This window comes from Leptonotus elevatus, chromosome 5 (assembly GCF_054856555.1).
Source record: "Leptonotus elevatus isolate MCC_2025b chromosome 5, RoL_Lele_1.0, whole genome shotgun sequence".
In the NCBI taxonomy this organism is placed as follows: domain Eukaryota; kingdom Metazoa; phylum Chordata; class Actinopteri; order Syngnathiformes; family Syngnathidae; genus Leptonotus; species Leptonotus elevatus.
The window spans coordinates 10,319,971-10,888,565 of NC_141243.1; the positions used below are offsets into that span (position 1 = coordinate 10,319,971).

The following is a 568,595-nucleotide window of genomic DNA, read 5'->3' on the forward strand; positions in this document are numbered from 1 at the left end:
TTACAAGTTCCGGTTGAAACCGTGCGGTTTCAATTCTCAACTACATACTGTATCTTTCACTTCTTAATTTCTCAAAGATACCCTATCCTGAAATTAGGAACTTTGTCAAAAGATCACTTGTCATCTTTTCGCTTCTCTATCGTTTTTTTCTTGTCTGTTCATGTTTTTGTTTTGTTTTTAGGAAATAACTTCCTTTTTTCTCTTCCACCTATACACTTTTTTTCTACTAGGTGCATAGTAGCCCTTAAAACTAGAGGTGCAAGTTGAAAATTTAGGGCCGGTAAATATTTGTGAGGTAAATATTCAACTATATATACTGATCGATGGGCTGAAGCAGGGGTGGGCAAACCCGGACCTCGCGCGCTGGAGTCCTGTAGATTTTAGAGGTTTCCCTCTTCCAACACAAGCTGATTCCAATCAACAGGATCGTTATCAGGCTGATGCTTGCTGATGAGCAGATCATATACCAGCTGTGTTGGAGAAGGGAAACATCCAAAACATGCAGTACTCCGGCCCTCGTGGACCGGGTTTGCCCACCACTGGGCTGAAGTGTGGAGCAGATCGATTGATTGATTGAGTGAGTGACCATATGAACATTACAAGATATGAAAATAAAAATTGAAAGAAAGAAAAGGATCATCAATAGATGTCGTAGTTCAACGCAGTTAAAATGCTCCTAAAAAGAAATACAAGAACTTATAGTCCTACCCAGGGGCGGAGCTACATGGTGGCCAGGCCGCCCCTTGTCACTCTCTGGCCACACCCATACCTAAGGGAAAATGTTAGTATCTGTGATTTCTCTTCATGATTATGATTATTATTATTAATGTTATAATTATTTTTATATATTATTATTATTTTTTATTTTATTATAATTTATTATATTAGATTTATTTTTTATTTTTTTATTATAAAATCACACTGGCTACCCCAACGAAAATTTTCTGGCTGCGTTCCTGGTCGTACCCCATATTACTAGGTAATTCATTTTCAATAATAAAAGAAAAAGAAAAAGTTTATACCTAATTTGCATATCAACACTATAGTTTTTAAACACGTTTTTAATTCTATTGAAAGTTTTCTATTAGGTTTGACAACTGCAAATGATAGTCAATCAATGCCACCATTTAAGGGCAGTCTGGAGCACAACTTAACCAATTAGGAATAATATTTTCACAAAACTGCATGATTTAATGTTGATGATGAAATCCTGGTTATGGAGATCACGTTCATTATTGTCATTTCATTGTTTTTATTTAAAATTTTGAAAACAAGTGTGCAATCATTTACAGTCATTTACGTGTGTGTGTGTGTGTGTGTGTGTGTGTGTGTGCATCACATTTCTTACCATTACAAAGATAATAATGCTCACATTTGATTTACACTTCCAGAGAGGTATTTGTTTAGTAATGTTGTGGTTGAACTGTGGTTTATATTGGTTGCATTATATGGTCCTCTCACTTACTCATACCAAAATATTAGAACAACCTGTCAGTAGCATGCATAATCATAATAAAAAACAGGGAGTATCTAATATTGTGACCAATGGTGTGAGATGCAAGCGCATTCATCAGAGTGATAGAAAAAGAGGAAAACATGACAAAAAGCGGCATTTTTTGCACAAATCCACTATGTCCACTTGCAAACTAATATTATAGGAATGCATCTTTGTAGGCAAGTGTGTCTTGCATGAAAAGTCATCAACTATCGAGTCTACAAAAAAAAATCCATTTCAAACCGTCACTACCATGGAAATGTGCCTGTGTGTGTCCACTCCAACGTGTACGTGCGTAGCATACCTGCCCAAGCGTCGCTTTTGCTGTGATGCCGTGGCGCCGTGCGGCCGTTCTGCCTCCCGCTCCCTCCTGACAATGCGCGGGCCCTTCCACAGATGAGCCTATTTTGGAGGGACTTAAGAAAGAGAACAGGAACAATCACTTTGTTCTCATTTTTTTCAGATGAGTACCTTCGGAGAGAAGGAAGGAAGGGAGGGGAGAGGAAGTCAACAAGTCGAGTGCCTTCCTGCAGAAAAATAAGGAAACACTAGATAGACATCGCCGTTTCTCCATGAAATAGGGATTTGCAGAGCTTTTGGAGGAATGCAGGGAGGACCCGGGCGGATGTTTCTAACAGAAAACAATGAACGTTGAATGTGGAACAGCTCTGTAAACGATTGTCTCTTTAATTGCAGAAAAGGGGGGGAAAAAAAATACTGCTTCAATATTTGAAGTGACCTCAAATGGGCCTGAGCAAAAATGTCAATAATGAAGATGTGCACATCCGGACTATAACATTACGTACACCTGCACAGTTGAATAAAATCAAATGTATTATGTCACTTTATGTACTGTAGATAATAATAAATAAAAAAAAGAACAGGTTGTGCATCATATTGTGGCTCCTTTTGGTGTGTGCGACTTGGCCACTGGGAGGGGAAGTATAATACACTCAAGCAGACTGAAACTAATCACGAGTGGTTCACAACTGCTTTACGTGGCTTAGTAAACTGCCACAATTGTAATCATTTTTCCTCAAAGGATTAAGAATATATGCATACACCATTTATGTTTTTAATATCCATTACTTAAGGAAAGTAACACGCCATATACATGCTTTTCATTAGCCTGCCTATGGTGATTTCCATGATGTTTTAGCATTAAGCTAGTGGGCTTGAAGGCAAAGTTACGCGGTTGTTTTAAATACACAATGTGAAATTAACTTTGTTTTATGTTTAGTTTAACAGTAAACTCCACCTGGGAGTGACATTAAACAATCAGGAAACGATTTTTTAGGACTTAAAAAAAAAAAACTAATTCACTGCCATTGACGGCTATAGACGTCAAAAATTCATTTGCACTATTTCTATTAGTTAATTTTTTTCTCCACTTTTGTTAACAAGAGTATGAAAACCTAGAAAAAAAATTATTGCACATTTAGAACAGATATAAAATTTGTTATTAATCGTGAGTTAACTAGTGAAATCATGCGATTAATTACAATTAAAAAATGTAATCACCTGACACCCCTAATTTTTAAGTTATTAGTTAATCTTTTTTTTTTTTAAAGAAGAAAATATTATTAAAAATTAGGGGCGTCAGGCGATTAAAACTTGTCATCGTAATTAATCGCATGACTTCACTAGATAACTCACGATTTTATATCTATTCTAAATAGACAATAAAAAAAATTCTAGGTTTTCATACTCTTGTTAACAAAAGTGGGAAAAAATGTTAAACTAATAGAAATAGTTAAAATGAATTTTGGACGTTTATAGCCATCAATGAGAGTGAATGAGTTAATCTGCCTAACTGCTGCTTGTTATGGAGTGGAAATGAGTGCACTATGAGCATACCGTGCTCATATCTTAAATTTTTGCTTGCAAGTCAAGACAAAAAACAAAATCAGCCCAACGACGGCATCTTAAAGGTCACTTATCATCTAACGATATTAGAAACAGCACAATGATATAATGTTGTTCAATGCCAACGCAACAACTATAACAGTAAACATTTTGCTATTTAATCGGACAATGTCAATCAAAATTGAACGTTGTGATTTTTGTAAAGCCTGTATAGAATTTAATTATATAAAATGTATCTTAAATGCCTACATATTTATTTATAACAATGAATTTAAATTTAAAATAATATGAATTTATACACTCCTTATAGCGATTTAGTTCCTTGTAATGTAATATATATTTTCTTTTCATTTTTCTTATGAGTGTTCACCATTGTGTTTTTGTCATTTTGCAGATTCAGAAAAACAAACCCTTTCAGAAAAAGAGCAAATGTATCAACACAGCCACCAGGAGGGGTAAATGCCCCTCTCGTCACACTCCACTAAGGAGGTTCAAACCACAAAACAGCACAAAAGCTGTGAAATATCAGGCACTTGTGTGTTAAATTTAAATCATATTTTCCAGCAAAATTACTTTCTAGGAGTTTCTTCTGATTGAAATAAGCATCGAACAGGAATATTACATGCATAGCGAAAGAAACGTGATTATCAAAGTCGCCATAAAACACTGTTTAGAGTCATGTGACAGGGGTTTTCAAAGTTAATAATAGACGAGACGTCGTCAGCTCACTTAGATTATTAATCAGACTGATGTGGCAAGTGTAGTAATTGAACTCATATCATTGAAAGAGGCAAACTGTTCTCTTTGCTTTGTGGTTCATCATTAGCTGTGTTAATTAGCTCATAAGGCCAATTAACCCAAGGACCCGGACAATGTGGGCTTCAATCCACGCGAGAGATTAGCAAATTGACGTTACAGTAGATACGAGTGCGTGTAGAAATTCACTTTTAGTACTATTGGGGGGGGGGGGGGGGAGGCCTTATGTTGAGATACCTTTATTTGAATTTAAAGAGTGAGACAACACAAAAAAAATCATTATAATAATATTTTGTATGCGCCCCCCCCCCCCCCCCATTCTCATTTATTGTGGAATATGAATTAAGCAGCAAAATCCACTCTCAAACTAAATACGTTTCATGTTGTATACCTTCTGCCATCTAGTGGACAAGCATTTAATTGCTCTGCCTGTCATTATACAACACAGTCATAGATAGTTGATCTCACACAGAAGTGGTTGGACTACAAAAACACGAATATCCCATCAGTGCTGATTATTATTAAGACTTGTACTCTCATCAGGTGCTTTTCCCGCCGCCGCGTAATTTCACCTCGCTGACCTTTTTTAAACTCGCGGTCATGTCGGACATGCACAGTCACGCACTGGAATGATTCATGAGACAAACGGGCCTGTAAACCCACGCTGACCGTTGACCTGACCGAGCCACCAGCACCTCATTAAGGGTTCTAAGTGGCTTTTGGCTTTCTTTGGCACTCTTAAAATGTGACCCGGGGAGTATATATAAGACATTGGAGAAGAGGACCAGCAAGTTGAAACATCGGAACCAGACTTCGGCAAGCCATTAAACAACAGGTAAGACTTTTGGCTTTGCGCTTCTAGTGTTTAGTATTTTTTTAAATAAATAATTGTTCCTTTTCTTTTAGCAAAGATGAGTGGAGCAGCTGTGTCCGTGTGTCTGTTTTTCCTCCTGTCTGTATGCTCGGCATGCTACATCTCCAACTGTCCCATTGGCGGGAAACGCTCCATCATGGATGCCCCGCTGCGCAAGGTGAGCTCTTGTTACTTGAGACGAATGAAATGCTTGGAAAATGGCGGGCTGAAGTATCACAGAGCACCGAGCAACTGGGATAGAGCGGGCCAGCTCACTTTATTTTGTTGTCGTTGTTTTTAATTAAGTTTAAGAATGAATACAGAAAAGGCTTCAACTCGGATGAGTACTGGTTTGAATCAAGGATCACTTCCAACTTTGACATATAGGGGGCAGTCCGCTATTGCACTCATCACTTGGAAGGATGCCAACGTGCTAATCTCTTCAAAAGTCGTTCTTGTTTTTTTAGTCGATGCCGATAACAGGTGACTTTGGACAAAAGCCGGCAGACACCCTGATCTGCTTGTATTATTTATGTAGTATTTGTGGGTCATAGGAGACACCAACATTTGGAAAAAACATACTTTTTTTTTTCAAGGAAAAAAAAACGTTAATAATAAACCATCCTTTTATTTGTCAATTATATATATTCAGATACCTGAAAACATAATATAATATTTCAAAAAGATTGATGAATAAATCCTGCAAGATTTAACGAAGAAAGTTCTGCTTTCCAAATTATTTGATTCCTAATTTAATGTTAAAATAACAGCACAATAACAGTGAGTCAATGCTAATGTTGGAAAGTTTGCCAAGGTGTGTATATGCTAAGCTGTGTTAGCGGCTTTGCTAGCTGGCTAAGAAGAAACGTTGATATTAATATTTCTTTGTCTGATGATATGAGTGTCAGGGTTGGGTTTGAGTGACACACTCCATTGAGATGACTTACCTTGGCTCCTCTATTTATTATTTATTTATAACTACTAAGCCTCTATGCTGCCAAGTTACAAGTTTTCAGTTGCTGCTAAACCAAACAGACAAAAAATATGATGTTGTTTGTTTTCAAACACTTACCCAGGTAAAAAAAAAAAATTATTAACTCATTTATTTGGTGTTATTTGATGTAAACACTGCTCTAAAAATGTCCGAAGCACAGCGTGCTTTAACGAATATCTATTTTTGCTTTCAGTGCATGTCATGCGGCCCCGGGGACAGGGGCCGCTGCTTCGGCCCCAACATCTGTTGCGGTGATGGCTTTGGTTGTCTGCTGGGCTCCCCGGAAACTGCTCACTGCCTGGAGGAAAGTTACCTGCTCACCCCCTGCCAGGCCGGGGGGAGACTCTGCGGGTCCGAGGGCGGACGCTGCGCCGCTTCAGGTCTCTGTTGTGATGCAGGTATGTCATTCATTTCAAGAATTACAAAAGGTAGTGTAGTTTTATGCAGGTCGCTCACTTTGGCCACAACATTAGGTACATGCCCTTTTGGTGCCCAAAGTGCCCCTTTGTCCATTTATTGATTTATCTATTTTATATTTTTAAAAATAGCTTGTGAAAGTAGTTTGTTGCCTTTCAAAACAAAAACGGATGCGTTTAAGGTACACATAATATGTCGGAATTTGTATCTCTCGCTCAGAATTTTTAATAAAATCTTCCTGAAGACTCCAACTTGTAGCATGTACTCAATGATAGCTGAATTGAAATATACTTCAAAATATATGTGGAAATTGCTACATGATATTTGTTTTTATTTTAAATAAGAGCTCGTTTTGGGGTGTTTGCTGTCAGAGTAAGGTCCTAATAAGAAACATGTAGAAGTGTGTTCTTAAATTAGGGGGACAATAAAGAACCAAAAAAAAAGAAGAAAAAACAATCACAGCGTTTTATCAAAAATAAACAATGTAGCTTGCTGAGATGTGGCAGTTACAGTAATTGTTGGATACAGTCCCAATAATAAAATATTAACATCTGCACCTGCAGAAAAATAATAAACGCCATTTGCTCTTACTGGAATCAAGCTAAATGTAAAGAAAGACATTTTTTATGCTACTTGCACTATAGAAAAATCCTAATTGTTTTTATTCATGAAAATTAGTTGTTCATAAATGATTCTTTGTACACAATTGTCAAAATGTGTTTTTTAGTGATTGGCATTTGCAGACAAACAACAGTTTCATTATGTGTGATTTATTGTTTAGCCATTATTTTAATTAAGAATTTTACAGTGGATACCCCCCCACACACACACACACACACACACATACGCATGCACATATCTACAGACACCGTTTAACAATTTCAATTAATCCCGATACGAATCTATAAATTGATTATTGCAACAACAACAAAATGTATTAAAATTTAGAAAATACTAATCAGTAAACTTGTACATGTACAATGTAAGATTTGTATGAAAATGTATTTATCTGAAACTTCAGGCTTCTAAGCCACTGAATTAAAAAACAGGTTGCAGTCGGTTTCATGTTTCTGAAATAAAATATTAAGGTTTAATGTTCCATTAATATAACATTCTTCCATGCTTAAAGTGTGAACCCTAACCCAAAGTAAGACATTTTTGTTGAATATTTCCATCAAAAAGTGATGTTTAAAAATCGATTCGAGAATTGTGCACTGTAATATCGCGATATATTGCCGAATCGATTTTTTTTAACACCCCTAGTGAATAGTGCAGGCACATTATCATGCAAAGCTTTGGGGGGAAGCTGATAAGAACGCAGAGTGATTGCACTTATTCCATAAAGTACTTGCCTTCGTTCAAAGAGAGCTGCAGCGCAGACCAGTCGTGTCTCATGGATGAGGAGGCGGACGATCAAGTGGGCCAATACGACGGCGGCGACCCCGGTGACATCATCGTGAGGCTCCTCCATCTGGCCGCTCACGCAACCCCTCATCGACTCGGCCAGTGAGTTGACACCGAGGGGCGGGGCGGGGCCGCCTGCCCGCTAGACTTTTTGTGCATATTATTAGTTGCCTATTTGTGCCTCTTGTCCATATATTTTTATGTATGAAAACAAGGGATGGATGCTGAGAGTCATCCGGCTATCTTGCATGTTGAAATAAAGTTTTGAGGAAGACTAAAAAGCTGTGCTTCTTGAATCGTCTGGTCATTCATTTTATAAAGCGCCAGATCACTTTTATTATCACCTACAATTTAGGAACATCTATCTATCTATCTATCTATCTATCTATCTATCTATCTATCTATCTATCTATCTATCTATCTATCTATCTATCTATCTATCTATCTATCTATCTATCTATCTATCTATCTATCTATCTATCTATCTATCTATCTATCTATCTATCTATCTATCTATCTATCTATCTATCTATCTATCTATCTATCTATCTCTATTCATCCCTCTCTCTCTCTCTGTCTCTCTCTCTCTCTAACTATCTCTCTCTGTCTCTCTATCTATCTATCTCTCTCTATCTATCATCTATCTATCTATCTATCTATCTATCTATCTATCTATCTATCTATCTATCTATCTATCTCTATCCATCCCTCTCTCTCGCTCTCTCTAACTATCTCTCTCTCTCTGTCTATCTATCTATCTATCTATCTATCTCTATCCATCCCTCTCTCTCTCTCTCTCTCTAACTATCTCTCTCTCTCTGTCTATCTATTTATCTATCTATCTATCTCTCTCTATCTATCTATCTGTCTGTTTGGTTGCACCACATAATTTTTTCAACTTAAAGTTAGGAGGCTAACAAGCTAGCCAGCTACGCAAGCAAAATTATAATCAAAATATATATTTGTTTGACAAAAATAATTGTCTTTTTTTTTTAGGCCATGTCACATGATGTCCAAATATGACCACGACATGCTTGTTGCTAAAAGGCTAACTTATTTTTTATTTTTTATTTTTATTTTTTACAGAGTTGCTCCCATAGGTTCTTGACTGTCTTGTTGATGCTGCAAACTCCTTGTCTTTAAATGTATTTCAAAATAAAAGTCCCAAATTGGTCATTTATTTGTAGTCTCACCACATGCTAATTCATTGTCGGACAAACTTATCCGTCAATGACCCATTGGTTAAATGCTAAATGTGAATGCGCAATTGTAGCATTAAGAGGGGGGGGGGGGGGGGGTATCATAGGATCATAGGGAAAACGCTGTTTGTGGCATTTGGCCTACATTTGAGCAAAACATTTGAGCAACTTCACCAATACGTTCTAACAACGTTATCAAGCCGTTCTAATGACTGCAGTACATTTCGACAATGAATACACAATTAAGCTCATTCCCAAATGAACCTAACAAGCATGTTTTGGGAGGAGAATCTGGAGAAAACCCCTCACAAGAAAGGGATGCCATTCAAACCCACTTTTCCCACCGCGCTGCTTATCCGATATTATATTTCATCTCGAGCCTGACTCAGCAAAAACTTTATCACACTGCAGTGCTTCCACCAATACGCACATTCATCGTTATCTGCCTGACATCTTGCGTGTATCTGTATTGGTGTGCTGACAATATCAGTCATTATCTCATACAAAAGGTCAACCTTGTGATCCATGCGTCTCCACTTTAATGGCAAATCTTGCACCGCTTTAAACGGACCACACTGGACTCCAAACACGACAGTGTACAGACCACGGCGGAGCCAACTGACGGGGGGATTACAATATTGACAGTGATTGAATCTTAAGGTGACAAGAGCAACATTCTCACACGGCTTATCGCCATTAGTGACCTCATCGCCCGAGTAAAGTTCACACGCGACGAGGCACACTCGTTATCTTACACCTCTTTGATGACTCTTATTGGAGTTTGTGGAAATGTACACAAAGTCTACGCAAGCTACGGATTGAAGAGAGAGGATTTGAATGCTCATTTTCAATTTTCATCAACATACATAAATAAATAGTGAGGTTTTTTTTGGGCATTATAAGTATTACAATTACAGTGTTGATTATTGTCAAATGAACGTGTTGGTTATATTTGCATTACAGTCAGAACTGTTGCTAATATTTAAAATTTTCTCCATGAAGGGGGCTGTCATTGGCATCTTGTTATTCAGCAGTACCTCTCACATGACATTTGCGCTCAAAAGCACGACAGAAATGCTTTTATACACACAAGGAACGGTTCTAACACACTACTAAATTGCTCTCACACGCTATACTAATCTATTTAAATTCATGCTTTTAAAGTGCTTTTGCACACACTGCTAAAATACTCTCACACTGACTTTTTCTTTTGCTCACATTGACTACTGGAATGCACTCAGGGCATACTGGAATGCACTCACACACTGATTGTTTTAATTCATATTCAAATATTGAAGTGCTCTCACACTTACTACTAAAATATTCTCGCACGTTTCTAACATTTAATGCTCACATTATTTTTGAAATGCTGTCACACAACTGGAATGCTCTCACACATACTGCTGAAATGCTCTCATTGTTACTACTGATTGTTTTTCATTCATATAAACTATTGAAGTGCTCTCACATTGGCTACTAAAGTGCTCTCATATATACTGACACTTTTTGCTCAAATAGACTCCCATTATGCTCTCTCACACAACAAAAATTCTCTCTCACACCACTACAGATTTTTTCCATTCCTATACACTATTGAAGTGCTCTCACATTCACAACTAAAATGCTCTCTTACATTTTTTTGCTCTCATAGGCTCCTGAAATGGTCTTTAAAAAACTTAAATGCTCTCAGACACACCAGAGAAATGCTCTCATAAGCATTACTGAACCGTTCACACACAGTCTACTGATTTTTTTTTCATTCATATAAACTATGGAAGTGCTTTCACATGGGTTACTTAAATGCTCTCACATTACTGACATGTTTTGCTCACATAGACTCCTGAAATGCTCTCTGAAGCACAACAAAAATTCTCTCTCACATTCTACAGATTTTTTTCATTCATATACACTGTTGAAGTGCTCTCACATACACTACTAAAATACTGTGATACATTTTTTGCTCTCATAGTCTCCTGAAATGGTCTTAAAAATAACCTTTAATGCTCTCACACACACACCAGTGAAATGACTGAACTGTTCACTCACTCACACACACACACACACGCTACTGATTTTTTTCATTCATATACACTATTGAAGTGCTCTCACATTCACTACTAAAATGCTCTCGTGCTTTTTTTGGTCTCATATCATCGTAAGAGCATTTCTCTCACACTCCACTGATTTGTAAAAATTTGTTTTCAGTGCATCAGTAGTGTGTGTGAACGGCTTAGTAATGCTTATGAGAGCATTTCACTGGTATGAGAGCGTTTGAGTTTTTTAAAGACAATTTCAGGAGACTATGAGAGTAAAAAATGTATGAGAGCATTTTAGTAGTGAACGTGAGAGCACTTCAATAATGTATACATGCTAATGAGAGCATTTCACTGGTGTGCGTGAGAGCATTTACGTTTTTTTAAGACCATTTCAGGAGACTATGACAGAACACGCAAGCAATTCTCATGACACCACTGAAACACAAAAAAAAGTGGTCATCCACAACGTGCAGTGCATTTAGACAACAAAAACCTAATAAATGTGACGCTTTGTATCAGGGCACTTCTTTCAGTCCAGGCCACAACATTAGGGATGGTCACTTCACAATGGAACAAGTCGTTTTTGTGGTTGCAGTTTACAAAAGTGAAAATGTAGTTAATAAACATTGTCGTGATCTTATTTCGCCCCATGGGAAGGACACAAAAATAGGGACATCCTCACTCCTTGTGTCGCAAGTGGCCTGCAGCCTCTCTAATTGGTGACAGCTGATGTTAATGATTGGTGTGCGTGTGTGTGTGTGTGTGTGTGTGTGTGTGTGTGTGTGTGGGTGTGTGTGTGTGGTTGTGAGTATATAAGTCAACGCAATAGCTTTTGGTCCCTCTACCTTCACTTGCCTGACACCATGTCTTTCTCTGGAAAATACCAGCTGGAGTCTCAGGAGAACTTTGAGCCTTTTATGAAGGCCATTGGTAAGATTTGTTCTTTTGTTTCTAATTAGTTTAAATTCTCTTGTCCCTGTTACAGATGTGTGTGTGTATATATACATATACATATACATATACATATACATAATTTTCCCCTAGGTCTTCCTGATGAGCTCATCCAGAAAGGCAAAGATGTCAAGAGTATCTCTGAGATTGAGGAGAACGGCAACGACTTCAAGGTGACGGTCACAACTGGCACCAAGGTCCTTGTCAACTCATTCACCATCGGGCAGGAGGCCGAGCTGGAGACTATCACTGGAGAGAAGGTCAAGGTAAGGCGTGAGAAAGGCTCCAATAAAAGAAACGTAACTCCCACGCCCCTACTAAAAAAATAAATAAAAATTAAATCTAAAAAAAACTGAGTTTAATAGTATGGTTGGCTTTTCTCCCCCCCCCCCTTTTTTTTTTTTATGCTTGCAGTGTTATTTGCAAATTTAAACTATGCTCAATGGTTTAATGAATTCATGTTTTTTTATTTTAATGTATGAATTATCATACCCAAAGCTTTTTATTCTGCAGCCTTATTTGCAATAACCTAAAATTAACTTTAGTAAATGTGGATGTTTTTATTTTTTGACTTTACTTACTTTAATGCAAGAAATTGTAGGACTCATGTGTATATTGCTGATTTATTAATTTTCCCCCCAGAAACTCAGGCTTTAAAAAAAAAATGCATTTATAATAATCTATCTGCCCCCACTAGTCTGAATACTGTTTTGATATTGAATTTTTGTACATTTTTGTGACTGCCCTATGCTATGCGGTCAACCAAAATTGATGTCCGTGCCCTCGGGCTTGCATTATGAAAGTCACATGACCAAACCCAGGAAACCGGTGAGCCATGATCTTTAATTGTCACTTTCAGTCAACAGCAGAGGGCGGTAGTGTCCAAAATGGCAGCCCTGAGTTTGAACATGGATTTGGACACCCCCCCCCACACCACCCCCCCCCCCCCCCCCGAAAAAAAATACTTAATTTTTATTTTACTTGTCTTTTGTTGTTGTAATGTTCCCTTATCTGTAACTGTCCTGGCTCAGTGAAAACTCAAATGTGGCCCTTGGCCACAAATTAGATTGTGATTTATGCAGCGTTCATTGTCTGTATTGAATCCATGTTGCATATTTCTTTTTTGTGAAGGCGGTGGTCCAGCGTGAAGGCGACACGCTGAAGGTTACCCTGAAGGCAATTGAGTCAGTCACGCGGCTGGAAGGCGACACAATTGTCAATGTGAGTGTTTCTTTGCACTGCCAAAATCTCGCCAATGTCTGCAAACTTCAACATTCCTAACATTGGTCTCTTTATTTTTCCAGACGATGACACTTGGTGACATTGTGTACAAGAGGACGAGCAAACGCATTTAAGTATGCGCCTGGCATAATAAAAATGTTAAGACACATTTCTGGTTTTGTCTAATGTTCCAAAGTTAAACCAAATGACTTGAGGAGGTCCTGTGATTATTATTTTTTTAAATATATATTTTTTTTATTCCCCCCCAAAAACAAAGGTTAACCTGTTGGTGCTGAGCATACCAGGCATGAGTGTACCTAAATGGTATATTTAATGTAAGAAATTGTAACTTACAAATAGGAACTCTATTCAATTTGCATGAGCGCTGTTTAAACGGCTCTCATGCAAATGTATTCAAAGGGAAAGTTTAATCCATAAACCTGACATTAGCACATTGGCCAAATTACCTGTGGGGGAGAATCCTCAGCATATTCTACTACTTTTTTTTTTTTTTTTTTTGAACCATCGTGCCTAACCAACAAGCAATCTGGGATAGAATAGGTGACGATTTGCTCCACAAACACAGCCTTGCACTCACTTGTCACCTTGGACTTCTTGAGCTTTGAAGCTATAGAGGAATAAAACATTTTGGGGGTGTGGGTTAATCAACTGGCAAGACTAGCACAAAAAAAAAAAAAAAAAAAAGCAGTAAGAGTCAAAGCGTGTGGGCTTGGCAACACAAAGCTAATTTTACTTTTTTGAGGGATATCCCCCCATAAACTTAGCAGCTGACATTTAGCATTACACAAATGAGTCATTCTGCCTGTGTAACCGCTGCAGTGAATGTCTGCTTGCTCACACTGGGGGGGTTGGAAGAGGCTGATAACATCTTTTAATAAGCTGCAATAACTATCTACCTCTAGATGGCGCACTTTCACCACATTTTGAAAATTGAGTTTAGTTGAGTCAATTTATTCAAAACTTAAATTTAAGGAAAAATGTAAAGCTTAATTTGGAAAGTCAATTTTCTAATCACTAATGAGCTCTTTTTTTTTTTCTTTTCTTTTTTTTGCTCTGCTCTGAAAAAGCACATTAGTCTTGGTCGTTTCTAGTTAAACAATAAATCTCATGAAACTTCAATAAATAAATTGTCAATATGACCCAAAGTGAATGCTTTGAATTCTATTAATGAAGACAAACACTATAGAAAATGATTTCTTTGCTCATCTCTGGAGAAATTATCTCAGGTGAATTTGAATTGGCATGCGAATCACCTGCCGTCATGCTGCTGGGTTATGGAATGTGCGAAGGACACACTTCAAATTGAGAATGATCTTATCAGGACATCTTTAATGCGAAACATGAGGCAAGCGCGTGGAACCGGCATTCTGCTGTGATTTATTTTCTCTTGTGGAAGAGATTCTTGATGCCCTCCTCCACAGACTTGGGTTCGTGCATCATGGTCATGGGTTTGTTCTTCAGGGCGGCCTCTCTCATGCTGTGGTAGACGTACTCATTCTGCTTGAACATCCTCAGCTCCATCTCTGTCTGAACGCGCATCGACTGCAGGGGGGGCAGGGAAGGCAGGAGCGTCAGAGCACTATTTTAATCCTAATTTCTCTTCTCGGGACTTTGCAATTGGCACTGAAATTCATCTGAATCATTCATCACCCGAATCATTCCTGAATCTGTGCCATCTTTTGTTTTCTAAAAGCATTAGTGCATCTAACCGTGTTAAGGGAAACTTGTGTTAAAAAAATTAACTTTTCTTTCTGCTAGGTTTAATCATCTGACACTAACAATGGAATTAAAGCGCAACATCACAAGGTGACGTCCTGAAGCGGTTTTAGTACCTCCAAGTCCTTGGTGATGGGGTGCGTGGGGCCATGCGTGACCATGAGAATGGCGTAGGCTTTGCAGATCATCCCGTGGCCCACCTCGATCAGGCCGGCTTGCCAGTGGGTGACTCCCGCTCGCATGGCCGCCATCCCCAGGGTCGGGTTGTTGGGGTGGTACAGCTTTCTGCACGTCATGCCAACATCGCAAATATCCGTGATAAAGAAGGAACAGCCACCGAGCAGGACTATTTACATCGGAAGGATTTCAGAATAGCCTAACTGAACGGTCACACTTTTAAGAACCTGCTCATTCTGGTGCTGTGGTTTGCTTTGGATGGTTAGGGAGGGTGGAGCTCGACACTGCTGTTTGTTTGGTCCATTTCCAATTATTTTGTTGGAATGGGAAAACTGACCTTTCCCGACTGACTAAACCAAAATACAATTTTATTCCAATGAAATTGCAGGGGTGTTTTGTTTTCAAAAATAGAACTTTGCTGTTATGAAAATTATTTTTTTCTTTAAAAAAAATAATTTTCTTAAATGACTTTTTTTCCTTATTTTTAAGTTTTTTTCCAAAACAAAAACATACTTAAAAAAAATAAATAAATAAAAACTTTTTCCGTGCAATATTTATATTTTAGTCTTGCAAATTTTTTTTTTATATATTATATTTTTAAAATGGACTTTTCTTATATGACTTTATTCTAGTAAATAAAAGAGTATGACTTTTTAAAATCAACATTACAACTTCATTCTTGTAAGGTAAAACGAAAGTTTGAAAGTTTTCTTCAAAATAACCTACTTTCTTTTGTAATAGTTTTTGTTATAACAATATAGCATATTTGTAAAAAATATATATATATATTTTGAAATTTCTGGTGATAATATGACTTTGTAAAATAATGATTTCGTCCTTGTAAAATAAAAATACAATTTAGAAAATACCCCTTTTTTTCTGGTAAATATGCCTTTTTTTAAAAAATAAAATTCCAACTTTATACTTATAAAATTTAAAGCATCTAAAAATAAAATATTACTGTCAGTTTATTTTTTTTATTCTTCAAAACTAGAATGCTATTCTTGTTATACTGACTTTTTTTTTTTTTTTTTTTAAACATTATGCCTTTGTTCATGTAAAAATAAAAGTCTTAAAGTCCTAAAATTACAATTCCTTATTAAACTGCTAAATTGTTCTCGTTATATTAAGATTTTCTTGAAACTTTATTCTTAAAGATGAAGAATATCTAATGCACATTATGACTTTTTCGTAATATTTTGACTGCATCCTTGTAAAATTTTAAAGAAATTCAGTTTCCTGTTACGTATTTGGAAACACCAGCCTAATTTGAAACGAAATGTGCCATTTTAAACTAAAAATAAATAAATAAATTCTCTACATACATGTATCCGTCCACCATTTTACGGGTGTATTCGGCAGCATCTTCAAAGTACTGCAGGTAGGCCTGCACCTCGCTCATGGTGCTCCACATCCTTAGCAGGTAGATGTGACTGTCGGCCAGTACGGGTTCCGTCTTCTCAATGCATTCCTTGCAGATCTTCACCACCTGAGGAAATACCATCGAATCCTGTACATGACAAGTGGCATCGATCTTTTTTTTTTTAATTATTATTATTTTTATTTTATAAATTAATTGTCAAATCGGTAAAATTACCGAATGAACAATACTGAGCTATTTATAAAAAAAAAGTGGCATTTATCTTAAAGGAAGGAAGATGCCATGAAGTGTTCGCTCACCTCGTGATAGTCACCCTTTAATCGGGCCTGGTCCATCTTGTCCAGCATCTGGAAACAGTAATCTGTCGATTCTTTCACTTGCTCCTCTGATGGCTGAAAGAAAGCAGGAAGGAGAAAAGGTTGCTTGAACTGATGTTTATCTATCTTCACTGAGTAAATAAGTACACCCTGGAGTATTACCGTCAATTTTTTTAAAGAAAGGGCACTGACCAGGTTTATAAAGACAATAAATATCCTGATTACATTTGACTTCTTTTGCAGTAAGCAATCATTTACTGTGGCGTCATGTTTCCTAAACTGTATTAGCTGTTTGCATTCACATATAAAGCTCAACCTAGCTGGAGTTATCTTTGCTTTAAATAGCCTCTGTGTCTCTTCTCATATTTCCCTTATCAGCCGTGCGACCACTCAACATAGCGCGAGTGTTTCAACCAACGTTTACCTCCTGCATTCTCAGAGGAGACAAAATGAAAGGCCAACCTTGACGCCATCCTGATCCCTGCCTCCCATTTTCAGGTCGTCATAGATGCGCTCCTTGCAGTGGTGGCACGTACAATCGAAGAAGTATTGCGTCTTCAGAAGCCTCTGCCTCTCCTCCGATACGTTGATGAAGTCCACGTAGGAGACGGTCAGCTCCTCGCCCTCTGCGATCTTACCCAGCGAACGCAGCTCGATCCTGAGGAGCGATGGAGGAGCTCTGTTAATGCACCGTTCAGCACACGTTTATGGTTGTGTTTGTAAACCAGTTTTAGGGGATGATCTTATTATTTGTGTGATGATAAACCCTGATTCATGCTGTGGTTTTTAGTCCAATCAAGTGAATGATGAAGGGAGGAAGGAAAAATAAATCTAATATTGCATTAGTGCTATGATTTTGTTTGTCCTTACAGTGTGTATTAGCTTTAAGCTAGCTGAAGCTATACGGGTGTTTTAAATAAAGTAAATAAATTACTTTATGTTTAAAAGAATTATTCACTAATTCTATTGGTCGCTCAAATCTAAAGACATCTCAAGGTGGTGCGGGAAATGTAATATAGGCTTTGCTCTAATAACATATGAACAGTGGTAAAGGGTTCATGCTAATAAATCTACATGCTAAACGTTAACAAAACTAATCAGCATGTCTTACTTTAGTGTGTGGTAAATTTGGTACACACACTGTCGCCTACTCTGTGCTCCAAACAGTAACGTTAGCATTGATGCTAACACAATATTAGAGGTGTCATGGGGGGGTCCACCATATTAAAGGTCAGAGGTGTGCATCGATGGCCGGAGTCCCGCAGGTTTTGTATGTTGTTCTCCAACACAGCTGATATATGATCAGCTCATCAGCAAGCTCTGCTAACGCCTGATAACGATCCTGTTGATTGGAATCAGCTTGTGTTGGAAATGAGAAACCTCCGAAACCTGCAGGACCCCCGACCCTCGGGGACCGAGATTGCCTACCTCTGTTATAAGTGGATGAAGCCTTGAGCTCGAGTCACCATGGCAACAACTACAAGTCAGCATTGTAGGGAAATGATTGTGGAACTATTATGTACATTGAGGTCACACAATTACATTGTACATTGTTCCTTTAAATAAGAAACCTTTGTGGTTCCATTTAGCTTTATGTAATAGCCTATTTCAAGTGCTTTACATATTTATCTTTTAAATAAGGTTGCTTGGCATAGCTTGGTGTTAGTGCTACCACAGATATTTGCATTAACGTGTCAACATAAGAGATGACTAAGTTAAGGGTCTGGTGTCACCGTGGTAACAACAGCAACGCTAATATCCTTATTTCAGTGTGTAGTAAAACATTTTTACAAGTACTGGACAGTTCACAGCTATGAATAGTAATGTTAGCATTGATGCTAACACAACATGGCAGGTGTCCTGGCTGGTCCACTAATATTACAAACCAGTGGTTCTAAACATGTTTACACCAAATACCAACCAAAAAATATATGCTAGTACCACCAACAATAAAATCAAAAACAAGAGAGAGGTTTTATTCCTACAAAAGTGTAGGCTATATAATATTATTGTAAAAAAAAAAACAACAAAAAACGTTTTGCACCGTTTAACATTAACTTTAACATAGCTATCAAATGATTCGGGAAAAAAATACATTGCACATAAAGTTTAGGTAAAAACGTTATTGAGATGTTGGAAAAACTCAAAAGTTCTTAATAATTGTTAAATACAACTGAACTGTATATCACCAGTGTTTCTTTGACATACCACTAAGTTTATTGGGATATTAATAAATTATTAGTCTTTTTTTGTCTCAATGTTAGTCCAACATCCGAACTAATACTATACTAGTCTTTGCACTGCACTCACACTGTGAACACAAATAACCTCAGTCTAGCACACGGGTGGGTTGTGTTGGGGGGGGGGGGGGGGGGCATTGACTACAAAGTGGTTCATAGACAAAGCACACGTGCAAAGCTAAGAGGTAACGCACCTCCGTTGAGAATGATACAAAGTATTCACAGCTGACTGACTGAAAGACAAACAGGGAGCAGTTTTACACACAAACACGCGGACACGCAGACACACATAGATACGCAGGCACGTATAACCCAAGATCGCAACGCCAGCATAGCCCAGCAGGTGTTGTTAACCAGCCGTCGACTTACTTGCCGTGGTTGAGGATGACAGTGCAGTTGGGCCAGCAGTCGTGATTGACCAGACACAGATTGGGGAACAGGCCCACCCCCACGGCCTGAAGCCCCCGTTGGTCGCTCACAGTGAAGCCGTTACAGTTAATCTAGGAGTTACAACAGAGAGAAAGTTAAATTGTCCACCCGTCAAGTTTGAAATTCAACCATCAAGTAGATCTTTTGCTACCTATTTCTGAAAATATATGTCTGTGAGCAAGCCTACCTGCACTCGTGCCCTCCTTATGTGTAACAGTCAGGCTAATTTGCATAATATCCACCTCCATAATATGTTTCTTAGTCAATGACATGATTAGCTAGGCTTCGTGAAGAACGAGAGCTGCTTTTACTACAGTGTCTAAAATATGATCATGCATGTTATTTTGGTACGACGCCTCTGCTGGCGTGTCAAATCCAAAACGTAAACACAGCTGCGTTGAGTTTTGTGGGAAGCTCAGATTAGCATTGGCTAACAGCATTAGCTTCTGATAACTGGTGATACTCAGTGAAGTTGTTCAGCAGGACAAAAAATCCCTGACAAAAGCATGTCTCACACATTGCCATATTTGGAAACATGTTTCCTTTAAATGCAATCGGCTAAAATTGGGTGATGCTAATGTGCTGATTTGTTGCTAATGTGCTGATTTGTCACAGTCAATTGATTTATAATGCCCCTCATTCTCTCCCATTAGCACCGAGCAGCATTGCTTGATCGGTTATCACGACGCAAACTTATTCTTGTTTACATGTTAGTTGATAGTGGATTCTACATTGAGCACCAGCAGTTATCAGCTATTGAAAGTTTTACGGAAAGTATGAATGTTCTACTTTCAGTTTTCTACTTAGCTATGTGGTCTTTGGTAAGTGTTATGTATCCCATTAAGACATTAGTCAGGTTTCCATCCGATTGTTTCGAATTTTTTAAGCAAATTTACTGAAAATGCGCAAAATGGACATGCAACTTATGCCCGTTTCCATCTGTTTTCTTTTGCGAATAATGAGAGGGGATTCCACCGCTGTAGGTGGCGGTATACAACATAGAGATGTGATCCACCAGTAATTTAAAAGAAAAAGAAGAAGAAGAAGAAGCCCAGCAACTGACTGCACCGTGCGATGACGTCGTATGAGTTTGCTTTTGTAATTCTTGATAAGCCGTAGCGTTTCTTTGCTGTTTTCGATCTAAAATAGCATTAATATTGGTTTCTTTAATTAATTCCAAAAATATTTCAGTTTGGTCGTCCCCCCAAACATATCTTACTTTATCGTCCGACATTGCTTTGGGACTACAAACGTTTCCATTGCCCAAATTTGCATTTTCCTTTTTTAGATACGCTTCAAAATCCACCCCCTCTAAGCATAAAAACTTTTTTTGCGAATTTTGGGCCCTTTTTCGAATTTCTAGCGTTTCCATTCAGTTTTATTTTTGCATTTCTTGAAAATTCGAACAAAAATGGGTGGATGGAAACCTAACTATTATTACAGTGCTTTTTTTTTTTTTAGCACTTCCATTGCATACAAACTGCACTTTAAACAAAACACGTAAATACTCACCAATCCAAAGACGTGCGAGATGACGTCGCTTGTGTGCTGCTTGCTGTTGCGAGGCCAGTAGTCCAAGAAATTGTGGATGTCCACTTTGAACTCCTTCAACTCGTCCTCTGGCATGTCTTCGATGTGGTCCTCCATCTGGTCCAGCGTGGTCAACTGCGTGTCGGACGCCACGCCGCCGTCCTTGTCCAGGAGCCACATGATGCGAGCAACCAAGCTTAAACCAAGACGACAACCGCACTTAACTCACTTAAGTGGAACTTTGCAGGGGCAAAACTAAAGAATCTGAATGGTTTGAACATCCATTCATTCATTTTCTATAGCACTTGACCTTCAGGGTCATGGGTGAGCTGGAGTTGATCCTCGATGACGTTTTTTGACATCCACTCACAGGCCACTTATAGACAAACTATTCACACTCACGCCTAAATAGGTCCTTAACTCACCGAATGTTCTCATTGGGCGCCTTGCCGTAGGTTTTGATGGCGGCACATTCTTGCTTGTGTTCGGCCCAGCCGGCACGTTGGCAGGTGCGGTCGCAGTAGTGCGAGAACTTGCACTGGCCGCATCGCTGCAGTTTGTCTTGTCTGCGGAAACAGCTGTGGCAGATGCGCTCTGCAAGACTGCAAAGTCGGGATGCTGTTATAACGTGTTCAGCTACGCAATGGTGGATTCATTCATCTGGTATCAAGATCCACTTTTTGAGTTTTTTTTTATTTTTGATGTTAGATACTGTAAATTCAAGGAAGTTCATATGATGCCTTTCTTGGCAGTACGCGAGAAATGAAAGCCTGGTCGTCTTCGCAGGAAGTGAACCTTGCCAAGAGACCGTAGAAACATGATTCATCCCGGCCGATCAGAGGAGAAAGGTAACGATAATATGCGCGAAAGAAAATGTGATAACAAAATAGAGTAAAAGCGAAGTATGGTAACTAATATTATGTAGCGACAAGGTGAGAGGAACGTTTTTGGACATACATGTGGGGGTCCATTTCTGCATAATCTAATTACATAAATACATTTTTTTTTTTAATTAAAAGCCTTTGATCCGACCATGCAATTGCAGTCCGTGTTTTTCTAAGAACACAAGTTAAAAGAATAAGAAGACACTTATGATCCCTCCCCCTAAAGTTCGTACCTGTCAAAGACAACAGCTGCCAGGCTGGGCTCGGAAAAAATGACGTCCCCGGCCCAAAATTCCTTGCTAGCCTTCAGACCCCTCCCCTTTCCAGGTGAATCAAATATTGTCACATTTTCCATAGCTGCGGCACTACTTCCTGGATTGTTAGAGCACAGACGGCGTATCCAGTGGCGGAGGAAGAGAGGAGCGTCTCGTGGTGGCGGCTGGGTTGAGTGGCTGCTTCTTAATCCTAAACACCAATCCTCTTCTTCTAAAAAGACAACTGCACATTGCATAGCAAAGGTACGAAAATAGCCAGCAACTTGTTGAGCGGGACCACCAACGTGCGGAACGTGAGTCGGGGGTCTTTTGTCTGACAAATGTGACATATCTGTTGAAAACGTTCATCTAAACATCCTTAAATCGTGTCAGAACTCTTCTTGAACTCACTCTCACTTTGTCAACCATTCATATTTTTGTTAGTGCATGCATGTATTTTAACTCCACCGACAGGAAGACCCCCATTGCACTCATGAGTTGGTAGGTGCCATGTTCCACAGGGTTATTTTTGTCCCTCACTTGTTTCTGTCTGTCAGGAATCTGAGGTGATGTTGGACAGCTGCGAGAAGATTGACACACACGTCCTATAGACCCGCCCCCAAAAAGTCTGCCTCCAGACTTAGTTAGTGCTCTCGAACACACACACATATTATGGCCAGCAGTTACTATTGCCGACCAATAAACAGCCCGCACTCTGTAAAGTGTTGCCATGTTAGCAAATTAACACCAAAAAGCATTCAAGTTATTGTTTCCATACTTTATTAATTATTTAAATTCTGCTACTACCTCTACCTTGTACAATGTACAATAATAGAGTACTGTATATGTATTGCTACTTTGAATGAATGAATGAATGAATGAATGAATGAACGGATGAATGAATGAATGGATGAATGAAAAAATTAATGAATGAATCTTTATTGTCATTGCACATGCTATGCTTTGAGCCATAGAGAAGTTGAATTGAACTTACACTACTCATAAAAAGTTTGGGATATTCCGTTTTCGGGTGAAATTTCAAAGTTGAACTTAATCGGACCTTCTTGCAATTTTTTGTTTCAATAAATGAGTAGCTTTTGCACAAATTAGTATTTAATCCAAGAAAAACATTTACATTTTACATACAGTATTTGCACGTTACAAGACTCACATTCTTTTTTAAATTAGATCAATGTTGTGCATTGAATGCAGATATATAATCAATTTATTTGTATTTAGAAGATTTTTCACACTGTACTTATGTTTATATTATTAGCAAAGATTAGCAAGTGAAACATTCATTGCTCGCGTCATACTCAGTAGTGCTCATGTCCACTATTGGGCCTTTTTTACCCATGAGGGCCACCATACTTTTTGTGTAGCAATGCAGAAATAAGCTAAAAAAAAAAATTGGGGGGTCAAGTACAAAGCATATACAGCCGGAAAAGTATGCCTCCTTGCCTATTCTCACCCACTGGTAACATTTATGCTGTTGAGATCACAACTCAAAGAAGTCAAGGTGCGAGCCTGTGACAAAGTCATTGTCTAAAAGAACCCTCATTAGCTTGGTTGCAGAATCCCGGCATGGGTGCAGATGATGCTGGATGCCGGTCAGCCTCCGAATGTTCTCCTGCATTTCTGTGTCCATTGGCCCTGGAAGATGAGAAGATGAAATATCTTAAAATGTCTTTGGAGAGAAAAGCATGTATAAAAAAAAAAACAACAGCTTAAAAATAGTTTTAAAGCATGAAAATGATGAACTACAAATTTACGACGGCGTATTAGGACGTATGTATATATATATATATATATATATATATATATATATATATTATATACTCACAAATTTGCCACTTTATAGAGTTTTTAAGTGTCAAATTTGCGAGAAAATAACTCGCTTTTATCAAATCCTCACATTAGACTATAGCTACACTACTAAGTTTCTAAGTTTTTTTCTCACAAATGTGCCACTTTATAAAGTGGCAAATTTGCGATTAAAAAAACCTCATACATTTGCGACTTTATAAAGTCGCAAATTTGTGAGTTTATAAAATCCTCACATTAGACTATAGCTACACTATGTGTATTTCTCGTAAGTTTATGATTTTTTTCTCTCACAAATATGCCACTTAGTGGAAAATTTGACACTTTGTAAACTCGCAAATTTGCTACTTTATAAACTTGCAAATTTAGCACTTTATAAAGTAGTAAATTTGCAGGGGTGGGGATAAACCTCGTAAATTTTGCGACTTTATAAAGTAGCAAATTTGTGAGTTTATAAAATCCTCACATTAGACTATAGCTACACTACGAGTATTTCTCGTAAGTTTATGATTTTTTTCCTCACAAATCTGCCACTTAGTGGCAAATTTGACACTTTGTAAACTCTCAAATTTGCCACTTTATAAAGTGGCAAATTTACGAGTTTATTTCTCGAAATATTGCCCCCACCCTCTAAATTTTTTTTATTTATACGTAACGTGGCCCTAATACGCCGTCGTATTAGAGGAGAACATTTTTCTTGTTGGCTAAATATAAGTACGCACATACCCGGCGAGTAGCTGAGCACTTTAACGTTGGGATTCTCGGCTGCCAGCACCCTGAACATCATCTCTCTGGCCGCTTTGGCGGTGCAGTAGAGCACCCAGGAAGGCAGCGCCTGCACTGCAAATATTGACGAGCAGTTGACCACGCTCCATCGCAATCCAGCTCGTGGCGGAAAGGCCTGCAAAACTCCCGCAGTCAGTGCTAGCACGGAGCTAATGTTGAAGGCCATGTAGGAATTGACCCAGTGGAGGTCGGTGAAGTTCTCGAATGGGGAGATGTCGCCCAATGAGGCTGTCAATGAGATTAAAAAAAAAAAACATGTTTGTATTGCAATCTCTTTTCCTCAGTAAGGACACTGAATCTGGGTCATGACAATGACTTTAAACTTAGTGTGAGAGAAACAAAAAAGTGGCCCAAGAATATTATTAAGGTAATGAAGTGGTCTAATCTCCAGACCTCAACCCAATAGAGGGAGCGGAGTTTGAGAGTTTTTCTGAGAAGTGGATCAAAATCTCTTCTGAGCTTCCACAAAGTATTTATTGTAGGTTTTGGATATCAAATACTTATTCCATTCAGTAAAATGCAAATTTTTACCGAATGAGTTTTACAACTTTAATATGCGTTTTTCTATGCCCCCCCCCCCCCCCCCCCACACGTGTATGTCGTTCTTAAAAATGGCAAAGTTCGCTCTCTGCAAGAGTGGCTGGACAGATTGTCATCACATGTTGACACGCTCATATACATTCACATGATTCACTGCATTAGGGTTGCTTCATTTCATCAATATTGAAGGTCACCTGTTGTCTTGTGACTTTTTCTCTTCTCTTTTTGAAGGGAAAAGAACAACAACACATTTTTTAGTAGTAACACAGTGGTTTTATTTATATATATATATATATATATATATATATATATAATTTTTTTTACAATAATAATTTAGATTTCATAACATATAATATATAATTTAATATATAATAAATGTAATTAATTATGATTAAATGTATAGAATATAATAATTTAGATATTTAATAATTAATAATTATGGAACAGCTCATACCTTCATATGGTTTCCTATTAAACTACCATCTAAAATGGCAAATGAGTCCACTATCTGTCTACTGTGTATATCTGCTCACTTGAATATTTACACTGTGCAATTAATATCTCTGCAAGTTGCAATCCTTGAATACTCGAATGCTTGAATTTTTGCAGATTATATTAAACTGTTTTCTTTTGGCACAAACTAGACTATTACCACTCAAATACATTGAGCTTTTTGTTTTTCTAAATTGTCATTGTTTTAAATTGTTCTTATGTACATCGCCTTCCCCTTCTTCGCCTTCAATATAAATATTTCATTATTTAAAAGTGTACCCCCCCTCATCCTTTTATTTTCCTTGTATAAGGGGAGAGCGACCAGCAAAGTACCAATTTCATGGCTCAGTGCAACTGTTGTGTTTTTGCTGTGCATATGACAAATAGCGATCTTGAATATATTTTTTAAATAATTATGTATTCATTTATATAATTTCATAGTTCTAAAAAAAGAAATAATTATTACAGTTTAATTTGTATTGAATTATATGAAAGGGTTGTTTATTTGCATTTACTTCCATTTGAAACAAATGATAACTTAATATAAAGTTAAACATTTACTTTGTAGTTTATTTCTTTTCAAATTCCGCATAACTTTCTCCTTTTTTTTTCAATTTAAGATGATTTAAAAAAATATATGTAATACTTACTTCAAATAAAGTTATCATTACTATTCAGTTCCATCTGGAACAAATGTGCTAAAGTCATTAATTGATTGTTAATTGTTAATTCAAGAATTGTCGTTGGATTACCATATTTACAATGTGAATAATACGTGGTTCTTTCATTTTGACAAATTCATGACACCTAACGGTTAATCGTTTGAAGTAACTTATCACTTTGGTAGAGCAAGTAAGAATAGGAAGGAAAACTCTACAGAAGATGTACGGTGGCATATAGTGCGGTCTTCTCTGACCATCATGTCGCAGCCTCACCAGCATTATTGACAAGAAGCACGTGATCAATTTCTTTGAGACTCTGCTGTCTCGCCATGTCCACGGTGTCCTCCACGCCCACTTTGGTACTCAGATCTGCTGCCGTACAGTAAATGGAAATGTCCTGGACGCCGTTGAGGTTTTGCAGCAGTTCCTGCTTCAGCTCACGGAGCAAATGTCTGGAGCGAGCCACCAGGAGCAGCACGGAGCCCGGTTTCAGATCGTTTGACACCTGGAAGAACACGACATTATCTCTTCTCATGTTTTCTTTCCTCCTATTCAATTGGATACTTACGAGGTGCGCAAGTGCCCGTCCAAATCCCTTCGAGGCTCCTGTGATGATGCACATGCACCGTCCCAAAGTGCTCCCGTTTGAATGAACAATTCCAGACATGTCTCCTAACGTCTACCTTGTTGGATGGTCAGCGCCGAAATGAAAGCGAGTGTGCAAGACAGGAAGGGTTTTACTCGTGAGATGGACGCGGGCGCTGCGGTACTTTTATAGGCAACACGAAGGGATTTCATGCTCTACATTTGATGGTGGAAAGACCTCAAGTCTTGCTGGATTTTTACATTGGTGACTAATGTAATATGTTATGTTAAATGCAAAGCAAGGGGCCGCATTTTTAGGAATCAGAGTTGAACAACATGGCTCGAGTTGTTAGTTAAGTTGAGTGTCCTCTCCCGAAAGAATTATTTTGTCCTGGAGCACCAAAACTGACCAGTTCAAGGCAGTGAGCCTACAGTACAACACAGTGTTTCCTTGAGAGACAAGTGACTTGACTTAAGAGTTTTTCACCAAACAAGCAGTCATTAAGCCATTTTTGTTGTTGTTTATTTAGCTCACGAGCAAAAATTTTAAATACAAGCACTATGTATTTTCTTTCACTTCCTTAAAAGGAAGCGTCAAGCATTTTATAGCACTCCCAGTACAAGTTTATTGTCAAACAACACATAAAAATAAGATTTTAGACATTAAAAAAAAAAAACTACACAACTTTGCCTCAAATGCCACCAGCTTATTGCTAATGAATGGCATCTATGTGGCGGTGGTATTATAAGCAACATATAAATGAACAAAAAAAGATGTGACACATGTAGAGACAACGTAATGCCACAGGCGTGTATTCTTTATCCATACAAAAAAATAATAATAATAAAACTAATTTTACTGCAGCTCACTGAGGAGTTTTGACCATCTCCATGTATAGTCGCTTGTCTGTGTTGCCCCTGGTGGCCATGGTGCACACACCAGAAGGAGGAGCACAATGTCCATTGAACTGAAGCCAAAAAAAAAAAAAAGTGAGAGAAAGTATTTAATTCTTTGCATTCTATTCATTTTTTCATATGCATGTTTTTATAAAGTACATAGATTTGGAATTATGTTTTTCGTATTATAACACTACAAATATATATTTTTTTTTTTTTGGGGGGGGTGTTGGAACAGATTAATGGTATTTACATTACATTTGCAGTGGGGAAACATGATTTCAGATATGAATGTTTTGAGTTACAAACGTCATCGTGAAACAAATTAAATTTGTATCTCAGAACTCCTGTACAAAGAAGAACGATTAATAGTAGAAGAAGAAACAAAAGAAGGTAGGATATGTGAGCTTGTCTGGTGAATATGTGACAGGGCCAGAGCATAAGGATTTGTGATCGTAAATATTAAACACTTTTAACATTTGGTCAGACCCGACCATTTTCTGTGCGATATCGGGGAGGAAAAATCTTAATAACCCATACCACAGGTAATCACTGTGGATCTTTTTGCAATAGCTGGCAATCAGGTCTTATGCCAATATTTGGCTGAGAGAGAAATACTCTTCTGAAAAAAATCTTAAGAAACAATTCTGTCAAGTCAATGTAGAGGTGATGATACCATTTATACAATAAACAAAACAAAGAAGTCAAATAAAATTAGATATTTCTGACTCACAGTAAAAAATAAAATAAAATGCTGTTGCTGTTTTTGATGATATTTAAATAGCTTGTGTCGCGACTCGCGAGTTTCAATAACTCTTTCAACCTTTGAATCATTTTCCACATTAGACATGATCAATGATCGTGTGGCAGCATTATGGTCATGATATCCTGAAAAGGAAATGAATTCAATTACAAAGCAACACTTGTTTCATTTGTCAACAAAATAGATTTTTTTCCTTTGAACGGAGCAGAAAAACACACAAGGAGTGAGGGCCCAAAAGAGCTGGATTTTAAAGAACATGGCGTCCTCTTGTGGCCAACCGACAAGAAAGCACCTGTATAGAGTATGCAGCATTTTTTCTATGCAAATTTGCTATTACGTCATTCTGATTGTATTTCAGCAAGATTAGGCCTACATATTTAAGTAGGCCGGCGTTTCCAATAACCAGTCATTATTGATCACTGATTATACGAAGAGAGCATTCCAATATTTTTCACAGCTACCAAACAACTGGACTATTCATTAAAGGGACACTCGCATCTTTTAATGCAGGGGGTGGGAAAAGGTAAAGGCTAAGCTAAGCTTGCTGCCTAATCACTTGTCCAGCCAATTTCTACTCCCATCCCATCCAACCATCTCCGCATCCATCCAGGCCATTCTCCCGAGGGAGAGCACCGACTGGCCGGATGCCAAAAGGGGGCGTTCGCATCATGCAGCCGGAGGGGCGGGACCAAAGGTGGGTGTGTGTCTCTCAGCTGATGCGCGTATCAACCGAGCGACTCCATCATCAGCATCCGACGCTGACAGCGGTCGAGGAACGGCATCCCGAGCTGCACCGACGCGCGGCGGCATCGCACGATGATCGGGGCCCGCGAGAAGCTGGACTGACAGCGGAACAACAACACGGAGCGCGCCTTCCCCGCACGATGCAAAAATTAGTGAGTATCGCCCGTGACGACGGAACGCATCGCTACGGTTGCTGTGGGGATGGCTAACAAATATATAAATATATGCCGTATATAGTCATCAAGAGGTGGTGCGTTTGAACATCCGCTAATGTCAACAATTGGCCCGTGGATTTGATTCGGATGCGAGGAGGGGGGGGGGGGGGGGGGGTAGGATGGCGGAGAGGATTCCACGCGTGGGGCTGCAGCGACGGGGCCTAGTGAGTTCGTGGAAGCGCGGTGCAATGAGGGCTCGATGCGGATGCTGCTATAAAGCCGCCCTTGCCGCCCAGGGATGCAGAGAAAAGAGGGAGAGCGAGAAGGGGGGAGTCGTGAGGGGAGGGGAGAGAGCCACCGAGGCACCTATAAGACACACTGTTCGACTACTACGACTACTACTACTACTGTGACGACTCCGTTCTACTGCTACTACTGCTATAGTCACCCAAGAGGAAGTAATGATGTACTACTGTATCTAACATTCTGTTTTTGGGACTGTACATGTTTATGTGTGACTTAAACTCAGCTCCCATAACATTAGGCACACCTGCATCACCCTCACGTATCAAAATAAGGTGTGTACATAGAAGCACATTTCTCGGGATGATGCGGTGCAGTTGGACACCACTGCAGAATAAACAATAAAGTGCATTGGAAGAGTTAGTAAAGTAACCATTTTGGTAAATTGGAATATGCAGGTAAACATGCATTGAATGTGAAACATTGTTTCACTTATTGTTTTATGAAAATTTTATGATTTTTAAATCTTCACTACATTGTGATAAATATACAGTTGTGGCTATAAATTGACATACCCTGGCATCATTTGTAAAATTTCATGACAGATCGTGCAGAAAATTGTTTCTTTTAGTTGTGGATAGTGGTCAGGTGAAGCCATTTGTTGTCACTTTTAACAACAACAATTTTTTTTAATTATGAACTGAAATCTCCCAAATGGCCCTAATCAAAAGTTTTACATACCTTTGAATGTTTGGCTTGATGCAATACAAACATATTTTAACATGCACAGGTTCAAATGGCTATATAAGGGCAGATTTTCACACATTGTAATTATTGTCTGTGTGTATAATCAATGAATTTTCTGAGCTATTGAGGGAGCCCTGCATACTATACATCTATGTAAAAAATAATGTACATATCTATATCTAATCTATATCTACTCTGTATAGGCCTATATAATAATAATAATAATAATAATAATAATAATAATAATAATAATAATAATAATAATAATAATAATAATAATAATAATAAACTTTATTACAGACTCAAAAAGGCCCAGGTAAAATAGGTAAATAAATATATAAATAAATATTACATAAAACACACAAATAAAAACTCAAAAGACCTTAGATGAGACTAACATACAAATGCTTCCAAATAACTACACATTTAAAAATACTGCTCAATAGTGTTAAAAACTCTAATAAAGAAGTGGAAAATTCTTGTTTCTGTTGATAACAACGGTCAGGTAGCGCAACAAATATTTCACAACTGCATGATTATTTTTTATTTTTTAGAATGTAGGGTAAAATAGGACCTTCGGCTGAAATACAGGTTTCTCTGCAAAAGCAAAACAAAACATGGTTTTACCCAAATTTTCTTCAAAGAATGGTGCACTTCTTACAAATTCTGCCAGGGTGTGTCAAATTTATAAGCATTACCTGTTCATTAAATTTATTAATAGTGTTATGTACATGGCACATCACATAGTGTAACTTAGGTCATGGTAAACAAGGACCTCACTCATCTCTTAGCAAGCCAGTGCCCCCCCATGGAACAAATACATTCGAATGGTCTGTCATTTGAAACTAAATTCCATTTTTGTTCTGATGCTAAAGATCATACACGATCCCTGCCAAAAGAGGCTAATGTTTGTCTTAGTTAGCATGCTAGCATGCTTCCAAATGTTTGCAGGACTGCGCGTGTCAAAATGTAAATACTTTTTTTTTTTAATGGGGGAAATGTCACATGATAGATAACATGGAGCCTGACTAATTAGAAACCATCCAGTAAGGATTTAACGTGATCCAGTCAACACCAAATGAATCTTGTCTGCTCTCCGTTTATTCGTCTGATTCTAATCCTATTAATGCAATAACAATATTGTATAACACCTCTCATTTCTCTGTGTTCCTCTAGTGTGTGTGCCCCCACTACCTGCATTAGGTTGTGATGACCCACACTGCATCCAAATGTTTCTGTGACCCTCCCCAAACCTGACTCCTAACCTCTAACCCCTGACCTTTGACCCCCTCACTATGGGCAGTGTTGGCAGTGGGGTGGCAGGCGAGCAGGAATTTGCCATGAAGTCCGTAGGCACGAGGACCACGCTGCCCCGCGCTCCACCTCTCTCACGCCGTTGCCCTGGTGACCGCAGCTGCAGCGCAGAGCGTCTGCCCCGCCCCCCCGCAACTATATCCGACGGGACGGCCTCTAGCGACGAGCGAGGGAGCGTTAGCGTCGGTACCGGCACCTGTACCGACCGGCCCACTGAAACGGCCTCCACCACCAACACGGAATGTACCATGGCGGCGCCCAACAACAACAGCCAGCTGGAGTGCGGCAACGCGGCCCTCAGGAGGGAGTGGGAGAGGGAGAGGCAACGAGAACGGGGGAGAGACAGGGACCGGGACCGAGACTGGGACCGGGAGAGGTTGGACAGGGAGCGAGAGCGGGAGAGGAACAGGGAGAGAGAGCGGGAACGGGTGGAGAGAGAGCGACTGGAGCGAGAGCGAGAGAGGGAACGGGAGAGGGCCCGGGAGAGGGAAAGGGAGAGGATCGAGAGGGAGAAGATCGAAAGGGAGCGGGAGCGAGAACGGGAAAGAGAGAGGGAGAGGGAACGAGAGAGGCTGGAAGGGGAACGGCTGGAACGGGAAAGAGAGATGCAGGCCGCCGGTCTGGATGTCTGCGGGAACGTCGTGGGCCGAGGAGCGAGCGACAAGAACAGTGTTGGGGTGAGCCAGCATCAGCACCGAGAGATGATAGCGACCAGAGCCGATGGTGAGAACAACCCAGCGGGTCACAACCCACCCAAGATCATGGCGGTGTCAGGAAAACTGGAGCAGGTACTTCTGGAAACCATGTGGTCTCTTACTCCTCGTTCAAATGACTTAATTTAAAGGGGAAGTCAACCCTAAAAAAAAATCTGGACAATAAAATGTTCTATGCAGCCTTGCTAGTCTAAATACGACATTCTTTTTTTTTTCTTCTTCTTTTTTTGAGAGAGAACTCAGTATTGTTCAGTCGGTAATCCGTTTCGACATGTCATCATCAGTGCTAGTGTTATTGTAAGTGGAATATGAGATGAGCAGCAAAATCCAGCCGTTTTTATCAATGTCAGAAGGCGGCCATTTTGCCACTTGCTATTGAGCGAAAATCACAACACAGTTGCTCAGGTAACAACCAATCACAGCTCAGCTACAGAAAACAAGTGAGCTGATTGGTCATCGACTGAGCCCTGAGAAACTGTTTGACAATTGATCAAGTTTTAAGGGATAGACTCCAGTTTCCACACTCTAGAAACAGTTGGGTCAGAAATAACCCAACTGTGGGTCCAAAATGGACCGATCCCCAACTTTCTGGGTTGTTTCGTACAAAATGACCCAATTTTTGACCTAAGGAAAGGATCTGACCAATATTGATGAGTTATTTTACACTAAAAGGCACATTTCTTGACTCAAAGTTGGGTCAAATTGACCCATAAAGTGGATCCGTCCATTTTTGATCCCGAGGGTTGCTTTTGACCCAACTGTTTTTAGAGTGCACTTGAGCAAGAACAGAATCAGTGAAACAGAAAATGAATGGCTGAATGCTGTCGTTTCATAATCACTGACGAGCATCTTAATTTCCTCTTCCCACTATCTATTTCCCAGGCAATGCAGAGAGACTCCGGCCTTGTCCGACCCTCTGCCTTCAAACCGGTGGTTCCAAAGAGTTTCCACTCCATGCAGAACCTTGTGGGCCAGGCAGGTGGGGCCGGGAACGAGGGCAAAAGCGAGGCGAGGGGCGAAGGATTCTGTGAGGGGAGAGGTGGCAGGAGAGGCAGGGATGGTGGAGGGGGAGAGTCAGGAGAGGTGCCAGAAGCCCTGCTCCTGGACCAGGAAAGCCCGGTGAGGGTCAGCAGAGGTGAGGGAGGGGGAAATCCTAATGAGGTGGTTCAGGGGGGCATGTCCGACTCAGGCAGGAACTCTCTGACCAGCCTGCCAACCTACACGGGGTCGGGATCTGGTTGTGTACCTCCGGCCGTACTGGGGCCGCTAAGTGCTTCCACAAGCCACATCAACAGGTTGGGAATGGCCGGGGCAGCAGCGGGCTTGGACAAGATGGAAAAGCCCGGCTACCAGGTAGGCACTCCAACAAACCTTCACGCTTAAATGACATCAATATGATTAAACAAATGGTTTTTTTTCATTTTGTCTGCAGAACGGGCTTTGTGCCTCAGACAGCGGTCGATCCTCATCGGGGAAGAGCTCCTCATCCTATCAGAGGCTGAGTCACATGAGTGACGCACCGGGACCGTTACGCCCCTCCCCTTCCTCGGATGACATCATTCAGGACCTGGAGGATCGCTTGTGGGAGAAAGAGCAAGAGGTCAGTATGTGCAAGTGTTGGTCCGTGCAGGTTAATTCCATTAACTGTGGCATTGCCAAATTACAGCAAGTCTCTCAAAGGCACTTTACACGTTTTTACTTGTTTATGTTTATTTCAATAGGGCCGTGCTTAATAATGGATATAGGGCATTGTGTGAAAATCTTGTTTTGAAGGGACAGTCAACCCCACTAGTCTAAATATGGTATTCTGGTTAACTCATTCACTGCCATTGACGGCTATAGACGTCAAAAATTCATTTGAACTATTTCTATTAGTTTAACATTTTTTTCCACTTTTGTTAACAAGAGTATGAAAACCTAGCATTTTTTTATTGTTCATTTAGAAGAGATATAAAATTTGTGATAAATCGTGAGTTAACTAGTGAAGTCATGTGATTAATTACGATAAAAAAATGTAATCGCCTGATGCCCCTAATTTCTAATAATCTTTTCTCTTTTTTTTTTTAAATCGCGTCAGCCAATTAATTGCATGACTTCAATAGTTAACTCACGATTAATCACAAATGTTATATGTTTTCTAAATGTACAAGAATTTTTTTCTAGGTTTTCATACTCTCGTTAACAAAAGTGGAAACAATTTTAAACTAATAGAAATAGTTCAAATGATTTTTTTACGTCTATAGCCGTCAATGGCAGTGAATGAGTTAATATTGCGTTAGTGGAATATGAGTTAAGCAGCAAATTCCAGAATGGGGGCGGCCATATTGCCACTTGCTGTCAACTGAAGATGACATCAATGTGGCTCAGGTCGCAGGTAACAACCAATCACAGCGCAGCTTCAGAAAACAGGTGAGCTGTGATTGGTCGTTGCCTGAACCCTGAGCCACATTAATGTCAACTTCAGTCCACGGAAAGGGGCAAAATGGCCGCCCCCTGAGATGGATAAAAACGGCTGGAGTTTGCTGCATAACTCGTATTCCACAAATGTAATATCAACCAGAATGTCATGTTTGGACTAGTGAGGTCACAAATAACATAATATGGTCAAGAAATGTTGACTTCCCCTTTTATACTTCACACTACTTTTTATTGTTTTTACTGACTGTATGCTAGCAACTGCACACTATCATATAGATTGTTATACCAACAAATGTAATGACGTCCAAAGCTAAGAAATCTACCATCTTCGCCTTCGCATCTTGCATTGTAACAGTGTATTATAATATTTACAAATAAATACCTTACTTGACTACTAGGTGCAGCACATGCGCCGTAACCTGGACCAAAGTGAAGCCGCAATCATTCAGGTGTTTGAGGAGAAGCAGCGTGTGTGGGAGCGACAGATGGACAAGCTGAGACAGAACTATGCCTCGCGCTTGCAGCAGGTGATTTTGCCGCACGCGCTTGATTCCAACCACCTTAAGATGTCATTGCACGTTGTCAAGGCCACGTGTGCAAATTTTTGAATATGTTGATTTAAAGTATGTAGCGATTAGGATTATAAAATGTTTTAGATATTTCATTATTTTTTTTATTTCATTTTGACTTCTGTTTTTGAAATTCAGTTGATTTTAATTAGTTTTTAGAGCAAGTTTGTTATTTTTTTTATTTTTCGAAAATGCTTTGTTTTAGTTTAGTTTTCAATAGTTTTAGTATTATTTTAGTTTTTTTAGAGGTGTCAAAATGAGTGTGTTAATTTTGAGTTAATTTAAAGTTCCTTTGGCGCCACCATTTTTTTAAACGCGTGATTAATGACCGCCCCTTACTTGGAAAGCCTGAAATTATAAGGGGAATTCCAGTCAGACATGTCCACGTCAAAATTTAGCAGTAATAAATTTAACGATAATGCATGTATTTGTGGAGATTCAAGTTATATTTTACAATTTTAAAAATGTGCAGAATTTCACAAGTTACTTCATGTTAAAGATGAGATATCTCTAAATATGAAAAGAAAAATGCACTGAGCTGTCAACAATGTCTAACATCTAATGGCAGAAAAATGAAAATCAATAACACATTCCTTTTTTACAGTATAGTCAAAAAATTAATAATTTTAACTACATTTTATGAATTACAATGAAATTACTGTATCAATGACTAAAAGATGCAACAATATTTTAATTAGTTTAACATTTTTTTCCATTTTTATGTTAAGAAGAGTATGAAAACTTAGAAAAAATATTTTATTGTACATTTTATTGTACATTTAGAACAGATATCAAATTTGCGATTAATTAACCCGCCGGTCATGGATGTGATGGATCTGGGAAAAATTGGGGATTAAATGGGTTAATCGTGAGTTAACTATTTAAATCATGCGATTAATTGTGATTAAAAAATGTACTGCTAGTTTTGTTTTTTTAATTTTTTTAAATATATGGAGTATTTGTGGAGTGCAAGATAAAAGAAAATGATCCCTAAATACTGTGCAATAAAGTAAAGTCAAATACAATTCTCAAAAAACTGATCTACCTTCTTCTGTAACTATGGATGTACAGCAATAGCAAAATAAATACATCTAAAATGACCCCTGAAAGCTCATAAATGATATTGACAAAAAATGAATAACGTTTTCTCTTAGTTTTGTTTTATAAATGTAAGATGTAGTTTCAGTTTTTTAAATCATTTTTTGCTTCTATTTTATTTTGCTAACGGAAATGTGTTTTCTATTTTAGTTTTACTTTATTTCATTAGTTTTCATTAATTATAATCATTTTGGTACAGAAAAGCATGTTCGGTGTGTTATGCAGTGCATCTGCGTGCTAATAATAACTTGTCATATTTAAGGCATCAATCAGCACTGATATGCAACCCATAAAATCTCTGCGTATTGCAAAATGGCAACAAAACTTCTATCTGCAGGTCACACGGCGCGCACAGCGTTCGCAGACCGCCCTGCAGGCCCAGATAACCCGTTTGTCCCAAGACAAGAGAAGACTCCAGGAGGAGATGGCAGCCCTGCTTGCCCAGCGAGAGGAGCTGGAAAGAAAGTGTCTGGACTACAGGAAGGAGCAGGCTGACATATTGCCACGTCTGGAGGAGACCAAGTGGGAGGTGAGATGCATTCTGAGCACTTGACCCAAGTTAAGTGCAAGCTCCAAAGTCGAACGTAGTCCAAAAAAAAACCTCTCTTCCTCCCCCCCCTAATGTCTCAGGTGTGTCAGAAGGCCGGCGAGATTTCCCTACTGAAGCAGCAGCTGAGGGAAAGCCAAGCTGAGGTGACGCAGCGGGCCGGAGAGATGGTGGCGCTGAGGGGCCAGCTCAAGGAGCTCAACGCCCAGCTGAGGGACCAGGAGGAGGCCATGCTCGGACTGAAGGAGTCCTACAGCGCCAAGAGTTTGGAGCTGGAGAAGTGCGAGGCGGACTTGAGAAGGACTCTGTCGGAGGCGAGTTCCAGTTTCACTTCCTGTATTGTGATGGGAAACAACTTTTTATCAACTCAAGCATACATTTAGCTCAGCAAGTAATTTACAATGCATTTCAATCAACAAGGGGAAAAAAATATGATATGCTCGATTTAAAACTTGAATCTTAAATTTGAGGAAAACATTCATCAACTATGAAGTGGTCGGAAAAAGAAAAAAAAAGAGTGAAGAGAACAAAACACAGGATATCATTTGCAATAAGTGCAACTGCTGCATGTAGAAGGTTTCCAGTAAAACCAAATAATTGAAATTCTAATCCGCAAAATCCACGCTGGGAAGGAGTAACGAGAGCATGTCGAAGTGGGGATTGAACAACATTCAGCCAAAGCCAAAACAATTTGATCTTTTGTGCTGGATGATCTTATAAGAAGCTTAAATAGATCAAATGCGCGCATGTGCACTTCATGCAATAGTTGGAGGTTCATCGAAATGAAGAAAAAGCATTTTAAAATCTTTATTGCATCTATTTGTCAGCATTTTTTTTTTTACCACAGACATTTGACAAATACAATTTCTGATGATCTATATATCTGTGACATGCAGAACAATCAAATGCTTTTGGCAACAAAGCACTTAAAGGGGAAGTTACTCGTAAATGTTCTCAACAATAATATGTTTTATGTGGCCCCAGTAGTCTAAACACAGCATTCTGATAAATATAGCTTGTTTGTGGAATATAAATTAAGCACAAAAATCCACCTGCTTTTATCCATCTCAGACGGCCATTTTGCCTCAGGTCATGGCTCACCTATTTTCTGGGTTTGGTCATGTTATGTTCGCCCTCAGGCACTCTGATGTCATTTTCAGTTGACAGTAAGTGGCAAAATGGCCGCCCCGTGGGTGGAATTTGTTGCGTAATTAATATTCCACAAATGCAATATTAATCAGAAAACCGTGTTTAGACTCGTGGGGCCGCAAAGCACATGTTATTGTAAAGAATGTTTTTTACTTAAAATGGTGAGGATCAACACCAAGCTTTTAACGAGCATCAAGCAACAATCTTAAACTCATAATAATAATAATAATAATAAGAAGAAGAAGAAGAAGAAGAAGAATGCATCGGATTTATATAGCGCTTTTTTAGACACTCAAAGACGCTTTATAATGAAATGGATACATTATTCATGCATATTTTTGAATGTTTTCTTTTCTGCTTTATTTTATTTTATTTTTTAAAAAATTGAGTACATTATATCGTAATTTTCTGCTCCTTTTGGATCTTTTTGGACATTTTATGGTCACTTTTTGGACATTTTTAGGTATTAAAAAAAAACTTTTTCATCTACCTTTAGTCTCTTTTTCTGACAACTTACAAATTTGGACATTTTGAATATTTAATATTTTTTTGGTGTTATCTAAATTGTTAATTCATTCAAAGAATATTTTATCTAAAAACAATTCAAATAAATATGTTTAAAAATATATATTAATTTGTACAAATCTTTTTAGAGATCCACTAGGGAGCCAAAGGAAAGGGACAAAAGAGCCACATGTGGCTCCAGAGCCGCAGGTTGCAGGCCCCTGAATTACACAAACAAACCACCTTCACATGAGGCTCATCAAATCACACATTGTCACAAACAGTAGATGTCACTAAACTAAACTTAAAACCCGAGTTTGATCCCCTGCACAGCACCACAACAACAACAGTGTGGTTGATTATTTTTTTTCTTCCTCCAGGTGTCCATCCTGCGAGAGAAGCTTGGTGTTTTCGAGGCAGAGGTGTTGAGTCTAAAACGAGCCCTGAATGAGGTCAGCAGAGGAGCCGAGGTTGTCATGAGCCCAAACTTAGCCGCTGCGGGCCTCTTACCACCCTGGGGGATCGTCCACTGCCCGCGAACTCCCGGCGACCAATCGACCAGCTCCCTCCCCCCTACGGCCGACACCCTGCTGAGTCTTCAGAGTGACGAAGCCAAAGCCCAGAGGCAGGAGGCTCAGAGGCTTCAACGCGAGGAAGCGCAGTGGCAACAGCAGCAGCGTCAGGACGCCCACGCGCAGCAGGACATGCAGATGCGGCAGGACGCTCACCTGCGCCACGAAGCCCAACTCCGTCAGGACGCGCACCTCCGCCACGAGGCCCAGCTGCGCCACGAGGCCCAGCTCTGTCAGGAGGCCCAGCAGCGGCAGCAGGACGCTCACTGGGATGAGGCGGGAGAGCTGCGCAGGCAGCTGGAGCAGCTGCAGGCCGCCCTGCGCCTCGAACGGCAGCAGCGCGAACGCCAGGCCCTCAACTTCGACCAGGAGCGGCACACCTGGCAGGACGAGAAGGAGCGGGTGTTGAAATACCAGGCCCAGTTGCAGCTGAGCTACGTGGAGACCCTGCAGAAGAACCAGGCTTTGGAGAAGCGGATGAGCCAGCTGGGACCCAAACCCAGCACCACGTGCACCGTCCCCACCACCACTGTCACCAACACCTCCCCTTCCTCGTCCTCCGGTTCCCCACCGCCGCAATCTCTCTCTGCTCTGTCTCCTCAACCACCACCATCTCTCCCCGGCCCCATCACCCTTACCCTGTCCCCGCCCTGCGAAGACCAGAAGGGCCCGCCTTCTCTCCACCAGCTCGCCCCTCCTTGGGCAGGACCTTCACGCCTGGAGAGGATAGAGTCGACCGAAATTTAAGAACAAATGCAGGAAAACGCTCCCAAAAATACCCAGTGAACACACTGACGCAACACCACATCACATCGTACTGTAAGTGCATTTCAGCCGACCACATACGTAAAAACAGAACATATTTGAAGGTGCACGCAGTGGATTCAAATGGGAAGTATATCAATTTTCTAAGTTGCGCACCACTTCCTGCATTATCATAAAAAAATTGTGTGCCACACTGCAGGACAACAAGCTGAAATTGTTTTAGGTGACAGCACTAACACTGCGGTCGTTTATTTTACGCCCGTGCCAGGAAAAAAAAGACAATCAGGGATATTGTCAGAAATTGCAAGAAGAGTATTATTATCATTATTATTATTATCTGATATTTATTATTAATTGTAAGTCTGTGTCAGTCGTATAACGTACAAGTAGAACTAGTGGTCAGAGTGTGTGACGTTAATCTGCATTTTTGGCCAGAGAGCGCCTTACTCCATCTTTTCCAGCATGTGTAAGAGAATAAGTATTGCTGGGATAAAAATTTAAAAAAAAAATCACGTGTGAATTAAATTTTCAGTGCTTTGATTATATATATAATGTATCTATATAGGTCAGTCACTTATTCCACATTAGGCGACATCACACTGGACTTTTTCCTTTGAAGTTGGTTTTCATTTCGTGCACAATGTCCAACATGCATGACTCAAACATATCCACAAATACAACAGAGCTTATATTTTCTGAAATAATAATATTATTCATAAACTGAATACATGTTTAGCTGATAATCAACCCAATCCAAATATTATGAGGAGTTTAAAGAGTTTACCATCACCTGCGGTGACTAAAAATGAACCCTAGAGGTCGGTGTTGATCTATAATGGTGCTCCGAGATGACTTTCTTTCCTCCTTACAGCTGTAAAACAGTGGAAACAAATGAATGGAAGCACACTGTCAAATTTTAAAATATAAAAAAAAAAATAGAGAGAATGTATGACATACAAAAATACTTATAGTTATAGATTGTACATGTGTATGAATGAGGGAATGTGTGTGCGCGAGCGTGGCAGTTTATAAAGGCTGGCGACAGAGGGACTAGTTGCAATACTGCAAGTAAATCTATATTAAGAAAGAATTAATTGATTTTTGTTAAGTAGATTAAAATGGATATGAAGGGAAGCAGGTGTTAGATTTTGTGCATCTGTCTAACTGCATAGTTATTTAGACTGAACAGTGGGAGCATTCAGCCTAACTGCACTACATCATGTCCACTTGACATGTACATTAGAATCCAGTGTGAATACCATGGCTTTTATATGTGGTTTACATGCCAACATACAAAAATGTTGCTCAAAAATATTAATGTATCGCTAGGGTATCACATAGTGTTATCATCTTTATTATTGTTATTATAAATATAGTAAAATGACAAAGAAAATGTGCCATTGAGTTTTTCTTTATGTATTTATTTATTTATTTTGCTGTGTAGATAGCCTATTGGTCTATCATTTGGAGGTGTAACCATAGCAACCTTGTCAAAAAAAAAAACGAGAAAAGATGCTCCTTTTGATGTAGGTGATAAATGTAGTTACAGTATTGCATTGTTTAGAGACCAAAATGTTATCATTATTATTATTATTTTTACATGTTTCAGGTTTATTGTTTACAGTTATGTTATTAGTATTGTTCTGGCTTGATTAAAACTACATCTTTGTTAAGATCAGCTGACTGAATAAACGTGAAAAATTCATCTATTCTTGTTGAACATTTCATTCAATTATAATGTGATTTATTTGTTTTTATTAAGAAAATTTAATTATTAAAATTGGTCCGAAGTAGCTTGAACTGTACTTCTCCCATTTACTACACTTTGGAGTCATACATGGCTAATCTTTACAGGCACGTATAAATCGCCAGAATTTATCAAACGTCACTATTTGTTTTATTTTTTATCCACGGTCTCGACAACGGCATTTGCTAAATTTGCACCTTCTCGCATTCCGTAGCATTTAGCATTTTGGCTAAATGGGAATTGTGAAGGGGATTAAGCGGTTCGTATGTAAATGAAAGCTTTAAAAGATAAACAACACGCCCACGCAAAGAGCATATCTTCTCAAGTCAGTGTCTTTTCCGAGTAGTTTGTCAAACCTTAGTCTCGCCTCGCACTACCGCAATTTAAGACGCATTTCGCGTTTGCAGTTTTCTCCTTCTCGCTTTCCGTGTTTATTAGCAGTCAAGCTAGCTTGTAATGTTTTGGTAATTTTTCTGGCAACTAAATTGAACATTGTTTGCTATCTATCGCGTGTAGTTGATGGTAATGTTATATCGTTGGCGTAAGTTACATTTTCAACTATTCCTCAATCATCAAATTCATAACTGCACATATAAACGAGACGTTTGTCTCACTACTGTATATCGCTCCGTAATTTATCTGAACATCTTTGTGGAGTCTTTTACCGTCATCTGTGTTTATGAAAGGTGAGCCAGTACAAGTAGAAGTTTGTAGACGTCAGTCAACGGTTAGTGCGTCTATGTTGAGCTGCTCCTTTCTTGAGCTGAGTCTTTGAAATTGAATGTATTGTGTGTATGTTTGTTGTTCCTCTCAGGTTGGAGGACATGGTCGTGAACCTTTGCCTGCCACACTTCAATACAAACATAAATTGCAACAAGGTATTCAGCCATTCGGCTTATTCTTTTTAAATGTGCGGTTTTAGTTACAAGGGGCCCACAATAACATGTGCTTTAATAGGCACAAAAAGCTCCATCCTTAAAAATGATAAGGATGAGACAGAGGACAATGGACAGGGATACATTAGTAGTAAGAAAGATTGTATTTTATTTTTCTTGGCGTAAGTCATTCTTTGTGGGAAAAATAGTACTGATAGTTCCTTTTCAAGACAACGGTTTGATAGTCATAGCCATTTTTACCAACAATTGTAATTATACCACCGGTATTTAAAGTACTGACACATTTCTTGCTTCATCAAACACAGTTAGACTCTTGAGTAGTATCACCTGACTACATTTTTGTTGTTTCCCCTCCTTTATCCAGTCCAGTGTGTCTTCTGTAAGGGTAGAGTAATCTTGGTAGACTTGGGGAAAAGAAACATAGCGCGGGGTGCAGGTGGAGGACAAAAGGTTTGAAAATAAAGACCCTGAGGGTCACAGCAGTGTGTGGGAGACCGAATGAATCATCACTAGCCTTTTGCTCTTCTATCTCTGTTTTGTCATATAAGAATAGCTGTATTTTCTATGCACTCTCACAGCTTCTGCTTAAATTTATTTCTACTGTGAATTTGTCACCTCATCCTTGGATGTTCTTCTCAAATTCGAGGGACTTAAATCATTCGATTTGAATGCACATCATCCTTGTCTGGATTGCCATGTGCAACTTCATATAAAGTTGAAGTTAGTCCACACAATTTTATCTCTAGAGAAGCGTTGTTTATTCAAATGTAGTCACAATAGCCATTGGCTTGCTGTGTTCCAATTTTTGATTGTTTCTTTCATGTCTAATGGCAGTTGTGTGCAGATGGGTACGATGTCACAAACCTTATATCAGCGGATCCTGCTCTACGAAGGCGGGGCTTCAAGCTGGAGTACTTTTTACGTCCTCCTGTGCAGGTGACGTGTTGCTCTTTTGTTGTGTTTTACTGGTGGTTGGTTCAAATGGTTGAAATGACACCTTTTATAATCTGTGTGCCCATTTTAAGTACTTTATGGCTAAATTGTCTCACATGGTACTGTCTCTCTCTTGTCTTTTTTTTATTTTTTTAATTAAGGGTTTCGTCTTAGTCCAAGTCAAAAATATAGAATGGACCCTTAAAGATAAACACAAACTGATCTGCTTGGATTTCGAATCATTGTATCCAACAGGAAATATTGGAAATATCAATAATCCCTTGTAGGTTCTGACTGTCGCCATCATAAAATATTTCTTAAGTGTACAGGCGCACAAAATCTTAACATTCTTAACTGGTACTAAAAAATGTACCGCAATAGCTCCCCAGCAAGTGCAACTTAAGTTTTCCAACTCATTCACTCCCAGCCATTTTCACTGAAGCAACCCCCTTCGCTCCTAGCTGTTTTACAGGATTTTGACAGATTTTGCAAGGCCCACAGAATATTGTGTTCTATTGCTATAAAAACATGGACCGACCAAAAGAAAGATTGGAGTCTCTTCTTTCATCAGGAAAAAAAAAAGTATATTTCTATCTGTTTCCGTTTTGCAGCATTTAGCATTAGAATATAGCTAAGTTTCATCATTATTCACAAACCTGTTGAAAACACTAAGGAAAAGAGCTTGTTGCAACATGGCCCTGGTTGATCTCTTATACTCTGCTGACACCTGCTGGCCGTTTTTTGGAATAACTGCCATTGCTTTAAGCGACCTCTCCAGGTCAGAGACGGCATCAAAGCTTTGGTTATGATCCAGCCTAAAAAAAAACATTTAAAAAAAACTTTTTGGGACCATGTCAATATTTAAAATAGAATGTGTTTATACGTTTTTGGAAACAAACGAGTTAAGGTTCCACACAATTTTCTAGTCCTCGTTGTTAACAGGCCGTCCTCGTTCAACAGGTGACGTTAAGGTTCGACTTCCAGGTGGAGCTGTGCCGAGTGGATGTGGAGCTGTGGCCCTGGGGCATGGACCGAGGTCAGTGCACCAAGAGACTGGAAATCAGCACCAACTCTGATCCGCTTCCTCCTCGGAATTTTGGCCAGTATCAAGAGAGTGGAAAGCAAGAGGACGCTTGTCAGTTGAATGGCCACCAGCCGACTCTCCAGGCTCAAAAGTGGGGTGAGAAGACTCTAGATGTGCCTCAGAAAAGGCCTTGTACTCAATCAGGCAGTTCTGAACATGACTTTAAACTGGTGGGCTGTTGTGACGTTAAGGAAGAAACTAAAGTTAGTTTCTCCCGTCCTCCGTTTCACCCGCGGCCTCCTTTCGTCTCCCCTCCTCCTCCTCAACCCGACGACAGTCGGCGAGAGGAGCTGCGGAGCCGAGGGCACCTTTCTTTGACCTCCGTCACGGAGCTCCGCGTGACCCTGCCCTTCGGCGGCTCTGCGTCCGCTCTGGGCCTTAAGGCTTTGGCGGTTTGGGGGCAACCGGCTCGTTGCTGCCCCCCGCAGGAAGTAGAGAAGATTGAGCGCGCCCACAAGGCCAGTCAAAGACCGCTTTGTAAACCTGTCGCAGCTTTCAATCAAATTAAGCAACCTCGCTCGGAAACACCTCCAAGGTAAGTATGTTTTCTTTATACTGATTACTGCATATCAGTTTGGTAACTTAGGTGGAAACTTTTAAATAGTTTCTGTCTTTAAGTTGAAGGACACATTGTGCATTTCTTAAAATAATTTAAAGAAGCCCCCAAGTTTCTTAGTTTGAGACCCAACTATTTGCATACAAGATTACTTTTTAAAGACAATCAAGTTGACAGTAAAGACTATTATCTTTATATTGATTAAAAATGTCTTAACAGTCATAGGTGGCAATAAGATAAATAGGTCTATAAAATGTAGTTTGATTTGACTTGATTTTACTATGAGTTGACTGCATCTTGACACATATGTATTTCCATCTCATTCTAGCTCACAATCTCTCAATTCAATCCCAGAGGAGTTCCTTGACCCCATAACCCAGGAAGTAATGGCACTTCCCATGCTGCTTCCAAGCGGCGTGTCGGTGGACAGAACCACCCTGGAGGAGCACCAGAAGAGGGAAGCCTCGTGGGGGAGACCAGGGAGCGACCCGTTCACCGGCGTCCCCTTCACCGCCACCTCCCAGCCGCTCCCCAATCCCCAGCTCAAAAGACGAATCGACCATTTCCTACTGCAGAACGGCGGCGCGAGGAGGGACGGGACAACGGGGAGACGAGGGGAAGCAGAGAAGCCGAAACCCTCGAGGTTGATCGGCTCTTGGTCGGCGAACAAAAATCGCTGTAAAATGACCGCCACAATGGAGGACCGCGTATCGGCACAGTCGTCGGATTATGGCAATGCTCCATGTGACTCAAAGATTCGCAACAAAACTACAACACGAGATTTCAATGGAGGGAGGAAACGACACCTGAGTGGACCAGAAACGGCTGTGCAACAAATACTACCTCAAGCTAAACAGCCGAGAAGGGACACAACCCCTGGTGAGAGTCGGTCCTCAAACATTTGCGTGCTCCTTTACGTCCTTCTTACCGGAAAATAATTAATTAATTTGAATGTAATTTGTTTTGTTTTTTTAAACTAAGGCTGTTATTTATGTCAATGAGCCTTATTGTTACGTAACAGTATGGCAGAAGCACAGAACAACTCTCTCAGGTGTATTTTCAGAAATGGGCAGATAACAAGATTTACTTGATGGTTTAATTTCACACTTGATAGTTGGGCCAGCACTGCAGTGAAAAGTTGTTGTACAATTAATACCTTTAAAACTAATGTTTCCACTTGCTGTCGACTGAAGATGACATCACCTGTGCTGAGGAAGTAGGTAACGACCAATCATGGCTCACCTGTTTTCTTGGTTTGGTCAGCAAACTGAGCCATGATTGGTTGTTACCTACTTACTCAGCACAGGTGATGTCATCTTCAGTCGACGGCAAGTGAAAAAATTTTTTTTAAAGGTATTAATTGCACATAGAAAATGAAGTTATCCCATTAATTCTAAACAAAATATTAACATTTTACTGCTGGAAATGGCTCAACAAGTCAAGTATCCATTTCAAAATGTCTTGACAATAATATGTTTGTTGTATGTGACTTCCCTAGTCTAAATATTACATTTGTAGAATAAGAGTTATGCAGTAAAATCTAGCCGTTTTTATTCATCACATGGGGCGGCCATTTTGCCACATGCTGTCGACTGAAGATGACATCACAGTTACTCAGGCAACAACCAATCACAGCTCACCTGTTTTCTGAAGCTGAGCTGTGATTGGTTGTTACCTGAGCAACTGTGATTTCATTTTCACTCGACAGCAAATGGCCGCCTTCTGAGTTCTGATATTAGTAAAAACTGCTGGATTGTGCTAATATTAACCACAATACTGTATTTAGACTAGTGGGGTCGCATAGAACATATTACTGTCGAGAGGTTTTTAGGCGGGGGTTGACTTCCCCTTAAAATGAACTATTTAAACAATGTATCCTTTATTTCCTGCGAATTGCGTTCCTCAGGGCCAAGCTCGCATGAGCAACATCTGTCAGCCAGCCTGGACGACGCCCTCTTGTCCGTCTTAAAGGGACGACCCTCCTTTACGTCGTCGGCGCAAGGGACTGTCTCTCTCCTCACTGAATCAGAGGCGGCTTCATCTCAGCGTCAGGCTACCGCTCCGAGTGCTGCAGGTGGGCACCGGAAAAATAAATTAAAACATCACTTTCGGTTTCACAACAAAATTCTATCACCGACGCAAACACACACACAAAAAAGTACAATTTAAGCCAGGAAAAACCCTCCATGATCTGTTTCCTAACTTTCCCTCACTTTGTCTTCCCCAGTCGAGAGGACGTGCTCATGTTGTTCCCGCGTGCTGTCCCTGTACTCGGCGCCGCCGTCGCCCGTTTACCGGCTGCCGTGCGGCCACTTGCTGTGCCGCGCCTGCCTGCAAAGTAACTGCGCGCCCGCGCCAAATGCCGTCACCGCCACGACTGCATCCTCCGCCCGCATCCTGTGCTCTACCTGCCGAAGCGCCACGTCTCGCAGCGACATCGTACGCGTGCATCACTAGCCTGCCCGGAGACAGCGTGCGGAAGCAATCTGTTCTCAAGGAGAAAGCACGGAAACGGCACTTGTCCTTGTTCCGCACTACGTTCTCGGAGGACGTCAAGAAGTATTGCGTAAAAACTATTTGAAAAAGAAAAAAGTAGTCTTTTCATTGAGCACTGCAGCCTTGGTTTAGGCGGCTTGTGGACACACAAAGAGGTGTGAGGTCAGTGCGGCGAAACGCATAAAGACGAAAGCATGGAGGCTGAGGCTTCATGATCTTCTTGCTTGGATACACAGATTCATCATGTCATTTATGCTATCTAGTGGGAAAGCATTTAACGGTTCTGCTTGTCCATGTACATCACTAGCATTGGTAGACGATCACAGATGCATTATTTGTTGTAAATAAATTACTGATGGAGCAGTTGAATTAAATTGGGTGATTTTCCACAGCACACTTGCAGCCTCAGTTATCCACACATACGAAAGCCGGAGCTAAGATTTGAACTCGGGACTAATCGACTGTAAGGCAAATGTGCTATCCACTTGGTCCCCCTGCTGTGGTGTGAATTTCGTCAACAAAAACTATAGGAAAATAATTTTGTCGACACACATTTTTCACCGGACTAAAGCTAGACTAGACTAAAAACCTAATTAATAAACAATAACTGGGACTAAATCAGCTTGCATTCTCGTCGACTAAGACGAGACGAAAAACTGGACAAAATGTATAGACATTTTAGCTGATGAACAGAAACGAGACAAAAATGATATGATTTTGTAAAATCTTGTCTGCTAATCATGTGACACCCTTTCAAATCTGCAGCTAGCAAGTACAACATGCAATCACACGGGACAGACAGGAAGTGGATTCACGATGAACAGTTTAAAAAAAAAAAGTACATTATAGTTATAATGCAACAATCCAACGGCTATAACGTTCCAACAATAATGTTTATCTAACTAATGCTGGCTAATTTACTAGCTCATAGCATGGAGCCATAGTAGCCGCTTGTTGATATACTGTAATTGTGTATGAAATAGTTTTTCATGAAAAATTTTTGTGAAATAGTTTTAGATCTGAAATGTTCAACATTATCTGCGGACGGAAAATATACAGGGATGATTGTCATGACTAAAACTAGACTAAAATGTTGACAGTTTTTGTTGACTAAAACTAGATGAATAACATTTTGTTTTCTTGGATTAAAATAAAGACTAAAATGCTGTATTTATAGTCGACTAAAAATGGACTAAATAAAAAGAGGATGATGTTGACTGTTAAAAACTAACAAGCGTGATTGAAACTGGACTAAAACTGGGACTACGTTTAAAAATGGTGGGCAAAATGAACACTACACGACGCTGTTGTGTTTTTTCTCAGCTCGTTATGGCTCCCCGTCGCATTGGCGGCCATGAGCAAGAACTACAGTGGCCCAAAAGGTGACAACATAAATGACTGACTGATTTCAAGTTTGAAGACACCTGCGATGCTAATTATAAGATACATCAGTGTATCTGGTCAAATGATTTATTTTCAATTTTTTTCCAGGGGTTCCATCATTTTTTGTCCAGGCCTGTTTCATTACTGTTTTTTTCCTAATAATTGTGTTGAACTACAAGTCAACAGCAGTGCCGATTTTCATTGGTTATTTTTTTCCAATTTTTATTTATTATTTACCAACAATTTTTGTCCACTCGCGTACTAGTGAGGTGGGCTGAGGACGGACGTGTCTTTTCCTCCTCGGGAGTGCCACTGAGCATGTAAACGGATGCAAAGTGACCCCAAGACTTGTACATTACAACCACATTGACAAGCATGTTGGTTTCCATGACAACATCAAGCATAATCAAGGTCGTGATCCTGCATCCGCTCCTGAAGAGCTGCATGCAAAATGGCGTCAGGTAAAAACATCAGTGCTTTTTTTGTTGTTGCGTGCAATAAATTGCCACTTTTTTTTTTCCTAGAGCGCTTGTCCTCATTTCAGTGAGCTGGAGTCTGTCCTGAGAACATGCTAACTGTGGGGCAGACATGTTAACCACTAGCTCACTGTGTTGCCTCTATATGCAATGCAGAAAACAATTCTTACGGAAAATTAAGTTGTATCTGACCTTATAGAATTATAAACAGTCATTCTAAGTTCATTGCCGTTATTTTGAGGTTTCCTCGTTTTTTTTTTTTATTGAAAATTATGCGTGTCGTACTCCATATTGAAATATTTTGCCAGTTTATGTGAAGCTCTTGCATGGTCAGTTTTTAACCCGAGTGAAGTTTTTAAAAGTACGTATACTTTATCTGTACCTAACTATTTTTCTGCCGACTTTCTGAATGTTATCGACACCATGACACAATGTAAAAAGCAAACAAAAAAATATCCACAACAAATGTAAAAAGAGAGTGATGAAGCGTGGTTTAGCGACATGGAGGCGTGTGAACCAGAGCACATTTAAATTTAACGTCGACGGCAACAGATTCAGATCTGATTTAGGAAAAATGTTTTGGGATGATTCATGGGGAATATGCTGATACAAGTAAGGTTGATTTTTTTGTCCGTTTTTGTGATCAGCTAATTTCGCATTTTATTATTATTATTGTTACATTAGCAAAGTTGTGGGAACACTTGTCCAGTGTTTCCCCTCTTTGAAAATCAACTCATTCACTGCCGTCGACGGCTATAGACGTCAGAAATTAATTTTAACCAATTATTTTAGTTTAACTTTTTTTTTTCATTTTTGTAAAGAGCATGAAAACCTAGAACTATTAAAAGTCATGCGATTAATTACAATTTAAAATTTCCGGCGATTACATTTTTTTTAAATTATAACCAATTGCATGACTTCACTAATTAACTCACGATTAATCACAAATTTTATATCTGTTTGTAACGTAAAATTTAAAAAAATTCTAGGTTTTCATACTCTTGTTAACGAAAGTTAAATTAATAGAAATAGTTCAAATTAATTTTTGACGTCTATAGCCGTCAATGGCAGTGAATGGGTTAATAAAGGGGGGGGGGGGTCATTTTGTTGTGCAAAGTTATCAAATAGCCTACTTGTATACAGTTGACAATAAATAATCGTTTTTGTTTAGTTTTTTCAATCACATTTAACTTTCAGGACTTTGCTACTTTTACCAATTTTTTTTTTTAAGTATCTATTCTTATACTAAAATAAAAAGTGAGTGTGAGTACTCCTGATGATGTAAATGCCCTTAAGTGCTTAAAAGCAAAAACAACATCTAATTGGCGAGCTACAATGCAGCACATGCAACGCCAGTGGATTTAAAATGCTAATTTTGTTTGGCTCATTAATAGTCATAAAAACAAAGCATAAGCGCTTAATCAGAGTAACCTTGGGGTTGTGCCGTAAGTATTTTTACGTGCCGATCGAATTGCTTGATCACGAAGTGCTCGATCATGGCTGACAAACTCTTGATTAATTGTGTTAAAGGCTTGAGTCTAAATATCCACCCCCGCCCAGTTTGCCCTTTTGCCAGCACCTGATTATTATCGCATGTTGAGTACAGACGAAAACATTTGTTGCCGTTGGTGCGGATAAGTGATGCGCAAACACACAACACCATCCGCCTCGACCTCTGGCGCGCCTGTGACGTCACGGGCAAGTGTCATTCAAGCGCTTAAAAGCGAGCGGCGAGGTGAAGCATCCCGCAACAAGCAAAAAGCTCAGCAGCGATGGCTCGTTCCTCCGTGCTCCCCCTGTGCGTCCTGGGATTCCTCGCGCTCTCCTCCGCCTGCTACATCCAGAACTGCCCCAGGGGAGGCAAGCGAGCCTTGGCCGAGACTGGACTCAGACAGGTGGGGTGACATCACTTTTTTTTGCCGCCACTTTCTTCTTCTTCTTCTTCTCCTCCGTACAGGACTTAAAAAATTAAATTGCAAATCGATACTTGTTGGAATACATTTATTCTTATAGTCGTAGGAGAAGAAGTAGTAGTAGTAGTCCTTACAGATAAATACGTTAAACAAAATTTTTTAAAATAAATAATTAAATAATTCCAGTACATTTATATGTGTTGTATAAGTTTTGGACCATTATGATTGTGCTTAATTGTAAAAAAAAACAAAAAAAAAAAAAACGCAAAAGCTAGTATATTTAATCACTTTACAAGGTTCTTATAACTAATTAAAATATCTCAACCAAATTAAAAAATACTTTTAATATTTGGTTTGCCTTATACATTGGAAAATAGGGACATATTCCAAACGTGCCATTTTTACATTATGCAAATTGTTAAAAAAAACAAAAACTATTTTGTTACAAGATTAATATTAAAGTATTAAAATATTAAAGTATATTTAATCACTTTACAAAAATAGGTTCTTATAACTAATTAAAATATCTAAACAAAATTCAAAAATACTTTTACAAATTGTAAAAATAAAAATAAACTATTTTGTTACAAGATTCTTATTGAGAATGGATTTAAAAAATATATTTTAAGAAATTCCAAAATACATTTATGGGGGACTGCACACAGCAAATATATTTCATTTATTTACATACAAAATTATCTGCAGCTTTATAAATGTTCCATTGAACTTTATTATAAGTTGTGAAGAAGAAAAAACACTGTCATCCTATTTTGTCCTTTAATTCTGGTTTAATAAAATTTTAAAGAAAATTATTAATTAGAATTTAAAACATATTAAATTGGAATATATATTAATGGAGTCCATATAACTTTAGGGGGGAAATGTTCAGGAATATTTCATTTCAAATAAATTAAAAAGACACATTTAAAAGTAGCAAGAAATGTTCTGCTCTGAAATTGTGAATGTGTGATTTGGGTGGAGGCAATTATTCATGTGCATGTTTTAAAATACTTATATTATATAGTTATAAATAAAATTTCTAATTATTTGAAGGGCTAATATGTGACTAAATTATTATTATTATTATTTTAAGATATACAATGTTGGAATTGTGCCACTAATAACAAGAGTAGGCTAACTCCATTTATGTTCATTTGCAGGATAGTGATTCCAAGTTTATGGCTGTTGCTTGATGACTGCTCCTGAAAGTCTAGTGCAATATTGGTCAACAACATAAATCAAATTTCTCAATTTTTCATGAAAGATGATTTTTGTTTTTTTAATATGTAATGTCCAAATTGGAACTAAACTTTGATTCAGACCAATGTCTTTTCTCAAGCAATTTCATCAATGGAGTTAGTAATTCTCCGTGGCCAATAAAGTTAATGTTAGTAAAAGAATGTCCAAAACACTCAGTCTGTGCTGCCCGTGCCTTGCAGTGCATGTCATGCGGCCCCGGGGAAAGAGGCCGCTGCTACGGCCCCAACATCTGCTGCGTGGACGGCTTCGGTTGTCTGCTGGGCTCCCCGGAAACCGCTCACTGCGTGGAGGAGAACTACCTGCTTACCCCCTGCCAGGCTGGGGGGCGACCCTGCGAACTTGAGGGGGGCCGCTGCGCTGCTTCGGGACTCTGCTGTAACTCTGGTATTTAATTATTTTTAAATGCTTTTAAATCTCATTGCCAATGAGTTTGTATGTGTTGTCAGTGGTTAGAATAACTCCTCCTTTTTTCTTTTTCTTTTTTGCAGAGAGCTGTGCAGTGGACTCATCCTGCATGGGGGAGGCTGAGGCGGAGAATCCCAACCAAACCTCTGCAGGGAGCTCACCTGCAGAGCTGCTTCTGCGCCTTCTCCATGTAGCCACCAGGGGGCAGACTGAGTACTAAAACGCTGTTACTCACTTAAATGCCTTTGATAATCCAAATCTGAAACCTACACTCACTTATGTCAGTGATTCCCTAGCCTTTTTTTTTTTTAAGCCAAGGCACATGTAAAAAAAAAAAAACAACAACAACTGTTGTGCCATCTTCTGCCATCTAGTGGAAGAGCATTGAATTGCTCTGCTTGTCACTATATGCCAATGGCCAAGATAGATACTGTAGATAAGCATTATTTGTAGTAAAAAAACAACATTTTGAGCCCAAATAACTAAAATTGAGTACATACAAGTCAACACTGTAAGTAAATAAAATGCCATAGTTGGGCTCCAATTCTTGAGCAGTTTGTGTATGTGACTGTTGAGTGAAAGTGGAATAAAATAGAGTATTTAAAAAAAAAAAAGTGTGTTGCATTTGTCTTTTTCGGCTTAGAATGATTCCAGCAAATATTTGAATATAATGGGAAATGGTGTACTGAACCCCACAAAGACCCTAACACGGACAAGCTAGCACAATCGAAAAAATGGACGATCTGGTTCTTGTAAACGATTTGAATAATGAACGACTCAGCACAGATCTGTTTCAGCAAGTCCACAAATGAAAGTGTTTGTGTGTTTTGTGTCGGTTCCAGCGCGACTACAATGCTGCGCCTGTTAAATTTTGTCAGTTAAATTGTTGGATCAGGGCCATTTGGAGTACACTGATTCACATAGCGCTGACTGGCAGCTGGTAAATGTTCCAAAAGTCTTTTTTTTGCCAACGGTAAGTTTATTATTTGTACCGAGTCCAACATCCTTGCACAATGTTGCTTCAAAAGGCAGTCGTGCCTGGGTCTCAACTGGTCTAACTCACTTTTCAGGACCAAGAGGACGCGAGTAGGTTGGTTCAAGTCTTGGTACAGAACAGTCGTCAAAAGTACATCTAGACGTCACCACACATCTTGACCAATGAAATGCAGCTTGAGCAGATATGAATAAAATTGGCTCACAATTAGGAGTTAACTCTAAAAATTGAATTTAGCATTATTTTGTTACTGAGGTCACAATGTTAGCAACCTTTCGGATACAAATTGTTTTGCTAGTATAAACGTCAAACCAGTGTTGTGTTAGCTAGTTCTTACCAAGTAGCATATATTATTTTTCCCACTTTTGCTACCGAGTTCACAATGTTAGCAATGTTTAGAACTGTTGTGGAAACAGATTGTTTTGCTAGCATAAACATCAAAACAGTGTTAGCTAGTTCTTAACAAATAGCATGTATTATTTTTCCCATTTTTGTTACTGAGTTCACAATGTTTTAGAAACAAATAATTTTGCTAGCATAAGCATCAAGCCCGTGTTAGCTAGTTCTTAACAATTAGCACATATTATTGTCCCACTTTTGTTACTGAGTTCACAATGTTAGCAACGATCTGGATACAAATTGTTTTGCTAGCATAAACGTCAAGCCAGTGTTAGCTAGTTCCTAACAAGCAGCACAGCTCATTTTTCATAAATGAGACTAGCTATTTTGTGTGCAGAGAAGTTTTTCCCCCTAAGTTATCAATTATGTATTGTACTCTATATTCTAAAGGCGTCACATTTGAGGCCCACGGAAGTAAATTATGTTCATTATTGCTAACATTTGTTACCCCGAGCAGTCTGCACAAGTACCCGCTAACTGCGCTTCTGAGTACTTTTGCCACCTCAGGTCACAGGTGAGTTGAACATTTTTCTGTTTTACACCACTGCAAATTACACGCACAATAACAAACATGTTTCTTTTCAAATATGTACGTGAACATGTAATTTAGCTGTAACGTCAAGACTTTTTTTTGTCAACATTAACGCTATCTTTGGTAATATTTAAACAGCTCTTGAATCTTATTCGTAAAACCTGTGACCTACTTGCCTATTTATAAGAAAGCTGCTGATGTGGCAGTTTTCATCAATTAAGTTGTAACCTGTCAGGGCCTGTTTGAGTGTTGTGTTGTGTTGTGTTGTACGCCCACCGCTCTACGTGGGCCGATACACAGGCAATACGTACATATAAAGAGTGGAAGAGCGTCTTTTCTTCACCTCCGCCATCATGGACCTGAAAGTGATTGTGGTGATTTTGTGCCTCGTCGTCGCTTTGGCCATCGACTCTACTGAAGGTAAACACAGCATTAAGTCTGAATGACGGCTTCAATCAAAATGTTGCATTACATTGTCTTTGTAAAGTCATACTTTTTGATACAGCTCTGTAGCAAATTAATATTGTGACCAATTTGAATTCACTATTCTGTTATAAAAATAAAAAAAAAGAAGCTGAGTGATAATAGTGGAGCAATGAAATGAGTAAGTCCTGATTGATATTGCTAAATGTAAAAAAAATTCAACACGAATCTTTAGATTTAGTCATTTAATTGAACACACTCCATTGTTCTTTAATTGTAGGTGGCATCAGTAAATGCTGCGTGAAAACCAGAAAGACCATCCCCAAGCCAACACTCATGAAGGTCCAGACATGGTACATGCAGGACAGCAACGGCGCCTGTGACATTGACGCTCTGGTGTAAGAAAACTCAATTTAAAGCTAATTGTGCCCCATGAATTTCCCCTCGCAGCAAAAGAACCGGGCCATGAATGACTGAGAATACAATATTTTTTTGTTTTCCCAGTTCCCATGGGCAAATAAGCCCATACTAGCATAGCATAGCCTAGCATAGCATAGCGTGTGGCTAATCCTCTCACTGTCCTTTCTAACTTTCTAACAACACTGCCTGTTGAAGTGTGTTGATGCTGTGTTCGAATTAAAAATATATTTATTTCCTCTTGACTTTACAGCTTATATGTGGGGGCATGGAAAAAGCCCATATGTGCTCATCCGAGTATGGAAAAATATCTCAAATGGGTTCAGAAGATGAAGCAGATGAGGCTGAGAAAAGCACACTGACCAATGGCGTGAACGTCCAATTTTGCTTTATTTACACACATTTTGCTTCCATTTGTGGTAAAACATCACTGTTGGCTCCTGGTAGTATTCGTCAACGGATCAAATTATGTTTTTGATGCATTCCTGTTCATGACTGCTCCTGCTGATATAGCCTGGGGCTTGAAGCACTCTTGGGGTGAAAATAAATCACTGTGCCTTTTTTCTTCTTTTTTTAATGCTAAACAAACTCCTCCTTTTATCATTTATTTCCTGGAATCATTTCACCTTCAAATAAACTCAACCATATTATATTGAATATTAGTCGTGTATTTGTCTGCATTTCTTTGATCAACTTGACTCAAATTGAAGGTCAATTGAATATATTTTTTAACAGGATGTGATAATTTACATATATATATATATATATATATATATATATGGATTATTTTTCTTATAATAACATTTCCCAGATGAGTCATGTACAGCATTGCAATCATCGTCCTCGGTGCTGTGCTCATCACAAGGTAAACTTCTGAAAGCATGTTTGTGAAATGAAAGAACGTGGCAGGAATGTTTCTGTGGCAGTTCGGACCGAGCCTTCAATGTGGAAGGTTACACATTCATCTTGCTCAATGTTTTCTTAAAGCCGCACCAGCTGGGTTTATACCAAGCAAAATTCCACCGAGGTAACGTTAACAAGCCATTCATCTTTGACTGACAGCTCCTATTACAGTGTGTAATGTTTGACTGGTTATTTTGTAAATATATATAGTAAATAGAATATATATATATTAAATACAAAATAAAATAAAGGCTCTATAATTCCTCAAATAGTTTACCTTTAATAGATGTACTCATTCACTGCCATAAATTCATTACAAAAAAAGCCGATTAAAAATTAGGGGCAAAAGGCGATTAATAAAAACAAAAAATTTTAATCACTTGACTTCACTAGTTAACTCACGATTAATCACAAATTCTATATGTTCTAAATGAACAATAAAAAAATTCTAGATTTTTATACTCTTGTTAACAAAAGTGGAAAAATAATGTTAAACTAATAGAAATAGTTCAAATTAATTTTTGACATCTATAGCCGTCAACGGCAGTAAATGAGAAAAAAAGAAGAAAGAAAATATTATAAAAAATTCGGGACGCCAGGTGATTAAATTTTTTTATCGTAATTAATCGCATGACTTCACTAGTTAACTCGTGATTAAGCACAAATTTTATGTACAACATTTAATGTACAATAAAAAAATCTAGATTTTCAACAAAAGTAGAAAAAATGTTAAACTAATAGAAATTGTTCAAATGAATTTTTGACGTCTATAGCCGTCAACGGCAGTGAATGAGAAAAAAAGAAGAAAGAAAATATTATAAAAAATTCGGGACATCAGGTGATTAACATTTTTAATCGTAATTAATCGCATGACTTCACTAGTTAACTCGTGATTAATCACAAATTTTATGTACAAAATTAAATGTACAATAAAAAAATCTAGATTTTCAACAAAAGTGGATTTTTTTTTAAACTAATAGAAATAGTTCAAATGAATTTTTGACGTATCATTCATATGCTGGCATACATAGTTAACATATTCACCTGTGATGCAATACCTAATGTGGCCTGTGAGGGAGAAGCGTGTACTTTTCCCACTTTTTTTGCTAATAGTGCATTGATGACGTTACTATTTAATGAGCACAGTATAAGCTTATCATGCATCTGTTGTATGATAATGAGCAGGTGAGCGATGCTTCCTTTTTTAAAACATAATTACTTGCCACATGTTCTACTTTTGCACTACCAAAAATAATTTCTTCTCATTTCCGACAGAATATGGCAGTTGCTTTTATCGGCATCTATGTGGGTGGAGAGACCATATGTTCTCTTGGACAAATTTTCCAAGCCGCTGCATTTGGTGAGTTTTCACATTTCTATGAAACTTAAATAATAAAGCTGTGACAGCTTATGACGCAGTTCTTAAAATAAATAAAGTCTCAGAAAATTTGTTGTTATTAACTTCTCATATAAAAGAATGGTTTGGATCCTGCATACATGAAGAAAATGCTAATTGAATTGAACAAAGTAGGACTCTATATATAAAGTCGGGTCAATTAGTGGAGCCCAGATTTTAATGCAAACATGGTGAAGTGGCATTAGGCTGTTATGCAGCACGCAAATGGGATACGTTGCCAATAGACATGGAGTTAGACTTGAAATCCAGGTTAAAAAAATATTTTTTTTCCACATTCCTTTTATTAAAATCTTTTACTTGCTTGTAAATGCCTTTAAAACTTTTGTTTGTAAATGTGTTTGTTGTCATTATACATTCTTGTAATTTTAATACTGTACACTACTTTTGTTCTCTTCGTCTTTGAATGTCTTCAGGTGTTGTATGTAAATGCTTTTAAGTGTAGTGCTTTTGGTTGGGTGAAGCACTGTTTGTGAAACGTGCTCTATAAATGGATATACCTTGCCAAAACCTTGCTGGTCTTGTCCGTAAATTGAGGTAAAGACATGATAAACTAAATTCACAATAATCAATCATTCATCATCATCATCCTCCTAGCTGAAAAAAAAACACATTTTCTCTTTTGCAGTCTGTCAGGTGGACTTACATACTCATTTACCAACAAACCATGCGGAAGGCCCACAGAAGCATCACCAGGTATTGATTGATATGACCATTCACGTTTCAGAAGATTCCTTTAGCCATATGATCTTGGAACTAAACGTGTGCAATTGCAATATCTGCCACTGGGTGGTGCTGTTTATTGGAGTGACGTTTTATTAATTAAAATATAGAGGACAAAAAACAACAACACACACACACCAAATGACCGTGTCAGGATCCGTGAATGTTTATTGAAAACCAACAATGTTATAAGAGTGTACAGCTTGTTAGGAGAAAACCGAGCTTTTTGTAATTGTTACACTATAAAATGAACAAGCAAGCAAGAATCACTCTATACAGGACTGTCAGGGATACGTTAACATTGGAGAACTGATTCTAGAATTCCACCTCCAAGCGGTTGGTAAGTTGTGCATAATATTATTCTAACAATCTGTATATATTAAATGCCATAATTTTGTCAAACCACACACATACTATGACTAAAGGTTAGAAACGCTTCAGAATAGACTATTATCGGGTACAATAAACATTTGGTGACTTGATTATTTAACAACTAACTTCCAGTTTCACCTCGCAGAACATTTACGACTCCAAAAATATTTTTTTCTTTAAGTTTGGTTATAGATTTACTTATGAAAACAAAAAACGTTTTTAAGTTGGGCTATTACGAAGCTTGATACAGTGTTTTTGTGTAGTGTAGCTTCAAAGGCAACCATAAAAAAACAGCAAACGCACACACACACAAATTGGTTCGAGACAAATAAAAGCAGTTTTTCCCAAAGTTATTCTAGGCATTGCAAGCATAATCCAACATTTATTTTAAAACACAAGTGCTTCATTTTTCTTTTTAAAATACTGACCTAAACTTCCCCAAAAGGTGTCATCTGGGGTTCGGATCTGAATCATTTGGATAAGCCTCTTAGAATGAATTTGCTACCTTTTAATATAAAAGATGGCAACGGTCAACTATAAAATCCTGACCTTGGGTTCCACCAAGCAGCAGTTTGGAAAAAAATAAACCCTGATCAACGAATATGTTCAAGTGCTACCCTTCCCTTTCGGTGCCGCACCGCACCACTGCCAAGCGTGAAACCCGATTTCTACCAAGCAGTGGCGGAGAGTGCTAGCACACGTTGCTGTCCATTGATTGGTCAGCAGAATCATAATCTTCTTTAATGGTATGAGTCAATTGAATGTAAAGGGGGGGGAAAGTATATACTGTGTATATATGTAAAAAAAAAAAATTTGAACACGGTGGATGCCGTCCGAACCCCTGCAGTGGAAAGACGAGCCTGATTAGGGTTTGAAGTACCTGATCCAAACTAAACGTGGCTTAAGCCTACCAAACACAAACGAGAAAATAAAATGCTCCATAGTACTACACTGCTTGGTGGAAAACTGTTTTAAGTGCACGTGACGACGCTGTAAAAATGGATTAGGCTTGCAATGTTCTCCCCAGAAGGACCCCCCCCCCCCCCAAAAAAAACAACAACAACAACCCCGCCCATTGTCAGACACGAGAGGCCGCGACTGACCGACTTGTGAGGCGCACACCCTGTTTGCAAAACTTTCAACCATATTTACAGTCACTCACACTTGAAAACATACCTTTATAAATTTGTTACCGTCAAAGTGCAAATGAAATCAACTTAAAAACACAACAAGTACTCTTTGTTCGCCTTTAAAAGGCAGAAAAGAAGAGCGACATTCTTCATATAGTTACATCTACCATAGCAGCCTAAAAGGATAAATGGAAGCTGAATAAGGTGCTTTAGCTTGTGCCTTCCTGGGGAGGAACGGGATCGATGCTGTGCGGGGAAGTCGTGAACGCTAATCTCAGGTCAATTCTTGAAAGCCAAGAAGAAACGAGTAGATGTGTACTTGATGGTGGTCTAGCTACAGCACGCTAGAGGGAAGGAAGGCAGACTGGGGCTGGACAGACGCAATACGGGGAGGGAGGAGCCGCTCAGGCAGACAGATTGTTGGCCAGCTCAATGAGCGCCAAAGCGCCGTGGAGACGCTCCCGCTGCTCCTGGAGCCGGCGTTTGGCGGCTCCCCCCTGGCTGCTCTTCTCCTCCTCGGCCGCGTCCTCCTCCTCGTCGTTCTCCTCATCAGACTGGAGGAACTCCATGGGGTCCCGCTGCTCCTGGTCCTCCGCCCTGGCTTTGCCCTGCGCCTTCGCCTTGGCGTTGGAGGCGGTGGGGGCGCGCTGCTCTCGGGTCTGCCAGTACCTGCGAGGAACCGCCGGCATTTTTGAACCGCAGAACGTGCCGGCCGCGAAGACATCATTCGCCAAGTGGAAGTTGTCTTACTTTGCCAGCCACTCTGCCACTGCCTTGTTGTCCACAGACTGCGCCTTGTCCGTGCCCTCCTTTGGCTCCTCCCTCTTCAGACGGCAGAATGGATGTCTGGGGCAATGACGATTGGCGTGCGTGAATCGGTTGCCGCACTCTGACAATGAAACGACATATTCAATAAACATTTCAGGGTGTTCAAGCTTCCTTGAGTCAATGTGAGGCAGCGAGTGTCTAGTTTAATTAGATTATTTAAGGCTGATACTCATTTTTGGCAGAAAGAAAATACTGCTTACCAATTCATATAACAAATATCTAATACATAAAATAGTTATTCCCTTCCAGTGCATTTCAATGGGTGTCATTTATATTCAGACAAGGAAACTGCTGAATGACAATACCTATTCAATCCTATGGTAAATGTCAACATTTCGGGAGCCGTCAAACATTCTTTTCCAAATGTGTAACATTGTAATTTATGCATGTTAAACCTGCAGGAAACAACGGATGAAGCCGCATTGCAACGCCTCTTGCAGGTACAAGCCTTTAAGACTCTCAAGTTGATCTTTTATTATACTGTTTGAATCATTGCACTTAGGCATCGTTGTTCATCGCATTCTGTGTAACGAAACACACCGTTATGTTTTTCCATCATGTTTTACGTGTAATGACTGAGCACGCTTGCAGCCACCGGGAAAGCACACGGACAGTTCCATATCATCACCACGTGCCACACTCGTTTCGACTCGACTCAAATGGGTGACCATAATAAAGATTTGCACAAAACTAGCACCTTTCTCAGAGCAGACGAAGGGTTTCTCTCCGGTGTGCAGACGCTGGTGGGTCTTCAGCTGACCACTCTGGACAAATGCCTTGCTGCAGTTAGGATAGTCACACAAATACGGCCTCTCACCTGGAGGGAAGAAAGCATAGGCCCCGTCAGGGTTATCAATTATCGTGTGATACATATCTCACATAAATACCATCTGCCTTCCGAATGTGCTCTACACACACACACATTTTGCCTGTCACAACTCACCCGTGTGTGTTCTCTTATGGGCCTGGAGTGACTTTTCCCTGGGGAACACCCGGTTGCAGATGTTGCAACGGATGCGGCTGGACGACGTCTCCCCCTCGCTGATCAGCTCCCGGACCGTGTCGGCTCGAGGGCGCCCTCTACGGATGCCATCCTTACCCACAACAACAAAAATCATATCAAAATCAAAAACTTACAAACACAACATACACAAAAAAGATAATACTCATCTTTGATTGGTAAAGGTCAAGAGAGGTATTAATCAGACAATTTATAGCTACACAACTGTATTTACCGATTCTCAATCATTGCCGTGGCACACTAGTTTATCCATTTTCAGTTAATTGGTCCAAAATGATTCTAAATTTAATTAATTACTACAAATAGTGTATTTGTTCTATGCCACCGATGTATAATGGCAGACAGAGCAATTAAATACTCATCCTAAGTATCCACCTGTTGCTATTCATACAACCGAATAATGGCTCTGCAATTGGCTAGCAACCAGTTCAGGGTGTACCCCGCCTACTGCCCAAAACCTGCTGGGATAGGCTCCAGCGCCCCCCGCGACCCTTGTGAGGACAAGCGGTTAAGAAAATGGATGGATGGATGAATAATGGCTTTATTTTCCACAAATAAGGCACTGATTATGATTAGACAATGCTGTGCTGTACCGAGAATTGTTCATAACATTGTTGTTATCAAATAAGCATACACAAGAGGGATTAATAACTAACGCTAACACCAAAAGTGCAGCATTGTGTATCATTTTGACAGCTCTTATATTCGTTCGCAGCCCCTTGAGATGCACCATCTCAAATTCGAGCCCTCACAAATACAATACATAAGCATAAATCAAAATCATTCAATCAAAACCTTTATTTAACCAGAAAATAAAAACGTCTCTTTCAGGGCTGATCTGGCCAAGAAGCAAAGCACAATCCACGTCATAAATGTAAACAAAAGAATACAGTCGACATTAAAGTAAACATCAAAGAACTACAAAGAGAAAACTTGGCCTTTTGTTTTAGTTCACGATCTCGCGAGAGTTTCAGCAACGAAGATCACGTTAACTCATTCACTTCCTGTTACATTTTTTGGCGCCAGGCGAGACGTCATGGATGCGAGCAGCTGCTCGACAAACCAGGAAGGGGTTTAAACCCACCAAAGCACACCCTGTTTTCCCCCCTTTTTGAACGACCTTCTGTCATAGAAAATCATATTAAGTCTTACATCGTGTCGTTATTTCTTTACGTTTACACCAGTGGCGTCATTAACAATTTAAAATCTCGTACCTTGTTCTGGTCCGGTGAAGACGCCGCGTCGGCGTCTCCGACTGGCCCGCCTGGAGACGAAGACCCGCTCAGCGAGCCCGGGCTCAGTGTCACGTTGTGGGCGTTTTCCCCCCATTTCCACGGGTAAACCATGAAGTCGCTGAATCCTGGGCTCGCTGGCGTCATGGCCTCGACCTTCTTGGGTTTGATAGGGGTGGTCTTGATGACGGACACCAGGACTCCCTTGGGCGAGTCGTTGCAGAAGATAACGTGAGGGTGCTTGTTGTCGGCCATTGTTTGTATGTCTAAAGTACCGGAAATGGCTGAAAATTCGGACGGCTTTTTCGTGGTTTCCTCCCTTCGGTAGTTAAACGTCTCACGAAAAACGGCGCGCCGTGTTAATCCGGGCTAAATACGTCCTTCATTTCCAATAGGGGGAAAGAATAACTCGGTCCTTAGTCAACAAATATCCCTGCAAAGCTAAATAAAAACGACTTGTGTCGGTCCTAGTGCCGCGAGTCCAGTCTGAGCAGTATTCCCCACACAACTGATTGCACCGCGTTGCAAAATCGCGCCCGAGCAGTAAACGTACCAATCAGCCACAGCGTATCTCACCAACATAACGAAAGCGACCAATAGGATGACCAGGCTCGTCCTATTAGCGAATCGCTCCGCCAGTAGCCAGGAAGTCATAGCGGTCGGTGGTTGTGATTGGTCGACACTTTTTGCCCTATCAGGTTTGAACTCCGGGCGCGCGCACTCGCCGGATTGGCCAAGGAAGCGGATGTTGCCGCACGCGCGGCCTGGGCGGATCCAATGAGAGTGAAAGGCGGTTAATTTTACAGCGCCGATGAGCAGATGGTGGCCTTTTCCCGCGCACACGACTCTATTTGACGTTATTACGTTTTGGGGTACTTTTAAAGGTACAGTATACGCTAAAGCGCCAGCACGTGTTACGTAATGATTTGAAACCGGAAATACTCAGAACAAAGGAGGCACTGTGAGACAAGCATCGAGAAATGTAAATTCTTATTTGTGTTTAAATATCAAAAAGTAATAGGCAGGCATACATATATATATATATATATATATATATATATATATATATATATATATGATATTCGATATGCAGAAGCTGCACACAGATACAAATAAAATAAAAACCCATGTGTTTGGCGCCATCGTCAGGTAAAACTGGGATAAACTCAATTTGGCTCAATACACGAGACGATACATATACGTCAGTTGTTCAGCATGACGTAGTCCCCACCGCCACCCACCTGCTCATTCCCGTACACGCCTCCTGAACGGCTTCTTCGTGATTGCCGCTTTCAATCTGTCATTTGTGGTGGTTATCGTCATCTGCCCGTGGGGACCTGGTTCAAGACCATCAACCACCAACACTGATCATGTTTAAAAAGTCACAATATAGGTGAATTGGGTCGGCAATGCGAATGAGAATGTACTCAATTGCTTCACCTGGATATATAAAGGTCAAATGGTTGTAGGGAACAAATGAAAAGAAAGAAGCAATAATTCAGCTTCATTTCTTTTTTTCTTTGATTAACAAAAACAAAACATCACCTGGAGTCACAACAGCTTTTATGTGATTTCAAACCCCTCAACATTCTCAGAATAATAACCGCCTTTTACTGGCGACGTCATTACAAATCAACAAGACGGGTATTCATGAGGGGGCGTGGCTGTGTTTTCACGCGCACGTGCAAAACATTTATAAAAGTGGATGGAGTTTGTCGCGCTTTTGTTCGAAGCTCAATGGAGACTTGAACGTCGGTTGGTGTTCACTTCTCACCAGTGAAGGAAGAAACCGGTGGTTTGTGAAGTTGTTTGTTACCAAAAAATCCAACAACATATCGTTAAAACAGTTTTACGTTTTGCTTTCTCTCTCTCTCTTCCCTCCCCCCATTCTAGATTAAGATGCTGCCGGACGCCTACGGCTGCGTTGTGGCCAACAGGTTCGGAAATCTTCCCGACGACGACAGGGACCCGTTGGACTTAATAAGCGAGGTGGAGCGCGAGAATGAGAGAAAGAGGGGGAAGAAGAAGGAGGAGGACGAAAAAAAGGCAAAGCAGAAGAAACCTGGACAGAAGGAATCCCAGAGGGACAGACGTATGCCCGTCGTGAAAATTGCGATTCCAGAACCTGATTCAGGTACGTGACAAACAATGCCATGTCCACATTGTGCTACACAGAACAAACTCCTTTCTAGACTGGACTCCGCTGCCAAGAGCAGTCAGTTTGCTTTGTCAGCTGCTACTAGTGAATACTGGCAGGCTTTCCAGGTTTTGATAGTCCAAACAAGCCCCTACATTGGAGGTGTCCAAACTTTGTCCTCTCGGGGCTGTGCACAGATATGCCAGGGCCACTTTGACATTCTTCAACTTTATTTTATCAACATGCTTAAACTAATACATTAAGAAACGAATTATATAGTCCTTATATCGATTTATAGTTATTAGGGGTGTTAGAAAAAATCGATTTGGCAATATATCGCGATATTACAGCACGCAATTCTCAAATCGATTCAATATGCGGCCGAATCGATTTTTAAACATCAATTTTTTTATGGGAATATTCAACAAAACGTCTTACTTGGGGTTAGGATTTACACATTAAACATGGAAGAATGTTATATTAATGGTACATTAAGCCTTAATATTTGATTTCAGTGCTGTTCAAACGTGAAACAGACTGCAACCTGAATTTTCTGATAAATACATTTTCATACAAATCTTACAGAGTACATGTACAAGTTTACTGATTAGTATTTTCTAAATTAGAGTTTAATTTTTTTTCGCCATTATGAATTTCTAGATTCTCATCGGGATTAATCGGGATCGAATTGTGACCTATGAATCGTGATACGAATCGAATCGCCAGGTACTAGGCAATTCACACCCCTAATAGTTACTATGCATCTGTTTACAGAACACTAAAAAGTAGGGGTGGGAATCTTTGAATGTCTCACGATTCGATTAGGATTTTTGGGTGTTCGATTCAGAATCTATCTTTGATTAAGGACGATTTTTGATTCAAAATGATTTTTGATTCAATTTATAGATGTTCAAGTAATTGTAATGATCTACTCCAGTCTGACTCGCTAATGCTAATTAGTGCTCTACTCGCGGCACTTTTATCACTGTAAAGAACGGCTCCACGCTGGGGAAAAACAATTTTTTTTATTGCAATAACTTGATCGTGACTTTTCCCTAATACTCTCTGTGGCTACAACTTAACAGTGTATCAGACCGCTTGGAACCACACTGCCCCAAGTGGCCAAATCGGTTACAACATGAACAGTGCTCCCAATAAAGGCGCACACAAAGGGTAGACGGTATAAAATAATTAAAATAAAATAGATTTTGGGACATTTAAAATCGATTCTGAATCGAACTAATGAAGAATCGCTATTTTCTTTTTTTTGGGGGGGGGGGGGGGGGCACACCCCTACTAAAAAGATCAATATCTTTTTTTGTAATATTAGGTGAGCTGTCAGTTTCTTGTTCAAAGGCTGTTTTATACGATTTGTCACGTTAACATGGAGGCAGTAGCAAGATGGAAGAAGGTGACTTTTGAGTGGAAGCCATTAACTGTAGTAATGAACCATGTTCTCTCCCTAGTTTGCAAGCAGCCAGCTCGTGCCAGTGGGGATGGCAGAGCAGAGACGAGAGGCTCAAAGACGGCCGTCTTTGAGGAGCGCCGGGCCAACCCAGCTGTGTACCCACAGGAATTCTCCATCCCCAAGTACGTTTTCAAGACTTTAGATTTGTTAGGAGTCATTCAGCAATTGTGCACAACTTTAGAGTAGCATAGTAGGTGTGAATGTTGATTAAAAAAGAAAAAAGAAAAAAGAAAAAAAAAGGACAGTAAAGTATTTTTAAATATTTTATTCACTATCTAAATATTGCTAATATTTTAAGCTGTTGTATAATGTTTTGAACATTAACACTCCGCTTAAATATAGAAAAAAAAATACTTATTGATTTAATTAAAATGTATTGTGTATAAGTTAATAAATGTACCTAAATGATTCAAAACAGTTCTTCAACTTTGAATGCAGATTGACTGAACTTGAATTAAATACAACTGAACAGTACTTAAGCGGTGATTTTAACACTTAAGGAATCACTGAGCTACCGTAAAGTAACGTAAAATTAATGACCTAATTTTGTCGAAAGGCCTTCCAATGATCCAGTTATCGACCCCAGGAGCCGAGGGGGAGGCAGGGGTAGGAGAGGAGGATACACGAGGAACGCTAATAATTTTGTCCTCAGGGGCAAAAGAGAATTTGACCGTCACAATGGAACGTAAGTTTTTTTTTTTTTATTGACACACACTGGGAGGTTCTTAAGAGCTCTCCCATTGTTGATACTCTGTGTAGTGGTATCTCGCCTGATGAGAAGAGGGGCGGCAGAGGTCCCTGGAACTGGGGTTGCGTGGAAGAACCAGCGAGGTGCGTGTCTGCCCGTCTACAAAGCTGTCATATTGTTACATTTGATTAAGCCGCAACACTCGTTTTTGTTCCTGAAGCGAGCTAATGGATGCGACGCCTGATGCTCAGGCACATGCTGAGGAGCCTCAAGCACCAGTGGATGACAACCAGAACGTGTGAGTACCGCATCTAAATATCTTGGTCCTGACCTATCAAAGATGTAAACATTGATGGCGTTTTATTTTTTTTACCAAAAGAAGGTTTTATTGCGAACCTGGTTTTTTTCCCCTAGTATGAAAGTTGCTGTAAAATGTCTTTTTTTTCCCCCCACTAGTGCAATTCCTGAGGAGGAAGGAGAAATGATGGTTCAGGTTGCCATGGAGATGACTCTAGATGAATGGAAGGCCTTGCAGGAGGTCAATCGTCCGAAGGCCGAGTTCAATATCCGCAAAGCGGACAACGTGATTCCATCAAAGGCCAAAGTCATCCACAAGTCTAAACGCACAGAGGCGAGTATGCAAACATTCAGACGAGACGACACAGCATCGTCCAACAATCCGAGTTCGGATCTGCCTCCAATTCCTCCTGTACAGTATAAACTCTCATCTCTCACTGTTAAAAAGTTGCTGGTCATATACATCCACACTTGATGGAGCAGATCAATAACAATACAAAAAATAATAATAATAATAGAAAAAAATATGAATTAAAGCACAGCTGAAGTATGTACTCGAATTTCAGCTGGATGACCTCAGCTGCTCAAATGATGCCTAAAATCTTAGCGCATGGGTGTCAAACTCCGGTCTTTGAAAGGCTGTAGTCCTGCAGGTTTTGGAGGTTTCCCTCTTCCAACCCAAGCTGATTCCAATCAGCAGGATCGTGATCAGACTTATGCAGAGCTTGCTGATGAGCTAATCATATATCAGCTGTGTTGACCTGCAGGACTCCGGCCCTCGAGGATCGGAGTTTTGACACCTGTGTCTTAGAGGAAGTCAACCCAAAAATGTCCAATGTATATCTGATTAATATTGCGTGTGTAGAATATGAATTAAGCAGCAAACTCCAGTCTTTTATCCATCTTAGGGAGCGGCCATTTTTACTTGCTGTGAGCTGAAAATAACATTTAAGCATTTAATTGGTCGTGTACAATCCGATGTCCAGCTTCTCAAGGAGCATGTGGAGGAAATGGAGGGCGAAGGTAATTTCTTCCGGCGGTCGGTGAATGACATCACCTCCCTTATGGACATCAACTTTGGTAGTCTGGGACGCCCGTCTCGAGGGGGAAGAGGCAGGGGGGCTCGCGGTGGACTCTTCAACCACCCCGAGAAAGTCAAACCCACACGGGAGCAGGTCAGCATTTATGCCTCAATTCCATCGCTTTATGTAAACAAACATGAGTTCGTTTTTTTTTTTGGTCGGCTTGTTGGCTAATAGCCGCGCCGCTTGCTCACAGGTGGGTGAAGCGGCTCCTGACCCCGACAACCCAGAAGACTTCCCAGCATTATCAGCAGGCAGATGACTGAGTTCGTGCTTCATGTAGCCAAGTGTGGGGAAATGGGTTGCACAGGAAAACAAATGTCATGGTTCTGCGGGTCTCAAGGGTTGGTGTTTTATTCTGCTGGGTTTTTGTTCCCATTCACTGATGTCACTCTGCTTATAAAGCCTTTTGCAAATATTACTGCGGTTTGTTTGTCGTTGTTTTTTAACATAGATATACAGTATAGATGTGAGTGATCTGTTCGTATGAAATAAAAAAACAAACATTTGTTGCGGTTACATTAACGAAAAAGGACAGCAGGGTTATTCTTAAAAAGTGATTATACAGTATATGCTTCAAATGAGTATTCTTATTCATAACAGTAGATATGTAGGACGGTTTAGCATTGCTTAACGGTACAAAAATATTTACATGTTTTCCAAGTAAATATTTACAGTCAAGAAATACAACAGCTGAACATCTCACAAGTGCATAATAGTATTGAGATAAGTGTACGCTGTATTGAGCATGGACATTCAGGCTACAAAATGATTCAAAGTCTGATCTGGACCTTCAGTCTGCTTCACAGGATTAATAAACAGAAAATTATTAGGACCATTTAAAAAAACAAAACAAAAAAAAACATACAGAAAATAAAACAAGTCAGTCTTCAGGGTTTCCACAGGCTGGCTCACCGGAGTAAAGGAGCTCTTGCTTTAGGTATGGAGTGACTGAAGAACAAGAAACATCAATGGAGATAAACACTTGAATTAGAATACTGTCCGTTTCACGTTGCAAAGACTTTAAAAGCATTATGAGCAAAAAGATGGGAGATAGATACCAAAGTTTAGAAAATCGCTCAGATTGCAAAGAATGGCGAGCTTTACGTCCTCTGGAGGCGGCGGGTCTGTTGTGTGCCAAACAGAAAAGGGGCAGAAGGAGGAGATGAATAGCGGGAACGGGAATGATGGAGACGAGTGACAGTCGCGGGCAAGCAAGAGAAGGAACAAGGGAAGCTATAGCCAGTCATACTCCAAACTCTCACTTTTGGAGGACATGCAAGCAGTGCCACTGGAAGGAAGTGCAGGCAGACTTGAAATACTTGGCAGGAAAGATTGTTTCTTTTCTGTTATTTTGGGTTGTATGTGACAGCAGCCTTGTAATTAACTACATTTTGATAACATTTATCACGAGAAGACACTCCAAACTATCACAAATTTTGACCTGTATCCAATCATCTAACTGCTGCCAAAACCCAACTAGAACTAGCAGGGCTCTAGAAAGACACTTTTTTTTTCTTCTACTACATTGCCTGCCTTTTAAGGTGATATTGATTGATGAATGAATAAGAATCTGGTCATCATAAAGTTCTTTATTTGAAGCACAATTCCGGTAACATAAAATGCGCTCCCTCAGTGTTGCTTATGACTTCAACCTGTTGGGTTTTAAGCCGTCAATTGTGCTCATCTGCAGCTATTGCCAGTCTATATATACCTGATTACAATGATGATGACAATATGGGATATATATATATATATATATATATATATTTAAATACCATGATAAATGATATCATTGATGTTTTGGATGCTGCTGCTACTATGATGGAACATTTTAAATTGAGTACATTTTTAAAAGCAAATTATTAAAAGGAAGAGGAAGCCAATAGTGGTGTGGCAGAAAATCGATTAGTAAAATATGTAAAAAAACGTCTTGTTATTATGGTATGTTGCATGCAAAAGCAGAACCAACAGAACAGAAGGGTTTTATTTAATTTGTGTGGCTAAATGCATTTGACAAAATTAAAGGCCAAACGATTGAATCAGGTGGCTGCTTATTAGGGGTGTGCCCCTAAAAAAATCAATTCCCCAAAAAAATCGCAATTCTCATTTAGTACGATTCAGAATCGATTTTAAATGTCCCAAAATCGATTTTATTTAAATTATTTTATACTGTTTTGCCTTTGTCTGTGTGTGTCTTTATTTGGAGCGCTGTTCATGTTGTACCCTAATTGGCCACTGAGGGGCACGTGTGGTTTCACGTGGTCTAATACACTGTTAAATTGTAGCCACATTAGAGAGTAGAAGGAAAAAGTCACGATCAAGTTATTCCAATAAAAGTTGTTTTTTTGCAGAGTGGAGCCGTTCTTTCATGTGATAAAAGTGCATGTTGTACCCTAATTGGCCACTTAGGGGGCAGTGTGGTTCCACGCGGTCTAATACACTGTTCGATCAATTCTGAATCGTACTAAATGAGAATCGATTTTTTTGGGGCACACCCCTAATAAGCAACCACCTGATTCGATCGTTTGGCCTTTAATTTTGTCAAATGCATTTAGCCACACAAATTAAATAAAACCCTTCTGTTCTGTTGGTTCTGCTTTTGCATGCAACATACCATAATAAGACGATTTTTACATATTTTATTAATATTTCTATTTAAAAAGAAATTGTGTGTGAAAAACTTGAGAGCCCACATTGGTCGCATTCTAGAGCCCTGACTAGTATCACAGAGAGCAAGGGAAGTGAATTGTGTATCTCAGTAGGGGAGCTTGCCTGCAAGTGCGCCATGTTTAAGTTGACGTGACCGCACGTGTTGGCCGCATCTCTACGGCCGCCACACGGCTCACAACACACCGGTTCCCTGCTGCTGGCCACTACATGCAAGTTGCTCAGGGAGCCCACCAGTGGGCTGCCACATATGGAGCTGGCAGAGAAGAGGGGACGCGTAAAAGTTGGGCTCCATGAGTGGCTATAACCTCGGGGTTGCCTTGTCCGTGACATATTAGGCATCGACACAACACATTGCTGACGGTGCAGTTTGGTTCAGTTGGGCATGGAGTGCAATTTGTTGCCTTACCATTTGTCTGGCCTACTTTACATAGTGGACTAAGAACATGCGGAAAAGCGACACATTTTCTGCCCTATTTGCTATTTTTCACGTTATTGCTTCACACTGGTGATCTAAAAGTGTTTTTCATACAAATATTTACTTTTATGACTTTACGACTGCTTTAGTGTGGGTCAAAGAGTGTGCTCCGATCTAAATTCGCATTATGTCATAAATAGGACCTCCCTATACAAGCGTATGAAATACGTGCCATATCAGCTTTTGGCACACTTTTGTTCTGGTATTAACCACAATGACGTCAAAGTAGACTTTTTTTGTTGTTGTTGCCCTGAACTCATTCACTGCCATTGACGGCTATAAACGTCAAAAATTCATTTGAACTATTTCTATTAGTTTAACTTTTTTCCCCCACTTTTGTTAATGGTATGAAAACCTAGAATTTTTTTATTGTACATTTATTTTGTGATTAATTTGTGATTAATCGTTAGCTAACTAATGAAGTCAGGCGATTAATTACAATTATTATTTTGAATTGCCTGTCGCCCCAAATTCTTAATAATCTTGTCTTTTTTTTCATTCATTCATTCACTGCCATTGACGGCTATAAACATACAAAATTAATTAGAACTTTTTCTATTAGTTTAGCATTTTTTTCACACTTTTGTTAACAAGATTATGAAAACCTATAATTTTGTTATTGTACATCTAGAACAGATATACAATTTGTGATTAATCGTGAGTTAACTAGTGAAGTCATGCAATTAATTACAATTAAAAAAATGTAATTGCCTGTCGCCCCTAATTTTTTATAATCTTTGGGGTATTTTTTTGAAGTGAATGAGTTAAAGGGGAAGTCAACCCCCCAACATTTTTGGGCAATAATATCGTATGTTATAAGTAATAAGCTGTTCTTTTTTTTAAATCACGTCAGGTCATTACATTTTTAAATTGTAATTTATTGCATGACTTCAATAGTTAACTCACGATTAATCACAAATTTTATATCTGTTCTAAATGTACAATATTTTTTTTCTAGGTTTTCATACTCTTGTTAAGAAAAGTGGTGAAAAAAATGTTAAACTAATAGAAATAGTTCAAATGAATTTTTTACGTCTATAGCCGTCAATGGCAGTGAATAACTTTAAAAACAACTTTTTCCACTTGCTGTCGACTGAAGATGACATCACCTGTGCTGAGGAAGTAGGTAACGACCAATCCTGGCTTACCTGTTTTCTTGGTTTGGTCAGCAAACTGAGCCATGAGTAATGATAAGTTGGAAAATTTGTTTTTAAAGGTATTAATTGTTCATGAAAAATGAAGTTATCACATTAATTCTGGACAAAATATTAACTTTTTCCCTTTAAACATTTCTTGACAATAATAGGTTATATGTGACCTCCCTAGTCTAAATATTACATTCTGATTAATATTACATTTGTAGAATAAGAGTTATGCAGTCAAATCTAGCCGTTTTTATCCATCACAGGGGGGCGGCCATTTTGCCACATGCTGTCGACTGAAGATGACATCACGGTTACTCAGGGCTCAAGCAACAACCAATCACAGTAAATGCAGACTTTGTTCTCCATTTTGTTAGCATCTCTCAGTCCAACCGATGCGTTAAATTCTGTTGATCCTCCGTTTTTGATTCTTTTTTTTTTTTTAAATACTTTTATTAATTTCAAAATTACGTGAGAATACCCTTGACAGATTGGGGGGGGGGGGAGGCATTGAATACCATACTGAAATGAACCAAACTGTACTAATTGGTAGCGATATGCCTTTATAGTTCTCCCATCTACGTGTCACACTGACCTGCATGCTACTCCACTGGCTGGCAGTGAGGTTCTGGTCCTCTTCCTGGCGTCGGAGCGGTCTGACAGAGCCATCGAGTTGACGCCAGTCTTACAGCTCTGGACGCTGGCCTGAAGGACGGCCCTGCTGCAGAGGAGACGGTGAGGTCATTGCTGCCATGTTCGGTGTTGCGCGATATCGCAAAGCTTACTTAAGAGACTGTGATGCTGACCTTGTGTGAATCTTATTCTCTTCTTGCCTGTGAAAACACATGATTGACATGACTGCAGAGGCGGGCAGATTTACTCTTTTTTTGTTTTTTTCACTCATTACAGCCAGGTGATGTTAGCAAAGCAAAATACTGTACTAGTAGTAGGGTAAATGCACAATGTGACGCTAGATAACCCTTTCCTTTACACTACAGTAGTTAGTTTTACCCGAGAAATACCAACATGATTTTTTTTTTTAAACATACAGTCAAGGTAGTAAAGTAATCATTAAGCCACCTTTTTTTCTGTTTCTTGTTCACTTTAAATGCCTGCAAAACTAAAAGTATTTTTAATGTATAAATAATAAAAATAGTGCTAAGAATTTAATTTTAGAGCTGATATGATTTTCCTGATAACCAAAGTCACTTATTCTTACATAAAAATGAGCAAGAAGAAGAAAGCAAGGTGCTCTAATCCCCCCCGCGTGACTGTATGTCAGATTTAGCTTGGGAGTTCACTTACAGCATTCTCAGTGATCGATCCAGATTGGGGCACTTGGCACATTTTTTGAGGGGGTTCACCGGCCGGTGGAACTCATAGAAATCCTAACCTGTCTATACAGAAATGCAGGATGGAAGAAGGGAAGCCATACACAATCCACCACAGGGCAAGGCTACACAGGGAGGAGAGCAGCATGGCTACCAGCCATCTAGAAGGAGGACAAATCCATCAAGAGCAAACAAAAAAAAGAGGAGGGGTAGTAATAATAATAATAATAAAAAAAAAAAGGAAAGACAAGAGATGGCTGGGCGGAACACAAGGTCGGCAACGCTCTGCTTTTTTTTACATTGGGACTGGATCGATCGAGCAATCACGATTCTCTTGAATCACCAACACCAAAAAGACACTTTCGCAAAGATACTGCTTCATTGGTGTCCGGCCAAATTGTCCTAAAAAAGAACAAAAACCCAAACTTTGAGTCGATCAGATTTTCTTCTCGGAGAAACTTTCTTTTCAATATGATCTATGTAACCCCACTAGTCGTTTGTGGAATATGAGTTCAGCAGCAAAATTCACCCATTTTTATCCCCCTCAGGGGGCGGTCATTTTGCCTTTTGCTGTTGACTGAAAATGATATTAGAGTTGCTCAGGTCTCAGGTAACGACCAATCACGGCCCACCTGTTTCCTGAAACTGAGCTGTGATTGGTCATGAACTCATTCACTCCCAGCCATTTTCACTGAAGCAATCCCCTTCGCTCCCAACTGTTTTACTGCATTTTGAATATTGTGTTCTATTGCTATAAAAACATGGAACCCAACAAAGGAAAGATTAAAGTCTCAAAAGAATTTTTCTATCTGTTTCCGTTTTGCAGCAATTAGCATTAGAATATAGCTAAGTCATTCACAAATCTGTTTAAAACAGTGGGGGAAACAGCATTTTGCAACATGGCCCTGGTTGATCTCTTATACTCTGCTGCCACCTGCTGGCCGTTTTTGTAATTACCTACCTACCATAGCTTCATGCATTCTCTGCATCAAAGCCTTTTGTATGCTCTAGCATAAATAAATAAAACATTTAAAAAAACGTATAAATATTTTTGGGACCATGGTAATATTTAAAATAGAACGTATTTATATGTTTTTGGGAGGAAATGAGTTAACTGAGCCCTTAGCAGCTGTGATGTCATTTTACGTCACTAGCAAGTGGCAAAATGGCCGCCTCCTGAGGTGGATAAAAACAGGTGGATTTTAATGCTCCACTCATTCCATAAACAAAATATAAATCAGCATGCTACTATTTTAGTATAGCAATAATCTACTATGCATACTCATAAAATACGGCAAATGCTAAAATAAACCAATTAAGTATCAGAAGTGTAGCATTTTGACAGCATGTCTGGTGAATGCAAATATCGAGTAACCAAGCTTCAACGTTACACTCATACTGATCCAGTCTCAATGAAACATACAAAAACAGGCAGTAAAGCCTCGTGAACTCGACCCAACATTTAGTGAACATTAAACACAAAGACATATTAAAAGACATCTACGAGGCGTGTATGAGCGTGCATGTCCGAGGATGTCGTATGTCGTGTTCGTTGCCATGCATGGAAGGGTGCGGAGGGAAAAGGCAGAAAAGGTGCTTTTACATTATCTGCAGTGAAATATGTCATGCTCTTTAGTGTAAAACAGTGAAGCTCGATGTGAGTGCTCAGCTGGGGGTTAGATGCTTGGATAGCAACGCTGATAGATAGGGGTGTGCCCAAAAAATCGATTTTCATAAGAATCGCAATTCTCATTTAGTACGATTCAGAATCGATTTTAGATGTCCCAAAATCGATTTTATTTAAATTATTTTATACTGTCTTGCCTTTGTCTGTGTGTGCCTTTATTTGGAGCGCTGTTCATGTTGTACCCGGTTTGGCCACTGAGGGGCAGTGTGGTTCTATGTGGTCTTATACACTGTTATGTTGTAGCCACATTAGAGTAGAAGGAAAAAGTCACAATCAAGCTATTCCAATAAAAGTTGTTTTTTTTTGCAGCGTGGAGCCGTTCTTTGGAGTGATAAAAGTGCCGCGAGTAGCGCGCTAATTAGCATTAGCGAGTCAGACTGGAGTAGATCATTACAATTCCTTCGACATCTATAGATTGAATCAAAAATCATTGGTGATAAAATCGATTCTGAATCGAATCGCAGGCCCATAAATCGGAATCGAATTAAATCATGAGACATTCAAAGATTCCCACCCCTACTGATAAACCACTGGGCCGAAAGCGCAAGAAAATCTTCACCTTGCCACATGGTTCCCTTGGGAGAAAGATGTTTGATTCCAGCAAAACACTTGACTGTCTGACGCTCATGTGAACAAAAGGAGTATTAGTGCTTCACTAAAAATTCGTTATGACCTACCTCTCACCCCCCCCAAAAAATGCCTACATTAGTTTTTTAAGACACAAAATTGCGTGGACGTGTCTATCGTCACGGAACCCATGTTTTAAAGACCCATGCACGAAAGTGAACAGGAAGTCAGCCATTTTGATTTGAAGCAACCATGTTAATCCAGCTATGGACTAAATAAAAATAAAAAAATCGAATCTTTTAATGCAGTCAATCACATTACAAAACCAAATGTGACTTCTAATGCGAATGGAATGCATCCGTGAAATGACACACGTGTATAAAACACGTCACGTGGAACAGTATACGTAAATACTGCGTACAATTTACCAAACACGTGGCTGAATTATTACCATCGCCACAAATGTACACTTAATACTTTTGTTTCAAGTTGGATTAAAGTGGGATATTTTACAAATTCAAGGACGATTGTGAAAGGTCTATCCAAATGCACATTTGACTTTTGATGACATCGAGGTCAGATGAGGACGACCTGAGCGTCCAGACTGCAGTCACATTGGATACACATTCTATTTAGTTCCACATACAAAGAGGACTGACTTGGATTTGAAAAAATAATAATAATGGAATTGCACTGTTCACGCTGCAAGAGAAAAAAAATCAGTAACGTAACATATGGGCAAAAAAAAATCTAAAATAGTTTCAATGTGGCTTGAGATATAGAATCCACTATGTTAACTCATTCACTGCCATTGACGGCTATAGACGTCAAAAATTAATTTGAACTATTACTACTAAATCTACTTTTGCTAACAAGAGTATGAAAACCTAGGAAAAAAATATTGTAAATTTAGAACAGATATAAAATTTGTGCCTATCGGGCCTAATTTAAAAAATATATATTAAAAATAAGTATTTTTTTAATATAATTTGAGATCTGTTATTAATGTACAATAAAAAAATATAGGTTTTCATAAAAATGGTTAAACTCATAGAAATAGTTCACATGATTTTTTGACGTCTATAGTCGTCAACGGCAGTGAATGAGTTCAAATGAGATGATTGTACAAGCCTTTTCTAAAAAAAAAAAGGGGGTGGCAAGGAATTGGGGAGCGCTCCCTTTACGAATAGCTTATCTTCATCGGGAGCATGAATTTGCCGCAGACCAAAGGATAGCTTTTAGCAAAAACAGCAAGTCCATGAGAGGGCACGGGTAAATGTAGCGCATCTACTGTACTGATTGCAAACCCGTGTCGTAGCAAAGCCAAAAAAACCCAAAATGAAATCAGCCATCCATTTCAACAGGAAGAGTATCCGGCTTGAAAACAAATGAGAGACGACATGCTCTTACCTCCTTCAAACCTCACATCCATTTCATTCCTCTCCACACCAACACTCTCCCTCAGCTATCTTTTAAACGACAGGCAACACGCTGGCCAGAGCGCGCCTGTCAGGCCGCAGCAGAGCGCTACCACCTGCCTGGCACAGGGACAACAGCCACACGGGAAGATTGGCAGTGGCCGACGGAGCCCTGGTTTTGGATCGCGGCACATGCGCATCATCTGTCCTGGCTTAGCTTCCTACTTAGTTTCCCCACACGTCTGTGCTTACCGGCCGGAACGACGCAAATGCTTTTTCGGCATACTCTTTCCTGACACGACTAATCGATTACAGACTGCCGTACATTCCTCCCAGATGAGGACTATTTCAAGAATACGCCTAGCTCGTCAAGTAGCAGAAGTCTTATAAGAAAACATGCCCCCAACCTAATAAATACCGTCTTCAGGTGCTGGTCCAATGAAATGATCAAACATTACAACAACATTGCCCTCTTCAGAGAAAAAAATAATAATCTTATTTAAATGGATTGATTTGGCAGTGGATGAGAGTGGAGGTCTATCTTACGACTTACGATAATGAGCTGGAGGATCTGGCCTGCCTCTTGCTCTTCAGGGCTCGTAGTTTGTCACCCTGTGTCAGGCCGTTCCGATCCTCGTCGTCGTCATAACCCTAACCCGGCAAAACAACAACAACAACAAATTAATACAGTCACAACTAGGGGTGTGAATTGCCTCACACCTGGCAATTCGATCCGTATCACGATTCGATACCGATTAATCATGATACGAATCTATAAGTCGATTATTGCGATTTAAAAAAAAATAAGACAAATGAAGCTTCATGAAACACTTGTGATATTGTTTGACTCCTCTAGATGGCACTCTTGATTTAAATGGCCCAGCTAGCTAGCTAGCTAGCTAAACAGCTATCTAGACAGACAGACAAATGAAGCTTTACGAAGCACCTGTGATATTTTTTTGCTCCTCTAGATGGCACTCTTGGTTTAAAAGCTAACCTCAAGTAAGATGTTTTGTTGAATATTTCCATCAAAAATTGATGTTAAAAAATCGATTTGGCCGAGAATTGTGCACGGTAATATCGCAATATATCGGCAAAACTATTTTTTTTATAACACCTCTTAGTCACAACATATTACACCAAATTAGAAATAATTTACATAAACGTACCAGTTCCATCTCTCCTTTCTTGGATGCTCTGTTCTTGTTGCTGCCGTTAATGGTTATGTCATCAACTCCAGAGAGGATTCTGGTCACAGCCAGTTTACCATTCTTCCTTTCGTTTAACATCTTCTCCCGGAAGACATCGCCCTCTGCCCATAGGCTGTTCTGCTTCCTGAGCGAAAACATCACAGCACATTATCCTAAGATTATAATGATAATTGATTATTAAAACATTTTGTTGACCGTGTTTAATTGATTGCCGATTAATTGTGTCTTGCACAACAGAGTGTACAACTTGGCTATTGATTTAGTATCGTCGAGTTTGTCGTCAGCTACGGGGATCTGCGCTGCATCCACAAAGGCCTCTGAAATGACACAACTACTCAAAGCAGACCCCTACAACGCTTTTTTCAGAACATTCAGATTCACATCCATGTCTAATTAAAAATCACTGTTAATTGATTATGGAATTTCTCTCTGCCGTTGATTGAGGAAAAACTGGTGCCCCTCGCAAGATCAGAAAATTATGCTAGTACCAGTATATTCCAGACATTTGACATTTTTTAAAAGTATTTTTGTATTGTATTGTATTGGGAATCTTTGAATGTCTCACGATTCGGTTCCGATTTTTGGGCCTGCGATTCGATTCAGAATTGACTTTCGATTAAAAATGATTTTTGATTCAAAATGATATTTGCTTCAATCTATAGATGTACAAGGAATTGTAATGATCTACTCCAGTCTGACTGGGTAATGCTAATTAGCGCGCTACTCGCGGCGCTTTTATCACTTAAAAGAACGGCTTCACTGCAAAAAAACAACTTTTATTGGGATAACTTGATCGTGACTTTTTCCTTCTACTCTCCAATGTGGCTACAATTTAACAGTGTATTAGACCACGTGAAACCACACTGCCCCTCAGTGGCCAATTAGGGTACAACATGAACAGCGCTCCAAATAAAGGCACACACAGACAAAGGCAAGACAGTATAAAATATTTTAAATAAAATCGATTTTGGGACATTTAAAATGGATTCTGAATCGTACTAAATGAGAATCGTGATTCTTATGAGAATCGATTTTTTGGCACAGTTAAGTATTATTTATACCAAACGTATGTTTCGTAATATATTTTTGTTCTTAGCTGATTCTTTGGGGGGAAATCCAAAGTCCATTTCAAGTTAGATTTAAAGGTGAAGCTGCTAAGTTGTCAATTCTACAAGTGTTATGGTACTTGTGATAAGCATTTTAGGTCTTTGTGTTGTCAAATCAAAGTAACAGTAGTGTGGCTGCATTGTTGTGCGTGACCACTGAGCAGTGGTGTCAAGTCATTTTTTTTAGGTATCTGTACTTATCGAGAGTTCTTCTTTTTCTGACAACTTGGTTTAAAGGTTTAAATTGAGAGCGGTAAGAGAGATTGAGATTTTGAGCGTTCGATTGGTTGTTTTAACTCATTCACTGCCATTGACGGCTAAAAACGTCAAAAATGAATTTGAACTATTTCTATTAGTTTAACATTTTCCCCCCACTTTTGTTAACAAGATTATGAAAACCCAGAATTTTTTTATTGTACATTTAGAACAGATGTAAAATGTGTGATTAATCGTGAGTTTAATTAATTAATTACAATAAAAAATGTAATCGCCTCTTGCCCCTAATTTTTAATAATCTTTTTTTAAAAACGAATTGATGGCAGTAAATGAGTTAACTTAGGCACTTACTCTTCAACAAAGTTCTGCTGAGGTCCGATGACGGACCCCGGGCGGCAAATCCGAATCCAAGCAATGACCTCCGCCGCTGTCATGCTGTAATGCTTCATCATGTAACAGCCAATCAGAGTGCCGGTTCGCCCCAGACCAGCTGAAAAACACCCGGAGCGTTGTGAAGAGGAATTTGCTCATTTGCTGTTGTTTATTCCTGCTCAGCTGCGGTTGTTATTATACCTTTGCAGTGGACGGCGACGGCTCCCTCTGCGTTCTCACAGATGTTGAGGAACTTTCTGACAATGGCGTCATTGGGCGTGCTCCCATCCACAAAAAAGAGGTCATGATGTTCGAAGCCCGAGTCTGTGAAGCGCCTGGCGTCGTACATCTTTTTGTTGAGCCGGATCACACCGGTGATGTTGTGTTTCCTGAAGTACGGGATGTAGGCCTCGGGTGCATGCAGAGGGTAGCCTGAAGATGAAACCAGGCATGAACGCGAGCCGCTATATATATATATTTAACACGGTTTGAGAAACATCACGCTGGAGTAAACTTGCCGTTCTCTATTTTGCTTTTAGGATGAGGGCCGCTAAAGGCGAGGAACTTTCCCGGAATGATCCAGTTCAAATCGCCATTTTCTGCCCTCTCGTAGTGCTCGTATTCCTCCGCGTCAAAGTCGGAGAAGTCGAGCCAGCCGTAATGCAGTGCCTGGCAGGGGATCGTTTCATAAGTGGGAACATGACTCGGCAATTGCGGGCGGCGGCGAGGCTTACCTTGTGGACGGCACGCAGGCAGTCCAGGATATTCAGATTGTACATGCAGGTTCCAAACGAGGCATCTCTATGAGATACAATTTTGAGGCAGGGTTTCAACTTCTACTTCTTATTCAACATTTTCAAACAAAACTGATTTCATTTTTCTCCTGTTAAAGCCGCGTTTGCTGCACTCTCACTGGCCGCAATGTTAGGAACACCCGAACACTCTAAAACCTTGGTGCTCAAATGCCACATTTGATTTTTAAACCAGACAGGTGGGCCAGGTCATTAGTAGTGATTAGGGGTGCGAATTGCCTAGTACCTGGCGATTCATAGGGCACGATTCGATACCGATTAATCCCTATACGAATCTATAAATTGATTATTGTGATTTTTTTTTACTCAAATTTAGAAAATACTAATCAGTAAACTTGTAGACTGTAAGATTTGTATAAAAAATTATTTATTCATCTGAAAATTCAGGCTTATAATTTAGCCACTGCATTTAACAAACAGGTTGCAGTGTGCTTCATTTTTGAACAGCACTGAAATAAAATATTACGGCTTAATGTTCCATTAATATAACATTCTTCCATGCTTAATGTATGAATCCTAACCCTAAGTAAGATGTTTTGTTGAATATTCCCATAAAAAAAATTGATGTTTAAAAATCGATGCGGCCGCATACAGGCATGTGATTTGACCAAAGTGAAATTATCTGAAAATTTAGCCGGGGGTCTGGGGGCCGCGGGCACTCAGCTAGGTCCAGAGCTCATGGGTTTTCCGTGTTTTTGAGTACTTTCAATGCACTCAGATGACAAAGAAATAGACAAAACAACAGCATAAATTTTCAATGTATATTGAACTATCCCATATAAAATTGCAGTTTTAGTCAACTCAAAATCAGTCACATTCAAAAACATTGGACTGCCTTTGCTTTTAAAAACTATCACTGAGAATATCATCATATATATTTACCATGCAATAAATCATTTAATCAATCATTCTTAATTTAATACATAATGCATAACAAAAACATAAAATACCTCATGCAGCAAGCTCTGGTAAAAACACAATCATGCATTCGGATTGACTAAGATCATCTCTGTAACTGCATACATCAAGATAGTCAACATATTGAAACCTGAAAAGTGCAAACATGCAGCATTCATTTGAGTTTGTGTCAATGATTAACCATGTTAAATATTTATGACCATTTTTATTACGTTATAATATTTTCGAAAATTTGATTTCGATTAATTTGAAACGTTTACCACCGACCTCAAAATTCACGACTCTGTCAGCAACTGGTACAGGTTGTTGGGGTGGATCACGTCTCTCGATTACCGCTTCCGATTGTGATGTCAATAAGGGATGGAGGCCGTAAAGTTTTGGAGTTTTCGTTCGGGCACCGAAACTTCCAGCGATGGAATAATTTGTTGTTCTTGACTGGAGTTCTTTCACGTGTTTTTTGCTCTTTGCGTGACTTTCAAGAGCTTTGAAACCTCTCCCACCATAGTCACGATCGATCTTCCGAATAAAGTCACTGAACAAATTCGTCACAGTCTTCTTTCCAACATTTGTAGATATATCCTTCTCTAACCAGTCCCATCGAAACTTGTTTTTTACGATCTTGTCAATTTCCTTAACTCGCGGAGCATCTTTGCGTTCGATCACGGACATTTCTTTAAACACCCGGCAAAAACGTCTGAGAAATGAACAATGACATACTCCTGTGCCTTTATAACAAGCGCGTTTATTGGTCAACAAACAATGGCATACGCCTATGCCTTTATAACAAGCGCTCTTATTGGTCAACACGGAGACTTCCGCCAATCGCAAGATCGGTTTCATTTCAGTTGCGGAAACACTAAAACGGAATGCTGTAGAGAGACGAAATCGGATTTTTTTTTTGGGGGGGAGATAAAAAAAAGCAGAATTCCGCGAATTAGCGGAAAAATCACATGCCTGCGCATATCGAATCGATTCGAGAATTGCACGCTGTAATATGGCGATATATTGCCGAATCGATTTTTTCTAACACCTATATGTGTATTTAAATTAATTAATTAAAATAATCAACAAGCTCACTTTTAAATATTTTTATTTAACACATATATATTAAATTAACTCATTTACTGCCATAAATTCATAAAAGAAAACAAAGATTATTAATTAGGAGTGACAGGCAATTAAAATTATTAATTGTAACTAATCGCATGACTTCACTAGTTAACTCATGATTAATCACAATTTTTATATCTGTTCAAATGTACAATAAAAAAATCTAGGTTTTCATACTCTTGTTAACAAAAGTGGGGAACATTTTTAATCTAATAGAAATAGTTCAAATGAATTTTTGACATTTATAGCCGTCAATGGCAGTGAATGAAAAAAAAAAGAAAAAAAGACAAGATTTTTAAAAATTCGGGGCGACAGGCAATTAATTTTTTTTATTGTAATTAATCGCATGACTTCCCTAGTTAACTCACGATTAATATATATATTTTTTAAATCTGTTCTAGATGTACAAAAAAAAAAGGTTTTCATACTCTTGTTAACAAAAGTGGGAAAATATGTTAAACTAATAAAAATAGTTAAAATGAATTTTTTGACATTTATAGCCGTCAATGGCAGTGAATGAGTTCATATGTAAAATTCCTTATTTTTTTCTTTTGTACTTGGACATGTCAAAAACATCTCAAATGTGTTATTGTGAACCAATTTGAGAAAAAAAAAAACCTTAAGTAAAACATCAGCTAATATGTGACTTTATAATGTTAAACTTAAGTCAATAGGTCAGATTCAGAAAAAAATTACATCCAGCAGTTTTACCTGAATGGAACGTATGTGCGGTTCTTTGACACCAGCAGACTGTAGGCCTCCTCTGGCGTCATGTTAAGGTACATCACCTACACACAGAGACATAATACATACATTAAATAGTAGAATAGTTATGATACAAATGGAATAGAGTAGAAATCTGCTGTTCCTACTCACTGCATATGAGCCAATCAGGTAGGCAGCGTTGGCTTGTTTTTTCTGGTCACCGTAGGTATAAAATACAATCTTCTTCCTTGAAAGTGTACAGGACTGTGCAGAGACGTACTATTAAGTGACATCCGTTTACCTGACAGGGACATTTTAATTGTACTATTAACAGAACATGTTAGCCCTTCGGAGCGGCCGTGTTTCTTTTTAAGCGTTTGTTTGAACAGGTGTGGAGCAAATGGGGGTTAATGAAAGGATGTTGAGATGTGGTGGGCTTCGGGGTCATGGAAGACACATGAGAGAAAAGATAACAGTTTCAAAGATTATATATGAAGTTTGACTCGGTGTCAGATTATTTCTCTTTCCATAATTTGTTATGGGAAAAATGGTTGGACCTGGGAGGTTCCACTGTACGTATTTAAGAGACCACTGCCAAGTGTCCTAATTACCTTGAGTTTCTTTGTCAGCTTGCAAGAGAAGTGATAAAGCATGGCCAGGTTGAGGGGGCCAAAGTCTGCGTAGAAGCTGTAAGGGAACACAATTTGAATGACTGCCATTTTGTTAAGTTTGTGTGACACTTTTCCTTTATTCAAATCCTCTCTTAGGCGGCGGAGTGCACACATAAAGATAATTGTACTGAATTTGAGCTACTTTCAATTAAACATATGTTAAAGTTCCTATTATTGGATGTTTCTGAATGATGAACGTGAAATAATTTTTTTTTTAAGAACTCATGCAGAATCATACCTTAAAAATGGCTTATTGTATTTAGTCCGCAAATGCTCATGTGGCGGAGACTCTGTTAACAACTCAAGACTAAATTTGGCTCCTCCCAACATAAAAAAAAGCTTGCCCCAAAGTCGAGCTGTATCATTTTATCGTACAATTCCTATTTACATTGAGCTTTGGTGGCATCTTGGGCATTTCAGAAAGAGCAGGAAAATTACAATTAGGATACTTGAAAAGGTTGTGATGAGTGAACTGCGAATCTGCACTACTATAGCATAAATAATAATAAGAAGAAAAACGTACATAGGTTGTCTAGTTTTAGACCATCAAAACACTTAACAAAAATGCACTTTTGTAATGCATGTAAAAAAATAATAATAATAAATAAAAAAAAACTCGCGGTGGGGTCCGCCCATTTTCAATGACCTTTAGTACAGTACTGTTTTAGTACATTCAGTAGATAAAGCACAGGACTAAAAGTTCAATTGCATTAAACTGTTGACTTACTTCTCATATGCCAGCTCTTCGTCTACGCAGAAGCAGTGACGTCCTGTCGAACTTTTGATTTTTTGTTGAAGGATGGCGAAATACAATTGATCTACAAAGTGCACACGAAGAAGTAAGTTACTTGCTTTGCCGGGCATACTCACTCGCGTCTGCGGTCTCCACTTTAGGCAGATTTCCTTTATTTTGCTGCTGCAGTCATTTACCCTTGAGAAGCTCAATGCATCGTGACGACACATCGTCCGCGGTCATGTTGCCCTGAGCTGTTTTGAACATGGCCAACCTGATTTCTCCTCACAAGAACGTGCACATAACTCCCGTTAAAACTATTTTGTAAAAATCAAAAGTACGGATCAATCGTGCGGCAAACTTCCCGCGCTGTAGTTAAAAGTGTTAAAAGTGCAAGTTGACGTTCTGAAAACAAAAGTCTTCCTGGAGATGAACGCGATGGGCGAGTTTCATGTGACAAAGTGCGCACTATGCTAAAAGTGAGCTCGCGTTTGGCTCCGCCCCTCAGCCACCGCGAAACGCCATTGGTCGACATGGGTTCAACGCTTGACGCCATTCGAGGAAGCTGCCATCAATCCCTCCCATTTTATTTTAAAGTTCTCCTGTTCTGACACGCGATAGGCTGCGGGAACGTTAACAAGGCGGTTACTGGGTTGTGTTCGCACCCAATCACAGACACTCGGGAGACCCCCCCCCCCTCCTCCTCCATGAAGTCTATGGTCAGAACGGATGAAGGACGTCAGTATGACCATTTAAGTGTTGTTAAACGTCACTCTTTCGATGAATATAACACCACTATGTAAGAACAAACAAACAATTGTGGAAGAACTATTTTGATGACCGTGATGATAATTGTGGATGTTTTACGACTGTGTGATTAAATCGAATCCCCGCACAACAAAACGCACCATGCATTAACGGTATCGGAACGCGCGGTGTGGCCACGTTTGAGGAAAACAAAAATCACTGCGCGTCAATTCAAAAAAGGGCCATTTTGTGTCCACGCAGCGATGTGCAAACTCGGTTTAAAGTTGACTGGGTTCAACCCTTACCCGAAATCTCAATGTAAATATCCGAGTTTGGCTCCGCCTCTGAGCCGTGCTGGGCTGCGCAGCACTTCTTCCTCCTCGACTCCCCTCGCCTCCTCTCGCTCTTGCGTTTCATGTCGCCTTCAGGGCTGCAGCAAGGCACGCATGATTATGATTCCTCCTCTTGCACGGCCTCGCCGTTTTCCCCCTACATCTGCGTGTTCGCGGTGCACCAAAATGTCAACCGTGCTTCCAAGCCCTTCTTCTCTGTTGTTGGCGGTGACGTGCAAACTAGGCAGGGGCAGGTTCTGTGCTGACAGAATCCCCTGCATGTGACGTAGTGTGCAGTGTTGTGCAGTAGGCTAACCACGGCGTGTGAGAAATGATCCTGCTGCTCGAATAAAGCCTCCCCTATCTCCGTGACCGTGCAAGGGCGGTGACGTCATCTGCCGTGCCCAATGCGCTACATGGAGACATTGTACTTTTATTTTTATTTTTTATATATAACAGAAATCACTGGCGGACCTTTAAGACCTAAGCACTGAGCCATTTACAACCATAATTTGCACCTTTTTTTTTTAATTATTTTTTTTAACTAACCAAAATAAAAGTCAATAGTAAGATGTGGATCTGAGTTGGGCCACCCCGCAGCGCAGTCCATGCTTATCGTACACATTTAGGTAATCCATTTTTTTACGTTCCTCTTTTCACATAATACATATTGATGTCATTTCCCGATGTCACGGTTAACGTGTCCGCTCCGCATGCTGAAGGATTCCAAGTTCGAAACTCAGCTCGTGTTGAATTTGCGTGGAGTCTCCTCAAGGCTGTGTGAGTTTTCTCTGGCTTCGTCCTACATTCTTAAAACATGCATGACGACCGTAAATGGCCCATTGTTTGTTTGTCTATGTGATTGACAGGCCCCCAAAATCAGCTTGAATGCTCCAATTCACACGGACAGGATAAGTGACAGGAAATGGATGAATGTTGGTTTTATAAATGTAATGTGCTCAAGAAATAGAAACTATACTGTACTTTATTTAACAAAACATTACAAATGAGCTCTTTGGAATGAACACTGTTTATATCAACCCCAAACACAAAATACACACATATTGCTACCTAAACGGACAATAGAAAGCGGTGTTAAGTGTGCCTGATTAACACTCAAGCACATCATACAAATGTGTATATACTGTAAATGTCAAGTTGATTTTTTTGTCAGCCATTTTCATGTTAAAACTGCTAGACAGCTGAATAAGTTTCACCATGGGACCACACAACTCCAGTATTGTGCAAAAGTCTTAGGCTTGTGATGGGAAAGGGGGCAAGCAGGGCCCAAGTGATACTTTTCTTCCTGGGACCCAAAGGCCGTGCCATCACTTCATTTTGTTGTTTTAATTTCACAGCGGTCACTTTGACATAATACGGTACATATGTATCAGGGCACATTATTGCTCACAAAACTACAATTCCACATTATTGAAAGGTAATGCGTATTTGGGCCAAGGAAGAACTTTGCTGATAAGTATGAATTTATTAAGTAAATTAAATTAATGTGTGCAATTGCAATACCTTGAATTTAATGACATTAGTATTGTCCATACACATAAATAAACACCCACAATATGGAGACACCATAAAAACGTCTTTTTTTTATATATAGTTTTGTCCCTCCCATATACTTTAAACACATTTACACTTATCAAAACACTTTTTAAAACACATTGCAAATGTGGAAAAAAACACATCAGCATAAAACATAAAACTTCTATTGTAGTGTTGTTAAATTATTTTAACACACATTTTATTTGTGAGTGTGTTCATGTTTTCTTGGTGTTCAATACACAGCTGAAAAGCGCACTGGCAAATATGGCTTTCCTTTCCCAAATGTGAGGACATTATAGTAAGAAAAAAAAACAGCAAATGTCCGTGACAGATACGTTCTACAAATCATATGTTCTTGAATCTCATGCAAAGACATGTAAGACTTATTCAGCTGTTTCGCAGTCAAGTTAGGATTGAGACACTGGCGAGTATTCCCCAAACTTTTTTCAGCACCCAGTATCGCTAACTTCTGTGTTGCAAAGCAGAATCAATACTTTGGGTATGCCAGCCGGCTACAAATGGATGACTTTTGGTTTATTGGTGAAGTTGAGAGTGCGTTGAACTCCGGCGAGCTGCAGCAGCCAGTTGATGGGCATGTGGTCCAGATGGTTCATGTCAAAATGGGAGAAATGCACTTGGGGGCCTGCAAAGAGTTGGAAAAAATTTATGATGAAAAAAAAAATCACTGCAGAAGTATAGTTTAGTTGTATTCATATTTTGAGTTCAATATTCAAAATGTTTGTGCAATACATTTTATTTTACTTTGTGTAAAATAATAATAATTGAGAAGCACTTATCGACAGTGACAGAAGATCATTTAGCGAGAGCAAATCTGACCTGGTCCTGCAATGAGAGCGCCACCTTGCTGATGGAGATCGCCCTGGAAATCGAATGCAGGACACGTCATGGCTCTCCATATACTCTTCATTTGGCCCATAAAGACACCAGACTTGACATGAGGACTCGGTTGGGCTTCAAACAGAAATGAAAGGATCCTCATTCATGGCATGAATGTGGCATTCATCTGTATTTACTGAGTTTCACCTGAGATTGTATATGTCTCTTCTCGTTTCATGCCGAGCTTATGGTAAATGATCCTTTCGGGGTCCACGTAGATCTCATGAGCGTATCCTGTCAGTGTGCAGAAAGGCTGGACGCCAAAACCTGACTGGATGCTACATTAACACAGTACTTCATACATTTAAGAAAAGTGCATACCTGTATGTGATGATGAGCAGACTGACCAATGACAACTAGACTAACTTCAGCATCCTGCAAAAAAAAAAAAAGAAGAAGATTTTACAAAAAAAAAGCTTTCTTAGTCTGTATAACTGTATTTTGCATTTGTCTTTTTTGTTTTGTTTTAAATAGAATACACCATAACTGTTGTAAGAGTTGCATTGAATCTTGAGTGCATTATTAGCATTAGCTAACTGTTAGCTTCTGATAAGATGCTTTAATATACAGTTAACCTTTCAGGCGGATGGCTCTTGCCCGATTCCCAGTCAGTACATCAATACCTAGTCACTGCTAGTCCCAAGCCAAGATAAAAAAAATGGGCATGTTCAGGAAGGTCATCCAGCAAAAAACAAACAAACATGTCAATCAAATCATGTGAGTGCGTTGCTGTGGTGACAAGCTGAACATCACAAGAACTTAATTGCTTGGTGAAACTGTAACCATGTTGTGTCCATGTGCCATATGCATGGATCCACACACAGACATGTATGAAGTGCTGCACCCACGAACGAAATTGCTTTCATAGGCACATACTTTATTTTCCTGCATTCTACAAGGAGAAACCATTCACAGTCACAACACCCTTGTCGTCATGGTAGCGAAAAGTTTGACTCTCCATTGGCCCAATGGTATATGTAAGTATACAGTTGCACACATATGCACAAAACAGACTAATTTCAGCTAGACAAGAGATGTGGTAATTGCCAACAAACCTCAACCTTTGTTGAGACATGTTTTTAAGACACCAGGGAACCAGGGTTTAAATTGTGTGGAGGAAGAAACCCCAAACGTTTTACTATTATTATTAGTAGTACTAGTAGTAGCAGTAGCAGAAGAAGAAGCAGAATTTGAAGTATTTGAGAGTCAGGACTCACCTCTAGAACCTCTTTGTGTATTTTGCTTAGATCATCCACATATTCTTTGCAGCTGTAACACAAGAAATTCTACAGGAACATTTTTGGGAGAGGTTAAAAACCACCACAAGACACTTAACAAAAAAGTGTCATCTTGTTGTACATTTCTTTATAAATTCAGCTTTTTTCCCCCGCCTCTGCACAAGACCCAAGCTCACTTAATGCTACTTTCCAACACTTATTTAACCGTTGCTGCCAAATAGATGGACGGCAAATGAAGTTTCTCCCTACCCGCACAAAAATAATGATCGACTTCCTGTCTTGGTACAAACACTTGAACGGGAGGGGCGTTCCGTGGCGGTCGTAAATGAAACAATCCTCTACGTCTTGGAGGTGCACGCTGACCGGAGGAGATCCACCCTCCGGAGTAGCTTCGCTCTCGATTTGTCGTGTTATGGGCAACTTCACTTCTGCCATTTTTGTTTTGGGACTATTTTTAGGCGTTCAGCTCAGGCTGGAAAGTCACGCCCAATTACCATACGTCACTCACTCGCTGGCGCTTTAAAATGGTTTATGAAAGATAAAAAAAAAAGTTTATGAAAGATATTTCACATTTTGTTTACTGTTTGTTGTTTAAATAAAGTTTGTAAATATGTATAGATCAAAGTCTCAACAAATATTTTTGATTGAAAAAGTTTATGAAAGACTAGTTACTTAACAAAGATCATAATGCCGCTCCAGACGATTATATAGACTTGTCTGAGGGAAATGTGTTAAATGTCAAAACAGAGTTGACGAACTTGACGATGAACAATACACCGACACATCTAGTGTTGGCGAGCTGGACGAGCAATAGTCTGGTCTATGTCAAATTAAAACTTGTGCCTCGAAAAGTACTAGCACAGAAATGTTGATGATAAAAAATATAGAAATAATGACAGTAAAATAATACATAATTTGTATTAGTATTGAATGAGGTGATGATAAAAATATATAGAAATAATGACAGTAAAATAATACATAATTTGTATTAGTATTGAATGAGGTGAACCAGATGTCTTGGGTACACATTGGAAGGGTCGCCAGCCAGTCACATAGCGGTGGCACATTAAACGGACAATTTAGAGGCTTCAAAGAACATGTGGAACATTGTGTAAAATTGCTTTGAAGTTGTGATCATTAGAGAACATGCCCAGTTCACATGGGAGGGCCTGAACATTCGAACCTAGAACACAGAACAATGAGGCAGACGCGCTAACCACTCACTCACAATACTGCTGCTTCCCAAACAACAATTAAAGAATAATAAATAAACACTAAAACGCTACAAATGTTTTGACTTTTGTTAGATGCATTTATACTATATTCATTGATGCGACACTGCCCGTACGGCTGGTCCTCTTCAGCTTCCGTACTTTTGCCCCCACGGTGCGGAAGTGTTCTTCTGTTCTGAAGAACACAGCCAGGGCTGCTACTGTTTTTAGTGCGGCGCTGCTAGGCTAACGAGGCTATTCCGCGTCCTTGTTTTTCCCGAGCGGTGTCATCATTCATCTCGACCGGCCACAAGAGGACTATTATGTGAGCTCGGCGGCCAAGTGTGGCAGCACCGTGCGAACGGGTGAGAGATGGTCTCCTCGTTGCTACAGCTAGTGTTTAGCATCCGAAGATGGAACCACCTAGCCTGGCAGGATAGCTCCTGGTCGCCTCTTTATCAGTCAATAAAACTTGCAAAGATGCAGGAAATGCTAATGAAATGCTAACGGATTACGTATTGTTCAAGTTGCAAATACTTGGCCATCAATGTAGTGTTGTTTTGTTTGATATGCATTGCTCAGTTGACCACCTGTTCTGTTGTTTACACCTTGTTTTCATTCGATAGCCACCATGCGACTATGTCTTTGCCAAACTAGTATCGCAATGTGCTCATAAATTGAGTCAAACAACTACATGGTAAACCCTGCACAGTGCAACGAAATACTTGATTAAACCTTCTGCCTTTGCAAAGGTAATCACAATCAGATTGATGTGCACTGAGGTGTTACTTTAGCTGTGTGTTATGGTAATTTGCATTGGTTCACGACTACGTATTGACATGTGTTCATAATATTGGGGATTGGGGGTATTTTGTTGCCACGAGGCAGCACGGTGCAATGGTGGTTAGCACATCTGCTTTGCTGTTCTGAGGTTCAGGGTTTGAATTTCACTGAAAGTCAGCCGGTCTAGGCTGCAGTTAATTTCTGACCCTAATAAACATAAGCAATGGATTGAAGTTCCACTGTGCTTCAACATTGACCTCATTGTGTTACCCTTGAAATACTTTGCTCTTGTCCTGATGTGGCTCTCAGCATTTCAAATTAAGCATATTTTATCCAATTCCTTTCTAGAGGTTTCTCGAGTCATCTATATGGGCCATCTTCTCTCGAAAAATGGTTACCGTCTGAAGAAGAAGACACGCAAGCAACATCACAGGAAGAAGAAGAAGAGGAACTGCTTCCTGCAGGGGCCTTGCATGCTGTGCTTCATCATCCACAGCAGCGGCAGCGGCGGCGGTTTCAACGAGGACAGCGACCCTCTGGAGGCCGGCGTCAACGGCAGTGGGTGCCGTCACAACAGCGTCACCGTCCCAGGCGTCGGCGCAGTCGGAATCAGCGCAGCGGCAGCTGCCTCTAAGCTCGCCGAGCGGTACGCCACACTCGCATCTCCCGAGGACTGCTCCAAGTTCCTGCTTTCTCCACCAGAGTTAGCTATTTGGGAAGGACAGGGGAGGAGCCTGTTGTCAGCTGTACCGGCAAAACTCATTCCACCGCCGGCTCTTTTTCGGACTGCTGGCGTGTCTGTGACTGTGCCCATTCCTGTGCCTGTACCCGGCTGCACCAGTGACTACGCCGAAATGGTAAGAGGCTGATGAAACATTCATCTAGGGCTAGGGCATTTTGGCCTAAAAATGAAATATTACTTTTTTTTTTCATGAAAAGACAATTTCAGATTTAGATTTTTAGTTTCCCCTTCACCTTGGTTCTCAAACTTTTTTTGAATTTTTTTTTTTTTACAGCAAGCACCACTTGAAAAAGTACTTAGGTCTCCAAATACCACCATTAGGATCACATTATCATACACTAGCATTATAGGCTGAAGTGTTCTAAAAAGTTGATATCATCATTAATCAGTTAAGCGCAGTTTGAACATTGCACTTTGATGTAAAAAATTTAAAAAATGAACTAGATAATGGTTCATTTAAAAGGTATTCACATTAAAGTTGAATATAAATTGCACCTAAATAACAGGAAAAAAAAACAGTTGGGAAAGTGAACCATACTGAGGCTGTAGCTCTTTCGCAAAAAAGAAAAAATTACAATAACACTCAAAATGTTGCCTTTTCTTTTTTTTCTTATCATACGCAAAACAATGTGAAAAGATTCAGCTTCTCTTGTCTGTTCCTCAGCGGAGAATTAAAGTTGCTAAATTGAGCCTGTGTGTATCTCCCTGTACATAGGTGTGTAAGAGGAAGTGTTCCGAGGTCCAGAGGTGCACACCTTGCAACAAGCAGCCACGCTGTGCCTTCTCTGCCCCTGACGCTAGCATAGAAAACGGAGGAGTGGGCGGAAGCGTGGGGGAGGCTTCCTCAAACTCCCAAACCGGCCACTGCCACCTTCCCATCCGCCCGTTGCCCTCTTCCTCATCCTCTTCTCCATCATCCTCATCTTCCTCAACCGCGGCCGACGGCTGCTGCGGGTCGGCTCTTCAGGTGGAACTGACCCCCAGCTCGGACTTGTCCCCCGCCAGCCTGCAGCACAACGACGACTGCCAGGCCAGAGGCTCTGATGCTGCTGATCCATTAAGTATCAATCATCTGCCTTCTTCCATCCTTCTTAAGGTCGGCAGTCGTGCAAGACTTGGCTAAGTTTGATATATTTTTTAAAGATGCATTTCCATCCTTAACAACTTTCTGTGTCATCACAGGTTCTCTCGCATTTGACTGTGAAGGAGCGTTGCCTGTGCGCCTCTTTAGTTTGCAAGTACTGGAGGGACCTTTGCTTGGACTTCCAGTTCTGGAAGCAAATCGACCTCAGTGGCCTGCAACAAGTAAGTCAGCACACAGAGGATATACAGTTTAGTATACAGTGGGTCTTTTTTTCACCATAGGAATTAATGTAAAAATGAATTAGAGTGAAAATCTATTAGTAATTGATGCCTCCTCAAAAAAGGGATTTCTTATTACCTGCAGATGCCACAAGATGGGGACAAAGAGTCAACCCCCCCAAAAAAAATATTGACAATAATATGTTCTATGCAGCCCCACTAATCTAAATACGGTAGTTTGGTTAATATTACGTTAGTTGAATGTGAGTTAAGCAGCAAAATCTAACCGTTTTCAGAAGGTGGCCATTTTGCCACGAGCTGCTGAGTAAAAATGACATCACAGTTGCTCAGGTCTCGTGTAACAACCAATCACAGCTCAGCTTCAGAAAACAGGTCAGCTGTGATTGGTCGTTGTCTGAGCCCTGAGCAACTGTGATGTTATTTTCAGTCAATGGCAAAATGTACGCCTCCTGACATTGATAAAAATGGATGAATTTGGCTGCTTAAGTCATATTCCACAAACACAATATGGATCAGAATACTGTGTTTAGACTCGTGGGGTTACATAGATCATTTTGTAAAGACACTTTTTGGGTTGACTTTCCCCTAAAAGAAAATCTGATTGACTCAACGTTTGGGTTTTGTTCTTAAACACTTTTAAGACAATTTGGCAGAACACCAGTGGCAAAATGGCCGCCCCTTGAGATGGATAAAAACGGCTGGATTTTGCTGTATAACTCATATTCCAAAAATGTAATATTAATCAGAATGTCATGTTTGGACAAGTGAGGTCACATATAACATGTCATGAAATGTTTTAGGTTGACTTCCCCTTTACAGCGTAAGGATAATTGAAAAGGTGTTGGATAACTTCTTAACGATTTCAAATGTTCAGAGTGGCAACTTACAGAGGGGTGTGCTCAAGTCAAGGAGTCCAGCATTTCATTTGGACCGATTACATTTTTAACACACCTTTTGCTATTTACAAACATTAATAAATGTTTGAGAATGTAAACAAATTATAAATGCAAACTAGAGAAGCCAAAACAAACCTTCAATTTGACTTTTATCTCACATGAGATGCATTTGAGGACTAACAACAAAGCAAGGACATCTCAAAGGCAGACTAAAAAACATAATAGGGAAGTTAAACCTAACAACACCATCAAGAATCCACAAGATGGCATCAAAGTAATAAAAAAAAGTTTTTACACAGAATTGTTGAGTTGCTCAGCAAATACCAGAAGGTAGGTTAACAAACTGTAATCCCTCCCTGCCTTTCCAGGTAAACGATGATCTCCTGGCAAAAATAGCCTCTCGAAGGCAGAATGTGACCGAGATAAATATCTCGGACTGCAGGGGGGTCCATGACCACGGAGTCTTCTCTCTGGCCTCGCAGTGCCCTGGCCTGCAGAAGTACACGGCATACAGGTGCAAGCAGCTGGGGGACATTTCCCTGGCTGCCTTGGCTGCACACTGTCCTCAGCTGGTGAAAGTGCATGTGGGAAACCAGGACAGACTGACAGACAGGGCTCTCATAAAGGTATTCATCTGGATATATTGTCGCCCCCGAATGTGGAAAAACAGCATTTCTTACTTCCGTTGTCTGTTTGTGTTAGCTTGGCGAGTGCTGCAGTGAGCTGAAGGACATTCACCTGGGTCAGTGTTACGGCATCAGCGATGAAGGCATGGTGGCTTTGGCCAAAGGATGCCACAAACTGCAGAAATTGTACTTGCAGGAGAACAAACTGGTCAGTCCTGTTCTTTGTCTCAATGCTCCTTTGCTGCTTTTCATCATGCATGTAGAGGAGCGACAGTGCGTTTGTCCGTTTTCCTTCATGTTGTCATAATGGATGTCCTCGTACGGCCTCCCCTGCATTGAACGCTGTTGAAATGTTGGTTTATTTGTGTTTGCTGGGCTTTTGCATCCTTTTTTTGTCACAGCACTATTTTCATCTTTGTGGTCAGCAGGGAGCATATTTGATGCTTTAGAGCAGCAGGGACTTTTTTTTTTGAAAGACAATTTTTCACTGACCCGCTGGGTGGGGATCTGAGTTTGGAATTATTGATCTTATTTTGTTATTGCACGGATAAAAAAAAAGAAAAGTTGTATTTATTGCCACCCTGCAACCAAGGTTATTTTAGGTAACGAAAAATCTAAAACAAAAATTTAACAACAGTTTTGTTAACTAAATAAACTAAACTACTGAAACTACATTTTATGTTTACAAAACTAACTAAAACTAACTTTAATTATTGCTAAAATGTCCTTCGTTTTAGTCTTTGGTAATTAATTTAATGCATGAGCCTTGAGGGGTGAATTTTAAATGTGATTTTAAGTATATTAATTTTGATATTTTTACCCGGAATAAGGACGTTTGAAAGTGTGTCACAAAGAAGCGACGTCATCTAGCAGCAGCCAATAGAAAAGCACCTTGAGATGATGTCGTTCCTAGGCAACAATTTTGCATGCTTGACTTTTGGCTCCACCTGCTTTTTCATTTACCTCAGCCAAAATGCAACACTAGGTACAATTTTTTTTACTTTTTTCATTTTACAATGTTGTTTATTAAATCTTGCGCACAAGTAATACACTTCGAAAAACGAAAGCTAATACTGAAACTAATTAAAACTAAACTAAAACTAAGCATTTTTTAGATAACTAAAACTAATAAAAGCTAATAGAAGCATCCTGAAAACGAATTAAAACTAATTTAATTCAAAACAAAGCAAAACTCAAAATGAAATAATAACTATTTAAAATGAAAATTCCAAACTATAGTTATATAAAATGTATATTATATTAATATGAATATAATGAATATAATATGAATATGTGTTTAGGCATATAGTCCATATAATTATTATTATTATTTTTAAATATTTTCCTTTAATATACTGAATAATATTAATGATTTCAATATTGCTATTATTACTACTACTATTACAAAGAAATTTTTTTAGGCACACATCCATCTTAAAGTATATAATTGCAGTACTGTAATTACATAAAAGATTAGGCACAAATCAACGTTGTATGTAGGTTTATCATTAATATAATTATATCAACACTACTACTACTATTAATAACATGAATGTTGATGGATGATTTACCTCAGCATTGATTAAATATCCGTCTGTCCCTCCATTCATTCTCTGAACCGCTTATGCACAATATGGAGTGTGCTATTCTTCAGTTTACCACTTGATGGGGCTATTTGACTCTTAAAAAAAAAGAAGAAAAAAAGCCAGCTAGTTGCATTCTTCCCCCTGTCACAGACTGTATTCATAACAGTGCAGTGCAGAGTTGAGTGTTTCTTTGCCAAATGGCTATCACGAAACCCCTTTTATTGGTCATTTGGCTTCTTGTTTCCGGACTCTCGCATAGAAATAGAATATAACTGCTCATTTGTCATGTCGGCCCCTAAATCCCTTTCATTTGTCTCTTCTTTCCAAAGTAAAACCATGAAGATCTTGATGAATTATCCCACTCACGATTGTTAACAATAGCTCAGTTTGTTAAAAGCCCATTCATCAACTTAATTGTACCACATATTGGGGATAGCCTCTTGCTGAGAGATGAATATTGCTTCTATTAACATCTCAGCACAGCAGTGTGCGTCGCAGACGTTTTTCAGATGTGAGGCTCTTTTTGAGTTTAGATAAGAAGTCCGAGTAAGAATTATTATGTCTAGGCTCGCCGGCTTCTCAGACAGGTTGTACTCAGACAATTAAAACAATTCAAAGTAGCAAAGGAACCTTAAATGAGATCATCTTCTTTACGTGATCTGCTTTTAATATGGATGGTGTGCCTTTACAATGATCTCCTCTTTCGTTTCCTCTAAACTTGATTACCGGTAAGCAAAGCGCCACAGGATGTTTTCTGTGAGGTCTTTCAATCACCTCCCCCTTCTTTTTTGCCGTTCTTCTCTTTCCTCTTGTCATCATTTGTGTGTTTTCTCTTCCGTGCTGGAGGGTCTTCTTTTGGTGTTAGTTGCGTGTCCAGTTCTTTTGCTCATGTATCCTTAAAGAAATACTCCAAACCACTAATAGCAGCGCTATCGCTAATCACTGTTCACATCGTTAGGTACACTTGTACCGGGTTTAATGAGTGTAATTTGATGAGGAGTTTTGTCCGAGTTTTCCGGCTTCCTCCTGCATCCCAAAAAACATGAATGGTAGGTGGTGTGTTGTCCGTAACTGTGTTTAAATGTGTCCTGCCATTGACTAGTAGAATTTGCTACTCCGCATTGGCGTTTAAAATTGACCAATCCCTAATCATGCGTTTTTGGCAGCTCTTTTTTTGGGGGGGTGGGCTGATTTTCAGAGGACTTATGACTCACCTGTCTGCTGCCATTGCTGGACTATAACCCATCTGTTGAGCAGCAAAATGTCTGACCAACAAGGCGAAATCGCCTTCATTAGAGGGATACTTGACTCATTGGGCCTTTTTCAGCATTAATTATTAATTTATTCACTGCCATTGACGGTTATAGACGTCAAAAATTCATTTGAACTATTTCTATTAGTTTAACTTTTTTTTTTTCCACTTTTGTTAACAAGAGTATGAAAACCTATAATTTCTTTACTTGTACATTTAGAACAGATATAAAATTAGTGATTAATCATGAGTTAACTAGTGAAGTCATGCGATTAATTACGATTGAAAAATGTAATCGCCGGACGCCCCTAATTTTTAACGATTTTTTTCTTTCCTTTTTTTAAATCGTGTCAGGCGATTTACATTTTTGATTGTAATTAACTGCATGACTTCAATAGTTCGCGATTAATCACAAATGTTTATATCTGTTCTAAATGTACAGTATTTTTTTTTCTTGGTTTTCATACTCTTGTTAACAAAAGTGGAAAATATGTTAAATAGAAATAGTTAAATTTCTTTGGGACGTTTATAGCCGTCAATGGCAGTGAATGAGTTAATAATAATTAATTTGACAATTCTTTAAAAATTTATTTTTCCATTTGCTGTCGACTGAAGATGACATCACCTGTGCTGAGGAAATACGTAACGACCAGTCATAGATCGCCTGTTTCCTGGGTTTGGTCAATAAACTGACTATAGCTAATATAGCTAATATAGCTAGCTATTTAAATTTTCACTTTTAACTTTATAAGAGATGCTGCTGACACTGGGAACTTCCTTCACTTATTTTTGTTTGAAAAAAAGTAAAAAGTTTTCAGTTATGTTGAAATTTTGGAAAATTTATTTAGCGAGCTATTTACTTGTTTGGGTTTTTTATTCAAATTAAGACATGCTGCTAGATGAAAGCAGCATGGTGACTTGGTGGATAGCTTGTCTGCTTCATATTTCTGGGAATTGGGGTTCAAATCTCATCTTTGAACTTCCTGCGTGGAGTTTTTTGTGTTCTCCTCGCGATTGCGTTTAATTTAATTTAAATTTTTTATAGGGAGATTCCAAAGAAAGGCATGTTATGGTCATTGAAGACTCTAAATCAGGGGTGTCCAAGGATCATTATCTGACTTCTGCACAGCGTGCTGATGAGCTGGTCATTTGAATCAGGTGTGTTGGAGGAGGGAAACATCGACAACATGCAGGATAGTTGCACTCGAGGACGGAATTTGAACACCCCTGCTCTAAATGATCAGTCAATATAAACATGAGTGTGAATGGTTGGTTGTCTATATGTGCCCTGTGATTGGCTGATGATCAGTCCAAGTTGTACTCTTGAGTTCATAATTTCAGATTTCTTGTCGTGTCTCCAGGTTTATTGAATGATTAAAAAATGACAGACAGAGAGTTGAGAGTGATGCGTTGTTAGGGAAGCGGATGGCTGTATGGTGTCTCAGATAGCCCCTTTGGCAGCGACCCTGCATTCCCGATTGGCGCTCATCCACTATTTATGTCACACTTGCTTCTATGGCACTGGTTGCCTTTCAAGTCTTGTTTTCATCCTCTGAAGTGAGTGTTTCTCCCTTTCTCTTGCCCATTCTTATTCTGTTGTCTCCCGTCACCTGGAAGGGCAAAGGCTCAGAGAATAACAAATTCCTCTTTTCTTCACTCTACTTCAGCGATGGAGGACAGACAAAAATGAAACTTTTGGTGGATGAACTACAAACTTGCGCAATGTAACCCTCTGTCTGTCTGCGTTGGCAACTTCGCACTATTGTTCGTTTTCAATTAAACGCACTTTGAAATCGGCGGACATTTTTGCCCGAGAAGCACTTTTTCCTTTTTTAACACTCTCTTAAATGTGCTTTATCTGCTCTCCTGTCTTGTTAAAATCACAGAGCGTGTGCTTCATTTTCTTGCAAAAGGATTGAAAGAACCCACATACAAACACACACACTGATTATTTACAATTTTAATCAGTCCAGAATGTGGAAATGTGAGTGGAATTGCAGAAGCCCCGAACAAAGATTAGCATGTGCCCTCAATTTGGGGCTAATTACTACTTTGCATTTTCAATCAGAGCCTGTGCTGCTTCTGCCACATTTTTCCATCATTCTACGACACTTCTAAGGCTCGGACGATGGGAATTTATTTCTCTTAGCACAAATGGTGCGTGGATCAACAGAAACGGCGATCTGTCGGGGTGGGAAGCGTGTTTCTTGGCCACCTCTGGTCTGACGGCCTGTCAGCGGTCTTCGTTCTGCGGCCGTTGGAATGACAGCGAACCCCCTGACGGTCCAATCAGGCAGATTAAATTGTATATTGACACTTTCAGATTTAATTAACCAGATTATAGGGCCAGCAGAGTCAAAGGAAGTGCTAATGATAGCTGTCGCTTATTATGGGATCGCCCTTTTGACATACACTAACACACACAGGGGCCTTGTTTAAAAAAAATAAAAAATGTCAGGGACACATTTTCAGGAGCTGATGAAGTGAACAGCTGCCAGCTGCACTGGAATGTCCCGTGGAAACTTTTTATTCACATATTTCACTGTAATTACACATAAATAGAACCACTCTGAGCTCACACACTTGTACGGACAAATAGTGCATTGTGTCGTGCCGCAGCCCTCCCCTCATAGGGCGTGACTTTTTTGGTTGACATCGTGTCAGTTGACCGCTTTGAATTTAAAACCACCATACTGACCCGCATCCAGAGGCCAGATGAGGCTCGGGCATCTGATTGGTATGCCTCCTGGATGCTGATCTGGGGATGTGTTCTGGGCGCGTCCCACCGGGAGGGGACCCCGGGTACGAGCCAAGACACGCCGGAGAGACTATGTCTCACGGCTGGCCTGGTAACCGGTAACCTTGCCCTGGAGCAGCTGAGCGGGGTGGCTGGGGAGAGGGAAGTCTGGGCTTTGTCTTGAACCCTTCGTCATCCCTTGTAAAAGTAGACATACGCTTTTTTTCCCCCCACAATTGAAAATGTTTCTGTGCTTTCGTCAAAATACACTTAAGATCAGCAATCATAGCATATTTTTTTTACCCTTTGACTGATATTGCAAGGTCCACAAAATATTCTGTTCTATTGCTATAAAAGCATGGAACCTACCAAAAGAAAGGTTGCAGTCTATTTTTTCATCAGGAAAAAGGGTATATTTCTTCTGTTTCTTTTTTTGCAGCAATTAGCATTAGAAAAGCAATGTTTTATCGTTATTCACAAACCTGTTGAAAACACTGGCAAAAAGAGCTTGTTGCAACATGGCCCTGGCCGATCTCTTACACTCTGCTGCCACCTGCTGGCCGTTTTTTGTATCAACTACTATTGCTTTAAGCAACCTCTTCATGTCAGAAGTTGTATCAAAGCCTTCTGTATGCTCTAGCATAAAAATAAAACATAAAAAAAAAGAGTATAAATACGTTTAATTACTAATTAAGACTAATTAAGTCAAATATGACGATTTGGTGATGAAGTAGTGCCTCCACGAGTGAAATTACAAAAGTGTTTTTAAATAATTAAAACCCCAAAAAGTATAAATACGTTTTTGGGAGTGATTGACAAAGTATTAAAAATGTATTTATACGTTTTTGGGTTTTAATTATTTAAAAACACTTTTGTAATTTCACTCGTGGAGGCACTACTTCATCACCAAATCGTCACATTTGACTTATTTAGTTTGGAGAATCTTTTAATTAGTTTCTGGATCCAGGTATGTGGACCATGTATCAGACACTTCACTTAACACAAATACCTATTTACATATTTTAACCAAAATATTAAAGTTAACGTTACCATATCTGGCCTGAGATGATCAAATTCATAAAAACCCAACACAGTACGTAAATTGGCTTAATGCGAAATAATCCATTCAAGAACCATTGTTGCCATTCTAAAATGTATTACTGTAGTTGTACAGGCGTAGTTTTTATGTTTTTAATTCTATCATGAAAGTATAAATTGACTTTTTAAAAATCTGTTTAACTAATTAAAATGAAAACAGGGTGACGGTTGTATAGCATATATAGAAGGGCAAAGAGGGAGAATTGCTGAAGGCAGTCGACTTCATGCATCATTGCTTTTTATTAACATTCTTAACTGTCAAGAGGTTGACCTTTGAAGTATTGTGCAACTTTAGTGGCCTAAGTTTTCCAGAAACTTTTGATGCAATTCGGAATCGTGCAACTTTAGGACATTTGTCTTCCACTATCAATCTTCCACTATTTTTTTTTAACTCATTCAGTTTTGAGTTGTATATATGAGAAATTCTTTTACCTTTATTTATGTATCTTTTTTTTACCTTTGCCAACTGCTGGTGCAAGCAAGAGTAGCATACTTTATTTTTTGACATTTTTTTTATTGTGTGTGTTTATAGACTGATCAGTGATACATATTGTCAGTGTTGCAGGATATATTCAGTCTAATATTCAAAAGTTTTACTTGAACCGCTGCCACACTTGAAATTCCGTGTGTGTATTCGGAGGGAACAGCGCTTTCCTCTCTCAAGTGCTTCGACATCGATCTGTTTCCTCCAAAACGCCGGTGTGTGTGTGTGTGTGTGTTTGTAGCTGTTGCATCTTTTTGCCTGAAGAGTAATAAGATGCATTAATGAGCTCTGACTTCAACTTGGACACCCGGCTGCACTCAGACAAGGACACCGTCGATAAGTTCCCTCCGCTGGTCTGCCCACGAACACAACACACTTAGAGAGAGAGAGAGAGAGAAAGAGAGAATTTGATATATATATATATATATTTGTTTAAAGAGTTAAAGTCTGTGAAGCATGCCTCAAAAGCAATATTTTACCTTGGCGGTTCTGTTCCGGAGTTCGTTATGCCGGGAAATGATTCATGATCAACATATGGTCAAAGACACAGGTGGAATGGTTCATTAAAAATGAAGGTGAACACTATGGTGTGGCCTGGATGGTGTCTTGGAATCCTACAAGTTATTAAGTCATGGAAAGTCAGGACATTCTGATGACTGTCAACTCAATGCCAAAAATGTGGGTGGCGAGTTAGAAATTGTGGTTGAAAACAGTTTTAGTTCAGCAATCGTAGAGAAAAATGTCAACAGCATCACAGCTGTGCAAACCTTAAAAGGGATACTTGACTCATTGAGCCATTTCAACTGTAAAAATATATTTTGTCTATGATTAAAGTGATAACTTCATTATATTTCATGAATATATATATATATATATATATATATATATATATATATATATATATATATATATATATTATTATTATAATTTTTTTTCTCACTCACACAAACATGCACAAAGACAAACATGGACTCCCAGGCGGGTGAAGCGAACCCACGCCAACCTGCATCAAAGGCAAGTTGACGGTTCCACGCCGCCACCTGGAGCCCCATTTCATGAAGAATGAATACCTTTAAAAACAAATTTTGCCACTTGTTGTCGACTGAACATGACATCATCTGTGCTGAGGAAACAGGAAACAACCAAACATGGCTCAGTTTGCTGACCAAACCCAGAAAACAGGTGAACCATGATTGGTCTTCTTCAACACATCTTGAGTCAACAGCAAGTGGAATAGTGTTTTTAAAGGTATAATTTGTACACGATGATGATTATACTGCTGAAAATGGCTCAATGAGTTTAGTATCCTTTTAAACTACATTTGGTGCAACAAGCAAATGAAATCCATCGAAATGGACACCATTTGGAGTCCTAACTATGATACTCATTCAAAGCCTTTTACTCTTTTCTGGATTCCCCCCCGTATTCATCCATTGTTTGTATTTGTTTAATCTATTGGAAGTTTTCATTTGACACCAGAACCAGTTAGGGTCTTTGTGTTTGCAGTTTTTGTCAATCTCCTGCAGAGGGCGTTGTAAGTCTGCATAGAAGCAGGCGCTTCATAATGTGTGCTCTCAAATTCAAAGTTGCTGTGGAAAACGACAATACTATTGCTTGCTTGCCTTCTATTATAAAAGTTACTGTTATACATATTGTTTATATAAAAGTTTGCATGTAAACACTTACACAATCCGTAACAAAATAATACAAATCTACTGCGCTTTATTATTTCCTATAGACTTAATTGTGAATCCAGCTTTTGTATTGATATCCATAAATGATTCGGCCTATCATGGACCGTTCAGGATCTCTGGACTAGCAGACTCGTCTGTAGTCTGTACAACAACCTCAATATGTGCCCTGCAACTGTTTTCAGCTGTTTTTTTTGTGTTTGTGAAAGGTGTACCTAATTTTGTGGCTATCGAGTGTGTCTTGCAAATGGAATTGAGATGCAAGATGGTTCTTTTCCTTGCGTAGTGGGTAGAAAGCACTCAACTATTTCTGTATTACTTCCCGTGAGACGTTGGTATTCTGCTGCCTTCCACTGATTCGTTAACACTTTAAAAGCACACACGTAAATGTAATATTTTCCCATTTCTGAACCGGCCCTGGTCGACCGCAACCTGCGTGACCTCCGTGTTTAAAGAGCATTGCGTTGTGTGTTTATCCACCTCCAGATGGCGGCTGCTTCTGACACCTGGCCAGGGATGTCGCCGTGATTCATGGCCGTGTGTGACACATCGCCTTTACGCCTCTTAATCCCGTTGTGTCTCTCGCTCTCTTCTTTTGTCCACTCACTGTCCCTCTCGCTTCTTTCCTCCAGATGATGAGCCTGGCTTTTGTTTTGAGAAAGGGCAGTGATGATGTCATCGTTTCAAATCGGTGGAATGGCGAGCTTTTTTTTTTTAGTTCAGTGGACATGTACAAATGCGCTGTGATGAATAATTGTCCTTGAAGATCCGGTTGTGTTGGGAGTGTGCTGTTGGGAGGCAAAAACATGAGCACGGAACACTACAGAGAAAAAAAAAAAAAGAAGAACTAGACTCTTTCTCTCACTAGTTACTTTATTGATTATGTTCAAAAGAGTGTTGGCGAGAGATATTATTGTGATTGTAGTTTGTTTCTTTGTTCATTTGTCTCTTAAGAGAATGACATAATGAGCGAGAGTTTTTAGTGCAAATCTGTATAAATCAATGAAAACAGTATATATATATATATATATATATATATTTTTTTTTTTTTTTAGCTTTTTGCATCACATTAATACTTATTGGTCAGTATTCAAATGGTGAAGTCCCATGCGTGTAGCATGAACATTTTAGACATGTGATTCTCAAAGTGTGTTCGGTATGCAGGCTCTCCTTTTGTGGTACTGTGTGCGTGTGGTATGTGGCCAAGTTTTTAGCAACGATGCATGAAACATTTGCATCTCAAACACCATCTTACGACCAAACACACAATGTAGTGGATTTGTTTTTCTTCCAGGAAACATTCCACTGTTCAACTTTTCAGAACCATTTGATTTATAATGATTTGTTTAGGTAGAAGTGTTGTTTAGCTTATGTGGAATACATTTTACTTTAATTATTAATTAAGTACTAAGTATTTTTTTCAAGCTGTGCATAATTCTTGTCTTGAACTTTAATTAAAAAAAAATCCATTACATTGCATTTTGTACTTTTTATTTACAGTTAATGTTTATGTTTACTTGAGTTGACATTACAATTTTGTATAGTACGTTTACATTTAATCTATACAGATTTTATTTTATTATTATTAAACAAATTATTTATGTATTTATTTATTTATTTTTCAAATTATGAACCAATCTAAAGTGCTGAAAATGACTTGCTCTCTTTGATGACACTTGCATGTTGTATGAGGCATTAAGTGGCTTTTAGCAGGACGGAAATCACCGTCTTGTTTACTGCCTCATTCTGATCAGAGCTCATGCTTCTGGTAGCAGACACTGTCACTGGTCTCCCCCCCCCCCCCCCCCAAAAAAAATCTGGTCTTAACAGTTCAACCTTGGCGGAGGTCTGCGCTCCTCTATTGTAGTTTCCATCTTGTTTCATGCTCATGTCCGCCGACCCTCGTTCAATCACTCCCCGTCTTCTACCTGCCACCTCCCTGTCTGTGTGATTGAGAGGCCAAAGCCGCTCTAATCACTGACTTCATTAGTGATGATTGATAAGCGGCAAGAAGGCATGTGTTTCGCGCCCATTTATTTACGCGGAGAACATGTTTTCCACCTTCTTTTTTTTTTTTTGGGTTTGCCTTCCTCGCTGGGCTATATTACCATCTTGCTCTGTGATGCATTCAGGGGCTGGCCGGCAACAGAGGTTCAATACTCGGGGTAATGAATGTGTTTAATAAGCGCAGTGGGTCAATGGGCTTAATGAAGGTGTGACAGAAGATGGGGCTCGCAGAATGCTGCTGTAACGAGACTTTAACGAGCCTCCGGGGTTAACAAGGTCAAGAACTGTATTGGTGAGGGGATCCCAATTATGGTCTGCCCGTCTGTGTTTTCATCCCCTGTGCGGGCCTCTCATGGCTGGGCCTTCATGTTCTTTCTAAATTTTTTACAGTACCAACTGTTTTTGTCCTTAATCCTGCACTTTCTAGGAATAATAAGATTTTTGCAGCCTCTTAGTGTCCATTGTGCAAATTGTCCAACATTTGAGAACTTCTTGCTATATACTGGCTGAAATGTCATGCATATTGACAATTTAGTTGAAATTGGCACAAAAAACAACAACACTATTTTCCCTAACCTTCCACCTTTCAGTCCTTCAATGCCAGACATGTCCAATGTAGAGTTCCCTATGTTGGCAGCCATTTTTTTACAGTATTTTGACTGATTTTTCAAGACTCTCAGACTCAGAGTATTACTTTCTACTACGTACGACCTCTGTCGAAAAATGAGGTGTCTAAACATGTCCGATTTCCGACGTGTTGGCATTTCTCTTCCTCATAATTGACATAACCCCCATTCTTCATTGTCTACTACTGTACTTAAAAGCTGTTCTCGCAACACCGCCATCTACATAGTTCTGTTAGTCATTACAGTGGTTTGCAAACCTGAATTTCACAGACAAACTGAGCAAGATATTATATTATTATGCAACGTGGCCCTGGTTGATCTCTTATACTCTGCTGCCACCTACTGGCCGTTTTTGTAATAACTACCATTGCTTCAAACATTCTCTTCAGTTCAGAGGCTGCATCAAAGCCTTCTGTGTGCTCTAGCATAAAACAAAAACATAAAAAATGTAAAAGTAAATTTTTAGGAGCAAGGTCATATTTAAAATAGAACATATTTATACGTTTTTGGGAGCAAATTAGTTAATTATCATATCCAGTCAATGAAAAAAAAACCCAAGTAGTTAAAAATAAAACCTGTACCTTGATTTAAACAACAAATGTGAAAACAAGCATGATCACAGTAAGGAGCCTTAACTAAATGAAATGACAATTGAATAACTTAAAAAAAGCTTTAGCTCATTGCATCATTATTTTCATCCATTGGCCTGGTAGATGTCAAAAGTTTTTATTTTTTTATATATACTTGAACAGAAGAAAATAACAGCTCTTGTTTTTGGTACTTGGAGACCCCTGAGTTGCTTGCCACGTTTTTGCAACAGTAGGTGGGCTCGGCTGAATAGTGTATGTTTTATGTGCTTTATTCGGGTGGGCAGGCACAAAAAAACAAACAAAATGAAAACTAAGCAGTTCAAACCGTAACATTCGAAATGTTACAATGCCTGTGTGTTCTCGTCTTGACATAGTTTGCGTTGGTGTGCAGCATCACATTGTGTCTCCTGTTAAGTGAACGTTTATTCACTTAATTTGTCAACATGCCTGCTTTATATTTATATGAAGTTTTCCAAAGTGCTGTGCAACTGGATATAAAACACAATAATGAATTCATTCATTTTTCGACGAGACAAATGTGTTGCTTTTGCTGAGTTCTGGTAGGAATTGTCATGTGGCTATGCAAACGAGGGCTTTGTGGTGCAGTGTTATGTTGTGTATTCCTGAGTGAGGCCAAGAGCTAAATGAGTTTTTTTCATGCAGTAATATGAATACTGCAAGCATTTTTGTTTGCAACCGCATCAAAAATAAGAATAAATAATAACAAAATATATGTGGTATCTGTCAGAATAATCACAATAACATTTTCATTTAGCATGTCATGTGGTAACAAAGTGAGAGTGACATTGTCAGCGTGGTTAGAATTTGAACAAAATACAATTTGCTTTTATCTTTTTTTAAATGCTTTATACGGTACTGGACAGATGTTTTTAATACTATAGTTGCATGAAATGAAGCAACAAACAAAGGGGAAAAAACATTGGAAAGTGAAACCAACTCAACTGAATTTCTCACAGGAGAGGTTTGTGATTTATTCGTGTTCATTCTTCTCAGCGCATTTGTCTGCCTGCAACACTCGCGCCCGCACCCACACCCACAAGAATGCACAGTTTCTAGTTGGTCTGGATTTGGGTTTGCTCTGGGGATGATTATTTTTTTTGTTTTACTCCAAATGTAACTTTGGCAAGGCGAGTTGTTACATTGTTTTAATGCGGCGGCTTTTCTTGCATGCTCAGGCTCAGGTGATGGAATTTGTTGTTTAGTTGGACATGGACTGAGTGAATAAAGGATTCTTCCTCTCTGAATCCACACTGCTCGATTCCAAAGTCAATAGGAAGGATGAAAGTTGTATTTTAGAAACACTGTTAGCTTCACATAAAAAAAATATAGCACCAAAACAGTCAATCTTGACTCGCGGTATATGGTAATACATACAGAAGAACAATGTGATTTAATTCATTCCGGGCTAGAACTATGGCCATCATAAAACCTATATTAAATGTATAAGCAATGTCTTATATGGCAAAGATGAAGTAAATGTACTAATTTTTTTTTAAAGACGCCTGGCAGACATGAGTAATGGAGAGGGAACAGGAAGATCGTCACAATGGCCTTTTCTAGCTACTGCTGTTATTAGCGTTGTATAGTCAACATTATGATATAGAATTTACTTTGGGTAATTCTCAGCTCGACTCAACTTTATTTATTGAGCGCTTTCACAACAGCTGCAGCTGTAACAAAGCACTTTACAGGACTGTGTGTCTTTGTGGTTTACCGCGACATGGACACTCGCACTCAATGCTCGACTCCCCCTTTTGTTTTTGTTGTTTATCTGTAAAGTGTCTTTAAATGCGCTATATAAATGTCATGTATTATTATTATTGTTACTATGTTTTATACCATTATGTTGGCAATCTGATTGCTCAAAGTGTTTTTTGAATGTCTTTGTGTACTTAGCAGTCATACCTTTTCCTAATTATCGTTACACCATTTTGAATGTTTTTTTTTTAAGGCTTCCACTATACAATATATTTACTTGACTAATTCAATTTTATGAAAACATTTGTTTTACATATAATTTTTCACGATTGGCCTCACAATTTTTCGCCTCCAGTTTTTCATTTTTTCATACAGTATGTGGTGTGTCAGAAAAGTTCCAGGATTGGTGTCACAGAAGTTAAATTTCAAACTCAAACCACAAACTACGAGTTTCCCCCTTCAATGTAATCACCCTGGAGTATATAACTGTGACCTCAGCTCTCGGCAGCCATTGAACTCTTTTCCACATGCTTTTATATACATATTCTGTGTTAGGTTGTCAAGCAATGAGCAGTGTGAGTGATGATGAGACCAATGAGACCAGACTAGCTAGGAAAGTCATTACCCATGATGATTCATGGATCTTCGAGTACAACCTGGAGCCAACAGTTGAAGAGTCCAATGGCGCCAAGGCCGAAAGCAAGACAAAGTCCAAACTCAAAGTCATGTCTTACCGCATGCTTGGATGTGAATGGCATCGTCCATTTTAAGTTCTGGCCAGATGATCAACCAGCACGTCGAGAAAGAAATCTTGCAGAGTTTGCTTTGTTCAGTGTGGCAGGACAACATGCTTGCTAAATGACACGAGCGTTCCACAATTCTTTGTTGAAGCAAGTTGCCGTGCTGGAGAAACCGCCCCTACTTTCTCTGTGTAACATTAAGGGGACACATTTTGAAAACGTGAACAATATCAATATGGCCGTGACGACGGAGCTGCGCAGGAACCTGGGAGAATTCTTTCAAGGGTGTATGAAGGCTGAGAAAAGAGTTAAAAGACATTAGTTTGAAAAGGAAGACTTGTCATTTGTTGCTTGAATTTAAAACCTTTTGTGATATGAGTCCTGGAACTTTTCTGACACTACTAATTGAGACATAGGCCACTACCAAGCCTCCTCCAACCAGGCCAGTCCTATACTCGTCCTCGCCAATTCCTTCCAGGCACATCCCAATCTTTTGACATCTGCCTCTAGTTCCCATCACCAGGTTTTTCTTGGATGGCCCCAAATCCTTCTGCCCTGTGCTAACTTTATGATGTTTTGGGTTAGTTTTTTTAAAAATGTGTCCGACCTTGCGCCAGCGTCTCTCCATTAACTCTTTGACTGCCATAAACGTTATAAAACGTTTAGCATAAACCTAGGGAAGGGCGCCGAGGACGTTAAAAGACGTCCCCTATGTTTTTTTTTTTTTTTTTCAAAAACGGGTGCAGGAAAGCCTTGGGCAGCTGTGCTGAAAGTATCAGGCAGATCTGATTAGTCAAAGACTCGTTTTGGCCCCTAGAGGGCAGCGATGACTCTCTTTGCACAAGGTTGGATGGGCCGCCCACCGTGGGCGTCAGTAGAAGACGTGAGGCAGAGCTAGAGTGTTGAGGAGACATGGCTGAATAAGCCCACAATGGCTGCCCAAGCAACCGGTTGCAAGCAGCTCACGCTTGAGCATTTTTTTCAAAGACGGAAAGCATCAATCAATACTAAAAAGCGCATTGATGTCAACGATGATGATGACAACGAGCTCTACGCCAAAGTTGGAAGCTTTGGCGTGACTGTTATGAACACGTAGTAAGCCTCACCGGTAAGCGCGGCTAGCGCGGCTAGCGCGGCTAGCGCGGCTAGCGCTGCTAAGGCCGGAAAACGCGCACAATAGCCGGCCGGGTACTTCTACACAATCGGACATTCGATCGGGCGATGGAGAGTTGGCATCGACCAATGCAGATTGATGATGATGATGAGGAGGACTCCGAGCTCTACGCCAAAGTTGGAAGCTTTGGCGTGACTGTTATGAACACGTAGTAAGCCTCACCGGCTTAGCGCGGCTAGCGCTGCTAAGGCCGGAAAACGCGGAGCTGCACAAGCGGACATTCGATCGGACAATGAAGAGTACCCCGAGTCCAATGCATATTCATCGGAGGAGCGGGTACAGTCTGATCACGGAGAAGACACTGTTTCTGGACTACGATGCCACCATGAATGGAGTGGATAAAATGGATCAGAACATCTCCTACCACCCGGTATAGCAACTGAAGGACACGGGGAAGCGAGACGTAACGAAACCGTAACGTAACCGTAGCATGATCCTGATATTAGACTTGATGACACACTGCAGTATATACTTGCTATTCCCCGGAAAAAAACGGCCGGCAAGAAAGTGGCGCACGCGAAGAGGCAATCTGTTGTGCAAATGCTGTTGCGTCTCTTTGCACGCAGGAGAGTGTTACAAAAAGAAAAACTGTCGTTGAAACATCCACATATTTGTAAATAGCACCACAGTTGCACACATTTGTAAATAGTTTGCCAAATTGTTGTCAAATTGTTACACTGTTGAATGTAAATAAACGTATTTTGCTATCAAAAAACACTTTTTCATTCTTGGTGGTAGTGTTTTATAGAAGTAAAGCACTATTTAGGTGTTTGTGGCATCATTCATGGACAAAAAGAAGTGTCAAATTCACTAGAATGCATGAAATAATATCGTTTCACTAAAAGCTTGATTTCTCCGTATTTTGGTCCAACACAGGCGAAATTGGGTCAAACTAACCATTTTCTATTGTTGATTACTAAAGAACGGAATAAGGTAGAAACAAACTCTTTTTTTCTGATGAAAGATGAAAGTCCAATCTTTCATTTGGTAGTACGTGTGTTTCCATAGTCCAAACAGAACATTTTCTGTGGACCTTGAAAATCAGTCAAAATGCTTAAATCGGCTGGCACTGGCGGCATCCCTTTTCTGAAAACGTCTGGCAGTCAAAGAGTTAATATCAGAGGTGGCAAATCCAGGTCCAAAAAGTAAAAAGCCTGCCACAGTTTGGCTTTAGCCTAGGTGCTAGCTAGCTCTCTAGGTAGCACCTAGGTTCTCTAGCTAGCTAGCTAGCTAGGCATCAGAGGCTAAAGCCAAACTGTGGCAGGGTTTTTACTTTCTGGACCTGGATTTGCCACCTCTGATTAATATAGTCTTATAGAATAGAATATATAATCTTCTTAATTCGTTGTTAGCGTTTATAAAGGTCTGAATGTTTGTAGTTATGGTTACCGCGGTTCTCGAAAAACGACATGTTTTTTCTGGTACATCTATAAAAATTATATCTATTGCATGAAGAATTACTTGTCAGCATTCTGAATATTTAATGGTGAGAATGATTAAATGTTAATCCCTGAGCGGCCCGACTAGTTTAACTTATACAGGAGTTTCCGCTCACTTCATCGCTGTTGGGTTCATACGAGTTTATTTGTTCATTTACATTTCAATCAGCGTTGTGAGAACGGCTCGTGGTTCGAGCCCATTGCACACACCTGTAATTGACTCGACAACTACTGTATATTCATATAATAAGTCTTGTTTCTCCGACTCGTGAAGTCAACCTTCAAATCTATCTTATATTACATGCTTCCACTTGTCCAAATTTAGTGGGTTTTTTTCCCCCACCATGCCTTCCACCCATTCATATCTCCTTATTCTTCTGTGCTTCCTCTCCCTTCAGCGTCACCGTTCCGCCAGTAGGAGGAAAACAGTGTGACGTCCCACAGTTCATTTCTGGTGTTTCTAGCCCGTTATGAATTGTTGCATCCAGAGAGCCGGTCGATTAATGGTGCACTTAGCCTGCGCTAATTAGCACAAAATGTAGACGTGCGGATAGCGTCAGGTGACCCTCGACAACCTCTGACGCGTAACTCACTTCACAGCACTGGGCGACATGGCAGAGTAGACGCCATGTGTGTTACTGTGGTCTAAACATGGAGGCGGGTATTTGGCCCTAAGCAACAGGCATTGCGGAGAAAGGCTTTCTCTTTGAATCTTGTTTACAGTGTTCTGTTGTTAAATTAATTACCTTTTAGGTAGACCCTTTTGGGTCCTACGGCTACTGCGTTAGGGGTAGACTCAGGCATAACACAAGTTACATAGAAATTTGGAAGCCTGTAAATAATCAAAAGCAACCCAGTACTCATTCTGGAGACATCTGACTAATCGTGTCCCTGTTATATTTTTAAACTGTAAAAGATTTGCAATGGCAGTGACCATCGGGAATATAATACAGTATAAACTTAGCAATAGCTTTCACATGAGTAGTTTGCCAAATAGAAATAGCTTAATTGCTTTTGTTTGCACTTTGTTGTTGCATTATTTGTTTAGAGGTTCAACAGAGCGCTTTTGTGATTATTTCAAACCACATTCATTGGCGGTGCAGATGGGGACAAATCAGCGCTTTTCAGCTTGGTGTTAACTTCCTGTTACCAGCCTTTGTAACTAATTAATACTCACATCCAGGTTTTCCCTCTGTCTTCCAAATTGCGTACCTCCTCTGAGAGCACCCACTGTTCTAAATCCGCCTCTCGCTTCACACCAGGCACACCAGTGTGAATTTGGCTTGGCTAAATTTGCACTCACTTAAAAGTGAATTTGGTGAAAAGAAATGTTTATCTCCGGGCACCCTTAAAGCGAGAAGGCAGACTCAGTGGGTTGCCTGGCTAGCTGTCCTACTACATGATATTCTTTGGAAAGTAAACTGAATGTGTAAGTGAAAGCAATTGATTTGCATTTAGATAAATTGCTGGGCATGTGAGAGATGCATATGGTGGCCCCCTTCTACCTGCACCACAGGATATTATGTGTGTGTGTGCGTGTGTGTTCTCTCCAAAATGAAAATTTGAGCTATTGCTGGAAATAAATCTAAGTGTGTGGTAGACTTTTTTTTATCAGTACACGAGGCACAAATAATGACTAATATGAAGTGACTGCACAGGACTGGTGGCTGCTTGAATGCAGTCGGATATTTAGTTGGTTTGTTAGACATCGCAGAGCTGCTCAGGATACCGTAATTCAATTTCCACATCTGTCCTTCGTCTCTCATAATGAATAATGACATAGAAATATTGTACAGTACATCGTGTCCAGAAGCTTCCATTAGTTTGATTTTACAGCCTTCCCAAGCCTCCTCAAATTTGATTCTTCTCGAGTGAGTGCTTAAGTTTACTGCTTTTTCCTGTAAAATATGGCAAAGCACAATTTCTTAATTCTCACATCTTTTTAGCACTCGGTAGGGTGCTCGTGTCCGCCAAGCCACAAAAAATTATGCCAGATAAGAGTCAATTCTTCCTTTCTGGCTTCGTGGCTACTGCTATAATTTATTATGCGAAAAAAAGTCGAGCAGGAAACAAGCAAGAGTGGTTGTAGATTTGAACTGTTTTAAGTTGTGGTGGGCAATGTTCCACTTACACTCTTGTAGTGTTTCCCAATATTTACTGAGTCAGTTGCACTAACTTTGCATGAGAAAATTCTTGTATACTGATCTAATGATGATCTTGTCATAATTTCCTACAAATGTACTTATTCATCTAAACTCCTTCATGTTGCCATGCGCTTGATGGAGGCAATAACCTATAAATTAAGCTAACATTAAGTCAGAGTAGCATTCGTTGTGGTTTTTGTGCTTTGGGCTTGGAGATGGAGTGCAATTGAGGGGAGGCCACTGGTGATTGACAGCGAGTGCTGACTGTGGGCAGAAAAGGCTGCAGAGGCTGTAAATATGAAGCCAGCGTGACAGGTAAAGGTCAGTTTGCATGTGTAAGAGAAAAAAGGCTGTAAACAGCTGCTTGTTTTTGGTTTTTCAGTACTTGCGAGTCTTTATTTTCTACAGGATTAGCATTTCTGTCCTGTACGTTGTAAAGTAATGCACAATAAATAGACTGGCACTCTTGTCAGTATTCAGGGTGTTTTGTCAGTGTGTTGTATACAATGCAATACAAATACATTCAGTATTTCTAACAACATGTTATTAATCAGCTGTTGCAATTTGATATTAAATTGTGTATGAAATATAATTAAAACCTTTCATATTGTTTTTCTTAAAAAAAAGAAGACAAATTTTCTATATATGTGATGTTAATAAGTCAGGGCCTTGTGTCTTTTATAAGCCTAACATAGATATTCTTGGAATATGGGAGTATTCCGTACAAAATCCGTGCAAACACTTGCAAAACTGTAGTCAAAATATGAAACCAGGAAGTTAGAACTGTGAGGCAGTTGTGCTAACTATTGTGTAGTCTAAAAAAAAAAAAACCTACATAAAAAAATTAATTGCCCAAATTTATGCAGGAGAGAAAATATCATTTCTTTGTTTTGTCTGGATTTTTCTTTTTTTTAACAGAATGGATTCTAATAAATTAAAAACATGTTTTTGTATTAAAAAAGAAAAAGAAAAATTGGACTGCAATATTTTTTTTAGTAAATTGCAAGGCATCTGTTGTGATGTCACAAATATAATTGTCTAATATAGTGTAATACATTGTGATAAAAAAAAAAAATCTTTCATATATATATATTTTTACAACCTGTACAAATGGATTGTTTATGGCCATTTAAGTGTATTAAATGTGATGAGATCAACCGAGATGTTTTAGACAAAGCGGATTTCTGCTAAGTCATGAGAAGAGAGTTTTTAATCCAGCAGATGTACTGCGGAGCTCCCCATTTCTCTTTATTGATCACCTTTATTGATAATCGTAAACTGATGAGCTCTGAGTGTCTTGAGTGCAGGCCTTCCTGTCCGTGCTGGAGCCGTGCCAGTGTAACATGGGATTAGGATGGCAGGAGACAAACAGATTTATGTCCTGGCAACATGATGAATCCCCCGTGCAAACACAGCAATACACAGCCAATATACAGTGCACACTTGCGTGGATGCTCCTGCTGTACCACAGGGCCTTCCCGTGGGACATTCTGCATTTCCGCAAATAGTGGCCTGGGGAGTTTATTTACACAACTTCAGATAGGAAGGAGGCTATTATTTGTACAAACACTTTTCTCTCTCGAATAATATTAAACATTGCTACTTGTGGATTACAGTTCATGCCAACTGAGTACAATAAAATAAACATCAAGAACCAAGGCAGACTGTATAGAACCAATAATTGCCGAGCACTCTAGAAAATGAACATGGTAAAACACAAGACTGTTAATGTATGTAAAATGAACACGTCAGTCTCCAACACACAGAGAAGTAATTCATTGATTAAATCAATCAATTAAATGTGGTCAGACTCCATACTTGAGACTTTTTACGTTCCTTGGTAGGTACTGCTGTTTTGGTTAGCAATAGAGTGTAGCCTGCCAGATGACGTTAAGGAAAAATGGACAATTAGGCATTTAAAGGGCTACTCATTGAGCATTCAGCAGTAAAAAGTTAATATTTTGTCCAAAATGAATTTGCTAACTTAATTATTTTCCAGGTACACCTAATACATCTTTAAAAAAAAAATTCCACCTTCTGTCAACGACCAATAATGGCTCAATTTGCTGACGAAAACAGGTGAGCCATGATTGGTCGTTAGCTACTTTGTCAGCACAGGTGATGTCATCTTCAGTCGACAGCAAGTGGAAAAATGTGTTTTTATTCATTATTCTGGACAAAACATTAACTTTTTACTGCTGAAAATGTCTCAAAGAGTCAAGTATCCCTTTAAAAGTGCCTCAATATCACTATGGTCTTGTACAACATGAGCTGCTATGCTTAAAATGTAATTTTATTCAGCTATATGCATATCTACTTCCTTATTATGTGTTACGCGGCCAATCAGGTGCCTGTATACTCAATACAGGCACCCGATTGGCCGTATAACCCATGTGATCATGTGCAATTGTAAAATGTAATTTCGGCTCACGATTTAATCGAGGCCAGACTTAGTTGCTGGCCCCTGCAAGAGAGGGAAGATTACTACTTGAGGATGAATTGGCAAGTTTCCTAGCTTTACTCTTTATCAATGTTTAGCGATTACAGAAATACAACTTTCGAGTGTGCATAGAGCTCCACCAAGGCCAAACAAATATCCCTCTTCTTATTGTATCTACTGTATTGTATCGTATGTGTGTTTTTTATTCCAGTAGATTGTGTACCCAATGTTGTTGAAGGTTCATGTATAGTGCCACAAATAATTGCAATATGCTCACTGTTGTACGAGCTGGGTAGTATTAATCAGAGAGTATCAGGGTATTTAATGCTATTTAAGCCTGAAGCTCTTTTCTCTGTCTTTGCCTGTACGATCGCTTGCCAGACGCAGAGTATATGTACTGTACAATATATAGTGAGTATATTATCCTACACTGGGCGGAGGTTCTCATTGTCCTTTGTCAGCTGGAAGTGTTATGCGAGGAGAGGGGTGAGGGAGCTTTGCTGACTGGGAGAATTAAAGAGTTCTCCTCCGCGCGATAGATTCAACAAGATCAGGTAGCACACTTGTGTGTGTTTGAGACTTTATTTTACTTCTTCCTGAACCCCTCCCTTTTCTTTCTGTTTCTCAGTAATAAAGCAGAGTATTTATTTTACCCTATCCGACTCTCAGGTCTCTCTTAAAGGGTGTCAGAGACCGTCGTGATATTAGACGGAATGCGTGCCTCTGTGTGTATTTGTGTGTGTGTGCTCGTGCACGCTCTCCGTCTGCTTGTCTCATCACCCATCCCAGACGTACAGTTGTGTCTGCTCGCGTGCTAACACAGAGATTGAAAGTTGCTGATTCCGAGCCGCGGGGACTCGTGGAGGAGAGGCCTCTGGCGGGGGCTGATTGAGCTGTGCTGAGCTGAGGTAGAAAAAGTTACGGTAGCGCGCTATTACCTGCCAGCGTCGACAGAGTTTATTAGCCTTGCAGATGCACCGTGGCAGCGCCTCAGTGCAGCCAAGCAAATAATTATATGACACCGGTCCGCCGGGGAAGTAGAGGCTAAGAAGGTTTGTCCGATTCCTGTAAACAAGACATGCAGGGTTGGACATTTTGAAAGTGTTTGAGCAACCCCTTAGATTGCATTGGAGTCAATCATTCTGACTTGCTGAAACAACTGCTATTAAAGCATTTTCCTATTACAGTGGAAACCTCCATCCATCCATTTATATATACGCTTGTCTACATTAGTCTCATGGCTGAGCTGGAGTCTATACCAGCTGGATTTGTGCAAGATGCTGTGGACACCATAGACTGGTTGCCAGCCAATCATCTGGAGGGGTCTGGTTGTTAAGTATTTCTCAAGGCAAATGTCCGAACCTCAAAATATTTCGATTAGCATAGTCAAAATGCCATCACAGTTAGCAGTTTCATGGAAGTCTTGCAGTGTTTTTTAGGTACGTTAGCAACATAGCAGCTGCTAATTCGGCCGCCATCATTTATGCCGTGAAAAGTCTTCTTTATGGTGTTGGTCAGTTATTAAATTAAACTGTGTAATATCTATTAAACCGCAGCAGCACAAATGAACGAACAGTTTGCATCTGCTGATTCAGCCACCATGTACAAAGTGCAACATTGGCTACGCAATGGTTCCTCTTTTGGTAGCCTGGAGCATGCTCGATCCTTTTTTTTTGTCTCTTCTCTTTGTGGCAGCTGCTCCACTACAGCTGTCAATCATTGTTAAAGTGTGGCCTTTGCCGTTTACTCAAAGTGGCAGAGGTGTTTTCCATGCTGCCAAAATGGCTTAGCTAACGTACATTTTGGGACGCGTGACATCAACGTCCGGATCTCTATTCCAGGTGACTTTGGGCGAGAGGAGAGTTATACCCTGAACTGGTTGCCAGCCAATTGCAGGGCACATATAGACTGTTTATCACGTTTCGTCTTTAATTAACGTACAATGCATGTTTTTGGAACGTTACATATTAGCCAACAATATCGAAATGGGCACATTCCCTTTTCACATTTGTGGTTTTGCAAATTATTTTTTCATTGTTTTGTTTTCCATAAGAAAAGTAATATCTGTACGTAAATGTATCTGTTTTGATCTGTCAATAATGCAGTAACATTACTAAATGTACGTAATCCCCAAAACACATAAATACAAAGCACATCTTAACTATTAAAACACATTACTATGCCTCTGTTTTCAAAGGGTTTATTTTCATTTTCGATTGAATTTGATTGCAGTGTCTAACCTCTTATGTTTAACAGTGAGGAATGTTACATTGTGACTTGAACATGGTGTTTAGCCGAGTTAAACAGTTCGATGTGTCGTTTTGAGCAGAGAACATAATCACAGAATTGATTGTAACTTTTGAGGTTCCATTGTAGGTGGTTCATCTGTTTGATAATGTTAATTGAGACGATTTTGTGTTTACTCCATGATTTGTCTATCCTCCCAAAAGCCAGCAGAGCAGAGATCTGTTTCAAGCTTCTTCTTTTTTTGCTGGTGAGTTAGCGCTTCGCACTTATGGGATTGTGGCTGACAGTTGGCACAGTGGATGATTTATGACTGGCCAGGAGAGTCAGAGATGGATGAGGACAAATAACTTTCATCAAAGTTTTCCGCTAGCCACAAAGGAAAGCTCATCCTGTGTCTTGTTTTTAGTACGCAGCAGTTTTCTACTTCCCTCCTATTTTTGTCTTTGTTGCTAATCGTAAATCCAGTTATTTGATTATTTTGCACAAGTTGATTGATAAGTTCCATTGAGTTTTCTATACCCAAATTCATACTTCCATTTTTTATTTGATTGTGAGTTATTTAGGATTTTTCTAAATTAAATGACATCTAATAAATTCATAACCTGAACAATTTCTATTGATCTGTTTGCAAGATTATAGGAATTAGGAGTATAATTGGTACTCCTTATCAGTGCTGTACAAATCCCAGTTTTATCCGTCTTGCATCCTTTTTAAGTGTTTTTGTTCATTGTCAAAATAAGAATACTTTTTTACTTTTAAGACGATTAATAATAAAGTATCACAATTATCTTGTGGAAAGACAGTTGGATCACTGATTTTGAAGGTCAAACCATGTTCAAATCTCTTTTCATTTTGCTCATAATTTCCACTGACTATTAATATTGACTATTGCACGGTGCTTAAGCAGCTCTACACCCCCCCTGCTCCCCCGACCCTAAAAAAGGATAATTTAATATCATCTTGCATCATTTCATCATCTCATGTTATTAGCTTCTTTTAAAACCTTGAGTAATATGAACGCAAGAACCCTAGTAATGGCGAATGATATTGATCCAAGAAACTTGGTACCAGAGGGTCGCGGTTTTGGTCTCACACACGTTGGTTTGGGCTGTGGCCTTTCTCAAGGTTTAGATGTTATATACCGTAGAGTTCCCTGCTCAGTGTGTGTCCCATCCCTGGCCACCTTCAGGCTTTCGGCAGCTCTCACCTTAATCGTGGGAATGGGTTTGTTCCAATTTGCCCCCAGGAAAATTTTGCAGTCCTTGTCTCTCAGGGACCAATCAAGATTGTCTTTTGGTACAAGGGTTCCTTTGTCATGATTTGATCACAGATAAACTGAGATCCTATGCTAAAGACATGTGCGTGTTTGAAGAGAGGCTGCAATTATTTTCCCAACTTACCAGTTTGAAGTACTGTTCCTGCTCGGGAACGCAATTGCTTTCATGGGGGCTAATTTCTACTCTAAATAAATCAATGGAAAACTATGTGTGTTTTCCAATTAGAATTTAGTGATTGTCTTTAAGATAAATGCTGTCTTTTTTTATGTTACTCTCCATTATTCTTTGCTAAATCATGTTTGCTTAATGATCCTAAAATATTTATAAACTAGGGATAATAATCGCTTAATGGATCGTTAAGAACTCTGTCTTTCTGTGGAATTGATTGTTGATTAATCGTGTCTTGAAGCAAAGGAGGCTAATGGAGTGCTTTACTGGGCTACAAGACGAGCTGTTGGTTTGGGAGAAAATAGTTTGTTGTCTACAAACGTCTTTGCACTGATGGGTTCCTCTCAGGGGGCTGTCGTGGCTGTAATGTGTAATCACCACATATGAATACAAATACGAGATGGCCCTTCATTTTGTACTTTTTAACAGCAAATTTGAAGTCAGAACTCATGGGTTATATTGTCTGTTAAAAGCAGAGAAAAAATTCAATTGCAGTAAAGATTTTCTGCCTGAAAGAAAAGATGAAATCGATTTAGCAAGACAAAATAATGAAAAAAATGGTATGTCTGTACAATTTATTTGCTTTAGTGGGACACATAAAATGGTGTGGCTGACAGGACCTGTCCTTCGGGCCTTGATTTTGACACCCGTGTCATATGGGAGGCTAAATTGAGTCAAGTGAATTATATTTATATTGTTCCAGTTCACAAAATAAGTTATCCTGAGGCACTTTTACACTTTGAGTAGGTCAAGAGCCACACTATTCATGCATTAAGAAAACCAACTACAACCTTAAAAGGAAGCACTTGGCGATGAAGTCAATGAAGAAATCCTTCTAAGGAAGAAACTTCGAACAGAACCCATCATAACTGCTGTGATGTTATTAAAAAAAAAAATTGCGATAGTGAGGTCAGAAGGATAAAAAGAAGGGAAGCGCAGTGAACAACAAATGGACATTTTCCCAGCAGACTAGGCCTATAGCAGCATAACTAAGAGGAGACATTCCTAACTATAGGTTTTATCAAAAGGAAAGTTTTAAGTGTACTCTTGAAGAGAGAGATGATGTCTGCCCTCCGGACTGCCTTAAGGTGTTTCCACAGGAGAGACGCCTGATAGCTTAGGGCTCTACCTCCCATTCTACTTAAAAACATCTTTGTAACCATAAGTAAATGGTAGCTTTAGGGTGAAGCATTCTCCTAGGTTGATATCATCATGGATGGGCAACTAAATTGATGGTTAGGTGCCACAATTTTTCACGAGTGTTACTGGAGGTCCACATAGGCCTGTTGTAGATTGTCAAGACTATACCGGCCAAGCTGTATTTTTTGCTGTACTATTTACAAATTAAGAATGATAATAAAACTACTTGCTATGGCTACATAAGCTAAATAGAGAAATACGAATAAAAGTGGTTTGTTAGCATAGCCATAGAGGGCATTGAACATTTGTCTGAATTTCTGTGCGAGTAATGTATAAATCTTAACGACAAAACTCAGGAGGTGGCTATCTATGAAGGTGCTCATACAAATTTGGATTATTCTGCCTTTTTCCCCCTTTCAGTCCAGATGCTTTACTAAGCCTGTGAATGTTTGATTCCATCCGCGGCTCAGACAGCCTTCCTAAGCCTTTCCATTTCTCATCACCCACCTCACTTCTGCTATAAGACCATGGCTAACCTGGCACGTAGATATACTTACCAACGTCTCTCACCTCCTCTCCCCGAAGCCCGGATTTCCCTGATCAACCCCCAACCCAACCACCCTGGGCTCTCCCTCCTCAGCATGAACTAAAATCTACCATGCAGCCACCTCTGTTGTCTGGATCTGAATCACAAGCAGGTCCCTTTTGTTTGGACTGATAAAAGGAGGAAAGCGGGACGAGGCAGGAGGATTAATTTGAGCACCGACCAGATGACACATCTGCTTGTCGTGTTGCCGTCTCTCCCTTCCCTCCCGTGGTTTCCCTTGCAGTCGCTCTATTATCTTGGGTGAGAGCGGAGGATATTGGACTGAGATGCATGGAGAACCCTCAGAGATGAGACACTACTCTAATCCGCTCTCTGGTCTGTCTTTTTGCCCCCTTTTTTGTCTTCCCGCTGTCTCCATTCAACCTGACCTTTCTTCTTCTTTGCACCCCGTACTTCAATTCATCCTGTAAGGAAAGAAGTACAAATTCTAAAGGATGGATCTTCATAGCTTTGACTGTGTCTGTGTTCACACTCATTCGATCAGATTATTTTGAAGGAACATTGTTGCGATTGCTCTGCTAATATGGTTCATAGTTTGGTCTGAACGTTGGTGCTTGCCAAACATGTCACGACATGACGGATTTTGGTCCTCCTTCAGTAAACTCGGGTATGTTCCAGTTCGCATCAGTTTAAGAATGAACACTGCACGGACCAGAATAACATGACAGGCTACACCAAAGTTGACAAAAGTTGTAAAAGTGGTGTATAATACCTTATTTAAAAGAGGGTTTTGCGATTCAGTCTTGAAGGACTTACCTCCAGAACATCCTCGGCCTCCACAGCTTCGCCACCAACGAGGCAGTGTACATTAGGCAAGAAGTACAGAGGTCTCAATAGGTGCCTTGAACTCCAACTCTTTGGATATGTAGAGTGGTTTTCACCATGGAGCTTTTGGCGGCGCACCACTGCAAGAACAAAATGAAGTTGAAGTAATGAAACTTGAACACCTGAAATACTGCTTTGAGAATGGCCAGCTCCAGACACGGTGCGCTGAATTGAATTGAAAGGAGTTTTGTCATAGATGATATGCCATGACTCCTTCTTGTGATTGGATCAAAGTCAGCCATTTGATCATTCAGAAGCTCCAAAATCGCATTGCTGAATAGACAATACGGGAAATCTCCATTCTCAGTGCCTCTCATTTTGCCTCCTCATTAGGGTGATGCGCAGTGATGTCTTTGTACTTGCCTCTCAATTTACCTTGAGTAAATCAGGCCCCAAGTGAAGACAGCCAGGTTGACACATACCATTCTTGTTACAGCCAAATGCTTTTTTACTTTGACTTATTTTGGGTCCTCATGCATATTTTCAACTGGTTGCCCCTTTCTGTACGTCACCTCCACTTCCATGCCACATTTCCCTCTGAGCAGTTTTTTGTCCTCAACCCAGGGTCACGGTCATTGGTTCATGTCACACTTTTCAAGGGGCGTGCTTGATACCCTTTGTGCTCTTTTGACAGCTCTCTGGTTCGAAACTCGGAAGAGATTACATCTTCGAGTACTCGTAGTGCTGCTTTCATTTTTTTTAACGCAGTCCAAATTTTTGGTCTTTTCCACTTGCTGATCGTGTAAAGATAAAACCAAGTGCATTTGGGGGACTTTTAAATTCATGTATGGATGAGGGTCAATAGGGGCACGGAGAGGCAGTGCCCTTTAACCCTGATCTTTGTCACTTTAGGTCAGTCACAGGAAGAGGAAACAGATCTAAAATGTCTCTGATCAGAGGAGACAGGAACTCAGGCCAGCGGGTGCAGCTCCCTTGTTTCCTTGGCCTCCTGCCCTGTCTATTGTCATTCCACGAGATCCCTGCTCCCGCCTTTTCATCCCGACTCATGCTTAGCATCCCACGCCTGCTGGACCAATGGGGAATTACTGTAAGAGTGAATGTGAGTCGTTGGAGTTGGAGGGGGGCCGTCTTGTCGGAGCTGTCACTTCACGCTGACACGGTGTGAGCTGGAGTGACACTGAGCTCCAAGCGTAGTGTCTGGGAGCAGTCTGGCCCAGGAGCTGCGACCCGTGTGACCCGCTCTCCGGCCACTGGGATCCACAAAGGGCGGCGGCCTTTTGTTTATGTTGTTTAAGCGTGCTGGGAGAAACGGTGAACCACAAAAGACCCGCATATCTTAAAAGAAAAAAAGAGAACATCTCAGCAGAAGCTTTTTTGCTTGGGTTGATGGCACGAATCAAACAGTGTTAAATGCGTACAATAACAAAGACAGGAAATTGAAAAATGTGTCATTCACATAGCTAATTTATGTTCATTCCCATTTATTTCATAGTGAGAATGTGTTTAGAGAACTTCAGACTAAACTAAGCAGATTCCCGACATGTATAGACTGCTGAGGCAAATCCGAAATCCGACTTTTCTTGTGCTACAGAAAAGAGAAAAAAACAATATAATTTGTCTAACTCATTTAGTTATGCTTCTGACTCTACTTTTGTAAGGAATTACACATGCCCCGGAACACCTGTTGTATACACCACCAGTCCACCACTGTAGATTATGGATTGATTCTACAGTTAGGATTTACGTCAAGGTTAAGGAGTCCTGAATCCTGAATAGAATAGTATAGAGTGGAAAACCCTTTATTTTCATTGCACAGCCTATAACAAAATGCTGAATTAGCTCATTTATACATTTGTAATTATGTGTTAATAATATGAAGTACAAAATAGAAAATGTACTTGGCACAACCATTTTTTGCCGAACTCTGCCAAGCCTCCACTGTCTTGACATTTAGCTCCCTGGAATTAATTGTGGGCATGATTAAAACATGACTTCCCTTTAGCTATCAAGATCCTACATAAGCACATATAAATTACAGCCTGATCCATTGACATTCTACAGAGGTAAGTCATGACACATTTTGGGATTTTGTTAAATGATAAATTCAGAAAAAGACTTACCATCACTGTCAAACAAAATGCCTGCACATATGAATTCTGTGAGTTTTATTTTGTTTTTCCTCACTATTTTTATACAAAGAACAAAAATGTAATCTTTGTGTTTTGGATTAAAAAAAAAACACTCAGAGAATTTGGGGGGAAAAAATAAAAATGAAATCTACCTTTAATTGAATAAAATTTTCTATAAATATTGATAATTCAAGTCACAACCATATTTTTTGTCTAAACTTCAATTAGTTATGAGTCAATATTAGACAAAGCCAAATATGGAAAGATAAGGGGGTGTGCATCTTTCCAATAAAAGACGATTTGGTACGCATCTCGATACATATGGTGGAGGATACAATTCAACAACGGTTTATTTTCAAGTGGAAGGACTTGACTTGATTTGGTTTGATTCAGTTGGATTACGATTCATTTGGATAAGGTACGGCTGTAGCTTTTGTCATGTTTATTAACGTGTATCCATCAAACGATTTATACCGATTCATACCCGGTGTGCATCTCTCATAAAAGACAATTTGATACGAATTTCCTAAAGGCACCTGCATTTGAAGAAATACAGTATTTAGAATTGTATTTTTTTTTCCCCATGGGAGAGCATGAAAACATAATCCACAGGGGAGGTAAAAATGATTCCACAATATGGAGCGACCTCCTTCAGTAAAATGGCAAGCAGGCCTCTGCATGGCCCAGTTGCTTGCAGCCATACACTTCGAACCCCCCCCCCCCCTGCTGTGTCACACTAAGGGGACGTTTACTGGAGTGTGACAACCTTCGCTTAACCAGAGAAAATTCTCCCACTTGTGTGTGGACTGGCCCTAACAATGTGATTATCATGCAGCATGTACGTTTATAGTGGCGCCATTGTTGGCCCCTCACCTTTGTCTGTATTTCGCTGTCAACTTGTGCTTTTTGTGCGAGCTGAACTAGACTGACAGTCTCTCTTTTTTTGCATTCAGGGCCTCACTAACCTGAAATAGCTATCCGGCCTCCCCCCCCCAGTGATTTAAAAATAAGTGAAAATAATCGAAAAGCAGGGTTACTTATGTGAGAAAATGTAAATGTCTTCCGCTCCTGTAAGTAGCAAGTACAGAAGGCCACTCTTTAGCATCAAAAGATTTGACTCATTTTAAAGTGAAAGTACCTCATGTCGTTTTCCTCCATTCTCGCTCTCTCTTCCCGGCCTTCAAACTTCACAAGTACTGAGATCCTCAGAGGAGAAAACGCATCCCTGCTTCTGCTGCATCCATTTCTCGAATATACAAGCCTTGTTAGACCACGCCACTTAACGCTTGTGTGTGCGTGCGTATAATGATGCGTCCTGCTTAGGCTCAAGGTAAGACAAATGGGATATCCCCACCGTACTTGTTTGTGTAACTCCCGGAGACGAAGTGGCGACGTTGGAGGTCTCCAATTACCGGCGCAATATCAATGCACAGAGACTTGACTCCACTTACAGCTGATAGCGCTGTCTCCGAGGGTCTTTACTCTTCCTCCTAATATGTTGTTTCATATAATAGATGAGTTGACATTCTCAGAGACTCCGGTGTCGCGACGGATGCTGCTTGCTTGCGTGTTGTCATTCTTTTGTCAATAAACTTATCTATGGATTTAGTGGAAGGAGTCAAGCCTGGGATTTTAGCATCTGAATTTTTGCGTAATGATGTTAAGGAATTATTTATGCGATTTCATGTGGCTAGATGCGTACTCACTTTATACATTTGTATGGTTGCTTTTCGTGCTTGGCATTCATTGAGATTCTTGACATTTTCTTCTGCTTCAATTAGTTCGAATATTTTCGTCAAGGTCACTATTTTATATTTTATGTTTGAAGCATAGAGACAGCCAGCATAATTTGTGGCTTGTAAATAAACTGCCATAACACTTTTTTGTGGTCCGGTTTTATGTGCAGATCCACTTTTAATTTTACATAAAAGTATTTGGCCATGGCAATTTTTTTATTATTATTATTTTTGATATCTTTTTGGTGGTTATTATATAATGTGCTATAGCAGGTTCCACACTAATAAAATAAAATATTGTCTGATGTACTTAAAAAAACCTTTAAATTCTTCATAAAAAAATGCTTTTTAATGAAATATCATTGCTGTGGCGTGGGAATCTCCTTTGTTGAAATTTGGTATATTCCATATTTTTTCACAAATCAAGAGTGTTGCTCAATCCCCACGTGTCTTTATTTTTTAGACATTATCAACCGAAAGTGTTGAAAATAGTTTGCTCTCTTTAACCGTATGTTCAATAACAACAACAATTAAAAAATAACATCATCAAAAAAAATCTTCATTTGAAATCTTCACTAATAGGACCAGTGTTCCTTAACAGTTTGTGTTTGACCTTTTGTTTCGACTGTAAATGGCAAATGCTAATAATGGCCATTTTGTTAGTAGGCTGTGTACTTGTTTGTTTACGATCACTCTTAAATGTGACAGAGTACAGTGGTGTTGTGCAGGCCGCAGTGTACCAGTGTTCAGGGGCTGCGCTATTCAAGTGGACAACGGACACTGTGCACCGTCAGACCAATTAGGCAGCAAAGCAAGACTAATGGCAGTGGATCACTTGGCCTCAGAAGGATGGAGCTGTCCTATTTGGACCGCCTCATTATGTGATTGAGTAGGGCGAATTTGTGCTGGCCCGTGTGTGTTTGTTAATTTGCAACGGGGTTCTAAATGATGACAAGAAGATGCCTGCAGCGAGCGCATCCGCCCAGGCGCTGGCGTCGCTCCCTCCTGAGAGTACCACAAGGCGACTTTTTACAGGCCCACACCTGGTTACACTGCAGGGGGGTTCTGAAGTGAGGAAAAATGAGAAATGAATTCTCTCTCCCTTCTTAACAAGCTAATTAAGCATTATGTATGTGTGTGTGTGCATCCGGGGGCACTTTTGAAATGACTCAGTCACAGTTCAGTTATGCTTCAAATGGACAGGAGCTTAAAAGTGAAGGACAGTGACGGAGTGAACCATAGAGCGAGTAGGAGATGAAACTGAAAGTTTTTCCCGCCCCCCCCCCCCCCCCTCTCCTTCTAGCTAAACTATCAGTTTTGTCAAGCACCACCAGGGGGCAATACCTGCAGGGTTCCCAAAGCTTTGTTTGGCAGCACATGCCTGCGTAGTCCTGTTCTTCTTTCGTCTTCCCTTCATCTGGATTTTCCATGCAGTCTGGCCCGTGTTCCTTTCGGACTGTTCTGAATGTTTTTGTTAAGATTTGTAACAGCTGTGTGGTTCTTTTTGCAAAGCTGTTTAAGGTTCAATGACAATTTAACCCTTAGATTTGAATTGTGGGTGTAATGACTGCACCTTGAGACAATTATGGACTCTCCTCTGCTCTCCTGATATTAAATCGATTTTTGTTGCTGTTAGTTAATACATCTGCTAGATTACCTGATTCTTGATCCTTCAGCCTAAGAAATATTGACTGCTTTGTGGGAAGCCCCTTTTCTTTTCTACCATGACTGTGAGCCAGTCTATTTAACACTAGTGAGTGTCCAATCATTGTAGTGTGTGTGACAGATATTTGGTTTGCTGCTGCTGCTAGTTATGTGAATGGCTTTGCCATCTTTCCATCTTGTTGTGCTGTGCTATGGACAAAATTTGATATCACCACAATGAGAGATATCCCAATAAGCTATTAGTCCTTAAAATTCCTTTCAAATTAGTGATAATTTTCCGATATTTAATCTATTTATTTATAAGAAAACTGTTTTATAGAACACAATAAAATGGATACATGATAAATCGTGGAAAAATACTAGGGATAGACCGATTATCAGCCTAGCATCGGCTTTTTTACAAATCTGAAGGTCAATATAGCTGGTATGTCACTTGTGAACGTAGCAAATTGGGGGTTTTCATCAGGATTTGTAAGACGTTCACAGACAGTTTGTACTTGTTGAAAACACATTTTGAATATGTTCAGACAGTTTTTTACTGTCTGCGACGATCTTTTCAAACCTTTTACAAACCCCGACAAAAACTCCAAATTAGCTACTACATTCATGTGCATTTGTCGCTCAGTGAGATACAGGTAACCTTTCATTTATGTATTTATTTAAATTTCCACTTTACTTTATGAAAGATGATACTGACACTGGGAAATCCCTACACTTTTTATTTTTTTAAATTAACATAAATTAAAAAAAAAGAAATGTTGAAATTTTAGAAAACTTTATTTACATTAGAAAACTTTCAGAAGCTTTTACCTTGCTTAGTTTTTAATTAAGCTTAACATATGCTGGTGAACCTGGAAGCCCCCTGCAATTTTTGTTGTCATTTTTAAACAAAGCTGTCTATTCTTAATGTTTAAAATTAAAAGAAAATTCTTACTGGCATTTCAACAGTTATTTTTTCGTCTCCATTTTGACACATATATTTCTTCTTTTACTACAAATAAATATCCACTTGAAATATTGGTTATCGGCCTCCTTGACTAAATAATCGCTATCGGCCCTGAAAAAAACCATATTGGTCTATCACTAAAAACTACCATTCCAAATTTCTGATCGTGCGACAAGTTTTCAGTAGTAAAGTTGCTGTTACTACCAGTAGTAAGGTTGCTGCAGTTCCATTAACATTCACTCATTCTTTATACAATGTTGGGGTATCATCCAAGGTCGAGGACATTTAAAGTCAAGCTTGTTGAAATACTCTACGTTTTATTTATTTTTTTGTTCTCAACTCATTTTGCTAGCTTGTGGATTTAATATTTGCGTTAGTGATCGAGATACTTAGCATCTTGACATTTGTCAAAGGTCCTTCATAGATGGTTGAAATGGAGAGAATCCAGTCACTTTTCAAAATAAAATGCTTTTCAGCCTCAGATAAACCAGAGGTACTGTAATTAAAAAAATATATATTTCAACTGTGCAGCCCATCCTAAGTCGCCTGCAGCCTGTTGGTTGGGGAATAGGGGCCACTGCTATATCTAAGGCTTTTCTGGTCCAAGGTGACAGGGAGCTGGAGCCGATCCCAACTGACTTGGGGCAGATATGACCATGGATTGGTCACCAGTCGATCACAGGTCTCAGATATAGACAGAACTCCCATTCACATCATTACAGAAGTCAGGCAAGTGGCTTGGTGGTGCTATTTACACCCTAATTTGCAAATCAGTGGAGTTAACTCTGTGTCTTCACCTTTTACTTTCTGTATATTTGTAGCCTCTTTAAAAGCGAGTGAGCAGAATAATGAACAGACACAAAATAATTCTCATTCGCCCTTTTAATTTATGGAAATGGTTCAGAGCAGTTGTTTGAACTGAAGCGCTAAATAGCTTAGCCAAGCATTGCCATGTAGGCTGTATGTAAATGTGGGTGTGCACTAATTGAAATTCAATACCCTTCTCGTCAGCGAGGCCTTCTCAGCCAAGCCCGGCCTCCTCCTTCTCCTCTTTTCCTCTTTCTACCACACTCATGTGCCCTCCAACCTTACCTAAGTGGCTCTTTAATTCAAAAGTAAGCACATTAACTTTCTCCAACACAAGGGTAGATAGAGCACCTCTACCCAACAGATGAAAAAAAAAACAGCAAAATAAAAAATGCGCTATTCGGGTTCATTTCCTCACACGCACCCGCTCATATGCCTTGCACACACCAACAAACGGGGAATCGATAAACAGTGGTATTGAGGCATCTCTTGAGGTCTGTGTCTGGCTCAGTGTGATGGCTGATTTATTTGTTCTTAGCAAGCGGCGGTAAATCAGTACTTCCCCTCAGGCCAGCGAGACTTTGCTTAGACACGCAACCTACTTAGTGTCACTCCTCAGCCTCGCGGGGTCTGGCATCTGCACGAGCTCTTTATGTTCCTGTTTATTATTTATCATCATTATGTTTTCACGTTGCCTTTGCTGACAATGGCTAAAGGCCAGCCGATGTATTGTGAGACGGTGGGATGCATTAAGGTATGGTTTGTGTTGGATGCAAGCATTGCTTGCTTTTTTTTTTTTTACGTTTAGGAGAAATGTAAGATTCGTGCTGCATAGTAGCTGCATCAGAGCCATAAGAGAATTTCCTGCCCTTGGTTTTACACACAACACCACAGAGGCGGGACATTGGCGTATTGTTAATTTCGTCAAAAAAAACTAAACAGAAATAATTTCCTCAACACACATTTTTCACCAGATTAAAACTAGACTAGACTAAAACCCTCCTTAATAAACAATAACTGGGACTAAATCAGTACACATTTTCATCGACTAATGAAGACGAGACGAAAATGTACATCACTTAATAAAAACTGGACTCAAATCAATAGACATTTAGTTTATGAACAAAAATTAGATGGAAATTTTATGATTTTGTAAAATCTTGTCTCTGCTAATCATGTGACGCACAGCGACACACTCCCTTTCAAATCTGCAGCTAACAAGTGCAACATGCTCAAACACATGAGAAAGTCAGGAGTGCAGATTCACGGTAAAAGGTAAAAAAAAAAAAAAGTAAATTATAATTTTAATGTAACAATAATCCAATGGCTAGAACGTTCCAACAACATTGTTAATCTGGCCGCTAACTAATGCTGGCTAATTTACTAGCTCATGTACTCTAATTGTGTGTCAAGTTGTTTTTCATCAAAAAGATGAGGGAACATTTTTCGGTGAAATAGTTTTAGATATGAAATGTTTAACATTATCTGCTGACAAAAAATTTACCGGGGGAAAATGATTGTCCTGACTAAAACTAAACTAAAACGTTGACAGTTTTTTTGCCTATAACTAGACAAATAAAGTTGTTTTCTTGGATTAAAATGCTAGATTTATAGTTGACTAAAACTTGTCTAAATAAAAACGGGATAAGGTTGACTATGTTAAAAACTAACAAGCGTGATTGAAACTGGACTAAAACTGAGACTACATTTTAAAATGGCGGATAAAATTAACACCACATTGCCGCAATACAACAAGATGGTACCCTGATATCGAGACAATTAAATACGTGACAATTTCAGCGTCACTGGTGTGACGTATAAAATACTTGTCGGCAAGTTGTCAGATGTGTGAAGCCTAACAGGAAGGCAATCCATTTCTGACCTGGCATACTCGCTATCGTTTTTACCGTGCCACATGCCCACTGATCCTTTTTACGTTGTCGTCGTAAGTGTAACTTTTCAAACCCCAAGGAAGTATTGCTGTCGTCTAAACATACCGTTAGCAAGTTGGATGGGGGGGGGGGGGGGGGGGAGAAGATGGAGAGAGAGGGACTGAGTTGCGGGCTAACCTTGCCCCAGGCCTCTCCCAAGGCCTGACGCTGTGTATCGTGCTCCTCAGCTCCGCAGCGCCACTTTGCTCTCTGTTACCCTTCTTTTCTCTCTTTTGCCCTGAGACATGGAACCAAGCTGTCCTCTGCAAGCCGCAACTGACTGGGTTGAGACAGAAGGCACGAGTACAAACACCTCTTTGAAATCTCTTTCATCGTACTTCTGACCTCTGTGCCTAGTTTGTTTAGCCCTCCACTGGCTTTCGAATGCAACTTTTCTGTTCATGCAAACTTTTAATGAAGATTTGCCTCTTTGGTCGTTCTGCAGTGGCTTCTGTTCAAAGAAATAAGATTTGAGACAAAGTCATTTTTTGTAGCTTTTAATAACACAAGCTGCCAAAGCGGGGGCCAGGCGAGCTGATTGTTTTTGGCTCCGGTGCCATTTGGCATGAACTGGGAGCCTCCAGCGAGTACCTCCACATTGGCCGTGGGGAGTGTGACATAGCTAAGCATCAACAAACCTGACCTGTTCTTGGCGCGGACTTCTGATTTAAAACACATCACTCTCTTTTTAAAGCGGTAATCCTTTCCACAATATTGTTGTGACCGAGCCTTTAAACCATTGCCACCATTGGCCCCAACATCACATCACCGTAGAAGAAGAAAGCCGAATCAGCATCTAGTCACCTAAGCCACCACCCTAGAACAACATGTTTTTTTTTTCAAATGACAAAGCTGGCTCTTGTGGTTTGTTGAAATGATGACTTTGGTTTGCTGGCAAGCAAGGAAGACTTTTTTTTTTTTGAGAGTGCTGAGAGCTTAAGATAGAGCACATTTTGTACTTTATAACAGTATCAGACAAGAGGGCTATATAATGTGAATAGGATTTTGCTCAATTTTCTTGATTGACCATGGGTACATTTTCAAGTTTGCCCATGATTTTTAAGTACTACTTTATGCTGAAAATTCGTTTTCATGCCAATGACTTACTGAGCAGTATTGCGCTGACCAGAGAAGAGGTCTGTATGGATGTACTGTGGCTCCACTTCATGAAAGCACGTTGGATTAGTTTGACCACAACTTTGAAATGACATCAGAAAATGCCAACACAATTTGGTGTCAGTACCAGTACTTCAAAATGTTGACATCATCAAAAGTGTTCAGAAAGTTACTTTAAAAAATAGCTTTATCCACATACTTGTTTCAGTATAGAATATAATAGGAGTTACCTATGCTTTGACTCACAAAGCAACATTTTGACCCTTGTTGTTTTAAGACACTGTCATTGCGTTTGTCACGGTATGGCATGCGACTCTACTTTGCTACAAGCTTGACCAAAAATTACACTAGTAGCGCAGTCACTTGTAAAATGAAATGCAAAGCCATCCTGGCAATAAAAGTATAATTGCAATAGTGAAACAAAGAAATGCTCTATATATATATCAATATAATATCAATGATATGGACTCTACTTTCATAACAGTATAGTCGACTACTATAAATCTTTAGTTGTTCATCCCCACTGCTTCTTTGGTGACTTTATTTGGCTGTGGCCATTAAGCCATTTAAGTAACCAACAATCACAAACTTTTATTAGCTATAATTAGTCAGACGATGAAAATATTGCCAAAATCAGAATTTCAGTTTTAATCAAACCTCTTACGGCTAACTAAGCTGAAGGAAAATTATAGTATGTCAAATCTGGCTTCTTTTTTTTTAAAGCGATACCATGTGCAACATTTCTTCTGTATTTTCCATTCTGGAGACACGAGAATGGTTTCTTTAGAGTCTGATGTGCAGACATACAAAAATAAGGCTGAGCCAAATCATTTCCCGTACATTTCTGGGATCTCAGTAGCAGACAGGCATATTCCCCTATGTCTGGAGGATATGATTTATTGGTTGGGGCATCACTGTGGCACCGCAATGTTTACCTTACTATAAACGGGCATTTTTTTTATATTCATGTGTGTTTTTTTGTGTGCAACTTCTGCATATTTGGATATTACACTTGGACTGTCTATCTTTCTGTTGAGCTCAGTGAAGCTGAATAGTCACGTGCAGTTCTCGGTTGAAAGAAGAAAATCCCCTGCTCATCCTAAACCTTTTTCAAAGAGCCCGCCTGGCGATTATAGCGTTTATTTTACAGGCAAAGATTTGAATTTTAAAGTGTCTTCCAAATTAGAGGCCTATCTTAACGGGAATTTAATATTCTGTTTAGATGCTCAATTAGATTTGTAATTACTCCTCAGGCATGATTGCGTTTATATTGGCTAAGTTCATTAATACTGTGGGACCCCGATCTTTAGCGAGCCACGCAGTAAAAATGAAATTAAACTCTGAATACCAGGCTCCTGCGGGGTCGGTAGGAAGCTGTGCGACTTCAATGATAGATTAGGCTCAGGCTGTGAATTGTTACATTCAGTAGTTATCGTTTTTATACTGCTGATTTGTGCGCGTTCAGATATATGTGACTGCGGGAGGAAGATGGAACACTCGGTAAAACCCCATGTTTCAGTTGTCAAAGAAAATGTAGAACTAATTTAACCACCGTTAATACAAAGATAACATAAAATCGATAAAAGTAAATTCAGCACCTCACCATCTTGTTACATAAAAGGAAAAACAATTTCTAATGGTGGTAATCATCATCACTTCACTAGAGCTGTCAAAATTAACAGATTTTAAATAAATAAGTAATCAATTATCAAATTAATCTAACTAATTATATATTTCTTCTCTTCTGGAAAAAAAAATCAACCATGAAATCCAAATAACACTTAATACTTTGATTTCCACTGGATTGATGCCCGAAGGGAAAAAAATAATAAAATGTATGCCTTGAGTTTATCTAAGAAAATAAACACGCAATAGCAAGCACATTCATACGCAAGCATTTGATGGCCACAACTCATGCCAAGTCACTCAGTACATATACTGGCTAATGAGATAGCCAATTCATTTAGCTAACTATGACTATGTTATTAACATGCAGGCAATATTCGGGTTATGGTCAGAATCCGGGTTTCTGGAACTATCGGAATAATACGTTTACATGCGCAAGTTGACAGAGCGTTTGGAATAACCCGATGTAAAGGAGGTGAACCACGGACGACATCATGGCAGAAAACGTTAAACGGTCAATAAAATACATTATATTCATGTCACTCCCTACGCTAAATAAAGTAGTCGGTTTTCTACTTGCTCCAGAAGTGGGGTTCTTATCGGTACACGCCAGAAGCACGGACTTAACTCGTTTGGATAAACTATGTGTGTGTCATCTAATGTTCCTACACGGACGTGTATTGTGGAACACTGCAAACTGGAGATAAACATTGTTTAAGCATTACCAGTGGTGTTGCGTTTGTCTCACAGGAATAGTTAACATGTCACAAACTGCGGCATTTTCGTCATAGAGACACAATATAACGTGAAAACGCAGCGGAGAAATCAATGTATTCAAGCGAGGCCCATGTACTAACGAGTGAGTTGGACGGCGCTGTTACTACAAAGACCAAGATTCCTTGCGAATACAAATAAGAAGAAAAGGAGACGAAGAAGTGGTTGTGAGAGCATGCGCACAACAAAAATCAATGCCCCGTTCATTCGAGGCATTCCGATTGCGTTTATATGAATTGCGCGTTGTTTACATGGCCTTTCAAAACCCGATATTCAGGTTTTAAAAGGTTTATTGCCTGCATATACGTTTTTGCTGCCACCCACATCACTCACCAGTCTGGGCCTTGTCTTTTAAAGCCATTCACAAAAACACAGTTACCATATTCGACGGCAACCCTTATGTCGACACACCTAATAGTTTTGTGTGATTATTTTTTTTTTTTCAGAAATGAAAATGTTTATAAGTTATTTTATTATCTGGAACAACTTGCTGGCTGACGAGAGTATAAGCCACAGGTCCGATCTATAGCTCCCTTCTTTTCTGCTCTCTTTCTCTTCACTTTTTCGTTGCAGTGTTTTTTTTTTTCCAAAGATGGCTGCCGGTCCAGCGATTTCAGCCTGGAAGTCCGAGAAGAAACCCAGATGCATTGACAACTCCCTGAATAATTTAGTCATGCATTCCTCCGGTGTGTTCGAGCAACACCTGCATCTGGCGCGCTCACTTTCGTCTGTCATCCTCTCTCTGGATCATTCGTTTCTCCTGGCACCCTGTACGGAAGCCCAGGTGGTTCTCTCTTGCAGTCGATGCTGCTAATCCACTGTAGCCACTTTCTGAAAACACAAAGGCTTTTCACCGCTTGATGGGTTCAAAAATTAAATTAGATGAATGGGCGAGCCTGCCAGTTCAGTCACGCCACTTGGGCGGAATAATGGACACATTTGGTGTAAGAATTACAACAGGAGACTGCACTAAAAGCTTGTGATTCATTTTAAATTTGCTTGTACTCTGTTTCCCACTAAAGCCCACAAAAATTGGCAAAATTGTTTAGCCAATTTTTCCTCTTTTAGATCCTGCCTGTAATTTTCCTGAATTTACCTGCTGGAGTCTAATTCATAATAGAGAACCTTTTCATGAATGCTTTGGCTTTTGTTCAAACACTAATCACTTTGCAGTCTGTTGCTCCTGTCAACAATTGCCATTTAACGACGCAACAATCTTCTAATTTGTAATGGTTTCCAAAGCAACTGTCTGTGTATTTGTGTACTCTTTCTCAAGGTGGCCTTTCATGTTTCTGTCATTAGGAACAAGCAAAGAACAAAACAAAAGTAATTGTCACATTGAATAATTATTTGCGATATTCTCTCCATTTGTTTGGCTTCCAACTGCCGAATGATGCCAGTAAGCGTTAGCTCATGCTGTCTCACTAAAAAAGGACAAATTGTAGTGAACTACAGTACTCACATTTGCCTCTTATATACGATGCTTCTTGCCTGTTGAACTTAGGTCGTCTTTAACCCTATAAAGCCTGAACCATGAAACATGAGAGAAAATTCGGATTCTTTGTAAATAGAGTTATTTATTGGTCCTTTTGAACAAACAAACAAAATAATTTGAAAATCAACTTCTACATGACTTTTGATTTGTGTCATATTTGATACATGCGGTCACAAGGCTTTAAATTTGTACATTTATAACAATACAATAAACAGACATATCAAACATATTAGTATTTCCAAAAATCTGAAAGAACATTTCCCACTATTAATAAGTATAGGTGTCTCTCCTTTCTCAATTAAGGCGATTTTGCAAGGTCGCTGGAAAAGCCATCAGCTCGGTAATACTGCCCTCTAATGGATTATCCGTGCATGTGTCATATATACGTCATATACGGCACTTAGCAAGAATACAATTAATTTATTTTGCTAGTAGATTGCATTGCATTTGACTTTGTGTATATTCTTTCCAGAGGCCTTAGGGTCCAATTTATCCCAGGGAACACCAGAATATTTTTCTGTGTTTTTCTTTCTTTTTCTGTCAATGTTAACCCAAGTAAACTTGATACCCAAGGAGTTTACTGTGTAATTCAAATTCGTTGTTGCTTTTGTGTGCGAGCAGAGCTCACCTGCTGCCACTGTTGATGCATATTAATCGATATTGTTACAGCAATTCAGCCTGTGGCATCAAGTCAACGAGTTCTCGAGAGCAACACTCGAAACGGACACGCTGCACCGCCTGGCAAAAACACAAAACGCTATGAGGTGCAATGGATGTTTTAAAGGAGACAACAATAAATATTAAGTAGGGTTGGTTATCCTCTTTAATGACATTTATTTGGGAAAATGTTATTTACTGCCAAAATGGCATTAAAATTTCCTTTTTTTTGTTTGTTTTATAATGCGTTCAGCTGTTTTTTTTTTACGTGGCATTCTTAGAAAGACAGCAACACAATAATAGTCACGATGTACACACTCTTTAATTGTTTACAAACTTTACACTCAATTTAATCACCATCATTACTGTACAATAGTACACATACTGCAAATGGAATTTCCAATTCATTGCGATGGCGAGAGAAGATTTGAGTGAACCGAACAAAAATGCTGTGTCATTTTAATCTCCAGTAACACATTTTAGTGTTTGAATCCATGAACTTGTTTGCTGCCTTTGCCTTGCACTGTTCACAAGAGGTCGAGTAAAACAGACCTGAGAGGAATGAATGTCTGACTGCAAGTCATTTAGTACCAGCTTGGTTTTATGAACTAGCTTTTATAGTTTGATGTGTTTGGGGGATTATTGTATAATTGGAGCTGTTTATGTATTGTGCAAAGTGCAAGTACTTAAAGACGTGGATGTCTTGCGCCTCACTCTCTTTATGTACAGTATGTCTGCATTTGTCGCAACTAATGCTTGGAATCATTGTAGGTTGTCATGTCGCTGATGTATTATGTAAATTGTCTGACATCCCAAATTCTTTAAATGGACGGCTGGTGAGAATAAAGAGCCACTCAGTGAACAAACCCAGTGACATTTAGTGTTATTAAACAGCTATTATTTTTTGGAAGGAAATATTAGGAGGTAGACCTTGACACACTGTTAAATACAATTTCGTCATCTTTGCCCTAACAGGTCTGTCTCATTAACTTTTTTCCCTCCACAATTTTCCAGCTCTTTCTAACCACATACTTAATACGCACGCCCGGATATTTTTATACACTCGTGAACCAATTTCTTACTTTTCCAAGTGGTAAAATATTGACTTCCTCTGTTGGCTTTTCGCTCTTGTTTGCTGACATAATTCACAGCAAATTTCCATCTCTTTTCTAGTTGTATATTTTAAGATGAAACTTAGCTTGTTAGTTGTTGCCGTTGCATCCAAGTGACTACATTGGCGTACAATCTGTCTGCATACTTACGGGCGCAAAAGCCGTACAGTGTCTGGTGCCAGATTGTATTAGTTTTACAAAAACACCGTTTATAGCATTTTTCTTAGAACTGCTGCAATACACAAACACAAATAGAGTTTTGCTTAGAATGTTTTTAAGGAAAAATAACAGTTTGTTGTATTTTCCATATTGATCTGCATGGTACTTCCCTGATGCAATTTCATTTGAAATCAACACATCTGTAAGCCATTTATTTTTAAGAGTAATGTTGTAAGAGGAGTTTGAAATGATTTAAGGCAATTTTGGAATCTTAATGTGTGGTAGATTTACAGTTTAAGATACAGATTGTCCTTTATTATGGGCAGAAAAACGATCACACATTATCATGAAAATACATTTGTACAACACGGCTGCCTTCTCAAATAAACACCCTACCTCTAATAAAGGTATGGTAGTCTTTGCATTTGAGGAAATGACAAGTATACTCCATTGAGAAAATATTCTACATCCTGCTTGAAATTATATGTCATAGCAGAAAATACACATACAGTCATCATTTTAAGGCCTCAAAACAAAGGAGCAGTCATGGTACAAAGCTGATGTGAAGTTTTGGCTCACAGGTCAGTCCCACTTGACATGAAATAACCTCATATTCTGTGATGGATATTCACGTGTCACTGTAAATGTGTCCCACACCTTTGCCTACATGACACACACACTTATCCCACATGTCACGGACCCTTAAGGCTCAATTAGACTCTGCATGGTCTCGGTGGCACCGGCTGTATTTTAGGTGTCTGTGCTATGACTGTGAGGTTTCTGTATTTATAGTTTGACATCATTTCTCACGTCACCCTGCTGACCCTTTTTGATAACTTCATCTTTCATCTTTTGGGATTGAAGCAGCCCCAGTCGGTGTCCCCTGAAGAGTTTTTGGATGATGTTAATGTAGATGGACAAGCCATTCTACTCATAATATTCATATTGTTCATAGAATCAAGCACTGATTTAGCACCCATTTTTGCAAGTTCCTGGATACCCACCTTGTACAATTTGCCTTTTGTCATTAGCAAAATGAAATGGTTTTCCTATTTGGCCTTTGCGATACACCTCCACATAGAATTGGAAAAATTGATGTACTGCTTGCACATGCATATTTTCTATTAGTATTGTTTAATTCATTCACTCCCAGTCATTTTCACTGAAGCAATCCCCTTCACTCCCGGCTGTTTTACTGGATTTTGACTGATTTTGCAAGGCCCACAGTGTATTGTGCTCTATTGCTATACAAACATGGAACCTACCAAAAGAAAGATTAGAGTCTCTTCTTTCATCAGGAAAAAAAAGTATATTTCTATCCGTTTCTGTTTTGCAGCAATTAGCATTAGAATATAGCTAAATTTGATCATTATTCACAAATCTATTAAGAACTGTGGGTAAATGCGGTTTTTTCAACATGGCCCTTGTTGATCTCTTTTGCTCTGCTGCCACCTGCTGGCCATTTGTGTAATAACTACCATTTCTTCAACCGTTCTTTGCAGTTTTAGAGGCTGCATCAAAGCCTTCTTTATGCTATAGCATAAAAAAACATTAAAAAAAACGTATGAATGCGTCTTTAGGACACTTAAAACATTATATTAATATATATAAATCGAACATATTTATATGTTTTTGGGAGCAAATGGGTTAATAATGAAAAATATTTTTATGTGATTACTCGAACAATGAATTGGATGATCGGTATCATTTCAACGACAGCTCTAGGTTATTTCTTCAAAATTGGAAGGAAAACATTGTGTCCCCTCTTCATACTCTAGCATTCACGTCATGTAACTTTCTTCAGGGATTTGTGGTCAAAGCAAGCATAATTTAGAAGCAAATTTGACCAAAGATATTTGGAAGGCCAAAGTTCAGGTTACTGCAAAAAAAAAAGAAGAAGCAATTTTCAACTCAATGTTGAAAGTTCAAGTTTTACTTCAGGTAATAACTGTCAGAGCCCTTCACTACCACAGCTTTCTCTTTTTTTTTTTTTTTTTTACTTACGATGTCTGCCAAAGTGTTCTAGCGTTTGACATTTTTCGATCTGAACCCGTGCATGAGTTATTTTTTTGGGATAACACCTAATTGTTTCATGCTCCATCAAACAACGCCGCCTTCTCACGTGTGTTTCAAAGTGCCGTTTTGGCTACCAGCATTCCAGCAGAAGTATTCACTCAACCGCATTTCAATCTTTATGCTAAAATTGTTCAGACACTAGACTGCACCGGCACAGCGACCCGCCTTCCGCAACACACATACACATATACACAGGCTTCCAGGTTCATGTTGTGCTTGCCCATTCCCCTCAAAATGGGTGGAAAAAATGAGGTGCTGGCGCCAAATAGCCCGTTCACCAAATCGTTCAAAAAGAAAAAAGAAAAAAATCCAAATGGTCTCCATTAAAGTTTCCGGCTTGTTGGCAGAGTGAGGCGGTGTTGTTTGGAGGTCATTGTTAAAAGCCCACAGGAAATACCCCTTTCCAACCATTTTCAACCATCAAGAGTGTGACTGAGTTCAGGCTTTATTAGGCTTTAGTGGTGTTTGGACAGCCGGAAGTGAAACACTAATAGGACAGGACGGTGTAGAAATGGACAGAAAGCCCCTGCTGGAGTTCTCTTGAAGCTAATTTCCCCTCGTCCTTTCCTTCTAACGTCTTCAATCACTCACTCATTTCTACCTCTATCCCCCCCCCCCCCCCCGACTCCGACCCCCCGTTCATCAGCGTGGTTCGGCTTCTTCAGTCTCCAGCACGGACCCAATGTTGCCACACACATTTTTCACATCCTTTTATTCCTACAATTCTGCCCTTTCCCAAAAGCACTTAGAGTCAGCGGGGGGAAGCTTTTAGCCACTGATTACTCCTACATGGTGATTTCTCCTTGTTTAGACACTGCTTGCTCCTGTCTCTTTCATATTTTCTTATCTTCTTACTCACTTTTTGCTCTACCACTTCAAATGCATTTGACTGTCGTTCCCTGTGTATTGAGGTATAGAAGAAAATCTCTTAGGCAGTAGCGTCTTAGCTGTGTAACATTTAGTGTTAGCCAACTTGAGACCAGATATAGCAACATGGGATGAGAGATAATTTAAGTTGAGTCTATCTCCCGGTATGCCTCAATAGGCTTAGGGTGCTTTATAAAATGACCATTTTTTTCTCCCAATGTTATTTTTGGGTAACCTGGAGCTGGAGGGACCTCACTAATGTCCTACATTTAGTTTTTTGACAAGATGAAATGTGTCTTTGAGCAGGACAAAGTTATTCTTTTTGGTAGGGGGGAATTTTAAGACCCCGAACAGACACAGTTAAAACCCAAAAGACTACTTTTGTGTCCCTCGACGATACCTGTCTTTGACAGCCCACCCACTTTTCCAAGCATATCCTTATACAGTGGTGCCTTGAGATGCGTGTGACCCAACTTACAAGTTTTGTAAGTTATTTTGTAAGTCATCTTATTTTTTTTATGTGAGCAAAAATGCAATACACGAGTGCTGTATGGTATACTTTTTTTTGAGGAGGAACAAATAGTTGTCTCTGTCAATATATTTTTTATCTGACATGACAGTAAAAACTTGATTCAAAAGCTTTAAACCCAATAATATCTTGAGAATATCTTGTTCCTGAAAAATCTTTCTTTTTTTTTTTAATTATTTTTTTTTAAAGAAATATTGATTCCATTTTGACATTGTCTAAATCTTGCTACATCCTCTCATCAAAGTATTTTGTGTCATAACATAACATAACATAACATTCATATTTACTTGACGGACTCTAAAGATGGATGAAAACACATAGATTGACCTTGTGTTTATTAGTGCCGTCCTTCGCAAGCTGCAACCCCCCCACAGACATTCTTGTTACCTATTCAGCTGAGTTTCGATGGTCCTATTTGATCAACTTGAGCACTTCAAGAGGATCTGTCATGATGGAACAGTTGGGTTTCCTTCTTGGGGAATTGAAAAATTGAACTGGCTCATATACAGGGCTTTGTGCTTCTGCATTTGATGTTGCCACTAAGGCATTTTAGCTACAGAGCGCCATCTGTACTTATTTTGCTAACAAACAACAGTGATACCTACTGGTCTACTTCAAGGTTATTGTTTCTAATTTAAATGAAACTTAAAATGGCACAGCCTTGGAGAAAGATAAAATACAGTGGCTCATATTACCCAAATGAAATATCTTGATAATTGTTCACTTTGTATTCATATTGTCAGTTTAATTATCTGCACTTCAAATGACTTTTGTCTTCTGACTGAACATTGACCTTCTTCCACATCCCTCGAATCACCCCAAACTCTTGTTCTTTTTTTTTTTTTAAATTGCGCACATCAAATATTCATTCTGTTGAAGGGATTAATAATTCAATATTACAATCCTGAATCAGACATCAGACAATCACCATGAAAACATAATTTTCCATTTGCTCACGGCACATTGATAATTCATATTTTCTACGCTCTTCACTCCACTCATCACCTCAAGTAGGGACCATGGCTCCGTTACTGTCTCTCCTGTTGCCATGGTGAATAGGAGCCCCTAAAAAGCCCACCTAATAGAGTGGGGGTACTGGTGTCAATGATTTTGTGGTAGTCAAGTCATAGGATAGTATAAAAAACAGAATGTGTAGAAAATGTCCTTTTTTCGGCAATGATGTCAACCATGCTAAACACATTTATTATTCTCATGCGGCTATTTCTACAAAGCGAAGCAAGGTGATCCCAGATAATCACTAATGTTTGTTGTTCATTGCTGCTCATTAGTAATCAAATACTTAATTCCAGAGCAAGTTTGGCAGGCTAAATTCATTGGCACACCAACGTAATTTGCTGTCTCAGTCAGACTATGCTTGCTTCTACTCTGCATTTCCATTGTAGGTGTAAAAACAAAAACAAAAACAAATCTTTAATCCAAGGCCTGATTTATTTCTTCTCTATGAGAAAGTGTTTCTAATTCTTGCAGATCTGATGCTTGTCATTTTTCTTGACAGTCCATCAGTTGAGCACATCTAGCTAAAACTAGATATACATTATTACAATCTGGGGTTATGAAAAATACATTGAGTTTTACTTCATCAATTTTCATGTAACTTTGAAATGAAAAAACAAAACATGGACGGAAAAAAAAAATCTTACAGCTTCTTGTGCAATTCCAGGTCAAAGTATTAAAAACAACTAAAATACAACCGTAAACATTTTTTTCCCAACTTGTTAAGAATCCTGCGTAATTTGAATGATAAAAAAAAAGAAGAAGCAGTCGTCTTGTGGCTTTTCCACGCTCTGACAACGAGGCACTCTAAAGCTGGCTTTGCTAGCACGAGGCCCCGGTTTACACACTGGCTGCCACGTCGGAGCTGTTTTCAATGGAAGAACTCCTGAACTCTCAGATTCAGTTAGAACTACTGACTCGCTACTACAATGTTGATAATGCCTTCGGACAGGGATTCAGAATCAGCGGCCATCGAAAGAAGCTGACCTCTTCTGTCTCTTACAAAAGGGAGTGCCTTGTTTGATGTGTGAGAAGTCTGTTTTAGTCTGATTGTCATGCTTGGCTTCCCTCTACTTGTAAGACAAAAGCACATTTTTCCCCTGCAATTTCTTCTGTGTGTCTTTGTGTGATTCTACAAATGAGAATTATTAGAAGACGTTCACAGTCGTTCGGTAGCGCGTTCTTAGCCTTAACCCCACTGCATTAATTATAACCTGCCGAGAATCCCCACAGCTTTCAGCATGTGTGAGCATGTTGATACCTTGATCAAGCAGGATTGCGTGTTAATAATATATGTAAATCTTTCTCATGATCTGTGTCCATCCTGGCATCGGGTGCTGCAGCCTCTGGGTCTGAAGCTCCCTCATCCTTCCTCATGCCCCACCTCCATCCTGTTGTGCCTACAAGTTGTGTGGCGCTCAGTAAACGAACAGCCTCATTATTTAAGAGTATTATTACTGACTCATCAGATTCGTTTTCTATTGCCAGCTCTTTATCTGGCCATACATCACAAACATCAAATCCTTCGTATTGCATTTTGTCTAAAACTTCAATGGATACAATAATTGTTTTGACTCCCAATAGCTCCAACCTCAACATGATTTGCATTTGTCAATTCAATACAATTAAGAGGTTACAGAAGCAGTGACACATTGTTTATGACGTGGCCTATTACAATTATAAACCGTGATTGCAGGGAAGCCCAGTTTTTGTGGCAATGGATATGTTCTAGACCTACCCGCATCAATTGAAAACTTGTAATTATCCTAGAGAAACCATATACATTTTGTGTGTGTGTATTTTTAACCCTCCCATAGATGTTGACATTGAACCTTATTAAAACACATGTTCCAAAGACATTGTATATATATTTGAACACAGAAAAAAAATGCAAGCTTAAATTGTATAGAATAAACTTCTGAGAGAATCTTCACCAGGTCCTTTTATCTTTACTGCTCGCAATATTATACTAACAGTAATGACCAGAAAACTGTATATTCTCAGTTGAACTATTTACTGGATGCCAGAAAGATCAAGTACAGAGCTATACACCTGTGGAACCTTTTTCTCTTAATATGCGGAAGACGATCTAATCTGTCCAAAATGGTTTCTACTCTTAGTGGGTGGGCGGCTCAGCCTAGCCCAAGTGAAAATGTGTGACCAGATGAGTGTGCCAGAGTGCAGATAGATAGGAAAACGCCAAGCCAGGACATGTCACAGCGATACAACAGCCTAGCTCAAGTCGCCTATTAAATCATTAAGAGGCCTAATCTAACAGTATGTGTTGTAGCATCTGTGTGTTTGAGTGTGCCTTTAACAGGCGTGGCCTGGCTGTGTGCTGAACGATGGCAAATCACTGTCTAGGCATTAAATGTGGTAAACAGCTGTTTTGGTTTTATTGTTTTTCTGGCATTCAATCAAGAGCTGGGAAGTTCATAAGCAACTGTGGCTCTCCTTTCCCACATGTGAGGGCATTAGAGTAAGTACAGCGGTTTTGTGCTTGGAGGATAGAAACTGAGCCCTGCTGCAAATGATAACTGATGATAACTTTTTTTTTATAATTGCCTCTAAATTCAACAAGATGCTGGTAAAAAGCAGTTTTCTATTCAAAAAATATGAACTAGTTAATTTTGTGTGTGTGTGTGTGTGTGTGTGCGTGTGAATAATAGTGTGTAGGTATAAATATGTGAATTTGTAAGTCGTGAAATATGCACTGTATACTGTAAAATACCATAAAGAAAATATCTCTATGAACTGCAGATTTCTGCAATATAAAATAATTTCCACTACAGACAAGTAGCCCCCACCCCCGCCCCCAATTCCCATACAAATCTGCGAAGTAGCGTGGCCGTCGTAGGTGAACAGAAAAAGTTGCTTCTTGTACTAAATTGAGCATTGTTATCACCGTAATGACTGATTTAGTTTGATCCTGCTCACATTTTAACGAGTGCGAATGAGATACTGCATATCTTTTAAGTCTTCTTAAAATGTACACTCTGTACAGTCCAGTCTTCATGACTCCGCCTCATCGCAAAGATTGCCTAAGCTAGCATATCCCTGCGTCAACCCCTGCCGTGCTGACTCTGCAGCAGCCAGACCGTAATATCACATTTTTATGCGCCCCTCTAATGCCGCTTGTAAACGCACCACTATGTTATACTCCCCTCTGCTTTCTTTTATCATTTGCATGTCTTTACACGGGGGAACGCCACAAAAGCAGGGCATTACTTTGTGAGTGGCCTTGTGTGTATTTGACACTCATTCAGTTCTGATGTCCATCCCTGGTGCGATGTTGTTATATCAAAATGGCATTATTTTTTTTTTGGATGAGCTGCAGAGTCACATAGGACTGCACAGTGGTCTTCTGGATGAATGTATGGTCTTGTTGCTGTTGAAATTCAAAACTTGTATTGTTGCAGTAAATTGTGTACATGCTATGCAATTTTAGAATAGCTGTGTCACGATTTCATTGACTAAATCCTCTCTGACGGTATGTCAATGTAGCGAAATGCTCACATACAGTAAGTGGTTGCCGTTCAACAAAGTTCAGTAGGTGTTTGTCAGACCCATTTGAAACTGTTGCCGACTGTCAAAACAAATCAAGGAGAATACTTTATTTTACTATTATTACTATTATTTTTTTATTTATGGACTCATATTTTTTATTTATTTTTTATTATTTTTTTATTTATGGACTCAGAATGCTTGAAATTCAAACTAATAACAAAGCTATTTGTTGTTACCAAACAACTAGTTCAGCTATTTGTTCCGCGACTGTGGGCAGGCGTACTGAAAAAAATAAATGCCCCAGAGTTTGAGAAATGGAGTCGTGCTTTGATTCAATTGTGAGAGATCGTTGCCATGGTAGATAACTAACGTTTTGACATATCAGGAAGTCATCTGATTGCCATCTGACACGACACACAACCTGCCTTGAAATTTGTGCCAGTTTTTGATTACGACACAAAATGCAGTTTTCCACTAATGCGATTAAGATAGACATACTCAAAATGACAAACAATAACTCACAGTTGTTTTAGAGATAATACCACATCCATTATTAATGCCAGACCTCAAGGATCAATCGTTAGGAAACAAACAAAAGCCCTTTGAAAAAAGAAAGAAAGTGTTCTTTCAAACATCGTTTATTAAGTTGCTGAAGAGATTCATTCAGTCACTTGGACACCATTAATCAGTAAATTCTTCTGAAAAGATTAGAAAACTGGTTAAACTCTGCTCTTTTCCCCTCCATTTTAAGGGGGGAAATTCCAACAGCTCAAACGATCCGAATCGTCATGATCAAAGTCTGACCACACATAACAAAAAGGGATCCGTCTAGAATACCAAACATGTTTAAAATTAGCCAACCAACATCTGCTCGAATCCAAACCAGTCTTGAAACACTTTCTCAGAGAGAAGTCAGCCGCCAAGTACGAACTATGAGGTTGTTGTGCGGTTACGTGGTGGAGGGATGTCATCGTGTTTGATTGTTTGCGCTTAAGTTCTGCCGCAGCGGCCTCTCTTATCGTTAAGAGAATCTTGTGACATTTTATGATGTATGCTCGGGGAAGATGAGATTGATGATAGTTGGGAAAGATTGATGAGGGTTGGTTGAGCTGATCGATGAGAAGCTCTGTGAGACTATGCATGGTCAAAGAAAGAAGTATTCAACACCCTAAATTACTTTTGGAAATTAAAAACAACCTTTAATAGCACCATTTCATATATGCTTCCACATGTTGCTAAATTTCAGAATGACCTCAGTAAATACCAGAGGCGGGCACCTTGCAAAGTTTTGCTGGCATTTGTCAGCACCTTGGGCACCCTTCTGTCATTGTCAGTTCATATTTTTTTTTTCAAGCCGAACCAAACTAGAATCGTCTGTCCGTCATTTTATTTTTATCGTCATCACTTCGTCACCACTATTTTAGGATCGATAGACAAAGGCGGGCGTTCTGTCAGTACAGACAGACTGTCGTCAGTCCGCCATTCGCCGTCGAAACGGGTATCCATCAGTGACGGACTGAGATGTCCGTGGGTACTTGAACCAGTTAGTGCCGATTATGATGACGAAAACCCACTTCCGTTGGTGCTTAACTCATTCACTCCCAGCCATTTTCACTGAAGCACCCCCCTTCACTCCCGGCTGTTTTACTGGATTTTGACTGATTTTGCAAGGCCCGCAGAATATTGTGTTTTATTGCTATAAAAACATGGAACCTACCAAAAGAAAGATTAGAGTCTCTTCTTTCATCAGAAAAAAAAGTATATTTCTATCTGTTTTTTTGTTGTTGCAGCAATTAGCATTAGAATATAGCTAAGTTTCATCATGATTCACAAATCTGTTTAAAACAGTGGGGGGAGAAAGAGCTTTTTGCAACATGGCCCTGGTTGATCTATTTTACTCTGCTGCCACCTGCTGGCCGTTTTTGTAACTACCATTTCTTCAACCATTCTCTGCAGTTGAGAGGCTGTATCAAAGCCTTGTATATGCTCTAGCATAAAAAACAAAAACATATGAATACGTCGTTGGGATACTTAAAACATTTAAAATAAAACTTATTTATGCATTTTTGTGAGCAAATGAGTTAATCCGTTTTTTATTATTTTTAATTTTTAATTTTTATAAAGTTTCTCATCATTCTTCAAAAAACGGACTTCCATAAGTGACGGACTGGTGGACAGTCCCTCAGTACTGACGAAATGCCCACCTCTGATAATTATGAACACGTCTGGAATTACTACAATAGAACAATAGAAGTAGTTAGTCGGTTTCTTCCCACAACATTCTCATTATTAGTCCTTTCACTACGACATTTCCCACCCACCGCATTGAAAGACGCCATTAAAACACAGTGCTTTGACATAATGACATTTGTTACTTGAATTTAGAACAAAAAATCCTAGGAGACCTGCTAATATTTTCATGCTGGCCTCTGAACATGTACAGACATTTTTCATCAGCTTTTAACAGTCACATGGCAGCCCAGTACAATCTTGTGTTGAGACACACGTGTTCAGTGTGTTTAATCGCCTACGACCAAGGGCTTTCCCCCCCCCCCCTTTTTTTTTTTAAACAATGAGAACAATTTGTAGCTCCTTGCTGCCACGTCTGTGCAGTTTTTGTCCTTTCTTTTTTGCATCCTTGGTCTTTCCTGAGATTTCTTTGCTCCATTCCGATTTCCCTGGATCATTCCCTCTGTCTTTGAGAGTCCCATTGCACCCTGGGGAGCAATGATTCCCTAACAACCTTTTACTGAAGGCCCGTGGACCTAATGATTGAGCAGTATTGCTAACATAACAATGCACAAAAGGTCAATTTTCAACCGGCAAGCCGTTATGGCTTCCTTGCATTTATTACTATGTACGCCATGCTCTGACCTGGCCCATGCACAATTAGCTTGCACGTAGATAATGTGGCAGTGAATAAAGGTGTATTAGTGACACTTTAGCCATCTATGATAGGGGTTGAGTTAATTAGTTGAGTTAATAGGGGTAGAAAACAAAACCCCTCACCCTTAATCTCTTGATGCCGCTCCATCGTGACACACATATAGCATATGCACGTACAGACACACGCACACACACACAAACACACACAGACACACACACACACATTAGATTTAGCTATTAGCCTGTTAATGGGTTGGGTCCCCTGGTCATTAATTGTCAAGTTGAACTGTAATGGGAAAGATAATGGTCCTCTTGTTTACAGCTGCACAAAATAAAGGGAGAATACTCGCAATAGACCTCCCACTAGAAGCATCACCATGTTTTTAATGCTGGAAATTGATTTTGGAATTGTTTTTCAACTTTGAAGTCATTCTCTCTTTTCAAACATTTGCTTTTTTGTCTGGTTCATTATCTTCCTGACGCTTTTTTTTTTCTGTGTGGATGAGCTTGATAATCAATTAATTGTTAAGAATTCTGTTGATTGTGTGGAACTGATTGTTAAATCTTGAAGCCGTTGTTGTAAAATGCGCACTACTTGGCAGAAACAAGAAGAGGTGCTGGGAATGTTATTTTGCTCAATACAATACTGGCATCCAAACTGAAGTTCTTCAGACTTGACTAGTTGCTCATTTTCCCCAAAGTGTGAAATGTTTGTCAAATACCCATCGCTATTTTGTGAAACTTTATTCCAAGCAGCTATTGGAGATTTCCTCCTCAGTATATGTGATATATGGGAGTTATTGTATTGTATGTCAAGAATGTTCCGCTTGTCCTTAACGGCACCATTTAAAAGCCAGTTTCAGAAGTGTAAACTAAATTGCTGCAGGACAATCCTTCCATTGTGGAGGACCACAGAAGGCGATGTATGGAATAAGCATCATCCCTTGCACTTTACTTGAAGCATCGCTCCAGTCCTGTGACAGCAAATATCTGTCCCTGTCACTACTCTTCCCATCTGCATGAATAATGCCCCCCGAATGAGCTCTGCACATACCCATAACATGTAACAGCCTTCTAATTTCCCTGCCCGGGGCACTGTCACCTGCCTGGCCATCATCTGCATTACTGAACTCCCTGAATACTGAGGTGTGCGCGCCTCACCAGTATTTAGGATGTCAGCTGTCTCCATAACGTTCCTCAAGTTCTAATCATAAATCCCTAGCAGGCAGAGGCTTCATGCCCGGAGGCCATGAGGGCAGAGGAGGCCAGCACCCTCAGGCCAGCCTCGGGTCTTTCTGGCCTACCGTGACACTGGAAAGGTGCGGAGAATGAAGGATGGGTTCCTGCTGTGTAAAAGACTGTACAAGAGTTCCCTCAAAAACTGAAACTGTACTTTTACTAGTGACTGGCAAAGGATTCAGAGACCCACAAGACAATTTATAATAGCCCATACTGGTAGAGAACAAGTTAAAAACTATTGCAACCTAAAACAAGCGAGCACATACATTTTGTACTAATACAAACTTACATGACACTTGAATCCATAAAGGTTGTTATTAACTTCTGGCCCATGAAGATTATTCACAATTTAAATACTCGGGCACCAACAACAAATTATTGTGCACATCTGAAACAGAAAGAGACGTCTGTAAACAACAAAACCCAGATGTTGCTGCAACTGAACAAGGCAACAATTTGGTTTTATAACCCTTTAACGTCAGTCTGCTTCAGGTTGCCTTTTCAAAGTAGAGAGCACTGTATTTCATCTTTAATAACTGCTCAGGGAAATGCCAGCAAGTGAAGGTAAACTCTTTTTCCACACTCAAGGAACACACATTTTATTTCAAAGCTGAATTTATGTTGCTCCAAACGTTGATTGGCATACTGATATGTTACTATTAAGCAACGGCTATTTTCTGGATGAAACAGACATTACAACCGTTTCAATGCCAAGTCTTAATGGCAAGATGGGTCTAACAACTTTGGACTGCTTAGCTAGCGTATACCTACTTTGTTGAGGCCAAGTTGTTTGTCCTGCAACCAATGGCTTGCCAATTGGTTATCCATCGGTTGCCATTTTATAGAAGATCCCCTGGGAGGACGTTTGATCGATTGTTCTTCTTGTGACGACCACCCTCCAGCCTTTTCTCCATACTCTTAGTATTATCCATAAGAAGAAGAGTTCATGGTTCGCTGCGTAGCCAGCTGAATGGAACAACCCAAAATGGTCTATAGCTGTAATGCCTTCCATCGATGAGCAGGCCACCACAGATGGTCGTTTCTCTGGTCCAGAGACATGATCAACTTGACTTCTTTAAGTCTCATTTGTCATCATTAGCTTGGGACATAAAACTGATCTCTAAGTAAGGCTTAAATGTTAAGTCAATTTCGGGCGCACGCTGATAGATTGCAACGGACCCGTTACCATGGGAACAGTAAAGGGTTAAGAGGTTCAGCGTTGTGCAGACCAAAGTTTGTCAAATTGACTTTTCTAGTACAGCAAGATGGTGTTGGTCTGTTGCGAAATAGATCAGCTGTGTATTGGCGTATTGGCTTCGACTTTTTAAATCACAATAGAATACCATAGGTTATACTGTTCAGTTTTACAGTCGAGACTGGAAGGGACATTATGGGACAATCACAGGTTAATTGTGAATGGGACATTGACATGATCCCAGACCAGATGCTATAAAATAAACTCTTTGTGCCACTACACGCTCAATAGTCTAGAATACTTACATAGTGCTAGTAAATTAGGGAACAGCTGTATGCATTCTTGCTTTTGGCACTTTCATTTTGGATAGATGGCATATTAGAATTGTGTTTTTCTCACCATAAAGCTTTTAAGATTGGTACTAGACAGACGGTGTCAGAGTTTTACAATTTCCGACTGTCCGCAGGGCAATGATGTTATCTGAACGTGACTGTATGAGTGAGTGAGTGTCTGAATTTGATTGGATGAATGAGTCATGGTGGGGGGGATGTGCAACCGAGCAAGCCGGGGGGAGCTTATGTTTGGAAGTGCACACAGTGTGTTGAAAACTGAAAAAAAGAGAACATAATGAATAACGGTAATGATCAATTCAAGTGAACTATCATCACCTAAGCGTTAACTACAAGCAATCCGAAGTCCTTCAGTTCCTAATTTAGAGTTTTTTTCTCCCCAGTGATTTCCAAAATGCTACTTTGCATTACTTTTCATAGCAAACCTTTCAAGAGAAGTGCTTTCGTAGTAATGTGCACTTTGAGTTGGACTTGTCTTGTAGTATGTATTAAAATCAGCAAGTTGTAGAAATAATATAGAAGGTTGACATTGAAATGATTCCCCTCTGTGCGTGTGTGCAGGAAATGAACACACTGTGGTGGGATTTGAAAATCCATCACTGGCGTTGGAGGGTTTCACCGACGCGCCGCAATGACAGCGACCACTTTGCATTTAAAGGGAAAAGAAGTGTCACTGGGTGTCCTCCGCAGTGGCTTCACATTTATGTTTGATGTGCAACAAAGAACTGTTGAGTTTTGAAAAGAACACATGGGGAATTGAAGCTTTGAGAGCTATCGGAGGCTTTTTACAAGCTGATGTACAGTAGCGGCTTTACATTTAAAGAGCAAAGCCAGTCTTTTGGCCTCTGCTCACAGTTGCTTCTGATTTCAGCTTGACACTCAGTCATATTGATCTTTTGGGAAGACCGGTTGTGAACAACACCTCTTCATCTTCCCAAGCTGATATTTCATAGGTCCTCGTGAAGCCAGAACACCTGCAGCCCCTAACAGCACGTTTACACAAGTGCATCGTGATAAACTGCGTGAAACTCTTGAGGGAAGCGAGAGCTTAAGCGATTGAATAAATGACAGGTAATTTTCAGTTGAGAGCGGCGCATGCAGCCGAGTGGGACGATCAATCAGTCAGGCGATCACCCATGCAGATTCTAGTCCTCCTGGCGTTATCAAGGCGGACGACATCGATGAAACAAGACAAGATGCTTGACAAGTGCGCGGGGAATGTGGGATTGACCTGCATGTGGAAATGATGCATAGATTTCCCTTGAAGAAGCATCATTGTTCTGGGGATATCATTTGCACCAAACGTTTTGTAAGATGTGAAATTTTTTTATGGATCTTTTTTTCCTCTATACAAAATGTGTCTGGCGTGGCCACAGCAGGAGAAAAGTGGATCTATTGATCCTGGGAGTTTCATTTTTCAAACACGGTCATCTTTCACAGCCATGACTTCGATTTTTGAAAAGCATACATAGTGCTGTTCTCCCAAGTTTATGGGCTTTTTGTCACAGTGGGGAGTGGAGTGGAGTGGAGTGGTGGGTCGGGTGCTTGGTGGGGACACGACTACAGGAGTTTACTTTGGTTACTTACAGGTTTAAATTGTATCTAGTATTATGTTTATTTACATATTCGTAGATGATTAGAAAAGATACTGCACACTTGAACTACATACTAAAATTCAAACCAACTTTGCACCTGCTGGTTTTTGGGCTGATTTATTTCGGGGAAGGAGTATGTGCAACTTCTCAATGAAGTATATTGACAGTAAAGTTGACTAATGGGCATGCCACTAATTCCTAATTCTAAAAAGGTGGGTTTCCATCCACTTATTTTTCAAACGTTCAAGAATTGTGAAAATAAACCTGAATGGAAACATAACACGTACGTATTATTATTATTTTTTTCTCAGCGCATTGCTAAAATGAAAATGCAAATTTTAGCTATGGAAACGGGTTATGCGCATAAACGTTGCCAAGACCGGTTACCACGTTGCACATTTTGACCCGATATTACGTCACACGTACATATTATAATCACAAAAAATGGCAGCGGATGATAAAGTAAGGCATGTTTGGAGGAACGAAGACTTTGAAATATTTATGGACTCAATAAAATAAGCAAACCTTAATATTTAGTTGACAGTCGTCAGCGTAGTGTCTTGTGGCAGAGGCACTCCTTTCATGTCATGGCACGGTCTAACCTACTCTCGATATTTGCAAAATAATAACAATTGGAAATGGGCACAAGTAGCATGTTTGTTTTGTGCATTTTCATTAAATTTGGTTAAAAATTTCAAAACGTTTGGATAGAAAAACCCAGTGACAGTCGTATGTCCATTTGTTGTTGAAAAATAAAGTGCTCCATCAAAAATAATTTTTCATCTTAACTCAAGGATCTATTTATATTATAAGACAAACATGATAAACATAGCAAGTTAATTTGTTATTACCCAACAATAATAAAAGTACTTTCTACAAATATATACAGTATTTCCAAAACTGTCTGAGAGTGACTTCTGGTTTATTTTTTATGTTCCTATTAGAGGCTGTAATTCAAAAGTGCAGGGCCTCACTTGAGTTGTATTTTTATATCTTGTCAACCCTTTATCATAAACTCTAAATGGGAAGAAGAAAATCGATAGAGACTGTGGCTGAGCTCACCTGCATCACGATAAATTAACATAAATCTCTCCCAAAGAGTGTCAGTAAAAATTTATCATTGTCAGCCTTACGAAAGGGGAGTTTATTGCAAAGCATTAGTACTATAAAGAATTAGGTTTATTGTGGCGGGGTGTCTTGTAAATTGGCAAGTGAGTGTTTAGATCAAGTTTAGATAAAAAATAAAACAAAATCACAATATTGTCATAGGCACTGTGGGGTAATTATTACAGGGTCTTTGTTCACAGTTGCTTTAGTGTGTTGGTCTCTAAAGCTGCAAAACCTGATTCCAAAATCTTGATTTAGCGCCATTATTTCCTTTGAAGACTTATTCAGCAAATGCCCTGCAAACGGCCATGAGTTGAGTTCTTATGCAAGGCATCCAGACAGGCATAGAGATGGATGGTTAATAGAATGTGTTGCTGGGTATTCAGTAATCATTATTAATCTGTGTGTCGGCAGATCCTTTCTCGGCTTGCCGCGGCGTTCATAAAGCTTGCTTAATTAGATTGATTGATTAGAAAGTGGTGATTCAGGGCTCTCATCCCCCGCCTCCGCCTCCATCCCATCAGGCCTTTAATAAGATCAGACCGCTCTCATGTTCACGCGCTTCTCTGCACACGACTCGTTTGGTCCGTCCTACCGCCGCTCATCGCCCTGCCTGTCACGGCCGTATCCAGACAGGATTTGCCGGCTAAAGCCGCTAAACAAATACACCCCAGACCAGAAGCTTCATTATGTTAATATGAAAAGATTGCAAAATCCTCATTGTTTTTTCTCTGTAATCCAACTCGGGTTTCTGTTTCTTAATATCGCATAAACACAACTACTGTCTGTTTAGCCCAAGATAAACACATCTGTCCTACAGCTTACCTTTGTGTGATTGTGTTTTTCTCTTTTCATGCTGTCGATACATACGCAAAGATCCACACTTGTCTGATCGATTCGCAGGCAAACCTTGTACTTAGTGCACAACAACTCATCAGCACAGAGGAAGCACAGTAAAGAGACTCTCCCTCGCTGTAGTAAAACTTAACGACTTTCCATGTTGCCTTTGTCTCCAGGCAGCAGATATTACAGAAGATAATAAGTATGCATTTAGATTTTTTGCAAGATCACCAGTCCTTCAAATCTATACAGCCCAACACAGGCCTGTAAAAAGTAGGCAATGTTTTGTCTGTGTGTGCGTGTGTGTGTGCGAGCAAAAGAGATCAAGCATGGGTCTTTAAGTGTGCGTCCTCTCCAAGGCCGTGATGAGCCCACCGCAGGATCACCCCCATGAGAGTATTTATGGGGAAATGATTACCTTGGAAAAGAACCGAACTTTGATGAAAATCATCCCACTTCAATTTGCACCTCACAGGCATGCACTTGGTGTCCATGTTTTTGCATAATATTGGAAATCTGTAAAATTGTACTGGAGCGCTTCCGTAACAAAGTGCTTTCATCAAGACATCATTATATTCAGTGGCCTCTGATTGAGATGCAGCATTTTCATCTCAAGGGTCTTTGGATTTAGTCTGCTCTAAAGCTTTTTCGTGGAATTGTACTTCAGGGACTTGTAGCAACGATAGTTTCACACAGATCTATGGTTGTTCAAAAGGCCCCTCACTGCTGCACATCTTTCAACAAAATAGTATTTTCTACTATTTGGAACAATTTATTTTTCTAACCTCAGTCATGTCACTTAAAGATTACGATGTATTTTGTCCAACCATTACTCAGTTTAATTGTTTTTGAAATGCTAGACTTTTATTACTGAGGGTCAGGTCAGGTCAGGTCGATGGTGTCCTGCTACCGGTAACCATGTCACCCTTTCTTAAAGTGTCATACACATTCAGGAAGCTACACTTAATAAGCTGTCATTAACTTTTAATGGCAATGTGGGCAAACTTAGTAAATGTTCATTGAAAATTATCCATTTCTTACTTTTTTACTAGTTGACATTTATTTAGGCTGTACGTGCTTGAAGTGCTACTTAGTTTTCTATTGGTCCAAAACAGCAGTCCTAAATGAGAGAGGTTGGAAGCAGGAAATGACAGCACATTGGGCAAAAAGAACAAACCGATGAACACTGCTCTGCTCTGATGGAGTCAAATGAGTCTTATGATGGACGATATCGATGTCCATATGAAAGGAGATGTGGCCCCTGGGTGCTTCTCCAGCATCAGGCAAGAACACGCTGCAAGATGAACCACCACTCTTACACGCAGCACTGCCTGTTTGTGCTACCGCAGCACTCTCAACAATTACCTTGCAACAAGACACACACAAAAGCCATCTTCATGATTGCAGCATTCTGCAATTCCAGTCTGCTTTTCTTCTCTTCTTTTTACCTCGTTCGGTAGGAGACCATTAAATCAGATACCGGCTGAAAGGTTTGAAGTCCTCTGTTGGATGGCCACTTCTCTCCTAAACAAATGGGTAGCCATCACTATTTTCATGTTTTTAAATCAAAATCCTTTCAAGTCTCAAGAGGAGCAAGTTTTTTTTCCCCCAGGTTCTGAATTTTCCTGACACACACAGCTGCAAGCCTAGTTACGGTACATGCCCTCTTGGACTAATTTTTTTTTTGTCTCCCTTTCTCACCTGTTGAGAATAATTGGAGATGTGTCTCTTTGTTCAAACAAGACTCTACATACAGATATTGTAAGTTCGCCCACTCACTGAAAGAAGCCTTTGGGGGGGTGGCCTCCTCTGCTGTGATTCCACATCTTTGATTTAAGAACCTGGCTTTTTCATGGCTGCTAGTTTCCTGGTTAAGGGTTGCTTCTGGAGCTCAGCTTTTCTTGTTTTTCTTTTTTAAGTTACATCCGCACACACGCACACGCACACAAAACAATATTGCTCCCTTCTTTGTCCAGCCCGTCTCCACCTGGCCCTGCCAGATCATGTTCCATATGCATCAGGTTTTCTAGTTGGGAGCGCTGACTCCCCTTCGGATAATCACTTCTGACTGTGGAGAGAGGCAGATCGGTGGTGTGGCGGGTCCAAATCGGAGGTGCAGAATTTTTAAGTGCCTCCAGCTTATCGATTTGATCAGTACAAGGCTGGCAAGTACAGTCAACTGTTCCAATCACCGCTGTCCGGGATGAAGCGTTCCCTTCCTGGGGTTGATTTATTTTGGCACGTGGTTTAATCACCGGAAGAAATTTTGCGTTCATTCTCAATACTATATTGACTTCCCACCACTTTGTTGAATTGAATTAATTGAGTTCACTCAAACGTATCTAGCTCTTATTATCTTGTTTTAAAAGATTAAAAGCCCACTCATTAAACAAAAAAAAAGTTTAGAATGTTTTGAGCACACTCTGCAAGTCATTATGATTTGATTGCAACTATGATTGCAAGTTAGTCTGCGAGACTGAATTTATGCTCAACAATAACACAAAACCTCTATTGCAAAATAAAGTAAGAACTGAGCGGCTTTACACCTTTTCTACATTCACACACAGTTGAACATCTTTGAAGTCGGACAATTCAAAACTTGGAAAACGGAAATTGCACAAAAACGTCATAATTCAATGCATGATTGCGCAAGAGCTCTCTGTACCTTGCAAAATTCAGATGGCATCAAAAGATTACCACATGTTGCCTGTACTTTGCATGTAGTGTTTGTAACGGTTTTATGAGGTTTGACTACAGTTTGACCTGGAACGGATTGTTTCTAGTTTCAAACTGAAAGATGGCTAGCATTATACATTATACTGAAGTGGTTCCACTGTACTAAAAAGAAAAATAGCCGTCATAAAACATGGATTCAAAGCATATTTCAAAATCTCTTGAAGGAAAATAGTAGTGCACAAGGACTAGGGGTAAGGTTTTGTAGCAAATAAGAGCTAAATTCTTTTAGACATAATGTAATTGGTGGTGCGGTGTTACATTGCTTCATCTAGTCCACTAGACCTTGTGGTCACATTCCATTATGAGCCATTTCAACCCTTTTCAACCACTTTGGCTCCTTACTGTTAAGCTTGACAAACACACCTTTAAGCTTCAGTGGTGTTCCAGGAGGTGTTTTTCCCCGATAAGCCGTGCGGCATGTGACTTGGCCAAAGATAAATGGACTCTGTCTTTCTTGTTGTGATGTCCCGTAGCCAAAGTGTTTGTGACATTGATGATCAGGGCCAACTTTGTCCACTGCAGGAGAAAGTTGCAAACATTAGAACATTTAGTTTTTTGGGAGTGGATGAGTTAAAGTGTTATGCCATTATGTGAGCTGACCAACCATGATAAAATGACCTTTGACACATTGCAAAATGTATTTGCTGCCATTTAGGATTTGTATTTGAGTAGCCCTGCACTATGCTGTTCACTTGGCAAGTTGCAGCACTACCTCGATTGGTATTGTAGGACACATTTAAATGCTTTTTGCCACTGAATCATTTAGAAAACAATGATTTAGTTTTATATCGTATTGTTTTTGGACTTTCAGAAATAAATGTTTCACATTTACGTAGACGTGATTAAAAATGATTTTTGCTATCTAAAGTCCTGTGGTGTTCCATCCTCAATTAATCAGCCTCAAAAGTCAATTCACTCTCATTTCTTCTCATCTTATTTGCGTGTGGTGATTGATGAGAAGACTTTGAGAAGCACGGAGAGGACAATCTCCCACATCTTTCTTGGGTGTTTCTGAGACTGAAAGTTGCTACAGTATCAATACCTGTATTGATGACCACAATATAAGGTGGTGGAAATGTTCTACTTCCCCATTGATCTCCAGCGATCCATTCTGAGCCTGCTCGTGTACGACTGGGTGAATGAAGGGGAGTGGTTCATCCATCATAAGTCGATGGCGCTTGGCAGACAAGTCTCGTTTTGCCTATTATCCTCTTTCTCCTCCTCCTCCTCCGATCCTCCTTCTGCGGTCCTCCGCTGGTTTCTTTACTTCAGCGGCTCATCAAGCGCAAAACAATCCAGACTGCTGCGCAGATGGAGCTGACATTTAGTCATGCATTTGACAACAGCTGTCTGCACCCACTTGCTTGTAGAATATCTCGACATTGCTTGTTTACAAGATTATTGTAATCTCCCTGCTGTAATTCTTATCTGTGTTTCACCACTGTGGAATTCCGTGACAAAACACAAATTATAACTTGAGTGATCTCAATATCATCTCCTCCTGTTTTCTTCAGGTCACTGACCAGTCGGTGCGAGCGGTCGCCGAGCATTGCCCAGAGCTGCAGTTTGTGGGTTTCATGGGATGCCCCGTGACATCCCAAGGAGTCATCCATCTCACCGCTGTAAGTATCATACAGCTTTGTTCATACCCGGATCATGATGATTATTGGCACTTGGACCACTGAGTTTTCAAAGATCAATATTGGCTCAGGGGTAGTGTGGCAATTGGAAGATTGATGGTTCAACTTCCTGTTCCTTTTGCGCATTTTCCAAATCTGCTTTTCATGTGTTGAAGGAACATAAAGATTGGAAAGGGAAGATATCAAAGTGTGCCATTTGAAAAATACATTGCATTAGGAAGTGGAAAGGAATTGCAGTACTGCTCCATATCAAATTGGACTCTTATTTGTGTTGCCGTTAACATTCGGCCGACACACCTCACAGTGGAAATGTGTAGAAGCCTGATTCGACTTTATTCAACCAAACCATACCATGGTAAGCCAGTTTGTTGTCCTGGGAAAACAAAACACTTCCCACCCATTTAAGTAATAGTGACTCATAGCTCAAACTACTTCAACACGGACATAGCAACATTAACTACCCCAAACTTATTGATTGGTGCACAGTTAAAGATCTTCATCTCAACAGAGAGCTGAGATGGCAACTGATGCTAGTACTAAAACTGCATTATAGATGAAGGTCTTAATCTTATTGCAACGTAGAATTGAAATCGAGATAATGTTCCTACTGCCCTAATAAATAGGAAAAATCTATTCTACAGCACTGAGTGACAAAATGGAACTACTCTAGCTTATCAATAATGCACTTTCTTTTAAAGGGACAGTAACGTGAAAAATTTACTTTTTGGAGATTTTAGCCATGTTAAAATGCTAATTCCTCACCAAAAACATCAACAAAGTGGTGTTCCTCCATTCGCCCCTCTATGAGAAATTCTAGGTCATTCTTCTCTCCAAGCTCCAGCTCCTCCCAACCCGAGAAAACGAGCGGGTGCTCACTCTATGATGTCATCCGGTGCGGATCCGCCCCCGCACCGACTATGCGGACTAAAAACACACCCACTTACTGAGACCTCCATGCTCGCAGGATAGTGACAAACGTTGAATTTATCAGTAAACATTCTGTCCAAATGAATTCACATTTGTAATGCCAAAGTGCAATGACAATTCCCAGAAAGGCTCCGTGGTGGCTGACACTTGTGTGAACTACAAGTAAAATGTCTGCGCCATTGAACCTAACTGAATGAATGGTGTGTGGTTAGCGCTCTCACCCTCTAAGCAGAATGTCCCGGGTTTGTGTCCCACTCAGGTTTTTTTCCCCCCTCTTCGTCTCCCTTCCCCCTCCCCTCCTCCTCCACTACTATTTCTTGCGCCAAAGGAGCCGTTTTGTTTCAAATATTTATTGAAGAATTGAACATCCATCCAATTTCCACATTTAGACGCGGTTTACTAAGACGGCTGGCCGGTCTTGCGTGGCCACTCAGAGTAGCTCGAACGCAGTGCTCCAGAGTTTTGTGGGTGGTGCGCGCAGCAGCTGGCTTGGACGAGAGGGGCGCAGCAACCACACGGTAAGAGGCGTGGTTTTACTGAACCAGGCGTTCTACTTCCGCGTTAGAAAAATAGCCAGCAAAATACCTAATAGTTTCTGAAAAATTAGATCGCCATGGTTTCAAAAGTAAAATTGAATCATTTATGCCTATAGTTAATTGTGGAAGGGCTTAAAATACCGAGATGGATCCCCTTTAAAATTATTTCTCTCTTTGGTCCATTTCGTTACCCATACTTCGGGATTTTTGGAATTTGTTAAAACAGTAAATTACTCTATATCCAGTAACATGTTCCTACAGAACAGCTTCCAAAGGTGCCTTAATTTTCTTGAAATGAATTGCTTGTGACCATAAATATTGGCCACAAAAACAACACATTTAAGCGTGGCTGTTTGATTTGTGCATAATCCTTGCACCTGCGGGCCATTCGTTGTCTCCAAGTGGTAAATTGTCCTTTTTGAAAGGAATCCCAAAACCTGACTGTGCCTTTTATCTCCGACTTCATTTTGAAGTTATGTGTTCACTTTTAGATCTCATGAAAGCCTAATGAGATGAATCCCAATAATATGCCACTTGTCTAACTGCACCCCGCTGTTTGCGTATTAGCATGCTAATGAGTCGGGGCTCTGTGGTTAAAGACGCTTGGCGCCATATAAACATGGACACACAAAGACGAATCCTAAGATGGCATTCAGTACGCCATGCTTTTCACTTTTGTCATAACATCCATCTCGAATGCGTGGTTGCTCTTATGCACCAGTGTGTATTGTAGATCCACATATGTGCTCTTGTACTACAATTGGATTTATTTCTGACGAACTTGGGCGCACATGCGAGTGTGAATGTACCCACGTGGGGCTTGAGCGGCCATTCCCCCTCAAATGCAATTACTGTTGTGTTAATAGGAATGAGACAGCCGATACCGCCCTACATTATTAGATTAAACAGCAGATTAATTTGCATTTATGGTTTTGGTCCCCTTATCATCCCAGTGGCCTCTCCTGACCTTGGCCATGGTGTTGTAGACAGACTGTAATGAAGCCAGCCAATCATAACAACATTGGCATACACCGAGGTGAACGTGTACACGGAGAGTCTGGCTTACTTCATTATTATTTATTACTATGTTAACCTAGTGGGAGATTTAGCTACGCGTAATCCTAATGTCTAGATCTTTTTTAAGTTAGTTTCTGATTGCTTATTGATTGTTTATTTCAATTACACCCTCAACTTTCGAGATGTGATGACTGCTTTACTTTATCGCACAATTCATTTTCATCAAACCATTGAGGTGGCGGCAGAGAGGCTGAACCTGAGATATGTATACGAGGAGACAATTTAATAAAACATAATTTACACATCACTATCAGAAGAAACTGTCCCAAAAACATAAACAGAGCCACTCAGTCTCCTTGCTACATTTATAACTTGACCACAAACATGCCAAGGACTGAATCTTGGAAGACTATAGTAATATCTCTTTCTGAAGACCCTGGAAACTGCCAATATCATTGTAAAGATTAAAAGCCGAAGAGACATACCAGTGCAGCAAACACCAGTGGAATAAATGCCTCCAAATTTTATTGCCAACTGTAAAGGAACAATGTCATAGCTGTTTAACCAAAGCATAGACATCATTACAACTCTGCATCAATTCTTGCTGGAAAGCTTGCACTCGAATGAACCTGTTCACTGGAGGAAAAAAAGCTCTACAGGACGCAAAGTGATGATGATGAAAGTGGTGTTGTGGAAAGCTACCCTTCATGCAGTGTCCAATGGACAGACGTTGACATTACTGAACCTTGTCATTAGAAAGCCTAGCATCAGACACTCTCCATAACCATAAGTTGTGATATAAGATGTATCTTGGAAAGCATTTCAACACTATTCTACCAGTAATATCAGAATCCCAGTGAACCGCCCCCAACTGAGGTGAGTAGTGACTAGTGCATATGTGAAGAACTGATCTGGTCCTGTCCAGTGGAAGCGCTGTATATGGTGGGAAGAAAAGGGACTCAAATCTTGGAAAGTTGTGGAAAGTCTCGGTGCCATTTGTACGAGAAATGCTAACGATTTGGAAGCAACACACCTAGGGAGTTTATTGGGTTTGTTGAGTTTTTTAGGGGGCGGCATGGCTCAGTGGTAGAGTGGTCGTGTCCCAAACCAGAGGTTGTGGATTCCATCACCGGTCTTTGAGACGATGTCAGTGACCTTGTTTTACTGAACACCCAGTTGCTCCAGATGCGTTATAAAAGTGACAGACCAAGATCAGACCATATTGTTGTTTCCATGAATCACATCTTTGTTTTTGAATGAAAGAACGGACTTCCTAAAACTTAGAAATTCAGAAGCTCCCAGAGTTCAAGTCATATTTCTTCTTTTTCCACCACCATTTTTGTGTTTCAACTTTTCCTGTCCTGCTCATTTGGCGTTTTTACGGTCTCCCTCAGTAATCTTCTCGTTATCATCTCCTTTTGCAGGTGATTCCTCATTTATTCCCACTTGATCCCACCGAGTGTCGATTGAAAATAATATTCCTGCATTTAGAATCGTTGCATTTCTGATGACTCCGTGGACTCTGCGTGCAAGTCCAAAGCTGCGTCCTTTATTTTCCTCGCTCAATTATTACCCTCTCTCTCCCTTATTTGCCTCCTCAATTGCATGCTGTCTCTTTGATAAGCTACCTACCCCCCTTACTTGCCACCCTGTTAGCGGAGAAGAGAACTGAACAAAATCCATTATTTTTTTATGAAGTTCTTTTTACGGCACCCTCATTTCAGATTGATATTCTTTTTTTTTTTAAGCGACTTCTCACAAATGAGGGCATGAGGAAATCAATTGGAAACGGCATTTTCCTAATCAAGCGATCTGATTCTTGAAATGGGCCTCCCATGGTGCCAATGCAGATGGTGTGCGGAATAACTATAAAGACTTGGCATTCATGATCCTTTAATGGTTTTGTGGTGTTTAATTCCTGGCGGGCTGTGCAGATCCTCTGTCATGTGCAACAAAACTCAATATTTGTAGCACGGCTTTGCATGCTAAGCTGTTGTCTTGTTGGTGACAATAAGATAAACAGTACATCTCTGCAGCCTGGGAGAAGTTTTACACAACTCCACTTACAGGCAACAAGTTAAACATGCAATTTTGTAGAAAAATTGCTGCTTATTTAGTACCAAAAATATCAGCTCTATCAGTTCTTTTGGGTTGCTCTACCTAGACGATGTTGCCTTTTTTTATTTTTTATTTTTTTAGGATTACAAAAGCAATGATTTTATATTTACGGGAAGCCTAGCACATTGACAAACATGTTCTTACCAGAAGTCTTGCATCGCAAATGAGTGATGACGTCATGTGCAGGAAGTGTATTTTTGTTGAAAGTTTCCATTTCCAATATGACGTCAATATCGTAGAGTGATATAAAAACATCTAAAGTACAATGTAACACTCTTGTATGTCGTTATTTTGATGCGTGGGGTTGTCATCCCTGTACCCCACTCAAATCTGGAGTATTCGATTTACACTTGATTTATTCCACTAATGTAACAGTTGGAGTACGCACGGCTTGATATAACGACAATGACATCAATTATATTTGGTATACCCAGCCATTGACAATTAATAGGGTAGATGCCACGGACTTCTGACTTCCGGGTTCCACACATCAGCGTCGTTTCCTTCCACTGATGGCCGCGTTCCAACAGTCGCACCCCCACCCCTGCACCCCCCGACCACACGCTCCCGCAGGGCGTCTCAACTCTCTGAAATGCTTCAGGCAACTAAGAAAGACACACTACACACTCGCACTCGTCGACGGGAACGCGCAACCGAGGGGCACAAAGGCCGAAGCACAAGAACCGGGACGCGGCCCACACGTCACAAACACGCGCCTCTATGAGGGTTTGCAAACTTGAATAAACCCTGATGAAAAATTCATCCTTTGTTGCAATTGCAAACCCTCGCAAGCTATTGCTGCGCAGTGAGAGACTAACTTAAGGAATTGGATTGATTAGCACTTAGCAGTATTTATCTTGGAATTGGAAATGCTAAATCCTTATCAAGTCCCATTCCTAATAACAATACATACAAAAATAGGGACTTCAGAATAGGAAATAGGGACACATCCCAAACAAATTTGATCATGTCTGGAAAGAACACTATAACGTGATTATAAAAGTACTTTTACAGTAATATAATATATTATTTCTACATTGTTTGTGATAGTGTACCCATGAATTTGTTCTATTTCTATTTTACATATTACCATGCTCCCAAAGACGTATTTATACACATTGTAAGTAGTTTTTTTTAATGCTAGATTATACAGAATGCTTTGATGCAGCCTCTGAACGGAAGAGAATGCTTGAGGCAATGGTAGTTATTGCAAAAACGCCAGCAGGTGGCAGCAGAGTATGAGATCAACCAGGGCCATGTTGCAAAAGCCCCCCCCCCCCCTCCACTGTTTTAAACAGATTTGTGAATAATGAAATTATGCTATATTCTAATGCTAATTGCTGCAAAACAGAAACAGATAGAAATATACTTTTTTTTCCTGATGAAAGAAGAGACTCTAATCTTTCTCTAATGTAGAAAGAATGCCTTAGATTACTGGAGAAGAAGTACATTTGTACACAAATCAGCAAACTTTATAATTTTGAATCACAGAGTCCGTGGATTGGCTGAACTCGGAAAAATGCTTCTTATTCACATTCTTTTGAAAATTTTTGAATTCACCTTGTTTCTGTTACCATCTTTCTGTTTTTGAGCTTTTCTATCAATCAGTCTATGGGCATTTCCTCCCTCATGCATATGTGCTCTATTTGTTACGCACACAAACACGAACGGTCCCACTGTGTCTCTCCATCTTCCTGTCGAGCGCAGCTCTTTTCTTCTGGTAGTGATTAAGTCCAAGGTCGACTCTATTGGAAAGTAGATGTTAAAAGAGCCGCTCTTGGTGGCGGCGAGCTTTCCTCCTGTCGCTCTTAGATTGCTTCCCCTATGTCTGTCATGCCTTCCCACAATGCCCCTCCTCATACATCAAGCTATCACTGCCCCGAGACAATGTGGGCCTCATACACTTTTTTTTCTCCCCCTCCTGTGAGAAAGTCCTAATGTCTGGGCGAATGAGGGCCGCCCTGAGACATAACAAATGACGAGCCCGTTGAAGAATGTGTCAGAGATGAAACAACATATATTTTGAGCCTGCAATAGTTTTGTGTCGTCTCTCTGATGTGCACAACTGGGACTTTTCTGGTCTTAATTTGGGGCCTTGTATCTCCATTCAGCTGTGTTGCCTCAGTGGTTTTGTTGTTCTGGGGCCTTTGATAAATATTCCCTAAATTTGAGAGAACTGGACCACAAGTAATACTTTACGCTCTCTATGTGTTTTTCAGCGTATAAAACGGTCTGGTGTGGGACGGGGAGGCTATTTCAGAACCACAATTATATGTTTCATTCTTTGTGGTGGCCATGCAGTGGCAATATCAATACAGTAGATATTGAATTTATTTTTTTCCAGTAAGTAATAATTGAAAAAGATGTAATATGGTCTAGGGGTCAAAGATCCACCATCATAAAACTTAAGTACTTACTCTTTTGAGCTTCTTGCATCGGAGATCACAACAGTAGTCCCTTCTACACTGCTTGTACAAGCCTGGATTTTTCCCCCACCTTTGTCCAGGTTCTATATAAATAGCACTAACATAGGATGCAGGGGCAATGTCGACTGCAAATTTTCAACTTCTGAGGTAGTGTCAGAGCTGTAAGAGAAGGGACACCGATTCTTGGGAAGTTTCATCATTTTTTTTTACAAATCTGTTTAAAACACTGGGGAAAGGAGCTTTTTTTGCAACATGGCCCTGGTTGATCTCTTATACTCGGCTGCCACCTGCAGGCCGTTTTTTTGTAATAACTACCATTGCTTTAAGCGTACTCTTGAGGTCAGAGGCTGCAGCAAAGCCTTCTGTATGCTCTAGCATAACATTTTTTTATAAATACGTTTTTGGGACTATAGCAATATTTTAAATAGAACATTTTTATATGTTTTTGGGATCAAATGAATTTATTGTGAAGCTTACAGCAATAAAAGTGACTAATATAGTGAATATAGTAATACAACTCGCATTAAAATATTCATAAAACAAAATATTCTGAAATAATCTGAAAGGGGGATGCTGTGTTAAACAGTTGTGGCATCGTATCTTCTAGAGCAATTTTTCAGGATCCCTGTGTTGATTATTTATACGCCAGAGTTCTTTTTGCTGAATGCCCATCCTGATGCTGGCCTCCCTTTCATCCAGGCTCGGAATAAGAGATCACCACTGGCTGGGTATTGGGAATCACAGCAGTAATAGTTGCATAGAAGGCCACAACATGTGGCATGACACGACTAACGTAATTTTCTTTGAGCTTCTCCCATCAGGGGCCCCGACAGCGAGTCATTTTTCCAATTTGCATGATATGTTTGGTTCAGTTTTTTTTTACACCAGATGCCACACTAGAGTAAGTGAGACAATCAACTTAACCTAAAAACAATAAAAAGTAGAGTGAACCTTATTTTTGTAGTTCCTCTTTTTAGTTCGTTCGTTGTCATTACCATTTCTCTCTTTTGGCTTATCATCCCAGATTCCCCTGTGAATGTCTATAGACAAAAAAAAAAAGCCACACAAAACGCAAAACACATGGGGGGAAGCGAGAGTTTGAGGGAAATCAACTCATGCCAAGCCACGTTGACACACTCAAACCCATGTGTCTTACATTTCTTGTTCTTCACTTTTTGTCCTATCCATCCATTTTCTACCCCTTATCCTGTTCAGGGTCACAGGGAAATTTTCTTCCTTCAAATTTTTAGTTGAATTTCAAGTTGTTAGACTTCCAATCTGTTTATTGTACATCGGATGAGGTGTAATTGGATTGGAAGTCTTTCACTCTGGTTTGCACCTCACCTACAGTCGCCCTCCTACAAGGGAGAAGTGATGTCTGGCTTCGCCATAGTCTGCTGACACCTTATCTCGCACCTCCTCCATATTGGTGCACTGGAAATACATTACCACAGTGACCTGTGTCACACAGATAACCCCCACTGGAAACAAGCTAATGAACAAAATACATGTCTGTACCTTTTGCTATATGAAATAATGTGTGTGTGTGTGTGTGTGTGTGTGTGTGTGTGTGTGTGTGTGTGTGTGTGTGTGTGTGTGTGTGTGTGTGTGTGTGTGTGTGTGTGTGTGTGTGTGTGTGTGTGTGTGTGTGTGTGTGTGATTAGATACTTGTGCAACACCGTTGTGTCCCAGAGCTGGAAGTGGGGATAACTGGGGGGCAAGGGGGGATTTGAGGAGTAAGAGGGGCTTTGGAGCAAGAAAGGTTATAGAGGTTGGGGGGGTGGTCGCTGAAAATTGTAATAATAATTTTCTCTGCTGCTGTATGAAGGAGATTGGGGGATTTATAAATATAATGAGCAAAGGAGAGCCTGAGGATGATGCATTTATGTGTGTGTGTTGCGAGAGTAATTGAAGAATAATTCATTTAGCTGTCAGACGTTTTAATCCACAGACGGAGGGACGATGAAGGGGTTGTTGACCTCCAGTAGGGTTGGGGGGGGGCGGCGTGTTGAATCTTGTCTGGTTATTGGCCATGCGAGTGCCACTGTACTGTCTGGCTGCAAACCAGCGCTCTTTGTTGTCTGCGTGTGTTTGTGAGCGCACGTGCAAGTGTACGCCAAAGCCCACACCAACCAGCGCTTGCTATCTCCTCCTCGAGCCTTTCCTCACTACTGAGTTTGTTATCAACACCAGCACATGCGGGATTAGTGGCTGAAAGGGAGAAAAAAGGAGTGTGGCGAAGGAAATAAGTGATAGACAGTAGATGAGCGCATGACAGATAAAGCGCACGCACCCACACCCACACACCCATCTCTGGCAATAGAATTTATTGTGCGATATTAGACGTACGACTTTTCTAGTTTTCATTCAATTTTTTTCAATAATTTTTTTTTTACATATTAAACATTGGATTTAGACATGTCTTACACACAATGTATTCACTTGTAGGTATTTTATGTATTGTATCAAATTTACTAGTGGTATTGGCACTTGGCATCGGTATCAGTGCTACTCGAGTTGAGTACTCGTACTGGTATGGGTCTGAAAAGAAAGGGTGTCGAACATCCCTTATGTAAACAGTGTGTGTGTCGCAATTGTAGAAAGCAATGTCGACGCAGTTCATGGAGCGAATCATTAACAATTTAGAGAAAAACCCACTGACACTCAAATTAAGCCATGCGGTAAGTCAGGATAACTCACGGCACGCTTCTTCGGATGGATATGTGTAAATAAATAATTTTGCCATCAATAGACCTTTCGCCCTCACATTTGAAAGTGAAATTTATTTAGTAAAAAAAAAAAAAAGAAGAAGTACAATAAAAAAACAAATTCTGAGCCAAGGCATGTGTGCAATGTTGATTTAATCCTGTCTTACTTCTTTCTGACTGAACTCTCTCTCTGACATGGATAAAAAAAATAAAAATATGCATGAGTGTGCCCACTTGTATTCATGTAGTGACACGGTTACACTCATCTCACCTCTTGGGCCTCTGTCTCGTCCTGTCTGACGCCGTCTGCAATACATGAGGATGCCTGAGCAGAATGCGTAATGGCGGCAGGGCCACCACCACTGCAACAAAACAAACACACTTGTTGTGACTTTGACTTCCTCTTCAGAACTTTGAATGTTAAAGTGACTGTCTGAAACTTTGCAACTTAAGTCCTGTGTTTCCTGTGCATCAAGTTTCAAGTTTCTTCATCTCTAACTCCTGCACCTTAACTCTTTGACTGCCATAAACGTTATAAAACGTTTAGCATAAACCTAGGGAAGGGCGCCGAGGACGTTAAAAGACGTCCCCTATGTTTTTTTTTTTTTTTTCAAAAACGGGTGCAGGAAAGCCTTGGGGCAGCTGTGCTGAAAGAATCAGGCTGATCTGATTAGTCAAAGACTCGTTTTGGCCCCTAGAGGGCAGCGATGACTCTCTTTGCACAAGGTTGGATGGGCCGCCCACCGTGGGCGTCAGTAGAAGACGTGAGGCGGAGCTAGAGTGTTGAGGAGACAATGGCTGATCCAAGCCACAATGGCTTGACCAAGCAACCGGTTACAAGCAGCTCAGCTTGAGCATTTTTTTCAAAGACGGAAAGCATCAATCAATACTAAAAAGCGCATTGATGTCAACGATGATGATGACAACGAGCTCTACGCCAAAGTTGGAAGCTTTGGCGTGACTGTTATGAACACGTAGTAAGCCTCACGGCTAAGCGCGGCTAGCGCGGCTAGCGCTGCTAAGGCCGGAAAACGCGCACAATAGCCGGCCGGGTACTTCTACACAATCGGACATTCGATCGGGCGATGGAGAGTTGGCATCGACCAATGCAGATTGATGATGATGATGAAGATGAAGCTCTACGCCAACGTGACTGTTATGAACACGTAGTAAGCCCCACCGGCAAAGCGCGGCTAGCGCGGCTAGCGCTGCTAAGGCCGGAAAACGCGGAGCTGCACAAGCGGACATTCGATCGGACAATGAAGAGTACCCCGAGTCCAATGCATATTCATCGGAGGAGCGGGTACAGTCTGATCACGGAGAAGACACTGTTTCTGGACTACGATGCCACCATGAATGGAGTGGATAAAATGGATCAGAACATCTCCTACCAACCCGGTATAGCAACTGAAGGACACGGGGAAGCGAGACGTAACACCACCGTAACGTAACCGTAGCATGATCCTGATATTAGACTTGATGACACACTGCAGTATATACTTGCTATTCCCCGGAAAAAAACGGCCGGCAAGAAAGTGGCGCACGCGAAGAGGCAATCTTGTGCAAATGCTGTTGCGTCTCCTTGCACGCAGGAGAGTGTTACAAAAAGAAAAACTGTCGTTGAAACATCCACATATTTGTAAATAGCACCACAGTTGCACACATTTGTAAATAGTTTGCCAAATTGTTGTCAAATTGTTACACTGTTGAATGTAAATAAACGTATTTTGCTATCAAAAAACACTTTTTCATTCTTGGTGGTAGTGTTTTATAGAAGTAAAGCACTATTTAGGTGTTTGTGGCATCATTCATGGACAAAAAGAAGTGTCAAATTCACTAGAATGCATGAAATAATATCGTTTCACTAAAAGCTTGATTTCTCCGTATTTTGGTCCAACACAGGCGAAATTGGGTCAAACTAACCATTTTCTATTGTTGATTACTAAAGAACGGAATAAGGTAGAAACAAACTCTTTTTTTCTGATGAAAGATGAAAGTCCAATCTTTCATTTGGTAGTACGTGTGTTTCCATAGTCCAAACAGAACATTTTCTGTGGACCTTGAAAATCAGTCAAAATGCTTAAATCGGCTGGCACTGGCGGCATCCCTTTTCTGAAAACGTCTGGCAGTCAAAGAGTTAAACAATGATGCCTACAGTATTTGTGGATTTTTTTTTTTTTTTTTTTTTTTTTTTTTCTTTTTTTTTTTTTTTCTATAAGAGCTCAGTATTGTTCATTCGGAAATGTCATCATCATTGCTCTTTTTTTTTTTTTTTTTAAATATATATATATATATATATATACACATATATACATACATATATACATATATACATACATACATACATACTTTTTTTTTTTTTTTTTTTTTTGTGTGTGTGTGGGTGAGTATGTGTGTGTGCGTGCGTGCGTGCGTGCGTGTGTTTGTTAGCTCACCAGAAAACCTATTAGAAAAAAAAAAATCTTATACCGTTCACCTAAATCGAACACCAGGAGACCCGAGGGGACCGAAGAAAACCAAGGAAGGTGAAATCCAGCACCGACCAGACACCCCCCACCAGAACTCCTCCCCAGCCCAAGAAACATCCAGACCCCAACAAATCCAAAAAACATAAAGTCAGGGAGGCCTCAAGAGACCAACGGAGAGACCGAGAAAAGGAAGGAAGGACAGACGAAGCCGCGTGAGATCCGAGACACCAGCCTCCACCGATTCAATAACCTGAGGAGGAAACAGATTGTGTCTGAGTTTCGGTAGATGCTGGTGTGGTGGATCTGGCATGCATGAAAATCTCCACCAAAGAGGGGAGCCGTCGACCCCCGCCGGAACAGAGCAAGCGCAACACCTCAGGGCCCCCCAGGCCGCGGCAGCGCCAAAGGACGACCCCCGGGCCCCACCAGGGCCACCGGCCGGAGAGCAAACCCAGGAGCAGGAGCGCCCCCCGCCCCAACACGGCCCGCGCCCCCGGCCCAACGCAGCAGGACGGGGCACTGCAGGCCCACCAGGCACCCCACCGGCCCCCAACCCCCGCCCCCCCACCACCCCCCGCCCCCCATCCACTCCCCGCCACCCACCCCAACCCAGCCCCAGCCGCCCCCATGCCCCCAATCCCCCAGACACCCCCCACCCCCAGCACCCCCCCACCCCGCAACCCCCACCACCGCCCCCCCCCCCAACAAAGCCGCCCCCCCCCCCCCGACCCCACCCCGACCAACCGGCAGCCCCCCAACCCCCGACCCCCAGCCCCCGGGGACCACCCGCACCCAGGCACCGGCGCCGAAGAGGGGCCGGACAGCGGAGCGGAGAGGGCAGCCGCGCCCACCCCACCCCCCGCCGTGTGGAAGGACGGAACACCGGGGGCAGAAGGGGGAGATGGGGGCACCGGAGGGCGGCCGACACCCCCGAACCCCAGGCCCAGCGGGGGAAGGCCCCGGTCGTCACCCCAGCGTTCTTTGTGAAAATTAACCCCTGTTACTGAGTCCGCCAGCTCGCGGACTGGCGAACTCTACCCCTAAACCGTGAATGTGACCCCACCCAGTGTATATACAAGTGTGTGTGTGTGGTGCATTAAAATTAGGAGCAGGTGAACCGGAGCCGATGGAAATGATATTCCCACGCTCCGATCCACCCGCCACCCAAGCATGTTGCTGAGTGTATGTGGTGCATTAAAAAAAATAGATAGGGCGGGGGGGGGGGGGGGGGTGGCGACACGGACAGGGGACCGCAGCACTGCTCTATACTGCGGCCCCCAACCGATGGCACCCCCACAGGCCCCCAAGCCCCCCCCCCACCCACAAGTTGTGTGGTGTATTAAAATTGGAGGGGAGTTGTAGGGTGAAGACGGTGTTTCCACCCTACCCCACCCCCCAAAGTGTGTTATGTGCCCTATATGTCTATAAAAGTGTATTGTGCAAACCTAGTGTAGTGAGTTAAGAGGTGTGACCAGCGGGGCCCCCCCCAACCGGGCGGGGGCAGGAGGCGCACCGGCCCACCAAGCCCCCACCCACCCCACCAGCACCCCGGCGGGCATATGGGACCCGTCCGGCGGGGCGATAGGGCTCGCCCCCCGGATACTGGGTCCCGCCCGAGGTGTCAGGACGCCCACCGGAGCGGGGCGGGCACGACACCAAACCCCAGCCACCCCCGCCGGCCCCCATAGCACCGAGACCCGGGCCATGGATGGAGCCCCCGGCCCAGGGGAGGGGAAGGAAGGCGTACCGGGGAAGGGGAAGGGAGGAGGGAAGGGGACGACAAGAAGGGCAGGGGGCAGCGGCAGGGACGCAAGGAGAGGGGGAGAGGAGGAGGAAGGGCGACGAGGGAGAGGGGACAAGGAGGCGGAGGACGGGCGGGGAGAGGCGAGGAGGGAGAGGCAGCAAGGGGGAGGAAGGGGGAGGGGAGAGGGAACCACCGGGCACCCCGGCGGCCCACAGGCCCCGAACCGCGTCGCCGGGCCCAGAGCGACGGACCGCGCCGGAACGGCGCCGCCCCCGACACCAGGGAAAGCCCCGCAACGCAGCACCCCCCAAGAGACCCAGGGAACGGCCAAGACGCAGCCGCCACCCAGCAGCCAACAGAGGGGCAGACCCGCCCACTCCCCGCCAGGGGGGACAGCACCCACAGAATTAACCCACTGGCATGCCGTGAATCCGAATATCAACCCCTGGTGCCCATCGGAGGTGAATCCGCTCGATCCCGCTGGCAGCAGCCGGGTTCCTGACTATGGAAACACAACCATTAGTTACAAATTGCCTAATACAGAAACATCAATGCCAGTTATAACGCTGCTGTGGCTCTCGCTAACAGGCAGAATTAAAATCCAAGTTTAGGTTAAAAAATTCTATATACGTAGACCATGTTTCTTTAAATTTTGACATTTGGTTTTTATTTGAGGCAGATATTTTTTCCATTAAAATATGATTTATGAGGAGGTTAGACCATTGGTCGATATTCAAAGTTTGTTTATTTTTCCAGTTAACAAGAATTGTTTTTTTTGCGATAGTAAGGGCTACAAGTATAGATTGAAATTGTTTATGTGGTAAGTCAATTGTTGTTAAGTCACCTAGCAAACACAAGTTTGGAGAGAACGGTATCCTACAGTCCAAGACAGCGGAAAGTTTTTCTAAGACTTTAGTCCAGAAACACATAACCGGAGTACATAACCATAAAGCATGAAAATAAGTGTCTGTAGTGTTTTGTAAACACTGGAGACAAATGTCGGAGTCTGAGAGTCCCATTTTCTTCATCATATATTGAGTAATGTATGTTCTGTGAATAATTTTATATTGGATAAGTTGTAAATTTGTGTGTTTTGTCATTTTAAAAACATTTTCACAAACTTGAATCCAAAAGACAGATTCCGGAGCTATAGACAAGTCTGTTTCCCATTTTGAGATGGGTAAAGACGTTTTATCAGTATATGAAAGTAACTTATATATTTTTGAGAGTTTTTTTGTTGTTGTTGGAGAAAGCTTGGTAATATCTTTAGCTAAAACAGGCGGTTGGAGCGTACCCTGGAGTGTTGGAATTTGTTTCTTTATCATACTTTTAACTTGCAAATAATGTAAAAAGTTTCCGTTTTTTATTTTATATTTTTGGAGCAAGGATGTATATGATATAAACATATTATCTGAGAAGAGATGGTGGAGATGTGTAATTCCTTTCTGCTCCCACACATTCAAATAAAACGATTGGTTGTTAATTTGAAAGTCGGGGTTATGCCATAGGGGAGAAAGCCCGCTGGGCTCCACTTTGGCTTTTGTCATTTCTAGTGCCTTCCACCAGGCAGTCAGGGTGGCGGAAATCATTGGATTTTTAAAGCAGTTATGGCGCTTAATCGATGTTGTAATAAAGAGTAAATCTAGGAGTCTGAGGTTATTACAATCCTTCTGTTCTAGTTCCAGCCAACAGTTAGTATCTCTATTGGGTTGTGCCCATAAAATAATATATTGTAGCTGGTTGGCTATATAATAGTGCATAAAATTTGGTGCCTCTAGACCTCCTTTGGATTTATTTTTCTGAAGAGTAGATAGACTAATCTTTGCTTTTTTTTTTTTCCAGTAAAATTTTGTAACGGCTGAGTCCAACAACTGGAACCAGTTAGCCGTAGGTTTAAATGGAATCATTGAGAAAAAATAGTTTATTTTGGGTAAAACTTTCATTTTAATAGTGGCTATTCGTCCTATTAGAGAAATAGGAAGATTATTCCAGCGCTCCAAGTCACTATAAATGCTATCCAGAAGTGGAGTGAAATTTAAATGAACTAAATCAGTTAATTTAGGTGAGATTTTTATGCCTAAGTATTTTAAATTACCTATAGGAAATGAGTAGTATGGGTCCTGGCTTGCAGGGTTCCATGAATTTTCTGTAATAGGTAGAAGTGTTGATTTTGTCCAGTTAATAGAATAGTCTGATAACTGTGAGAATTTAGTTATTAAGTTAAATACTTCCCCTAATGAAATAGCAGGCTTTTCTAAATAAAGTAAAATATCATCGGCATATAGATTAATTTTATGTTCTGTTACCCCAGAGTGAATTCCTTGAATCATTCTTTCCTGGCGTATGGCTAATGCAAGCGGTTCAATAAATATTGCAAATAATAAAGGCGACAGTGGGCATCCCTGTCTTGTGCCTCTCTGTAGAGTAAAACTCTTAGATATAATCCCATTAGTAGTAACAGTAGCTTTAGGAGAATCATATAATACTGACACCCAGTGAATAAATGACTTCCCAAAGCCAAATTTATTTAAAACAGCAAAGAGGAAGGACCAGTTAACTTTATCAAAAGCTTTTTCTGCATCCAATGATATAATAACTGCCTTTTTATCATGCCGCTGTGACATACTAATAAGGTTAAAGAGCCTTCTAATATTATTAGTAGAGTGACGCTCTTTAATAAAGCCTGTTTGGTCGCTATGAATGATTGTCGGGATTACTGTTTCTAATCTAGATGTAAAAGCCTTAGTGATAATTTTAATATCAGTGTTAATTAGTGAAATCGGACGGTAACTTGATGGAAGGGTGGGGTCTTTTTCTGGCTTTAATAAAAGTTTAATTGCTGCTGTATTCATGTGTGGGCGTATGTGACCATTAGTTTTAATTTCTGTTACTACTCTTAAGAATAGTGGAGCAAGCATTGACCAGAAGTGCTTTAGAAATATAGCCGGATAACCATCAGGGCCGGGTGCTTTGCCATTTGGCATACTATCTAGAGCACTGTACAACTCGTTTATAGTAAGTGGTGCATCTAACATATCTTTATATTCAGTAGTTACCTGAGGTATACTTAAGCTACTGAGGAATGCCTCAATATGCTCTGGGTTAGGTTTATTAGTTTCTGAGTATAAATTGTGATAATAATTATAAAAAATTTGATTAATTTCTTCTGGTGATTGTGTACATTCACCAGTTGTACCTTTAATAGCCGTTATAAGCGATTTTTCCCGATTACGTTGAAGTTGGTTTGCAAGAAATTTACCTGATTTGTTATTATATTCAAAGTTGTTGTATCTCAATTGTTGTATTATAAACTCTGTCTTTTTAGTTAACATATCGTCTAACTGTATTTTTGTATTTTGTAAGTCAGTCCATATTTGGTTATTTGGGTTTATTGCGTACTCATCCGTCAGTTGTTTAATTTTATCTTCCAAGTCTTTTTCTAATTTTTGATCCTGTTTCTTTTTATAAGATGAATATGATATAATTTTACCTCTAATTACTGCTTTCCCGGTTTCCCAGAGAAGAGCTGGAGATAGGTCTGGAGAGTCATTTATTTCCAAAAAGTCCGCCCATTCTTTTCTTATAATTTTGTCAAATTCTGCGTCGTTTAGTAGTGAGATGTTAAAACGCCATGTAGGTGGTGGTTTAAAGGTATAATCAACTTGTAGGGAAAGGGAGACTGGTGCATGGTCGCTAATAATAATAGGATGTATTTTTGTAACGGTTTTATCAGCAATAGAATTATTTGTAAGAAAAAAATCAATTCTTGAAAAGGACCGGTGCACAGCGGAAAAGAAGGTAAATTCCTTCTTATTTGGGTTTTTAAGTCTCCAGCTGTCGACGAGGCCAAAGTCATCCATATATTCCCCTATTACTTTTGTGGATTGTGATCGCCTTATACATGTTGTTTTATTAGAACGATCTATTAATGGATTTAAGGTTGTGTTAAAGTCTCCTCCAATAATAATAGTAGAGTTCGCTGCTAATTCAAACAGTTTAGAGAAAAATTCATGGAAAAAGGCCGGATCATCATTATTAGGGGCATATAAATTACCGAATGTATATATTTTATTAAATATAGTCACCTGAATAATAATGTATCGGCCCTCTGGGTCTGTTATTGTATTATTTAGAGTAAAGAGTAAATTATTATGTATGAGTATACAGACTCCCCTTTGTCTACTGTTATAAGGGGCAGAGTACGCTTGGCTAAATTTTTTATCAATAAGTAATTTTTCTTCAGATTTTTGTAGGTGGGTTTCTTGTAGGAGGCAAATATCTGCTTTTAATTTTAAGAGATGGTCTAAAGTTTTTATTCTTTTTGCCTGTGAGCGAGCGCCACAAACATTCCAGGAAACCAAAACTAATTTATGCATACAAATAATATAAACACAGTCCTATGTATATATCTGTATAGGCCATTTGCCACCACTGGCATGTTATAGGATAGAATCAAAGTGGTTAGGTGATTTATATAGTTTGTATAAAATATGAGGTAACGTATAAGGCAACATGTAAGGTAATGTGTAAGGTAACGTGTAAGGTAACGTGTAAGGTAACGTGTAAGGTAACGTGTAAGGTAACGTGTAAGGTAACGTGTAAGGTAACGTGTAAGGTAACGTGTAAGGTAACGTGTAAGTAAATAAAACCGTGCAAAAACGAGTAGGGCGGTGAAAGTGAGGGAAATTAACAGGGGATTAAACATAACAATACACCAGTAACCCCAGCGAGATTTTTTTTATTTTATTTTTTATAAATATACTTTAGATATAGTTGTGTATTAATATTATATTTATAATATAGCCTAAACATAATAAGTATTCATGTTTTTGGTTTTATAACCACATATACAGTATATGTATACACCTAGTAATCAAACTAAGTTTAGTTCCACCAATGCTAATTAGAACAGCCAGGGAGTGGAATTGGGGTTCCGGAATAGTTGGCCATCGATATATAACTTATCAACGGCTATCGTAGTCCGCTTACCCTCCTGCCTATTTTGTTTCATTATAGGAAACAGTACCTTTCGCCGCTCATTGATCTCTCTCGGGAATTGATCATTCATTCCAAATGAGGTCCCTTTAAGCTCCCGTCCTTTACTTTTAACAAATAATTTCTGTTTAAAATGTTCAAACTTTGCAATAATAGGACGGGGTTTGTTGCCTCTACGGGCTCCAAGCCGATGTACCCGGTCAAAAGAGATGTTATTTACCGTCTCCTGAGGAATTTTTAATGAATTCGTCATAAATTTTTTTATCTCAACCTCTGGGTTATCAGAGGTATTCTCAGATATACCTGAGAATATTAAATTCTCCCGCATACTGCGGGATTGTACATCTAAAACTGTTTCTTTTAGCGTTTTATTTTCTTTTTTCATAGTTTCCAGCTCGGCTGAAACAGTCGTGAGTGTAGAATGTAACTCGGCATTTTCCTGTTTAAGGACACTTACCTGCTGACTGATAAATTCCATACTTACTTTTAATTCTTTGACGTCCTCGAGGATGAGGCCGAGGACGTCAAGTTTTTTATTTATGGACTCCAGCACACTGACCGAAACGTCCGTAGTGGTGGTGGTTAGGTCGTCCGTGTCCGTCGCTGAATCGTTTTTCCTCTTCTTCGAAGAGGGTCTCTTTGATGGTTTCTCGACGGCAGGATCCTCCATCGCGCAGCTGTAAAAATATCCGTCGATGAAACGTTCAAGGTCCTCCACGTTGGGTGGTATTTCAGATCTGCCGGATGAAAAAGAGAGAAGAGAAAATGCAAGATATATGATGGTTAAATTTGGATTAGTTTAGTATATTAGAGCTAGTTCTATCTTAGCAGCAGGACGCCGCCATGTTAGGGTTTCTGGTCTCGCTGTAGGTCTCGCGATAGTCACAGCATCTCGTGAGCGACTTCCTCTCCGTGAGCGACTTCCTCTCGTGAGCGACTCTTGTTGTGGATTTTTCTGATCCCAGGAGCTATTTGTAGGTTCTCTTTAACTCAACAAAATCGTGTTTACTGTTCAGGATTTTTTATTTATTTATTTATAAGTGTTAATATGTGTTGGCATTCAAAGCACACACTCTCATGCTGCAAATGTAATTCCTGAGATGTAGACTTCAAGCACCAGTAGTATTTTCGCTTCTGTGTAACCTTTTTTTTTTATTGTGTGTTTATTCCTTCCAGTAAGGTGTGTAGTTTTTGTTTTGTCTCATATTTGTGTGTGTAACATGTGTCACTTGTTAACAATTATTACAATGATTTCAAAAGGTAAGAAACAGATGCATATCAATCTGCAACACTTTATTTGGCTAAATCTCCGCAAGTGTTTACATTTTCAAATGATTACTCCTACAGCTTTCCTAAAAAATCACAAATTCCCATCACTGGTGAGTAGTGGTGCAACGGATAACAAAAGTCACGGTTCGAGTCGGATCACGGATTTGAGACACGGATCGGATCGTCTTTCAGATCAGCAAAAAAATAAAAATAAAATGATATATAGTACTTTGTCTTCATTTATTTTGTAAAGTATTTTTTCCTTAAACATTTTTTTTTCAAAATGTCTAACATAGTCGTTTAGGATTTAGTGTCTTCATTTATTTTGCAAAAGTTTTTTCCCGTTAATTCAAAAAGTCTAATATAGCCGTTTAGGATATAGGAACACAACATTTAGTGCAATATGAGGCAAAAACATTATTGTATTTACATGGTCCATGTTCAAAATAACAAGGTTTGACATTCTGAGTTGAATGTTTTTTTTTTTAATGGGCAAAAGTGTTTTATGAAACAAATTGAAGACAACGTTCTATTTATCTCTTTTTTTTCTAAAAATTAAAAGACCTTAACGTGCAATTTAAGGCACATCCTCTTCCTTTAAACATGGAGCGTGAAGTAAAAAGCCTTGGTCCAGAATATTGAAAAATAATTAAAGTAAGCCAGGCACCAGCTGTCAAATCGTTGTAATGCTAACAGCTTGCCACTTACGTCGGATAATTCTGCCGTATCATACAATGACGACGTAATTAATTAGCGGTTTCTTAGCGTCCTAAATTAGCGAGTGGACATTAGTTCGGGATAGCGTTGTGCTGAGGTTGGCCGCAACTACAATGTCAATCAACTATGATAAAGAAACGTCTGAAAGGGAAGTTAAGCTAGCTATCACGCCTCGATGTGGGCTAACTTCAAAGTAAAAGTGTACTAAGGCTATTTGCATTGCTGTCAATGTATTACTGTGTTTTTTAAACTTTATTTTGAGTTAGGTTTAGCGTGTTATGTTGCGTATGTTTCAGCTCCCTTGACATGTCAGAATGTTATCGACTGTGAATGTGCAAGATCCAAACCGTGGGGCCTGATCCGAACTGACCACGGATTAATGATGATCCGTTGCACCACTACTACTGGTGAGCTATTTTTAAAACAGCCCCGAGGGGCCACTGCTGTGGTCAATGGCGGCTACTTGGTGCCCAAGGGTATGTTGATGACCGCTGTTGTAAAGGAACACTATGCAAGTGCACCTACTGCTTCTGCCTGCTAATCTTCACAAAATCTGTCTTTATTATCACTTGGGTTTAGAATTTGATGTATGGGAGTAATGTCACTCAGTAAAGACATACTAGTGATAAAGTGGGGGTGGTGTGGCTCAGTGGTAGAGTGGTCATCTCACAATCTAGAGGTTGTGGGTTCGATCCCATGCCATTGTGTAAAGCGCTTTGAGGGCCTTGTAAGGTGGAAAAGCGCTATATAAATGAAGTGCCATTTACCATATATAAAATGAATGTACACATTTTGCTGTATTATAAGCACAAGAAGAGACGTGTGGTTCACCATTGGTTTTGTTGTCATTGCTGTTGAAGCCACTGCGGTCATCGAAACAAATGGCGAAAAAAAACCATGCTTTTATCCATCAATATGAACGTTTGTGAATGTCTCAACATTCCCCTTAGACCACAATTAGAATGAACTATCAATTTGAATGAGCAGCTCATTGTAGGCTCTTTTGTACAAAAACACCGCTCACCACTGAGCTTTTGATGGACAGCACTCGTCTTGAAGTCATGTAGCTTTGCGGTTATGACATCATATCCTCTGCATGAGGTCCAGCAGACCCGAGCTTCCTGCTTGGCATGGCATGACGCTTGAGGTTGTGTAAATAAATGGAGTAATAACGCAAGAGTTGTAAGTGAGCGTGGACTACTTGGCCCTATAACACGCGCTTAATGCAATAAAGTGTCAAATCAGCCGCCTCTAATATTGAACAACCCGCGCTTGTAGCCAAGGGAGGGGTGTACTTATAAAAGCGTGTGTTATTTTTCTTTAATTTCAAACGGCGCGGTGCGTTTGACCTCAGACTCTCATTCTTCCTGGCTGAGAGAGGTTCTAATTGAAGCCGAGCCAGGAGGCGCACCCCCTCCGGTCATGCGGGCCACATTAAATAATACTCATTTCATCAAGAAATGTGCTGCTGCACCCATTGTCTAACGTATGAGACGTTTTCTCATCCATCTCTCCATGTGAATTGATTACACGTTTTGGGTTGGAAACAATGGAGAATTTGTCCATAATTTATATCCAATTTACCACCGAAAGATTTAATACTGCTTTTGCTCACATTGGACTTCACATAATACGTCCCCACCCCCTGCTCTTTTCAATCTAAATTTAAATTAAATACATGCCTTTAAGACATACGAGTATTGGCTGTTAATTTACTGATTGGAGATGAAATTATTTTTGTAGAAAAGGGTTGATTCATTAGAGCAGCATGAGTTCAGAGTTGCGCGATTGTGTTCTGAGAATCTCCATTGTATTTGTGCATTTGAGCGTGCGTTTACGCACACAAGTTGGAATATTCATAAAAGTCAATGCGTGCATTAATTTGAGCGCCAGCCTGCGTATATTCATGGGTGGGGACGCCAGGCTGGCCTCAGAGCAGCTGGATTTTGCAGGTTTCGCTGTTTTTATGAACAGCATGAATAATTATCCAGGTGTAGCTGCCAACACGAGGGAGACGTGACGAAGTCTGCGTGGTCACAGGCAGCAGAAGAAAAAAAAAAGAACCAAAACCCCCACTCGTTGATTTTTCTTCCTACCTAAATCACCGGCTTTGTTTTCCCTCACCGCCGTCCGCAACGTTTGTTTGTTTTTCCTTCCTCGACGCATACGTTCCTCTGACACACGTCGGCACAAAATGAACTATTTCACGAGTGGAAGTGATTAAATACGATTGGAGCCGTTAAAACGTTTCGAGTCAAATTAATGTAATCTGTCAAGTATGGGAAAACAAACGCCGACTTTGGGTCCTGTCACATTATGCGGGTCTGAGTAATCACTGAAGGGTTGTTCTTTTTTCATACATCAGCTCGGATGGATTAACAAAGTTCCAGTCTTCGCTGCCTCCTCCCTTTCACCAACGCATACATTTTCTATTTTGGCCCACCTAGCTACACTGCGGGCCAATCGAACGTGACTGTGGTTGGCCCCATTTCCCATTGGTTCGCCACATCAATGAAGTGCACTCTATTGGCTGTCGTAAAAGCTCCGTTTAGCCGACATAAGCAGTTTTAAATTTGGTGAGCAAATACGACTTTTGTCCTCCGGGGGAATTCCTGCAGGTTTAATCACGTTAATAAATCTGCGTGTGTGAGGATATGTAATGGTCACATGGTAAATCTGATTGGATACAAATGACACCCCCCCCCCCCCCACACACACACACACACACACACACACACGGATCACGGTTATTGTGCATGAATAATTCAGTTATTTGATTCAGCATTGGCCACAAGGGCATGTGAAAACTTTTTTTGTGTGAGCGCACTGGCTCATAATTGTACTTGTCCACATTCACTGCATTTAAAATGTTGGCCTTACATCAAATATATAATATGATTGGTTGTATTTACGATGAACAAAATGGTCATGAGGTGCTTCATGTTCCAAATACCAATTGGTCTGTTCTGAATTTAAGAAGAAAAATGTAATGTTCCTGTTACCGATGTCCAACATCAAACACTATTGCCACCTAGTGGCAGAACATTACCTCAACCCAAATCTATGACTCTAACTGTAACTTTATGATTTACTTACTATATAAATACTTTATCAGTGAAACAGAAGATACAGCCACATATTTGTCCCCTTTCATTTTTATCATGAAAACTTAAATATATGTATTTTAGTGTACATTTAGAACAGATATTACGTGTGATTAATTTATGATTAATCGAGTTAACCGAGTTAACTATGAAAGTCATGTGATTATTTACAATAAAAAATTGTAATTGACTGACAGCCCTAATATATAAGTATATGTGTGTGTGTGTGTATACAGTACTTAGCTTGAAGTTATTATAAAACAACATTAAAAAAAAGCATTAAATTAGATTCGATGATACCTGCAAAAACCCTTTTCTTATTTGTCACACATCTCTCCACAAGCTGTTTGTTTACCTCACGGCCATTCAGCATATACAGTACATACAGGCGGCTCAGCGTTATCACTACACTACACATTCTGTTTCATGTTTATTTCATGCTGAAGAAAACCTTTAAAGCAAGCCATGCGATGCAATTTTATCTCCGGGTCCGAGTGCAAAGGTTTTGATAGCACTTTAAGGATGGTTAGCGTTTTTTCACGTGTGCGTGCTTCACACAATGAGCCTCTGCCCGCACGTGCGCTCACGCTGCTTCTTTATATGTCAAACCTATGGAGCCAACAGTCGTGCTCAGTGATCTTAACGCCCAACGTGAGCTTGTTTTCTTTTTAGCCTCGGCCGTGACATTTAGCACCCCGCCTCCCTGGAGGCCGCCAGGAATATCGCCCCTCTATTACCCAACCCAAAAGACGCGTGCAGTTAAATGTGCTTCATTCATTTTCAAAAGCAGGACTGTTTTTTGGGACACGGTGGGTGTCAGGAGGCAAATATTTTGACTACAGGATTAATCCTGGGACCTCTTTGGGGGTATTCAGATAGGAGAGGGGATTATTTAAAATTGGGGAGATGAAAGGAAAGGGAGTGTATGCATATATGGTCCTCACAGCAGTTACGGAAGCACATATTGGAAAATTAACTGCCAAGTCATATGAGATTATTCTTATGCTTTGATGGTTTAGGGTGGAAATGTTTAGAACACATTATTTTTAATTGGTGTATGCATGCATATTAGCATCATAGGAGAAACAGACACAAAATAATCTTTCTACATTTTGAAAAGGATACATTTACATCAGTGGCGTAACACTAGTTAAGTCTCCATTCCTACCAATGCATGAGTCACAATATTTTTCCGAATGTTTTTAATAAAGAACAGTAGCACTGTATTGCATAAACACATAATAAAAGAGAACGTAAATAAATCAACTGGTTGTATAAGGTTTAATTGCTGTATGTTGTAGAAGGGGAAACAATTTGAGTGATCAACAAATGACTGGCATTAGAGATAGACCGATGTGTTTAAAAAAAAAATCATTAACAGTAAAAAAGGGGGAAAAATATTGGTGTCAATTTTTTTAAATTTAATATTTAATATTGAACAATTCTTCAGACTTCTCAAAATGTCGTTTTTTAAAATATATATTTTTTTAAATCTTAGACAATATACTTCATTTTAAATTTCTAAAAAAAATGTTCAGGGAGCTCCCAAGGTTATTAGTACTTCTTAACCGAAAAAGTTAAATGGAAACTAGAAACACATTTATTCGTTTAAATGTTTAGAAGGTCCCCAGGGTCAGCAGCATCTCTTATAAAGTTAACTGAAAATGTAAATAAACACTTCCCTGAGATAAAAATGGTTTTAGCTTGACCTTTTATCGGCCGTCAGATTTTGGAAAAAAGGCCGATACCGATATTCGTCAAAATGCCCATTATCGGCGCCGATAATGGGCCTGGTCTATCCCTGAATGGCATGATTGATATTTTCACCACCCAACCTGTAGTTAACCATACCTTCCCATGTTTTCAGCTCCGCAACCTGACCGTCCTGGACTTGCGGCACATTTCGGAGCTGAACAATGAAACGGTGATGGAGGTGGTGAGGATGTGTCGCAACCTCAGCTCCCTCAACCTCTGCCTCAACTGGAGCATCAATGACAGGTATGTCAGCCTGTTCTTTTCAGTGACTCGGTGTTGCACGCACGGTGTCTATTTTGGATCATGTCAATGCAGGCATTTGATTACCACAGGTAATCAGGCCCTCTCACAGTGAGCAGTAAAAAGTTTTCGTCTGAGGAAAATAATGTGACATCAGTTGATTTGGATGAATATAGAGGCCCAAAGATATACCATACCATAGGGATGTCTCGATCACATATTTGCACCCGATTCCAAGTCATTTTATTTTGAGTGTCTGCCGATACCAAGTCCCAATACAATATCGCTGCAAAGTGAAGAAGAAAAAGAAGACCACATACACCTTTTCTCAATTCTTCAAATTGTAAATCAGCAGTGTTTCAAAACCAGGTAAATAACTAAAATATGGCATTTTTGACCTTTGAAGTGAAGTAAATTTTAAAATCTGTTCTTTTTTAGCCGATACCAATTAGCTGAAAAATCACATGATCAGCCCCTATTTCCAATCGTGTCGACTGGCTAGGGTCAACCCCATACCCGGAATCAAACCTAGGGGTGTCCTGATCAATATCGGTCCCATATCAGCAAAAAATAAAACATACAGTACCTGATTATATCAGTCTATATCCAAAATCTCCAATATTGAATTTGTAATATTTAATAATTAATTTAAATTTTTGATTATTTAATTTATTCTGTATTTATTTTATTCAAGTGCATTCCATTCTCATGTTTGAGGTTGAATTTATGTAACCCAAATGTTTAGAATAAATGAGTCACATTTTCTCATACTCACTGTTGCTGACTATTGTTCGTTGTTTGACTAGTTTCACATGACCAAGTCTCTTCTAATATTTCAGACTCAAAAAAATAAATAAAAGAATGCATCATTCCTGCTGATATTGTATTGGACCAATATCAGTATTGGACAGTACTGTAGGCTGCTCAGTATCATATCGTATCGGGACGATAACCGTAACCTAAATCAAATTAAAACTAAATCAAAAATAATGCCTAGCAATTTTGCAGTTAAAGCAAGAAAGCAAATTTTAATGCAAGCACATAAATGGCACAGATATAATAAATCCAATCAGGGAAGGTAAATAGATACAGAGGATTTTCCCCTAATGTTTTTTTTTATTTTCCTCTAATGACTCATTAGCATCTTGACTGACAAAATAATGTGTTGACAGTTTAACAATTAGTATTTTTTTATGGCATTTTCTTTGAGCTGACATATTTAATCCATTAATAAAACATTCTAATCAGCATCTCTGCTGTATTTAAAATTGCTAATATGTTTGTTGACTGTTGGCTATTTGAAGTCACATTTTAGCTTCCAATTGATTGTTTCATATGAATTGGTGAATTGTTCATGGCAACATGGATGTTCCCATTAGGCTGATTAACGTTTTCAACAAAAACACTCAATGGAAGATTATCGCACTAACACACAAAGAGGAGGACGATTCCATCTCAAAACCCATTTTGCTGTGTTTCTTTGTCCCTGTGGTCATCTGTCTCCGCTGCTCCCGCCATCTGCTTTGGAAGACGATGGCTGCGCAGTGTTGTAGCAGCAAGAGCTAACCATCTCCTCTTTTATTTATCACCCTGTGTTTTATTCATATGTTTCAATTTAATCTATCGATTTGCAGCTACGGTTGTTGCTCCTCCGCCGACTGCGCTCCCACTCGGGCTCAGGAGTGCGAGCACAATATTGAATTTTAACGCGGCGCACATGGCGCAACAGTGTGTGCGTGAGTGTGTGCGCGCACGTGAAATCATTCTTGCATTAACTTTGCAGCAGACATGTGATGGGAATGTGACGGTAATACCCTACCTGCCTCCTTTCAATCAACAAAACATGAAGTTTGGCCAAACGCTCGAAAGGCTTGCGCGCGCGCGTACACACTCACACACGCACACACATAACATTGATACCGTAATGATATTTACTGAAGTGGCCCGTGGGCTCAAGACGTGCGTGTCTTGACAGGAGCTCTCTGGACGGGATCACCTGCGGGAATATTATAATTGGTTTTGTGCGCGCGTGTGTTTGTGTGGCATCATGCGGGATTGCGTGTGTTAGCTTTGAGGGTGACTGAGATGGTCAGCCATTCCTGATGAATCTTCCACCCTTCACCCTCAAAGGGAAAATCCTCAAGTTGTAGGGGCAGTTTACTCTTTGTGCCTCCTGGCCCTTTCTGTGTGTGTATATATTGTGTGCTGCACGAGGACTGAAAGCAAATAAAAGCCTTCTAGTCGTAAGATACTTTATTGTTACTCTTTACAGTCACATGGCTCGAAGCATGAAAGGGGTGGGGGGGCGCTCATGTTTATTGGTGTGTGTGTGTGTGTGTGTGAACATGTTAGATTTAAAGGTTCAATAAGTATAAACCGCCACAGCAAGATTGTGCGATATATTTTGTGGTTCATGCTTGCATCATTCTAAAAAATATGTGACAATGTTCAAATCAGTCAGGTAATAGTATTGGAGGTAAGGGTGTGTTTTTTCTCCACCTTTCACTTGCCAATGCAGTCAGGTCTGCATGGTTTCATCATGCGTGGCTAAAGCTTGCAGGCCACTGTGTGATGACATTCCCAACAACAGCTTCTATGAAACACCTTTGAGGCACACCTCTGGAACTAAGCTGCACTGGCACTTGAATATACAAGCACCGTGTACCTCTTTCACCCAGAAACGAATATTAAACACATGAAGGTGTTTGCCACAAAGGCAAAAAGGAAAACAAGTGAAAATTATTTTGCTTCAGAAACGTTTTGTTTTTGGTTTCTCATAGTTATCTTCTCGCTTAATCTGACAAAAAGGTAGGCAAATGTAAAATTCAATATACACTACACTATGTGGTGCCCAAAGCGCTTTACAATTGAAGCCTCAGATTCACCCATACATACACTTTCACACACCAGTGGTCGGCTGCTGCCATGCAAGGCGCTGTCAGGTCCATTGAGAGTAAATCGAGCTTCAATGTCTTGCTCAAGGACACTTCAACATGGTCACCGAACCCACAACCTCACGGATGGGAGCCAGCCACTCTACCACTGAGCCATGCCGCCCCAGTAGAATGTGCATACAATTCTATACCTGTTTTAAAGATTTCATATTTATTGAAAATGAAAAATGCAACCAAATTAATGAAAATTACTTGCAAATTTGAATGTAGTTTGTCCGTCCGTCCATCCATCCATTTTTTTCTTTACAGCTGTCCTCCTTTGAGTTGCAGGTGAGTTTATCCCAGTCTATCCCACTGGGCGGCAGGCGGGGCACACCATGGACTGGTCACCAGCCAATCAAATTAATGCATTAATTACTGGGAAATTTGTGAAATTGTCTCGAATAACATGCGCCAAATCATATTTGACGGCCGTGGACAGGAAAAGGCCAGCGACGTGGCGATTTGTATACATCGAACGGAGGTAAACGTTTAGCCTCGTGGGTGGGCAAGAAAAGCCTGGCAACCCGCCAGCCATATAAAGCACTGGGGGAAACACTGCATGCCATTCATTGTACTCCACCAAAGAAGTACAAACCAAAATGACGTGGGTTATCTTTCCCAAGGTTTTAGAGGTCCTTAATGTCATGGCCACTGTGACCCACCCACGCACACACAGTTGTTGTGATGCATACCAACATTTCTTGCTTGGCGCCACAGTAAAGAGCAAAATAACTAAGCCCTCTTCACAATAGTCCTGCGAGGGCACAGCAGGGTCAGAAGCAGTGTGAATGCTTCTGTGGGGTGGCAGTTGGCCAGGGGCAGGTAAACAGGCGCAGGAAATGACCCCTTATTTCCAGGATCAATTTGTCCCCTGATAAGAGGCCATTGGAGAGATACAGCCCTGTGGGTGGTAAAGTACTTGGTCATTTCTCTTTTGCCGCCTCTTGGTTTTTTTTCTTTCCCTTCTCCACTTGTCTTTCATTCCATGCCAAAAGAAACACTGCACTCTCCGTTTGAGTAATGGTCGCAAATAGCATCCATGTAAGAAAGCGAGAAAAGATGAACAAATCAAGACTTTCCGACCGTCGCAGGCCAATGGGCAGATTGCAACAGTGGGACGTCAATTTTTGGTCACTGTCATTTCTCGGTGTGAGAGGATACAATAGTCTGCATGTGGGCCCGTCATTTCTCGGTATCGTCTCAAGCTTTGATAGCGGGCCAAAATGGGGCAACGTTTTTCAAATTTCACAGTTTGAAAATTGGGAGGGAGCCACGATTAAAGTTCAATAGCTGAATAAATGGCTGAGTTATCTTTCATTTTTTTGATGATAGGTCTTTGTATCCCATCTTCATGAGCCTTTGTGTTGTGCACATAATGGATTTATTGTTTTCGATGTTCACACAGTTTCTTTTGTGTGTGTTTACAACTATTTTATTTGTCTAGAGACCTGAATTACTCTGAGATATTAAAATTTGATTTGTGCAAACAGTCCTTTATCATTTTTATGCTCTGCAAGAAGTGATTGACATTTTGAAGGAATTTTTCTGTGTAACTGTTGTTAAAATGCTGATAATCTTAATTACTTGAGTTGGGTATATCTGTGTGAGCGTAAGTCCTTCAAAATAAAGTAAACTGTCAATAGTGGAGTCAAACAGTGAAGTGGTTCACTTGCCTTGCTTGCTTGCTGCCAGCATGTGTTCACTTACCACTCAGGGGCAGCTTGAATGTGAGTGTGGATGGTTGTCGCTCATATATGTGACCTGTGACGGACATCTGTATGTTATTTTAGTAAGCTACATTTTTATGATTTTGTCCTTATTCATTCACTCCCAGCCATTTTCACTGAAGCAACCCCCTTTGCTCCCGGCTGTTTCACTGGATTTGAACTGGTTTTGCAATTCCCATAGAATATTGTGTTCTATTGTTTTAAAAACATGGAACCTACCAAAAGAAAGATTAGTCTCCTCTTTCATCAGGAAAAAAAAGTATAATTATATCTGTTTCTGTTTTGCAGCAATTAGCATTAGAATATAGCTAAATTTCATCATTATTCACAAATCTGTTTAAAATACTGGGCGAAAAGAGCTTTTTTGCAATATAGCCCTTGTTGATCTCTTATACTCTGCTGCCACCTGCTGGCCGTTTTTTGTAATCACTACCATTGCTTTAAGCAACCTTTTCAGGTCAGAGGCTGCATCAAAGCCTTCTGTATGCTCTAGAATAAAAAACACATAAAAAACGTATACAGTAATTTCTGGCCTATAAGGCGCACCTGACTATAAGCCATGCTAGCTAAATTCGGGGAATACTCAAGTTTGTTACACCTATAAGCCGCACCCACTGTAAGACGCAGGTGTTTTTAATGTTACCGCACCGGGTTCCCGCTACTTTCTTTTCCATAGTGAGGGCGCAAATGGTCTCGCTCTCGTTCTGTCTCTCCTATTGTATTTGGGCTCACTCGGTTTGTTTTGCTCTGCCTGACGCTCTTGCGCTTTCTTTAAACTGCGCCCCCTTGTAATCTGATGGATAAACCGTACCTTTGTATGAGCGGCAGGGTCGAATATCAAGTGAAAAAAGTAGCAGTTTGTAGTCCAGAAATGACTGTAAATACGTTTTTGGGCCCATGCCAATATTTTAAATAGATCATTTTTATACGTTTCTGGGAGCAAATGAGTTAATTGTACATACAAAATATTAACTTTTTATTGCTGAAAATGGCTAAAGTAGTTAAGTTTCCTTTTATGTATTATCATACAAATGTAGTTTGGTTGTTAATTTGTTTTGTTAAGAGATACAGGATACTGCAAGTAAAAAAGTGATGCCTTTCGAGCGCTTTCAACTGCCCTATCTTATCGTCTCCATCCTGAAAACTTATCAAGGCATCGGAGTTTGATGCCGCCATTACTCAAAATTAAGCACCGCGACACCGTGTTTGTCGTAGCGCACCTTCACACACAAGCTGCCAAAAATAATCACTTCAGTGTTTGTGTGGCTGACAGCGAGAGAGTGTAAAGGAACAGAGAAAGGCATCTGGAGGAGAGATGAAGTGTGAGAATAAAACAAATTCAGAAACTAAGACGGGAAAACAATGTAGTGCTGATCAGCTATATTAGGTTCACTGAACAAGAGTTGTCTTGCCGTCATGTCTAACAACCCAGCAACACGATTACTTCTCAGAACACCCTCCTCCCGCCCCCAATTTGAAACATCACTGCAGGCTTAAATAATTAAACCATTACCTATGTGTAATACAAATGATGAGGGTCCATGCCGTGACTTCGCTGTGAGATACGCACGAAACACTGAGCAGCAGAAAGCACTGATGCAAGCATGAAGGTTTCACAGAAGCCCAGAAGAGAAGTGACAAGGACATGGGAACGCCCCTCAGCACCTTTTCTCAAATCTGGAGAGACAGATGGCGGAGTAACGAGACGAAGACAAATGTCTGTCGGTCCCTTGTAAAGGTTCGGCTGACATTTCGCTTGGCATTTAGAAAACAAGTTTAAAAAGCAAGGGGTTGGACTAAGTGAGTAAATTGTATTTTTTTCTAGAGCTGTCAAAACGATGAATTTTTTTATTTAGATTAATCACATCTTAGAATTTTGATTAATCACAATTAATCACTGAATTAAAAATATTTTTTTCATCAACATTTTTGGGCTGCCAAATTTGAAGAGCAACTTTTATGACATTTTCAAAAAAAATTGAACCACTGAACACTCTTATTGTCCTCCTTTTCTAATCAGTTAATTACTTGCATAATTTAAAATGAAAAAAAACCCGACCCCCAATATTTTGACCAGAACAAACATTATGAATGCTGACGCAAACATTTATTAAATGCTTTACTTTACTTATGTTTATTGCTTAAACACAACCTGTGCTACCTTTAACGGAACCATCCGGTGTCCGCTAAAAGATCATCTGCGCTGAAAATTAATAGTGCAATTGATCTGCGTTAATACAGGATTAATGCTTTAACTTTAACAGCACAAATTTTTTCGCACTTCACACAGAGAGGACTAACAACGTGCTTACATAGTTAAAACACAAAATAAATAGAAGGGAAAAAATCAATCAACAATCAAGTTTAAAAATAACGTTTTTGACTGCATTATTAAAATCAGTTCAGTATTCGACTTGTGGCTGTTGTGATGGTACGTCGTGCAATTTCTCTATTGTTGTAATCCTCTATTGTCGAACAAAAAAAAAAAGAAAGAAAAAAAAAATTCTAAAAAAAAACATATTTTATTTTTCAATAAAGAAGGGTTGGGTGATTGCGCATGGAAAACTGGTGCGGTTCAGTACCTCCAACAAGCTTAAAGAACCACTGCTCTAAATAGATCATTTGTTGACAGTTGATTGACAACTAGTTCAGGGTGTAACCTGCCGCCTGCCCAAATTAAGCTGGGATAGGCTTCAGCTCACCCGTGACCCTAATGAGGGAAAGCACTGTGAATGTTGGTTTTGCTATCATTTAAAGCTATCCGTATCCATGACCTATCCCTTCCATTGTTAAATCTTTAATGTGAATGTCCAACATCACTACTTTGGTATTACATTATCTTCCAAATGAAAAAAAAAAGCGAATGCACATCACAGCTGTGTTGCTGCATTAGACACTGACCAAATGCTATCATCTCACAAAATGAGTCAGTAGCCTGACACTGAAAGCCATGTTAACCAAATTGTTGACCCATGACGCGAAGAATTATTGTCTCAATTTTGCCCAAATACATTTTTCCTCTAAATGTAATTTTACGATGTTTCCCTTGTGTTCGGTCATGTTTCCTAAATTGTTATTGCTTTGGTCGATTACCAGCACAAGAGAAAAGAGAAGAAGACAATAAAGAACATGATTTAAAGACATGAAGATGCAAAATGTTTTTTCAAAAAGAAGATTGCTGCTGAGAGTGATTTTCTCTAATTAGATTTTCTTGCTTTTATCCAGCTTTGCCCGTTTGGAGGTATTATGTTTTTCATTTACTTCCTCTCTCAAGGTTACTTTACTGTTAAACAGATTCTCCACCTCAACCACGGGATTTGTAAAGATCAATTCCAAAATGTTCCACTGCCTAATTTTCAGACTGGTATTCCATCTGGGGAGGGGTCAGTTTTTCAGAGATTGCGCCCCCTTGATTTTTTTTTGTTTATTTCAGTGCGGTGTGCAATTTTTTTTATTTGACTTATTTTTACACTAGGCTAGTTTCAATTTACCATCCAAAATCAGCGGTGCACGTCTCCCAGTACATCTATTTGAGCATATGTGTAGATACTCTGGGTTTTGGCCAGGCCACAGAAGGCATCTCTCTATGTATATTTCTAGACACTTGCCTGTGTGTGCGTTTTAAGTGCACGTGGCCACAAGGCTCAGTGTGGCTGCCGCCAAGGATCTTGGCTTGTTTCCTCAGCCCTGCGAAAGTCAAGACTGCATCACCCTGCAGATGGTTCTGTGTTTTAAAACGGATTGGCATCGCTTAGAATCAGTGTGTCGGTAGTTAATGTCATCGTGCGCTCATGAAGTGCTCCAGTGGCCAGGAACAACATAGCGATGGACTCCGTGCGGACATGCATGGTCACCAGCCCCCCAATGAAAAGACAAAAATCAAGCCTCAAAATTAGTTTCTCAGCCATTTGCGCGTTCTCTATTCTGCAACAGCTATCACACACTCAGCATGCGCTTGATTCAATTGAGTTCAAAATGGCTCAAATGAAGGACCGTGCTTGTGAACTAAAGTATGGCGTTCCACCATTATATCATGGATTTCTAAGCACTAGACGTTTATGGGTTTTTACTGTATGCAGGCAAGTCTTGGTTTAGATTTGCCCGCCCAGTGTAATATTTCGTTGTGCTGCAAACTGCCGCACGACAATGTCTACGAGAAGTGATGCAGCATAATTAACAGCTAGAGGATTCCTTCAGTATAATGCAGTAAATACTGTATCATGTTTTGCTATTCTTATGTTTCTCATAGAGTATTGTATGTATCCTATTTTTTATTTGTATACGTTGCCGCCCTCTGTGTGATGAAGCAGTTGTTTGAAGGTGAATAATTACCGTGACCGCTATGATCATTTTTGTTAGCTTCGCTACAGTCTTTTACATTAGGCCTGTATGTTAGCATAAAATGAGTTGACTTTTTAAAACTTAAATTTAATGGTTTGGTTGGCCATTTTGTTGTTTGAAAAAAAACACAATGTTGAATCTTCTTTAATTTTTACGCAAAACGTCAACTACGACTGAAACAGCTTGAAGCAAGCACCTCCTAGCTCATATTTGGAGAATCCTGTGAGTGAGATAGCCATTAAGGAATTGTTTTATTAAGTACGTATTATTTAAGTGTAATATATATATAACGCTTTATATCGTCACTGACTTGTGGAAAAACAATTTTTTTTAACGTACATGGGATGATGATACTGAGTCCTGACATCCCAAAAACGTAAAAAAAAAAAAAGGAACTTAAGTGATTTTCAAAAGAACATCCCTGTTTAAGAAGAGATCGGTTTCTAAACATGATTTTTGAGTAATTTTTGCTCAGCTCACTAACTACATCTCAGTTGGCAAACAGTCACGGCATCCACTTGGATTGCTCATTTGTGTCCTCTCTGTGGAAAAAGATTTGCTCATTGCCCCACTTATTTACAGTAACATTTGTTTTTGGTCTAAATTAGTCCTGATCATGGCTCTCAAGAAAGTGAAAAGTGCACGTGATAAGGAAGTATTACTGTTGAGCAACAGGAAAATAGCTAAAAACGAGAAGGGCCTTTGTGTCTCTGAGATTTTGTTGTTTGGTTAGGCCAGTGCCAGTTATTTTCAGACCCTCCTTTACCTTATCACATGAAAATTGAAGAGTTATTAAGAGAAAAAAAACCCCCAATAAAGCATTTCATTTATTTCTACCTGTATATTTATTTTTAACGAAACCCCAAAAATGAAGTTAAAAGTCAATTCTGGGGTTGGACTTGAATCAATTCTATTTCCATTTATTTGAAAGGGGAACAAATACTGAAATGTTTGCCAAGTAAGTCTGAAGGAATGAAGTTTGTGAAGCGAGGTTTGACTGTATCCTTTTGTGCTGATGGATGCAACTACTGTATTTTTGGTATTATGTACAGGTTGTTTGGCTTACAGGTGGCAGGCACCAGCTTCTGTGGCTTATTATGGTTGTCCATACTGTGAGGTCAGAGCGCCGCCTGTGTAATCTAAATGGTAACGAGACCGCAGGGCTCAGCTGCCCTTGTTCCGCCATGTTGGAGCCCTGGCATTTGGCCCTGGTTTGAGGACCAAAGCTGTAATTTTTCTTCTTCTTCGCTTCTCTGGGGGGCCTTTGGGGAAAAAGCCATGTTGAAAAGTATTCTTTTATATGCTTATCCTTTCATGTCCTCTTTCTTTATCATCAATTGCGCACATGTCCATGTGCCCTTGTTTTGTCCTGCCAGCATGTGGTATGAATTTGCCTTGTTCTTGTTCTTTATTATAGCGCTGCTTTTATTGATACCATTCCTCTCCTTTCGTCTTCCTACCTCCGCTCACTTCCCTTCTTCCTTCGCATCCTCTCACTGCTTCATCTATTAACCCCCCCGTACCCCCCCCGCAGCGTTCTTCTGCTTGCTGTGCGTCGCTCTCATCGGCATGATCTCTGCTTTCTTACCCACGGCACATCCGCCGCGCCACAAATGAGAGCGGGGAGAGTGCGAGAGCCAAAGGGAGAGCATGATGCAGGGCCCAAGGAGCAGGGTTTAATGAAGCCAGCCTAAATGAATTTACTGCTTCCCATTGAGCCGCTCGCTCCCAAGTGGCCGACCCTGCCGTTGTGTTTCAGGCCGCCCGCTCCGTTCTGCTACCTGTTTGTCACACCTCTGTAATTAGCTGCCGCTATTTAGGGGAGTAATTGCGTTTTAGAGCCGCGCTCTGTTATGGGAGCCTCAAAAGCGAACATTTTCATGCAAATGTTTCCGAATCAAGGCCGAAATGGAGAAAATTACCCATGGTGCCGAGTGCTGAAGAAATGCACGGAGGTCATTTTCTGCCTAAGAAGAAGAAAGGAAATTGCGATTGTCGTTAAACGGATGGAGGACGTCTCCTTAGATTTGTTCACTGGGATATTTGTATACAAATCTCAGGGGATAAACAGAGAGAATGTCTTTGCTCCAAGACTGATTTACTGTTCCAAATTGCTGTTTTAAACGGCGCTCTGTGATGGGAGTTTGAAAGTAAATTGGACTTATTATTAACTGCTGTTGTTGCTCACCTGGTTTGTATTAGACGGTCCTTGGGACAAATGCTGTGCTGATTGCTATTCCTAGTGTGTGTGTGTGTGTGTGTGTGTGTGTGTGTGTGTGTGTGTGTGTGTGTGTGTGTGTGTGTGTGTGTGTGTGTGTGTGTGTGTGCGCGTGTGTGCGCGTGGCCTCATGAAACCTGCGAGTCAGCTGGTAGTTTGTAACCCCTCCGGTTTAAGAGGAACTTTGCGATAGTGGTAAAAAATTAGTGAACTCTGAGGAAGTTTGCAAAAATAGTGACACATTAACAAACGCAGCTTTAAGGATGCTAATAAAATCAATGGCAAAGATGGAACAAAATAACCTCATCGCCTGCTTCTTTGTATTGATCAGACCACCATTTTATTACCGTCTAATTCTCAAGTAGAAATTGGACAATTAAAATCTATTTTTGGTTCCTCTTTGTTTTCTAAACCAGTGTGCCGTTGCACTTGCACAGGTGTGTTCTTTTGTGTTCAGTTAAAGTTACATTGCATTATATAAAGTTAGAATAGAAAAGAAAATATAACATCATGCAACTCTAAACAGTAATCTTACCTAACACAAAAGTATGTTGGCTGGTCCTTCAGTACAGTGGTGCTTGAGATACAAATTCAATTTGTTCCATGAACACATTTGTAACTCAAAAAGTTCTTATCCCAAATGATCTTTTCCCATTGAAATGAATGGAAATGTCATTAATCTGTTCCAACCTTCCTTCACCAAAAAAAGGGGAAAAAATGTGTTTTCAAGAAGGAAAACAGCCCCCTCTAACATTTAGTATACAACCATATAGTAAAAACATAGTTAAATAGAATGTAACAAATGAAATAGTTTGTGCATTGTAATGCTGCTTTTGGTGTGCACGACTTGGACACAGGGTGGCAGTGTAATACAGTCGGGCTGACACAAATGAAAAGGAGTTTTACAACTACTTTAGGTGAATCAGTAAGCTGCAGTAATATTAGTATTTTTTCTCAGAGGACAAATAATGTATGCAAGGGATTATTTCTCGATTGTCTGCCTACTTGTGTTAATGTTGAAATATATGTTGCTTAAAGCATTGTTACAATGCCACGCCGTTGTTTGACTGTTTGTTAGCATTAAGCTAAGTAGACTTTCATGTATTTCTTATGTTTTTATATTAAGTTTGACACAAAATTTGGACTGGGAGTGGCATTAAACAGCTCAAAGCTTCATCATTGAAGATTTGTTTTTCTTCTGCCAAACTGCTGCTTGTTGTGAAGTGAGTTCAGTGCTCGTATCTCAAATTTCTGCTTTCAAGTCAAAGCAAAAAAAAAAAAAAAGCCCAAACGAAAGCTCATATCTCAAAAAGCTCCTGAGTCGGGTCTCTCGTATCTCAAGTATTATAGATTAATGTTTAGATCACCATTGCAAGAACAAGGATTCTATTTTCCTTATTGCAAGCCAGTACTGCATCACCATCATTTTGATACCACGTCTTCATCCTGACGCATTACTATTTTGTTAGGACCTAATGGTGACATTCTCCAGACACTCCCTGGAAACATGGGCAAACTTCCCTCTGCTTTCGAACTTCCCAGCACCCCATGTTATTGAAGTTGTAATTTTTTTTGGACAGGCAGACCTCCTCATATTTTTGGGTGAGGAGAAGAGGTTGGTGTGAAGAAAAGCATCGAAGCGGCAGTTATCCTGCCAAAGAACTTAGTATGTCTACGCCTTTTATTTACAAGTCATACCAGGCCTTATTGGCAGAGTGATCACAGCTCTAAAATCTCTGAAAGAAGTATGTTTTCCTCCCCTTTGAATTAATATTAGTTCACATTTGACAAATGGAGTGCTAAATGTGTCAGACCTTCCATGTTTACCGTGTAGGACCTGAAGTAGACTTGGACTTATCCAACACCTGGACTCTTCAATCGTGCCAAAGCTCCTATATTTCATGTCCACTTCCATTACCTATTAAGCCCTTTGTCAGATTGCGGCGCTGTGAAGCGGGCACCAGTCGCCACTGGTAGCAGTGCTCTCCAACTTTCAGTCTATTCAGCTCATGCCGCCACCCTTCAGAGACTTGTAATAACTATTTGCTCAGACTTATACAGTCTCACCCCCCAGACTTAATTTTTCCCTTCCTCTCTCACCCCATTGATCTTTCCGAATCCATATTTTTTTACTTCCCCCCCCCCCCCCCCCTCTCTCTCTCCATCTTTCTCTTCCTCGCCTGCGTCATCTTTCCCTTCGTTAAGCCAATGACTGTTTAAACCCTCCTTTGCTCCAAGGTCCCGTCAGATCCCCTCGAAGCCAAACGCTATTAAAGAAGGTCTCTAGAGCTCAGCTGGAGAGCCCGCCTGGGTATGTACAGTAAGTGTGGCTCTTTGCTGGTGCATTTATGTGTGAGGCCACAGCTATGAGGGAAAATGTTTATGCATTCACATTGGTGTCGAGGTTATCTCCTTTTTTGGTCTTCAGTGAGGGCCTGGGCTCTGCTGGGGAAATCCATTGGCGGCACATTCAACAGAGGCTTATGGATATTCAACCGAGGCACATAGGTTGCGTGCCGTGTGGGTAAAAGGGTTTGCAAGAGGGAGCTGCAACACGCAAAGGGTGAAAATATGAATAACTTGGCTCCAGTGACCTTGCGGTATGGAGTTTTGCAAACCAAATGCGAAAATATAGACTGGCGCAAACACATCTAATGAACTCGCGCAATTTTTTTTTACATACGTTCCAGGTTTTTTTCGGGAGAAAACTATGCATGATGATGCAAAAGCTGAAGTAGAAGTTTCCACTTGTGGATTTATCAGACTTATTAGTGGCCTTCCAGGATGTGAAGTCTCTATGTTCCTGAGGCAGCCATCACATATGAGCTGCTACTAAGAAAATGGTGGCCTGTTTTTTATTTTTTTTACATTTAGTTTTTTAGTTGCAGCAGTTGCGCATGGGCTGCCCTCACCTGGTAAGCCTTTAAAAAAAAAAAAGAACTCATTATGGCTCTGTCTTGATCTTTCTTTCTTTCTCTCTCTCTCCATCCCTCTCTCTCTCTCTCTCTCTCTCTCTCTCTCTCTCTCTTTCTTTCTGTCGCCCTCTCTCTCATTCCCTCTCTTTCGCTCTCTGACGATGTTCGCAAGAAATCCACTGCAATTCCCTGTAAATTCAGAGAGACAAAAGAATGCTTTTGATGTTAAAGGGTGAGTTTGCTATTTTTAGAAGAATCACTTGAATGTGCCCTAACATAATTTTGGTGTCAGTAAACCCCCCAAAAAAGTGTCCATAGAGGTGCAGAAGAATTTAATAATAAATATTTTGTTTCTTTCATGCCCGGCGCCTGTGAGTGTTGCGTCGTGAAGCAAGTGAGAGTTAAACAGAGAGCGGGAGACCTGTCTCATTAGCAGATTAAATTAGCTTTAATGTGACGGCTGTGACTTAAATATGATGGGCCATTAACTATTCAGCCGTGTTGTACTCACAGGATGGAAAATGCAATCGTGCAAAACCCCTCTTCGATCCGAGCCTATCACACAAGGAATAAAATGCTGATATCGTGTGGGTTAGGAGTGCCGTATTGGATTAGATATGCATGCCTGGTTATTTTTTTTGTTCCTTCTTCCCCATCCTATCCTCAGGCAGACGCAAATCAGTTTTGGGCCTTACTCGTTTGTCAGCACCTCGCCTGCTTAATTTAAAGATGTCATGGTTTATGGCCGTCATGTCACGGCATGAGCGGAGAGACTCTGTGGGGCTTGTTAGGTGCTTTCTTCCTGGGCTGAGCATTTGATCTGAAGTCTTCATCTTTATCGCCATAGATGGGTTAAGTATTCAGCAGAGAAAAGGGGCAGAATAAATTAGAATGAATAAGGGATACTACAAATGACTTCAGGATTTGTATAGTGCTTGGATATACTAAAACTTCATTTCAGTTTCACACTTTCATCCAAATTGATAAGATAAACTCTTGGGGGGTGCTGAATTTTTAATAATTTAAACTTCACTTTACTTTAATTGCTTCCATTTTCTCTTTTTTTATATTTTTGCTGGAAGGGCTGGTAGTCTCAAATTCTATGGAGGAATTTCCAACCACCTTGATTCTGCCCATTGATCCATTTTTGAATCACTTCACCTTCTTGTTAATATACTGGGTGGGGATAGTTTTTTCATTTTTAACAATTGAACCCGACAGTGACTCCCCTGGCAAATATATTTTACAATACCTCATAAAATTATCTTCAGACATAAAAATGCTGAATAGCATTTTCAGCCACAATATACTGATGCAGTACAGTTGATAAGCCTTTGGCTATAGAACTAGAGTCTTTGTTTTTGCCAGCTTGTGAAATATGTAATGCATTTTCATTTTAAGGGGCTTGTAAATGTTCCTAATAAAAAATGCCACTTTATTGTCATATAGTAATGCATACAAAGTCAAATTCATGAGCAGAATTTTGCTGTCTTTATCATCGTCATCACTAATTAAATATTTTTGTGCGTGTAACAATAGTTTTAGAAAGGGCACCCAAAAACATGCCTCTCTACACTTTGATGACAGATTGTAATGTTAAATATTTTCTGTGCATTGTGAAAAAGAACAGTTTCAGGCTGACTTTAATTCACGTTACCTCATTTCATGTGGGAGTAAGTTCACAGAATACATTGTTTGACTTTAGAGCTTCCACTGTACTTTCATATTCACAAATTCCAAATGCAGTCCATTTTCTGTTGCCAGAAATGTCAGCAATTGATTGATGTCAATGCATATTTTCCAGCCTGCCTTGAAGACTTAATTCTGAAGTGCTGTTTGCAAAATGGTGTGTTGCGAGCCCGGAGCGAACACGCAATTGGCAGCTTCAAAGCTACATGCGGCATGCGATTACGGAAAGGTTAGCATAGTTGGAGCAACTTAATGGCTGTCAATTTGTTCTCCAACCTGCCAGCAAAACTTTTTCCGCTGCTCATCTTCCCACGTTTTTATGCAAGCGTACTACAATGTCGCTGACATCAATTCGCCCCTAAAAGCTGTGCTGCGTTGGGTTATTACAGAGTTGACACTATCGCACAGTGTCTGTCCTTGCATAGGGGGAGAGAAAATATGCATGCAAAACAAGTTGAACAGTTTTTAAAATTTTATTTACCCTGAATAGCTAACATGAGTTTTGCATTATATGCAGCAGGGTTTTTATAGCTTTATAAATTCAAATATGCAGGGTTTTTCCTGTGTACAAAATTCAGAGGCAGCTACCTCCAGCCTGAGCCACTGATTTGAGCTCGGCAATAACGCATTTTAACTGCAGTTGCAGTGTTGCTCCATTATGGAGGCGCTATATTAATAGCAGTGCACTGGAAAGACCGGAAGCAACAACCGAAGAAGAAACAGCTTTCTTTTTCTTTGTTTTAAACTTTAATGTAAAGTCATAAAAATACAGTATATACAATAAACATAATAGTAACGCTGAACTATATTTACAATTTAACATGTACTAGTGGATGAATTTTTAATGATTGTAGTTAAAAAATGGCAGAAATTAATGGCAACTTTGTATTCATATAATTTCTCATTTCTAGTCCCTGATAGTAAAATGGCTGCAGGAGGGGGCTGACAATGGCATCGGTCACCGCCGCGAGTACCAATACCTTAAAATAAGACTGGTATTGGCACAGATACGATAGCTGATATTGGTAGTCACCCATCATAATCAGAATGATACCACCTCTGCCTCATTTTGAGCCAGAAAAACTCCGTATATGGCTCTATTTATGACCTTCCATAATCAAACGTTTGCAACAAGTACGCCCTTCATACAAGAGCTTGGGAAGCAAGTAGGATGTGAATCACAGATGAGGACTTAATTGATTGGGCCTTGATTGTTTGGCTACGTTATTGATCGTAATACTTTGAGGTAACAAACTCAGAATGTTGAACTTAGAAAGCACTGGAAAAAAATAGGAACATTTTACCACAGCAATTTGGATGACAAAAATCAGCACCACACGCATGCTTCTGAAAGATGCCTACAGGATGAACGTCATTATGTTTTTTTTCCTAAAATACAGTGAAACCTTTAAAGTTAAAACTTATATGTTCCAGGAAGCTGGTCACCCACTATTTTATTTTTATTTTTGTTTAGGTAGCACACAGTGTTTTACATAACATTTGAAGAGCTTTCAAGTATAAGAAATTACAGCTCCTTCATTTTGAAATAGGCCAAGCCAAAGAAAAAGCAAAACACATGGTTCATCTGTATTTTACTGGCTTGTTGACATCTTCCCCTGACTTTATTCATGATTACTGTTTGTTGAATATACAGTAATTATTTTGTCACAAATCATCAATTATCTCCTTTTTTTTGTGTATATATGTGATATGATTTGAAACTCAGTCTCTCTTACCTAATTTATTAAAGTGAAAAAAACCGACATGACAGCAGCTTGCTCCAGAGACTCAGAAAATCACGAGTGAGGCAATGGACACATTTCGCCACGACCAACGCGATCTTACCAGTTTTTAATTCGCCCGCGCCATCTTTAAAATGACAAAATTACAAACAACATTAAGAGAACCTCCATCTGTAACTGTCGTCTCAGCTAAGCTGGCTGCATGGTAAACACTGATGCTGCTTCCGTAATCGATGTTTGTGTGTGCTTCCCTGCATAGAATCCACATTTTAATGGTGTGTTGACGACACGTGAATTACTGTCTGCCTACCAATGAGGATGTGTATTTATTCACAATCGGAGTGTTGTGTGTGCGTGTGACATTAATAATTGTTAGTGGCACAAAGGCTATTGTATCCGGTTTCACCAACCAACCTGCGTCTCTTCTCAAATCTTTACTTATGCCACTTATGACGGTTGGTGAGAAAATCAACATTTCTCCTCTTTCCGTGTGCATTTCTCACACAAGTGATAATAATTGCCTTTGTTAAGAGATGAATGTGTAACAGCGGTTCACACCACTTTCTCACACCTGACACTTCTCACGAGTGTGAGCGCAGATATAATATCTGGTAAAACAGGCTAGTTTAGCTTCTTCTATTTTTTTTTTCTGGTACTCCCTCTAGTATTTTGGATTTTGGAATGAACGAGAAGGGAGATCGTGACTCCTGACCTTGACCCTAAAATGCCTTTTCGATGAATTCCTTCAAACACTCCAATATCTTGTAGACCATAGATGTGTAAAAACTGTTGGAACTGCAAATATGCGACCAATTCTGTATCTATTTGTTCCAATATTTATGTCCATATAGTTAAGAAAATGGATTGATGCATGGATAGTTTAGATACAATAAGGTGGGTTCTGTCCTAAGGTAGTGTGGACCATTCTCGGACCCCTAAGAGCCATTTAGTGGGTCCATGGTGGATGACAATAATATCAGAGCTACAGCAATTGTTAGTTATATTTCCGCTTTTTTTAAAGCACTTTTGTTGCGACTCATTTCAGGGGTGCCGTTCTAACAAAGCTCTGGAGATGATGATGCCAGAAAGGTCACATTAGTCTGCCGTTCAATTAATACATCAGAAGAAGTGAAGCGAGACATTGAACCATGGAATAAACAGTACAGAGACAGAGAGGAGAAAGAAAATACACATCACAAGTACCAGATACCTTTTCACCAGATAGGTTTCCAGTGTTAGTTGCCAGGTCGTGGTGCTAAAGTCAGATCAACAGCGAACTAGATGATCACCATTTTGATTGTTCACTGGCTGGAGAACAGAGTAATTTTGGCTACTTCTATGCCCTATTTTACTTCTTTATGATGAGCCTAAATTGTGACAAAGCCTTGTAATGATCAGGAAAACAATTTGCAGCATTTTTATTCGCCTGCCACTTTGTGTCTTCAAGTAGAGACGACGCAATCTGGTTTGACGCTGTCATTTTTGTAGATGTGGATTCTCCAAATCAGTGTTTGAGCATTTAATTATATATATATATATATATATATATATATATATATATATATATATATATATATATATATATATATATATATATATATATAAAAAGAAGGAAAAAAATCACAAAACCTGGAGTTCTGAAGCATGTCCCGCAATGCATTGCCACTTTTGCACAATTGTGTTAGTTTGGTTAGTTTTTGAAATCCACTTGGTTGATTGTTTTATGGTGCCACTTTTTTCTCTGCCTCAAGAACGGAAGATTTGTTTGATGAGAGTCAAATAATACTAAAACTATTAAAAAGAGACTTCAGGTGAAGTGGTATTTGTCAAATAGAGAAATTGGGGTGTGACTTTTTCCAGATTTGAGCTCGCAGACACGAGCCAATCATTGAGAAATTACTCCGACTCATTAGCATGCACATGGTGGTGTGAAGGAAATTGGCCGCTACGGACGTGACATGAATCGGATGGTGATTTTGTGTATATTTTGAACTTGTGCGCAGAATAAGAATATTTCTACACATTTATTAGTGATTGGGGCCCATTGTTGGTAAACCTGTAGAGAATGTTTGAATGATTTGTTTATATATACAGTACTCAACACTTTTGTTTTTGCTCCCATTTTTTATGAGATGAACACAGAGATCTAAAACTTCTTCCTCATATACAGTATCACCATTTCTCTCAAATGTTGTTCACAAACCAGTGTAAATCTGTGATCATCTTATAAAAAATGGGAGCAAAAACAAAAGTGTTGCGTTTATACTTTTGTTGAGCATATATACACACTTTTGCTTTGAGCCTTAGCCACGAAAGGTCTCTGCATTTGTCTTTATGCTGTTCTGTCACTGTATGCATGCAGACATGCACGTGAGCTGAAGCGAAGTATGTCCCGTGTTTGCATTTGAATGATTTTTGTTGTTTTTGAAGTTGTGAGTCAATCAGCATAATTTGGTCCCCACCGATTCATGTGGTATACATTTTTAAAAACCTCCTCCTCTTCTAATGAAATCTTCTGGCTTGTGTTTTTAATCACATGCGGGAGCCAAGAAACATTGTTTTGTTCCCTTTCTCCTCATCTGAGGACTCTGACAGATTGTGTCAGGTGTGTCACCACTCCAATAAAAATTTGGAGCACTTTTTGACAGGTGCCCCGTTCGTAGTCAAGATACGGATGCCTCGATGACAGAGACGAGAATAAATTGGACCAGATGGGAAGAGAGGGCTGAACTTCAAACCGCTGAGAAACACTTCAAAAGTCTCCCTCCTCGAATCCTTCCCAGAGGAGTCTCTGATACTGCGTTTGCCGTGCACATGAAGGATGTTTCAATCAGTTCTCTTTTTGTCAAGGATTCTTCTTGACTGGAAGCTTAGCGTGGCATTTAATCAACATTTTCCTCAGCTGGTACTTGTTGCCTATCTAACTTGTGGGGTCCCTTGTGAGAGGTGCACATGAAAGTCAACATGTTAGCTCTCGAGTGTAGCAGACACCACTTGGTTTGAAACGGGTTTGATGGCGGTCAGCACTGCATCCATCCGTATTGTTGTTGGTTGTTGTGTTAAGGCCTTGTCGGTAAAGTAGTTCTTCGCCGCACAGGGACATGTGTTCCCTCGCCGTTCCATCCTGACAATGACAAGCTCATTATTTCTGACCAAACCTTGAGGGAGTGGGCCACAGTTCCCTCTCAAGCACGGGCTTTAGACCACTTGACCTTGGTTGCTATGACAGCCTCGGTAAAGGTCGCACAGAGCGTATCTGTTGACGTGTCCCGTAGGCTTACCATCCCCCGGCCTACCTGTGATCGCTGTTTGTGTGTGAGTGTAATGATGATTAATACCTTTGTTTTGAAAGCCAGCAGAGAGTTGTGTTTTGCATCTTTGCTCGTGTGGGTTCGCCTCCGTTTTTTTCGTACCTCTATTTCCTGTTCCTGTGCAGCACTCGTGGCTCTCTGAGCTGTCAGCTGCCTGATTGGTATCATATCTTGCACCTTGTCCCCTTTGCCCATCAACCTCTTTCTGTACTTCTGAATTTTTTTTGATTTTGGGCGTCACACATGACGGGTTTGGTTCTGTTAACTCATTCACTCCCAGCCATTTTCACTGAAGCAACCCCCTTTGCTCCCGGCTTCTTCTTTTTTTTAATTGGATTTTGACTGATTTTGCAATCCCCACAAAATATTGTGTTCTATTGCTACAAAAACATGGAACCTACCAAAAGAAAGATTTTGGTCTCTTCTTTCATCTCGAAGAATAAGTATATTTCTATCTGTTTCCGTTTTGCAGCAATTAGCATTGGAATAAAGCCTAATCATCATTATTCACAAAGCTGTCGAAAACACTGGCAAAAGCAGCTTTTTGCAACACGGCCCTGGTTGATCTCGTATACTCTGCTGCCACCTGGTGGCCATTTTTTGTAATAACTACCATTGCTTTAAGCGACCTCTTCATGTCAGAAGCTGTATCAAAGCCTTCTGTATGCTCTAGCATAAAAAACAACAACATAAAAACGTATAAATACTTTTTAGGGAGTGAAGGACAAAGTATTTTTAATAAGTTTTTGGATTTGAATGAGTTAAAATGAACTCAGGTGCTGAACCCTGCTGTACATCAAATGAGCGGACTGAGAATGCTTGAAGAGATAGGTGTGGCAACACGTGCTTACAGATTCTTAAGCATTTTGGATCCAGTTAGCTGAAATGTTGCACAGACCCAAGACATTGACTAGTGTTTAAATGACAACGGAAAAGCATGAATACAAAACAGTCTTCAGGACCACCATCTGCTTTCCCTGTATCTTTGTTTATGTGTTTAACAGAGGAACTCCTGACAGTCTCAAAATGTTTAATATTTATTTTAGAAGGTCTTTGTGACATTGCAGCTGGTTAAAATTTAAAAAATATAAAAGGACAAGCATGTGACTCAGCATTGTTTGGAAACTTTCCGGCCCTCATTATGTCAACAAGTGGATGGTGACTTATTTCTTTTAAGCATTTTACTGTACCAATTTAGGGCTAATGTTGAAGATTGCAGTGTAAACACAAAATAAGCACATCATGTAGCATTTCCCATTTTGGTCTGGACCACATCAAATTGTTTGTCAGTTCTCATTCATGACTCGGCCTTTTGTATTCTCAGCATGAGAAACACATTGACATTTAATGTTTTAGCTTCAACAATGCAGGAGACTGGACTCTTGTTAGCATTGTCACTAGTGATACCAAATGTATTCTGACTGGTCTGCCACGTCAATTATGGTCTGTTATGGAGTATGTTTAGCATCAAATATGATTGCTTTAAATGTCAACCTATTGTTGCTTATTTGTTGTTTCTGGTTTGGTCCATCAAGTATTTGCACAGCAAAAAAAAAAAACCTCTTATTATTTATGGCAAACATGACAAAGACGTTCTGCCCTGAAAACTATTTGACAAACATTTGGGTGTTGCTATGGAAATGAAATACCGTTCTCCTTGTGTTTTCTTTTCTTTTTCTCCACCCCTTGACTTGCGTTTTCTTTGACCCGGCTCTGATAGAATCCATATTCCATGCTTCACTTATGTCTGTTGGCTTCTCATGAAAATACAATGTAATAGATTCTGCTTGTGTGCAGCCATATTCTTGTAAGTGACATGACCGTGTTGTACATATTTGTGTTTTGGGGACCGTGCCAGTATTTTGTTTGCATTCAGGAGTGATAAGTGTGTGATTATACATATCGGGCCGTCGTGTCTCGCTTGTGCTTGAGATGTGCTTTGGCACTGATAACGGCCAGTTACTCAGAGCGCACCACACCTTAGGGAGTAATGCGATTAGCGGGGAGGGACAGAAGATTTTGTTTGGAGAGCAAGAGAGGATAATCAAACGCAAAAAAAGTTGGGATTATCAAAAGATGAAGGAGGAAAAATAGACCTTATCCCTGCCGGTCGTCATCCTGCTCCCCATTGAGTTGAGATGACAAGGGACAGTGGCGGCAAGATTTTCTCCTTCTTTGTGTCGAGACTGTCTTCTAATGACAGTCACGTCAGGGGAAAGTTACCAAATTGAAGGATATCTCTGGCCAGGAAAGGTCTGCCAAGTCCTAAATGAGGCGGGTTAATTTAAGAGCTAGCCAAGTAACACTCATATTAAAGTGATGCAAGTAAAATCCTGTTTTTACAGTGAGACGTTAAGGCGAACATTATGATCTGAAGTTCGTGCACATTTTTAGATCCTGTTTGATGATTATGACGGAAGAGCTGGATGTAGAAAACAATAAATTTTTTCAAATAAATGCTTGTTGGTATGGATACTCGCAGCAAGTTTGTTATATTGAAAATTTACACTTAATTTGTTCTTAATTTTATATGGAGGACCAAAACTGACAAAATTAAAAATAAGTCAACGAATGAATGAATAAATAAATAAATGACAAAAAAAAAAGAAAAACGAGATTAAAAAAATAACAATAAATATAAAAATAAATGTTGAAATAAATAGACAAATAAATATATAGATAGAATTAAATATCAATAAAAAATAAATAAAAACGCTCTGATCTCACATTTATTTATTTCATGCTGCACACGTTCGGTCAGGACAAAATGTTATTCAAATGAGGGGGCGGTCCGAAGTGTGTCTTGGGTTGGACTCCGCCGTTGCAATATTATTTATTTATTTATTTATTTCAGCGAAGCAGAGGACGTAAAAAAAAAGTTTTGTTTTGGGGGACGAGTTACACTTCTACTGAGCCATAATGAAGCCACCACACAGTTCCCACCCTTCTAAACACTAACACTTACTGTAACTTAAAGAAAAATAGCAGCATAAATAAAGAATACAATACATCCGGGAGGGGTGGGGGTCAACACCGGGGGATTAGAGGGGTGGGGGTAATAATCTCTAAAAAAATCTTTGATATAACAAGGTACAACCCAAGATAAACCCCTTAATATAGGAATTTTAGACCCAAATACAAATCCGCAGTATAGTGAATCCACAATAAGTGAACCGCAAAGTAGCGAGGAACCACTGTATATGTTACGGAATGTTTTCCCCCCAGAACCAGATCGTTTGTCCTCAGTGGTTGTATTTTATTATGTATTAAAAATCTATCAAGTGGCAGGTGGAGAACAGGCAGGTTTCATTACATGTGCAGGTTCCACCCCCCTCCAAATTCCCCAGCAATTAATACTGCTATCGTATGTCCAGGAGCGGCCGCCTGCTCCGATCTCAAAACCAGTGTCTCCATTATTTTTCCTACTTTTCCCTGTTTTTGGTCAGAGGGTGTTTTATTAGCAAAACTGATCTGCAAGTGATTCATTACTCCCCTAAATTTGCTTCCCATAAAGTATGAACACACCTCTAGTCCGGCAGCATGTGTGTCTATTTTCTGCCTTTCGACTGACCCTGTGCTTTGTTGTAATCTGATGATGCTCTTGCAGAGTTTGCAGGGGTAAAAGAGACACTGTGGGCGAGAGCTAATGTTCTCTGTGATGTGTGTTGGCGCTTAGTACACCGTCCAATCATAACAATCTGAATCATCAGTTGAAGGGCTACGTTTACAAAAAGATCCTAGATTTGAACCAGAAATGCGGCCAGGAGGAGAAGCTCAACTTTTATAACTCACCCGCTCCACCGTCAACATGGGAAAGTATGTGCGGTCTTGGCCTTTTGCTGTTCTTTTGTGGTGTGCGTACGTGCGCGCGTGTGCAGGTTCATTCGCTGTATGTGCCTGCTTCGGAGCAGCTCTGCACGTGCACTGTATTTCCATGAGAGCCGTGGTTTCTCACGCCGGTCCGAAGAGCTCATAAAACATCCAAAGAGAGGTTGATGTCATCCACCCAGCCGCAGATAAGCAATTTGGGACCTCGCTAACCAAAGGACGGCTTGACCGATGAACTTGGTTTTGGGGTTTTGCAGAAAAATCACCCATCTGAGGACAGATCCGTTGACCTGCATTAGAGCGCACACAGCCTGTCTTGCTTCTTGTCTGATCTGACATATCTCCCCGAGCCAAAGGAAACAGCACAGCAGCTATTAAAATTAGCTTGGCCTCTTTATGTGTCCCTGTAATGTTTTTCAGTGAGCTCTTGAACCCACTGGACAGTTTCTCTGCTATGTCATTTAAAAAAAAAAAACTTCACCGCATCAAACTAATGGATGTGGCTTCTGTCCTGACCGTGGATGACGAGAAGTTCCAGTTCTCGTGGGGATGTATGGGGATAATAATCTATTTATTGATTGAATTTGGTTTTACAACATATTCTGCTAGCTTAGTCATGCATTGTGGGTGGTCAAGATTTGGCGTATAGGCGATTGTCATATTTTTAAGCTCACTGGTCAGTACAAGGTTGAGACGGGGCAGACAGAAGAGAAGCAAGAAATGTAAAAGCACAGAGCAAGTAGTATTTAACTCATTCACTCCCAGCTATTTTCACTGAAGCAACCCTCTTTGCTCCCAGCTGTTTTATGGGATTTTGACAGATTTTGCAAGGCCCACAGAATATTGTGTTCTATTGCTACAAAAACCTACCCAAAAGAAAGATTTGAGTCTCTTCTTTCATCAGTAAAAAGATGTACAGTCATTTCTGGACTATAAGCCGCTACTTTTATCACTTGTATTCGACCCTGCGGCTAATAGAAAGGTGCGGCTTATCCATCAGATCACAAGGGGGCACACTATAGAGGAAGCACAAGAGCGTCAGGCAGACCAAAACAAACCAAGTGAGCCCGAATACAGTAGGAGAGACAGAACGAGAGCGAGACAATTTACACCGTCACTATGGAAAAGAAAGTAGCGGGAACCCGGTGCGGTAACATTGAAACACCTCCGGCTTACAGTCGGGTGCGGCTTATATGTGTAACAAACTTGAGTATTCCCCAAATTTAGCTAACGCGATTTATAGTCGGGTGCGTCTTGTAGTCCAGAATTTACTGTATATTTCTGCAGCAATTAGCATTAGAATATAGCTACCTTTTTCAAAAACCTGTTGAAAACACTGCCAAAAACAGCTTGTTGCAACATGGCCCTGGTTGATCTCTTATACTCTGCTGCCACCTGCTGGCCATTTTTTTGTAATAACTACCATTGCTTTATGCGTCCTCTTCAGGTCAGAGGCTGCATCAAAGCCTGTATGCACTAGCATTAAAAAAAAAACGTAAAACAAAACATATAAATACGTTTTTGGGACCACGGCAATATTTAAAATATAATGTTTTTATACGTTTTCGGCAGCAAATGAGTGAATGCACATCTGTACTTTCTTTTATGAGACTGTCTATTTGATTGTCAAAAAGTTTGTTGATGTTTCTCTTCTACTTGGCTGTTTGTGGCACATCCTGTTGTTTGAGTGTGTGTGTGTGTGTGTGTACATGTGAGAGAGAGCATACAAAATCAGCAAATTCCTCACTCAGCATCTGAAGGGGCACATGATGGTATGGAAATTTGCTCAGCACAGCCGCTAATAGTTTTGCCCGAAATCGTATTCTGGCAGCTATGGAAAAAGACTACGAGCGTGAAGTGGTGGAAGACAGACAGGGAAGAGAGAAGAGAAAGAAGAAGAAGAAAAAGAGAGAGGAGGTGGCATAATGCTTATCATTTAGATGCAAGGGCAGATCCATAATTCATGTTGCTAATGAAAGCTAGGAGGTAGCCGGTGAGTGTAGGGGGCCATGCTGATCAGATGGGAGGTAATAGCATTACCATACAGATAGAGCCTCCTCCTGTCCTTTCCTTTTCCTTTCTTTCCTTTTCTTTGTTTATTCCGTCCTCTCCTCTTCGTTTGCTTTCCTTTTCACACCTTTCCATTGCCTTTATCAGCTCTCCTTTCCTTTCTTCTCCCTTCCTCTTTTCACATGTCTTCTCCTCCCCTGCCAAGTCTTTTCCACTGGCACAGTTGGACTTGGCCTCCCCCTGCAGAATATAGACTGAATCATTTGCCTCTGTTCCCTCAGAATGAGCTGACATTGGCAGGAAAGGATGTTGAAAGAATATGTGACATCCGCGGGAGACTGGAAATAAGTGTGTCCGTCTGCATGTGTATTTGTCACCCTATCTTGTGTCCTTCTGCATGTACTTGTTTGTGTCTCTGTGGTCTGTAACTGGGACAAGCTCGGGGCCCCAGCAGGTGACCGGGCCCAGGTTTGTGTGCGTGCTTTTGGCTTGAGAGGCGCAAATGTGGTGGTGGCTACAAGCCTTTGGGCAGTTGGCAGAAGCTTGGCCAGCCGCGGTTCTCAAAGATCTGAGAGATCAGATCCCCTTTTTTGGATTATAACGAGAAAATGTGATGGTCTGGAGCTGGAAATTAGATGAAGACTGCCAAGACAGAGGCCAATTGACCATGGCAGAGACTTGCCTAGATACTTAATCCCTCTCATGGCCTGCACATGACCCCATTTGTGAAAAATAAATGCTGTCTTCCTAGAAGGGCTCAGTCCAGCCCGCACGCCTACTTTGTGCAGATTGTACCAACATCTTGCTGGCAACATGTCAAAGAGAACGAGTTCTTGCACAGAGTGGATGTGGCAGGTGCGTTGGCGCCCAGTCAGAGTGTCAAGTACAGAGGCCCGGCTGAGCACCTGAGACTTGGCCTTTCCTTCTTCAACAGTGGCACTCACAAACAAGCGCCAGAGAGCAAAGTTTCCCCCATGGGCGCGAGCGGAGATGGAGATGCGGTTCTTACTGCTTTTCATGCAACTGTAGAAGGCTAAAAGGCTCACAGGCGAACGACTTGCCCTCTCCCGCCTTTTTGTCAGCTCAGACTCGAATGGCCAAAGACCCTGAGACGCGCAACTTCAAACCGGCTGCATTTCAAAGGCCTCCATTCAGACAGTCACTTCATCAGTCTGTCAGTCCGTCCATCACTTAGTCAATATAACGATTCCCTCTATCTCTCAGGCCCCAAGAGCCATTGGTTATTTCAGCAGGCGTTCCCATACATGCATTTTTATGAGATATCCTGTCCCGCAAGGGGTCTCGATTTTCAGATCAAATTTATTCAGTGCCATCTCCGCTCATCACTGCGTCGCACCTGTTCTTTCGCTCTGCTTTCTTAACTTTGGAGCAAGTTTGGACTATTGCTAACTTGGATGTTCGCTTAAGGCAGGCTTGTACATCTGCCTGTCAATTTAGTTTTTCTGAAGTTAAAAATTTGGGGTCCAACTAGAGGCCACTAAATCACTTACTCACAAAATCACTCACTGTTAATTCACTCCGACCAAATGCACTCAGTTGGCAACCGGTGTAAAAGTGGTAAAAGAAGGTTATTTGCTTAAAGATGCAGTGCGACGCTTCTGTCACTCCTTTGGCTGAAATTCTGCATTACAGCTAGAGAGATGTCATTTTGATTGTGTTGCGACAGACAATGGTTGGAAAAAATGGTTTCATCAGAAGACGTAATTATTGTATGATTATTTTCTGCTAAAGGAAAACAAAAATATGTTATTTTTGGTGCACCAATTGACCAATTGAAGATCAAATACTGAAAAATACTGAAAATGTTTGACATATCACCATAAGCGTAAAATAAAGTGGTGGAATTGGAAGTGTTAGTGGAAGACACACATTTGCAGAAAATAAATCCATCACTCCAATAATTAACCTTGCAATTCCACATTAGTTTTTATTTTATTTTTAAAATCTTGTTATACAGCACAGTTAATTATTTTTACACTCATGAAATGTTAAAATGGGCCCCAAAACATCACTTGTACAGATTTATGTTAAAGGTTTTACGGTTTTGCACCGTTCCACAATGGATTCGACTATACTTGCATCTAAGTGCAGAATTTATATACAGTACATGGAGACATATGTACTGTATGCTGTGAAGACCCTGCGGCCTCTTTGATGAGGGCCAATCTAAGTAATGAAAGGAGTGAGAAGGGGAGAGGGAGCGCGTGTCGTTCGGAGGAAGAAGCACAGAGCAAGGGAGCACTCGGTCCAAATTATAATACAAATCATATCAGGTCAATCATAAAAGCGGGCAAGATTTACTAGTTTCATTTCGCTTCCCGAGATTCTTCGGTTTAATAGGGCAGCCGGGAGGCGAGAGAGAGGGGAGGAGCGCATGGCTGAAATGTGGAAGTGGGGCATCCATGCACGCTTGTGTGCGTGTAAATAGACAGTATATTTATGGATAACCCTTCATGAGACCAGATCCACCGACTTATAGATAGCACAGTAGTATATTCTTTGTTATAGAAGATTCGACCGAACCTCTGTTGCCTGTTAATAATGGAGATGGTAGCACAGGGAAAGTAGATTTTCAATATTGCCCAGCATTTTTATTACTTTCTGTTGCATGGTAACCTGGAAAAGAAGCTGGAATAATAAGAATTAAAGTGGGTAATCAGTCATCAGAAATTTCAAACTACAGAGAGTCCTCGAGTTACAGCTGAGTTCCGTTCCTATGCTGGTGATGTAACCCAAATTTCGACTGAAGTCAAATTTCAATGTTAAAGTCGATATTTACATCAAAATACTTTGTACAGTAATAAAAAACAACAACAACATAATTGCGCGACCCGGAAGAACCAATAGTTTGTATTTCCGCACGGACATTCATTGCTGACAAGACGGCAGAGCGGAGCCAATTCAAACTTAAACACGGAAATGTGACGCGCCTGATGGCGAGCCAACCTGCTCGATGGACGTCCGTTGCTAGAGGTAACAACAACACAACTTTAAATAACTTTAAAATAGCATGATTACTGTGGGAAATTAATTAAAAAGAAGGTTCTACGGATGAGGCACGGGCGCCGTAAAGTCGAAACTGCATAGGTCGCGTACGACAAAACTCGAGCACTCCCTGTTTATAGAGACAAGTCAGACAGTGTGACTCAATCACAAATGAAAAGACTGAGTGTGAAATATTTTATAGATTTTTTTTCCTTTCAAATTTGGATTTTAGCTTCCAGCTAAAACATATTAACACTCACCATCTCAAGGTATTAGAATATGACATAAACTGTCAAAATGATGTATACTACGGAAATTAGTTTGGAATTGGCCTTCTGAAAAGTATTTTCCCATATGTTAAATTAATTTTTTAAAATGTGAATTTCACCTTTTCAAACTGTTCATGTTTTTATTAGAGCTAAGAACATTAATGAAGACTGTTGTTGATGGTAAGGATGTAACTGGTCTGCTTACCTGAATTTGTCCAATCCCTTTTCAGACCCAACAACCATCTTTCAAATTCTATCAGATCTTTTCCAGATGGCTTTGTACAGCCGTCCACTGTTATGTGTGCTCACTAACTAAAACCCTAACCACAAAATATGCAGTTTATTTCCAAGACAGTACAAATGTGCCTTTAAAACCGATCTGTTGTTGTCACCGGATATGGAATAGTAGATGTTTTAGTTCCATTCCAGCAACACAGACTGGAAATGTCTTTTTAACCTTGGGAAAGGAAGGTGACAAAAAAAGTTAGGTCAAATCTGCTGTGTTGCTGATGACATGCCGTCTATTAAAAGCGTCAAATCCAAACTCCTACGACACAATAGACGCAAGTCCATGAGAACCGAGCAAACTCTATCTGCTCAGCAAGATCTGGTGATACAGCTGTAAGCACCAGCTATTAAATGTACTCCGCTGTTATATTGTTTTGCCAACGACTACTTTCAGAGTGAGGAATGAGCAGTCTTAACCGGGTTCAACTCGAGCCAAAGTCAACTGGGCAAGTTTGGAGCGAGGGCGAAGATAAACAGTTTTGTAGCCACAGAGAACAATGAGACGGCTGGTGGGATTACAGGAAGTATTTCAAGTGTGCAGGATTGAGTGTATGATTCTGGAGTGGTGACGTACGGCACTTCATGCTAGAGGGGAGGTTTTATTTTTTTGGTTCTAAATTTTATGTCTCAGTTGAAGTGCTGTTTTGTTGGCATGAAACACTGAATGTTTTGAAGACATTAAGTTGTCTAGTGTGGATTCCGCTTGGCAGTTGTTTGCGGCTTTTCTTGGCAGAAATGGTTAGAAAACACAGTTTTCTGGGCGCTGACCCACCACAAAAAACAAAAAAAAAAAACATCCATGATTATTTCCAAGAAAGGTTGCTTTTCATACCGCCTTGCTGTCCACATTCAGAGATTCCCATGACCAGTCATAATGTGCCACAGCATTTGTTGTCGGTAGCACATCCTGTCAATCACCATGTGAGTGTACGTTAAGTATTAAGTTCGAGTTGGGATAGACATCAGTCAGAGTGACAGCCAACGATCCAACTGTCATACTCTACCTCAAACGTCCGCACTCCATTATGCTGCAATAGACTGGTGACGGCTGAGAGGGATACAGAAGAAATGATGGAGTGTTGGCAGAAAGTTTTTTTTTTCTTTCATTTGCATGATAACCTTTAACTATGCGAGCTCAAATAAAAACTTATAGAAAGTGTTTTCTCTCTGAGGCATTGGGCACCTTATTAGGTACCTTTATTTTTCTGCCATTTAGTAAGCTCATTTAGGTGCCAATATGACTGCATGCCATTTATCATGGCTGGAAACTGCAGCCACAAGAATAAATCTTTTGTACAGTTAAAAATACCCATCTGACGTAGTCTATTAAAATGGAGCATTATTATTATAAAATTATCTTATTGATTATTCTATAGAATAAAAAAGTACCCCCCCCCCCCCCTTCCCAAAAAACAAAACAAAACTGTATTTTTGTTGTTGGTAATCCACTAATGTTGGACGTGTTGAATAGAGTCAATATAAGAAGTATTGCGCTCATTACTAAAAATAGTAACTAGTTACAGTTACTTCATTTTAAAAGTAACTCAATTACTCTGATGATTACTTAAAAAAAAGTAATGTGTTACTATTAAAACTAACTCTTTAGTTACTTAAAAAAATAGCTTACACTGTTCCTTTATGCTCAACTAAAGTAAAGTAATGATTGTATTTCCACGTAAAAACTCGTCTTGTGCTCGCCTTGACTCTCCATGACTGCCGAATCCGATACCCTCCCACAATGTGTCTTCTTTATAAGCACGGCAGCGACAATCATTGTATAGAGGAAGTAGTACAGCACACAGCAGCCATCCATTCATTATTTGATTCTGAACCGCTTATCCTCACGTGTCGATTTAGGAGAAATAGTTACAGCCCGAGTGCTTTTGAGGAAGTTCAGAACTTCCTTTCCTGTGTTTTGGGAAGCTCAATGTGCTGTATTGTAGTTAATGCAAAAAAAGTCCGTGTATAAAACCTGAATGGCCCAAACATGGCTTGAGTAGGCTGCTGCTTGTTTTCTACAATGTATTTTTTAAATTTTAAATTATATAACTCAAATGTGAACTAAACAATGTTTCATGTGGGCTTACAAAACAGTTGAAATTACTTTTGGCTTAGTTAAAGTGGCAGCATTAGAATATCTGCAGATATAAGGTTACATTACATTACGTTCAAAGAGAATATTCGTGGTGATGCTTCAGTATTGACGCTGACTTCATGCTAAAAGGCACCGGTCGCTCTCGCTGCCTTCTTCCTGGCTCATTGAGGCATATGTCACTCTGACCTTTGCTGACAATCTGACATGACTGCATTTTCCGCAAAGGCAAGCGCATGAACCCGTGCTCCACTATCACATATTGACCTTTGTTTGACATGCAACAGTGTGCTCATTTCCCATAAAAGCATGTTACACCAACAGTGTGGAATAAGAGAGAACATAAATTCGAGGTTGGGGGTGGGAGGGAGGGGGGAGGAAAGTGGATGGAAGAAAAATGCAGTAAAAGAGAAAGGTCATATGTGGCTAAGAGAGTAAAGATCTATGTCACTGTCCTCTGCTGAAGACGATAATTCAGTCTCCCAGGTGAGAGATACATCTTTGGGCCAATCAGAATGTTGTTATTTGAGGAACCGCTTAAGGTTTTAAATCTGCAAAAAACAACAACTGGCTATTCAATTGGTATTGGCTCCAGACGTTTTGCTGCCTTTTACCAGTAAATAGTGGGACATGAGAGACCAACATTTCACACGAAAATTTAATGGGAAAACATACAGGCTTAGCGCTATATAACATTTGAGTTTGACAAATTTCAGGGAACAAGAATTTGCCTGTAGGAGCTCCATAAAAGGAGCCATTCATGCTGCAAGTCATTCCACAAGCATGGCAGACACTGATACGATATGCAATGAAAAATATGTCCCATAATGTCAGACTGTCATTTTAGAGGCCACAGATGATTCTATTCGATATATTGATCGATCCGTGCATTCTGATTGAAGTCATGTGATTGATTTGGTATGTATGACTGACTGTATTTTAACTATGTGAGGCCTCTGGGTCTGTTCTTTAAAAATGGCTATATAAATAAAATTACTGTTGCTGTTTGTCTTCGTACTTTTCCTGCATTTACATTAATTTGATCCGGTTTGAGTTTCTCTTACCGCAAAGTGGTAAATGGCTTTTGGAGAGACTATGGGAGTTTGGAAAGAGGTAGATATGCTTGTGGGTGTCATTCGCTCTCGCCGCATGCTTGACAAAAACACTTTTTTTCCCCCACTTCTGCCAAGCGGCCATCAGCTTATGGGAGTAAATCTCCTCGTCGTGCTTCGTCCTCGTCATTAGCTCACCTGCCTCTTCAGCCTTTGCCGCTGATTGTCTCTGATTGGCCGTATTTATCTCTGACTATACACAGCGGCCATTAGCGTTGGTGTTGTTGAGAGGTTGCAGTTTAACTAATCAGTTATATCTGCCCTTGCTTTTTAGTGGTGTGCGCCTCTCTGGAAGTGCTACCACGCAACAGCAGTGCCAGTCGTGTGTACGTTTTTTTCTTCTTTGCATAGAGCCACGGAAATGAGCAATGCTTAGGATACAAATATATATATATATATATATATATATTAGTGGTATTATGATTTGATTCTTTATAGTACGGCTCAGTTTGAGAGGGCATGATGCAAGGACTTTTTTGTTGTCATTTTATATACTAGGGCTGTGTTTTAAAAATCAAATAATCAATATTGAATTGATTTTCCTTTTCAAACCCAATATTGATTCATAAAACCATTAATTATTTTATGTATCTCATTTTCCCATACATTTTTAAGAAAATTTAATTCCAAAGGCCAATTTTTTTTTTTATCTAAGTATTTTCTTATATTTATGAAGGACCTGACTTATTGCACTTAAAGACAATTTAGAATCTTTTTAATTTATATTTACAATTGAATTAGTTCAAGGAAATATTTTCATCTCATCCTTGATGCCAATGTTTGTGTAACACTTTAAGTGATTATAACGTGTTTTCAATAACTCATTGATTCCCAGCCATTTTCACTGAAGCAATCCCCTTCACTTCCGGCTGTTTTACTGGATTTTGACTGATTTTGCGAGGCTCACAGAATATTATGTTCCATTGCTATAAAAACATACCATAACAAACGTACCAAAAGAAAGATGAGAGTCTCTTCTTTCATCAGGAAAAAAAGTATATTTCTATCTGTTTCCGTTTTGCAGCAATTAGCATTAGAATATAGCTAGGTTGACAATTATTATTATTATTATTATTATTATTATTAATATTATTATTATTATTATTATTATTATTATTATTATTATTATCATTATTCACAGTTCTATTTAGAATTGTGAGTAAAAACATTTTTTGCAACATGGCCCTGGTTGATCTATTTTGTTCTGCTGCTACCGGCTGGCCGTTTCTGTAATAACTACCATTTCTCTGCAGTTTAGAGGCTGCATCATGCTCTAGCATAAAAAAATATATATAAAACGTATAAATATGTCTTTGGGACACTTAAAACATTTAAAATAGAACACATTTACGCGTTTTTGGCAGCAAATGAGTTAAAAAACTAAATCATTTGACCAGTTACTGCCTCCGCAAAATTTAGTTTCAGATTTAATATTTGTGTTTTTAGTGTATTAGTTTATTTAGTTGTGTTTTTATCACATACGTGACATTTAAGAATAATTGATGTGCCATAATTAATTGATAACAGATTGAGTTAAGTGAATCGAATCGAAAAAAATCAAAATTGAATTGAACTCACAATTGAAAATTGAATTGTGAATCTAAATCGAATCGATACCCAGCCCTATTATATACATTTGAATGTCAGTACTGTAAAATATACCATTCCATTTCCTTCTACGATATATCTCACCAATAAAAGATGATTCGATATACGTATCACAATATATATCAAAGTGAACCGATTCGGTTCGGTTCGATGCACTCACCTCTATTAAATCAAAAATGGTATTCTGGTTCAAGCCGGTTTGCAAAAGAAACATAGCAAACCATATAGCAATAAAATAAATATTTTATAGAGTTTATAGCAAATGCTACAAAGTTTTGTTTGTTTGTGTATTGATGTGTGGTGGGTCATAAAGGAGTCTTTATTCTAATGTGGCTCCATGTAAATACCCAAAACAGTGTGCTGCTATTATTTATATTTATGAATTCATACCATTTGGCCCAGTGTGAAATGATGGGTCATTTTCATGCAACAAGAGGCTCCGGTGCTGCATTTACAATCACTCCCCACCATCTTCACCATCAACCTCCAATCTGCCTGCTTCCCTCCTCCTCATTCCGCATGTCTGGATCTATTGAATATGGATGTGTGGAAAGAATGGAGCGCTATGGTGATGCAGAGCGAGTGGAAGCAACTGACTGAGGTTTGCTTCTGTCGCCAGCTTCTCACCTAAGGAGATGTGGCACCCAAATTTATGCCAGTCGGCAGCCAGGTGAAATCGCTGCCGGCAAATTGTGGGTTTGTGCGTGCGTGCCGGCATGTGTGTGTGTGTGTGTGCAAACGTGTGTGCAGCAGATGTGGTTCAGATTTCTGTCTCTGGAGGATCCCAATCAGTGAGTGTGCGGTCGCACACGTATGCACATTTGGTGGATGATGGCCGTGTGACTGACCTGGCCTGTTTTCCCTCCAAAGGAATCATGAGTTTGGATCATAGTGGACTACAAAAGAGACCCGATTTTTAATCACCACTTCAGTCGAGCTAATTGTCCCCTTTCTAATTCCATCCATTTCCTACACTGCTTATCCTCTATAGGGTTGTGATGGAGACTATTCCAGATGGTTTAGGGCGAGAGGCGGGATTCACCTTGGATTGGTCGCAATCACAATTTAGAAATAAAAGAGGGCACACAAGACTTATCTACAATAACTTTAGACATGTTTGAGTAATGCTCTCAACCAATATTTTTATTTTCAATGATCATGTCTGAATATTTTTCAACTCAAGTTTTCTAGTGCCATGGATGTAGCTCAACTTTCCATTGCTGATGCCATGCTGCTCACTTTTCTTTAGACAGAAAACGAATTGAGATTTAACGAGCTCTCAGAGTTCTCCAATTAATGGATTAGTCAATTATTCATGCCCATCTGTAATACAGTTTATATTTACATACTAATTAATGAAGGGCAAACAATGTATGTTATAGGGCTGTCGATTGTTGTGTTTTGTTTATTACCTCATTTTCTCCCCAAAACATATAAATACATTTTATTTCAAATATTATCATCCCCCCAAATATATATATGTATATATATATTTATGTTTTTTTTTATGCTAGAGCATACAGAAGGCTTTGATGCAACCTCTGAACTGAAGAGAAAGCTTAAAGATATGGTAGTTATTACATAAACGGCCAGCAGGTGGCAGCAGAGTATACGAGATCAACCAGGGACATGTTGCAAAAAGCTCTTTCCCCCACTGCTATAAACAGATTTGTGAATAATGATTAAACTTAGCTATATTCTAATCCTAATTGCTGCAAAACAGAAATGGATAGGAATATCCTTTTTTTCTCCTGATGAAAGAAGAGACTGATCTTTATTTTGGTAGGTTCCTCCCATGTTTTTATAGCAATAGAACACAATATTCTGTGGGCCTTGCAAAATCTGTCAAAATCCAGTAAAACAGCCAGGAGCGAAGGGGGTTGCTTCAGTGAAAATGGCTGGGAGTGAATGAGTTAATCGATGAATTGGATTTGTTTTAACCTCCGCCCCTTTATTCCTAAACAGGACCTTGTTTCACATAAACAGTGCAGAAAATGAATACAAAATTTTGGTTTTTAAAAGTAAAAGCTGATGTTTGAAAATGTCTTTAAAACAAAACAAAACAAAACATCAGGTGGCTTTCAGACTGAGGATAACAGGTATTGATTAATGGATTATTTAAAAAACAAAACAAAACAATAACAGCATAGAAAGGCCGAGCCAAGATTGAAACTAAACTTACGATTATGACGCTAATGTGCTAACCAATAGACCACCGTATGGCCTATATCTGTTATTATTACGTTTAATTTCTATCATAACTCTTGTCTATTGCCTACAGTGTTACTGTAACATAACTTAGGTGTCAATTTTAACTGAATACAAAAGGAGCATTAAAGAATTACTTCCACCAAACATGGTTGTATGTTGAGCTTTCAGTACAACACCAGCTTTGTTGCAGCCTTATATATACATTATTCATATTGCTCTGTGGCTTCCCATCATTAAAGTCCCACACATGCATAGATACTGTACATAAATGTATAATAATATGCCCGAATGCTTTTGTTTTTATTTGTTTTCTTAATGTGTTCTCACTTTGGCGTTATCACTTGAACGCACGCACCCTCCATATAAATGTATGTATGTGCTTCAGGTATCATCTTTAAATGTGTGTTTTTATAAGTATACATATTTATCCATATGAGGAAAATCCCCACTGGAAATTCCCTCCACACATTCATCATGTGCTGCACGTGAACATTATATCCTGCCCCCCCGGAGGGATACATGAATCCATAACTGCCGCTGCGGGCAAAGCCAGGACTGTTCATCTGAACACGCAAAACTACGTTGTGCTTGCTCGGCCTGTCAAGAACTTAATGATGCTGATTTGGTTTGCGTCTCATTCCTACCTAAATACAGTCTTTGTGGATTTGTATAATTATTCTTCCTCCAAAGTTTTGCAACGCAATGTTTGCTGTATTGGCTAAACATATTACGATGAAGCTGATGCTGCTCTTAATTGGCTCAAACGTGTGCACTTAACAATGATTGCAATCAACAGAGGCGGCCCAGTGTGAAGGTATGTTATTATAGTCATTAGTGGCAGCAATTACTATGATACCCCTTCTGCACCCTGTATCTTCACCAGTTTTTCACACACTGAGCTCATTGTGGTGCTTATAGCCAAAGTTATTTTCAGTTTCAACTTTTCCGACTTTTTTCGCTCTCGTTCGTTTGTGACATGTAGCCATTAATATCACTCCTTTTGTCAGGTTCAGACCACTCATTCAGATGCAAGGGGCATTGACACAGTTTTCTAAAGTGAACATTAATTGCATGTTTCATGACTGTTGTATGCTTCTTTCAAAGTCTAAACCTTGAGTTTGAAACGCTATTTGTGAATTTGCAATCAACCTAAATAGTCTTTCATGAAAAGAGCTGCACAAAGTCAATCGTTTGATTGACATGAACTCATTTGCTCCCAAAAACGTATAAATATGTTCTATTTTAAATATTACCATGCTCCCAAGGATGTATTTACACATTTTATAAAGTGTTTTTTATGCTAGAGCATACAGAAGGCTTTGATGCAGCATCTGAACTGAAGACAATGCTTGAAGCAATGAAAAAATTGGCCAGCAGGTGGCCGCAGAGTATAAGAGATCAGCCAGGGCCATGTTGCAAAAAGCTCTTTCCGCTTCTCTTTTAAACAGATCTGTGAATAATGATACAACTTTGCTATCGTCTGATGCTAATTGCTGCAAAACGGAAATAACAAGAACACAATATTCCATAAGCCTTGCAAAATCAGTCAAAATACAGTGAACCAGCGGGTAGCGAAGGGGGTTGCTTCAGTGAAAATGGCTGCGAGGGAATAAGTTAACAATCAAGATTCATGGATTTTCCGTGATAATAGTGTCTGTGAAAGTGCAAATCATGCTCGAATAGTGCAAAAATTGGGATGTTGTGGCCACATAGGAGTTGTGCTTTGCCTCAGAGAGCCATTAAGAAATCCATGTAAATGTATAATCAACTCACTGTATCATTACATCAACACAATTGCTACTACATTTGATTAACAACAAAATCATTTTGAAATCAGAAGATATGAAAAATGGTGGCAAACAAATATTTTAGCACACAACTATTGTTTGAAATAAGTTAATGTATTTGATAAAATGTAGAAAACTATCAAATGAAAACAATTAAATAATAAAAAAATCCATTGAGCAATAAGCTTTAGTGGTGTAGACACTCATTTCTGACAACGGTGTACATGTCCATGCATAATAATATCACAGCACAGCACTGGGCTGTAATAGCATGTGTGCCGCTCAAGATAACGAGCTTAATAACATTTCCCAGTAAGACATTTGGTATTGAAAAGAGGTTTTTGCATTCAACTGGGAAGACAAACATCATACTAGCCTGGCATGCTTATTCGGTCAGTTTTGCAGCTCGTTTGGAAAATATTATCGTCTGTTCCTGGAATGTTTGAACAATTCAAAGAAAAATGTTTTTACTCGATCTTTCTGGTTTAAACATATTCTCAAAAATGTATTTTGTATGCTGGAAAAGGTTGTTAAATGTCAATTTAGTCTCAGAGTGATGCTAATTCAACCAAACACTGGGTTCCTGGTAGACATTGTTGAATGAGTGGGCTTCATGGGCATTTTACCTTTTCATGTATGCCCGACCACTCGAACCTTTTACCCTAGCTACATTCAAGAACAAAATCTGTTTTCCTTTTTTTTTTTCTCTTTGTTTTGGTAATATGCAAGAGATATTCTCCCTTGTCCCCGTGTCACCTGTCCACTGACAGTTTGTTATTTTATTGGGCGAAAACCTTCCTGATTTTGACATCTATCATATTTGAAATGTCTTTTCGTCTCTACCAGTTGCAATTTCTCAGTGAAGTTGTTATTTTATTCCCAGTTTTGTGGCCTTGGGGAGCCAAACAAAACAATCAAGACCCCTCCTTCCCTCCGCATCTTAATGGAAATCAGATTGGGGAAAAAGACTTGTGAGAATGAAATAAGCTCCATTTTCTATCTATGTTGAAATTACTTCATCTGAATATACATACAAGGAGTCTCAAACGACTTAAATTTCCCATTTTCACGCGCAAATTAGTTTTCAGTGAAATAGATGTTCCATTCAGAGATGATCAGCTGGCTGTGGGGAAAAAAGGGGGGACTTGTTTTCTTTTTTCTGGCAAAACTTATTTTGGCGACAAGTAATGACTCTTTCCCATTGAAAAGTATCTACTTGTGTAACTTTGGATGACGTCGACCACTGCTGGTCACTTATTGGTCGAGCAGATTCAAATAATGTTGTTGTTGTTTAGGTCTGGATACTGCAGTATTATACTCTACTACAGCAGTAATGTCCAAACCTTTTTTCTTCTGAGGGCCACATACATAAAAATGGGTAACTTTGATTATAATTTTTTTTATTATTACTTTATCAAACACACCAAAATCAGTCATTCAAGTAATTGTATTGATTGTAGATATTGTTTATATAGTACAGTGTACACGGCTATAGCTTTCTATAAGGCAAATAGTTTTGGGGTAGGTTGAGACCCTTTAACCCACCAGAAAATAGTAGCCCCCTGTACTGAACAGTAGCCAAATCAAGTTTCTATCTTCAGAAGCAAAACATGAAAATCTGTCATAAACTGACCATTTTTAAAGCGTTTACTTGGGAATTTCACATTTTAGACTTTGTGAGTAAAAATTAATCAGTGTTATGAAAAGAAAATGTGTTGCTTGTTTTATTGTAAATAGTTAATTTGCATCTGCATATTTACAAAAGCTCTAAGTAAATAAAACAAATTAATTAGCAGCAAATCTCATTTTTAGTATATGCCGTGGGCCACTTAATAATGGACGGCGGGCCACAAATGGCCCCCAGACCAAAGTTTGGAGACTACTGTCAGTCTATTCTCTCATAAAAAAAAAAAGGTCTCATTACTGTGTCAATGCATTTGTTTGTAAGAATCTCTCGCTCAGACAGCTGTGTAATATTTTGAAATAATAAAAAAAAACGGCCAAAGTGAGTCAAGTCAGTGCTTTGAGATGGAAAAGCAGGATAAGACCTCACAGGACAGCCTTGTGTTAATTGCTTGTTCAGTTTGACTGAATATGCTTGCAAATATAATGTCGAACTGCCTCTTCAGACCAATGCCCTTCAACTTCTCAACAGTGCATTTATGCAGTAATCAGAAGTATTTTGGTGATAATTAATTTTGTCTCCCTCTAAATCCTCTGTATAACTGTTAAAGTGTGCTTAATTAATGAGGTTAATTATCTGGGTTTGGAGTCAATCGTTGAGAGTCTTTCTCTCCCGCTCATTTGTCGACTGGAATTTCACTCAATTAATTTGATACTGCCAGGTCACTTCAAATCCTGCAGAAATGGGTGGCATCTATCCTATCCCCCTGTGGTTTATTCACAGTAATGTCTCCACTATTAAACCCTCATGAATTCCCGTGTTTGACACTGTAGAACTTGTATCTATTAAATGAAAAAAAAATCCATAATTTATTCCAACATCATCCTTTTGTTTTTAGTGAAGAAGCCGGACTGCAAACAGTAATGAGAACAGAAAGGCAATGCGGGAGACTAACGAGCATTGATGGGACGGAGCAATGGAGGAAGTGAAGGGGCTGCTTTTAGACAGATTAATGGATTGATAAATGCAAATGCGTATTTTTTCAAGGGCTTTTTGGTTCTCAACTGAAACGTGGAGAGCCAGCGTGAGGACGGACGTGGTTAGGGAGAAAAAGTAAAAGACAGCGATGCAAGTAAGTGCAACAGCGCTACTGTATGCTTGGACCTCAAGCGCTTACTGGGGTCCTCATCTAATAAATGTCTTACTTGCAGTGCTCTCAGGTGAGTAACGAAGTGCTCGGAGACATGCTTTTAGGCTGACGTTTATGTTTGCTTGTCAGTACAGTTGGGCATGGACTAAATAAGAGTATGTCTGACGCAGGCCACACAGTGAATCTACAGTGGGCTGGTTCACTTCAATTTGATCACAATTGTCAGAAGTACAAACAGGAGCTACACTGTGTGAGTAACCGATCATCACATTTTATAACAATGAAAGCTCTATTATAAAAAAATCATCAATAAATAAAAAAACTTAGATTTTCTCAGCTATGCGTCATAAAGATTCCAGTATTGGCATTAAGTTGTGGCAAGAAAATCATGGTTGCTTCCCATGTTATCCTGAGCACTTCTCACTTGACCTAGAGATTTCCATTCCTCTTTCTCAAGCTAATGAGGTCATTAACTCATTTGCTCCCAAAACTGTATAAAAACGTTCTTTTTTTTTTAAATATTGCCATGGTCCCAAAAACGTACAGTACAGGCCAAAAGTTTGGACACACCTTCTCGTTCAATCCTATGCTTTATTTTCATGACTATGTACATTGTCGATTCTCACTGAAGGCATCAAAACTATGACGACAAATATGACAACTATCAAACACATTTGGAGTGATATACTTAACAAAAAATATATATATATCAAAAAAATACATTAATAAGTTGCCACCCTTTTCTCTGATTACTTTTTTGCACATTCTTGGCATTCTCTTGATGAGCTTCAAAAGGTATTCAACTAAAAAAGTTGTACAAGTCTTTAAGGAGTTCCCAGACCTAAGAATGCCAAAAGTATGCAAAAAAGTAATCAAAGCAAAGGATGGCTATTTTGAAAAATCAAAACACATTTTCAGTTATTTCACCTTTTTTTTGGTCAGTACAAAACTCAACATCTGTTGATACATAATTTTGATGCTTCCAGCCATGAGAATAAAGCAAATGCATTGAAGATATTGTCAAAATGTTTGGCCTGTACTGTATTTATGTTTTTTTTTTATGTTTTTTATGCTAAAGCATACAGAAGGCTTTTGAGGCAGCCTGAAAAGATCGCTTAAAGCAATGATAGCTATTACAAAAAATGGCCAACAGGTGGCAGCAAAGTATAAGAGATCAAACAGGGCCATGTTGCAACAAGCTCTTTTCGCCAGTGGTTTAACAGGTTTGTGAATAATGATGAAACTAAGTTATATTTTAATGCTAATTGCTGCAAAACGGAAACACATACAAATAAACTTTTTTTTTTCCTTCATGAAGGAAGAGACTTTAATCTTTCTTTTGGTTTCACGTTGTTATAGAAATAGAACACAATATTCTGTGGGACTTGCAAAATCGAGCGAAGGGGGTGGCTTCAGTGAAAGTGTCTGGGGGTGAATGAGTTAAGGAGACCCAATTTGAAGACGTGGACAACATCAAGATGGCTGTGATGACAAAAGTGCAGAGGATCTTAGAAGGATCCTTCCAGCAGTACATGAATGCCAAAGTTTGGATTTGAGTTGCGTACCTTTTGTGACACAATCCTAGAACTTTCCTGACACAACTTGTACGTCAGTTTTGCCCTTTTTTGGGAAGTTTGCGTGTTCCCTCTCGGGATGATTCTGTAAGTTCACTCCTCCCGTAGTCCGAAAACATGTACGTATGAGTCAGGCCTGTGATTGACAGGTGATCTGTCCAGGGTGTACCACACCTCTCTGTCTGTTGGACGCGATTCCAGCATCCTTATGACTCAGAGAGAATCTGGATTGAAGAAAATGGACAGATGTATCTTGTGGTCTGACGTTAAACTGAAATGCATTACTAGCCGTGAACACTTTTTTTGCACTCATCAATTAAATGTCAGAATTGTTTGAAATGAATGGAAGCTATGGATAGGATTTTTTTCTGGATTGGAAGATGTTTGACAATCTGGTGTATCGCCCAGCAAAAGACCTTGGGCAGCCATTGACGTTTTTCCATCAACGGAGGCGGGTATGATGCCCCCACCCCTGCACACCGCACAAGTGCACCATACTCGCCGTGAGTTTTGCATTCGTGCATATTTTGCCATATCGCGGGATGGGGGATCACATCTGTGCACCGTAATTAAAATCAACATAAAAGAACATACAAGCACACATGTAGGAGGGGGGGTTAGCATCCCACCTCCTTCACAGTCCTCTCTTCTCCTCCAACAGTTGACTCATGAAAGTTGAGTGCTGTTATTGTGCGTGCTTGTGTTCTGTGTACAAAAAACAGTCTATCTGCCAATGATGGGGGTCCACACTCCCAGTTGTCATTTTATAACAGCTTGTAGACAAACTCATTACATCCAACACCTGCTCCCGTTACCTAGCCCGAGGGTGTGTAAGAGTGTGTGCGGCGAGGACGCACCGTTTCAAGTCAACAAGGTGAATTCGCTGTAATTTACCCGCAGCCGTCTGCGTTCAAGTTTTGCTAAGCAGCGACACCAGGCATCAAGGATTGAGATAGAGGAGTATTAACTCTAAAAGGGAGAATGATGGATGATTCTGGAAAGTAGTAATCGGTGTCATTGAAGTACGTTGAAGTGATATTGTATATCTCAAGTGAGCGATGAAGATATTTGGTTGTTGGAGCTAAGTTAAGCATTGGTTATTTCGCCATTGTTGTATTTGAATTCTAATGCCGTGTACTGTATTCTGCTAGTGTGTGTGTATTTTTTTTGTTGTTGCTAGAAACAAAGGATGTTTGCGCTGAAGTAAAAAAAAAAAAACTTGAATTCAAATGTTTTGATCTCTTATACTTTGCTGCCACCTGCTGGCCACTTTTTTGTGATAACTACCATTACTTTAAGCGACCTCTTCAGGTCAGAGGCTGCATCAAAGCCTTCTGTATGCTCTAGCAATAAAAATACATTAAAACAACAACGTATGTTTGTAAACAAAAAGTCAAAATAATGCTAAAAATTACATACAAAATGTCTAGATTAACTCATTCATTCCTAGCCATTTTCACTGAAGCAACCCCATTTGCTCCCGACTGTTTTACTCGATTTTGCAAGGCCCAAAGAATATTGTGTTCTATTGCCATAAAAACATGGAACCTCACAAAAGAAAGATTCGTGCATTTTCTTTCATCAGGAAAAAAAAGTACATTTGTATCTATTTCCATTTTGCCGCAATTAGCATTAGAATATAACTAAGTTTCATCAATATTCACATTCTTGGTGAAAACACTGACAAAAAGAGCTTGTTGCAACATAGCTAGCCCTGGCTGATCGCTTATACTTTGCTGCCACCTGCTGGCCAATTTTTTGTGATAACTACCATTACTTTAAGCGACCTCTTCAGGTCAGAGGCTGCATCAAAGCCTTCTGTATGCTCTAGCAATAAAAAATAAAAAATACATTAAAACAACAACGTATAAATACTAATTTTTTTTGAGTGAAGGACAAAGTATTAAAAAACATATTTATACATTTTGGGGTTTGAATGAGTAAAATTCCAAAGAAAATTCAGAAGTCATTACTTCCATGATTAAGTCTCCCCTCCTAATGGATTTCCCCTGATAATTGTTAGTATAAAATTGCAAATCACATTTTAAATGACTAAAATGAAACTTTCAGAAGGGTTGAAAGAGGTTAGAGAGGAAGTTAGTACTGTACTTGTAATGTATTAGACGCTAAGCCCCCTCACAAATGGGTGTGTGCGTGCGGGGGATTAAAGGGATAATCCACCATGTCATTTCTTTTGCTTCCCATTTTCCTATTTTAGCGTCCTTTACATTTACTCCTTTTACTTTTTCACCAACAGACACAGACTGGATGTTAGTTTAATGTCGGTAACACGTACAATAATAAGCCACAGTACAGTTCAGCTCAGCACAGTGTCATCTGAAACAGTCCATTTCAATGTGGCTTGTATTTCTACTTGAGGGGATTGTAGACTTGATGCTGATCAATCTCATCGTGTAACCAGTGAAGTTACTAAAAAAAGAAACAACCAATGAAGACATCTTTACTTTGGTAGCCCTTCTTTTTTGGCATGCGGCAGTTTATTAGAAGATAAACGTTTGAATAAGAGCATCAGACATGCTCATCAAAAACTGGTTCTTTTTGTGACCTATTCCCCAGTAATTTTATTCTGGAGAATATTTTGGTTTGCTTGGCTGACAATTTGGTTTATCGCTTGGTGGGACGGACGAGGTTTTGACCATTGGTGGGCATATGCTGATGTGGTAATTCTTAAAGTGTGGTACCAGTGCTTACAGTGGTATGCGGAAAAAATACTGCCCAATTACTGTTTAGCTAACAGTTACAATTAAATTTTAAGATCATTTTTATTCAACCTTTATGTGTAACATATTTCAATTGATTCATTGCAGTATTTATTTTAATAACATCATGATGGTGGTTACTTTGGAGACCATGTGTTTACATGGTACATGTTGGAAAATAGTTTGAGAACCTGAATTATTATTGGGTTAAGGGGTTGACTTCTTTTGGATGTGCAACATGTCATCATATAAAATATAATTGCGATATTTCACCTCTGTCTTAGTATTTTACCTTTAACTCATTTGCTCCCAAAAATGTAGAAAACGTTTTTATACGTATTTATACCCTTTAAAAAAATGTTTTTGTTCTATGCTAGAGCATACAGAAGGCTATGATGCAGCCTCAGAACTGAAGAGAATGCTTGAAGCAATAGCAGTTATTACAATAACGGCCAGAAGGTGGCAGCAGAGTATTAGAGATCAACCAGGGCCATATTGCAAAAAGCTCTTTTTCCCTACTGTTTTAAACAGATTTGTGAACAATGATGAAACTTAGCTATATTCTAATGCTAATTGCTGAAACACAGAAACAGATAGAAATATACTTTTTTCCTGCTGAGAGAAGGGACTCTCATCTTACTTTTGGTAGTTTCCATGTTTTTGTAACAATAGAACACAATATTCTGTGGGCCTTGCAAAATCAGTCAAAATCCAGTAAAACAGCCGGGAGTGAAGAGGGTTGCTTCAGTGAAAATGGCTGGGAGTGAATGAGTTAAAAGCTTTTATCTCTAAAAAGCTGTCTAATCTAATGAATCTTTACGGTGTCTTTCTTTTACCTGTCCAGATTATAAAATCAAACCCCACTTGTAACCTTTTACACTAAACTGAGCAATGTCTGACCGGCCATGTTGTGCTTACGCAGTTTATTCTTTCCCTCTGCCCTTGACTGGTCTCTTAGCATAGAGAGCAGGCAGATAAGCCACGATTTACACACAATGCCGAAGCCATTAGCGTCGGACTTTTCCTTTCCTCCCACTCTCTCAGGGGTTTGTTTCATGTTATCAGATCCAGCGGGATGTGTATATGGCAGATTGAATGTCGACGAGCATGGAAAAGGCTAAGATGTCTAACCTCCTATTCACACGCTGCTAGCCTCATCAACAGAGAAGGCCCCTTTGTCCCCCAACAGCCAAGCAGACGGACAGTACACGATAATTGCGCCCGGACAATACCCGTCCTCCCTGTTGGTTTGACTCTTGTCCGGTCTCTTGGATGAAATGGTAGAAGATGAGTGCGTGCCCGGGAGAGGATGGATGAAGGACGAGGGCGGATTGTGTTTGTGCATTCTCTGAGTTTCTCTATCTGAATGAAAAGGAGCGATAAAAGGTTTTTGGAGTCGGTAGTCCACGTCGAGCTGTCATCGTGCAGTTGAAGTTGCCGGATGCCAACTGGCAGTCACTACAGTTGTGATGTCACCAGTTGGCTGATAAAGCCTCTTGAGGAAATGCGATTAGATTCCACAAAACAGACAGCAGGCTACTTGAAGCAAACGTCAGGATCTTTGGAGCTGTTCTCTCATTTCCTCCCATGATGTCATTGCTCTGGTCCAGGTGTGTTTTGCTGAAAGCCCCCACATATGACATAAAGTATGCAATTGCATTTTAGGTACATCTGCTCATAAATATTCTGGATATGATGTTGAAATGTTGCAATTTGTGTTTTACTTTCACCAAACACTTAATTTGCTACACCTGCGCATTGTAATGAGACTCAACTTGACAAGCTATATGTTCTTCCGCCCATCAATATATATACAACGCCTGTCATCATTACGGTTGTGGGTGGGCTGGAGACGTTGGATGAGAGGCGGAGTACACCCTGGACTTAATTGCAGGGCTCATACAGACAAACAGACGTTCAATATTAACATCATGGGCATTTTCGAGTCTTCAATTACCCTTTGTTTTCCACATATGGGGAAAAAGCCGTTTTTCGTGTTGAACCCATTTTGAGGCAAGACAAGACACAGTAGCATTCATGCCTCTGAGAACTACATTATAGAAATAGTTGTCATGTTCATTTTGAATATGATTACTGTATAGTACTTGTAGTGGTATAGTACTTTCAAACCTGACAGTATCAAACACTTTGATATAAATAAAGGCAAAATGTAATAAATAGCAAGAAACAAAAAAAAGCATGGCTTTGATATTTTACATTGCCCTGAGTTCACACGTTAATACAAGTAGTTAACCTAACCTGCATGCTTTTATAGACTTGGAAATGTGTCTTTACAGTAGTTATCAACCATCTATTCAAAATTCGACTTTATTTATACGGCACAAAAAGAAAAACTGCACCTGAAGCCCTCTATTCATCCATTTTCTGAACCGCTATTAATCACTAGTCACATACCCTCTTTAAACATCTGACATAAAACCCAGTAATGAAATAGTGAATACATTTTTAAAAAATCTTTTAAAACATCCAACTTTAAAGGAATGAAACCAGTCGTGACATGGAAACCATCCTGCAGTGCCTCGTCAGACCCAACTGACACCCTCACAGTTGTAGACATACCTTATGCCTATTATCCAAGGTTATCAACACAGTATTTGATTTTAAAAACATGACATTATAAAACATGTTTTCAATATTTTGTTAAACGGAATATCATGATAAAAAGCCAATTTTTCGTTCTGGTCCCGAGCTTGGCAACACTTGAGGTGTTTTTATCCAGCATTCAAGATGTTGCATTTGTCCTGTTTTTTTCTCGACTTATTTGCTTAGGTTGTGAAGAGGCAGAACCGCATATATTGGCCGTTTTCAACAGAATGTTCAATTACTTTGCTCCTGCTGTGACGTTTGGCTCATTTGTCCCCGGGTACCGCATATAAATAATGCAAACGATAAATAATGCAAACACCAAATATTGAGCCTACTTGAGCGGCGTGTTTTTGTAAATGCAGTATTAATACATGGCTGGTATTGCATTGTTTAAACACAAGATGTTGTGCGTTAATGAAAGTGGCTTAGGAAATTGTTGTGTGAACATGACCCAAAGCAAATATTTTTATTTTCTTCTCTCGAGTAGTAATTCTTCATTCACTAGCTCAGTTCACAAACACTTCAATGTACTATTGTTGCTTAATATTCTTCAATGAGCGACTGTGGGTGGAATGTTCTGGTCTTGTAATGAATACAATGAACAGTGGTTTGAGGAAGGACGTCAGCCACAATTATCACTTGCTTCTGTGAGCGGTGCTTGATGGAGGAGAGTCACAGCTGGCGCTTTATCGCTTTCACTCACTATGCCTGCTGTTGGTTTCACGGGCCTTTTCCTGCTCCGTCGCATTGTGACTCCATCTCTTGGCATTACGTTTTCATTCATTCACCCTCTTAAGCCAATTTGTATTCACATCTAATACCTACTAGCGATTAGTATAATTAGCACGTCTACATCACAGTTTTGGGATACAACGGGTTCTTCCCACTTTCCTAAAACATGTATGTTAAGTTTATTGAACATTCTGGATTGGTAGTGTGTCAACAATTGACTGACAAGGTTGTCTTTCGTCTTCTGGTCTCTGCCTCTCCTTTCTTTTGGATATATATATTGCCAGGCATGCTATGTTTTGTTGTTGGTTTCCTTAATGTTTGTCCTGCCGATCATCACTTTTGTCTCTTGGTTTAAGTGTCCACTGGCTCTTGTTGTGTTTTATTATTAACGGCACCGTTCTCTTGTTCAAAACTTGGTTGATTTTAACCGGCTGTTAAATAGATGTTCAAGTTGACACACCTTCGAACCTGTTAACTCTCAAGATGGTGAATTGTATTGAATCCCGCTTCATCCATATTGTCAGAATCTTGTGTAAAGTTGGGAAAATAACATTTCATAGATGTATTCAATTTGCAAGACGTGTCTGTGATTTCTTGAGACTGTCCTATATAATGAAGTCACAAAGAAATACTCGAAATAGTTAAACATTGTGTCTGTATGAAGTACCTGGAAAATGTCAACAACTTGAATAACAGTCTAAAATTTTATTAAATTTGATGAAATAATATAAATGTAAAATAGACATAAAATAGACATAAAAGCCAAAAGAATTAGCTTGTGGATTAATTCAGAATAGTTGATTATGTTACAGTGTTAGTTGTTCAGTAAGATATATTGACTAAATCATATTACATCCATGTTACCAGCTCAGTGGCCTAGTGGTAAAGTGGAGGGGGGGGGGGGGTAGATCACCATATGATTCCCGAGCGTGGCTGCTGCTGCTGCTCACCACTCCCTCAGGGGATGGGTCAAATACGGAGAATAAATCAGTGAATCTTAATCTTAATCTGAAGCACACACACAAAATATCTCTAAAGGATAATAAAAATAAATACTTCTTTTTTTTATTTTTTATCTGGCTTCTTTTTTCGTAGGAGTGGAATGGTTATCCATTTGTTTGTAAACCGGATGTAAACAAAATGAGGAATTGTGAGATATAGTTGTGCTAGCCAGTGACGTTAATCACACGGTTAACTATGACGGTGGCGTGAAATAACAGACAAATTGTGTTTTGAACAACCCACAGGGCAGTGATGTGAATGATCGGTCCTGGACACGTGCTAAAAGTTGTTTATGTTTTATGTTTTATTATTTTAATTTTTTGTGTGTGTGCTGTGTCATAGGCGCATACATAAGGGTTGTTAGGTTTGTTTTAAAAATGCCATACAGTGATTTACTTTTCACAAAATCCTTTAAAGTGTAACAGTTATTTCTTCCATCTGAAAAAAAACCCTATAATTGGACATTCATGGTTTTCATCTGACAACAGCCATGTGCTTCGTTTTCCTCTTTTTCCCCCTCTCCTTTTCCTACTTTAAATTTCTTCTCCTCTCCTTTCTCCTGCCCTCATCTCCACAAATCCTCCTCATCCAGAGGCTGTTGTGGCTTTGACAGGCGGTGAGCTCACACTTGTAACCTCCCTGCCACATGTGCCAGGCGAGAGGCAACTGGAGAGTTTGGCTGCAGATTGAACAGCTTCCAAAGATGTCATATTGAGACAGCGTCCCACAACCACCTACATTTATTCCTGCCTGGCTTTCCGCAAGCCTCCGCCAATCAGGTTGCCTGGAGTTGCCATGTAGCTGGCCACTCCACTCGCTCTGAATTGCCCCCAACTTCTTTTTCCATTCCCCCCCCCCTCTCTCTCTCTCCTCCTCTTCCCTCTTCCCTGGGGTGTGTCCTTCAACGAAATTATTCCTTCAGCACTTGTCATGCGAGCCAACCACTGTGAGGCAGACCGGCAGATGGGAGGTCTGATTGGCTGTCAGCTCATGTTTATTTCCTTGTTGTCAGGATGTCAGGTGAGATAAAACATTGTTCCGCTGCATTGTCATGTTTTCACCGCAGGTTTCATTTAGACTATTTAGAGTCGTTTAGCTTGGTCTAAAGTCGCCGCCCACACGCATCCACTATCCGATTTGTGTATTTTGAAACTAACCCGATCGTAAATGACTTGGTAGCGTACAACGATGGGGTGGCCGCTAGTGAATTGCTGGGCGAGTTGTCAATGAATCAGTGGGAATTGATCCCCTTCATATCGATGCAATAATCATTATATACTTCGATGACATCCAAAAAGATGTCAATGTGTCAGAATTTGGATAATATCAAAATTATTTTATTTATTTATTTTTCTTTTTCTTTTATTGATAGTTTATTGCATCTGCTAAGGAATGGGTATGTGTCTAAATGTACACTCTAAAAAGAGAATTGTTAAACCAATTTAAGATGACAAATTGAATTGTTGACTAACTGAAAAAAATAATTGCTTCAATTGGTAACACACAATTGAATTAAAGAATCTTTGTGCGGTTTGCCACTTTTTTACTCACGACTGCCACCTCTGGCCCAAAGCGTAACTGCAACATCTGCGTCAGGCTCGTTCATGGTGCGCATGCGAGAACGTGCACGATCTTAAAGCGACAGCCACAGTTGACAAAACGAAGACATGACTTCAAATGAGGTAAGAAAAACCCTCCCCAAAGAAACTGTGGAGTGTGAGGGTCTGCACACTCTACTATAAAGGGAAGATAAAGCTGATAGCAGTCAGAGTAAAACAGTCAGGGCTCTTTGTACTCATCTGGGCATTGGTAGAGCATGCATGATATAGAAAAAATTACATTATATTTTAATAATATTACCTTTTTAAACTGCACAATGCACCTTTAAGTTAATCCAAAGTGAATATGTTAAGTTTAATTAATTATGAGTTCATTAAACCTAATATTCTTACTTTTGATGAATTTTGTATTAACTTAACTCAAGTGAATATATTAAGTTTAATGAAGTAATGATTAATTAAACTTAATATATTCACTTTAGAGTAAATTAATTCAGTCGTTTGTTACCAGTTGAAGTTATTTTTTTTAAATTGGTGAACAATTCAATTTGTAATCTTTAGTTGGTTCAACAATTCTCTTTTTAGAGTGCACTTAAATAGTTAATGAAAACATTAACTAGATATTTTTTGACCATATGTCCTCGTGCACATACAGTATTGAATATATATATATATATATATTTATATTCATGTGGAAAGTGGACTGAGGTTGGCTTGCGTCACTAAGAAACAGGTGGTGGACATTCATAGTCAAACACACACACATATGCATAAACACATATACCTCAGGTGGTGGACGGAGCTCTCATGCTGAGCGGATTTGTATCAAAGCCCAGACATAAAACAGAGTTGGCACACTGGGACTCATACGGGTCCAAGTCTGCTGCTGCTGCCGTGTGTGTGTGTGTGTGCGTGTGTGTGTCTATATGCACATGTTTGTTTAAGCGTGCAAGAAAAATGATGTATGCGAGGAAGTGATCTTTTTTTTTTTTCCTTCTGCGTCTTTCTGCAAGTTATTTTTTATTCTGATTTTTGCTTCTGTTTTTTCAATCAACTCTCTGAGTTTTGGCAGCATGGTTTCGCCGTCTTTTCGGCCTCCTTAAATGTCAGCTGGGTGCTGTGAGGTGCTGAAAGGTGGTTGGATTACTGCACGTATCTTTTAGAGGTTGAAATGTGTCCCGTTTTTTATGCAGGCGTTTTATCACCCTGCACAATTAAGATGGTCTGAATTCACGCGGGTTGAAATCTCATAGCGTGACAGCCGAGATGGTCGAAGTATGGTCCGCTTGGAACGCACGTCCATGCACACATGCGAATGCTTGTCATGTACGCAGCCGCCTCCATGCATCACGGTGTACTGATTGCCAGGCATGCAAACATGCTCACATCTCAGCGCGTTGCCTATTACGTTGGTTTATGGCAGTGGGAATGAACATTCTCTCTGCTTTTTTTGTCTCTTATGGGAGTGAGTGATACACGCTGTAAATCTGCTTGATCTGCGTGAAGTGTCACAGCGTATTACACAGCCTTATACTGTGGCTTTTGTCTCATCGTGATAGCCGTACCACGTCTTCCCATCTAGGCACGCACACATAACAGTCGTCGTACAAATCCTGGTCCAAAAGCCCCTTGTGCTGCCCATTTAGGGCCCATGCTGAGTTTGTAATGAGCATAGATAGAGCAAGATTAAGGTAGAATACGGTCTGCCGTTGGGAGGATTTGCTACAGTTTGAGGCCGGTCCTTGCGGTGGAGTGCTCTTCAGCTCTTTTCGCAGGCCGGATGACCAACAGCCTCCCTACTGTTACTCCCCTGTCATTTGTCATAGCCTTTTACTCAACACTACTAATGTGTTTCCAGGCTAATACACCTTCAGGGGGGATGGTTTTTTTCATGCAGGAAAACGACACTGTAGACTGCACGGAGACACACCAGGAAGATGACCATAAAAGGATAACAGCTAGTGGTGATGAAAAAAGGAGTAGTGATAGAAGAGGCTTTGTTTTAAGGAGAAAGGGTTGTATTAACGTATGTGATGGTTTGTAACCCCCTGTGAAGCCCAAGTGGAGGGCAGCGGGGCATAGATGGGGGTTGGGGGGGGGGGGGGGGTGAATCAAAGAAAGACCTAGAACAGAGGTGATAGACAAGGCTGAAGAGGAAAAGAAGCATCAACATGAGAATAAAGGCTACAACAAAAAAAAACACAAGAGAAGTCTGCTTGTTGAAAGCAGTAGATCATAGAAGGACATTGGGACAGACGAGACAGAAAGGAAGAAAGTAGAGTGCAAGGACTGTTATCATCTGGAATCTATAGAGAATTGATGGACAGAAGAAGATATAGTCCCATACATCACACACTGTCTCATAAAAGCTGCGCTGATGCTGTTGCTTCTACTCTGTATTCTCCATCTTGTCTCTCCAAATAGTTCACCAGCTGACTAAATATCTCTTTTTAGGGATGCGGGCTCTAATATCCATTGCTGTGGGAAAGGCACGGGTTTCAAAGGCAGTGCATCTGGTAGCAAATTCCTTCCATTTCACTTGGGTTTATAGGTGAATGTTGGTAAGATCAAATTGGAATTGAACAAGCAGAATACAATCATTTAGCATGTTTACTTTGACAATGCAAAATCCGTATTAATAATGTATATCCTCATGCACTCATACGTTTGAATACTTTTCATAAAAATAGGTTATTCTTCAATCCTTTTGTAGGAAAAGAGACTCAAGGTTTGACATGAGAAAAATCATTGTTTTTTTGCTAAAAAATATGGCGTCTGGATGGTTCTGTAATACAATTTCAGTGTTTCATTTTTCAAACCTGTTCTCAGTCATTCTGTTTTACTCTCTTCTTACTCTTGTATTAAGCATCTCAAGCAATAGTTTTCCATCCAATTGTTTCGAATGTATTAATCGAATTTACTGAAAATGTGCAAAAAGGAAATGCGACTTATGCCCTTTTCCATCTGTTCTTCTTTTACGAATATTGAGAGGGGACTCCGCCGCTGTAGGTGGCGGTATACACCATAGAGATGTGATCCACCCGTAATTTAAAAGAAGAAGAAGAAAAAGACCAGCAAGCGACTGCGCCATGCGATGACATCGTATGAGTTTGCTTATGTAATTCTTGATCACCCGTAGCATTTCTTTGCTGTTGTCCATCTAAAATAGCATTAATATTCGCTTCTTTAATTAATTCCAAGATTTATATTTCGTCGTCCCCCCCAAACATACCTTGCTTTATCGTCCGCCATTGCCTTGGGACTACAATCGTACATGTGACGCAATACCCGGTCGAAACGTGTGACGTGTATTGACGTTATTCGCGAAACCTGTTTCCACAGCCAAAATTAGCATTTTCTTTTTTTCAACACGCTTCAAAAAAACACTGCCTCTAAGCGTAAAAACTTTTGGGCGAATTTTGGGCCCTTTTTTGAATTTCTAGCACTTCCATTCAGTTTTATTTTCGCATTTCTTTAAAATTCGAATAAAAATGGGTATGGAAACCCAACTATTGTCTGCTTGAGGCTGATTCAACAGAATTCACTTAGCTATCCACCATATTGGATTTTCCTGTGTTTGGGAAGGCATTTTCGAACAGGAGACGGTAGAACAGAGCATATACAAGAGACAAACCTTTCTTCTACTCCCTTTTCATCCATCTTGTTAGTCATTCGTGCATTATTTCCTGACACTTGAAATCCCAGAATTTTGTCTTCTGGAAATCCATTTGGAACATCAGCTTTTTCAAATAGCGTATGGTTCAACGAGCTGGCCATCTGTTTTCGGGAATACCTAATGGCTGCATGTCACCAGAATAGAACACTTGTTCGGAAAGACACCCCCTCCGTTATTACCAGCGTAATTGTCTAGCTTCCAGTTTCTAATTAGGATCTTTTTTCTTCCCGCCAGTTCCCAGTGGAGGAAACAATTGGATCAGTAATGTGTTTATATTCAATATGCCTGAGTTCTATTCCAATTTTAGGCATATTTTCTCATGTGGGTTTTATTTGTTTAGCTCATATTGTTTACTATATCCTGGCAAGGTGTGACACTTTCATATTAGGATAACAGCAGCGAGGGAATAGCGAGCCGTTACGGGATGTAAATCAAGTGGGACTATTCACTGATAATATCCAGTAGGAGTAGGTGTTAGGATGTTGTGAGGAGAAGAAACGCTGCAAACATTCTACCTTAAGCATACTCTTTTTCGTGTGATAACAATTTTAAACTGCCGATAGAGGAAATATGTGACGACATTTTACTTCAATTTGACCTTAGGCCGTTGATTCCCAACCACTGTCCTACAGCACATTTGTGAGTGTGCGCTGTGAGAGATCATCGGGTGTATGAAAAATGTGGGAAATTTGCCAATTTCACTTATTGGTCCACAATGATTAAACCATTATCTCTTCCATAAAAAAATGTCTCATGTAAAATATGTACCTTGGCTCTTAATGTTTGGTCAACACTACTTTAGGCCTGTTCAGTGAAGTCACCAGAGACTGATCAGCATTCAAGAGTAAAAGGGTTCATGGGTGAAGCCATTATGTGCAGCTCCAAGTCAGCTCTGACTTGATGGAACCTTGGATGCATATGTTTTTGTGTGGCACTGCTACAATAAACATGTTGGACTTGTTACATGGACGACCTTGCGTCTTGTACAGTGGCGGAACTACTCGCTGGGCTGTCATCTGGCAGCCCGACTGTGGTTTGAATGCGGTTGTCTCTCTGGAGTCTTTCACTATGTTCCATTTCCTCCTGTACTCCCTCTTGTTTGCCATGTACATACAACCCTTCTGCGTTGTCTAAGGCATGCTTGTAGTCAACAGCATCTGTGGCGTCATTCAACTCGTGTCATTTGGCACTCAAGAGAAACACATTCAAGCTGTGGAGATTTCAAGAAGGCCTAAGTGATCGGTTTAAAATTGCAGCCTGTTGGTTGTTGACAAGAACAATACCATTGACCCAGCTCATTCAAATGTTCGATATCAAGGGATTTCCTACAGAGGTTGGAAAAACTTGGACTTGGCAGTTTTGCCATGTTTCACTTTTTGAGATCCCATACTTATATGAGTCTACATTTAATGTTCTGTTTTTTAAATCATAACAAAATATTGAACTGCATCCACATGTAGCCAGCCATCCAATTCCCCTAGAGCAACAAAGCGCCACATTACCACAAAGTAATTAACTTTGAAAAAAGTAACTTTCTAATTTTAAGTGTCATTAAAATTCAGAACATGAACGTTGCCTTCATTCTTTAAAATAGTTTTTGGGGGTGTGGAACATTGGAACAAAATCATTTTATTTAAATGTGAAACTATAATTCATTAACTTTTGGTTGAGTATGACAAATATTGTTTAAAAGGTCAATGGAGTTATTTTTGCTTTTGACCTTGGCTCGCTTGGCTGCAAAATCTTGTTGGATAATGATGAAAATAATTATTGTTCTTGCTATAACTCAGAATTAAATTCTAGAAGTTAGAAGAAAGTGAGCTTAACCAACCTGACATTTGACCAATGCTCCCTTGGTCATCGTGGATGGGCTTTTTTTTTTTTAATATATATATATATTTTTAAACTATTTCATTTATAAAACCATCCTCAAATTGTTATAGCTTGTATTGTGTGGAAATGGAATTTGCACCAATGTTGTCTTTTGGCCTTAGTTCAACCGGAGCCAGTGTTATTTCTGATTCTTGTTGAATTCATTGAACATTAAATGTGTTTGCTATTAGATTTAAGAGAGACATCCTTTAAAGGTATACATCAAATGAGAATTGTGTCGATTAAAACCCTTTAAGTACTATTATCATAGCAGTTTATATTGTTTTTATTCTCTCGAGGTAAAGCTCCGCTCCTCCGCTTTCAGAATACTTTGCAAATGGTTCCGGAGTTACAGTGATTTGGAAAAACATGTGTCATGTCTCTCTCCTGCGTCACTCTCCTCTACGTACTGTATAAAATAGCAATGTAAAGCTTAGCTTCTCCGCTCTTAGAAGCCGTTGGAATTACTTTGCTAGCACAAACGGTCCCAGAGTTACGGTAATTTGAAAATCGGGGACAACAGGTTCCTATTTTGAGGTTTAAAGAGCTTCATAATCATAGTAAAACAGTATTTAGTCCCATCAATTTAGAGGAACAAACAAAATAATAAAAAATAATATACTCACTTGTAATGACAGACTGTTTTTCTTCTTATGTGAACGGTAGGAGACTATTGATCCGGTTTTACCACCCTGACGTGTGTGCTGCTGATCCTAATGAAGCCAGCATCCATCCACCAGGCAAACAATTAACAGTTTTTATTCCCCAAACATAACTTAAGAAGTTAATTATTCAAGCTAAGTTTCACACCATTTTCAATTCCTATTCATAGCCATTAGCTTGACACCTTGCACTTTCCAAACATAGGACAAACATTGTTCCATGTGTGCCTCATGCATGTTAATGTACAAAGCGCAAGGAACGGTATGTGTTGGTAAGCACTTATTAAAACGAATGGCAGTAATCAAACTGCAAAGCAATTAGCCACGGCTGAGCGGACAGAGTGTAGCGCGCCGTTAGTTACGTGTGCCATCGCAACGTTGTAGATCAGCCGTCCCTATAAAGTCATGGCACTGAAGAGCTCTCAATTTTGTACAGACGACCAGCTGATTACTTCAGGGCCTGAAACAAGGTTGTGTTATTTACTTTTAATGAATTGAGGTATTGTCTAATAAGTGATGTTTAGAAATCATATGATATTGTAAGTCTTTGAAGATTTAAGTGATATATCACTCCGCAAATTCATTTTACAGATAGAGTGACTCTGTCTCGGGTCTCCAAAATTGATATACTTAACAAGAATCACACCGTTTTTTAAGATTTAGTGTTTCGGTGTAACAATCCAGGTGCACCGTAGCTAGCACTCTGTCTTTGCTGCCAAAAAGACCGTGCTCCGTCATATATTGGTTTCATTGGAGGACGGACTTGACAAGCACAGTTTTAGTGACGTTGGAAGGATGCCTGTGGAGGAGTGAGTCATTTACAACATGCAACAAATCCACTGGCAAAGACAGCTAAAATCCATTTTTAAGAAGATTGTCGAGAGAGAGAGAGAGCACTGTGCAGCTAATTTAAGGTGTTGCACTATGAATTTTGCATAGTGACAGAAAAAAATTAATGTTCCCTTTGTGAAAGGCACCTACATTGTAACTTGTTCCTGAGGAAAGTGGGATGAAATCCGTCCGATTACTTGATTATTTGTCCGAAAAGTTGATAGAATAATCGATTCTAAAAATATTCTATCGTGACGCCATAGTCCATGTCGGTCAAGTTTTTTCGTTTAGCGGTTCTTAATGCAGCTCTTATAAAACTCTATGTAAGTTTTCTGCATTTCCAAATGAAACTTTTCACTGTTCATTCCATTGACACCACCAAACGTATCAAAACTTACGAACTTTCACTTTTCGTTGATTATTGCGTTGCTGTATGAAGGAAGACTACATTTCACATGAGGACCAGCATGGCTCTGTGAAATCCTGATCTCCCGGTCGCCTGCAGTTGGTCTTAATTGCAGCTGATGGCTATTTATTGCTACCACGCAAATTTCTGATAGCTAACATTAGCATTACCATTTTGATTTGAGCATTGAAAAGCTACTTACGAGCCCACCAGGAACAGAGCCAAGGCAGTGTCCGTCAAAAATATCTCCACGTCAGCCAGGCCATGTTGATTCTTGACTGTCCTTATATTTGGGTAGTGTCCCTTTTTCTTTTTCTTTTTTCTTTTTTTTGTGTCCTCAGACAAAACTTTTGTTTCTGGGCTGTTTTGCAGCTTCTGCCATGGCAGCAGTAATCACACGTAGATGTTCGAATTGACTTTCATTTTTGTAACAAAAAAAAGAAGTTACATATGTTCTAAAAAGTCCACATTTGTAGTTTTTAGTGTGGCGGGGTTCTTGCCAGCCTCCTCAAAGTTGCTTAGTACCAGTAAATGTGATACAGATCCAAGACAAAGATACAATTTAACTAGTTGTAAGTTGATGACCAGAAGAGTTGATCAGAAGAGTTTTGAAAATATTTTAGACCGGTTGAAAAGTTCCTTTAACAAGTTCTCAACTTGACTTGCTGTCTTTTCATCAAGCAGTAAGTCATGTATGACATATCTTCCCATTCACAAAATGTCAGAACGTTTTGTTTTGTTCATCAAGTATGTATAGTACAAGGACACGTTTCTGTTTTCAAATGTAAAGTACTGCTTCAGTCCCTCCAGGATTTTGCAGGATATATATTTTTTTAATTTACTGCTACGACCTAAATAACCTGTTGTGTAGCAGCATTCTACAAAAATTGTGCATGAGTTTTTTTGATAAAATATGCTAAAACATTTGTTTCTCCATTTCCTCTGCTTTACTCAGCGATATATCTCACACATACTCATGCACCCCATCTGATTACAGATATAATATTGATATTAGATTACATCAGTATAAAAAGTGTGTTATATTTGAAGATGATAACGCAGAAATGGGGTGAAAAATTAATAACAGCAGAGTTACTACAAAGCAGCCACAAAGCTTCTTGTGCATGGACATCACGCGGGCCGTTAGGAGTTGGCACGGCAACCGGCTGTGTGTCCATTTGGGTCAGCTTCAAGTGGGTAACTGCCACTTAACCTCACTAAGTTCTTTTTTTTTATCAAACTAATCAGCCACTTTGTCACTGACACTTGTTTTTTACGTGATTTAGACCCTTAACGTAAGAGGTGAAGTTGAAGTCTTGTCGAATTAGTCATGTTTTACCCTCCATGCTTAAAGCCTCAGAAAGTATTTTCCAGCCTGCCTTACTCATAAGACTTGACTATTCATTCTGTTAGCACTGAAGGCTTGCAAAGATGCCCATTCAGCTCATTTTTTGTTTCTCGTTGAAAACCTCAGCTGTAACAGGAAAGCGGCAGTGACGGACATTTATAGTTGCAGTTATGACCCTTTTGGCACATTTTGGAGCTGACCAATGACAACCTGCTGGGTTGCCCTGCCATTATTCGCAAAATTGGTTTAAAACGTGATGAACGGCTGTGGAGCACAATAGGAATGGGATTCTTATTTGTGTGGTGGGTACAGCAGAGCGGCCTGGGAAATCAGCCAGACCCTAATTGCTGCAGCAGACCCCCATTTAGACGATTGGTATGCTCAAACAAATAGCGATAAAATATGTATCTTGCAAAACTGGTTGCTGCATTTAATGTTTAGGAATATTGTAATAACAATAAAAAAAATATTGTTCTTTGTATGATTGTGAGCAGAATACATTTGTCATTTAAAAAATCTATACTAATTCAAAGGAATGGATTTTTTTTCTGTGATTCACTCCCAGCCTTTTTCACAGAAGCAACCCCCTTTGCTCCTGATTGTTTTACTGGATTTTGACTGATTTTGCAAAGGTCCTCAGAATATTCTGTTTTATTGCTATAAAAACATGGAACCTACTGAAAGAAAGATTAGAGTATCTTCTTTCATCAGGAAAAAAAAGTATACTTGTTTCCGTTTTGCAGCAATTAACATTAGAATATAGCTTTTATAAGTTTCATCATTATTCACAAACCTGTTGAAAACACTGGGAAAAATAGTTCTTTGCAACATGGCCCTGGCTGATCTCTTATACTCTGCTGCCACCTGCTGGCCGTTTTTGTAATAACTACCATTGCTTTAAGCGACCTCTTCATTTCAGAAGTTGTATCAAAGCTTTCTGTATGCTTTAAAAACGAACATAAAAAACATATACATTAAGGGTGTCAAAATGATCGCATTAATATTGCGTTAACTTAAAAGTGCCTTTAACGTTAAGTGTAACATCGATCTAGTCTTCTGTTTCGTTGCAGTAAAGTAGTGTCACAAGTTTGTTGCAGTAAAGCATGAGCGTGTTATAATGCACACCTGAGATCTTAAAAATAATAAAATAAAAGCATTCAACGTCGTTCAAAGGAGTCTCTTCCGGGTCATATGCTGTAAAGTTGTCATTTTTAATGTGCATCCGTATTGAACTTAACAAAATAAAACCATTCAAGGTAAAACATAAAATGTAATTTCATTGCAGTAGTGGCGGGAAACAATAATAATGCGAAAATGTATACTATTTATGACAATACAGTTTTAACTGAACCACAAAGGATTTCATTGTTTTCTAATGTAATGAAATTTCTCTTATTGTGTATTGCCTTCATTTTTAAGACTTCTATTTCCCTATTTGAAAATTGTGCTCCTTGAAGTGCCCTCTTTTCATATATTAGATCTTTTTTTTTTTTTTTTTTTACACATCCGTTTATTGTACCCCAATAAAAAAAAAGGTTCTTTTGTCCAAAGCCCAGACAGAGCGTGAGAGAAACTCTGAGAAAGCAGAACCTTGATACCCTTTGCTTGCGCCGGGATTTATGGGTGATATAAAGAAAATTTACTACAAGAATCATTTTGCGAGAGCATTTTCCTAAGAAGTGTAAAGCCTTGCTCTCTGCCGCTCCGCCCTTCCATTTCATTAAGTCCAAAGACAGCCGTGGAAGTCTGAAGCCTCGTCCGTCGCCGCCTCCTCCTCCTCTCGCTGCTGCTTTTATGTTTTCAACCTCTCGCCGGACCTTCAACCGCTTTCTTTTTCTGCATGCTTCTCTTTCTCACCAAAATCACCCATTCCGATTCCCCTGCTCCTTTTGTACGTCCAGACAGCTGTGTAATTGTTGGCCGTGTGAAGAGCCCAATGAGACGGAGGCCTTGTGTCGGTGGGCACCTCGCTTGTCTACCTGCCCTAAAGGCCGTTCCGCTTCTGTCCCTGAGCCATTGTGCGGTCCCGCTGAAGAGAACTGCTACACTTGTTGTTTGTCTGCGCTCTTTGTGATAATTACCGAACCCTGCTTCTCTTAACTGTCGTCACGGTTCCGTCTTCCTGCTGCCTGTCTGGCTGTTTCATGCAAAAAGATTAGCCTAAAAGACATTCAAACAGAAGCACGACCACACTGCACAATGACACACACAAAGCCAACGTCATCGTGTCCCTTTGTCCTTTATCAGCTCCTTGTTCGACCTCGCTCTAACTTTTTTTCCAGCAAACAGGAAAGGGCACGATTTAACAAGGTGTTTTGATGTTATTCCTTGGAAAGTAGTTTTTTTTTTCATGACAACAATTAACTGCTTTTAATCTAGACATTGGTAAGGCTAACATCCTATGTGCATTTCTCTTCATCTTTATATTTAATGTACACTCTATAAATCAAAGCAAACCAGAGACACTATAAAGCTCCCAAAAATTTCTGAGTGCATTAGAATCATGATAAAGGAAATCCATCCAAACTCGAGGGAAATATCTGAAGGAAATAAATCATGACACAAGGGTTGGTTGTAAATGAGGATTAAAACAAAGAAAATGAGTTCTCCCAATCAGACATGGAGCTCCATAACGGACACACATAATACATTCACATTTCACATAATACTTTCAAATAATGTCTGTTAGCCATTTTTTATCTTATTAACTCATTCACTCGCAGCCATTTTCACTGAAGCAAATCCCTTCGCTCCCAGCTATTTTACTGGATTTTGACTGATTTTGCAAGGTCCACAGAATATTCTGTTCTTTTGCTTTAAAAATATGGAACTTACCAAAAGAAAGATTAGGGTAAAAGTATATATGTATCTGTTTCCATTTTGCAGCAATTAGCATTAGAATATTGCTAAATGTTATCATTATTCACAATTCTTTATTTCTTCTTTTAAAACAGTGGGGGGGAAAAACTTTTTGCAACATGGCCCTGGTTGAGTTTGTATACTCTACTGCCACCTGCTGGCCGTGTTTGGTCATAACTGCCATTGATTTAAGCGACCTCTTCATGTCAGAAGCTGTGTCAAAGCCTATTGTATGCTATGGCATAAAACAATATATATAAATATACAAAAACATATAAATACGTTTTTGGGAGTGCAGGACAAAGTATTAAAAAATATTTATACGTTTTTCAGTTTGAATGTGTTAAAGACGAAACTAAAGATAAAGGTTTATTAAGCTTCCATTTTGAAACTAGCAATTGGGGATTGATCGATAAACATGTTGTGTTTACAGTGCACGAGTTGACCTGGGAGAACTTTTTGCCTTCAGTCAGTCTGAATCTGACAATTGTTTTACTGAGCAGATTCATGATTCCACATGGATTTAGTGTAACTTCCCATAACTGACTTCATGTTCATGTTGCCACAAATTATTTGGAATTGAATCAACAGTTCGTGCACTGCATATTTGCTACAATTGCTTCAAGACAACATTAATTGGAACAGTCATGCAAACTCATAAGACTTAACAGATACTATCACAATCCCTGCTTGGTATACATATTTCCCATATTTTGAGATATGCAAAGCAACATGTTTTTTTGTTTTTTTTTGCTAACAATTAGTTATCATATCATGCATTTTTTTCCCCAACCATTTCAAAATTCTTGACTTAAGCCTTTATACCCTTCAAATAAAATAAAATAAAATGGATGCCAATTGAAGCTTTGTTGATTTGGCCAATCATCCTGAATCTATGCAACTGGAATCATTTCTCAGGTGGACAAAGTTGATGGACAGATCCAGCAAGGCTAGTTATGATGGCGCAATGATTACATTTTAATAGAAAATGTGTATTACTTCAGGAATGATGAAGTGCCACCCCAAGCTAGCATTTTTCCGCGAACGAACGCATGTTTAGTTTCTGCTTGTGTGCAAATGTAAAAGTAAGATCAAGTGACATTAATGGATCCCCTCAAGCTGTTTGTGCCGACAGCGTGGTGACATTTGATGACCCCTCCTGGTGAGGCTCGCCACCTTACTTCTGTCACCTGCCTAGCGGCTGCACCAATTACTTGAACATTCCGTAGGTTGTCATGGAGACTGTGATAGTGTTATTTTTTCCCACCAAATGAGACTGAGGTGAAAATTAGCTAACAAGCATATGTAGCATAAATGACTTCTGCAGTCTATTTTATCTTATTAAAGTTAATTTTTTTAAGCGTCTATTCTGTGGTGCTTGTACAATTGATCTTCTCAATTCAGTTGTCATTTAACTCATTCACTGCCATTAACGAGTATAGACGTCAAAAGATCGACTTTTACTGGGCTGGCAGTGAATGAGTTAACTTAATTTTCACCTTACCTCCTGTGTTAACTTTTCATGAATTCCTATCTGAGTCCATTCTTTATGGTGTAATGTTACCTTCGTTTACCTCCTCGTACCTTCTGTATTTTACTTTTATCGTACAATTCCTCTACATCAGTGCTTCTTAAAACCTTGTTGGAGGTGCAGAACCCCACCAGTTTTCTATGTGCATTGACCGAAACCTTCTTTATTGAAAAATAAAATGCTGCAGATTCAGAGTATATTGATTGAGGTTGGTGTTGTGGGTGGTGTCGTGCCTAGTAGTCGCTAGCGCTGCTATTGTACAAGTCTGATGGGGGCCCGAAGCGCTCACTTCTACTCCTGGGTGGAATGATGCTCTGGCTTAAACGAGCTGCCCATCTGCCACTGCTCATTATAGGGAGGATATGAGGAAGTGTCCAATATGGCTCTGATTTTGTCTTTGGTCGTCCTCTCAGCCGCGGTCTCTCAACTCGAGGAAACCAGAGCAGGCCTTCCTCCACTCGTAATGAAGAATTATGAGGACGGATGCAGAGTATCAGCACCTATACCAATACTGCATCCCTTGTCATGACCTCAGTGCATTGTTGAAAGCCGGCGGATCACTAATTCATGTCAGCTGAGCCGTGTGGGTGGGTGGGGGCAGGAGGGCGGACGGGAGTTCGTTGCATCTCTCGCCTCTTTCATGTCTTGACCGCCGCCTTCACATGCCGCACCTCTGCTTCCTGCCGGTTTTCTCCTCAGTTTATCCTCCCTCCATTTCATTCTCGCTCACTCTCACCTTTTTTAATGCTCTTTTTCCGCCACCTTCCTTTCCTGTTGCTTCAGCTCTCTCACCCCGCCTGTTGTTCCCTTTAGCCACGGAATGGAGATTCCCACTTACTCCCTTTCCCGCTGTGCTGTCTTTCCATCTTCCCTGCCTCCCACTCCTCAGTCACTGATGTCTGATCTAATTGCTTTTGCGGTGACCCTTGGGACCCCGGGCGCACGGAGTAACAAGCTCCCAATGGATGCAACCGTGGCTCGGCCTCCGTCGCTGCATTCCTAAATCTCTGCTTTCTTCTCATCCCTTTGTTGGCGGGCTCTCTCCAGCGCATTTATTCATTAGCAGCTCCAATGCGGCCGCCCCCAAGACGCACAGCTTGGTATTTTGGCTCAGCTGGCTCGACTGAATCTCGAGCGTAGGGCTGCTTTCCTACAATGGTGGGTCAGGGATGTCGGGTATTTTTCTGCCTTTTGAGGTCATGGCCATACAAACGCTGACATTTCAAAAGACATTTGGATATTTATATACTGTATCCACATCCAAATGTGAATTTATGTGTAGAAGACTGTGATGAAGGCAGCACAATCTTGTGATAAGGCTTCTTGGCTCAGCTATTCATGCCTTCACTTTCTTGGCTTTGGAGCTGTTGGTTTTTCTCTTCAAAATAGTATGTTGGGAAATTGCAAAACTTTTTGAACCCATCAGATACATGATGACAACCATGGAGGAGCATTTTCAGTGTTTACTTCTCAGTGTGATTGTTGGCCAATGTATAGAGAGCGGAGACGGATGGCAATTGAGAAAATGCTACAGCAAATTGGTGACTGCTACGCTAACATGAATAGAGATAGACACGTGAGCTTTGGAGCCGATATTAAATTACACTAAAAGGGAAAATATTAGTGTAAAAAAACGACAACCTCCAACTCTTAACTTTGTTTATTTAAAAATATTGGAGTTTATTAATATCATTTGATTAATTAATTCATTTATTTATCTATTTTTTTCTTAGCCAATAGACATCTTTGTTTTAAAATTCTCGACAAAAAGTTCAGTGACCTCCCAAGTTTTATTAGCATTAGCATTGCAGTAAAGTTTCCCAAAATTTCAAAATATCTGAAATGGTGAATTTTTACTTTACCTTAATTTTAATAACAAACAGAAACAAAAGGTGCAGTGTTCCAAGGTTCAGCAGCCACTCTTAGAAAGTTATTGAAAATTATTGTCATGTAATTAAAAAAAAAAGGCTGATGCCGATATCCGTCAAAATGCTGTATATCTTTGCCAATAATATGTCTATTCCTAAATGTGAACACGTGTGTTTGTTTTTTGTCATTTCAAGCCTTGTATACTCAAATTGTACTGTATGTCATAATAAGACTTTACACCCATTTGATCGCCTTGATCGGGATCGGAAGATATTTGGCATTTTATGCAAAATCGGTGTTCAGCTGTAATGTCTTAATTTGCATGATCGATCAATGATGTGGTTGATCGGCTCTGCAAAATAAGACATTACATGTTATATCTAATGTTTATCAGTGTTTTTAGAGACTTTTTGGGGTTTATTTTTTCCCCATGCATTCAATTGGCATCAATTATATGTGGGGTTTTGCTATTTGTGGGCCGGGTCAGTACCTATCCCTCGCAAATGACGGCGCTTGACTGTAGAGTAAATATAAAAGTGTTTGTTTTTTTGTTTTCATTTTAAAATAGATGTATTGCTCTATCTTCTGATCAAATCAGTGATTAATTATCGGTCCTTTCAAACTCCATCAGTGATCGGACGAAAAATCCTGACATAGTCGTAATAATCAGTCTGTATTTTATAGTCTCCTATATTACTGCAGGAACAATCATCTACAAATGTCTTTATATATTATCTATCTGAATGTGTTTTCATGTGGATAGATATTTGTGAATATGCCATATTAGACACAAACTGACATTTTTATGACCCTTTTATTAATTTAAAGTTTGAAGGCAGAAAAATATCTGTTTTTTGGGGGGGTGACCAAACGTGAATTCATCAGTGACTGCACCATGGAAAAACATATCTGGGAAAAAAAAAACAGGGCCACACATAAACAGGACATAATGGGAAGACGGAACAGAAAGTCGTGAAAGCTTGGCCTGATAACATAGAAAAGCCTCCCTGGACCTCTGCAACTGGAATGTAATAGAAAAAGGGAAGTATAAAGATGCAGCCCAGTGAACTAAAGCAGATAGGCCAGTGCACATTTGAACAGCTTTGGCTTCGCCCTGAAAATAAGAATTTCAGAAATATGGCACACATTTGAACTTCACTCACACATGTCGCTCCCTGATTCCACAGTGCAATATGTCACACTTGGAAGAGCTGCACTTACAAACCCAACCTTACAAATCATGCCTTTCGCAAGGAAATGTTTCTATATTAGATTCCCAGTTGATTTTCAATACATTTCAACTGTCGTGAGCGTGCTGAATTTTGCTTGCTCTCTGGTCGGATGGATAATGATAAGTAGTTCTGGAACATACCTGATGCATTTCCGACTAAGCAGCGCTGTCAGTCATATCATGTGACAGCGTCAAGGTTTCTCTTTATTCGTCTCCCGAAGGAGAAATTTGTCCTGGAGCAAGGGACAGCTGCATACATGAATACATGTGTTCATTCATCAATGTCACATGTAAACACCATATACATGCTACATTAGTTCAAAACACCTTGTCCTCCTCATCCGATTGGTTGTTTGTGTTGGCTAACTTAACTCATTTACTCCCAGCCATTTTCACTGAAGCAACCCCCTTCGCTCCTGGCTGTTTTAATGGGTTGATTTTGACTGGTTTTACAAGGTGCCCACAGAATATTGTGTTCAATTGCTATAAAATCATGGAACCTACCAAAAGAAAGATTAGTCTCTTCTTTCATCAGGAAAAAAGTATATTTTTATCTGTTTCCGTTTTGCAGCAATTTGCATTAGAATATAGCTAACTTTCATCATTATTCACAAACCTGTTGAAAACACTGGGAAAAAGAGCCTGTTGCAACATGGCGGTGGTTGATCTCTTATACTCTGCTGCCATCTGCTGGCCGTTTTTTATAATAACTACCATTGCTTTAAACAACCTTTTCAGGCCAGAAGCTGCATCAAATGCTCTAGCATAAAAAAAAAAAAAAAAAAGTTTTTTAGAGTGCAGGACAAAGTATTAAAAAACATGTGTTTTTGGGGTTTGAAGGAGTTAATTACTACAGTTTTTGTATTTTTTTTTTATCTGCCTTGTATCTTTCACTAACTTCTGTTCAAATATTACTTGAGGAATGTCCACTGATGTGGCCATACTCATGACCATTCCTGCCATTTTTATCAATTTAAACGTAACTCAAAAAGCAACTCGCCAAGCCAGCAGACAAAAAGAAAATTCAAGAACAAATAAGAAACCAAGTGACTGAAGTCTCTCAGTCTGGAAAATGTTACAAAGCCATTTCCGATGCTTTTGGTACTCCAGCAAGCCATAGGCCATTATTCACAAATGCAGAAAATTGGGACCCGTGGTGAACCTTCACAGAAGAGGGTGGCCAACCAAAATGACTTCAAGATTGTAACGACAACCCATCCAGAAGGTCAAAAAACAACCCTGAATGACATCCAGGCACTGAATGTCTTTGAATGGACAAATACCTCAACAGTGTTTTGCCCCCCTAACCCAGTAAAAGGCTTTTCATGTTGATTTGAGTGTGCGAAGGGTGTGCTTTCCTTCTTTGTCACATACATATTCATGAAAGAACACCAGCATAATGATCAAAACATTTTCTGCTGAAGGTTAATAGGTCAAATGTGTTGATCAAAATCCCGTTGTAGCGCACACACTTCTCATTAGAGGTATTTAAAGAGAATTGCTTGATACACACACTCTGATCTTCCCCTTGGCCCTCCCTAGTGTATACTTTCATTTTACCTTTTCACACACACGCGCGCACACACACACACACTGCTCGTGTGGGCTTGGCCAGTGTACTGAATGCAGATTGCCCTCTTTGAAGTGAACAGGCAAGTGTGTGTACGTGCACTCGCATGCCAAGGCGTGCACATACAGTGCAGTTGTTCCACCGCATGCAAATTGAATCAGATCAGGTGTTAAATAATGAATGCCGAAATATGTAAAACGATGTGACCCTGCAGAAGTTCTTGTTAACCTCGTCTGCAGAAGAATCCCATGTTTTTTTTTCCCCCCCTCAAGCACAAAACGAGGGGCTAACGCACAGATATCGGCTGTCCCGCCTGCAGATGCTTCAAATGTTTTTTCTCTGCTTGGCTGCAGGTGCGTGGAAATCATCGCCAAGGAGGGGAGGAGCCTGAAGGAGCTCTATCTGGTCTCCTGTAAAATCACCGACCACGGTAGGCAACTTTTCACTCACCGTCCCTTTGTTGCCGCCGGCCTCCGACATCATTATCGTAAGCGTTATTACCCGCCATGATTCAGGCTTCATTTTTATTTTTACAGCTTGGCCCACGTGAGGCTCGCAAACAGTAAAATTATGATTGAAAAGTTTTATGCGGGATGGTGTCGGATCTCCTCTGTGGTCCTCCTACTCCTAGTGCAGCACCAAACTTTTTTTTAGTGCACTTTTTAAAATCTGCATCACCTAGACGCTGCTTTTATGAAGTCTATTACGAGTTGAGCCAATGAACAGTTTCTTCAGATTTTATTTTGTAATAACCGAAAATAATAAGCGGAATTGTATTGGAGTAAAGTATACAAAGTGAAAGTTACCATAAATATAAATAATGAAGTAAAGTACAGATACGTAAAAATTCTACTCAAGTATGGCTTGGAAGTATTTGTACTACTTTACAAGACTGCATGTTCGGGTTATAACAAACGAGATGAGACAGGAGGAGGTGCTGTCACGTATGTAAAGATTATCCTGCCGTATGAAAACTAGAGGCCAGCTCAGGTTTTATCCTTTCCGTTTAAAAAATAATAATATTTGCGCCTGGATGACAGACTTACATCCATAGGCAAGCGGTCAGGCGTCTCACTTAATAGTAACTAAAGGGTGCGAGTGACGGCCTGTCAATGAGATGACATCACATCCACCCCCAATCATGGCGACGAGTATTAAAATTAACAAGCGAAATTAACGAAATACGTTCAAATGTATTTGCAAATACGTAATTGAGCGTACGTTTGAACGTATTTGCCAGTCAAAAATGTTGACATTGTCTGTTCCACATAACAGTCTCAAAGAAAAAAAATTGTAAGTACATGTCATTTTATTCCTAAATTTTCAAACTTTTAAAGCCATTATCCGTTTACCGTCATGTGCCTCAAATTAAATGTCATTATTTGCACCATATTTTCTGAAGATGCTAATTAAATTTTTGCTATGTAGGCTTTTCTATGCCGTGTCCTTGATAACAAACACAAATGTATCTTAGGGTCTTCAGAGTTCCTTTTTCGTGGTTCTTTTAAATATAGTTTGTCACTCAAGTTGCCTTTACCTTTAATTCCTCATTATGTTGTTGCGATACACCAGAGGGATCTGTGAGCTGAAATGCAAGAATGAGGCAGCCATTTTACATTCACACAGAAGTAAAATCACAATAAATGGTATTGTTTCTGATATGTATGTATTTGTGAAAACGTCGGAACTATTGCATGTCTTTATGGCGACTTAAAAAAATGCTAATTTAGTTTGCTTTATTCACCTTTTTATGGTTTCATAAATGAAATCAAACCCTGTGCTCGTGCGTGCTAGTGTGAAAACAAATGAACGCATACAGTAACTTGTTTTTTTTTTTAGAGAGACTTTATTACATCTAGGGGAACTGACAATAGTAGAAAAATATGGAGTCCATCCATATCTTTTGCCGCGATAACAGCCTGCACTTCTCTGGGAAGACTTTCTACCAGATGTTGGAGTGCGTCTGTGGGAATGTTGCTGTGTGTCTGTGGGAATTATTGTCCATTTGTAAGGTCCTTCAAATTCATACCATGACCAAATACATCCAGCATGCCTTCATAGCGCTTGCTTTGTCATGCCTGAACAGCAAAAGGGCCTTCCGCTAACTGTTCCTATACGTACATTTGGAAGCCTGCAGCAACGTGTGCAATAATTGTTGGGCCGGAGGTGCTTTTTGTGTCATGCATGTCGCCACAAGGCGGAGAGCCGTGCGATTGCTCGACAACGCCGTGACTGGTGTGAGTTACCGTGGCAATAATCACCTTGGCCCTCCTGAACCTGAACCTCCAACAGCGTGGGCGTGCGTCCTGTGTGGGTTGATGAACGACTCGCACGTCCTTAAAGTACATTACAGCTGCAGCAGCGTGCGCAGCCGCCCGCTTCCTTTTCTCTTTCTGTCTCTAATCCTTTAGAGCAAGATAAATTGGTGATATCTGATCTTCTTCCTTGGCTAATGACCCCTCTGGCCTAGCAGTATGGCCTCATTGTGTTTTTGCATGTCCATCCACAATCGCATAGCTTGCTGCTGTAGGCACTACTAAAATGATTGGTGGATTTCCTGCTTGAGTCTCTGATAAATTGAATAACAGAAATGAGATTTTACATCTGCCAAGCTGCTCCCTGCCCGTTTCATCCCAGCCCCCCCGCTCATCTCCTGTGCTAATTATTTTTATTAATGGCCTCTCTGAGTGCATTTGAGATGTCCACAAGCCTCTTACATTTGCTTTGTATCCCAAGCTTCTACTTCCTCTGTGAGTTGGAGGGAAACGCAGAGACGTTGTTAGATGACGCCAGCACAACGCTACGAAACATGTAATTTTAGCCCGGCTGCAGATGGTTCTTAGCGATTATTTTGCAACGGAAGAAATGGAAAAGTCGAGACAGAGCCTTTTTGGGAGGTAATGATCTTGCTGAAAGCCCTATTAGTGCCATGAAAACAGCCTTCCTCCATGCTCGCTCCCATTCATCAAAAACATGCAAAGCAATTAGCATGAACACGGCTTCTTGTGGCAATCTAGGCTGCCTTGTTAAACAAATGCATTCTGGGATAGACTTCTTATGAAATCCAACCTCTTCAAGAAAGTTCTCTCTTGTCGTCGTTCCGCACTTTAAAAAAAAAAAAGAGCGCTACTCAAGTTTCCACATGTGTTTTTGGTCTCGTATTTTCTGGAATCGTTTCTATACAAACTCGGCAGCACTGGGTTATTCCCCCCCCCCCCCCCCCCCACCATATCCAGCAGTTTTTCTTTCATTTATTTATTTGGTATTTTAGTTAGTAAAACCGAGCAGGCGTTCAATTTTAAAGACTGTGTCGCTATGACTTCCTTTTCCTCTTTGTCCCAGGTCACGGTCGTCACGATTCTGCTGGCCTCATTTCTGTGCAGAATCAGGTCGACAACTTTTTCAATATAGTCTCCAAGACTATAGTGGGCAGTGAAGTGCATCTATGGCATTTGAACAACACTTCACCGCGGTAGAAGGAAAAAAAACAAAAACAAACATCCATTATCCAAACAAATTACCTTTATCAACAGCAGGTGCTGTTGGTACAGTCTACATATATTTGCTAAAGTAAATGAAAACAAAAAATTGGGAAGTAGAAAACATTTTGTTGTTTTTTTAACAACAGCTTTTGCTGATCTGCCATGTTTTTCTGCGCAAGACTACCATTTTTTGTAGGCGTGCGTTATGGAAAATGTGAGTCGTGCGGACACTGCGCGGAGGGGCATGTTCGCTGAAATGAGATAATTTCGCCCCATGGGGCTGTGCGGACCTTGCGGATGCGTCAAACAGTAAAGTGGGTGTGACCCCGCATATTTTCAGCTTTGTCAGCGGTCTACGCAGCAGTTTTTATTGTGCCCTATGAGTGGTCATGCAATTTGAACAGTAATCCAGAATTTGTCTTTATTCTATTTTTAACAGTTTATTGATAAAAAAAAAAAAGAAGAGTGTTGGAAGCAGTTTCAGGTCCAGAAAATCAGCTGGATACTGTAAATGTGATTTTTTTTAAAGTTTTTATTTAAAGGGCTCAATACATTAAACACCAACTCTTATCTCTTCTAATATATAGTAATTATTGTCAACTCATTTTTTCTGAAACAGGTCATTATTACAAATTGGCTATGCACAAACATGAATTAATTATAATTCAGTTGTAACGTGAGGAAAATAGGCAAAAATTAATTAATTTGTTGTCAATTGAACTATTAATCATCGCATCACTAGTTGCATTTAATGATAATTTGATGTTTAAATTGATATCATTGCTCCTAGTGTAATTAGCTTATTTTTGTTGTTTGTGCATGTGAAAACAAAAAAAAATCTTGACTAAAAGTTGTTTAAAGTGGAGTAATGTTGTTTTCTTGTTATATTGACGAGCTACAGCACATGACACAAGTAATAGTCATTTTGGACCATTCATTTTCCACAAACAAAGGACATGCTCATTTGCATTTGAGATAAAAGTAGCACTGCAACGTCAGTTTGAAATCTAATCCTGATGAAGGAAAACCTGCTGGTCCACTCCGCTCTCTCTTTCAGTGCTAATCAGACCTTACGGTCTGAGATCGAGACCCGCTTTGTACTTGCAAGTCACCTGGAACCACGACAGCATTACACTCAACTGTTTGTGTGACTTGCATTCATGCGCAGCCACGTGTGCGCGCTATGTATTCGTATCGGCGCACTTTTCTTATCCATGGTTGCCCACATGCTTTATACGGGGACAAAAAGAGCGACCACGCCACCTCTGTTCTTTACATATGGTAATTCCTTTTCACCCGCATGGGTGCCGACAACCTCTTACCTTGTCAGTCGCGGCCTCTCATGTACATCTGTGCGAATACAAGATGGAGTGAGGCACCTGTGGGAGAGCCGACGGACGAGAGAAAAGAAAACTGGGGAAACGAGGCTGTTGGAAAAGTAGGAATAATTACATTGCGCTTGCAAAGAGCTGTAAGACAAAGTCCTTTGAAATCCTTTTTCATTTTTCGTATTGACGGAGTGATGCGATGACCATCTGGAGCTTTTCAAATAGCACGATTCACCTTTCAATTTCTAAGGTCTCTTTTTGTTGTCTAAAAGTGAGTTATCATGTGTTAAAATCTTGGGACATTTTTGAACAATCCGACAGTGATATGGGATGTTTGTGTGGTGTCATCACTGCTCTTCTAGCCTCCTTTTAAGGGTCTTATATATATTTTTTACACCAGTCGGAAGATGCCGTAGTCTCTGATCTATGCTAGTGCAGTTGTAAAGTCATATTTCCAGGAAATATTTTTATGAAACAGTCATAGGCCACAAATATAAGACAATAATAAATTTAAAAAACGGTGGTGCCTGAGTGTGCCTTCTTGTGCCGTGTGACCACATATTCTTAGAGAGGAAGTCAAAACTTTTTTTTTTTTTTTTTTACAATAATATGTTCTATGCAGCCCCACTAGTCTAAATACGCAGCTTTAGAAAACAGGTGAGCTGTGAAGCCCTGAGCAACATTGATGTGATCTTCAGTCGACAGCAAGTGTTATGAGACGGATAAAAACGGCTAGATTTTTCTTCATAACTCCTATTCCACAAATGTCATATTCATCAGAATGTTTATGCTAGAGAGGTCACATAAAACATAATATTGTCAAGAAATGTTTCAGGTTGACTTCCACTTTAATTGCTGTGCAAACTAGATCATTGTGCGCTGTTCATAACCGCCAAACCACAAATGTTGCGTCAGAAACCAGGACTCCCTGTAATTACTACCTGTCTGTGACAAACCCAAAATGGGTCCGCCGCAACCCACTTTGGGGTTTCAACCCATTATTTGCCAAACACAATTTTAGAGATTACCACTACGCAATTTTTATTGTGAAACATTTTCACTTGTATCTCTGCTATATGCTGACCGGGGCTGCGCGGATGTTCGTAATTATCAGTAGAGAGGACGTTGGAGGGCAGGATAAATGGAAGTGGGAAATGACGCTGTAAGCTACGCATTGAGTAGCGTTGTTGTTTTGGCGTGACCTGTTCTGACCCCATATATGAGGAAAACCACAGTGTCCATAAAATCTCGTTCCAATTCAAGCAAACATCCGTTGTAAGTCATGCCTAAATTAGGCTATTGATTTGAATGTAAATGTAGCTTTTTAGATTGGATGTTTTCTGCAGGTTGTGGTTTTTTTCTGGCTCACAGTTATATAGAGGAGATGTGCAATAAAAATGTGATTTAAGGACGTGATGGTTCCAGTATTTCCTCCACGGGTGTGCTTAAACACGGCGGCCCGTCTCTCTCTTAGCTTTACGTCCTGTCAAGATTTCCTTCCGTCTCATTTGTTTACAATGCAGTCATTCGCCCCCACGTACAATCCAAGTTCCGCGTGATGTAAACTCAGATAGCATAATGGCTGGTTTGCCTCACTTTCACCCCGGCTTTCAGTAGGTAAATAATGTAACTCTCAAAAGCAGTCGATTAAAATGTGCGTGAGCAGCACAGCAGATTTATGCTACCTTCCAAGGGGAGCGAGTCGATAGGTAATCTATGTCTGTATCACTGCTGCAGGCGTGGTTGCGTGTTTAATTGTGTGTTTTAGATTTTTTATTTTTTTATAAAAGAGGTTTCTTGGCTTTCACTTGTTTGGGTAGCTCCATTACTGGTAATGACCTTTAGTGTCTAAGACTTGAAACATGTTTTAGTTGGCTTATATACAGGAGAGCATATAAAATGTTATTGTGTTGAGGATCTCTGATGTAGTTAATCTTTTATAACAAGAAATAAAAAAAACTGATAATGTGCCATGCATCGATTTGTTGTGAAAAAATAGTACATTTGCAATCAATCGGACTAATTACAACAGCCTGTAAAATTTTATGCAGCCTTGATTAATGTCATTGCTGTGTTAAATATTGGTGGTTGATTTTGACGTTTCCGATGTTTGTTTTGACATTTGGAGTACAGAAATTTGAATGAAACCATTTTATAGACACCAGGTCTCGGTATCGGGCTGATACCCGGTCCTATTTCAGGGTATTGGTGCTCGTGATGGCGGCCATTTTATGATCAGGAAGTAGAAATTTAAAAAAATACAAGAATAGGAAATTACCATTAATTTTATACAGTTTTAAAGAAAAATGCTATAATAGGGTGATATATAGGTTGTTGGAAATTTTGAATGAGCCTTTTCCTTATTTTCCAATGTTTGTACGTTTCGCGTTGAACAATGATCGCAAAACTCACCAAAGGTGCATATTCGTTTGACTCCAAGAAGATAGACACTAAATGAACTTACTCAGGCTCTGCGTTAGTCGGTCTGTTTATCTCCAGAATTCAGTCAAAATACAAAGTTGTTGCACGAGAAAAGGATGGTCCAACAATCCCAGAAAAACGGCATAGTTCATCTATCGGCCCTCCTTATTTATACAGTGGTTCAAAAACATCCTAGCAAAACATCAGTTTTCTCTATCAGTACCAAAATGTAGATTGTTTTCCCCTTTTTTGGTTGCATCTTCATTTAGTGGTTCCAAATGTTCAATGGCATGTCATTAGAAAAGTTCACAATGACCTTGTGACTATCATTGTACATCAAAAAGGGTAAGTACCACTGGCTGATTTTACCGGTTAGTGTAACGTATTGCTTAACTGTGAACAAACTTGAATCATTCTAGCAAATACTTGGGAACTAATGATCAAGTGTAACATTATTCAAATATGTGAAGTACTCTACCTAAAACACATGTGATTAATATAACATGTAATGTGTCCAAATGATTTAGCAGAACATGACGTGTATAATCAATGTATCTTGCAATAATCAACGATACTGAAAATGGTTAATTATGAGAAAAATTATATCTGATATGATCCAAAAATGTCTTTCTTTAAAATAATCTGTCATTGATCTTTTGGGGAAAATGTACTTATCAAAAGTACATTGGTACCTCAGTTTGAACATAATTTGTTCCTGTAAAGTGTTTGAAGTCTGATTTGTTTAACCTCCGAAAAATAGTTCCCCATAGAAAATAATGTAAATGCAAGTAATCCGTTCCCAAGCTCCAAAAACAGACAATTTCTATTTTAATTTATTTGTAATTTAATTTCATTTCTACGCATGTAAAAACATGTACACGCTGTAGAGTATTTAAACAAAACAAAAACTACCTTTTTTTTAATGGTGTGATGGTATCAGTGGATGACTAATGCGCTCGCAAATGTGCGGGGCCTGTTGTAAATTCCTCGTTATTTCTATGTTAATGCTTGCTTTAGTTTAGTGCTGAGTTTGTGTATTTTACATTGGGCATATTGACTACAGTGACGTGTGCATTCGGCATCGCTCGGCTTGGCTCGTCTACCCATTTCAAGATATGTTTGGCTTTTGGCATTTTTTTCTCAGATTTTTTATTTTTTGGGTTGAAGTCCGATTTGTACTAGTTCTGAGACGTTTGAACTCCAAGGTTCCACTGTATTAGTGGTATCAGTACTTAATATCGGTATTGGTGACTACTCTGCAAAGAGATGGTTTCAAACGTCTCTACTATTTTACTATACCATCAGTAACCCTTTCTTAGATCTACAAGCTTTTGTCATTGAAGTGTAAAAATAGGTTAACCACAGATAATATTGATGCGTTAAAACAACAAGTCAAATCACTGTTGTAACTTGAATGACCAATGAGGATGGTATAATAAAAATTGTACATAGGAGTAAAAGTTAGCCATCGTAAAAAGGAAATCACAATTATAGCTAGCTAATTAGCTGCCGTTTGGCTTTTTTTTTTTGCTTTTTTTTTTTTAAACAACAACCAGGAAACTCATCTGTCTGTCCATCACCCATACATTTTCTATATAATACTTCAGGCCATACCCTGGATTTGAACCCCCAACCTCAGAACTGTGAGGAAGTTGTGCATGCCTCCTTGTTGCCACAGCCTGGGAAAAAAACATACAACATTAATACTATGCTTACTTTGTAATCAGCATTCCTTTTTTTTTTTTAAATGCTATAAGAATTTTTTTATTAGCTTACCCCCAAAAAGGTCAAAAGTTTGCCTTTGGGTTTAGTTGCTGGAACTCTGTTGGAAAACAAGACAAATGTCCATGAATAAAAAGCTACTGTTTGTCAAATTGCAAAGTTCATTAAGAGCTGCGCTGTGGCATTGAGCGGCTGACGCGTGACGACGGCGGCGCTCGGGAACCCTTGAAAGCTGGAGTTTGAACAGCCGCAGGGTGAAAGCATTTAGCGAGATGACCCCTGCTCAAGTGTGTATAAGTCGTCCACTTCCGTCAGCTTCCGTGCGGCTGGCTTGATAGATTCCCCATTTCCTTACATTAGCGCCCGCGTGCTGCTATTTGCGCATGGGCGAGCGGGTGCACAGAGGTGGAAATTGAATGACTTTCCATATATTGTCCTCACTGCTTCTCACTCCATCTTAAGCCTTCTCGGCTCTGGCCACTGTTTGCCTTCCGGAGGGAAGGGTTTGTGCGGGTTCGAGGCTCAAGCTTGCGATGGCTGTCTACCATCTTTGCGGTCACACGTTTACACTCGTCAGGTTGAGTTGGTTTACATTTGCACACACACACTCTATCTGGTTTACTCTTGATGATGTAAGAGGATGACCGTAATGTTTGTTTGACGGTGACAATGGTCCATGCTGTCTTCTGCTTTATTCGCCCACTTCCTGTCAGCTCCTAATAACACTGACTTGTAAAATTGTTCCCGTGGGACTCAATAACACAAAGTGTATCCCTGTTATTATTGCTCATAAGGATTTTATTTATTTATTTTTTTGCTTTTGTTTATGGAAGTGAAGTGGCGCGTTGCATTTAAGTGTGTTATTTTTCCTGATTAGCTCCAGCGGCCTGACATGCTCCGCTTCGCCTCCGAGGAGCCTGCGGGCAGGTGTAAAAATGCAATAATGACTTTGAGGTTTCTCCGTCTCTCTGTGGTAATCTCCTTTTATTTCCGACTGTCTTCCGACCCCGCCGTCTCACTCTCTCGTCTCCCGCCTCCTCCTTTCTCCCCAGGTGCGAATGGAGCTGTCCTCCAGGTTACGGGGGCGGTGATGTGTGTTGGTGGCCACATTTAGGAGTGTTTAATAGTTAAAGCAACCCGTTGCCTGTTCTATAGTTAGCCTGCAGTGCAGTCCCTCTGATGAGGTTTTACTGGATCATTTGGAGAGAGAGTCACTTTTTTTTGTGTTTGCTCTTTGACGCAGTTGCTGCTGTGTGCATTTGTCAATGTGGTCCCATTGTGGTATACAGTTCAGATGTATTTCACTTTTTATTACAACATTTTTGTATATGCTATTCAGGTTCAATTTTTGACATTTGTGCAATATATTAATTCAATCATTATTTAAGTACAGCTTTTGAATTTTCCTATTTTAAAACAAAAACGTTCTCATCCCAATGAGAAACTCTAATGATAAAAACATATTTCAATGCCACTTCAGGGGATATTTATTTCTTCATAACGATAAATCAGAGCAGTGTCCTGGGGTAAATTTTGCTCTACTTTCAAAGTAAACTACAATGTTTACTTTTTTATCGTCAGTCGTTTTAACTCGCTTAAAGTTCCTAGATTTTATGTCAAAGCCCAGCCTGCAAACTTTGTTAGCAGAAGGTCAACCTCTGCCTCATTTTTCTACATGTGGAAATTTGTGAGATAATACCGCCGCTAATCCCTCCCAAGGTCAGCGCTTGTATTGGGTGATTATCCCCCACTGTTTATTCATAATTCCCGCTGATGCCATTTCCTCCTGCTGCCTCTGACCATTGACCTGTCATTTACCGTCTATTGTTGCCTTGTTTTTACTCCACCTTGGAGGTCTCCGTCCATGCCGACATCCTCCTCTTTATCTCAGTGGGATTGCCCCTGCTTACAGGACGATTACTGTAGGATTTAAATGTAAAGCGTATATCTCCTTAAAGGGCACTTTTCCTTTTTGTGCTCTAATCTCATCTTTCATCATCTCTCCTTGCGCTCTTGTCATCACCTTGTGGAGGGTAGCTTTTGGACTCTTTTTTTCCACTCACATTGTGTCTCTGTGCAGCTTCCCGCTGTGAGTTTGACAGAAGAGCTTTAAATCATTCAGGTGACTTGGCAGTGGCAATAATGCGCAGCCCATCAGCGCTGTTTGAATATCTTAGCTCATGACTCTTAAATGCGTTGGAGCAGCAGCTCTGGCAAATAGCCTCAGTGTCAAACAGTGAGCCGCTCATCATTTGATCAATGGCATTCACGGAGCCCAGCGCAACCCCCCCGGCATGTGTTTGTCTATGTACATGATTGTATGATAAAAGGCTTTTGGAAATTGCTGCTCTTTAAACATAAGACGCAGCGGGGGGGCCGCTGTCTTGTCGTACTCGTCATTTAGTGAACACGGTACGTGTGCTTGACTGGCAGAAAGGTTGGCGCTTCCACCTTGAAGCCGGAATCATTCTTGCTCCGTGTATTTTGTGTGTGAATTAGTTTCTTTGAGATTCATGTGGCCACTTAAATTTCATGTAATTTTTATATTTTTTGCGACCCATTTCCCAACGTAATCGCAGATCATTTTTTCACTTTGAAATGAATGGAAATCAGTGTTGTTTTTGGCAGCCATCTTAGTTTTAGTTATGCTGTGATGAAAATGCTTATTATTTTTTGGCACAGTTTACTAATTTGAATGTGATCATTTTAGTTAAATTTTAGTCAACGAAAACTCAAGAATATTTGTGTCTATTTTTTTTATTTTTTTTCCATCTCATGTGTCAAGTTCAACACATTTTTGACACAATACTACCCTATTAACACAATGGTCATATTTATCAAAAGGGAAGTCAAGTCAAAAATGTTCTTTACAATAATATCTTATTGCGGCCCCACTCGTCTAAACACAGAATTCTGAATAATATTACATTTGTGGAATATAAATTAGGCAGCCAAATCAGCCTGCTTTTATGGATGTCGGGGCGGCCATTTTGCCACTTGCTGTCGACTGAAAATCTCATTGCAGTGCTTAAGGGCTCAGGTAACGAGCTCACCAGTTTTCTGGGTTTGGTTACAGGATGTTCGCAAGCAAAGCCCTTCGGCACTGTGATGTCATTTGCATTCAACAGCAAGTTGCAAAATGGCCGTGTATATTATTCAGAATGAGTTGTTTAGACTAGTGGGGGCACATAGAACATATTGTAATTTTTTTTTTTGAAGAATAAAGCAAGAATAAAACAAAGCCTGATTTTAATTGGGTAATTGTCGGTAAATTATAAATATTTTTTTCTAGTTTCAAGATATTTTTCTTTATATGTCCTTATTTCCACAAATCTTAATACATAATATTCTAAAGAATAATGAAAATGGCGACTATTTTCCATAAAATATCTGTAGCACAACAGTTTGTGGATTCAACAGCTTATTTTACAACTTTTTTGAAAGATCTCAGCAACAACGCACACGTTAATTTCTTCAAGGAAATTCTTCTTGGTGGGGTAACATTGCAAGGTAATCAACCCTATAGAGGCAAATACTGCCATTTCATTAATATTGTTTCTGAAAACAAATAAAGTGGTCTCTGTAAAAGGACTGCAGGGCTTCAGTGCTTGTTGACTGGTCCTTAACTACTGCACTGTATGTGTTTAATTTAAGACATTTTTTTATTTTTTATTATTCCGCTCTGCCATGCAGACAATTTTTAAATTCATATATTGAATAATGTCAAATATAAAGGTCGGTACTATTGATCCCTCAAGGATATTTTCTTGAATATGTAATTCCATTAACTCTACCTGTTGAAAGGTTAACTTCACGGGTAACAAGAAGAGAGCTGAGTTGATGATGGGATGATCCCGCTCTACCTCTTGTGTCCCACTTGTCCCCCCCACCTTGGCCATCTTGTTGGAGGTCCTCGCCTCGTTTCACCTTTACATATTCTAATCTTTCCCTTCGCTCTCCTGCTGTCCTCGCTCCTTGTGTTATCAGTGTGTCCTGTAAAGCTTCATTTACAGAGCAGCCCTAATCAGATGTGTACCAGTGGAGGGCAGTTTGTGAGAGCAGCATGCAGCCTGATAGATAGGACGGCTTATCAGAAGGGGTGCACGTCTTAAGCTCTCAATTATATGCCTGACGCCCAAACGCACGGCGGAGGCACATGTATGCATGGTTTCATGCACTTTCTGTGGCTTATAAAGAAGATTTTTGTTATTCTTGTCGATGTGTCGCTGTCTTTTGCAACTCAATCAAGAGATTTCTTTCAAGAGACCTAACCTATTGTACAACTTTTGCCTTCCAATAGTATAAACTATAAACCCTAAACCTTTATACTCTCCTGTCACATGTGTGACATTCTTACAACAATTCTGTTGTTCTTCCCGGCTTCAACCTTAAAGAATAGTTGAGACTTAAATTATACAATCTTTATTGTGTTTTAAGTTAGCTCTGTCAGCATATATAAGTATTTTTACTTTTTCATTTCACTTCTCAGAGATACTGAGGCAAAAGTGCTGTCACGTGTTTGTGAGTCACACACGTGCAAATGGCCCAGTTTTCGCAATTACCGGTCAATTTAGTACATTGGTGCCTCGAGATTTGAATTTATTTGTATCTCAAATCGTATTTCCCCATTGAAATCAATTGAACTGCCATTAATCCGTTCCAGCCTACTAAAAAAATGTAAATACAAATAAAATAAATTTAAACGTAATTACATATTCAAAAAATAATGAGCAAAAAACAGCACTCTGTAATATTGTACTTTATAAAAACACAGTAATAACAAGAAGATAATTACACATATCATCGTGGTTATGATCTGGTCTGCTTGTTAGCATTAAGCTAAAATTACTTCAGTAGGACAAAACTATGCAAGTTAAACTTGTAAATGCACTTCAAGTGCAAGCATTTATATAGGACAAACTGGCAAGGCTGAGATGCCTTTTCTGAATGAATCACAATGCAGTTGGCTCTAAAATGTTGACAAGCTTAAGGTGCCCTGATTGTTTCACTGGAAAAGTTCCAGAGGTCAAACCGTGAAACTAAATTAGAGTGTCTGTCACATTGACTCAAATTCTTAATTCTCTTTTTACAGTTTTGCTGTTTGATAATGCAAAGAAAATGCTCAACCTTGGCAAACGTTACCAACAACTACTCCTTATAATAGTGTTTCAATAATTTGTCTCTGATTGGAACTAAGTCAAGTTTCAGGGTTTTTAATTAATCACACAGAGGTCGCCTGAGGATGTGTTTCAAGTACTGTAGTCCGTCAGAGGCAGCAGGCCTAGGAGGTTGAGTTTTTCCTGCAAAGAGCCTGTTGAAGTGTCCTTGAGCACTTTAGGAATGTGCTTGTGAATATGTAATTGAGAGAGACCATGCAGTACTGTAAAGCAGTACAACAAAACTCCTGAATAGGCAGTCCATTAACATTTCACCAGCTATATTGAATGTTACCTTCATCTTCAGGTGTTTACTAGAACACAAGAATGTCAGGAACAATGTTTTTTTGTTCCCCCCCCCCCCCCATTTCTATTCTACTTTCAAGGCCATTTAGAGCTCTGTAGCGCAGAGATGCAAGGTTTGAAACAAATGAAGCATGAAAAGGTGAGCTTGGGGAGCAAAAACAATGAGTTGTGTTTGAACAAGAAGTTAGTGAGTTAAGGCAGCCTAAAGCCCGCCTCACACTGAGTACTGAGGCCAAAAGCAACTGAATTGGACAATCGTGAAAAACAAAACAAAAAACACACAGTCGGCAACAGCCTAGCCTGCCCATACATCAGGTGATTAGCCCTCACACATTTACCCAAGGTTTTCTGATTGGGTAACAATGTTTTGAGGTGCCACAAATACTTAACTGTATTTTTTTGGGGACCACAAACAAGGAACCAAATTTTGCCCTGGCCACTGTAGCTATATTTTAATGATATGATACGAAAGAAATTTGATGTGAACTAAAGATTTTTTATTGATTTTTTTGCCTTTTACAGTAAGTCCATTCATTGGCTGTACTTGTGAATTCCTGCAACTGAGACTCCCCAAGCTTTGCTTTTTCATCCATGGGTACATACGAAATTATGAATATAGTGAAGTGTTATCGTAAAACACAGTTTATATATACTGCATACATACATTTTGGTACGGCTTGGCAATTGCAGTGGCAATGTGAATCCCGCTTAGAAACGCAGAGAAACATTTATTGTAAAAGCTCACGTAAACGACACTTTGGATTGGCTGCTACGTCTTGCTGATGCTGCGACACCATTCAGGGTTAACCCTTACCCAAATTCAGAATTTGGGCACGGTCAGCCACATATGAAAACTAGTTGCAGTAAGCGGCAGTTTAGTCAGGTTCGGCCATGTCGTTCAGCGAGCAGCGCATGAGGAGCATTTTGAGAGAAGTCACTGCACAGCTTGACCTTGGTTTTTTTTTTCCTAAGTCTTTAGCGCCGGCAGCCATATGATGTTTCATGCTGCTGAAATTACAGCTATGTCTTGGCCTGTAAAATCTGACCGTCCCTTTAAAATCATTTTACTGCCTATAAGAACACATCCAGGTGAAGGTTGTGTCTCAAAGCTTCAATGAGATGTGAGCAGTCCTTGCTCAAAGTAATCATTATCATTTTCTGAACTTGTTAGAAAATGGTGTCATTTGGCAAAATGATTGACATGTTTGTGGTATGTTTACAGTTTAGTGTTAACATACGAAGCATATTGACAATTTTTTTTTTTATTCTGTAATTGCGGCTATTTTTACTGTATTTTAGAGCTCTTGAACGCCAGCCACCAAAGCACAGTAGGGCCACTTGGAAAGTTCGAGAACTGAGCTCTTGTGATCAGAAACGCTAGACATTTATCAGTCATTTAAAAGTCTCAAACATTCGAGCAAGTCTCAAGCCCCGAGATAAGACAGAAAGTCTGCCATTTTGGGTGAATTCCAGGGCTTGTATGTTGTCAAACTTCTGCCATGAAATCCGGCCAAATGAGCCACAATTGAAAGCAGGTAAGCTTTTTGTTTAGGCCATCTGATGTGGTTTGAGCACGACATAAAAATTTGATGATCATTTCAAGTATCGGTGTCAAGCAGATACCCGACCTTTTTATCAAGTTATCGATACTCGTGATAGGGGCAAATGGCCGTTTTACGATAAGGAAATAGAAATGAGAAATAAGAAGAATAGAAAATTGCCATTAATTTCATGCAATTTGAAAGAAACTGTTATATTGGGATGATCTGTCATTGTATTTTGGGAAATTGTACATATCAAAAGTATTCTTGGCATCGGTGAGTACTGAACTGAGTTGAATACTCGTCCTGGTATTGGCCTGAAAAAGAGTGGTATCAAATATCCCTAATGTCTAAGATTAGTCATGAGGCTTTTTTTTTTTTTTTTTTTTATTGTTGACTTTTGCCTTATGGCCATTACTCGGCTCAGCTCAGGTCACCGACGTTTAACCTGGTTGTTTTTCCTTGGCAAACTGCAGAAACAACGCCACATTGAGGGCATCATTTCAAGCAAGACACTCTAACAAAACAACAACAAAGGAAGAGAATGTGCGGTCTCCTTTGTATATTTTTCATGTATATATGTTCATTTTTATTTTATTTAGGCCTAGCAACCGTGGTCCCAAGCGTTAGCTTGTGTTTATTTTTTTGTCATTTCTAGTAGCGGTACAAGAGCGGGTAGTTTGTGTACCTTGTAGCTTTATCTCCATGAAACTAATTGTGCATTGCCGCTCGGTTCACAGCAACACATCTGTTAACTGTGTTTACCATAGTGTGAAACCAACCCTTGTGCATTTCAGGTCCAGAAAAAACTAAAACTGCCGACACATCAGATTTGATCTAAACCGACTGGCCAAAATATATTTGCAGAGATCAATATCAATATGATCTTTGTGCTCACGTGCCACGTGTGTCGTTTTGTGTTTGCGTGTTTCATTTTGAAAATCATGTCAGACTGCTTTGCTAAAGAAACGTGTTGGGTTTAGTTAACCCGTCCAGTAATCTGGCAAAAAAGCACCTTCTATTACACAAAGACTTCCTTTCAGAGCCACCAGTTTGGCAGGAAAGCAGCTATTATAAGGTCAATGTTACCTTTATTATTTCTTATTAGTGGACGCGAGACCTCATGGGAGTTTTTACATAAATACACAGTGAAAGAGCAATTGGCATCCTGCCTCATGGCAAGGAGACGCACCCTGGGGAGCTCGGGTCAACATTGACTTGGTGTTTTTGTGTTTATTGTTTGGACATAAGCGAGCACAAAGTCAAAAGCCAGACACGCTTGCACTTCCGACATCGGATTTCTGGCGCTCGATTTCTCATCTGTGACGCGGATGTGCATTTCTGTTGTCTGAAAAGACGGTGTTTGCGCGACAACGGGGCCTCGGGATTGATTCGAGTGCCACTCCATTCTGTACGACTGCGTTGCACTGTGGGTCGTCCACAAAAGAGGCCCCGCCAGAATGCGGCTCCAGTGCGGCATTTTGTAAACACCTCCTCCTGTCTTCTGTGCACAATAAGAGATGTCTAAGTGGCCTTGGCTCCTGGCGAACGCAATCAATGCAGACATAGCCTGCATATGCGCAAATATACAATCACTCCCAGGCTTTCAAAGTCCTCTTCCCCGCGATCAGGCATAAAGCGTTGGAATGGAGTGCCACTGGCTTTATTGTGCATAGAGGAGAATGAATGCGAAGTGGCTTATGGTTTTTGTTCTTTATTGTTGTTGTAAACTGTAATGGACTTTTCAGCATCTTCTTTATTTGAGCTGCTACTCAACCAATTACTAAAAAAATAAATAAAGGGAGGTCTCTGTAGAAGCAACCTTTATTGTAAATCCCGGCAGATTCCACTGTTCCGGTACACACATCAATAAAGTCAAATGAATGGAAATGGATGCAGGAATATGAAATCCTCAGTTGCATATGGCATTTACATTGGCATTCCAAGGATGAAATAGGGCTTTCTTTCTTTCAAACGCATCTATTTTGGCATCCTCCTGCCTTGTTTTACACTCTCTTCCTACTTACTATGCACAGACCATAGTCCATTCCTAAGTGCAGGTGAAAAAAAAGCCATTAAGTTGCTGGCAGAGAGATATGTGTGTGCATGTGTGCGTGCGTGTTTATGAAAGAGAGACTGACAGGATGACAGATTGCTGCTCATTCCGAAACATGACATTCTAATCGGTGTGAATGTTAATTAAGAGACTTTATTGAAATGTTTCTGCTAGCTAGAGAAATTGAAGGCTTAATGAAAGGAATTCATGCTATAGTGAGTGAGAGAGAGAGAGAGAGAGAAAGAGAGAGAGTTTGTGTAGTGGATATAAAAAGTCTACACACCCATGTTTAAATGCCATATTTTTGTTATGTATAAAACGAGAGTAAGATAAGTTATTTAAATAAAAAAACGCTTGTGACCTATAGTCTGTACAACGCAAATGAAAAACACAGTCTTTCAGAGAGGTAGTAAAATAAATCACTGTGATAATGCGGTTGCACAAGTGTTCTTCCGCAAGTTAAATGGGATGCACAAAACATGGGCCTTAACTAATTTTGCTCCATGGCTAGCAGAGAGGGGAGGGGCGAGCAGTTGCGCATAGAGGTTGAGGGAGATTGTGCAAAAGGTTGTCTTTTTGCTCTGTTAAATAAAGGGATACTTGACTCATTGACCCATTTTCAACAGTAAAAAGTTGGTATTTTTTGGACAACAATTAATACCTATAAAAACTAATTATTCCACTTGTTGTTGACTGAAGATGACATCACCTGTGCTGAAGAAGTAGGTAATGACCAATCATGGCTCACCTGTTTTCTGGGTTTGGTCAGCAAACTGAGCCATGATTGGTTGGTTCGTTACCAACTTCTTAGCACAGGTGATGTCATCTTCAGTCGACAGCAAGTGGAAACATTTGTTTTTAAAGGTATTAATTCTACATTACTGCTGAAAATGGCTCAATGAGTCAAGTATTTCTTTCATGTGCATTGTCCTAAAAAAGTAGCCCTGTCCTTGTTAAAATCATGGTGTACAAAACAATTCAATATCATTGATTCTTTAGCCCAAAAGTGTTTGAGACCGTCTCTGTTAAAACACACAAAAAAGAAGGAAAAAAGAACACTTTTAGCATTCTGCTGGCATTTTTCATGTGCCAGGAAAGTGTTCTGATGTGGTATTTGAGAAGAGATTGCTTTTTATCCACCCTTTGCGGAAGCTTTCACTACAGGGAATAAAGTGGCAGCATCCATTGATCGCTGGAGTCGCTGGTGCTTCTTGACACGCTTTCAAATGAACTGTTAAAGCTGTTTAGCTATGTAGCCTTCTTCAGAGGAATATCCTCAAAGTGCGCGCGAGCAACAGCCCAAATACTGAGAAAGCGCTTGTCATTTTTTCGGAAGAACCTCGTAATGCTTTGCACAGTGATCAGCTTTAAGAGCAAGTGCTACTTTTTGCTTGCATTTCATTATGCAACTTGTTGTTCAATAAGAGAGCCGATTACTGCAGAGTGTTCGGAATTTTTCATCTGATTAAATTGGATTTCACAGGGTTGAATGGCCTCATCATAGTTTGCTTTCAATCCAAACATATTTTTCTGTTAATGGATGATCCTGTTTTAGCTCACCAACCAACCTGTGGTGTTATAAAAATCAACCATGAGAAACCATGGAATAAGTGATAATTAGCCTCAACTACACTTTCTAATCAGCCTTTCCAATTTAAACACATTGCTAGTTTTGCGTACAAACGAACCCGCATCAAACTTGCTGCATTGCTTTTAGAGGTCACACTCATTTCTCCGTTGCATTAATAGGTATCTCAATAGTTAATTATCATTCCATCTCCTCAAGGGCCCTTCCATGGACAGCCCCTCAGCCTGGTTGCGTATCAGCAGCCGGGGCAGGACATGAAGAATGGTGACTGACAGACCAGGGACAGGGTGACAAACAAGCTCCATCCTCAGCACTAGCTATTGATTTCAGCTCAGAGGTCTCCGCTTAAAATGGCAGCAGTCAGGGTCAGTCAGCAACCTGCGCCAGAGCTAGTGGGCTGTTAGCCTGGAAAGGGAGACGGGGGAGAAGACAATTTTATCATCATGGTCAGTTGTGAGGCCGGTGCACTGCAATTTTGAGATAGTCGGCCCATATCAAGCGGTGCGAAGTACTCTGTTACGTGTTAGCTCAACCGCATGCGTACACAGTAGACTTTGATTAGACTGCATTTAGACTGGTTGAATTGTTGTTTGCATACAAACTAGTGGCTGTACGCTCAAATTTTAGATGTTCATCACTTTAGCCCCATCATTATTTTTGCTTGCAATTTTTTCTTTATTTTTTCTTTTATTTTATTTTGTTCCCTGGAGAGCTCAGTTCATTCAGTAATTTTACCGATTTGACATGTCATCATCATTGCTCTCTTTTTTTATTTGTTATTATTTTATTTTTTTAATTCATTTTTATTTTGTATGTGGGTGTGCATGTGCGTGTGTGCGTGCGTGTGAGTGTGTATTCATTAGTTCACCTAAAACTTGCAATTTGAATCATCTTCACATAGTATTTGTACCATGTGCCAAAAGCTAGTGCTAAGTATAATATTCCTGGCTGGCTGTAAGTAAGACTTGTCGTTCTCCGGGGTGGGCTTGATATACTCAATAGAGTGATATGTTGACTTATGAGTTCCCCAATTTATGAGCTGTCATTTGGAGGATTTTTTCCCATTGTGTTACTACAAGCAAGTTTCAGATACACGGCCCCTCAAGTGAAATAGGAAAAGAAAATGGAACAATAAAAATACGGCCTCACATGTGGGAAAGGAGAGCCACAAACACGTCATCAAACATGTACGAAATAGTCAACTCCAGCTTGTGATGTCACTAGCCACACCCTTTAAAGACACACATCCAATACGCAAATACTACAGTTGCAGTACGCAGTGCTATTGTTCTTTATTTAAAAACATGTGACCAAAAAATATGGTGTTTTTTAATATCATTGATTAATGGCATTTCTATTCATTTTAATGGAGAACATTGATTTGACGTAAGATTATTAAAAAAGATTCAATTGAAAACACTACAATTTCACTGAAAATCAAATATACAATTAATTCTCACCAGGAACTACTTATAACAAATGTAATCGCTAGTCAATCTGGTTATGTTATTACATTAGCTAATGCTAAATGCTATCTTGGTTGGCAGTTCAACAGCTGTAAATAATCATCACAGTCACCATTATCCAACCTTTTTTGCTCGGTCCCGGCAGCTATTAGAACCTGGCTGTGCTGTTTACCTCATCTTACCTCAGCCTGTGATCTGATCGCCGACAGCAGGAATACTTTCCCCATGATTCTTATATAAGGAAGCAGGAAGTAGTTGTAGTTCCGGTATGAGGAAAACACACATTTGAGCACTTTACACGTTCACTTACTTATTAACTGATTTATTATATGTATGGCTCGGACAACTGTGTGATTGACATGCATTTGGCCCAAATAATTGGCTTGCTGACTGGACTAAAACAAACAAACAGACTGGGACCTGCTTAAAAGTGGAACAAAATGGCTGGCGAAATCCGCCAGGACTTTGAACACAAGGCTCAAACCAACACTGTCCCGGTTAAACCAAGACATCTGTCTGGTCACCCTAGAGTAGAGTTACAGGCTTGGTCACAGAATGGTTTAAGTCATGGATTAGTCAACCATCTGAAGCATGTTGTAAATGTAATATTGTGACAACAATTTCTAGCTTAGACAACAATAACCTCTATATCCTTGCATCTTTTGATTTATGAATCCATGGAAACAGATCTGTTCAGTTTTTCCTCTATCCGTGTACCCCAAATGATTAACGATGTACACGGGGAGGCCAAGCAAACAAATGTGACTTGGTATGCCAGTTTGCTTGAGGTTTGTCTTGGAGTCATAGCTGTCTGAAAATACAGACAGTGCTATCATGAGACTTGTGTTCGTTAGCTGGCAAGGCAGGCCTTGTAGATCTAAAGTCCATTTGGCTCACTGCAACTGACTTGGTGCCATTGGCAAAAGCAGATATTAGAAGCTTCCCATTTCCAGTACCTGGACAGCCAGGTTCCAAGCTTGCTGAGCCAATGTTGCTCATGTTAGCTTTGTTACTTTGCCTTACCTCGGGCCACTGCAGTATTACACTCCGCAGTCTCGACTTTGCCGCAGCGGTCCTTTTTCTGTCTGCCCGCCAATAAAGTGTTTTTTTTTACTGTGACCAACAGCCACTACTTGCTGAAAGCTGAATACCAGAGGACCCTAGTTGTGCTCCATTGTTGTCACATTCTGACTGATGCGTTCAAGCATGATTTTAGCGGTTTTCCACGATACTATTTTCAAGCGGAAGAACAGCTGAAGTGAGCCGAACCGTTATTGTGCAGTGGCGTACAACTACATTTAAAGTATCTCAATGGGCTGCTCTATATTGTTGATTCAGGGCTGGAGCTGGTTTCTTGGCGAGTGCACAACCGTTTCTTAGTGTTCTATATCAAAGCTAAAAATATTTTTCGATGGAGATTGAAAAGACTGGAATGTCTTGAGTTGATGCTTGGTGGAAGACATCCTCTCATGTTTTATGAGGCCGTCCTCTCCGTTGTGCTCGAAACTCTCAGAAATGTTCTTGTATAAATGCTGGCGTTGGCTCTAATGAAAGTGGCCGCTGAAATTCATCTGCAACGTATATCTGAAGCACGGATGGTAGGTATTTTTATGGAAACTGGTTTTATTGCGTTTTGGACGTTTGCCATGACTGTGTCTCCGTCATAGAGTTACAGTCCAGTGGGCTCGAGTTATGCATCCTTGTTCCGGAGAGCAGAAGGGGGCAGAATTGTATGTACTTTAATGCCAAACGAATGAAAATGAAGTGAGCTCTATACTCTCTGATGTACGGCGTTGTTTGTGATGCAAGTCCAATTTAATCAACATTGGCAGTAACTTATATTAAAAGCTGACATGGATCAGCTGGTCTCTAAGCCAATTAGATAGCTACTTCCTCTGGATCACATGCAGGGCAGTCTGAGAATGTGCTTTTTGCTTGTTCAAGAACCTACTTTCTAAATAAATGTATCTGTGTAATGTAATAGAACTGCATTTTAACCGTTACTATAAAAAATAATCCATGAGTGATTGCAAAAAATAGTCTCACAGAATGCAGCTAATTCGATGACGATGCAATGAGAGTTACAGTGTAAACACACTCTTGACCTTCGAGGCTATTTGGTGTTAGGCTGGTTTTAGATTATAAATTAATTTCCAGATATGAGCATGGAATTTACATTAGGTAATGTTTTAATCACATCTAATTGTTATTAAAGTCATTGTATATGTATATAAAAAGTTAAATTTGTAGCAAAGCTTACTTTTTTATCAGTACTGACTTTTACAATACGCTCCATTTGGAGTTCTATGATATTTGTTACCTTTTTCATTCCACTGTGGCTTCTCACCGATACCTTCGTAAAATGGTTTTCACTATAGTTGCATTCCGTCAGTAGTGGCGCACTGTCCGTCACTGACGGACGCCCGTTTTTCTGACCAATGATGAGAAACGTAAAAAGAAAAGATGAACTAAGCACTGGTGGAAGTGGGTTTTTGTCACTAAACAGATCAAGTACCGACAGAAGCACTGACGAATGCCATTTTGTTGACGAATGACGGACTGATGGAATGCACACCTCTGTCTTGTCAGTCCTAAAATAGTGCTGATGAAGTGATGACGGAAGCATACATAAAATAAAATGACAGACTGAAGATGTTGTCAATTGCCCACCTTTGGCTTTTGCAGCCAAAGAAAATGCACAAACAAGTTGTGTTCAGGTTTTGTATTATTATTATTGTTTAGATTTTCAACCGAACACAAGTTGTTTACCCGTGTCAACTGCATGCTGCAAAATATGGTGGTTTATTTTACAAACAAATCCATCTGTGAAAAAAAAAACAGGAAACAGGAAGTTTAGGAAATTCCTCTAACCATGTTAATCTTAATCTTACAGGTTACAAGGGACATTTGGTGTTACACATCTATGTCCTCACGAATCCAGCAGCCTGCCAAGGTTATGTTCTTACATTATTTAACAATAATGGGAACTAACCTTATTGATGAGTCTCTCCCAGAAGGGTCAATAAGGGTTAAATGAAGAATTGCCTCTCTTTGAGAATACGTCCTACTTCACTAATTGTGGTATTACTTCCCCCTGTTCTACTCTTAAGTATTCAACCTTCACTATGACCATGGCCATTTTGACATACGCTCACTGGTTTGAGCTTTGTCATGTTAATAAAAATGAGTCCTTGAGATTTTTTTTCCCTGTGAATATCCTGTGCCATTATCTTTGTAATATGGCGTTTGCACTTCTCTCATCAGAAAAGAGTAGAAAAATAATGTTGTGGCATTGGCATGACTTGTGATACTGCTTTGGGAAGAATGGTTTGCAGTTGTTTGATTCTGTAGAGTGCACAGGAAGGGGGCAAATCTAAGCGTCTGATTGTAGATAGAGCTGCTGGGGAGATTTGAAATGGGCTGCTTCTATTTTATATGACGACTTACAGTGACGGGCACGGCGCTCGTGCTTTTGCGATAGAGTCACCGTTTTTCGCAGAGCCAGTCCATTTTTCACCACGACGAATTGCCCCCGACAGCCCAATGGCCGGGCCAACATTTCACCAAATGTAAAAGGTCTGGCGCAAATGAGGTCTGACCTTATCAATAGCCGGGACTCATCCATCTAAGAGCAGACCCCCTGTCGCCTGGTGAAACACGGCGCACTCGCCTCCTTCCTCGCTCTCCCTCCCGCCCCCCTCGCCGCTCCCTGCCACCTCCTCCTCGTCGGCCAGCTATTCACTGCTATGTGCTTTTCTTTCTGGATTATTTTGATAGTGAATTGAACTGCACCTGATTGTTTGTCTATCCATCCATCACCTGCAATATATCAAAACCCACTTGATTTTGACTGTTATCTGTTGTGATAGATTGACGTGCATGTTGCTACCGGGATTTGGCAGCTTCTCAATTATATCGATTGCTTCAAGGGTTGTGGGGGGGAGCACTACATTATTATTTTCTTCCAGATCCTATCTCAGCCATTCCTACTTGGCCAAAACTGGAGGAATTAGTATTGTTACCAGTATTTAAGTCTCATTTCTTTTGAAAGATTTAATACATTGAAAGGATAAAGATTGAGCGGTGGCTCGATTTTCTTCCTTTTGTCCCTCATTGCGTGCCTTTTTTCCCCTTTTAACCCCTTTCATTTCATTATGTTACCCTTTGCTTCGCATCACCATTCATTTAACAATTCCCTCGGGTAATGTCCTGTGGGATCCAGTTTAAAATCGCATCCATCATACACAGATCACAGTGTGGCGGCGCTTATACAACTACGTGCATTCGTGTGACCTCACTGTACTGAATGTGCTGTAGCATGTAAAAATGTGCTTTGCATTCTCAGTGAATTATGCATGTCAGAGGACCAAGAACAGTGGTATCAGGAATTTTCCCTGATGGCGAATGCAAGAATAGACTCCTGCAACATATGGAGCTAAATACAATGCACAGTAATGAACCAGGCTTCTATTTAAGAATCATTGTTCAAAGGATAAAAGAAAGGATTCTAGTTATCAAATGATTGCACATTGATACTGCATACTCTGCCAATCCCGATTTAAGACGATCCAGGTTTTTTTTTGTCAACAAGCAGCCTACGGGCGTCTTCAATGTTCCAATCTTGTTTTATTGTAAAATATTGAGCAATACCTGTGACGGTTTCTTTAACTGCACATGAAATCGCATATTAGTAAATTAACTCATTCACTCCCAGCCATTTCGCTAAAGCAATCCCCTTCACTCCCGGCTGTTTTACTGGATTTTGACTTCTTTCATCAGGAAAAAAAAGTATATTTCTATCCGTTTCCTTTTTGTAGTGATTAGCATTAGAATATAGCAAAGTTTCATCATTATTCACAAATCTATTTAGAATTGTGAGTAATTGAGGTTTTTTTCCCAACATGGCCCTGGTTGATCTCCTTTGCTCTGCTTCCACCTGCTGGCCATTTGTGTAATAACTACCATTTCTTCAGCCGTTCTTTGCAGTTGAGAGGCTGCATCAAAGCCTTCTGTATGCGGTAGCATAAAAAAAACATTTTAGAAACGTATAAATATGTCTTTGGGACTCTTAAAACATTTAAAATAGAACGCATTTATACGTTTTTGGGAGAAAATTAGTTAATCATCTGAGTAGAAGAAGACAGTGGCTGGCTTTTTCAGACCTCTGAAGAGGGAGATGAGATTGGTGGACACGATCGCAATCCCCATTATGAAGGAAATCGGGGCTGATCTCAAACCCCGCCTATCGATCGGTTATGTTATGTTCATGAATCTTTACAATTAGTTTTTAAACTCTTGGCTTAAATAACATCCAGAATAGTCCAGCCACTTAATTTCTGCAGTGCTAGGCTGACCAAGCATCCTCTTTTGCCTGAACAAATCCAATTTTACACCCTGTCTGGTCATCCGGATTAAAAAAAATATATATTAATGAAAATGTACAGACAAGTAGGAGGCGCGAAGTGCACCGTGTTGTTACCGCGACTGGAAAACCGCAGTGTGTGATTTGTTTGCGAGGGCTGTATGGGGGAAAACAGGCGGTCTTTGTGTGTGTGTGTGTGTGTGTGTGTATGTGTGTGTGTTATTGTATGAAAAGGAAAAAAAATGCTTTTTTTTGTTGAAAAAAGTAGGTCAGGGTTTTACATATCTCACTTCTTGAGCGTTCAAATAAGATCCTAAGCTGTGTTGGCGGCCCACAGTTTTAGCTCACTGGTAATGCTTTGCGCTCATAAACTGTAGACATGGGGGTTTGACCCTCGGCCTCCTTTAAAATAAATTTAAAAAATGGATCGCAGGAGCAAAACATGTTGGGCTTTAGAACATTGTCATTATTTATTCATTTGTCAAGACTTCAAAGGGGAGTTATGTTTTTGGTTTTAGTTTCTGCCTATGCAGAGGAGGCGTACGTTCAAATAGTTATTATGTATGGCAACTTTGAGTATCATTTATTTTTCTCGATAACTATAGTACATTTTTGAAAGTGTGCATTGGAGGACATTAAGTTTATTTCTTTTACTTTCCGGATTGATTGGTTATGCAGTTTTCCATGAAATCAGTTTACTTTCGTGAAGCTCCAGCCATGTGACAAAGCAAGTGGATTTCCAAGGCGTTTTTGTAACTGGCATGTGCATGTTGTAGCTCTCGTTGTTGGTATGTTGCAACAGAAGTGAAGGGAGCCCGGCCAAGGCTTCAGGTGTTCCCCAGAGGAACGACGACCAGCTCTCGCAGTCAGATCTGCTCCAACTAAAGCAGACACTTCGGACAAGTTAAACAGTGATAAATCTGCACGTCAGTATGATTTAAACCGCGGCCGCCGCTTTGTGTCGACGTGTCATATCGCGGCCCTCGCAGGGCTCGCCGTGCGCGCCGTGTGGCTTTTTAAGGAGCGGGGGATGATGAAAGAGTGAGAGGTAACCGTGACAGGCTTAACTTGTAGAGGAAATAGAACAAGGTTTGATTAATTGCAGTGGAGGTGATTGGGAAGGCGGTCGCTGTGGGTGAACATGTTCTACCGTAGATGTGTGTCGACGTGTGTGCGTGTGTGGATGCTTTTGACAAGCTTTCATTTGTATTTGTCTGAACGTGTATCCACTGTAAGCCATGCATGTTTGTATAAGAGGTGTAAAGTGTAAGGCACAAGCGGGCCTATCCATGCACTGTCCTGACTATTTCAGTGTTGTCAACCAACACAAATAATGAGAACTGAACACATCGTTATACCTTTGCACTTGTGATATAACTCCCTCAGTCAAGGCTCCCCACTGCCATCTATATTTATACAACGTGCACAAAGTTTTTCCCTATTCCTGTCAGTTAGGTCAATTGATGCCAGCAAAGTTGTTGTTTGCCCACAGATTTTGATGTAAAGATTAGTCCAGCGCAATAATCCTGTCCCCAGAAGAGTTTATATTAATCGCTGCCATTGACGGCTATAGACGTCAACAATTCATTTGAACAATTTTGATTAATTTAATTTTTTTTCCCACTTTTGTTAACAAGGGCATGAAAACCTAAACAAAAAAGTATTGTACATTCAGAACAGATATAAAATTTGTGATTAATCGTGAGTTAAACTATTTTTTTAAAGAAAAAAAATAATTATAATTATTTTCTTTTTTATAGAAAATATTATTAAAAATTAGGGGCGTCAGGCGATTATAATTTTTAAACGTAATACATCGCATGACTTCACTAGTTAACTCACGATTAATCACAAATTTGATCTGTTCTAAATGTACAATAATTTTTTTCCTAAAGTGGGAAAATTGTTCAAATTAAATTTTGACGTTTATAGCCATCAATGGCAGTGAATGAGTTAAAAGTGACTTTTTGAGTCCCACGCAGGAACGATATACGATGCTTTAGTCTTGCGAGTACTTAACTCTTTGAGCGCCAGAATCCTACAAGAAGCGCCGTTGACGGTAATTGCCGTCAACTCCGGGGTTTTTTTGTATTGCAATGTGATGGAGACAAGACTTGGACAGCTCTGGTTTGAAATTACAGGCACGTCGAGTGTTTGTCATGTTAAATCTACTACAAAAAGTAAAAAAAAAAAAGAGGAAACAATGGAAATTAATTAAATAAAAAAATCAGGTTGGCACGACAATGAATTTTGTGCGTCCATCATTCGTCAGTCGTCAACAGTCGGGATACCCTTCCGTCATCGTCAACGTGTCAATATTTTACGTCAAAACCACATTGTAATCACTAATCCGTCAATGTTTCCATCATTCGTCAGCAAAATGGGCATTTATTACATTAGTACTGACCCTGTTTTGCTGTTTTTCTAAATTTCTCATCAATCGTCAACAAAATGGCGTCCGTCAACAATTGTTTGCTTAAAAGTTGCTATTGCCAGAAGGTATAGATGTTCACAAAAAGCTTGTTTTGTTGTTTTGGTTCAAAATAGTTTATTTGGATCAAACCAACCCATGTTGTACTACTGATTACTAAAAAAAAAATTGAATAAGATGGAAACAAATTTTTTTGAAAGAAGTCTTATCTATCATTTGGTACTTCTTGTGTTCACAACAATAATACAACAATATTCTGTGAGCCTTGTAAGATAAGTCAGAATACTCAACATTGGCAGGCACTCGAGGTTCTTTTTTTTTCTCTTTCTTTCTTTTTTGAAATGGATGGCATCCAAAGAATTAATAAGACATTGTACATCTGTGGCTCTGAGGCACAACCTTGCCAAATTTAAGCAGATCTTGATATTTTACAGACCTTAACTCCGCTTTGCCGAATGACTCAACCTTACGTGAGTAGGAAACGCCGAAACCAACTGCCCAAGCTGCCTCGTCAGTATGTGTTTGCAATGCAGCAAAACATCTAAATAATCCACCTCCGATCCACTCCCATTCGCCTGCCAGTTAATGTGAACCATTAGTGTACATGCAGGCTAATTGGCCATTAGGTCCTATTGAGTCCATCCAGCATTGCTGACTGGTCTGGAGCACATTGCATTAGGGCTTTATTTCTTCATAATAGTTTTTTTTGCATGTGAGGTTTTTACATGGTAAGCATGCATTAGGTCCTTAAACAGGAGACATGACTGTTTGTTTGTATTTTACAATAAATGTGAGACTTTTTTGGGGTCAAATCCGGTGCTGACCCAGTGATGTTTTGTGGACTTTCCAGTTAGTGAAAAGCAGGTTGGCACTGATGCGCCAATTTCCCCACCATAAAAAGGATAAAGACTGAAAGAAATAATTGAGACCAACTCATTCACTGGCTTGTCGGACTCGCAGCGGATGCCAGCCCTGCCTCGTGAAGTCAAGTCAGACATGGAAGGAAAATCGGAACCAGCTGGTAATTGGCGAGGCGGATCAAACCAACATTGGTTTTTGTAGCTGGAGACTTCGTCACTTTTTGTACGTCTGTTTCAAATTTGCAACAGTGATTCGTTTACAGTGTGGTTTATGTTACATAGGTGAAATGTGTTGGTAGCGTAAAAATTCTAAACTTCAACCATAGTTTTGGGGTATAATTACACTGTGAAAGTACAAATTGGAGTACGTATTCCTGTTCGTAACATTATGGTCAAACCTCTAAATTATTCAGTAGGGTTTACTCTAATGCTTAGAAAAGTGAATTTGTGGGTTGTGGTCAAATTCTTTGTTTAATCAATAATGAAACCTATGAATATATTTCCTAAAACCAAAGTATATTTCATGTTCATGTCTTTTGCTGGATGGCCTATAATAGAGATGGTATAACATTTTCGGTATTTTCATTTTTATAACTTGTATGCAAGCGCCAATCATCAAGTTTACTGTGAAGTTAGATCATAGAAGAAAAAATTAACATTGTTGTGGCCTGGAATTCGTCTTTTCATTTCATGTTGGCCGGCTGCTCGAGTCCGGAAATTGAAAATGAAGCCGGTTGATGCTGTGCACTCGTTAGCCACGTTAGCATATATTGGCCAAGCGTACGTTCTTGATTCATAAATATGTCATGTTGAACACACGGGCGCCCTGAGGATTGCGAAGACGCTTTGGGCTTCTCTTTTCGCCTTCATTCTCATCTGACGACCAGTCACAGTTTCAATCAAAAATTATTTCTGGAAATTATGTCATTATCATTTTCAACAACCCACAGAAATATTAGAGAAACACTGACCATTGATATAGACCAAATTAACGGTTATGCACACCTGTGAGGCGGTGTGAGATGTAAAATACAAGTCCCAATATGTCATCACTCATGGAATGACTATTTAACATTCAAAATTTGCTTAATTGGAACAAATTATTGTACTATAATACATCTTGCTCATTTTTTTGTTATTTTACTCTTGAGTTTTTGAATGCAAGCTTATCGCTGACATCTCTTAACTCATTTGCTCCCAAAAACGTATAAATATGTTCTATATTAAATGTTTTAAGTGTCCCAAAGACGCATTTATATGTTTTTTTGGTTTTTGTTTTAATGCTAGAGCAGGCTTTGATGCAGTCTGACAATTGCAAAGAACGTTTGAAGAAATTGTAGTTATTACACAAACGGCCAGCAGGTGGCAGCAGAGCAAAAAAGATCAACCAGGGCCATGTTGGAAAATAGCTAATTTATTCTATATTCAATATATACTATATTCAATGCTAATTGCTGCAAAACAGAAACAGATAGAAATATACTTTTTTTCTTGATGAAAGAAGAGACTCTAATCTTTCTTTTGGTAGGTTCCATTTTTATATAGCAATATAACACAATATTCTGTGGGCCTTGCAAAATCAGTCAAAATCCAGTAAAACAGCCGGGAGTGCAGGGGATTGCTTCAGTGAAAAATGGCTGGGCGTGAATGAGTTAAGGCCAATAAATGTGCAACTTTCTTGTTTGACTGAAAAGTCATGAATTATCGTTAATGTTGCATTATGTGCCAACACTCGGTAAACAATTTCTCAAAGATCTCTATCTGCTCCACTTGGCCCCAAAGTAGAATGTAATGGCAAAAAAATGTGTAAATTATTTCCTACATTTGCACCTTTATCAGTTTTCTTCCGGCCCTTATGTCAGCCCTCAAACTCAAAGTTTTTGAAAAGTGTTTATGTAGTTTTCCCAAACTTGCAGGACACAATACATATTTGTTATAACAATTTTTTTTTGTATATACTGCATGAGAGCTAGATGCCATTATGTGGGTGTCTACACAAAACGTTTCTTTGTGGAGGTTTTCAATATTTCCAACTTGATTTGAAGTCTGCTCCCTTCCTGCCTCTATTTTCTTTATGGCCAAGCATGCAGTATTTTAGCTGTAGACACAAGTGCTTTCTACATCATTTATATAAATGCACCCTTGGCCTCTGTCCTGTTTCTCCATATAAAATCAAGGCGCTGAATCAGTACCTTGCACACACTCACAGTTTGAACCCTCTTGACACCTAACCCCTCTCATCTATTCCACATGGAGCTCCTTCATCTCAGCAAGGGCGTGTTTACAGCTAATATGAGATTTTGTGTAGAAAGGATTTGTTTGCGTTTATGTGGATTTGTGATGGCTGTCTTTTCATGCTAGTAAAAAATCAGGATATGAGAACAATAATACTTTTATTATTGGACTATCCGAAGAGAAAAAGTCATACATGCTTTATAGTTTTATTGCTGTGGCCCAGTAGAGTTTGCTAGACATCTGTGTAAAAAAACGATTGCCTTAAACCACTTTAGTTTTTATACATGATAAAAAATGTACATTCTTAATTCGTAAGAGTAAGGCAAAAAATATATATATTTGTCATTTCTTATAATCATTTATTTATATGCTGAAGTATATATTTGAGTATTTTTTGCTTTTTCATACTAATACAAATGAATGAATGTTAATTAAACATGTTTAGCTATACTGTAAGTAATTAAGAATGTTAGTTTTTACTATTGAATATGTTAAGTTTTACAATGTGTAAAAACTAAAGCAGTTTCAGCAATCGGTTTCCGTGCATATTTCTAGGAAACTCTACTCATCTGGGTTTAAAATGCAATGGTAGGGTGAGAATGCCGATTATCGGTGCCGATATTTGGCGAACATCGGCATCTGCCTTATATATATTTTTTATTTATTTGACGGCCCGTAAGAGATCAATTTGAATCTGTGTTAACCTCAGGGTTTTGTCTAAATTTTCATTTAACTTGATAAGACGTGCTGCTGACCCAAAGGACAATCCATTCAGCACGTAACTCTATGGTTTTAATGGTTACACAACACAAAACATTAAAGAAAGAAATATTTGATTTTAGGGATTAAATACACATTATATTATTGTAAAAGTGCTATTTCTACAGGCTATTCTGTGTTGTATACATTTACGCAGTAATAAATTAACATGGCAACCTCCAACTAAAAACCTTGCTATAGGCAACCTATATATGTTTCTAATGCTTTGCTACCATTACAGTACACACGTTTGTGTGTGTGTGTGTGTGTGTGTGTGATCGTATTTTAGTCGCTGCCCACTGCTGGCAAGCAAGTAGAACAACAATGAGCTGCCAGGGCTGCTGTGGCTTTAGCTGTCTGCGTTCACAGCCTTGAAGCAGAGGAAGTCTGTGTGAGACGTTCGTGAGCCACTTAAATCTAAACGCTTGACCCGGCCCGCGAACATGAATGATGGTTTCACACCCCGACTATAAATCCTTCTCGTTTACTCCAGAGGTGCAAATGAAACCTGAATCGTCTCCGGTCTCACACACGTCCGCCCCTGCGTTTTTCATTTCTGCTGAAAGAAGACCAATAAAGTTTGGAAAAACATTTAGTAAAATAATATTTTTTTTGTCTACTATCTATATAACCCATGTTTTCTTAAGCTTTTGCAGCCAATTATAAAACATTTAGTGCATACATTACATTTCTTATTACAGTCATATTTAATGATGAAGATAGATTGTGTAATTCCAAAGTTGACAACCCCTGCATTAAATTATTTTCATATTTTAAGGCATTTGTATAATCTATTTACAGTGCCAATTGTATCTTACAATTAGATCAGGCCTTCATATTTAAACCTACTTTTTTTTCTGTTAATAAGCATTAATCTTAAGTATGTTGATATAATCTCTGAAAATATTACTTTTAACATAATTTCACATTTTTACAATATTGCAGAGAAGGCAAAGCAACGGTTGGGGATGGCTGCACTTGATTATATTTAGAGATGATGCTGCACTGCCTGCATTTCTAAAAGGAGAATAAAATTACAGCGAATCCCTAAATAACATCAAGTTTTCATTCATTTTTGGTGGATATGAAAGCCACTCTTACGTGTTTATTGGACAATCCGCCCTGCAACGTTGAACTTCCTGTTGTGAGAAAAGAGCCAGAATATCATGCTCTAAATGTGGGGGTAAAAGAAGCATCAAGCACTAGGGGGCACCCTCTACCCCTCCCTACACTTAAAAAAAAATGTTGGTTACACACAGGCACCCCAGAACATTTACACATGCACCTTTCTAGGAACATGCTGAACATTGAAATAAAAGTCCGAAAAGTAGCGGCGAGTCCGGGGGACAATCAATTTGAATTATATTAATCAGTGCAAGCACTCAGGACCTCTCTTCCTGTATTCAATTACAACACTTAAATCCTCTCCTCTCTCTCGCTCCGTCCATCTCTACATTTCCTGCGATGGCTGCTGTCCCTATTAATACTGCTCGCATTGTTTTTGCCGAGTGCAGCGCAGATAAGAGATTTTAACTTAATGAAAAGTGTGTTGTGCCGGGATTGAAAAGCTCCCAAAACACGTCGGGGCAGAGCGACCCACACTGTCCTCCTCCATCCCCACCGTCTCCCTATGCTAAATGGGCTGCATTAGTGTAATGAGCTGGCAATTTATGGACGAGTGCGAGATTGTCCGTCCAATGTTTGGTCTAACCCCAGGTTCCCTCTGGGAACACTTTCATATCCCCTCCATTGCATTGTGTATGGACGGCTTGTATACAGCAGCATTAGCACGTGCAACAGCTGTCGCTCTGATGTCGACGAACGTTGGATCGATGCGTCCATGTACGTGCATCCCACAGGCAAAAGAAGAAGTCAGACTCATATGTTATTTTGCTGCAGGTCACGATGATGATAATAATAATGGAACCATTGTTACCTATTTTTGCGGTATCCATGGAAACTGCTGTTGTTCCCTCTGATCTTAAAATTGCAAAGGTTATTCCAGTTTTTAAGTCGGGCAATCCAGGGCTTTTTACAAATTACCGTCTCATTTCAGTTTGTGGCTTAGTAAATATTTTCATAATAGATTACATTATGTTAGCATACATGGTATAGAGTCCGAGAGGCATATGATACAATGTGTGGGGTACCACAAGGTTCCATTTTAGGACCATTATTTATTAATGAATTGATTTGGTGTTATTATGTTTTACCTGTCTTTCCTGAATGACTGATTTTTATTCCGTGTACAGCACTTTGTATGCAGCGATGGTTGTCTTAAAGTGCTTAATAAATCCAATTTAGTTGAGTTTGATAAGCCTATAATGGGTTGCTGCCTCATCTTCAGTTGTTGTATTTTTTGCTTTCGTATTTGTGTGCGTGAGTGCGTGTGTGTATGTATGTATGTGTGTGTGTGTATATATATATATATATATACATGCACACGTGCTGGTATGCAGTATTGACTTTTCACCAAACATGACTTTTTTAGTTTCATCAATATGCAGAATTTATGTTGTATTCAAAGGAACAGAATATAACAAGACCTGACATCTAAAAGTAAAAAAATTCTGATGAGCCTCTGAACATAAAAATAATGTATTTATTAAATAATATGGCAAAAAAAATTTTTTTAACATTTTAATTGAGATCTGGATTCTATTTGAGTTTGTGCCTACATAAAACGGATGTGATTTGATAAAAATATATGATTTTCAGCATGTTAAATCATATTATTCATTTTAAATAGAAATTAATACAATAGGAACCAATACAAATTAATGGGTCAATATTAGCCTGCACATCAATCAGCTTTCTGTAATTGAACCCTCCAAATCCGAAGCTGTCGGCGGCGACAGGACAACACACTTGTTTTTTCAAATCACCGTAATTTCTGAACCGCTAGCACTAGCAACGTAATTCCAACGGCTGAGAAAGCAGAGAAGCGGAGCCATATATATATATATATATATATATATATATATATATTACGGGAGCTAGCAGATTGTCGCGTGTGGAGGAGGGGAAAGTCATAGAGTAACTTCAAAGTACCGTAACTCTGGAACTATTTGTGCAAGCAACGAAATTCCAACGGTTTCTGAGAGCTTCGCATCGATTCCACATGCATTACTAGTTAGCAGATTTTCATGTGTGGAGGAGGGGGAGTGACGCAGGAGACAGGAGATGACTCATGTCTTACAAATCAACATATCCACGGAACCATTTGCGCTCGCAACGTATCTGAAAGCGGAGGAGCGGAGCTTTACGTCGAGAGAGAGAAAAAAAAACTAAAAACAATAAAAACAGGCGGACTGCTATAATAATAATAGTACTGAAAGGGATAAAATGGAAGTCATTACCCCGAGGAAGCAGAAAGAAAAATAAGCACCATGTTCACATCGTTTACAAATGAAGGCTGTTAACTGGGAGGGAAAAGGGAAAAGCTGCTTCTTCATGCCAGCAGGATTTAGTGCTTCCCATAAATGTTTGTTTCCTCGGTTGCTTGGCGCAGGTTGCCCCCGCCGCCTTCGCCTCGCAGAAGGATTGTCACTGTGGGATGTTTTCTCTTGTGCGGTGGCTAACTTAATAACAGTCACGGAGGAGTGAGTGTCTGAGCAGAAAGGGGCCTGTTTAGATCTTGGGGAAGATAGGTCAACCCTCAAGAATGTGCTCACTTTTTTTTTTTTTTTTTTTTTTTTGGGGTGTCAGAGGAAATATAATAAATAATAAATAATGTTTTGCTAGGTCAGGCGGTTGTCTCTGCTTGTAACCTGAGCGGAAGATTAAAGTGGACGTAAAAGGTCAACATTGTATGTCTCATAAATAATCGGAAGTGCGCACCAGCCACGCGCGTATGGATGTTAAACACCATGGCGACAAGAGCCGACCTGTGTCGTAAAGAGGTCAAAGTTCACCTAAGCTTTAGTGGGAGGTGGTGACGGTGGCCCTGAACCATGAAAAAAATCATTTGAACTATTTCTATGAGTTTAACATTTTTTTCCACTTATGCTAACAAAAGTATGAAAACCTAGACATTTTTTTGTATTGTACATTTAGAACAGATATAAAATTTGTGATTAATCGTGAATTAACTGGTGTAGTCATGCGATTAATTACAATATATATAAACAATCGCTTGACACCCCTAATTTTTAATAATCTTTTATTTATTTACTTATTTTTAAACTAAAAGATAATTAAAAATTATGGGCATCGGGCGATTGCATTTTTTAATCGTAATTAATTGCATGACTTCACTAGTTAACTCACGATTAATCACAAATTGTATATATTCTAAATGTACAATAAAAAAAAATCTAGGTTTTTATACTCTTGTTAACAAAAGTGGAACAAAAATGTTAAACTAATAGAAATAGTTCAAATGAATTTTTTACTTCTATAGCCATCAGTGGCAGTGAATGAGTTAAGGAGCAGGAAATGCCACAGAGGAGGAAGGAGAGAGGCGGATGATAATGATGATTTTAGTTTGAACATTTTTTTTCTTCATGTTTCAGGGACTAATATTTCTCTTTGTCTGAACTCTCTTGAGTTGCTGATCCCACCCAATCTAAAGAGTTAATTGCTTTTGAATTGCGGAAAATGAAGGCAAGGCAATTATTTGCTTATGTTTTTCAGAAGATCTTGAAAGTTCGAAGGACCATTTCATGTATTCAGAAACCTTTTCTCCCTATTTTCGGAATCAGGGTTTGAAACGAGTGAGTGAACACGCTCATAACTCAAAGGCTTGTATCTCAAATCAGCTTTCTCCATTGAAATAAAACTGCCATTGCTGTACTTTTTTTTTTGTCTTGTCACTTGTCTCTCAAGGCACCCACTTTGAATTTTATGATATAAAGCAGGGTACACAAATGTGGATAATGAAAGGCCTGATGGACGCTATTTTCAAGTGACGACATGCCCAATTATTGATTGTCTCTAAAAGCAGTTGTTAGGAGTGATTTGTCCTTCCCGATCTGCCTCCAAAAATGATTGGGGCCAACAATAATAAATGTCAAACCTCTTCTATATTTCTGATCGTAAATCCTTGCGTGTAGTCAAATTCACAAAGTCAGTGTCTGGGTTGGAAAATCCCTCCTAACACACCCCACACCGCAGCATAATTGCTCCGGATAATCTTCCAGAGTCGTCTTCGCTGACGTTGATTGGAAGGGGTTAAATTCTTAAATTAGGCCCGTCACTGACACGCGTTGAAGATGTTTGAGGCAGCTGAGGTGAGATCATGCGTACGTGTCACCCTTTCCTCGTAGAAGCAATTCCTAACCGGTCTCCTTTAACTTGTAGAAATAATTTCAGCTTGTCAGAACAAGAATTTTATTGATGTCGGTGCCAAAATGCTTGAGGTCATGGCAGTAGATGCATTTGTCGACAGTTTGCCCCCTTTCTGTTGACTTTGCGGGAACTTCCCACTGAAGTCGGCAACGTTTTTTCCTATTGCTTTCAACGAATTTGATGTGATGGAATAATTTTCTGACTTGCTTTGCTGTTGTTGTAGTTTCGAGCAGATGTTTGAAATGATAGTCATGGAATGAAGTGTTTGTTGTAACAAAACACTCTTTTTAGTCACTTACACCAGCAGAAGAATAATTGACTTTCATTGTCTTTTATTTTTGTTTTTCACAAATGGACCTTTTATGCAGTTAACTTCTCAGCTTCCGACTTTCTTTGTGGTGTCGGCTAACTTCCTTCAGGGAGAGAAAAGTGCTTTTGTTTTCTCATTTTTGGTGAGACATTCCGAATATGCAGCAGAAGAAAAACAAGATTTGTAGGATGTCATTTTATCAGTGCCGTGGAAAGACACGAGTTGTTCTCTATGTTACTGAAAGGATGTTTGATTCATGGCCAGGAATTGATTAAAAACAATGTCTCAGCTCATGAATATTTCCTGTAGGTGTGATTCTTGCCTGTGTGGGCGTGTGGGGGCGGTCCAGACGTAATAGTAATGACACTTAACAGTGTGATTTGAGTTGTGGCCAAGCATTGATCACAACATGAAGTATCAGCAAATTCAGACTTTTTGAAGATTCTTTTTGACAGCACCTGAGTAATAGTTCAGTCCAAAAATGTCCGTATTGCTGATGGTGTTTATTCGATATGAGGAAAATAATACATTGTTTCTCTGATATGCAAGTATGGGTTTATTCTTGTAAAATTATGGCTTTATTCTTGTAAAATTGTACAGTTATAAAAATAAAAAAATTCTATAGTTTTCTTGTTTTCCTGGTAAATTACAATATTCTCTGTAGACTACTCATGCCTTTGTCCCTTAATATTCCTTTTTTTAAAGTTTCTTTTCTCTTAAGATTTTATTTAATCTCCTTCAATATTGACTTAATTGTAATAAAATTACAGTTTTTTCCTTTTATTTTACAAACGCTCACACAATTTTAACTTTATTCTCATCACTTCAATTTTTCTTTTTTCAGTATGTCCTTAAATTTTGCATTGAATTTTGTCTTATTTGTATTTTTTTCCATATATTATTTTTCTTTTCTCTCATTCCCCTTTCAGATAAGCCTCTAGTTAAATGTTGTATTCTGTCATTTTTAGAGATGGTTTGATACCACTTTTTCGCCCAGACTGATTCCAGGAGTATTCAAACCGATGCCGATATCAAGTACTGAAACCACTAGTACTTTTGATAAATGAAATTTCCCCCCAAAAAACAATGACAGATCAATTTAAAGAAATAACTATATATGCCAATATTGTGTTTTTCCTTAAAAATTTATGAAATTAAAGGCAATTCTCTATTATTTTAATTTCTCATTTCTACTACTAAAAAGGGCTACTAATACATTAAAGTAAGGCCAGTATTAGCACCGATACGATACCTGGTATCGATGCTCCCAGATCCCTTGTCGTTATATATTCATCTTTTTTTTAAACAGTGTTTGTGTCATTCTGCAAACAGCATCCGTTTGGAAATCAGTGACGAAGGATATTTCGGACCGTATTAAAGCATATTTAAAGAGAAACCTGCAACCTTCAACATTTCCGTGACTGACTCAAGGCTACAGCACAACTGTGGCAACTTAATCACATAGGTTTGGGATTAATGGGAGGAAAAGGGCATTAACATGTTTGGGCGGGTCTGTCTGCTCGAAACGCTCTGCTAACCTAATAGTTGTGCAACTTATAGCAATTTGCTCATTTGGTTTAGGGCTAAGTGGAACCCCCCCACCCCCAACACTGAAAACAACCCATTACCCACTCTCTCTCTCTCCCTCTCTCACTAGAAGTTTGGTCTGGGATTTTCTTTTTTTTTTTTAATTCTTGCTGATTTAAAATTGATTGTTTAGGATCAAGATAAGATTCCAACAAGATTTTCACAAGGAGAAACTGTCTTAAGTTTTTCTGATATCGTGATGATCTGAAAACTTTTTTTTTTTGTCTGGGCTTGAGAATGTGTATGTTCTGTCTAAGCAGCGTGTAAAATGCATCAGTTTTCCCGCGGAACTAAATAAGCATAAGAGAGGCCCGTTTCTCGGCTCTGGATCCAATAGTAGCGTGTAATTACCCTTAAGACCTGCTCCCTTTGCTAAAGGATTAGCCATAATCCACCAGCAAAAGCATAACTACTGCTAACGTAATTCCAGTCAGACTCATACAAGTCATGTATATACAGCATAATGCTTCTCTGGTTTGTGTCTCTTTCCTCAATGGAGCTTCACGATGCTTCGCCTGTTTGCATCAGAGAGTCTTTCTCTCATGTGCGCTTCCGATGAACAGATATGAAGAAGTAGAAAAGGCGAGGATGATTAATATCTTTAAACAGATGACGCATTGGAGCAGAGGGGGCTGTCAGTTTGAAATAAAGCTTCATATTGTCAGTGCTCTTCCAGGTGGTGTTGTCCGACAATCTCAACAGCACTTTTAGGGATTATTATTTGATGTCACAACAAATCTATTACTTAAAAAAAAAAAAAAGGATCCAAGATTGTAGAGGTTCAGTTCGCTCTAAACAAGCTGCTTTGTGACACCATTAAATGGTAACATTAATTTACAATCAAAGAGTAACAATTTTGTTTGTTTGTTTTAAATTTTCTTTTGAGTTAAGATTGAAGATGTAAAAATCGGAATTAAAATTTGGAAGAAAAAGGCAATGTATCTCCTTCCCAGGCATTTTCACTTAAGGGTGTACTCACCTTTGTTGCCAGCAGTTTAGATATTGCTGCTACCACCATTGCTGTGTGTTGACTTATTTTGCCAAGACAGTAAATGAACAGTTATGCAAGCTGTATACGACTAATTTACAGTGTAGCAAAGTGTCCTTTTCAGTGTTGTCCTTTTAAACGAAATAATAAAATACAGTCAATTCTGAAGAGGAAATTTGACTCTATTTCGAGTGTGACCAAATAGACTCAGTTTTAGTGTAATATTTACAATGAGAAGAGAGTAAAATAAAGAATAAAACAAATACAAATAAAAGTCACTCAAGGGTTGAGGATCAAACTCACAACCTTCAGTTTGGGAGACAGCCGATCTATTCCCCGAGCCACGCAGCTCCTGCTGTGTGTTAGTATGTCGCCCGAATCTTCGCAACTCCAAGACCAACAACAATGTGTTTACAGTAAGGAGGGTCATAGCTCAGGTGGTAGCTGAAGGTCGTGAGTTTGTTCCTTAACCCTATTTTTTTCCCCCAATTCTTTATTTTACTCTCTTCCAAGGATAAATATTACTCTAAAACCAAGTATTTGGTTCCACTCTAAATAGCGTCACATGTATTCTACAGAGTACTAACAAAAATGGCAGGGGGTGTCGCTTTTGTTTTAATAACGGTATGTGGTAGATTCTTGAGGAAGAAATCTGAAAACCAAAAAAAAAAAAACTTAAACATTAATTTGAAGGCAAAAAGTAATCTTTAACATTTTCAAAAGGTCTGCCTCAGTGCTTCTTTTCAACCCAGTCAGTAATCCCCTTGTCAGCTGATTCTTCCACCTTTTTCCTTATTGAACTTTCTTCTTGTTAGGAATCTTCAAATTGAGTGTTCTTGGGCGTCGGAAGTCTCATTAAATACCCTTAACGCAACACACGTCGGTGCTTTCATCCTGCGGGCGCTTCGGATGTTCAGCCCATTTGAGCCTTGATGAATAACGTCAACCTGCTAAGTGTCCCATTGTCGCGCAGTCGCTGATGAGCGCTGAAAGGAACCTTGTTGTAGGTCACCTCGGCGACAGCTCCATCTCTTCCTATCGGCCCTTCACTCCGTCTATCTGTCCTTGCCCATCACTCTTCCTTCTATCTGCGCCGCCTGCTGTCACTCACTCACCCAACTCCGCAATCTGCCTTGCCGCTTTCCACTTGGCGTCTCTTTCGGAAGGTTATCACACATCAGCTACTCGGAGTCTCGCTGTGTCGTGCTGCGGCGTGTTTGTGTACGTGTGTTTGAGTTGATTAAAAATGCATCTGTTTGGCTAAATAAGAGCCTGTACATCCATATGCATACTGAAGTGGGAATATCTGGCCTTGCTGCTTTTAAGACGACCATTCAATGCCGAGAATGAAATGACCTTGATGAATGAGAATATCCGCACATGCATGCTAATTATCAACATGTATACCCATTTACATACACTCATGAAATAAACATTTGTCTATTCATTCATATGCACGCCTTATGCAAGCATCTGTACATTCATAAGCATATGAACATGTAGGTTTCTATTTTCTGAATACATGCTTGCACACATTAACTTATGTTATATGCATACATATGTAAACATATTTTTGACTGTTCACATCCAGTATATACATACAGTAGTTAAGGGGTCACCACCATGGTGCCTGCGGGCACCAGTTAGCCCCAAGGACCGCCTGAGTAGCCCATGGGCATGTTCAAAAATAGCTCAGCTGTGCTTATTTGAAAATGTTAACTCATTCACTGCCATAAATTCATAAAAAAAAAAAGATTATTAAAAATTAGGGGTGACAGGCGATTAAAATTTTCAATTGTAACTAATCGCATGACTTCACTAGTTAACTCGCGATTAATAACAAATTTTATATCTGTTCTAAACGTATAGTAAAAAATATATTTTTTTTCATACTCTTGTCAACAAAAGTGGGGAAACAAATGTTAAATCAAAATAGAGTGAATTTTTGACAAATGATTTTTTGATGTTTATAGCCGTCAATGGCAATGAATACAAAAAAAAAAGAGAAAACATTATTACAAATTTGGGGCGTCAGGCGATTACAAATTTTTATCATAATTAATCGCATGACTTCACTAGTTATTTCACAATTAATCACACATTTTATATCTGTTCTAAATGTACAATACAAAAATTCTAGGTTTTCATACTCTTGTCAACAAAAGTGGAAAAAAAATGTTAAATCAAAATAGAGTGAATTTTTTACATCTATAGCCGTCAATGGCAGTGAATGAGTTAATATTTGCAGATATTTATATACAGAAATAAAGTATTGATAGCATATTTCTTTATCTTAGCATCTTAAAGCATTGTTGATAATTATTGAGAAATCATGAACATGATCAATGCCTTCACATACTGTATGTATCATTAAACACATAACTCACGGTCATTTTAGCACATTTATTTCAGAAGTGTGTATGAAACTGGTAGCTCTTCGCATTAAACACTCCCCAAGAAGTTGCTCTCATTTCACACAAATGTTTGTCTGTCCATTCACAAACATTTTAATTCAAACTTGTTTTCTTGTAGTTTTCTAAAAATAAAATAAAAAAAGGCCGCCTGTACATCCCAGCACAGGGAAAGCAACAGTCTGGATCTTGTCTAAACATTTGCGCGTGTTTGTTTTAAGTGCCTTATTCTTTATAACATTAGCTGTGGTGCCTTTGCGTGACCTCGCTCAGCTTTTGAAGATGAGCGTTGTGTGTCATTCAATCTGTCATTGCAACCATGAGACCCACAACTCTTGGCCCGGTCAAGTACGCATCACAGGAGCGACACATGATACTTGTTGAGTTAGCCTTTCACAGGGTTTACAGCTTTGGGACGATAAATGAACGTGCACGTAAACTCCGCGGTGATGAATATTCGCTAGTGCTGACTAGCATGAGATAGAGACACCGTAGTGGTCATTAAGGCTGGAGTCCTTCAAGTTAAATAAACACTATCATTTTATATGCTGTAATTGCTGAAATAGTGGCGAGGGGCTTTTACCCAACTGCAAAGTAGCAGGCATTTATTAGAGAGGAGACTTGTTTTTATACATATTTATAATAATGATATTATTGTTATTATTTCCGAATTAGATTTGTGTATGCCATCCCTTTATGAAGGAAGTCGAGTGGCTCCCTAGACACAAAACATTGTAGAGTGCTCACATTGGAAGTGCCCAGAGAATTCATGCTGCAGGACTCCACACAATCTGATAGATGTGCTTCAGATCTGCTATTTTGGTCAGTAATGGAGTTCAACTGGACTTTTTGATGTACATAATACAGTACTTTTATTTATTTTTTAAATGAAACTAATGAGCTGTGGAAGATGGTAGTATCTGGGCTTCCATTGGACAAAAATGTGCAAAATGAAATTGCGCAATAGCAAACTGGTAATTTTGAAGAAGAATAAAACTCAAATATTGCAAAAAATAATTTAATGCTCTCATCAGGTAGTTTTTGTGTTTTATGTTGATATGGAATTATATCGTAAAATGTTTATTGGAAACACGGTTTTCACAGTTCCACTGGTCATGTGACCACGCTTGGTCAAGTGCATGGGAAGTCAAATGACTAGCATTCCACTTATCTTCTGGATTCATGTTTATAACCGCTAAGGCAACAGCAGTAGTAATTGTGACAACACCTTGGAGGTTTTGCATTACAGTGTTCCGTCACTTTTCGATAGCTGAATTTCTGCGAAGTAGAGGATGTTAAAAAAAAATTTTTTTTTTATTATTATTATTGTTGTTATTAAATAATAAGGTTAAACGTATTTGTCATTTAAAAAGGTTTACTAATTGTTTGGGTGGATAATAACTAATTGTATTTATGTTTAAAGGAAAAGTATTATCGTTAAACGTACTTCTGGTTTCCGCCGACATTCGTCCTGTTTGCGAGCGAAACATGTCGGACTTCCCGGAGCAGGAAGGCTATAAGCTTCTTTTTAATATACTTTATGCATATGAATGTGGATATTAATGCTTATTTTTGTCAAAATGTTGTTATAAATAATTCCACCGACTTACTTCCTGTTTGCGAATGAAACAGCATGCCGGCCTTCACGGAGCAGTATAAAAATGTAATCCACAGCGGCCACTGTACTCTGGGCGTCCATCTTTGTAAACAAACCTCTCGCAAGAACATTCATGAGATTTTACAAGAAGTACAAGATTTCGCGAGAGTTGACGTTACAAGAATGACACCTCAGAAGCCAAACGCTCTTCGTCGGAAACACCTACAAGTAGAAATGATACTTTGTCGAAATGGTAGAAATATCGCTTTTGTTAGAAACCCAGCGAGTGTAGAGTTCCGAATGAAAACGCTGAAAGAGAATAGTACAGCACTGACTGTTTGGCAATCAGCTATATTCTGTTTCGTGTTATTCAATAATTAGTAGGATTATTTCCCCTTAAACGTTGGAAGGTGTAGCGAAACTTTGAAGTGAACCCTTACTGTGTGGCTTTGCACTGACACCGTCAACTCGCACAACATTACTATTGTTGAAATTGATGTGTTGCTTTTCTTTAGTTGAACATTTTCAACTTGTGCAAACATTCTCGTATGGGCGAACATAGCTTCATCGTTGTGGTTTTGGCCATCTGGTGACACCACGGAGCATCCCAAACACAAGACAGAGAAGCAATCGAATGTCTTCCACATTAGACCTGACAGTTGCGCGCTCTGGGATGCATCAACCCTAATGAGACCCTCTTTTCCTGTTGCGCCATTACCCGTTTTTTGGTGTGGTTTTTTTCCCTCCACACAAGCACATTGTCCATCACATAAATCTTGGCGCTGTAACATCATGTCTTTAGTAAACGCTCTGTCTTAATCAGCGGCTAAAATACGGTGTATAAGGTTACGGCCGACAGGCACCGGGATGGCTTCCACGCAATAAGATAGCTGTAATGGCACACCATCATTTAGGACAATGTAATAAGTGAATATCTAATAAGCCTGTAAAAAGATGCTTAACCCCTGGAGCTCTGAGGTCAGGCTCTCAGATAGGAGAGTAAACGAATTACTGAAGGTTCCTTCTCACATTGCGGCCATCTCAGGATTGACCAACTCCTGACCCCGCCGCTGGGAGAGCAGTTTGCATCGTCAGGAACCGCACCTATGTTTGGATAAATCCTCTTGTTTATGGCGCTTGGAAAAACAAATAGGTTGTGAGTGTCCGGCTTTTCAGATAACACGAGGCTGAGTTAATGGAACACCAAAGATTTAAGGCTCGGACATCTCATGAGTTGTGTGGAAATGCTAACGAGCAGACTTTGCAATGCAAAAGTTGCAACTATTTGTTAACATGGTTTCACGAGCTGATCCTGCAGATATAAACTCGAAAAGTGATTGGACAACTATTTCGTCAGTTACAACCATTAAGCGAAAAGAAACACATTCTGTGATGTTCAATGTGTTTCTTTAATCTGGTTCACTCAATGCTGCGCTTTACAGATGTCGTTACAAGTTTCCAGTTGCTTTTTGCTTTCATCACTTGCAAACGCAAACTTTTCAGCATCGTTTGTCACTTACATTAATAGTCAAGCCATTTTTTTTTTCTATGAAGAAAATCTTTCACTGATGTTTTTTGCTTGACAAAACTGCTGCTATGGAAATAGCTTTGTTAGCTTTTTTGTAGTTGTATGCTACTTTCATCACATCTAAACAACAACCTTTGATGCAGAGACTATTTCCCCATTTGGTCGCCGTTCCACAAACTTCCACTTTCAAAGATTTGCGTTTTCACTTTTTCCTCTCTTTTCAATTAAAAATGGCCACAAAGACTTTCAGTAATGTACTGTAAACTGTGGTCCGACATAGGGCTAGGCAAAAAGATTGAGTGGCCCATTTTACTGTTTGCATCATTTTGGAGATTGATTGACAAGAAGACATGCTGTGTCAAATCCCACCACAATCTTAAATAAACAAAGCTTCAAATGGAAGACGAGCTGAACTGTGCCTTCTTTAGTATGAAAAATATCCAAGATTTAAGGTCAGTCTGTATTTCTTCTTCTTCCACACTAGGCACACACAAACACACGTGTACACGTACACACACCATTCTCAAAAGCATTTTCAGGCTGAGCAGCCGAGTGTGTCCTCATTACCGTCTGTAAGTGTGCAGTCACCACTCAGTCATAGATCCGGCTGCCAAAACGCAATTTTCCTTCTCTTTTCTCCTCCTCTTTTTTGCCCCCACCTTACATGAGCGCCCCTTGCATATCGCTTCATCTCTTTTTGTCGACAGAAAATCATTACCAGTCAGCAAAGACAATTTCCTGCTCGCGTAGTCACTTAGAACTCTGCCAATCACACGTTTTTGAGAGAAACATTTTTTGTTTAATATGATCTTCTCAGCAGTCTGTGACAGTTAAACAGAGAAACTGTAAGAAAGCATTAAAGGATGTTAGATGTCATTCAAAAACACCTCAAATGAGTACAGTAGTCTCAAAATTAAATTTACCACAATGATGGATATTTCTAATCTGTTAGTAGTTATAATAAACTTAAACACGATGGCATACTATGAATAGTCTTAAAGGGCAAGTACCAACAGGAAGTGAAAATATGTGAATTGGTTGCAAGGTTCAAAAACACTTTTTCTTCCTTTGAGGAGCAGTTTTCCTAATCAATGACTTCATTTGAGTAACACTGAGGACTGAGGTTTCACTAACATAAATAGTGATCTACTTTTTTCTATATTAAAAAAAACGTTATGAATATATAACAATGATAACCCTCACACCTTTTTAATTATTATTATTTTTTAATTATTGTTATCATTATTATTTTTTACCCCTCACGGTCGACTTGGGAGAAATCCTTGATCTACCATTTGATTATTATCAATCAATTCGTTGGGCACTCCTCCATTTTGCATTGATCTAATCACAACCTATATCCCTTCGCCACTACAATTCCATTACAATAGTCCCAAATAAAAAATAGAGTATGTTTTATACAAATGTAGACAACAATTAAAAAATAAATAATCATACATTAGGAAGGCCCGTGTTGATTACACACAACATGGTGCTTGCCATATTGGTGGGTGTGTTTGTACGAGACAAAAAATGCACATTTTACCTGGCAAACTGCTTATTTCGAACCCTTGAGGTTGAGGTTCCACTTTTGTTGAAAGATTTTCTTCAACATAGTTGGGAAGTATAGAGCTGTCAAAAATATCTTGGGAAGAAGAAGAATGAACATTTTGATTCAAATATTGTTCATCTTAAATAGCGGGCAAACGGCTCAACATTCTCCCCGTGTGTACGCATTCATACGAGACTTTGCTCTGTCTATATCTTAACTGCCACTTTGACTGTATTGGGAAGAGAAATGCAGTGAAGTCTCCATCCATCGACTGCACTTCACTGCCACCGCCGAGGTGAACAAAAGTGATTTTGCTATAGCAAAAAGCTTTTCCGGAGAAAAGCCTTTCTCCCTTGCAAAAGCAGCCAACGATTTCCATTTACCCCCCAAGGGAGTGGTTGCAGTTTACAGTCCACCGATGGAGGGTGATGGCAGGAGCAGGGAGGAGAAGAGCGCACTCAGGGATATTAGGCTCTAATGGCCACAAGTCTGATTGCCCCAACGCTTGGTTTGTTCTGACCCATGCATTATCTGACTCCTTTCAGTTTGCGTCAGACCCCCACCAAATGATCTTTAGCTTCATTTGCTTCCTCATTCGGCCGCATGCTCTCCCTGTGGGGTGTCGTGTAATTGAAATTCAGCTGTGCGCACGTGAGTGCAGCACAGCAATCACGAAATGCACGGACTATGTATTGACTTGCACATCCTTTAATTCACTGCATTAAGCACCTGTCCGCCTTGATTTTTTCTTTTGTCTGGTTAGGGTAAGTTGAATGGGAAGAAACTGAGTCTCTGGAAGAAAAAAAAAGGAACTAAAGAAGTCTAACAATCCTGACACATTTCAAACTAACTTTCCTCATAAGAAATAACAAGTGAGTCGAAGTAGGCAGAGAGAGGTTATTCAGTATTGAGCAGAGCATATACTTACCTTTGATGAGTGACTCTCCTTCGCCTTGTCATTACTATTTAGAAAAAAACTTTTGTGAAAGGGTATAAACATCCCAAAGAGAAAGAAAAAGAACTGCATTCTCTGGCAGCAAATGGAACAGGTGCCGTCCCAATTCAAAGGATCTGTGAAATGAAGCCTTGTTTTTATATTTTGTTGCAGTGCACATCTACTACAGTATACTTCATAACCTCCCATACCACATACATTTTCTTTCTTTGATTTCAAGTAGTACTTTTTGCCTGACTTTTGTTGACCTGAATTTGTTACTTTCTTATCTTGGCCTGTTTTTCTTCAGATTCTAGATTGTTGTCACTTCTGCACCTTCGTTTTCTTTATTTTAAGTTTGACTTCCAAAACCAAGTTTTGACGGTCCACTGTAGTGCAAATTCAGTTTGTTTGTTTTTTCATCTCATGTGCTCAAAATCCTTATTGTAGCAAATTAGCTAGAGTTGGGAGCCCAGGTAATTACATTTTGAATGATGTGTTTGGATGTAAGAACACACCCAAACACACATTCTGGTCACGTGTGCACGGATCTATACTGTGCGCCCATCTGGACCGAGAGATCTCCGTCCCCACGGTAACGCTTTACATGAAACATGCTGCAACTTCAAAGCCCTTTTACTGCCTGTTTAGCTATAATTGCTTTTACTCTTGGCATGCTGAAGCACAAAAGGAACCACATGTGAAGTGCTTGCCCAGAGCTATATGATACATACAGGATGTTACATACATGTACACATGATCGATGAACATGAGGAAAGATGGATAATTACATGCAGAAGTAGAAAATGATCAATATCCCCGTTATTTTACATTGCATTCTCTAACCTGAACATAGTTCATTCGACAACCTTTTCTGTCATGTAAGTATTGGGATGGGTGTTTCCCAACTTTTTGAAGTGCAGATTGTGAATCTTTGGCTTTCTTTGCTGCTAAATTGATTTTGTGGTGAAAATGAGAAAACAACATCAGGAGGCTAAGTGACTATTTAAAGGTTCTGTCAAAGGCTCACTCTGTCTTTAACATCACGCTTTCATCTCTTTCTCATCCCTGCTCCACCTACTTTCCCGCTCTAATTAGTGGATGTTGTGAAAAAGTGGGGGAATAAAGATCAGGCTCAGCCAATCAATCAATCAGCAGCTCTATCAATTGACTGTCAACGCACGGAAATCCTTCCACTGGCTTAATAGTCACGAAGGTGTTTGTATCATGTGAAGTGTAGAATTTAGGACCCAAACGCAGACACGACACAGTCTGGTTCACACGGCAGGAGATTTTGCCTGATTTTGGCCCCGAATTTCACCTCCCGACAATCGTAAGGACGCACCGACACACAAACGATTATCTTAACAGATAATCCTGCCGGCTCATACCAATATCCACCCTTGGAAAGACCTCTGACTAGAAATGGGGGATATTCAACATGTTGGATTGTTTTGGCCCGACTTCATTGACGGTTACGTGCAGCCAATCAGAAAGCGAGCCAGCGAGGATCCAGAATCAAAACTGTCATGACGCAGCAGAAAGTCTCTGCTTGCACTATTACACTCCTTTTTTTAAATGTAATTATTTTTTTATCTACACACAGACAAACACACACAAATAAATGTGGTGTCCGGGTGGGAATCTGTGCCGCCACACCAAGGGCAAGAGATACCCCGCCCCCAGAACCCACTTTTCCTTTTATGATGCTTTTCGGCTGAAAACCAGGAAGTATTGCGTCCTGCATGTTTGTTGACTCGGAAGTCACGTTTAATCTTGAGAGGTTTTGCGAGACTTCCCGTCCCATTCATGAATGAACTCGGCTCCTGTGTGGTGTGTTGATTGTACAGTGTGGCTGCACACCACACACGGTAGCCTACGTTCAAAACTGTTACTCCCGTGATTTTTTTCTCTTCACGTGTGGCGTCTCTCACAGTTTGGAAGTCGGCCGACGATTTTAAAATCTTTCCGTGTGAACCAGGCTTTATTGAGTCTTTTTATTCAAAAATACAAAGTAACAACAGAGAACAGGGCTGGATTCAGATGGCCTCGACAAAAACACTTGACTAAGAACCTTGAGGGCTGGATGCATGCAGAGCACATGAAAGAACAACCTGTATGGCATAAAGTAAGAAACCTGAACGTGCTGAGAGGAACCTCGATGTACTGACAAGTACTGTATATCATTGAGTAACTTTTGCAAGGGCAATCCACGATTCTATATGACAGAAAAAGGCCTATATGACCAAATTAAAGTGCCTAGACAAAATTAGTGACTAAAAGCATGACAGCATTCTCATTATAAGAGACATTTGTATAAGACTAGACAAACTAAGAGTGGCTAATTCATCATCATCATCAATCATCATGATAAGGGACATACCAACTGTATAATAACTACAAAATAAAAATACCTCACATAGTAACTGTATCATCATAAGTGACAACATAAAAGACCCTTTAAGAGTCTCATAATGATAATATATACATTGGACAAGAGGTGGGGTAGACATTGAACGAGTTGACATGCAAACTCTTCAAAGGAAGGCTCGACTTGACTTTCAAACCGAGAACCTCAGATCTGTGAGGCGGACATGCTAACCACAAATCACAAATTTCATGTCTAATATGTTCTAAAAATGGGACTCAATATACACTTCTTTTTTTTTTTAATTCAACCATAGGTGAGTGTAATCAACATCAGAATTGTGAAATTGTTGTGTTCACTGAGAAACTGCTAAAGTAAACCGTTTGTGTGTGTGTCCCTTTTATGTTGAGCGCTGTATATCATACACTGTCAGGATGCCATTGCTTCAGAGTTGGGCCCAATGCTGACACTGTAATACATTCATCTTGCAGCAGTCTAAACAAGCGCGGGTGTGCGAGCGATTTGTGTCTGCGAAATGTGCGCAGTGTGTGCGTGCGTGATAGCGAGGTGTTGTGTAAACGCTAAAATAATCTGTCACATCTGGCCACACAACTTGCCCTGGTTTCATCTTGAATTCCAGTCTGTCCCTGTGGGAGCGTGTGATGCTGTTACATTTGCATGAGAAAGGTTGTCAGACTAACGCCTTTTCTCATTTCTGTGCCTCCTATCTTCCTCAACCTATACCCCTCCTCCCTCCACACCCCGCCGCCTTTCCCGAATTCTCTGCCTGTGTCTACAGCTCTGATAGCCATTGGCCAGTACAGCAGCACCATAGAGACCGTGGACGCCGGTTGGTGTAAGGACATCACAGACCAGGGTGCCATGCAAATCGCAGAGAGCAGCAAGTCCCTGCGCTACCTGGGCCTTATGAGATGTGACAAGGTAACAATGTTCACCGCAAAATGTCTGACGCTGTCTACTATCATTGCAGCATGGAGATACAGGGTCAATATTCTACTGTATGGTCAACCCCATTTATTGTGGGGCTTATGTATTGTGGACCTTCCAGCATATAGGTGGAAAAACAGGATATAGAGAAACCATTTTCTCCCTCACACAAAATCACTTTTACAGTCCCTCCAAAAGTATTGGAGCACAAGGTCAATTCCTTTGTTTTTGTTGTATACTGAAGACACCAGTGAAGCATGCAGAATGTAATGTCATGGCTTGGGCTGGTGTGGCTGCTTCTGGAACGGGCTCACTGGGCTTTTTTGATGATGGTAGCAGCAGAATGAATTCCAAAGCCTACAAAACTACTTCGTCTGGTGAGTTACAGAAAAATGCATGCAAACTAATTTGAAGAAACTTCATCATGCAACAAAATAATGACCCAAAATGATATACACTATCAACACAACAAAGGACTTCATCGGGGGGAATGGAAGATCTTAAACTGGCCAAAAGTCAGTCACTGGACCTTAACCCAATAGAGCATGCATCTTATTACCTGAAGAGAAGATTGAAGGGAAAAGCCCCCAGAAACATACAACGGAAAAAGGCCGTAGTAAAGACCTGGAAAAGCATTTCTAATGAACCGCAACCGTCTGGTGAGGTCGATGGGTCGCAGTTATTGCAAGTAAAGCTTATGCCACCATATATGAAATGTTTTTTGTAGGTGGCTTCAAACAAATGGTGCTCTGTGATGAGTTAACACATCTATACGAAAATGCCTTGAAATAAAAGCTGGAAGCCTGAACTTTTGATCTGAAACCCAAAAGTCTTCAGTATCCTAGAGTCCAACAAAGGAATTGACCTTCTCTTAAAAAAGAAAAAGGAATTGACCTTGCCGTTCCAATACTTTTGAAAGGGACTGAAAGCTTATTCAAACAACAAAACATATTAAAGCATACTTCTTAAATTATACCTTAGCACCTGTTGGGAAAGTCGCTTGTACAGTTCTCCAAATAAAAGGCCAAGTGTTCTCGCTTGAAGCTGTTTATCAAAGTTATTGAAGGTTAAGTCTACTATTTTAATACTCATGTATAATACAAAACGCTGTAAATGGGCTAACACAAATTAGCATAGCTGTTACCAATTCAGTGTGGACTCTTGCCCAAAGTCTGTTGGGATAGACTTCAACTACTCTCACCCTAATGAGGACAAACACTATAGAAAGATGATAGATAACATTCATCTTCACTAAGGTAAGGGAACCGAGAGAACTATATATTAAATTGATGAGGTTAGGGTCATTTGACAAATTGTAAAATACCTATTTTGTGAAACAACAACTTTAGATCTTTTTTTTCTCATCTTCTTGGTCTTATTTGGCACCCTACCATCAAACAGCACCGTTGTTTTAATGAGTTGTCCACAGCATTCATTTTCTTCCGGTAAATTTATACAGTTAGCCGGATTATGCAAAGAAAATATTCAAAACAGTTTCCCGAAAATTGGAGCCAAGAACAAACCTGCGAAATAATGGCAAGGATCTGGTTAAAGGTGTGGACAGAGGAATTATGTTTTACAGTTTGAGTCACTTGGGCATCGATGCAACCCTCCACCTTTCCAGAAGCATAACGAGCAAAATCGTGCGGCAAATATTTTATTATAAGCTTTGCCTTACAACCACATTATTAACATTGCTAATTCCGCCCTTGACAATTTCAGAAATGCACATTGTGGCTGGTTGGTGTATATGGTTAATATTATAAGGTGAATTATTCAACAATGGTTTTTAACATAACTTCAACGTCCTCATGCAAATTGACCTTTGTATGATATGATATTTTAACGTGACTTTTATTGTCCGCTTGAGGCGGTACGACTTGTTTTTCGGATCATATTTGCAAGCTGTTGTGTAGTGTTGGTAGAAGTTGCCGGGGGGGAAATACGGTGCAGGAGGGAAGTTGACTTAAGCCCGAGTCCTTTCATAACGTTGGGTACCCATCATTTTTATTCCTTCATTATAATATCAGTGCTATCTGTGGCGCAACCTTAAACTTGACCCTATGGATTTCTCTGATAAACCCCCCCGCGATTGTTAAGCGAGACAAGAACATCGGTCTCATCGTATTTATCTATTCATATCGTCATAAAATGAATCATATGAGGGTCTGACAGTGACCCGGTGTGTTAGGTCTCAGTTGTGAAGCGGTGCGCTCACTTCTCATTATTGCAGACAGGAATTGTGTATCTATCATATTTATCTCAGGGTAATAAAGACTAACTGCATTACATAGCAGGTGATTACTTAGATTCCATTTTCATTTACTTCCCTCCTGCTTGGCCAACTGCGTGACCCAACAATCGATATCTGTAGCCATGCTAATAAAAAAATCTGTTCTGGAATGACCTACATCTTCAGCGGAATAACAATATCTCCTTGTTTCTTTCTCGACATAAGCGTGCACGTGTCCCTCAGCGCTTATTTACCTGCGTATTTGCCTTCCCGTGGTACTCATCGTTTAGCCCGGAGGATGGAAAGATAAATGATTGCTCTCCCTATGCTCTGAGTGGGGAATTTGGGGATGACACGGCTAAGCAAAGCGGTAATTGGTGCTATTAGAGTAGTAATGGAGTGTGAATCGAGCAGAGAGAAGAGTTTGACAGTTTCCAAGGTCAGGTACGTTTACCATCTCCGAATTACCAAAATAATTAAGTGCGCGATTGCCCCCTTCACCCAGTTTATCCTCGCTTTCACATCTTAAAATACAAATTAGCGTTATAACTATACCTCTAATTCTAGTGAGCACTGACCCGTGTGGGAAAAGATCAGCGCACTTGTGTCGTGGGTTTGCGGTATGTCGAAGGGGCTTTTGTGGAAAGTTTGAGGAGAGAGAAGGCCACACTGCTGTTCGCTCTTGTTGGCAAACAAATCAAAAGAAATGGCTTGTTGTTATAGCGAGGTCACGAATAAAAGAGGTAAATTGGTGAGAGCCAGAGTCCGAGCGAGGAGGGAGTTTGAGCTTTGCCTTTAACTCCTACTCTCACCGCTCCATCCCCTGCTATCCTCATCCTGCTCTCACGAGTCCCTTCAATCGCCCGACTTGAGCTTTTCAAATTCTCGTATTCACTGCAAATCCTTCCATTTTGTAAGTTGCCATTAAGTTGTGCTTCCGCTAGTACAAAAAGTCGCAAATCAAAAATAACGGCATTTATCCGATTTAATATTCAGTGTATTTAGGATCACAATTACATGATGTTACTTATTGAGTGCAGAGACCCGTCAACTGTGAACAAAAGCAGAAAAGTATTTAATTATAGTGTATTTCAACCACATTGTGGTGTGAGCAGCAGTTTCTGCAATCAGAAGGAGTCAGTAGATGGAAATGAGTGGTCTTTATTGCAAAACCACACAGAAATACTAAAGACAAAAGTGAAATAAACATCAAGTGCTAATGTATATTATTATTCATATGACTGGACTATTTCGGGCAGTCTGGTTCATGAAGAAGATGAAGCTTGATAGAACGACTTGCACTTCCATTTGCAGTTTACAGCATAGTGGAATGGTTTCATTAAGCAACAAATTAATGCATTCATGTATTCATTCTAATTCTGGGAGGGTTTGCACCATGTTTTTATGTATCCCTACCCCAAAAAACAACCCTCCCACTCATATCATCCTACCCAAGATGGACTCTGGTTGCGTATGTAAGTCATTTTGAGGGACCAATTGCAACTGAGCAGTTCAGATAAAGGGTGGGTGGATGGATGCCTTTAATTTATTCCTTCGTGTGATCATTATTTTCACTAACATTACCAAGATCGTGCACATTTTGATTGTATTCTTTATTGTTAGCATTTTAGTGTTTCAACATGTGGATCAAATCATTCCACATTGAAATCTATCGAGATAATGTAACAAGTCGTCTTTTGTTGGAGAGATATTTTAGGAGAATATTGACAAGTCTACTCAAACAGATGTAAAATTACAACCAAAAAGTAATGCGTCTTAACTGAGTCTTAACATATTGAGTCAAACTGAATTGAGTCGTTCCACTTTCAAATTTAACCGTCCTTGAATCGTTTTGCACGCCGCTTATAGAAAATCGTATCGAATCGTCTTTTGTGGAGAAATGCCACACCCATGGTTGAAAAACAGCATTTTCTTGGGGGATTTTAAAGACGTTTACTTTTCATATCAATTGTAATTTTCTGAGTACAAGCAACAGTTGCTATAATGCATGCCGTGACCATCATTGTCAGAAAATAGTCCATCCTAATGTTTTGAACGGGTTTGTACAAAAGGTCCGTGGGAACGCGTTGCTCTCTCTATCAGTGAATCACAGCCGAGACATGTCCAATCCGATGGCGAGGCTAACTAATCTCATCTCTGCACTTAATTTCCGACTGGAGAAAAACACTGAAGCTGTCCATTTCACAAGGTTCTCATGAAATGAAAGTCTTGTGCACATTACGTGACATTACATTTATCTCAGCCACAGTGTCTCTTATTCATGTTGACAAATCAATTACCCCCCCGTCCCCACCCCCCACCCTCACTGCCACCTCGTACTTACTTAACTCACTATTGCTTAAAATAAGTGAGGCCTTAGCTGCATGCGAGCGTTCCATTTGTATTTTCTCTTTACGGCCCTGTGGTAGACGCATAAATAACCAGCTTGTGATGCCAGCAGTTTCTCTCCAGTGAAATTCATATTTCCTGTAAGCGCTAATGTTACATCATATGATTAAACATGGATGGAGCGAGGCCGGGAAAAACAGCCTCATTCACTTCTTTCAAATGCAGATGGCATTAGATTTAGATAGAATGCGGCTATGATTAAACGTGATTCTTCTTTTAATGGGTCCAACAGGCAACTGGTTGGGCAGCACACATTTGTTTAGCTCAGCTTGAGGAAGCATCGCTATATTTATCCTTCTGCCATTACTGTCGAAATCAACATACCGTAGGGAACCTTAAACAACATCAGCCTGCGTAGCCACCATAAGTGTTTGTACAGCAAAAATAATTTGTTATAAACACTTACAGTACTTGTAGCAGTCTTGTCTGGCGGATAGTTATTTCTTGCAGGAACAATGTTGACACCGTTTGGAAGTATTGCAAATAATCCAACGCTAACGTTTATCTTTGTGCGGTTTCCTGTCGGGAAGTGAATGCTGCAAGGATATCGGATGAATGATGACAAAAACAACTCGGATTGGAACAAAGTCACAAAAACAAACTCAGCATTACACAGTCGAGTTAGACTACAGTTTGCAAGTTTCATGTGGCCCCTGCAGTCTGTCTTGCTTTTCCCTCCCGTCTTAAGTGGAGTCGAGTTTCGGAGTGGGTCCTGTCAGTCTTAGACAAATACAATCTTGCGATAACCTTGACGCGCAGTGCCGACAAGCCAAGTCAGCTCCTTGCCTCGGCCTACCCCCAAATTTGTTTGAAATTGTCAAATGGCCGGGAATTTTAATGCACCAGCTGAATGTCACAAGACCTCGAGAGTGTAGAATTCATTTAGGAACTGCTAACAGGATCCAGCTGGCGCTCCTCGCGCCGAGCAGTGTGAAGGATCGATTTCCAACCGTCACGGTTTATACAAACGTGCTTCCGTACTGTATACGTTTTGCTGCCAGGCAGGCAGAATTGTGGGGACTCATGAAGAATTCCGTTTTTTTTTTTTTTCAATCCTGACCTAGCACAAGCCACAAGTCTATTTGATTGTCAGAATATGTACCTAATTCGTCTCGCTCCTTGCAGTAGCTGACCATATACGGTGTTAATGCAGCGCCGTGTGTGCCTCTGATGTTTTTCTTGCCCCCCCCCCCCCCCCCACACACACACACACGTCCGTCGGAGTGATTTCCTTTTGTGTTGCGGCGTGCACAAATGCAACATTTCTGTGTGCGACCATGTGAGGAATTCATGTTATTTGCTGTGAACACAGCTCATAATGGAGCATTGAAATCAGAGCCGCCCTCCAGGCTTCTGCACATGGTGTGCTCCGCCCGCCTCCGATGATTACACCTCTGCCTCCAGGGCCTCAAAACCACCATGCACTGACAAGAATGCCATTGATCCACCCGAAAAGAATCAAATAAATTAATTTTGTCTACTTGCAGCTGTAAATTGGTCCCGGTCTTTTGATGTCATTCAACTAAATGACTTCACAAAAAGAGCCTTAATGTTCTGGAAAACTGATTTTTTTTTTCTTCTTCTTCTTTTTGCTCAGCCGTGCACCATATGTCAGTGTGTTAAATGTTAGGCCTTTTGTGTGGGCGGAATTCATCTTTTCACACTTGCACATACACACATGAACTTGTGTTTTTGTCTCGACTATACCTTTGAGTGTTGTGATCATTATTTCAATAGTAGCTCATTGGACTGTGAAACAGTCAGATGTCGTCATGGAAAATTACGAGTAAGGTTAATGTAGCATTTGAGGACTCTTTTGGCTACCACAAAGCTGACATCTGTCCACTCACAATGACACATAGTCGGGTGAGTTTGGTTGATTTTCACATTGAGTGCAGGAAATGCTGTAAATGCCGTCACTGCACTCCTCAAATCGACACAGGTTATTTTATATGTCTGCAGGCGTGTGTTAAAGAAATATATCAAAATATATCACAACATCTGAGAAGTTGTCTTCTCATAAAAAGAATCTGTGCAAAATTGGAACTGCTTGGTCATAGAAAGTTGACTTGACTCCGAAATGGAAGCACTCGAAGGTCACATGCACAAATGGCAGGTTTTGATTTTGAAAAGCAATAGATTTTGTGTGTGTGTGTATGTAAATCCACCTACAGATGGTGATTGGACAAATATTTCCTCAGTTCATCCATTCGGAGTGAATGGGACCAAGATGTAGTGGAACTTGACAAGCAGTCAGTATATCGTGCTCAATTCAATTAATAGAAGTCGCAAAATCATTTCTTCTTTAAGAAAGATTTTTTCTGTTCAAATAAAACTGCTGCTATGCTCAGATTCAGGGCCTCTATTCTTTACAAGCAGTCATTTTTCCCTTTTTTTTTTTTCTACATCTAAAACATGAGCTACTCATTTTCTTACATGCCTGTTTTATGGGATTAAATATTATCTGTTCTGGCTAATCTCGCTACATTGTAAGGTAAATCAATATGTCCCCTCCAATGGTAATTTGATGCCAATATACAACGTGGACAGCAAAAACACCATGGAGGGGAAGATGCAGTCAATACTGGTGAACCATGAATGGGTCACCAGTTTCTATACAAAGAAAAATACAGATATGAGCTGTGTGCACCATCCCAAGAATTGTGCATGTTATCTAACAATTATGTATGTGTGTTTAGTGAATGTGTGTAAGATGAGTTTAATTTTGTAATAGAAGGACTGACTGAAAGGTAAAATGTCAGATGTTTTTCAAACCTTTTTTTTTTGGGGGGGGGGGGCATGTCAGTACTCATAAATCAAAGAGCAATATCGTAGAATAAAGACAAATATCATCTTCATCAAAATTGAGATTGTATTGTTTGTTTTTTGTTAATGGCATTGTTACGATATCGTCTTTTTTACGCTCACATTAAGTTTAAACTTGTCTCACATCTTATTTTAAATATTAAGTTTCCGTGATAATGAAAACTTGACCCCTGTAATCGAATAGACATATTTTCAGGCCCGTTTTTCAATTGTAATCCAATCCAGTAAAGTAATCCAATCAAACTTGGATTTCATTTTGACATTCATTCATCGAGTTTCTGATGTAAATTATTTGAATCAGGTTGCATTCTGATGCTACAAAGTTGAAAGTCCAAAATAGGCAACTGCACATGAGTTTCTCAAACAGACTCTCGTGGCTATCCTGGGAACATTTGGAGCCTTCACTGCCTGGTTGATGTATCACTTTGGGGATTTTGATCTCATTCAGCCTCAGTGGAATGTTTTCTTTTGAAATGTTTTTGCAGCTTGCACATATATGTACTGTACCTATTTTTTTCCCCCCATATCATCTTCTTTCCTCTGCTGTCCACTTCTTCTTTTCCTCCCCTTCTTTTGCTTGTCAACTTTCACTCCTCCGTTCCCACTCATTCTTTTAACACCCTCCCTCGTCTATACACCTCCCTGTTTTCCACTACTTCATTAGAGTAGCCCAGGTCGGGAAACTCGCGGAGTCAGTATAAATGTGGACTAGTAAAATAATGACACTGACTAGTTCCTGGACCATTAGGGACAATACTATGAGTTGTCACCTTAATAGGGGTGATGAAGGAGGGAGGGACAAAGTCAAATGAAGGGGGGCAAAGAGGGTAGGCAAATGACAGAAATCAAGAGAAAGTACATTGAAGTAATAAGAAATATAGCGTAAGAGCTGACTCTTCCTCCCTAAGTGTTTTGCGTAAGCAGTTTGGAAGTATGCTGCCATTACCTGAACAGAGGCGGAGCAGTGTTTTGGGAACAGGTATGAGCATATCTGCACTCCGTTTCTTTCCCAGATGGGTAAAGCAGACAGACCTTGTTAAAAGAGCCGACATCCCAATCAATATGGTTGTTCCAGTGGAGCATCCAGCTGCCAGGGACTCCACACAGATAGGCACGGCATAGCAATTTGCAGACATAAACAAGGGCCTAATTGTTCGGGGCCTGGAGGTTTGTAGTGAGGAAAACAAAGATGAAGCATTGTAAAGAGTTAGAAGCCATTTCAACTCTCGTTTAGGAAATGAGAGTTGGGCCAAACTTTCTTTGATGAGTGTTGTTATTGTGAACAGCAGGGGGGGGCGAGTATTAGGCTTGTGAAATGAAGGGAATTAGAGCAAAGGTAGTGAATTTGGAAGATGGGCTCTTTGCTTTGCTGTTTGCCGCTCTTTCGGCAGACTTTTTTTATGTTCACAGTTTGAAGCAGTCATTTGCCATTTATGATTTTCAGTGCAATCTTTTGAGTTTCATCCTGCACAGAGGAACTGTATTGATTTGTTGGTTTTAACTGAAGCCTCCTCCTGATCATCCAGTCTTCTTGTTTCTAAAGGGCAAGCGTAGGGAAGGTGAAATAAAGTCAGACGGGAATCTCAGAATTGCCCTTTAACAAATAACCAGAGGCGGGCAATTTAAAAAAAAAAATTGCTGGTCCATCATTATTCATTTGTCAGCGCCCTGGGCTCCCTTCCGTCATCGTCAGTCCATCATTTCATTTTCACTACTCTTCCGCCATCACTTTGCCACGACTATATTAGGACCAACAGACGGTGGAGGGTGGAAATTCCGTCAGTACTGACGGACTGTCCGTTTGTCCATCAACTGTGAATTATCATTTGTCAATTGAACGATAAAAGAGGCGTTTGTCAGTGGCGGAGTTGGGTCAAAAGTAACCCAATTATGGATCAAAAACGGACCGATCCACTATATTATTTGACACACCTTTCTGGGTTGCTTTATACAAAATGACCCAATTTTTTGACCTAAGTAAAGGACCCGACCAATTGTTTTACGCTAAAAGACCCATTTCTTGACTCAAAGTTGGGTCAAATCGACCCAAGGAGGGGATCGGTCTATTTTTGACCCAACTGTTTTTAGAGTGTACTTGACCCAATTAGTGATGATTACACTGACGGACAAAAACCCACTTCCATAAGGGTGTCCGTCACTGACAGTCTGTCAGTACTGACGGAATGCCCACCTCTGCAAATAATGTCCAGAAACTGTCCGGACCCACATGCACACCTGTGTAATACCGTCACTGCTTTTCTCCTCGAGCTTACGCAAGGTCATTCAAGGTTGTTGGGCTGTTGGTGCCTGCCCACATCATTTGTTCATTCAATTAAGCTTTTTCCTTCTCAGGCAACTCATTTTCTTCTTCATCCCTCGCTGTATACTCATCTCCACAGAGGCCAACATAATTTCATGGACTCATGGCCAGAAAGGATACACGGCTCAGTGCGGTTCGGATTTTTGCCAATCTCGATTTGGTCGTGGACAGTAACTGAAGTTTGCCTTGTTTCAGACAAGAGGCAGCTGGCAACCGTAGACTACGAACCTCGTGTCCGACTGCGTCGGTGATTAATTAGCTTTTTAATGCTGATGGCCATACCAGTCCCTCTCTGGAAACAGTGTCCGTACATATTTCATACATCCAGGGGGGCTTCGGGAAACTTTTGAGGCAAGCAACTTGTCAGCCTTCGTTTGATTCCTTGCATTATGAATGACTGTCGAGAGGGAAAAGGATATGTGTGCAAAAAAAAGTTAGAATATAACCCGTGTGACTACTCGGCTAACATTTGGAAAAAGGAACAGTTTAACCCAACAGTTCAGTCGAAACAGAAAACTGTCTGAACGTGAGTGGGAATTGATGACTTGAGCTCCATTTTTCATGTGATCATCTCACATTCATCAGGAAGACTCATCAAAATATTGACACAATAATGATTGCAGCCCACCTTGTTTTAACTTTGACTGGTCCAATCTAATCAGAGCTCTCCTCCCTCTAAAGAGACACTATGAATTTTTTATCATGGCGTCTCTTTGTAAGGCGAGGGTCGATTTGTCCTTGTTCTTTATTTACTCCAGAGAACAAGCCATTCCTTCGAGGTAAAAATTAAACAGTAGCTCTGTTGTGATTGTCTTTAAGAAATTCCATTTGTGTCCAACCTCAGTAAGTTTGCTCCAAGATCACTTTTTTTTTACGTTCTGTCTTAGTTTACGGTATTCAACAGGCTGCTTATGACCTTGCTGTCGTGCCAATCACATCAATATGTAAGACCAAAAACAACATTTGTGACCACACCTTCCTGTTCCTCTGATTTTAATGTTGCTGTCAACATACATCTTTTACGCTATGTTGTACTTTTGCAGCAATTTAATATGTCCACTTGTATTAAAGCATAATCATGAACCCCGAATTTTGTTATGAAATGTTGAACCGAGTTGAAACAAGTCTTGGTCAAAACAAACCCAAAGTCAACAAGGACATGTATAAATAGGATCTGACAGCAATCAGATGGTTGGTTTTGCTTAATAGAAGCCAAATGGACATAGCGCGACCTCTTCTTTGTCATACATGACATCATACATGCACATGTGAAATAGTATTTTTCTTGATTTTAACTTGTATGTTGTGTGTTTAGACGTGCAATTTAGCGCCCTTTGCGTCTTGGAATATTTTTACATACAGACAACAAATGTTTATTTTCTTTTTTTTTGACAGGAAAGGTTGCTAGCGTTATGTTTTTTTTTTTTTGTGTGTGTGTTTTGTTTTTTTTAGAAAACATCCTCACGTATTACGGAGACGTGGTTTCACACGCCTGTGCTCCAGTAGCTCTTTCTTCTAGCCAGTTCAGATGAGCATATGTTGCTACTTTGTGGTTCAGCTACTGTCTGATTTTGTGTAGGGTTGTGGGTGTGAATGGTAGTCCCAAAGAGCACCTGACTTGCTTTTTAATAGCACATTGTGAGGCTTGCTCATCCTTTTGAGACAAAATCAAATTGGTGGAATTTAGGCTTTACCAAACAGCCTCCACACCAAAACGTCCATAGTTAATATATCCAAGATCTGCTTTAACTTGTTGATTTTTGTCTATCTTTAAATGTTTTTCCATCCATACTCTCTTCCCTTATCGAAAACAAAGAACTATCTTTTCTTTTGTTCAGTCACTGATTTGGAAAGTCTTCAACTGGGGGTTTTCCCCTGAAAGAAAGCTATAAATCTGCCCCCGTTTAAAGCCAGACAGGCAACAAAGACCTGATGCACAAACTGCTCCCAAAACAGCCTTTTTAAACATTTACCCCCAAATGTATTTACGGGTTGACTAATGCACTCTCTGCATTGAGCTAGGCGGAGGCCAGGGGGTATTTGTCTCTCTTTATTTGCCCGGGGCTTGCAATAGCTGCCAGGTTGCTCAGGAAGACCAACTGAAACAAATACAAGTATGATGGATGATGAAATAAGATCAGTATTACTTTGGCATTAGCTGCTGGGACTGACACTTTGCTTATTGGATGTCAGGTTGACATCACCAGTCGTGCAACAGAACTTCATTTCAAATCGGCTCTACCTCACTTTGTGCAATAGTGCAGTCTGAACCTGCTCTCAATTAGAAGAACATTGGCAACAAGATGGAACAGTAGTCAGGTTTCCATCAAATTGTTGTAATTTTTTTAAGCGAATTTACTGAAAATGCGCAAAATGGACATGTGACTTATGCCAGTTTCCATCTGTTCTTCTTTTGCAAATATTGAGAGGAGAGACTGCCGCTCTTTTTTTTTCTTTTTTCTTTTTAAGAGCTCAGTATTGTTCATTCGGTAATGTCATCATCATTGCACTTTTTTAAATTTTATTTTATTTTTGTATGTGGGTGAGTATGTGTATGTGCGTGCATGCGAGAGTGCGTGTATTCGTTAGTTCACCAAAAAACTATAAAAAAAAATCCCATACCGTTCACCTAAACCGAACACCGCCGTCAGGAGACCCGAGGAAGGACCAAAGAAAACAAAGGAAAGTGAAATCCAGCACCGACCAGACACCACCCACCGGGCCACCAACCAGAGTTCTTCACCAACCCCGGAAACATCTAAATTCCAACAAATCAGGGAGACCTCAATAGACCAAAGGAGAGACTGAGGAAAGGAAGGAAGGACAGACGAAGCCGAGTGAGATCCACAGACACCAGCCTCCACCGATTCAATGACCAGAGGAAGAAGCAGATTGTGTCTGAATTTCGATAGATGCTGGTGTGGTGGATCTGGCATGCATGAAAATCTCCACCAAAGAGGGGAGCCGTCGACCCCTGCCAGGACAGAGCAAGCGCAACACCTCAGGGCCCCCCAGGCCGCGGCAGCGCCAAAGGACGACCCCCGGGTCCCGCCAGGGCCACCGGCCGGAGAGCAAACCCAGGAGCAGGAGCGCCCCCCACCCCAACACAGCCCGCGCCCCCAACGCAGCAGGACGGGGCACTGCAGACCCGCCAGGCACCCCACCGGTCCACAGCCCCCGCTCCCCCCACGACCCCCCGCCATCCACCCCAACCCAGCCCCAGCCGCCCCCAAGCCTTATTTTTGCATTTCTTGAAAATTCGAATAAAAATAATGTCTTAACGAAAGTGTGCCCGCAAGGTATCAGTTCATCTTTTAGGCATGCTACTGTGTGAATGGTGAGTAAAATGCAGTAAAGGGGCCTTTTTGTGGACTTACACAGATATTGGATAAAAACACTGTCATCTTTGCATTAAACTTAAAAGCATTGAAAGAACACAAACATATTTTATTATCGCTTGTTTCACAATGAAAGATCTGCTTCAATGAGGTGCCTAATTGAAAACATAATGAATTCAGTAAAAGCAGCGGCCATGACACTGAGGTAGCATCCAAACTGTGATCCCTGCATGTGGTCTAAGCTTGTGGTTGACCCTTTAACCTGCCACAGAAACCGGTAATTCTCATACGGAACAATGTGGCCCTCAGTGCTTACAGTATGCAAAGAGGCCGTCTTCTCCATTGCTGCAGGGGAAAAATGTGATCCACGAACACGATTCTACCAACAAAAAAAAAGGCAATTTTGCAATAATAAGAGTTGAAGTACATCAATATCAATAGCAACTGCACAGCTGTTTCCACTACATGGTCATATTTTTGTTCTCATAATACAATAACTATTTAGAACAGTTCAATTTGTGCTTGAAATGTTTCTGTGTAGATCCATGTTGTGTGGCTTACCACATCCCTGTGTAGCATTACAAAGTATGTCTTTGAAAAGTTGTCTTTGCGACTGCCGTTCAATTCCACTTTTTACCTCCTCAGTGAAGGAATCATTCCTAATTGTCCTATTTCTTAAACCCTCGTTGTTTTCCAGCATTGTTTGGCGCACTGTGGGAGGCTGGCTAATATGATATGCAACTTTGTATTCGTGTATCCAATTACCCATTTATCTGTTCTTCTTTTTCCCTGAGAATGTAAAACCGCTGCTACATTAGTCAGCTTTACGACGAGTCTTACTGCAGCACCCATCCAGGCAACACCCGTCGTTTGTGCTAAATGTAGATTTTACGCGGCGACGGGGAGTGCATCTCCATCACGAGGAGTCTTAAAAGAGCTACGAGATTGCAAAGGCAAGAAATTGCCCATGGGTGTAGAGTTCATATCAGAAAGGAGGCGTCCATCACCTTGAAAGAAGACGGAGGTGCGCTTTTCACATACCAGACCTTGACAAGTCTTTTTTGTTCCATCCCTCTCTTGCCGTCTTGTGACAACATCACATTACCCATCAGCACGCATTACGCCACACTCAGATCTACGTGCTGCATCTTTTGAAGTTAAAATGGGGGAAAATATCATAAGTATAGGCCTGGCTCCAGATAGCTGTGGCTATGCTCCCAGATGCCGGAGTAGGGATCTGCTGTATCATGTGTCTTTCCTTCAGACTTGGCAGCAGCTTTTGAACGACTGCAATACGGGATCAGAAAGAGAAAAAAAAAATCCCTGTCAGAGACATGCACCAGAGACCCCTATTACTTTGGTTTCCGGCTTAAAGTTGCCAAGCAACAAAATATCACTGAGCACTTTTGCCCAGTAACAAAATCAGATGAGTCATCATTTTTTTGAAAGCAGGTCCATTCAATATGACACCAGCCTTTGGCACGCTTACCAAACAGTATTTTTCTTATTTTTTTATTTTATTATTATGATTATTATTTTACAGCCTTCATTCACATCGCAGCAATTTTTGCTTTAGACTGCAAATCAGCAAACATCAGATCTTATTCTGCCTACCCATGCAACATTTAGTAATATTCAGCCATGTAATGTGTCAAAAAGCTTGAGGTATTTATTTTCTGAATTTACAGAATCAATTCTTATTAGCCTTATTAGGCTATTGTTTTATCTTTTATAGATTATTGGTCATTTATTATTATGTGTAGGTAAATAGATAGAGATAAAAAAAAAAAGAGTTGCAATGCAAAAAGGACTGAAAAAGTCGACAATGGAACATGCCGTTTTGATTTAGTGACAAATATAGGAAATTAAATGTATGAATTAATAAATTAGATTTGAAAAATATATAAAAATAAAATTGTACATATTTGAAAAAGAGTAAAAAGATGTAAAACCTTCCTAAAACCTTCTATACTTTCTGGTGTGTGCTTTATTTTTCGCTTTAGCACGATAACGCTCTCAACATTTCCTGGTTTCCATCAACATTTAACATTTCTGTAACCAGCAATTAGTGAAACGATTCTGAGTTTTGATTGGGAGACGTTTAGTGGGAGTCTTGTTTGCAATGAACATTAATAAATGTTATGGCCTCCCATCAGTTTGACATGTCTATTCTTCAAATGTGTTTTAATTGTAATTAAGCACTGATTAACAATCCGGGGAGGCTTTTTTTCAGGACTATAGTATAATATGTTATGAAGGCAATCAGGGTGTTGTCATGTGAGCTGCTAATGAGGCTCAGCCAATCGTCATAATAAACGAAACCGCTTTGGCTGGTGTTAAAATTCAGCCTTTCGCCTCACTTGTTTCTTTTTCCATCTCTCCATTACTGCGGCATAATAAAGACAGTTGCTGTATTTGATTAATGGGATCCAAGTGGCTCCACATCAATGACAAGCTCAGTGAAAATTCAAGACACCCAAACCCGTGTCCAAAAGCTGGAAGGAAAAGCTTTAATTATTCATTGTTGAAGTGTGCTTAAGTTGTCTTTTTTTTTTAGGTTTTCCCACACATTCGACACATGATAAATGACATCTTGTGTCTTGAAAATCAATGAAGGTTCTGATTTTGAACAAAAGTTGGACCATCAGTGAAAAGGAGACATGCGGCCTTGCCGATGATGGTGTAATATTACTTAAAATCAATAGGAATCCTGGAATGAAAAGTGCTTGATATCACAATGCAGAATGAAAAGCTTTAAATAGCCACCTTTATTATCAAACATCTGGTCTAAACAACACTTACAATTCGGGCTAGAAAAAGAGTCTTATTCGGGTTTTTGCGTTTATTTATGTGGCCTTTTGAATTTATTTTGGTAATTTTCAAAGGTTTATCGACATGACACCCAGCAATGATTCCACTTTCAGCTTTTGGGATAGTATGAAAGTGTTCAATGCTTTGCGTGATGCTTTGGTAACAACGAATGACTGTGTGCTCAACATGTGCGTGCGTGAGTGTTTATTCATCATTTCCCCTGGAAAGTGTCACGCTCGCAGGGTGGGCAGGGGTTGGTTCTGGGTGGGTTACGGCTAACCCCTGGAGGTCTCCGGGGTTACAGTGCCTCTGCTCTTTGTCAGCTTCTCGCAGTGGTCCTTCCTCTTGCTGATTTTCGGACTGGCACACAGCGAATGTGCTGATTTGTAGTTGGTCAGAGCGTGAAAGGCTTCATTAGAACCATACGAGGAAACTATTTTCTGCACAGTGTGTGACTGGGACCCAGATCTTCTTAAAAATGTCTTTACTAACGACAGTCATGAAAGCATTTTTTTAATTGCATGCACATGACAGGGACATACTGATACACAAACGTCACGATTAATGGTGTCAAAATGTGTGTGTTAATTTTGAGTTAATTTAAAGTTCCTTTAACGCTACTCATTTCTTTTAACACATGATTAATGACTGCCCCTTACGCAATGCAGCAGGCACATCCACATCAAAATTTAGCAGTAAAACATTTAATATTAATGAATATATTTGTGGAGACTGTGGTCATTTAAAAAAAAAAGTTATTTTGTGTTAAAGATTAGATAGCTCTTAATATGAAACGAAAAATCCACAGAGCTGTCACCGTCTAACAAATGCAACTATGCCATCTAGTGTCAGAAAAATGGCCTCAACAAAAAATCAATATCACACTACTTTTTACAGTAGAGTACATATTTTAAATTTTATCAATTTTATGAATTATTATGAAATGACTGTATCAATGACTAAAAGATGCAGTCATGTTTCTATTAGTTTAAAAAAAAATTCCACTTTTATGCCAACCAAAGTATGCAAACTCAGATTATTATTTTTTGCATTTTATTGTGTATTTAGAACAGATATAAAATGTGTGTGATTAATCGTGAGTTAACTATTGAAGTCATGCAATTAATTACGATTACAAATTGTAATGACCCGACCCCCCCCCCCCCCAAGTCACGATACAATATTATCATGATTGAACCTTGCGATACGATAATTATCACGATATTGTGGGGAGGTTGGTGATATTAAAAAAGTGCATGATACTGTATAAAGAAAATAAAAGAAAAATCTCGTTTTGCAAAAAAAAGCACAATATTGTGTTTTTGTACATAAAAACAGCAGTGGCAAAGAAATAGGCTTGGCAAGTCATTTTATTATCATGTGCTCCTATTGGCTCCTCAGCGCAAAGTATCAGGGTCTCTTCATGGTACTTCACAAAGCTGTGTTCGATTGAACCGGGTGAAAATCAATATTTTTTGATGGAGATTTTGGAAAATATTTGCTGCTATGACAAATTTATGGGAGTGGTAACTGCAGCATTTCTGTCAAGGCTTGTCTAAGTGAGCAATACTCACACCAGCATGCAAATGTCTCGTCTATACAATGCTAATTAGCTGAGGTCATAATTATCCACTTAGTTTAAATGGTACAGGTAACATTAGCCTCAATTTACATAAATGACCTACAATCACTAATTAGACTTAACAGTCAGGCACTTGCTTGCTAATGCAAGCATACATTGTGAATCGAGTCAAACGTGTTAGGTTTCATCTGCCGATTAGCGTGGGTCAGAACATGCCTAATTCAAATTAAACTGGGTGCTGCAACTGCAGAAATGGAAAACAACCTGGCCTTTTTTTGTTTGTTTGTTTGTTTGTTTTTACACATGTGCTGCTTTCAATATGGTGACATGGCATCATGGAAATTTGAATTTCAAGTTCACAACAATTGCAACCGAAGAAGACAAAAAATGAACTTCCATCACTTAACAAAATGCTGAATCTGAATGTCCTTTCTTATCGCTGCTCATTGTTTAACTGGAGCCGCCGTTGTATTTGCAGGTGAACGAGGAGACAGTGGAGAGGCTGGTGGTCCAGTACCCTCACATTGTATTCAGCACCGTAATGCAGGACTGCAAGAGAACCCTGGAGAGAGCTTATCAGATGGGCTGGAGCCCAAGTGCTTCCAACGCCTTGTAGCTGTGGCTGGATTATACACACATACGTAATCACACGCACGCACGCACACACACGTTGAACAAAAAAACATTTTTATCCCAAACATTGACACACGTGCACCATATTTTCAGCTCAGTCCTATTTGATTTTCATTTACTGTTCAAACATGCATGTGGACACACAAACACACACACACTCTGGACTCTTCCATGAATCTATTCATTAACTGAATGAAACTGACGACGTATCATCATCCTCCTCAAATCAAAAAGCAACAAAGTGGATGAAAGAGTTCCGAACCTTACGCATTTAAGATGGGACGCAGCGGACGCAAAGAAGAACGATGAAGACGGCGGCTTAGAAAAGAACAATTATCCCGCCAAGTCGAGTCCAGCGACGCGTGCGCTTCCTTCGAGGCGACGCCCACCACCACCACAACAACAATCTTTCTCCGGCTCCGAGCCGCTGAGACTCGAGCGCTCGTTTGAGGCTTTTTGACAAACGTGATGTTTATCTTGACTTTCTTGCTCGTGCAGTTTCGTGTGAAGGGATTTGTGGATTTCTCCGTGTTTAGATCGTTGTCGAGGCTACATATAAATGTTGTCCCGGTGCGGCACACGCCGGATTGGACTGTGGCCCGATCCTCCTTCCCTCCCAGGCGATTGAATAGCAGGAAAAACCACATTGATTATTTCTCCAAAAGTGCATGATTAGATCGAGATCGGCATCTGACTGAAAATGATCACAAATTGGACCGAAGCTCGCTGCATGACGTGGGAACAATGCTTTTGTTTTGTTCACACGGGTTGAAAAGGAAGCAGGATAAAAGTATTATAGTCTCATATTTGGGGATTACAGTGGAACCTCGAAATTCAAACACAATCCATTGCATGACTCATGGAAATGACAAATGGAAATGCACTCAATCTGTTTCAGGGTACGTCACCATCGTGACCTTCATTAACTCTCCGGGCCTTTTTCAAAGCATGTGAATGCGAGACTAGGATCTGATCTACCGTTGGTACAAAATTGCCTGGGATAGCTTCCGGCTCACCTGATCGGATAAGTGGTGCAAGATCAGATGATGCGCGATAGATATTGAAATAGGATTTCAGTCATATTAGGACACAATAGTCATCATTAATTGATTGTTAGTTGAAATGGTGCTGTTGTAAGTATATCTGTTTCCTTTATGCTTGTGTGGCACCCAGTTTTCAAAAATGTTTTGGTTCTTGAAAGACTTTATTATCCATAGAGGTGTGATTGTGAGTCCGGACGCTTGTTTGTCTCTATGTACCCTGTGATCGGCTGAACTTAAAAACAAAAACAAACACTCATTCAATATGAAATGCTTACAATTGACGGAAGATGGATGCTACAGTATGTACGCTCGCCTGATTTAACTCAGCAGCCTAGTATCCCCCCCCCCCCCCCCCGGTATTCTGTTGTGACATCTTGCATGATGACGTTCTGAAAATTTGGGTCTAATTCTTCATTCTTTGTTGGATTTCAGAGGTTTCACTGTACACGCCAAAAACACCATGAAATAAATGCCTTAACTAAATGCCAGTCGATCCGTAAATTGCTAAAAGAATATTTATCGTTCCCTTCTTTGACCAAATGTCATCCCCCATTGTATGGCCTGGTATATTCATATACTTGAGATTTACTTATTAGTGTTATATCGATTTTGAGCATATACTTGTAACAATTAGCTATGTAGCAATTCAGTGAGGGATTTCCTGTGACGGAGGAAATCAAGTTGGTAGTAGAGAGTGGATTACTTTTCATCAAACAAGTGCAGTGTGGAGTTGAAAGTGCAGACAAGCAACGTTTTTTCTATCTGCCATCCAGCTAGCAACAATAGCTTTGGGTTTGCTTTTTTTCCAGATTACAATAATGTACAGTACAGTGTCGTTTGAATACAGCAACACTTTGTACATCGTAAGAAGATTTCACACGAGTGAAAAGTTGATTTTCCCCTTGTCAGGATTTGTAGACGTAGCAGTCGCAGGGTTGCGCCCTGAGTCTGTTTTTGTTCTTTTGTAATCCCCATCCGCACTTTCTCCTTCGCTAGATGTTGACATACTTGATTCTTGATTTGTTAAGGCAAGCGTAAATGACTGGCTTTGCATAAAGATGAATAAAGCACTACAACTTCAAGCTCCCCCCGCCCCCCCAATCCTTGTTCTCTTTCTTTTACGTGTGTGAAATTGAGGTGGCGCAGAATATCTAAAACAGCAGGAGAATGTTTTTCCTCATTTTTCAGAAAGTGGAGACAGCTCCTGGCGGGCAGCCTTCCCTTGACTCATTGTTACTTCAATTCTATTTCTAGACCACAATGAGCATGATGGGCGACACGGTAACATTAGCATTCAGTGAGAATGCACATGTTAGCGGATAAAATGCAAATGAGGACACCAACTTGTTGCCCATTACATTTAAAGGTCACGCTATGTACAAATTAGATTCAACATAGTTCCTGTAGAAAAAAAAGAGTTTCTTTTCTAACAGTCCTCCAAGCTTTCCTGCTGGCTGGACTACTATCGAGGGGCTAACTTGCTCCAATCTAGCTACGCGGGCTAGCATAGCTAAATGCTGTCCCTCCATGATGTCGAGCCACTCCTTGAAGTCACTAATCGTCGCCTATCGTGACGACTTACGGAGGAGGAAGCATGCGACACAGCGCAAGAAGAGGAACAGGAGAAAAAGTCAGATGCTAAGCTAAGAGCTAAGATCATGTAAAATGTTAATTTGCGAAACACCAGAATAAGTGCTTAGGGAGTGCACTCGATTGTTGATTGTTCTGACAACAATGATGCAGACAAATCTTTGTAGCGCTTCTCCCAGGCTTATTGGCGCAACCATATGTCATACACGATGGTATTTTTGCCATAGAGGCAGGAAATAATGTGAAAACATTGCGGAGAAATCAATGTATTGAAGCTGGGTGGACTTACTGAGTGGCAACGTAAGATGGCCGCTGTTGGCTTCACTTCTCCCAACAGGTGTAAGCGGCATTCTAGTCCATTCATATATGTCTGTTGTCGACAAGCGCTTTACAGCGGAGACTAAATTCAAATGTCTGTTTTCCGGTTCTGTTTTCACTTCAGATGAAGGCCTCGCATAAACTATGCAAATTAGGCCACTGTTGCACTACAGCGTCATTGTTTCCATCTCCTGTTCTCCTTTCACATGGTTTACTCTCCATCCTTGGACATTGAATGTTGTCTTCAGAGAAAAAAAATAATCATTCACCGACTGCAGCTCGCAGCCTATTGTAATGTCATTGAGTTTCTTCCTGGAATTTTCGTTTTATGACAACGAATCAAGACAATCATGTCAAACATTTTGAAGCACTTCCCTCTATAACCATAGCCTTTTTGGTTTGCTTTTTCTTTTCTTTTTTTAATTCTAGAACTGAAATTAGACCTGACGTCACGGCAAACAAAATGTACAATGATCTGAAATTACACTATATATATATATATATATATATATATATATAATAGTCAATTAGGTCTATGTGGAAATGCAATAATGTCAATGGCGTGTAAAAGAAAATGGGCAGTCATTGACAGTCACGGTCAAATATGTTCCCCCGTGTTAAAGAGGGTTTAATGTCGCTTCTGCAATAAGGAAAAAAACCCTCTTTCAATGGCTTGTACATTCATTAGGCGTGACAAGCCGAGACATGAATAATCTGGCCTTTGGCTTTGGCTCCTCATCTGTTTAAGGCCTCCTCCTTTCACCGCGACAGGCCTTTTTAATGTCTGTGCCACAAATGAGCTGATCTTCCTGCACCGCATTCCCATTTCTCTCTTGGGTAAATTATGCAGCTTGGTGAATTTTAATGCTGCCAATTAGCCCCTCTGCAAATGTGAGTGTATGCCATCGATTCCCTGGCTGATTGAGGTGGATTCCATCAATGCTTTGCACTCCTCGGACTTGTGCAATATTCATCAAGGTGGAAGGAGGCGTCCGGCGCTTTGAGAGACCGCCCTCCGCAACGGAGGAGACGCTGCATGGCCAGGCAGCATTGCGTGCCGGAGCGGTAATTAAGCTTTGTAAATATACATGGGCTTGCTGCATTTTTAATGGTGTGCTCGGAGGAACTGACAGCGACCACGCAGGACCATGCACGTCACGTCATGTTGGACCTGCACGGACGTCGGATCTCACCTTTTGTTTTACAGAGATCAACTCGTGTTTTGTATGTGAAGATACTGTAAAATAACGATCTGATAGTTAGAAGACGTTCGACTTGCACAGAACCCTCCCAGTGTAGAATATTGCCGCTGCAGCATCTCGACGGTGTTTCTGCTGATGAAGGACTCGTGTACATGCTTGTTGCCTCTTTGAACTGGTAGTGCAAAAAACGGAATATCTTTTTATTATGGATTTTTCTCAACTACTTTGTACACACATAGCTAGGACCTGCTTTACAAAAATATCCAATAGCAGGCGCTAAATTGTGTATCCTCCAAGGGATTGTGTGAACAGGTTTGAGAGTGGAGACTGCTGGACAATAAGTTACAAAAAATGAATCTCAATCAAACACTCTGGGAAAGGCCATCACTATACCAGCAATTAAATGCAGAGTTGGAACAACTTTTGTCAGCGGTGATACGGCATGACTCCTTCTTGTGATTGGCTCAACAAGTCCTCCAACAATAACGACCATATTGAGTGTTTTGCCATGAACCAAAATATGACCAAGTGTTACATATTGTAGTTAAGCGACCTCTATCAGCCATGTTAAATAGCAAAAAAATAAAATACTAAAGTGAGACTCGAATCTGGGTCGCCTGGTCAGAAGACGAATTTAACATGGATGGAGCTCGCTAAACTAAAATACGTAACACTTGGTCGTAATTTGGCTCATTTTCAAATTGACTATGTGGTCTTATTTATTGGAGGACTGTCTCGATTGGCTCCAAGTCAAGTCAATTGTATTTATCTCAAAGGTCTCAATAGTTTAACAATTTAATTTAACAACATCCCCTGATCTTAACCCCACAAAATGGCAAGAAAAAAAAACCATCTAGGGAAAAATAAACCTTTAGAAGGGACAGCAGTTGTGGGAATCCCTCTTCCAGGATGAGCAGGCTGCAATGGATGCAGAGTGGCAAGATATGTACACAAAATGTGGTGCAATGTGAACTAAAGTAGTCCATTTAATGAGATGAAGCGCTGCAGGGAGGGGGTCGTCGGAGATGTTGGTCCTCCTCCAGACTGCTTGGTCAATGCGGAGATCTCTATAGCAGCGACTCCAAGGTCATGGCCTTCGTCAGATCTTGTCCCGGTCTGTCAGCCTTTAAATCATTCAGAAGCTCCAAAATGGCGTTGCTGAAAAGACAATATGTGGCAATAATTGTTGTTTCTGGCGTTTCAAAAATGTGGAAAAGTTCTCACGCCACCTCTCATTTTGACTGTAGCCAAACTCCAGATTTTCTTTCAGTCTTTGTTGTAAGAAGCTGTGAGGCACGAGAATCAATTTTCCAAGTTTAGAAGCTAGTTCAGGACATTATTCTTCCTCATCAGCAGTTCTCATGTTTCTTTTCATGCGCGATTCCCTTATCTTTGTTTCTGTTTTCTCTGCATACCTTCCTGCCCCTCATTGTTACATTAGCCGTCCCATCGGCCGACTGTGGAGGGTCCGATACGTCAAGACTTCCTTCATCCTCATCACTCCGCACCGACTCAACTTTCCTTTGGCAGCTTCCAGCCTTCCCTCCACCGCTTCACCCTTGCCCTCTCCCAACACACCCCTCATCTCTCTTGGAAATTATGTCAATCACTTTTTTGCGTGGGGGCGAGTCTCGCCTCAGCGCTCCGAGAGCCTCAATATTGCAACATATAAAGGGAAAATATTTCCCGTCCATCATCATAAACTGTTCTCACCCCGACTCCCTTGGGGGACGCTGAGGTATTTCGGCTCCCTGGCACTCTGCCTCCCGCATATCGGCTCTTGTTGTTTCTGCATTGGGCAAAGTGCAGCGTGGAATAGTGAAGATGTTAATGGGTTGACTTTGTAACCGACACTGCAAGAGCCAACCCTGAGAAGATATTCACGACTCTAAGGGGAGCGTGTGCTGTTCCGGCCCTCGAGGGGACCCGGCGAGCGCTCCGGCGGACTTTGTTTGAATTACATCAGCTGGTTGGTTTCTCGGGAGAGGAAGTTTGGGAATGACTTTGCCTCCCGGTCGCTGCATCTGGAAATTGAACTGCAACGTGACAGACTGGGGGCCCGGTTTGCTTTCTGACCCCGAGGCTCCGACCAAAGCGGCGTTCCGATCCATCCTCATGAAGATAAAAAATAAATGAGATTTGTTAATCCACTCAATTTTTAACATCCTCCCAATAAGCTCTGCGGAGAATGTTAGAATGTGTCCACAAGGATAATAAAGTCCCTGTGATTCCCCGTCTTGCTCGTTCATTGTCCGTCTCTTTCTCTCTATCGAAAGGGAGTTAATTGCAACGTTTAGGGCGGAGCTCGGACGAGCTTCTCAGAGGCAAAGGTTAATTAAGAACTGACGACGAGAAGGATATCTGCGCATTCACATTCACATTCGGGCAAAATGCGAGAGAAATCCCGACTTGGGACAGGAAGACAAACGGTTTCTTCACAAACAGCCTCATTTGCATACCAGCTTAACCGTCGATATGCAGATGTGGCGGGCGGATGACATTTAAAAGTAGTTAATTCTGCAAATCTTTGTTTTAGAAAGGAAAGGTCGGGGATAGGGAGTATTTCATCATCCAACGAAGCCCCCCCCCCTCTTCCTCATACCCCCCCCCCCCCTTTTCCTCCATATCTGCGGGGGGGTTACTAACCCATTTTCATTGCTGACCGCCATCGCTTTTCAAAGCGCTTCATGAATATTTATATGCACAAACTGTTTGGGAAATGAAAATGAATCTTCGGCCCAACAGGAGATGACTCAAGAATTCCCACATTCCCTCGCGCCATTGTTTGCAAATTCCTAACTGCATCCGTGTCAAATAAGGAATGTCTTGGGATGCCGCCTCCCTTGCAATTCTATAAACATCCAGTCTATCGTATTTGCGTGGAATTACGAGGCTACGACAATTTTGCAGGGTAAAGTGACTCATTGGATGAATGCTGAAGAGATGAATTGCAAGTTAGATTTTGTCGATATTTTTGGCTCTCCCTCCCAACAGCAAACTCCCGCAAGAGCACATTGAGGATTCAGCAGGTGCACAGATTAGAAATTTTACACCTGCCTTCTCCTGAATAGCCCTAATGGCTCCGTAATTGCACCATTTCATCACTTCCCCTCTGGCTTGAGAGAACTTGTTTTGGGAACAGAATACATCCGAGCAAGGATGTGAGCAGTGCAAAAATCTGTTATCATCATATTTCCATATCATTTGTTTTGTCTTGTAGCCCCACCTACAAAAGCTGTCATTTTTTTAACACCACTAAATTGTGTCTCCATATGTTATCAAAGAGTTTTGTTTCTATTCACAGAACTTTTTTTTTTGTATTTGATAAGAAAGACAAAACTCCCAAAAGGTGGTGGATGTTCTGACGTACGAGTTTGATTTGCTCTTTTAATGACAGTTAATGAGTTAGTTAATTTGGGTCTAACTCTGTTTGTATTGGTCGTAATTCCACGGTTGACCTCTAGAGGGCGGGACACTTATTTAGTTTGCGATGGTGTAAATTTGAAAAGAAGAAGAACAAAAACAAGAAGTATTTTAGCACGGCCTAGTTTTTGTTCAAATTGACTGAACGTCAACTGCTGTAATCCTGCTTTTTGAGCCTACAGAAAGTGACGGCTGTACGTTCATTTTATAACGTACATCTTTGGGCATCATCATTTATGGTAAGTTAAGTTTGTTTTTTTATTTCAATGTGCTAGTATTATCTTCAAAGTGTGTTTAAATACCTTTTTTTTTTAATTATTTAAAAAAAAAAGTGCTATTAAAACATTGTGGATTTTGCTGATTGCAGGGCTGGTCAGGAACATAAGCCTATTACTGTATATAAACTGTAATTCAATGAGCCTTTAGGGGGTGTGGCCTGGTGGGTGACAGGATACAATTAAGGTGATCATTTGCCATGTGGCGAGTTCAGTGAGAGCATCTGCTCCTTGCGAGTGTTTTCATTTTGATTGTGATTGACTGCCATCCAGTCCCGGGTGTCGTCTCCTTTTGCCTGAAGTCAGCTGGCATCGGCTCCAGTTCCTTGCGACCCGGAACGGACAAGCGGTAAAGAAAATGAAAGGGTGGATGTTTTTCATTGGACACAGACGTGAATAATCCCGTTCCTGTTCCCTCAAGCAGTGTGTGTTCGCTGGAAAAACATGACGCACATTTTATTCAACATATGATTCCACTGACGTCTCTTTGTCTGCTCCTTGGATCTTACATCCTCCGTGTGGTTCTCGTCAATTAAAACAATACTTGCCTGTTCAGGAGCCGCAGATGGTCAGGTCGAGACCCGAGCGGCGTCGGGGTCTCCGGGCCAACTGCTCTGACATGTCAGACATGCTGGTATGCCTCGTCACTCCCCACTTCTCCGGCGTACCAAAGGTCGGGCCGACTCCCCTCCGGAGCGACGGGCCCAAGTGGCTCGCCGGGACGTGAGGCGTGACGGGGCTCCAGCCTCAAGGCCAAGCGTGCGCCTCCCACCCACCCCAGCGGACCTCCTTTCAAAGCCCGCCCGGCCTCCCCCTTTCCTTCCTTTCACCGGTCCCAGTGTCCGTTTAATCCCCCTTCAATTCCATCTCTCGCCACTCAAAGCATCCAATCGACCCGGCTCCCTCCTTGCACAACAACCACGCACACATTCCACTTTTCATTTGCCTCCCAGAATTCCCTGCTCCTTTTCCATCACCAAAAGCTCACAACTCACCACCTCGCTGGACGCCCCCAAACAGCCACCTCGCTTTTTTCTTCTTCCAGGGGTGTGTATTTCACGGCCTGCTGGCTGGACAGGCTCAGGGTGATTTCCCAAGGTGAGAGCTGAAGGTTAGGCTGTCTGGTGACGTCACAACCAGGAGTTGGACATTTGTGTGGCATCTCTCCATGAAAATCAGAGCGTCAACGATATAATTTGAACTGTTCAAAAAGCCGCCGAGGTGTTGAATTTACAAGCCGCACGATGCTCGGGGCGCTCTTTTCTCTGACCTGTGCAATAATGAGTCTCATTTCAACGCGTCTTGATGGCTTATGTTGGAAACATTATGAGACCAAGGTGGCTAATATGCAGAAAGCCAGACAAAATGTCAGCCATCCAACTGCATGTCATAGGGAAGTTGCGGGTTCTCCTTTGTGCGACCCTGTAAGAAAAAAGTTTCACATGCAACGATCACCGTTCACAAGGAAACTGTCAATAATTGGTGTTCTGGGGAGAAAAAAAAAGCTATTGCTTCGGATTGTTTGTCAAATTGTCAAAGGTGTGGAAATTGAATGGAAGTACATTTCTGCCATCGGAGTTTGAATTCAAAATTCCAACACCGATTTTATTACCGAATCAAAATTGAACATTTTGAGATGTAGATTTATTTATTTTTTTTACTTTGCTGGAAAAAAAATATAGTGTTGGAAATTTGAATTCAAACACTGATGGCACAGATTTAGTTTGAGTACTGACCAAAAAAAAAAAAAAAGTATCATCACTGAGAAACTCCCATTAGAGCCATGCTCAATTCCATAAAACAGAATAAAGGCCTTATATGACAAAATAAGAGTGACAAATACAGGATCTAGCAACTGACATCATCATCACAAGGGACAAATACATGATACAGACTAAGGATTTATGATTTGACTTACGATTATAGTCAAAATTATACTTGCCCTCCTCCAATTGTTAATTAAATGAAATAAACGACACAAGAAAGTCGTAGAAGGATTTTGATAGTGTGTGATTGAGATATTCATGACAAATGGTTAGCCTAATAGCATAATTGCCTGTCATTTTTATTTTACTGTCATAATATCTAAAGAAGTTCAATACCACTAAAAACTGATACTAGTACAAGTATTGACCCTTGAGTATTCACAGGTACCAAGCACCGATAATAGTACTTTCGATCTAGAAAATCTCATTTAACAATGACAAAGACCTTCTTTCTGTTGCAGATGATGATTCACCAATGTGCCAAACTACTGCAGCATAGCGCCAACTACCGGTGTATTTTTGCCTTAGTGTATAGATGACTGGTATCGGCAGCCTCCACGAGTACCCGATACCTACAAATAATACCTGATATAAGTACTTGCCCGTCCCTAATAATATTAATTTACAAACAAATAAACTTTCTTTATGTAAATTTTCAGTTATCCTGGTCCTAATCTACAAAGGTTGAATCAAGACAACGGGACTGTTTGCTGAATTAGTTTAGGATTATTTTATTTTTTTAAGTTTTCAAATATGACTTAGACTAATATGCTATTTAGACATTATTTGCTACTTTCATATATTTGTTTTAATAATTATTTTTAAACTGAGTCATGTCCCTTATCTGCCCATTTAAAGGAAATTAAATTGTGTTCACAATGTTTTAGGTCCACGCTAACAGCGGCCATGTTGCTTTTCAAACCCTTTTTTTTACCTTTACTTACAGAGCCCGCTTTGCCCATAGAACATGCATGAGCGCTTTGTTCCGAGAGGCCACATTTAGTTCCACGCACGCGTTCACGCCTCCGGGAGCCAAGGTTTTTCCCGCTGTTGTTCACGGCGCGTTCCTATACATGGCCGGCCGGGTGTTAATTGCCTCACTCAGGGTCACTTCCACCAAAGCGACACGGGAATGTGCTGGCGCTTTTCTTTTCTGTCTGCCCTCGTGTACCCAGCCCAGGGAGTTGAAGGAACAGCCTTTCAGTCAAAAGCTCCGTTTTCCCACAGCGCTGGAACGGCGAAGGAAAAAAAAAAAAACTTTTGTGACAGCTTGTGTTCTTTCTCAATGTTGCGCTTTCCGTCTAATGGAAAAGTCATTATGCTGACGGTGTTCTCATGATTGTTCTTTAAGTAATAACTGTACATACAATACGCGCAAGCCGTGTCTGAAATGCAGCGTTGGGCTACGTGACATCCAAGCGCATTCAGACACGTTCTTCTTGCTCCCGTCTGATGGCGTCCATTAATAGCTGGAAAGAACTTGATCAAAAGAAGGCTGGAATTTTTTTTTCCCCCTGCAAGCTAAACATGGCCGACAATACGTTGGCACCGCGTCTGATGCCAGACGGTTACGTTGTATGCAAGTGTAGCGTCGAGGGGGACATGTCTGCATGTGTCACCGTTGTAAAACCATAGGGTGAAAAAAAAAAAACGATACAAAGGGAATTAATTTGGCGGTTAAAACACTGACAGCTTGTCTCTTCACAGCCATTCTTTGACGTTTTAAAGATCCTGTTGTTTGTATTGAAGCTCGATAACAGACAACAATAGGTAAAGGAACCTTGAGGGGATTGTTTTCCGCTTCCCTTGAAGCACTTTTGCTCCATCCACATTCTTTTTTTTTACTTTGATTTTTACATTATACACTGAGTAATTCATGGGTAGGTTTTTACCGTTACATTCAATTGAAGACTGGAACATTAACTGACTATCATGTGGACGTCATGAACTGCTTAAAAAAGGACAAAAAAAGATGCAATCTGCTTGCGAGGCCTGTATTTGGTTTGTGAGTTTTATCCAGAATCCGGTCTAGTAAATGTACACAAACGTTTTAAGCACAAACACAACAAATGGCTGTAAGACACATGTACACAATAACTCTATAACAATAATATACGTATACACTAGGGGTGTTAGAAAAAATTGATTCGGCAATATATTGCGATATTACAGCGCGCAATTCTCGAAACGATTCGATATGCGGCCCGATCGATTTTTAAACATCAATTTTTTTAATGGGAATATTCAACAAAACGTCTTACTTAGGGTTAGGATTCGCACATTAAGTATGGAAGAATGTTATATTAATGGAACATTAAGCCTTAATATTTTATTTCAGGTCTGTTCAAACATGAAACAGACTGCAACCTGAATGTTCAGATAAATAAATAAATTTTTATACAAATCTTACATGTACAAGTTTACTTATTAGTATTTTCTAAATTTGAGTTTAAAAAAAATTGCAATAATCAATTTTTAGATCGGTATCGGGTTAATCGGTATCGCATCGTGACCTATGAATCGTGATACGAATCGAATCGCCAGGTACTCGGCAATTCACACCCCGAGTATACACATATATGTATACGTATATATGTGCAGCTCTCTTTAATTCTTCTCAATGATGTCTGATATAAAATGGCTGACATTATAAATTTGAGATATGTGCATATAATTGTATCCAGCATGGTGAAATCAGTTTGCGGATTTTTTTCTTCTTATTATTTTTTATAATGTGCGAAGTACAGATCAGCATTTTTATTTGGATCACGTTCATACATGGTGTGTTTGTTAAAGTACTTAAGATGGGCCAAAATTGTACGTTATTGTTCACTTGTGTAAAGTTGCCGTATCTTCTTCTTCTCGGATCAATGCCCGATAATTCATAATCAGCCGTGACCTAATTGTTGTTTACGACCATGAGCAAACGAAATCTTGCAACTTGAAGGGCTTTTATTTCTATTGATGCAAATCAAGAGGAAATTGTGCACCTCTGTATGTCTATGATAGCAAATCATTATAATTGAGTGAACTTACCACAATACAGCTCCAAATGCTGCATCGCTTTTCATCTCCAATGGAAATTGTTTTCTATTTCCTTTTCGGATCACTAATGAAAGTAGAACAGCCATCGCCAAGCAAGCTATGCTCCACTGTTTCAGTCGAAAAGAAATGCGGAGTCATTAAAATGTCATTATCTGATTGGCCTGACGGTTTTGCTTGGCAGGTGCCGTCCGTGTGGAATGTTTACGGTAACTTGTGGAGATGGACAGTCGCTGAATGTTTCCACGAAAGAAGATGAATTCATCCCATCTGGCCGTCGTTCACCAGCTCATTATTTTTCAGCTTCACGGAACGTTCCGGGTCTCTTATCTCAACGGCTTGTTCTCGTTGATTCCAGGACGGGTTCTCTATAACCAATGAATCATCGGATAAGGCAGGTCGGCAGAGGTCACCGCGTGAGGATGACCGCGGTTGGTGGTGAGTGGGAAGTGGAACGCGCTTCAGCTCGGGCAAAAGGTGAGCAACATGGAAACTCATCCGGGTAATCGGATCTTTATTTTCCGCTTACGACACCTAACTGAGTTAACTAAAGACAGAAAGCAAATGGGTGACCTCATACTAGAATTGTATGTAAAGAAGAGATGCATGTTGGGGGGAAAAAAGGGTGCCATTTCTCACATTATTTGTGTTGCCTTTAAGCCTTTTTATACAAATAACTTCGTGGCTTTAAAAATATTTATGTCATTTAAAAAAGTTTGCTGATTATTTGGATGGATAATTAGAGATTATATTTATGTTTACGTAAAAGTATTATTGTTAACTGTACTTCTGGTTTCCGATGACGTATATCAGGTTTTCGCTGAGTTGCAGCTTTTGCGAAGATCGAAATTGTCAGCAGAATGGAAACGTTATTCATTATTCATGCCTTTGTATCGTCAAAACTGGATTATTGTAATTTTTCATTTATTTGCTTGAATAATAATTATTTCTACAAACTCCAAGTAGTACTAGAAATAGTAAAAAAATAATAATAATAATCATATCACCCCGATTTTGACATCTTTACATTCGCTGCCGGTACAATTTAGAATTGATTTTAAAATGTTACTAATAACTTTTAAAGCACTCCTTGGCATGCCACCAGAATATATTAGTGAGCTTTTAAATCCGTATAGACCAAAAAGATTGTTAAGATCCGCCAATCAAACATTATTGGCAGTTCCAGAGTCCAAGTTAAAAACTAAGGATGATCGAGCTTTTGTTGTTAAGGCCCCGAGACTCTGGAACAAACCATGTTAGAAATGCGGAGTCTTTAACATCTTTTAAGTCTCTTTCAAAGACTTATTTTTTGGGGGGCTTGCGTTTTCTGATTACATTGACTTTTATTGTTTTAGTATATTTGTATGTTTGTTCTTTTTATTTTAACCTTCTTATGTCTAATTGTTTTAACTGCCCGCCTTTGATGTGTTTATTATTAATATTATTATTATTATTATTTATTTATTTTATTTTTTTCTTGACTTTCCTTTCTTTTCTTTGGTCCTTCCTCGGGTCTCCTGACGGCGGTGTTCGGTTTAGGTGAACGGTATGGGATTTTTTAATAGGTTTTTGGTGAACTAACGAATACACACACACTCGCACATTAACATACTCACAGACATACAAAATAATAATAAATAAATAAATTAAATAAATAAAAATAAATAAAAAAAAGAGAGCAATGATGATGACATTACCGAATGAACAATACTGAGCTCTTCAAAAAAAAAAATATATATATATATATATATATTAATATTATTATTATCCAATGCCACCCACTTTGAATTATCTGGCAGGAATGTTTTATTGTAAATTATACAAATGAGTGGTGAGATATTAATGAGTAATAAAAAAATAAAAAATAAATAGTGAGTTATTTAATCAAATTATTATAAAGAATTAGACAATTAAACACGCTGCAATTGAATTCCATGGTCTTCAATTGGTTTATATCTGTGTTACTAACATCAGTTGAAAACACTACATTATCGTTAGTTATATCCACATGATCGATTTCATTGCATTTACAAACAAGACCTTCTATATTTCTTTTGTTGTAGTTCTTATTGTTGAGATTACCTTTATAAAACCCAAGAGATTCTAAATTCTAATTCCTTCAAATGCTAAACTCCCACCCAAGCAATTCGTCTCGATTTAAGCTATCATCTCGTGACGATTTATCACTTTTGAAAGACAATCGGTTATTTTCCAGGCCACATTTCCTGAAAACGAAGCCAACTTACCTCCCATAATTAATCAAGGCATGTGTTATGCGAAGGCTTCATCGCAGGCTCACGGGCACGCAGCTGCTCGCGGGACTCCATTCATCAGCCTGTTAGTCCAACGGCATCGATAGACTTGTGGCTGCCGGTTAAGCCACATACTTAACTGTCCGCGCAAGCACACCTCGCTTCCGATCGCCGCTTCACTTCAACGGAATCGCATTTTCATTCCGTTTGTCCCCATCACTCTCTGAGACCCGATCGACTTGACCGCGTGGGGCAATCGGGTCGCGTTAAAGCTGGAGTGATTGCAGGCAACGCGTGTGAGTGAAAACAATGCCAGCATTTCTACAGCGAACTGATTTATTCCAAATTCATTTTGCAAGCAACGACATCACGATCTGCCAGTGTTTTGTATTCGAGCTTCCTTTCTTTCAGTGACTTCCCTGCGGGACATACGCTCGCTCTGATCCAGGTTCAGCAACATTCAGCAGTGAGGATTGTGAAAAGTGTGTCTCGCTCTGTGAAGAAAAGATCCTCTAACGCAAGTTGTGCGTCTTGCGGGTCTTTGATTTTTCATAGTCTAGAATCATACGGAAGGAAACTTTCCCAAGCTTCACAATGCTAACGGACCCCCCCCTCACCCCCCTCCCCCCCAAAAAAAAATCCAAAGCAGTCTTCTTACTCATTAACATGGATCTGCAACACAAACTGACAGCAAAACTAGATCGGAATCTAACCCGCAAGCACCGCAACAAAACACAAACGACATTGAAATTGAAATGATGAACAATTCAAGTTATACTATATGTAATTAAATTTTTCATCTTTAATCTTTTTAATCTTGTCATGATAACTAAATCTTGCCACACTTTCTTTAAATCTTGTCACGATTACTTTAAATCTCATCACAATTACTTTACTTTTCATTATAACTTTAAATTTTGTCACGATTACTTTAAATTGATCACAATTTGCTTTAAATCTCGTCTCAATTACTTTAACTCTTGTCACGATGACTAAATCTGACCACGACTACTTTATCACAATTACTCAAAATCTTGTCACGATGACTTTACACCTCATTACAATTTAAATGGCATCATGATTATTTTAAATCATGATTAAATCTTGTCACGATTATTTTAAATCTTGTCACGATTACTTTAAATCTCATCACGATTATTTTAAATCTCATCCCGATTACTTTAAATCTCGTCTTTTTTTACCCTAACTTGCCGACGTAGTTAGAAGATATGTGAGGTCTGTTTTTAGCACCCACTTCAACTACCAAATCCAGTATTTCTGGAAATCAAGTGACCTTTTCTGGCGAGACTCTTGAGGTTTTCTTTTGACTCGGGCGCTCGCTCTGCCCTTCCTTCCTACCACAAACTGGCTCTCACCTCGCGCCGTCTAACCTACAACCTCACTGCCTCCTCCCCCCCCCCTTCTTTTCCTCAACGCAACGATCCGCCTGACCTCCCCCGACTAGATCGCAGGATAACAAATCTCTCTCCATGATGACAGGAGTGACTTTTTCTCTCTTTGCAAGAGTCCGAGTGATGAAAGAAGAAGTGTATCGACTTTGACGGCGCGCAACAGAAAACATCAGAGGTGTTGTGCTCAAAGCTGATGGAGGTAAAAAGCGGATCGATCGTTTTCATATTCGGCCGCGGCGGACCGCCATCGACCGGGTTCTGACTCGCGAGCCAGATTCCAAAATGTGCTTTTTTAATTAAGGAGACAAGGTAGCTCTGGCTTGCAACCACGACGTTACTCTCTTCCCTGTCTGCTCGCGCCCGACGGACGAGCAAAGTGCTTCCGTCCACTGAATAACGGCACGTAAGAGAAGCCGTCACAAGCAAAGTGACACAAAGACACGGAGACGTCTGCCCGAGTGGATGTTTGGCTGAAGAGGCTTTTTTTGAGCGTGCAAGTAGCAGAAGCCAAAGTGCTCTCTGCCCACAAGTCGCCGATTGGGCCGGGTTCAAAGTGATGCTTCTCCTTCGAAAGCCCTGATGAGTTTCATCGCTCAAATTTGGCGGGAGACAAACTCGCCGGCTCCTTTTCGACATCCCAAGTGACACTTGGCGCCAAACACTCCCAGATGCCCTTCACAAGGTCGAGCGGCAGGAGGGCCTGTGTGCGGACGAGCCCGATTGCATCCATTCCACTTAATGTGATTTCACGTCCCACTCGGCCGCACGCTGGTCAGGACCCCCCCCAGGTGTCAACCTGATGCCGCCCGTGGTTCTTCAATGATTCTCTTTAGCCGTAAAGGACACGCCATTGTTGGCAGCGGCAATAAAAGTTCAAGATCATGATCATCGAGCTCATCACCGCCATCGCGCTCGTTATCGCGTCCGCCGTCGCCATCATCGTTGACAACATCACAATGACAAAGTAGAGGGTTTGGACTCGGTACGGTAAAGGAAAATATGGGGGGAAAAAGTGTGTGTATGTACAGTTGTTTTTTTTCTAGACATCAGTAGTACCTTAAATTGACATTTATGTACGTGGGTAGGCATCGGGATGATGCCTATTTCCCCTTTCAGACATGCACAACAGCTTATTGCTAAAATATGTCCGGAAAAATTAATACACTGAAACTGTGTGGCTGCCATTAAATAAATAGGCGTCGCATACATGCACTTTGCATTGCTTCTTTTTTCTATAGCGAACAACAGAATGGAGAGAGACGAGAATAGAATCATAGCATCGGTGAAAGTGAAGAACGCTTAAAAGGGGACGTCAACCTTAAACATTTCTTGACAATAATATGTTTTATGTGACATGACATTCTGATTAATAATACATTTGTGGAATATGAGTTATGCAGCAAAGTCCAGCCGGTGTTATCCGTCTAAGGGAGCGGCCGTTTTTACGCTTGCTGTCGATTTAAGATGACATCACAATTGCTCCGGTCTCAGGCAACGACCAATCGCAACTCACCTGTTTTCTGAAGCCGAGCTGTGATTGGTTGTTTACCAGACACCTAAGTGACAACTGTGATGTCATTTTCACTCCGCAGCAAGTGGCAAAATGGCCGCCTTCCGATACTGATAAAAACTGCTGGATTAACCAAAATGCCGTATTTAGACTAGTGGAGCTGCCAAAAATTTTTTTATTGCCAATAAAAAAAGAAATTATTTATTTATTTTCTAACATTGGTCGTTATGGACATTATGTTGAGATTCGAGCACTTCCGTTTCCCCGCTTTGTGTCTTGAAGGTCCTCTTTCCACATGTACAGTTTGAGAGTTTTTAGTCACAGTACATTAGTTTGAGACTGAGATTTTACAAAGACGGTGAATTTTGCAGCGTCATATATTCAAGACTATGAGTAGTCGCGTTTTTTTTTTTTTTTTTTTTTGCCAGTGTTCCCCCTTCGTCCATGCCACCCTCGTGATTGTTTGCAACGTCTGCGGTTTTGTTCACACTCATCTCATGATATGAGACTATGAAAAGACCGATCTAAAACAGCGGAGATTTCCATCTTTGCACTAAACGATTAAGATGAAGCCAGTAAAACTCTAAACTTTTAGAGATAGCTTCTCTTTAAGACACCCGGATGCCAATTCGGCGTATCATCCGCTTGAAAGAAGTTTGCTCACGAAACCGTCGTCACATGGAGAGGATAAAAGTCACATTGAAATTCAAATCAAGACATTACACCGACCACATGTGACATTCCATCTCGTGGTTTGTCCCGACAAAACAACATCTGTTTCCAAATGTTCAAACGCAATCTTGCGGACACATTTCTGAGAAATAGACAAACATCACGTTATCAGCTAAATACGATGCGTTTGAAAGAATAGGACCTCTCCCCAAACTAATACACAGAAGATGCATTGGTCATCCTGGTAATCAATCCGATTTATTTCCCGCCAATAAATGCTGCACGGTTTAACGCCGTCCCAGCGAAACGGATGATTCAGCGGAAATAATAATGCGCGCTGTTTGGACCTGCAAAAGTGGTCACCGTGGTGGAATGTGCTTACGTGATGCGGGCGTGCAGATAAAACACAACACGTTCCACAATAATTCAAACATCCTCCTTATTTAAATAACATGTTCTATCCAATTTGTCTAGTATTTTGGAAGTGGCCCCTTTTTGTTTGCATACCAAAAAGTCGTATTGGGGAATCTTGTGCGTGCAAAATGTAAATGTGGAAATAAAGGTGTGTCTGTTTTCACTTGGCAAAGATTGAGGACGCTTATGTGATGAGGTAACGTTTCATTATCAGCACTAGGAAGGCTGACAAATAATTCAGATATGATCATAAATCCATGTACTGGCCAAGCGCTGACCCGACGACAGCCAAATCACTCACCATTTAGGCTCGGTGATGTGATCGACATTCAAAAGAGATCATGAAACCACAACTGTGTAATAACGCATATTTGGGAGGAAACGCACGCACGCACGCACGAGACATCACGAGAGCTTCGTGCCCGACTTTCCCGCTCTCGAACATTGCCAGTGTTTTGTACATTGTACTTGATTGCAGTCTCTGTTTTTGCATTCACAAAACCATTTCTCATTGCCGGTTTTGACACGTTTTCTTTATTTTACTGAGTAATGCATGAATCAACATGGCATTATTATTATTGTTGTTTTTCATTATTTATAAAGGTTTACTTTTTGCACTCGACTTACTGACACTTTATATTCATGTCTGGCTTATTCTCTTTGGACTCCGCCAACACTTGTTGTAGTACTTAAACACTTCTGCTGCAGTTTTTTTTTTTTTTTTGTTGTTCTTTGTATCCACGTTATAAAAAAAGACACATGCCTTAGTGAATGTTTATCAAACAGCTGTAGTTTCTTCCCGAGTTCCTTAGCAAGACAGTTTAGAATTACTCCGATACTGACAAATCAATGCAAAAATAAATAAATAATAGATCTCTGGAACGATATTGTCACCATTGGTGTTTGAGCTTCCTCTCTCCCGGTATAGAAGATGGATGATTGGATGAAAAGGCTACCACGATGTCGAACAGGTCCTGCGTCATTGGCGTTATGAAGTTGCAGCTCCATCAAGATCCCGCCACAATCTGTCGAACGGCCACTGTGAGAGGAATGAATGGCGCGCTGATGAAAAGATGGAGATTATTTCCTGGCCCACTGTTCTTTTCTGACTCTTTTATTCTTCATTCGCTTTATTCAAACCAAATTTAAGTCAGATGTTCTGAATCAGGCCAAATGAATTACCGTTTATTTTTGTCTGCAACAGTTTCTAACTTCATTTAGCTCCTCTAATTTGTTTTTCGAATTTGGGGTGAAAATCCACACATTGAAGATGTCTATCAAATAGAGTATAGTTATATCCTTTTTTATATATTTTTTACATTTATGGGATGAAATTGAATGCAGATATCCCAAAAATGTAAAAAAAAAAAATAATAATAATAAATAATGGACGTAACTGTTTTTCAAAGGACAACGACGACAGCAGATTCTGTCATCTCAAGAACTATTTATTGCACCCTACATATCCCAGTGGCGATCCAGCACTGTCCATCCCCACCTGGGATTTGAACCCATGTTATCACTATGGCATCAATTAGAAAGCAAGCTAAACCCAGAACCGTAACGCAGTGGCTAGCTTCCTTTTGAGGATTGCGCGAGGTTTGATGGCATCCGTTACACAACGTGTTCAAGCAATATTAATGCTATTTCGGGATTGGTTGCAGATTTGCTAGCAAATTCAATATTACATTTTCAGGAGATTAAATTACATTAGATCAGTCACACAATAATTCAAACACAATTTCCTTTCATAAACTAAACTTGCAGTTTAATCTAGATAAGATCCCAATCATGCAGACATCTAAATTTAGCGTCATAATCACATGTAGCACTGTTTAAATTTATTATAATTATGTGGTCCCGACTCCAGTTTGAACGACATTTGCTTGGTGTGCACAGTCAAGAATTTACTTTCCTGATGTGTTGGAATTTAGATGTTTCTGGGGTTGGTGAAGGACTCTGGTTGGTGGCCCGGTGGGTGGTGGGTGGTCGGTGCTGGATTTCACTTTCCTTTCTTTTCTTTGGTCCTTCCTCGGGTCTCCTGACGGCCTCATGACTCTGGCTGGATTATGAAGTGTTCGGTTTAGGTGAACGGTATGGGATTTGTTAATAGGTTTTAGTTGAACTAATGCATACACACTCACACGCACGCACACACACACGCAAAATAAAAATGTTTTTAAAAAACAATTTTTTTTAAAGAGCAATGATGAAAATTCCTGAATGAACTGAGCTCTCCAGAAAAACAAAAAAATGTTTTTTACTTTCGCAACCATATTTAAAACTGATCGGGTTCACATTGCATATTTCCTTGCATTTTAAATTGAATTTTTTAAATTATTATTATTATCATTATTATATTTTGCATGGGCTTTTCTTCTACATGATTTTCAAGCAAAAGGTTAATTAACAACCAAAGGAATCCAGATCTGATCCAGATTCTTCATTTGGAAGTGACCAACCTTAAATATTACATCTCATTAAACAGCTTCAGACACTTCTAACTATGAGATGCAATTGATGACATTTTGCTACAAAAAAAAGTGACCACAAAGCCAAAAGTGAAATCACAACGCAATGTAATCCAGATGAATTTAGCATTCTTATTGGGAAAAAAATAATAATTGTAATCACTTTTTACATTTTCAACCACTTTCAAATGTAACTGATTCGCTTGTGAGAATATCTCGACCTTGCTTGGCAGAAATTTAAATTCACTGCACTACAGTTATATATATTAAAAGTTCTTCAATTGTATGATGAATGTATTCTGTATTTTATGGTATGCATTCTAAGGAACATGATGGCATGTACTTTTTCAGACGTACTTGAAGGACATTTGGAGATGCAACATTTACATTCCTCCCTTCCAACTCTCGGTCCCATCTTGTATTAACCCTCGTAACCTCCCACGATGCTTTCCCACCGCTCTCGTGCGTGCTTGTGGAGGTTGTCTGTCTCCTCCGAGAGGCGAGGAGCGTACAAAACACAGCCGGGATTGAACCTCTGTGTTTGCTTGAACGCACACATGAGTGTACCTACACAAAGAAATTTGCGGGGCACGCGGATCGTAATCCTTGTCGCGGCCCAGTCATTAATGCAGCCTCACAGAACCGGGCCTGATCCAATGTCGAGCTCAGCACACAGGCCTTAAATTGACTGTACACGTCTGTCATCACCTTCCACCTCGTCCTTTGCCGGGAGACGTTCCGGTCAATATGTTTGTTTTGGCGGCATGCAAAGAAGGTAGAAAGAAAGTTGTGGATGAAAAGGCCCGATCGACAGATTTGAATCAACAGGAGCAAATTTCGATTGTCAAGCGCGCCGGTTGTCAAACTCAGGGGAGGTTTTGTTTGTAGGTAAACAAGTCCATTTCGACATCATTTGGTGTTCGGTGTCTTGTAGAAATGCGGTTATATCATTTTTCAACACAGTGATAAACTTTCAATAAATTAATCACCTTTTTGTGGGGCTTTAACCAAAACTTTAATGTTTTTGTAAGTGTGGCGGAAATGTTTGTATTTTCAAGACATGACCTAGCAAAAAGTATCTCGCACTAAAAAGTTTAAAAGGAAAATTGCCCACAACATTATTTCCACCAATCAACACCAAATTGAGTGGACGCACACAAAAAGTCTCAAGGACTTAAAATGGAACAGGAAGTCAGCCTTTTTGCTTTGAATCCACCATTTGGGACAAAATGTAGCTCTCATACTTTGACAAACTCCAATAAGTAGAAAGTAGGCCAATCATTTCCCTGCATCACTGAATGTAGGCAGAGAATTGTGTTGAAGTTTGAAAACTGGGAATGAAGGCTTGTCATCGCCACTCGCAGCCTTAAATCTCATTTTCGCATGACTGGACAACCGTAAAATATCAAGATGCACGTGTACGTTTTTGGTCAAAGAAGCTGACATCATATTTACATATATGATGTTGATTTGGGTCCATCAAAAATCTGTTATAAAATAAGGGTGATCCTTTACCGCTTACATTAGCAAAGCTAACTTAAGTAATGTGCATGCCAGGCCACTCGTTAGCAAAAATTGGTAAATGTAGCGCACTTGTATAGTAGTTTATCCAAATTGCTTTACCAAGCCTCATTCCTTTTTTGAAATCACACCAGACCGACACGCTAACGCAGCCACATCAACCTACATCAAAGTTTTGCTTTTTAGTTTAAAATAGCTTATTTTAACTTCCAGCCTGCCTCGCTGTACACTGACGACAACGGAACCCAGGATGTTTTTCTCTTTAGTTAAAATTTTAAATCCATCTGTGTTCTGTTATACCAGCCAGCTAGCGCTAAGCTAACCTGGGGGAGGTTTTATCTCTCCGGTCCATCATCCACATTTGTAAACTTCTTTCAAGTTCCTACAAATTATTTAGTTCATACAGTATATAATATATTTAATGAATAAGGCGTTCGGATAAAATATGTCCATTGAGGTGGTTTTGCCTGGCCGCAGAACTGTAGAAAAAAAAATGTCTGAAAGCAATTTACTGTCTATGTTTGCAAACAATTACAATGTTTCACATGTTACGGCTGCGATGTGTTAAAGAGAGATTTCATTTGTCAAGTAAAGGCAGGCAAGCAAGGAAGGGGAAGTGGGGTAAATACAAGAGAAAGTAAGGTGAAGAAAGTGAAGGAGCCGAGGACATCAGAGCGGAGGAGAGCGCGGCGCGTGTTGGCGCAGTGAGGGATGAGAAGAGAAATGCAATCAGGGCCCAGACAGAAGTGTAACAGAACCATTTGTTTGTGGCGTAATGGAGGGGAGATGGTTCGGCCCGGGTGATAAGTTTGCCCGGTCGAGGCCCGACCGGACCGCTGCAGTCAGAGTGTGAAAAACAGTCAGCGAGACTAATATGTGGCGCAGCTGGAGAAGAAACACGAAGTAAACAGGAAGAAAAAGTCTTGTGTCGTTTATAGAGTTGCTTTAAGTCCTCTCAGCTCAAAAATAGTCGAGTGCTTCAAAACAGTCACGCACAGAGTACAATACTTCATGTTTATAAAACAACACATATGTGCGCCTGTGGAACCTCTAGCATAAATATACAGATGCAAATGTGTTGAAAGGAGGCTTCCAAATCATGAAAAATCAAGCTATTGATTGATGAATGCTGTGGGCGTGTCCAATGTGCTGAAACCACGCCCCATTCATCTGTCAGCTGTCAATCAAATAGCATCACTACAAATTTCTTATGCCTACAAATGCCTTGCCAGAATCCAATTCAGAAGCAGAAGATGCTAACATCCCTAAGAATCAAGCTGGTTGAGGTCCGTCTCTTGGCCCCGTTTTAAGCTAACCAAGCCGATATGGTGTTAGCATTAAGCTAGCAGACTTTCATTGGTCTACATTTTAGTGTTACGTTTAATTTCCTTTTGTTTTCTGTGCTTCACCTCGCAATGACAAATTCAGCTTGACGCAAGCACGCTTAGGTTCTTATTTGGAAAACTGACAGCAAGCGAGTAAGAACAGGCGATCTTTTATATACTGATTATAGGTAGGTGTGTCGCCACTGATAATTGGTGCTTTACTTTAGTTGATGTTGTGTGTTGCCAGAATTTGATGTTAAAACGTGTTGGAAGAGATTTGAGAAGAAAAAAAAGTTGTTGCTCAGCATTGAAATTTTGGATATAGGAAATAGCTTTAAAATAAAAGAGGAATTCCCCTTTGCTGTGCCTCTGTGGGGAATCCCTTTATGGGCTCTCATCAGTGCTGCCATTGTTGAAAACCACAGCTGGTGTCGCTGGGAAGGGATGGCGAGAAGGAGCGGAAGTTGAGGCCTGCAGGTCAGGAGCGGAGGAGACGGAGAACATGATAGGAGGGGAAGGTGACCTGGAGCTGGAGCGCACGCTGGCCAGAAATGGAAGGGAGGATCAAGACAGGAAGTTGACATAAAGACAACAAGATGGAAGAGGAGGAGGAGTGAAAAGATGGCGAAGGATGACACTGCTTTGACCTTCCACACGTTTGTGTGTGTGTGTGTTTACGTGCACAAGAATCCAACCATGCTCGTGTGCGAGTGTGTTTAATTGCAACGTGAACAAGCTGTGCTTTATTTACCAGGCATGGTCAGGATAACACCAACACACACAAGCAAGTCCATCCGTCACACACCGAAGAAAATCTCTCAGATCTTGACCCGCATCCACAAAATCAATGAGCAAAAAATGCCCAGCGCATGATTTGACCGAGTGGCTTTGAAAAGATTCGACTAAAGCCACCACATACTTGGAAAAGCTCCAGATAAGGATTTGAAAAACAACAATAGAGAAATAACCTTTGAATGTTTGGTCTAAAAATTTAAGCGGGCACTAGATCCTATAGATCTGTAATGTTTGTTCTTGGGGTAGAAGAAGATTTTTTTTTTTAAATCGAGCTGATGGAGGCCACACAGACAAAAGAAAAGCAATAATTATATGAGAATGAAATCATAAGCAAGTAAGGGATCTTTATGTATTGAGAAAAGGTATATAATATAAAATATCCTCATGTTACATGAATAAGTCTTGACGATATTATGAGAATATAAATCAAAATTTTACAACAAAATAAATCCCATATGTGGAAAATTTTAATAGAAATTATAATGATAAAAAATAGTCATAGCACAAGAATAAAGATGTAATATCATGAGAATTGTGTTTTCTATGATAATAGTCTTAATATACAAAGAATACAATATTAATACTATGTGATATAAAAAATACATTTTCAAAAGAATTCAATCCTAATTTTGCGAGGAAAAGAGTTAGAGTGTTTGTTTGTTTTTTACAAGAATAGATGAGTGAGAGTGAAAACAGTCTAGTTTGTTTTTACTGTACAAAAATGAATTTGTAGTATAAAAATAAATACATGAATAAAATCAAAGCATTCAGATAACAAACACATAATGTATTGAATTTCAGATTATTGTATTTTTAAATGAGCACAAGCCCCAGTGGATAACTAAATGCACATAATGTCATAAAATGATTACGGTTGGTTAAAAGCCCTCGCCAGATCTTATTGAACCTAATTCAAATTTGTTCTTTTTTTGACATTGTTAAAGCAAAAAAAAAAAAAAACAATTTTCAGGTTCTTAAATGCAAAAATGACAATATTTTGCAGCGTAGATAAATTCGGCAAAGTTGGCGAATGCTGCAGACTTGAAGATGCGGCCGATCCATCAAGACCATGCGGCAAGCTATCGACCATTATTTGATTAATGACGCCGACTATCTCAGCTGCGATCGGCTCTCATCTGCCGCTGATGAGGCGTCGCCCATCTGTCTGCTCCACTTTCGCATCACAACATGGAGCTGCCTGCAACTTCCACGTGGCCGCTAATGATCTGCTCTGCCCTTGTTCCTTTGTATAAAAATACTCAGATTAATAATTATAACATCATCATTCAGAACGCCTCGCGTGAACGTCCATCTTGGGGGGGAAGTCGAGTGGAATGAAGGAGGGTTGGGCTCATCTGAGGGCGGAATGTTTTTAGTCTAAAATTGCTCAATCATTGTGTCTTAACACTTCCTGTATCATGACTGGACGTTGGCCAAAACGGTTCTTTATTTAGAGACACTTCAGTTTTTTCTACGCCACTCTTGTCTACCATTCCTTTGCACTCTTTTGTGCATTTATTATTTTAAGTTGAAGTCAATTGACACATTTTCTTCAGAAGAATATGTTCATTGCGCCACTTGTCGAATCAGTATTTGGATTAATATTGTGTTTGTGGAATATTTGAGTTAAGCAGTAAAAATTTACCCATTTTTATCCATCTCACGGGGCGGCCATTTTGACACTTGGTGCCGACTGGACATAGGGTTGCTAACCGTCCCTTGAAATACGGAATTGTTCAGTATTTGGAAACGTAAGTACACGTCCCCGTGTTGAGTTGTCAAGGGACGCGCTTTGTCCCGTAATACCGTGAGAATAAAAAAAAAAAGTCAGTGAAATGTCAATGGAATTAATGAATAACAGTGTCCTTTATGTGACAACTTACGGTAACGTTTAAAGAACTTCCTGCTCTGTGACCAATGAGCTGACAGCACATTCGTCACGTGTATAGACGGCACAGTATCCGCTTATCTTATTGGTCGACATAAAGTTGCTTGCGGAAGTACATAGAAGAGCGCAATCCGACCCGCGATAGAAGCACTACTCTGAAAAAGGCGGGAAAATACCGAGGAAATATCTATCAAGCACGCTGCACTGTCTGCTGGCGCACTTTTACCACAGCCCCGATGGTGGACTGAAAGGCCTCAAGCAACACGCTTCCAGTGGTGCAGCCGTGCAGGACACATGCGGAATGCTGTACAAGGTGCAACTAAACTGGGGGGGAGCCCCAGAAAAAGTTGTTGTTCAAAAGGCAACGGCAGCGATAGATATGGTATGTAAAAAAAAAAAATCTTTAACCCTCTGATCAAGGTTAATATGGAAATGTGCAATGGATATCTGTGTTGAATAACAAGTACGATAAAATAGATCACACATAAATGTAATCATTGATGAATAATAAACATACACAACCTTACATTTATTACTTAAGTTCAAACAGATACGCAGGGGGAAAAAAAGTGTTTTTTTCTACTTTACAGGTGACTGCTGTAGAGGTAGTCCATGTCTATCACACTGTAAGCGTGGTTTGAGCTACAACTCTGACTGTGCTCTAACGCTGACTCTTAGAACACGAATGACAATGATGAAATATACAGGTGCTCGTCAAAATTTTTTGAATATCCTCAAAAAGTTGAATAATTTCCGTAATTCCATTCAAAAAGTCAAACTTTCATAGATTATAGATTCAGGGCTCAACTTAAGTGATTTAAAATATTTATTGTTAATTTTGTTTATTATTACATTATTTGGGCTTCCAGCTCATTAAACCCATGAAAACAGGATGTCAAAAAATTTGAATAATTTGAACAAATCACCATGCATGCATAGTGTTTTGCATGGGGGGGGGGGGGGGCGGGGTGGACGGACGGACGGACGGATGGACGGATGGTATTTTCTAAATGATATGTCAATCTTTAATCAATTTGTCCTAATCACTGCCTCGATGCTTGCTGTCAGCACTTTTTTGGGGGGGTCTGGTGGTCCTCATTTTCCTCTTGATAGTACTGTAATGTGGCCTTTGTCGTCGTCTTGTAATAAATACATCAAGGCAGTGATTAAGGCAAAGGGGATCTCAAATACCATCCGTCCATATTTTTTCCCCATGCAAAACACTGGGAAGTATGCATGGTGATTTCTTCACATTATTAAAATTTTAATAATGTATAAAATAAACAAATAAATAATTGAAATTACTTGAGTTGTGGGCCCTGAATCTATAATCTATGAATGTTCGACTTTTAGAATGGAATTACTTAATTTATTCAACTTTTCAAGGATATTCAAATTTTTTGACGAGTACCTGTAAATAGTAAAATAGGCATAATGGCATTGAGCTGTTCTTAAGTTACAGGATGAATGTTTATGCTTATTATGTACTGTTTTATATTAATGTATACAGTTAAGTTCAGCAGGAAAGGTTTCTGTTTGAGAGATATTTATTTTGATGGCTGCCAGCTGGAATGGGCTCCAGCACGCCCGCGACCCTTGTGAGGAATAAGCGGTTCAGAAAATAAATGGATGAAAGTTATTAGTTTTTAGTACATTTCTGGATAATTACTTTTCCATGTGTTGATATAATTCAAAAATATGCATCTTATTCAACTCATGTGTAAATAGTCAAAAAATTGTTTCACCTACAAAAAAAATAAGCTAAAAAAAAAAATCACGGCAACAAGGTTGAAGGCAATCAGGTCGGCCGTCCTTTCAGGGAGTTGGCAACCCTAACTGGAAATGACATCACAGTGCTTAAGGGCAATGCACTCACCATTATCCAACTTTTTTGCTTGGTCATGGCAGCTATTGGAAGCTGGCTGTGTCATTTAACCTTGTGCTGGTCTGCCCGTGCCCACACCAATAGGTTAGTTAGTAGGACTACTTTTCCCATGATTCTTACACACGGAAGCAGGAAGTAGTTGTATTCTAATATAATGAAAATGGAAACGGCCGCTAGCCTGCGCCGCTAGCATGTTGCGCAGAGGTTGAAGTTGATGATATATGATATAGTTTGGGCTTATGGATCTGACTTTTTCTAATTAAAAAAACAACAACAATCTGATACTGATGTAGTCTTTTTTGGCCTGGCCTGATGCAGTGGATCGCATCGGACCATAAACACATGTGAGTAATAGCTTCTTGCTAGAATAAAATGTGAAAGGCTAATGGAAATTAGCATAGATGTTACAGTTATTATAAACCTTTCAAAGCACAAGGGGAAGCAACACACATGATCAGAGCGTACAAACGTTTCTGCGTACTGGAAAAACTCATGCAAAAAATTGTGAATGACAGTGTGTGTATAGCATCATACTTGCTAACATTCTTAACTGTCAAAATGAATAAATAATGAAGTCTTTCGTCACACTTTCATTATGGATATTTTTCATTTGACAGGTTTTCCCATTTTTGCCGACAATGTTTTACTCCAAATACTGTGCAGCTTCCTTACAAGTTGCATGTGTGGGTATCGGTCTATAAAAAAAAAAGTCCCACTTCCCATCTGTCATGGATGCCAAGGGGGAGAAAACAAACTAATCATGTAAAGTCATATCTTTGTTTAGCTTATGAAAAATGATGAAGGACTCCGTTGCAAGAACTAATTTGAAACGACGCCAGGAGCTCGGCAGGCTAACTCCAAAAAGTTTGGACCGTCCTAATATAGATTTCCACTCGGAGGCGAGGTCGTAATTGCAGGTAGCGAGAATTGTTGCTGTTGTTGTGCAAGGGACAGACGCCATCTGGCAGCTGTAATATTTATGAGCCCAGGAAAGCAAGAAGTCAGGTGAAAGTTAAAGGATGCCACAAGAGAAGAAGGTGAGCGGTTCACGGGAGGCCATCTTGCAAGGTGAGCCCACACTTCTTCCAGTTTGTAACCCTGACGCAGTCGCCAAACTTTGATTTACTCTTTTTGCTTTCAAAGGCACAGCCTGCTTCGTAACAACTCGCGTGGATTTTGAGGTTGCTCGACTTGTTGAGAGCAACGTGTCATTATACTATTTCCATGCTCTTGTCACTCCCAAATGAAACCACTGAAAGCAACCAAGTAGATTTGCGGAGCAGCTTGGACCACATGGAAGATGCTTGCAGTTTTTATATATACTGTACGCATGTAAACATGCTAATTTGCTTTGCCAAAATGAATGGTTGAAATTAAGATCTTGGATTATTCCACGATGTGTGATAACTTCTGTTATAGAAAGACAACCATAATTTACAGCAGTGGTTCTCAACCCTGGTCCTCGAGTACCCCTGTCCAGTCTGTTTTTTTTCATGTCTCCAATAGCCAACACAGGTGTTTCAAACGATCAGCTAATCAGCAAGCTCTGCGTGAAGCCTCATAACGATCCACAGCTGTATTGGTTGAAGGAGACATGGAACACAGGCTGGATAGGGGTACTTGAGGACCGGGGTTGAGGCCCCGTCCAGATGGAAGCATAGCCGGCTTCGTTCCACAAACAAATCTCGTACACACAGAAGCATTATAAGACTTGCGTGGGTCCAAAAGAAGGACGATTAACGGTTGTAATGTATATGCCAAGTCTGGAGTGGCGCTGTAGCGCAGTCACAGGGAGTTAACGGAAAGCGTAGAAGAAGAATCAGCGAAGAAGACGGACACTTTAAAAAAAACAAAAAACTTTATTGCAATCTACAGAACAAACATGGCTTTGCATGTATCAAAACAACATGAAAAAGACACGGTAGAAGTGACAATGGCGGGCGATTCAAGCACAACACCGCTTGTTGAACGTGGGAATAAAAAAGCAAAATCGTCATGTGGACGAACGGCTTAAATGGTAAGAAACTTGTGAGGATACATTGAAACTGCCTTTCGTGTGGACGGGGCCTGAGAACCACTGCTCTAGACTATACTTTCAATATGCAGATATGGAAATCTAGCCTGGTTTCAGTACCTTGGCTGAAAACTCACCAATTTTCCAAACTTGTGTATTGTATGCAACTTAATCTTGTCTTTCTATTTCCCGCATTATTGCTAATGTCTTGAACATCTTTCAACTTTAACAAAAGTTCAGCAGTTTTTGCCTGCCAACTGCAAACAAACCTCCCAGTTGGAGCTATTTTATATGACCGAAGAAGGATATTAGTATTCTTTCCCGTTCCACCTAAATTTGTGTTTACATCCACTTTCCAGCATAATGACTTGTTTGGGTTGAGCAGGGATTGCAGTGAATGATGGGTATTTTCATTCCCTTGTTAAAACTGTCTGATGGCCGCCTCTGGCCTGGCAAGACCTCTGCTGAGTCGATTTCTGCCCGTCTCGCTCTACTTAGGCCTCGTCGCCACTGCCCCACCTCCGCCAAGTGACACTGGTTCTCGTGGGTTCACCTCGGGACTCCAACTGGAAGAGAAACTTCCCAGAACAAAGAATGGCACAGCCGTTCGGCATTCCGCCACAGAGGAGCAAATGCACCTCCCCGATTTCTCCGTTAGCATCCACCTGATGGAAGAGGTAGAACCTAGCATGACACATTTTTACTTGCAATAAACCAGTCCTTCAGCCCTCCTGTTGTTTCTTCTATGTCCTCTTAATCACAGGCGACAATTTTAGGATGGGGCGTGTCAAAGGTCATAAACCCCCACTGCCTTGTGATACTGACCAAAGCTGAGCTGCTGCTAATTGGCATCACTGTTGGTTTCTGAAACATGAATTTGAACATTCTCATAAAGCATAATCTGTTAATTCGTTCTGATGCAGTCCAGTGTGGGTTTCGTTTGGCAACGGGATTCTGCTCATGTGATCGTCTGGAACTCATCATAATGAGTTTTGGCGCATTTGTCCCTGAACTCACCACTCACCCCGACTGGGTAAGCCTGAGCTCACTAAACATGCCTTAAGGTGCGTGGTTGTCGCCAGCAGTTTGTGGTCTGGACGTTGATAGTTTTCCTTCTCATGACTCATGACTGCATTGAGTGTACGTGAATGGGCCGACAGTTGTGAAACACTGTTGAAGATTACGTTCTGCTATCCTGATGTTTCTAAAGTGTTTGCAACTCATTCGGTCTTGATCTGCTTTGTGCACAAGAATGCACCTTCCCACAAAATAAATCATGGCCTGTCTTATTTTTAGTGGTGCAGTGTAGTGTGCTGCTTTTAGGACCCTTCTGACACATACAGAACACAAAATTGACTGCTGTTCAATTTGCTTACCTCTCTCCGATGCAGGAGAGGAGAAGCTCTCGGTACAAGAAAGTGCAAAACTGCACCGCTGCAAACTGTCAATCAACACTCACGATTGTTATCTTTAGAAATGCATTGAGTAGACGTATCTATTTAAGTGTCTGATAAGCAGAAATGGGAATATCCAAGTCCAGAAAGTAAAAACCCTGCCGCCGTTTGGCTTTTGCCGCAGGTGCTTCTACTCAAACAGCAGGTAAACAAGCTCATCGTTTCGACATTAAGGGCCAAAAGATCGGGTCTGATCCTGACTAGATTTATTCAATCAAGGCCAAAAAAGATCCAGAAGGCCAGATGCTGACCTGATTGAATGTACTGGACCCAGAAGGCCAGATCCTAACTAAATCTAGACGATCAAGGCCAGATCCTAGCTAGGTCTAGAAGACCAAGGCCAGACATGGTCAAGAAGGCCATATCCAGACTGGGGACAATCCAAGTCCAGGGCCCAGTTGTTCAATTCTTGGTTATTTTAACCACTATTTAACCCCTAACTGGCGGTTAAATTCTTAACCTGCCGTTAACTAAACGGCCGTTAATCATGCGTTCTTCAAAACACGCTTAGTCACCGCTGTTTGTTAACGGCACCGTCAAAGTTAACCATAACGTTTACGTCACTGGTTAGCACGATATATCCCAGGATTCTTCTTTTTGTTTACTTCCGGGCGGACTAAATAAATGAATACTATCCAAACATCCCCAGGAACTTTTCTGCTGATAAAGAAAGCGTTATTCAATCAATGGTTGAAGAAATTTAGGAGTTTTTGTGAAATATATATATATATATTTTTTTCATTGTAATTTATTTTTTTTCTACTGTGTGTATTTTCAGTGAATATTTTATGTAATATTTTTGCGTTTTTGCCAATATTTTTGTAGCATGTTTGTCTGATTTAGTTTCTCATATTTTTTTTCTAACATATTTGTATTTTTGACTGATTTGTATTTTTGTGTAGAATTTTGATAGAATAGTTTTGAATTATTGGTCTTTTTGTATTTATATACATCTAATATGTGTGTATTTTTCATCTAATATTTGTAACTATTACTAATATTTGTATATGTTTTAAATTAAAATTAATTAAAAAAATGTAACTTATAAATTAAAATTAAATAATTAGCCGTTATTCACAGTGTTGTCGTCTGTTTGATTATTGACGTGAAAGCAAACAAGAAACCTTTCTTTGTAATCACCTCCCACTAAATGTTGGGCAAGCCTGTCCATTTTTAGAACCCGTCTTAAAAAAAAAAGAAGTTATTCTTTCTCTTTTGACTCAGCATGAGACTTGGCATTGTATTACTGCTAAGTGGTAGCGTGTGCGTAACTCTTCATCAGAATAATCACCAATGTCAAAGTCAAGACCTTGATAGACTCTTTTTCATGCGCTCAACGGGCATCATGAAGGCAGCATTAAGCCACGAACGCAGAGTTAACCACACTGTTAAAAAGTTAGCGGCGGTCCTTAGGTGTGTTAACTTTAACAGCAAGTTAACAGCCGGTTAAAGTTAACAGAGTTTTGAACAACAAGATAACAGTGCCGTTAAAGTTAACCGTCGGTTAAATCTACTTAACCGGTGGTTAAAGATATAACCGAGTTTTGAACAACCGGGCCCAGAAGACTAGACATAGAAAACCAGGTCCTGACCAGGTAGAGAAGCCAGATCCTAACTCCCAAACAAGCTCGTTTACCTGCCGGTGGAGTAGAAGCACCTGTGGCCAAAGCCAAACTGTGGAAGGGTTTTTACTTTCTGGGTCTGGATTTGACACCTTTGCTCATAAATTGTCGTTTATGAAGTGTTGCATCAACAAGTGAAAATCCTTTTAAGTATTTACGGGCATAGTTACAACGCCCAAACTCCACCCTTGCTATTAAAACATATGGCTACTGTTTTTTGTTTTTGTTTTTGTTTTGTTTTTCAAAAAAAAAAGAAAAAAAGACATACGGCTACTGTTTTTAATTGTGAATAAAATGCATGATATGTCTCCTTTTGAGGGAAGCATTACCGGAAGATAAATTCTGTGTTGCTATGACTGACTGCGCCTGCCTAATTATCCAACTTTCCGTGATACATCCTCAAGCAAAACATCATAAGCTTCCCATGCAATGTTCTCCTCCACTTATCCAAGGTGTCATTAGTATGTGTCATTTAAGAGCTTGGTAAAAGTGCAGCATATGGATGCTAATCTACGCTACCTGATGCAAATGTGGGCGAGTGTTCGCATGCGCAACAGTTTGCGTGTGCGTGTTTGTCAGTCTAACAAACAAAAGCCATTTAAGACCATCTGCCTTGTTCATGGGGGAGTGCGCAATATGAAGTTGGAGCTTTGATGCTAACCTCTGAACCTATAGACATCTGCGTGTGTGTGTGTGTGTGTGTGTGTGTGTGTGTTAAGGAAGAGATGTCTCCATCTGTTCATATTGTTTCACTTGTCGATTGCTCAACTCGCAGTTCACTTGTTTTCCATTTTGTTGTGTTTTGTTGACAAGCACACACACACATCTCTCATCTTCTCAAGACAGTGATTGCTTCTTCAAATGGTTCTTTGTCTCTTTGTGGATGATGGAAGAGTTTCTTCTAAATACACGATATGGACAAAACTATCAACGCACACGTCTTAATCATTTGATTAATCAATCGAGATGAGCAAGGCCCTTCATTCTGAGTACTTCGAATTACTGTAGAAGTCTGTGGAAATTGTAAACAGTGCTTCATAATTTGTCAGAAAAGTTTCTGAATGGCCACTTTGTATTCTAGCATGAATGTGCCCTGGTTTACTCGTGAAAAAATAACCCTAACCCTCCTTTACCCCAATCCACATTAACCGAAACCTTGAACCCTAACCTACCCTATTCCCTCACCTACACTAACACATCAGGCTAACCATAATCATAACACTTAACCGCTAACCTTATCCTTACACCAACCCAAAATCATATTCATAACTCAGCAGTAACTCCTAACCCCAAACCCTCACCCTAATCTAACCACCTCACCCTATAGCCAATCTAACCTATCCCCGAACCTCGACCTTATCCTTTGACCTGACCCTAATCTAACCTATCCCCTCATACACCCAACACATAAATCCTAAAACTAACTCCAATCCCTCATCCTAATTTAACCTTTCACCATATTAACCCCGAAACCATCCTAACTGTCCCATGACCCCATCCAACACATTTAGGGTGACCTCGAACCTCAGACCTCACAAAGGTTCGACTTGTTGAATGGGCAAAAATTCCCAGATACTCGAATGTCTTGTATAACGTTTGACCGGAAAACTCTATATTTTCTTTCCTGCTGTCCCAATACTTTTGTCTCGGAATTTGATTGTATAAAATGACAGCAGACTCAATGTAAAAGAATTCTGCACGAGTTGTGCTGTTCCGGGCATCTGTGTGTGCGTGTGTGCGTGCGTGCGTGTAGTAGTAGCCCACCGTTGGGCTTCTGGGACCTTAAAGACATAAAGCAGAGACGAGGGCGAAAGGTTAATAAACACACACATGCACACTCACGCACTCATGCAGAAACATTAACACTTACCAGACACACACATTCAAAAAGCTTTTATTTGCCGGCCTTTTGTGTTCCATTAGGATGAATTAATTGCAGCAAGCTTGCATGTGGACTTTTTTTTTTTTTTTTACATTAGATTTCAAGTCGCGTTCAGCAAATTCTTGCCTCTTTTTAAATAATAGGCACACTAACTATTAAAACTGAGCACACATACACTAATATGACACACGTTTTGACCCCGGGGTTAACAGCGCTATGAGAATGGCGAGGGCCAAGAGCCCAGTGCTCACTCTGGCTTTTTTCTTATTATTCAAATGAGCAAGGACTGTTTTTTTTTGTTTGAGCTATTTAATTGAAATATGAAACAAACTGGCTGTTAAATGTTAAATGACGCAGACTGAAGCATTTTGCTCCGGCAGAGCAACCAACTCGAGATGAGCCGAGATATAAAAAGTGAAATGAAGGCTTCACGGTTTATCAACAAGCGTATAGTGTTTATTCTGCTTGGAGCAAACATTGCGGGCTTTCTAATAAACACTCAGGCTACTTCCTGCTCGGCATATACACGAGCACGAGCGTACGGCCCTCAGGGCAAATGAATGTCAACAGGTTTGCATTCACTTTGAGTGCATCTTAAATTGCATACAACACCATGTATGGAAATAATGACTCCAATAGCATGAAATCAAACACGCATATTTTCTCTCCATGCTGGCAGGATGGTAGCGAATGATTTACAATTGAGAGCAGTGATAAAATTTGCATTTATCAGTGATTGTGCGAAATAAATCAGTCAGTCTGACCATCACAAGGCTTTTGTGTACGATATCACACCACAGCTAAATCCTTCTAGGGCTTGGTGTAAAAAGAGCGGCTCATTATAACATACCAAGGCGATAACACGGGCGAACTTGACCAGCTTGCCTTCGTATATTTGGCAGACACCGAAAGGTCACTTAGGCTAGTAGTAGCGGGTAAAAATACATTTAAATGAAAATGACATTACTTTGGTTAAAAGGTGGTTGAAGTAAAGTTGACGTAAATTGAGGTTTTTGGTAAGGTACCTCGGCAACGTAGCTTTGCCTCGACAAGCTAGCTCACTGAAGTTAGCGGCAAGTTTTTTTTTTTATCCTGCCATAATGGCGGTGTTTACGTTTGGTGAAGTGCATTGTGAGTTGCGTGACGTCAACGTCCAGAAATCTGTTGCCAGACTTCATCAGTGAAGCATATGGTTTACCGACCTACCTTAGCTGTCTATGATAAAATGTTAACAAGCCATTTTTGATTTAACAATCCACAGCGCTAAAACAAAAATCACATACAGTGGAACCTGTAAAAGGGGAATTCGACCCAAAAAGTTATATATGTTGTATGTGCTTCCACTACACTAAATATGGCATTCTGATTAATATTGTGTTTGTAAAATATGAGTTAAGAAGCAAAATCCACCCGTATTTATGCGATTCAGAGGGCAGCCATTTTGTCAACAATGATGTATGAAATTGAGCAGAATGGAGAAGGATTACATTTTAGTGTTTTTGCCTCTCCTTAATTATTTTAGTTAGAATTAAGTTATTTAGGTAACCACTTCATATCACTTAAAGCCCGCTTACTCAAATCTTTTGTTGTTGAATTCATGCCCTGAAAGGAACCAAAACTCGTGGATGCTCAGCTGTAAAATTTTCATTGGAAAACAAATAAGAAAAATCACGCGATCGTCTTCTTGGAGCAAATTTGATCTTCCTCCAGTTCTCCACTTATCACATGCTTTTCTTTGTAAAACAGATGTGGCAAACAAACAAGAACAGACACAAGATGTTTTCGTGCGATCTGTAAATAAGATAAACAGCCTGCCTACTTCCCACTAGTCATTACATTCACGTGTGCCCTCTTCCACCGCTCTAGAAAGAGTCTCTCGGGTGTCGTGTGTGTTTGATTGGGCGGGTGTGACCGACAGGACACATCACATCTCATGCCGCTTCTCGGCGGATTAGCAGGCAGCCCCGTGCTAGCGTTTATACCAACGCTCCTGCGGGGGCTAGCTTTATGCAGGCGAGGGGAAAATTCAATCACTGGCTAAAGGAAAGGAACGACATGAATGAAACGCCACTTTAGTTCCATTGCGGTGTTAACTGCCACTTTTTTTTTTTCAAGCTGCCAAATGAACAAGAGGAAAAAGAGAAAAAGGAGTTAGAGTGCAAGTTGTCATTCTGTCTCACTTTTGGTCACGTTTGCAAGCAGTTCATTCCACGTGTCTATGACAGTGTTGACAGGAGCTGCTTAACAATTCCATTAGCAGTCATGCCCACAACTCGACTGCCCTTGTATTATGCTATGATGCTGTCAACCCATCATTTGTACATATTTGGGATCCATTTTTCCTCACAAATAATCTAAATAGAGACATCGCGTTCCAGGGTTGAATTGTCCTAAGTTAGCTTAGTGTTAGCTAGCTGGTACGACAGATCATGGCATGGATAGATGACACGGATGGATTTAAAACGTTTCCAAAAGCAAAAAAAACAAAAAAACACCCTGGGTTCTGCCATTGGCCGGTATACGGTGGGGGATCCTGGAAGTTAAAGTCAATTATTTTAAACTAAAAAGTCTAACCTTTCTGTAGCTTGACATGGCTTTCATAAAAGTGAATAGGAGGCTTGGTAAAGTATTTAGCATTTACCATTATGATCAAATTAAATGTTTCTTTTTTTTCGGACTAATAATAATAATAATAATAATAATAATAACAATATTATTATTGCTATTATTATGTTACAGCGGCGTGGACAATCGTGCCATGTTGTCAAAAAAGAAATAAAAAGTATGTGCCGCTTAATTCCCCCCCAAATAAGAACACAAAGCATTTACATTTATTCGGTTGCAACAAGTTGACTATGTGCGCCAAAGTGTGCGGCGTAGAATTGCCCACTGTATTTTGTTGTTGTTGTGATTGCCCACACCATTCGTTTGTGTGTCGCTTGGTGTGTGCTGGGCCTTAGGTTGATTGTTTCCCAAGATTTTGGTCAAAGTCAAGAATTCTATGATTGTTTTGACTTCAGAGGTTTCACTGTAGTAATAATCATCTAGTAAAAATGATCATGTGCATGTGCTTCCAATGTCACAGCGTTTTGTCAAACTCTCCTCGCCGATGTGCGTGGGAGTGAAAAAAGGCGAAGAGACGTCATTTTCAAGGCGTATATGCACATGATGCACGTGATGTGGAGCGCTTGCAGCAATTCCCTGCGGCCAACGAGAACCGTGAACGTGATGCGAGGCCTGTGGGTACGCATGTTTTGCCTTCATGTTTCTTTCCCTTTTCTGTCAGAGTCATGACGTGATTGACATCATTTAAACATGCACCGCGCTGTGATCAAGACACATCACAACTTGGGTTCAGCGCGGCGGCATTTGAAAAGAATACACTTTCATTAAGGGGAATATAGTGCTTGTAAAAATAAACATGATTGACAATCAGATGAAACATTGGGTTGTATACGGGCGTCAAGGTGTGACACCACTCTGAAGTCGACAGCTCTCGCTTGCAAAGTCAAGTCGTCACACACCTCTAATGTGATGCTGCCCGCCCGCGGGGGGGAAACGAGGATGATGAGGAGGAACACTTTTGTAGAACTGCGACAAATTGTATTGTTTGTGATTGGCAAGTGTTAGCCTTCAGGGTCAGTGTGGGATTGAGTGGGTGGATGCACACTGTCTTGGTGGACTTCTCATACTTTTCACTTGGAGACAGTTCTATTACTCCCATGTCATGCTATCATTTTTGGGGGGGCCATTTTTATTATTAGCCAGTCGGATTCAGCTTCCGGATGGAAAACTTACCATATTTACTTTGTATGAATGACTATTTTGGCCACTAAACTAAAGTGAAAAAGGACAATGGAGGTTTTGCGGAAAAAAAATGAATAGTAGTATTACAAAAAAGTTAGTATACAAATGTAATATTGCGTTAGAAAGTCATTATTTTATTTAAAAAGATGACAATAATCAAAAGTTATGAGAATAAAGCTATATTTATTTTTATATTATTTAATTTACATGTTCAATCAACAACTATTTTGATAAGCCATTTAACACCATTGTTGATTTAAAAATTGTCCTAACCCCCCAATTTCAGCTTCTCAAAAGTGAAATTCTGATTTCTGCAGTCCTTTGTGAAAGCAAACTGAGTATCTTCATATGAATCAAATTAATACATTTGCAAAAATCATGCTTTTAGCTTGGAAAACAATGATCAACTCGCCCCCCCCCCCCTTTTTTTTTTCCCTGAAATGTTACGGACCAAACCAGTAACAGAATCAGAATGAATTTATGAACAAAATCATATTCAATTTAATATATTACAAAAATAATCATTATTTGTAATCAATACCAAATAAACAACAATTATCAGTTAATAAACAGTCATTTAGAAAAACTATTTTACAATTTATTGCAAAAAAACACCTTGTCATAATTGATAGAATAATCAATTCTAAAGATATTCAATAGTGATAGCCCTAATTACAATTATTGCACATTACCACGACAAAAATAAACCTATTTGAAAATGTTTTTTTAACGATGTCACAAATTTGGGCCATAGCAACAAGTGGTGCAAAGGTAGTGCTTTCAGAAAATTGGAATTACTGTGACGAATAAATCATGCCGAGTAGCCCAGTAGCCCCCCAATTCGAATTGTATTAGTATAGTAACTAGCATCACTATCACATGACATGGTGGAGTTTAAGTCTGACAGGTCAGTTGGTGAAAATCCTAAAATGGATCCCTTTATTATTATTAGTATTATTCGTAGTTTGTATAATCAAATGTTTTCATGGAATGACATGAATTGTGTGTGGCACAACCAATTCAGGCTGGGATAGGCTCCAGCACCCCTGCGACCCTTATGAGGAATAAGTGGTAACCGTTAAGAAAATGGATGGATGGATGTGTGTGGCACTTTGTGACCCAAGTAAATGATGCGTTTATTGACAAAATATAGCTCTGTCACTGCATTCTGTCTGATTGGCTCACCTCATCATTGATGGTCTGCACTATTGACTGAACATATGAAGGTGTGAGCTTATTATGCACATACTGTAAATGAGGAGAGATGTCTGTACTGCATTGATCTTTGTCTCTTGACCACCTTTTTTTCAACAGAGATAACATTCATGCAGAGGATAATTATATATATATTTTTAAATTATGGTCAGCACAGTGGTTGAGTGGGTAACATCATGCCTCACCCTTCTGTTTTTATTTGTAATTTCTTACATTCCAACACTGCCCCTCATGAGGACAAGCGCTATAGAAAATGAATTAGTGGATGGAGTCTGACTCAGTTGTGTTCAACTGTAATGTGAAGAGACTAACCTCCAAGACGACCACCTGTGCCAAAAATAGGCTGATGTTTGTGATTACTTATTTCTAAAACAGCCTGTGTAATAGTATATATTACAGCCTGAACGCTACATCATCTCAGAGGAGCTTCAAATATATTGTCGTCGTTTACTTAACATGTGAATATGTGCTTATGAAATGTACTGCAAGGCTGTGATATTTCTTCTCCTGTGGCGTAAAATCAATAACTTTTAAATAACCCTGAGTGTCGTTTTGAGCCACGAGGCATGGCAGAATTGTTCATTTTAGCCTGTGAACATTTAAGGGGCTCGTCAGAGAGTCGTTCCTCCAAACATTCTCGGCAGCCTCCAACTCGTTGATACAAAATTGCATCTCAAAAACTCGTTATCGACTTTCAGGGTGTTTTGTCATTTGTTTTCAGAGGCAAAATCAAAATGTGGAACTCGGCCAGGCTGCTCATTACTCTTTGAGCGGCATTGGAAGAGGCTGATGCGTTGGGCGGAGCTTTATGGGGAGGAAAAAAAATCATTTGCATTTGTGATCTGCTGAGGATGGATAAATAGACCCGTAGCCGTGGAGGTCAGCGGTGTGCATGCCTGGGACGGACGGGCCTGCAGACAGACTGACTGGATGTCTGTAGCTGTGATAAATGGCACACGCACACACACGCACACACTTTACAATGCATACGTCAGTATTAAGCCTCTTCCTCTCTGTTCTGTCACAAGAGATGGAGTGCAGAAAGCAGAACAGGGCCACTTTATAATCCCTGCTGTATTTATACTCCCACTATACTGACTGCTTGACATCACCCTGCACTTTCCATCCTTCCATGTTAACACCTTTGGCCTTTTCAATTAAGGCTGTAAGGGGAACTAGACTTTTGATTGCAAACACTTTGTAATTATCGGTTATCTTCATATTTCGGAAAATGTATCTGTGAGCTAGCTGTTGTGCACTTAACGTCTACGTTTATGTAAAAATAGGGGTCTTTTTCGTAAGAACAGCCCCAACAGCAAGTTTTTCTTAAACCCATGGTTGGGCCGCTAGCCGGATTCCGAACTACATAGAAGCACTATCATGTCAACGCCAACTGATGCATTTGTTTTCCAGTCTCCATAAGTTTCCAATAATACCACAAAAAGTCATTGTTGCGTATCATTTTCTCAATAATAGTTGCTAACTATAGCTATATGTTCTGTAAGCTAGGTTAAGCTGTCTAGCTAGCTATGTAACATTATGTAGCCTGTATGCTAGCAGTATTAAAAGTATATGAATATTTCTTCAAGCTCTCCTTGAAAAATGGACAGCCGAAACTGTCAGTTTGAAACATTTATAAGGGTGATATTAATTATGCACAATTTTTCAAATAAAGCTTGTTGTAATGCCGTAAGGCGGCAACCATTTTAGTATCTTAAACCTTTATAGCAGTGATTCCCAACCAGGATGTTGTGGCACTGAAAGATTAGATTGAATTGGGTTTTTTTTTTTATCACAAATATATCTTCGTTCATCTATCTATGCATTCGATGTATGACAACAGGGATAGGGTGACTAGATTTTCAAAATTCAAAACCAGGACAAATCTGGCAGTGCTCAGCTCAGCTTGCATTGTGCCTGACCAGCGACCACAGCATTAGGCTCGTAGGTCTACATGATCCTTAGTCACGGAAACAGTTCTAATTCTGGTATGACGAAAACACGCCTGTTCACAATTAGATGTAGTTAGATTAGTCGAATGAATCACTATGACAACTGTGTGATTGGAATACACATGGCCCAAACAATTAGCTTGCTGACTCAAAAAAGACCAGCGTAAATAGTGGGACAAAAAACAATGAGGGTGGCTAAACCCGCCAGGACTTGGGATACAAGGCTCAGGAGCAGGACTGTACCGGGTTCAACAGAGGCTGTCAGTGTTCATACTTTGTGTGACATTTTTGTTTTGTGGTGCGCCGTGACATTTTTCAAATGTAAAATAAGTGCCTGATTAAATAAAGTTAAGAAAACATTGCTTTATAGACCACTCATTCTAAGAATTGGAAACTCAAAATACTATCCATCAATATTCCTACTGTAAAAGCTTTGCAATAAAAATGAGCTTGTTGCTGTCTGTTTACACGCATCATAAAGTCATCACAATATACGATCGTCACGAAAGCGTAAGACATGTTTAGTGGCAGATCCACATTACACTTCATCCATTTATGATCTCATTTCTTGCCATATTGATTTTTCATCTGGCAGCGTGTCTTCCCCGTTCCGATCCCTCGCTGAGGCACACGAGACTTCAACAACTTGTAAACGCAGATAAGGAGGCCGGCAACACGTCTCACGTTGATGTATATATGGCCGCTTTTTTTACAAGGTCTTTATACAATCTTTGCCCTTTTACTCCTTTTCTTTATTTCATCTCCCCGCACGCTTGCAAATTGGATGACAACCTTTGCATATCGGCTTTGACAGGACAGGGTCAGGGGAGTCAATCATAGCAAGCCTACGTGTGTGTGTGTGTGTGTGTACGAGCTGTTTAAAGCAGAAACAGAGTGCTGTCGTAAACATAAGACAAGACAGAAATGCTCCCTGCTGATCCCAGAACACCACACACGGCACCGGGACTTTATTGTGGACGTTGCGAGCGGAGGCAGATTTACACATCTGGAGAGTAGCGCACTTGCAAGCACTTAAGTATGGGCACGGGTGGTGGAAGGGGCACGGCCCTCCCTCGTTAACTTTCATAAAACAGCCCTTCAGCCGATAGCCCGCGCAGTAAAACTCCCGCATGTGACACTCCCGAGCTCCACTCCGACTGTATATCTCCAAATTTGAGCTCCAAACACAGACGGATACACACCCGCGTTATTTACAGCCTCTTTCTGTAGATGTTTCCAAGATTTATCCTAGTTATGAAGCAATCGCAGGTTCAGCCAGTATATATAACAAATTGCGTTTTATTGTGTCCTTAAGGACGCAGACGATCATTTTTCATTTGTGTGTGCACATTTGGGATTTTCATGTGCAAGTTTCTCGTCTTGGAATGTGGAAAAACAAACTTGCATATTCCAATTTTCCCATGGAAAGTAATGGGAATTTAATGAATCCATTTGAAGGTCACTATCATAAAAGTTAAAAGAAGTTAACATGAAGAGGGAAATTATAGTATTTATTCTACCTGGTAGGTGAGTCTTTTTGTAAATAAAGACTTGGTGCAACAAAATTGTACATTCTCCATGTCTTCCATTAGCAATTAAAGTAAAATTGTGCTGAGCAGCCAGGACAAAGACACATGTTCCACTTTTCCTCATGGCAATACGTTCTGGCTGTCACCTAAAGGTCAAGGGTCATGGCTGTCAAGCTCAAAGCCTGGGGAGCAGACGACATAATTTTATGTGGCACGTTTAAACAGCATATAAAGTCTGTCTCTTTTTTTCCCCCGTTATTTTATTTTTATTTTGGAAAAATATCTGTACTAAAATTTAAATTTATCTTAAAGGAAGTTAATCTTCAACATATCTTGACAATAATATGTTCTATGTGACCTCACTAGTCTAAACGTGAGTTTCTGATTAATATTACATTTGTGGAATATGAGTTATCCGGCGAAATCCAGCTGTTTTTACCCATCTCAGGGGGCGTCCATTTTGCCACTTGCTGTCATTTGAAGATGACATCTCATTTGCTCAGGGCTCCGGCTACGACCAATCACAGCTCACCGGTTTTCTGAAGCTGAGCTGTGATTGGTTGTTACCTGAAACCTGAGCAACCGTGATGTCATTTCCACTGGACAGCAAATAGCAAAATGGCCGCCTTCATATATTGATAAAAACTGCTGGATTTTGCTGCATAACTCAAATCCCACGAATGCAATATTATCCAGAATACCTAGTGGGGCTGCATAGAACATATTGTTGTCAAGATTATTATTTTTTTGGTTGACTTCCCCTTGACATCTATTATTAGCAAATCATTTTAAAAATAAATGTGACAATATTGGTACTCAAAAATATTTGTTTGCCCTTATTTTCCTTGATTTCTGATTTCAAATTCAATTTGCTGTTCGAAGAACTTTCCCAGAAAATATTTGACAAAACTCAAACTATTCCTGTGGTCCAGAAGCACATCAGAATTGAACATCATGTCAACATGAAAAGGAACAAAGAACAATACTGACAACTTTTTCTCATTAAAATCTTCTCCTGACTTCAATAAGAGACATTCATTTGTACTCTTTCCTTCATCAAGTAGACCAAATTGCTGCGACTTTTTGGTTTCGCAGGTGCCCGCCTGTCTCCAAACACTTTCTGTTGGTTGTCTCAGATGACGAGAGAAAACAAACTTTTTCTGGCTTGTCAAGTTTAGTTGTGAACGCGAGCACCAATTAAGAGTGATTGTCTTGTCCCAGAGTCGCTGAAGTAAATATTGGACGCTCTCTCACAAGCCACAAACCTCCCAAACACTGTGACACTAACATGACATTTGAACAACAGATGAATCAAGAGCAAATTAACTTCTCTCCACCGAGGTCTGCCTACTCGGCTTTTGTTGACGCTGAACCTTTAGTTTGATTTGACAGCGCTTGCCAACATCTCTCTCTCTCGTTCTCCCTGACTGGATAAACGGACCTTTAAAAAGACAAAAGCCACGAATTAAGACATGGACCTTAAATACAACATGCTTTTAAATCACCACACAAAGTGGCCAAGTGTGGGGTGAAGGTGGTGGACACATTGGCAGCCACAAACCTTTTTATAGTTTTTATACCACAGACTTTTACTGCATCATCTTTTGCTAAGTGCATTTTTGGTGCAATCTAAAAACGTGTTTTTTTTGTTTTTTGTTTTTATAAGATGTGTGGTTGATAGGGATCAAGTGTATGAGGGCTTTAGGGAATGAGAGAAGTGAATGCTTATTGACATGCTTCCGAAAACCACCCCTATAATGTCTTGTCACATTTCCCACAGTAATCCTGTTACTTGTCATAAAATCCCACAGACACCACAATTTACAACATAATTTAACGAGATATGGTCATAAGCACATGCTAAATGGGATGCTCCATGTTATAACTGGAATTTTGGCCAAGATGGAACTTGGCTTGATGTTATTGCTTGTAGCTATACATACACGCACGCACACACACAACAACCAGTAAAAACGTAAAACATCAAACAAATTACTTGTTTACTTTGTTCACTTTTTACAAATGTTTATTCATTATCATTTCAGTTGTAATAATGATATATAGTACCGGTATTATATACATTTCTTTCATTATTTATTATAATATAATATTTGAGTGAAACTGTTTCTCCTAGTTTCACAACTTTATTTTCATAATACTGCCATTTTTCCCCCATTCATGTTTTGACGTTGTTCACTTGATATTACAGTTTTATTCTAAAGCCCGTCTCCGACTGAGGGAGGAACGTTTGTGACGCTTGCGAATGTTGATGTCACGTCAGGGTTCGTTGAAGGTCGCAGCATTTCCTAAAAAATTCCTAAATATCAGTCTAAACAGTCTTAATGGTTCTCTAAAGAGTCTTAATGGTCTTTCAATTTTGCCTTCAAAAGTGTTTCTATTTTATAATAACTGTAACAGTTTGCTGGACTGGTGGTTAGTTAGCATGTCTTCCCCACAGTCGAGAGGTTCTTAATCCTCTTCAGACCCTTTTTTATAATGTGTGCTTGTGTGGGTTTCATGTGAGTTTCAACTACCGCTTCCTCCACTCCCCCCCCCCTTTTTTTTTATAGTTTATTTGCAGAGCACAGTTTGTACACAAGGGTCATTGAAAATTCTAAATTTGATGAGATGTCTTTGAACTCAAACTCAGTTCACAGAAAGGCTTTTATGTAATCATATCATACATACAGTATCATTTGATCATAACCTGTCAAACTGAATTGAACCAAATTGAATTGTTCCACTTTCAAATTAAACAGTCCTTGAATAATAATAATGCATCAGATTTATATAGCGCTTTTCTAGACACTCGAAGACGCTTTCCAATGGAATGGATACATTATTCATGCAGTCACACATTCACACTGCGGTGGCGGCAAGCTACTTAAGTAGCCACAGCTGCCCTGGGGCAGGCTGACAGAAGCGTGGCTGCCAGTGTGCGCCTATGGCCCCTCCGGCCACCATCAAACATTCGCACCTTGCATACACTCGTGTGATTAGCACTGGAGGCAATCTGTGTGTGAAGTGCCTTGCCCAAGGACACAACGACACGTGACTTGGGGAGAGCGGGGATCGAACAGCCGATCTTCTGGTTACTGAATGACGTCTCTTCACCCTGAGCCACGGCCGGCTTGTATCATTTCGCACCTCGCTCACTGAAAACCATATCAAATCGTCCCTAAATTGTATCTTATTTTTTCTTTGCTTTTTGGCTCTCATGATTCTATCACCTGAGCTGTGTCCATTTTGATTCAAGCTCCTATTGCTAAATTGAATTTGTTGCCATTTAAAGAGCTACTTGAATCAGAAAAACATCTTAAGTATTTATATTGAGCTTATCAGCGAGGTAATTTGCTCGTTAATTTAGTCAGGCTGCAATTAGAATGCCTGACTTGACCTCATTGAAGATGTACAGGTTGAAATAGTAATAATAAAGAGATCCGTGGTCTTAAAAACCTCTCACGTTTTTCCACATAACAATATTTATACACATGAACCACCTCAGGCTTACACGGCTTAGATCAACACCGATTCATTAAATAGGTAAAAGCCTTGGGTTTTATGAAGTTTAATATATAGACACACACAGGGTGCACATATGAACGTGTTGAGCGATGCGGTGGGCTGAGATGATTAAAAAGTAAAGATGTGATACAATCTACATTTTTATTAAGATGTTGAAAGACACAAGAGGCGCAATAGTACAGCTTGGGGTGTTATCAGCGGGGAACACAAGGGATCCGCTTTACACGCATATAACCCAAAAGGTGGCGGGATTTAATGTCAGCAACAACATGAAGAGGCACGAGAAGGTCCAAATATGCAAACATGTCTGCAAACCCGCACGCAGATAAGAGCAACCTCAAAAGTTGGTACGGGGAGAGGGAGAAGATTGAAGGAAGGCTTGTTCCGGGCCCAAAAAATAATTAACAAAGTGGGTACAGATGGAAGAGGCAGATGGTTCCGTTTGTGATGGGCAGCCCAGGGCCGCCGTGGTGCTTTATGGGTGATGGATATTAGTCCGTGGAGCCCAAGGCCCTTCCTGAGGATTGTGGCATAATGTCAGTCACATGCTGAGCGAGGACAGGTTTAGCATGTGATCCCTTAATTGGCCCGATTACAATTCAGTAAGAGTAATTTGATCTGTCCTATGTGTGTGTGAGAGGGGGGGAGGGGCTACTTTCTAATACTGGATCGACACTCAAACAATAACATACTATCTTCGTATTTATTTTAATCCTACACATAGAAAATGACATACCTGCCTGACGCCACGTAAAACAATCTGTTTTTCTTTCTTGTCACACATTTCCCAACATAAAGTTAACACAATTTGATTGTTAAATCTGGGTAAAAAAGTTGGGAAAACGGCAACAATAACAGGAAACATAAGGAAATCGCCATACGGGACAGCTGTGGCCAAGACAAACAAAGTTCTTAGTCCAACATACTTGCGCTAGATGGGAAAAAATAAGTTGATTTTTTTCTTTACAGCCTCTTCAAAACGTCACGACAAAAAAGCGAATCTGGAATTAATTTTTTTTGATGTAGAAAAAAGACTGATGACACTTCTATCTATGATGCTGCCTAAAAAATAAGAAATGTAACGTCTCAGCAATTGTCATGGCCATCCCAGATCATCTACTTACATTAGCTGTCTATAAAAACACCTAACCCAAGTTGTACTTATGATAAACGATATTGATAGTTAATAACAATAATATGCCATGGTACAATTAAAAGAACACATCCCTGTCGTACATTAAAAAAACAAACATAGAACTGTAGTGGCTTGGAATGCTGGCCAAGAGACATTGTGGTAGTATTAACAGAATTTCTCACAGACTACAAACTAACAACCTTTATTTGTGTTTAGCACTTATGTTCAATCATTAGCTTGACTCGACAAGCATCACCCTATTTCTTCGTCCCATCAATTTAATACTGCTTCAAATTAGTTATACTGTACTGGAAATCATATTCTAAGCGAATTATTAGTGAATGGAATAATAAACATTGAAGCTCGGACTCGCACCGTAAATCTCCACTCATCATTTGTGTTAACGTTAGCGAATGACATTTCACTACTAAAATGTCAACAAGTTTTACTTTTTAGTTTAAAATGGTTTACTGTAATAAGGATCTCACTCCGAATTGTGGCCAAACGTAGAATCCAAGTAAGTTATTGGACCCGGTGAGATAGCGGCATCCTAAAGCTAACGCTAACTAGCTGAGGCTCTACTAGTGGCCGGGGCAACCGGCTTTAATTTTTTGCCATGCGTGATGGGCTTTATTGACCACACTACTGACTAGTTCCGTCATACGCATTGCGTTTTCCATGAAAGGAACAGTACACATAACAATATTTCATTTTGATTAAAGTGCAAAAATTTGAATTTGACACTTGCTTTTCCACACCTACTCAAATCCTCATTTTAATCACCACAGATTTGTGCACACCCCAAATAAATACAAATCAATCTTTTGTGGCGTAAAGACAAAATTCTTACCATAAAGGCACAATATGTTTTTCTTGAGCTTTTTTCTCCTGATTGTTGGTCCAATATCTAACTAACTTTTCCACTTAATTAATTACACATCACAACTGCACAGCGTGGCCAAAAATGTTCATCCCTTCTGCTTTATTTATGTATGTTTTAAAAAACTAAAATATCAAACAACATCTGTGGGCCATTCACTAATCTGCTCCGGAGAGTAATTATCGTTATGGAATTTCTTGAATGTGCGAACAAAACACACCCTGGTACCGCTTTTATTATTTCATATATATAATATACCCCACATTCTGAAGGGAAAGTTGAAAGAGTTTTGAGAGACGGATCTTTGGAAATGTCACCCAAGAAAATGTCTCATGATGCCCGGATAATCAGAACCAGAGGGAATGTCGGACTTTTGTGTTTGCTGTGTGTGTGTGTTTGTGTGCATGTAATTGTTCTAGGTCTGCACTATGCTATTTTGCAGTATGCCTGTGCCGTGTGTTTTAAAATGTAAAACGTAATGTTTATGCTTTCCCCGCCAAGTATGTTTTTATGGTCTGCATTGGTCGGCCTGTATCGGCCGATGTACTTTACAAGATTTTGCATAAACCACCACTAGTGGTTTCTGGGAAACTTGTTGGAGTTGCTGCCAAGTTAAGCAGCAGATACATTTTGAGTGCAACTTTCATCTCTTTGCATAGCCCGGATAGATGTGTTGCCTGAATGAAAAGGAGTTTTGAAAGGTTTTCCTGAGCCACGTTGACTCCTTTTCCTTAAGCAACCCAGCAATTTGGCTTAATCCATATTGACTGCTCCTCCATGACCTCACTCCAAAGGGTTCAGCCGGCAAGATTTACCCAGAGACAGCCAATCTAAACAACCTGATTTAACCTTTTTCCCCTCCTGTGCAAGTAGCGAGGCAAAGAGAGGCGTAGATGTGTGCAGGTAGATGTAGCAAATGCGCCAGAGACGCTTTTGTGTATGTGACTAAAGCTCTTCACTATCAGCCTTTGACATGATGGATGGTGCAGAGATGTAAAGTCAGAGATAAACGGAATCTCCAGTGGCTCCCTGGGAGCCGAGCCATAAAAGTCTCCAGACGTTGGTGGCATAAATTGAGGCCTGTTTGGGCCGCCATGTTTGTCTAATACCAGAAGGCTCTGATTGAAGGACAGAAGGCGGGAGGTTGTGAAGTCAACAGACGCTGTTAAAAGAATGTGGCAGGATCGTTACATTAAAGCATCTCCTTGTTCACTGATTGCTTCTTGCCCGCAGACAATGTGGGATCTTTTTGGTTAGTTATTTACTGTATGTGTGCTTAGGTATGATTTCTACAGCGCAAGAACACGATTTTGGAAACTTGAGTATAGAAATGCTGTATAATACTTGAATCATCATAGCAGTTCCTTTCAGTTCAGTGATACGTTGATGGCATAAATGTCTCGATATTATTTGCAGTAAATAACGCTAATAAAAAGAACTTGCAGAGTGTTTGTGGGTGTGCGCTTTTTGCATTCATGCGTGTAGGTTGTACCACCAGCTGAGACAATTCCTCCATCGCTTTTCTCAATTAATGGCTGCCCTTTGGCACGAGTGAGACGAGAGATCTGATAAGTACGCTCCTGCAGCTTCTGTGTTTGTCATACAGACAATATGCTCCTTCCACACAACAGGTGTGCGGAAACGTCAACAATCACAAAATAAGCAGTAAGAAGCAGAAATCGTGACGTTAATAAGACCATCTGCTTATAATGGAAGAACTTATATCAACTATTTACGGACAATGCATAACATAGCAGCATAGCAGTCCTTTTTGAAAGCAAGTGCTACTTTTCAGGTTTTTATTTATGCAACAATTAATTATATGTCATAAGTCATGAAATGATTTATGTGAAGACACTGATCATGTTCAGGATTTCTCAAAATTATATGGTAGGAACATATGCAAATAATCACAACATTCCTAGGAAATGACAATGTCCCTATCTTCAGGACAAGCCCGCAAGGCTACCCTTGGGGGTTACCTGGTGGCCATGGGCACCATGTTGGTGACCCCTGCCCTAACCAGGGTTATAAAAACTTGTGGATTTTTCATTTCAGGTTTTATTTAATTTGGAAATCTTTTTTTTAATTAAATTAGTTTTAATTCTTTTTTTAGAATTGGTTTATTATTTATTATTATTATTATTACAGGACGACAAAAACAAAATAAATTTTTGCTATATTTCAAATTAGTTTTAGTTGTTTTATAAATGTAAAATGTAATGAGCACCTAGTTTCTGTTGGTTATCATTTTTATTTCATTTCATAAATGTATTTTTCCCCCCAATGTTAGTAATGTCGTTAGTTTTCATTAACAATAATTTCGGCCCCAACACAATACATTGATTGGAAGATGTGCTGACCACTAGACTTTGTGCCACCCTTTACACATTCAAATGTAAAAACAAAATTAAAATAAAAACATCACCAGCCTAGATACTACACAATGGCATTGTAAAAAAAACAAAAACAAAGTTAACACAGTCCTGTTTTAATGACATTTTTTAGCACTGAAATCACACCCAGTCATACATTTTAATTAGCAACCCTCCTACACTCGCTCATTGTTTTAACATTTTGCCATTATTTGTTGCCTGCCAAAACAATGACCTATCTGGCCCTCATTTATCCCATGGCGGTCAAGCCCTCCTCAATCTGTCCTCTCCTATTCATCTATGGCACTGTGATGAGGATGCAGCCCTTGTCGGGCCAGTCTTGCATTCTGCTCATGTAGCAGATGTGCCAGAAGTAGACTACATTTAAAAAAAAATTATAATAATATAGGAACAGGGGCACTCGATACAGCACGGACAGCAATTAGTGTACAGACGTCTCACATCCCTGTTGATCATTTTCAATAGTTCAACTCCCGTTTGAGAAATGTCTTATTAATTGCTTACCGTATACCTTCCTGTCATATATAACAACATGTAGAAAGTACTAAAGCATAAAACTTTTCCTGGTGTGACTTGCATAGCAGCAACAACTTTTATGAGGAAAATCGTGCCAACGCACTTTGTGATGTTTATAAATAAGGCAGATCTTGTGATCAAAAGGACAATTCAACTTGAACAACATGTCTTAGTTCATACTGAAGCTGTGCACCAAATGTTTGCAATAACACGTTTGATCTCTATCATGCAATTTTTAACGATCTGAATGTGGGCACGTTGCTATTGTAGACAATAACACGGTTGCATTTCTTGTGGCTAAATGGCTTGCAATCAGTTTTTCGAAATAGGCTGCAGATGAATGGATGGATGGAGCTGCACATGGATCCAGATTTTGGTTCTACATCACAAACCAAACGTGTTCTTGGATCAATACGGAAAATAAATGTAGTTACCACAAGTTTTGTATAGTATTCATATTTTACACTAAAGGTCCATAAAACGAGAAGAAATGGATTGTTCCATCAAACAAAACAATACAACAAATTGTTAATCAAATGTTCAACATTTCTCACAGCTCGCTACAGAGAACGGATGGGAGGACTTTCAAAAGGGACCTCTTGTCGAAGTATCCATCTTTATGCACCCTTAGCAAAATACTATGTTATTGTCTGGATGTTCCTTTTTATTTTAGAAATATCTGCATAGGAACGCGACATGACCCGCAAGCATGTTCCCACTAGCCAGACTGAGTACAACACTTATGAAAAGACCTGTCGCACAGTGACCACTCTCAAAACTCAAGGAAAAGAACTCCCATCTGATTCCACTTAATTTTGTAAAAATAGCATGAGGGAGCAGGCTGTAAATTTCTTGTTAGCTCACAGCTGGGATGCGTGGGAATAGAGAGTGGGGAACTGACATTGTGTAAAACAAGCGATTAGCCATTGTAATAGATATTGTTGGAGCTCGGGGATTAGCAACCACCAAGAATGAAAATGTGTACATTTTTATGCGGTGAAACGAGACATGGCAACAGACCTGTTAGTCTAAAATAAAAAAAATAGTTTATTTTTGGTCAAATACAGCCTTTTAACATCTTCTTTACTATCTAACAGGGATATAGTGCACATTAGTAACTGTCACTATAAATTTGCCACAGATAACCAAGAGGCTGTTTTTCATCTGTGTTCGAACAGATGGCAGAGAATCATCAGCCTTTGAAGAAAAAAGCAACAGTTCAACATCATTGGGAAAATAACTTCTTTAAAGTTGTTCAATTGAAAACATCACTGGCTGTTATTAGGACACAGTGTGAAGCAATACCCAACAATACCCAATAACTTCAACATGCAGATGTTTGCTTAATACTTCTCTCTTGAACCTTTTCACAATAACATATGTTTACTCAGCAAAAGTTGTAACGATTTCAGGATGTCAGGATTTTGTATTACATTATTGTTGAAATGATTGCAATATTGAGTTTTATTTTATTTTTGATCGAGTCAGGGGTCAATTTTATTACATTTTGAGGAAATTACTACATTATAGGGTGCTACAACATGCAGTCTACATGGCACATCAATGCAGGAGATTGGTGCGCAGAAAGTACATTAAAAGGGACGACAAGAAAGATCTCCGCTTGCTTGATGGGTGGGCACTTGGAGACCACCTTTCACCCCAGTCAGTTGGGTAAGGCTCAGGCTCAGGCTCACACATGACCCTAATGAAGATGAGCACAATAGAACATTGTTTTGTTTGTGTTTATTTTTCTCAAGTTAGCATAAAAATCACTTTTTTGTTACTATTGTGGACTGAAAAAATTACATATGTATATATATTTTCTATTTTTTTATATGGCTGTGTGATACAAAAAGAATACCACTGGTGTCAGGCCGTGTACCTCCAAAATCGTCACTTATCAAGAGACCCCAAAAACGACATGCATTTAAAATAAATATAAATGCTTGTAATCCATATCAGTCTTAACATGACACATCATCACTTTTCCAGTCTCGGACCACGTTCTTGTCTTTGTCCATCTCACCGCGTCTCCCCTTCTCTCCCCACACATGTGCCCCCAAGGGTGGTGCACAAATCCATCGGAAAGCTGTCATTGTTGCCTGTGTTCCTGTCTCTCCTATGTCAGGAGGTCCCATGTCTCGCCTGAGGCAAGAAAGCATGAGAGAGGCGGCCAGATACGGGGAAGGAGGAAGCCGCCGAGATGCTGCTACAGGTGAGAGCGGAAGCGTGCAGTGTACTTCCTGAGTGGTTGACAGTAAGCAAAACAGGACACGCTTGTACTCATTTATCTTCAAAAAAGATTCACCGTCTCCTTTCTTCCCAGCAATTCCTTGTGATGTGACTTTGATTGACATGAAGGCAAATGTGTTTTCTTTTACCGCTGCTTGAATGTGACGCACGCCACAGAAATGGGTGATGCGAGGTTTTCTTTGCACAACGTATATTTAGAGCGCTGAGGTTTCTTCCTCCAGGCTGATAGGCTTCCAAAAAAGCCATTTGGTCCGGCAATGACTACATGGAGATGTTCGTTACGTGCGTCATCTGGAACGTAATTCGCTCTGGTCTTGATTTCTAGGGGTTCATACACCTTAACCAAGTTCAAATTCTTGTGTTTTTCAAGGACTTTGACACTGTGACATTTTAAGCTTTAAAGGCACCTTTACCAGCAGTGTTACATTACATTTACATCTGACTTACCATACATAGGTTACTTTATAACAATAAACAAATTGTGAAGTTACACAACAATCTGTGTTGCATTGACCATTGTCTATCTTGAATCTGTTGTACAAAGAAAGAAAGAAAGAAAGAAAGAAAGAAAGAAAAAACAAAAATCAAAAAATTATCCCTGATTAGTTTTAATTGGTTTCAATCTGTGTGCAGTAAAAATTGGGATACACACTTAGCATCTTCTGTTCAAATATATATATATATATATATATATATATATATATATATATAAATGCTACAAGATTATCCTGTGACATGAACTAGGCTAAGAGGGATTTTTCCACATTTGACTGCTTGAAAAATTATTGCGCTACCATTTATACATACATGTTCAAAACTGTATTTGCAATTGTAAATCTACTGTATATGTTTGTGTCAACGAGTTAGCCAATTGGGAATGGTTAGCGTTTAAAGGAAGTGACCTAAAGCTTGCACTGTTGCTGGACACAAAAAACCTACAACTGGTTGTGTTTGTATAACATGACTACGAAAAGAGTTGGCAACCAAAAGATAGCTATAAGCTAAATATTAGCCTAGCTTCTTCACTTTCTTCTTTTACGGCTACTCCTTCTTTTTTTGTATTATATGAGAGTCTATAGGATGCCCTGTGGCACTATGCTGTCTCTCACAGGTCAATCTTAGTACTGCAACAGACATCTGCTATGGGGAAGGAATGCAATGGAATGGAATAATGAGACTCAGGATTGTCGTGACGGTGGAGGTATGGCCGTGTGTGCTGTTGTGTTGGTCATACACCTCACACTAAGAGCAGTAACACACCCTGTTTTTTCCTCATCATGTGTGGGGTCTCCCACAATTGAATCTCATTTTCTTCTGTGGTCGACACAGTAACGCTGCATGTTCATCCGGCTTGCTCACCATGGAAATACACTTGGACCTCATGCTGAGCAAGACAAGGCTAACAACAACACCAAGCTCATTAACTCATTAGCATCTACAGCACAGACCGTTCGCAAACACATTTTCACTGCAATTTGATGAGGCAAGGGGTACATATTCAAACCCGTAGAGCCGTGTTGCACTGTCAGTCTGTCACCCTCGAATCCCCCCCAAGGCGCAGTAATTAGATGAGTCTGTGGCAATTGTTGGTTGTCGCGGGAGTTACCACACTCGAGTCACCTTTTTTTAACACTGTTCACAAAGAGTTGCATTTGGTTTGCTTACTTTTATTTTAAATTTACCCTCTTCAGGTAGGAACTCTAGAAAATTTGAAAAGAGAGTGAATCGAGAACAAGCAATTTCCACTGAAGCAGAAGTCGAGATTCGAACTCCAAAACCACGTGGCTGTGTTGTGATTGTCACAAAGATCCTGCAGACATCTGTTTGAGATGAGTGAGAAGTCGCTCGCTATCTGATAGATGTCGTCTTCTGTTCTTTGTCTTAATGATAAGACACACCAGCGTAGGTGTGGCCAGACCCGTTTGGCCTCTCTGTCGGCAAATGCCACCAGTTATTATGACGGCGTTGGCGTTGTTAGGGTCTGTTTGACTGGGTCTCATAGATAAATTGGACTCAGATGACCTCTATGCTCCTAGGGGATGCTCTATGAAGGTAATTGCTCTAATATCCTGAACTGCAGTGATACATGGTGCTGACAAGATGGTATTAGTCAAACACAGTGGTTCTGAGAGAGTGCCTTTGGAGTTCTGCTGGCCTACCGGGTCACAAGTGATGGAATGTGCAGCTGTTATGGGTGTGGCTGGCTTAGGACCCTGGAGATTTTATTTTATTCAACAAAGTAGCAAACAAACAAAGTATCAAACCAAAGATGGCTGAGCGTGGCAGTGGCTGGGCTCTCAATACACGCCACGACCACGCCCAGCCCTGAAAGGAAACACAAAGACAGAGGAAAACACAGGAAACAGAACTATAATGATGCCAAAGTAAAAGGGGGCTGAAAACAACTCACAACATGCAACGCTGACATCCACATCACACATTTTGTAACATGAATGTTATCTTTATATGCTTCACTCGTCAGATATTCAAAATATCTCAACCATGCTTATCAATTCTAACTTGACAGAGTCCACATTGAAATCTAATCAAGCTTTCGAGCCCCAGGGCAAAATCTACTCAAATCTTTGGCCGATGTTCAAAGATAAATGAACGCTGGCCAAAATCTGTTCAGTTGAAGTAAAAATTGCTTAAAAGGCAGATTTGTACCTTCAACAGACCCCTCAACAGCCAAGCTTAAGTGAAGTTCTTAGGTGTAGTTCTTAAGCATAGTATGCTCAACACTTCTCAATTTGCTTATTTATTTATTTATTTATTTATTTGTATTTATCAAAGTAAGGCAATTGAGAATATATTCTCATTTTCAATGCCAACCAGGCCGTAGATCATGGCACATGTTGAATTAAAGTTTCATAACAGGCTAAAAACGGGTGCAGCCATCATGAATAGCAAATGAATGATCATGATAATAAAGCTTAGCAAAAAATAAACACATATGCTAGCATGTTGTGCCTTAGCTGGAGACAATGCAGGCTTCGACTCCACAGGTTGCACTCTGCTGCATTGGTCATTTTTATTTTCCCACCAAAATTGGGTCTCCTTAGTGTGGGCAACAGCCTCATAGTGAGCAAAAAATACAGGAAGCCGCTGTTCTCCATTGTTTTGAATGCATTCATGGCAGCCTGGTTTTCACAGTATTCCTCTGAAGTAGAAAACCAATGCAAATAGAACTGAATAGTGTAGCAGTGAAAAAGGGACATTATTGTTGTTTTGTTGTTCGTTACTGTAGAGACTTGTGGCACAGTGCTTTTACACAATGTTTGCTAAGAGCTAAAACAATGCAATCCCTTAAGAATTGTACTGTAAAACTACAAACACAAATCCTGGAAACCAAACTAGACTTTTACTTGTGTAAGACTTTTTCATCCCTCCGAAATTGTTCTTGTGCCAAAGACTTGTCTCAAAGGCAATAACAGGGCAGCTTGAGGGCACTTCGCCTCATAGCCTGCTAAGATCCAGAGTGACACACATCAAAAATAAAATCTCAGGAAGGATAGTTAAGAACGAGTATCATTTTAAATGTTTTGGGAATTCAGAGTGTTCAGGTAGAACCAAAAATATCTTTCAGGTGAAGGTTGAAATATCTCTTGAAAGTCCAGATGCCTTTGCAAATCCTTCAGGTAATTTGGGACAAGGGTGTTCTCTTCGCAGGTAGTATCAGTCGCATTATTTCGAGGCTTTTGTCAGGATGATATCTGATATTATGTTATTACTTACTCTGATTCATGAGTTGAGGGAGGTGCTGCCGTAGTCATTCCTCAACGTTCTGCGGTTATCTGAAAATCATTGTGATTGATCTCACGTTTTCCGTGCATCGCGACATTGGACGGGAGAGAATTAATGACATCACATTGCGGGTGTGAAGGGCGTCACTCCTGAAAAGTAAAGTCATAACTCCCCGACTCCATCCTTCAACGGAGAAAGACAAATTAAGAACTGGAAAGGTAACGATCTCTTGCAATTGAAGAATATTTGGAGCGATCAGCCACTGTGAGGTCAGTCGAGAAACAAGATTTATTTGAGACAATCACATGTCTGGGACGTATGCTAATTCATTCGAAGCTAGTACGCTACTGAACACATTCAGGACGCTTATAGGAAATTGCGTAAATAGAAATACACTGGTGCCTTGACTTAGGCCCAGGATTTCAATTAATTTCAGCGAAGATTTGATATATGAGTAAATTGTGTTACAAGCTTGGTCATGTAACGAATTAAACCCGTAAGTCAAGGCACCTGTGTATTTCAATTTCCACAATTTCGCAAAAAAAGCGTCCTGAATGTGTCGTGTAGCTTCCATTGATTTTTTTTTTCTTTTACTGTAATGCTAATTCGTACCCCTTTGGAAGTTTCAAATGATCTCAAATACACTTGGTCATTAGATTTTTGAAAATGTTCACTTTTTGTGAGTGGATGGCATCGCGAAAACCACAAGGGAAATCTCATTGTCGGCAGCCTGTCAGTGTCGCCTCCATAGCAATCACAATTGTCATTGTTTGACATTCTAGCTGGCACAAAATGATCTGAATTTAATCTTCTTTCTGATCTTTTTTTTTTATGCGCAGACTGAGAAATGGGACCGTTGGAAAAGTTTATAATAATGGGTGTGCCAATTAGCAGGCTAGGCATACGCTAATGCTATTGTGGCCTCATAAATGATGCAGAGTTGAGCTTCTCAATGGTGGCCTCTCCCATAGAGCAATGACACAGAAGCTAAGAAAGTAGAGTTTGAACAGATAATCAAGTAGTATTAATAAGAGATAAATGTTCTCTAGCTTGAACAGACTCATGCTGCTATTTCTGTGCCACTTTGCTTTGAGCAATTTGGCTATTAGCTTTGTCCCCGGACTGTGGATCTATAATTTCTTTCTACAGCAGAGCCGTAAAGAGACAGTGAAGCATCAATTTCATAGCGGGGTTTCAAATTGGGACTTGAGCATGCACATGTACATTCATTGCTATAATGAAAGAGTAGAGCACCAAAGAGGACTTGATAGTTGCCCACCCCTCTCTCTTTCCTGCTTTTTTGCTCATGATTGCATGTGCAGTAAGTATCACTCTCAGTTGAGGATGGCCTCTACAAATTGAGGCCCTCATCTCAGAAGTCATGATAGGGAAGGTACAACGCGCTCATAATATCTGTATCAGCGGTGTCCTGCCTTAATTCACTTTTATTACATTTATTCATAATGCGCTCATAATGATGAGATAGGTACCAGCCAGGGGATTTTCACAGTGTCACCTTTATTTATCACACACTGTGATTTGTCATTTGTGCCTCTTCAGGTGCTGGTAATGAGACCATGCTGGACTTTTCAGTCTTAGGCTTAAGGATAAAACTGGGTAATTTCTTTCATCCAACTTTCTCTCAGTGGAGTGTAACAATATGTTGTAAAACTTTTAGAACATGTATACATTCTGGTGTTTATTGTGCAACTCGGTGATGTTCAGCATATTTTCAAGGACACACATTCAGCTATGTCCTCACGTTAACACAATGGTTATTGACTGAGCTAGTAGTCACAACTCAGCAAGCATCAGCAGCTAACAACCTAGCACTAACTAGCAATATATATATTGTAGCAATAGAATACAATCGTATGTGTGCATTTGTATTTGTGGAGGGCAGGAAAAATTAAAAGGCGGATGAATGCAGGTTATTTTCCCTAAAGATGAAAAATGAAACATGACAATCTCGGTTTTTACGGGACAGTCCCAGGGTTTTGAGTTTTGAGTCCCGGCGGATTTCGCCAGCCCTATCGCCCTTTTACGCAGGTCCTGTCCCGGCGTCACTTTTTTTTGACATGGTTGTCATAGCGATTAATACGTTAATAAGTTGAATTACTTCCTATTTACTTTCGCATTCACGTTTCTGTCATACCAGAAATAGAACTACTCCCTGTTTCCGTGTCTAAGATTCATGGGAAATGTAGTCAGATCGAACGCTGACCTGTCGGGCCGCGAGGCAAATAGGACTGAGCGCATAAGGTTCAATAATGGTGAGTGCATTGCCTTGATTAGCGCTGTTGAACAGTCAATTAAGATAGCATTTAGCAATAGCTAAAGTAATAACACCAGATTGACTAGCCATTAAATTTGGATAAATAGTTCCTGCATTTTTTTGTACCTTTGCTTGCTACATTTACAAAGTGTACTTGCTCAATACTGGGTTCACGTGCGTACGTACTGTTGTACAGCTAGCACACACACGCACAAGAACGCACACACATACTGATGTAATCAGTTGGTAGTATGATGGAATATCACAACACTGTGGATCAAACTTAGGAAGCAAAACTTTTCAGTTGCAGGCCAAATAAACATTTAGACAATTGGGTCACTCAGTGATGTTTGTCAGTTTGTGTAAGTGTGTGTTGCTCGTTCATTTCATAGTGGAACCAATGCGAGAGAGAGAGAGAAAACAAACACTGTTACTGTAGGTTTTCTGACAAACTGGGTGTAGGTCATACAAAACAGCTGCTTTCACATCAGTGTTGACTGATATTGTCCAGCAAAAGAATAAGAAATGTTCTTATTAATTCTTTATCAGATGATGGAATGTCCAAATCTCTAAGACAACATTCCACTGGGAACAATCTTTCAATGGGGGAATTCTGCTTCTCTGTTTCAACTTTTCTGATACTAGATGAGCAACATTAAGTCACATGATACCGGTACTAAAATCAAACCTTTATTGTGCCTTAACACTTGCAATGACCGCTCAATGAATGATTACTGATTTACTCACACCTATTTGAATTAAAATAATTTGTCAATTAGTGCCGTAAGTTTAGAGCCTTTGAACTAGGTAAGGCAAGGCAAGTTTATTTGTACAGCAGTATTCATTCACAGGCTAAAGCATGGAACAAAAAATGAAAAAAAAATACATGTTCAAAAACACACAGTTACAATTAAGATGTGATCAATTAAACATATAGTGATCTCTTAAAACAACATAAAAAAGAACAGTACAGGACAGGTTAAAAACTTTCAGTTGTAATATAGAGAGCTGAACAGAACTGTTTTCAGGCTGAACTTAAACATTGTCAGAGTAGAGACTTAGCTCTTATCATTAGGAAGACTTTTCCAGAGTTTAGCAGCTTTACCATGTTTTGTCTTAACTCTGTTGTCACATAATGTAAAGACTGAAGAAAAGAAGTCTCAGGATGGATCCCAGGGGGATCCCAAAAGTCACTACTCCAACAATTTCCTATTGTGCTTGTACTTCCTGTCTTGAACCATTGTAGGCTTGTACGACTTTTTTGTTATTTTTTTAAGTTGAAAGTTGAGTCTGTTGACTGATATTTTTCAGTGCAGTACGGGAGGGAATGTTTGCATTAATCTATATTCATCAACAATGGACCACTCATCTTATTTATATAGAACAGACACGTTAGAAGACAAAATTAACTGTATGTAGGCTCTCTCGTTGTTGCGTGATGGTATTTCCAGCCTGAAAAAAAAAAACCTCTCTCTGGTGTGCTTGCCATTGGGGCAGCCAGGTAACAATTGCACTACTGGGCCAAATGGGGAAAACATTACCTCGTTCTGGGCTTACCATAGCAGCGGCTTCTGCATTGTGGGAATTTGTGGTGTTTGCATATAATTACAGTAAGACCACTTTGTGTGTGCCAGAATAATTATACCACTCTTCTTCCTCTTTATTAGTGAAGGCTGAATTTTCATTAAATAACCTGCTGGAGTATCTATATATTTTTTTCTTAAAATCATTTTCCTCACTTGCAAATGCTGCACATTGACAAATAGAATAATTTAAATAAATTAGAAGATGGACTCACAAAAAAAAAAACATGCTCATCTGTTGCTCCTTGAGTCTAAATCACCTGATTAGTGACGTCGACAACACATGTAATTGTTAGTGGTAAAAGTAACTCATAGAACAAACAGTCTGTGCAACCACTATCATAGACAAAATGCAATTTTGAGTTTGCCCTCAGGAGATACTACAACGACCTGCACTTGTTTCATGTATGAGACACTTGATGCCGTCACCTGAAGTCAGTAACAGAAAATGCACCATTAAGTTGAGATAAGGTTGATCATTTACCCTCCAAAAGTCTTGAGTTGCTTCTATTGTCGTTGTCCAAATGTTTGTGGGCCGAGCTCAACAGAGGCAGGGTTCTGCTAACTGAAACCCACTGCCCTTATCTGCATGCTGGTCATTGAAACTTTGGCCACAGGTTCTTAACTGCTTGCCCCCCACCTTTTGATGTTAAATTCCATGTTAAGCAGGTACTAGATCAGAAGACGCTCACAATTCATTTTTTAAATAACACTCACGCTGATTTGGATTATGTATTAATTTCCAAGTCTTCTCTTGTCCTACCCTTCTGATGGCTTCTGGCACTCCCAAGTGGAGTCCGACAAAATCAAATGTACACACAAACGTCTTTCTAGCTCAAACACCAGCCAGCCATCTCTATTCCAGGAATGTAACGACCTGGTCTGACAGTATTGAAAATTTATTCCTCGTTGACTAGGGAGACCTTGTCCATACATTCGGCTGTCTGACGCTCTGATGCTGTTCTAATGGCAACATCGCTCCCCATCTGGTGTCCATCATTTGGATTCAGGGCAGGGCCCGCCCCAGCAGATCCATCCGATTAGTCCCGCTCATCGATTTGTGCCAGCTCGCCATGACTTAGTCAATCCAAGGTGTCTCCTCTATGACATGCTGTCTTCCTGTGATTTAGTTTGCCAACGCTCTAAGTGCATTGAGTGTGACAATAAAATATTTAATCTAATGTGCATCCTGAAGAGGGAGGAGGAGTGTACAAGGGAAAAGCGAGGCAACAGAGCAGGGGAGGAAGCTAATGTTCTCGATGAGGTCTGATGTAATGAGAAATGTTTGTGTCAACTTTAGGAGTATACAGGATGGGGATGCTTAGGTTTGGCATGTTTTGAGTCCTACTGCTTTGATACCAGATGATGAATGTGGAATTTTTGGTGTCGGACATGATATGAAGTGGGTTGTCATACAATCTCCATCTCCTCACTGCACACGGCTATTACTGATTATTATCTAATAAAGTGGGCATAAAAATGTCACAGCTGTGATCTAAAGACAGAATCCTATTTTCCCGTTTTTACGCATGTTACCAGCCTTATCTGTGCTTCCAGTCGGAAGCACATGATAGCATGAATAGGCTTACAGGACACAACAATTTTGTTGTGTAAGCATGCAAGACAGCATTAGATTTATTATGTGAGCTGTGATGAATACGAAGGCTACTTCCACTCAATCAATACATTGATTCCTATTGCATTACTTGACCCCACTGCTACTCTTTAACCCTGTAATGTACACACACTATAAAATTCATTGGGTACATCTACACAATTATGTGCACTGTACTTTAAGTTTATATATATATATATATATATATATATATATATATATGTTAAGGCAGAGAATGAATATCATCTCAAGATGAAGACAACCTGCATTGCAAGAAAATATGTTCCACTCCAAGTGGAAAGAGCCTGGCTAGCTGACACTCAACTATAAAGCAAGAAGAGCCGCAACCTGTTGACATATGCCAGAGAAAGAGAAGCATAAGGGTGCAATGCATTTCTTTCAAATCTGCTTTTGAGTCTTGTGTGTGGAAACAGATGGACACATTGCTCCCAAATGCTGAGTGACCATTCAGCGACCCCTCTCTTTGTGTGCGATCATCTGTATTTGTTCCATTTCTTCACTCTCATATCCCATTTCTCCTTTGATTTGTCATCCATCTGTAATTCCGTCCCCATTTATGTCCTTGATCACCCACTGGCCTGCCCAAGCTGCCATGTTGACACCAGACAAACCGAGCCACATTCTCACATCTTTTTAATGAGCCTGTGTTATTATAAAAGCTTCATTTGTCCTGTTGGCAAAAGAATAGCGACTTTTAAACAAAAGGTGCTAACCGGCCCTTATTCTGGGCCTCCTAAGACTCTAAATATGTGAGACTGGCTGTGAGACGAAGGAAGACCTCCCGGGCTCAAGGCCAGAAATTTGTCAGTTTGCCCCAAATGACTCCTATACATCAAAATAAAACTCTTGAGGAAGGCACTTATCTTGTATCAAAAATACATTATCAGAATGGCGGGCAAATCCAATTGTGCAATAAAACACTGAGGTTCATTTCAGAAGGAAAGCCAATTTGACCCAACTTTCTGGGTTGTTTTATATAAAATTACCCAATATTTGGACCCATGTAAAGGATCTGACCAATATTTATGAGTTGACTCAAAGTTGGGTCAAATCGACCCAAGTAGAAGATCGGTCCATTCTTTACCCATAGTTGGGTTATTTTTTACCCACTGTTTTTAGAGTGTACTGTACGTATTAGGCTGGGTATTGACAATAACCTTATGTTGCAACGCGCATCACAATACAGGTATCACGAACCGATACGTATCGCGATACACTTGTATCTCGATACAATATTTTATGAAAACCGTCATGTGTATACCCAACTGATATTTATTATTATTATGATTAATGTTAGCAGCGCTTCCGGTTAACCACCAGCGCTCTGCCTTGTCCAAATGTGTGCGCACTGCATAGCAAGGAGCAGCTTTCAGAGACGAGCCGGGAAACTTTATTAATGAATGTGAAATATTGATTCTGACACCACTCCATATCGATAAGTGTATATTCCCATATTGATTTTTAGAGCACACCCTTATGTACATATGTGCAGTACCTCTTTCTGAAACCATATTGAAAAGGCATTTTAAAAGATATTTATTTAGGCTGGCATTGCAGTAATAATTTCTGAGTGATTATGAATTGCTTTAATGGGATTTTTGTTGTATCAAATGTATAATGCTTGTGCGTCTGTTTTTTGTTTTGTTTTACTTGACCCATGTAATCACCGCATCACCGTTGAGTCCTCTGTGAGAAGTACTTTTAAAATAAAATATACTCACTCGTCATGCAACTACGAGCGGTGAGGGAAAAATGCAAAACCTCCACCTACAAAATATTTTCCTAATAGAGGTTGGACTGCTAATTGCCTCGCCTTCCCACCTGGTGTCTGTCCATTTACACAGCTGCAGATGAAATAGATTAACTATAATTGTTTCCTAAAGCGAGAGGTTGACGTCCCGCAAGTGTGATCAACTTGGAGTGATGCTGCGTTGACGATGTGTTCCCCTTTTTTTTTTTTAACAGTGTATTCATTTAACAATATGCTTATTACAGTGTTTAAATTTTGCAGTGGTTCGTAACTTCACCGCTGCCCTCTCAGTTAAATATAACTAAATAAAGCAATTAATGGGCTACAACATAACAATACACATGGTTAAATTAACAGCAGTCTAGCATCAAAATTGATAACATTATCTATATAAAAGACACGTTTTTGATTCAGCTCTTGTATTAGAGCTTATTGGGTGTGCCTAATGGTGTGTCTTGCAAGTATTCAAGAGGGAAAAAGTGCTTTGCTTTATCACCAATAGTCCATGTTAATATTCCCCACTGTCGTTGTTGAAGTAATCAGCGCAGCCCACTATGACCGTGACAGCAGGTTAAGGAGGGCGGGGAGGAGAAAATCTCCGTCTGTGCCAGAGAAAATGAAAGCAGCATGGGGTGTATGTGCTGCCCTCGAGTCAGTCAAATATGCTTGTTATCAATGTGTGTGTGTGTGTGTGTGTGGGTGTGTGTGTGTGTGTGCGCGCGTGTGCGCGTGAACACAGCAGGAGAGGAATGTAGTCATAGCTGTAAAGTGGGTGTGAAAACAGCCATGTTCAATGACCTCCAGGACGACCTCTCCACCCCTTCTCCCCTTGCTCGTTGATAGTGTCCTGTGTGTGTGTGTGTGTGTGTGTGTGTGTGTGTGTGTGTGCAGCCAAAATGTTTGAAGAAAACGTGTGTATAATCGTAGTGAGTGGATTGAAGTCTGTGTGCAGCGTGTGCGTGCGCGTACGTGTGTGTGTGTGTGTGTGTGTGTGTGCGTGTGTGTGTTATTGCTGAAAGCAGCAAGAGAATGCCCCCAGAGTTTACACAGGCCTGAGAGAAGAGGTCAAGGGGATTATCTTAAAATATTAGCCCACCTCTGACCCCATCCATTCTCCCTGTCCAGCTTTGAAGGCGGCGGGCACCTGTTGTGCAAACTCACACTATAAGTGTGGAAATTCTTTCTTCTTCACTTTACAAGAATACAAAAATCCATTAGGATTGTTTTGTTTCTCTAAATCTATACACATGTACCGATTTTTAACATTTGATTTGTTAAATATGAGACTACACATCCTGAGTGTTCTCACTGCTCTTACCAACAAATGCCACAGAAACCTAACAATATTTATTTTTTGTTAATCTGAGATTATCGGCGTGCCCAGTTAGTAAATGTATCATCTTTTTTTGGCTCTCAGAAGGGGGTTAGGGCGTGGGTACATGATCACAAACTCCTTTCGAAAGAATTTTAAATTGAAGACCCCTTTGGGATTAAAGGTGAAACACCTTCAACAAACAAGAAAAGCCCAGTTTCCTCGATTCAACCTTTTCTGAGCAGATCAGGGACGGAAAAAAAAAATCCTTCCCCACACCACAGGATAATCAATCAAAATAATATTTTAGAGACATCTGATAATTGATCCTTTGTAGACATTGATCGGAAGGTGGGGAAATCCCCAAATTCAGCCCAATTATCATTGTGTATGCATGTTTTTTTTTTTTATAGTGCATCTCCACTGCAGGAACTCTGTCCAGAGCTAGGGACTTTTGTAGGACTATTGTGTGTGTTTGGGCTGTGGGAACTATTGTCAAAATTTCATCTGTGGTAATCTTGCAGTTCCAAAAGAAGGCCCAGGCTTCCTGATTGGTATCTTTTAGTTCCAGATGTACAAGTATCGAGAACTAAAAGATGTCGTAACTTTAGATGGAAATATGCTTAAAATACCTTGTTTGGAATCCATTGGAATGCATTAGCTCAAAAACAGTGCAGGCCTTTATTTTGGGTAAAATACATTTTACATATGATGTATATCCACAAATCCATACAGTATGAATTCATGCGACTGGTATTCTTTGTTTGGGATTGAGGGCTGCAGCTCGTTTCCTAAATTCTGTTAGGGAGCGCTGGTCTTGATTTAAGTCGATGACAGATGCAGACTCAAAAGTTGGATTCGGTCCCGGCTGAGTCAGCGATCCCAGCTGGTCGCCACTGCGGGGCGTCTCGGTGCTGGAGCGATGCTTGATCCCCCTAACCCTCTCCAACCACACACACAAACACACACCTTCACATTACAGACTTACAATGACATTATTTACAGTATGTCTATTCAGTGTTATTTTAATGAGCAGTAATAAAGAATTATTTTTTTGTTGCTGCTGCTATTTAAGCAATTTAGAGTAATTACATGTGGCCTATGAATAACGTCCAAGGTTTTTGCTGTTGAAGTTTTTACTTGATTTAAATTGGTAGTGTGTGGCAAGGCAAAATTCAAAATGACAAATTAATACGATATACTGACAGGGCACAACATTAGGTACACCTGCTAATGCGATCCAATATAAAGAGCTGGATCAAATATTTTGCCGTTACAAAGATAATGAGAACCAGTTTTGATTGACATGTTCGGGGAGGTAATAATTTAATGATATATTTACAATGTGGTTATAGTTTGCAGCAGTGCAGAAAGGCATTACATTCCTTTTCACTCATGTAACTCAATAAGCTAAGGAAAATATTACAATGACCCCCTCACTACATTTAACTTAATTTAATAATATCCATTTTGTGAGCTGTGTGGAAAATATCTGCCATTGCACAGATACGAATGCTGACTTGTGATTGATGCAAAGTTATTCATTTAACAATAGAGAAACACAAAAAGAGTTTAACTGAAAATTATTCAACACCCACTGCAAATCATGTTTATTTGCAAAGGTTACAGTAGGTTGCAATGATGCAACCACACAAGAACAATTTAATAGTTCAGCGCTAATTTCACCAACAGTGATTATTCTTTGAAAGCATGTATAAATGTGTAAATTTTTCCAAATAAATTTAATTTATAATAAGGACTGAATAATCTTGAGTATGTAACGTTCCAGTAAGTGTTATATAATGTACATACTAGGACTTGCTACTAGTATTGCTGCAAGAAAACTAGCATTACTAACATCACATCGTTTCTGCTAACAAATTTGCCCAAATGACCTTTAATAATGTTATTATTCATTAATGATTTCGATTTTATGGTATGGGAATACACTGATCATGTTAATGGTGGAGAAATGGTTTCTCACAATAATTAGAAAAATTGATTAAATATTAATTTGCAATACTTTATTTATATAATTTTCTGACAGTGTTTACATTTTCAAATGATCACTTTTAAAGTAAAATCACAACGCCCCGTCACTGGTGACCTACCTGGAGTCTGCGGGCATCACGTTGTTGACCCCTCTTCTATATGATGTTTAAAATAAAATGTATTGTGTTCAATGGAAAAATGGAACAACAAAAGAAGACATTTATTTATTTGCAATGTTGTGATATTTTTTGCTCAAAGTTATCCAACTGTCAGAATCAGATACCCGTCCATGCCTACAAGGCTCACTGTTTGGGAATCACTTAATTTGACCAGTGTTTCCCAAACTTTATTGAGCCAAGATACACATTTTACAGAATAAAAATCTCATGGATCAGCACAAAAAAAACCCTGAAATAATGATGATCTGGTTTTGATTTATTCCCAAATGTGAAATCCAGGCCTGTTAATTGAACACAAAGCTGATATACTTGCAGGGGAGCAATGGCTTATTGTGTTGTATGAGTGGCAACAGGTGGATGCACGGGTTTATTGTAACATTACATTGTTCTGTCACTATATGTTGCTGGCAGATGAACAATATATATTTGTAATGAATGAATAAAAATGTTATTCAAATTTAGTGGAAGTGGCTAATTTGTCACAGCGATGATCTCTCACTCTTGGCACGCTAGTTAGTGAATTACTGCACATAGATCACTATGCTGCCAAATATACAACTTTATATTTTTGCTCAACACAACTGAATTAAATGTAATTGAAGTGCTGTTTTAAAAGAAAAAAATTAATAATCCATTTTGGTTACATGTATTTAAATTTTCTGATTGAAAAAAAAAAATTGGCAGATTCATTTAATTTCGATTAATATTTTTACATATATTTATTTATTATCTCGTACAACATCAATAACACGAATAATAAAAAAAGAACTGTACCTGTGTAATTGAATTAGTGTAGTTAGGGTTTGAGGAGCAGCGTGGGGAGATGTGGGGAAGAGTCGGGAGTGTGGGCGGGAATGTGTGTGTGTATGTGGGGGCGGGGAGGGGGCATAGGCGGGGCCAAGAAACGTTGACCAATGGGAGCGCAGTAAAGCAAAGCCACTCGCTCAGTCGGCATCTCATGCTGCTGGACGCTGCGCGCACTCTCCCGAGGCTCCCAACACACACTCAGACGCATTCGAATACATACACGCACACGCCCGGATACATACAACGAAGAAGAGCCACGCAGGTCACGCGCGTAGGACTCGACGCATTTTGTTTGGCTTTTCTGCGCCTTTTTGGCAAAATGGCTCCTATATGAAGAGGACGCGGCGGGATGCGCACCTAAACAAGTGTCTCCTCTTGACTCAAGCTCCTCAAGCCGGACGCCGAGACAGACCGGAGGAGGTACCGCGCTTTTTCTTTCTTTCTTTTTTTTTTTTTGGTCGCTCGCTTGTCATTTGGATTGATTGATCTGGTCTTCACGCCTCCCCTCCCCTCCCTTACCTTTCGCGAAGTGACAAAAGTTGTGTGGACTACATGGATTTCTGACGTGGCTGTCCCTCTCCCTCGGTCGTTTTGTGCGTGTGACTGACTCGTCCCCGAGCACCCAAGGGTGCGCTCGTCGTCATTCACCTTGTTGACGTACCCCTGAAGATCCAACGCGAAAAGGGGAGGGGGGGACATATATCCTCAGCTCCGAGGGACACACGCCACATTGGACCGGTCCGAACCGAGCTCCCGTTTCGAGCGAGCGTTGTGAATGAGACCCCCCTCACCTGCCACTACATCAACGAGGAGGAATACGTGGCCAACTTTTGCCGTAGTGATGCTGCAAGTGGAAATGATCCTCGCCGTCTGCCTGCTGCTGTGGATGTGTGTTTTTAGCCAGGAGCCCAGTTCCAAAGTGGTGGCAGACCGCTACGCCGTCTTCTGGAACCGGACCAACGCCAAGTAAGTCGCCTCGCCGGCTTCCCCGCTCAGGCTCGCTGAGCTGTCTTAGTCCGGGTTCGGGTGTGGATAACTCTGCAGTGTGGCCACCGTGGTTTGTGTAGTGGACGCTGGACAGTCCAAAGTCTTGGCAATTTTCCGTTTAAACCATGCGAGCAGAACCCGATTTAAATGATCTGCTACAGGCTGAGATGCGCAGCGTATTTGTCTCTGCCTAGATAATAAACGCTACACTAAATCTAATTTATACAAACAATAAGAAAACATCACCAAAAACTTCAATGTTGGACACAATTGGCCTTTTTTCTTCCTTCAAATCTTTTGATGGCAGAAAAGCAATATAATTAGATTATAATTTCTGCTAAGAAATAATAATCAAGAAGTGATATTTTTACTTCAGTTTTCTTTTCAGCAGGTGAGTTAAATACAATATAAAAAAAACAAACACTTTTCTTTCTATTCCATCTTAAATGCAATTAACACAAATGTGTACAAAATAATTTGAGAAACAAAAATCATTTAGATTCTTTTGTAGGGTTACTGTTTATAAACCTTTTTTAATGCGTACGTGGGCTACCAAACTGCGTAAAAGTTCTCAGTACAAAACCACAAACCTGATTTTTTACAGTCCTAACATGGAACCACAAACTTTCATAACTTTTCTCATAACATTTACTGTGTAAAAACAAAACTATAATTTTGCATTTTAGCCTTCTTTTGACACCGGTTGATGGATTAATGCACACATTAATACCACTGCCCGGAATGTAACAATAACTGTGACGGGCCAAAGAACAAAAAAAAGTTTTTCTTAATTCTTAAAACAGCAGTCAGATTGTTCTCAAGTCAGAATGTGAACAACTCGCAGTCTATCCACGGCATGAAGGCACAAGTTAAGAATTTTGTATGAGAGACCTTGACTACTCTTCTATTGTGTGTGCTGCACATATTAGTCAGGCGTTTCCCTTTCTGGGGTCCGACTGAGCAGCTTTGTCCAGTAGAGAGTTGTATTCACTCAAATGCAGAATGGAAATGAATATTTGTTGAGTAAAAAAGAAAAAGAAAAAAAAAAGCATCATCCTACACTATAACTTATAATATGGGACATTTGTCAAAAGATTTCCTGTATTTGCACTTGAAGTTTGGAAAGACGAGGGTCATTTCTAACAGCAGTTTAGTGGTCAAGTTTACAAAGTCCAACGGCGTGTGTAGATCTTGTCGTTGATATCCTTATACTTGACGACGGTTTGCGGTCGCTCAGCCGACCTGCCGTTATTGACTTTATTTTTCTCTCACTATAATTTTGATCTTGATTCCTGCTGTTGATAGACATCCTTTCACGGGACTATATTTTATTTTCTCCCATTTCTTCAGCGAGAAAGTTTTGACTCGACTGGACGCTCTGTTAACTTGATTTTTTCCAGATGTGCTGACAGGTTTTCCCACTTTCAGCTCATAGAACCAAATTGAAGTAAAAGTCGCTAACATGGAGAGGAGGGGAATATGAGAAGTTTACTTCATGTTTTGCTTCTTTTTGATGTGTACAGTCACAGTGTGAAGTTAAGCCCAGCTTTAAGCCTTGACGGTCTTTTAAAGTCTGTGTCTTGCCTCGAGGAAGGAAACGGGTTTAAAAAAAAAAAGAAGTCTTGTAAGGTTGCTAATACCGGTTGGTCCATATGCAATTTCACTTTGTTTGTTGACTTTCGCCTCTCCAAGTAATGTTAACTTCTCCCACAGCAAACTTGTCCTGTTGATCAGGCAACTGAAAAACATCTCGCCCGCCATTTTGTGCGTAATTGGTGAAAACTGCTCTTGCTTTTTGTTCTTGAGCCCATTCCGATCTATTTCGGTGTCAACACTGCGCACGGAAAAGTGATCCCGTCTCTCCGGGAGTCCACTGAGATCCAATCTAATGAAGCGAGGCGTCCTAAATGATGCAGCAGGTGACTTAAAAAGTGTAAAGCTGACATCATTTCAGACTGACTCTTGGAGAAGAAGTCGTTTAGCCGTCATTCATATTTCCAGCCGACAAAACCGCAGTTTCTCCCGGCTGGAAAATTACTAGTTTGAGGGAATTAATCACTCTAAATGTGTTTGGTTTGTCTGAAAATCTCTTTGCTTTCTGATTTATTATGCCCAAGTTGGATGTATCACGTCCTGTGTCATATTATGCTCCAACTTCATTATCAGGCAGAAAGCCGCACAATCTCTACATATTTATATTTCCAATGTGATCACAATTACCTAAAAATTAAAGTATTGGTTTAAAATGTCAGTTCATTAAATAAATCCATGTAAACTAGAATTTCACACCACATTTAAAAAAAGACTGCAACTAAATTGTGATCATTCACAGTGGAACTATTTGTCCAATGTCGATCCAATGCACAGTATTTATAGAGCACATTTAAAACAACATGGTCGACCCAAGTGCTCTACAAATCATTTCGGCCACAGAAAATATGAAACAAAGTAACATTTCAGATGATAAAAACAATTAAACATTATACAAGATAAAGAAAACTCTTACTACCAGTAGCAAATCTCGCAACCTAGGGAACGAAAAGGAAAATAAGTTAGTTTTAAGAAATTATTTAAAAACTGCTCGAGCGGGGGTAAGTCTAACCTGGGCGGGCAGTTGGTTCCACAATTTGGGAGCCTTATGCTTTTTATCCTTGACAAAAATTTGACGCCAGTTTGAATTGAAAAAACCCTGGTGCGTTTGCTTGGCTTCAATCCATCTTTGTCTACCAATTCCAAGACCATTCAATTCAAGACCAAGAACTTGAAAACAACTTTACTAAATTCACTCTTTTATTGAACCACTTCTCGTTCTCTTTTTTTTTTCTTCTTCATTTAGCATTGTGGCCAGTAGAGGAGTGTTTGGAGAAGTCTTAATATACGCGTCCTCACAGGGTTCATTCAGGTTGCAACGTCTTATAAATAAAGGGACATTTCTCTCACGCAGCGTCTGCCCTCTGCGATTCAGCCGGCTGCCTTTGCTTGTGAGTATTTATTCTAATGAGAGGACAGACTAGCGCCCTTTCTTCTGCGACATGTCCCACTAAGCTTTTCTCCCTCGTCGCCTCTCTCTCGGTCTGTATCTCCTTGTTCGGCGCTGCAACATGAATGAATACAATTAGATATTTGGAGAGTCCCTCCGCACGCAATGCTGGACTCTCGGAAGTCAGGATGACTCCGAGAGGTCAAACGACGGGAATGCAGAAAGTTTACAACTCTCCTTGAAGGTGTTATTTATGACAGTTAGCACGTAGACACATTTCGGGCAACTTGTTGCTGCACTGTACTTTTTAAATTGTATAATGTACAAATTAATAATAGTATGTAGTAGGGATGGGCAATATGGCTGAAAAGTATATCAAATTATAAGTATTTCATATCAGTTAATATGGATAATCATTGATTAAAAAAAAATACTATTCAAAATATAGACAGAGAGAAAAAGCGCTGAATTTTGGTAATTTTTTTTAAACAGTATTTAACTTTACAATAGGAGGTCAACACAACTATGAAAAGTCAATAAACTGGTCAATATAAAGATTAAATAAACACCTTTTAAACGTAATGTACTTTAATAAGGCTTGGCGAAATGGCTGAAAATTTTAAAAAGTATTTAAATAATTATTGTTTTTTTTACGATTTAAAATGTGAACATTTTTTAATTGATCAAAGCTTAAAATTTAATAAAATACTATTCAATACTATCTTGGAGTAAAGCTAATTTTTAATATACAATGTTTTTGTGTATATTGAATGTGTAACATTTGCGGAAGACTCTACCTCAACTGTTATGAACGTATACTCTCTTGGTGTGCATGCATTACACTTGACCAACTGTCTTAAGAGGACAACTTTATTTTTTTAGCGGGCTCATTAGTGCCATATGACATCAATGTTTATTTACCTGATTGGGACTTGAGTGGAATGCTGAGGTTTAGAGCTGGCTTACAACAGAGCTAGCACGAAGTGTGTGGGAGTTCGCACGTCTTCAAACGTTTTTTTATGCACTCAAAAAGCATGTCAGTTGTTTTGCATGAAATCAAAGTTTCCACATTTTTATGTAATTTTTTTGCATAAAATTTAAAATGAATCAATTAAGAAAACAACACTACATCACTGCTTAAACAGTTAAACAGATGAATGTAACAATTCAGTGTGAAATGTTGAAAAACGGAGTGCACGGAAGATGGCCACGCGCCAGGTGGCGACATTACAAACTGTGGAAAAATATGTCTGCCAATGATAGGATATTGAATTTGCACCAGAAATGTTATGTTTTCCTCCCGAGCCCATGTAAAAGTAATCATAAATCATATTCGAGTGGTGTTAATAATAAAAACATACTTTTATATTCCATTTTTACAATACTGTACTTTAATTTTTTTATTTTTATAAAACATCCCATTGGATATGTTGCGGTCCTCTGTGAATAAACATTTGTAGTTAAACTCGACGTGTTTTAGGAGAGAAAGCGTACAGTGCATGCAATGTCTAGGGATTTTGGAGGGGGGGAGGGGGGGTCACTGCTTATGTTGTGTGTGTTGCAAGTAGCCAGTGAGTCATGCAGGGCTGGTTTCCTAGATAAATAGACTCATGTCAACTCTCTCCATTGGGCTCCTCGTTACCTGTCGCACAGCAGTAGGGAATGAAATGTTAGTGTGGGCCACGTGGAAAGTGGAAATAAGAAGACTTCTTGCAATATCACTGTTTTACAGCAAATCTGACATTTTAAAAATCAAGTTGACTTAATTGAACTTTGATTGCATGAATGAGTGAGGTTTTGACCATATGCTAATTTGCTGAGATAGCCTGTCCTGAGTATTTTTATTATTATTTTATTTTTTTATTTTTTTAACTCTCTCCTCTGCACTCTTTTCCTCTGTCTGAGGACTTATTAGTTCTCATTAATGACCCCCTGCGCCGTAGTCTTTCTTTCGCCTGCGGGTCCGGCAGCCACCAGCTGAGCTGCGAGGTCCAAAAGTGGAGGCAACACAGAGTGCGAGCAGGAGGAGGAGGCAGAAAAACAAAAACAATGTTTGCGAGCAAGGATGATTTAAATGAGAAATAGTTTTTTTTTTCTCTCGCTTTGGTCAAGGTTTAGATGTCACATTGTGTTTTCTCAACAGACCTGTAAATGCACTTTCCATTTAGATTAGATTTTTTTTTCTATCAAACAAGAAAATGAGGCAGGCAGGCAGCAGTCAATGTGCTTGGCAGAGCAGCTGCTCTTTCGTTGTGTGGCGGCGCAGGAGAGCGAGGACTTTTTGGCCGTGACCCTCGTCGAGCTGCTACACTGCACACTGAAGAAATATTGTTGATCATGCGTGAGACAGGAATATGTAACCCGGTTCAAGTAAAGGCAGCTTAGAAATTTGCCACCAACATTTTGCCTTTGTAATAATGCTCGGTTGTATTCAAATTTGAGTTAGTAAATTAAATTAAATTATATAATTAGCCTAATAGTATAATTTGCAAAGTCATTTTTAAAAGAAGAATCCATGTTTTTTTTTTCCAGACTGATACAGTACAAGAACTCAATTCCTTAGTAGTCACCTAAACTGATACCAAGTTTCGATACCACTAGTATTTTTGATACACGTAATATTTTGATATTTATTTATATATTCACCTGAATTCCTCATTGAATATTGATACAGTATATGCGAATGTAGGAGGTGGATTTTGGAGGGATTTTTGGACGGCATTTAATGGCAGGCGGGCTCCTTTCACTTTCACGTTCCCTCCTCCCTTGACTGGGACCCAGATCTTAATGCCCCGGTTTTTGTTTCCACAGTAATCGCTTCAAGGTCAGATAGAGTGCTGAAACATTGCTATCAGCGGAACAATCTGTCTTGCATTCAACTCTTTTGTAAAGAACTTGGAAGCATTGCTAAGAATTAACTGGCTTAATGACCAAAATAAATATGTTTTACCCCAACTCTTTTTTTTTTTTTTGGGGGTGCTACTAGTCACCCAGTCAAGTTTCTTGCCTGCTTTGCATCGCTCACTGGTTTACGTTACTCTCAAAATATCAATGATGTTCAAAGTGCCGCACAGTTGCTTTACATTTGCTTAACGGCTATCGACGTCAAAAATGTATTTGAACTATTTCTATTTAATTTTTTTTTCACTTTTGTTAACAAGAGTATGAAAACCTAGAAAAAAATTATTGTACATTTAGAACAGATATAATTTTTTTATTAATCCTGAGCTAATTATTGAAGTCATGCAATGAATTTTAATTTAAAAAAAATAATCGCCTGACATGATTTAAAAAAAGAAAAGATTATTATAATTTAGGGGCGTCAGGCGATACATTTTTTAAATTGTAATTAATCACATGACTTCACGAGTTAACGCACGATTAATCACACGTTTTCTATCTGTTCTAAATGTACAATAAAAAATTCTTGATTTTCATCCTCTTGTTAACAAAAGTGGGAACAAATGTTAAACTAATAGAAATAGTTCAAATTAATTTTTGACGTCTATAGCCGTCACTAGCAGTGAATGAGTTAAGGTCGATCTGCTGCTGTGGGTAAAGCCACCTCAAGCGTTATGTTTTGGCTCTGAAGCAGATTTGAAGATCTCCGTTGATAATAGCAAAACATACTTGTCTGGACGGGGATGGACGGAAGGATAAAAAAGTCAGTCATGAGTGTAATTTTGGCCAAACTCCATCCAGATTGTTTTCATTAACAGGATTGCTGCCAGTTCTGATAAGAACCAAAACACCATTCCAGGAATCTCATAGCTGAAAAAGGAAAATGGCGCTGGCGTATGCATGCTGGGGCTCTGTAAGATGGTGGCCTAGAAGCAGCTGTTCCTGCAGTAACGCATGGTTGAGCTATCACCCCTGACCAGAGAGCGGTGCTGCTGAGGGAGCTTCTATAGGACCTCTGCTCTTAACCCCCCTCCACTTCATGTGCGCACTTTTAAATCCATTTGCTGATTTTAACCAGCTCTTTCTGCTATGGGTGATTTGACCTTGTTAAATTCATTTACTGTCTGACTTCCATCGCCTTTACAGGAACCACACCCGCTCGTAAAGGCCAAAAGGACTAATGGATTCCGATATTATTTTTTTATTTTTTTACTTACTATCACCATCCAGCTGGAAAATGTGAGGGGAGCAACAAAGATTGATGTTTTTTTTTTAAGACCAGACTTATTTTCCACAGATAATTCCGGTCATGGTTGGCTGCGTTCGGACCTTTCTGCAGCATTTTCCTTATTTAACTCTGGGTCTGCGGGGGAGTAGTGACTGGATGTTTTTCTAGCTGGACAACAGTGTGGAGAATAGATCCCAGAAGGGAACACATCTCCAGCTCGTGAATAAAGACCTAATTGATGGGTTTCAGCCGGGTTGTAAATGATTCGTGTGCTTATTCGTCTTGACCGGCTGGGAAACAGTCAGGCGGCACGCTTTTATGTGGTCCTTTTAGAAGTTGGACACGACTCTTTGCTGTTTCTCACATCGGGACTTTGAAAGTTGCCAAAAGATAACATTCTAAAATTGAGCATCTTGTCATGAGCACTTTGCCTGCAGGGGAACGAACTGGAAAACATCAGTGTGAATAAGCAAATCAATATTGGTGAAAATAAACCGTCAATAAGCATATGTTTATTGAACACATTTTAGGATTTAAAAATATTGGAGTTAAAAAAAAAATAGACATCTTTGTTGTTACCTTTTCACAAAAAGCACAGGAACCTCCCAGGGTCATCAGCACGTCTTAAAAAGTTAAATAAAAACTTAAACAAGTAAATAGGTCTCTACACTTTCTACAGTAAAGAAAGTTTTCCAAAATGTCAAAATATTAGAAATGTAAATTTTTTACTTATCTTAGTTTTAATTTCAAACAAAAAGTGGCATCTCTTTTAAAGTTAACGTAAAATTTAAATGAATACAGAATAACAAAGTTTTAAATTTTCCTATTAGATTCTTCAAAAAGGCTGATGTCGATTTTCGTCAAAATGCCGACGATAACCGGTCTATCCCTAATTGGCATATTAATTCATTACATTCATATCTTTCAATTCCATAATTAAATAATTGCATTTGTTTTGAGTTAGTTTTAAAATGAGACTTTTTGTGTGTGTAGTAAACGTTTTCTAATAATGGGTGTGCAAAACCTGCTACATTTTTCTTGGCCAATAATAAGCTTGCTGCCTTTGCCTGCTTGAGTAGAGAAAACTACAAGCAGCCAACGTCGCCCCCACCACCTCCATCACCAAAGCTGGGCCGTTCTGCTGAAAGGCAGCCATTGTTCCGCTCTCCCTGTCCACTTTACATGGGCTGAAAGTAATGCATGCACTTTAAATAGAGGCAGAAAAAGGGAGCGAAGAAGGCAGGGGAGCGAGGGAGAATGGTGAAGGGAAACTGAGAGCCGCAGTTGTAGTAAGCTTTGAGGACGAAGGGGAAAAAATAGACGGCGGGACAGGAGTAAAGTCAACGCCAGACATGAGGGGGAGACGCTTGTAGTAGCTGGGGGTGAGGAGGCCAGCTTGAATGGGGAGGGGAGGGGGGGAGAGAGGTGGCAGCTTCCCTCATTTGCAACCAGCCATATCCATCCTCCCTCCGCTTCCATCCTTGTCTGTCCTTGGCAAGATTTAAAGATGCGTGTCTCTGGCTGCCTCCCTCGTGGTGACAGAGGTTGGAGGAGTTTGTGGTGGTGGTGGTGGTCCCTCAGGGGAGGAGACTCGGGTTCCACCACCCAGTGGAGGTGTCATCTTTGTGGTTAGTGACCCCGGGGGTTATTTGCTGCAGAGACGGGATTAAGCCTCCTCAGGTTCAGCTTTGTTTCCTTCGCACATGCCTTATGTTTACTACAGGGAAGGGGGGGGGGGGGGGTGCTGTGGCACGATAGTTGCATCGTGCTTTGCAGCCACTGTGACACATTGTATTGTGCCCTTGCCTTTGCCTCTAAAACGCATATATCACAGCGTGCATAATGTAGCACCTTAATGGCTGGCTGGGCGCCAAAACACTATATATTTCAATAGATCATCTGACGAGACTGACTGGCGCAATAACAGTGAACTGTTTTTGTCCTCAAAAGTGTCTCTGCAAGTGAAGGTCATAAACGGACTTGTTACAGTCATCGTGATGAATAATGCGGCTAATTATGCCTGGTTGTAATTCAAACTGTGTGTGCCTCATCGGGAATGTCTCTCTATTTGTCTTTTCACACCACTTTTTGACATTATATTTTGACTTACTGTGTGTCTTTTTGGTTATATGATGATTGCAGTGTGAGTCTATTTGAACATGCCAACAGGTAATGTGTAAAGACTTTATGCGGTGGAATGGCTAAAATGGACCAGCATATCTCCCCCGCCCCCTTTATATTTTTAATTGTATGTACCCTTTTTGACCCAATTCTCCACACTGTCTTCTTCCTAGAGTGTTTTTCTAGTTTTCCTGTATTGTGAAGTTGTGTGCGTCTGCTGTGTGTGTGATTCATTGTTTATATACAGCGGATGATAGTCAAATTTTTTTTTTTGCGCCCCGAGAGGGAATACGGCTGATCCCCGGAATGTGTGATGAATCCCATTTCCACCCTCTCCTCTCATCTGAGGCCTGCTCTCAATGGTCTGGATATCAACCCTGCATAACTAAATATGACACCCCGATGAACACAAACCAACAACCTCAGACACACACTGACACGCAAACACACTTGCACACACACTGATGTGATGTGGTTCAGGAGGCGCACTTCATTATTTCTTCAGTGATGTGTTCAAGTTGCAAGAGACGTGTTCTTTGTTTTTCTTTTCCTGCTTGTTTATTTTCTCGCCGCGAGTCAGCGAGCATCAAGCTGCAGAGTGCAGCAGCCTTTGAACTGTGCCCTATCCCATGACTGCAGCCCGGGGTATTAACCCCGAGCCACTGAGAGGCTTAAAAAGCCATCAGCTCATTGTCCTGAGACACCCACATAAAAAAACATTCCTCTAAAATCTCCCCCGTTGCACTCTTTTACGTCTTCCCTTCTTTCTTAAGAATGTCTCTCGCCGGCATTCATATTCATCAGTTTTTGGGGCCTAATGAGATAAGTGAGACTTAAGGGGAGTCCCTAAAGTGGCCTACGCCCTCCAAATGAACAGATGTGATGAGTGCTACGCCCTTGGGTGAGTGCATCACCACCTATACACTCTTACATGCTCCGAAGTTGCTCATTTTAATCCTTGCATTTGCATTCTAAACAAATCACCACTTTAGAAGTGCAACGATTAATCAATTAATCGATTGTCAAATTAAGTGATAGTTGTTTTGATACTAGATTCCTTGTTTGACATTGTCCAAATTGGAATTTCAGCCTCCCAACAGTTAATATTCACATATTTCTGTTTCTCCATGACTGCAGACTGATGATGATGATGATGATGATGATGATGATGATGATGATGATGATGTTGTTGTTTTTGCAAACATCTGCTTTGAATTAAAAAAAAAATAAAAAATGATCTTACACACTAAACCTGTAACAGAAGCATCATTCATTTATGTCAGTGCTTTTTATTTACTATCAAATTGAAATAATGTCCTGTTTTAAAAAAAATCAGATTCATTAATTAATCAACAAAATTAGATTAATCTATTATTAAAATAATTGTTAGTTGCAGCACTAAATCACGTTATATAGGACTTTTTCAATGAAAACGCTTCTACAGCTAAGTGTGACTACTGTAATCAGTGGAGACACATTACTCCCAAAAGTCAATTTTCATACTCAAGTTTAACTCAAATTTAAGGTAAGTAAAGCATTTAGATTTTTTGGGGGGGGGGGGTTAGGGCTTTTCACAATTAATGTTATTTTTACACGCCAGTTGTCATGTTTATGTGCCATCTAACTATGTTAAGAGACACGATGCATTTTTCCTTATAGAAAAATGAAAATTATACATAGTCATAATTGTGGTTATGGTGCTAAAAATAAACAGTGTTTTTGACAATTTCCATCGCTCCTTTTGTTCTTATCCTGCGTTCCCGCTCCTCCTCAGCCCCAAGTCCTGTCATGGATCGCTGCAATATAGGCCATTCCCGCTCTTTTGCTCCTCACACCATATTGCCCGCACTCCTGCTTTAAGGATTACTAGCTCTTTAACTTGACTGTCCTTGTCATCGGCTCTGGTGGTCCTGCTGAGGTGACCCAGCATGGCCACTGCCAAGCCCGAGTGTTGTGGCTGCAGCCTAGCTACTTAACGCACATGCCGACTGCCTGCTGTTATGCACCCAATTTGTTCCTGTCCTGCACTTTTTTTTCTTATTCTAAATCATGTTCACTCATATCCGAAATTACTTCAAGCATATGTGCAAAATTAAATGGAGCCAGACACAAAAGACAATTATGAATTGAATATGCTAAAAATTGACTTTAATAAAAAATTTATGAATCTGTATGTATAAAACTGGCTGCAATAATTAAAATAAGAACTATAGCTTTCTTATCTTAATTAAATAATCCGAGTCTCCAATAACCTGCCAATATTTAAAGCCTGTGTACAGCAAAACTACAATGGCAACAGGAGTCTCCCGAGAGTTCAGTTTCACCTGCTGTTCAGTTTTTTTTGGCTGTTGGACATTCCAATCGGGATTATAGTATAGCATGGCAAACGGAAGCACAAATACGTAGGATTGCCGGGGATTTTCTTTTTCTTTTTTTTTTTCTTTCCAACCCCCCAAGTGACTTTGTGCTTGGCCCGGCTGTTTTGCGGTTTTTAAAGCTTTGACCTTGGATCAAATTCTGGAGAAATTAAATGTGATTCTTTAGGGATATCCCCGTTATGTTTTAGAAATAAACATTTTCAAGCCATTAATAATGACAATTTTTTAAATACACAAAATGAATAAATATTAAACATCTTAATAAATAATATAATAATAACATATTTCAAGTATTATGATAACTAATAATAAAAATTAATATACTAATTATAAGTATATCAGTTATTGATGTCCAATGAAAAATGCAAGTTTTTTTTTTTTGCATTGAGTAATAATGAGACTACCTTTAAAAAAATATAAAATTATTTCTGTTCTACCAAAGTTTTTAGTATTTGTCACAGAACAAATCCAACTGTGAACACATAGGATTTTACTTTATTTTTTATTTTTTTATATAATTTATTTCTTACCTTTTTCCATGTGCAAATATTTGTTGTCTTTAAATGACCATTGATAAAATAATTTATTCACCTCCTCCTCACTGCTTGTAAAGTTTCCCCACCCCGTTTTTCCTGCGGTGGCTCTACTCAGGAACACAAAATGCAAAACAGCCTTTCTGCCTCCTGTACCTTTTCATTGGGAAAAACCTGACGATTTGCAGATGTTTCGGCCATACTATTCTTAATGAGGCGCAGGGCTGATGTTGTTATTAGCCTGTGGGAGAAGAGATGCATCCTATTTGTTGTATTGGATTATAGAAGGAATGTTTGTCTTATAGCTGCCTGATGAAATATTCATTGGTGTCCGTGGTGTCTGAGTCGGAGCTGCATTTGCAAACCTTTGCACGCTATTGGTGGAGAATGAAGTCCAGGTAGACATGTTTTGGTAGCTTGTCTGAGTTTGTTGTTTTTACTTGTCGACTTGGATGTAAACATCAAACCAAGAGATTTTCATCAGGTTTCTGGGAAACAAATTGACAGTATTCATTGACCAGGTCTGCAAAAACATAAGAATTCAAGTTATTCACTATACTCACACTCACGTTTTTCTGCCTTCCCTGTATCACTAGTAGGAGGAACATGGCACGGAGGCGGCTGAATTATTCACATTCATAATCGGCCTTTATGTCCTGCCTCCGAGCCGGGCCCCTCTGTTATTTTAGTGCATAATTGATAGTGCTCAGGAGTGGAAAAGTTAGAATAGCAGAAGTAATGCGAAGCGAAAGTGTAGTCAGGCAGCACAAGAAGGCAAGAGGGCGGGGTACTGATGGAGGTGGGCCCCTATAGGAGTTTCTACGCCGAGCTTGTGTCGGCCTTTGCGGGGCTTTAGCGTTTGTAGACCAGCCAGACGAGCAAAGAGTGGTAAGGAGAGGGGGATAAAAGGGGGATAAGATGGGGATGAAAGAGGTGGGAGGGAGACGGGGATCCAGAGTAACGAGGCCTGACGCTGAGCCGGCCTAGAATGTGGTCCGTTTTGCCCCCAAAAGTGGCTGCTTGGGACGCAGCTGTGTGCGAAAATAACATTTAAGCCATCTGAATTTGACGGTGATTGGAAAAGTTTGTCGTTTTATCTGCGCGGTAGACACACAATGGAGTCTTCTCGCTACTTTCTACTTGCTGGTTCGTGCAGGTGAGTGGCATCAATAAAGAGCAACCTTGGAGGAAGAACACTTATTGCCCTTGTGCGCCAAAGTAAAGAGAGGCTAAGTAAGTATAAATCGAGGGAGATGACCTCTTAAATACGCGACAAGACCACAGACACCTATCTTTAACTTTTAAAATGTTCTTTCAAGGTTGATATTTGTTTCCATAAAATAGACTTTATGGGCTAAAGACTTCTGAGATGCCACTTAATGAAAGAACCCATCTAAGGTCGGGCAAGGATTTCTATTACCCCATCTTACTAGAAAATGTTGATGTCAACGAGATTAGAAAGCTAATCAAACTTGATTTTTGATTCAAAAACATTTCAAAATATTTGAAACAATACTAATCCCAATTTCTTTAAAATATTGTAGAAAGTCTTAAAGCAGAGCCCAAATGGAGTGCACCACTTGCAAGCGACCAGCAGAGTCGCTGTTCAAATATTCTCAACAGGAATATCAGCAATGAAAGTTCACCAGCATTTACTTTTCCTTCGAACAGACACGACAGTCATAGAAACCAGAGTTCAGAACATTTAGAGGGAGATTTCCAGTCCTATTGAAAACAATATTTAGAAATTAACTTAAATTATCTAAGCTTTGAAATAATTTTTGCGAATCAATTACCTAATTTGAGGAGCAACTTTCTAATTGTGTGCAGCCTTTTTTTTTTTTGCAGGTAATGCCAGGTAATGCAGCAAGGGTTTTATTAACTCATTTGCTCCCCAAACCGTATAAAAAAACATTCAATTTTAAATATTGCCATGGTCCCCAAAACATATTTATACATTTTTTAACATTTTTTATTATGCTAGCGCATACAGAAGGCTTTGATGCAGCTTCTGACCTGAAGAGGTCGCTTAAAGCAATGATAGTTAATACAAAAAACGACCAGCAGGTGGCAGCAGAGTATAAGAGATCAACTAGGGCCATGTTTCAACAAGCTCTTTTCCCCAGTGTTTTGAACTAGTTTATGAATAGTGATGAAACTTAGCTATATTCTAATGCTAATTGCTGCAAAATGGAAGCAGATACAAATATACTTTTTTTTCCTGATGAAAGAAGAGTCAATTTTTTCTTTTGGTAGGTTCCATGTTTTTATAGCAATAGAATACAATATTCTGTGGGGCTTGCAAAATCTGTCAAATTCCACTAAAACAGCCGGGAGCGAAGGGGGTTGCTTCAGTGAAAATGGCTGTGAGTGAATGAGTTTAACAATAAAAATATGACATTGTAATGAATTAACAATTGGTTTTCTTTTTTTTCTTTTTTTTAAATAGAATTGACAATTTTTATTTTTTAAATTCACATTTTATATAGCACAAGTTAATTCATTTCAGGTTCCGGTTCAGTTTAATAAGTATGATTTGTATCTCAGAGTTCATACGCTTATTAATTTCTCTCCAATTTTGCTCTTCAAAGTTGGATACACTTTTTAACACAGTTCAAGCCAGACATTGGTGAAAAGTGTAATCGATCACCCACGCACGTAACTGAAGTGTTAAACGGGCTAGCCGTGTCAATCTTCGGTTAGTTTAACATTTAGCATGGCTTTTCCATCTTTTCCTGTCATGACTTTGTGATTATGACACTTGACATAAATGTAGTTTATTCGCCACCACACAAGTGATTATAATTGACTTCAGAGTGACTCCGCAACGTGTTGAGGTGCACTAGTAGCCATCTGAAGCTGATGCTACTGAACTACTTCTGCATAAGTAGAAGAGAGCTTCCCCGACTTCCGACTACCCGCAGTAGGTGACATAGCCCAGTGAAGCTTTTTGGGACCCGTTTGGTGGTTCTTCTTCTACTTTCTTTTGATTTTGAGTTTGAGTTTTGTTCTTAAATGAGTATCACAAGATGCAAACTGTGATGCAAAACCACCCATTTCGAGTCTTGTCATCTGATTAAGTTTCTTCGTAGTTGATGAAGTTATGTCAAATGTCCATCCCACGGAAGCTCTTGTAGGATACATAATATTTTTTTTTCCAGTTTAGGTCCCTCTCTGTATAATGACCAGGTTTCACAATGCTTTTGTAAATATGCTGTGTATTTTAAACCCATTACATGTTAGTTAAATGGCCCCTCCTTCCATGAACGTCTCAGGTGAAGCTGTTAACACGGCCCCAGGTGTAGTCTATTTAACACCTCTCTGACCCTCAACAAAGCCCGACTAACTGCCGCTGAGCTCTTTCTTTTGTGTTCCGTAACAAAGCCTTTTAGCTTCTCATAACGGCACAGCCCCGGTAGTGCGAAATGAAACCCGAGATAGGGTCCACCACATCAGACAGTTGGTGGGAACTGTTTAATCCGCTTCTCGAAACCAAACCAACACACAACGGGCGGGGATCATGTTTGGCAAAGTGGCCTGCTTTGATGCGAGGATCGGATGGCGCTGGTCACAGGCAAGTAGAACACAACCATGAATGACTCCTGTCTTTTACAGAGCTGTGGAAGTACATGAGTAGGATAATACAGGGAGTGTGCAGTATAATGCTCCCAGACAAAGACCAAGGGTATCATGTTATGGCCCTTTTATGAGCGTTTCCTGATTTTGGTGATTAAAAACTGCTTTTGCGTCACTAATTACAGAAAGCCATGACTTTTTTTTCGTTGGTGTGTGACTTTTTACCACTACCCAAATACAACAACAAACAAATTGAATGAGAGTGCCATATTTTGTATCCTTGATATGTCATACTGTGTTAAAAAAAAACATGCTTCAAATTCATATATCATTGTTTTCATTTGTTAGGATTTATGACTTTAGTGCAGAAAATCATAACAATGTCAGTGGAACGTTTTAAACGTAATTCGACTGTATTGGTAAATTGTAGACCAAACATTAAAAATCATTTTTCCCATAATGCCAAAGTATTTTGCCAGAATGTCACAATTCCAGATGCACAAGTCAATACCAAGTGGCATTATGGGGAAAATGTAATGTTTTTAGCATTTATCAACATGTTTGAACAAATTTGCAGTATGTTTGAATGACTTTCTCAGTGAACGACATAGCCCAGTCAAAACTGTTTACTCCATGTTGGCAGTTCAACATTTCCTTAGGTAAGTTTTTCAACCTAAAATTTAAAAGTACATTTTGTTCGTACAGTACCACGTTTGGACATGATAATCGTTGAATCAATATTGTTGAATATATTTGTAAAAGCTTATAATTGATTGTTGGTGTATTTTGGTTGGTTGACAGAAGCAGAACTTCTGTTGATTTACTCAACTTTTTTGCTGTCTAAAGAAGCACAACATGTCGTCAGCTATGGAATGCTAAGCAAAATTACATCCACATGATGTGAGACTGGCTAAAAACAGGAGTTCAGGCAGATTATCCGATACCATTAAAATGGTATTTTTGATAAATTGATACAGCCCCATAATCGTTCAACTTGATATAAAGTATATATTTGAAATGGCACTTCTGTGTATTAGAAAATATATGTCACCGTAGTTGCTCCAATATGATCATGAAGCCGGCGACAAACATTAACAGCAATATGTCTCACCAAGTCATAAAAGCAATTTACGAGTGCACTTAAGGCCTATACACCTACCCGAGCTGCCCTATAAAGATGGAGACAGAAGATTGCACCAAACTCCTTCCAATTACACACATTTAAAAGTATTAAATGTGGATCGATAAGCGATAGAGGTCCATTTAATCTCAGATTTGCCCATTCATTTCTAATTAAACTCTCCCTTTCCTTTCAAATTTGCGGCGTTTTACAAGCTCACAATTGATTTATGCTATTGTTCTCTTCCTGCGGGCTAAATGCGGCATTGAGTTGTTTTCCCTGACGAGCACCTCAATAGGTGTTTTTAGCTTCTTCTTTTTTAGGATCCACATTCAACTCTTAAAGCTTTTTCAGGGAGAGAGACCCTGTGAAGACTTTTAATGTGTTTGTTTTATGTTTTGTTTGTAATAGAAGGGATAATTAAGTTTTCAAAATAATTTTAATTAACTGAACACTCAAGTTATCATTACTGCTTGGAAACAATGCAGGCAGCCTTGTGTGAAATACAATTTCGGTCATCCGCTGTTTGGAGTATGCGACTACGCTTAGTTGAGCTCCTATGCTAATTTATTTACAGCGTGGCTCTGCATGCCAATCCTGGTGCGCTATCAGTGCCGGCAGGTATGGATTGTGTCTCACGGCCAAGTTAATCGAGGAAATCCTCCTGCTACGTCTTAAACCTGCATTCTGACCTGCACTAGCATACTTTCAACTTTCAACCTTTTACATGCTGACCAAACCTCACACTCATCACAACGGCCCTCAATTAATACTGTGTGACATAATAGCGTATTACTGTGCCACTAATTACATTGTACAGCAGCTAGATGAGCCGACCGCATTTAATTGCTTTACTTGTTTTTGCATATTTAAACGGAGCCATATTTCAGCTATGCATTAACATAAACAAGCTATGTGCATTCCAAATGTGGTTATTTTCTGTACTGTAATGAACCCTCACATTTAAGGCTAATTTAGTGCAATTAGCAGGCGAGAGTTTAATCAAGAAATGCCATGCAGAAGCCAGCAGATGCCATTTAGTTTAACTACCACCAGCTGATGGATGATTGAGGATAAACTGCTTTTTTTCGGGCTGTACAATTATCTGAACAAGTGTTGTTTATGTGCAATTTTTAAGTCGAGGCAGAGTTAAATAAATGCCATCACAAAACTCAGATTAGCAGCTAAGGGTTTCTGTAAGTGCGCCATGTGTAGGTTAATTGAACGTCTACATCTTCAAAAACACTCAGATCTTAAGAATACCTTTTTGTTTCTTTCTATCTTTTAAAACCCGTTGAGAAAACTATTCTTTATATTGACCTTCCCATTTGATTGTACGTTATTGTATATTTTATGCAAATACTCACGCATATCTGGACTCCAAATAATTCCTCTCCTTCTGGCATTGTTTACTCCGAGTGTTTGGCCTCTTTAATTGGGAATTTTTCCAGTGTTTTACCGTCTCGTAATGATTTTATTGCAGGCTGTTTTATACCAGTGTCCAAACCTGCAGCCCGGGGAAGATTTAGTGTGTTGCTTCTGCTCCGTACTGAGCTTTAATTGGAAGGTCAGGGGGACGTGTTTCAGACTAGCAGGAGATCAGCGCACACCGCCGATGTAAAGGTTATGCAAACCCACCCGCAGACTTGAAGATGTAATTTTCTTATTATTTTAGTAACCCTAAGGATGGTGAATATTGCATGCTTGAATTATGCCTTTAAAGCATCGTTAGTGTCGATTTTATTGCATGCACCCCGTGTGCATCATTTGTATTCTGCCATGAGAGATGCATGTGCTATTTTGAACAGATTAGCAGGTGAAATAGCCATCTTATCACACCAGGAAGATTCTTTCCATCCAGCCCGGCCACTGCGTCTCTCTTAAGAACAGCTGCCTCTTGCTCGTGCGTGGAATGCCAGCAGTTTAACCACACTGGAAGGCTGAGACCTCTGTGTGATTGACGCGCCGCGGGTCCGAGGGGCTCCCTTTCTTCATTTCGTGCCGCCTTTCGCGTCTATCGTCTCATGCTTGCCTGGTCTTGTGCTGTTGATGGGCTTTGGGTTGGAGTGAGGAGGAGTAGTTAAGTAGTTGATGTCTGGCGAACGCTGCCAATGTGTAGGCTAGGTCATGTGGTGAACTCCACAAAGATCTCTCTGCAAGATTCTTGGCACGCAATGTCCTGAATGCTACATGTCGACTGCATTAACACACTGCTTGTCCAAGCGTGCCTTTCCACCAGCCGTAGTTGTGCTACAGTTATCAACAACAGAAGGCAAGGTGAAGGTTCTGCAGGCCAAGAGGCAGAATGTGCTGACCAGAGCATCCAGCAACAAAAGACGAGGGCTGTGTGCTTAGGCGGAGGCTGCAGAGAAAGAAGATATACCATGAACAGACTGGAACACTCCTTGATTTTATTCCTCTTTTCTATCCCCTCTTTCTTCTTTCTAAAGAAAATAGATTTTTTTGCCCTCACCCCCCCCCCACCCCCCAACCCCCCACTCTTTCTTTTATTTAATACCCCTCCACCACTGCTGAGCCCTCACAGCAAGAATCGATACAGTATCTGCATGTATGCTGGGATAAAATACAAGCACACCCAGTAGTTCCACAGTTGTAGTCAGCTAGACATAAATATAGGGTGGGTCAAATATCAATATTGAGATATATTGCGTCGTTATCTCATGGTACGGTATCATTGAACCTATCAATCAATCATCATTCAATGAAAGCGTGGTATATGCCATATTTATTGGTTGGTCCACAACTCACTGCTTGATGAGTTTGTTTTGATGAAAAGTCATTGCCACCGTCAAGACAAAAGCCAATCGATTTTATTTTGTTTTAAACGCCTAGACAACACAAACCGTATCTTTACAATATGTTCCATGTAGCTCCACTAGTCTAAACACGGTATTCTGATTAATATTACATTTATACAATATGAATTAAGTGGGAAATTGACTCATTTTTTATCCAACTGAGGGGGCGGCCATTTTGCCACTTGCTGTGGACTGAAAATGACATCACAGTAACTAAGGGCCAATCACGACTCACCTTGCAAATGTCACATGACAAAACTCACTAAACAGTTGAGCCATGATTGGTTGTTACCCAAGCTCTGAGCAACAGTGATGTCGTCTTCATTCGACAGCAAGTGGCAAAATGGCCGCCCCTTGAGATGGATGAAAATGGGTGGATTTTGCTGCTTAATTCATATTCCACAAGCGCAACAGTAATCAGAATACCGTGTTTAGACTGGAGCGGCTTCATGGAACATATCAGTGTAAAGAAACAGTTTTGGGTTGACTTCCCCTTTCATAAACTAAGTACTGACAAATTTGGATTGGGCAGCTTTGAATGGCTAACAACCAGTCCAGGGTGTACCTCAAGTCAACTAAGATAGACTCCAACACACCTGCAACCCTAATGATGACGAGCACCGTACAAAAAGGATGTATGTGTAAAATGATCATTGGCAAACTATTGTTACAATCTCAAAAAATAAACCAGCCTTCTTTCGTTCTTTCAACCTTTCACTTGTTTTTGTTACACTCTCTCTTTGTCCCCATGCAACTTTTCGGCGCTCCCCTAAAAAAAAAAAAAAAAGTCTATCCAGTCTAACCTCGGCCGCCACCCTTTGTGAATTTAATCAGTTTACTTGTCCATGCGAGCTTGCTCTCATCACAGCAAAGATGTAATGCAGCAAGGTGAGAAAGTTAAGAGATTGAAAATGCATTTACAGTGGCCCTCTTCCCCCTCTTTGCCTCTTCATCCTTGAGATGGCTTGTAATGAGGCTGGGAATGTTCTCATTCTCAATGTGGAGGCTTGGTTGGAGGGTGTGTCAAGATCCCTGTATGGCTATGAATAGGCCTTTACGTTAACATCATCTCTTCAGAGTCTGGTACAAAATCCCACAAAAAGTCTGACGACAGAATCATGCCAAAGAAGACACTATACTCACGTCACAACAAAGCAGTATCATGAGCCTTGTGCTAGGTTAAAAAAATAAAAAGCAGTATCAGTCAAGCTCTATCCCTGATCGCCTGCCCGACTACATTGAGTGGTTGTGTGAAACAGCATGGAGGGTTGTCAGGGCCATTGTGCTGCTCCCTTGCTGGGTTCACTATTTCCTCGTGTTCTCTCTAATGACGAATGACCCGTGTCTCCAGATCAGATGCTGGCAGATGTGCTGGGGGCGGGCTAAAGGAGGCTTTAATTGGGTAAAGTGCTCGCCTAGTTGGCCTGAATTTTGAAGAGGTTATAACAGTCGACGGTAAGAACAAAAGAGCAAAAATACACATTTTTCATGATGTAGAATACAATGAGTTCCTTCCAGAGTGGCGATGAATTCCTTTTACTCAAAGCTAGTGAGGGTCATTTTCAAACACAAATATATAGCCACAAAGCTATATCAATCTTAGGTTCGCACAGCACTCAGCATGGCTTCTCCGTCTTTTCTCGTCGTCCCTTCGTGAGTATGACACTTGTCGAAAATGTAGTTCATTTGCTGCCATGATGATTACTGACTGTGTGACGTAGGAGCGACTCCACAACACATCTAGGCGCACTACTAGCCAGCCAAAGGTGTTGCTAGCTAGCTGCTTCTGAACAAGTCGCACCGAGCTTCCCTCCGTGGTAACGTGAGCACAGCGAAACTTTTTAGGCACATCTTGTTGTTTTTTTCTTCTACTTTCTTTTGAGGGTTGTCTAGGTGTTTGATTCTCAGTTTTGCTATACAATGTGTTAAAATAGCTTGCAAAATACAAATTTTGCTTGATTAGAGTGGCAGCTCCAACCTGTGGGGACATGCAAGAAGACGCTGCTGCCCTCCATGGCTACGAGCTAATGTTCGATCTTGCTGAACTTCACAGCAGCCTCAGCATAGACACGACTTGCACAGCTTTACACACATTAGGATACCAGTGTGGACGGTGTCAAAATAGATTGTGCTCAAAGAACGTTTTTCGTTCAGCTCTCACTTGCTCATTCAGGCTAATTTGACCTTAGAAGCGAAAAATGCTGTTCCTCATTTTGTGACAGATTGGATGTGGCAGCAATTTCATGACAAAATGTATTTCACTAATTCAACTCCTGAGAAAAGTCACCCAAGGCAACTTAATTAAGTCTGGAGAGGAGTGATTTAACTGCTGAACTCTGGCTGTGGAATCACCTCCATTCACGACCTCCATTTTTTGCTACATCCCACATTAGTTTTGCATACTTTTTTGAACTTGTTGTTTGACAGTGTTATGAAACATCAGGCCAAACAAACAAAAAGAATATATACATGCAATTCAGACAGCCACTTAGCTCAAAAATGGAAGTCTCCGTGTATCGTCTGCAATGCTTTTATGGTAGGAAGTATTCATGTTGAATTTTGGTGTTTATGTGTGAGCAGCATCTAACAATTCCCTTGACCCTTCATTGAATTGCATTTGATTTAGGTCGGAGGCGGATTTTCTAAAAACTCATAAATAAAACATGATTTTCTTTGTTATACCTCGAAAGAAAAATGCAAGCACGGATTATGTTTTCTTAGCAGACTTTTGACATGTTTGAAACTGTGAGTCATGCCCGGTCAGACCTATATTAGCATGCATGCTGGAAGTAGTGCTCATCGCTAGCCACTTCAAATCAATTTATGCATTATAAGATACATGAACACCCTTTTATGTGCAAATACATTTAATATTTAGAATTTTAAATGCTACCTTCCAGTAGTAGGTGGTCATTCATCAGATGTCATCTAACCTGTGCAACTTGGATTTGGTCTAATGTGTTAATAGCAGGTCAGCTCAGAGTCCGTGTTGTTGTTTTGAAAGAGGAAGTTCATTTGTGCTTAATAAGTGGGTCCTTAGCTCCTGCTGTGCTTTAAGGAGGTGGAGGAAAAAAGGTGGGGGTTGTTGGGTAGGGGGCTCCATAGATTAGACACCATCTGTTGGTGAACATTTAGTAAGACACAAACTGATTGCACACACATTAAACAACAGTGACACGTTTTCACACATCTTTTTTTTTTTTGTGCCATCTTTTAACTCTTCTGATTTACTTCGACCCTAACGCATCAACTTGTCCCTTTTGTTTTGTTTGATAGTAATGTTAAAGTCTGTTGGGAATTATGTCCCCCTCCCCCTCCCTGGTGCTCTCTCTCCCCATCCTCCTGCTGGGAGTAATCATCTATGAAAGAGGACACATGTTAATGTTATGGCGTGTGTGTTTGCACATATCTGTCTGAGGGCATTGTTATGCCAACATGGCCCATTTTGATTCACCCCTGCACCCCTCCGCACCAGACTCACCCCCTCCCTTGCTCATGCACTGTATGCGTATGTGTTTGAAGATTTTTTTTACGGTTCCAAGTTCAGAAGCTGTGTTAATGTTTGTGTTTGTATGTGCGGACGTGGGTGGCATTGTTCATGTTTGTTGTTTTCATCCTTCCTCCGGGGTTCAGTGACACTTGCGAAGGTTTAAGATGACTCGGTGGGAGAGGGTCAGTCATCACTGCCTGCCCTCTATCGCCTCCTCGCTCAATCTTGCCATCTATTTCTTTCATGTGTTCCCTTCTCTCTGTCCTGTGTGGCTCATGGTATGTGGACTTTATTAAATTTTCCTGCGGGAGGGTGATGGAGAAGACAGGATGGGGATCGTAGGGGGCAGTCATCCACTCTTTCATCTGTCTCCTGGATTTTATTCCTGCCAGGGGACTCTGGTTGGAGGGTCCTTGTGGGGGTGGAAAGGCTAACCCGGGAACCTCTACTCTCTCTGGGCCTTGTGCTTTATGACTGGTTCCTGATTCTGTATGGAGGTCAGATAGTGGAGAGGAGATAACAAGATCGCGCTCTCTCTCCTTTCAAATATTAAACTGAGGCTCAGAAGTGATGACAAGGAATCGTGAAATCCAGCAACATGTGCGAAATACATCCCAAAAAGCTGCTGTTTACCAACTGATAGGAAACATACAAAAGGGGTTACCTTAGCAACCAGAAGGTGGAATGTGCATTAGCAACTAACCAGGGACAGGCAAACAGTAATTTAAATCTGATGCAGATTTGATCATGACAAAAGTGCAGCAACCTTTTTTATCTGCTAGCTTGCTCTTCGTGACGATCAAGCTGGCCCATTTAATGATTTTTGTTTTCAATGAAGCAAAAATAATACACATTTTGACAGAAGGAAGGACAAGCATGCACGTTGTAACAAAACCTCTGACCAACCAACCAAACTGTTGTCATCATAGAACCTGAGCATGCAAAAATAAATCTTAACTATCAGCCTCAAATGACTCACTTCTTGTAAAAAAAAAAAAAAAAGATATAATCTCTGACTGTGATTTGAACTCCTGAGAAATGTGTGAAGGTTTTAGTTGATTTTTTAATTCTATGGCCTAAGGTATAAGGGCTGTCCCGATCCAATTGATCTGATAAGAAATCGGGGCAGATCACGTGATTTCCAACTGATCGATAGTGGCTGAAAAATATTTTAAGTCATTTTATTTCAGTTTTTTACTTGATTTGAACCGCTGTTGATTTGCTGCCATATAAAAAATGTAAAAAAATAAAATCTGACAATTTTAATTCTTCATGACATAGCATTGCATTACAGAGGTACTATATCAGGACTGGACTGGATTGGATGTGTTTGTGCACATTTGAAAAAAAGATTGTATGACTAGTAAATAAGATGCTTTAATGTTTTATGTAGGGATGGGCGTGTACTGATATTCGGCCCTATTTCAAGGTATCGATACTTGTTCAGAAATTTGAAGAATAGAAAATTGCCATTAATTTCATGCAATTTAAGGAAAATGCTATATTTGGATTTATATGTTTTTCTTTAAAAAAATGGCCATTGTTTTTTGGGAAGTATTTTTTTATCAAAAGTGCCAGTGGTATTTGTACTTAATATCTGTATTGGTGACAACTCAAAAGTTGAGTAGTGGTATCTGTCTGAAAAAAAGTGCTATCAAACATCCCAAGTTTTCTGAATCTAGCGTGGTATACTGTAGTCAGTACAGCCTAAGCAGTGACTTGTCGTCTTGTTTTACAGTATCTTCTCCTCACTCCAGCTGCGATGACGCTGCAATGTTTTTGTTGTTATTTTTTTAAACCATCATGAATCACACTGGCGTATCCTGGGGCTCCTTGACTCACTCTATCTCTGTTACAGTTGGGAATAAAATGAGCTAACTGATTGCTGAAAATGATCCTCTTCCCCTTTAGGCTTCGAGCGCTTTAGCCATTGAAAATCTGCTTTAGCCCGAGTTCAAAACACGACATTTTGACTGACTGCCTGTTGAGTGAAATGCAGATTTTTGTCAGGGAGCATGCAGGTGTTTATTACAGTCACTCTGATAAATAAGGCGCTCTGCTCCTGTCCACTCAACTTAATGATGTCATCCACAATGATTAATTTGAAAGGAAAATTAGACGGTGAGTCAAACCTGCAGAGCAGAGGACTATTATTCAGCTGCAGGCTTTTATCACCTGTTCATATTGTGTGTTCTTCATGCAGCATATTGCCGATGACCTGACCCTGTATTTGCCTAATGGGGTCTTGCAGAGGTCATGTGCATCCATATGAGCCATGTTTGAAAACCACCTATTAATTCAGGATTCGCTTATCGTGGTCTCACTATATCGCAGATTTTTTGTTGAAAAATTTACAATTTGTTTAAAAGTATGTATAAATACATAAAAAAATGTTTTAAAGAAATGTTTAGATGTGTTTTTTTTATTCCATAAATAAATTTCAATGTGCTGGTTATTGTTTTTTTTTTTTTTTTTGATTTTTTAAATTCCATTATTGTGTTCATTCTTGTAACCTTTTTTGTGTTTAAATTAGGGATATTCAATACCACTTTTTCTTCAGACCGATACCAGGATGAGTATTCCACTCTTATTTTATTTATATATATATATATATATATATATATATATATAAAAACGTAAACATCTGATAGCCGATAAGCGGTCAATTTATAACTGTGTTAACTTTAGGGAAGTACTAAAATTTCAGATAACTTAATACAAGTTGCTGCTGACCATGGGAACTCTCTGCACTTTTTTTTTTTTTTACAGAAATAGTCAAAGTTTAACTTTTCAGTTATAAAGACATTTTGGTAAACTTTATTTAATATTTAATGTAGGATTTTTGTTTTAAATGTCAATGCTTATATTTTCCCTTTTACTGAAAATGAATATCGGCCCGTATTATTGGTTATTATTGGCCTTCTTGACTACTAATAATTGGTATCATATTGACCCTGAAAAAACAAACATATTGCTGTATCTCTAAACGTAATTCCTTGTATCATTAACTGGTATACTCACACTGACCACTTAATGAGGTACACACAGTGATCTAATACAAGAGATTATGGCTTGACAAAGATGCAGAGTGTCGACTTTGTGACCCCATTCTACTTTTTTACACTCTACCGCCATCAACCTCTTTATCAGACCTGCAACTTCCTCTTCCTCAGTGGCCGAGATGACATAGCGTCTCTACGGCGCTCCCATCCGTCACTAAGGGATGCCCCAAATCACAGCATGAGCTGATATGAGACTTGGGAGGAGATCAGTCATCACTCGCCTCTTTTGTGCCTACCGCTCATTTTTCATGCTCCCGGATTCGGGGCGGGTAAGCAGTGTTTCATGGTGGTAAATGTGATTTATTCATAGAGATGTTGTTTGGCGGTGTTTGGAACAGCAGTCAGACTCACAATTAACACTGATTTATCCGGAAGCACTGTCAAAGACTCTGAATCAGCACAGGCGGCCATAACGTACACGCTAGTGGACGAAGGCGTGAGGAGAATTCTTAGCAGATGCTTAAGATTTGATCATGGCCGTGAAAAGTAAAGTAAAGTAAGCAGGACTACTTTTACTGTTAGCTAGGTGTACAGTTTTTCTTTGTTTCCGTTAGCTTTCACACAATTTTCCTCCTTACTAATCAGTGATTGCGTAGCAGTTACACACTTTAGTTGTGTTATGTTTCTATCCATATTCCATATTCCATATTCCATATGGAAAGGCAGGTTCAAGGACATAATAGAACACAAGACCAGGCTCGTGTAAGGCGCTGTCGGCGTCAAAGCCAGACGTTTAGCGCTACATCATTAGAGGGGATTAGAATGAGATTCAGTGCAGTAGAAAGGCAGCGCTGGAGCCTTCAGCCACACTAGGTGTCATTTAATAACAGTAATACAACTTCACTCCACTACGGCAAAAAAAAGATGTTCACTAGAGGCTCTTTATTTATAGATTTAACCCCATGTAATAGTCTTGCTTTTTGTAGTCTTTACACATCTATCCCAGCATTCCACCAATTCAGTTGTTTTCTCTCTGTGGTCATAGACACAGCATTGTCTCAAGCCTTTTCTTTTCCCACCCACACTGCTTTTTGCTGACGCTTGGTCAGAACAAAGCTTTTTTATTTCATTTTTGGACCAGGGAGTTAAAGGTTACAGGACTCGGAGGGCTAAAGCAGTGTAGATTTTAATCTAATCTAGCCCTGATCTGCCATAGCATGAAGAAATTGAGAAAGCGGGTCAAGGCTTGAGGTTAGGTCAAGTCCCCAACGTAAACCCACGGCATTCTTGGAGCGTTAATGGAGTTTTGCTTTTCTGCTTGTCGCCGATTTGCGTGCGCGCTTTTGTGTACCGTTTTCTCACGTTGTACCATAACAACATTTATTTCCACGGGTGTGCTTTCGCGTGGGGACCGGAGGTCTCTGAGGGCTTTGAGTGTATACTAAGACCCTCATAAAGGCTCGTGATTGTGGAGGGTTGTGTGAGAATGTGTTTATGTATGTCTGGATGGGGCGCCGACAGGGCTCGCTCTCAGGGTGGGTTTTAATTCCAAATGGACGTGTGAGGAAGGGTAGTGTGAAATTTGTGTGGGCGGGGGTGGTAGGCATGGAGAGCATGTATTCGAGGGCGTGTAAAATGGTTATTGTAGCGTAATCAGCATGGCGACCTGACTCAGCTGTTAATATTGAGGAGTTTGACCTTTTTCTGTTGGTGGTTCTGTATTCCATAGAGTAAATCTAAGCTCAGTTCAGTCAGGCAGGGTTCTAATGTACTGTGTGTTTATCACAAGGGGGATGAAGCCAGATAGGTGCCCAGTCATTGCAACTGTACAGTAGTAGTCCCAGCTGTCCCAGAATGGGTTCTTACAAGGCCTCGACACGCACATATTTTATTGAAAACTAATGATGAACAATAAAATACAGGAGGACACCTGATTCCTAACACTATCACTAAAGTCACTAAACAAATAGCTATTCATTAAAGAACACGTAAGAAAGGAAAATTCTGGTATTGAATTTAATGAAAGACATTGTGTAAGTATTCAAATTAATATTCACATCTGAGGAAGTGACATCGTGTTCAGCGCATTGAGACTCACATCTGCATAGATTCACATTTTCAAGATGTCGCCGTTCAGTCGACAGTGTTATTGTAGCTTCAATAACACTGTCGCCCCCCCCCCCCCAAAAAAAAATCATAGTCACAACAGATTGTGACTGCAGGAGGTCCACCAATTTAATCATTTTATTTATAAACATACAAGATATGTGTTAGGTTTTGCATTATAACATCCATCCATCCATTTTCTTAACTGCTATTTGAATATGTCAAGTAAATAAGATCTTTTTTTTTTTTTACTAATAAATGGAATTCTGAAAAGGCTCATGATTTTTTTTTTATTATTAAAATAACTGTTAAGTCAAAAAAGTTATGGTCTTTATTTTACTTTTAATAAAAACAAACAGTTCTTAAAAGTCATTGTTAAAAACAAAAGTCCAATTAAGCCGTTAAAACAGATTTCATTTTTATGTTAAGCAGGGTGCTAAGTATCTCATAATTTACTTATTACTTACTTTTAGTTTCTTTTGAAGCAAGTAATCAGTAAAGTAACTTTTTCAAGGTAACACTGCCTAATAGTGGCTTTAATATACTAGTATCAACCAAAGACTTTGAGCTATTTAAAGTTAAAGTTATAGTACCACTTGTACAAAAATGCATTATCACAAGCAAATGCGTGTATACTTGGCCTTTTATTTCGAAGGCCAAAATGTACAGCTGGGTCCCAATGTGAGTGACTGTTGGTCACTACTGTATCATTCAACAGACATGGCGGCCGGCGGTGTAAATTATTGTCGGACATGTGTGTAATTAAATGGTCAAAAGCTGGCATATGCCAACTAACATAACCTCTGATCTCAACATAATGCAGTCAACTTGTTTTCAATTTTCTCCTTGTTTGCCAAAGAATTTCACAGTCTGGTTCAGAACTCTTGTTTTATGCCATTGTACTCGCACACACACTCCTACAGACACTTATGCATATCTCAAAGTGGTAGTACTTTTAAGTACTGCCTTAAAGTCCATTCTGATAATGAAATCAGCCTTATTCACTTGCTCTCATTTGCATATTAGGAATCCTGCCCAGTGATCACTGTTCACCCACATGGGAAACAAATGTCTCTCTACCGCGCTCACCTCTTAAATCCTCCCAGTAGTTTTAAAAATTACCATGTTTGTCCCCGCGGCCTTCCTCCAGCACATTTTGCGGTCCCATAAGGGAGCATTGAAAGCCTACAGCCCCAGGTGGGGAGCCCCCAGGCTGGGCTTGTTGCTGGACCGGGCGCCCTCGCAGGGGTTTGCAAGCCTCAGAGACTGTGCAGTACTTTCACAAGGTTTCTTTCTGCTGGAGAAACAGGCAGAGAGCGACAGAATAAAAATAAAGGGGTTAGTCAATGACTTTCTTGTGTCGCCAATGTATGGTCGTGGAAAGATAAAGCCTTTACCTCTCGTTAGCTGGACGGAGATGTGACACTTGGTTGCAGTGGTTTGGATATGTCTCACGTTAGAAACAATGACTGATAATTGACTCCTTTGGTTGCTGCAAGTGTGGCTTATGTGCTTAACAATGTGTCAACACCAACACAATGTTGTTTACGCAGTCATTCATGCAGGCAAAAATGCAGATAATCTATTTTTTGAGGGAAAACAGCGTGCATGTATGCTTGTTTCTGTTTGCCCACACAGTGCGTTCACTCTGATATGGTAAGCGCCATTCAGTAGCTGCACAATTGCACCCTGTAATCTTCTCCGCTTTCTTCTACAGCCGCGGTGTAAACTTTCGGCCGTGATGGACAAGTCTACAATGGGCAGACTTTTCCCAACGTCGTTTTGTCAGCTCTGTATTCTCAAAGCCTAATGATAGGCTGCAAACATGCCTGTGAAATGAATAAGAATGACTAAATGCACCTGGTTTGAGTCGATGTAACTTACGTAAGAATCCCCCCTAAATACCATTTGAGCCATTAAAAAAATATCATGCATAGCTTACATAGTTCTTATGCCACATCTATGGCAGATCTTTTTTATTGTAGTCTGCAATGTGATTGGTTTAGCTTCAGCCAACCACATATGTTGAGATTTATTTTCAGCGCTTAATGGTCTGACTTTTTCCACTGATCCTTTGAGGGATTATTGTTATATTTCAAAGCAAAAACATGATTGATTTTTAGTCATATCAACTACATGGCGGATCGAGGCTGCTGTGTGCAAACCTCAATTGAGAATGTGTCTGTTTTACCGAAGAAAATTGATGAGCAAACTTTCTTCATGTTCCTGTCTGTGCTTAAAATTGTATTGTATTCCTCACAGGCTACAGGAAATATTGCTCTCTATATCAGTAATAACAAAAAATATCTTACACTATCGACTTTTTCTTGTTAGTGCTTTACCAAACAGAAATAATTGTCAATTGTCTTATACTGAAAAAATATATATACTGTAGAGGTCACGGCAATGATTAATTGACAGCAAATCGATAATCAAATTAATCGTTAATTAATTTTGATAATCAATTAATCAGTTAGATACTTACAATTGCCCAAATCCTCAGAATTTTAGTCTTTCGACAGTATATATTCTCAGATTTATTTAGTCCTCAATGAAAGCAGACTGATTATCATTGTGTTGAATCAAAATAAGACATAAGACAAACATCTGCTATAACTTTGGAAAGCAATGATAAATATTTTAGTCAATTTTGTGATGTTATCGACCAAACTAGTAAAATCATTTAAAAAAAAATATTTGATGAAAAAAATACTGATTTTGAATAAAGGGACGGAAATTAAAACATATTTAAAAAAAATGATTCATTGAATAATTGAAAAAATAATTTATTACTGAAATAATCGCCAGTTGCAGCCCCAATATACTGAAATACAAACAAATTGCTTTTCAACACCTTGGCACAGTTTAGATCTTAATCCAACATAAATTAATTTGGCACAAATTAATCAAACAGCTAACAGCATTTAACTTAGTCATCAATTGGTGACCTAATAATAACTAACTTATTTGTTGGGTCCGCTTCCCTATGTTTATAAAACCCTCCAAGGCAGAGACAAAAAAGCCAACAGGTATTTTTTGGTCTGTAGGCTTCAAACGATTGCTTCGCAGGAGCTGCCAATGTTGTTTTCTAGTTTAGTGTTGACTTCTGTTGACCTTTTATTTCACCACATAACTATCATTTCTTTTCCAACTTCTAATAAAACAACATTGTTTTTCCCGTCCACTCTGAGTTTGTTCATGCGTCTTATTTGCTATGAGCTCACAAGCTTGCTTGGGTCAGTAACATCATTCACCTTCAGAGTAGCCAGAGTAGCATAATTCAGTGCTCTGATTAATATGCTACATCAATCAGTGCTAATTATCACATTGTTACACCACTCTTTCCGGTAAATGAGTCAGTCGGAGAGAGAGAGCAAGCAGTGAAGCTTTCAGTCATATAATATAAAGTCTCAGCTTGAGCCTAAGAAGAAATGTTACCAATTAAAGTATTTTCTGCTGCTGCGTTGCTACTTATGTTCCTGTTTTTGGGATTACATGATTGATGGTTGATTACATCAGGACTTGATGGCTCATGTTGGGCCATAGAATGCACCTTTTCTTATGAAGCTTAAGAGTGCAATATTCTGAAGTGCTGGGCTAACAAAATATTGTTTCACCTGGTGTTCAAAAACCAAAGTACGTACCCCTTTCACACACTTTAAAACAACTTGATGGCAGCCAGTGACCCCCTGCTCGTTGCCAAGTGCCTGGGATGGGGGCCCTCTGGCTCGTCAGGCCTTTTAATGGACTCCCCGACAGTCCATTTCTATTGTGTGAGCACAACAACTGCAGTAAATGCGGCAAATTAATCACATTTAGAGCCGGATCGGCCGCTACTGTTTAGCGAGAGCCCCCTCGCTAAGGTGTGACAGGAAGGACTCGACAGGTCAGACGAGCACAGAATGGAGGGCCAAATGGAAAACAGGGGGTAAGGCTTCACTTTAACCTCTATTTGAAAGGAGAACAAGGCCGTCATTTTGTATGCCGCATATCTTCTTGAATATGTCGCAGTGTCTTTGTGCACAGTTAAGCATTGGAGCTGTTTTGCTCTGGCAAGGGTTAGCTTGTAGTGCCAGCTGGAGAAGGAGGCCTATGAGGCCCTCTAGATTGAAGGACCTTGAATATAGTCAATGAATGAAAGCAGACCGTGGTGGGATGGAGAGCAGCAATCGGGGCTGTAGGAAATGAGGCCGAGGTGCAGCATCTTACAACTAGTGCTGTGCACAGATGAGTGGTAATTCGGACATTCGTTCAAGTGTGCATGGCAAGTATAAGACAATCATAATTTGCATACTTGGATCAGATAGTGTGACGTCATCGGAACCGGCATTTTGTTTACGTGGTAACTTTAGCGTGAGTAACTCATACCTCATGTTCTTTTGACAATGCTCTGCAAATTTTCTCTGGTGATTTGACGTAAAGCAAACATAAATGCGCATGTTGATTCTGGGGATTTTTACTTCATAGTTTTTAGTTCAAACGCCAACAATGCAACATTTTGAAAGGCTACGCAATCTTTTAGAAAAAGGAAGCAAAACTCATACATTTCAGGCAAGCGGCCATCAGCATAAATATCAATACATCGATCCTTCACTAAGCGGCTGCCGTGATGAGCATGTCCCAACAAATTTGCATCAAAATTGCTAAAGAATTCAATTACTAATGAACTTGCTGTAGCCAAACATGCGGCTTGCTCTATTGCTAATACATCTACGGGGTGACATGGTGGTAGAGTGGTCGTCTCCCAACTGGGAAGTTTTGAGTTTGAACCTCTGCCCTTTTGACCATGTTGAAGTGTCCTTGAGCAAGACGCTGAACCCTAATTTGTTCCCAGGGGACCTAGCAGCATCCTGCATAACAGCAGCCAATTATTGGTGAATGAATGTATGTGTGAATGTGAGGCTTTGTAAAGCGCTTTGGGCACCATATAGTGCAGATGATAAATTGATAAAAAAGCAGTCCATTCATTTGCCATTCATTGTCTCCGCAACTAGCTAGCGCACCAAGTAGCATGCAGTTTAACCCATCCACCAGTCAGGATGTTTGCCACAAGGACTATTTATATTTACTACGGTTTTACAACACCATAAAGTGTGGAATAACCGACCCAGATACTACTGTTGGCCACAATAACGTAAATTTCTACTTCAGGTAAGCCAACTCTTCTGTAGTTAGAACAATTTGTCAGCAATGCATCCGGTTATTCAAATAATTGAATGTTGGCCCTTGTAAAATGCTTTGGACACTGTATATTGTAGATAAAGTCTTCTTCATGTACTATTCAGGTAAAATTTGATTCATTTTCTAGCAAATACGTTATATTAAGTTATGAATCCAACCAGAATTTGTTTGCTGACATCTCTGCGATTAGCCAATCGAGATTTTAGGAGTGAGTTCAGTCCCTAGATAACTGTGTGGAAAAGGTCAAAGAAACCACACCAGATTAAAATAAGCTGTGGTTGTAATAAAGGGAATGTGAAAAGTAAAATAGAAAATAGACAAAGTATCAAAAAGGGGCCTCTTGGCTCCCCGGTTAAGTATGCATCCTTTACTGTTGAGACGATGGGGGCCAGCAGATGACCGTCATTGTTCCTTGGATCTTCCCCACCATTTAGAAAGACAGATGGATAGAGGAGAGGAAGAGAAGAAGGCCAACAACAGAAAGAAGGTTAGGCTATAGGGCTGACCCCTGACCCGCTGTGACGGATCGTGACCTGCAGACACCCATCACAAGTGAGGCTTTTGTCTGCAGATCGAGCTCTCCGTGACCTCTTCCATGTAAAATTGAAGCCCCTAGATTCCACCCAACCCCCTGTCAAACTCATTTGAATGTGACAAGGTCAGGGTTCATACACGGTCAGGGACCTTGGGCAGTCAAATAGAACTGGGAAGCATAATGCATACGTCTTCTATTTTTGCAGTTGTCAAAAGAAAAAAAATGGTGCTTTTGTAATAAAGGGATGGTTTAACCTACACCAGAACAACACACTCTATTCCACAACTGTGTTTTTAGGGTTAGTGATCATTTAAGTATTCCGTCTATTGTCTGGAACAGATTTTTGATAACTGAGTCTGTGCAAGTCATTTTATTGAAATGGAGTGCAGTACTCAACTGCAACCAGAAGAGGTGCTCTTGATCTAGCAATTGGCGTCACCTACGGAGAAATATGATCTTATCCTGTTATGATTCCAGTAGCGACTATTAGGCCATTTCAATTCTTCCACTGTGTTTGATTGGAATAACAAAAGAAAACAGCAGACTAGATTTTGTATTTTCATGTACCTGTTGCTCAATGACATCAGATGTTATTTGGATCCAAGAAAATTAAACTTGCGCTTTCACGCAATATTCCTCCATCTTTATGTCTCAATAAATCCCAACTCTACTTTTATTTTCAGTTTCGGCTTTAATCATCACGGTTTACACTCATCCAAGAGCTTATGTTCGACTGTGAAGTTGCGGGAGCCTGACTGTTTCCATGTGTTGTGTTTTATTGCCGGTTTCCTGCCTGGCTAATGTGGGTTTTATCAACTCAGTGTGTGATATTGATGTTTGAGAAAAAAGTAACATTTCCTTTTTGCACAGATTTCCAACCAGTCCTCCTTGAAGCAATTGTTGCTTCAGTTTTTGGTCTCTTGCACACATTCACGCCTCTGACTAATATGCTTTTGGGGTAAAATAAATCACTGCATGATCACACACTCTTTCACAGTCAACTCTTTGGCAAACCTTCCAGCGATATATAAATGCACTTCATAGTCCTGGCTAGCAATGACAAAACATCTATGTGCACTTCCCACCAAAGTATCAGGATTGTCGAATGGAAGAGGTGGTTAGACGGGACGTGCAGCTAGTAAAACTTTCTGATGGATGCTTGCAGACTGGAGCATTTAAAACCCTAGGAATGGGAGGGAGGGGCAGACGGATTGAGAAGAGGGCTAAATGTGGAAAACATGAGGATGCTTGTGAAGAAGCAGGCGTTGAAGCACAAAGGGGGATCAAGCAATTGGGTAGATTTGACAGACCTCCGTCAAACTGGTATAATTACTAAACATCCCAAATTACATACCCTCATTTAGTTATACCCTATCATTTACCACTATCCACATAATGTTCTTTTTACTCCTCCCCCACTGCCTGCTCCCTTGCTCTCTCCCTGCTTGATCTCATCTCTGTCTGCCCTCTTCTTCCTTTTAATCTCTCCAGTCTCCATTCGTCATTATTTCTCCACCTGCAGTTTCTCTCAGGCGTTCAAGTATTACGGCGCAGCATGTTCTCACACAAATTTACTTTACATATAACATGAGCGCCACTGCATCTGTGCAAGTTCTGTGCACAAATGACACACTCCGTAATTGCAGTGCCACAAGACATTCCACAAACACATCTCAATAGGTTGGCTCTGAAGAAGAACATGATATCAACTATTGGAAGTTGAGCTACATCCACAATGCACAATTCCTTAACACAACATTAATCAGACTTACAGCGACCAGATTTTCTAAAAACTGGGGCACAACAAATCTGCTGAAAATATACAATCAATTCTCACCAGGAACTATTCATAACAAATTTGCTATCGTAATTGACAGTTCAGCAACGCTAAACAAGCAATGTACTCGCCACTATCCAACCTTTTTTTGCTTATTCTCGGCAGCTATTGGAAGCTGGTGGTGACATTTACCTCGAGCCGGTCCCACATTGTGTTAGGTCAGACCAGCGACCGCAGCTAGTAGGACTACATTTTCCATGATTCTTAGACACAGAAGCAGGAAGTGGTTCGAGTATGACAAAAATATGCCTGTTAGTGATTAGATGTAATTAGACTTGTCATATGAATCTCTATGACAACTGTGTGATTGACACACACATGGCCCAAACAATTGGCTTGGTAACTGGACTAAAAAAACAAAAAAATATCGTGACACCAGGGCAGGACATTCGTAAAAGCCGGGACAAAAACAATGGGGCCGGTGAAATCTGCCAGGAGACTTAAAACCGTGACTGTCTCAGTTAAAGCGGGATGTCTGGTCACACTAATTTAACTGGCACTCTAAGAGGACTTCAGAACAATTAGAGAGAGATCCAAAATAATTTAATAAAAAGTGACTATTCATTGAGTAAATTTTTCCCCAAAGTCAATCAAGGAAATGAAGTCAAATGTCTATGTGCTTCCTCAAATTCCAATACGTGCATACAAGGTACAGTATGATATTAAGACGTATGACCATGAGCTCAAGCACTCATTATAGACAAACATAAAGGTCTTGAGTGTGAAATAACAACCTCATTTGTAACACGCACAAGGAAACAGTGCTTTTTCTACTTTATAAATTCAATCTCCTTAGGGATTTTAGTCCTTGTTGTGTGAACATGCCTTTAGGTTAATCCCTTGACAGCAAGTGAAACAGCATTTCCAAAAGCTCAGCCTCTTTTTGTACTGCAGATATAGTGGAGAGAACCAGATGTTTGGAAATTGGGCTCTATGTGTACGTCTGTGGATTTCTCTGTTTGTATGTTCAAGTGTCTGTGGGCACATTCCTCTGTATGAATAGTTTTCAGTGTCTCAATAAGCAATTGCATTATTCCCCCTATGAATGGCCCGATTACAACCTTAGTTTGCTTGAGTTGGCACTATAAAGTGGCACATGTAAGTGGCAGAAGAAACACCAGACAAAAATGCATATATCCAGTGTCCCTCTGCCTTCACCGCCACGCACTGCTAGGTTTGCTGTTTGGTTTTCCATGTGTAACTTTCTGATTGAGTTGAAACCTCTACCCGTTCTGCTTGCGTTCCTGAAGTGTTTCCTTCTGCTTGAGGAAGAATGAAGGTTTGACGAACACGTCCCGTTCCCCACAATTTGTGAGTGTTTGCATGACTCAAGACCTTTTGGATAGATCGGACAGGCCTGAGCTCAGTGTGCAATATCTCTGCGGTGGCAGCTCACTGATGATGTCATAAACCTGCTCCAGCCCCTCTACATCATGGATGACATTTTCATGGCTGATGGGACATTGGGAAGGCTGAGGACCTCGACAGAAGTGGGAGGTTCTATTACTGATCTCATAACTCCTCAGTCGGACACTCGCCCACAACCTTTTTGGGTGAAAAGGTGGAGCATAGCTAGAGGACGTGTGCAAACTGGACAGCCATCGTCCACATCTTTAGGAGGTCCAAATAAGCACATTCTTGCTTTTTAGGGTCGAGAAGTGTGTGCTTAGTTGGCCTCTGTGCTGATAATCGCCGGCATTGCCCCTGATATATTGTCCCATGAATGGCCCACAAAGCCATCAGTGGACTGATGCAGATGAGCAAAGAGGTAACAAGATGAGAAACGACAAGAGCAATTGAGAAGCGAACAAGACAGGGCTGTGATCAATAGGAGAGAGTGGTGTCCATTTGGGTAATGGACAGGGGCATCATAAGTGGACGGGGTCAGAAGCAGATTCATTATCCTCTCAATCCTCATCTCTCTCTGCCACCAGCATCCGTCTGTGTGCGTTCAGGTTTAAGAGGATGTACAGCGCCGGATCAATTTCTACGCCTGGTATAGCCGGGCCGTGAGTCAGCTCCATTATCTCACCTATCAGCTCTTTTGTCTCATCTCTGCCATGTTAAGTGAATTAAAGCTGAAAGAGAAGATGGGGATTAGACGGTCAGTGTGAGGAGCTGACACAACTAAAGAAACTTTAACATAACAACAGCACACTTGATCTGCATGCCCCATTTCATTCCATCACACACCCCATCAAAGTTGCCTTTGCCCTTCCTCTTTGTCTTGCCCTTTTATGTCCGATGGTCATCTTTTTCGTATTCCTTGCTGAGGTGTGCATAGCAGTGTTGCCTTGTGTTTTGAAGATACAGGTTAAGTTTCCAGTCTCACTGCTGCAGTGTTCCCAACCTTTGGAGCAATGCGTTTGAAGCATGCATTGTGACGACTAGCCAGCTTCTCCATTTACCTCCATTGTCTGACACCCTGTCTCTTTTCATCCCGTCTTCCTTCTCAACTTTCTTCCTGCGGTTTCCCTGCAGACTCGCATTACCTTTTTTTTTGTCACCTCATTCTTGTCACCTTTTTCTTCCTCGACTAACTTGCTTTTCTCATCTGAAAATAGACTAAAAGGATGATGTGTTGTTAGGAGCTGTCAACACTGGGATCATATGGTCAATTCCTGCTCCAGGCAAATATTGCACATTAGCTTTTTGTGAATTTTCTGTTGAACAGAACCCATGTAACAACCCCATTTTGTCCCACACTCTGATAAATGATGTGACCACTATTGTGTTTGTTTGACTTGGTGATGTAATACAGCCATGTTATCTCACCAATCCATCTTGCTAAGTTTCAAACTGATACGCTCATGGATGACTCCACCAATCAGCGTCTTTTGAGGAGATACACCATGTGAACAAAAGCATTGTGGCACTGGACACTATTCAAGCACAGGATGTCCTGTGCTTGAGAGTCTGGGAAGAGATATAAGATTCTGCCTGACAGGGGGAGTTTGCCTTTGTTCATCCCAAAGAGCATATAAAAGGTCAGTGGTTCTTGATGTTGAACCGTTGGGCTTAAAACAACAAGATTTTGCCACTTCCCATCCTCTGGGCGTGGTGTTTGGCTTTTCTGAGGCTTCTCAATAAGGTTTGTCTCTGGGATTCCTCGTGACTTTGGTGGTTTTAGTCATTCTTTGCTGTTAAGCACCTTCTCGGGCGGTCGGGAGGGACGAAATGGAGCGACAGTTACATATGTAACTATGGTTCTACGCGTCTCGGATGATCGCCAGAGTGTCTTGTCACTCTGAATGACAAGCTTTTTGTCAGAATCTAATATTAGGTCTGGGTCTGGATCCGGATCAACGTCCACGTTTGGGGTCCTCTGCAGCAACTTTTAAAGTAGTATGCAGACTAAGCTTTATCTAAGTTTACTCTACTTTATCAGACACAGGTCAAGATTACCATTAACAAGTAGCAATGCAATATTGACAATTTGTTGTCAAGCTGTATGTTTGTCATCACCTTTTAAGGGAGTTGAAGAAAAGAAGAAGATTGTAATTCTGCCCCTAATATAGCCTGTGGTGTTAAGATAAAATAAGGCTCATCTTAGTTACTAAGCTAATGGAATGCAACATGTGTGCGCACAATCAGAATGAGTCTCATCTGCTTTTTATTGTCTTTGCTATCTTTTAAACTGTAGTTTCACATGCACACGCATCCACACGGTGTTTCTGTCTAGATGGTAATAAATGGCAGGGTGTGTGATGCCTGCAAGCTGTCATTAGGAAACCATTAGGAACATGCAGGGAAAGGACAAAACGAAACATAAAGGAACAGGGGAGGAAACATGCAAGCGAGATAATCTCGGATCAGCCACACTACATCATCCTCCTCTTCCTCATTCATCCTTCCAGCCTGTGGCAGATAAGAGGTGCATGGCTAATGGCCACCACTGCTCTCTTTAACTGCCCCACCCCCTTCCCCACACTAGCCCCTTGGTGCTGCTGTCAGACAGAATAATATACAGTGAGGAGGGGCTGTAGGTGACCAGAGGGGAGGGGGAGTGGAGACAGATGAGGAAAGAAACCTGGCAGAGAAAATAAATACTGATATTGTAGGAGAAAAAAGGTGGGGCGAAATAAAGAAAACTTCCTTTCTTTCCTTTTCTTTCGTAGCTTTACATTACCACCCTCTTCTAATGTTGGCCTTCTCTGTGTCTATCAGACAGCAAGGGATAAAATAATACATGAATAAACAGGTACACATAATCTGAACGTAATACAAAAAGGGAAAGGGGGTGGGTAATTGAGTAAATAAAATAGCTTGCAGAACAGCTGTGTGTTTGGACATGGAGTAGCCTAGCAACCAGGGCCAGCTATGAATTTATTTTATTTTCTTCTTTGATTTCCCTTCAAAGGACAAGAGGGAAATGCACTGATTTGTAGACTTTGGTTTAATTTACTATGAAAACTAACTCATTTAGCGTACAGTACATTGAGCCTCTGTTCAGGAAAAAAAAAATTCCTATAGAAAATTAACATTTAAATGATTTATTCTGTGATCCAACTGATGCCATCATAAAACCTCCATTAACTGAAATATATAGGTGATCAATTTAATTACACTTGTAACATTCTTGAGGATCATTGTGTAAACTGAGCTGTGTACTAAATGTGAAAGAAGCTGAAGAAAAAGCACAACTGGGCTAACGTCTTTACAGGATGCTTAAATTCTGCCCTTTGCCCCAAAGTTCAACGTCCAAGTTTGTGTTATTTACGGTTGACTCTGAACTGTAAGACTTTCAGACATTTAGAAAACAATTTTGGAAATGTAGCAATATAAATTTGAATAAGGCCAAGTTCTGCGAGACGAGAGTTGGATTTGTCAAATCCTGAACCTCGCAGGGCAAAGAAATGTGAACCAACTGATGTAGAACTTGTAACAAAGCGGTAGAATCACATGATCCATTTGTGATGTATGAATCAGTCAAGTTCAAAGCTCCCAAGGCGAGGTCAGATATTGAGTCACAGGTCGTATTTACAAAAATGTAGATAATACCTACCAACTACTCTATCAACTACCTTACTGATGCAACACAAATATGTAACAAGTTGGCAAAGGAAGAGGTACATCATATTTGTAGACACGTGAGAGTAAAGTACCCAAATTAGATGCATAAGTCAGAATAAAAGGCAAAGGCTCAGGAGGAATGTTGGAAGGAGGGCGAGCATTTTGAATGAAGGCCTCCTTGATTATTTTCCCATTTTCTTGTACTGTCTTCAGGTATCGGGCATCCATATCAGGTATTCTGCATCACTCGACAGCAACACACCAATAATTTCAAGTGTTTATGTTCCAAAGCAAACACGATCAGCATCTTGCCAAGAAAATGTCAACACATGGCTCAGATATGCGGTTTTGTTGATGTGTCTGTATTTGTACGTGTTTTTGTTACAGTAGCTCTCAACGTTTCTATAATCCAAACTGAGAGTAAGCAAACTCGAGTGGGGCCCCACAAGCTCTGAGATCAGAGGAAAACCCATCTTGTATGTATGAGCGAGCTTCCGCGAGATCCCTCTGTGTGTTTTCCATCTCGTCTAGCCTGAGGGAGTCGTTGTGGATAGGAGCCGGACTCCAACGGCATGGGGAAGTTTTACCCTGAAAGCAGCAGTTTATCAACACAAACGGCCATTTTCAAAGGAGTCGCAAAATAGTCTCCGTAGTGTGTCATGTATTGATGAAATTGTGTTGCTGGCATGCGGCAGACAAGATGGGAAGGAAGACATTCTAAGTGGGTAGAGATTGGAACATATCTCAAGATTGACATAACTGTACCACCCATAAATTCAGGATCATCAAGCGGCATGACAAGGATGGGAGGACAGGAAAGAAAAGAGTGGTGAGTGTTTGGCTGACAGCATGTAGCATGTTGCTAAAATAGATCAAATGAGAGCCTCTTGTTAAGGAGATGCTAATTGCAGAGGCACCAGAAAAAAAACCTATGTGCAGTTCAGACAGTTTGCTTTTATACGCCAACACAATCGATTAAGCTCATGGCAAAAGTCAAAGGCGAGTGTTTGCAAATGTACTGAATGTTGGTTTTTCATCAGGGTTCTTTCAAGGTCGCAAACGGTCGCAAAGACATTCACCAGACTTTTACAGTTTTAATGGTCTCAAGCAGTTAGGTTCAAAACTTCTAAAAATTACTTCAACAGAAACATCAGTTTTACTTGTAGTTATTTTGTTGCTTATCATTAACTATAATAACCCTTAGTTGTGAGAGAAAGGGCATCCAGCAATCACATTGTTTTTTTCAATACCAAATCTTATTGTCAGCTCCATAGTGGGGATCAACACTAAATGTTTGGATTTCAGTGTCCATCTATTTTTGCACATCCACCAAGCACATACCTTCCTCAGATGTCCCAAGTTAGTGTTTTGAGGAGGTCTTGATTGACCTGAAGACGAATAAAGATGAGAGCATGGTGCATTCCTGAGTAATAGCCTGCCAGCTCTTGTTCTTGTTTACTGCAAACACACTCATGCCAATTACTTTATCTACCGTTCCCCTTTCAGAGTTGTGACTTGGATCCAGCGTGCCACTTGGGGCATGTTTCAAAGTTGGAGTTGAGCTACTGCCTGGTCTCAAGTCGTATTCTTGAATCTACAAGAAAGCATTGAAGCAGTGATGAAGCCCGGCTAGTAACGAGGAAAGAAATGCACACCTGTCATGTGCCACTAACACACATGCAAGAACTCTTGTCAGCTAGTGACTAATCAGCTGCCCTAAGGACACAACTACCTATTTACCCGTCCACGCCGCTCACCAAAGAGCCAACGTGGCTTCCAGCTGGCCTAGCAGGTCTGTTGTGTGTATTTGGATATCGTATTAGTCGTCTTGGCAGCGTGAGGCAGACCTGACAGCACGCCGGAGGGCATGACAAAGAAGGTGCACATTGTTTGAGGTGCGCATAGCTAGAGCGAGTGAAAGAGAAGGCGAGTCGACATGAAAAGGCAGACGAGTGTGACAGATTTCTTCGAGATGCGGCGCATGCGGACAGCCTGCACTCCAGGCATCTGGGCGCTGCTTGATCCAACTTGATGATGCACAGTGGCAGATCCGCAACACAGCAGCCCACTGGCTGCCTGACCTGCTGAATGTGCGCATGTGTGCGTTTGAGCGAGCTGGTGGAGTAAACAGCCCCCGGCAGTGAGTCGACATACTGGCAAGATGGTGAAAGGACACTTGGGATATTTGTTTATTTATTTTCTCCCATATGCTGTATCCTCTGCAATGCTACTATGACTGGGCGCAATGAGGCATAAGGTGAACGCTCCATCAAGTTACTGAGGACGAGCAGCGAGTTGGTCCTTGAGAGCAGACTTCTCCGGTTTCCAGCTTGTCTTGAATGCTAACAAAGCTTAGAAATGAAAATGTTCGAGGTGTTCTTTTGGAGAACTTAGGAGAAAAAAAAGAAAAAGTTAGCCTTTTCATTAAATTCATAACAAAATTTCCTCCACTGATCAAGGCAGAAAACATGGTGGATATGATTAAGATATTATAATATTTTGCAATTAAATCCTTATCAATAACAAAAATCGAGCTTTTTGAAGTACCCAAAACTATTTTAATTAGAGATAGACCGATTACCGGCTGAAATTTAGTTACAATATTTTCCCTTTTAGTGAAAGTGAATATTGGCTCCAAATATCGGTTATCAGCCTCACAACTACTAATTATCAGTATCTGTCCTGAAAAAAACAACAACTGTTTATCTCTAGATTTAATTTTGTAAAAATGCATAGTTTTGCGCAACACCCTACTTTTGTGAGCTGACTCTGATGATTTGATTTCCAGAATACTCATTCATTTTAATATACTGTATGTTCTTATAATATACGGTACGAAAAGGTCTACTGTACAGTATGTTGAGCTGTGTGTGTATTTCTTGTACAAACTATACCGTACTTATCAATAGACATTCTATTATGGATGTGTGGCTTACCACGAAGTTGACCACATCTCATTGGTAGTTATCAGTGTCTTAAAAGCCAATTGCACTTCTGAGCAATAGGGTGAAGCTCGCGGCACACTATCCACATGCACATTTCATGCAATATTAAGCCATAATAAGAATATGCAGATTTGCTCATTTTGACTATTGTAACTCCTTTTAAAAAACGGTATCCTTGATCGGATATTTCTTCAAAGATTGTACAATCGTCTTGTAATGATGGCCACCTCATAAGCAGACATCTGACACCTTTTCACAGATCCTTTAAAAAAAAAACAAATCTGCAGTGCTCAGGTGATTTTTCTAACAATTACAAATATGTTTTAGAGTTGTTGTCACATGCGATCATTCATTGGTTTAAGGCTTTTGGACCCAAAAACGCAGCATGGTTGAGCCACTTCAAAGCTTGTATTATTTTTCTTTTTTTCCATCTCATCCTTCTAGTGAAAAGCGCTGCCTCACTCACTGCTTGAAACACAGTGGCACTGTTTTGCATAATTTGCTATAACAATATGGATCTTTTTAAATCCAGTCAGGATTAACAATTAAACCATCAACTGTGACAGGGTTGTTTCATGCGTTGCTTAATACTCCATATTATCCATAGCAGCTTCATCCCATCCATTCCTGTGATATAACTAAATTATGTTTTCACAGCCACTTCACATGTAGGTTTAAGAAATCCTTGCAGTGATGACAAAAAAATTCTCATGTCTTTGCATGTTAGAGGTTAGCGGGTTTTCTCTGGAAATGATGTCAAACTTCTTCAGAACCACGAACTGGAATTCCCCAGTGACTAAATTAAATTACTGTGTCCAATCACAATCGGATAGAGAAAAACAAAACAGTTTGTGAGTGAGACAACATATCTGTTAGGCGTGGAAGTTCAGTACGTTCGATGGTATAGAATCTAGGATGGGGCTGTTTGAATGTGTACACTTTCGCTTCTAGTGATGTGTAATTTAATTTTAAAAGCAATTCTATTAAAGGTGCAACACACCCAAAGAAACTGCAAGTGTAAATGAAAACTGAATAACTGTCTCCCAGCTACTATATCTCCATCTCCTTTTCCCCCCCATTAAATGGGTGAATCAGATTCTAATTAGCCCGTCAGCAGACTGTCACTCACTGGCCGGTGAGGGAACGTGAGCATAAATTGGACAGAATTACTCCTCTGTGTGTGTGTGCATGTGCATGTGGGTTCTGGCCTGATAGCGTTTGCTCTCGTTCCTGTCCCAAGGGGTGAGATAGAGGTTTTTGGTAATTACTTTGATTGCACCAGGACCGAAGTTGAGAGCAGGAAGGAAGCTGACGAGAACCAATCAGGGGTTTTGATGAAAGCCTCTTGACACTTTCGATATGCATACAAATATATTTATTATTTATTTTCAGAGTGGAGTTAATTGAAGACTATGAGCTGTCCTTAGGTGTGAATGTGATCGTAGATGGTTGATTGTCTATATATAGCCTGCAATTGACTTGTGAAGAGTCTGTTGTCAGCTGGCATATGAAGGGGAGCAATTAAAGACACTGTGCAAATAAATTCTCTGTTGATTAATGTGCATTGTCTTGTAAACATTGTGCCAGGGGGTACTAGTTAGCCCAAAAGACAACATGAGTAGTCCACACGTCTGCTCTAAAAATAGCTCATCTACTGTGATTTAGGAAGAATTAAAACAGAAGAAGAAAGTTAACATTTATTAATTTATTTAACCTTAACATGGTACACATTTCTTCTGTACCAAATATCCTATAGTTTGTTTAAAAATAAAATAGATTGTGTTCAATGAAAAAAAAAATCATAAACATTTCTTTTTAGAGCTGTAATTTGAATACTGTGATACCGTAGCAGTTTTACTCACGGTTAGTATACCGTCAGAAATAATCTAATCTTGTGTTCCACCCCGTGGCTTAGGGTGTAGAGACGGTCGTCCAGTAACCGGAAGGTTGGCTGTTCGATCCCCGCTCTCCCCCGAGTCATGTGTCGTGTCTTTGGGCAAGACACTTCACACACATTACCTCCAGTGTCACTCACACACACACACAAAAATCTGCTGTTCATCTACCAACATTAGCAACAAGTGGAAATGGAGAACATTATGTCCTGCCAACAACCATCTTGGTCGATCAGCTGGGACTATGTTTATATCAAATTGGCTTCTTATTCCGTCTTATTTTCATATGAACATGGCCTACCAGTGCATGTATTTGAAAACAAAGTATTACCATTTTGGTAAAAACAAAACAAAAAAACGCTTGCAAAAAAAGGACCAGAAAAGTAGTTGGTGTACTCTTATCAGTGTTAGTTAGATTTGACAAATCCAGGTCCAGAAAGTACAAACCCTGCCACAGCTCAACAAGCTCCCGTTGAGTAGAAGCACATGTGGCTAAAGCCAAACTGTGGCAAAGTTTTCACGTTTTGGACCAGGATTTGCCAAATCTGGTGCTAATGATAGAGGGCGGTAGATAAGTAGTTCAACTCCTGTGACTCATTGTACCACAAGTGGGATACTTTGCTCACATTCCAGTCCTGCACGGGGATGGTTGTTATTCTGCCATTCAGCATCCCATGATGAGCAGGTCGTCAGTTTGTTTGCCTTGTCAACACGTTTGTATGCTTGCATTCTGAATACAGCGCTGCTTTTCCCCTACCAAACTCAATTTGAATTAGTTGAATTGCTGTAAAACACTCCAGGAATGACAGTCTGTCCCGGAGAAATAGCTTCTCATTAGAATTACAGCCCAGCAGAGCAGAACACGCCAAGGTTTCCCCATCAACAACGCTCGTGGGGAATGTCAATGTCGCTCACTTTTTATTCGGAGCCGAACGCAGGCTTCTTGGCTGTTGGGACCGACCAAAGATTTGTTTAGGCGCCTTTTGGGATTTGCGTTTGCCTCTTTGTTGTGTGCCAACCCGTAAAAGTTTTAATTGGGAAAGGAGGAAAGAGGAGCTCTGTTGTTCCTGAATGTCCGTATGTGGGAATCTCAATTTAGTTTAACTGGCAACAAAGACATTCCTGCATAATGTCACTTCGGCGTGTTAGCACGAAAAAAATGCCCCAAGAAAACAGTCTCTAGCAAATGTTTGGAAGATTGCGCGGCGGCCGCATGTGACGAGAATCACGTTTCCCACTCAACCTGGTGTCCTCACCTGAACAAATAATAGCTTCAGCTTGGTCATTGTTTCAAAATGTCTTGACTTCATTATTCAGGAAAACAAATTACTATGACAATTTATGGCTGTGGATGTGATTAACTGTAGGTTATTTGGTTATTATATTTGCATTTCTTATTTTGCTTCCACAAGCCAAGTAGGTAATAGTCTGCCTGAAACCCATTCCAAGGTATATTTGGGTTCAACTCGTTTTAGTTAACTTCAATTATCACGCTGTCAGATGTTTAAATGAAGCTTGTGTGACCAAGAAATGTAAAGCTACAACTGTAACATTTTAGTAAACTAAAAGTAAAGAATGTGTTAATGACTAGGCATGGGAAAATTGTGTCTTTCCTCCGTTCTTAGAGTTGACATCAACGTTTATGAGGACTACTTTTATAGCCCAGAGGGTATATTTGTGTGCTAAGTTGTTACCCAGGTTACATTTGAACCATGAGTAATAAAAGCTGACCTACGCTGATGTAGCTTCTTTTTTTTGGGGGGATTGTTGAAATAAAACGTGCGGTTAATGTCCTGTTGGAAAGAAGACTTTGCTTGCTTTTTAGTTTCCACTGGTAGTGTGAGCTGATAGTCAAGCCAATGCACCACATCTGGCCACTGTTATGTTGGCCATTAGACTTAAAAAACGAGAAGAATACCTTTTGGCGTACACTTGACAGGCTCCAATAACTCTTAAATCTGAATAGCTTCAAACGTGCACACGTGATGATATAATGGCCGTCACTGTTTATGTTTTCCAAGCAATTTACAAGGTCAGTTAGTTGAAATAGAGAGCAGTCTCGGGTTAACCAGATTTTGGTGGGTTCAAATGGGGAAAATGATCTATGGGAATAGGCTAACATATTTAGAGACTCTTAACAGTTGAGTACTTGACAACGTATTGCAGTGTATTCCTGGGATTCATGTAATTCACCACCAGATGTGTCCTCATCATTATGGACCCGAGGGATGATAATCCATTAGTTGATCATTGAGAAAACTTTCAATTGAGTGGGATTGTTGAAGAATAAAGTTCGTTGGCAAAATCAGCAACCATGCAAATGTCCTCCATGCAGCAGTAGTCAGCTCAATATGACTGAAATTTCCTCATTGTGGCTTATTGTAGTCTGTGCCACTGGTACAGATGGATTTAAGAACATTCAGAGATTCTGCCATCTGAATAACGTAATATTAAGAGTTAACAAGAATCCAAACATTTGATCAAGAGAATGAGTCAAATACTTAATGAAGAGCACTCAATAATGCGGTTCAGCCTTCCAAGAAATCTCATCCACTGCTTGTGTTTTTCAACATGAGGGTCCCTGTGTTGTTACATAAACCTGTGCAGAATCAAAGTTTGATCAGTTTTGGAGTCTCCCATCAATCATGGCCAGATTAGCTGACACCCCTCTCCTTCCCACGCTGCTGTGCCCCCTGCCTGCTGGCGCTGACTTACAAGTGGGGTCTCGAAAAACTACATACACACCTGCCCGAGTGAGGGGGGGAAAAAAAATAATACAAGGTCTCTCTCCTAGCTTGCCCATCCTGCTCCCTTGCTTATTTTATTTCTCTGTCCTGGTTTGTGCTCCCACTAACTCAGTATTTATTTTTCTGCCCACTCACTGTATCGGTCTGTTTTCATTTATATGACTTCTTGCGGCCCGTGAACAGATAAATGTGTACTTATGCGATCTGGCCTTGTGGTGTATGTATTTCGCTGATTGCCGTGATTTTGTAAAGTGTCACGTACAGACAGCTAGTAAACTACAAGTGGAATGCCAGTCATCACTATACGTATCTATGAGTTTAGAATTTGCCATATGAAGTAATATGATGCCGCTGAACGCAGAACTGGTAGAGTAAGTAAATGCTTTGCCGGAGGAGCGTTGTAAGCAAAATTGCTTCCACAGCGCTCTGGCCCTCCATTGTTCCTCCGCAGTCACTCAATGGTGATAAACATTTAATGAAAGCCGGAAAGTTACCTTGGGGAGCTCATGTGATAACTTTGTCTCTGCATGTTTTGGAAGGGTTTGATGCCAACAATTGTCACCCTACTTTGCTCCACCATGAGTGGATTTGGGCTCAGTCACACCACTTTTAATTGGCTTTGCTGTCAGTCCATCGTAAAGCTCGTGAAAGCCATTAAAGCCGATTGGACTTTTGTCCGCAAAGATTTGAAAGCTTTCGTTCTCTTTGTTCCTGTTGACCCTGCATGGACCTTGGGTGGTCCGCACACAAGTGGCCACTGTTCCTAAATTCACACCTGTTATGAGAATGCAATGTTTGGTGAACATCTGTGATCAGATCATCTTCTTCTTAAAAACACTCTGTCAATCATTTCTGTAGCTTATTCTAATGGAAATTAAATAAATATGCAGTCTTTCATCCATCCATCCATTTTATATAATTTTCTCCCAAGTGTCGCGGGTGAGCTAGAACCAATCGCAGCTTACTGGGTGAGAAGCAGGGTACACCCAACGATTCTAAGTTGGCCCACTCAGAAGTCTGTTTTTGTCTTCTTCTTGAATTGTGCTGGCCTGGCAGTCGGCCAATGTTTGAAATGTTCACTAGCGGCATCTACAGGACTTGAGTAGAACAGCATGAACATGAACAAACATGCATTGTCGTGGCTCTCAGTGAGAAGACTTCGGTTGGTACTTTTTAACGTTTCATTGCAAATGATTTACTTGGACAGTGAGAGGAATTTGAAAACAATAGTCCTAAAATTGTACAGTGCAAGACCAGCTGGCCATCTTTTTAGAATGTTTTATGTGTATGTTTGAAGTTGTTCCACAGCAGACTGAATTGGAGGATTGCCACCCTCTCATCCACAAACCATTAAGGTGACAGCACATTGACATCGTCCACTTCTTTTTTATACTACCCTTCCCAAATAATGGAGCCTCATGCAGCCCACAAAACCTAAATCTCAGTGCACGCCAGCCTTGCTGAAAAGTTCACATTGTATCTTTGAATGCTTTTTTTTCATGAGAAAGCACCTGGCACATGCTCAAGCTGGGGTATTTGAGCTGTAATAGGCAAAGTGAGGAGTGATGTGGCTGACACATACTGCACAGTTCAGCCAGCCTGTTGCAGTCCTCTCATAGAGTGCCAACAACGTGGGCAACCAGTGTTCAAAAGTTTAATTTCTTCATTAAATTCTCGAGTGTGGGCCTCACGATCATCTCTGTGGGGAAGGAGAGATATTGAACGTTTCAATAATGCCGAGCTCTGTTGCTGTTTAGCGTAAACAAGGACATTCATACTGTAATATCCCTCCCTGCACAATAGGTTGCTTTCAGTAGGATGAACCAAACAGGGTCTAATGCACATACATACCCACACAAGAATAGACCCTTGTAGAGTATGTATGTAATTTTGTTTGAGTTTGTTCAGCATTGCTAAAATTGGCAAATCACACAAGGTGAAGATACTGCGTGTGTGACATGACAGCCTTTTCTTGATTAATAGAGTGTGAAGGGATTATGCTGATTTAGTCCAAAACTGTGGGGCTCAGTGACTCTCATTCAGGTGTATGCGTTGGTGTGTCTTTTTGTAATGCACTGCACACATATAGGTGAATGGCGACGGTGCAACAGTGTAAACCTACCAGTCCCTGTTAGTCCTTTGCACCATAAGCAAACATTGCAGACAGTTTTTGCTAATCCCTCTCCTTAAACCCAGACTAAACCAATTTTGCGGGGGGAAAGGGAGGTAGAAGGAGAACACTAGAAAATAGGTGAGCATGAAAAAAAATATTAAGTCAAAACATTTCTGTATTTTCTTGATGGGAGTTTTACATAGTTGGGCTGCAGGTATCTGCTATTTTGGTGTGAGGATACCGAAAATGTAATTGAATAATCAAGTAAAATAAAAATGTTTTTTTGCTTGATTAAAGAACATTAAAAATGCAGAAGACAAAAACACATTTCCACTGAACAAAAAACTGGTTTTAATTTTTAGATTATTGTTTATTTGGCTTTAAAATCAAATTGATTTTAGGCAGCAACACACTATTTTCCTCTACAAACATTGTGAGATTTTAGACAAATTTTGCCCCATAGATTCTGGTCTATGTGATGAATGGACTCCAGAACCACAGCAGCAATTTTGCCGTCCTTTGAAAAGTAATCCGATGATTCTGGCCAGTCTTTATATGGGGCACTTGAGCGCTGCTAGCTAGTGCTGCTAGCCGCTAAACACCGGAGCAAAAAAAAGTCAAATGATAGTGTGACATGACAGATGAAAATGTAAAAGAAGTTGAAGGATTGGGACAAGGAAAGCAAGTGGGAGTAGGATTTCTGCATTCAGTTATCAGGGGCCAATCCTGGCTTTTCCTTCATTAATAATCACTGGCAAGAAATTCATGCATTTGAATGCTCCAGCTTTATGAAAAAGTTCACAGCCAGCCCTTCTCTGTTCTGTCAGTTATCCAGATTGGGGGATGCATCTGAATAATAGGTCTTATTTCTCTACAGAATACAAAACGGGAAAAAAAAAAGAAAAGCGTGCAGGTAAATATTGCCAGATTTCTTGCCAATTTCTTAAAGTAGCTAAGTGTAGCATTTCATTTTTGTGTCTGATTGCTCTGCAATTCTCTTGGCTGCTCAAATGCAAAAGCAGTCACACTCACTTCAACACAGTGTCTTGTCTACGACATCGCTCCAAACCTCATCTGGATGAGTTTGTAAATAAAACTGCAGGTTTCCTGCCCAAATGTTTGTGCCCGCTTGTCACACAACACAACAAGCTAACGGATTATCACGTAGCGTTCCTGGAGGCTGCTGGGGGCTTAAGAGGAGCCAAGGATGGATTGAACGCGACGAGCCAAAGATTAGATGGATGATGCAGATGGTGGTGGTGCCACAACCCAACACCCCCCCGCCAACCCCAAAAGGATACTTGTCTGTTTTCCTCTCTGTCGCCCTCATCTCTTTTTCCCTCCCTCATCCCTGTTTATAAGGGATGGGAAAACAGGAGCTGTGTCATGCGCGTTTTACACGGATCAACACCGCAGACTTCCCCAAAGCAGACATGTCGAAACAAGTCAAACACGTGAGGGACTTTATGAGGTATGCAATAAAAGACAGTTTCAGCTGTCTGTCATTCTGTCCCTTCCCTCTGCGGCAATAAGCACACAACTGTTCATTTTCCACCCTTTTAAACCAACAATATGTATTAAATTTGACTTTAAAATAACAGCTTCAAAATTATGATACACTGAATGTAATAAAGAGTACGACATCTCTTTGTTATCTTAGCACCTCAGCATCATCTACTTTAGTGGTCTGTTACACTGGTGGACCAGCAAGGACACATTTTGATACAAAAAAACTGATCAAAGTTATGTGCAGTGCTTTACATGAAATTTCCCTCACTCTCATTCCAAAATGTGTTCATTTAAACCGCACATTAGTTTGACTTCTTGTTGCTATTGGTATTTAGTTGCGTTGATTTAATAGAAATTCCACCTGGAAGATTATCATTTGACTCTTGTTGTCTCTTAAAAATAGTTGCTAGAGGGGTCGTAAATTTCGGTAAATCTAGTGAAAACGTCGCTAGGTTGGCAACACTGCAGACGCAAGTCGTAGCTCTTCAACCTCACATGTACAAGTCCACACGTGTGCACATAAAATAAAAGCACATCTTTCAAAACAAAAGTCTTACATGTTACTTTGGCTTAATGGCCACTGTGAGGGCCAATTAGAGACTGCGGGCGGTACGGATGTGGCCCCCGAGCCGTACTTTACCCGGGTCTGTATGAGTGTTGGCTTGAACAAGACTGTTCAAAGTATTATTGGCCTCGCTTATATGAACTTCGCTGTGCGCTCGTTCCAAGACGTGATGTAGCGCAGATGTGTTGTGTTAGCATTTAACACGTACATTTATTACCTTGACTTCTGGTTGCGCTTATGACTGACTATGCTATATTGGCTTTAATGTCAGTTCCACCACCACCACGCATGAGCTGTCAACTATTGGGGGCGGAAAAAATAAAATAAAATGAGATTCAGTTAAGAAATAGATTTATAATCCCACAAATATATTGGTGTGATTCTGTGGCATCCTACAAGTTGATTAGCGATGTGTCTGGTGGCACGAATAAAGCCTTCATTTAATGATGCCACAATTTAAAAATTATCAATGTCAACATTTACTCATGCTCCTACCGTCAAGCTTGTGTTTATTCATCTATTGCCACAACACACCAGTATTTGTACAACACAGATTAGCACATAATGCTATTTAACCGTTATTATTCTTATCTTTGTCATTGTATTAGCAGGATTATAAAAAAAAGACAGACTGATGTATAATGGGCCCAGTGGAGGTTTGTACCTTTAATTCATTACATTTTGGGGAAACTGTAATTTCTTGTAGATGACATTTGCCTTTTAACGGAGCTCTGATGATTGTACTATATACTGTACTGTATTGGAAAATAGGATGACAACCCTTGGAAATGAACGTTGAGTTTAAAATATAATCACAAAAGAAAATGTCACACATGTTTGTTAATGACCAGACCGCCTAGATTGAGGTCATGAGCTCGGCAAGGTAATTAGACGAGGACACATCTCGCTTGCCGCTGTCATTGCACTTAATCAACACCACGAATTTAATGAACGCTGATGCTTAAGATAAACTGAATGAGTGCATGCACTGCTTTTAGGCTAAAGTGTGCGTGTTTCTCCTCTTGCAAATCTCTTTGCAAATGCACCACTTAACTGCGCTGTATTTGTGGGTGGCCAGCTATTTGGATTTTCAATTATATGGGTAGATGTAACGATTGGAAGGTCGTTTTTCACAGCTGCGGAAAAATATGTAACAAAGCTGAATTATGTGCTTGCAAATGAGCTTTTGAGGAGTCACAATGTAGGCAGTACATCTATAAAGAAAAAAAACAAAGGCTTTTGAGGTGCAGAATTTGGTCCAAAACATAGACGGGATTTGGGAAACGAGTCTTTTTATACAAAAATACAAAGTAACAACAGAGAACAGGGATGGATTCAGATGGCCTCGAAGCAAACACGACGGAGAAACCTTGACTGAGAAACCTCGATTGAGAGAGCAGGATTGGATGCATGGAAGCAACCTGAAACACATGGAAGAACAGAACAGAACGGAAGAGTAGGGATAGGAAACTTTGACGTGTTGAGAGAAAACATCGGCTACGAAACCTCAACGTACTGACAAGTGTTATTCAGGCCAATGCACAATTCTATATGACAGAATAAAGGCTTACATGACAAAATAAGAGTCACAAATACAGACCCTAAAATATTGGAGAGGAGTGAGAAGTACAGGAACACAGCAACTGACATAAAAAAAACAAACAGAACATCGTCATTCCTTCCTGCTAACTGTCTAGTAGCAACGAGAAAAAGCCAGAGATTAAATTCTTTGCTGAACTGAGCTCTGCTGAGGTACAAGTTTCAACTGTTTGAGGTTTCAGAAGAAATTTGGTACATTTGATGGCTTTGCCAGACGATTTTTGGCCCCCGCTGCTTCAGTGCTGCAAATTGATAATACTTATTCTTGGGTCCTTGTCAGTCGTGGGCCCTTTGAATCATCATCACTTTTCTCCCCATTATGTCATCCCATGCTCCCACCCTGAAGGGGGTCAGGTGTTCAGTGTTAATTTGGTGCCTTAACGTGAGCAAAGGCACCACACAGGAGCTTTCATCACATTCTGAACGTCCTCTAGTCTTTTCTTCTCACTGTAATCTGCCCTTTATTGTTTAAAAGTGATCCTTGGGGAAATACAGTGGACCACCAAATAATTCTTTCTATCTCCGTGATTCAGTTTATCCTGCACACGCTCCAAGATGAGTAACAGACTTTAGTTGTAGCCAGTGGATGGCTGTTTCTGCACTGTGCTGTCCTTTATGTATGAGGTAATCCCCCCCCCCCTTCCCCCACCCCCCATGCATCTGTTTCGTTTCCTCCACTTCATCTCTTGTGTGGCGCCAAACAACAAGCTGGGAGGAAGCGATCTTGGAGGAAGCACGCGGGCGTGTAGTCATAGTAAGGCAGTGATGGTTTTCACCTGCTGTGCTGTGGCTACTCAAAAGACCACAGCTGTGGCATTTGATGCTCTTTGTGTCTTACATGGTGTAAGACTACGATATGCTCTCAGGGCAGTTTGTTGTGGATGGCTGATGCGCTTGGCGTCTGTCTCACCCTTTGATTCCTTGCCCTGATTTGGGACTTCACCACTCGCGGCCAGCTGAACCCGTCCAATTAGTCTGACCTAAATAGGCAGGAAGCACTTAATCATTTTTCAAATTGTACTCCCACTGGTAGCTAACCCTGCTAGAGTTGCGATAATACAGGTACGTTACCACATAGCAAAGCCACCGCTAGTTAATAAACAACAAAAGCTATTTTAAACATTCACCTGGATGGGAAACTTCCAAGTGTAAATTTCACTTTGTATGGAGTGGGACCAAAAATAAACTCACTCTCGTCATTTATTTTTATTTTTTTATAGGCCTACTCATTTTGTAGTATATAATGTTGTAGACCCGGTGAAAACACAACTTAGACCTGTCTGCCATCTATTGGTGATTGGTGATATTACAACTTAAAACTGCAGCTGACCTCTAAATATTTGTAGTTCAGCATATAATTTGTTTATGGAATTTTTTTTTCACATTTTGGGCTTTAATGTTTTTCCCCAGGATATTTTCCCCCATTTTTGTAGACTTTTTAAATCTATTTTAATTTTTTTGGGGGGTGGGGGTAAATGAGTAATAAAAAAATGTATGAATTAATTAAAACTGTTTGATTTTGAGATGATTACAATTTTAGAAGCAGAACTGACTGATTCAGTTTCCATTATTTTCTATAGAATATATATATTTTTTTTTACCACCATGTTATGGAGTTTTAGGGAAATTGTATAACTGAACATCAATTGCTTTGTGGAATATTTCTAAACACGAACCTACATCATCTTTTTTTCATTATTTTGGTCTCGTATCTTCAACGTCTGCTGTTGTGCCTCTGACAGATTTACTGTAGATTTATAGGTAGGCTGCACCCTTTGCCGACGAACCCCTCCACACACCCCTTTTCCCTCAGTCATTCCACTTCACTTTCTGTTGGTCTTTATTTGCCTTTGCTTTTTACTCCATCTCGACTTCCTCTCCCTCTTTCTCCTCTCTAATCCTATTCATGAGAGGTGCGCACTCCATCATTCTGTCTCCCTATATCTCTGTCTGCCCTTCATTTTCTCCACACCTCTCTGCATCGAAGAGAGAGAGACGACGAGAGGGGCAGTGAGGAAGAACGGAAGAGAGCCTGGGGGTAGGGAGGGAGAGATGGGCAGATTAGGTGACAGTGATAAGCGATCGATCTCAAGGCCAAAGCGGTCCGGGGAGGATCGCAGCATTCTCCATTCCTCTACCTTCCATTCTTACCTCCACTCTCCTTTTTACATCCTTTCTTCCTTCCTTTCTAACCTTTGTTCTGACAAGGGTTCATTAGGGAACCACTTTGGCTTCACGAGTGCTTGTAAGTGTGTGGATGTGTATGCACAGTTTTGCCTGTCCGCCCGGTTGATGGCTCATGAAGGATCGCTCCCTGGGGCATCCCTCAACGGTTTTTAGTGGTTTTCGATCACATGCGCTCTAGCAAACACGTACAGAACAAAAAGCACTTGATTAAGCCGGACCTTCATGCATGTTTGAACATTGTTTGTGGATGTGGACGTACACACCCAGGACTTTCATTGGGTAAATTTACACATTCCAATTTAAAAACTGTCTTCACAAAAATAATTCCATCGTGTTGCTGATCGCTCGTTAGTTGGGCAGATTCGAAACAATTGTAAACACACTCTTTTTTTTGCTGCCCTCAGTCTACTTATCAAGGTAATTGGTGGGTTAAACATCGGTCTTCCGCCATTGTCGATTGCTGACCTAATGCTATTTTGACATGGAAGACTGCCCAGACCAAGGACAGTAGAGGTAAACCAGACCAAAAACTGGATTTAGATTGCACAATGATGGAACATTATGGTGTACTGTGAGAGATTATCCAAGTTCTTTTAATTTGTTCAGAAGTGATCATTTATTTACTACAACTACTGCAGAGATAGAACAATGTTTTTTCAGGGCCGATGCCGACTATTAGTCGATAGCCGATATTCATTTTTCTATTCTTTGTTGTAATGTCTTAAAGCATGTTTGTTGAACAACTTTTTAGACTTTTCAAAATGTAGAAGTTTTGTTTTAAATCTTAGACAATAGACATCCTTTTAAATTTCTAATAAAATGTTCAGGGAGCTCCTGAGGTTATCAGTACATATTAAAAAGTTGAATGGCAACTTAAAAAAGTATATACCATAGCCCTCTATAGTTTTCAACAGTGGATATTTATTTTTCCAAAATTTAAAACTACCTGAAATCTTAAACGTTCACATTTCTTTCTTTCTATTTGTTAACATGCCCAATATCAGCGCCGATAATCGGCCAGGCCGATTATGATTCTATCCCTAAATTATTTTAACTTTGTTCGTCTATCATGTCAGTGAGTTTTGTGATGGGCAGGATAGTTAAATGCCCTTCCACTATATGCAAATGGTTCGATTAACCTGTCTTCAGTACGCCTGTTGCTATTTTTCAACTAAGTCATGATACGCACCCACTGAGTAAGTACATTTGAGATGCTTTTATATTTGTTTGGGGGTGTGCTAGGAGCATTTTCTTATGTGAAATATGTGCTTCGACTCACTAAAGGGTGGTAGCAAATGCTATTATTTACTGTGGATTGACCGACCATCATCCATCCACGGCATCACTCCCATCATCCTACCCTGCCTAAGAGTGTGTCCACGGCAGCAAACAGCCCTAACGTGCTTGTCTATTGATTAAGAAATGCTTTTTGTTCTGGACGTCCTAAATGGATTTTCAGTCACTTGTACGGAGGCGGAGATGATGGCGATGCGGGGGCTGCTATGATTACAACAGGAGCACTTAAGGTGCTTGATGTTTTATGCAAGAGCACGCGCTACGGCAAAGACCAACATGTAAGCCCGTTGTTTTTTGTCGGATATTTTGGGTGCCCTTGGAGTCTATGATGATGAAAGTCAATCAACTGGACGGCACTTGGTGATGTGTTTTCACTCATTTGTTTAACTTATTACGCATGTTTATTTGCTCACCGGCCCGCTGGTTTAATTTATGTCCAACCAACTGTGACCAAGAGGCATGTGGACATATTTCCCACAATTCCTTTCACCAAATCCCAGGTGCACCTCCACTCCCTGAGCGAGCAGCATTCTGCTCATAAATAATCTTCTCCAGCCAAAGATGTTCTCTGATGTTTATTCATAACGTCTCCTCTTCAAATATTCCTTATTATATTTCATTTCATCTGGTGATGGACTGTGGTGTTTGCGCGGTGAAAAGGGCTGTTAACATCCCGAGTCAGCGAGCTTCATCATTGGTAGTATTTAGCCAGACGCTGATTGCTTCTGGCGTCACTTTCATCCATTGTCTAGTGTCAGATTTGCTTAAACAAGATTTCACTCTGTGGTTTTCCTCGCTCTCCCTTTCCGTGCCTCCATAACTTGTCCTTCGAGCCTGTTTGAAATGAACAGAACCACAACCTGAAAAGTCTGAAACTGATATCGAACCGGAGCCCTTTATGCACACGCACTCCCTATGCCACATGCTGATGTGCTGAACTTCAGAGATGGCCATGCAGATAGCAGCAAGATTTTCATTCTCTTACCTCATGGCCCGCTCCCTCTTAATAATCACATTTCTTTCCGTCACACCCTTGCTTTTCTTTGAAATATGATGTTTTGTTTTCATGGCGGCAATAAAAGCTTTGTCTTGGATAATGTCGTCTTTATCCTGAAGTGCAAAAAAAGAAATAAAAAAACACTGCCTGATGTTTCTTTTGCCTGGAAGGGAAACAAAAGGTCAGCAGTATTTATGGGAATCGGCGTGTTTATCTGGCCGCTTGAAGGCTGCGTTTTCCGAAGAATAACAAGTCGAAGATATGACGGAAGCGCTCAGCAGCTGTGTGGTGTTGGGAAGTGTAAAGCATGCAGGTGAAAGGGATGAAGAGGGATTAGTGCATGGAATTAATTGAGTTTGAATTGACCCATGACATTCTTAAGGAGGTGGGGTGAAGCACACCTCTGAATGAAACATCTTCGACACAAATGCATATCTTTGGCTGCTCCTGTTGAAGGGGCCCCTGCTGTGTCCTGATAGGGACATCAATGCCAGGCGCATCGTCTTTCAACACCCTGGCCGAGAAAGTGATGAGAGACACCCAAAGATGAAGTGATGGACAAGCTAATTATTCAGATGATTGGCAAGTCCAGCTGTAGACTATTAATGTAACCTAGAAAATTACAACTCACTCAGAAGTGCTAAAAAAAATTATATTCCCGACCTTAAATAAAATAAATGAATTAACTCCAACGCTGGGTAATATGTTCAGTTATATTTCAGCAATCCCACGACACCGTGCAAATATGTACCTTAGTTGCTCAGAGCACCATGAGGAGGATTTAATCAATCTTTAAAAAGAAAAAGTGTCCAATTTCAGAACCAGTCAGTCATTGAGCACTTCTCCCAGATGAGACACCACATTTGAAGAACACACTTACCACCATTCTTGGAAGTTTTTCCATTTGATTCTTCTTTTTCATGCATATATTTTCTGTAATTTTGACTTTACTACTGCATCCGTGTAGGTTGATAATAGACTGCAACACATTCCAATTTACTAACAAAATCAGGTTGCAACGCCACCTTAGGCATTTGCTGGATTAGGACAGCACTGTAGTTTGTCAATTGTGTTTTTGCTTTAAAGCTTTAAAAAAACAACAACAGCGAAAACACAGTTTTATTTGAAACAATTGTTGAATGCTTACTAATATAGTAGTCGAAAGTCTTGTAGTAGTGAACATGTTTTGCAGTAAATGCTGCGAGCAAGCAGTGGCAGACAGCTCAGGTCAAAGGATGAGATGAAGGAGACAGCTGGGTCCGAGACAGTGTCCGAGGATGGATGAACTAAAAGGATGGACGGCATTCTCCAAGTGCTCTAACTTTAGATCACACATGTTGGTAAAAGTCCCGAAACCTGTCCGGAGCGTGTCAACACATGCTTTCATAACCCCCCGCTCCGCTCCGCATCTCACCGCACCCTACCCCCACCTCCCTTTTGTGAGGGTGTGCACATCTCTCTGTTTGCCCAACCTGGCTCGAGCTCATGAATAAACAGGGACCACAATTATTGGCTAATATAGCAAATCCTTCCTCTTGTTGATATTTCATTTTCTTTCCAGGAGCTTCTTGTGTCAATTTCCTGCCCTGCCTGGCGAGTTCAAAGGTTCATGAACTCACAGTTGGAAGTGTGATGAGCGCGTAACTTGTGGCCCGCACGGACGTGACCCGCAGACCTTGTTTCAGAGCCACAAAAAACTGTGTTACTCCGAAGGGAAAATTGAACCGGGTCAATTAGTTTGAATGGAGAACCAAGCGATTCAATTATCAGACATTTTTTGGGAGGGACTGATTTCATATGTGTTAGTGTGGGTGTCACTTTCTGTCTCTAGTACAAGATTGGATAGCTTTTTTAGTTGACTGCAGTGGACTCTTGGTTTCTGGCGGTTTCTGCGGTTTCGAAGTTACAAACAGATGAACAACCAGTGGTTTGCTCCGGAGCATAACAATACGTTGTTAAGCCGCATATGAAGATACTCTTGCTGTGCTTACTGGTTTTCATTTGATTGTTTTATGACTACGAACTAGCAAAAACAAAAATGTGAAGAATGAGCTTTAATTTATGCTCCAGCTGCCATTTTGTGCCAGGTATTTTTTGCGATCAGTGGCATTTTCTTTGAACATACAAATAGCATCAGGCAGAAGTGTAGATATGTATTGCTCCATTCCTTTAAGAGGAAGACAATGACGCTTCTAGTTAGTAGCAGATAATCACAAATATATGTACCTGCATTATGAACATTTATATGTAAACTCGCCACCCACCCCCTGTCACTGTTTATGCTTAAAATGGTGCATGGCTGACTCTCAGCAGCAAGTTTGACATGACACAAATCTCTACTAAGATGACAGAACTCCTGTAACGCAAAAGTGTTTTTTTTTTAAACACGGCTGATTTGGGATCAAAGCCTTAAATGTGCATGTGAAGTTCTCCCAAAAACATTTAGCCTCTAGACTGCAAAAGTGATGGCAAGCTTCTTTTTTTTATATATTTTTTTAGAGAAGCACAACATGACATGACTCTGCAGGATTTTCCCAAAACTACTACATTTTGTCAACATTGCAAATTACTTTCTAAAGATCACATTTTCTGGTTTGCGCGTACAATAAGTACTTTTTTAAAGAACATTAAAATAATTTAATCAAAACTATTTGCATGTTTTGATTTCCATCAGGAAAAAGGGTTGTGCCTACCATGCTTGTAGATCAGCAGCCCCCATTTTTTTTCTCTTTTGTTCCGCTATGGACCAACTTTACAATGACGCTATTTGACAGACCAGCATAGAATAAAATAAAAACAAATGATTAAAGGTACAGCTCACCATTTTACCTTAAATTGAATGTAGTTAAATTAATTGTAGCCTAGCGCTTGTTTCTCTTCAACGAAGCTGTCCCACCAGCGGAGTTGCTTTTTGCTGTTGTCTCTGAGCTAACTAGTGTCAATATTCCCCTCCAATAAATATCATTGCTATTGACCTTTTGCACGTGACGTCACAGCCCTCGTGGGAACGCCCCCTCGGGGACACTAGACGGCAAAAGAGCCACTTGCTTGTATTGTAACCATTGAATCTCATACAGCATAAAGTTCTATTCTTCTAATTTCTAGTCTCTAAACGACCACAAGAGGGGTCCTAATACTGATATCGTCCGCCATCGCGAGTACCGATACCTGAATTAAGGCTTGGTATTGGCTGGATCCCAATACCTGGTATTCCCTACCCATTTTACATGTCACCAACAACATGTAAGACTGAACTTCATGTCATGAATTTTCCTTGTTTCAGAAGTCCATCCAACATTTTCATTTTGCTTGGATAGGTCACATGATGATTGACAATTGATCCCATTCCAGCTGCATTAAAGGAAGCCAAGTCAACCACTCGCTAGTATTGGCCCCTCAATTTTGCTAGTACTACAATCTAACCAAGAATAAATAGCAGTCAAATCAGGGCAAAATGTGCTTGTTTGCATTACAGTTTTAGATTTCTCCCCTTGAAAATCTTAAGAAGGTATTCAACTTGCCTTTGTGATTTTATTACTGGTTATGAGTAAATTTAGCCTAAAATAAGAAACCCCAAAATACATCGTAGGGTTTTCTGAGGCTAGCGATGTTTAAATAAATTTTGCCAAGTCAAATGTTCCTGTTCTATTGGCAGATAACTTTGCATTTCATTGTTTTTCTTCTTTTTCAAGCTCATTTTTTGCAGTGTGCGCATTCTTGGTCCAGGAACCGCCATGTCTTAATCTAGTTTCTTACTTTCAAATTCAACTTATTCAAGTTAAGGTCGGCAAAAATGCTGTTGACATAAGGGTGTCTTTTTCAGAGAGCTTCCTTTATTGGTTTAGTATTGAATTATTGTTACCAATTTAGGCATGGTGCAGTGGGAATACTGCTTTGTTTTCTTTTTTTTTGCTGCTGCTAAACTTCTGTAACCCAACAAAGTCTTAACAAAGCATCCAAGGCCTGTACAATAAACACAAACATGAGGCCAAGGTCTCATGCATATAAGACAACCATAGTGAGAGCAGCACAAGGATAACTGCAAACTGGCCCTGAACCGTGCAAATGAACTTGAGTGAAATACACATGCATGTGATGAACATCCCTATATGTATACATCGACAATTGCATGTACGTGTATGTTCTTGAGTGTATACATGCCCGTGTCTATATTATCAAGTGACCTTTGCTGCCCCGTAGAATGCAGGCACTGTCCGCAATAAGACATGCAGTCAAAGTACCCGACACACCACTTAACCCCCCGCCTGGGACCTTGACAGCTTCTCCATGGGAGGCCGACCCAGAAGGTCCTGTAAGATGCTATGTTCATACCAAGCACGCACACACACACATGCATGCCGCTGCGTTAATACAGACTCCCAGTCTCCACAGACGCATTGTACATCTAGCGTGCTGGAGCTAAAGGCACACATAACTTTTTGACAGGCATGAGGTATGGGATCACCACTGACAAAAGCTTTGCTGTCCCGTCTGGAGTTACAGCTTTCGCCTTGTCATCTTGAGCGGCCTCACTATGTCTTCCTGCCTCCATATATCTCCGCAAAGACACGTGCATGTGTGCATTAACAGTCATTAAATATATGCAGACGCACTTAGTCGGACAGGGTGTTATAAAGCAGGAAGCCAAGCAGACTGAAGCCTTTAAAATATTCATCTTTTTTATTTTTGTGTGTGTGTGTGTGTGTGTGTGTGCATTCTGCATTACCCAACAAAACGTCAAAGTTATTCCCATTATAAACACTTACAAGGCACGTCATTAAGTGTACCTTGAATGAGATTCGAAATTATAGACACTTGGAAATGATAAAGTTCAATAATGGTTGAAGTTTTATTGTTTTGGTTGCTTGTTGTGTAATTACTGAGCGCTCTGTCTATTATTTTGCCCCACTTACACAGCTAAATTATATAAATATTAGATATAGAATGATGCTACGCAATTCCACAATCGCAATTATGTTGTGACCAGTGAGTCAACTTTGTATTTACTCAGGCTTATTCTACACCTTTCACATTCCACACCCTCCTTGGTTTCCTTTTTTCAATCTAAGAAACTCGGGGCGCTAATTAGCGAACCGCCAGGCTTCCCGTTCTGTCGCCCTCTGTTGGTCATTTTTATTTTTCGCACGTGTTGTGATTTTGAAGACAAATTCCTAGTGCTGTCATTATATTTTTACTAACTAATTAATCTCACAGTTTTCCATAATTAAGCGCGATTAATCACATTTTTCAACTACTTTTTAAAACGAAGCTTGCAACAGATTTTTTTAACGTGAGTAAAATCTTGGAATCTTGAAAATATTGTTAAATAATCAAATACAAGGTATATTTTGATTTCAAAGACTTCTAATACCTTTCTTTAATCCTTGAACTGTTGAACAAAATTATCCAAACTGAGTCTTCTCTCAGATCCAATACCTAAAAGTCTGTCTTCGTGCCAGTGACTCTAAATTTGGCTGCAAAGTGAGAAAAGGTCAGCTGTCACAGTAAGTATATAAAATTAGGTTAACTTTTTTTTTTTTATATCTATATATATTTAAATTAATCCTTAAAGTTAATGCTTTAAATTTGACAGCTCTAGTTTTTACATACTTGGCCAATGAATCTGATTCTGATTATTGTTATACAATATATGGCTAACCCAAGACTCAGATATGTACCACAAAGCAGTTGTTAGGGAGGACATCTGTGCTATCTCCTAAACTATCTCAAAACAATCCTAAAATGTGCCCAATCCTCTCTCTTCTTTGGTGAAAAAATGTCCACTTCAAATTTGTCAAGCGAGATGATAGCCGCCTGTGTAACCTGATTGTGATAGCACTCTCCTACTTCTGATGAAACTATCCATTATTCGTTATTTTTGGGAGGGACATATTTCAGACTTTGAAAGCTGGTGGGCGGACAGCTATCAGGAAATATTGCTGTTTTTTATGTCATGTGATGGGCACGTCAACCCTGCCTACCAAACTGCGTAAACTATGCTCCGACCGAGACGATGTGCAGTTTAGCAGATAATAGGAGGCTTAGCGTGACATGATGTTGTAAAATATTATCATCACTGGATGGCAGCAGACAAGCCAATGGCTCGGGAAAACTAAACTCTGAAATAATAGCTGTAGATCTTGCCAGGTAGTCATTTTCAGTGGGCGCTTTTCTCCAATATGCAGTGGAAACATCTCAAGTTGAATACATGATTGAAGTTGAATGCTTACAATTTAGATTTCAGACAACAGTTGGTCATGCATTTGAGTTTTTGTTTGTAGTTTTATTTCGTTTAGTTTGTTTAATATGAGGAATAGATTATTTCTATTTCCATTAATTCCTATTGGAAAAATTGTTTTGGAATCCTCACAAAAGTGCGTACCGGAACGAGATTCTACTGTGAATGTATTTCGCTGCAGTAATTGGCATGTGTGTGATAACAATATAAATTATAACCTCTTTTCTTCTTTTAGAAAAAACAGTGATAGAGCTGATTACATTCTTTTCATTTGTATTTATCCAATCCTCTCATTGGGGCAGCTCTTCATTCAGCACCAATTCTGCCACTAAAGTATCTGTACACATTTTAATGATCGTTTAGCTCTCTTTTTGAGTGTGCGAGCCTCACCCTAGTATACTGGCGGCAGTTTGTGAACTGTGAAAGGGTCATGGTTTTATGAAAGCAGTGACATTATAACATCCAGAACCAGCTCCATGGCAACCTACCTTGAAGGTCAGAGTGTCTTTGTCTGCGAGCACGTAAAGTCTATGGTTAAGGGGATGCCAATATATGTCAGGGCATACGTGAAAAGTGTGAGTGTGCGATATTGTTGACCAAAGTCGGTTGTTGTTGACTTTTTTTCCCACAATTCATTATTATTATTATTAGTAGTAGTAGTAGTAGTATTGTTATTATTTTTTTATTTGTTTTTTAAATTATTTTATCAGAATATTATAAAGGCTTTTTTTTTTTTTTAGCTCTCCAGATTTTGATCTGAGACAACTTCTACAAGAAAAGTGCCTTAACAGAGCACTGCAGACAGTCCCTATAACAAAGTATCTTTCAGGCAAAACTAGAGAGCGAGAGAGAGAGATTCATACTGCACAGATGATGTAAGTCTACTTAGTCGCTCTCCTGTATTATTAATACGAGTGCAGCACTTCACAATCCGAACACATCAATTCAAAAGACAATGAGTTTGACCACTTTCTCCACTTTGGAAGAGGCTATTTTTGAAGGTCTAGAGCGGGTACTTAGTTGCATCACTGGACATTCCATTAAGTACAATCGAGTACAATCCTGCACAATCTAGTATAGTAATATCTATGGATGTTCGCGGGATACCACTTTTTTTTTTCAGTACCTGTACCAGTATGTTTACCTAACTCTTGGGTAGTCACCGAGACTCAGTGCCGATACCACTAGTAAAAAATCCCCCTAAAAGCAGTTACGGATCATTTTAAAGAAAAAACTATATACAGTATCTCAATACAGCATTTTCCTTAAATTGCATGAAATGAGTGGCAATTTTCTATTCTTCTAATGTCTAGTTCCGGGTCGTAAAGTTGGCTGCCATCGCTAGTACTGATACCGATAGCTGGTATTGTTCTCGCCCAACCCTCCTCTAAAGTGTGACAGCTTCATCCACTTTAGTGACTATTAATTTAGTCACTACATTGCTCCAGTAGATATGTGTAACTGCCAATTTCAATGCAAGCTTGCTCTCCAGGCAACATATTGAGAGAGCTTTCTATATCAGTATAGTATGCCCCCTCCCGTGCGCTCGTCGAAGACCATTTCAGTGCTATTCTTTCTGGCTATGAAACAATGACTAATAGCCAATTTGTCTCCAATGCAATTGACTATTAATTGACACTAATGGACTGCTTGTGAGCATGCATACAATGAACACACGCCCTCTCTCGTCCCAGTACACAGTATTTACGGAGGCATTGAAGTGGGTTTGGGGAGGCTATAATTCACGAGGATGGCCCCAGGGGCTGACAGGATGTTGTGGGGGGGATGTGTCATTTTTCCCAAGACTCCCTTGGTGACGGGCGGAGACATAAAGAAATCCTTTTACACACACAAATCCCCCCCACACACACAGTGTTCCATACTGTATACAGTCTCCACACATCACACCCATAAAAATGGTTGTTTGGCAGAGTGCTAGAGCTCAGTGGAAGTATTTGTCTCTCTTTCATTCTTTTCCACATCTCTGATTTAGATTTGAGCCACGGCATGCTGATGCGGACGACATCAAACACTCGCCCGAGCGCCGAGAAGAACAGAGCAAGAACTTGTCTGTCGCTGCTCTTAATTCATTGTCTCCCTGGGGCGAAATGAGCACTGACAGACATAAATGGCAGAAATGAATATCGTTAAGATCACAGTTGAGGGTGACGGTGGTGGGCAGGGTGATGGCGGGTTGCGGTTGCAGGCTGGTGACAAGAGTGAAGGGAGCATGAGGAGAAGGCTTGATGAAAGTGAGCGGGATGAAGGAATGCATGAGTAGGTGCCTCTCTTTGCTGACAGACGCTATATTATACTGGCTTGACCACCTGCTCTCAGCTTACCCAGCCCCCCCCCAATAAAGCAACACCACATGTACCCAGTAAAATGCACCATGATGCGCAAGCATCTCTTTACGACGTATACGTGCAATAACCAAGAAAACGCGTCTCCGTTTAAAAGCATCCGAGACATTTTTCCGCCTGCGCGTGCATCCACATTAGCGGTAATATACGATACAGTTTAAGTCTGTGTGTCTTCTTACCAAACTCCCGCTGAGACCGTAAACCTATCGGCCTGTTAGCCAAGCAGGAATGCATCTGTCAACTCGTGTAACAAGCGACGCTCATGCATGCTAGCCCTATGACTTTAGTGCTCCTGCCACAACTGCTTTGTTCCAGTACTTTGATACCTCAGAGCTTTCCGGGGTCTCCTTACAGATTTATGCCAAGGCCAAACCATCTGAAACGTGTCTGTATGATTCATTTGATTACAAATCATAAATCATCCAAAACCATGCTGTTCCACGCCAACTTTGCATGTGCATCACCATCTGCTGGGTCTCATGTGGCACTACACCCATGTGGCCCCGATGCACGTAGACTGTAACGATAAGTTAAGCTTGTGTCATTGTCAATCACAGAAATTATTATTGTTCAAATTATTAGAACATACTTTCTTAGTATTCATTTAGTGAACAGAAATCATTTGTGAAAGAACAAATACAACTTGGGGTGCTTGCACGTTGGGGTACTGGCACATAGGAAAAGATTAACCTCTGAAGTAGTCATGTTTTTACCAGGCCCAGTGTGTGTGCTAAATTTCACGACTATTCGCCTAGGTTTAGACTCTGAAAAACCAAATCATTTGTTTTTGCAAACAGCGCATCGCCACGGAAACAGCGTGCAACGAAATAAAAAACTTACAATAACTGCATCTTAAACGTCTTTAGATGCAACACCCACATTTTGAAGTCGACCGAATACATATTGTAGGAGGAATTTGTTAAAATATGAGCTATATAAACTAATAATAATAATAGTAATGATAATAATAATAATAATAATCATAATAATATTTCCTACAAAAACAATAGGGACCTCGCAGCGGTTATTTTCTGTATAATCAAACACCTGCAGTCAGACACCTATACAATGAGTCTGAATTCCGTTCCAGGGGTCGCATCAAAATCTGAATTTGTCAGGATTGTCATGGTTCATATAGCGGAGTTAGGACCCAAATGCAAGGACACCGGGAGGCAAGGCAGGTGTGCTCTAAAAAAATATTTAATTACAAAAACGTAAAAAGAAAATAAGGTGCTTTCGAATAACAAACAAACAAATGTGGATACACTTACTGCAACCTGTAACAAGACAGGACACAAACAAGGCAGAAACTGTTTCTCTTTTGGCGTTCTTAGCTGTTGTGATCTTGTGAAACGTCATCAGTTGTGGCCCAAGTACTGTTCCAGTTGATAGTACAATTAAACCAAGACCACATACACAGAGGTTGTTCTTGCCAGCTAGCTTAAACCAAGAATGCATCGTTTGGACACTTATGTTCGTAGGAAGAACGTTCTCGCATTGTTCTAAAAGACTGTACTTGACGAATTCAAGAGTCCGTACTCTGCCTTATTCATACGGAGAAACCTATACCCCTACCTGACATCCATATACCTTGAAAGGACTCTGGTGACCTTCATTTTTTTCAGTTGCATCTATATAAACTATTTCAAGGTGGATTTGTCAGGTGACATAGCAGGATTCCTGCCAATCCAATGTGATCGATAGTGCAGTTAATTCAAAATACTGTTGTGCTGTGTGAGTTTGGGACCAGTATTTGGGTTTCGGCCATCTGGTCAAACCATCAACTTGTCTACAACCGGTATGAGTGCCTGTAATTCTTTTCTCCCTGTCAGACTTTATTGCAGAAATGTCATCATACCCTTTGTAATATTCATTTCCTCTCATTTCTGTTATCTCCCACGGAAACCTGTCTGAGCCCAAGCGCAGTTTGGTGTGATAGACGAGTCCAGAAAGTCTGTTTTATGTTATGGACTTTTATATGACTACTACAGAGGGTGGTATTGTAATTTCTTGTCGGTCCTTTGGACAAAAAGGACGGAAAAACATGTTTTCCATCTCTGAGCTGTTGAAGGAAAGAGACTTGCAGAAATGTTGAGCTGGTGAGAGGAATTTAATTTAACAGCAAAGATTATTGCGGAGAGGAAATATTGCATGCAGTTATCTGCTCCTCACCTTCTCCTTGCTCTTCATTACGGTCTCCTGCCATTAGACGTAACAAGATGAGAAAAAAAAAAGACGTAACCAGATGAACATCACATAGGGTTGAAGAGCTTTTTTTTGGAAAGCTACAATCTCAAAGAAATAGAATACAGTTGAACACCCTTGAGCTAGAAATGATTTTTTGGGGGGAAATAACCTTTTTTAAACACTATTTTAAATTGCCATTACATGTAAATGATTGTGTATGTGTGTTTTGCTTTAACTGTGTGAGCAGCTTCAACATGTGGGTTGTTAAGAGGAGACTAACATGAGAAAAACACAGAAAGTTGCGTGATTTCAGCTGACTCACATTCAAAGTAGTCAAACGCCATTCTAAAAGTTACAACAGTGTTGTATTGTTTTTGTTTTCCTACGAATAGGGATGTTCAATAATACGTTTTAAATCAATACCAAGTACCTGTACAAGGAGTAGTCACAAATACCAAATACCAAAAGACCTATATATCCCAATATAGCATTTTTCCTTTAAGTTCCATGAATTTACTGGCAATTTTCAATTCTAATTTTGGGTTCCTGATTGTAAAACGGCCACAAGAGGGCGACCAATACTGGTGCCTGCCACCGTCGCTAGTACCGATACCTTAAAATAAGCCTGATATCGGCACCGATACAGATAACTGGTATCAGTACTCTCCCATCCTTAACTATGAACATTGGGTCACCAAATCTGACACTGACAAGTCATCTCCTGCAGTAGTCTGCGCTACGCTGCGGTTGTTTGACACATGTATCAGTACTCGTTATCAGTGAATACTCAAAGAGTGAATACTGAATCGACCTGGGGGGGGAAAGGGTATCGAACATCCTTAGAAGATTATCAGACTCTTTTTTTTTTTTTGGTGGTAATTTTCTATGCCAAGTAAGTTATTTAAACCATCAAATTTTCATAACCCTTGGGTCAGAATGAGGGATGGGTCCTCGTTGGACTGGTCGTCAGTCAAACACCAGGCACGATATAGTCAATCATTCACACAAAGGACAATTGAGATGCTTTTAATTAAGGAAGCTGGAGTATCCATAGAAAATCCTGCAAACACAAGGAGAACATGCAAACTATACACTGACAAGTCCCAACTGAGATTTGAACCCGGATCTCCTGACTGTGAGGCAGATATGCGAAACACTTTTCACTGTATTGTACATTATTTCCTATGGGAAAAAATATTTCCAACTCCAAAATCTGTTAGACCACCATGCTAGAACAGATTGATGTGCACGATCTGTCATGGCTTCTCTTCTATCACACTGGCGGTGCGTAATTAGACATCTGCACAAACGGCCACAAAGTGTTTGTGCTGTGCATCTGCAACATACAAAACGTGTTGAGAGATCCTGGATAGATTTTGCAGGGGTAATCCAAATCCGGGTTCAGTCAGAGTTCATCCCCTCTTGACATATTTTCCCTCTGGACCAAAATCAACAAATGATCCTTCACGTCACAAACGCGCAGGCTCCCAAGCATACAAACACTCAACAAGATACACACTAAAAAGTTTGGAGAAAAACCATTGCACCTTTTTTTCCTTGTTATGGTCCTCACGCTTTTCTACTTTCTCGGCTTGTGATTTGATTTATCAGGCAAACAAAATAGTGCCAGAGGATATAGAATTGAAAATCAGATGTATGAATTTGACCAGGGAGAGGTGGGGTCATTTAAATAGATCTAAATCTAGGTCACTCGCAAAGCAGGTGAAGCGAAGAACTCAGGTAGGCGTAAAAATTGAATAATAAAAGGAAAACGTTGGTAGCTGCAAAGACCTGTTAGGCTCAGTGAAGAGATATCGCTCACGCGAGAGGCTGTCACGCAGTATGAATTGTTTGCAGTAAAAAAAAAAAAAAAAAAGCATTTTGGTCTGTATACATTTCATTTGCTGGCCACACATGAGGTCAACATGTCAGCTTTTTTTGTGTTTGTGTGGCCTTGGCATGCATTGTGAATTCTGCGATATAACCGGGACGTCTCAGCAACCAGGGAGAGGAAATTCCTAGAGTAGTTTGTTCTGAAAGAAAAAAAAGAAAAAATACGCATCATAGTCAAAAAAGTGAAAAGTCCAATTTAATCACAGTAAAATGGAATGCGCTTACCGTACCTACGACAATCTACAGTTTTCTTTTTTAGATTAAAATAACTTACTTTAACTTCCAGGTTCCGTTGCTGTACACTTGCCAACGGCAGAACCAAGGACGTTTTTGCGCTTTTGACCAAGTTTTAAATCTATCCGTCTCGTCCATCCATATTGTGTCTGTCGTAGGTTACTAGCTAGCTTGCGCTAAGCTAACCTGGCAGGCTTCCTCTCTGGTCTCGCGTCCAAGTTTGCAAACTCCCTTCGTTCTCGGACGTTGTCAGAGGCCAACAGCAAAGTAACGACAGAGGTATCGATGCACTGCCTAATTGTTTTTTATTTAGTGATTGCATAAGTGACTTTCAGCTTTTCTCTGTCAGGGGTCGCCACAGCGTATGCTACACACATAGGAGATATTTGGGCATATTTGTAATTTCAGCAAAAGACAGAAAGATAGCATTCCACAAAATATATGTGATAGCAGGGATGCCAATAATGACCCTGTGTATAGTGGAGGAGTACTGTAACTGTACTGTAATCCCATCTTGACACTCCTACTGGACTGCACCTTTTAGCAAAAAATTGCTATTGGATCCCAATTGTTCATTTGATTTGGAGGACTTGGACCACTTTACAGTCTCAAAAGGTGCCTGATGGGAGTTCATTACAGCGTGCGAGCGGGGGAAGGCATGTGTGTGTACATAGGTGTGCGTTTGTCTCGCTGCGGTGTCACTGGGGTGTGTAATTGAAATGGAAATGAGCCAATCAAAGAGTGTGATGGCGAGTCACGCTGCCCCATGCTCTTTCCAAATTTAGGCTCTTGTTTGCATGTGTGTGTGTGTGTGTGGACAACTCTTGAGCCCTTATGTTGGAGTGTTATTGGTATCAGTTTGTGATGGATTTTGGACCCCCTAAGCTACCATGTCTGGGCTAATTCGCCTGGCTGACTGGCGACTCGCAGCCTTCTGAGACAGCTGCACCATAACAGAGACATGTAATTATCACCATTTTACAATTAGCCTACCATTTAACACCGCTCCTTAATTACCTGTGTTTGTGCCAGAAAGCCTCCCTTGACTTGCTTCTCCATGTCTTTGCAAAAAAAAGAAACAAAAAAGTAAATTGTGAGGCAGTGTATTAGAAAATGCAAAAGTGATTGTAATGGCTTGGTCAAGTGTGTTTGGGGCTTAGTTATCCCACAACAACTCCATCTGGGCAGCTTCGTTTCGCCAGCTTTCAATATCACTGTGAGGGATTCACCGAATTACCAATTTCACATTTTCACATTATCCAATGCTAAATGTCTTAGACACTCAGAATAGTATATTTTAAAAAATGTAATATAAACTTTTGGGAGAGAGGAAGAGAGAGAGAGACAGAGACAGAGAGAAACAGACATACACCAGTCCAGGGTGTACCACCGCTTCACGAACAAAATAAAAAGTGACAGAATATAGATTGATTTACCTCAGTTCATTGACAGAGGTAATTTCAAAAACATCTGAGAATTTACACTACAATTCCAGGTTCTTTAATCAAAGATACTCACAAAACTTCTAGAGCTCCCCCAGCTCGTTGGTGTTACTACAGCATATCTCCCCTGCCTCCATTTCATTAATCTTACCTGCCACACTTCATTTGAATTCTGCTGGCGCATCTCATACAGATGTTGATGTATATTTGAACATGTCCATTTTCTTGTGAAGAATGACTTCCTCTCCCTGCCGAGAACCAGTTGACAGAATACTAAGAAAAGTCGCAGGCGATCGAAGATGCCATCACTAGCAAGGCACAGATCCAGCTGAATGCCTCTTTTTTTTCCTCATTTGGATGTTATATTTAATACAGAATACTCTTTCAATTGCAAGAGTGAATCGGCATCTATTGTGTGGGCAACCCCGGGGAGTACATGAAACTTAATATAGGAACTCCATAGCAGAGATTCCAACACAGAACCCCAGAACTGTGAGTCAGATTTGCTAACCCCTTGATAACCAAACTGGAATGGACACTGGATACTGGAATGGAATATAAACATATCATATTTAATTCAGGTGTTGCTAATATTCATGCTAATTTTCTTAGTTTGTTTCCGTCGGACTATCTGGTTCTGGCAAATGATTTTGCTCCAGGAATTCTGTTGCCCAACAAACGTTTGTTCAAACATGACGTGATCTGAAAAAACAATCAGTTGGAGAATAGTCGGACAACGGCAGCAAACCATTTGTAAAACGAGGTACTATTTCTAATAGGGGTGCACCAATCAATAGACCGTGATCAAGTGATCCCGATTTCCATAATTTTGGGGGATTGGTGATTAGACACTCTTTCAAACTAAATCCGATCTTGTCCACCGATCTCATCTCCCTCCTCACAGGCCTGCCATTGTCCTCTTCTTCTGAGATGACTAATAGGCGTTTAATTTTTATTTGAGAGAATTACTTCATGTGCAGTGAAAACAACCCATTTGTGTTGTGTCACAGTTGTTGATGTTGTTCTATGTTTTACAATGAAACAAGATTGGAACATTGAAGTTGTATGTTGCTTATCATGGGTCGGCAAAAATATGGATCGGCAGGTCACACTTTTGAACAGATCGGTGATTGGACAGAAAATTGTGACTTCCAGTGTTTAGTGAGTTAGGTGTGGCGAGCTGATAGAATGTGATATAAACTACTTGCTAGTAGCTCACTAGTCAAATGAGTCTCCTTGGCTAACACAGGATATCCTCATTCTTCTGTATCATGTCAGGTCATATCAAAGATTCACTGGAAGCTTAAGTTGAAACTGCTAGTTGTTTCCTCTTTGTAAACTTTCACTTTTTTGGAACCAAATCCTTCGTCCATCCTTGTTCCTTACCGTTTCTCACTTGGTGCCAGCACTGGCTGCTCCTTTGCCAAGCGCCCTGCCATGCTAGCACAAACCTCACACGAATTGGAAATGTGTTTCTTGAATGTCTGTGCTACATTACAGATATCTTTTGTGCCTGAGTTTACATGCTCACCAGGCCAAACAAGCTCGGCTTCATTTACAGTCATGGCCAGTCGCCACCATTGTAAATGCTGAGGCTTGAAGAGAAGGGCAGAGGAAACATACATCACACATACACGATATACACACATTCACATATTCTCTATCTCCTCTCCAACACATACTCACAGGCTGATGTAAAGGATGTAACCATTAAGTCAGTGACATTTTAAAATAATTTTAAAAGAGAAAAGCATGGCTTTTCCTGGACCTCAGCAAACATGTTTTAAATGAGATGTTACAGATGAGCTGCTTGATGCTTTGCTTGTAAACGCTTCACAACGGTATTTACCCTGGAAGAGTAAACATAGGCGGGGGTGGGGGAGTGGGGTCGGAGGGGCAACATGCTTGTTCATGCTCACACATCCCTATAAATGAGTATACAAAGTAAAGCCAGCTGACACAGATGCACACTGTAATGGGAAATGGCTGTGTGTACATTTGCCACTTTATTGTGACATTAATCATTCAATTATACCGACTCAAACGAAGTGACAAGCGAAGGCGCTCCAAGCAGATTGCCGGAATTGCTATGTGAGCTTAAAAACCTTTGTGTGATGTGTGTTGGGATTGCCACTTTGTGGATTCGTAGTGCAGCAGACGCCGGATCAGCATTCCAGTACATATGCAGCGACTTGATCCGACAAAATCCATCCTTGAGTCGCAACTCCAAACTCCACCATGACGCAACTACAGAGAGTTGAATAGAGAGCATCTAAAGGAATCGCATAACAGGGATAGAAGAGGATCACACAAAATAGCTGCGTGCTTTGTTTGACAGTTTTAAGAAGGAACAGAGAAAGAGTTCATCGCGATTTATATATGTTAATCTTGAGCCCTCGTACTTTTTGGGGTTCTCGAGGAAACCCTGCAGTTTTCAATTAAAAGTTTGGTCCAGTTTTCCGGACTAGATCTAAGCCGACATGCCAGATGGTTTGTTTCACAAATCCATCAAGGAAAGAGTGAATAGAAACTAATTGGGAAAAGGGCAAGGGCTTAAAAAAATAACTGTGTTTAGATGGTGGGTTCTGCCTGTCACATCCATTATAGGCCAATCAGATTGAAAAGTAATGGGGTAAACTTCTAGCTTGACAAAAAACCAGTGTCTCTTGTTGGTAAGTGAAAACATCCATTCAATGAAGAAATGATGCTTGCATGCTCTCTACCGTTACCTTATAAACTGTAAAATCCTTTGAATAACACGTACCTCAAAATTACCCTTAAGAAGCTTCTTTTTTTGACATGTTTGAATACAGATTCAAAACAAAATGTAAATGATTTTAAAGCTAGGTTGAAAACTATGCTCTTTTCCCTATGATTAAGGTCTTTCAAAAGAATGTTAAAATCGTTTTTTCGGCAATCTACCAGTAAGCTTTTTTTTTTTGTTTACTTCTTTACTTTGCTTTTAAATCTATTTTACTCAGTTTGTAACTGATTTTTAAATGATGTACAGCACTTTTAATTTAGTATGTACAGCTTATTGCAGTATTGTGACAGTATGAAATGTGCTATAAATCAGTTAGTCATCTTTTTTTCACAAGCCCTAGGTACTGGTAAACGTCAAAGTAAGTAAGTAAGTCCCTGTATAATACTTCTCCTTGATTTGGGATGTTAGGGTTTCCCTCAGAAAACTTGCTAAGCCTGGTAGTCAGGGATGGACTGGGAATAAAATTTGGCCCGGGAAAATACTCGTCAGCGAGGGGTGTGGGCCAGGGCGTTAGGAGGGACGACAATCGACATGTTCCGAATCCTATTAGTCGATAGGGAGGGTTGTGGATAATTACAATTAATTCACTAAGGATACATTGAACTTGCTTATTTTGCCACATGAAAAAAAAAAATGCTTTCATTAGATAATCAAAAAATTATTTCTTTAGGGACATGTTAAATATCGGAATAATAGCGATATCGCAATACAGTATTCAACAACAATATCGCATATCACATGTTTTTCCAATATCGTGCAGCCCTAGAATCCTATTTGTTGTTTGTCAACGGGGGAAGGGAGTGCGCACTCTGGCTCGGCAACATGCGGTGATAACTATTCATCGGCGTGAAGTCCTGGGGGAAACTCAGGATCATTTTTTCAGCATAAAAAAAATGGGTGTTACTCATGGGATTTTACAGTATTATTTGATTTATTTTACAAATTCAACCTTTTTTTTTTTTTTCATTTCTATTCTCCCTCAGATCAAGCCATTCATCATTCAGGCTCTTGTCTGTTTGGACCACAATTGTTTACGAGCTTGCAACCATCTCCTCTAAGTATGCACTTGGCCCTACCATTTTCTGCAAATCCACAATTGTCGTTTCAAGTTGGACATGACAGATTTGCGATATTTCCCAAATTATTATCGGTGGTCCAGCTGCCTCTCCGGCTGGATTTGCGGGCAAAATGAGTCACTGGCACCAGCTGTGCATATGAGTGTCCATGTGCAATTTTGTGGCTGGAACTGCCACGTTGAGTAGAGCGCTTGAGGAGAGTGTTAAAAGTCATGCAAGCATTTCTTACAAGCGTTTCTCAGTGACCCTGAAGCTGGGCCGCTGCAGACCCTCACGGCAATTGTGCTCTAATTTAGGGCATTCCGCAGGTGTGGGAGCTAATCTGTCATCAGCAGATGAGATGTGTTGAGCGCGTGTTTAGGTTTGTTGTCGACATCTGATGAATCGGTATGTATCAAAGCCCTCTGACCCCCATGTGGCCTCTTCTCGCACGGCCATCAGGGACCGGGCGCGGTGTTTTTCTCATCATGACATTTCTCATCTGGACCCCCGTGATCTTTTGTACCATGTCTGCGTTTGTCCTTCGCTCTGCAAAGATTTTCAAGTGCTTTTTCTTCTGTGGAGAAACATTTTTTTTCCCACACTTGATTGCTCTCTCCATGTGCAGATGTGTGTGCAAGTATGTGGCGCAATGACAGATTTATAGATATAAACAAACTCGCGTAAAGAAATTTATTGAAGCTTGAAGATGAGAGCCGGCTGCCAGTAAATTTCAACGCCACACTGACAGCGTGCAGAGAGCGTCAAGCTTGCACTCTGCATGTGTGCTAAATTCTATCACTTTCTTCCCTTATAATTTGAGGGACTGTTCAGGCTTCTGTTTCATCAATGTGACATCTTTTGCTCTGTGTTCTAGATTCCATCGTGGGGACTATCACATCGACGTGTGCATAAATGACTACCTGGATGTCTACTGTCCGCATTACGCGGACTCAGTGCCCGAGGAGAGGACGGAACGCTACGTCCTCTACATGGTCAACTATGACGGCTACAGTACGTGCGATCACACTTTCAAGGGCTTCAAGCGCTGGGAGTGCAACCGGCCGCACTCGCCCAACGGGCCGCTGAAGTTCTCAGAGAAGTTTCAGCTCTTCACCCCGTTCTCTTTGGGCTTCGAGTTCAGACCAGGAAGAGAATATTACTACATCTGTGAGTATTCATTCCGTAATATAATACTTGGAAAGCCTGTACAGGGGGAATTCCAGTCAGACCTGTCCACGTCAAAATTTAGCAGTAATACATTTAAATAATGCATATATTTGTGGAGACTGAGGTCAAGTTGTATTTTACAATTTTAAAAATGTGCAGAATTTCACAAGTTGCTTCATGCTAAAGATTAGATAGCTCTTAATATAAAAAGAAAAATGCACTGAGCTGTCACCAACGTCTTACAAATACAATTATGCCATCTCGTGGCAGAAAAATGACCAACACAAATCCATATCACACTCGTTTTTTTTACAGTACAGTACATCTTTTTAATTTTTACTAAATTTTATGAATTATGAAATTACTGTATCAATGACTAAAAGATGCAGCCATCTATTAGTTTAAAAAAAAAAATCCACTTTTATGTTATCAAGAGTATGAAAACTTTTTATTGAACATTTAGAACAGATATAAAATTTGTGATTAATCGTGGGTATTGAGAGAGAGAGAGAGAGAGAGAGAGAGAGAGACACACAGAGAGAGAGAGAGAGAGAGAGAGAGAGAGAGAGATACTCTTACCACCCCATTGCAATCCTAATGTAAGAGGCACATGTGCTGCTTACAGCTGTGATAATTTGTTAAATTCTATGGAAAAATTGCACAAAAACTTGCATATATAAAACAAAATGACTACTTACATTATGATTTTATTACTTATAAAGCATGCACTAAAATGTAAGACACAGTGTACTCCAGGAGTTTGTAGGGAATTTGAATTCATTTGCTCCCCCTAATAAATCATTTAAATAATTTCCAGCAAGCCAACTTTTGCTGTAACAAAACTATAAATATATCAAAGTAATGTTTATAGTATCATTTTAGTGTGAAACAAATGAAAAATACCTGAAGCAAAAGAACATAATCCGTCAGCCGTGTTTTCACGCCGGGCGTTGAGTTCGACACTTTCGTGGAAAACTTTACCCTAAAATGGCAAAGGCATTCAGAGGGTGTGGGGGTTATAATGAGCCCAGCTCGAAAGTTATTGCTCGATTCTCCAGCTGCATTATCCTGGAGTCTTCAAAAGGAATTCCCTCCATCATGCTCCTCTTCATCTCATGTTAAATGTTCACTTGTCTGCGTCTTAGCATTAGAAGCGAGTCACTTTGAGGTTATCTCGAGTTGAAGGGTGCTTAAAGCCAGCGAAACCTCTGAGGCTCATCTGTGTCAGGAGGAATGGCTGCAGGGTTCAGAAAAGTCGGAATGAACTTCAATCCTTTAATACATCCTTAATGGCATATGGTATGTTGAATAAAATGAATCAGTGATAGTTTGCACATTTAGAATTGCCCCTTACTGTGATATTCAAAGGGATTTTTACCATAATGAAATTAAACCAGTTGATTTTCTCTTTGAAACTTTCTACACGAGAAGTAGTTAAAAACATGGAAGGAGGAAATGTTCTTGGATAAAAGACAAATCAGGCCACTGCATTTGACTCGTGAATGGACAGTGGCAAAATATGAATACACTCTAAATAATTGTTTCCCAGCATATTCTAGTTTATTGAGATGCACCTGTATATAGAAACATATTTTATGTAAATGTTAGTATCTACTTTGAACCTAAAAAGTCTGTTCATGTAAGATATAGTTCAGGTACTTGCAATATCTTAATGAACAAAAAAAGATGATTGAGGGAAGTTCGTCCTCCCACAAAAGACTCATTTCTCTTGGGAGATGGAGGAGTGGGCGCAGTCGCCGCCATATGACAAGTTTAATACCGAACTTGAAAATTTATGGCACATTTATGTTCTGGAATGGGGGCCATTAGTTTCATGTTTTCTTTATGCATTATTGATTCAGCTATTTGGAGGAAAAGTTTTAAGGTTTGTGCACTTTTTGCGCTAATGAGGAAAAACAAGTTTCTCTGCAGGCAAAATTAACTGAACACTCAAACATAACGTGGCTAGAATGGCAGACCTCTGCTAGGGATGAACAATACTAATTTGCATCATCGCTAAATGATGCATTACTGGGAAATTAGCAAAATATATCCTGAAGCGACACCAGCATTTTATGAATTCTTCTCAAATAAATGCCCTACGCATTTGCAACAAAACCTTCTTGGTATTATAATCCTAATAGGATTCCTTGGAGGAACACTAAACTTTATATTGTGTTTCATCAGTCTGCTGTATCGCAGATTTATATTTTGGAACACATTTATTTGTCACAGAAATGCAGAAATCTGTTGTTTATAGTAGTGATCTTTTTTTGTGTACGTTTTTAGAGCATACTGAGTTACTGTGATACACACACACCCACACACATATATATATATATATATATATATATATATATATATATATATATATATATATAGTAGAGATGTGCAACACTCAACTCTTGGAAAGTCACTGATACCAGGTACATATACAACTAGTACTTTTGTTTGATGCATACAATTTCCGAAAATAAAAATCATTAAGTGATAATTGTTAAAGACCTATATACCCCAATATAGCATATTTCGTAAAATTGCATGAAATTAACTAATTTGTTCTCAAAAACGTATAAATATGTTCTATTTTAAATATTACCATGGTCCCAACAACGTGTTAATATGTTTTTTATGCTAGAGCATACAGAAGGCTTTGATGCAGCCTCTGAACTGAGAACGATTGAAGCAAAGGTAGTTATTACAAAAATGGCCAGCAAGTGGCAGCAGAGCAAAGGAGATCAACCAGGGCCAAGTTGAAGTTGTTTTAATATCCCCACAGTTTTAAACAGATTTGTGAATAATGATGAAACTTAGCTATATTAATTGCTGCAAAAACGGAAACAGATAGAAATGTACTTTTTTTCCTGATGAAAGAAGAGTCTCTAATCTTTCTTTTGGTAGGTTCCATGTTTCTATAGCAATAATAATAATAATAATAGTATTAATAATTTTATTTATATAGCACCTTTCAAGCAACACATCACAAGGTGCTTTACAAACAAATAAAATACAAACACATAAAAGCCAACAGGCAGTTAAAACGGTTAGACATAAGAAGATTAAAAAAATTAAAAATAGAACACAATATTCTGTGGGCCTTGCAAAATCAGTCAAAATCCAATAAAACAGCCAGGAGCAAATGTGGTTGCTTCAGTGAAAATGGCTGGGAATGAATGAGTTAATGGCAATTTTCTAGTCTCCTAATTTCTAGTTCCTGATCATAAAACAACAAGCAGCGTCACAAGTACGATACGGAAATAAGGCCGTGTTTTGGCCCGATACCGATACCTAGTATCAGTACTCGAACACCCCTAATTGAAATTGAATGAACCAGAACCAAACAGTCATTTTAAAACCTTCATTATCTTTTTCATTGCTAAAATGAGTTAAAAACGACTTCACCATAAAGCGCTCTTCAAACTAGGCCTATAACTAGTATAACAAATTACATAGGCAAGTCCTCGTGGTTTTAACATAAAATATATCATAAAAGTGTAACAGTGTTGAATCAATAAAATATTCTACTCTTTATTTGACAACAAGTTACAATAATGGCTATATAGCCTCCTAGCACTAGCAGGTAAACGACTGTAGATTTCTGTGTGGGAAAGTCCGTTCGCTCTTTTAGAACAGGCTTGTGTCTTCTCCTTCTGTCATTTATTGGGAAACTTTTGGTGTGTATTACCGTCACTTTGCTTTGAGAGTCAAGAGTCAATGCTCTAATACTGTCTGCTGCAGTATGTTGATGATTCAAACCTCCCCAAAAAATGTTGGTCAAATTCCAAATTGTCCCAGTCGCTGGGCCGTTAAAAGTTTTGGCTAACACTGTGATATGAGTTTGCTTGTGAACCTTTTATTGTGTTTGCTCCCCAAGCGACAGCACAGAAATGGTCATCTGAGTTGGGCTTTGAGTGCGAAGATGTGTTTTCTCCATTGGCAACTTTTTATGGCGCGGTTAACCGAAGCATAACCCTAGATTTTTATCCAGATTTCTTTTCACATTCTCCCTCGTCCTGCTCCACCACACCTTAATGGGACACTCGCAAAGTTTACTGTTGTTACTGTGCTGAATCACTATCAGGAAAACAAAAATACGGGCTTGCACTCATGTGACTATTTGTCTTTATCAAAATTTGCAATATGCTCCTTGTCATTTAGACCCTAATTACACTCAGCGTCATGCTAATGAAGATGAGAGGAGGTCGAGAGCTCGATAGGGGTTAGCGGGGGGTTACGCAACTCCTCCACTTGCTCATGTCGCTACTTGTAACGTTTATTTTTTACTGCTGAGAGATGCTTCTCCTGAGGGCCAGATTAAATTACCCTGCGACCGACAAGCCTTCCATGGAACACATGCAATCGGCTGTTGCGCGGCGTATTGGTTTAGTGGCCCGAGGCTTCATTGGCTATTGAATGATTCTAGCATACAGCCTCTCTGGCTAGCACGGCGGATATTAAAGTCATCTACCATGAAGTCGTCTGACATGTGATTTCCCACCGCCATTGTGTCCAACTCCAATGTCCATAAAAAGCAGGCGGGACGGCTGCTGACAGATTGGGCTGTCTCTTTGGTGGACATTTTGTAGAACTGAAGGAAGATAGAGAGGTAGTTGCATTACGCCAGCTACACTCGTACCATTCATTCATCTGCTGTGTTTGTTTCGTTCATCATCATCATCACGACCATCAGGCAGTGTTTCTCTTCTCATCACTGCAGTAGGCTGCATCTTTGTATTCCAATGCAGTTCTAATAATCCAGTGATAAATACAAGTATTCAACTGAGGCAGTTAAATTAAAGCACTAAACGGGCAACCTAATTACCACTATTCTCTCAGGTTACGTTTGTGTTTAATATGCCGTTATTGTGAATATTCAGGAGTTAAGATGGTGGAAAAACATGAGAGAAAAAAAACTGCGGCTCAGACTTGATTATCCCTAATCTTTTATCTCTAATCCTTTTAAAAGAGCAAAACTGAATGCCACAGCTGCGGAAAATCTTTCGCTAATCTTGTTTGTGTGCCACCAGCAGGTCTGGTGGCTTTGCTTTATGGTCATCGGAGTGTTAAATATTGTTTCAGGACACTCTCCATTTCCTGTGTGAGTAGCGTGCTGAACATGCTTGGTTCATTGTATTAACAAGGGAGCGTTTGAGCCAACTGTTGCGAAACTGCAAATAACAGGTGACAAAACTCAGAAATATTTATACATTCATCACAAATTCAACTAGAATAACTAAATGTGTTGCCAACCTTATACCTTTTATTCATGCTAAGATGTGATATCATTGCTCTTTATTTGCCAGTAGGTTTGCTGATTTGTAGTGTCATAACTGTTGTGAGATTGTTACTAAAGTTAACATTCAAAGTTGAAGTTACCCCTGTGTTTGGATTCGATATTGAAATCTCATTATTCAATGTCTGTACCAGCCTAGCGAGGTAAACAGACATGAAGTCAGGTTTGTATATAAAATGCCACATTACCCAAATGCCTTTCTAAGCAGATGGATTTTTGCTAGCTACTCCTAAGAGCTCTGACTGGGGGGTAAATGTTGCAGATTTAATGTCGCGGCGTCATGTTGAGTTCTGTAATTAAACTCTTCATTTCTGAAACAAACAAGAAGCCCGTTGCAATGTGATCAGTTATATAAGGTTGGCCCAAGGAGGATTAATTGGTACCAGGATAATTACTCACAAAAGAGAAATAGCAACGGCAAGTCAATTAATAAAGTATGTAAAGACTTGAGTTGGGTAATGAAGGGTTAAAGGTTTGGCAAAAATATACAGGTGCTGAACAACAAATTGCTTCTATTTTTTTTCTTACTCCATCACTGTCTGTGTGTGAATGTACGCCGTGGAAGTAGTTATTGCAAGTCTATCTTGGGTGAGTTGTTACATTTATGACATGCAGGACCATTGCGTGCCAGTCTGACCCTGTTGCTGCAGCTCCATTTTCTGGATTTGGGTCGTCACAGCCCAACACGACCCCGATGCATGTGGGCTGTAACATCAAAAAGTACATATACATTCATTGAGTCTGTCCTGTGTGATCCATCTGCAAAATTGCAGGGGAATTGGCAGTGTAGTTTTTTGGCAAACATCCAGACAATCATCAAAATAATACATAATCACTCTTGATGGAAACGCAGAGTGATCATGCAAACTCCACACAGGGAAGCCAGACTGAGCATCAGAACACATTTGTGAGACAGAAATAATGACCGCTAGTCCGCCACGCCGCAACCAATCAATTAAACTACTCAAACTGGAAAAATACAACAACAACAAAATGGGGCCCTAAACATGATCTCTGTGGGGTTTCATAACAGAAAACAGTGAGAGTACCCAAACTCAGACGAGATCCATGTATTCATCAATTCCCTTAAAAAAAAAACACACATATCTAAGTATCAGTCATCCAAGTGTAATGCTTGAACAAGTTGTTTGTAATTAGGGCAAATAAATTGGCTTTTACTTCCCTGCAGGAAAAGTAATTACGATGAAAATAAATCCAATCACTGCAACATATAACGTTGCCCTGGCTCCGCAAATAAAGACTACATCACATTTCCATTGTGTAAAGTGTTGACGGGCGGTGCAGCTCAACACAGACTCAGCAGTTAGACGGTGACCTTGTAGCACAATTGCCTTCACTGTGCGAGTGCATAGTGTAGTGTGGTGTTGCGTAGCTAACAGAGAAAATTGTATGCATCATTAGCCACCCAAGTAGGCTATACTGCACACCTGCACCAGACACAAATGCCAATGTGTCCTGAGACCGAGGTCACTATCCTTGAACGCCTAGATTAGTCATAAATACTGGGACCATGTATATGATGGGGAGCAGTATATAATTTAAAGGATTCATACTTTGCATGTATTATTTCGAAATTCTCTTTGGGGGGTTTTGCCAATCACTCTTGCCCCATATTTCCCACCAGTATGTATTTATTTAAAATTGTCCTTAATGGTATACATATAATTCATACATGCATAAACAGTTATATCGGCCGTTCCTCATCTCTAATAAAACTCTGAGGGTCTGAGGGAAAGCAAGATGAAAAATGAATCGTCAGGGGCATGATTGATTAGCTTTCTTGTTTGTAGATTAGTATTAAGACGTCACATCATATTTATGTGCAGAAAGCGCCGCTTAATGATGTTTTCGCCTCTCCAGTTTACTGCGGATCGAGAGGTGATTTTTGTTGCATCTGAAGAAATTAAATAAGACGAGGCGGCGTTCTCTGCTCTGCTAACCGAAAGAGATTCATCAGCATGAGCGGGACGGCGGGAATGTGGTCAGATGGAAGTCATCATTCTTCAGTTTTGTTTAATATCAGTGTCTTGTCACCGTTAGGAATTTTTATTAGCATATCGTACGAATACTGAACTGGAATAATTAGACAAGTGACATGTTACGAAATACAGGACGAACAAATCTGATATCAACCAGCAGCCCTTAACAGATTGTGGTCTACCTTGGAATTTTCCACTGTAAATCATTTTTATTGGAGCTTTATTGGACACTGAGGTCCCATGCAAAATGTTGGGGCTAAACATTAAATGTTAGTTGCGAAACCCACACATAAAAAATAGTCCATTTCAGATGTGCTTTTTTTTTAAGAGCTTTTCGTCGAATCCCCTTCCTGCAAAAGCATCTTGGTGGGTTTTTGTCAGTGTGTGTCAGAATCAACACGGGGATTTCAAACCTAGCGCTGAGCGCATACATAAGCAATTCAGCAAAAGCTCGCATTAAGAGTGAGGAGTAAGTGAGTTTCTTGGACAGACAGTGGAGATAAGCGAGGACAGCAGGAGCACTTCTCAGGTCAGGGATCACAAGGCTGCGGCGGTTTAAGTGAAAGCCATCTCCCAGAATGCTGATGCCAGCATGTTTTTTCCAAATTATGGACACCATCTTGTATTTGAGGTATTTTAATCTGAAAGAGGGCAGATCCATCCAATATCAGCTCATCGCAAAAGATAAGGAAGCTGACTGGATGGGCTACTTGATGTGGTCGTGTGGTATTTCTCAAAGACTGCAGCATTAGCTGCAGTAGACCTGCTAAGTGGAATGATATCGGTTGAAAACCTCGATTATAAATTGTACGTTAAGGATGCTCTTGCTGTGACAGCCAGTATTAGCGGTTATAGGAACCTTAACTTTTTAAAACTAATGTAAACCGGTAAGCGACCCATGCCTTATTCCAGGTCAGCCAATTGCAGGGCACATAAAGACTCGCAACCATTCACAGTCACGGACATTTTGTAGTAAGTGTTAACTAGTTCATATATCACAAAGAATTATCCCATTAATCAGTTATTAATGCAGATTAATCACACTATTAATTTTGACCGCAGATTATCCTTGAGCTGACAGCGGATGGTTTCGTTAAAGCTAGCACAGGTTGAGTTTGAGCAATAAACATAATTGAATTACATTCAGAATATTTGCTCATGTCGAACTATTGGGGTCATTTTTTTCCATTTTAAATTATGCAAGTAATTAACTTATTAGAAAAAGAGGAGGATGAGTGTGTGCAGTGGATACAATTGTTTGAAGACGTCCTCATAACATTAAAGGATCTTTGTGCAGTTTGTCACTTTTTTACTCATGACTGCCACCTCTGGCCCAAAGCGTAACTGCAGCATCTGTGCTAGGCTCGTTCATGGTGCGAGTACGATCTTAAAGTGACAGCCACAGTTGACAAACGAAGACATGAGACATGACTTCAAATGAGGTAAGAAAAACTTCACCCCTCCCCTCCCCAAAGAAACTGTGGAGTGTGCGCACACTCTACTATAAAAGCTGAGAGGTGCAGTCATAGCAAAACAGTCAGGGCTCTTCGTACTCATCTGGGCATTGGTGGAGCATGCATGATGTAGAAAAAGCTTTAATATTACCTTTTTAAACGGCACAGTGCACCTTTAAATGTAAAAATAAATATCACATAACAGGTGCTTTTTAAATTTGGCATGCAAAAATGTTTTGGATAAAAAGCCTTTTTAATGTGATTAACCTGATCAAGAAATGTAATCGTTTGACAGCTTTAGTATTTAGTTAATCTAACGTCCATGTTTTGGAACGTGGGAGAGAACACGCAATATCAACATAGGAAACCCGGAGCCAAGGTTTGAACCCAGAACCTCAGAACTGTGAGCAGACATGCTAACCACAATGTCCACCGTGCTTCTCATCAGTCAATAAATTTTTGCGGCTGTGTGAAAGCATCCCTCAGCATTCGTATTCAATATTTCATCAAGCATCAATTTTTATTTCATACTGCGAGGCTTCCTCTGGAATCTCTTACAACGAGCAGAGAGACACACACCACAGCCAAAGCAGGAATGTACGTGGCTTTTATGGACAAATTAAATAAGGGGGTTGGCGTCCAGAGTCGGTTTTGTTAGCACTGTGGGAGGTTGACTAATGGTGACAAAGAGCTGGCGCCGTTCCATTGGCGGCACAAGGATGCATATGGGTGCCGTCATAACACGGCCCTCTCATCTGTCTATATGAAGAATCAAGCCTGTCACCGGCATCCACAAGTCAGCTGACAACATGGAGTTACGTGCCTCGGACCTTCACGCACGTACGCATGCGAATGCATGAGCGCATTTTCCACGCACATGAATGTAGGACGCCGTCTAGAATGCATTATTGTCATCCTGATAGATGGACAGACCTCGCACTGCTGTTTGTGCTCCTCCATTTTTACAGCACATCAAGTTCACGTCCTCCATTTTCATCACACATCCCTTGTCATCAAAACCTTATTGGCCAATAAATGCGCGCGTAAATAATAGGGAACAGGAAGATTTTTACACAAGAGGACATTAAATATGAAGCAAAGTGTATCAGACCTCATTATGTTATGCAGGTGCTCATCATGCGAAAGGTGATCCTACGTAGGTGAGGACTGATTCACTACGCGTGTCCGTCTTTGCCGATTGCGATTATTCATGCTTCAACTGGTGGAGTTTTGAAGCTGATCATGATTCACTATCATGAAGACAAGGACATGCTGACCTGTGACCCGTACTGATAATTACCTATTACACTTAATTGGTTATTTTCCATGCAATTGTTGATTCACCCCCCCCCCCCCCCCTTCCTCCTCTGTCATTATGCTTATTTATGCACACTCACACAGGCTTGCACTTTTAGCGTTGGCCATAACAACAATATTATGATTCTAGGAGATAGACTAAGTGCAGCAATGAAACATTATGTACTGTGATTTATTATAGTGGGGCCGCTTTAAAAAGCTTAACTCCACCTCACGTCCGTAAATCAGCAGTTTATTGTGATTTGAATATGAAGACGTGAACGTGTTGATGCAACTCTGGATCCTGTTTAGACTTATAATCAAACACATCATTTTGTTGTTGTGGAGGCTAAATAAAATAGCTATACGCAATTATGGGTGAGGAAAATTGGTTGAAATTACAACCAGTAGACATTTGACCTCAATTAGTTTGGGCTAATTGCGTCAGATATCACTAAGGCTTGATTTACTGTCCAATTCGGATTTAATCTGTGTAGCTCATTTTTGGGCGACTGTCTATTTTCATGTACATCGTCCAATATGTGTTTATACTTAAAGAGAACTCAAGTAAAAAATAAAAATAAAATAAAAAATTGCAGCCCACTAGTCTAAACAACGGTATTCTGATTATTAATATTGTGTTTGCAGAATTTGAATTAAGCAGCAAAATCCACCAGTTTTTATCCATCTCTGGGAGCGGCCATTTTGGCACTTGCTGTCGACTGAAAATGACATCGCAGTTGCTCAAAGCTCATGTAACAACCAATCAGGGCTCAGCTTGCAAACGCCACATGACCAAACTCGGAAAACAGATGAGCCGTGATTGGTCGTTTCCTGAGCCCTGCGTAACTGTGATGTCATTTTCAGTCAACAGCAAATGATAAAATGGACGTCCCCTGCTTAAATCATATCCCACAAACACAATATTAATCAGAATACGCATGTGCAAGTAAATAACTCGACAATGACAACCAGGAAGTCAACAATCATACATAAACTCCACAAATGAAATATGTAGCGTTTAGTTTGCCGAGGCTGCCTCCACTGATGTGACCTCTTCACCTTGGCAATACTTGCCTATGTAATGACTTATGATAGTAATAATGGCTTACATAGGCCGGATGCTCGAAGATGCCGGGAAATTGGGACATATCTCCACAGCTGCGTGTATGATAGTCCTTCTGTTTCCCTACTTCATCATTTCTTTCCTAACGCGCGCTCACCGCAGTAGCATCTGCTTAATGGGCCTCGGCACTGTGGATGCTCTTCCATCTTCTTACTCTGGCACAGCTTGCAGACAAGCACAAGCATGCATGTAGATTCTCAGTGATGATCTGTAGTTTTTATTGTTGTTCCTCTATTTATTGTTGTGTAGCTGCTATCGTTGACGGTGGATGCATTATCTAAAAGTCATCTCCGAATGCCTGCCTTACTTGGAACTTTTTAAGTCCGCTCTTTATTTTTTCCACGCCTGGAGACAAAGTTTGCAAATGTCTCATTAGTAAATGGAAATGTTCACATAACAGGGTCTCCAAAGCAACATTTTGTGTGTGTATATCAATGTCACCCTCTCTCTTGGATGCTGGTTTATTTAAGCCCAGACTCCTGGAATCTGCTGTTCCCAAACACAAATGCATTTTCGCAAAGCCAAAACCAACGCGACGTTCCTTTCGCCAGATAGCTGGCAGTGCTACCCGGTTCGGAATGTTCTGTACTGGAATCCACATTGTTCTGTTTAACCCACACGATGCTGACAAGACATCACAAGCAAGACATTGTGAACAAGATATCTGCAAGTAATAATGATCAGTATCAGTAGTTCAATGAGGAGAAGTTTGCATTCACAATATCTTTTAATTTTGTGTTAATTTAAAGTTCCTTTAACATCGCTAATTTTTTTTAACGTGCAATTGATGACTCCCCTTTACTTGGAAAGCCGGTCGCAACGCAGCAGACTCGTTCATGTCAACATTTTGCAGTAATGAATTTAATAATAATGCCTATATTTGTGGACCCTGGGTTCAAGTTGTATTTTACATTTTTAAAAATGTGCAGAATTTCACAAGTTATTTCATGTTCAAGATTAGATAGTTCTTAATAAGAAGAGAAAAATGCACTGAGCTGTCACCAATGTCTTACAAATGAAAAATGAAAAATGACCAACACAAATTAATTTCACACTCATTTTTTACAGTACAGTACAGCTTTTCAATTGTATCTCAATTTTATGAATTATTATGAAAGTATTGTATCAATGACTAAAAGATACAGCCATATTTCTATTAGTTTAACATTTTTTCCTCTTTGATGTTAACAAGAGTATGAAACCTTTGTACATTTTATTGTACATTTAGAACAGATATAAAATTTACGATTAAACGTGAGTTAACTATTGAAGTCATGCGATTAATTACGATTTAAAAAAAATTATCGCTTGACACCCCCTACTTTTACTACATTAGAACATCTGGTTGGTTTAGCTGGGGTTTTGACTAAAATCCTATCAATAAAAAAAAAAACAGTAGTACCCAAACTGCACCCATATTTGTAATGCCAGGCAGAGAATAAAATGAAAGGGAAAGCAGATTGGATGTGTGCCGCCTCCTCATTTCAATATGGAGGTCCGTTATCGTTAATGCTGCACATTGAAGAACAGCAGATGTTCAATGTGAATTCTGCATGTAAATGTCGACGCTGATCATCATCCTCATCACTATCACAGCCGGTGTAATATTCAAATGTCAAACTTGAAGTTGATAATGCTTAAATGAGCTGCAATGGATTTGTTTACACACTCTTGTTTGTGGCCAGAGCGTATGGCACTTACACTTAATATGGTCTGTGAGACCCCTAATTATCAGCACATCATATTACATAATTGCCCCTGCTTTTGAATATTATCATTTTTATGACGGATAACTAATTTTAAAAAGAAATGCCAAGCTTTCACGGACCATGTAAAATGACTTAACTTGACTTAAGACATTTTTTTAGTCTTCATTTTTTTTAGGCTCCATTGAAGCAGATATGCTAACCACTCGTCCACCATTCTACCCTAGCATGAATTTTGAATATAAACAATATTTTCCGTACACCACAAAAAAACTGATCTGTGAACGGAATGGTCAAGGAAATGTGTTTTGCAGATAACATTACAGTTGCAGTAAGGTTCGGCTGTGTGTGTGACTGAAACAATACAGCACCTAAGCCGCATTGAGCCCACCTGTTTGTTTTGCCGTAATTGGATTCTGCTTCATTCCATTTGCCTTAATGCTGATGCATAATGCAATGTACTGCAGGGATCGGCTATTACTATGGGACAGGGCTTGAAGAAGTAACCTGACCCGGCGTCCGGACCCACCAAATATCCTCGCACCCTCCTCCCTCTTCTACTGCCCATCTCTGGGACACTATTTCTCATAGCCGCCCCTCTGCTCATTCTGGTGGATTGATGGAGGAGGCTTGCGGGCCTGATGGGAACCAGAATAGTAGGTGTTGATGTTAGAGCGTACAAGAACAATAAGCCGGCCCTACGCAGCATGTTAATCCAAAATAAACAGGCGCAGGCATGCGGCCGCATGGGCCAGGGCGGAGGGATCCTCATCAGAGATTGAGGCTTTGCTAACAAGACAAGCATGTAGTCGAAACTTCATCTTTCCTTTGTAGAAGCAACAACACACCTCAGTCATGTGGAATATCCCGGACATCGGCACATTCAGACTTAGCTGCCGGACTTTTCAAAGCCAAATTCCAAAAGTGGCTAGTCCCTATAAACAGTGTTTGGCCACTACATTAGGTACACTTGCACTTCATTATTTAACAAATAAATACCAAGGATGTTTGTTACCATTTTTTCCCCCCAGACCGATTCCAGCACGTGGACTCAACCGATACCAATAGTACATTTAATGCATAAACTCTTTCCCAAAAACACAATAACAGATACTTTCAAAGAAAGATCTATGTATCGCATTATAGCATTGTTCCTTCAAATTTTATGAAATGAATGGCCGTTTTCGATTCTGTCAGCCATTGTAAGATTATTCATGTGATAAAAATTCAAAAGCTATTTCTACATGTTTTGAATTGAACTACTTAAATAGATTATTATTGTAATTATTATTATTTTATTTGTATTTTTACCCTTTTCTAATTGTATTCACTATATCACAGTATCTAATCGCACCTGTAAACAGTTTTTGCAGCGTGGACGACTTCGACGTCCATTCATGCATCGTTAAAAAGATCCCCCTTGTAGCTCATGTAATGTTTTTCAAACTCATTGGCTGAATAGCATGTGCGGCTGTGAACAAATGTCTAAATATGCCAGCAGCTCGGCTTCACTGTCATCACGACCGAGACCCCTCCACGCGCTCTTTGCCTTTTCTCGTGACAGCCGCACTTCCCTCACGACCAGCTGCCGTCACTAAGTAGCTCGTGTCGATGGCCGGGGCTCAGGTCTGCCCACAACGATGGTGAGGATGATGAAGATAAGACATCTGGAGGCTGTGTGTGTGTGTGCGTAAGTGTGTGCTCCATGTATGCATCAAATATATTAGTAGAAGAAGGACAAAAGCGAGGGATGGCCAAGGTTCATTAGTGTGTAGCGAAATAATAATGATAAGGGCTCTCTTCTGTGATCTCCAGTCACCTCCCGTGCACGCTGACACATGACCGAGGAATAGATAAAAGCTGATGTAGCGGCAACATTAACGCTAACAGGGCGCTCGAGAGGAAAAACGCCAGCAAGATGGAGGCTTGATGAGCTGTGGAAATTTGGAGGAACAAAAATTAACAAGTGGGCATTTGATAGGAAAACGTCTTCAGGAACTTATATTCATTTAGAAAATGCAAGTCAGCAGTCGATTTTTACTCCTAGTCCCTAAGCAATGGGAACTGAAAATTACTGCAGCAGGAGAGAGAAAAGCAAAGTGTACTGTAACTACCTCCGCCAAAGCCAAATCAGTCATTTGGACCAGCAGTAAATGTAGCACATTACAGACTGCCACATACATACAGAATGTTAGTCAATAAGATCAAAAACGCTATAAGGTGGATTCAGACTTATGTACATTTTATTGTATGCACTTTGGTTAAGCTCTCAAATTTAAAATTAGACATTGTACACGCAAACAGCAAAATGTGTGAGCTTGCTGACAGGATGGACCATGACAGGGTGGACATGTTGCTAATAATAAGCACATGGTGCAACATTCACTTAGCAACAGGGTTCAGTTAGCAAGATGTGTACTACTTGCACTGTCAGTCTCCATAGAAAAAGACACAATTCTGAGAATAAAAACATTAGAGGGTTTCTTTAAGAATTTTTTTTTTACCCAATAATGACAAGGGTGGACAGCAATTTATGGACACATTCAATATTATGAAAATAGAGAAGGCATTATCAAAAAGACTTGTTTCATCAAGTAACTTTCTACGTAACCATGTCGATGTCTGCTGAATGTAACTAAGTATTTTTAAAATCAAGTCATCAGTAAAGTCACTTTTTCAAGTTAACTGTGGCAACGCAACACTGGTCAGAAGTGTGAGAGAGCTCGGGAGAGAAGGGAGGGCCGAGGTGAAGGTTCACCAGGGAAGAGATGGCGGATCCCAAATGGTGGCCTTCGGAAACTTTCTCAATGCCTCGTTGCACAACATCAAGCGTTCTCATGGCGAGCTGCAAAAGTACATGCCGAAGCGCAGCATGAAGACACACAACTCTTGTTTTGTGTTCAAACGCGAGGTCCTGACTCAAGACAGGCGTGTGTATTTTTAAAGCGCTCACCGTGATGGATGCCCACGTTGTGCTCCCCCCCCCCCCCCCCCCCCCGCACTCCCGCTGACATGTGTTTGACCCCCACCCTCGTCCTACAGGAGACAACACCTGGTGCCTCACGACATGACCATTAGTGGTGAACCAGCACACGCGTTGTAGTCGCACAAGGGGGTTTTAAGAGCACTCTCTTGCCTTACAGGACACATGTGGCACACACTGTACACTTGCTGTGAGTGCATCTTTTGTATGTATACACAGAAGACACAACATTAGATGCACCTGAGCTCCAACCCAGGATTTTTTTTTTATCTAAAATGTTATTGATGCTGTAGTACATCATCCTGATTTAAATGTTAATCTACATAATGGAATGGAACAGTGGTCATAGCACACCTTTCTAGATGATGATTAACCAAAAATCCATTTGAAGAGATCATTTGTTATATTGCACCCTCAAAAAAAAAAAAATAATACAACAAAATTACACAAATTGAGTAAAACGTGAAGAATAGAGTTGTTGACAAGAATAAAACAGTAATTTTCATAAGATGGCTATCTTTTTTTAAAGAGTAAAATTGTCATTCTGAGTTTTAAAAAAAGAAAAGAAAGAAAAATCACATTTTCGAATTAAAAGTTGAATTTTCAGTCATTTTAAGTCATTTTTTACAAGAATAAACTAAAAAAATGTGAGAGAAAAAAATATTGTACTTCTCAGAAAATAGTTGTGTATGATTTATTTGTTAATAATATGAACATAATTTAAAATTCCAATGATTTTTTCATTTGATGATATTTGATGATGTTTTTTTCATTTGCAACATTTTTAATAGTGATGTTAAATAAGTTTTAATATCTATAGGAATTTTGACATGTATAATTACATTTATCTTTAACTGATGCACATGATGATTTGCCGATGTGTCAAACTGCCTCAAAAACAAACTACTCCACTACTTAATCCATGTCACAGTATTTTTGCCTAAAATGATGGTGGCTGGTATCGCCAGCCTCCACGAGTAACCGATACCTAAAAATTTAATTTAATTAGTTGGTTTTTTTTTTAAGAAGATTTGATTAATCAATTAATTAATTATGTTTTCATTAATTACTTTGGACAAAATACACCATAATTTTTCAAGAATTCACAAGAATTAAATAAAGATGACATGTTCAGAGATGTTTTGTTTTTATTTTCCAAGACTAAATTCATAATTTTCCAAGACAAGAATGATACGTTTACACGATGTTATGAAAGTAGTCATGATTTAATCAATGTATATATTATGCACATGCAAATGTACCTGTGTTTAAGTCTTTGTAGAGGAACTTAATTTTGACATGGTATACATAATCCTACTCTCCAAATGTTCCATTTTCTTTTTCGAGTTGCTGTGCGGTGCGTGCGATGCATCATGTACTCCACGAATCCCCTCATCCAATTTGCATATGTTTTGTTTTTCAGCCTCCACCGTCGCCGAGAACGGGAAGAAAACCTGCCTGAAGCTGAAAGTTTTCGTCCGACCATCAAGTAAGTTTGTAAACGGAACCTGTTGAAGTGCGCAGCTGGCGTGTTGAAAACAAAAGCACTCAATGTCGTCTCGCGACTTCACGACGAAGCTTTTTTGCCCGCTGTCCCGACCTGCCGCTCTCATTTGTCTCCAAACTGCTGCTACTCGCTAAGAATATGTTTGATTTCAAAACAAAAACAAACAAACAAACTATGAGGACAGCTCTTCATCTGAATGTTGCCATGAGCTTTGTTGCTGGACGTGTTGACTGAGAGGGGGGGGCTTCAAATGTCTACGTGGCGTATTTACCTCTAACGATGATGATTTCATTCTCCCTGTCTTGTGTTTGTAGACAGCTGTGTGAGAACTATAGGTGTACATGACCGTGTTTTTGATGTAAACGACAAAGTAGACAATACGTTAGAACCACGAGGTTAGTATGGCTTCCTGCTTCTTTTTTTTTTTACTCTCTTCATACGTCTGTCCACATGCCTTCTTCTTGCCACGCTGTCTGATCTTCTCACCCCCCCCTCCGCATGATCTCCCCCCCAAGTCCAACATAGACCCATACAAGCACCTCTGTTTCGACAAATTGTTTGTTTATTTGGGGTGTAAAACGGTAATTATTCTTCAAAAATATAATTTGATTGAGAGCATATCGTTTCCATGTTTAAACCAGAAACCAATGTCCAATGTTTAAAGGTGCCAATATTAACTGAATTGCTCCTAAACACGTATAAATACATTCTATTTGAAATATCACCATGCTCCCAAACACGTATTTATATGTTTTTTTTGTGGGGGGGTTTAAATGCTAAAGCATACAGAAGGCTTTGATGCAGCCCCAGAACCGAAGAGAACGCATGAAGCAATGGTAGTTATTACAAAAAACGGCCAGCAGGTGGCAGCAGAGTATAAGAGCTCAACCAGGGCCAACAAGCTTTTTTTTCCCCCCAGTGTTTTAAACAGATTGGTGAATAATGATGAAACTTAGCTATATTCTAATGCTAATTGCTGCAAAACGGAAACGACTGTAGCACTGTTACAAAAATGTCATCAGTCAAACCAATTGTGCAGCATTTACACCCCTGATATTGTACCAATGTACTTGTGAGAATGAAACATGTCCACCGCCAGCTGCATGTCCACCATGATCACATTTAATGCTTTTGCATTTCATTGTATTTATCTGGAAACTCGACTGTAAATATACTGTCATTCATTTAACACATTCAAACTTGTTCATTGGTTCCGTTTGTGTACTCATGAGCCTGCGTTCTTATGTCGGGACACACAAGCTGCAGTCGTCACGACAGGTTATCCTGACTTTGCTTTATAATTGCATCGCATATTGACATGTGAAAGACAGCGTGCAGACGCGCAAAGGCCTTTGACATTATTGACGCCCTACCTTCCTCTCTTTGCGCCTGGCCTGCCTCTCGCCCGCCCCGCTGTCGTGCCTGCGTCTGCTGTGCACACTTTGCATGCCTCAGTCATCTGCTGTGCTTGCTTCAAAAACATCAGCAAAACAGTGCCTGGCCACCCCTGCAGTGCACGAGCTTTGTTATGTCTGCTTTGCCCCTTTGCATGGTCCTGCTCCTTTCCCTGCTCATAGAAGGTGCCCACCTCGGAAAATAACAAACTACGCTCAGTGGTACCTTGACTTATGAATGCAAAAGCTATAAGCTGACTTGGTTGGTTAAAAAAAAAAATAGTTTCTGTAAGTTGCGAACCAAAATTCGAGTTAGATGCAATAAACCGCCGCTCGAGAGACGTGATTTTTTTTTTTAACGCATTAAGGTACTGTAATGCCCTCATATGTGGGCAAGGAGAGCCACATGCAATTTCTTCAGCAAAAAAACAATCAAAGACACAAATACAAAATGAAAAGACTCACGGAGAGCTGCTGTCCGTCACAACTCATATCCAGATGCACACATGCAGAATAACCGATTCGAGCTTCGGATGTCACGCATTAGGCCACGCCCCTTTAACACATGAACACTACACTTCATATAGTTTGACTACATGCGCTTTTTGTAACAAATGTATTTCTTTACATTATCTTATTATGCTTTCTTAAAAACTCTTGACATAAAATTTTGTTTTTTTTGGGTCTTAGACAAGATTACAGTAGACCCCCGCATACACTGGGTCAAAAATGGGCTGATCCACTACCTGGGTCCATTTGACCCAATTTTGTTTTATATAAAACAATCCAATTTTATGGGTTGTTTCGCACAAAATGACCCCATTTTTTGGTTGTTTCATCCAAATTATTTTTGGGGGGTTGTTTTATGTAAGTAACCCAATTTTCTGGATCGTTTTGCACAAAATGGGTTATTTTATATTATTATTATGGTTTGTTTTTTTAACAAAGAAGGACCCAATTTTCTGGGTTGTTTTGAAAAAAATGACCTGATTCTTTGGGACATTTCATACGAAATAATTGTTTGGGGTTTTATACAAAATAATCCAATTTTGGGGGGGTTGTTTAACACAAAATGACCCAATTAGCGAGGTTGTTTGGCACAAAAGTAATAAATCAGTCCATTTTACACAAATTGGGGAATTGTTTCTACCCAACCGATTTTAGAGTGTACTTGAGGTTCGGCACCTGCGGATTTCACCTATTTGTGGATTTTTATTTTATTTTATTATGTGTTTTTTATTTATTTATTTATTTTGTGTGTGTGTGTGTGGCTAGAGTTTTTGACTAGAGCTTATTTATGTATTTATTTACTTGATTCAGTGTGTGATTTCTATGCAGATTTTTTGCTATTCGCTGGCCGGCCCGGTCCCTACTCGTCTCGTTATGAACTTAGTCGCACAACAAATGCAATTCCTAAGTGAAGGTACCAATACACTAGTTAGATATGGCAACCCAAGTTCATATGGCAACTCAGAATCCACTAATCCAAAATGTCTAATAAAGTTGTTAACCTGAGCCAGTAATCCTTGATTATTGTTAGACTCCCACTTAACATGGCAAACAACTGAAGGCTTTCATTTTTAAAAGTGCAAATATTGTTAATATTGTAATGTAAAATTGCTTCCTTTTGTTCCCCGCCGTGTAGACGACACGAGCCATGAACCCGCCGAGCCCTCCCGGAGCGAGGAGACAAACGCCGCAGCGCACCCGCCCGCATCCAGTCCGCTTGTGGCTTCGCTGCTGCTCTGCCTGGCGGCGCTCTTCACCTTATAGCGCCCCCACCTGTCCCGGAGGGGCACTTTACACCCAGTGTGGCCTGAATCTGCCCGAGGTTGCAGGGAAAAGGGGCGGGATTTGAGGGCGGGGCTTGTTTTGCTTGATTGGGGCATCCCAGCAGGCTTCGCAAGGAATCCCTCGATTTTTGTTTTTCCCCAAGTTTGAAGTTGCTCGCCGTTTGTGAGTGGGGAAGAAAAAGCGGGAGAGACAACCCCCACCCTCGCAAACCTAAGATGCCAAATCTGTTTTTTTCTGACACTTAGCGATTCTTACTTTCCTGTTACAGCGCTTTACATTGTTTAGCACACACAAATGCAATACACACACGCACGCACGCACGCACGCACTCACACACTCACACACAATCTGTTCCGTGTTTTGTTGTTCTTACCATGTTGTGTTCAGTAGCAGCGTTTACAGAGTAGGAAAGTGAAGACTGTAGACTCTTAGGAAGGACTGTACATAACCATGTGGGAATATCTCTCCGTTGTGTTGGCTTCGTGTTCTGCTCGGTGCGTAAAGTTTGACCCATCAGGTCAAAAACATAAAGATGAAGGAAAACAACTGGCAGTTTGGGAGCCAAAGCACTGGACAAAACATGTACACGGCCTGCACCTTAACCCAACGATGTCCAGTTGTTTCCTCAAATTAGAAGGAGGATAAGTTACTGTACATACGTGACCAGGGGCGGGCATTTGACAAAATTCCCATGAAATTAGTAATCACTTTTTTAAAAATAAAATTTACTTTACAGCATGAGGTCCAGTTTTCATGCCAGTGTTTTTGTTGAGCAGAAAAATCCGTCGTTATGATTCATTAACGATCTTAGTTGTTAAATAATCAACTCATTGATTATCATGCCCATCCCCGGTGAAAGCCAAAAGGTTGCGTTTTACTGCGTACTCCTCGCGGGCACTTTGCGAGCCGCCACTCGATGCGGGATCGATGTCTTTTAGGAGTCGCAATTTCACGGCAACAGTCACGCTCATTTTGTGTTTACTGAGCTGGACAAAGGACTCTTCTCTTTGCTCCATCCACTTACGCTGGCATCCATAATCCAAATCCAAAGATTTGACATTGTTAGAAGCTTAAAGGAGCCTTGGTAATGGGTTCAAATATTAGTCAGCGGCTTCTAAATGAGCCGACCTGCCGTTACACAGCAATGACGCACGCGTTGCCTCATTCGGAGCAATGTGCAGTCATTCTGTCCTTTTGGCTTTATAGAGATAGCACTTAAATCAATAACACGGCCACTGTGTGTTTAAAATCTCCAAAAAGTGACTTCCTGTCATGTGCTAAACAGGACCCCCCCCCCAAAAAAAAAAAAGTAGATGTCCACTGTCCGCTCTTCTGTTACTGGTTTAAGTGACTCTTTAATGAGGTTCAAAATGACAGGCATGCAGACCCCATGTTGCGGCAAAGGGGGTTATTTCTGCTATTAAAAATAGACGGCACAAGGCTTGAAGGAAGGGGGGGGGGGGTCTCAGGAGAAGGGGTGTAGATTTCATTTGGGGGGGGGGGGGGGTTAAGGCATCGGTGACCTTGCTGTTTGAGGGAAGTGGTGAGTGACGGAAATGGAATCCGGAGGGAGGGGTTCAGACGTGAGGTAGCTCAAGGTAGAAGAATTGATACGTGTGCCTGGCGTGAAATTGATAAATCGATACAAATCCATCACACTCTTTTGCGAGTTCAGTTTTGAGTCGCTCATTCTTCAAAGTAGAAACGTGTGTTAGGGCCACGCGGAAAAGAACGAAAGTGCTATGAGAATCAAGTCATAATTTCTAAAGAAAGTGAAAACCATGGGGGGCGGGTGGACTTTAATTTTATGACATTGGTCTGATTTAAAAAAAAAAAAATCTGTTTTCATTCTCATAATAGTGTAACTTTTCTTAGAGATTTTTTTATTTTTTTGCTAAACGATACAACTTTCTTAACTACTTAAATACCCCCCCCCCCCCCAATATTACACTGGTCTGCATAATAAAAAAATTAACATAAACAAGATAGCCAACAACATTTTCTAAGGCTCTTTCAAATGTAGAAACAAAATGCCTCATTCATTTTTCTCGATATGCTCCTGTTTTTTTTATGTACTATGATAATAATAATAACAATGCTTTACGCAATGAGGATTTTTCGATCGATCACCGATCAACCAATTGAGTTTGGAAAAAAACAAAAAACAATCTATTTTAAAAACGATTTATCTATTTACCATACAGTCAACTGCCGCCATTGCTTGGAGGGATAATCATATATGTTAATTGACAACAATTGAAATTAAAAATTTAATTAGAAATGTTGATAAATATGAAATAGAACATGTTATGTTTGATTTTGTGAAGCCGATCAATGACATCATTAATCGATCGGGTAAATTAGGACATCATCGATTTTGCATAAAATGCAAAATATTGTCTGATCCCGCAGATCAGATTGGTGTAAATTCTAATAATAATAATATAATATAATACCTGATTGTTATTATGTCAAAACAAAGCTGAAAAACTGTTCACCTGCAATTTAAACCAAGAATGCTTGCCCACTAAAATATGCCTTCAGTTTGCAACGAAAGCTCAGAAAGCGGCCAAATCGATTTTTAAACATCAATTTTGGATGGAAATATTCAACAAAACATCTTACTTGAGGTTAGCTTTTAAACCAAGAGTGCCATCGAGAAGAGCAAAAAAATATCACAGGTGCTTCATAAAGCTTTATTTGTCTGCCTGGTTAGCCGTTTAGCTAGCTAGCTAGCTGGCCCATTTAAACCAAGAGTGCCATCTAGAGATGTCAAACAATATCACAAGTGTTTCATGAAGCTTCATTCGTCTATCACTACTGATTAGTATTTTTTATAAATCGCAATAATCAACTTATAGATTCATATAATGATAATGAGGTAACATTTCATCGAGTGGTCTAATATAGTATGTTCTGTTCTTTGAAGCCCTTTAAGTCATTCTTGTTCATTTTTTGAATGCAGACCAGTGTTATGACTTCTTCTCAGTTTAACTTTTCTTTCCCTGTGGCCCTCATACATGTTCAAACAAAAGACATGCACTGTTTCATGTGTGCTTGTTTTTTTCATGTGTGTTTGCCTTTTTACCCTATCAAAGATTTTTTGATTTTTTTTTTGCTATGCTAACAACGCGTGCTAGCAACCGCCATTAAATGAGGTACTAATGTCAAAACGGACATTATTGTCATTCTTATGAGAAAACCAGCTTCAAGTTGACCCTCTTTTGTGATTACCAATAGTACTTACTGCCTGCCTTTTTTTCTTTGGTTTGTTTGCTAGCATATTTTTTTTATTGTAAACCACATCCTAACCTGGGAAATGAGGATCAACTCCAAAACTGGATACTGTGTATCCCGAGGTAGTCAACCATCATACGTGTATTGGTAGGTTATAGCATCTGTTTTGTACCTTCTGGAGGACAAAAGTACATTTAAAAAAAAAATTAAAAAAAATTGTTAAAATTGTATAATTATTACTGTTATGATGATGATTAAAACTATTATTATTAGGGAAGGCTCCTTGTTGTAAATAGTGTTTGATATTAAGGTATTAATTTGGTTCTTATGTCTTTTCTAAGAAAAATAGAAGAAAAAAAGAACATGGTAATATCTCTGGGTTTTGCTGAGCGCTTTCAAGCTTTTTGTGCGCGCCGAGATCCTCAATGCCTCACGAGCTCATACGTGAAAAGTCGGAGCTGCGCACGCGTGCCAGTGGACAGACGACAACCTTCGCCACCTCTTCACGTGAGGATCTTTCGGACTTGACTTCCTTTGGACACTTTTGTTTGTTCGTTTTTTTGGCCTTCGGTGTGAGAAAGCATGAGAAAGAAAGAACTGGACGTAATCTGGAAGAAACGTGCCGGTTTCACGATGTGGCATGCGCATGAACTTAATGACATGTAAGAAGAAAAAAAAAGTTTTTCAAAAGTTTGGGATTTATTTTTCTGTTTGTTTTGCTTGTTTTCTTTGTTTGATTTTTCAGCTCACATTCTCACGTCGTGCATTTTGCTTCGCATCTCCAATCCGAGTGATGTCATCAAGCCTTGTAGTGACAAGATAACAAAAGTGCTGCACAAAAACACCAAACGTTGTGTAGTTGCAGTGGGGCTCGGCCATGTTGTTGTCTTTTTTATCTTTTATTTTTTTCTTGAGAAAGACTATCTGATGATTCAACCCATGTACTTGCTGGGAGGAGCGCATACGTGCGGAGGTTTGTCAGTGTGACGAAAACATGTTTGAGTTTGGTGTGCGTGTGTTTCCTGATGCGGTGCTGCCGCCGCGAACGGGAAGCGACGACCCTCTTTTTGGCAGCCGAGAGTGTTTCCCATGCCTTAGACGCTCTCCACCATTGTGCTTTGACATGTCAACAAAACAGGGCCCTTCACGACCCCCCACCCCCTTTGAACAACCCGCCGCCCATATCACGCGTAGGCCGAGATGTCGCTCCTGAGTAAGGACCCGTGCCGCAACCGGCATATCGCGGTTCCAGGTTCCGTGGCCCTCGTTCATGTTTGTCTTGTCGTGATTGTGTCGCGTCCACCGCATCACACGCTGCCCTTCCTCTTTGTACCCTGCGCTCACGTTGTCATCAGTGGAGCAAGATTTCCAAACCTGCTCTTTTACAGTATATAAACCACGGAAAAAGCCGACAAAAAAGATCTGTATTTGTATATACACGTGTCTGAGCATCTATGAGTAATACAATAAAACTGAAAAACATGACATGCCTGCTGTTTTGTTCACTCTGTTGTTGCCACACATCGAACTCCGTTCATTCAATTGAGTATTTCAAATATAATTGAAATGTAGCTTAGACAACTATATTGCTTCAGGATTGGACGGAAGCGTGGAATTGCCAATCTGGAGTAAACATTTCTGACTGGCAAGTACATTTGAACATACTTGCATATACATTTACATATTTTCGTAAATAAGTTAAACATACTATACACGCTCTAAAAACAGTTGGGTCAAAAATCGACCTATCCTCTACTTGGGTCAATTTAACCCAACTTTGAGTCAAATAACTCGTAAATATTGGTCGGATCATTCACTTGGGTCAAAAAAGTTGGTCATTTTGTATAAAACAACCCTGAAAGTTGGGTCAAATTGACCCATAAAGTGGATCGGCCCACTTTTGATCCATAATTGGGTTACCAAACTGTTTTGAAAAAATGATAAATAAATAATAATATATATATATATATATACATAAATGTTTAAGTAAATTTACATACTTGCAAATGCATACTAGCAAATACGTTTATACTTACTTGTAAATACTTTTACACGTATTTGTAAAATACGTTTTAAACATACTTGCAAATATGCTTAAGCATCCTTGCGAACATATTTAAATACGTATACAGTAAACATATTTGCAAATACGTTTGAATGTATTTTTCCAGTTAAAAATGTTTATTCCACATTGGCGAGTTCCACGCTTCCATAGGATTAATTGTAAATATCATAAAACCTTTAGAATCTTTAGAGGCAATGTTTTCATAACATTGCAATATTTCCCAGTCAATACTTCTACTACTGTATTCTTCGCATACACTATAAAGATTGTAAAGTCATTATTTGCTACTTTTGGTATTCATTTCCTACTTTGACTACTTCATTACATTTTTTATATTTTTAAAGGTCACAAAAGTGTAACAAAGGAAGTAAACTGCTGTTAACGTCTAAAGAAGCAATAAAATGAGTTGTCCTTCATTTGAGGGAGACTAATTTGCATCGCCTGATGAATGAAACCACTACAAACTGGTAATGGAACGATAACGGGTCGGCAATATCTCCGTATTAAAATTGCCATGCGTCATTTTAACAATATTAAAAGCAGCACATCTCCGTCAAAAAACCTGACTTTGTGCCCGCTTCCATGATACTTTGCGCCATGGAGCCAATCAAAACACACACTGTGCGCTGTTTGTGTTTACAGAGTAATTCAAGATGGTGGACGGGGTCGACAGTAGCTCTTTGTCACTACAGTTATTATGCAAAAAAACATAATATTGTGTTTTTTTCCCCCCCAATATCATAAGCTTTTTTTTTTTACAATATTGTGGGCTTTTTTATTTGATTGTTATCCTCCCCATGATAGCGTGATCAAATCTTATTGTGATGTTTGCATATCGTTACATGCCTACTGTATTTTTTCATGTGCCTGGCAGATAGTATAAAAAATAAAAATAATACTTATTGGAAAACATAAAAGCAACATTTGAAGAATTTGCTTCTTTTTTTTTAATACAAATAATACCATACACAGTATTTATATACCGGTAATAATTATAGTAAATAATTGGAAATTGTACAACAATACAATAAACGACAAACATGAAGCAGTAAACGTGGCCATCAATTGGTGACGTTTTTCTTTTCCCTTTTATGTATTTAGCAGTATATTGAATTGCGAGCAGTGATTCAGCGTCAACCCCGACACGTGTCATTCAAATCAGCCGTGTGGGCGTGCCTGGCGCGGACTCATTTGATCATTTTATCGGTTACGATTGTACGCCCCAAATTCTGCCTGGCAACAACTAAAACTGACATCTGCTAAATGAATGATAGATGACAGTCGTGCAAACCGCAAACTTCCTGCTGTACGGCCGACATCGGCCGCTGACGCCCTACTAATGATTTAGCACATAAAAACGTCCCATATTGTTGATCGGCAGCATGTGTTGGCGTTTGTTCCGCCATTAAATCAAATGCTCATCGGCCAAGATTCCAGCTAATGGACAGACACTCCATCATAATTATGTCTTTGCATGTGCCACACACGTACATGCTGTCCACGGTGCAGATTTGCAGGTCTCCCAAGACGGACTTCGGGGGGACCACCGCCCATCCATCAGGATCAGAATAAGACTTTAAAGCGCCTTTCACTTTGCTTGGCCACTAATGAGGACACCTAATAACCTTCTGCTGGTCCCCATCAGCGCCATTTAGCGTCACCCTCCATTATCTCTGCTAATTAGACTGAAAGTCAGTGAGCCCACAGGACCAAAATGAGGGAGGTGTGTGTGCGAAGGGTGGGGTGTGGGGGGAGGGGGGGGGGGGTGATGGACCCGGTTGGGCCCCAGCCTTGTCTTGATGATTTCATGCAATTTGACTTCACGCTAATCTTCTTTTGGGGAGGTGAGGGAAGGCTTGATTAAAATAAGAAGAGGGCACAAGTGCTTCTTCTCCCGGGCAGGATTGGAACATGCTACCACTTTTTTTTTTTTGTCCCCCAAATGACACAGGAAGCCATCCTCTTCAATCTTGTTCCTAAAATGTGGCGCCCTTTTCGGAAGCCTCCGAAGCGACACTTTATGCACGGAGACACTCGACATGATGAGCCAATTAGCGTCAAGTTGTTCTTCCTGCTGGGAGCTGTGGAGATGCAGGTGTGTCTCCACGGAGAAGCCAATAAAGACCAATCTTTACATTGGCTGCAAATCGTAGTTTTGATCTCAAGATGTCTCCCACGCTATATCGCACTTCATCATTCTCGTATTGCAGATTTTTCAAATGGGTTTTTACTGTATATTTGCCCTTGCACGTGGGAAAGGAGAGCCGCGAGAAGAGTAAAACACCTAAACACAATGAGCACACTAATGCAAGAGCTGCTGTTAGCCACAGCTCACACTCACACAGGCACAGATCTTTTTTTTCTTTTGCAGTACAGTATTTTCTATAGACCTTTCTACAATTGTGTCACATTCTCATCACAAAAACAAACTCCTCCATGTCTTTTGAAGGAAGGAAGAGGGATTGAGAAAACAGGGTTTGTGGCTTGAATGAGCATTTTACTTTTCTTCACTACTGCCGTAGTTTGAATTATGAAAAGTCAGTCGAAGAGAAAAGATCGCTTGAGGTAAATTGCTTCAGGTAAATTTATTCAAAAACAGACATATGAACATGGCTAATTAAGTGACTTTTCTGTCCCTCGGATTAATGACACAGACATACTCTTTTGACGGTGGAATGTGTGCTGTAGATTAGAACTGACGTATGGTTTACTAAATTAGCCAAAGACCACAAAACCGGACATTCTAGTCACCAACCCTTTTTTTTTATTTTTTATTTAATTTTTTATTTTTTTTAAAGTCAAAGCTATTTCTTGGGGATGGATTCATCCCACGGGCTTTCTGAAATAAATGCAAATAAATTAACTCATTCACTTCCAGCCCAGTAAAAATTTATTTTGAACTTTTTTTTCCCCTTTGAGAGCTCAGTATTACCGAGTCCACATGTCATCATCATTGCTCTTTGTTTTTGTGCGTGCGTGTGCGTACATGTGTGTGTGTGTGTGTGTGTGTGTGTCCGTGTGCGCGCTTGCGAGTTTGTGCTCATTAAGTCACCTGGAATCCCATACCCGTCACCTTAACCCGATTCTTCAGAGTCCCGCCAGAGTTGTGAAGTTGTCCGGAGACCAGAGGAAGGATCAAAGAAAAGAAGGATGAAACAAAGTGAAATCCAGCACTAACCATACACCACCAGAATCTTTCACCAACCCCAGAAACATCTAAATTCCAACAAATTAGGGAGACCTCAAGAGACCAGAGGAAAGACTAAAGGAAGGAAGGAAGGAGAAGAAGCCGAGTGAGCTCCACAAACACCAGCCTCCACTGATTCAGCGACCAGAGGGAGAAGCAAATTATGTTTGGATTTCAGATGCTGGTGTGGTGGATCTGGCATGCATGAAAACCGTTGACCTCAACCCGACAACCCCCCGGGCCCCGCGGAGACCACTGGTCAGAAAGCAACCCCAGGAGCCCGGACATTGACATTGATCATCCTAGCATTGTATTGTAGCTAAATACCTGTTTTATTGTTGTTTGTGTTTCCCCGTAATGTAATAGCAGGTGTAAGCATGTTGTGCTTAAATGTTGTGCATCATTTTGTTGTACCTTGCCTTGTGTTAAATGTTCCGTTCGGTGGCTGCGTTCAATGAAAATATGGAAAAAAGACTGCCGACAAATTGAAACTCTGCTCATAAAAAGTCAAATGACTGATCACTTTTCAAGAAGAATTCATTATTGCGACAGACAACTTTTAATAACGGAGGTACTCATCTTGCACTTGATTACATCTGTTCATGTAACGAAAAGATGATTTTGCATATAGGAAATAAATTAACAATCCAGTTCTTATCATGAAAGAAAAATGATCATGCTGGGAATATAATTGGTGCAATTAACTTCTCCAAAGTAATCATTCATTTGCGTTATTTTTTCCTCCTCTGTTATCATAATTCTAATTATTCCTTGCAGTTGCTGTATTTTAATTGGCTTATATTTCAATATATTTTTTGAATAAAATATTGTCTACTGTGGTGTGATTTTCATTGCCGCACTCTATATTGAGGATTTTCAGTGTTCTAGAAAGTATCCCTGCAATAAACGGGGGTTGACTGTAAAGTCAGGATCATAACGCAGGAGCACATCAACGGCGGCGGTGGCCTTTCCGTCAGGTGCGTCGTTACAGCCGACGCCGTTCCCGAAAGGACACGTCAAGGTTTTCCTTTGAAGGCGTCGTTCTCAAGTCTTTTTAAAGCCGCGTGCTGTTTTCTTTCCAAGCATTGTGATTGACAGCTCCCAATGACGTCTTCACTTAATCGCTCCAGTGGTGTGAAAAGGTCATAAATCACACAATTATGCAGCCCTTCTTTATGAATAGATATTTGCGAGAGGGTGGGGGGAGCCCCCGGGCCATATCAACTTTGTCAACCTCATATTTATTGCGAGGTGGTGGGCCAGAAATAGGCGATAAGCGGAATATATTTTACAGGCCCGCTCGCACTCGTCAGGATGGGATTCAAGGTCAGATTGTATGAGTTATTTGGCGTGTCGCATGTCAGCATAGGAGACATCCTGATGGCGGGAGGAAGTGAGGGAGCATTGTGGGGGGAGAAGGAAAACCGACAAGAATTTAGCAGGACTAAAATGGAAGCTTTTTATGACGTGTTTGTGAGTATGCAAAGTTTGTACGTACAAACGTTTGCAAAGAGGTAAAAATGGCCCAAAAAGTGTACACGCGTGAAGGGTACATTAGTAGTTTTTTAACCCAACTAAATCGATGAGTACAACATCCCCATATTCATTCATTTTCTAATGGTAGGCTACACCTAATCACAAAAATTAGTAATCATTAACTCTTTCGCTGCCATTGACGGCTATAGAAATAAAAAATACATTTCCATTTGTTTAACATTTTTTAATATTGTTTCCACTTTTGTTAACAAGAGTATGAAAACCTAGATATTTTTTTTGGGGTACATTTAGAACAGATATAAAATTTGTGATTAATCGTGAGTTAACTAGTGAAGTCATGCGATTAATTACGGAAAAATGTAATCGCCTGGCGCTCCTAATTCTTAAGAATATTTTCTTCTTTCTTTTTATTAATATTTTTTTTAATAATCTTTTTTCTTTTCTTTTTTTTACGATTATTACAAATTAGGGGTGTCAGGCGATTACAAAAATGTATCATAATTAATTGCATGACTTCACTAGTTAACTCAATCAATCAATTTATTTCATACATTTTTTTAAGAAAAAAGACAATAAAAAGCAATATTCAAATTCCAAGTAAAGCAAAAGAATGAAAGGGTACAGAAAGAAGTACAACTTGTTTTGTCTGCCCCTGATCAACTAAAAAACAAAACAAAACAATATACTCACAATTAATCACAAATTTTGTATCTGTTCTAAAGGTACAATAAATAAATAAAAATCTAGGTTTTCATACTCTTAACAAAAGTGGGAAAAATACAAACAATATATATATATATATAGTTAAAATGAATTTTTGACGTCTATAGCCGTCAATGACAGTGAATGAGTTGATAACTTCACATGTAAATCCAATAGATCCCCCAAAACAAAACATCGTTAGATACAAATTTTTTTAAATTAGCTTTGTAGTAGACACACATACACACAAACCACCTAATACTGCCCACTGGTCTTGAAAAAAGACTAATTTAATGCTAAATGTAGTGCCACTCCAGTCCAGTAGTTGGCAGTAATGCACATTATGCCACAGTACATTTTTGTACTTCATCATCATCTAATCTTTTCAGACTATGATTTTCACATGTGTACACATGTACTCATAAATTTTGGTGACAATGAGGTAGATACCACGGACTTCCGACTTCCAGGTTTCACACATCAGCACCGTTTCCGGCCACTCGCAGCCCCCCCCCCCCCCCCCCCCTCTCCCCTCACTGCAGTAGTTAATATGAAGGTGTTCTCTTAATTAGCCGTGTTGTTGGTTCACTTGAATTTACAAGCACAGGCAGATACCTCCTCAGGTGTGAGGTGGTTTTGCGGCAGGTCACACCGCCTTTTACCGATGCTGGTCACATGGTGACCTTCAGGGCTGAGCCATGACGAGCTGCAGACAATCCAGAGGAGGATTACCAGAGAATGTGACGCCACTACAAATATCTCACCACACAGAGGCTGCCCAAAGAGCACTGCTGGCGACTGAGGATCAACATCACTTTATCCCCTAATGTTGATTAAGAAAAAGAAGAAGAAGAAAAAAGAAGCAGTCACCGCGTCACTGCAGCATACGTGCTAAAGATGCTAGCAGGTTTTGCTGGTCATCGCTCTGCATGTTTTGACACATTTATTCACACGCCGTGTTGCGCGGAATATTCAACGCATTGCACAAGTGAGCTTTTCATAGTTTGAACTGGCGGCTCATTTGCGCTTGTGAAACTAAGCCAAAACAAAAGGAGCGTCCTTGGGTGTTCTCAAAGTTGCTATATAAATCTAACTTTTAAAGAATAATTATTATTAATTATTATGAGAAATATATATATATTTTTTTACTTGGCTTTGTTTTGGCCTCTCCGGGACATTTCTGGTTGGAGACTCAACTTTTTCTTTCCAGCCAAGCCGTGGAGGAAAGTGGCATATGCAAATGTTGGCTGTTCGAACCCCGCTCCTAATTGGTGGGCTGGTTTCACGCTCGTTATTAGTTGGCTGCTGTCGCCATTTTTCAATGCTGTGTTTACAAACAGCAACGGAAAAACAGCAGCGTTAATCAAATAATAAAAGAAAGCAAATATTCATTCCCCTTCATAATGATGAGATGAAATGGAAAAGAAAAATAAACGCTTCAGGGCCATATAAGCCCAATTAGCTTGGCTTTCCTTTCGCTAGCGCTTCAAGTGTAATGGCATGTAATAATAACCACTTGTTTAATTATAATTTTTATGACTTAATTTGGACATTCCCATAATAGATCTCAAATACAATTGCTACTTGGCATATCCATCAATTTAAACATCCACAATTAGAAGAAACGATCAATGGAATTGTATCATTTTAAGGGTTGTGTCGTATAAGTTCACGGTGATTGCCGTGCATTACGTTGGTTTCAAATTTGCGGAAGGTTTTGACAAGACGTAACAACTCCGATGGAAAAGATCCTCTCGGTGTCAGCTGAGTCGTCCATTAATTTTAATTGCTAATCTTACAGCTCAGCGTTTATGACGAGACGCCGAGGGCTGGTCATCTGTTCATCGCGTCGCTATGGGGAAGGATCGCCTCTTCGTTTGGACTTTGGAAGATTTCACACACTTGAGACACGCCATTCGCAAACAAATAGGAATATTGGACATCCATGTGTTTTTTTTTGGGTTTTTTTGTGATGAAACGAAAATATAAATGTAATATAACTTTAACAGTTGGCACTTCTCAATTGATTTGACCTTTGAGGCAAATTCTTACAATTGTTCTTTTGGTGTGTTTGTCTTGTTCTGATTGTTGATGACTGCTAGGGTCAAATTTTGGGATGATCTTATTTCATAGTTTAGTGTCACTCTAGGCATCACGGATTAAGAAGAAGTGATGCCAGTGCCGCTAGCGGATCCCAAAAAAAGCAAGCCAATATACATTCGGCATCCTTTTCTCTTAAACACAATGAAAAATGCCACTATCAGCGGCAACTCTGTTAATGCAGCCGCACATTTGCAGAAATGAAAGAAATGGCCAGGCTTTGTGAACTGAGATATTGTCAGCCAACGCGAGACTTAATACAGAAAATCCGATTAAAGTTATGGAAAACTTCATGAATAATGTAGCTAACATTTATTTCTCTTTGGAAGTGAAGTGTAAAACATAGCAAGAGCTCTCTCTCTCTCTCTCTCTCGCTCTCTCTCTCTGCCATTCAACACTGTATTTCATTTCCAGCACTAATGATCGATGGGACTGAAAAGTAAACTAATTAAAACCGAAAAGGAAAATTCATCGTGACAATATTTCTTTCCATCGCCACCATAATGACACAAGCGTTCATCTATTTGAAATCAAAAATATTAAAAGCATAAATCAAAAGTCGCGGAGGCAAAAACAAAAAGGAGGAGAAAATCATTATTGATAATTGATAAACTGCAGGGCAAAGACTTCACATTGATCTAGAGCTGGTATGTCATTGCAATAAGCCTCTTATTGCTTGTTTAGCTCAATAATTTGATGGCAATTACTTAAGGTTGAATTAGCCACATTTACTCTGAAGGGAAGGACACTTATGGAGAAGAGGATTTGTCCTCGCGTTTCCTAAACCTTATTGAAAAAGGCGCTGATTTTACACTCGGAACAGTCCCATGACACAAAATATGTCACAAAAAGTGGACACACAGGTGAACTTGGCCTGTTTAATGGAAGAACATTGAATTGTATGCCTGTTACTTTACGTCGCAACTTAAAGGCAAAGATCAGTTACAGGCAGCTGGAAAAACGCCGGCAGCCCTTAAAGAAAAAAAAAAAAGTTGGAAAACTAAAAGTATGAAGGCAGAATTCCCCCTGAAAAAAAGTTGAACTCATTCACTGCCATAAATTCATAAAAAAAAAAAGATTATTAAAAATTAGGGGCGATTAATTTTTTTTATTGTAATTAATCGCATGACTGCACTAGTTAACTCACGATTAATCACACATGTTATATCTGTTCTAAATGTACAATAAAAAAAATCCAGGTTTTCATACTATTGTCAACAAAGGTGGGGATTTTTTTTTTAAACTCATAGAAATAGTTCAAATGAATTTTTGACATTCATAGCCGTCAAAAGGCAGTGAATGAATTAAACAAAGGAAAAGATTATAAAAAATTCGGGGCGTCAGGCGATTAAAGTTTTTAATTGTAACTAATCTCGTGACTTCACTGGTTAACTCACAATTAATCACAAATTTCATATCTGTTCTTAATGTACAATAAAAACAAATCTAGGTTTTCATACTCTTAACAAAAGTGGAAAAAAAATTTAAACTCATAGAAATAGTTCAAATGAATTTTTGACGTTTATAGCCGTCAATGGCAGTGAATGTTGGCAAAAATACGAGTAATAAAATAAACTTTCATTATGAATCTGCAGATAAAGTTAGTAGATATACAGCATCCATGGTAATATAATACATGTCATTTTCATACAGATTGAGGATAATGATAACGACTAATCTCTCTCTCGCTCTAATAAAAGAAGATAACACGATGAACTAGTGGAGTGCATCAGAGTTGCTTAGCGTTCCACTTGAACTCGGGTGAACGGGTGCTCGTTCTCACTCTCCGAGGGAAACTCTCCTATTACTTCCTGTCCATGTCTGACACTCTCAACTGGCTTCTTCCTTTCATCTGCTGTCATTGCCTTGGCAGAGGCTTCATACACAAAGATAGGATGTCAATCGACCCCGGCAAAGCGATTCAAATAAACATATGCATTTTCTCACTTTATGAAGCTCTCGTCCATACCTACGTTAAGATTTAAAATATATAACTACTGTGGTTCCTTGACGCTGTGTTTGTCCCGTTCAATTAACTTTATTAACAAAACATAATTACCACTGGTTGTCATCACGTCATTATGTGCAGTTATAAACATGCCAGTCATGCAGACCCCCCCCCCCCCCCCCACCCCAGTGAGAGGTGACCACCAGTAGCACCAGGGTCAAGGACGGAGAAGACCAGAGAGCCACTAGAAGCAGAATATTAAATTTACTGACCCACTTGGAATGTGGCGGAGAGGAGGAGTGCGTGTGTGTGTGTGCGTTTGTGTGTGTGTGTGTGTGTGTGAGCGAGCGAAGCGAGAATATGGTTGTTAGCAGAGTGATGACAGAGTTTACAGTTAAATACGCTTTTATAAAGGTGGCGCATGATTACCTCAGGTAGGCACATTTATAATTAAAGCTTAAGATGTAAAGGTTGTTGTTGTGTTATAATGTAGGTCAACAGGAAACTAGTTTAATTAGCTAAAGCTAGTAAGTTGGAACGCATTTGTAGGCTCGATGCTAATAACTTCGCATTTTTATTTTTAGTGAACATTTTTGACTGGCAAATAAACAAATGTATTTGCAAATATGTATTTAAATATGTTTGAATGTAGTCCAGCATTTTTTCTCCCCACAATGCCACAGGGTATTTACTGTACTTGTAAAAATTACGGATAAACAATAACTAATTACAACGTACTTAACTTTCTAATGTATTGGTATAATGTAAGCCAATAAAAAGTTGTTCGCTATTAGCCTAAAAGGCTGTTCGAGCAAAATTTGCAAGTATGTTTGAATGTAGTTGCAAATACGCGAAATGTATTTAATTAAATTTCCATACATAATATTTGTGAATATATTAAAACGTATTTGCCAGCTACACATTGGTAATTCGCCGCTTTTTATTTTTTTTAAATAACATGTACATTACATTTGGGGGATGAGTAAATTTGTAATTGTATTTTTTTCCCTCCTACTATTGTTTTTTCCTTGTTTGTAAGTTGTTCTTTACAATTGCTGTATTTCATCTTTTAGATATATAGGTTATTTGTTGGTATGAGGTATAAAGTTCTACTAAATCATAAAACGGGAAAATAAAGTCATTGTGTTTACAGAAAGTTATAGTGACAGACAAAATCACAACTTCTGCAGACGCGTGCATGTCCGCTTTGCTTATCTCACATGAGATCTTCTGACAAAATGTAAACACAAAAATGTAATAATGATGTCGGAAATGAGAGCTCTCAATCTTGCAGCGATGCAAACAGAAATCCGCCAATGATCTCCCGATGCTTTATAATGGCGAGGCCGACGCCACGCTTGGTGATATCATCTGGCGTCATTCCCAAAGGGTGGCTGACTAATGTTCATGTCGTCCACTAAATAATGCTCATTTTAATAGTCCCATTGATTTTGCCCTTCTTTCTTCCCCAGAAAGCAATTCACGTTTACTCTATTATGTATCTGCTATGTGGCAAAAGAGAAGAATAAATGTTATTATTCTGCGTCACTTTAATTTGAGCTGAGAAAGTTTGGCTGATGTATTTACAATATGAAGAAAAAACCTCACTTACGCTGACTTTTAACTGTAAAATGCTTTACAAAGTACCGTACTAAGGACTGTTTCAAATGCTCCTGAATATTGTCTCGCCCTTCGCATCGCACATCGTCTGCACAGTATTGATCTGACTTACATCACCCTTCGTGACTCATCATTATGCAGCTTTAATTTTAAGGCTACCACTGAAATAAGCTGACAGTAATAAAATGAGAAAGGGTCCTTACTTCAATATTTAGGACCTCCACGGAGCTAATTGTATCAGTTATTTAAAATGGCGGAGTTTATGCGATTGTTTTATAGGTTGGCATTAAAAAGCCTAAATGACTGCACACGATGGAAACCAGGGCGTCCTTGGCAACCCTCAATGAAGTGTTTTAACACGTTATGGCTGGGCTGACTGCGTGGGGTATAATCACAAACAGTCAAAACCCAGCCCTGGTCCTTAATCCTTGGTTTATGTGCACCATTACTGCATGTTTAGCCCAGAAAGTCACATAAAGTGTCCCCCCCCCCCCTCCATTGTAATAATGGATCCAACAGCCTCGAAGATTTGAATCTCCGACTTTCAATAACGGGCTTTTCACTTCATTTATTTCTATCTTGTGCTACTTAGTGTAATGTAAGCCTGTAGTCCCGGGCTAGTGCCAATTAACTATGCTGCATTTCCAGTGAAACAAGTGGAGAGGGTTGCTTAATTGAGACTGATGGCCAAACTAAACCGAGCGGACTGGAGACGTTCAAAAACACAAGAAGGGGAAACAGTGAAGGTCTTTGGGGAATTGAAAATGGTGCTTTCACTCACTCTATGCTTTGTGAGTTGCTTAATCAAGTGAAGAGCACGGGGAGGCAGTGATTGTCCCTTCAAATATCTTCCACACCCGTTTATGGAGGTGTTAGAATGGAATATTTTCCTCTTGGAAGAGGACAATGTGCAGAGACGACTCAACATCTCTGACCGTGGTATCCGCTCCAAAAGGAAAATATTCAAAGGGAAATGTTTCCATCTTAACAGAGGTTCATAGCTGGATACATTACAGCATATGGAAAATTTTCATGTGAAGACCCAACTTGAAATGTTGTTTGTTACTCCAATGATCCCATTTTCGTTGACAGACGTACGCTTCATTTTGTGCTGGGAAAAGTCCAATTTACCATGTTTGGGAATTTGACAGACAGCACTATGCTAGGGTAATTTCTATGACTTGGTGACAGAAAGCAGACGAGACTTTAGACCAGGTCTAAATTGTGGCGCTCGTTGTGTAACACAATTTTGGTGGAATTGACCCAGTGCAGGCAGAAAGATTCTGCGCACTTCTGCAATGAGTGGTTGATGTCGTCCTATTTTAATCATAAGTATGACAACAGCGTGCATTTCAATATATAGGAATCAAGCACACCCCTCACGGCCGGCACAAGTGATGTGAGTGTTGGGGTTGCCACATACAGACGCATAATTAAGGGTGAACGTTGGTCCCCACATGTCCGGCCAACTTTACATCGTCTGCAAGGGGATCCAAAAATGACGTAGACTGCGCACCTCTCCTGGGAATGAGGAGAGCGGCTTCCATTGGCTGGGAATCAAGCCAACAACCGAGTAAATGCTTATTTCTAACCGAATCCATCCAGGAAAATACCAAAAGAATGAAAACTCCACCTCCACCAGCTAGACTGCATTTTGCGCCGGACTTGCACTGGGCATGAAAATTGGGCCCCAAACCTTGGGACGCTATCAACTTATCAATGGAAAGATTTGCTTACTGTATTATTTTTGCAAGTCTCAATCCAAGCAGTTGGAGTTTGGTTGCTTTTGTAAAAGGCACTCCTGAAGTGCGCACCGAGTCGGCATCTGGCCAGCAACAAATTGCACCCTCTTTCCGTATCTTCCTCTTTGTTGTTTTGTGGTTTTTTTTGCCAAGTCCTTGAAGACAAATTCAAAATGGCTGAGCCTCACCCTTTTGGTCTTCCAGTCCACCAATCCAAGTCCTTTAAGTTCTTACAGAATGAAGCCTTGTTCTCAAACTTGTGAACTTCCAGACTACAGACCAAATTCTTAAAATTGAGTTCTCAGAGACTGGATCTTTGCTCTTAAACCTGTGTCTTAAATCACTAGTCGCAAACCTGTTTTTTCAGTCCAACAGTCAATCCTTGTGTGTTTGTACAGATTGAAGCCATTCCCCTAACATTAACCTTCAAAAACTTCCCACGCCAAACCTTAAAGAGAAGTTCTTCAATGGTCTTAAACGTTTGTCCTTCCTTGACTTCAAGCGACGCTCTTAACATTCTTACAAAGTGAAGCCCCGGATCTCAAGCTTGTGCCCTTCCAGACCACAAGTCATGTCCTCAAAGACACGTTCTTACCAGACTGCGTCCTGGCTTTCACATTTTTATGCTTCCAGACCACAGACCAAGCCCATCCTGATAGAAATTAAATTGGAAATGTGGTTTCAGAATCCACTTGCACAAAAGCAAAAAAAAACTTTTCAAGGATGTGTAGTTATTCTGCAAAGGTAAGTCATCTTTTGTGAAAAACGCACTCAGACCTGATGTCATAAGTTCAACAAGGTTCTTGATTTTAGGTGAATACAGTGCTGATATTCTTCCACTTGCGCAACTGTAGCGAAGTTTCCATGGCTTGATGTGTTTATATGCCAGCACTTATGTAAAAATGCGGTTTAAATCCCTTCTGTGTTTTGATACCTTGGATTTTTTTTTTTAAACAACTCTGAATAAATATTTTCATTATCATTATTTACACTGAACATTTCCACCTGCTGAGTGGGTAATAGGAACTCTTATTTCCCATGCAAAAGAAAGGTTTGCTGAAATCTGCAAATCACAGTCAATGTGAACGTTTAAATTAGTTTTTTTTTTTTTATAGAGAAAACACAAACCAAGGGCATCTTGAATGACTGTCAAAATGATGTTGTAACCATCCATATGGAAAAATCATTTCCACCATCTAAGAAAGTACAGACTTTGGAAAGAACCTGCTTCGCCCTCGGCTTGGCCGCAGAGGTCGTGGTCGAGGTCATTGGTCCCGACATCCTTCCCGGAAGGGACTATAAAAGTTTGCATCCGACATTCCAACGGAAGTCGTTTGAGGTCCATTTGAAGCCTGTCAGTAAATGGACAAAAAAAAAAGTACTAAGAATGGGTAAAAGCATACGCGTGCGCACACACACACACACGTGCACACATCTTACACAACAGAGGACCATTGACACTTCATCATCTTAGATTAGCAGAGTGCTGAAAACTGCCGTGAGTCTGCTTTCACTGGATGTGAATGTGTGTGTGTGTGTGTGTGTGTGTGTGTGTGTGTGTGTGTGTGTGTGTGTGTGTGTGTGTGTGTGTGTGTGTGTGTGTGTGAGTGCGCTCTACCGTAGCCAGCGCGCCATGTCGTTGAAGGAAAGTGATGTGTCTATATGTGGATAATAAGCTCCTTTGGGGGAGAACTCGCTCTCTCTGTAGACCACAAACTACTCTTTTACTTCAGATGATACGCTCCATCCAGGGAATACGACTTTTCCTTCCAGTGATCTCAATTACACCCCACTCGTATTGTCTTTTCACTGTATCTGGCGTCTCTGTTGCAATGGAGGTAATGTGAGGTCCATAAGAGTGCATGCTCTACTTTCCGTGTCACTGTAAAAAGCTTCCAGTGGCTGTGTCAAACCTTAGTGCGACCGACCCTCCTATACGCCGCAATGCAAAGAATAACAATGGTATTCTATGGAAAATAAATACATGAATAAAACACTTTGATTTTCCACACTTGAACCCTTCGGACTGATCCCAGGCTAACATGTTTAGTAGAATTAACTGAGGTGAGCAAGTCCCTCTTCTCCACACAAAACTAAACGGACGGGACGGGACAGGACAGACAGACAGGATAGTCGATAGGCCAAGACTTTTGAAGCCGTATGGCCGCCATATTACACCTCCCAAGAAATTCTATACATTTAGTTTTTTATTAACGAATTATACCTGTAATTCAACAAAAGATGCCTCTGCCAAATCTAATATTATGGCTAATGAACTGAGCTATAAAAGAAAAAGGGGGTGTTCGAAGCAGCACATATCATCCACTTGTTAAATAAATATTGACCACTTAAACACCCCCCCCCCCCACCTAAGCCCCCTGGTCCTATACTTAAGACCCTACAAGCTGTCTACGTCTAACCTGTACGTATACGTGTAGTTTATACAGTAGTCTGCTCGTGAGATGGGAGGAGTAAGATGGCCGCCCTGTGGCTTCAACGGGCGTGTATGGGCTATCGGCTACCCAGCGATATATACATTATGCAGATCCACCAAGATCAATCGACCGACCGACCTACCCATCCATCCATCCATCCATCCATCTCTAGACAATGTACAAAGAAACAACGATAATACGCCTATTGTTGAGTTGTGTGAGTGCACAATAAGATTCCTTCTGTCTTCCCAGAAAGAGGCCACAGTATCAGAACAAAATTGTGTTTTCTGTCTTTTCTAGGACACTCAGCAGGTGTTCAGGGCCATGCAGTCACATCAGCATTGATGCAGTTGCACTCCCCAAGATGGGATTTTGCAGAAATATGTACAAGCATCACCACTTAATGAGACCTCGAAAATGTTTGGGGAAAATCAACTTTTGCTATCGCTGTCGACGTCCTCATTTATGACTTATGATGGTCCTTGTTTGTCTCATCTTGAAATCCATAGTGTCCGTAGCAGTCCTTGTTATCGGGACACAGTGGCCTCAACTGATCAATGAAAATATGCCAATAGAGTTTATTGACAAGGCGGTGTGTACGAGATAAGGCGGTTATCACAGGTTGTCTGCTCTCTGATGTATAATCCTGACTCGTGGCGGGAAAATCATTAATTGTGCTGTAGGGAAATGAAACAGCCAACATATTGCTTTCAGTGCTGCAACACTGACCCCGAATGCACACACACACCCGAACATGCACACACACACGCACGATAGAAAAGTTGAGCAAAGTCACTTGACCAAAAATCGTCAGTACGTTCAAGGTAAGCGGAGTTACAGGAAGTCTTCGAGTTACGTCGAACACATGGTGAGTGTCCTAGAAAAGACAGAAAACACAATTTTGTTCTAATACTGTGGCCTCTTTTCTGGGAAGACAGAAGGAATCGTATTGTTTCGACTTTACGGCGCCCGTGCCTCAGCCGCAACTCGAGGACACTCTATATTATGAAATGAGGTCCCGTTACAATCAATAGCGACAAAAGTTCGGATAAATTAGTTAACACCATTTCAAACATTTCACATTTGAAAACAAAGTTCACCAAACACTTAAATATCCACTGAACCGGCTACGATGCTTACAAAAAAACAAAAAAGTTGACAAATACAATATTTTGAAGTAAAGCAGGCATGTCTGACTAAATTCCAACTCTCACTGAAGCCTAACTTCCAAGCAAATCAAAACAAGTTTAATGCACATTTCAAGTAAAAAAAAAAAGAGAAAAAAAAGTGATTTTCTTCACCCTCGCGTAAGAACATCTCGCCAGCGGCATGATTGACACATTCTTTACGCGTCCACACTTTCTGCTGCGAGCATCGATTTGCTCTTTGTTGGCTTGTTAAAGTTTCAACTCGGCTGTACTGAGCTCTCATTTCGGTTATCTTGAAAGTTCTGGACTGTGAGTTCCTACTTCCTATTAAAGCCACGTGTTGTGCCGAATTCTGGAAGATTAGAAATATACTCCGTCCACCCGTTCATTCTTTTAAAAAAAAAATCTCTTGAAAACATTCAAACAAGCCATGTTGCGTTTTCCAGAAAATAAGTGCTTTTGGTTGGCCTATGACATTTTATAAAAACATTTGATGGCAATTAACCATTTGTTTGCACAAGACCTTGACTTGGTCCACCATCTGCTGTACAATATATAGTATGCAAAAAAACATGTAAAAAATAAACTGTCACCGTTTACCAGCAAACAACATCTTACAAGACACTTGACACACTTTGCCTCCGGTGCCACTCACACTGGTGTATGGAAGGTGCGAATGTTTGGTCGGAGGGGCCCGTAGGTGCACACTGGCAGCCATGCTTCCGTCAGCCGGCCCCAGGGCAGCTGTGGCTACTTAAGTAGTTTATCGCCACCGCAGTGTGAATGTGTGAATGCATGAATAATGTATCTGTTCCAATGTAAAGCATCTTTGAGTGTCTAGAAAAGCGCTATATTAATCCGATGCATTATTATTATTATTATCTATACAATCTTGTATGTGCCAGCACCCTGCTGCCATGAGAGTAGTTGAAAAGAAAGGATACATAAATAAAGGATTAATAAATATCAAAAAGATGATTAAAAATTAGGGTCATCAGACGATAATTTTTTTAAAATTGTAATTAATCGCATGACTTCAATAGTTAACTCACGATTAATCACAAATTTGATATCTGTTCTAAATGTACAATAAAAAAAAATTCTAGATTTTCATACTCTTGTTAACAAAAGTGGAAAAAGATGTGAAACTAATAGAAATTGTTCAAATGAATTTTTGACGTCTATAGCCGTCAATGGCAGTGAATGAGTTAAGCAAGGCTTTAGATAGGCCCCAAATCTGACCTTCATGTTGTCACAGACCACTGGCCAAGCACTAAATAATAACATTTCAGTCTCACAACGGGGTGCCATCTCAAACCTGTTGCCCTCACACATGATTCTGCTCTCGCTGACTTGAAAGCTGTTTGTGCGGCAATGTGAGTCAACGTGGTTTTGTCCACGCAAAATTGCATTCTCGTGCGCTTGAATGTCACGGGGCAACATGTTATGATGAGCGAGCGGCTCGAACCGTCATCAGCTCCGCAAAAGGTAAAACATGTGTTTCCAGGGGTAGCCAGTGTTCCACTCAGATTTACAGAGGGAAGTGACATATCCCATTTCGGACATGGAGTGTTAAAAAGTGAAATGGGGATGGATGCTGAGACGACGTGCACCTCGGGGGGTACATAGGAAAGAACCATAAAATTCAAGAGGGGGTGAGGAGATGCATATCCATAGCTGAGTTACACAAAATCTTGTAAAAGAAATGCAGTCTTGACTTTTAAAGGCACTGCTTTAGCATAGTAGGACATTCTAGATTTTAAACTTACATCGACTTTTATTCTATATTAGGTGCAAAAGCCACACTGGCAATGAAAACAAAAAGATACTTTAATAATAAAGACAGAATAAGGTTGAAAATCTATGAGGAAAAAAAAAAGGAAATTAACTTATGAGAGGGGAAAAAGCAATTGTACAAGAATAATATGAAAATGCCAAAATTAGGTGTTATAATTTTTTCATTGTTGAATAAGGAATTATTATTATTATTATATTTTTTTGTATTATTTGTATATTTTTTCCCCCAAAAAAGACAAAAATGAAAATGAACTAAATGTTATTTTACTTTTGTAAAACACATTTGCATGATTTTTTCTTCTTCTCAATCACTTAGAGTAGTAGTTCGAACAATGTAGTTGAAATCAACGAGGCGGGCGGCTAGTTTGAGGATCAATGTAGCAAGTAAAAGCAGCATTTTCACTGGTGTAGTCAGCACTTCATCACCAAGCCATCAAGTTGCACTTGGTTTATAGTGCAACGGATCCAAAGGGTTTACTTTGGCGGTTTAATTTCACACACACAAGACCTAACTATTTGTATTAAAAAAAAATAATATCCTCTTTAATAATACAACTTTATTTTCATAGCATTAAGACTTTCATTGCGCATCATTAAGACTTTTTTTCCCCATTGGTTTACTTTTTTCCTGTTGAGTGTGGCCCTCATATTATTCCACTTTCAAATCTTATACAAAGAAAATTGGACTTCACCAATTAAATATAAATTCCCTGGCAATGCTTGGTGCGCTTCCAAGGTAAAACTGCCTTAATTATTTGAAATGCACCTATGTCGCCTCTGGCTATATTTATTGTGAATAGTGATAATGTGCAACACATTCCCACTTGTTGGTCTAATTAGTGCTCTTCAATGCTGCTGTTTACCTCGCGCTCACAACACAGACACATCAATGAAAAGTTCATTATTCAACGGCCTTAAAAAAAAAAATACACTGCAGAAAGCTGGCATACAGGCGAAACATATTCTGGTCCGCTTTCCGAGTCCGACACAACAGGGAGTCCGTTGGACGTCTCCATTACTAAAGCTGTCGAGATGTAAATATTTTTCCTGTCAAAGTATTTCCTTCCTATACAGCAGTCAGAATTCATTCTTCAGAGTGCGAAAGAGTGAAAGATATTCATTCCGAGCCGAATGACACGTGTTTGTAAAGGATGCAATAGGTTAGGCAAGGGGGCTTTCCAGAAGTTCTAGGTGGTCCGCGGTCCCTGGGACAGAAAAAGGCTCGGGATATACAGGCGGGTAAAGAAAGAAGGGATCGGAGCCAGAATGTTGCTGAGAGACCGTCAGGAATCGTCGGCTCTCAACAAATCCATCTTGCCCTGGAGATTAGTCACTTTTAGCGGCGTTCACACGTCAAAACACGGTGAGGAATGCGACAGGCCCACTGACAACGGACGTCTTTTGAATCCACAAAGTGAGATTTCAGCAGCCAAAATGGTTTATTACATGCTGACAGGCGCGTCAACCTTGCGATATTTATCACTGAAACGTCTGCCCTTTTCATGTGGGATGTCCAAAAACAACCCAAAGCGTTCGCTCTAAGTGTTTTCCGATGGAGCGATAGATTTGAGGAAATATACATAAAATGTTGGGATAACTCAAGCTGTCCACCAATCGTGTCCAGGATCTTCCGCAAGAATGCGACCGCAGCAGCTTGACGCTAAGCCAAAGCGAGCTGCGAGCTGGGAAAACAGAGATGAGTTCAATCCAGTCGACTCGTAATAGCAGCGCCGCTTTTTCTATGAGAACCGCTGAAATGGAAACATGTGTTTTCATTTTGTGTGTGTGCGCGCTCACTCACGTGTCTGTTTATGTGTGTACATACACTCAAACAAAAGCCTAGTGTGAAAATAAAAATCGCAATATGACCTTTACAAATACTTACAGAAGGGAGCAAAATGTGGAAAACATTAGCGGCCCATCGCAAATGATATCAATTTTTTTGTGTTGAGGTGCAGATTTGTTTAGGAAAAACCACAGCAAATGCATTTGTATTGCAGCTTCTCATACAGCAACAAACTAGCCGGGAATATTGTAGTATGTGTACAGAAAGTCTTGTAAGTCTTATTTTATTTCATCCATTTTCTATACTGCTTATTTTATCCGTGGTGATGGGCAGCGCAAGGATATATTATAGACCAAGCCTTAAATCGAACAGGACTTCCCAAACTTCACAATTCTGAGACAGATGTACTAAGTAACCACTACTAGATCACCACAAATCCTTCTTTTTTCTTTTTTTTTTGGGTATGGAGCCCAGTGATAAAAATGGGCATTAGTGTGAATTTTATCAGCCATTTTCAAATTTTGTCTCAGTTTTAGTCCAGTTTCATTCACTGTTGTTAGTTTTTAACATACGGCAGTTAGTCAACCTCAACCTGTTTTTATTAAGTCAACTTTTAGTTGACTAGAAATCTAGCATTTTAGTCTCTATTTTAGTCCATGATTTTAGTCAACAAAAACTGGCAACATTTTAGTCTAGTTTTAGTCAGGACAATCATTTTAGCCCTGTATATATTTTTGGGTCAGCAGATAACGTTGAAAATTTCAGATCTAAAACTATTTCACATAAAATTTTCTCTCATCTTTTTGATGAAAAACAACTTCACACACAATTACAGTGGCTACTGTGCTTTCATGCTACGCGCTAGTAAGTTAGCTAGCATTAGTTAGCATTCGGATTAACATTGTTGTTGGAACGTTATAGCCATTGGATTAATGTTCCATTATAACTATAATTTACTTTTTTTTAACCATTTACCGTGACTCCACCTCCTGTGTGCTCCCACGCGTTTGAGCATGTTGCAACGCTAGCTGCAGATCTGAAAGGGGGTGTGTCACTGTGTGTCACATGACAATTTCACAGTGACAGATAAGCAGAGACAAGAGTTCACAAAATCATATAACTTTTGTCTAGTTTTTGTTCATCAACTAAAATGTTCATAGATTTGAGTCCAGTTTTTGAAGTACATTTTCATCTCATCTTCTTTTGTCGACGGAAATACACTATTTATTCCCAGTTATTGTTTATGAATGAGGGTTTTAGTCTATTCTAGTCTTAGTTCAGTGAAAAATGTGTGTTGACGAAAATATTTCTGTTTAGTTTTCGTTGACAAAATAAACAATACTGGGCATCCCGGCATAACTTCCCCATGTCCCAATACAAGAAATGCTTTGAGCACCTACCCAAGCCTAACTAGCTACCAGCTAATTTGTTAAATTGACTAGTAAATTATGATTCAAACACTCATGCCATCTGCATACTTACAATACTAAACAGCAATATACTCAAAGACAAGAGTATGGGGTCCGAGAAGGGAACCTTGAGGGACCCCACATGTTCTTGAGAACCCAGGGAGCTCAGAATATTGTTTCCTGTGTGATTAATGGCGTGAAAAGCAACAGAACATTCCAGCATCGTGTGGGGCTTTATCAGAAACCCCCCTGAGAATACTGAATGATGCCATTAAACACAACGACATCCTTGAGGACAGTAAATCTAGTTTGGGGATTATTGGGTTGCTCCATTGACATGACAGACACTTGAGGAAACCAGTAATAAATTTAAGATTTAATGTCATCCGGTGAATCAATGGCTAAATGGCTTGATAACTATATTTTATCCGATACTGACTTTGACAATATAATTTGTTTATTCCTTGCGGTCTCCTATTACCATGCGAACAGTTTTTAAAGTGTCGCCTGTCCCATGATTTATCCGAGGCGCTCATATCACTCTTACACTTCTCCCCTCCTTCCTTTTCTCTTGTTTTTCCATAAATTGTCAAGGAGACGTCGATGCAAGCCAATTCCCGGTCCTGGAAATGAGCATATTTGTCCTGGCTCAGGCGCAGTCCAGAAGATATTAGCTGTGTAGGAAATGTGCTGAATATTGCGGGCCCCGCCATTGCGGGCCAAGAAAGACAGTTGGTGCAAACCTCAGACTGCCGCTCTGCTGCGATTCCTCAAAATGTCAGAGCTTTTCGCGTTCGCAGTGTGCGCCGCCGTGTGCTGCAGGACAAAGCTGGCTGTCCCGCGCGCTGAGTCATTGCGGTAATTAAATGTGACTGGGCGCTGCAAGGTCAACTTTGGATGCCTTAACGCAGTCCAAAGGAAAGTTACAGGCTCATTAGTGAGAGACGGGCCGAGCGGCTTCTCCGGTTTATTGTCCTTGTTTTGCAACTTTTGGTGAGTTGGTGACCCAGTTTCCCTTTTAAGTGCAATTGTTTGATGAATCTACTAATCCACATGTGTGAGATCTCAATGCCACATCATTCATGTGTGCTGCAAATGAGCCCGAAAATGGAGTTGACTGGTATTCTAATGGTTTCATACAGTTTCCTTAACTGGGTAGTGCGGCTAATGAGCCAGACAAGAACACAATGAAAGGCAATTTGTAGCAGCGAGTCCACCTGCTTCGGTGTATATTTTGAGCAGACTTTGGAAATACTCTATAGTTTTGCTGACTGAGCTTTCGCACAAATCGTGAGAGAGGAGGAGAAAATAAATCAAATCCTCAAGTTAAAATAATTCAACTTGTTCCTGTGAGGTCATTATAACAGTAAACTTTTCGGAGAAAAAACAAGAGTCATTGCTTTTGGCTACACGCGCGTGGCTAAAATGGCTAATATCTTACATCCACGCCTTCTGTGATTGGTCCTTGAAACTGTGGAGGCCACAGTGCATTCAAAGTGCAGCTTCTTTCAACGCCCAAAAAAGTAAACATCAGCAAAGACTGAGAAGAATTACTTAACTGCATTAGCCAATGTATCATTTAAAGACTGTGGCTGCTGTTGGATTAATATCTCTCACGGTGTCAATCAAAAATGTTATGACTTTTTAAATACACAGGAAAATTGATGACACTTCATAACCTAAATTGGGTCAGGACCCACTTTAGCCTCTATTGCTACCCTATGCTAACACAGTTAAGTCATAATATCCATCCATCCATCCATTTACTACCACTTATCCGGGGTCGGGCACAGGGGCAGCAGATTTAGGAGGGAAGCCCAGACTTCCCTGTCCCCAGCCACTTCAACCAGCTCCTCCGGTGGGATCCTGAAGCGTTCCCAGGCCAGTCGAGAGATATAGTCTCTTCAGCGTGTCCTGGGTCATCCCCGGGGCCTCCGGCCGGTGGGACATGCCCGGAACACCTCTCCAAGGAGGCGTCCAGGAGGCATCCGAACCAGATGCCCGAGCCACCTCAATTGGGTAAGTCATAATAGTTGTATTAAAACACTTGTAGGCCAGAATAATACAATAATAGAATGAAAAACAGTAACAAAAAAAGGACAAGTTCCTTACCTTTACTTTTGTGGTTGACTTACCTCATACACCAGTAAGTATTATTAGTAGTATTAGTATTAGTAGTGGTAGTGGTAGTGGTAGTGGTAGTGGTAGTGGTAGTGGTAGTGGTAGTGGTAGTGGTAGTGGTAGTGGTAGTGGCAGTAGCAGTAGCAGTAGCAGTAGTAGTGGTGGTGGTGGTGGTAGCGGTAGCAGTAGTAGTTTTTGTATTTTGTTCCCAAAAATGCTTCATTTTAGTTTTTAATTTGAGTTTTTAAAATATTTTGAGTATTTGCCAAGTGCAAGATTCTAAAATAAAATAAAAAAAAGTTACTGGTTACCCGTCCCACCGGGTATATGCCCTGTATGCCAAATAGCCAGTCCAGGACATGCACTATAGAAAATAGATGGCTAGCTAAAGGCTTGTCATAAATTTCTGACTGAAGTTTGAATATTACATGAAAAGGTAAGAACACAATATTCTATTCAGTAAAATAGCCTCATCTTGAACACAATCAAATATGTAATGAAATAATGTGCAGCCGCCGAGTGCTATCTGACGTGCCAGATCACCAGACAGACGACGGCCCATGAACGAACGCGTGTTCTTGGCCGCGAGCGTCAGATCTCCTCCTCCACGTTCTCAGCGTGCTTGAGAGATATGAGATTAGACAGCTGCAAGTCACACTCATTGTCCTTCGTTAACAAGTGTAATTTGTTCCTCATTCTGTCATCCGGCTCTTCCAAGAGCGCCCAAATTCATTCTGGCTCTCCACGGAGCTTGGAAGAATCATCACGCTGGCATCCGTAGTCGCGCCATCTGCGATGAGGAGAGCGGTGTGCAGACACACGTAAATAATCCAATATAAAGAGTAAAAGGCTTTTTTCGGTTTATAACATACAATGCTTGTGCGTACGGTACATACCCCATCGTTCATCGCGCATCCCCGCGGTTGCTGTCGGTGCGATCCCCATTGTCATCGAATCCCATAACCCCTCAACTAATTACAGCTGCAACAAATGAGATGACGCTATTCTCCGATGTCGTCCAAATGGGTGAGTTTGCACACTATTGTTGACAGCTGATTGTAAAATAGATTGAAAATCACGCCGTTGCTCGGAGGATGCGGCGTACAGTACAACAACAGACGGACTGCCAATTCAAGCTGGGCTGACAGTTTTGCTACATCAGCTGCTTTCCTTCTTACTGCCTTTTAAGTATTCAATTGGCTCCTCTGATTCCCTTCTGCACGCTTCGTTGGCCTGCGTCATCCGGGGTGCTTTATGTCGGCCGCTACAGTCTTGCCACGGGCCTCACAAGGCACAAGAGATGAGGAGGAGGCTAATTGCTGGGTCAAAAATAACCCAATTTTGGTCAAAAATAATGCTTACAATGCTTGGGTCGTTTAGACCCAACTTTCTGGGTTGTTTTGTATAAAACAAACCAATTTTATATACAAAACAACCCCAACATTTTTTGTTGTTCTACAACACAACACAAAGTTGGGTCAAATTGACCCATGTAGTGAGAAGGTCCTTTTTAATTTATTTTTTCAAACCAAAATTCGGTGTTATTTTTTATTTAATTTTATTTTTTTATGATTTTTTGTCAAAAAAATTGGACCAGGTGACTTGGGTCAATTTCATCCAACTATGGATAGTTTTATACACTCACAAAAAAAGTGTTTGGGGTAAGGTATGTAAACGTATGAGCACAACTGTAAGTAGCGGTGTAAAAAAAAAATATGTCTGTGGCTGTGCTCAACTTTTTCTTCCTTATTAAAGGATGCTGAACATTTTCAAGTGCTCAGATAGAAAATAAAGTTGAACTAATATTTTACATATCCATGGTAACTTACGAGTACATCTGCATTTCATTGCTTTTTTTTGGTCACATAAGCCTACACATTTTTATTTGTGGTAAATCTCGATGAATGGTAGGCTTTGATGTCACACAAGAGAAATCAGGGTGATGTGTCATCATCCTCCAATCAGAGCTCAGAAAGTCCCAAGGGTCACATTTGCACTACTTCAGTACTCGTTCTCCGCAGGAAAATATGATTTATGATCCCTTTATATGCTAGAATGAGCATAAATATTAGCACTGTGACCTTTGTGTCCTCCAAACTAGGCGAAAGCAATCAGGGCTCAATTTAATGATGATTTAAATTGTCCCAAAGAGCTGCCGACCCATGGATGGTGTCACTTGAAGTCGTGTAAGTCGTAGGATGGAACCAGAGGGCTTTAATGAATTATGCAAATACGTCGGTGAGGCGGAGTGCTACTATTAACCTTCTTGCTTACTCCTTATTTTGGTAACATTATTTAGCTAAGAGTGGCCAAATATTATGATGTGCAATTGCACAACACAGAAACTATAACACGACTATCTCAGTCCTTTGTTATGTGCTTATTCTGCTATTTGGAAGTGAAACCTGTTCTATTTCATTTATGTTTGTGGTTTTGACAGCTTTTATCGTGTCTTTCACAAAGAGGCTTAGATGAATCTCATGTATAGGAGTTACAATTTTTGAATTGTACTACTGAAATCAATTTCCAAAATATTATTCTAATTGAATGTGATGCATTTTTGGAACGAACTTGCCTAGGACCGACTATTTATTATAATCATAAAAATGCATTTGTTCCTGATAGATACAGAAACATCCTCAGCCACAATATGGAGGAAATGCGTGAATTGTTTAAAAAGTCTTACATTCATGAGGTCAAAACTCTAACCTTGTGCACCTTAGCCCCTTTTCCTCCATATTCTCCATCCTTCTCATCTTCACTCCAGTTTTGCGCCCCCGACCCCCCTCAACTTTCCGAGCGTTTGAACACTTCAGTTGCCATTTAGGCCACAGAAATATGACATCTTGTGCTCTAATGATTTGCAGACTATAAGTGGAAATGCCCAGCATGAATCATGAAAATGCATTTTTCCATTTCCATTACGGAGGAGACGACATGCTCCCAGAGAGATTTACACCATCATTGCTTTCTCATCCTCCCTCTCTGTAGCATCCTCTCCCAGCTCCCCCCTCCCCCCACTAAAATGCACTTTTCTATTCAGCTCATTTACACTTTGAAAAGTGCTTGTGCGTCTGTCAAATTCAGCCACGTGTATGACAGAAAACGCAGAATGTCACCATGTTGCTACTTGAATTGGCCGGTTTACAAATCCATCCCTAAATCCTTATTTTAGCCCGCTGAGCAAATCGACGTCAGTGATTAAATTAAAGATTTTTTTTTTTGTGTGTGTGTGTGTGGGGGGGGGGGGGGAGGGGTTCAATTTGTGCAGTTGCATGCTTGAATGTTGACACACAAGACGACAGCAATTATAGGCACTCTTGTTTGAAACATAAGACTCGATCTTTGGAGCACAACACAAGGTTTATATATTTGTTTTGCTCCTCTGAAAAAATGTGTGGGAATTTGCATGCTAATAAGGATTATAAGCATGATAATTCTGCAGCTGGTTTGTTTGTACATGCACGTGTAAGTTTAAGCAATTTGAGTAGGTGAAAAAGTAAATTTGTATTTTATTTTATTTTTTTATTTTATTTTTTATAATGTTGATGCTAACATACAAAAAAAAAGATAATTCACAAACAAACATTTAAGTAATTGCTACTACTAATACATGCACTGTATTTGACACAAGGCATGTGTCTTTAGCCGCCATTTCAAAGAGCATCTCAGGTAAAGTCATAAAAAATAGGAAAGTCCTCTTTGGTCTGTGGCCAGGAAATGAGCAGGGTTCAAATGGAAGTGTTCAACAGATGGCCGAGACGATCCATAAACACATGATGGCGAGCCTGATTGGAACGGCGCACTGTGCTACGTGCGGCTAAAGTTTCAACCTTCTGCCGCACAGTGTAAATCATACAGCACATTGTAACACAAGCCAGATGTTTATTCACCATATAGCCTGTGTGTGCACGTGCGTATGCGAGCTTGTGTGTACTGTAAATGGGGTTAAAGAGCATGTTCAAAATGCTAATATATATGTAATACGTTATGCACTCATGCTCAGTTATGATTGACACTGTCAGAGAAGTATTTATTTAACAGCAATGTATGTTTAATATTGTGTTTACAGTGGCGGACAGCTGCATTTAATCACGTTGTTTGTCACATTTTGTCTCATTATTGGAGATTTACAACGTATTTTAAGATATGAATTTCATTTTGTGAACATGCTCCAAATCATCTTTCTCCATTGAAATATCAATTCATCAGTTCCAGCCACCCACAAGTCACTAATAAAACGTTTTTAATGTGTTTTTAATCAGAAAGGTAGCACTTTATAATATTTTTTCCCTCCACAGTACATATTCAAATAGAATGTAAAGAATTCAAGACTCTTTTCCACATTTTTGCTGATGTGCGCACCTTGGCCATCTGGGGCAGTATAATACATACATATGTATACTGAACATGGAGATGGCCACAGCTTCAGCACGAGTAATATTGGGCGTTCTTTGCAGAGGATAAAGACTACATGCCTGTGACTATTGTTATATTGTCTGTCAGTACACATTTCGTAGAACAAATTTTACTCTAAAAAAGCCTATATTCGGCCCCAGTCTAAACAGAGTAAACTTTACATTTGGAAGAGAGTAATATAAAAACAAAACAGTCGGTCAGTAATAAAACCAGATGGTGACACTTGAAGCCACTTTTTTAGAAGATCTATTCACTGCTTTCCAAAATGCTGCTTGTTCTGAAGCGGGCTAAGTTGACTGCCACTGCATAGCATTTTTATCTCAAATTTTTGCTCGCAAGTCAAAGCGAAAATTTGGCTATTGCCGTCTCTCAGAATATCTCAGAACCCACTTCAATTAGATCCCTCATGTCTCAAGGCACCACTGAATATTCATATTACATCCATAAAAGGTAAAGTTGCTTCCATGAAAATATACCCAAGAAAGTAATTTAAGCAAGCTAGGCTTGCATTTTAACTAGAAGCTAACCTGACATTCGATATTTTTATTCAGTGCTTACAATATTGTCAAACAGCTTAAATGGACACACTTGACAATATCCAACATCCTTTGTTCAAAAAAAGTTGGTCTATACCAAATCTGGCTTAAACATATTCCTATTAAGCCAACAGGATTAGAGTCAAAATCAGTAAGTAAATAAAGTGCTTAACATTGCTGTTTAGAACTAACCCCTTCTGTCCAGTTATTTACATGACTTTTTTTTCTGAATATTTTCAAACTCCAAGTTTTTCAAATTCCAAGATAAGATACATCTCAAGGATATAAAACAAGTGGTAATGTGCAAAATATGACACACATTTTGTGGGTCCAGACAGAGTGCTAATTGAATCCACTTAAGACTGTTGTTAACATATTGACGACATATGGTTCTCATCATAGTTCAACTGTTACTGTGCAAAGGAATTGTAATGTATTCAAGTCTCCAAAATATGCAAAAGTCTCAAACATTTGCAAAAGAAGAACAATGAGGAGTCTATAACGAGCAAATTAAGAGGACTTTTGTCAGGCAATCGTTTTTTTAAAAGTCCGAATAGTGAACCTCGCCCAGAGTACTTGGATGCATTAAGGCAGACACACATTGTGCACAAGAGCGCCGTCCTCGCTTTGACAAATGCGCCACTCTCTTCGCTCTAACAGGACTTTTATTGAACTCTAATGGGCGGAGACAGCTTCTGTATTGGCCACTATCGCGGGCAGCGAGAGGACCAGATGAATATTGAAGGCGAGAGCCAAAGACGACGTCGCTGATAGAAGTTGTTTCAAAGCTGACAGGACAAAGCCACTGGAGGGAAAACAGACAACTGACAAGACTGCGGCCAGCTGAGCGCACCGACGATTGCACACTGGACTACAACCTGAGCACTAATCGATCATAAGTTAGACTCGGCCAACTTCTTCTGGAGCACAGTTGCTAAGAGTCGCCCATTTAAATCCTTTTAATTACCAGATACTGATGAATGCTAGGTCGCAATGTGAAATAGTCGTTAGCGCTTTTGTCTCACGGACAGGAATTTAAAGCGGAGTTTGTTCTAGGGATTCCTCTCGTACCACAAGCCTTGCTTTTTTTTTCTTCTTTTTTTTTACAGAAGCTTAATTGAAAACTCTGAGGATATGATAACCGTGAAGAAAAAAATATCGTAGTGATGACTTAAAATATTTATATATATATATATATATATATATATATATATATATATATATATATATATATATATATATATATATATATATATATATATATATATATATATATATATATATATATATATATATATATATATATATTGGTAGATAAAGGCAGCATTTTGTTTTCAATTTCATTCAATCTATTTAGGTTTTTTTTAGACAAAATCTTGAATATTTGGTACATTAAGAAACATACCATAGTAAGTAAAAAAAAAAATATATATATTAATTCACAAGTCACAGTGTCCTATCACTAGTGAGCTATTTTTTTTTTTTTACAAGAGACCCATGTGCTACTCATGTTGTCCTTGGGGCTAATACCCACCGGCACCACATTCCTATTATGTCACAATCTGGTTTGATTTTCGTCATCACTACGTCTCGAGGCACACGTTTGATATGCAGATGCCTCACATGACGCCATACGTGATAACAGTTGTAACTCTGAGCAGATGGTCTTACACCCCAAATTTTTGGTTGAACTCCGATCTACCTTGGTGTTCGACTTTTGACCTGAGGCATCTTGTGTTAGATACATTTCCAAATTAATAGGGTTTTAACTACTAGAAAAAGAATTCACTTGAGGAATGTAAATTCCGGTAAAAATCCCTGAGCCCAAGGTCAATGTTGAGTCCTGTTCCTTTAGGATTTGAAGGGAACAATTAATATTTAGTAACTTACTTGTTAAAAATTTGTCCGTGTAAATCATTGATAGACGCTAGATCCATAAGGGGCGTATGAATGTTGTATCAATCCTCATAATTAGACTGAAAGTGGAACCCTTAAGGCTAAAAGAAATGTTTTACATTTAAAGTACCTCACTTACGTGCCTCCATGAAGGATCGGTTTTGCGCATGAGAGAATTTATCCAATGATTTTACACATTTTCTCTCCGTATGGGAGCTGTGCAGATTGCAGTGCTTCTGTGTATTTGCCAACAGGTACACGCTCTCTTCATTCCGGTACTCTTATCTTGTTCCTGCCTTCTATCTTGTTCCCAGTAGCCACTTTATACGCCACCGCATGCACCATCCAGGCAATCTGCTTGGCTGACACTTAACAGGATGTCCGCGTTGACCCATGACTTGTCAAAAAGCGTCACAGCCGTTTGAGATGTCACATGAATTAGCACCTGTCAATGATCCCGCTGGCGTGGATTATGAGAATCTCTTTTCTTTTTGATTTTTTTTTTTAAAGAGATGATAATGATAATGAGAATCTCTTTTCCTTTTTTTTTTCCTTCTTTTTTTATATATATATATTTTTTTATATATATTTTTTTTTAAAGAGATGATAATGATAATGAGAATCTCTTTTCCTTTTTTTTCCTTCTTTTTTTTTATATATATATTTTTTTATATATTTTTTTTAAAGAGATGATAATGATAATGAGAATCTCTTTTCCTTTTTTTTATATATATATTTTTTTATATATATTTTTTTAAAGAGATGATAATGATAATGAGAATCTCTTTTCCTTTTTTTTATATATATATTTTTTTATATATATTTTTTTAAAGAGATGATAATGATAATGAGAATCTCTTTTCTTTTTTTTTTTCCTTTTTTTTATATATATATATTTTTATATTTTTTTTTTTAAAGAGATGATAATGATAATGAGAATCTCTTTTCAACGCCATCTGCTAAAGAGAATGATGATGACTTCACAACCCCCTGCTGCTTTTTTTGACGACCCATAGCACCTGTCAATCACCAGAGGTGGACATTGCGTCAGTAGTGATGGACGCCTGTTTTGCTGAAAAATGGCGAATGATGGGAAACTTGAGAAAACTGACGGACTGTGGAAGTGGGTTTTTGCCCGCCATTGACGGACTCCCGTCTCACTGACGACTTTTACAATTTGCCTATTTTACATCAGGCATATTGTTGGACAGCCAAGGGATCCTATTACGGGATGGAGTGAGTCCGTTTTGGCGCTTGTTATATAACGGACAATATATAACATAGAGATTGGCTGTTGCGGATGCAACGGAACTTAAAATAGCAATGACGAACTGTAAGTTAGAGATGACGGAAGCACGGTTCAAATGATGATTATGGAGTGACGGGCGGTAACATTTACCGATGCGCCCACCTCTGTCAATCACATCTCATATCATCTCTACTTTGATGTGATGCAAAGTGCAAGCGACACACCGGGCCTCCGAGGGACAAAAACGTTTGGTGCGGTGCTGAATTAATCAATGTTGACAAGAGCAGAACTCCCTGAGCTGTTTTCCCGTGACGACGCATCGTTGGCCTCACCTCCTAATTGCTCTTGCGTGAGTGTCATTAACTAAAAACAAAACATTTTTTTTTCTCTCTAGGAAAAAATGAATAAAAAATAAGAAGCATTATAATGTGATTCCAGCCATGATTGTTCAGTTGATTGTTCATTTTAGTGCAAATGTTATGGGTATGTGTATTTTGAGAAGACGATGGGAGTCACAATGGGACTTATTATCTGAAATAAATAACGGTGGCAGAATTGAGCTTTATCTGATATTTAACAGGAGCAACTATTATTGGTTTAGTTTTATTGCTCAGGGCAATTTTAGAGGGAAATACTTATTTGTCAGGTAGAGAGTGAAGGCTCGGATGTTAGTGAGCAAAAAGTAACCCTAACCTTCTTACACAACAAATGACACCCCGACTTGATGGGATTTGAATGTAAAATTGGACTCGGGTGGTGAACTTTTGCAGACAAAAATATATTGTTTTGCCCATCCTCCATTTGCACCACCCAGGCTTAACCTCGGCTCTCCTCTGTCGGTTCTCATTAAAATACAAAAGGTTTCTTGTTTAAATGTCAAATGATATTCCCCGTGCATTTGAGAAATAGCGAAGGTAAATTGTGTACTGGAAAGGAACACGTACACATTGAAATCGCTGCCGAATGGGACGTCTGGATCAGATCTGGATACAATTTAATTTGACGTTCCAACACTGGTCGCAATAGCAAATTATAAAATGGGATTGTGTCCATTTTAAACTCAATCGTTGATCGTTGATCGTTTTCATGAAGTCATGAGTGTGGATTCTGAGGAAAATATCATGGGAATAACCTCCAAAGTTTAGGACAACGTGTTGCGTCACTTTCCAATTGTTCTCATTTGAAAGCAAGTTTTCTCGCATTAAAAGATAGCATAGCTGCAGCTGTCGGATATTTGGGTAATCTTATTGAAATCTATTAAGTAATCGGGTATTCAGATAAAAATAAAGACATATGCTTGGTTTAAGAACAAGAAGACAAATAATAAAACACTTTCCCACTTAATAATGTTTACGATCAACTGGTTACCATTTGAAGATTTGTTTTTACTTTAAACTATGCTAAAAGCATTACACTATATTTCTCTCTAGAAACATTATAGAGATTTTAAACAAATCTCTCGCCTTACGTTAGGTTCAGACCGAACCGAAAATATTGCGACGGGGTTCTCAATTTCGCTCAGCGCCACAACGGAGGAAGAGGGGAGGGATTTCCGCTTCAGTAGGTGGTGCTAACTTTTATTGTAGCATTGCTAGCTTGCTTCACACTTTGACATCAACATAACAAACTCACCAGATAAGCCAACCTCCACGCTTCTTCCTCCAAGCAATCTCCTTTTTGGCCCGGACCCGGTACACGTAGCTCGTCGCGTCGTACCGCTCCGGGTGCCTGCAAACCGCGACGATCAAGCTATCCTCCGTTGCTATGCTGCGCGTTCTGCACACAACCGCTTCCTGTGTTTTGTCTGTGACGTATTTGCTGATGTGGACTATCTCGACACCAATTGGCCGTCGCTGACGCGATGGCGTCAAAAGTTAGGCCAACGCCGACGAAATGGGCGAAGTAGCGAAATGCTCGACGGAAACGCGCCACCCAGCACGCAATCTTGAGATCTGCAGGCATCTCATATGACATTTCACCCTTTGTACAGCCACCATTTTTACTGAACATTTACCCTAACCACGACACTGAACAACGTTTGATAATGGAAGCTCCACTGTATAAGTAAAAAGTTTAAAAACTGTGGAAAAACAAAACAAAACTAATTGACAACCCTACAACGATAAAAACACAACCTCTTTTGCGAACATAAATAAAAAGAATGTCCCGCAGCCATGTTTGCTTTTAAGAAAGGACAAAAGTCAAAGAAACACTTACTGCACTTTTGTAATTTTACTGAGGATCTTTTGATTGGTTTCCACGTGGGCGTCGACCGAGAGGCCGCCTGACTTCGTGCGGTTTGCATTAGACGCCACATGTTTGGAGAAAACGCAGTGAATCTCAAAATGAAAGGTAATATCCGCTGACCTTTTCGACGGGACCCATCTACATTATTCAAGCGAGACGCACCGACCACATTTGATGCGGAATCGGCTAAACGACGCGCCGAGTCATCTTTTATTCATGTGGTTGCTCCCTAAGCCGCTGCTACCAAAGACAAATGTTGCAAGGTGTTTGTGGGTGACACCGATATGAAAGTGCACTTTGAAATACTAGTCATAACGCTGCTAACAATAATAGCATAAATTGTATTTAAAAGTTGTATATCAGCAGTGAATGGTTTTGGAGGTTTTACAGGATTGCACTGATAAATGTAGACTGTAGTATTTATTAAAGAGCTGCTGAATGAAAAAGAGCACATATGCATTACTTGCGCAACAAGTGAATTTAGGACTGATGTAAAGCAAGTAGAACTAACACAGTAAAAAAAAGAAAGAGATGTGAAAGTAGTGGTAAAGGAGGTGAAAAGAGATTAAATGGTATGTACTTTGAATTGTATAACTATTTTTTTATGAATAGGTTATAGTTATAGGAAAAGTTGATCGTATAATGTATATTTATTATTATTATTATTAACGTTAATAAAGTTAATAGTGTATTATGGATAATCTACACAATGGTGTATAGATATGGCTATTGTGACAAAAATTGCATATTGTTTATGGTACAGTATAATTCATGTTTTATATATATACTGTAGTATATGAATATTCCTAAATATTGCTAATTAAATAGAAATTAGGGGTTAAGAAGTATGTACTCCTTACTACTCATTTTTAAATTTAAATCAAAAATTGTTTTCATTTGTCATTGTTTTTTTAAGACTAGCACTAGTAATAATCTATTTGTCATTATGTTTTTATGCTCAAAATTACCATGGAGAAAAGTGAAGCGTCAACAATTCTTAATGTAAGCTAATGTAAGTTGGGAAAATGGGGGGGATACACACCCCCCACACACAGAAAAAACATAAAAATATTTTCAAAAAATATATAAAAACTAAATCTGAGAATATGCAAATCCCTGGGTGCCAAATTGCGAGTATGTAGAGGTCAACTGTAGTTTTAAGTTGCATTACCACCATTCACCACTAGATGACAGACATGACCCATATACTGCCCTATATATCGTAGCTGCTATGTGAAACACACGTACAGTGTATGTCACCCCCCCCCCCCCCCCATTATTTTATTTTTACGTTCTTGGGATGGCTGCATTCAGTTTCATCCCAAAAACAGAAAAAAATAATAATAATAAATTGGACATAAGTGTTTTTCACATAGCAGGGTCGATATACTACAACATGAATAGGCCAAATATTTTTTTGCAAATTTGAAATAATATGCAGGACGAAACATTAATAATATTACATATTTGACTGAGTTCATTTTTGTAAAAAAAAAAAAAAAAAGAGTTATTGTATTTCATGTTGGTTTCTTCAGCAGTTTTGTGATGTCCTTGAATGGTAATTTTTATGCACAGCAGCCCTTTGTGCTTCAAACCCTTTGTTGTTGGGTCAGTGTAGTGATATTTAAAAAAAATGAAAAATCAAACATATTAAGTGCATGTATTTTGCCCGTATGCACGTATTGCATCCATAATAAAGTGGGATTTTTGTCATACATCTGATTAGATAGTGTATGGTCCTACTTGGCCCTCCAGTACCACTGATTAAAAAAACTACCATGTAAATTGCCCAATATTAATAGCTTTGCATCCGGGGGAAGAACGCAAATTTGGATCATGAGTAAAAAAAAAAAACAAGTGAGTTGACCCGATGTATTTATTATATGAATGTTTATTGTCGTACGATGAAACCACCGTGCCCTCCCCGCATCACGACGACAGTCTAATGATTTTCATCTCAGTTCTTATTTTCTGTGTAACATTAAGTCTCCCAGGGTTTGGCCCGTGTAACCCTAACCCGCATGCCTCCTGTCAGTTACCAGCTATGACCCATCCATCATCTGGCTGCTAATTACTCCATACAGCTTCCTCACTCTCGCTCATTGTGGCCTAATTCTGGCACACGTGTTCACCCTCAGATGGTCTGCAAAAGTGATTAGAGCTTTAGAGTTTTTTTTTTTTTTTTTAAAGATGGCCAAAAAAGTGAGATATCAATAGAGTGCAAGACGAGGGGGAGTTTGAGAAAAGGGAGCAAAAAAACTGTTTGGACCGAGCGTCTGTCTTACACGAAAAGCAGCACGCTGCGACCGTATGCCGGTCCAGGCGGACTTGGTATCCAAGCAACTGTATCAAAGCAGCGGGGGCCATTGGCAATTGAATCAAAGAGGACTTCACAAACTAGGAACAATGCAGCAGGTAAGATCACCTGCTCGGGCTCTTCCTCCAGCACCTCCACAGGGAGCTCATTGCGACCAGGACTCGCCTCGGAAAGGCCGGCGTCGAGTCTTCCGAGACTTCGGGAACATTTTTTTCAGCAAATTCAGCACTGACCAAGTATGACCGAGAGAAAGGAACATTGCAAAAAGTTGACATTGCATTGCTGTAACTAACTAACTGCATTGTTTAAGCTCAAGATCCACATAAAAGATATGAAAGACAAAATACCAAGACATATTGCATAATGTAAACAATGAAAAGCTACTACAAAGTGAAACTATTCAATAAAAGCCCACCAAATTCCCAAACAAATATTAAAGTTTCCATTTCACTTTTTCAATTTTTAATCCTGATAACATGCTGATTCAATTTGCCATTATTTGTCTACTGCTTCTCGGACTTCTATAATCTTCTTACATTTTCTTATTAGATCAACAAGTGTTTATTGTTTACTCGAAAATTTAATTGATTTGTTTCCTAAGTCAAGGGAATGACCTCTGCGGCGCAGCAGGAATTTATTATTACATTAGTTGGCTTCTTTATTCAATCAGATGATACAGCGCTCTCGCGCTGACACGGAGCTGGCTGGCCGAGGAAAAGGGATGTTTAGTAAAAAGTTGGAAGGAATAAAGGGGCTTAATTGTGCTGATGAGGAATTGCAAAATAGCCAACGAGCTCCTTTTAAGATGCAAATGCTTAAATGTTGCATCCTGTCTAGAGTATGTTCAGCAAAACACCATCAGCAACCCTCGTAAAATACTTTATATAATAATCATATTAGCGGGGCTAATTTTCTCTAACTGCAACCACCTGATTCTGTGGTGAGCGGCTCGCTTATTAAGGGGACTAAACTGGAGAATGACGGATGGACATGGAACGTTTTCAGGCTTTCTGGAAAAAAGCCCAGACTGCAGCAGGCCAATGTTCTGAGCATCTCAACTTTCTTACACCGGGGGGGCCCAAACAGGGTCCATTCTGCCCTTGCTGCTCCACATGTCTGCAAATTGCATTTCAACTATTTCCACAGATTGAGTAAATTTGGTGGAAAAGTTGGAATTAATCATTGGACCTTGATGTTGGAACGTGACCTGTTCGCTGCTGCACGGAGGCATTCTCTCCCGAGTGAAGTTTTGTTTTTATGACATTGTATATGCCACTGTAACCCTAGTTTTGGTTGTACTTTGCTTGTACTAAGTCAGCACACCCTTTGTCACCAAATAAAGCAGGGATGTCCAAACTTGAAGCTCACATACAGGAAAATGGAAGACCAAGACCGCTTGTTTGTGAAACATGATAATATTAATTATTAGGGGTGTGAATTGCCTCGTACCTGGCGATTCGATTCGTATCACGATTCATAGGTCACGATTTGATTCGATACCGATGAATCCCGATGCAAATCTATAAATCTATTTTTTTTTTTACTCAAATTTAGGAAATACTAATCAGTAAACGTATTTATTTATATAAAAATGCAGGTTGCAGTCTGTTTCATGTTTGAACAGCACTGAAATAAAATATTAAAATATTAATATAACATTCTTCCATGCTTAATGTGTAAATCCCAGTAAGACGTTTTGTTGAATATTCCCATAAAAAATTGATGTTTAAAAATCGATTCGGCCGCATATCAAATCGATTCAAGAATCGCGCACTGTAATATCGCGATATATTGCCGAATCGATTTTTTCTAACACTTATATATACACTGAAGTTCAAAATATGCAAAGCAGTTAAATGTATTGAAAATAGGAGGTGGTGTTATCAGTGACAAAGAAAGTTATTAGTATTAGTGTGCTACTTTATAGCATTCAAGCCATATTAACTTTTTATTTTTTATTTAAAAAAAATGCATGTTATCTTGTAACATTTAAGTTTTTTTTATTTTCAATTTCATAAATAAATAAAAATTAAATATAATTTTAATTAATGAAAATTTTAATTAAATTAATTAAATTAGAAAGAAAAAAAACACTCCCTCTCCATTTTGGGAACCTTAATAAATGTGATTTTTTTTTCTTCTTCAAGCAAAAAGGTAGCCACAAGACACACTGGAGGACAAAATTCACTTTTTTTTCTTCTTTTTTTTTTTTAATGGGACTTATTTTAGAAGCAAATGTGGATGGCACACTGTGTTGGGATAATGGGATACATGTGGAGATTTAATTTATCTGCACTTCAGCCTGCAGCACCACATTAGCCTGAGTAACTTTGCAGACTGCTAAAGCTCAAAACCTTGACAGTGGGGGTGGGGAAAGTCCTCCATAATAAATCTCTTGCAAAAAAAAAAATAGCTCATGTAAGATTAGTACTCTACATGAAGTTGTTGTTGTTTTTTAGGGTAGTGTTCATCCCAATGATAGCTCTTTAATCTGTGCAGCTTCTTTACGTCTGACTGGAATTGAAACCCCAGACTTGAGTTGTGCCTATGCACGAGAGATATACGAATCACGTTGGTAAGACAAAGGCCGCCACCTTTAGCTCCAAAGGCCTCGGAGGGGAACACTTCCTGGGAGAAGAAGAGGAGAGGAAGTGAGGCGGGCAGCAGACAGACATTACGAGAGCGTACAGCAACACGCTGACCTCAAGCTATGCATGCTTGAACCTTGCGGTCAACTTGGGAAATGAGGTTGCCATTCCCCTATATTTTGCCTGCAACGCAAACCGCTGCTTATGTGGTGGTGCTTGATTCCACTTCAAAGAGATCAGCCAATTAGGCACAGTCTTCCATTTTTGGCTGTTAAACATCACTAATACAAATGTGAAACAGGAACACATCTGCCGGTAGCATTTTTAAATCAACTCCACACAATTTGGGGGGGATAATAAGGTTAATGCAGAAGCACATGCCTTGCTATTAAGACATAAAGGTTAAGGAATGATTATATCTCTGTATTGGGTCTGGACACAAAGGGTGCAATTTTAAAGGTAATTTAGGCCAATGGGACCAAAATAACTCGCTTCAATCTTGAGGACACCCAAGAACTTTCAACTCCTGGAGACCCTGATGAGTGTATTCGAGCTCATGACAGGGTAACCCAATATGTGTGTGCGTGTGTGGACATGGATACATAAAGAGGTAGCTGCGCTGGGTTCAACTGAAAGTACTGAAGTAAAGAAGTCACTGTTATGTTAAGACAAAGTCTATTGTCTAAATCAGTGGTTCCCAATTTTTATTTTACACTAAATTTGTATTTTACACTAAGTCCCCATCATTACTATAAATGTTTAATATTATTGTGAGCCAGTGCGCTTTTAACATTATTACTGTGCTAAAGGAAAATAAAAACTCAAAAATGATGAAATCAATTGTAATCACACAAACGTTAACTGTTACAAAACTAAACTGAACTTAAAGTCAACTACAACTGAACTGTATTCAGCACATTACCATAATATACTGAATTTAAAAAAGCCACTTCGACATTATGTGACACAGTAATTTCAGTGATTCTTTCACATACCACTAGAGGGAGCCCCTGTACCACAAATGATACTTACGCCACACTTTGCAAACCACTGGTCTAAAGCATACTCACACGCAGCATTATAATTCTAATCATTTATCTCGTATATCCTTACTGCAATATACTTAAAATTAACTTTTAAATGAATCCGAAATCAGTGCAGATTATGTTAAAATTCCAAGTTCACTGTATATAGAAAGTATACAAATATCAATGTACTTGTGGTATAAGATGAGGCAATAGATGCTATAACTGAAATATGTAGATACAGTACAGGCCAAAAGTTTGGACACACCTTCTCATGTGATGCATTTTCTTTATTTTCATGACTATTTACATCGTAGATTCTCACCGAAAGCAGCAAAACTATGAATGAACACGTGTGGAGATATGTACTTAAAAAAACTGTGTTTTATATTCTAGTTTCTTCAAATCAGTCACTCTTTGCTCTCGTGATTTTTTTTGCACACTGTTGACATTCCCTCGATGAGCTTCAAGAGAAGTCACCTGAAATGGTTTTCCAACACTATTGAAGGAGTTCCCACAGGTGAGAATGCCAAGAGTGTACAAAGCCGTAATCAGAGCAAAGAGTGGCAATTTTGAAGAAACTAAAATCTAAAACATGCTTTCAGTTATGTCACCTTTTTTTTAAGTACATAACTCCACGTGTGTTCATTCTTTGTTTTGATGCCTTCAGTGAGAATAGTATGTAAATAGTAATGTGAATAAAGCAAACACATTGAATGAGATGTGTGTCTGTGTCCAAACTTGTGGCCTGTATTGTACACACCTGATAACTATAGAGCGTGTGGCATCTATTGAGAAAAGAAAAAAAGAAAAAACCCGCTGAAGTGTCAATTTGCAGAAAGTTTGCAACCATGCAGATGACTAATATCGGTTTTGGCTCTCGGCGTATGACATCCTTCTGAGTAATGCTTCCCTTCAAGGACAAGGATTGTACAAGTAGTGAATATTTTCACATTTTTCTTCAACTGTACAGCGAGCGGAGCCCCGTGAACAAGTGGAAAGTTCCACAAAAATCCCGTCGTCTGGCAAACAGAGCCATAACGCTAACGAGATGACGGGTTTGTCCCGTTCAGAACATTCCCTGCCACCGCCAGCATGAAGCGTACTTAGGATATCAAAAGTGAAATTAGAGGCGCCCCTCTCAGAACGCTGGGTTGACTAATACGGAAACAGCATGTACGCCACATGACGTATGTATTCATTTAGGGTGAGAGTGCAGGATGAAATTACAACGTGAACACAGCTTGTTACTGACGGAAATGAGAAGGAATGATTCATTATATGGGTAATTGTGAGAGATAAAAAAGATAGCAAATGACATCTTTTATGAAGGCAATCATTTCGATTTAGTTATGACAGTCATGTACATTGAGTGTGATCAAGTCAAATTGGATCCCAGCATGTTGCGCTGTCTAATTTCTCAACCAGTGTGAGCTCTTTGATATTGTCCCAGATTACATGTTGGCATCAGAGGTTCGACGGCTGTGCAACAGTAGTGATACTAGTGGGAATTCATTATTCAATGCAATTTGGGTTGTTTTCAAATAGGGACATGGAATGATAGTAAAAATAAATGAATCAATACAACCTTTTTAATTGTGTTCCATGTTTTTCACACCAAAAAAATCCCCATTCATTCCCAATGACATCAACATCACAGATTTGAAATTCTTCATGTACAACTCATTCAATTGACCTTGGGGGCAATTTTCAACATTTCAAAAATTCCCATACGCCACACATTTCTTCAGATTCTACATTTTCTACCAATTCAAAATTCTCTCTGGCATAATCAGCAAAACTGCGTCACATCATTCCCATTCTAAATTTGACATGTTGAGCACATTTAATTCACCTTTGAAACAATTTTCAACCTATAATATTAGCAAATATACAATTAATGATGCCAATTTAATGCAATACTGCGATGAAATTTAGAGCTTTGTGAAAACAAAGCCTGCATCTACTCATTACTCCTTAGAAAGTGCAACTTAAAACTATGTACATATTCTATCAATTATATTCTAAATGGTCGGAACACATTTTAACACACATTCAATGATGACTGAGAAACGACTGATTTACGTATTTGGTACGAAAATCTGTCTAGGACATGTTAGTGGCGTATTTTCAGAAAACAAAAAAAAAACATTATTTGAACACACATGGTTTTCATTGGTCTGTGACTACTGACTACATTGTTGTTGTTTTTTGAATGATGTGGCATTCAAATATTTCAGTGGGTGGGCCCCAGCATCCCCTGTCCCAAACCACTCCCACTGTTCCTCCATGCCCCGACAGAGGACAATGCTGTGCTGACATGTTCACCGGGCTAGAAAGTAACTGACAGTCAATGCCAAGTATTCAGTTTCCTCCATAAGAGTTTCTCCTCATCTTCGTTTGGTCACTACACCCTTTACTTGTCCTCTGTCCGCCCTCCTCCTCTTGTCTGGAGGAAAAGGGCTGTTGTAACCTCACAGAGAGACACTGATCCCCGAGCACAGCATCTGCTGACAAGCCAGTCTTCCCATTCAAGTCTTGGCTGGAAGCATGGGCTGCCGAGAAACCCAATCCAGCTTGGCAGGGTCTCAACAATCGCTTCCTGCCCCGTCCGGGCCCACACAGCTAAGTACTCTTAATTAAAGAGGTTAACTTGTCTAAGATGTGACCAGAGGAAAAAAAGGATGAAAAAAAAAAAAGAGCAGAACAATCACATCGCTGTTTCCTCCGCTCCAACAAAAGAGGTTTCCCCCTCTGACAAGGTAGGACATGAGTCCTGATACCTAAACAAATACATTAAAGGAGAATTGAGTAAGGGATCCTCTTTAAATGTCTCTTAATAAGCTCGAACCTCCACTACACTCTCACACACGGACACATTTGGCCCAGATGGAGGGGGGGGGGGGGGGTAGTAGGGAGTTCATGATGTACACTTGGACAGCTTTTCACTCTCCCTGGTGCGCTCAAAGCGCAGGGAAGCTGTAACAAGAGAAGAGCAATTTTAGTCGTCTTCTTTTTTAGTCGCTTGTCTGCATACATATTAATGAAGAGTTAGGTCATTGCCAGAGACATCTGTACTGGCCTGTGGGGCTGCCCTCTAAATGCCACAGAAATTATACATGTAAATTTATACGCAGAGATACTGTATAAGATATTAGTTTGTTGTTTTTAGATTTCAGGGACGTTTGAGTCTTCATCCCCCAGCAGAATTGGATCCTCTTGGCAGACCTAGCAGACCGCAAATGACAGATTGTCTCCTGCCGACCTGTTGAGTCTTCACAGTAAAGAGTTCAACTAATTAAGCTGTTAAAATCGACACCCGCAATCCCGTTTTATTGACAGTGTGAATGTGTCAAGCTTTTTCCATTGCAGAGTATCAACTTCAAGATAGAACTGCAGGAAGCTGCAAAAAAAACGTCTCGGTATTGAAGGAATCAGTCAGAAGGAGAGTCTCTCGTATTTACTTCTCAGCGTGTGGCTTCCGGTCATGGAAAGGACACAAATTTCATTTAGGAGGAGAAAGAGTACAGCAAGAAAACGCTGATGAGCACAGCAACAAGGGAAGTAAGCAATAGTGAGCGGTTTGATATTTGTCATTTCTTGCTATGTGGCCTTAAATGGTTCCACTAAAAACTGTTCACGGAAGCATCAATAGCAAGTTTAGTTGAGACAAGGTACTGTGCCAAGAAAAACTTTATTTGGACACAAAAAAAGTTCTTCCTTGGCACCGCCCCCAAATTCTCGTGGGTGCTGTCCGTGTTTTCCAAGCGGCAAAACATTCTTTCAGCGTATCCCGTGAAAAAATATGCCTTGTTAAATGGATCATCAATTATTTTAAAATGTTCAATGGGTTCCTCCCTGCTTCTTTCTACTCTCCTCAAAATTCTTAAGCAACCACTACTTGGTGACACCCACCCAAACGGACCCCACACATACCGTCAGGCAGTAGAACCATGTGATAAAATGAGGACTGAACGATCGAGAATGACAAGCCATATAGTTTGTTTTTTCAATTCACCAACGGACGTGCCAAAGGAAGCTGTTTTGAAAAGAGGTGGCTGGATCTTAAAAGTAATTCCCCAAATATCTTATTGACATATCTGGAAGTCAATGCTTGTGTATTTAAGCCATCTCAAACCACAGTGCACACAATGTAATGTAAGCAGCCCCCGTCTCTTTGTGCTGCTCGTTTTCCTAACCAGTCCAAAGAGCTCCTCATCAATAACAAATCTTACTTGCAATGAAGTATTGACCAAAACGGGCAGCGTAGGGATTCTGTGTTAGACATGAAGGGGAAAACAGTTGACTACAAGACATCAGATTCCGCAAATAAATGTTCATCGGCCCGGTCAAAACACATCTGGCGCTCAAGCGGATCCTGATGGGACACGGGGGGCACTTTGTTATCATTGAGTGTCAGAACAGAAGTCTTCTTTGGCTTCTCGTTTAGACACAGGAGCCCAAACTTCCAGAACAAAAAACATCTAGTGTGGTTGTAGTAAAACCACACAGACAAAGATCAAGCCAGGACTAAAACTTTGAAGAGCTGAGACAAGGTCTGGACCAAGAAAAGATTGAGGCCCGGGGGACTGGGGGCTGGACTCTATACCCTGTGTGGTCAATCTGGGCCAGCGGTCTCTGGAATGGCACCTCTCCTTGTGGCTATGGGTTGTCATCCGTCCCCTTGTGTGCTTTTCCTCACACGGTTTCTCTGTGCCCCACCATGTCTTTTTACATAGTTCTCAAGTTGTGTGTGTGTGTGTGTGTGTGTGTGTGTGTGTGTGTGTGTGTGTGTGTGTGTGTGTGTGTGTGTGTGTGTGTGTGTGTGTGTGCGTGTGTGTGTGTGTGTGTGAGGGGGGGGGAGTTGTACTGTTCTATGGAGGTTTTAATTGCACAGCACTTTGAGTTGCATTTTTATGTATGAAAAGTGCTATATAAATAAAGTTGAATTTGATTTAATTTCAGTTTGTGTATACAAAGTGAAAATTCAAGCAAGATCGAGAGAAGCCCTACAAATGGTCTCAAGACGGATGCAAAGACCAAAACCAACCTTGGGTACAATTGATTTTTTTCACAGATCATTTCACTCATGTACTAAAGGCAGGTTATGCTGACAAATACGACAATTCAAAAATTATATTTTGCTTTGTTTTTCAATGGCAAAAGAAAGGAAAAAGACAATTTTTGAAAAGACAGTGGTGTTCCCGCTGTGATACCAGGGCGAAGCGCCATGCTGTTCCGTTGCTTTTGTTGCTGATTTCACTCCTGTTTTTTTTACCCCTCTGGGATCAATGTCCACAAGTGATGGTAATCACCACGGCAACATGCAGCCGCACAGCTCATTAGTGTATGTGTATAGCTCACATCAGGATACTTGTCTACTTTTTAAAACAGGCACATTAGTCTTTGCCACCGCCTGATGAAGCACTAGCATTGATCCAAGCAACGAGGAGTCGAGACTGCATGCTAGCTTGCGGCAAAAGGTCCACGGTTGCACCAGAAAACAGTCACTTCCAAAGCGCCGGCCTCCGCCTCGCTCCTTTCTCCACTCTTGTAGTGCAGTCACATAATAAGATATGATTGCTGCTCAATCATTGTCTTTCTCAGAGCCCGTTGGAGATGCCTGCACCCCGAATTGAGTCGGCATGTAAATACTCATTACTGGCGGGTGATAGATGGAGCCTTCCCCCCCCCCCCCCTATACTGTGCAGTTGTAATAAACAATCAATGGGGAAGCATGTGTGCGCAAATCATGCAGTATGCCACCTCACTGGCATCAATATTCTGTATGAGTCGTGTTGTTTTCCACTCTCAGGGTCAATACTAATAGACCAGTGCAGAGATTGGACATTGGTAGTCCACAATCCATACCAAATTGACACGATGGTGTTACCACCACTCTAGTGAAAACCTACACTAAGCTGTATTTTATAGCTCCGAAGCAGGGTGACCAGATTTTTAAAATTAAAAACCGTGACATTATCATTTCACTGAAAATCAAATATACAATAATTTTGTCACCTAGAACTATTTATAACAGAGTTAATCGCGAGTAAATCTGGTGTCCGGTGGTTGTGTTATTACTTTAGCTTATAGCCGTTTCTTGCTGTAGGCCTAGTAGGCCCCCAAGCCACAAGGGGGCCCCCCAAGCTCTATGTGTAGTCTTACCTGAGGACCCACCTGCCAGCGATTAAATATGGATGAGAATGGGAACGCAAACATGAATGTGAAAGTAAATAGGATGGAATCGAACAGTTAAATTCCTTTGTAATTGGTTTATCGTATGAATCTCTATGACAACTGTGTGATTTATATACACATGTCCCAAACAATTAGCTTTCTGACAGGAGTAAAAAACTAACAACGAAAATCGGGACACTTGGATGAGACCGCCGTAAAAGTGTGACAAAACAATTGGGCCGGCCAGGCTTTGACTCTCAAATTGTTCTGGTTAAACCAGGATGTCGGGTCACTATTCCAAAAGCCAGTGATTTCCAAGCAGTGTAGCGTGGCACATCTATTAGTTGGCAGTAAATGGGCCCTTGCATCTCAGTTTTCATGGTGAATCCTTGAAATGATCAACAACGACACATAGCATGTGGCCCACGTTTGATGGTACAGCAAAAAAAAGCATCACAATTTAACATTAAACTACTATGTTGTACAAATTATAGCCCAAAAAAGGGTAATGGATTATTTGGTAAAATAATAATAAACAGTGATTTCAAGAGAGTCTGGTGCTAAAGTAGCAGTAAGAAATACTTAACAATCACTGGAAAAAAGGGATGAACATACAGAAGATCATACTTTATTAATTCAATGAATAACAAAAGTCCTTTTTATGTCCTTAAACTTCATCCGCCGTGAGTTCAACGGCAGTTCGGAGAAGATGCTCCAAAAGGTCACAGGACAAAAGATAACACGTAATAAAACAGCTAATTATATTTAATGGCCTGTGGCAAATACTAATTTAAAAGGTGAGAGCTAATTTGAAAAAAATAATGAAACAATCTGCATCCAAATTACTCAAATAATTAATATGCATCTTAATATGTAAGGTTATTCGCAGTGATTAGGTGAAGTCGTAGCCTGTAGATGGCGCAAACAAGGATTTGAAATGTGATTGTTTGTGTGTCTGTCTAGATGGACAGCGTTCTTATGCATGTGTATAATGTAGACAGTGACCACTTCATGGATTTGCATTAATTGTGCTCACATTTTAGAATCCATCATCCACTTGTTGGCAAGCAATAGCGGTCGGTTTTAGGGATGGACGTATGACAAAATATCCTTGATCGACCTTAGGGACGTTTGTGATCTAATAAAGTCAACAATTATTTTTTATATTATCCAATGCGTTTTCCATACCAGTTTTCCTCATTAGTGTAGTAGGTAAACACTCAGGGCCCTATTTTCATGTCAAGTGCTAGTCTAGCGCAAAGCACATTCCAACTCTGCACATGGGTCGAGTTTACTTTTTTTTTCCTTTGTATTTTGCGCCGTTGTGGGAGGGAACGCAGCCGACTTGTTTAATTAATCAACAATCCTGTCTACGCAAATGGCAGAATTATTAAGGATCTGTTTTACATTCCAAAGCAAACACAAGTGCGGTGTCAAGTACAAGCTGACTGTCAAATGTAAAGCCACACAACAGAGAGTGAGAACATCCTTTGGTCTTGTCGCTTTGGCTGAGTTGAGAATAAAAAAGGAAAATACTATTAATCCTGCCTGCAGCGCTCTTTTTCGTTTCGGAGAATAATTCTGAGTCATATACCGTTCGAGGACTTTTCTCTATGAAAGATGATGTTTTCTTTGAGCTGGAGACAATAAATTGTGTTTTAGGTGTGGTAAGGGAGCTGCATTGCAAATCAAACTGCCTTTTGAGAATATTTGCAGCACATCTTTGTCACAAACTGTAAATGGAATACAAATACTTTTGTACCTTACGCCATTCACCGCACAGTGCTTGTGTGAGTGCAAAAAAAAAAAAACATTTGGGACTTCAATGACTAATACCTGAGGCTGTCTGCACTGCTGCCACACAATGATTAATATGTTGCCTGAAATGATGCACCTGCACTTCCATCCCACGGCAGATTTTTATTAACAACAAAAGGCAGGAAACAAGTTTATTAGAAAACACAAGGTCTTAATTAGGACCCTGTTGCATTGTAGTGAATGAGGAACACTGCAGACTAAACAATAAAAATAAGTCTTGCATAAACAAACAGCAAGCTGCTCTTAAAGACTAGAGCATGCAGTGATTGTGTTTACAGATGATAACGCATTGTTTGGAAAGGAAAGAAGTAGCGTGAACATGCGCAGTAATGTAAAACATGAGACAACACAAAACAGACAATGGGCTCAATATTAGATTACTGTACAGTGCAACTGAAATTAATACATTAAACAAATAATAAAAAGACTGTGAGCTTTTTTTCATTATGGCCCTGGTTGATATATTTTGCCGGCCGTTTGTGAAATAACTACCATTTCTTCAACCGTTCTTTGCAGTTGAGAGGCTGCATCAGTCTTCTGTAGGCTCTAGCATTAAAAAACAAAACAAAACAAAAAAACATAAAAACGTATAAATATGTCTTTGGGACACAAAGCATTTACAATATAACATATTTATACGTTTTTGGGAGCAAATGAGTTAATAGGCTAAATTGAAAATATACCACAAACTATTTTTCAAAAAACGTTTTAATCATTTAAAACTAATATTTGTAAACAACCATTAAAATTATTTACTTTACATTTTTGTATGGCTAAAAAAAAAAAAATCCAGAAATTCACTAGGGCTTTGTGTCAATCTTAGCGTGTTATAGAATTAGCACCCAAAAAAAAAAAAAGAGCCAAATATGTGAATAGCAAACTGAATAGGTGGGGGATTACTGTAAATTTGTGAATGGTTTGTCCATCTGTTTGTTGGTAGGCTACTTCCTGGTTCATGAAAGATACCAAACAGATGGGTGGTGCCATTATGATTCTGGGGAGAGTGAAGTATCATGCTGCAGTGGTACCTTTATCCAGATGTTTACTAAAATGTATTTGGTTCTTCATTGGCCCATGCACTACACCGCTAAAGTTGGTTTAAAAGTTTGTTTGTTTTTGTCATAGTATGCAATTTATTACTGTCAAAAAGATACAGTGGAACATGGCACTAAACAATAAAGATAGCAGTAACTTTTGACAATACTTTAGGTTTTGTTTTTGTTTTTTAAATGTTTTTTGGTTTTGTTTTGTTTTTTACACAAACATTACTGCCAGAGTTTTCAAATGGGAGAACAGTACTGTACAATAAAACACAAAAACACACTTCTGCATAACTAAATTGTTTTAAAACAAGTTGCATGCACCAGTTTGAGCCGGATAGTAACACTCCCACTCACACGCAATAGTACTTGGATGGAGATGATATTCTGTTCTGTTGTTTTATTGCGTTGGTTGGAAGGACTATACAGGACTGAATGCCAAATGATAGACAAGTAATATATGGACGGCCACAACAATGGTTCATGTTGGTTCAAGTGCAGCACTTCATTTTTATTTATTTATATATATATTGTTTTACATCAATAAATCATCACATAATCCATTAAGCACCCTTGAAAGCTATCAGATATTGCCATTGTTTTGGTTACTTCTATTCTGGGCTCCATTTAAGTCGTGCTGCACCTCCAAAAATGACCTCAAAGTATAGGAATCCTCTGGGTTTCAAAATAAAGAGGTTTTTGAAACGAAGACATTTTGGGGATGTAAACAAGATGAATTAATGCAAACAACTAAATGGCTTCAATGTCTTTTTTTTCATTGTTTTCTTCAATGGAACTTGTCTGCTTACCTTAGTACTTATTTTAACCAGGCAAATAACCCCAAAACTTCATGGGCATTGTTGTTTTCAATGACCGTTTAACCACACCCTTTCAACAACAAGTCACAATCACCACAAAGTGTAGTTACAAGGTTTTTTTCTGTGTGACAATATTTACATGAAAATATATCAACTGCTCTCTAAACAAAATGCAATCACCCAGTAAGAATTAATTAGTATCCTGTCTTAAATGTCTCCGAAACGCTCGTTGAGAGTCCTCCTTGTTAAACGCTATTATTCTGAGAACACTTCCCTCCCTGCAGCGGGCTCTTAAACTGAGAACGTCATGGCCACTGAAGCAGCGCAACAATTGCTGAATGGAAAATACAGTGTAAATAAAAAAATGGTCCTCGTGGTAACATATTCGATTTATAAAAGCCTTTCAACATATGCATAATTGGAGACGTGTCGTATGTCATCCATGTTAATAACAGCTCATGGTAGCACCGTATTTTTCCAATAGAAAAGCACCATAAGTTGCACACGTTCACAGGATTGTCTCTACAGTTGTCATACGTCATGTCTATGCGCTCGCACTAAAAGCCAATAAAAGTCCCAACTTTGCATGGCTGCAATGGTATTTACAGTAAATAACTTAATATGTCTGAATTTCGCCATTTTAGGGCAATTGCAAAGAAGAGACATTTACAAGTATGTCTTATGGATGACAATATTAAAGAAAGACGAGTACGTCCTGCATTAAATGTCCGACACCCTTTCTGCATTTTATTCTGTGCTCGTTTCATTTGAATCCAATGCACAAGAATTCCAAAGAGCGTCCAAATGAGTCCGCCGGGCTCCTGTGAACTGAATATAAAGCTGCAAATGACCTGTCTGTTGGAAATGATGTTCACAGTAAACGCGAGAACTCCTTTTACTGTTCGCTCTATAATCACGCACGCTCCATCCAGCTTCATTCCATTATGCTTTATTACGAAATACGGCCGTGCCAAATTAAATGTTGCCAATTTAAAAGACACATCAGAGTGTGATGAAAAAGTACACGTCCTTCCTAGTGATCTTTTTCCCTCCTTTTTGACCAACACGTACAGTTAAACATACGCCAGCAGCCAAGCATGCGTGCACACAAACTCAGACTCCTGCTCCTTTGGGAGCGTGTTTGTGTTCTCCAGAAGGCAAAATACAAATCTGTTCCTCTGCCTCTACCCGGGCCTCTCAGTCTGCTAACAGAAGACAAGTTGACCCCAGCGGCCTTCTTTCCTGGTGTGTTGAACATCTGAAAAATTCACCTTCACAGTACGAGAAACTGGTAGGCTTTGAGAACTCCCTAAAACCCAAGACAGGTGGTGGAACGTGACTGTCACATTTATTAAACTCAAGCAGTATAAAATAATTTGATGAATTGAAGCTCACTCATTGGGTGACTTTTTTATATACATACATTCTTCCCCCACTATATTGCAGTTCATCTTTCTTTGTTTTGTTTTTTACCATAGGTTAGGGCTCCAGACTAACTTTATTTTTTAAATTTTTTTATTAGGAGCTCATTGGCCCCTAGCCTGAAATTCTAGGGGTACAAGAAGATAATTTAGGGGTGCACACTATAAATCTTGCAAAGTAAATATTCATCCCACTCATTTCACTATATTGCTGATAAATGGGCTGAAGTGTGGAGAAGAAGTATTATAGCAACAAAAAATATTCTTTTTTTTTTTTATCTGCAACTTACTGGTTGCACTGGCGCAAATAAATGAACATTTTAGTTGCACCAGTCTCAACTTTTAGGGACAAAATGCCACCATTTAGGAGCAGTCTAACGCCCTAGGTTATTACAGTATACTTACTGTGGTGCCCTTGCATTTAGCAAAAGAGAGCCACATTTAGTGTAGTTTTTCACTTTCAAATATGATATCACCAATAATAATAATAATAATAATAAAAAGATCCCCTAATAAGAAAAAAAAATGCAGGCAGCAACCAGGGTTATGATAGTTTTGGATTTTTCATTATAGTTAGTTTATATTTTGTTTTGACATTTGTATGTTTGTTTGTTTTTAATTCAGTTTTTATTATATTTAGTACTAGTTTTAGTTTAAATTTAAAATAAATAAAAAGTTTAAATACAAACCTAATTCCCCAAAAATCGACAAACAAATTGTGGGAGGAAAATGTATGCAATTATGTGGTGCCAAAGTGCCAAATTTTTATATTTTGGTCAAAAGTTTAAACTGAGAAAATGTATAATTTTAAGGGAAAACTATGTTGATTTTAAATTCCATGGTGTCAACAAATCTCAAAAAAGTTGGGACAAGGCCATTTTCACCACGGTGAGGCATCCCCTCTTCTTCTTACAACAGTCTGCAAACGTTTGGGGATCAAGGAGACAAGTTTCTCAAGTTTAGAAATAGGAATGCTATCCCATTCTTGTCTAACAAGCTGGCACGGTGGATTGTGTGCAAGAAACGATTAATCAACACAATTGACAGCATTTTTAACATTCAATTCCATTTTCCCGTGGGGAAGCTTTTAAACAAAGGCTGAAGAATGCAGCAATAACAGGTTGTTGTCTGACTTGTTTTCAACTAAAAACTTTTACATACATAAATAAACATCCCTGCGGGTGTAACATTTGACTCACTCGCAGCGATGCTCAATGGGAACCATATTAAAAGGTCGTGAGAGGCGCGCGTGACCGTTTCAGACCTGGCTTTGATTACAACCTGCACAATAAAATGGGAGGCAGCTGAGTGCCGAGTTGGAGCTCCTTAGCGGCTGCCGACAAATTGAGAAAGACCGGAGAGCTCTTTATCAAATGCACATGGGCATTTTTGAGAACACGCCGGCTTGCAAACATCGAAAACAACAAAGGCGCAAGAGGAAAAACATTTCTCTTTCGCAAAGGAAGAAAGAAAGACAAAAGTGTGCCGGAGGCAAGATAGGTCTCGCGGCATCATAACCGAGATCGAGCTATAAAACAGCAGTAAAACTCCCCGCAATCAGCAAGTTGGTGTTTAGCCAGCAGTAATATGTCACAGCTTCATTGGGCCCCTAATCTGATCAGTCTTTACGGTTGCGTTTGCTATTAGTGTCATCTATTGTCATTTGAGGTGGCATGATGGCAGCCCGTGGCACTGACCTCTCCCACAGACGCCCGATTGAGTTAGGCATCGCGCTTTCTTCTGACATCACAATCTATCTGAGACGGCGCAGGAAATGTGGAGGGAAGCACAATTCGTATCAAGCTGATGTGGACCGCTTAAGTCATTTTTTCAAGCACTAATGGTTGCCTATAAGGAATGGGGTGCCTCGCTTAGATTATCTTGTTTTTGTGCGAGACAGTTTGCTGCTCTTTGCAATACTTTTTTCCTATGTGGCTAAATTGTAGTTTTTTGTTGTTGTTGTTTTTTAAAAGCCCCAATAGTAAAACAAAATAATAATAATTTCCAGTCAATAAAGAACACAAATTACCTAAAAAAAAAATTCCCCCCCCCCTTTTTCTATTAATTAATATTAAGCTCCAATATAACAAAAATCCAAAACGAACACATGTAAATGTAATATAAGTGTACATGCCTTATTTTTCTTGAAATATGTTTTTAATATCCTGCCCCACTTAATAAGGAAAATAACTGTTGACTATTTGGTTTGGGTTATGGGGTCATTGTCTTGCAACCGCAAATAAACAGTGCTGCATTTATTGTAAAACTAAGCTTTAATTCTGATGTTAAGTCTGATTGATACAGCCTTTATATTTGGACAGTATTTTTGCTGATCTATGTATATTCTGTCTGCTGTCTGTCTAGTTCAGTGCCTCGTTGTTACCTCAGAGGGTTTTAGTGTAATTCTTTAAATAAAATGTGTTTAAAAAAAAATAGTTGCCGCTTCCATACAGCAGGAGGAGAGAGTATGTGATGAAGTTACGCTTGTGTCTCCCCCAAGAGGCAGAAGGCATCTGTGCGCTGAACAGACTTTCCTTCAGTGTGTCTTCTTCTCTGCTGTTCAATAGAAAGCAAAACAATTACCAGTTGACCTTGGATTCTCCAAGCTTTTCCCCTTAGCTTAAATTTAACAACCTCCTAATTATGAGATTCGATTTTCTATGTATGCTTCACATGGCATTTGTTGCAGTATTACGGTTGGACTGTCTTGATTCATATCTTGCCTTGCTACTTTCACGCAACAGTAAAGCTATGAAATTTCTGAATTGACACATCTCGGCAGTCAGTTAGGAATTGTGGAAAGGAAAAAACGAAGGATAACATCTCTCAAGCTGTGAAGAGATGCCTATCCCCTTCCTATATTTTCACAGCAAAATGACCATGATTGTTATTCCCTTGCAGTATTCATTTGATCTTGTTACTTCTCTTCATGTCTAGGCGGGAACTCTGAACCCAACACCGCCACCACTTCCCTACCCTTCATGTCCACCCACCTTCTTCCAGGGCTGAATTAACTGGAAACATGCTTCCACCCTCTGATAAGTATCAGAGGGGACGGGTCGTAAGATTACTGTGCACCTCAAAAATGCTTCTATTTTTTTTATATTATTTTCCATCTTGGCCTGAAGATAAGAAAGGTCTGAACAAATATGGCGTACAAGTCGCTGCTATAGAAGGTCAAATGCTTTTCCAGTATCCCGCTCAGAAAGGAAAACTTTTCCGATTCATTTAATACTACCTCACTTAATTGAGTCAAAAAGAATAATTTGGGTTTGACATGAGGTATGCTATGTTTTTATAACCTGCTGGCCGGGGAACACTTCCACAGACCTGACTGACATCGAGGTATGGAATGGAATTTGAGATTTGTGGTGATGGATGTCAAGGATGTATTAAAATGATCAATGGTAAAAGGGCACTTTTTATATTATGCCAAAAAAAAAAATAAGACATGAACTTTGCTTTCCCAGGGGCAAGGAAAAGCAGCATTGCAAAAAGTGACGATAGCAGAGGGCTTTTTTTCAAAGGCAATTACAGTCATCAGCAGGGGCGGACTGGCCATCGAGAATGGCATCTTATATACAGTATATCATCGGAGTGTTTTTTTTTTTGCCTTTTTTTCTGTCATGGCAGTCAAGCAGGTCAGGCAGTGTTTTTTGCATCACATGTAATGAGATGCTCTCCCTGACACTGGCAGTCACTTCAAGTCTAAAAATGATCAATGACGACCTCCTCTCCCACCCCCTCTCCCCTCTGACCCTTATCCAATGGTCAGGCTCTGCATCTGGAAGAGACATTAGGGCCTTTTCGAGCAGTTACGGGTGAGAACGTGACCAGACTGAAATCGGCACGTTACTGCCAAGCCACCGTAGTTGCTCACTTCCTCCACAAGTTTTTCCATCCAGGGAAAAGTCCGTCTCCAAGGTCTGACAGGTCATGGTTAGGTGATGTATGAGGCTAGAGACGGGGAACAAATAGGAATGTAATGTTTGCAGGGTTTTTTCTTATCATGTAATGTTCATTACAAGCATTTGGTTGGAGCTGAAGTCTGGCAGTTAATGCTTCTACTGGCTCGTGCATGATTGTACTGCTGGTCTGCATATATAGATACATAAATAGGTAGCATTTCAGTTCTTTTTGGACATATTAAGAATTGTTTTTCTTTTTCATTCATACTTCCCCTTTATAGAATCAGATGTTTGGGGAAAAGAATGTTATAAACATGATTGTCCTCTTTTCTACTTGCTTACAAAATTCGGAGGAGTATTAATCCCAAACTGAAATTGACCCAATGTCTATTAGGGTCCAATCATCCAAGTGCTTTCCCAAAGGTCTTTCCCAACTGGGCAAGCCACAGATGGCCTTCAACCTGATCACCTACTTCTGACGCCATTTGTCACGGAACAGAGAAGAGGTACGCACAACCCGGAGAAGAGTCCAGGTGTATTGAATTTCAGTTACCCGAATGGCTCAAACATCCCAGGGGTTATCGCACAGAGGTTACTTGTCCCTAGGGTGCTTCTAAATGGGCACATCAGAGATGACCATCCCACTTTGGACACCATTTGTCATGGAAGTCTTAGGAGCAGTACTTACAAACCTAGATCCGACCCTACGTGTATTGGGTTTCAGTCCTTCAACCCCGAAGAGCCATACAGACACTAGCAGTGACAGCTCGCCTGGTCACAAACTCTCCACGTCCCGCCCAATACATTCATCCAACTTCTGGCACTGTTTGTCGTTAAATTCTGAGGAGGAGCACCATCGACTCTGATTTGAACCCATCTACTGTACATTGACCATGGCACCACAGAGCCAAGAATGGTTTCTGGCATGGTACGGAAATCACATACACCGCCATAGTGATAGACCATTCCGTGGCATCACTTCACTAATCTCGGCACTGAAATTGGTCCTCAGGATGGATGATAGCGATGTGAAAGTGTCACTTTAGCACTTCTCACAAGACAACGGCAGCAACATTTTAAATACAATATGTCACTTGACAAAAGAACTGTAAAAAGTTATAATCCCTAGTTCGGGAGAAAAATTGTTCAGTGCTTTTAAAAGAAATAAACAGCAACTCATTCAACTCCAAAAAATGAGTATTAAAAGTGAAATAAGGTGCCGGCTCAGAAGAAAAAACGGGTAATGTTTCTGCCATATTAAGTCCAGTGACTTGCGGATCGTAAATACACACAAATAGTTGCGATCTTCAGGTTCTTCCTTCTCCGTCTGCCCTCAGGCAAAACAAATTAATGCAATGTCTAGGTTGTGTTTCTGTAGTAAAACCCTTTATTTGTTGTCATGCCTTGTTTAAATCCTTATAAAAATACGTTTTCTCGCTGATATAAAGGCATTCGCTGTCCAGGGTTAGTGTATCTTGTTATAACTTCTCATGCAAAGCAGTGCACATAATTATAGATTACAATTTACAACGCATGTTGTGATCACATCCTTGTGATGGAGGCCTTTTTGCAGGCGTGTGTGATCTCGCATGTAGCTGTATAATTGATCAACTATTCTTTTGTTGCTGGAAGAAAAGATCTCCCAGGAACAGCCTCCCACAACAAAGCATACCCAACGCCGGGTATGGAACCACACACAGCACACCGTTTCAATTAGGACTTCATATTAAGCCCCCAGCAGGAGATCTAATTGCAAATGGTGTACATGAGTGTCTTGGGGGGTCACACATCAAAAGTTGCCTGCATTATGGCTATGGCAGAGATTTAAGGACCACAGTAATGGTTTTGAATGCGTTTGCCAATTTAGTGCCAACAATTTCTCAAAGCATTCTTACAGCTTTAGATCAACCCTGACACAAATGGATGTTTAGTGTGATGCATTACCCATGTCAAATGGATTGGAAACGTTAACGAGGAATAGTAAGCTCGGGGGATCGACGGTGATGTCACATGAGCAATTAGGATTAGTCTTCATTTCAGTCCACTCAGGAAGTTTTTGGTTGCTGTTTGTTGTTGTGCCTGATTGTGGGTTTTTTGCTTGAAACAGTCAACAGTGGAAATAGCGGCAGATACATTTCAACACAGATATGTAGCATGATAGTAATGTATCATATATATCGTATACAGTTAAATGCCATGTACATACAAAACTACATTTTACTAGTAACTTGACTAACTCAATGGGTGGGATATTATGTGACTATGCACCGAGTTGTTTTTATCCATGACTCACACTGTGCTCCCCTTAGAAGCCTAGTTTGAGAATTGCCCTTTTCCCCCTTTTCATTTGCCTCTCCTCTTTCGTCATCTAAGAAATCGAGGCGCTGCATTGCGACTCGTCAGCCTTCTGTTCCTCTCTCCCTGTTAGGTGTCAATCTTTTCCTGTTTCGAGGACAGGTTGAATCTGTAAAAGGAATTTTGTTGCTCGGGACTTGCGACATGTGCAATGATCTTAAAAGTGATTTCCATTCCATGCCATTTCCAGGACCATCTCTAACAACTCATGCCGAATCGTTTTGTCTCGTATTGTAATGTTTTTGTTCAGGTTAAGGTTTGACCGCATCGACCGTAGTCAATATTGACCGAAGTTCATCCGTCAATGTAATTGTCAATCCATCAATAAATTTGCCAATCCGTCAATAACAGACGTCCCATTTTGGTGACGGATTGACAGAAACATTGACGGATGCCATCATTTTGCTGAGCAATCAACGAATGACGGGTTGAAGGTTCGGCTTGAAATATTGACGGATTGACAATGACGGAAGGTTGTCCCGACTCTTGACGATTGCCAAATGATGGACGCTCAAAATGTATTGACGCGACCACCGCTGGTTCAAACGTCTTTGCAAATATCTATGTAAATTCCTTCAAACATACTTGCCAGTCAAAAATGTTTACTCCACGTTGGCACTCCCATGCTTACGTACGAAAGACAAAAAGAAAGAACCCCTGAAGAAATATTACAGCTATTGGTCAAGGATTGGTCAAACCCTCTTGGGAGGAAAATAAACATTATTTATGATTCGAAGAAATGAGCTCACTGAACAAAAATGTTAAGTGACATCAAGAACATTCTATTAATGACTTCACATTTCATCCAAACAAGCAGAGTTCTGTCGAGGCCCACCTTACCTCCCAACCGTACAATGAATCATCCAGATATTTTATTGCACCACCTAAATGGACCAGCATTGCGTCTGTGTGTGAAAAATCGTAAACACTGCATGGAAACCGCAACAAAATCACTTCCATGCCTCTCACTCTCGCTTTCATTGTTTCCTCACTCATGGCTACAGAGATGCTTTATTCCCAATTAGGCCCACATAGAGAGGTAGCGTTTAATATTCATGGCCGCTGTGAATGACAGGGGAGTGATGATGATCATCATCATATGAGGGAGGAAAAGCAATTACAGTCACCACTACCATAAACAGTAATTGCAGAAATCCCAACCACAGGCAGTCACTGTATGGTGGCCTTGCGCATACAGCAAGAGGTGCGATTGCTAAGGGAAGGGGGTGCAGTTGCAGAAGATGTTCCCTTATTTTGTAAATGGAAGTGCTTTTTTTTTTTGCCAACTTTTTTTCCCCAACAAGCTGTTCAATAAGCACTTCCACTAAGTGCTGGTGCACGTTATTGACTCTGATCAGTGATCAGTCTTTTAGCAGTTTCTCTGAAATTGACTCTCGCTCTCCAGTCTGAAGCGTTAACGGGAAAACTGAGTCAATTACAAAAGTCGCTACATGTTAATGACTTCCCTCTGATGATAATTAAACAAAGCAACATGTAGAATGTGTGTCCACTGGGGTGTTCATGCTCACCCATCATGCACGGTCGCAATGACTTGCAGGATTCCTGGCAGAATATTTGCTGTTCACTATTCACTTGTAGGAGCCTCATTTTTGATTTATGTTCATTATATAACGACTAAAGAACGGTGTGTTTTGTTTACTCATGTGAGCCGGATGTGGGTGGGTGGCCCGACATGTGCCAACTCCTATTCGTCAACGTGGTGGTCCCCAAAATGTAATATTTGTTAACGGGCCCTGAAATGGGCCGGCCGTTCGGGAAACTCCAGAAATTCCCAATGGCCGTCACACCCGTTCATTTTTTTTTTGGAGTGATAATGTTGTAAACTGACCTTGAAGTGATATTAAACAGTTTTGGGATCATAGTTTGTTGTTAAAGTTATAGTTCAAACTATTATTGAGGAGTAAATTTGTCTTTTATTAATTACTTTTATTTGTGTCGTTTTTGGATGTGGATACAGAGATCACACTATTCCAGTATTTACTAAAAACTTTTTTTTATGAAGGAATGGAGTTTAACCGCCTTAAAATAATGTATAAAGCCCATGATGAAATTTTTACCAATTAACATGCAATCAAAAAAAGTACAAATTAAGAAGAACAGATATATTTTTTCCAAACCTAAATACAGACCAAAACAAAAATAACATTTCAACTCAAGGTGTCAGTTTGTGGAACAATCTGGATTATAAAACTAAATCATCTCAGTCTATTTGTATTTTTTTTTTTTAATGTATAAAAGCACAAGGTCATGCTGTTGAAAATGTTTTGTTTAATTGTTGCATTGAAAGCGTCTTGACTGCTTGCTGTCATTTATTTTGTGTTGATCAGGGGCAGATGCCATACATTTTACTTCTTTCTGTCCCCTTTTATTTATATAATGAAATACATTTTTTGAATTGAATTGAATTGAATTCTTTTTGTAATGCATGGGCACAATGTATCCTAATGGACACCTGAATTGATTCCACAAAAGCTTAAAAGCTTTCCCAAATACTGTTCTGTATATGATGAACTGCTATAACATTGATTGACACATACGGTATGCATTAACGAATAACACCGCAAGAGCCTTTTATTACCGCAAACATGATTCAAAAAGCCTTCTGCCAAAAAGTGTGCCAGCTTGTCAACGACCCAATAAAAACTGACTGTAATTTCACTGGGCAGTGTAGTTGCTCTGCTTGGTTGGGAACTGTAATTAATTACACAATGAACCTTCAATACTTTTAATATAAAAAAAAATGTCAAAAAGTAAGATGAAGTATTGATATAAACTCGTAAAACGTAAACAAGGTCGAATAAAATTGTATGTTCTGCTGTCGTGACAAACAACGAATCAAATTTATCCCTGAAGTGCTATGTTGTTGAAATAAAATACTGTATAGCGTTTTCGTCACAGCATGTTGCTCGGGTTTGTGTGCGAGTTTGTTGCCACAGCTATGCGGTCATGTTATTGTAAAAATGTACCAGTTGGAACGTAATAGTGCTTAACTTTAAATTCCCTTGAGAACATGTTGCTCTGTGTGTGTGTGTGTGTGTGTGTGTGTGTGTGTGTGTGTGTGTGTGTGTGTGTGTGTGTGTGTGTGTGTGTGTGTGTGTGTGTGTGTGTGTGTGTGTGTGTGTGTGTGTGTGTGTGTGTGTGTGTGTGTGTGTGTGTGTGTGTGTGTGTGTGTGTGTGTGTGTGTCTGCTTGAATGCAGGAGGAGTGTGGAGTTTAGGGGGCCATGATTTATAGCGCTCTGCAGGTTATTACTCATTTCAAACTGAATTTCCTGCCTGTGTGATTGCATCCTTCCGAAATGCCCTTGACAGAATGGAAAGCACAACCGATGTTCCATGTCTAAAGACAGACTTTGTATTTTTTTTTCTTTCAGATGGTGTGTGAGGAAGAGGGGGTCCACTTTTGATTTTGCGGCAATAAATTACCCCCTTACAAGGCAAGTTGATTGGCGCATGAAGACAATGGGCAATCCCATTCTTCCATTAGAGAACGCATCTGCAAATGATTTGAGGAATGTCATTTCATGCAAAATTATTTATGGGTCAAAAATGGAATGACTGATGGTCCAGTGATTTGGGAGGCAGTGAACCAGTGACAGCCTATAGTTTTGACCTTAGAGTCATCACCAAACAGATCATGCTTTGCAGAGAATCGTCGAAACGAAACTGCAAAAAATAAGAATGAATATGGTGATTGGGCTGCTTGTGAGCCAAGTCCAGTTGCACATGGAAAATTAGGAATTGCATCAGAGGTTGAGCTTTTCTCAGTAGCCACAGCGGAGGAACCCTCACTTAACTTGTGACTTTATTTGCAATTAAAGGCTCTTTTAGCATTTGAGAAATGGGGCTGCCTGGTGCAAAGTAGTGCCATTTTGTGCCTGACGCCTGCAGACGTGCACTGACCAACTCTTAAAAATAATCACATAGTGGAAGCTCAAAATTTGAATTTGTGGTTGCACAACATTTTGGTGGTAGAACCGGCACAATTCATAAAATCCCTGTAATGGAACATTTCATATTGTACAACTGATTTCAAATGCATTTTTGTACCTTCAATAAATCGCAACACTTGGGACTACTTTGATTATTCAAAAGCAATTCCAGTCCGTCTGATCAAGAACAATAGCAGAAGGTAGAGGGATGAACTTCACTGTATGCATTTCCCCCCTGAGAGCCCTCTTGAATCCTATCACACTGTTTTCCATCTGACTAATTGTGTGCGTCTGCCTGGAGTATGCTTATTGGTCCAAACTATTTTCACGTAAGAGGGTAGAAAAATCCGTGTTTGAAACCCCCGCTTGGCCAGACCTTCGAGAAAGTTTGGATAATGGTGAGTGCATTGTCTTGTTTAGCGCTGTTGAACTGTCAACCAAGATAGCATTTAGCTTTAGCTAAAGTAATAACACAATCACCGGCCACCAGAATGACTAGCGATTACATTTGTTATAAATAGTTCCTAGTGAGAATTTATTGTACAGGTATACTGTATTTCATTTTTAGTGAAATTGTAGTGTCGAGGTTATTAACGTTGAAAATCTGGTCACCATTGATGGCAGTAATGCATTGACAGAAACGGAAACGAAAACTACCGTATACACTCTTTCAGGCGTAATTAAAGTTAAGAGAGTTTTTAAGTGTTTTTTTTTTAAATAAGTAATTAGCCCATTTATATTAGATCTTATAACTGACTTTTCCACTTGTATAACCAAAAATAAAGTCAACATATAATTTAAAATACTGCATGCACAGTTGACAAAGGCTTTATTTATTTTTTTAAACAGTTTGACTCTGAAAAAGAATAAATTAATATAATTTCAGTTGTTTTTCAAGAGGGAATTGTTCCAAACAAACTGGTGGTCGAATAGTAGCACTGTGTTCAAAACCAAGATGTTGCTTTGAACTCAACAGTAGTACTAAATAATATTGTTTTAAATGTGACAATTAGTTTTAATGAAAGCAGGTCAAAAGTCTGCCCTCAGTTAGCATTAAATGATATAATAAGAAAACATCTGTGCGGATGGTTGCATGGCTTAATGTACTGTGTGGGTCAGGTCAAAACATATCAAACGTATCAAAACATGAAGCAAGAGAAGAGAACATGAACAACACACGCACAGGTGTGTGAGAATGGCATTCCATTAACCAGAAAGGCAGTGTGTCTAATTTCTCAACACATTCCAGATAGCATGGCCTTGTATGACCCCAAATAAGACCCTAATGCCCCTAATATTGATTTTTCCTCCTTTAAATTATACCTCAGTAATAGCTACATGTCTCTGAAAGCAGAAGGAACAAGTAGCAGAAACTCAGCCATGGAGGTTTGAGGGGGGGGGGGGAGCAACACGGAGAGAAAAACAACATTTGATGCTACACGCGCCCTTCCTGCCATTCATCGAAAGCTTGTAGAACAAATACGCGTAGAAAGCTTAGACAGCAGCGCCTACACTTCTCATAAGATGATAAAGGTACTATATATCATATCTTGGAGTAATAAGTCTGTGATTATGGTGTGTTTTCTCCAGGCGTTATTGAAGAAAAAATATCACTGGCTCTTTATCAACATCTGTTCCAAAGGGTGCTCTATCACCGGTATCTTCTTTTATTGAACCAGTCTGCTTTTATCGGTCCGTGGAAAGCCGCCTCAGCGTGTACGCTCTTTTGAAGCCTCACCTTGCTGCACATTTACGCAATTTTATTCTCCTCACACTAAGAAATGTGCCACAGGAACAGTTTGACAGCTAGTGGCATCTCCTTCGCTGCAGCAGGAAGGTTAAATGCCAAGCCCAGTGGATGCTAACAGTGAACTGATATCACTTTTGTTCCCTTTTCTGATATTTGCAAACACAATGCAGGCATCATGTGAATTTTGTTGTTTGTTTGCATTGCTTGGATAACAGATACAAGTGCAGACTACAGCTAATGTCAATTACTAATCAAAAAAAATAAATAAAAATTATTTATATTTAAAGTAAAACCTGAATCTACGCCAGTGTTGAGCCGGATAGGTCTACGTAGCTGCAGCTCAACTTCTCATAGCTGTCAAGTTATCTTCTTCAAATGAATGCTTCCTAATGAGCTACGGCACACAAACGTCCCTCAAAGTATTTACACTGAAACGATTCAGTTTATTCACTAATTAGTGTGAACATTTGGGCCTGTTTAGTTGAACACAAAGCTATTATTCTGTCGTATGAATAGCAACTGGTGGATTGGAACCTTGTCCAAGACAATTTAATTATTCATATAAATATTGTTGTTAACTCATTTGCTCCCTAAAACATAAAAACTTTCTATTTTAAATATTGCCATAGTTTAAAAAAAATATTTATATGTTGTTTTTTTAATGTTTTTTTTAATGCTAGCGCATACAGGCTTTGATGGAGCCTCTGACCTGAAGAGGTCACTTAAAGCAATGGTAGTTATTACAAAAAAGTATAGAGTATAAGAGATCAACCAGGCCATGTTGCAACAAGCTATTTTCCCCACTGTTTTAAACAGATTTGTGAATAATGATGAAACTTTGATATATTCTAATGCTAATTGCTGCAAAACGGAAACAGATACAAATATACTTTTTTTCTGATAAAAGAAGAAAAAGAAGAAGAAGAAAGAAGACTCTAATCTTTCTTTTGGTAGGTTCCATGTTTTTATAGCAACAAAAGACAATATTCTGTGGGCCTTGCAAATCAGTCAAAATACAGTAAAACAGCCAGGAGCAAAGTGGGTTGCTTCAGTGAAAATGGCTGGGAGTGAATGAGTTAATGGCGTCCCAGCGTAGAAATTACGGTGGTGGATGATGTGTTTTATCAAAACTGGACAACACATATTCATGAAAAGAATAACCCAAATGAGCCTTTTCTTGATGGAAAGGTTTTCACTTTTTGACCGATTTCAGTAAGCGACACTGATTGCTTGACTGGTTGACTGGTGACGCTGTACTTGACTTTTCAACTGACTCCATGATAACAGTAAGACAGAACCCAATCTCCTATTTTTCTGTCTGCCCTGTTTTCAAACCATTTCTATTAGCCCTTGCTCCGATGAATATGTGAAACAATCCGTCTGCCCATGTCAGGTTGCCCTAACTCGGCAAGATTTGCCAAGATTAAATCCTAATGGGCAAACAAGCAGGAGATATTATTTCTATGTTTAGTAGATTGTATTCAACACTGTAACCTGACTTGGGCGAGTTGCAATTTTGTGGTCCT

General features: G+C 39.8%; 15 protein-coding genes and 1 long non-coding RNA gene across 44 annotated transcripts in view; 10 read left to right on the top strand and 6 right to left on the bottom strand.

The window, feature by feature from the left end:
- Positions 1-1,881, bottom strand: part of znf366 (zinc finger protein 366) — a 10,569-nt gene extending 8,688 nt beyond the window's left edge. The window contains exon 1 of the mRNA XM_086076561.1: positions 1,800-1,881. The gene's annotated coding sequence lies outside the window, so the exon portion shown is untranslated. The remainder of the gene's footprint in view (positions 1-1,799) is intronic.
- Positions 1,882-4,904: 3,023 nt separating this feature from the next.
- On the top strand, positions 4,905-8,137 carry LOC147173652 (isotocin-neurophysin IT 1-like). Its single transcript, XM_086075799.1, has 4 exons — positions 4,905-4,952; positions 5,024-5,148; positions 6,158-6,362; positions 7,746-8,137. Exons 2-4 carry the CDS (start codon positions 5,029-5,031, stop codon positions 7,889-7,891), a joined length of 471 nt encoding a protein of 156 aa, XP_085931925.1. The 5' UTR covers positions 4,905-4,952; positions 5,024-5,028; the 3' UTR covers positions 7,892-8,137.
- A 3,686-nt stretch (positions 8,138-11,823) lies between these two features.
- LOC147173653 (fatty acid-binding protein, liver-type-like) lies at positions 11,824-13,357 on the top strand. Its single transcript, XM_086076335.1, has 4 exons — positions 11,824-11,950; positions 12,065-12,237; positions 13,103-13,192; positions 13,276-13,357. Exons 1-4 carry the CDS (start codon positions 11,884-11,886, stop codon positions 13,324-13,326), a joined length of 381 nt encoding a protein of 126 aa, XP_085932461.1. The 5' UTR covers positions 11,824-11,883; the 3' UTR covers positions 13,327-13,357.
- A 1,165-nt stretch (positions 13,358-14,522) lies between these two features.
- Positions 14,523-22,390, bottom strand: smyd1b (SET and MYND domain containing 1b). Of its 2 annotated transcripts, XM_086076291.1 has the most exons (10): positions 22,121-22,390; positions 21,429-21,605; positions 20,986-21,199; positions 19,414-19,544; positions 19,239-19,277; positions 17,267-17,462; positions 16,787-16,879; positions 16,432-16,595; positions 15,046-15,214; positions 14,523-14,755 (listed from the first exon to the last, which is right to left on the bottom strand). In XM_086076291.1, exons 1-10 carry the CDS (start codon positions 22,240-22,242, stop codon positions 14,591-14,593), a joined length of 1,470 nt encoding a protein of 489 aa, XP_085932417.1. In that variant the 5' UTR covers positions 22,243-22,390; the 3' UTR covers positions 14,523-14,590. The 2 variants fall into 2 exon arrangements, with proteins under 2 accessions (XP_085932417.1, XP_085932418.1); XM_086076292.1 differs by lacking the exon at positions 19,239-19,277.
- Positions 22,391-23,064: 674 nt separating this feature from the next.
- Positions 23,065-27,171, bottom strand: sprb (sepiapterin reductase b). Its single transcript, XM_086076566.1, has 4 exons — positions 27,014-27,171; positions 26,719-26,950; positions 24,692-24,979; positions 23,065-23,794 (listed from the first exon to the last, which is right to left on the bottom strand). Exons 1-4 carry the CDS (start codon positions 27,110-27,112, stop codon positions 23,640-23,642), a joined length of 774 nt encoding a protein of 257 aa, XP_085932692.1. The 5' UTR covers positions 27,113-27,171; the 3' UTR covers positions 23,065-23,639.
- A 2,212-nt stretch (positions 27,172-29,383) lies between these two features.
- lzts3b (leucine zipper, putative tumor suppressor family member 3b) lies at positions 29,384-41,933 on the top strand. Of its 2 annotated transcripts, none has more exons than XM_086077075.1 (8): positions 29,384-29,586; positions 31,756-32,681; positions 33,489-33,959; positions 34,039-34,206; positions 35,423-35,551; positions 37,029-37,220; positions 37,322-37,552; positions 39,272-41,933. In XM_086077075.1, the coding sequence occupies exons 2-8, from the start codon at positions 31,875-31,877 to the stop codon at positions 40,208-40,210; spliced, it is 2,937 nt and encodes a 978-aa protein (XP_085933201.1). In that variant the 5' UTR covers positions 29,384-29,586; positions 31,756-31,874; the 3' UTR covers positions 40,211-41,933. The 2 variants fall into 2 exon arrangements, with proteins under 2 accessions (XP_085933201.1, XP_085933202.1); XM_086077076.1 differs by having other exon boundaries at positions 31,883-32,681.
- Positions 41,934-42,194: 261 nt separating this feature from the next.
- Positions 42,195-48,334, top strand: ubox5 (U-box domain containing 5). 7 transcript variants are annotated; one of them, XM_086075031.1, is made up of 8 exons: positions 42,212-42,300; positions 42,662-42,702; positions 42,790-42,853; positions 43,706-43,807; positions 44,765-45,423; positions 45,773-46,323; positions 47,351-47,518; positions 47,672-48,334. In XM_086075031.1, exons 3-8 carry the CDS (start codon positions 42,800-42,802, stop codon positions 47,899-47,901), a joined length of 1,764 nt encoding a protein of 587 aa, XP_085931157.1. In that variant the 5' UTR covers positions 42,212-42,300; positions 42,662-42,702; positions 42,790-42,799; the 3' UTR covers positions 47,902-48,334. The 7 variants fall into 7 exon arrangements, with proteins under 7 accessions (XP_085931158.1, XP_085931156.1, XP_085931154.1 ...); XM_086075033.1 differs by having other exon boundaries at positions 42,218-42,234; XM_086075032.1 differs by lacking the exon at positions 42,662-42,702 and having other exon boundaries at positions 42,195-42,300.
- A 3,225-nt stretch (positions 48,335-51,559) lies between these two features.
- avp (arginine vasopressin) lies at positions 51,560-53,964 on the top strand. Its single transcript, XM_086075729.1, has 3 exons — positions 51,560-51,694; positions 53,152-53,356; positions 53,461-53,964. Exons 1-3 carry the CDS (start codon positions 51,572-51,574, stop codon positions 53,595-53,597), a joined length of 465 nt encoding a protein of 154 aa, XP_085931855.1. The 5' UTR covers positions 51,560-51,571; the 3' UTR covers positions 53,598-53,964.
- Positions 53,965-55,562: 1,598 nt separating this feature from the next.
- On the top strand, positions 55,563-56,801 carry ccl27a (chemokine (C-C motif) ligand 27a). Its single transcript, XM_086076544.1, has 3 exons — positions 55,563-55,722; positions 56,006-56,123; positions 56,396-56,801. The coding sequence occupies exons 1-3, from the start codon at positions 55,656-55,658 to the stop codon at positions 56,502-56,504; spliced, it is 294 nt and encodes a 97-aa protein (XP_085932670.1). The 5' UTR covers positions 55,563-55,655; the 3' UTR covers positions 56,505-56,801.
- Positions 56,802-59,324: 2,523 nt separating this feature from the next.
- znf367 (zinc finger protein 367) lies at positions 59,325-64,307 on the bottom strand. Its single transcript, XM_086074999.1, has 5 exons — positions 63,748-64,307; positions 62,456-62,606; positions 62,210-62,329; positions 61,435-61,573; positions 59,325-61,353 (listed from the first exon to the last, which is right to left on the bottom strand). Exons 1-5 carry the CDS (start codon positions 64,018-64,020, stop codon positions 61,089-61,091), a joined length of 948 nt encoding a protein of 315 aa, XP_085931125.1. The 5' UTR covers positions 64,021-64,307; the 3' UTR covers positions 59,325-61,088.
- Positions 64,308-65,427: 1,120 nt separating this feature from the next.
- Positions 65,428-69,858, top strand: LOC147173661 (intracellular hyaluronan-binding protein 4.L-like). 2 transcript variants are annotated; one of them, XM_086075588.1, is made up of 9 exons: positions 65,428-65,560; positions 65,659-65,899; positions 67,369-67,492; positions 67,927-68,055; positions 68,130-68,201; positions 68,279-68,356; positions 68,515-68,689; positions 69,342-69,530; positions 69,615-69,858. In XM_086075588.1, the coding sequence occupies exons 2-9, from the start codon at positions 65,665-65,667 to the stop codon at positions 69,639-69,641; spliced, it is 1,029 nt and encodes a 342-aa protein (XP_085931714.1). In that variant the 5' UTR covers positions 65,428-65,560; positions 65,659-65,664; the 3' UTR covers positions 69,642-69,858. The 2 variants fall into 2 exon arrangements, with proteins under 2 accessions (XP_085931714.1, XP_085931713.1); XM_086075587.1 differs by having other exon boundaries at positions 69,634-69,858.
- cdc14b (cell division cycle 14B) lies at positions 69,765-88,017 on the bottom strand. 18 transcript variants are annotated; one of them, XM_086075577.1, is made up of 16 exons: positions 87,637-88,017; positions 86,579-86,669; positions 85,792-85,867; positions 85,352-85,444; positions 85,187-85,263; positions 82,370-82,436; positions 82,154-82,304; positions 81,837-82,067; positions 81,615-81,753; positions 79,900-80,065; positions 79,284-79,381; positions 74,534-74,560; positions 74,323-74,445; positions 72,213-72,363; positions 70,499-70,564; positions 69,765-70,388 (listed from the first exon to the last, which is right to left on the bottom strand). In XM_086075577.1, exons 1-15 carry the CDS (start codon positions 87,746-87,748, stop codon positions 70,541-70,543), a joined length of 1,626 nt encoding a protein of 541 aa, XP_085931703.1. In that variant the 5' UTR covers positions 87,749-88,017; the 3' UTR covers positions 69,765-70,388; positions 70,499-70,540. The 18 variants fall into 18 exon arrangements, 13 of the variants coding, with proteins under 13 accessions (XP_085931703.1, XP_085931699.1, XP_085931698.1 ...); XM_086075573.1 differs by having other exon boundaries at positions 74,513-74,560; XM_086075572.1 differs by having other exon boundaries at positions 74,323-74,448; positions 74,513-74,560.
- Positions 88,018-88,630: 613 nt separating this feature from the next.
- prxl2c (peroxiredoxin like 2C) lies at positions 88,631-91,825 on the bottom strand. The gene is made up of 6 exons (XM_086075589.1): positions 91,605-91,825; positions 91,335-91,403; positions 90,439-90,492; positions 90,265-90,370; positions 90,058-90,192; positions 88,631-89,863 (listed from the first exon to the last, which is right to left on the bottom strand). Exons 1-6 carry the CDS (start codon positions 91,788-91,790, stop codon positions 89,733-89,735), a joined length of 681 nt encoding a protein of 226 aa, XP_085931715.1. The 5' UTR covers positions 91,791-91,825; the 3' UTR covers positions 88,631-89,732.
- A 747-nt stretch (positions 91,826-92,572) lies between these two features.
- Positions 92,573-331,066, top strand: fbxl17 (F-box and leucine-rich repeat protein 17). Its single transcript, XM_086077100.1, has 11 exons — positions 92,573-92,931; positions 93,698-94,206; positions 94,807-95,187; positions 95,274-95,396; positions 96,679-96,936; positions 97,013-97,144; positions 162,497-162,604; positions 188,519-188,649; positions 258,913-258,989; positions 310,636-310,778; positions 328,782-331,066. Exons 2-11 carry the CDS (start codon positions 93,718-93,720, stop codon positions 328,917-328,919), a joined length of 1,980 nt encoding a protein of 659 aa, XP_085933226.1. The 5' UTR covers positions 92,573-92,931; positions 93,698-93,717; the 3' UTR covers positions 328,920-331,066.
- A 68,280-nt stretch (positions 331,067-399,346) lies between these two features.
- efna5b (ephrin-A5b) lies at positions 399,347-499,498 on the top strand. 3 transcript variants are annotated; one of them, XM_086076698.1, is made up of 6 exons: positions 399,347-399,618; positions 399,729-400,164; positions 477,912-478,204; positions 495,486-495,551; positions 495,884-495,964; positions 498,609-499,498. In XM_086076698.1, the coding sequence occupies exons 2-6, from the start codon at positions 399,974-399,976 to the stop codon at positions 498,734-498,736; spliced, it is 759 nt and encodes a 252-aa protein (XP_085932824.1). In that variant the 5' UTR covers positions 399,347-399,618; positions 399,729-399,973; the 3' UTR covers positions 498,737-499,498. The 3 variants fall into 3 exon arrangements, with proteins under 3 accessions (XP_085932824.1, XP_085932823.1, XP_085932825.1); XM_086076697.1 differs by having other exon boundaries at positions 399,347-400,164; XM_086076699.1 differs by lacking the exon at positions 495,884-495,964 and having other exon boundaries at positions 399,347-400,164.
- Positions 440,942-444,188, top strand: LOC147173666 (uncharacterized). Its single transcript, XR_015094893.1, has 3 exons — positions 440,942-441,238; positions 441,393-441,834; positions 442,512-444,188. It is a non-coding gene; the product is annotated as an uncharacterized LOC147173666 (long non-coding RNA).
- Positions 499,499-568,595: the final 69,097 nt, after the last annotated feature.

Excerpts from the sequence above, each read along its gene's own strand:
- LOC147173652 (XM_086075799.1), top strand. The coding sequence starts at position 5,029 with ATGAGTGGAGCAGCTGTGTCCGTGTGTCTGTTTTTCCTCCTGTCTGTA. Across the intron at positions 5,149-6,157 it reads TGGATGCCCCGCTGCGCAAG|TGCATGTCATGCGGCCCCGG; the intron begins GTGAGCTCTTGT and ends TTTTGCTTTCAG. Across the intron at positions 6,363-7,745 it reads AGGTCTCTGTTGTGATGCAG|AGAGCTGCAGCGCAGACCAG; the intron begins GTATGTCATTCA and ends CTTCGTTCAAAG.
- LOC147173653 (XM_086076335.1), top strand. The coding sequence starts at position 11,884 with ATGTCTTTCTCTGGAAAATACCAGCTGGAGTCTCAGGAGAACTTTGAG. Across the intron at positions 11,951-12,064 it reads GCCTTTTATGAAGGCCATTG|GTCTTCCTGATGAGCTCATC; the intron begins GTAAGATTTGTT and ends ATTTTCCCCTAG. Across the intron at positions 13,193-13,275 it reads AAGGCGACACAATTGTCAAT|ACGATGACACTTGGTGACAT; the intron begins GTGAGTGTTTCT and ends TTATTTTTCCAG.
- smyd1b (XM_086076291.1), bottom strand. The coding sequence starts at position 22,242 with ATGGAAAATGTGACAATATTTGATTCACCTGGAAAGGGGAGGGGTCTG. Across the intron at positions 21,200-21,428 it reads GCGCCCAATGAGAACATTCG|CTTGGTTGCTCGCATCATGT; the intron begins GTGAGTTAAGGA and ends TCTTGGTTTAAG. Across the intron at positions 16,880-17,266 it reads GGGATCAGGATGGCGTCAAG|CCATCAGAGGAGCAAGTGAA; the intron begins GTTGGCCTTTCA and ends GCTTTCTTTCAG.
- sprb (XM_086076566.1), bottom strand. The coding sequence starts at position 27,112 with ATGTCTGGAATTGTTCATTCAAACGGGAGCACTTTGGGACGGTGCATG. Across the intron at positions 24,980-26,718 it reads GCTTCTTGTCAATAATGCTG|CCTCATTGGGCGACATCTCC; the intron begins GTGAGGCTGCGA and ends TCTCATTGACAG. Across the intron at positions 23,795-24,691 it reads AGTGCTCAGCTACTCGCCGG|GGCCAATGGACACAGAAATG; the intron begins GTATGTGCGTAC and ends CTCATCTTCCAG.
- lzts3b (XM_086077075.1), top strand. The coding sequence starts at position 31,875 with ATGGGCAGTGTTGGCAGTGGGGTGGCAGGCGAGCAGGAATTTGCCATG. Across the intron at positions 34,207-35,422 it reads TGTGGGAGAAAGAGCAAGAG|GTGCAGCACATGCGCCGTAA; the intron begins GTCAGTATGTGC and ends CTTGACTACTAG. Across the intron at positions 35,552-37,028 it reads ATGCCTCGCGCTTGCAGCAG|GTCACACGGCGCGCACAGCG; the intron begins GTGATTTTGCCG and ends TTCTATCTGCAG.
- ubox5 (XM_086075028.1), top strand. The coding sequence starts at position 42,495 with ATGGTAATGTTATATCGTTGGCGTAAGTTACATTTTCAACTATTCCTC. Across the intron at positions 46,324-47,350 it reads GAGAAGGGACACAACCCCTG|GGCCAAGCTCGCATGAGCAA; the intron begins GTGAGAGTCGGT and ends TGCGTTCCTCAG. Across the intron at positions 47,519-47,671 it reads TACCGCTCCGAGTGCTGCAG|TCGAGAGGACGTGCTCATGT; the intron begins GTGGGCACCGGA and ends TGTCTTCCCCAG.
- avp (XM_086075729.1), top strand. The coding sequence starts at position 51,572 with ATGGCTCGTTCCTCCGTGCTCCCCCTGTGCGTCCTGGGATTCCTCGCG. Across the intron at positions 51,695-53,151 it reads CCGAGACTGGACTCAGACAG|TGCATGTCATGCGGCCCCGG; the intron begins GTGGGGTGACAT and ends CGTGCCTTGCAG. Across the intron at positions 53,357-53,460 it reads GGGACTCTGCTGTAACTCTG|AGAGCTGTGCAGTGGACTCA; the intron begins GTATTTAATTAT and ends TCTTTTTTGCAG.
- ccl27a (XM_086076544.1), top strand. The coding sequence starts at position 55,656 with ATGGACCTGAAAGTGATTGTGGTGATTTTGTGCCTCGTCGTCGCTTTG. Across the intron at positions 55,723-56,005 it reads GGCCATCGACTCTACTGAAG|GTGGCATCAGTAAATGCTGC; the intron begins GTAAACACAGCA and ends CTTTAATTGTAG. Across the intron at positions 56,124-56,395 it reads TGTGACATTGACGCTCTGGT|CTTATATGTGGGGGCATGGA; the intron begins GTAAGAAAACTC and ends TTGACTTTACAG.
- znf367 (XM_086074999.1), bottom strand. The coding sequence starts at position 64,020 with ATGGCCGACAACAAGCACCCTCACGTTATCTTCTGCAACGACTCGCCC. Across the intron at positions 62,330-62,455 it reads CCATAAGAGAACACACACGG|GTGAGAGGCCGTATTTGTGT; the intron begins GTGAGTTGTGAC and ends TCTTCCCTCCAG. Across the intron at positions 61,574-62,209 it reads CTTCGTCTGCTCTGAGAAAG|AGTGCGGCAACCGATTCACG; the intron begins GTGCTAGTTTTG and ends TTTCATTGTCAG.
- LOC147173661 (XM_086075587.1), top strand. The coding sequence starts at position 65,665 with ATGCTGCCGGACGCCTACGGCTGCGTTGTGGCCAACAGGTTCGGAAAT. Across the intron at positions 67,493-67,926 it reads CAGGAATTCTCCATCCCCAA|GCCTTCCAATGATCCAGTTA; the intron begins GTACGTTTTCAA and ends TTTTGTCGAAAG. Across the intron at positions 68,357-68,514 it reads GTGGATGACAACCAGAACGT|TGCAATTCCTGAGGAGGAAG; the intron begins GTGAGTACCGCA and ends TCCCCCCACTAG.
- cdc14b (XM_086075572.1), bottom strand. The coding sequence starts at position 87,748 with ATGAAACGCAAGAGCGAGAGGAGGCGAGGGGAGTCGAGGAGGAAGAAG. Across the intron at positions 85,264-85,351 it reads ACCTGATTGGCTCATATGCA|GTGATGTACCTTAACATGAC; the intron begins GTGAGTAGGAAC and ends CTCTGTGTGTAG. Across the intron at positions 74,449-74,512 it reads TCAGCATCACAGTCTCTTAA|CAGGGCCGTCCTTCAGGCCA; the intron begins GTAAGCTTTGCG and ends TCTCCTCTGCAG.
- prxl2c (XM_086075589.1), bottom strand. The coding sequence starts at position 91,790 with ATGGCAGAAGTGAAGTTGCCCATAACACGACAAATCGAGAGCGAAGCT. Across the intron at positions 90,493-91,334 it reads TACACAAAGAGGTTCTAGAG|GATGCTGAAGTTAGTCTAGT; the intron begins GTGAGTCCTGAC and ends TTTTTTTTGCAG. Across the intron at positions 90,193-90,264 it reads AGAGACATATACAATCTCAG|CCCAACCGAGTCCTCATGTC; the intron begins GTGAAACTCAGT and ends TTCTGTTTGAAG.
- fbxl17 (XM_086077100.1), top strand. The coding sequence starts at position 93,718 with ATGGGCCATCTTCTCTCGAAAAATGGTTACCGTCTGAAGAAGAAGACA. Across the intron at positions 95,397-96,678 it reads ACCTCAGTGGCCTGCAACAA|GTAAACGATGATCTCCTGGC; the intron begins GTAAGTCAGCAC and ends CTGCCTTTCCAG. Across the intron at positions 97,145-162,496 it reads ACTTGCAGGAGAACAAACTG|GTCACTGACCAGTCGGTGCG; the intron begins GTCAGTCCTGTT and ends TGTTTTCTTCAG.
- efna5b (XM_086076697.1), top strand. The coding sequence starts at position 399,974 with ATGAGACCCCCCTCACCTGCCACTACATCAACGAGGAGGAATACGTGG. Across the intron at positions 478,205-495,485 it reads AAGAGAATATTACTACATCT|CCTCCACCGTCGCCGAGAAC; the intron begins GTGAGTATTCAT and ends TTTGTTTTTCAG. Across the intron at positions 495,965-498,608 it reads CAATACGTTAGAACCACGAG|ACGACACGAGCCATGAACCC; the intron begins GTTAGTATGGCT and ends CCCGCCGTGTAG.